Consider the following 576,716-nt stretch of genomic DNA (forward strand, 5'->3'; position numbering starts at 1 on the left):
AGTGAGGGTTGGCTCCTTCCCCACAGAGCTGACCACAGGAGAGGATCAGGGTACCTGCCCTTGGGGGCGAACAGCAGGGTGGTATGATAAGACAGGCTGTGCGCTAAAAGATCATGACACAGACAGTAGGCACAGCTACCATAAGAGCCTGGTGATAATCCTGGGGGAGCCAGTTGCCAAAAGAACTTGTAGGGGTGATCACCATCGCCACCAGCCTCACCATCACCTTCATCATCACCATCTTCATCATCATTGTCATCCACTGCCAGCACCTATACCAGAGGGGGCACCCTTCAAATACCTGGATTAACCCTCACAACCACCCAGTGCCTGGGGACCACGGTCATCCCATTTTATAGATGAGGGTGCTCAGGAGTGGAGTGGTCACCCAGACACTGCAGCCTGGCTCTACCGCCTGAGTATTCACCACACACTAAATCCCCTCCTTCCGGGGTTCAGAGCCTCTGCTTGCTGCAGGCTTCTTGAAGAGTTGACTTGGGGAGATTGATCTTTTGATCAATGACTGTAGGTCATGGGCAGGTTACAGATGTAACAAGAAAAATGTGTTTGCTACATCCATTTAGTCTTTGTATGGTTCGCTCGCTCACTCATGCATTCACCATGAATTAGGGAGAAGATGGCATGAGTGGGGGGAGGCAGTCCCTCCAGGAGCCCAGCCATGGCTCTTCAGGGGTGGAGCATGCAGGACCAACCAGGCATGGCTTCCATCCTCTGAGAACTTCATGAGTCCAGGGGGCAGGAAGTCCTGCTACTTTCACCTGGTGGTCCTCCTCCTCCTCCTATCATCCATCTGAATGTGCTGCATGCACTTAAAACAACACTATCCACACAAGACAAAACCCCAATCTGTTTTGCTAAAGTCACTTTCCGTTAGTTAACCCCCTGTGTAATTTAAAAGATATGTAATTCATGTGTTTGCATTTAAATCATCAAAGTGCTTTTTAAAAAGCTACTTGAAATCGTTGGTGCTTTTTGAACCTTTAAAGTTCTTTCTTTGAAACATGGGAATCACAACTGCCAAGGAAAAAGATAGTCAAATACCAAAGGGCTAGGAGTGGGATTGAGACTTCAAATCCTTGATATTTCGCTTTACAAAACTGAATTTCTTATTTTTAGCACCAACTTCCAATTAGACACCTTTGCCAGCCCTTCTGAGGCCAGCTAGGAAAGCACTGCCATATCTGATGCCTCGGATGGCATGGCTCAGCTCCGGGTTAGCTGCAGGGACAAACTCCAGGCTGCAGCGTGCTGGCGACAGCCACCAGGTGGGGCTGGGCGTGCAGTCCGCAGAGGGCACCTTTCCTCTTTGGCTCAGAAGCACCAAGATGAGCGCCCGAGTCTGCAAAGGAACGTGGCCAAATTTCGAGTCCCCAGCTGGTTTGAAACGCGGGTGACTGAGTCCGCGGCCCAGAGGGGCCGACTCCGTAGGCCAGGCGGGCCGAGTCTGCGCGTGACCACAAGTCCCCCTCTCCCACCCCACGCACACACCCACAGGTACGCAGGTGATGCCCGGGCGCTCGGCCTGGGCGAGCGCGACATGATCTGGCTCGGATCCTCCGCGGCATCCCTGCCCGGATTCCCACGGCCGGCGGCTCGGAAGGAAAGTGAGAGGCAGAGGGCGCGCAGGGGTCGCGGGTCATCTGCTGGGCAGAGGGCGCGGGCGGTCCCCGCAGGGCGGCGGCGGGGGGCCGGAGGCCTGACATCTGCGGTGGGAGCCCGGCTGCCCGCCACGGGGTCCGCGCTACGCGGGTGGCGCCCTGGACAGCCGGTCCCACCAGCCGCCAGGTGGGCGATCTGTCTCCCGAGGAGCCCAAATCAGAGCTGTGAGATCCTCGCCCCAGCCTGCAGGACGACCTAGGATCCAGGCGACAGCTCGCACCTGCCGTGCAGACCCTCGGACTGCCGCGTGCGGGCAGCTGCGTCCCAGCAGCCCCAGCAGCTCAGACCCCGTCCGGACCCCACCTGCTCCCCGCTTGGCGCTTCCTTTCCCGCCAGACCTTGGCTTTACTTCTACCCACGAGCTCTGAGAATCTGGCAGTATTTTCTGTCTCCATCACTTGTCGGGGAGGTAAGAGCTTCTGAAGTCCACTGCCTGGTGTGGGCAGGACTTCTGTCCAGGCCTCCTGAGCAGCCTCCAGTTCCCCTGCTGTGATTGTTTCTCCATGTGGCAAACAAACTGATGTCCCTGTAGCTTTAAGTCTTTCTCTGGGGCTTCCTTCCTCACCCCCAGGGTGGGGGGGGAGGGGAAGAGTAAGACATTCAGATTGGGAAGTCTACATGAAGCTGGCAAGTGGTATGCCCTCTGAGCCTCAGTTTCCTTCAGGGAGATAAAAATGGCAGCCTTGGTGACTGGCCTACATTGCCGTCTAATTTGTGACATATAAAGCACTGTATAAATATCAATTACTATTATGGTCCCTGATGTTTCACCAGTCCCCAGGGGCTGGAGGGAAAGTCAGTAACTTACAGAATGATGAGAATGACTTACTGCTCTGAAGGATATTTCTTGTGAGGTGTTTAATTTCATCCTCACATGGGTCCCCAGACTACAGACACTACTGGTATCTCCACTTACAGAGAAGGACTGGAGTTGAAGGTGGCGCATCAGCCACAAACACCCCATCATGGCTGGGAGAGTCCACTTTTTCACAGTTGTGATCCCTAAGGAGCATATACCAGGCCCTTCCATGGAGCTCAGCGTCAACACCCCTCACCTCTCTTGTTCCTTAGGTCCATTTCCTACCCAGGGTAGAGGCTGATCTGTGTCCCTTAAGGCCACTATGAGAGGTCCTGCTCCAGTCCCCAGAAACAGCCCCGTTCCAATCGTTGCGGAGATCTCTCTGGTTAGGTGGCCTGGCCTCTGGCGTTAACCAAAATCATCCCCAGGGGGTTACCCCACCCCAAACTTCTGGATTTTGAGTTCCTGGAGTCCTGGCTCAAGCCAGGGGGCTGTCCCCTGGCGCACCCTTCAGTGTAGGGTCTCTGCGGGACTCAGGAGCTGGGTCATGGCAAATGCTGACCTCCTTGTTTGCTGCGAAGTCACTGTTCTTCCTGCTGGCTTCTGTCTGTCTCCTGGTCCGCACCATGTGTCTTGCAGCCACTCACAGAGACCTGTTTCTGGGTGCTATTTCGGGTGTTCCAGGGGCGTCTCCATTCAACAGGCCTAGCCTTTCCTCACAGGAAAGGCCTGCGTGCTTCAGAAGTTGGGCTGAGAAAGAGCACTGTAGTTACAGAAAGAACAGCCCAGCCCTGACGCCATCGCCCTGGGGATTCCCTTCGGCCCCAGGGGCAGTGCTGGTAGAGCGGCCTTGGGCACCCCAGCCTGCTTCGGGGGTGCGGTATTTTTCAAGCAAAGCCTGCCTGCCACTCACACAGGCTCTAAATCATGGTACTGGGGCCATGTCAGGGGAGGCGTGTGGCTGTGTTAATAATAACAATTCTTTCGTAATGCACTTTTCAATTTGAATTAATTTTTGTAGCTAATTCTAGCTACTGAATGTCTTCATTTAGAGTACACATATACATGCATTTTGTTCAGTGCTTTAATTAGGCCCACAGGAATGTACTTTCAAATTTGGGTACACTTCATTTGTTATATTAGCAAAAAGGCGCTTTAAATCAAGTTTCTGTTGATGTTTCATTCCGCACGCGGCCCTCACACGTCTCTTGAAGAGATTTAAGGCACAGGTAGTAACCACAAATACTGGCGGTGGACACACCGCTAATTTAAAAGGGAAAGTTTTCTTTTGAGGTATAGCAAAAAAGCAAGTCACAGCTACTTTCCCTAGAACCCAGCTTCCTGTGGTGGAACAGGCAATCTAGCAGCCAAGACTCTGTGACAACTTTGGAACCCCATGGTGGAAGGTAGAGCAGCTGTGGTGACACCAGGGCCTCAGTGATTTGGGGCCTGGGGCCTTGGTGCTCTGGAACTGCTGTCCTGTGGCTTAGATGTGGGGGCTTGATGGTGGCTCGTGCCACCTACACACACACACACATGGTCACTCACACCCAGCTGCGATTTCGTGGATGGCCCCCTGTCCCAGTGACGTGCATGACTTCCGTGTTGGTGCTGGCCTTGCCCTGGGCCACCATGGAGGAAGCTGAGGCTCCCAGGCTGCAGTCCTGGTGGTTGCTGCACTGTTGTCACAAGCCTGCCCTCAGTCGCTAAGGAAGTGAAAGCCAGCTAAGCACCCTGAGTGTGCGTTGAGAGGAGCATGACGACTCCAAAAGTAGCAAAAACGACACCAGCTTCCTCCCTTGGCCGGTTCTCCACCAGGGACGCCATCAGCGCTGACAGATATGGGTTCCCTGGGCCCTTGCCACAATCCTGCAGCTCGAGGTGCCATTTGACTCCAGTTCTCAGAGAAGTCCAGTGACATGCCCCAAATCCCACGGTAGATGGGGGGCCCAGAGGGCAGGGATCGAGAGGAAATCCAGGAGTCTGTGGCCTAGAGGGATGAGTGTCCTCTTGCTGCTCAGCACTGTGTTTTGTGACCTTCCTGGTGACGTGCATGGGTTCGGGGCTCTCCTTCGCTTTAACGTCTAATGGAAAATAGAGATTTCACACACTATGACACACTTTAATTTGTAAAGAGAACTTTTAAATGTACAGGCAAACTATGTTTGGCTGGATGAAATCCAACACAATAGAAAGTTAACAAAACGTGGTGGTTTAGTGCATTGAAGAGGCATTCCACAAAATGCCTGGGATTTTAAATTTTAAATTTCAATCATTAATAATGCATGTAGCGACAATTTGTTGAGCACCTCCTTGTTGTAGCCAGGTCAAGAATGTCATCGATTCATATGGACACACACCTGCCTGCCAGCCACTCCAGTCACATGGCCTGGTTGGCTGAGGACCATGTCACATTCTTTGCTGCCTTGGGCTTTGCGCACATGCCTGGAATGCTTACCCCTGGGCTTTGTGCAAGTGGGCTCCTGGAGGCCATCCCTAACCATCTAGTTGGTCCTTTGGGATGCTCTCACAGAGCACTGGGTTTTTTTCCTTACCACTTACAGAATCCTGGAATTACGTTATTTTTGTACTTGCTTGTTTCTTTTCTTTCCCTCTCACTTAGAGTTACCAAATGAATATAGGATGCCCAGTTAAGTTTGAATTTCAGATAAACAATGAATATACTATTGATACTTACATTAAGAAATTAGTTGTCTAAAATTCAAACCTGACTGGGCATCTCCTATATTTACTTACTACACAAGAGGGTCCTGTTCCCATGAGTCCAAGGGCTCATGAAGGAGACCAGGGTCCTGCAATGTATTTCCAGGAAGCATCACAATGGGAGCTTAGTAATTATTTCCTGAACACAACTGATGAGTGACTGCGTAGTGAATGCAAGCTGGCCGGGCAGGCACCATGGCCTGTGTCCCTTCCAGATGTCACACAAAGCAGAGTGATCACAGGCCAGGCCACTGGGACTCACATCCCTGAACAGCACAGCATCTTATTCTCTGTTGTCAAAAGTTTCAAGTAATCCACCTTTGAAAGACACCTGAGCAGAAAGCCGGAGAACTGGGGACTATCTGAGGAGCAGATGGAGCAAGACCCTCACTGTGCATTGGTGATTTGGGGAAGAGGAGGCTGTGAGTTGGGGGCACGGCAGGCCAGGAGGGGATACGTCTTAGCGAAGATGCAGCGGGCCTGTCCTCCTAGGAAGGCACATCCATTACAGATGCTCATGGTGGAGACCGAAGGGCCAGGCAGTGGATACTCAGGGAGCATAGAAGGTCGTGGTTGAGTGGAAACAGTTTGGACGTGGAAAGGAGGCATGCACAAGGAAGGGAGGAGTCAGGGGTGGTGACTCCAGGAGATAGGAGGCGTTCAGAAAGTTCCAGAGAGGTGCCAGGTGGGTCTGAGGTAAATAAATCCACAGGAGACAGTATCCCCGACACCTGGAACTGCCCCTCAGCACCCATTCTCCATACAGGACTACAGAGAGCCAGGTGGCCTCTGCTGATTGGAAACGACTAGGCCACTCCACCCTGATGGCAGCTGTGCCAGGCCCCAGAAGACCTCAGAGCCAAGCCATGCTTAGGCTCCTCTGGCCCAGCACTCCGAGAGGCAGGACAGCCCTGGGAGGGCAGTGTGTGGCTGGCGGGGGGTGGGGCTGGGGTGCTGCTCTTCCTGCTGAAGAGCAAGAGGAGCGCTGGGAGACACCATATATGCTTCCCAGCATCCTCCCGTCCCGAGGGTGCCTATTTTAAGAGGCTCTGACCCTGGGCCCAGAAACCCACAGTGGGCCAGTGGGAGAAAGTTCCTCCTGCTAAGCTCTTTGGAAGCTGGCCACCTGACCTGTGTGTGCAGTTTTCTGGGCCCACCAGGCTGGGCAGGATGTGGGGAGTAAAGTGAGGTCACATCCAGAACCACCGAAGTCAACCCACAAGGCTGGCAATGGGACATGACCACAGAGGGCCACGCTTTCCATCTGACCCCATGGCAGTGGAAGAGGAGACAAGGAGGGGGACCGGTGCTGTCTATTCAACCATAATTCACACTTGCTACGGAAAAGGGCAAACGAAGATTCCAAATAAAACTTGGGGGCCCACCCTGTAGTGTGCAAACAGGTCACCCTCTCCAGGTGGGTGTGTGCGCACGTCGTGTGAGTGACGGGTTTCATTGTTCTGAAATCTACTTCTTTAAAGTTGAAGCCAGACCGGGCAAATACTTCGCAAGACCCTATCTTGAAAATACCTAACACCAAAAGGGCTGGTGGAATGGCTCAAGGTGTACTCCCTGAGTTCAAGCCCAGTATGGATTAAAAAGAAAGAAGGCTTACATTCTGGTAGAAAAATTAACAAAGGACATAAGCAGAAAGTTTCCAAAAAATAAAATATAAAGGGATTAAGAACATGCGAAACAGTTCAAGCTTGCTGAAAATAAATATCTTTTTTGTCTATTTTGGGGGAAGATGTCCAGTGCTTCCTGAGTTTAAGGGGTGTGAGTCTAATTTTGTTTTTCCAGTTTTTTTGAGACAAGGTCTTGGTATGTAGCCCAGGTTCGCCTTCAACTTTCGATTCTCCTGCCTCAGCCTCCTGAGTGCTGGGATTGAAGGTGTGGACCACCATGCCTGGCTGGAGATTCTTTCTTATCTTGTGTTGAGATTTTCAGTGAAATGAAGTTCTCATATATCAAAATATCTATTTTTTAAAACTCATTCCATTTGATATTGTTTCTACTTGTAGAAGTTTATCTTAATGAAATAAGTAGAGATAGTCACAAAGATTTATCTTCTAGGACGTTCACTGCAGCATTTTTTATGATAGTAAGAATGTGGAAAAGGCATACACACCTATTGGTTGGGGCTTGCTAGGCTCAGAGTTTAGAAAAATTAATGACATGCAGAGGTTCACGATATAATAAATTTTCGAGTTTGATTATAAAATTAAAGAAGACATGCTTGGATCCAGAACTACAAGTAGTTTTTATTTTCAGTTTTTATCTTTACGTTCCTACGCTTTTCAAGATTTCTACATATTTTTCCCTTTCGTTCTTCTTTTTGGTGCTGGGGATTGAACCCAGGGCCTCAAACATGCCCTACCACTGACTGAGCTACACACTAGCCCTAGGACATGTGTCCTGTTGGTGATCCCTCAGGAAGACAGCGGGTCCCAGGTCAAGGGAAGCCTGGGGGCTGCAGGGTGTGTGTGGCTCAAGTCCGGTAGACTCGGTGGATTTGGTGTGCCCCACGGGCTGTGGCACGTACTTCCTCTGCCATGTCTCAGGACTTCCTTGTTCCTGGGACTGTGGCGTTTGACTTTTCCATTGGGACTCTCTGTTTCCTCGCGCAGGCGTCAGGCTGTCTGTCCTGCTGGCTTTACACAGCCGGAAGCTACCTTCTTCTGCTTCAGGTAGGCCCCTTCCCGGCAGAGCTGCTCAGCGTTCTGTCCTGCTCAGCGTTCTGTCCTCAGAGATGAAGAAAGAGCAGGACAGTAGAAGGAGCAAGGACCGAGGGTGGGGGGATCACACCGGATTCAGAGCAAGGCACGAATGTGGGAGTGGGTGGCAAAAGGAGACAGCAAAGAAAAAAAGCACCAGGGAGCCCTGGGCAGTGTTAAACGCTAGACAGGCTCTGACCCACAGACACCAAAGTCAGGTGACATGCAGGTGTCACAGTCTGGAGCTGGAATGTCCCCAAAGGCCCATATGATAAAGGCTGGGTGTCCTGCTCAGGTTGCCTGTGGGAGGTGGTGGAGCCCTTAGGAGTGGGGCCTAGCAAGAGGAGGTTAGGCAATTGAGGGGGGGGGGGTTGTCCTTGAAGGTAATCATGGGTCCTCACCCATTCCTCCTCTTTCAAAACTGACTATGAAGTGAGCAGCTTCCTCCACCATACTCTTCCACCATGGTGTGCTGCCTTGCCATAGGCCAACTGACTGACCATGGACTGAAACTCCCAGAACTGTGAGCCAAAATAAACCTTTCCTCTTTTTCAGTTGTTATCTCAGGTATTTTGTCATGGTAACAGAAAGCTGACTAATACACCTGGCAGCCATGGAAACCAGCCACCCCTTTCATAGGTAGGACATGATGGCTGGGAAGGGCCCCTGGGGGCCATGTTGCACTGACCAGTGGAAACAGATGTTCCTTTATCTGCGGCTGCAGCAAGGAAAGGACACAGTCAAGGTTAGCCACAAGGTACTCCCTGCCCCTTAGCCAATGCTGGCATTTTCACTTGACTCTCTTGGATTCCAATCCCAGGAGGTGCATAAAGACAACACTGAAGAGAATCGAGAAGGAAAATCCAGGGATGAGTTTGGCTGTTGACTTCAACTACCCAATTCTTCCTAAGCCCAAATCATGTTAAAGACAAGTGGAAATAAACACACCTGGCCTGTGTAAAGTATGCACTGCAAAGGAAAGCCCATGGGAATCATTCAGCTGGAGCAAATCCAGACATTTGGCCACATCGTGAATACCTGGCCTGCTTCCAGGCTCTGAAGAGGCCGCAGTAAATAAGCAGAACCAAGTCTTGCCCTCAGAGAGCCCCAAAGGTCAATGACATCAATGCCGGGATGGATAATGAGGTGCAGACACATGGATGGGCCTTGTTGGGGGCTGTGGGAGAAGCCTTCAGGGAGAAGCTGGAGGCCACTCCTGGGCTCAGGAATGAGGCTGGGTGGAGGCCTGAGAGCCTCAAGCTTCAGGCAGAGGAAGCAGCCCTGGCAATCCTGCAAGGGAGCCACCGATTAATTGGCTTCTGCCCATTCTAGTGGTGTCCCTTTGAAGCCAGCTAGTGGCTCTGTTCCTAAGCAAGTTCCAGCAGAGGGCCCTTGACTGCCCTCTGGAAGGCTAATTAGTCCCCAAATCGTGTGTCTGCCAGGCCTGCGGGGACAGGGAGCCATCAGCCAGCACACATGGCGGAGACGGCATGGGGCTGCCTTCTGATGGCTTTTTGAAGGTTGCTCTGCGTTTGATTGACAAATGCCATATGTCCCTCGTGCTCAGGGCGTTACCTCTGTCTGAGCTTGCCCGTCCTCACCTCTGAAACAGTACTCTTTGCTTTGATTTCAAACACTCAGGTTTCTTACTCCCTGTTCCTCGAAGGGAGGAAACGCCGAGTTCTGATTCCTTGTCCCACAAAAGGCTCAGCTGTCTCTGGTCACTACCTCCTGGCTTTAATGGCTGCAGCCAAGTCCCTGGTCTGCGCCACTGCAGGGGGCCACCAAGCAGACCTGCTGGGCCCCTCAGTCACTCACCCCCTCATTGTGGCTGCCCTTGTGCTAGGGACACTCAAAGCCCCGACAGGGACAAAAGGCTCTGTGAGTGCTAAAAGGCCCCAGAAGACCACTTAGCACATGGGACTTTGGTGCTGGAGGGGACACTCACCTCAGCCTCAAATGGCCATGTGGTGCTAGAGACCATGCTGGGCTCCATAGCGCCCTGGCTATCTGTGCCTGGCTGGTATCCCCAGAGCTGCAGGGTCCCTGCCTTGCCAAGCAGTGGGCCAACCTCCCAGCATGGCAGTGAAGGACCTGCCTTGCTGCCCGAACTCCTCGTCCCCTGGCCGAGTGGAACCGTGCCCAGCTGTGGCCTGATCCCCACTCAGCCACATGCAGCTTGTGATTCATGCCCTCCTCCTTCACTTCCGCTGGCCAGCCTCCTCTCCAGGCAATTCTGGAAACTTTGACTTGCTGCATCCATCTTCTCTGAGGCTCTGTCTCCCTTCCTCACCTGGCTCTGCTGGCCAGAGGGTGCATCTAGGGGGATAGAGCAGGAGGAATTAGAAGCTGAGAAAGCTGTCACTGAGCACAAGTGACAAGCCCATTACCATGTTCTAATGACTGCTTGAATGTTCTCGTTTATTTTGTCAAAAAGAATATCCTGGGTCCCACACAGCACTCAGCCTGTCTGTTCCAGCTCCTTCAGGACCTGTGTGCACTGAGACCACCCAGGTGACTTTTCGTTCTTTAGTGTCTATGTCCTGCTTCCCTCCCAGTGAAGGGCCCCCATTTTCTGTCATTCACTCACTCCACACCTGAGTGAAGAGCACCACAGCCTCTATTCCCCCTGGGACGGGAAGCTGAGCGCTGCTCCACCCTTCCAGGGAGGTGACAGTGCTTGAGGGGCCCTTGGCCCAAGGAGCTGCTGGCAAGGTCAACAGACTAAGAACTCAACAGACCCTTCCCCAGCATATTCTTGTCACAATGTGATCCCTTGTCACCCTGGCTGAACACCCACAAGAGCAGCCAGTGAAGACCTCAAGATGTTGGAGGGGAGAGAGGGAGCACCATGGAAAGGTAGGTGGCATTTACTGTCCACGCCACCATGGGTGGTGGTGGTGGAGGGAGGAGGGGGCTTGAGCTGGCCCTGGCATAGGGTGGCCACTAGGCCTCTGAGGACCTGAGGAGAGGCCTGGGGAGAGGGTGCTCCTGCCTGTGGGTGTTGAACAGAGTCGTGTGCTCTCTCCTGCAGTGGGGTTCCTGGTGTCATGCTGTGCTGTGGTTATCTAAGATGGAAACATTGGAACAACTGGTGAAGGACACTCAGTACCTCCCTGTACTCTTTGTAACTGCCTGAGAATCCATCATTCTTTTAAAATAAAATGTTTTTTAAAAAGGATATTGGATAAGGCTGGAGGCATGGCTCAAGTGGTAGAGCATCTGCCTGGCAAGCGTGAAACCTCATTACTGCCAAAAAATATGTGTATATTGGATCAGTGTTTTGATAATAAAACTTAGCTGTGTCCTAAGCCGCAAAGGAAAGCAGTTCCCACCCCAGCCTGTGGAGGCACAGCTGTCCCATGCTGGCCTGGGTGGCATGGGGCCCCTCTGAAGGGACCTAGCAGGTGCACAGTGTCGGCTGGTGGAGGCCCCGTGCCGGCAGCTGTCTTCAGGTGGCATGTGAAGGTGATTAGTGCAAGGGGCAGTCCATGGCCCTGTGGGGTAGTTTTGCCAGTTATGGACAAGTTTTAAGGGTTGTGGTCTACAATTCCCAGTGTTCCCACTCCATACCCACACACCTACCCCACACCTTCCAAAGCCCCCCCACTCTATCCCAGTTTCCACCTCTTCCTCTCCCCATTCCCACACATCTACCCCACAACTCCCCTGTAACTCCCCCCTTTCCCACTTCTCCCTGCCCCATTTCCTGTCCTTCTAACTCCCCTCCATCCCCGCCCTGCCACTGCTCAGCGACCTCCACGAAGCTCCTTTTGCCTTGGCCCAGCAGTGCTTGGTCCACTGTGACCCAGAGGACCTCCAGGGAAGTAAAATTAAAATATGACAAGCACAGGTTTCTCTTTACTTCTTTGTGTGACACTGAAATATTTTAACACAATTTCCAACAAATCCATCTCAAATCCAATAGTTTAGGGAGAAAAATAATTGGATGTGTAAAAAGATTCAGAAACTTAAAGGGCTTATGTGAGGAATTATATTAAATATTTTCCTATGCCATTCTCTTCAAGAAATAGAAAAATATCTTTATATTCTCAAAGAAACAGGAGGAAATTTCACATATGAAAGATTTTAAAAGCATTGTCTATAGAAGTCAAAGCACGTTGGATGTTATGGAAAGCTAAAGTAATTACTCAGAAGGAAACACAGAAGATGAAGATCGTGAATAACAAGGAAGATAAGAAAATGGTGAGGACATAGTATCTGGTGGGAGATTTGGACAGCAAGAGTTCTAGAAGGAATATGGAGCAGAGAAGTAGCGATGGAGGAAATGAAAGAAACATTGAAGCATAGAGATTACATAAACCAAAGTCTATGACAACAGTGCAATAAAACTAAAAACCAACAGAGAAGGGAAGAACAGTGGAAAAAAAGCAAAGCCGCTTCCAAACCAAGAGTCTCCAAAGGAATCCGTGGGTCAAGAGGCAAAGCTGCATCCGGGTCTTTGTAAGCAGCAGTCATAGCACAGATGGGAGCATTGAAAGAAGGAAATTGAAAACTTGCCTGTGTTGCACAAATTTAAATAGAAATGAAGATAAATATTCTGAAGAAGAACAAAAGAAACAGGAGGGAGGTGGAAGAAAGGGTAGTTCCAAGTCCAGGCCTCAGTGGCCTGTAGCATGGGCGATCTGGAGCAGGTTCTGATGAGGCTGATGGAAGGGGAAGGCAAGCCGGGCACACAGCCTTGATGGTGACAAGGAGGAGCTGCAGGGGGCCAGGTGCAAAGGAGACTGAGGGTGGCTCAGAAGGGTTGTGCGGGCCAAGAGCAGACCTGGGAGCCGCCACAAACAGGGTGGGCTTGGGTTTCATGGGAACACACAGCCTCCCCATCTTTTGGTATGGGGTGCAGCTACAGAAAAGCAAAAGTTTGTTTTGCAGTCTTCCTGTGATTCTTGGTGAGAAAAGCTGTAGATTGTTAGGTCACCATGGGGGTGACCTGTGGTGTTCTCCCTGGGATGGTGCAGAAGGCTCTCAGGGGACAGGGCTAAGGGCATCAGGTCAGTTACCTCTCCACCCCCGCCTTGGCCTGCTTGTGTGTTGTGTGTGCAGGCCATTCGTGAGTCTGCTCTCCCCAGTGTGCCTGCGTATGGAGTGTGGGGGTCACCTATAAACCTAGGTGCTTACTGTAAAGTGTTCTGTAGCTCAGAAGAGCTGGAGGCACTGGTGGTGTGGCAAAGAGACTTCAGGAGAAATGTAGGGCTAGCAGAAAAGGAGGCCATAGTCAAAAGGGCACATAAAATGTCACATTGTTCCTGGCTCACATGGGATTCCAGCCTTAGGAGTCCCTGAGACAGAGGCCATCTGCCACGTGTCCTGCAATGCAAGCTGTGTCTTCAGAATTCCGGGGCACAAGGTGCTGGGTCAACCAGGATAAAGGTCATTGTAGATCTGCCCAAAGGGCCCCAATTCTAGGTTTATCCCACTGAGTAAGACAAGTGTGACAAAGCCTGTTTCCATCTCTGAGTTGTTCCTCTGTAGTCACCAGGGCCTTGGAGGCCTCCTGTGAGTCCTCAGCTTCACACTGCAGTCAGTAACCTAGGCTTCAGGATTGTTGGCAGCTGATGTCATAGTCCCAACACAGAGACACACTGCCAGAGAACAATTTGCAAGGTTAGAAGAAAACACCATGAGAGTGGTGAAGGTCATCTTGATCCAACGTCGGAAGAGCAAAGTAGAATGACTTTTCATGCATGAGAAGAGGGAGATGGCTGGCTGCGCACGACTCCCAGGCTGCTAATGAGCTGTGTGCACTGGGATCCCAAAGCACATGCCAGCCTCACACTTTTCCAAGGAGCAGAACAAGGGAGGGGCTGCAGAGCAGGGTGAAGGTGGCAAAGGACAGTCCCTTTCTGACTACTGGCACAGCCTTCTCCCTGGGCTCCTGGATGTTGAACTGAGGGGACACTAGTCACCTGCCAGCAGTCCCATGCCCTTGGCTCCCAAGGGCCTCCTGGGTGCCTTTTCCCTTCTGTTCCCTGCTCTCCTCCACCTCCTGTCCCTTCTGGTCTCTTCATTTAATGCCCTTGCTTGGAGTGGGATCCCAGCCCTCCAATCTTTGCGCACAGCGTCCTGTCCCTCAGGTGACCTCCAGGTCTTTCTTGGACTGACTGAGGTGCTGAATCTGACCTGTGTCAGGCACCTGGGGACTGAGCCCTTAGGGGCTCCACAGGCATCACACGGACTGTCACTGCAGAAAGCCACACTTCCTGTGGCTGCAGTGTGGGCTCTCATAGATATGGTGTCCCCCACAGGGCTGCTCCTCTGAAGGCCCTCAGGGAGCAGTGCTGCACATCCCTCCCTCCAGGCCAGCAGTGCCTGATTGTCCCTTCTGAAAAGAAGGTGTCCTTTGGGCTTGATTGTCCCTCCTGAAAAGAAGGTGTCTGCTTTCTAGGACGCTGGCTCCTCTCAGGCCCACCTGGGCAGGTGACGACTCTTTTGATCCGTAGGCCCATGCTTGCTCACCTAGCGTGAGTTCCCCCAGCAACTGGCAGTGCTATTCTGAGCCTGTGTTCAGATCTCTGTTTCCCTGTTGTCACCTATGGCCATGTTGCTAAGTCCACCTCCTTAATAGCCTGTTGCAGTCCTCTGTGGCCCTTGGCACCTGTTTGATCCAAGTGGTCAAGCCCCACTTGGGTCAAATGCAAGTCTGGGGACTTGCATCGCTGCTCAGTAGCTCCCCAGTGCCAGCTCCTCAGGAGAGACCAACTCACCTCTCCTTCCTCCACCACTTCAACCTGCAGTAGAAATCTTCAGCTTCTTTTAAATTCCAGGAGGTGAGGGACCTTCCCTAGTTCCCTCCTGTGATGAGTGCTCTGCCTTCCCTCATTCTTGACTCCACTCTCCTCCCAGGGTGTCTCCTACAAGCAGCCTGTTGGGCTCTCGCCCTGCATCCTCTCCTAGCAGCCTGTGCATGTCTCTGCAACACTGTCAAATGGAGGCTCTTACCTGCTGACACGGGGGCCCTCATTAGGCTGCACGTGATGTGCTCAATGCCCTTCAGGATGAAAAGGTGACATGACTTATGTATGCAGTGTCTATTAAGTGCTAGACTGTACGTGCAGGGGGAATGCACTGAGTGTGAGCACCTTGCAATCAGGGGCCCTTGTCTGGCTCATGGGAGAACAAACAGAACCTCCAGCCGGGTCGTCACCCAGGTGGTGGGTGGCTCTCCATCTTGGGGGCCAGGAAGGCCAGGTGAGTGGACATGGGAAGCTGGTATGCTGTCCAGAGTGGGAATGCAGGCCTTTCCCAGAGGAGGACAGGGGCTCTGTAAAATCCCCCAAAGCCTGGCTTCAGATATGCTGTAGAGAAAACACACAATGCATCTTTCACTTCTAGCTGCAGAAAGGAAGTCAGGCACGAGGCCTCCAGAGTGTTCTCCAAAAATGTAAGTTCAACTCCATGCATGAGCACCAGGCTGCAGAAATAGTTCACAGGCACTTACACATCTCACCATTAAACAAGGGCCATTAAAGACAGATCCTGGGTGGGTGGGAAAAGATGCCAGTTTGTATCAAGATTTGATTGCTTGGTACTCTGATTCCTCAAACTACTATAGTGAATTTAACTTTTGAAAACAGGGCCCACAAAGATAAACGCCCACTAATTAACAAAACCTGTTTTTTCCCCTTAATCTTCTGTTGCCACCATTGCCGCCATTAGAAGTTCAAAGTGGAGAGCAGAAATGTGCACATCGAAAGTTCTTCACTGTACGCTCCCCTTTGGGAACTGAAACGAACCTCCATAAATCACAATGGCTTTTTGCCATCAGGAGCCTTCTCCCTTCATCTGGTATGGCCAAGAGAAGTCCCAGCCATATGCTCACACCATTTGGTGAAGAACACTAGGAACCAACACAAGAATTGCACTTATGGGTAATCTTTATTTTAGCCTAAATATATTCATGCTAAAGGGTAAAATACACCATGTCACCCCCTCTGTGGGAGCAAAGAACTTCAACAAGCTGGCATAAGCAACTGGTGTCTCCATCTCATGTCCTCTGTACTTGTCATTCCTCAGGTGTCTTCTTCCAAGTAACAACGGGCAAATGAGGTTAGACCGAAGGGAAAGCTACCTTGAAATCAGAACTCTGTGTGTTGGCCAGCAGAGGCCCGTGGTCAATCACGAGGCAGAATGAGCCAGTAGCCCCAGGTTAGCAGAGCCTCCAGCACCTAAGTGACACAGTGGTGACAGCCATGCCGTTCCTAAGGGAGAGGCACCCCTTAAAAGGCAGCTGGGGTTTGGCTCATGCTGAATTCTAGTTTCTTAGAGTATGGTCTGTGGGAGTGTATTGGTCCAAAGTACTTCTTAGAGAAATGTCAATTCCACTGAATCATTTGTGGTGTATTTGAAGATTCAGGTGGGAAAATAATTTGTCTGACGTGTCTGGGAATGTCAGAGTACCTGAATCCAGGTGGGAGGCAGCCTCTGAGAATGAGGGGTGAGGAGACAAGCAGGCCTGGGACCTGTGTCACAACCTGCTCACCCAGGGGAGGGGCCGTTAGCATTTCTTTCTCAATGAAATGCATAGATGAGCTCACCCTGGGAAGGACAGAGTGCTGTGTGGTTCTCCGATTCTGGTTTAAATTGAAATGACGCCAGTTCATAGAGGCGCAGACATAAAGGGAGCACAGAGGGCTGGGTGACAGCTCAGTGGCAGAGTGCTGGCCTGGCATGTCTAACCACAGCACCGTAAAATCTTGTCTCTGTAAGAAGAGGCTTCTCTTTCCCTCTCATTCGTGGCCACTGTACATCATGGCTTTTGTTCTAAAAGCGCCTGGTGTCCTCTGGATTTTGTGTAAAGCTGAAAACATTTCTTGGGCACACACATTCTAGGGTTCAATTGGGTCCAGCTCAGGGGGTTACGTGCCGTGATGCCTGTGTCTTTGTGGAGCGTGCACGGTAACACTCCATACTGAGGCTTCTGTGCAAACAACTAAGAGCTATGGAATCCCTTCAAGTGCAAAACCCAGCCAGATGTTAAGAAATCACCGCTTACCGGAGAGCAGTTAGAAATGCTGTGGTCCTCGCCGGAAGGAACCCGTGATCACTTGAAGGACGTTCTCAAGAACGGTGCCCACAGTTTGGTTCCTTAATTCTTTGGGAAGATCATTTGTAGACTCCATGAGATCTTGGGCCAGCTAAATGCCGAACGTATGCAGAGGGCAAAGGTCATATTTCATTTGTTCACCCTACCTTCCCTTGGCACGGAAGCCAAGAGCATCCTGAACTCCACCTCTAGTGCCCAGAGCGCTCCGGCCCTGCTCAGCCCAGTGGGAAGGAAGGGGCCCCTTGTCTTTGGGGACATTCTCAGTGTCAGGAGGAACTTCAACTCAAATACTGCAGTCAGTCACCTGCCTGATCTGCCCTTTGAAAGATGTTACGGGGCCCTTTTCAGAAGAGCAGGCAGGGTGGGTGGTGGACACTCACTTTCCATAGATTAACCTCCCCCAGGTTGCAAAGTGGAGTCTTCCCTCCCCCTGGTTGTGTGACACTCAAACTGACACTCAACAGAAAAATCATGTAGAATCACCCTTGGCACTAACCAAAGGCAAGCAACAGAACAAGCCTTTATGGCTTTTACTAGAAAACCAAAAATGACAAGTCACACACACTGATAGGCTGTGAAAATGGCAAGACATTCTCTTAGGGCTTATTTTAAAACTATACAGAGTACTCCTTAGGGCCCCAGCCAAAGGAGGGTGGATATGCATGCAGGTACGTTTAGGATCAATCACCTCTTATCAGTTGTCACAAGACTTTTATATACCTCATCAAATTTAATCCTTACCAACTGGGTGTTATGTCTGTATCATGGCTAAGAAAACTGAGGTTCAAAAAAGTTATGTACCTAGTTCAAGGTCACAGAGACAATGAAAGAAGATTCCATACTATCTCCTTCAACGAGGGCCTCTCAGTCAAGGTGGCTCATGCCAGCACAACCCCATCTGGATCAGCTGGGCATAGTGTCAGGTGCCTGTGGCCTGACCTTAGAGGCCTTCATGGGTTGGAAGACTGAGGCCTAAGACCAGACCCTGGCAAAAACCAAAACAAAACAAATTCTCTATCTGAAAAATAACTAAAACAAAAAAAGGCTGCAGCTATGGTTCAAGTGACAGGGCACCTGCCTAAAAGTTCAGTGCCCTGAGTTCAATCCCCAGCACTGCCAACAACCACCAAAAAAACAAAAAAGACAGACAGAAAGGTGTGGTGGAGCACACCTGTAATCCCAGTACTTGTAAAGCCAAGGTTGGAGGATCTCAAGTTTGAGGCCAGCCTGGGCTGTGCAGTTAGACTATTTCAAAAACAAAACAACTTAGGAGAAAAGTCGGGCATGACCTTTGTCTAGCTGGCATTTTCCAAAGCTAGGCAGCATGTTCACAGACTCCTAAAAAAGAAAAAGGTTGGAAGGAAACTAAGTCAGGAAATGCACTGGACTGTGTCGGCTTCTTGGGCTTTAATATGGTAAAACAGACCACAGATCACCCCAAGAATATGTAAGTGGTTTTTTTTTTTTTTGGTGTGGGTATGTGAACTCGTTTTTGGGAAAAGCTGGGTAAAACCTTAAGTCCCTCAAGTCAGACTGACATACTTGAGGAGCTCCCCCACTCCGATTTTGCCTGATTTGATTTTAAGTTCTGGAGAGAGTTAATTGGGGACTTTGGGCTCCAGGACTGTGTGGCTTGTGTCAGATAGGTGATCTCCAAATGGAGGCACAAAGCAGGGAATGGAGCTGGCAGGGGGTACCTGACAGCAGGGGCCTTTGTGTGGTCACATGGTGTGGGGGCCATTGGGAACTGGGGAACCATTGTTTTCCCTTCCACCTCAGAAGCCAAAAGCAGCCTCACGTGGGCTTTTTAGGCAGGTGCTTTGTAGGAACGTTTTGGAGCCACCTGCAGGGCATGACAGCGAGTCTACAGGCCATGCTGGGGGTGCAACAGCTAGAGTGTTCTTGAACAGAATGAGCTTCTGGTGCATAAATACCAAGAGTGTTGAGTGTTTTCAATGCAGAAATGCTGTACTGGGAAGACTACTTGATTTTCTACGATTATAACTGAAGCAGGACCACTGGTCACTGATGACTCCTCAGAGCCTCTAGTGTAGCGTGTAATGTGTGCTGAATACATCTCTGCTGAATTAATGAATAACCTGTCACCGTAGCAGACTACCTGTTACCAAAAATTTTTTAGTTTTAAAAAGCTTGCCTAACTATGAGTTCAAGTTTACTTCCAGGTTCCACTGGATGCATTCAGGGTGGTGCTCCAGGCATGGGGCTGGGTTCTCAGATAAAGAAGTGATCACAGTCCAGGCCGGGGGGCAGGCGGGGGGACTGTGCAGACGGTAGGCAGGAGAGCAGAGATTTCCAAGTTTGGAAATGGATGCATGTCAGGGAAAGGCTGTCTGCTTTCTGTAAGGGGCCGCTTAAGAGCTGACAATGCATAAGGCTGCCATGTCTGCTTCTAGAAAGTTACCATTACAACCTGAGTAACAGTTTAACTGACTGTGAAGAGCCACATTCACCAGTAGAAACGGATCTATACCCTTCTCAACTCAAACACTCACACGGCTATTTTTTGAACAGATGCCACCCAGTAGCTCTTACGTGACATGCAAAAAATTCACTCAAATACCAACAGATTCAACTTTATAGCACCATTCCAAAATACTAAACTTTCTTTGCACCTTTATTATTTTTTTTTAATCTTTTTTGGTACACATTTTAAAATATGGGTATCCTGTAAATTTGTGAAAAGCCTCATGGGAAAAAAAAACCAACTTAATTTTTAGGACAAAGCAGTAACTCAGTTTGTAGGCAAGATGATCTGAAGCAGGCCGTAAATTCTTCGTGGGCTTCGGTAAGTCTTGATTGTGGGGTGAGAGCGGAGAAAGGAGCTAGGTCTTCTGGAGGACCTAGGGCCTCTGCTGCGTGACAGGGAGAGCGCTCTGTGGCCGCACTCTGGGGGTCGGCTACAGCTCAAAGCGCAACAAGTCTTTTTCATAGTGGTTTTACCCTTGTGATTGACAAAAGAATTCAGAGTTCACAAACACCTTTTATTCATACTCTGTAAGAGAGAAATTAGAATATTGAATTCCCTCTTACAAATCTCTGTATTTTAAGCTTGGAACATTAAATCTGTTCTTCACAAGAAGACGTATTTAAAGTAGAATTATAAATGGGTCTTTGATTCAACATCTATTTGGCTGTGTTGTTATGTAAGACTGACTAGGTGGTGTGGGAGCTGATGGAGGATGAGACTGCTGGCAGGGTGATTATTTTTCTTGTGACACTGGAGTCACGTCTCACTCTGAACATAGCTGCATGTTCCTGTCTAACTGGGAGTAAGGTGAGCCAAGGTAACAAGTGTGGCGCGGGCCTGGGAGTTGCTGCGTATGCTGTGATTGACAGAGGTGTGAGAGAGGTAGAATCAGAGTAAGAAGGGTCCACTAACAGCATAGTGATTCAGCAGCGTCTTAGCAATTGATTGTTACACAATAACAGTCAATGACCCAGAAAGAAAAAGTTTAACTCAGAACTGACGAGTACTAAAAAGCTACTGTGCACCAGGTAGGAAGGATATGATTTCATATGGCCTGAAACAGAAATAATCACTTTGCACTATGTCCGCCACATACAATATAACATATCTTTTTAACATTGTACAATATAAATATTACACATGGTGGAGTAAACTAAATGCAGAGTAACTTCGAGGCACATAGAAGAAACACGGGATAGATTGGATTTTGATTAAAATTAAGGTGGAGTTAGTAAAAGGCAGATCATTACATTTTCAGGCCGGTAAGCTTTGGAGATCTCACCTCATGTGGGCTGGCAGCCACCTCCCATCTATAAGGAAAATCAGCACACCTCAATGTCCGTAGAGTTAATTGCTTCAAAGAAAGACTAATTATCTAAATGATTTGAGAAAATCAAACTGCTGCTCCCCACTCTAAAGTAGGTGAACCGGAAAGGTCCTTTCTGACCTTTGGGTTTTTAACGAGGAGGACACTGCTGTATTTCTCCTACTTCCTGTGAATAACTTGGTTACCATGAAACCACTTTAAGGAAACTAGAACAGTACTCAAGAACACCCATCACAGTGCTTAACAAGATTTAGTACATTTATTCTTAACATGTGGAACATATAAAGATTTTATACTGAATAAATGATACTCATTAAGCCAGAGGAAAAGGAGGAATTTACACAAGTTTTTTTCTTTTTTTTTTAAACTACATTATCTTGAAATACAAATGTGGATTCTTGTCACTGAAAAATCTTTGAAGTCGTGTTTCTTCCTTTTAGTTGTAGTTTTGCTTTGTGTCTGTACTGGTGACCACTCTCTAAGTCAGTCCATATGCAACCATTTCCACGCCTTGATTCAGGAAGCAACTTGTGATCAGCTGCCCTCTGGAAACAGAGCATGACTTTATACATACAGAAACTTGTACATTACCCTCTTTTTTTTGTTTTTTTTTTTTTTGTTTGTTTTTGTTTTTTGTATTTTTTGTTTCTTTTTTTGGAGATATGGCCCTAATGAAAAAATATATAAAATAAAAATAAAAAATTATTTAAGTCTACCATCACTTTGTAGTTACCACATCATGAAAAAGAAACTAAAAACTTTGTACTAATTAAAAAAAAAGAAAAACAAAAGAAAAACATGAGGGTATTTTAATGTACAACTTCTATATACATCACAGCCCATAGGCAGTAAAAAAAATATTTAAAAAATGATTAAAGGAATTGTGAAGAACTGTCACATGGGGCCAAATGACAGACAGCAGACATGGCGATAGTGGTGAGGAAGCAATTTCCGTTGCTCGCTGTCAGGTACGTATCTCCACCCCTAACTTAGAAGACAATGTTTTTGCTCCTAGCCTAGTGTAACCATTTTCCTGTGGAGAAGCCATTTTCCTTCACAGTTCTGATACCGACTGGCACACCTCTTTGGGCCTATCCCTGTATCTCTAAGACGTTTCTATTGCACAGAGCTTTGGGTGTTGGGATGCGGAATTTTTTTTTTTATTCTCCAAAGAATAAAACGCTTAAGAAATTGATAAACTTTTCACCTTTATGCATCAGTGTGGTGCAATGCTCCCATCTCAGAATATTTTGCCAAACCTTTCTCTTTAAAGTCAATTTGCTTCCCCAAAATGTAATACAACATGGAAAAGAACATTAAAAAGAAAATCTGTGAAAAACAAAAGATGACGTTTAAATGCACTAGACAGCAACTTTGGTTAAAAAACAAAAGAAATAAAAAAACCCCAAAAAGGATGTACTTGTACACACAGACAGCAAATATTCATTTTATAACTGTTCAAATTAATGATTTCTTTAATTCCCAATTGGTAAATCGTGAATGGGGCAGAGGAACAAAGATTTTCTTTTCCTTCTTCCTACGCTGGAGAAACAAGAACAGAAAACAGCCAGTTACACGTGACCCTCTAGTCTTCACTCACACATGCTTGCCTTCTCACTTATGTCATAACTGCCCAATCTGAAACAGTACGTCACAGATGACAGACGCAACCAGGGAGTTCAGGACAGCTGATATGGAGATATCCAGCAACCGGCCCTCGTGCAAGAGGAACTCCGAGCGGTTCTCGTCCACTCTGGCCATGGCCAGCAGAGCCTTGGCCGCCCTGCACATCATGTCCACGCTTGGCGGCTCCAGAGGCGGGGCTTGCGCGTGCATGAGGTTGTGCTGGCTCTGCTGGTACTGCGCCATCGTGACCCCGTCCTCTAGGAAGCTTATCAAGTTCCCGATGCTTCCCTTCTGCACAGCTATTGCCCTTGCTGCCAGCGCGTCCCCCTGGGCAAGGTTCGATAAAAGCGCCATGGACATTTCTCGACAGACTGGGTTTTTACGATCCCCAACGTACCTAACTAACGTGGCATAGAATTTCTCCTGACGACTAAACGGAGGTGTGGCTAAGATCAGGTCCACGTTGTTGTCCTGGATACTGAGTTTACAGAGGGTCTCCAGCACGAGTCTCTGTGGCGACAGGACCGAGTTGGGTCCCACCGTGGGAAAGGGGTCTTGTGCCTCCGCAGATGGGCACACCATCCAGTGCAGCAAGCCATCCAGAATGGGCAAGCAGATGCTTTCCGTGTACGCAGACAAGTCTAGCTGCCCAGAGATGTTGGCCAACGTGACCAGTGTGTTATCCCGCAAGACTTCGAGGCAGTCCCACCACCACTCATCTTTGCTGCAGGCCACCCCCTTGTCCTCGTCCTCCTCCTTCTCATAGGTCTGTGGCGCTCGTTTCCGCTCTGGATGCTCGTGGTGAAGAAGAATCAGCTTCCCCAAGATCAGCACCAAGCCTGGATGTTTGGACATCTCGGCGTCGTTGCCAGGCACGAAAGACAAGCTCCGCACGATGTTGGAGACACAGATGCAGCGCCGGGCCAGCGAGTCCTGCCAGTGCGCGGTGGTGCACAGGGGAGTCTCGTCGCGGCTCCTGGGCTCGTCCTCCAGCAGCTTGATGTTCCTGTGACTTTTGGCTTGCTGTATACCGAAGGGGAGCTTGCCGCTTTCGGCCTGAGGCCCGGGGTTTGCATCTTCCGGCAGGGCCCCTGGCCGAGCAGACAGGACGTCATCGATGGTGGCCACTATGCTTTTCTCTGGCTGCTCTTCAGAACCACCTCTGCCTTCTGGCTCTTTCTTTCTACCCGTGGAGCTTAAAGGGGGAGGCGGGCGTCTGCGAGGCGGGATTTCCATCTTGCTCTCGAAGTGAGTCTGGATGTGCTCTGTGGTGTCGCCGCCCCCGAGCTGCCAGTGCAGAAGCCCGCTGCTGAACTCCTGCACACGGCCCAGCTTGTCAGACCTGTCCACCACGAACAGGTTGTTCTTTTTGACGATCTTTATGGGCAGCTTGTCAAACTTACTGGCCTGCTTGGGCTTCTCCTTGGGGTCTGCAGTAGCATCCGCAGTGGGGACAGCAGTGCAGCTCTTCGCCTCCAGTTCTGTCTTGTCGCCATCTTCATCCTCGTCGTCCTCATCCTCGTCCTCATCAAGACATTCAGCATCATCTTCCTCGTTCCCAGAATCGTCGGTGGAAGACTGGCTGTCATCTCTCCTCCCTGCACGGCGGTCAAGTGCTTTTTGGCTGGGGTCACCCACTTCATATTCCGTAAGAATTCCAAAAATGTCAATCAGGCATTTTCGAAAGTACTCTACTAAAAGTTCGAGAAATCCAGACAACTAGAGAGGAGGAAAAGAACAAGAAAGAACAGGTATAATGCCATGACGTCACCTGGGACTGGGCCTGGGCCTGGGAGGGGCAAACAGGCTGAGAGCTATGGCACTGTACGTATTTATTTTTGGGATTACTGGGATTTAAATTCAGGGCATTGTGTTTGCAAGGCAGGCACTTGAGCCATGATCCAGTCTGTTTTGGCTTTAGCTATTTTTTGAATAGTCTCATGTTTTTGCACAGGCTAACCTTGGACTTCAATCCTGCTACCTGTGTCTCCCATGTACTGAGATTATAGGCCCAACATGTGTGTTAAGATGGGGTCTCACTAACTTATTTTCTGGGCTGGCCTCAATCCGATCTCCTCTCCTGAGTAGCTGGGATTATAGCTGTGAGCCACTGTACTCAGTGCTATGGTACATTCTTAAAATGACATTCGCACAGGTTTGAATTCCTCTCTGGCTGGACCACAAAAGGCACGCTGCAATATCTACAAGAACTACCTTCTTTCCTGAGCCTTGCATGCTGAACTAAACCAACATGGAGCGTGTTTCCTGCTTACTGCTGACTCACACTGCCAAAGAAGCTGAAAACTGACTCTTCGTTTTTATATCACTTCTGTTATTGGAGGTGAGTGCTTTGCCACTCTTTACCTTTCTGTTCTGATGTAGGGGAAAGAACTTGGTATAGGAGAAGTAGGTATGTGGATTTTATGGGCTCTTTCATCCAGAGTGACTCTGTTCTCTTCTCTTACTTACCTGATCCTTGCCTGCTGGGAATTTTTATGGTTATAATTCTTAGGCTTATGGTTATTTTTATCTCAGGTGCCATAGGTTACTCTAATTTACGTTCCCTATAAATCTTTTGGAGAAGATAATTTAGCAGTGTAGAAGCTTATAAACAATGAGAATTAGGAACAGATCAATTTAGTCCCTGATAAACGAATTAGAATGTTTCATAAAGTGCAGTTTTACATTTCAGTTATTCACAACTGTAACTGAAAGACAAAAGCCACTACGAGAGAACCACTGGCTGTGAGAACAAGCTGTGTTTCCTTTGAGTAAATGTTTGTATCTAGAGGAAACCTGTATATTCCAAGACCAAACCACCTAGCTCCTCCCTAACACACAGCCTGCCATTTGTTAGGGACTGTAAAGTAGTAAGTAATGTGTAATAATGACTCCTCAAGGACAGATCTAATGGAAACCAATACACTTTCCTATCTACTGTCTTTTTTTTTTTTTTTGTACTCCGGTTTGAACCCAAGGTCTTGAACTTGCTAAACAGGCACTCAACTACTTGAGCCATGCTGTCAGCCCCTTTTGCTTTAGGTATTTTTTTGAATAGGGTCTCACTTTTTTGCCTGGGCTGGCCTGGCCTGGGATCCTCCTATTTATGCTTCCTGAGAAGCTGGTATGAGAGGTGTGTACCACCACACCTACCTTTTTATTGGCTGTGTTGGGATCTTTTAACTGTTTGCCAAGGTTGGCCTCAAATATCTATCCTCCAGATCACTACCTCCTGAGTAGTTAGGGTTTATGGGTTGAGCTACAACCCCTGGCTTGCTGTTGGTTTCTTAAAAGGGGGTTTGGAGCAAGTGTCCAGATGTCAGGGAACCTTAGCACCAACTTGTACAAAGATTGACTCTGAGGGTCCTGAAGGAACAATTTTCCAAGTGGAATTCTGGATGATTTTTCCCCTTACTTTTTAAATTTACTTTTTCCCTGGGGAAAAGGGAGACTTAATAAAGCAGTTCTGGGTTTGAAAATGTGTGAACTAGTCACAGTCACCTGTTACAAGGAAAGTTAATTAATCTAAAGAAGGTTGGATAAATTTTTTAAATACTTATTTTCTGTTAAAACAGACCTCCTGCAATGCTTATGACCACATTAACATACTTCTATCTGCTGAAAATTGCCTCTCTAGGTTATGCTGATGATATAAGTGAGAGAAGAAAGAGGAAGTGGAAGATTCTGTTCCTATTTCAATAGAGAAAACTGGACAGGTTGTTTTTGTCACAGAAAACAGAGTTGTTTATATATCATAGGGAGAATAACCTTTTCTCATTTTTTTACTTCTAAATATTCCTTTAAAATCTATAGCCCAGTTGACTCCTGGGTATTTTTCTTAGTTCTCCTCTCTCTTTCAGCCATTATTCTGGATGGTACATTAAACCCAACTCTGAACAAAGGAGGATTTCAAGCTCGTTAAAAGTAGCAGCTTTAAGATGACTGCTTCAAAACAACCCAGAGGTCAGACCTAGAACCAAGTGTGGCCAAGAGTTTCTACCCGTTTTAGCTGGACAGTAGGGACAGAGAATTTCACAAATCTCCTTTCTAGTCTAGTCTTAAGCATTTTATGCATTTCCTATAATATACAATTTCTTATTGGTTAAAAGAAAGATGCCAAGTCCTCCTGGAATGCAGGATTCTATCCCACTGAAACCAACCGTGTTCCTCATACTGACTCTAGTTATGACTGTGTTACATTTTGATTAATTCCCATTGGCCTGCTAGTATTCATTCTAAACAATAATATAACTTTGCTATAATTACACACAGGTCACCATTTTCCTATGAGAAACATAGCTATATGCGTATACATATACTAAATCTGAAATGAGTATCTCAGAATGAATTCTCAGACAACTATATATTGATTCGTATTGGTTTATAATAACTACAATGATTAAAAATGTTAGCTAGTCACTGTCAGTTAACTCAGGTATCTGCTTAAGCATTCTGCAATTTTTTAACATGCTAACTGGTTGTTGGTTGGACTGGTGCTGGCTCACCTGGGAGAGATTGAAAGTAGCAACAGTGCTGTCGTCATACAGAAGAATGTTGATAGTGTCCAAAGCCCAAGTACTTTCAGCCAGCAGACCTGACTTAAGGGACATCATCACACGCCATGCCTCAGGAGTAACTAAAAACAGGAAGGAACAGACAGTAACAAAAGAGTAAGAGAAAATAAGTAGAGTGCTGAGCTAAATACTGATTTTAAACCAATCTTGTAAAAACAGACATGATCATCTTCTGATTTTAAATGGAAGTACGGGCAACTTTTGTTGTTCATGATCTTTTTGCTTTGCTATTAAAGATGAGCCAAAAGTGCCTCCGGAAGTGGATGGGCATGATTGAGCAGTCAGTCCTTGTCATTGTGGGTGTATTTCTTTTACCACTCAACAGAGTCTATAATAATGCTCCAGTGTTTAATAATCAAGCCAAACCCAAAGCAACCTGAGTCTTCTTTTGCTTCCTCCACGCACAAGTGTCTCAAGGTGGCACCTTCAGAAAGCAGAAGTACGCAGAATGAAAAGCAAAATTTAATTCTGGAACAGCACATCCTCAGAGAGACAGTGTTGATGCTGCCATGCTGTTTTCTCCACGTGTACACTCCTGTCCCCAGAACACGCTGTGGACAAACCTTAACACTTTGACATTTGATTTTTCAAGAGTGAGGTCTGAGCCAACAAGTAGTAAACATTTTGTTTTTTCTGCTCCTGTTACTGAGGCAGAGTGGTCAGATAAACGCTGTGAGATCAGCCCATGATGGGCGTCCGAGTTTTCAGCAGGTGCTGCCCAGGAGGCCTGGGCAGCGTGCGCTGGAACTGGCGGGTGTGTGTGTGTGTGTGGTCTGCCTGCACCACTGTTTGCCGCAGCCATGTGGACAGGAGGGGCTCTGGACACCCACAGTAAGGTGGTGTGGGGAGTGTCCAAGGCTGTCCCTCTTTTAATTCTATTTTCAAACTTTCTAAGCCAGGTACATATTATTTTTATAATAAAAAGGTCAAATTTACTTTTTAAAAAAGAGGGAACATAAATTTCCCTAGATTGAAGACAAGCACTGATATTAATATTAAAATTCTGCACAAATTTGAGTATATTTGTTTAGACACAAAAACATACATAACTGTATTTTGTTTTTTTGGGGTGGGATTTTTTTCTTTTTTTTTGGTGGTAGTTAGATAATATTTTTCAGAGTTAATAAAGGAGCGAGCCTGAAGTTTGGGTGAAGAGTTGGTAACTCACTGAATTTTCCATAGAAAGGACAGGAAAAGGGAGAGTCTGCTTTTTACGATGGTAAGCGGGGGAGTTTGAATTCAGGGCTTCCCCTCTACCACCTAAGCCATGCCTCCAGCCCTTTTTGCTTTAGTGATTTTTCAAATAAGGCCTTGCATTTTTGCCTGGGGCTTGCCTGGACCACAATCCTATTTATGCTTCCCACATAGCTGGGATGACAGGTGTGCACCACCATATGCAGTCTATTGATGGGGTCTTGCTTTTTGACTAGGTTGGCCTCAAACTGGAATCCTCTCAATCTCTGTCTCCTGAGTAAATGGTGCTCATGTCTGACCTCAGTCTCTCTCCCTATAACCCCCTATATATAATAAAGATGCCTTACTTTCTCTCTTATGCTACATATCAATTATCAAAAACATCTTTGATGTCATTATTTTAATGCCTTTACTTCTCTAATCATTAAAAATTATTTTAAGTCAAGTGATCCCGAGAGTCTTGAAAGGTTTTCTTATACGACCAAGAACTATTATTTCCCTTGCTGTGTGAAGAGGATTTCAAATGAAATGCAGGAAGACTGTGTGTACTCCCAGACATGCAGATCTCTAATCAGTATTCTTCCATACCACATAGGACGAATAGCAAAATCAGCACGTAGGTGAAGGAGCTCCTTGGTCTGCACCTGCCAGTGTTGTGTGATGACATCAATTCTACATCCTATCATAGCATATACCATGCACCATATCAACCCATCTATCTCCATGCCATCACAGCCAGGGCTCTACTTTTTCCCATAGAAATTCGCTGAACGTTGTTACCAAGTCAGGATGGCATGCTTTCACGTTTTCTCAGTCACCCTCACAGGAGGTCTGCTAAGCACATATTGCAGTGACAAGTGGGTTGGTTAAGGTCAAATCTTTAAGTTTAAACACAATGTATAATTACTGAGGATTTCCAGATGTTTCACATAAATAATATTTTTAATCTAAAAATATCTTAATTGAAACTCTTCTCGGGCACTGTTCCTTGGTTTGGATCAGTGGCTTCCAATTATTGCTCCTATATAAAAACACTGTGATAATTTGTAGTCCTAAAACCTTCATCCCACTGAGATTAACAGGGACCATGTCTAAACTAAGCTGAAATTAAAATTCTAGATTACAACTGGAACTCCTTTCTGGAACAAACCTTTGGCGTTCTTACCAATGTCTTTTGAGGTCATCTTTCGCCTTTGCTTCAGGACCGGTTGTGATGCTTCCACGGAACCAGGGGGAAAGGTAACCTCCCTTCTGATTGGAGGTGGCTGGGGTGGTGGCCCAGTGACCTGGGATGTGGGGACCGTGGGCATGACCTTCTGCATCTTCATTGCAGGCAGAAAGGGAGACTTGCTTGGAGACATGCGGTTCTCCAGGGAGCGCTGGAAGGAAGCTGGACTGGGTGCCCTGGAGATGTGGTTTGGCAGTGATGGTGGAGTCTGATAGGATGACTGAGGTGGGCGTGTGATGGGCTGCATGGAGGCTGAAGACGACATGTAAGGCTGGCGCTGGCTGACATGGGAAGGCCACTGGCTCTCATGATTGATCCTTTGATCAGGTACCATCATATCGTCCGTGCGGTTCATGCCTGGATAAGGGGGTGCCTGTGCAGGGCCGCCTGGGCCCTGCCTGTTCTGGTAGGGATAAGGCATATCATTGCGTGCGGCCCACATATTCTGCTGCGGCCCTTCGCTGGAGGATGACTGCATTGGGCCAGCCATCATCTGGGGTGGGATTCCATGTGGTGGCATCTGGCCGGCACCCTGCATCCTCTCTCTGTTGTAGGGGTACGGATACTGCCCCTGGATGGGCCTCCGGTCTGGGCCGGCGTAAGAGCTCCCGTACTGGTTATACATGTCTTGCTGCTGGCTGCCATACTGCATGTTGAACATGTCCCCCTCGTGGCGTTTAGCTGGAGGTCCGTACACGCCATCCATATGGCGCTTGTAATTCTGAAATTCATAAGACAACCCATACTCATGTCTCTTATAGGTATAATCATACACCAGATTATGCAAAAACAGTTACAAACAGTTATTACCTGGTGGGATGTTCATTTCAAAATGAAGATGGGAAGCTCCTATGAAACAATAAGCACTAACAATCTAGGGACCATATTTCACTACATACAATGTCATGTTACATACTCTGAAGAGGGCTTCCAAGTTTGTGTTCATGTGTTTCAGACTTTTTGTGGGAAAAACAAAGCTCCCTCTCCCTTTGGCTGTAAAATAGGGGCAACATAGTGTTGGTGACAGACAAGACTCTGGGCAGGAGATGGAGCTACACGAAGACAATCCACGGAGCCAGAAGACTTTGCCTCATGGGAATGTACTAGGTCCCTAGGCTCAGCCTGAAGAAGTTTTTAGGCTAAAGAGCTATCTTAGGCCTCACTTTAGAGAAAAGCCTCCAAGCCAGATTCTGCCCCTCATACTTCACCTACCATCCTTTCTATGGCTCCTGCCACAAAGCACCTTTCTCTAAGCGCTCCTCCTGGGGACTCTCTGGGGACTAGTGCCAACCAGGTGGATGGAAGCTGCAGATTTTAATTAGTGATCTTTCACTTTACTTGGGCATTCTTTAAGATCAGTTGGTTTAGTAATATAATTCACTGTACATATACATTCTAGAAAAATTAAACAAATTTGTAAAAACTACTTTGTGATTAAAAAGTTCTAAAAAAAAAAAAAAAGCCAGGTGTTGGTGGCTCAGTTCTATAATCCTAGTTACCCAGAAGGCTAGGATAGTGGTTCGAAGCCAGCACAGACAAATAGTTCTCGACACCTGATCTCAGAGAAAAAAAAAAAAAAAACCCATCCCAGAAAAAGGCTGGTAGAGTGGCTCAAGGTACAGGCCCCGAGTTCAAACCCCAGTACCGCAAAACAAAACAAAACAAAAAAAACCCCAAAAAAACAAAAAGCAAAACTAAAAAAAAAATTCCTCTGTTTTACAAAAGGCCTCAGACCTGAAAGGCTGTTTAGAAACAGCAAAGGGTCCTATGGCTGAGAGCCACAGCAGGGAGCTCTGTCCTAGGCACCAGTCCTGAAGGCATAGGGAAGGGCATGACGGCACTGTGATGGTTGCCACTAGCCAGTCCAGCTGCCTCCACTCACTCAAAACGTATGGTCTCAGCATCAGCTTTAAAAACCACTTTCACTCTTAGAATATAACAATGAGTTACTTTTTTAATGTATTCTTTAAAATAGTGACAGATTTCTGTTTTATGATGGCTTTTGATGTAAGAGCATAAACTGGTCCCTTGGTATCCAAGGGGACTGGTTCAAGGACCCTTGGGATAACCAAATCTAAGGACACTAAAGTCCCTTATATAAAATGGCTCAGTGTTTGCATATAATCTGTGTACATGCTGTCACATAATTTAAATCATTTCTGGATTACTCAGAATACCTAATACAATGTAAACGAATGTTAGGTAAGTGGGTCTATCTGTATTGTTAAGGGATTAATGACAAGGAAAAAGTATATGCACATTCTGCTCATGGTTTTAGAAATTTCACAATATTTTTGATGTATGGTTGGTTGAATTCAGTAAACACATGAGTACAATGTCCTTAGCTTTGTGTAACATGTTGTATTTGGTCCAGAATACCACATATCAAGAGCTGCTTTTAATTTGCAGATTTCAAAATCCGAGGATTACTTTCTAGGTAAATATATCCTAAATGCTCAGGAAAGCAAATGATTTTTGTTATACTTACTAAAAATCTTCAGATGTAAGACAAGTTTGGGTTTACGCCACCAGGGGAGAACCAGAAGGCAGAGACCCACACCCACTCTCCAACTCACCGGCTGCTGCGGGTACAGGCCAGGCTGGTGGCCTCCATACGGCGGCTGTCCTGTGGGAGGACCTTGGCCTGGATACTGCTGCCCATAAGGCTCATGCCTAGAAAGAGGCATTCAAAGAAAACTTAATTTACAAAGGACTTTAGATGAACACAGCCAGGAACAATCCATTTCTGGAAACTCCTCTCCCAATGGCTTTGTTTTCCCCACAAGCGCAGTGCTTGGCACCCTACAAGCTCCCCAGCAGCAGCTCCACTTTGGCTTTTAGCAAGATGGATGGGAACACCCATCTTGGGAATGATGCCAGACTCCTGGCTCTGGCTGTTGTTAATAGATGTTGGAGCAATACCGGTTGAACAGGCAGGCACCTTGTAAGCACTTGTCCAAGCCTTTGGCATCCTCCTTTGAGGTAGAAGCCACACCTACCCTGCCACACAATGCTGTCACGGGAGGAATTAATGAAAGCAAGAATTTAAGACTAAAAAGCAGTATTTCTGTGTGTTCTAAAACATGGAAAATATTTCTGCTTTTCACTTTCTCATGGTAAATATAAAATGTTCAAGTTTTTAAAGGTATACTTTGAAATTAATTTCAATGATGTTGAGTGAGTTGAATTGTACAGATACAACTACTAAAAATTTCAAAGTTCTATGACCTAAAAAGCCACAGAAAAGGGTAACAATGACTGAAATGTACTTCTATCAAATATGAACACGGAAATGAATAACACATTTATTTTTCAGTTGCTATTATATTGAGAAATTATAAATGTCATCAAAACAGCATATTTACAAGGGGAACAGATTTGGAATTTTGAAAAATAAACTGGCTTGGTTAGTAACATTGAGTCTTACAAGAAAGAGTAATTGGACTCAATACATCCCTAACCTGATGGGGGACTGAGAATATGAAAACTGCATGTCAATAGGCACGGGGAAAGTATGGTAACTCCCATGATTCTCTGGAGAGAAGCTCACTGTTAGGAGGAAAGAAATATAATTGACATGTCGAAAATTTAAGATGAACAAATAACATTTTTCATAAGAGGCAACTCAACAATCTCTCTCTACTGTGGTGGAACCAAAAATCACTCCTAAATTGAGGTCATGCAGTATTTGAGGAAGCATTCTAGAAGAGACAGAAAAGTCTATTTACTTGAGATCCTTTAAGAACATCTGTCCCAGTACAACTGTCCTTCTAATTTCATCAGAAAAAAAATCTGTAGCTTTTATTGGACCCTCAAAAATAACCCAAACCTAATTAAAGGCCTGACCCAACACATTAAAGGCTACATTACGGCTAACTGATGAAGACAGATATCACAAATGGGTATTTGTCACATTATGGCGAGGGTAAGAATTACAATAATGAGAAAGCACCTTGTCACTATGAGCACAGGATGGCCAGGCTCAAGCTAGGCATGGTAGCTAACACCTGTAATCCCCGTTACTTGGAGGGTAGATCTCAGGAGGATAGCAATTTGCTGCCAGCCTGGCAAAAAGTTAGTGAGACCCCAATCTCAGCAAACATGCTGAGTGTAGTGGTACACACCTGCAATCCTAGTTATGAGGGAGGCATAGGTAGGAAGATCATGGTCTGAGACTAGCCCATACAAAAAGCACAAGACAGTTATCTGAAAACTAAAGTAAAAAAGGGTTGGGTGTGTGGCCCAAGGGACAGAATGCCTACTTACCCAAGCACAAGGCCCAGAATTTAAATTCCAGTACTGCCCCCTGCCAAAGGAGTCAGGCTCATAGAAAATGCCAGGAGGAAACCTAACCTGGTGAGTGATCTTTCAAATGTCCTAATTCTGTATTAAACTAAGGAATGCTTTCCACGCATCTCTCCTTCCCAGCAGGTGTGCTAGTGAGAGGGGCTGGCTACCACCAGATTGCCCTGGGTGGACACCACATCTAGATCCTGGAGAAAGGGACTAGAGGTCAGCCCTGTACTGTGTGTGACAGTGTGACCACAGTGAGTATAAGGGCCTTCAAAGGCCTTTTTTTGTGCCTCCATGTTTTTCTTTAAAAATCACAAATACTGCACTGAGCTTTGTTTATGAATTTCACTTACACGGGCGGTAGAGAACACTCCAGCACTGTGAAGGGTGTTTGTGACAGTAAGGGCACAGGTGAGGGAATCTCTTCACAAAGGAAGCCTGCCCCACACCACTGTAGGTGCAGCTTCTGATAACCTCTCTGTGACGCCGCACTGACTGTTCTATCCAGTTAAAACCAGTCTGGGTCAGTCTTATGGCCTGACATGCCCCTTGGATTTTGGATGGCTTCCTCAGAGAGGCTCCCATATGCCCAAGTATTGGATTTCTCAGATGCTTTGTTAAGAGCACAGTATATTCTTGTGCAAATATTTGAAGATGCAGTACCAGGAATGTCCAAACCTGGAAGACCTTTCCAGAATGCTAAAAGCTGAGTATAGTTACTACCCACAGACACTCTAGGGAATGCAGGCAGGAGAGCTGGTACTGGAAAGTCCGAGTCTAGCAGGGCCCAGAGGACCCCTGGGCTGTAGCTGGGCCACTCCATTGGGCTGTAGCTGAGTCACTCCAGTGGAGCCACTGGAGGGAACCGAGCCATGGGATGGGCCTGGCTCTTCAGTTCTTAGGCAGAAGACTCCTGCCATAGCCTGACATCTGAACATCTAGTTTATGCATCTGAGCATTTGCTTATAATAACATACAGCCACTTGGTTGCCTTGAAACAAGGTCCTTCTTTGCGGTCCTGCTATGGCTGTCCACTGAAGGCAACTACCCGAGACCACTGAGTGATCTGTAGCAGCTCTGGCAGGGAACGCCACTTGCCATGCTGCCATTGGTGGCTCTGCTAGCAGGGCTCAGAAACGTGTGTTAGACGAACGTGGTTTCTAATGATTGCCATTCCTGACAAACACTTACCTTCGCTCATAACTGGCCCCATAGGGAAACTGCTGCCGCTGTCCCATGCCCAGATTGGACAATGCCCCTGAGGGAGTCTGGTTATACATGTCCTGCATGCTGCTGTTGGGCATCTGTCCTTGAGTCATAAAAGGCTCAGTACTTCCAGGCACTGCAATATTTGAAACGACAAGCACAAAATTAAGCATTTTCAAAGGCCAAAGAGCCCACACATCCATCCTAGTAAATTCTGTGGTCCGTTTCTTTATTTTATATGGCACACCACAGTACTAATGAAAAAGCATTAAGTCTGGAGTCAGATGGCCCACATGGGAACAGAGTCCTAAGATGGCCCCAAAGACTCCCCACGTCTAGTATGTACTTTGTATGCGTACCTCGTGTTGAGTGTGGGTAGATCCTATGAACATAGAGCTTGGGCTCCTGTGATGACAGTATGTAACATGGAAAAGGGATTTCACAGATGCAAGTAAAGTTACTCACCAGGTGACTGTGCATTAACCAATAAGGGAGAGTATCTAGGTATTCCTTTAAATCTGGGGCTAAATGTTAGAGATGGAGCCAGTCAAGAAGGAAATAGTTACCTTGGTCCTACAACCACAAGAAACTGGGAACTGAATTCTACCAACAACCTGAATGAATTTGAAGAAGACCTGGGGCCTGAAAGAAGCACTCAGTTTTGGCCAACACCTTCATTTTAGTCTGTGAGACTGTGAGCAGAGAATCCAGCCATGCTGTGTTAGACTCCTGACTAGACATGGGAGGGCCTACACCTCTGCCATCTTTAGCTGTTAAATCTGTGGTTGTAGTTACGCAGCAATATGGAATTCACAGAGGCCTACACCTACTTCCACTTGGGTAAGTTACTAACGTCTAAGTTAATTCTTGTCTACAAAATGAGGTTCGTGATACCATCTCATGAAGTGGTGATGGAGAAGACATGACTTGTTCACAGTTATTTCTTTTCCCTTAAAGAAAAAAAAACAAAACAAACCACCCACCACAGAAACCTCAGCATAGACATTCATGCACAGACCTACTTCAAAATCAGGATAAAGAAAATTAGAGAGTTCAGATCAGTTTATGATGGATGGGAGGAGACAAGACCATTTCCAACACAGGGTGGACCACCACTGAGGCTGCATATATGCATTAGTGCCAGCTCAGAACCTGAAGGAAACTGGGTCAATTAGCCTGCTATTAATCAAACATTTAAATCTAAGTTTTAATAGATATATGACACTACTATATTTCTTCATTCTATCATGGCTACGTTTACATCATGAGAGGCAGGAGCCGACTGAAATTTTGTGACTGATGAGTTTGGTCAGCCTGTAGTGAGGTACACATCCTAAGGCCTAACACTGGAACAACATTTCCCTGTGAGTGTGCTTCCACCTCTTTTGTCTGCCTGATCTCACGTCAACCTGTGGTAGAGCCAGTTCTGAAATTACTTTCTATTTTGTAGATGTGAAAACAGAGATAGAAATCAAGAGGCATAATTAAATAGCTTAATTCCCTTATATACAGGAGTTCTTGAAAATCAAAAGAGAAAAAACAACAAATTAAAAATGGGCAAAAACCAATCATAGGGAAAGAAAAGCAAATGGCCAATCATTATATGAAAAGTTGTGAGCTAATAATAAAAGCAATCTGAGTTAAAACAACGATGCAATACTTTTGTTCCCAGTGTTGAAGTGGCTGATGGTGATCATTCTTAGCATGGTGCTGAATACCCGTACACCCTTCCATCCTTTACTTTTGCTTAGCTTAAAATTGGTCAGCCTTGGCAGTACTTGCGATGCGAGGTTATCTTTTGGCAACATAAGAAGCACACCTCCAGGTATTCACAGCCTCTGAAGTCCCCTTCCACAATGACTTTGGGCTGGGTCATGTGACTATCATTGACCAATGGGTCTCTGGCAAATAACTGCAAGCAAATACTTGTATGAGCTTGCAACTGGGGCTTGTCATCTTGGAAGCTGCTTCTTTTACATAGGATACATCAATTGTACAAAAGGGTTTCATTGTGATGATATTTCCATACATGCATATAATAAACTTTGATCGAATTCACCCCCCCTCTTTCTTCTTAAACTACATCTGCCATGTCATGGACACCTGGGAGCTACTCATGTAGGAGGTTCCAGCCAAAAGCTCCAGTCCCATTTCCAATAGATGCTCTGATGACACTGGCCATTCTAGAGACACTCCAGTTCCAGCAGGACTGCCAATCCAGTTGTTAGGTGCTAGTAGCCACCTCAACATCCCAGATGACATGCAGAGTGAAGAACTACCCAGTTTATGACACAGTCGTGAGACATAGCTAAGTGTTGCTGTGTAAGGTCACTAAATTTTGGGGTAACTTGTAACACCATAAAAATGACTGAGATACCTGGTAAAGGAGCAATCTGACTTCTAGGAATCCATTTCACAAAAACACTGCCACAAGTATGAAAGAACAGTTTACTACAATAATTACTAGTTAGGAAAGAGACAAAGGTGTCCATTCTTATTCAATATAGTGCTTGAATTCTTAACCAGAGCACTAGGCAAGAGAAAGAAATACAAGGGATACAAATAGGAAAGGAGTATTTCAAATCATCCCTGTTTGCAGCTAGTATCACCTTATATTTAAAAGTGTAAGACTCCCAAAAAACTCTTAGATCTAACAAACACTTTCAACAAAGTAGTAAGATACAAAATTAACACACAAACCCAGATTTTCTATACACCAAAAACAAATGGGCTGAGAAAGAAATCAGAAAACCATCCCATTCTCAATAGCCTCCAAAAAAAAAAAAAAAAATTAAACACCCAGGAATAAACCTGACAAAGGAGGTGAACGACTGCTACAATGAAAACTATAAAATCTTGAGGAAAGAAACTGAAGAAGATACTAGAAGTTGGGAAGACCTCCCATGATTATGGATAGGGCACAACTAGTACTGTGAAAATGGTGGTACTACTGAATGCAATCTACAGGTTCAATGCAATCGCCACAAAAATTCCAATGTCACTCTATGGAAACAGAAAAATCAATCTTAAAATTTAAAAAAGATTCCAAAGCAATCCTGAGCAAAAAGAGCAATGCTGGAGGTATCATAATACCCAACTTTAAATTATACTACAGAATCATAGTAACAAAAACAGAATGGTATTGGCACAAAACCAGACACCTAGACCAACAGAACAGAAGATGCAGTAGTAACAGCACACAGGTATAGTCATCTGATTTTCAACAAAAATGTCAGAAACATATATTGGAGAAAAGACAGCTTCAACAAATGGTGCTGGGAAAACTGGATATTCACATATCAGTGTTTAGTAGAAGACTGATGCTATTCCCCCTATCTCTCACCCTTTATAAAAATTAATTCAAAATGGATCAAAGATCTAAATGTAAGGCCTGAAACTCTGAAACTACTAGAGGAAAACATAGGGAAGAACTCTGAACTGACATATAGGATTGTATCAAATTAAAAAGCTTTTGCACAGCAAAGGAAAGAATTACAGAATCAGGAGACAACATAAAGTACGGGAGAAAATGTTTGTCAGCAATTCACTGGATAAAGAATTAATCCAGAATATATAAAAAGCTTCAAAAATTAAACACTAAAGAACAGACAATTCAATTAATGTTTGGGCAAATAAATGAACAGACAGTTCTCAAAAGAATAAGTACAAATGTGCGATGAATACACGAAGAAATGTTCAACATCCCTAGTACTAATCACTGCGCCTGTTTATAACAGCAGAGTATGAGGGAGCAACTCGTTCAGCACTACACCATTGTGTGTACTTACTTAATTAAAGAGTACAGCTACATGTACAGATTTTAATAGATACTCAAAATATATTGTTTAGCAAAGAAGACTTAGATATCATGTCTCCTTATATGCAATCCACCAGTGCCTCAGTGAGCGAAGGAAATGAGCAGGTGGGAGGCAGGCAGGCGAACAGGCAGGGCCGGCTCTGCAGGATGTGGAATGGAAGCCCAGCTCTCTGACTCACTGCAGTGCTGTGCTCTAGGTTAGCAACAGTGACACTGGCAGCTGCCACTGCTGCAACAGAGGACCCGCTTTCCACTGACACCGGTCTAAAAGACACTTCCCAACTGAAGTTCCGAGGACTTCCTGTTTCTCTCTTTTAAGTTGGTACTGAGTATGTTGATATTGTAAAGCGGAGGTGAGATGAAATATACTAGGGATTGTACTAGTCACCAGGTAAGTTACATAGGTGTGAAGACACATCACATTCTACCCAGTACCTAGCAATGTAACCCCACAATCACTACTAAAATCGTATTCATTTTGTAAGAGAAATTACAGGTGTGAGGAAACAAGAGAAATACAATTGTAGCCATCTAATATAGCACACAGGGAGGATATTGAGATGATTCACAATACACTGAGGCCAGATTGCAAATACTACTATAGTCAGTCCGCCTTACTCACGGATATATTACATGCTGTTCTTCTTCAAGGGCAGTCCCCTTGGAACCACAAACCTGCAGATATCAAGGGTCTACTGTAATTACTTTTCTCACATTGCTATGTTTTCAGAGTCTAAGAATGGGATATAGACACCAAAGGTACTAACAAAATGTTCTATTTAGCATTTTATACCCCTAAGAAAAGTAGCTGCTTCTAACATTCACAAAGATTTGAGTTTCTGAGCTTACAGATTAATTGCATGTTCCACAAAATGTTCCTTGGAATAAGCAACCAGAAACTCTTGAAATGAAAAATCAGATTATCTTGCTTTATGTAAGTTATCCAAAATATTATGAATCCTGTTTACTTAACAATATATGTCCACGATTAAAAACTTTGACATTCTTCATTTTTATTTTTTATTAGTGCACAATGCTTGTGAAAACCAAGACTTTGACTTTATGCTTCTCTCCACTTGGACAATATATCAAGAAATTCATGTGCCCCAACATCTAAATACAACACAGGTACCATTATTTAAGGGATCCCACAATAACTATTTCCATAAAAATATTTACAAGTTTTTTCCATATTTTAAAAAATAACATTCACATTATGCCTCAATTTCACAGGCCCCAGCTACATTTGGAAGAATACCAAAAAAAACCAAAAACAAATTATGAGGTTTCCATGTGGAACTGGTATTGATATGCACACTCTCAAGGTGAATTCAATCTTGGGGTTCAGCAAAAAGGAAGAACCACCCTGGGTTTCCTACCATCCACAGATGCTCTCCTACGAATACTTCTTCTGTCACCAAGCTTATCCATTCTCCAGCTGCAGATGTGGTCACACCTAATTCCAACCCTGGCCCAGCTCCAGATAGGTAGTCCATTGTGCACCACCTCAACATAGCACAAGCAGCTTTGGATTCCCCTTCCTGTCCTTTTCCCTTTCCCAATTGGCCATGTTGTAGCTAGTCACATCTTTCCTCTCAGTCACTATCATGTAGCTCTGTAGCCTCAATGTTCAATTCATCAGCACCTCTAAAACATGTAGCGGTGATTCTCTCTCCCACTGTTGCTCTCCAACTCCAACCTGTTTTCTCTCTCTGGATTATCATGACAGTCTCTCCAGGTCTACTCTCACTTCTTTCAACACATGCCCCACAGATGGCTGGTATTTATGTTTATTTTTACAAAAAATTCAAGTCATGTCATTTCCCTGAATAACATCTCTCAGCTAGCAAAAACCCCAATCTCAATCTGCTACACAGCAGAAGGTCCTGGCCCCTGGCAGCAGATGCTTTCAGTCTGTGTGTCCCATGTTCACTGTTTCCAGGCACCTGCTGCCTCCTTCAACAGATCCAGCTCCCTCCTGCTGTGGCTCTCTTCCTCCTTTCCTCCCTTCCCTTCTGACTATCTGACTTCCCTTCCTCCCACTGCCCCTAACTAATATCACTACTATTTCTATCCTTTCCTTTTCATTTGGTTTCTTCTACAAACCATGATCTTTATTACTACATTTGTGGCTTAAATTATTATTTTTTCATCCCAGGATCTGTTAACTCCTTGAGGGCAGAGACTATGTTTGATTTGCTAATATCTAGCACCTAATGGTGTGCTGGCTCATGCTAACATCACAATACTATCAATAATGCATGTGCTTACTTATCCTAGGTGTCAATGAGTCTTCTATAGGCTTTACGTGCAGGGACTCAATCCTCACAATGCCCTGTGAAGCAGGTCCCACTATTTTGCCCATTTCTACATGAGAAAAGTAAGACATGGCCATGTGAGATACTTTTTCCAAGACCACAAATCTGGTAGGCTAAGAAGGTGCATACTACTAGGCAGCAGGCACTCGAAACTATTCTGAATCAACAGGTGTACTGGTTGTGGAACAGCAGGGAGAAGAAATCCTTCTGGATCATGCCTGAGCAGAGGCCTCTCTGCATGTACCTTTTCTCATTCCACCAAAGGGGTCCTTGTTGGGTTCATAGGGCATCCTGCCCATCATGTCTGGCATGCCCATGCCCTGCTGGTATGGGGTGTTTGGAGTCATGGAGTTCCGTTTTGGGAAAGATGAATCACTCACGTCTGAGAATGGGTCATGCACACTGATTGTACTGCTTCTAAAGAGATGAAAAAAAATGAAAGTTTAATGATAACAGCAGAAGCCACCTGTAAACACTATTAAAAAATAAGCAAATTCTGAAATTTATAAATGCAAAACTGTCCAAAAGTACACAAATAAAACTAGTAGTGATAAAGGTTAAAAAATGCATTAGTGTATACCATTTCTTCTTTCTAAGTCAGTTCCATAAAAATCAAAAGATAAAGCAAATCTGATTCTGTACGTCTCACAGAGTCCTGGGAACATACCTTCCACCTTGCATTGGAGTCATCTGTCCATGAGGAGTGGAGGCTGGGGTAGGTGGCTTCAGGTCACCTGGAACTTCTGCCATGGAATTGCTGCCAGTTGACTGGGGGGTCTGTGGACCTTGCAAGGATCCTGAGTTAGCTGGCAGTGGTCAAGAGGAAATGGGGGAAGAAACTAGAGGTTATCAAGTGAGGTCACTCTTGATAGCAATGTATATAAAATAATTTAAAATCAGACACACCTATTAGAAATACTAATAATATCCACTGTTGATAACGATGGAGTAAAATTAGTTGCTCTTACACTGTCTATGGTAAAAATTATTAAGTGTGTGTGTGTGTATATGTGTGTGTGTGTATTGGGACAGAACTCAGAACCCTGTGCATGCTAGGCAAGTGCTCTACCATTGAGCTACACATTTAATCCTTAGTAAAGTTTTCTGAATTTGGAAATGTACTTCATTTGTGAACCATAAAATTTATTTAATCTGGTAACTGCTTTCTAAAGTATTTGTCCCAAAGAATAATCTAACAAGATTTTACACAGAAAATGTTTGTTTCAGTATTATTTATACTGGAAATATTTTAAATGTACACAAAAATGAAAATTTGGTATACCCATTTGATAGACTTATTATGCTAATTTAGAAAAAATTTAGAGAACTTAGTTCTAGGTCATAGGCAATGAGAAATATTTAACTTGAAAAGCAATAATACAAATTAATAATGAAACTTAGTTATTTTAATACCTTCTCAACACCTGGATGTCTATGTTCTATCAATTATGCCTTCATTTCCTGAGCTATGAGATCAGATATAATTAAAACCAGGGAGGAGTCAGAAATGGAAATGAGTGTTATCACTTCTATTTGTAAAGCCTCAGCCAGACGCAGACATTTCCGCCAGATCAGGGCTGCCCAGCCTCTGGCCTAACTGACTTAGTTTGTGCGTCTGTGTGATGTCCACCCTGTGGTGCACCTGGACTCAGGGAAGTCCTCAGACATGCAGGGTATGTTAGAAGGAAAACATTAATGCCTGCTTACAAATCCAAATTTGGTGAAACCCTGGAAATGTGTATTAAAAAGGCATACTGTGACAAAAGAATAAGGTAGCCTTTTATAAATATATAAGGACAGTCTTGCAGATGTGACCACCCAGTGCTGCAGAAGAGAAATGACTTGCTCCCTACATCAGGCACAGACTCCACACCACCCAGGACAGCTTCCCTGGAAGCATAGCTTTCAACGCTATGATTTCTGAATGACCCTTATTTACAAAGTATTCACATTTACAGCTAATAAAAAAATGGAAAAATTCTTCTCCCTTGCCAATGTTTTTCCTCTCCTTTCAGGAACAAAAAAATGAATGCAACCTCTTGCAGCTCCATTAATAGAGGAGGCTGGCATGCTCTCTAGGATATCCCTACCTTTTGCCAGAAGCTACAAATGTATACTCTAAAGTAAACAATGGAAAGGTTACTGGAGGTTAAGTACATTCACACATTTCAGATGGAACAGTCAGGCTCCTGGCTGGGAAGATAATTTACAGTGTGAACCTGGTGCCCTAGTTCTGGCGGGAGGGGGTGTGGGGAATAGGGTGGGGAGAGCTGATGTGTCCCAGGTCTAGTGACTAGAGGTCAACCAGAGGGCACTTTTGTTTACATCCAAGCCCCTTTCTCATTTGTCTTCCACTGAGGATTCCCTAGTTGGATTGGTGACAGGTTTTGTGACATCACCTGTCAGCTAATAATAGAAATTCAGTCAGCCACCTGCCAGCAAAGATGGATGAGTTTCCAGTTACAGACATACTAATTGAATATGTAGCTTCCTTACCCCATCTTACTGATCCCTCAGCTCCTCCTTCCCCCAGCCAGCCAGAACCACCTACTAGGTTGGCGACTCCTCCTGCTGTTGATTGGAACTCAACCACCAACTTGTATACGATCAGTGTGACAGGCGATCTCACTAGCACCCTAAAGATGCAGGCCACCCCCAGGTTCTGCCCAAGTTCATGGGCGTACCTGGATGCTCAGTGCGCTTGTGGGACACAGTCCTGTAGGAAAATGGGGCCGTATCTCTGGCTCCTATCTGCATCCAAGTCTAGATCCATAGGATACAAATCAAAACTGGACTAGAGATCCATGACTTATAACATCTTAGAATACAGCGAAGTGATTCAGTGATCATTGGGGAGAATATCTAGAATGTTTTTTAGAAATCTTTTCATTTGCATGGATATGCTGGTAAGAAATAAACTATAATTATGTTCTTAGGGGGAAAATGACTTCAAAGAACACAATTTTTGCTGAAAATTGGTCTTAAAAATTATGTCATAAATGAGACCTTGACCTGGAAAATAGGAATAATCTTATTTTCCTTCTTGACAATAAAAATGTTTCAGAGACAGGATGCAGTGACTCAAGCCTATAATCCTAGCTATTTGGGAGGCAGACTGGGAAGACAGTGGTTCAAGGCCAGCTGGGCAAAAAGTTCTTGGGCTTCAACCAATGGACCTCACCTAACTTGTGCAGGAAAGCACAAATGTCAGGCATATTTTGAGATTCCATCTCAAAAATAAACAACACAGGGCTGGTGGGGTGGCTCAAGTGGTTGAGTGCCTTACTAGCAAGTGTGAGGTCCTGAGTTCAAATCCAATATTGAAACAACACAAAACAAAACAAAAACACCACCAAAAGGACTGGTGGTAGTGCTCCTGCCTAGTAGGCACAAGGCCCTGAGTTCAACTCCCAGTCCTACAAAAAAAGTTTTAGAGATACTTTCCTTAATGATGGTCCTGGAACTAGAGAGGCCACCTGATGCATGCATGGCAGTGACAGATGTAGCTCTGAACTACAGGGACACTGCTGCTCACTACTCTCTGGCCAGGCTCTTTGGCATCCACAATAATCTGCAGGATGATCTCTGGGTCAAGACCCAGAGAAGCTTTGACTTCCTGGTCAAGACCAGGAAGTTTTGACTCCACTACCTCCTGTGTCACTGAAGGACCTTGGCTCCGTGCATCCCAATCTCCTTTTGTGCAGTTAAAATGATAATGCACCACAAATGTAGCAGTTTACAAAAGGGGAAAGGAGGGCACTAGCTGTTTGAAGAACAGGCCTCCACTTTCTGGAGGATGTGCACCTCTGTGGGGTTTCCTGCACTGAGGCTGAGGCATGCTGGGAGAGCTACTCTCCAGCACAAGTGCAGACCATGCAGGAACACAAATTCTTTCCTGGCAAATAAAATACACCCTTAGATCTTTGTAGACATCACCACTTTGGTCCCTACACCCCACTGGGTTTTTATTTTGGAAAAATAGTTTCAGAGCCACTCATAGGCAGCTTCTTTGACTCTGTGAACTGAATATAATGCTGTGTGATTTTTAAAATTAGATTCCTAGTTTTCAGAAGCATGCTGAAGAGTGAAGCTTTGAGATCTCTAAGGGTGTGGTTAGAGAGGAGGTTTATCTTTGTACTTGGAAACGACAGATCTAAATCTAGGGATAGTCACTCTGAGTATACTGTGGGCCTAAAGCATTCATGTGAGATTCCTTGACTGGCAACCCCAGACAGCAACTTTGCCATCTGGACAGGAGCCAGAGGAAATTATTAAAAGGGAAAGGAATTCCCTTGACTTGGTGCAAAGGCATTTTCATATAAGCTGAGGCTCTGGTGAGTTCAGCAAATGACCTAGAGCCAAAAGTCCCCAACTGGGCCTACTGCACCCCCATTGCATGGCTTTAGCATGGTCCTTAGATTCTACCTGCCTTTGTTTTCTCAGGGACATTTAAATACCATCAATATCCACAGCTGATGTGGAAATAAAATGATAAGCACGTTGTGTGCCCTCAGGACACATGGGCTGCTAGCTAGCCCAGGGATAGGCCAAGTGACCCAAGTGAAGCATACGATTCCCACCTTACACAGGGACTGGGAGCAGTTCAGCCGAGTGCTCAAGGTCATGAGCTTGAAGCAGCCTTTGTCATGACCACTGGCCAGAAACAGACAGGAGATGGTAGGATTTACATCTGAGTAAAGCCACCATGCAGAACTAAGGATAATGCTCATTTCTTCCCACCTCTAACACCGTGTTTATCAAAATATATGATTTAGTAATTTGAAATGTAAAACCCTCAAGGGAGAAGCAAAGACCAGAAGGAGAGCTGTGAAGAACAGCAGGTCCCCAATAGCAGGTGGAGGGCGGGAGAGATGAAGGCATCATGCACCTGGCTTGCCTGTGAGTGTGGAGGAACTGCCTGTGTACCTAGTCCTCACTTCCAGCCTCTGCCAAAGCTGATGGGCACATACCCCTCCAGAAACAGGGTTCTATGGGCCTTCACCATAGTAGCTGGTGGGATTCACTGAAGTTGAGAACTTGCTGGGCAGGTGACACCAAAAACAAAGCTAACATTTCATGTCATGGTATAAACCATGACAGAAGAGCTTGACAAACTGGCTGTTGTACCCAAGAGTGGTACTGTGCAAGGTGCAAAATACTGGAACAGGTTAACGTGAGTATTAATTTTGTACACAACAAGACAGAATAGTTTTAAATAATAAAGAAACAAAGGTATGTAGCTCAGACTTCCTAAGTCTATTTTGACTACATAAGATAAAGCCAAAGAATGTCTTCAAAGTGCTAACTGCAAACAGCAACATCCCAAGTTTTATTCTCTCTTCCCTACACCCCTGCCAACAGGGTCCAATTACACTGTTAATTAATTAGTTAATTAATTAATTATAACAAAGTGAGACTGCTTCCTTTCCAAGATCCCAGTTCTCCCTTAGCTTTACTTCTGGACTTCCCTGCTCAGCTGTGCATCCTCCAGTTCTGCCATGTGCTGGCCTGGGCTTTTAAGACCCAGCTGTAGAGCTGTCACTTACCAGGAGATGGCGGCTGGAGCTTGGGTTGCTTCTTCGTGTCCCCAGTGCTGAAGACTTCCGGCGGGGGCTCCTCCCCTCGTTCGATCTTGCACTCAAAGGCAAACAGGTACTGAATATACTGCTTTTTCAGGGAGCTTGCTGCGCTGCTTGAAGTGCCAACATTTAGGTTGGTTGCCAGCTCACGCCACTTCTTGTTTTTATTGACCTAGCAAAAAACAAACCAAACCAACCCACCAAACAAAACAAAACAAAAAACCCCAGCAGATTATTGGTTTGCAGCAAAATGGTTTGTTTAAAGCCAGGAGACAAAAAGCACTTAATGTCTTGGTTTATTTATTTATTTTTTCATTTGCCTCTTTTAACTAATGCTCATTACACCCACTTGGTAGTGAACAAACAACATTTACAGTTATAAAACCATTAAGGAACCTGCTGATCACTACATAAAGCCTGCTTGCTAGGGTCTTCTGCTGGCTGCACCACTTAGTGCCTCGCACAGAATCTTACAGGGTGTGGTTCCTTCAGCACTAGAATGGACATTCCTGCTTGTAGCCCCTCAACCTCTAGTTTGGAAGAAAGGGCGTCAAAAATGAATTTAATGGCAACATTGCTTTGCAGCTTAAGTGTCTGAGCACTGATATGAAAAACAATATCCCCTCCAAAAGCTCCCAGCTCCCAGAGTGAGCCCATAACTCTGACTGCATTGTCCTTCCATTATCCTCTCACTGGAGGCTTCTTGTTACAAAGGCAGAGGTGGCACCTGGTGTAAACACAGGCAAGACCCCTTTATCAGCTGTCCCCAAATTTAAGAGTCTAGCCAATGCCACCCCTCCTTTGCTGGGCTGTTTTGCTACTAGCTAGCTCAGCAGCTAGGGCACAGTTTTGTGTGTGCTGTGTAGGACTTTGTACCTCCATTAAGCTGGAGACACTACCATTGCAGGATGGGAGAGGAGAGGAGAGGAGGGGAGAGGAGAGGAGAGGAGAGGAGGGGAGAGGAGGGGAGCGGGGAGGAGAATCTGAGTCCTACAGGGATTGGCCAGTGGGCAGTGAGCAGCAGCACCCCTACAGTCCAAAGCAGACACCATGCATCAAGTAGCCTCCCTGGTTCAATGGCCACCAGAAAAGTCTCTAAAACATTTTTATTGTCAAAGGAGGAGAAAAGGAGAGGGATCCTGCAATGGGGCATTATTTCAGCCTTCTCATTCCTACTTGGGAACAGGTTTTGAAAGATTAAACTCATGAATGAAAGGCTTACAAATAACTCAGAGAAGCTCGTGCCTTTTGATGTCTGCTGTGTTGGGTAGCATAGTAAGGATTAACAACAGTAATTTTTCAGGAAAATATTGAATTTATGGATTCAGAAACTTTCTCAGAAGGCTCTCCATTTACTTAGTACTAAATAGTGTGCAATACACAAATATCTCTTTGGACACTTAATATGAGGCCACACATAATAGGCCTGCAGGCTGCTTCAGAAATGGTCAATAGGGTTATTGAACTCGAGACACCAGGCTTTGAGCTGATCTGGGTGTTGGTACAGCACCTGCCCCCATGCACATCTCATGCCCACTGGTTTGGGCGGATGGCTGGGTATGACACTGCTGCTCATGCATCCCCAGCTACATTGGCTAAGTCAGCAGACTCTTCTCTGCAGATCTAACTTGGTCACACACACTACTGAGACAGGCCAATACAAGCAAGTAGCCAGATAAGAGCTCCACTACTCTGGTTTTTGAGATTGGGATTCTGAAGTCTGTCAGAAGAGTCTAGGTACAGGGAGTCCAGGGACTGAGTGAAGCCCAAGTGCAGAGGAGAAAGGTGAGGGGAGTCAAGGAGGGAAGTCGGGGCGGTGGGGGGGTCCAGTGCAGGAAAGAGAGATGTGTCTGGATCATTCTGTGCCAACCATCTCTCACATGTGGTCTGCAGCACAAAATTTCACATTTGGTTACACAGAGCCTTGAAATTGTAATGATTTCAGCCACAGGCCTCAGTTCCCCCGTGGGAAGGTCAGACATTCAGAGGAAGACCAAGAACAAAGGCTCCTCCTATATCTCCCGAAGTGGCAGCACTGGACTCTTAGATAGGGACCAATGGGGTGCAGGGTGCCTCATTTTGACTGCTTTTCAGACCACTGGAGACCCAGACGGACAGCTTTTAAAAGCTCTCCAAGGGATGAGCACAACTGGGAGATGGAAGAAGAACATTTGGAATCAGACAGAACTTGTCCACTACCTACTTTGAGAGTGTAGCCTGGGCCTACTCCTTACCAATTCTTTGGGGACAGTGACCTGGCCCTTGTGGGTATACAGAAAGATAAAGATGACAGTGAAATATTAACTCACATGTTAGTACCCTTACCTGTTTCTATGACATGTCCACTCCAACTAGACTCCTTACTAAAAATATGATGGTGACTGGGGTGAGCATGGCTAGGGCACAAAATTTAGCAGACACTCCCTCTGGAAGTCAGCAAGTATCGGCAGACACTTGCACAACCCGGAAAATGAGCACTGCCTTGAATTCTGGGTCCTAGGCACCTTTCCTGCCTATTCTGGACTCAGCACTGCCGACAACCACTGACCTGGCCCTTCTACCTGAGGGCGGGCTTTACCAGCATGACTTTATTCCTTTGATAAATTGCTCTGCATAAAAGGAAACAGTGAATTTGATTTGTTATCTGGCCCAGATAATTTAGTCATTAGTAAATACTCTTTGAATCTGTGGCAGACTCCAGATTCTACAGCTGCCAGGGAATCTAAAGAAAGATCCAGTATAAATATCTGGTCTCACAGATGAGGAAACTGAAGTCTGAGTAAATGACCTACTGGAGTTGATGGTACCCAAGAAGGCAACTTTCCTACAGGCTTAGTTCTTCCTTTGTGAGAAAAAAGCCGGATCCGGATATTCAAAGACAGCTGCTCCAAGGCCCTGTCCATAATGCCTCCTTATTCACTCCACTCATTCTTACCTGGGCCAAACCTCCAATCTCCTTGACGCAGACATACAGTCGGAACAGGTCCAGCGGCTTCTTGCCCACTGCAGGCAGACTAGAGACAGGGGATCCCCTCTCTTCCATAAAAGTCAAGTATCGATCAACCCACAGCTTCCTCTCTGGCTCGTTCCCCAGCTCATACACCTTTGTGATCTTCTCCCCAGTAGTGGTGGACGAGCTGGACTTCTAGTGCCAGAAGGAGCGTGTAATAACAGGCATTGGGGGAGGGAGAGGGCAGTGGTAGAGGGAAAGGGAAGAAGGTGAGAGAAAAAGTAATAAGGCAATAAATATAAGACGAGATTAAAAATCTACTCTATCACACAACAATTAGGAATGAAGGCTACTAGTTCAGGCACAAACTATACATTTTCTTATTAAGAATTTACTTTGACTTCAAATAAAAGCCCTCCTCCCCACCCTGCACTTTTAAACACTTAAAAAAAAAAACAAGCCAAGATAAACAAAAGCTGTTTTTAACTTTAATATAAGCGTTGAATCCCAGAAGGCAAGATTTCAATGAAGTCTCATGTCATTTTTAAAAATAAAAGGGTGGGAGCTTAGAGAATGACCACAGTGAATTAAACATTTCACGTGTGGAATCACAGAGCCCCCAAAACTAAACACACTCCTACTTTCCCTTACCAAAACAAGAATGACTAATGTGTGTCGTGAAAACTCTAAATCACATGCAGGCTGATACAGCGCTCCTAAATCACATGTATGGTGTTCGCTGAAAACCACCGCAACTGCAGTGAGGCTCTGAGCTTAAGAGCTATATGCTATAAGAAGAGCGACTTCCCTAGTTATGATTTCCTGCGTCACTTGAGGGCTATGAGATCATTGTTTCCTTAATTTCTAAATCCACTACTTTAGAATCCATGCTTGGCCATAGATGTAGCACATGTATGGAAAAACATAGAGATTTCTTTTTATGTATACATGTTTGCTGTGCCCAGGCAGCTCATCTTGATGCTCTAATCCTCAGTCTTTTATGTATCTGATTGTACCTGACACTAAAATGTCATCCAGAGCCACCCTCTGGGTTATGTGATCTGGATAGGTGACACTTTCAGCTCTGCATAGCCCACCTATATTTCTTTCCCGACTTTTATATTTCTATCTTTGAAACAATATTTGTATATTTGTAATATTTGCAATGCCAGGTTTATTGATAAATCACTGCTAAATTCTCAACAAATACTTCCTTGGAACAAGAATTTATTTCACTTATTCATGCATATTTACTGGGTGACACTGGCAACCTAGGGCCATTATTTTAGATGGTGCTCTTGCTAAGCTGTCCTCTTTTCTATTTCTTTATTGTAATAATCTAAAACATACTGCAAAAATCTAGGGGCTCAATAGCATAACTGCCTTTGAGGTCAGATATTACCCAGCTTCTCAAAGTCACTGCCAGTAAAAGTCATACCTTGAGAAAGGAAGCCTGAGGATGCAACTCTCAGAGCTTATAAAATGGCAGCTTTCCTGCTAACATGTCATTCCCCAAAGAAATTTTGGCTCAAATTTTAAGCTTTAGAATTACTGAGGCATAAAATTTTTATATAAAGTACATAAAAATGGGTGCTACCATTGATATAGATTAAAAAAAATGAAGAATGGTAGAATAAAAAAGTATGTTCATTTAGAGCTGACTTCAGTGTTGAGGTTAAACTTCAAGTCACTTAGAAATTACTTTAGTTAAAAACTTATGTATATGTATTCATACATATCTGTCCATACGCCCATATAATACCCTGATTGTGGGACCATTATACACAAATGATAAATTTTAAAAATTAATTTTCCACATTCAAAGATTATTTGACTAGGAAAAGAAACTGCCCTCAGTCTACACTGAATTTTCATGCTGGAAATACTGCAGAGAAGCCTGGCCATCACTAACAGGATATAGGCAGGTGGTTTCTAAATAGTGGCACCCATTTTTTTCTTTTGGAGAGGCACACTTAAAAATGAATCCAGGGTTTTTCAAATATGAAAATTTGAAATGTAAGAACATGAAGAAAAAAAACAGTATCTCCTATAATCAGTTAAATTATTTTCTTTCTTTCATTTCACTTGTGAAAAACTGAGAAGTAAAGTTTAAGATTCAATTTAAGGATAACAGAAATAAAAACAATCATTTAAACTCAAAATTAGTCTGAATAGTTCCACCTGCCATTTCTGGTTTGGTCTACTCTAAACTGAACTGGGGAATGGATTGGGACAAGAGGAGCACCAGTTCACAGAAATGTTTGCTCCTGCTTTTGAAAGGTGAGGGTTCTCACAACTTGAAACAGACCTAAAAAATGTTTTACCTAGTTTGCCAACATATATTTTAACTTTTGTCACCTTACCTTAACTTGCACTAATTCAATTTGTTCTCCTAAAATTAGAAATATTCAACGAACTCTTTAATAGTTTCATTTTTAATAGAACTTCCCCAAGGCTTTTTTTTGGGTGGGGAGGGGGGAGGGAAGGAGGGGGCAGAACTGGGGTTTGAACTCAAGAGCTCCAAGCTTGCTAGGCAGGCGCTCTACCACTGAGCCATGCCTCCAGCACCCCCCCACCCAAAAAAAAGCCTTCTATGGCATCTTCTAGCCGCAAAATGCTTTTTCATGTAACTGAAGTAGTTACGCCTTACTCTGTGGTAATCCTTCAGGAAGCCTGTTTGATAATCTAAATCAGGTCTCTGTTTTAATCCACCATCACATACTGTGTCTTGCACATGATCACTTGCCTGACATCCACTCTTCCAACTAGAATTTAAGCTTGTCTTGATTCTAAATCAACAACACATCACAGTGTACATTGATGGTCTTTGACAGGTATTTGTTCTGCAAATGCTCACATGGACCAAAGAGGTGTGAGAAGTCTACCAACGTTCAAATAAGAATTAACATGTGATTCAAATATCCTCTTTGTGTGACTTCAATGAGCAAGGTGCTTAGTGAAATGGATCAATCAATAAGATTGGGCTGAGAAAGGAACGTGCTTGCCACAGGAATGTCTCCATTCCTGGGCTCAAGGTTTGCTCACCAGTCAAATTATATTAGAGTCAGGATGTGGGTGTCTGAACAAAGGAAAAGACACAAAAGAAACTTAAGGCCCACACATCTCTTCCTCATTTCTAGACATCAACCAGGAGAGACCCTCTGGACACAGGTCTTTATGACACATTCCACCTACTGATAGTGGGAAAGAGAACCAGCCCTTCAGGAAGACCAGGTAACTTTCACAGGTCACTAAAGACCACCTAGTATTGCTTCAGTGTTGTAAAAATTGTATTCTATTCTTCTAAAACTGTTGGGGAGGCAAGAAAAGGAAGAGAAGTTGCTGAAAATTTACAGCAAGACATTCTTATGGTGCCACAAATGTTTTCCTTGTATACAGTTTAATTAAGCCTACAAGTGCATTTTCTTTGAGCCTTTTATGGAGTTACATTTTAGCAGTCTTCACCATATGCTTGGTAATAAGTATACGTTCATGTGTATGGACAAATGTTTATTTTTGTTTTAGAATGTTTTGTAACAAAACATTTGGTCCATACTATACTGTCAAAGCAACAGCAGCTTTATTATTTTTCCATTGAGGCCTACTGGTAGACAGGCATTATTAGGGACACTATTAAGAGCAATTTCAAGCACAAAGTGAAGTGGTATCTCAGAAGAAGCAGTGAAATATTTCTGAATTGCATGTTTGCAGCGATCTAATAGCAGAGACAGTATGAGGTCCTTCATCACACTCTTCTTTGGCCCTTCCTAAACCACTATTTCATTAAAAAAAAAAAAGTAGCTATCTGCCATGGAAAACACAGCTTCTCTTGTCCTTACCTTACCTAGCACTGGAACCAAAAGTTTGCTTGTAAAATCTTAAACATAAAATAATTTATGATACAGGAAAAGATTATGTATGTGGAAATATTTAGAAAAAAAATTAATGTGCAAATTTCAATTATAACTGTATTATAGAAAATAGGGTTAACATTTTTCTCTTACATTAAGCAGAAAATACAATTTTTTTTCTTTCTTTCTGTCTCCTTTTTTTTTTTTTTTGACAGGGTACTGTATGTGTTTCAGGCTGCCTCATCTTCCTAAGAGCTGTGATTACAGGTGTACCACTATGGCTGGCTAAAAAGTGGTGTGTTTCCTACAGGACTTGCTGACTAGCAAGTTAGAATACAGTAACCATTTTAGTCATTCTTTGTAATTCCTCGATCAGCATGAGCATTTAAACATGTAACATGATCTATTAGTAATCTTTATTTCTAACAAATTCTTAATTTACTATCTTGAGTATTAAAGATTACTATTTTTCACCTCTGAAATCCCTTCCACCCCCGAGCCAATTTACATAGGTTTTTGGAAAGTTATTTGAATTCTACCTGTTTACTTAAGAATATAACTGACTCAAAATAATTTTTCCTATTATAAATAGAAAAGGGAAAAACAAAACAAAACAAAAAACCAAGGTGGGTTATGGGGAAACCCCTTCTGTGACGTTGGCTGCCTTCTGAGACTCAAAGCAAATAGCACAGATATCAGAATGAAGGAGTCACTCTCCCTTCCCCTGGTTTTGCTGTGCCCATCTAGAAGCATTTCACTTCTCATCTTGGATGTTGCAAAATTGGAACACATGTACAGGGGAGGAGAGAGTGCAGAGAACCCTTCCTTACTCTGAAAAGGAAAATGCTGGTTATACCAGAGCTCCGTGTAAATTTGACAAACAATCTGCTACAACAACCAAATCTTCAACCCAGCAGGCTCTATCTATTTAACCAGGTGAGTGACGACAGCAGCCTCCTTTCAGAGTTTGACTAGATTGCCAGATCCCACACAGCCAGGGTCTTCTTTCCATTACTTTTCCTAAGCTGTGTTCTACACCTCATCAGCTTACAGAAATTAGCATGTTAATTAAACCTTCTTGGCAACTAATTGCATGTTAAGACTTTTTTTTTTTTAAACAACTCTTAATTTCCTATATGAACATAAAGGTTTCTGTGGCACATTACTCTCTTCTATGGAGCAAAATTGATTACCTTACAAGCAAAATAAAGGCCCGACTCTTTGGTCAGAAGGACATTAAGGCTCACAGAATCCTTTGATGTGCACATTACCATCATGGTTATTTACGTGCCATATAGAAACCAACACTTATTTCAAGATTACCAGCACTCTTGTGCTGGATGCCATTTTTCCATCTCAACTGACTCCAATGCAGGTGTATGCTATTAATCTGAAAATTCACACACACTAGCATTTCTCTAACCTTGTTGTTAATTTCAGACATATGATTTGAAAATGAAATAGGGCTGATGTTGCCAAACCATACTGCCTTTATTTCAGGCAAGCAGTTTTCAAGTAAGCTGTTTTAGATGAATAGCCCATGACAAACTTAAGTTAGGGGCCAATGTGCCATTCGGTCCATGGCTACTACTAACTCCCCTGTGGATGGAGAAGCAGCTCATCTGAGACTCCTCCGTGTGTGTCCAACATAGTTCCCTGGGAGGAGTCTGTGTCCAGTAGCACCTGGGCATCTGTGTGCAGAGGCACTTAATTGTCACAGAATAGCTGGCATTATCAGAAACCACCTCTAGGATGCATGCAAACTTTACTTATTTCATTACTAATGCAATTATTTGTAAAGAAAACCTTTCCATGGATCAATAATGAAGAGTCTTATAAAACAAACATCAAGCAAGCATTAAAGTATAATCAATTATCCAAAAACCCCCAAAAACCAAAACAAACAACCAGAGCCACTTACAGGGCTTGATGGAGTCTTTGGCCAGCCTGGGCTGCTAATGCTATCACTCTCATCTCCATGAAAGGAGGAGATGCTAGCAGAGCTGGGGGACATTGGGGAAGGGACTGGCAGGTTGCCTGGGGTTGGGGGCTGAGATATACCCTGAGAGCTGTAGCTATCCTGTGGTAGAGGAATAAAAAAAAAAAAATGACAAAGGTAGGGCAAACTTTATTTGAAATAACAAAAAGTACATCCAGTTTGACAGACTAATTATATATAGATATATAATATATATCATATATATACAAAGACATGTTCACACACACACAAAACCACACATGTATAAAGGTATTAAAACAACATTCTTAATTAGTATGACTGGTAAGTTTGTTGGATGCCGGATAAGGCCATGAAGCCCCCATGCTTACTTCAAGCTTACATGGAATGCTAAGCATGGATTACCCCTTATGAAAGAAAGGAAAAAAAAAAAGCTGTTCACCTTATTTATCAAATAAGGCAGGAAAGCAAAATATTAAGTATGCTGTTGTTGCTGAGGCGGCCAAAACAGGAAGCTATAAACTGAAGGCAGAGAAAACGGCTGCAAGTATCAAAACCAAGCAAGATCCCTTACTTCTCCCCACCCCAAAGCACTTCTCTCAGGTGGGTCTTGTCCCTCCACCCCCCACCCTCAACCATGAGTTAATGCCGTAAGAACTAGTAACTTTCAGACCCACACCATGAAGGGGGTGGGGAAAGAAAAGACGACTGTAGACATGTTGCACACAATGAAGGCATGCACAAGAAGAGACAGAGAAAACAGTGTAGCCAACACCAGTGAAGAGGTAACAGCAGCTTTGGCCAGGCAGCACCCATTACGTGCAGGGGGAAATACCTTTGACTTGCTCTCGAGCTGTGGAGTGCCTTCTTCTTTGCCGTCTGCTTTGAGAGGCATGGGTAGTTTGGATTCACCAGGAGACATCATATCTGCAAGACCCATAGATGCTAATCGAAAACAGGAGAAAGTCAGAATTATACATATGATTTGTTAGTCTGTGCGCCTGCCCATGCCACGTGAACTACTATGTGAAGCATGGGGCGCTTGAGTGTCCCCTGAAGAAAGAAAAGTGAAATGGTAACTTGAACTATATTGAACTATAGTGACTTGTGAAATATGAACAGAATTACTGTTCAGAACATTTTTTGTTAAAAAAAAAAAAAAAGACTGTCACCCTGTATGTTCAAGACCCAAACCATGAAAGGTCAATTTATTTATTACAAAATTATTATAGCTTTAAAACAGTGGCAACAAGTGGCAACAACTCTAACATTTGAATTGCCCATCAGGTGTTGGAAGCAAATGCTGGGTGTCTGGATTCTTCTACCTAGCTTGTACAGGGGTTAGTACGTTAATTTCCTCAGTTCAAATAATCTATAGTTTGCAAAACTGTCTGGTATTTCATTCAAATATCTTACTCATTACACATGGCCTAGTCTACAGTAAGGGAATACAATCATACAGATGACTTAAAATAAATCTGGGGGGAGGGACTGGATTTGTAGCTCAAGTGGTAGAACACCTGCCTAGCAAGTGTCCAGCAAAGAGTTCAAATCCTAGTATAAGAAGAAGGGGAGAATTCCTAACTATTTTGCAATGGTGTTGGTGTTCCTTTAGCCTGGTCAACAACCCTCCATAGCAGTTCAAGAGCCAATTCAAACACCCATAGTGGCTTCAGAGCCAATCCACGCATTCCATCTCTGGGCTCAGAAATGCAATCAGCTCCATCTAGGCACTAGATAAAGGTTCATTGAGAGCAATTTATTTACACACATTTATTGCAGGTACTAATAGACACAGGTAAACAATATGGATTTCAATTTCTTTTTAAAGGAAGAACAAGGTAATAGCAGGGGTCAATGTAGTTATCCAGGGAATAATAGCTGAATTTCTGCAGAACTCCAAGCTGGAGGGCTGTGAGGGAGACACCAAACACGTGCATGAAAAGTGGAGGGAGGCAGAGGCTGGGGAGGGAGAAGAAAAGGCTCGTAAAGGAGTGGAAGCCAGAGAATTCTCCTGTCAAGACAACATAAACCCAGTTTCATGAGCAGGACCCATTTTACACTGAGCAAAGGCAAGTGCTGCACCTACTAGGCGAGGGTCATGGAGTACAATGTGCCAGAAAAAAAGAAAAAGGAAAAAAATGCATTAAAAAAGGCTCCACAGATTGCCCACTACAAAATGATTACTGCACATATTCATGTATTACTATGTTTTAGAAAATAATTAGTTTTAATTACAGCAGTGAGAGAATGAGCAGGCTCTGGTGAATTAGCTGGCAAGCTCTGTGGTGCTAATTTGTTAATATCGTTAGCATCACTGCAGGTTGAGACCATAGGTCCTGCCAAAAAAGCCCACCCTGCCACGTGCCCATGAGTTTGCAGTAGCACACTTGATAATGTGCTCTGAAATCCTGCGTTTCCAAGGGGGCATTGGCTGGCCTTTCAGAGCCCATTTGCAGCCCAGTCAGCCCTTAAAGTCATCACAACACACACAAATCATAATTGGGATGATTTCCTTTTTTCAAATTACTTTCAATACGTAGACTTTAAGAACTGGAACAAAAAGCTTTTTCAAGTGATGCAGCTGCAGAGAAAAATCTATTGGGATCAGCTAAAAATGCTGTTATTTTTGTGAATGTGTGAAACCTCAAAAAAGCAGCTGAGAGATATTACACCAAGACAGCTTGTTCAAAGTAGTGGATTGCTTTTGTGCAGCTTTCTCTCTGGGGCCTAATAAGATAGGAATTAGTAAACCTGTATACTTAAAAACACCCCTTTTAGAATAGAAGGATAAAAAAGCAGCTCAAGTGTGAAGAGAGGGGCTTGTGTATGAAAGTCCACACATCCTTTTCGGAGTGGGTTCACAGCAGTGACAGTCAGTGCAACTCAGAGAAAGTGTGAAGATCATGACATGTGGCTTCTGTAAGTCCTGCTTCCCCAACAGTGAAAGTTTACAGTTTTGTCAGTACTTATATGTTATGTCTGAATATGGTTCCAATAATAGGAACTACAATGCCACATTTATGCAATAACTGTGTTAATGTACATAAAAGCAATTTTTAAGCATAAAGAATTTGGCTAATATGTATGATAATTAGTGATAATTTATGCTGATTTAAAAATCAGACTTATTGTGGATTAAGAATATACATTTGGTTCCCCAAATTTTTTCCTTCTCTATTATATATTTTAAACTAGACATTTTGGGTAAATATAAAAACTGTTAAAAATTGCATTGCTCTTTTACTTTGAGCGGTAAATAAGGGTAGAATATAGAGTCATAGTTTTACTAAGTACCTCTTTCTGACAATGCAAATTCTATTTTACTAAGTGGATCACAAGGTCTTTCCTTACTGTGGCTTTTACTATTCTTTTTTGTTGAAATGCTTATTTTTGCTTCTTACCAGAATTTTCAATGAATTACTGCAGAGAACCATATACCTCCCTGGCAATGGTACTCTAAGGGCAGTACTTTTTCCTTTTTTCTCAGAAAGGAACACCACCTCTATTCTAAGGATGTGTGAAATTGTGCTACTATTCTTTCTTCTACCGACACCAGGAATCCAGCATGGAAAGTTCACTCAAACAAGGGGTGGCCAGGAATCTGTAACATAAGTGAGGTCTGAGTGCTGTAAACACACTTCAAGCACAAGGCTTTGGCCCCACCACTGAAATTTAAGAGTTCAAGTGATTTTTTAAAAGCAAGTGTGGGTCAAGGTCCTAAGGCAGCCACTCTTCCCTAGTGTGGTCCCCCTACAGGGCAGCAGAGTCATTCCCAGATGATAAAACAGGATCAGAAACATGCTGTCCTTGTCATGGTAATATCCCATATTCTGCAAAAATATTTAATTGCTTGTTTTTAAATGCACAAAGGGTTTATCTAATTGTGTACACTGATAGATGTTCATGATGGTTTTTCTCACATGGTAAAATACAAAGTACGTGGATAACGCAAAACACACAGCAGATATGAAATGAACCGAGGGACACAGTTCCTTCTCTCTGGACAGCAAGGCCCTCAGACAGACCCTGAAACTTCCCTACTCAAGAACTCCTTGGGGAAGGGGAGGTGCCCCTGCCACGCACAGCCACTCCAGGAGACCAGCAAGGCTTTCCAACGCATAGAGAAAGCCAGGCCACCTGCAGTCTGGCGCACTGAATGTCTTTCAGCAGCATCTTAGAATGCATGTCCCCCAGCTTAAGAGTCTAGGTGTCATAATTTATCAAGTTCTTTGTTTTTTTTTTTTTTGGGGGGAGCAGCAATTCACCTAAAATCATGAACTGAAAGCAAACACTCTTTTGTATCACACTACTAGACAACTGTCAGCAAGGGTGCTAAGGACCCCAAGCTTCCAGTGTGGAAGATCCTAAAGTCCCAAGAGAACAGCTAATCTACACATTCTAGGCAGTTTTGTAAATCTTCTAAATTTTAAAACAGCAAATTATCTGGGCAACAGCTGGTACTAATACCACACCAAGCTGGCAGCAGTTCTGCCAGGTGACTGAGAAATTCCTCCCATCTCCAACTCTCCAGCTTTGGCAGGCACTGTGGAAATGACCTGAAGACTAGTGAAGAATGCAGACTCCTGGCCCTCAGAGACTGTGATGGTGGCCTGGGAGTCTGTAGCTTTAACAAGCATTCCAGAAGTAGGGTCTTACATTTGGGTAGCATGTAAGACTGTGGGTAGTAAGTTGGCTTTTTTCTTTGTAAAGTGGTATGAGAGCTCATATGCCTGAATAGGTAGGCAATTAATAGAGCACTTTGAATTCAGGATTGAGCAATGCTCAGTCAGCAGAAAGACTCAGTACTAGAATTTGAGCAGGGGTCCGTGTGAGAGGCAGGCTCCACCCAGCAGGCTGCTCTTTTGCTATCTACAGGATACAGTGGTGGAAGTGCTCTGTTTTGTAAAGTGGCTTCTAGTGAGGCAAACTTAACTACAGATGGCAGATATGTATTTTTTTGGAATTCAGATGTCCACTTGAAGGTGATGGTTTGTATACAGACAAGTATGTGGCTAATGAATGTTAGAATAAAAATAAGTATAGTCCAACTACCCACACAGGTTTTGATGTAAGGGTGTATTTACCAAGTTTATACATGACTTGTAACTTTGACCAGAATAACACATAGTTCTAACCTTTTAACCCAAATAGTTAAAACAACAGAGCCAAATATGATCTTTCAAAGGGAAAAAAATCCCGACTGGTTATCATCCAACTTCCCTGGCATTTTATGTGGAGAAACAGTGTCACATTCATACTCACACTGACTCCATTTAAATAATTACTTGCTTGCTGTAGCCTGTAGCAATCTGTCACCATACAGGAGGATTTTTGGCCCTGCACACTGCCTACGCTATGACCGAGTAGACTCAGTGAAGTGAATGCTAGAATGCCAGTGGCACTGGCTGCTGATGTCAGACAATTCCATGCCAGCGCTGCCCATCACTGCATTATTCTCACTTCCTCCAAAAGTGTACTTTCCTCGAGACATGCTTTGTTGTTATCTATAGGAATTTATTCCCATGGGCCCAAACCAAGGAGGCAGATAGGACAATGAGCCACTCGTGACCCACCTCAAAATCCTTCCCAGAGCTGCTCTGTGACATCCTACGTCATTCCTGTTCCCCTTAGGGACTAACACAGCTACTGGACCTGCTGATAAATACCCAGCAAATGAATGCTAGGTGGCCAATACTCCTCAGATGTGCAAATGATTACTTTATACCAAGTTGAAATAAAAACCACGTAAATATATAGAGCAAAATTTGATAAATGATTACATTATTAAAATTCAGTATTTCATAATGCACAATGCAGTAAAAATATACTCCTGTCTCATACAAAAGACTGTGAGGATAAATTGTCTTTCATTGAACAGATTTCCTCTATTCAAAATAATAAATAGCTGAGTTATCTGAGTAATATTAATAAAAAGACACCATCTCTGTGAATCCCAATCAAACTGGAGATTCCTCAGGAATACATACATCTTCTAAGGCAGGGCAGTGAGCCTCTGTCGTTGTTCATTTTTGTGGCTCTGAGGTTCAAAGGAAAAAGGGAATGTAAGTATTGCTAATAGTAGGTGGAAACTTATTGTATACTTTCAATGCTCTGAAGTAATCTTATTTCAGGAATCCAGAGAAAACACAGATCACAACCCAGATCTCCAGTAGTACCGGTGGGGAAAAGGAGGCTCTTAGCTGACATACTGTTGTAATTGTGCATTTTTATCTCCCTGGAGGAGCAAGTACCTGCTGAACACCAGGAAGGGCTATTTTAGTTATTTAAGCCTCTATATTTATAGTTTCTATGTTTTTCTCTTCCACAAACCTTTAAAGAGGAGTACTCAGGAAATGCCACTATTAAGTTGAGACCCTTAAAATCTGCAACTCAGCTGTGCAGACAGGAGGCGAGCTTGGCCTCTTTTGTCTGTTCTGTCTGACAGAGCAGAAGCTGCTACACTGCAGGGGAAGCCTTTCAGGATGTAAAGTGGGTGGCTGAAGGCAATACACATGGAAAATGGTGACCCAAGCAAGCCAGGGTCCTAACCGTATAATGTATTCCTGACATGTCACAGGCCTTGGAGGACACAGAACCTTAAGCCACGATCTAAGTTTGAAACGTAAGAGTCCCACTAAAAAGCTCTTTTCCATTCAACAGAAACACATGGCAGCTGCTCATGTAGGAGAGCATGTGCTATATCTGGGCAGTTTGGGATCTTGAGGAGGTGGCTCAAGGTTCTGAAAGTCCTTGAGAGTATAAATGGAAATCTGTATAGTTTGAGAAATTCCCGATGTTTCCCACAAACTGGCAAAAGATTCAATCTGACCAATCAGATATAATTTTGTGAGAATGCAATGGCTGAGATTATAAAGTGGATTGAGAGAACCAACCATGATAAAACATTTAGAACAGCTTCTCAATGCTATTTAGGAACTGGCTACTTCCATGCATATTAAAAGTGTCTCCCTAATGAAAAACAGGACTTTCAAACCCCTTGTTCTGCCTTTCAATCACTTTTTCTGAAATGAGTCTTCTAAATTTAGTCTTCTAAATTTTCTGAAATGAGTCTTCTGAATTTTAGTCTGGACAGTGCTTATTTTGAGATCTTCCAATATGCCTAATAATTCTCAAAGATAAAGAGAACTTAGTGTGTACATTTAATAAACAATCTCTAATGATGCTTGAAATACACCCACATATTGTACAAGCAGAGAGTAAATAAGATACTTTACATTAAGTATAATGGAATTCCCAAGTCTCAAGTAGATCAAGCAGGTTACCCAGAAGTGGAAAAATATCCCTATTTTCACCAGCATATCTGCCTTCTCAAGCTGTTTGGGCACACTCGCTGTAGAAATCTAAGAGGAGGAGAGAGAAAGACAAGGTGGGCTCTGGAGTACAGAGCCACCAGTTACCTGTAGAGCTGTTCACCATGGTGGGTGCCATGCTGTAGGGTGGCACCTGTGTGCTCATCAGGTTGGAGCTGTTGTTCATGGGCTGGCTGTAGGGAGAACTGGAAGCCATGAGTCCACTCTGGTTCATGCCAGGAAAACTGCCTTGCCTACAGGAAGAGAGCACAGGCAAACACACACTGACCACGCACGTCAGCAGCACTCTGCCCTGTAGTCACCTCTGGTAATGTACTTCTATAAGGTGTGGTGCTGGTATTTTTCATAATTGCTAAAAACACATCATTTCCTAGAGAGAAAGGCTGAACTCCACCACTAGGTAACTGTTCAACACGCTATTTTAAAATTTCAAATATAAATTAAGTTACACAAATAAGTTATACCTTCATAATCATGTCAAGTGTTCTGAGTTATTAATATAAAGTAATATAAGCAAAAATAAGGAATAACAGGAATTACAAAAGCAAGCAAATTAATGCCTAATGTTTAACACAATCTGACTATTAATATTATTTAGGATCCTCACATCAAAACCAGAAGAAATGAAAAACAAATGGACAGTATGAAAATGTTGTTTAAAACATTTTTTTGCCCTAAATATTCTGATATAATGAATATGAGAGAAAGTGTTGCCAAAACTCTCAACCCTACTATAACTTGTTAAAATTAAGTTCTATTGAAAAAAGATGAATTTCCCAATACTAAAATTCCGTAGTAGACACTGGACATACACTTCTGGAAGTGGAATCCAACTGTCCACCCTCTCCTGTGAGGGAGAGGTCCTCTCTGTCCTGAAGACTAGCTGAAGTGAGTGTCCTTAATTCACTCCCCATGCAGACTCCTGTCATTATTCTCTTGGTGACTTAAGTTTGGCTAGTTATGTCCCAGACTGGGTAAGTGACAGTAACATTTTCACTCTTGCAAAGTGAAGAAAGGTATTCTTTGATTCAGAGGAGACAACGAGCACACAATGTCACCTCCCTGACTGCTGGTAATGAGCTAGGGAGAGGGAGAGTTTTGAACTGGCACAATGGTCTAGTTTTCCCAGGGAAAATTTCAGCACAAGATACATGCAGTGTGACAAAAACTTAAAAATGACTATACCACTGTACTCAAGCTTTTCTTATGTAAATAGCGTACCTTTAAAAACCTTTAAAAACACTTATCAAAGGTTTGCCCAGTGGGGTTACTCCTAGGGGTAAAGCTAAGAAGAGGGCTGAAAGTCCACAAACACCTTGTTTATCTCTTCCAAATTAATTATGATTATGCAATTCCCTCCACCACAATTAAACTATCACTTAGTGGCTATTAATGTATAATGGTCATCATTTTTATAAGAATTTATAAGATTAACAACTTATTTAAAAAATACTATTCTTTTTGTGAATCTATTTCCAGTGGACTTAACTTTCTCAAACAGAGACTATGTGAAAAAAAAATCAAACTACTGAAGGCTTAAGGGCTTTTTCTTCTTTTAAATATTACAAAAAACCATTCTGGGAAGTTCTGTACCAACATTTGGTGATGGCTTGGAAAGAACATTGTCAGAAGGCTGGAAGATGAATGGTGTGTGTGGCTTTGGAATGGGTGTTAATTGGGCCTTTGAGGCTTAGTCCACTGAGGATCTGCCATGAATGGCAGCGTGTTTCGCCTCCTCTAGGTGTATTAACCTACTAAATGAAGGAGCTGGGCCTCATTAACCAATCCTTGCACATTTGTTTAATGAACAAATGGATAGAGTACATACTTAGTATTGTAAAAAGGAATTATTAAGTAGGGTCACCTTTTCATGCTTGCACCAAATTCAGTTTCAGAGGTAGTCTAATATGTGCAAGCTAATGGTTCCTTGAGATTTTTGTTTATATGAAGGTGGAAAAGAGAATCAGAATATAAAATCTGCAAGGCAGATGGTAAATGAAGTAATAACCCAACCCTGGTGATTTCTTCCCCATGTTAGCACTGTTCACCTTCACTCGCCACAAGACAACAAAGGTCACATTACAGTTTTATAAAAAGTACTTATTAAATGACAAAAAATAAAAGATTTCAAGGTCCATATGTTGGATGTCAGTTGCTTGTTACAATGTACCTTAGTTAAACCTCACCTGTAGTTTTGAAAGTCTAGCTAAAAAATCAGGGGGCTTAACTCTGACACTAGTCCTAAGGGTCTGGGAGCAAATGGCTTCAGTTCTTTGGGTCTCAGTTTTAACATCTGACTGTGGAGAGGTTGGGTAACAACAGCAACAATAATGTGTTAAATACTTACAAACATGCCTGTACATTTAGTTTTTAAAAATTCCTACAGGAAGGTAGGTAGAATTACGCTTACATGCAAATTAAGACAATAAGGACCAGAGTAACTCACCTAATGTCAAACAACCAGTTAGTCTGCATTTAGTCCAGTACTTCTTTCTCTATAGTTCCCAACACTGTCAATACTTGTTTAGCCAAAGTATAATGGCATGTATCAGCATACTGATATCTTCCTATTTGTCCTGGGTGTGATCTTTAATTGTGGAATGCTGACAGTCAGGACTGTACTTTTCTCAAAATCCTCTCCGGGCTTCCAGAGTACAGACTTTAGGGAGGTGAATGTAGTGAGAGGGATGGTGATGGATGTGACTGAAACAGCTCTCTGGCTCCCTGCTTCTAGGAAGGAGCAGTCCTTGTGTGCTGCAGGCGTCTTGGGGGTCCAAGGAGGAAAGCAGCACAAGGAGAACAAGTCTTCCCAGGAATGCAGGGTGCACATATGTGGCCACCTGTCTAAATGGGAGGGTGGTCCCTCATCACTCTAGCAGAAATCCTCTTCCTTACTGCTCTGGAGGTGCCGCCAAGAGTACTGGTAGCTGAACAAGCAGGATGGGCTCATGCTAACAGAGTTCTTGCCATGCATGCTGTGTTATTTTGGAAATGGAGACCATATGTTTTATGGAAGGAAGGAAGTATAGGGTGGCCAGTCCTGACTTGTGGCTTATCATGATCCTGCTAGTATCAGAGAATATTTGTGGCTCATAGTGAAAAGCTTCTAATTTGGATGGGCTGAAGACAACTACTAGGACCACAGCAGCCTCAATCATAAGCTAAGGGACTGACACTAAGAACACCTGACCATAACCACAACCACCTGTGGAACGCTCCATTTGCCAAGAAGCAAATCACCATTTTCTGTTTTCAAAAGGAAGTAAGACCAGCAAAACAAAGCCAAGCAAAAATGCAAATTGAAATGAGGGGAGCAGTTTTCAATGTAAAACCCTACCAAAATGTGAGAAGCACCTCAGAAAGCAAACTATCACCCCTGGACCTCTGGTTTTGTGAATTATAGATTATAGTTCTAGTGAGTCTACAGGCTTGGGGAGTTTTATGAGCTGTCCTAATTCTACAAATTCCTAGTCTGGGGCCATGGCAATACATGAGCAGCAACATCTCAGGGGGAGGGGAGGGTCTGTAATTTAGTACACATTTTAAATTAATTTTGTGTTGCTGTTATGCTGACATGCTGAAAGGCATCTGCAAGAATGTGCACTGTGAAGATGACCATGGCACCTGTGCCAGGCCTGTCCCATGGCACTATGCCCTCTGGATTTTCAATGGCAAAGTATGATGGATGTGGGGTTTGTTAAATAAACATGCTAACTTGCAGAAGAACTTTATTTAAATTGGTTTTGGGTTCAGACTAGGTGTGAGATCTATCATGGAACAGCAAAGCCCAGGTTCCTACGAGGAGAATGATTCAGAAGGAGGGCCTTATAAGTGTTTGCTTCTGCTTCTTATCCTATACGTGTTCACGAATTCTTTTATTTTTTTTTTTTTAACAAAGTAATATATTCACCTTTTGTTAAGGCAAGTTTGTGAAAATTATCTAATACAACCATGTATCTTTATAAACTTTTGCACTCGCAACATTTTTTATGTAAGAAACATATAAAAACCTATTTTATAAAAAGTCATCTCAACACCAGAGGATATTGAACTCAGTTTATTTTTTAAAGGACGCTCCTTTCTTGTCTTGAATTCCAAGTGCTACTTGTTATCTTTAGAGCCAGTTTTGCTTAAATGCTTTGTGATATCAACCTAGTTCAAGGAAGACCCCTCTGTGATCCGTCTTACGTGTCAGCTTACGTTTCTAGGCTTTTGAAAGTTGTTCTTTGTCTTTTTTCTTACTTGATGGGACTATATTATGGGTTCCAACTGAAATGATATTGTTTATGGATGCTGTAGAATTAATGGGATGTTGATTTTTCATAAGCTGTTCTTTACTGTCCTGAGCACATTCAAACAATGTGTAGATCACAGTGGTTCCAAGGTTAACTTCCACTGCTTCCTGGACCTTTGCTAGTACACCCTGCTTTACAGCTGATGACATGGTGTTGTTTAAAAAAAAGCAGTCAGGGCTGGTGGAGTGGCTCAAGTGGTAGAGTGACTGCCTAGCAAGAGCAAGGCCTTGAGTTCAATGAACCCTTAGTACAAAAAAAAAAAAAAAAAAAATCCACAGTTACAATTGAAAGTGTTTTGGGGATACGTTTTTGTCCAGGAAATCTCTATTAAGAAGGCTTTGAGATGGTCATTCTAAGTCTATGCTGAAATGCAACTGGATTTAATTTCCACAAACTCCCATCTTCTTCATAAATACAATGTAATGTTGTGATCCATCTCCTGGTCATTGTTGGCATTCATCCTGCCAGGTGAATAAGCACTGGCGGGAACAAAGAGAAAGTGAGGCTGTGGTCCTGAGAAAGGAGTGTCCCCGCTATACCATGGCTGTGTGGTAGGGAATATACTCTGTGTAGCCAAAGATACAAGTTCATGGGCTCCTCTGCTCTTGGCAGCACAACCTGCCAGCAGTGGGCTGTGGCCCAGGAGCCCAAGGCAACAGCAGGTGAGGTGCCCCCAGAAATACTTTTATAGATTTTTCTTTTATCACTTTATTCAATTTGGATTTTATTCACAAGATTACATGTTTACCTGCTAACAAGGGATGGCTTTGGGGGAAAATATGGAAGCAAACACCAATTCTAAAGTGACTACTCCAATGGTTCAGAGAAAAGGCAGAAAGTGGAATACAGTGTCCCACTATGGTTTGATTTAAGTAATTAAAAATATTAGCATGAGATCTTGTAGATCTTGTTTTGAAGTCAACTGCAATATAATTTAAAATTAAGTGAAGTCTATATATGATTTTGGTGCTTTAGGGAGTATAAGGCCTTATTGTTTTTGAAATCAAGTTTTTTCTCAACAGTGATAGACAAAAGTGTGAGTATATCTTATAAATGACTGGACATCTTACACAGATCTTTCAAAGAAGGGCAAGAACAGATAGAAGAAATGCTGTGGGTTCAGGGGCCACGTCAGTGCAGCCCCCTCAGTTGGCACAAGCATACATCTAATGCAGACACCATTCCTGAGTGCAGTGCATGCGTTACTGGAATGAGCACCACTGCCAAATACATGCAACCTTCTCACATGAACTTCCCATGTAGGTGCAGAGCAAGTTGTGAAGCCAGCAAACATTGCTTACTTTCTAAAGAAACCAGGCCAACACTGAAATTTGGGGGCACTTAATCTCTTAGACCCAACATTTAGAACTGGAACTTGAAATCCCCAAAGCCCTAATTCCAGTAGTTTATTTCTATGTATGTTATTTTGTTTCTTTTGAGGACTGAAACTGTATCCTTAACATTACACATGAGGCCCTATTTAAAAAGTTTTATCACAGCCTATTTTCACACAGGTACCTAGTGAAACAGATTTCCAACAGAATTACATGGTGACTCTCCTAAAGTACTACTAAGAAAGAGAAATCCAGTTGAGATTATTTTAAATTCAGTATATGAAGAGAGAAAACCACTATGTATGCCCCCAAAATAATGCAATCAAAGCCGTCAGTTTTTGGTGTGGCTAATCCATCAGCAACCATAGCAGTTGCTTTAGTAATGCTGAAGGGAAAACTGTGCTGTGATTTCCACAAGCCTGTGACTCTGGCTAGAATAAAATCCTATGAGAGCAAAGTGGCATTTGTGTTATTAAACAAAGATCTAAAACAACCTGAAGTCCCCTGAGTCAAGAACTACAGATTCTTATAAAATATTCTACCCCCTTTGTTCAAAGACATACACTAAAACTAACTAGAAATTCCTTCTACTTAATTGGTAGTCACAATCATTTGTCCAGGACGCATGTGGTGTACAAGTATAGGGCAAATGAGTTAGGAGGAACACACAGTGGCCAACACAACCAACTGACAAACAAGCAGAGTAGCCAACATGAAGCTGCAATCATGCTGTGGCATGGAGGTGAGGTTCACACATGATGTGAGCTTATAGTAAGGGGGGGGCAGAAGGTCCCTTGAGAAAGGGATGGTACCCCACTCCCTCAGATCTGAGTGCCAAATGAGAAGGAGAGCAGAACAGCAGACACAGGTCCTTGTGGCATACAGCATGAGTGAGATAGGCACAATCATCAATGTGTGATGATCCACCACAGGAGGCTCACACTTCTGTCTTTAAGAGAAACAGAAGAGAGTAAGGGTTTTTAAGTAGAGGAATGGCATTAGAAGATGTGTGTTTTAAAGACATCTCTCTCTCTCTCTCTGGAAGGCAGGAAGAATGAAAGTACGGCCCTTATATGAGACCACTGCAAGAGTACAGGTAAGAAGTGATGGTGCTTTGGAACAAGATGGCAAAGTAAGAATAGTTGAGCAGTATCCTGGAGGTAAAACTGGCAGGCTTTGGTGAAAAATTAGATATTGTGGGGGAAGAAAGGGGCTAAGATGGCTCCTAGGTATCTGGCAGGAGGAGATAGGAGCCACTGGTGGGCCAGAGGCTTGGCTTTGGGGGCATGAGGTCCAAAAGCTTTGAGTGGCTCCTGCCTGAGGTGGTGCTGCACAGGTAGGTGGACCTAATCCTGGAGAGCAAAGGGCTCGTATGCTGCGAGTTCATCTCTCCTCCTAATGCAAGAAAGACTTCTTGAAGCTTTTTCCAAAATCTTCCCTCACTGGCCAAGAGGATCTCTACAAGGCATCCCGATCACTCAAAGAAGCTTCAGCATGTGTCAGGTTAGCAAAGCAGCTAGAGCGATAATCAGCAGTCATGTTCCAGTCACATGTTACTAACTCACTCCTCCAACCTTTTGGGAACAGATACAGTTAAGTTTCACTTTTTCTTTGAAAAACAGGGAAGAACATTATTTTTCAACAATGGCGCAGTAATGACTTTGCTAGCATGTTCTCTAGAGTGATCTTTTTGGTGCAACTCTTCAGGTACAGTTTCGCCTGGCCCAACCTTGTGAGCGTCTCTGCAACTTGTCATCATTCACAGGTCTTTTTCTGGGCTGTCTCCACATTTGTTCAAAAAGCTGTGTTTTCCCCAGGCATCTTGGTGAAATTCTTTATGCCAAACACAGAGGAGCACTGTACCTTCTCCTCTGTGTTTCTTGGAAGCCCACACCATCATAAACATCTTTCCCTTTCTACTACTTCAAAGGCTTCTTATGGGTCTCACCTCTTCTCAGGTTGGCTCAGGGTACTAACAGCATCTGCTGTGTGACTTGTAGGTTCAGTCTTCCTTTTACTCCTATGCCATGAAGGGACCAGTTTTCCTTGTTCCTAAAGGACCCAACTATCCTCACCTGCTCTCATACAGCAACCAAGACAAATGAAGCTTGAGGGTTTTGGGAAGAGAGATTTCCTTGTCAGTGTGAAGCAAATGCAAAAAACCAGAGTCTGGCTGCTTGGATTTTAGAAATTGATACCTAAGGATGTTCTCTTCATCTTCAAAGTTGACTCTGGTTTGTGTAGCCTACTGTACTGTTTTATGAACTGTTTACTGGCAGCCATACAGAAATGAGGAAAAAATCTTTTGTGTACATTTAATTGAGATTTCTGTTCCAGCCCTTTTCTGCTATTGCCAGCACATTGGCTGCTCCTTGTGCATGGCAAGGATGAAAAGTCACAGTGACAGCAGTGGGTCCTAGCACCTGGCAGGAGGTAACCCCTGGACCTTTGTGGGTTCTGGTACCATGCAACTTCCCATGAACCTCTGACAAGGCATAATGAGACAGTCCCTTGGTCTAGGGAAAATGAGATCCACAATGCATGAGAGAAAACTCAGTTGCTACTGATGTGTCCCCATAGAAAGGGCTCCTTCTGACTGCATTAAATTTAAAGATGTTTACATGGAATTTTATCTGCAGATAATATTACCATTGAGAAAAGAGTCTCATTTCATTTGCAAGGAGGGCTGCCCCTTTTCAGTGCAAGGAATAGTCACATTTTTTTTTTCCAGGACATCTCCTTCCAGATGACAGGTGTGAGGGAGACTGAGTGTCTAGAAATGTCTTAGCCGTTGAGCTGCAGAGCAGGCTGAGGAGCAAGGGTCTTAGAGGTTTGAGAGCACCAGCCTCAGAAGTACATGGAAAAGCTAATTAACAAGAATGAGTGATGCTTTAACAGTGAGAGAATTAAGAATACATGTATCTTGTATGTATTCATATATGCGTTTCTTGTCGCTTAATGGACCCATTAAAAAATTAATTTGGATCCTGAGTTCTCCATCCCATATACTGTGTAAGCACAGTATTTTGCAAGACCTGCTAAGAAATAATGTACCTTAACAGGGAACATAAATGCAGTCATTTCTGAGCTTTAAAATCCTCCAAAAATTATCACATGTATCTTGAGCCTAAGGCAGCCTGGGCCACAAAGTTACTGAAGTTGGTAAAGCAACACACTGTTTGGAATCAGAGTAGCGACTGTTGCAGGGAAGACTGGAAGGCTGAGCAAAACTACAGTTTTCTTGTCCTTTCTAGCTGGCCTCTCTTGAGAAGCAGGGGGAGACAGACTCAGGGAGTTCTTCCTGCTGGTCCCGTAACTAGTCAAGGAAACCAGTACAGGGGTTCTCGGAGCAAGGGACAGAAGCTTATGCATTTATGGCCATGAGAATTTGTTGTGTTTGTTTTATAAAATGTTTGTTATGGCAGAAGGAGTTCAAAATAAGAATGAAGATCAAGATTAAGAGGAACCACAAGGAGTCCCCAGTTTTAATGCTACAAAACTAAGGTGCCCATGGGCAGACAAAAGAATCCAGCCCCTTGTCTGTGGTCTTACTAAGGCTGCCACCGGCACTTTCCACCCTGGACTATACTAAGACCCATTGTAGCATGTCTTCCTCAGTACCACACACTTTTCCTGTTGCCTTTAGTCCAAACACTGTTAAGGCTATCAAATTTTAGGACTGAGAAAACTTCACCAACCCAATTATCACCCAAAAGCCTGTAGGCTGGCAAAGGAAGTGGGCAAAGCAGACCTCCACTGCTACCTAACATATGCACATGATTTCAGTGCCCACAGCCCTTCCCTACAGTGGAATAACTGGTAGTAATTGTATTGTGCTGATGAGCATCCCCAGTGGTGAGTGGGACACAGTACTAGTTCTAGATTAGATGATTCCAGCTTATCATAGGGGAAGAGATAGTACTAGGGCCATGAGGTCCAGTGAAGACAGTGGCCTCTTTGTCCCCTGTGCTTGCCACTAGTGCTTTTCAGGAGCACAATTCCAATCCTCATGTGTGAGCTGGCTCACTAATCACCAAATAATGGGATTTGTTTAAAAATTCCCATGGCTGGGTCAGGGTATGTGTTTAAAATTTCTAGGTGACAATCATGTGCTTAGGGCACTTCATGAGCTCTAGTTCATTGAAGGTTTACTATTTCATACTTTGATTTCTTGGGTATCATTAAAATTTTTAAAAAAATGAAAATGAAAAAATGTATATTAAAAATAAAAACTACATTTAAAACTCACTTTTTCGAATTAGTGTTTTACTGTTTTTTGACTTGAAGATTTATAATGTACTTTATGGTTTCTGTAATAGTTTTGTAACTCAAAAAGATTTAACTGAAATTAAAATCTTGAAACACCAACATAATATTCATTTGTGCTCTAAATTTTGAAGGGAAAAAGGGACCAAAATGAAAGCACACAATTTAGATGGCAATGCAAAGGCTTACATTTAATTGCAGAAATAAAAATTCTACTCTGGTCTTCAAAGTCTTTTCTTTTTGTCTTTCAATAACATGACTTTTCAAATCATAGCTATTTTATTAAAACCTAATTGTTCAAAATCCAAAGGGCTGAGGTCTTAGTTAATAGAAATCATTCATTGCTCTTCAGCACAAGGATACACTAGAATCAGGGTTACAAGTTTTTGCCCCTTCTGTTTGACATTTTAATGCACTCTCCCCATTAATGTATTTCCATATTAGTAGCTCCTTGACCACCAGAATTGCCTCATACTGACTTCAGAGGAAAACAACACAGAAAAGTGCCTTGTTGGCAAACAGAACACAGGATCTGAATCACAAATGCATCTCAATAAAGAACAGCTGCTAGAAGGCACGTGGACGTCAGCTGCACAAAGGAATAGGTATAAGAAACTCTGCACATCCAAAGTTCTCCCGTTCCTTAATTTTTAAATGGATCTGGCTGCTCCTCAGCAGAGGAAGACTGCTGGTTGCATCCTTTTATGATGTGTTCAAGGGTTTGGGTTGGTACTGATTTAGTGGTCTTATGGCTAAGATGTCACAGTTTACTCATTTCTTATTCAAAGTTAAGAAGTGAATAAGATGAAAAATAATATTAATTAAAATATCCAATTTCCTGTTGGACCAAATTAAAAAATACTTAAAAATTAATTTTGGTGACCCTGTTTTTTGGTATGACATAAGCACTGACATGCTGATATGCATGTCATATTGTATATATCTATCTTATTGAACAGAACAACTCCCTTTTAGAAAAGCACAGTGAAACTTCTGATTTGACCTGTGTTTATTTATTTACTCTTACCACCTAAGAAATCTGAGAATTTGCTTTTGTCTGATGTTCAGTGAGCCCACTGAGGACTCCCTCCAGAGTGGCAGGAGGACAGTGCTTGTCCCAGCCTGACACATTCTCCACTCAGCGTTCTTACTTCAACAGCTGTACGCCAGTCTTAACAGTATTAGGTGTGGAAGTAGTACTGGTACGGGCAAAGGATGAAAAAGACCAAAATTCTAACACATCTGTGTGTCAGCAAGTAACTGCTACTTGTTGCACAAGGTGCAAACTTCTCATGCTGCCCAAGTCCTCTGGGTCCATGGGTGAGCACACAGCCCATGGACAGGACAGGAAGATGGCCTCAGTGATTAGCGTTTGGTTTTGGTTTCTAATAGCAGGACTTCATTAGAAATGAAGGAGGACACAAGTCAAGAGGTTGTTTTTTGTATGTTTTACAAGTAAAGTCTAGTTTAGGGACAGGACTACATAGGACAAGAGGGACAGAGACCCTGCCTCTTATCTGATCCTGTGTGGGTGATCTCAGAGGTCTCAGTCTCCTCCACTGAAAAAGTCAAGAGTAGAGACTGAACAGTGTCCTCAAATCCTCCAGCGCTAAGATTTTACCATTCTGTAACAGTAACTCTATTGTTCAACAGAATGATAGATTCTTCTTGAAACCTATTCTTACGAAAATAAAGCTCTTAAAAGATCCACACCAGACCTGTGGTACGTGCAATCTAAGACTTGGTAAGAATTTATACCTTTGAGGAGCTGGAGAGAGTGCCTTTCGGGGGTTAAAGTCTATTTGTACACCTGCCTTGGCTTGAAGACCTAGACCTGTAAATTCAATAAAATCATGATTCTTTCTTAGAGCTCATTTCTAAGGAAACAAATCTAGGTAACTGAAATATGCAGCTCCACGCATTTTATTTACTGGAGGCGTCAACTGTTGGACACTACCAGGTGCCACCTAGAGTTAATGAATAGATGCAAAGCACACTGAACAACTGAGGGACTATTGGTTTACATGTGCACACACACACACACTTTAGCCATTGAGGTTACAGACAATGGACTCAGTCACTGAACAAATCTAAATTCTGTGTTGCCGTTTGTGACTCATGGTAACATGTCTTTAGGATTCCAAGGTCTTTGCTGAGCTTCTGGCAGACTGTGGCTCTCCTATGATCAGACAATAGCTCAGAACCCTCCAACCTGATGCTACAGCCAGTCATCAAACTGGACTGTTAGTAAGATCAAGTAGTATTTTCATCTCTGTTCTTCATAGTATTACATTAACTATCGATGCTGTAAAACTAAACATGGCAATGTGTTTTCTCAGAAAAAAATGTATCAGCTCTTTACAGACACTACTTATAATCCATCATGGAGCTGACCTCTTATTATCAAACAATTCCTTTATCCAAAAGGTCAAAAAGAAAAAAAAAGTCTGTATCTATCTCTATAGTTTTTTTTTCGTTTGGGCAGTCCTGGGGTTTGAACTCAGGGACTTGAGCCTGTGCACTACTTGAGCCACACCTTTTGCTTTGGTTATTTTTGAGACAGGGTCCTGCTTTATGCCAGGTCTGGCCTGTGCTTCCTGTGTAGCTGGGATTATAGATGCACCCCACAGCACCCAGACATTGGTTGAGATTGGGTCTCGAGAACTTTTTGCCCAGGTTGAGGCACAATCCTAGATCTCTGCCTCCTGAGTAACTAGAATTAGAGACTTGACCCGCTGTGCCTGACAATCTGCGTTTCTTCAACTTATTCAACACAGCAGGTGGATTTTACATTCATAGTGTTACTCTCAAAAAATAATGTTTTCTAACCAGTTAAAACTGCTTTTTTCCCTGTATTATTTTATAGTCAATGAGCTGAAAAAGTATGCAGTATACCCACCATCATACTTCATTTTTATACTGAGCTGTCTACTTCTGTCTAATTGTAGACATATACCCACTCCCCACCTTCATCATTAATTTCTCCTGTCATGATTCTTTCACAGGCTCCAGGCTCTTTGGGACAAGGCCAATATGGTAAATGGTGACAACTGGGCTCCTGAAAGGCTAGGCCATCACTTCCTTTCCAAAATGGAAACACATTTCACAAACTGGCTTTCCAAACAACCAGTCTAAATTTCACTGACAGAGCTATCAATGAGGGAAGAAAACAAAAACAAAACCTACAATGCAAATTTGCTGCAAGGAGCTATTAAATAAGGAAAGGGAAGGCATGTTGAAAAATCAGATTTCTCAACCAGTAACACTGAAACATGTAACGCACACGTTTTCTTATATTCACGTTTTAAAATGGCATAACAGGCTACATGCACTGCAGGTGGAACAAAAGGAAGATTCAAAATAGAAATCAAACTTTCTTTCTTTTTTAGAAAGAATACTGTAAACACTAAAAGTAAAATTCACAGCCAACAGGCACAGAGCTGCAAGACAAACCTTGGCCAAGTGTGCTGGGTAAGACTTACACAGAACATCTCCGACATGTTCCTTTCACTTATTTTTAGTTAGGGAGGAAGTGTTGTATTCTAAAGAAGCTCTCTGGATGCTGCTGGCTGAAACACAGACTTGATCTTCTCGTGCTGGTTAGCTAACATTGATTTTCTGCCCCAGTGGAAGAGATTTTACTCTGACGCATGCCATTTAAATTCATTTTACACAGCTGCTTAATGTGGCTTGGCAAGGAACAGCCAAACTAGCTTTGTGGGTCTAAATAGCACTCCTGAGTTGGTAAAGGACAGAGCCTGTGGATAAGCAGCTGATGATAAATGCCTTTCTGTCTGTGTTATCTTCCTATTGACTCATGAACTGACCTTGAAGGTACCATGAGAAAGTTCAAAAGAGGAAAACACAGTTCTCAAGAATAACTGCCCACCTCATTCTGCAGTTGCTGTTTCACTTTGAGGGTTATGGTTACAAAATTCTATTATTTGTTGGTCCACATGTAGGACCATGTTTACAGAATTTAGAACTCTCAATTACAAAATGATCATTTGTGCTTGTTGTCTAAACACACCAAGTATAAACTATTAAAAAGCTGCACCATGCATCCACAATAAATTTGTGAAAGCACAGCTCTCTAGTTTACTGTTGAAACAAAGCCAGTTGATAGTTCCCTGTCTGACTTTAATCAAAGAGGTATGTCTTTACCTAAACTAAGACAATTAAGTCTATATGACAAATCTTATCATTAACACACACAAAATGATATCAGTAATGCTTTTGCTTAGTAAATCACTCAACAGCATACATAATATATGTAATTTTTAACTTAAAGTGCTGACGGAGCATATTAATAGTTCTGTACCAGGAAAGAGAAAAGAAACTTTTTGTTGCTGCATGTAATTCCTGTATTGAAATGGACAATAATATTGACACACTGTGTTTAGGTAGAAAATTCTATGTTGGATTATTTTGTTGGCTCCCCCTCCCCCCCATGACTTCAACATTCTAACCCTCTTTGGAAGAAGAGAACAATAGAACACTCTGCCCAGGTATAGGCTCAGTGGTGCCACAGAACCTCCCCTATGTCCTCTGAGTGGCCCAGGATGACCTACAGCTCTAGACTTGTGTAGCCTCACTATGTGGTGCTACTCTGGGTAGTGGGTAGTGGGTGTGACAGCAGCTCTCTGCAGTGGCAGGAATGGTATTTGCAGTCATGAGGATGGTGCTGTGCAACATAGGTTCCTAGACAAAACACCAACCGTGAAGGGAGAAAGGGTGCCAGGGTAGGTGATTTCATTGATTTTATGGACATAAATTTTCTATTTTCCTTCTCAGGCATAAAGGAAAGCAACCATGCTAAAAGCCATGCACAGACAGGACCTAGAAGGCAGCATGCAGGTTTCCACCAAACTGCCACAGGATGGTTTAGAAGAAAGAAAAACAAAAGAAACACAACACAAAAGGACAAAAAGACAACCCCTCAGATGAGTTTCCTGTGAGGTCTTTTCTGTCTGGGTTTGGGCATTCCGTTCGCCGCCAGAGGGCAGGTTTGCTGACAGTTTAAAAGGAAACGCCCAGATCCCTCAGCAAGCCCAGGGGATGTTGCTACCTACCCGTACTGGTCAGGCTGGTGCATCATGGGAGCCTGGGAGCTGCCATAGTTGGGGTGCTGGGAAGAAAACATGGGGCGTCCGCCAGCCCCAGACTGGCTGGGATAAGCAGGCGACCTAATGTATGGTGGCCTAAAGTGGAACAGAAGAACAGCTTCTTTGGTTTTGTTCGGAAGCACAATTTGAATCCCTGTCCACATGCTATTTATTCCATACGTAGGTGTGGGTTACAGATAGGGTAAATAAGCGGAATACCCTCGATCATGCAGCTGCCTGGGGGTGGGCCTGGATCAAAGAAGAGAGAAGTAAGATTCTCAGATCTAATCTCAGTTTACAGACTTAAAGTATAGCTTTGACTTTGGTAAAATAAAAACAAAATAAAATGAACAGCCCCATTTAAACTCCTGGACAGCTAAATGGGGCAGTATGTGAAGGTAAGGCTTTGGAATAGTCTATTGATTAGAAATCAACCAACCAACAAACAAAAAAGGCACAGTTATGTAGTTATACATTAATTTCTACAAGATGACAAGTAAACCAACTTATCAGGCAGAATTTGCCTTAATCTCTATGGTTATCTTCCTCTAGATTACCAGCAGAGGCCTATATCAATGCAATCACGTACTTTCTACTTAACAGAAGGGAAATAACTCATGTGTTACGCGTTACAACAATGGACAATTCATTTAAACTTAAATTAGAACTTCAATTGGACCAGCCGAACCAGTCTTCACAGACAGGTTTATTCAAACATTCCCTACAGCCTGGCAGGTCTGGCTGCGAGGTGGATGCTTGTGTTCAGGAGATTTTAGGAAATTGCCATGTGGGTGAGACAAAGACAGAGGTAATGATTAATTTTCATTTTAATTCCTCAGGGAAATTTATTATTATTTGGAGCAAATAATGAGACTGAGGGGTCCCTACATTCCCAAAATAGCAGCTTTTCAGGGGAAAAGAAAAAAGGGACACATTTATACACACACACACACACACACACACACACACACACACACTCATGCACACTTTATTTCCCTCTGACAAAAGTCAGAATCTTTTCTTCTTACCACTGAGATATACATCTCCATTTTGTTTTAAGAGGTATTTACATCTGCTTCTGTTAAAAATTCATCTCTGCTTCATAAATTTTTAATTATGTTATTTTTACGCAGGTTAAGTATTTAAGAAGAATCAGGATTAAAAACAAGTAACTAACGGAAGCTAAAGCTTTGCTCCACCAATTTAAACTTTCTAAACTATTATAATTTTTGGTTTAACAGCCACATTTTGGTTTGGACAAAGACATACCAAGAAAACAAAATTTAAGTGTGTGAAATCATACACATATACATTTAGAGCAACACACAATACACATATGTACACATACACAGTTTCTTTCTTATAAAATTTTTAAGGTGGGATTAAAAAAAGTGTGTGTGGGGCACATGTTTTAGATTTTAATCAGTTTTTGGCTTCATGTGTCTTGCCAAAGCTCATCCTTTTACATGGACGCACACAGCCACTTCCCAACCCAACAGGATCTGGTGCTTTTTGTGATGACTCTGCAGATACTTCACGTCACCTCTGACAACTGAATACCCACAGCTCAGACTGCTTCCTTAGTGGATCATAAAACCTGGTCTGTCACTTGCTTCCCTGACAGCATATATTTAACACACAAAGACAAGCCAAGCAAACGTAGCTTCGGCTGCCCTTGCACACTGTAGGGAACGGATGCAGCTTGTTTGGTTATGTGGTCACATGTCAACACAGAGAATACTGGCCCATAATGTTGGGGTGGCATACCTGCTTTGTGCTGAATTTGCGGCAGCCTGCATCACGGCTGCAGCAGCCTCCTGGGCCTTACGGTTCACAGTGGGCATTGGTGGCCCCATTCCTGGCCCCCCCTGCTGAGACATGCCAGGAGAACTGGGCGTCACGCTGCTCATACTTCCAGGAAACGGTCTGTTCTGCATCCCAGCTGATGGCATTCGTCCCAGGGGCATAGCACCACATGGCTGGCTTGGCCCTTGTCCATGCATCTGGTTGTTGGCATTGATACCCATACCGGGCCCTGGGCTGCTGTAGCTTGCACCAGGCACCCCACTATATGTTGGAGTTCTGGAGTAGTTACCTAAACAAAAAGCAAACACAAATTGAAGCCTTTTATTTAATCTTTAAATTTGCAAAAACATTCCCTGGAAATATTTTTTGTGCAACACTGTGCTCACCACAGAGCATTAGTCATGATCCCTATTGTCCCCTCCTGTTGGTGCAGATGAGGCTGCCAGTCCCAAAACATGCTCTCTCTGAACGCCCTTAGAGAGTGAGTTCAATGAGAAAGAGCCCACGGGACCCCTGCAATGTTGAGGAGAAGTGTAGGCTAATTGTCAAATGGGATACCAGAACCAATGTTGCTTTAATGTGTCCAACACCTTACATTCTTACTTTTTAACAAAAAATCATTATTTGAACTCCCAGTCTTCAGCCATGGAGACTGCCCTGCCACATCACTCCTACAGCTAACAGTTACTGTAACAGTAACAGTTGCTGTAGGTTAAAGGCATGGGGACCAAAGCTATCCTTTCCTAGCCCACAGGTGGTGTCGTGTGGGCCATGTGACATTATTCACAGTTTTTCTTCAACGTTGGGAGCAACCTTTTTAGCATTTTGCTTGAGTACCAGATGGAGTGGTTGCTACGGGCTTGGTTCTGTGTCTTATGAGTCCAATCACTAGCGTGGCAGCAGGCATAGTGAAATGGTGGCATGAGAAGCAGGCAGTTGGAGGAGCCACACCACACACACTCCCTTTCCAGCTGGCCCAGGGCACATGCTCAAGAGAGCAGGGCACCTGCAAGTCTCTGGCTGTTTTGGTAGCTCTAGATTCCCTTTTCTGCCACACCTTTTATTGTGACTGCATGTATATAAATTAAAATAAAGGCAAATGTGGTGCCACTTCAATAATAACAACAGATGCTAATTGTTGAGCACAGTGTGCGCTAGACACCAGGTTAAGTGTTTTGTCCCCAGGGAATTTGTGCTTTTCTCCCAATAACCAAATGAACAATGATACCACCATTTATAAGGAAGGAAAAATAAGAACCTGAAGGTTAGGAGTGAAGTTCAAGCAAATTGATTCTGGAAGCCATGTATTCAGCAAAAGATGAAATAAAATACATGTAAAAAGACAAATGTTTGTAGAATATGGATTAGCATTTCTCAGTCAGTCCCAACTACTGTTTGGAAGACTTTCTCATCTGTTTAATAACTACACACTCATCATATGTGGGAACTGTTCCAGGCACAGATGACGTAAAGTTAAGTACACTGTCATCCTGCACTTGGGACACTTACAATCTACTCATTTGTGTGCTGGAGTAGGAGGGGTGAAGAAAAGAAAAAGCACAAAGGCAAACCATGAGATCTACATGGGAGTAAGTCTGTCTGGAGTGTGGTTCAGGGGACCCTTTGTAGTGGAGTACAGTGGAGACATCTCTGAACAAATGGTTTGAGCAGAAACCCCAGAACCCATATGGGGTAGGCTTCCAGGCTGCAAGAGTTGTAGGCCCTTAGGAAACCTGGTCTTATCTCTTCCTTCACTGTAAGACAGAGTTGTCAGGACTAAATGATGCTCACAAGTCAGAGAGGGTGGGGCTTATCACTGGATGGTGGGTGAGTGGGGCAGAGGACAAGATGGGCACTCAGGGATGAGCAGGAGACACTGCCCAGCTGGCAAGAGAATGTTGCTGGGGCTGGGGGATAACCATGAGGAGGTGGCCAGATCCAGCAGGGCCTTGAGGACCAAGATTCTAAGTTTGGGTTTTATCCTGAAGATAAGGAACTTATCAAGGATTTACAAAGAAACAGATGGGTTAATAGCAGTGATAAAAAGAAAATACTTCATATGCACTATGTGCCAGGTTCAGGTCCAAGTTCCTTGTATTAACTCACTGACTCCTTACATGGAGCCCAAGAGCACAATATGGTACCCTTCATTTTGGAGATGAGGACCTGAGGCAAAGGGACATTAAGTGATCTGTGTCAAATTGAGCCAGAGCTTGAGCTGGGCAGACTGTGTGTGTGACATAGAGTCCAAATGCACCACACTCTGATCTGCTGCCTCTCTGATGCTTAAGAAGCATTATGCTTATTATGTGACAGTATTTCTTAAATTCACCCAAATAAAGCAGTATCATTCTAAATGTGAAAGAAATTCAACAGTTTTCAACTCATTGGGTGCCTGCTCTGCTAGGGGCATCATGTGAGTTTTCTTCTTCAACTGTCCCTGAAGTAGAAACCATTATTTACAAATGGTGCCAAGGCCACTGTTCATGCAGACCATGGGCTGGCACACTTTTTCTGCCAAGGATAAGAGAGTAAATATTTCAGGCTTTGTGAATCAGATAGGCTACTTCAACTTCTCAATTCTGTCACTGTCGCCCCAAAGCAACCACATATGCAGATACATAACAGGGTTCCAATGAAAGTTTCCTTACAAAAACAGGTGTTAGGCGGAAGTGGGTAATAATTTTGTTCATCACGCTGAAGACCAATCTCGGCACATGCTAATAAACACAGCAACAGGAAGAAAGCTTGGCTCGACTCAGCAGCATCTTTAATCAGAGCGCTGCCTGGAAGCCTGAAGGCAGGCTTAAGAGGATTGTCAGTGCGGCAGTGGCAGACCCAAGGAGCTACAGACATAGAGGAAGACATGGGGGATGTAAGACACAAGTAGAGCTGCCCTTGGTGCCCTGGGTCGCGTGAGTCAGGCTAACAACCAACTCATTCATGCTGCCATTGCACAGTTAGTCTGTGTAGAAATAATCAAACCTACACTGGTTTAAAAAAAGTGAAACTATTCATCAGTTGCAAAATTCCTTACAGAAAGTTCTGAAGTTGCTTCTGAGTTTCCCATCCCTGCAGACAAATGTAAGACTGCTAGCTATTTGCCAGGGTCTACCTTGGTGGGAAGGGTATCTTCTGCACGTTGGGTGGTAAGGGACAGGGGACTAGGGGGTGGGGAGGCTTCTTCCCACACTCTTCTCTCTGAGTAGGAATTCAGACTCTTCTTCCTGACTTCACAGCTCCTGGCTTCCAGATTATCTGATAAGATCAGTGAAATACAGTGTTCGTTTTTGACTCTTGCTTTTATTAAAAACAAACATACTCATTCATGGCTTGAATGCACAAGTAATTAATTCACACACTCAAGCAATTACTTGGGGCTCCTTTATGCCCTCCCTCGACACTTGATAAGTGACTCATTGGCTAAGAAGCCTTTTTTCTTCAGTGAAAACATGTGCTCTTTGCTTTCGAAGGAAATGAAATAGCACTTTAATTTTGCTTTAGAAAACAAGCATTTAGACATGGTTATTGCAGACTATACTCTTAATGCAGTTTTATTAGACAAAGGGTATCTGGTCTTGTTGAATTATGCTTACTGTTGGGATGGAGAAATGTTGTTATTTTTAAGTTCTGGCATCTTGGGTCTGAGTGGCAGTCATGGCTGGATGTTAATGAACACAGAGGAAAGAATGACAAAGGGTTTGGTCACCCTGTTCCCTACTTTAACGTCTCATTCCTTGGTGGACTAAAGAGCAAGAGCTTGTGCACCATGGCTGGGCTCACTCACAGTGGGGCTCTGTCTTCCACAGGAAGCACTCTGGCTAGAGTAACCACTGTGTCCCCAGTGTGCAGACCTGAGTGTGCGCTTTGCAGGGTGCATTTAACACTAGGCTCCTAGTTTATTTTTCTTCAGTTGTGTTGACTCAAAATCATATGCTCTAATTATAGAGAACTTTATTTAGGAGAAGAAATACAAAGTCCCTTTTCCTTGAAACTTTAGACTTTTCTTATCAAACCCATACTCCTTGGATAAAAATGCTTTCGAAAGGCTGCAAATGGCTTCAGACGCAGCAATGGATGATGCGCAAGATTTAGCACTGGGGGCTGGGCACTGGTTCTAATAATTCCTGGCAGTATGACCTTCACGAGTTATTTAACTTCTCTGCTCATGGAGAACAGGTAGGGTGACTAGCATGATGCTGAACAGTGACAGTGGCTGTTGTTAGCATTATGCAGAATAACATTGAAACTACTACTCCACCACACTTTAAAGACATGGATGGAAGGGGCAAAAAATGATTCACCCTCTGTATATTCCACCAAATAAAGAGAAACCAAATATGTAAGCCAAGCAAAATAGGAGAGGAAGAGCCAGGAATGAGAAGTGTAATCTTCTTTCCATGTTTCTCTAATAGATTAGTAATTTGTTGGCACTAGCTCTGACAGAAACCAGATGGATACAGCATTAGGCACAATGAAGGCAGCAGATGCTGGGCCAGCCCACCTCAGCTGGACTGGTCCCGCAGCCAAGTCCGAGAGCCCACCACTTTCAAGTGGGTTCATCTTGGCACACCAGCTTTGGAAAACTGGTCATGAATGAATTCAGACTTTAACCCATCAGGAGTTAAGCACCAGATAGAGGAAGAAGTGCTAGACTCTATTCAAGTCACCACCATTATTTTAGGAAGATTGCAAATAATTCTGAATCTGACTGCTGAACATTTAAACTTGGTAGTTATAATCAAAACTCCAAGCTTACTACTTTTAAACCTCCAAGTGTTTCCATTCACAAATGAGATTTTGCGTTTTCAGTTTCAAGACTGAGGAAAGAGAAAAGGTAGACATACCTCATTCCCTCAGGTAGAAAAACTCTGCATAATTAGTTATATAACATGATAAACATATTTGTGAGTTTAGGCTAAACATGCATTATCTTTTTCTTTTCGCAGTGCTGGGAACTGAACCCAGGGCCTTGCACATGCTAGGCAAGTGCTCTACCACTTGGGCTACACCCCCAGCCTTTGGAAATTTGTTTTTTGCAGGATGGGAGTTGGAACTCAGTTTCATGCTTGCTGTGCAGATGCTCTGCTGCTTGAGCCATACTCCTGGCCTTTTTGCTTTAGGTTTTTTGTTTTTTGGCCCAGGCCAACTAGGACTGCAATCCTTGTATTTATGCTTCCTGTGTAGCTGGAATGACGGGTACAATCGCCATGCCATCCTACTGGTTGGGGTGGGGTCTTATTAACTTTTTGCTCAGGCTGGCCTCTCTGCCTCTGGAGTAGCTAGGGTTATAGGCATGAGCCTAACCCTTGGATTTTTTGAGACAAATTTTTGTTATGTAGCTTAGGCTGCCTCAAACTGATGATCCTCCTGCCTCCACCTCATGAGTGCTGCAATTATAGGCATGTGCCACCACCTCTGGCTTCAGTTACCTAATTTTTTAGCCAATGATATTTAGCAGTCTCCCACACAATATGAACTCATACATACTGAGATACCTAATGTACAAGCCAGTAATCAGCAGATACAGAATATTTCTGTCATGACAAAAATTCCCTCACTCTATTTTAGTGAATGTTATGTTAACCACTGATCTGAGCTCTGTTTCTGTAGTTTTGCTTCTACAATAAACGGTCACACAGGACAGCCTTTGGTGCCTGGCTTCTTTCACTTAGCATCATGCTTGTGAATTCACCCATACTGTATGAAATAATCCACACGCATTAGTAGTATCACTCCTACTGACCAGTAACATTCCACTCCATGGATACTGTTTTCAGTCTTTGGCAATTATGAACAGAGCTGTCAAAAACATTTGTGACAGGCCTTTGTGTGTGGGTGTGTGCTTATTACTCTTTGACGAAACATAGAAGTGAGGTGGCACCCCTGTTAGAATAGCCATCATTAGCAACACCACCACCAAAAGGTGTTCGCGAGGATGCGGGGAAAAAGGAACCCTCTTACACTGTTGGTGGGAATGTAAACCAGTACAACCACTCTGGAAAAAAATTTGGAGGCTACTTAAAAAGCTAGACATTGATCTACCATTTGATCCAGCAATACCACTCTTGGGGATATACCCAAAAGACTGTGACACAGGTTACTCCAGAGGCACCTGCACACCCATGTTTATTGCAGCACTATTCACAATAGCCAAGTTATGGAAACAGCCAAGATGCCCCACCACTGACGAATGGATTAAGAAAATGTGGTAACTATACACAATGGAATTTTATGCAGCCATGAAGAAGAACGAAATGTTATCATTCGCTGGTAAATGGATGGAATTGGAGAACATCATTCTGAGTGAGGTTAGCCTGGCCCAAAAAACCAAAAATCTTATGTTCTCCCTCATATTTGGACATTAGATCAAGGGCAAACACAACAATGGGATTGGACTTTGAGCACATGATAAAAGCGAGAGCACACAAGGGAGGGGTGAGGATAGGTAAGACACCTAAAAAATTAGCTAGCGTTTGTTGCCCTCAACACACAGAAACTAAAGCAGATACCTTAAAAGCAACTGAAGCTGGTAGGAAAAGGGGACCAGGAACTAGAGAAAAGGTTAGATCAAAAAGAATTAATCTAGAAGGTAACACACACGCACAAGAAATTAATGTGAGTCAACTCCCTGTATAGCTATCCTTATCTCAACCAGCAAAAACCCTTGTTCCTTCCTATTATTGCTTATACTCTCTCTTCAACAAAATCAGAGATAAGGGCAAAATAGTTTCTGCTGGGTATTGAGGGGGTGGTTTGGAGATGGAGGGGGTGGGGTGGGTGGTAAGGGAGGGGGTGGGGGCAGGGGGGAGAAATGACTCAAGCATTGCATGCACATATGAATAATAAAATAAATAAATAAATAAATAAATAAATAAAAGAAAATCAATAAACATAATAAACCACATTAACAGACCAAAGACAAAAACCACTTGATCATCTCAATAGATGCAGAAAAAGCCTCTGATAAGATCCAACACCATTTCATGATAAAACCTCTAAGAAAACTTGGAATAGAAGGAAAGTACCTCGAGGAGGTGGGGGGAGAGGGAGGGGGCGGAGTGGGTGGTAAGGGAGGGGGTGGGGGCAGGGGGGAGAAATGACCCAAGCCTTGTATGCACATATGAATAATAAAATAAAAAAAAAAAAAGAAGTGAGGTGGCTGGGTTATACGGTAAGCACATGTTCAACTGGATAAGAAATTGCAAATGGTGGCTGTGTGATTTTGTGCACATTATCACCGAACACTGAGAGTTCTTAATATCAAAGCCAGTACTTGATGTTGTCAATTGTTAAAAAATATTAGCAATTCTACTAGGTATGTAATAGAAATCACTATGGTTCTAATTTTCATTTCTCTCATAACAGAGATTAAATATTTTTTATGTGCTTATTTGCTGGTTACTTAAGTAAGACTTCTATATTAAAAAATAGTTATACTAAAAAACTTTCTTCCAACTCTTTTTACTCAGATTGATCATATGATCTTCTTTAGATCAGACATCAAATTGTTACAAAGGCAACAAATATTAATTCAAAGTAAAAGCTGTTTCTTATTGCTCTTTGTGGAAACAAATGATGTGTTTTTTGAACTGATATACAAGATACCACATTATTCCTAGGTCAGTATGCATGTAAAAATCCATGACACTGTAAAAATAATAATCATATTACAATTTTTTTTATAAACTTGGACAGACCTATTATCTTACTTTATGGTATCACTTTAATGCTTCATTCACTTTTGGTAGTTTTTTTTTTCTCTTTATTTTACAATGATTAGCTCCTCTAAAACTCTAATTACAAAGTAATGCAAGCTCAGTACACAAAATATAAAAGCATAAAAACACTGACAAAATTAGCCTTAGTTTCACCTTTCAAAGATCAGACACCATGTGTAATAAATTACTCTTATACATCAAATCATCCCCCATCAAGCATCCAGGCAGGGGCAAAAAGGGTTGTCACTGTCTCTGGCTTCCTTCCTGTCTTAGCGTTACCCATTCAAGCCATCATTATTAAGATCATCTTATATACCAGGCTCTGTGCTAAATGCTGGACATTCAGCAATGAACAACAACAGAGTTTACATTCTGGTGGCAGAGATAAGCAAATAAAGAAATATAGAAATAAAGAAATGTCATGTGGTGATGAGAACTATGAGAAAAATGAAGCTGCGACAATCTATAGGGTGGTGGGGGCGACAGAGCAGTCACTCTGGTGCAAGGGAGCTGGGTGTGTGTTGCGTTTCTTTGGGAGAAGAGGGGATCTTCAGAGAAACGATCACCAAGGCTAACATCGGGTTCAGACCCCAAGGATATATAAGCACAACCAGATGCCAGTGTCTGACATTGGGGCAGATATTGCATGTGTGGCCTTCAAAAGTTACTTTTCATTAAAGCAGTTTCTTCATCTATGAGAGAATAAAAGATTTCTCCCATGTGGTTGTTGTAGGATGAACACTTTAATAACAGTAACACTGCTGGCCAAATAATGCACAGGAAGAATCTGCCAAGGAGTAGACAAAAACTATAGTAATGTTATTAAGTTTTTAACCAATGAAAAGAAATTATCTTTACATATTGTATTGCATTACATGACTAACTTTACTTTCAAGATACACACATATTCAAATTTACTCCCTAAACAAAAAGAGTATGTAATGACAATAAAATCTGTGTAGAAAGGATTATCCGAAGACCAAAGTCAACTTTGTGTAAAACAGGACAGCCTCTTTGGTAAGAAATGAAGTCTGAGAGTTGGAAATTCCCACTGTCATACACAGCAGAAACTCTTCTGTGCTCTCCTGGGCTCTTAGGGGCTATGCCAAGCACCAGGGGAAAGAGGCTGCAATAAGTGGGCGCCCCTTAAAGGAAGGCAGGGGACAAGCCTGATCTGCCACACCTGACGGCTATCTAAGGTGTGCTTCTGAAAGTCTACTTGGGACTGTTTCTGGAGATTTGTGAAATCTGACTCAATAGGCAATTTCTGATTAAACAAACATTTGACTACACAAGTCCAGGAAAAGGTACCTTGCGAAGCTGTCAAGCGAGTTGCACGTCCATATGCTGTCTCACTGCACTGCTGTCCAAGACTGGCCTGATCAAGGCCAGCAGCACCACAACCTCCATTCTTGCAGGGCAGCATGCTTGGCCATTCTAATGGGTGGAGAGCTGAGACCCCTGGGTACTACTAACTTTAACTACTGACGTACAATAATTAGCTTCGTACCAGTCAAAAGTAATGCCGCTTTCTGTTTTTTCTTTTTTCACCTTAAGTTGAATTTGCACTGTACATTTTTGACCCTTTCCCCTAATTTCGCAGTTTTTAATCAAATTATTGTGATAATCAGAAAAATTCAGGGTTATAATCTTATAACTTGAAGGATATATTTGAGGGTCTGTTTGGCTACAAAATGATCTAATTTATTGTATTTTCTAGTATTAGTGAGACTGAGATTCAGAATTTTTCTTTAACAAAAGAAATTGGTGTAGAATATGGAATTAATCCTTTTGCTTCAGACTATTGATTTAAACATAAAATAAGGTTAACATAACAAGAAGCTGCAAGACTATCAAATGTATTACAGTCTGTTCCAAGTGAAACAAAATGAGTGAGTGATGTGAAGGGGGAGTGACCTATACAGAAGCAGCCTTGGGAAAGTGGAAGAACAGACTCATGGGTCTAGCATGGGAGCAGGGAGCAGCACTCTGATCAGGAGATGAACCTGAGAATCAGGAACACTTCTCTGTGGACAGCAGGATTCATTTAGCTCAATTCAGTTGTAGGCCTGAGATCCAGACTTCCAAGAGTGGAGTGGGGAATTCTGGGTCATGGTGACATGAGGCACCCATAGGAGACTCTTAAGTAGCTAACAATTTCGACATTTATACCTTGTTCCTCTGGAACCCAAATAATTGCAAGATTATCACTACATAATTCACTATTTTGGAACTGCATTCATTTCAAATGAGTATCATTTGAAATTTGCCTTTGTTGAATTTATGAGAAATGAAGGGAAAGATTTCAGATGGCATCCAGTTTATTTTAGAGAAAGACTTTTATACCTTTCTGAAAACCACATTTAACAAAGTAACAAAGTAAGCTCATCAGACTTACCTACTTGAAAGTTGTCTGCTTCCTAAAACACACACTATAAAATCGAAGGCATATAAACTCAGGGCCGTGTCAGTGTATAAGCCAGGTAGCTGTATTTCGTAGTGCTGCACAGACTCCCAGATGCTATTATACAAGTAAATGATAATTGTCGAGAATCTAAACTCAGAATTATTGTCACTTCCCTAAGCTAATATTGCTTACTTGTAACAGAATGAAGGCCAGACCCTTATTTTTTGGAATTAATGACCCCCTCCCCCCTGAAAAAAAAGTATTTATGGACAGTTAGTGTGACAGAAGCTTTTCTAGAGAACTCAAACAAAAAGACAGAATCTTTTCCTAAAGAAATAAAATGGCTGTGAAGATAAAATTGATTTCAGTTCTCTCCAGATTCAATATTAACAACTAATGTTGATTACACGATTCCTTTCTATTTTTGAACGCGAACCCCCATTTAGGTTGGTTTCATCTTATTTGTATATTTAATAGTTCAGATGTTATTGTATTAATATACATTCCTCACATTTCTCTCCCTTCTTTCATTTCGTAGGAATATTTCTTTCTCTTTTGCTCTCTCTGGTGAGACTGGGGTTTGAATTCAGGGCTTCGTACTTGCAAAGCAGGTGCTCACAAAGCAGGGGCTCTACCACTTGAGTCATATCTCCAGAATGTCTCTCTTAATCTTGAGGACTTCTGACATATCTCCATGCCTGTATTCCTAAATATTCCTTGGAGGCAAGTAGGTAGTTAGTCTTTTGTCTTTGTCTCTCTAGTGGCTTAATGAATGAAGCATAGTGAGAAGGGTATCCACTGAGGCCTGGGAATGACCAGCCAGTGACACTGAAAGGCTTCTGTGGTCACTCTCCCTCAGTTGAACCCTGGCCCTGCTTACTACCTGGGGATCATGGTGAAAGACAACTTCTCAGGGAGTTGGTGTTCTCATCTGCAAGCTGGGGATTCCCTCAAAGGCTCCCCACTCATTAAGAGAATGGGTCAATTAGCCTGGACAGAGTTCAGTCACTGGACCCTGGAGGAAGTTTTTACCTGCTCTGTACCTTAGTTTCTTCCTTGATGAAGTACCTATCTTCTAGCATGTTGTGAGGCTGAACAGAGAGCATAGGCAAAAGATCCTCAAAATAGGCTCTGGACATAGTGATGTGTTTAATAAATGCTGGTTGTTTTTACCAACAACAATCCTAGAGATGCTGCACCTGACAATAAAATGGTTCGCAAAAAACGGTTGCGAAATAGCCTCCTCCGAGATCTCTCCAAACAAATGAACAACCTTGGTAGAAAGTCATCAAGTTAGGAACAGACTGGGAATGAGAGCAATGCTCTATTTTTGCATGAATGTGTATTTCCAGAGATGTAAATCTTGTAATATGAAGATGCAAATTGAGTATTTTACTAATAATTTGTGTACTTAGTTGAGTTGTGAGGAGATTTTGGGCCCCTATTTAAAAGGATTAAAAAGAAGTACAAAGGTAAGAGCTCCTGACTAGACCAGTCCACAAGGCCCGTACCATGTCCTGTTATTTGGTCCTTGATGCAATAAGACAGCTGGTTTATATTTGAACATCTGCAGAACCAGGACATTGGTTTTAGTCTCATGGCAACTAGTACCAGGTGTGTGTGTGAGTGTATGTGTGTGTGTGGTGGGGCACACTTGGGTGGATGGTGGTGCTTATGCCACATGGAAAAGGAGAAAAGGGCAAATGAAGGCACTAGGCAAAGGGACACACTAACACCAGAGAGCAGTGGGTGTGGAAAACATCACTTTGGTTCCACAGTGGATCCATGTAAGTATGTATACCTTCAAAAAAACTCATAAAAAGCCTTCTTGAAAGAACGAAATGTTATCATTCGCCGGTAAATGGATGGAATTGGAGAACATCATTCTGAGTGAGGTTAGCCTGGCCCAAAAGACCAAAAATCGGATGTTCTCCCTCATATGTGGACATTAGATCAAGGGCAAACACAACAAGGGGATTGGACTATGAGCACATGATAAAAGTGAGAGCACACAAGGAAGGGGTGAGGATAGGTAAGACACCTAAAAAACTAGCTAGCATTTGTTGCCCTTAACGCAGAGAAACTAAAGCAGATACCTTAAAGCAACTGAGGCCAATAGGAAAAGGGGAACAGGTACTAGAGAAAAGGTTAGATCAAAAAGAATTAACCTAGAAGGTAACACCCACGCACAGGAAATCAATGTGAGTCAATGCCCTGTATAGCTATCCTTATCTCAACCAGCAAAAACCCTTGTTCCTTCCTATTATTGCTTATACTCTCTCTACAACGAAATTAGAAATAAGGGCAAAATAGTTTCTGCTGGGTATTGGGGGGGGGAGAGGGAGGGGGCGGAGTGGGTGGTAAGGGAGGGGGTGGGGGCAGGGGGGAGAAATGAACCAAGCCTTGTATGCACATATGAATAATAAAAGAAAAATGAAAAAAAAAGCCTTCTTGATGATACAATCTCATTGTTATGTGGGCATCTAGTGACTCTAACTGTGTTAATATAAAAGTCCCCAGAACTGAAGCAAAACTTAGGCTCAGAGAACATTGATACTGGAAGCAACTTCCAAGTTAATATACTGGAATCATCTCATTTTCCAGAGAAAAAGTAATTCAAAGAATAAGCAATGTTCTAAGGACATGCAGCAATTTGGATGAAATTTCTCCCATGGTCAATGCTCTGAAGTGAAGAATCTTTAAATTGGATAATTCCAGAAAGCTGAGGGATTTATTCATTTAAAAAAAAAAAGGAAATCCCTTCCAGAGAAATCACCTTCCCTGCTCTCAACTCCTACATAAGTGTGAAGTTTATTCACAAAAGACTCATCAGACAGTCCAAGGCTAAGTGCTCTACTGAGAACAGAGGAAAGGGTCCAAGATGAAATTATTTAGGAGTATAGAGGTCAACTTTGAAGATTAACGAAGCCCTTATGGTTTTCTGGGTTAAGGCCCAGACCGTCAGCAGCTCCAATTCTGAGAATAGGGCTGCAGTCTTGCCTCCAATTACATTCAAGGAAAAGTCTGCTTTTTCTGTGTCTACCACAATTTATAAATTGCTCTTTTTAGAGCTTTCTGTGACCATTGCCATCTCTCCATGGCAGCTAAGGAACCTGGTTTTGAAGAACCCCTTCCTCTCAATGCCTGGTGAGGAAGGAAGTGGGCAGGTGGGCTCCATGGGTGCCTGACTCATGGCTCTGCCTTAATTCAGTGACAAACAGCTATCTCATGCTACCTGGATCTGGTCACAGACAGGCAGATGATTACTGTCAGCTGGGACTAAGCTCCTAAGGCCTGGTGGAGTTAACAACATAGAAAACTGTTTATGACATGGTTTGACAGGAACCACGTGGAAAAAAAAAATCTCTGTGCATTCTGGCAACATGCACATGGACAAAAGGCTATGTCTGGGTATTTTGCATTAGTTGGAAAATAACAGTGCTACACTGGTAGCATTTAAAATGCTTAAAATCCTTTAGAGAAAGATCTTCAAAACAAGACAATACACTGGCAACTCACTTTTCAAACTGTAAAGTACTGTAAACAGAAGGATCAGGATTCTGAGAGATGCCAGGGAAAAACCAACAGAACTACTTAGGCTTCCTAGATGCTTGCTAGTTACCACAGGTGCTTCTTCCAGGGCTGTTCAAGTTCTGGGAGCCTCACCATGGGCCCCTGGAGTGGCTTGCTAAGTAGCAAGCTTCCCTAGCAGTAGACACCAGGCTTCCATGGTCAGGCCTGGCTTGGCAGATGGAAAGCATTCCTGACACTGTCCTAATGAACACTCATCTTCTTTGCTTGGAATGTTCCTGGTGTTATCAGAAATGAGGAAACTCTGGGACTTATGCCAGATCATCTCAGTCTCTAAATTATCCATTAGTGTCTAACTTAAGTAAACAAGTAAAAAAGGTGCTAAACTCAAATGTTGTACTGCCAAAAGTGACACACACACACACACACACACACACACACACACACACACACACACACGTTTATCAGGTTTAAAATCTTGATAAAAGGATTCTATGTGTCTGATGAACCATACATCAGCTTCCAGGAGGGTGAAATTAAACAGTGCACCTGGGGCACAGTTCCAATCATTTTCCTACTTCTCCCTTATTTTCCTGTTTAGACATGCATGTACAATAGACTTTGTTCCAAGAGTTGGACAGTGACAACAGGAGAAGCACCTGATGTATACCCTGAAGGCAGGTTGGTGGGCTGTATAGGGTAGGGTACAGTCTGCTAAGTAGGTAACTACTGATCCTAAAGGGGACTACTGAAGGGGAGGGGCAAAATTGGAATCTCACATGATGAACCCCAAGTTTTAATCAGAAACTTTCTGAGGACAAGGCTGTATTCTTTTTTCCATAAGCATTTGGAACCACATTATAGGGACAGGGCCAACTCTTTTGTTAATAACACTCACACTAACACTCCCCAGTGCCTCATGTGTAAAGGTTAATGAACAGTAGTGACTATGATTATTCTCGCCCCACAATCATGGGCATCTAAAGGACTGTGGGTTTGCATTAACCTCATAATCTATCAGGTACCAAAACAATGCAATCTTAAAATATGCTTATAATATTAAAACCATGAAGGGCTAGTATATAACAAATCTCTACCATCTACACAATTCATTTGAGGAACCCCTTTCCCCTTATTTTTACCTTGGGGTCCATACTGGCTCATCTGTGGACCGTAAGTGCCACTTGAGTTACTCTGCTGAAAGCTACTCATTCCAGGATGCATCTGGCCCCCAGGAGAAGGATGGGGTGACATGGATGGTCCTGTCTGTTGAGTTCCATACTGAGACATCTGAGGATTTCTTTGTGTGCCTGCCATAAAACCTAAATGGGAAATAAATGGAAACATGTAAACTCAGGTGTTTCATAATCTCTGCATACACAAAAAACAGATACGGGATTGTGTGGAAGGGAGAAGGGGTGGGGGTGGTACTGTGAGATTCTCCTAAAAAATATTTGAAGACATCTCAAATGAAGGGTTGGGATCTGGGAGGGTGCCATGGGGACACCCTGGTCTTAATCCTAAACTCTCATTGAAATTCCTGGGAACACAGGAGATGATAGACTTGACCTGGGGAAATGGAAGTGGGGTGAAAGGCAAGTCACTGTAACTGCTCTTGTACTTGAGGACCCTAAAGAAAGAGCAGGAAGAGCTGGGAGCCCTGTTCTTGTGCCTCTTCAAAGACTTTACTGTGGAGTGCAAGTTTCCACTACTCAACTCCCCTGCCCCATGCCCAGCTACTGCCTCCTGGAAGCTTCCAGAGCAACAAGCTATTCAATTGGACTCCTGACCTGTGAGGCACTGATTCACACTACCTCTGGCAGGTGAACTGTGGCACATTGAAGGTTCCATTTGTATTCATATCTCCCAGTTCAGAGCCTCTGACTTTCTCCTTCAAAATTGCTCTGTCAGTCATCTTCCCCACAGGTGGCACCATCAGAAACTTTCTTCCTCCCAAATTCTGCCATGCAACAATTTGCCAGGAGTCCAGTTGTCCATTTCTGAAATATACTGTGAGCTGCTCCTCTCTTTATCCCCACATCTGCACGCGTAGTCCCAGCTATGGTCTTCTCCTGTCCACACAACAGTCTAACCAATCTCTCATCCTGCTCCCTTGCTCTTTTTGCTCCATTTTTTCAAAAAGCTACCATAATTATCTTCTGGAAATAAAAAGGAAATTGGAGCAAATTTCTCCCCTGCTTAGAGCTTTCAAGGCTCCCTACCGAACCTGGAACTAAAATACAAACATGAAACCTAACCTATGAGATCCTGCCTCTCATTTTAACCCTCTTTCCTACAGCTTTCTCTCACTCTGCTATCTTGAATATCCACTGGCCACTGGACATTCCTACAAGATAACATCAATCTTTGCCCCTCAACAAAGCTTTAGTTTCCCTGTCCTTCCCCTTAGAGTGTTCTTTATATTGCTAGGCCTTCTCTGTCTTCAGGTCAGCCTTCCTTGATCATCCAATCTGAAGTCATGACAGCCTTTGCTATTTCTCACTCAGTTGTCTTCATAGGTCTTTTCATAACCTATAAGCATTTTACTATTATTACTTTAGACTTTATCATCTCTCTTCCTCATTCAAAAAGGCTCCATGAGATTAAGAATCATGTCTGAGCTCAATGCTATATCTCAGTGTCTTGCATTCACATGGAAGTATCACAAATTGCTTTTGAATAACTGGATGCTAAATTTGCCACACACTCAAGAGAATGCTGAGTATAGCACAGTAGGTAGTTGGTGGATAGATATTTCAAATAGATTAAAAAATATATATTTAAATTCTGCACAACTTTGCCAGGCACATCCACGTATCAACAGCTCTAGTAAATAGAAGAACATTTTATCAAAATAGTATGCCAACAAAGAAGTCTGAGAAACAACTCAGAGGCAGGTTTGTTTCCTGCTGCAGAGTGGAACCCAGAGTGGGAGCTTCCCGAGAAAGTCTCTCTAGGCTGCAGAGTAAGAGTGCCAACGTCCACAGGCGCTTAAACTTGGCAGAGTAAACGGTTTACACTTCAGTAAGAATGAAAGAGAGGTCTTTTAACATCACTTCCCTCTAAAGAGACATAAAATCAAAGTTAAGTAGAGCTATTCCTTATGATACTATTAATTTATTTATAAAGATAAGCCTTATGAATTGTCAGCTCAATTGTCAGCTCCCAGAAATAAATCAGCATAGAAATGTTTGCTTTTCTAATCTGAAAACAAATAGAGATCACAGCACTGAAATTATTATAAATGATTGCATTTTGAGATATTATATGAAATATTTATCTAAGCTTTACCATGAAATCCAAGAGTTTCAGAGTCCTGTTTAACAAAACAGAACAAGTGTTTCAATACCACAGAGATTATGTGTGAATATCTCTGTCTTTCTCCAAGGAGAAGAATGAATGTTTTCCTCTTCATTAGTTAAGGACAGAAACTTAGGTCATGCCAGCATTTGATTTCATTTCGACCAGGAAGGCATCCATGTGAAAGGCTTCTGTACCTCTGATGCTGTGCCACGTCCCTCAGTGGTTCTCGCTCCTGGGATACTTCGCTTCCTACAGGCTTAAGGCTCTTCAAAGGTGTGCCAAGAATTTCTTCCCTGGGCATGTTATTTCTTCATTTCTGGCTATTTACTCAGTCTTTACAAATACACATGTTACTGACAATCCCATTTGAACTATGCCAATCATTGCTTGCATTCTACAGAAAATCAATGTGTGAAAAGACTTTAAAAGGAAGTAAGAGTCTGAAAGCTAATTCAAATGAAATATTCCATAGTACCAAATCTCTGTAACTTAGAGACAAAATTTTATGGGGTGTGGAATTTACCTCTGTATGCAGAAATTTAAATTGGAAAGCTGATTTTTTTCTATGTACACTTTTTATGGCTCCACTTACAAGAGCTTCTTTCTTGGGAGGTGGGAAGGAGGTGTGCTGGAAATCAAAGTCCAGATTCTTATGCTTGTTAGCCAAGTGTTATACCATTACGTTCTATCCCAGCCCCCAGCAGCATCTCACAATATTGCTTGCTATTTTCCAGAAGAATTACCCCTTTCTCTATGTCCCCCAAAACTATGAGGTGCAGGTCAACACGATTTCCTGGACTTCTGTCTCACCTATTACCAACTGACCATGCTGAACTGGTAACAGAAGGCCTAGATCACATCTCAGAATCTAGGAGGGGAGACAGATCAAATGAGACAGCAGGTGAAAGTATTTTGCTGTACAAAAGTCAGAGATGATGTTGGTAATTTTCTGCTTTGTAATTTGCCAAGATTACCTTTTATTTCCTGAATGCCCCATATATTGAGATGCAGCTTTTAGCTAGAATGGAGAAGCTGCTTTTTAAATTCTAATTTAAATATGTGGAATCCACATCACCCAGCTCATTACGTAACTATGTACATACTCCAACAGGCTTAAAAAGGGTGCATTATGGGAAACAACATGCCCATTCCTACCTCCTCTTCTAGAATCCTCCTCAGAAGGCAAATGGTGTTGTAGTATATCCTTTCAGAGGTATTTTATAATTTGTGATTGTGCTTTATTCCATAAACATGAACTTATGAGTAAATATGAACACTGACTAATGACTCTTTTGGTTCCTCTCCTAGAGCCTGTCTGCTTCTATCATTTGTCTGTTCCCACTGGTGCTGTCTCTTGATTCCTTCGGTAGACTCAGCTGCGATCACCCAACGGTGTGAAGGCTCAAAGCCCTGCTCTGCTGTCTGGACAGCGCCGGCCTTTCGGTTGGAACTGTACTGCCACTGGCCATCTACTGTCATAACAGCAAAGTGACATGACCTAACATGCATCTTTGAGGCTACTGATACTGCAATATGCAGCATGAAGAAAGGACTGGAGGGGAGTAAGGTTCAAAATTAGAAGGGCTGGGTTGTAGTTCAGTGGTAGAGCACGTGGCTAGCATGCCACATGCAAGAGGCTGGACTCACTTTCCCAGAACCAGAAGAAAACAGGAAACGAAACAAAGTTAGCTGGGCATAGTGATACATACCTATAATCTCAGTACTTGGGAGGTAGGGGCTAGAGAATCTTGAGTTCCAGACTAGCCTGGCCCACAGAGTGAGATCCTATCTCAGAAAACCAAAACCAAACCAAACCAAAACAAACAAAAAAACCCAAAAAAGCAAAAACCCCCAACAAATTAGAAGGCCAGTTAGGAGTTAAAGTAATGTGCACTATATAATCACAATTCAATGCCAGCAGTAACCAGCTAAAAACAGCATCACTGGGTACCCATTCATTTGCCAAGTTCTTCCCTTTCCTTTCTTTTTCTGCGTGGTACTAACGATTGAATCTAGGACCTGGCACTTACTAAGCAAGCACTTTACCTCTGGAGCCCACCTCTACTTTTTTGGTATTTTGTTTTTGAGCTAAGGAAGTGCTAACTTGGTCTGAGCTACCCTTGAATTTGCAATCCTCCTGCTTCTGTAACCTGAGTACTGGTTAGTTCTATTTAATAGTTAGCTTAGCATTTCCTTTCTCCAAACCTTTCCCAAGTCTAGCCCCTGAATGTCAACAAAGCAACCACTGGCACCAAAGCATGGACTCTTCCAAATCCTCACCTCTAACTCATAAGCACCCCAGTCATGCCCGCCCTTGCTGGCTTTCTTCCTCTCAGAATATTTGAGTTGAAGGCTGGTGCCTTCCCATCAGCTCTAAACCCCATCCTCTCTAATCTCTCCAGGAACTTGTTGACAGTGTTGGTTCAAAAACTTCAGACTCCTGACTGCTTCACAGAGTGAGACCAAACTTTCTAGCCAAGAACATAGGCCTTTCCAGCAGTGGGCCCAAACCCTTGATCCTGCTCCCATGGCACTCCTACTGTTTCTACCACTGGGGTGGTATGAGTTCCCTTGAGACACCAGGGTGCTTCAGATCTGCAAGTCTGAGGCATCCAGTCACTCAGCAGACATTTACTGATCAAGTCAGTATTCTAGGCAAGGTACTACTCTTTGGTTTAATGACATTTGACATTTAATGAGCATATATTAGGTACCAATAGCTTTGTTATTCGTTCATTTACATTTCAAAACAACTGAAGATACTATGCCTCACAGAGGTTAATTTGCTGGAGCTACTTATAAACATACTAAAAAACCACAGTTCATAAGAACATTTTAATATCATGATCTAATGTGCATATGTGAGCATATGGTTCCACACACTCTATGTGTTACATAACAAGTTTTGCCCCTATTATGTACAAAGAGATCTGATCTTTCAGTATCAGCAGAGATCTAAATTCACTAATGGGAGGCACAGTGAGAACCAAAATGTCCCTCAGTGCCCTCTGTTGAGGACATTGTGACCAGAAGGCCTGTATCTTCACTTCTCTGAAAGACTACCTGCCTCATGCTGGCACCCTGGACATTAACTGGCCTGGCACGAAGGCAGGCTCTTCACATGCTGCCCAGCAGCATGTGTGCCAGCTATGGTGGAGCAGTGATCATACTGCTATCAACTGTTTCTATGAATGGCTCTCTCCCCAGACCATGAGCACCTGTGGCTTCACAACACTGCTCTCATCTGTCCAAGCAAGGTATTGAGCATGGAGTTGGAACCAAATACAACCAAGCATACGTGCTTTTAGTGAAGAATGAGCAATCTTCACTCAGAGCCTGTTTACTTTTACTATACAGCTGTGGTCTAATAAATCTGGCTGCTGGCCCCTTGTTTTATATTCAGAGACTCTTTCCTGAGAGAAATCAGCCTGTCAAGGAAGGGCTGTGCTGAGTAAGAGCAACCGACAGCACCGAACAGGCAGAAAGTACTGCTATTTCCATTACCTATGGTCTGTCACAGGCACCTGCTCTATCCAGCCCCATTGTGCTGCCGTCGTGAGGGCAGTGGGCTCCCAGTCAGAACACCTGGGTCAAACTGTGGCTTTACCTCTTAGGAATCAGGGAATCACAGGCAAATTAGTCAAGTCAAGCCTTATCCTTTTCTGACACCCAAGCCTACCCCACACGATTAAATGAGGTAATAGGATAGCACCAACTCAATGCCTGCACATACCCGGGGCTCAATAAATGACAGTTACTATTATTTATACTAATTTAAAAATAACCCATTTATTTCCTGTCAGAATAACTCTGTGTTTCTACTCTCCCTTGCAAAGTCCCCATACAAACCATTTCATAAAGGAAGAGCAAGGCCAGAAGTAAGAAGTTTGCTGTCTTTCTGGCAATAAAATGGAAAGTGCCATAAGTCCTGAGACTGTGGTTACTTCCCTGAGGTGCGATGCCACCCCTAGGAGCCCCTTGCCTAGGGAACATGTGGCTCTGGCCTGTCTGTTGCATACCTCCTCCTATAACCTGCCACAGCAGAGGGGTTCTTTGCCCTAATTAGTTCACTGTCCAGAAAGCAGTGCCCCTTTCCATATGGCTGATGCCGGATATAATTGTTTGGCTACATTATTTGGCAAAGAAGAGTTAAGCTTGTTAGTCTGAGGTCATTTTACCAACAGCTCCAGTACTCAATATCTCTGAGTGACCCAAGACTCAGTGTACATCTTTTCTGGCAGATTCCTCAGTTTGCTGGTGAGAGTGAAAAAGCAAGAGAGAGAATGAGTAAAGATTCTTGTCAAGTGCCTGAACAGACTTTCCAGGTAAAAAGTGAAGATCATGTCTTCTGTTTACCATGAGAGCTCAAACAACCATGACAATGGGTAGCTTGATAAACATCAGTGTAAGGGGTTAACCAATCTATTGTTTTTTTTTTCTTGTGTATAAAGGAAGAGCAAGGCCTGAAGTAGGAAGTTTGCTGTCTTTCTGGCTATAAGACCTGGATAAGGGCACACACACCCTGCAGTTCTGCTGAGGCTTCCTTCTGAGCTGGGAGTTCACTGAGAAAAGCCTGATCTTGGGCGGCTTATTTCCACAGTCTGGTAAGAGGCTAACAACTTGTCCTGCATTTATTTACATATTTGACAACACCTTGACCACTTACTGAATTCCATATTCCTAATATTCAATGCTAAAAACAGTATTGATAAGAGGTTGCCAGAATTGACCTGGAGGTATTCAGTCTGTACCCTGTAAGCATGATTTCTTTAGGGTTATTTTCCTATGAATAGTAACAATATTAATGGAAAATCTCTAAATAAAAAATCTATTCTACTTCAATCTCCATTATAGAGGTCAATATGAAAGACTAAACCAAAAGACATTTTTCTTTTATTGATTAAAAATCCCTACATTGCTAACATGGTATCTGGCTTCACAGAGAATTAATGGTTCTGAAACATTTATTTACCTATTCATTAGATTAGTGAGTTTAAAAGAGCTTTCTAATGTTTTCTTCAGCACTGTCCTATCTGTGACTTGTCTAGTGGATATTTTCCCAGTTTTTTTTTTTTTTAAATGCTGTTGATTCTCTTATTTGTGAATGAATCCTTATAAAAAAGGCAAGGATACAGCTTCTCTTTAGAAACACTACAAAAAAATTAAAAAAATATGATAAAATTACATTTAAATTTAAAAGATAAATTTGAGCTATAAAACACATTGGGGTGGGAGTGACATGAAGGGAACAGATAGGAAGCTCCAGGAATCCAAATAGGCAATGGTAGGTTGCCAAAATGCCAAAGCCAACAGTCATGGGTTAAATTAGAGGATCACCCAATGAAAACATATCTTTAAATTGAAGGGTGTTAGAACTGATTTAGACACAAAGTCAAATAAATAAGGAAGGCAAAAACAGGGCATTTCTGAAAATTAAAACTGAAGGAATTTTAACATGGGCCTTGGCCTCCTTTTCCTCTTTGTGCAACACAACAAATTCTGCAACATTAAGTTTTAGAGATTTTTACATCCTTTTGGAGAAAAGTGAGTTAAGCACAGAGCCCAAATCATAGTTCCCTATCATTTCTTTCCGCAAGAAAGACAAAACTGAGGCAAGAGCACCCAGGTGCCTACAGGAAACCATAGACCAGTAACACCAAAATATAATTTCTTCATCAAAGGTGCCTCTTTAGGCAGCAGAGAACCTCAACATTGTTAAGAATTCTGAGACACTAAGATACCCAAAGTTCCATAAGCCAACAAAAAGCAAAGCAATATTTTCTTTTGGCACATAGACAATTTATTTTCATGTTGGCATCTGCTAAAAATTCACAGAATTACCACCTTATTTCAGTAAGTCAATTCAATAAAAGATGTCTCACCATATGTGTGAATTAATGGTCACCAGTGGCATCACCTCAGCCTACTGTCACCTACCAGAAAGACAGACAGAGCCATTTCTCTTCACAAGAGGTATCATGTTCCCATTTGGAGAGCAAGATTTAAAAAATATTTTTGTTACATTTTAATATCTTCAGTGTTTATTTGCCTGCCTGCTTCTCTTCACAACACAAATTGCTTTGAGGAAGACAGAAACTAATGACCCGTTCAAGGCTTTAACCCAGGCTCCCTGCGCTCTAACAGCTGTGCTATTAGGTTAACTGGCAGACTGGCTCCCTTGCCTTTCCCTGCTACTGCAGTGCTCTACATATGGGGGCACACAACAGCATCTCAGTTGCCACAGTCCACCCCCCTAGCCCCCTCCGCTACTGAGAAGTCCTGAAACTTACATTGTCTATCACTGGGTAAATCAGAACCAGGGGAGGGATCAGATTGATTACCCAGATGGTAGATGGGGTCAAAATTTTCAGCCTTTCCATATGCAAATCTTTATAATTTTAGCTTCAAAAGCTGCTTTCAGTGTTGAGGACCAAGAGTATATGTATGTCACTATGTGCTGGAAGAAGTAATCAAACTACTTTTTATGATTTTCAACCTCGGCCTCAATTGAGTTATTTGTGTCTGGGGTTTATGCTTACTATCTGTGCAGTAAGTCCATGGGACAAAATGATTGTCACTCTGCACACGAGGAAGCAGAGTTTAATTAAACGTGCAAGGTTACAAAACTAATTAATGGTAAAGTCTGCAACTAAACCCACATCTTCTGATTCCAAACTCCCTGCAAATTAAAATGAGAAACAGCATGTAAAAATAAGAGGCACTAAATTGTGATGCTGGTGGGGCCACAGTCCTGGTCATTACACAGTCCTAGCCCTAGGAATTTGAACTGTTACTACTCAGCTGTGAGTGACCTCCTTCTGAGGGCACCTGACTAATGGGCAGCACTTTGCAGGGCACCCTTCATGCATCTGCCCACTTAGCAAACACTGACTCTAGCCAGACCACGTGCCTAGCTAGCATGACCTGAAGGATTAGTAAGATAGTCAGGCAAGAAGACCCGGGGTGTGAGGTGGGGGTAGGTGGGGTTGAGATTGTGAAGGTGGGAAAAGTGCTCAAGTTGGAGAGAAGTTCTCAAAAAAGGGTTCAGGGTGGCAAGAGACTGTGTGTGAGATTAGTGGTGTGAGACCAGAATGGGAGGCCAGGCTGAGAAGGAAGTGTATCAGTGACCATTCTCCAAGGGCAAGGACACTGAGGCAAATGACATGATCTAACTGGCCTTCTAAAATGTCTGTTCTGTATGCAGCATGAAAAATAGACTGGAAGGCACAGACTGGTTGCAGAAGGAGGTGGCTGAATAGTGATAGTGGGTGCTCACAATGGGAATGCGTGTAGATCATTGCAGTGAAGAGCTGGAAGACCTCAGTGATCAACTAATTTGGGAAAGACAAGAGAAAAAGGCATCAAGGATGGCCTCTAGTATTCTTGTTTGGAAGAAAAGGCAAAATATGGTCATTCATGAAGGCAGAGAACACAAAAGAAGAGGAGGAAAACATGGTGGTATAAATCAGTACACAATGTTGAATTTACCTGTGATCCAGATGTTCTCATACACTTCCACTGAGGCATAATGACTGATTCTGAATGAGTGTTAACTATTAAAAGCATGCTACTGCATTAACAAAAATAACAAAACTATGCTTTTAAAAAATAGTCTAAAAATGAGACTGATGATTCCTCAATGAACGTTAAAATGAGTTAGTGTATGTAGTGCATGTTTTACCAACTTTTTGGTGGACATATTTCTGAGTAGTAGACTTAGAAGGAACATACTGGTAAACCTATAGCATCGCTTCCCCCACTACTGACGGGCTCTGGCTGGATCACACTGTTCAGTATGGAACCAGAGCTCTGAGGCTCAAGAAGTTAGAAACAGCTTTCCAGAGTGGAGTCTAGATAGCTTCACTGTAGAACACTTCCCATTTGCGTTTATTTTATCATTCACAATCATAAAAAAAAGAAATCCTTGTTTAAGAGCAGAGGCTAAGTTAATTGCCTCTGGGGTGAGTGCAGACTATCACACTGACCCAGTATGTATACACAGCAAACAGCAGGAAAATGATGTATTTTCTCTTCAGAATTAGAAAGCATTTTCTGGCCACCAGTATAACCTGCAAAACATCTCAGCGTGGGCAGATGTACCACAAGCTTATGCTGAGAATCCAACGGGACTAGGAAAAAGTTTCTGTGGATTGCAGAAACAGAATCAATATTCAATCTCTCTTCGAATTCCTTAACAGGTGTCTTGATGGCCTGTTCATTCCAGTACTGACTTGCTAATTTGCTCTTGACAATTAAGTAGTTAGGTCAATTAATATATTCAAAAGTAATTTTTTTTTTGAGAGTAAAGCAGGAGAGTTTATTGAGATAGAAAAATAGAGAAGATAAAGCTCCATGTGAGGTGGGTGGGGGTCCTAAGCAGGCAGCCTAATTTTTAAAATTTCAAATTAATTTTTGGTATAAATACTGCTTTCAAACCAGCTGACAGCATTAAAAACTTTAAAAACTTTTAAAAAGAGCATGGCTGGGTAGAACGGTGGTCTCTGGACTATTCATTTAGTACCAGGCTCCAGGTGTGAGTATGGAATCCCCAGCACAGAAGGACATTATAGTTGGAGAAACATCTCTGGAAAAAATGGAGTGCAGAAGAGGTAGGTGCAAGATCAAAACACTAGGCGATTCATGCAGGAGAAATACTATGCTACAGCAAATGGCCTATATTGGCAAGATGGTAAGTTTTCTTAAGAAATATTTCACTCTTTGTCCTTCTGTGCTTTGAAAGGACCCAAAGTCCCTCTATGGTGTAAGAGCTGACTGACACTCAACTACCCAGCTTCATGTCCACTGGACACTGGTCACAACTGGCTCTGCTGTAAATGCACAGATGTGGCAGAGCATAAGGAAGATTCAGTTTGCCCTCAAGAGGCACAATCAAGTCTGGAGAAGGACACAAATTCATTTTAAGAGACCTCTGTTTTCCCCTGCAGCATTAAAAAGTAGGAGAAAGATTTTCCCTAAGCAAACAAGATGTGACTAGAAATTTCATGAGAAATTCAATTCAGACTTTGAAAAAGATGCTAAAATACACCATTAATTAGTGCAAATAAAGTCATACCAAGGTAGTTAACTTTGGGTTAATAACAAAAAAAAATACAAGAATAATAAAGACACATTGTATTCAATCAGTCTAAATAAAATACATAAGCTTGAAACCTTACACTGTTGAAGTAAAGAAATTCTGATTCACCTTTGTTGATAGCACACAAAAAGAGTATCTGAATGTCTGATCACACGCCATCTGGTACCTACATTTGCTGGGAAACAACACTATTTCTATTTATAAAAATGTGGCTACTGATATCACTGTGAAGATCAGATTGCAAACATAGAGTTTTTGTGATTCTGTTGACTACTGTCAGGAACCCAATGTTGGATAGACAAAATAGCTGAAACTTGTAAAACTGCAAAATTTTGTCATCTCTTTTCTCCTGGTCCTGCAACTAGAGCTGGGAAGCATGATCAGTCCAGCTCATCCAATTTTGGTACCAATGATATGGCAAGAGCCATTTCTCAATCAGGTACAGTCAGTCTGCACGCTCTGTTGACAGTTCCTCTTTCTAATCAGTGGAGAGGAAAACAGGTCCTTGTATAGGTCAGAAAAGGGGCTGCTATTCAATAGTTCTCAAAGTCTTCACCCAGGATGCCTCTGTATAGATCAGACAGTCACAGAATGGCACCAAAGAACTGCCTCCAGCCACAGAATTTATTTTCTGGCACGTTACAGTCCTGCAGCAGTATCAGTTCTGTTTGCGGTCTGTGTCAAACGGGAAAGTTCTTGGGGTTCTGTCTTGGTATATCTCAAGGACTAATTAAATCCTATTACTAGCTTCTAATTATTCAAACACTATGGGATTTTGCTCAGGAAGTCCCTGTTGGCACACTAGATGAAAAGGGTTAAACAACCTGGGTTGATTTTGTGACTCTACATCTAGTTTAGACCTTCAGAAAGCCACTAGCATTGACAAGAACATTTAACTAGACACCGCTGTGAAAATTAAAAGGGAATTCAATTAAAAGATATGCAAAAACTATTTCTGACCTCTCTATATCTGTCCAAATAAATAAGCCTTCTTTCAACATTTTCACCTAATTGCTAATCTAATAAACTAGAAGGGCATTTGCTAGTTTCATTAAGCTTAACATGTTATAAGGGTCAAAAATGTGATCACTTTAATGTTAATAATTATACTTATTTATCTACTCAGACCACTATTCCATATTTCCTTTAAGCCATCTTGGAAAAATAGAGCAAAAAATTAACAAGCCATTTCATACTATTCTTTTTGAATTTTAAGATATGCATGATAAAGATTAAAAAATAAGGAAATGTCACTTTTTGGTGAGGTGAATCATAATTCTGTATGCTGTTATATGAGGTCTATGGAAAGAAGAATTGGCTTAAAATAAAAACTAATGTCATGGAAACTCAGGCGTGGCGCAGACCTATAAAACCAAGTATGTGTGAGGCAGAGTAGGAGGAAAAACAAGATACTCTATCTGAAAAAAAAAATAAGTAAGGCAAAATTGGCTCAAGAGGTGGAGTGCTTGCCTGTCAAATACAAGGCCCTGAGTTCAAACCCCAGTACTGCCAGAAGAGGAAAAAAAGTCACATGTGTTATGTTATGGTTTATGTATGAACTGTCAAGTTCCCAGCCAGTGGAATAGTTGACTCAAAAGGGCTCTGAGCTAATCAATGGATTAAGCCACTGATGGGTTCATAATTTCATAGCGTTATTGGGAAGTGACAGAAACTACGAGGGTGGGCCTGGTTGGAAGAAATGCATCACTGGGGCAGGCCTTTGAAGAGTATTCTTTGCCTTGGCCCCCTCTTCTATCCGTCTCTGCTTCCTGGCTGCCATGAGATAAGTGGCTCTGCTCTATCCACTATGATGTTCTGTCTTCCCTCAAAACCAAAGCAATGGAGCCAGCTGACCTTAGACTGAAACCTCTGAAAATGTAAGTCAAAAAAAATTTTCCACCTTTTAAAGTTGTTTATGCTAGGTTATTTGTCACAGTGTTACTATAAAATACCAAACTGACCTTTTGTTTCTTTTAAATTTGAATCAGTAGCAAAACAGTTAAGATTAAAGAACTTGAACTACTTTCCTTTATTCAGTTAGTAAGAAGTGGTCTTATATTGGAAAATAGGTGAAAATGTAGGAGAGTAAATACTAAATATATGAATAATGAGTCCAATAAACTCTCTGTTTTGTATCCTGATATCCTATCCAAATTTATTTGGATAATTACCTTCTATGGAAGGAAAATATAAAACTGTAGAAACTCCATTATTTTAATCTATGTGAAACATAAATTGGAAATGGATTAGTGACAGATGTCTTTGACAACCTAATACAAGAACCACTGGGCAAAAGGTATTGAAATAGCAATGGGATAGGTGGGGACTGCAGAGAGATACTGTTTAGGGTATGTGGACACCACATTTGTCTATGGATGCCAGGGTGGTTCACACCCACAGTAGCCTAAGGTTTGTGAAACTGTTAAATGGAGTATATTATTCATCAGTATATGTTCTTCCTAAGAAAGGACACAGAACCAAGCAGGAAGGAACCAGAGAGTAATGAGTTCAGCTTCTTTAGCCTGGAGGAACTTGGCTCTAGGGTAGTGGTGGCAGTGTTGCAGTACCCCATGGGACCTTTGGGCAGGGCTCAGAAAACTGCCCTCCACACAGAAGTAGGTGGATTATCTCTTGCTTTGTGCACCTGTGTTCAGGCAAGTGTGTTTCTAGACTGTGCCATGAAAAAAAAAAAAAGGATCTCCTGAGCATACCTTTAAGAAAATGGGGACAGTGTGGTACTTTACTATCTTATCTTTATCAAATTTATTAAAACAACGTTAAAGAGAACCGGTGGCTACTTCAGCACTTAGTAATAGAGATGCTATATTCTTACCTAGTCATATCCCATTACACAGTTTTGGAGAAACACATTTTTAAAAATAGGTGCTAGCTTATCAGAGTTTCTTTTTTAAATCTGCTTCTTTTATCACTTCCCTAAATAAGGAGGACAGGTATCAAATGTATGGGTATCAGTGAAGTTAAATTCCTTTTCAATACACAGAATCACAATGGGGAATTTTCTCTTCTTTTTTTGGTGGTACTGGGATTAGAACTCAGGACCTTGTGCTTGCTAAGCAAGTGCTTTATCACTTGAGCCCTAGCTCTGGGAAAATTCCCCTAGCTCTGGGAATTTTCTAGAAGAGTTTTCTTGGATTTACCTTATTCACTATGTACACTGTCAGTACACATCAAATGATGATAAAACAAACAGATATTCTTATTATTGTATCAGAAGTTATTATGAGCTAACATTTCTTCCTACATTTTAAAAAATAAGAGACATTTTCTTTTGATCCTTGTTACCCAATTTTAGAGGAAATTTAACATATGTGTGGCAATGCATCATTTAATACAACCATCATTAAAAATATCAAGTTCTACTTTATTGGGGGTTGTCTAACCAATAAAAAGCACAACAGAGTGCTTTTAAGAGGATGTTTAGGGAAGATGCTTTTAAATATCAATTCAGACTTAGCAACTTGTAAAACTAACATTTGCTCTTTGAAGGAAATGGCCAGTACAACCACTTAGATTGTTATGTATTCATTATCAGTTACCAAAACCATTCTTCACTGGAATAAAGGCAATCAGAGGAAAGAAACCCTAAGAAACATAGTAATTTACATGCAGCTACCTCAATGGAAATGTCTAGATTTTGCCTTGAAAGTGCATTGGTTTAAGAGTTTAGCTTAACTAGTTTTCCTCATTGCTGCCCTACATTTAATCTTCTATGTTTTCAAACCTTAACACTTACTTACCAGTTGCAAGGTCAGGAAGATACTGTTTGAGGGTCTTGGAGAGGGTTTTCTGTGTTCTTCTTAAGTACTAGTTAACATTACAGGGCTTCCAAACAAGGGTCAGAAACTAGTTTCTGGGAATAAGGAAATCACTACAACTTCAATGGTCGTCAGTTTATTTGTAAACTGAGGTGACTGAACTATGTGAATGTTCAGGTCTGCTCCAGTTCAGAGACCTTAAAAGTTTACTATTAAATATCATGGAACAAGTGATTGGTCAAAACAGCACACACATGTATTCATATACACACTTTGCTTCTTAAGAGTGATGCCCAAATTGAATCGTTCATAGTTATTTGTACACAGGTATTTGTACATAAATCAAATCAGAGTATAGTCACGTGTAGACTATACTTCATGGTTCTATGTGGATAAATATATTCTTTGGGTGTTTATTGGACTTTGGTAAAATGTCACTAAATCTGCAGGAAAGAATCCTCCCTGTGTTTGCTGTTATCTTTAGCTTAATGTTTATCTGATAAAGAAACACATTCTTCTTTTGGAAAATTAAAGAGGCAAGAGGGAAGCAAACTCAGTTAAGCCTTATATACTCAAAGCCCAGTGGGTATGTAGGATGTGAACTGAAGACTAACCTCTTTCCTGTGGCATTGGTGACTGGCTCAAGGCAGGGTGGGAACTGGATTCTGACTGGCTCCCAGGTGGTTGAGGTGGCATCTGACTGCCTGTAAAACACAGGAGGGGAAGGTAAAACACAACATTGATACTGCAATGGTGTACAACCAAGACATGGTTAAATTTAATTTTTATGGTCACAAAAGGCACAGACCCACATGGAAAAAGATAGAGAGCTCAAAAAAGAAGTATAGTAGTTCATCTTTTCTTCCCCCTGTAAAGTGAAAAGGAAACATGATAGCCATATGCACCAAAAGACTTGCTGAAAAGTTCAATTTCTTACCAAATGAGTTTCCAAACTCCTGGATAAATCAACCTGTAGCTGAAATTTCCTGACACACACTTTGAGCATTTAGCAAATCCAAGACTTCTGAGACAAACTCAATTTGTTGAGTCTAATCACACTTCCAGGAGGGCAGATGTGCAGAATGGCTGACACATACTCATTGGTAATATGCAATCGCTGTAGCAACTAATAACAGATTTCTAAACAGTCTGCATAAGTCAAAGATTCAACTTACCTAGAATACCTCCACTAAGAAATGTAAAACACATTACTATAAATGTGGCATATGCTATTACTACAGAAGAGAATATTCTGCTTCTCTTTTGAACTTTATTGCAAATATAGCAACAGCATCTATTTAATTTCCATGTGTTTAATGTTTGTTCATTTTCCAAGAGTAATGTAGGGTTCCTGAGACAGGAATCATGTCTCTCAATCCTTTACTCCCTCTCTCGGTGTGATAAATGTACACTAAATCATAATATCAGAATATGAACAAAAGGAACGGACAAATAAAAATCACAAGAGAGAGTTGATTTCAACTCACTTTCTGGCTAAGAAGTTTAGGAACATTTGCAAGACTAAAGACAATTAAAAAGTATTGAATTTAGCACAATTCTCAAGGCATTAGCTTACATGGGATGTGTTCCTTGCTACTTTATCTTCTATCTTCTCCCTTTGATACAATAAATGGAAAAGAGAAATATACACACACACTATCTGCACAGCTCTCTGGTATGGTAGGCATGTGGTCATGCTAGCTCAAGGTTAACTGTTTTGATCCCATATGACATACTCTTCCATAGTTCTGTGTATTACAGAAAAGAGTCACAGTTGAGTATAGGACAAAACTAATGTTCTGAAGTTTGCCACCAATTCACCCCCGTGGAGGTGATGCTGCATGGGATGCAAAGCCTTGAATTTTGTGAAGAACAACCATCTCGCATTTCTTCAACATGGCATCTCAGTCCCAGAGTCTCTTGGGACTGCCATTCATGACTAACCCTAATAAGGGTTGTTTCAGTGACAGCCAGAGGCAAACAGATGACTTATCAGTTTAGATAACAGATATAAATAACTGTGAAAACAGTACTATAAAACAATTCCCAAACTGTATTTTGGAGCTTAGGCATCTCACTTTTAGAGAAGAACATAAAACTTATGAATGTATTTTTGGGTTTTCCTGAGTGTTTAACTGCCATTCTCACTCTGAGATAAAGTGAAAACCAAAGATCTAAAATCCTAAATCCTGACAAATAGGTGCTGCAAACATGAGCACCATAGCTAGTAGGATAAAAGTTTCAACAGTGCAGAGTCTGCTCAACTACTTATTTCCTCTTAGACATTTGTAGTAAGCTAATATTAGTACCAAGTAATTAAATATTAAGTGAAAATGCTTAACATTCTGGAATGGAACAATTTCAAGGACAAATACTGGTCACTAACTTGGCTACAGATCTATAAAAGTTGCTATGTGTCCATTGCAAATGACATCCTTCCTGTGAAATGAAATATACCACAATCCCAATTTATGGTTCCATTAGAAAGTTAAAGCACTCTGTAGCCAAACATAGACTTTCAAAAGTGTCATTGAGGAATTAGTAACAGTAAGACAGTAAGTGCTACATTATAATGATCATTTTTGCAGATAGTAAAAAGAAACAGCAGGTTCATGCTAACGCAGGACACCATAGCTACCATGCATGCCTGATCTTCTATATAATGACAAGCAAAAATTAAAAAGGAGGTAAGAAACCCATCCATGGTCCATGAAACTGCCAGAATCAAGCACTACTACCTGTTGTCTGGTGCAATTCTAAGGGCAATGCCCCTTCAAAGCAACAATGAAATCCAAGTATCACATTCATCCTATGAACAAAAGGAACAAGAGCCACTTGTTGTTAAAGACAGGCATGCCCAAATCATTTTAAATTCCTCACTCTTTTTTTACTTACTATCATTTTATCCATAGTTATATAATTACTACGTAACCACAGTTAATAGGAAATAACTTCATCCCCTAGCCACACAAATATAAGCACGACTGTGGCAGATGATGACTCAGGAATTGCACTTGTGAAATGTAACATAGGGGACTCTATGTCTATGGTCCATCTTAAGAAGAAAACTCAGGGCCTTTGAACCAACTGAATTAGGTAAACACCTTCCCAACTATGGATTTTTACATGACATATGTTGGTTGTAAGTCAAACCTTTCAAATGAAGTTTAGTAGTTATTTTATTTTTTATTATATTATTATTGTACTGGGCGGTGATACATTGTGACATTTACAAAAATTCTTACACTGTATCAGAGTTGAATTCATTCCTTCTAATAATTCTCCTTATCTCTCCTCCCCCATTCCTATAATACTTTCAATAGGTCTCATTTTTCCATTTTCATACATGGACATAATATTAGCACCATGTTTTTCCTCCTACACCATTTCCTTATATCCTCCTCACTCCCAACCCCCTGGTACGAGCTCCCAGATAGGACCTGTTTTGTTTTACCTTCCTGTTCTCCAATTTTGAAAAAAAGACGTTGTTTGTTTAAGATAGCTATACAGGGAGTTTTAGGGTGACATTTCCATGTGTATCTGTATTATAACCTGAACTGATTCAATTCCCCTATTTTTTTCCTTTCTATCTTAGTACCCTTCTGATGATGACTTAAACAGGCTTAAAAATTCTATATTCATTCTTGTGTATAAAGGGTATCAACCACATTCACCTTAACTTCCTTCTTTTACTCTCCCTTTCTTGTTAATGACCTCCCCTTAGCATGACCTGTTTTGAATAATACTGTATTTGTATTGGGCCTATATTGCCTGCATAAAAGAAAACACATGGCCTTTGGTCTTCTGAATTTGGCTAACTTCACTTAAGACTATGTTCTGCAGTTCCATCCATTACCTGTGAATGATAAAATTTCATTCTTCTTTAAGACTGAATAAAATTCCATGGAATGTAAATACCACATTTTCTTAACCCATTAGTCAGTTGTGGGGCACCTTGGCTGTTTCTATACTTTAGCTATCATGAATAATGCTGCAATAAACACGGGTATGTAGATGTCTTTATTATAACTTGATTTACATTCCTTTGGGTATATCCATAGGAGAGGACTTGTTGGATCATATGGCAGTTCTATTTTTAGTTTTTTGAGGTGCCTCCATACTGGTTTTCATAGTGGTTGTACTAATTACATTCTCACTTACAATGTATGAGGGTTCCTTTCTCCCCTCACCCTTGCCAACATTTATTGTTGCTTGTGCTTTTTTTTTTTTTTTTTTTTGTGGACATGATTTTATTCTTTATGGAAAAAAAGTCAACCTGTATCACCCTCCCTTGTCTTCATCCACAGCAAAATAAATAGGCTCTCCCACAAGGGGGAAAGCAGTCCTGCATGGTCTTGTGGAGGCCTCAGTCTCCCCAAGTCAGTCGTCTTTGTCATCCTCTGACTCTTCAGTAGACTCAGGTGCGCTCTCAGGCAGGCCATCTTCCACATCTCCCATCTGCTGGAACCGTCCTGACTGTGCATCCCACATGTATTTGATGGTCACCTTGAATTCTGCCATTTCATATCCAAAAAGCTTCAGAACCCGGGCCTGCTCTGGAGTCAGCACATCGCCCTCCTTGCACACCTCATAGTCTGACAACAGGGTCACCACACCTCTTTTGAGGGCAATAGGCAGGCCCAGTTGTCTCAGCTGTGGCTCCATGGAGTGGGGGAACTGCTCCAGGGGCCCTGGATCCAGGCTCACAGTGAAAGTTGCTTTGTTCCCAGCTCGGGCGAAATCCATCTCTGTGTATTTGGTGAACCACTCATTCACTTCTTCCTTTGTGCGGTTGGTGAAAAGGAGACCAACTTCACCCCTCAATTTCTTGCTGACCTGGTGCAGGTTGTCTTTATACTCATCGGACGGGCTTCGTCCCAAGGCCACCATCATCACCTTGTTTTTGCCAAAGAACATCCAGCTGTGTTTCCAGGCATTCCGGATGTCCTTCAGCTTGCTGTTCCTCATGTTGGCCATAGAGAAAATGAAGAGGTGCTTGTACGTGTCCACACATTTCCGAAGCTCTTCTATCAGGTTCTGTTTCAGTTCCAAGCCTTTCTTGGCGGTTTTGGTTAAGGAAACTTTCTTGTCTCGTTTGGATTTAGGCATCGTGCCGAAACCACGTGTGGCGAAAGGCGGTGTGGCCCGTCAGGCCACACCTTGTGCTTGTGCTCTTGATGATAGCCATTCTAACAGAAGTGAGGTGGAATCTTAATATGTTTTTGATTTTTCCTTTATAGGGATAATGAGCATTTCTTTATGTGTTTTTTGGCCACTTGGATTTCTTCCTTTGAAAAAGCTCTGTTCAGTTTATTTGTTCATTTCTTCATAAGATTATTGATTTTGGGGGAGTTTAGTTTTTTGGACTCCCTGTACATTATGATTAATCCCTTGTCAGATGTGTAGCTGGTAGAGGTTTTCTCACAATCTGTAGGCTGCTTCTTTAATCAGGTGACCATTTCTTTTGTTCTGCAGGAGATTAGTTTCATGTAGTCCCATTTGTCAATCCTTTCTCTTAGTTGCTGAGCCATTTGAGTTCTACTGAGGAAGTCCTTGCCTATGCCTATTAATTCTTGTGTAATCTCTGTTCTTTCCTACACTAACTTCAAAGCTTCAGGTTTTGTACTAAGATTCTTACTATAAGAACATGGATCTAGTTTCAATATTTTGCATACAGATATCCAGTTCTTCCAGCAACATTTGTTGAAGAGGCTGTCTTTTCTCGTTGTATGTTTTGGGTGCCTTTGTCAAAAATCAGGTGGGTGTAGATGTGCGGTTTGATATCTGAGTCTTCTATTCTGCTCCTTCGATATTCATGTCATTTTTGTGTCAGTATCATGCTGGGTTTTTTTTTATTGCTATAGCTCTGTAGTACAGTTTGAAGTTGATTATTGTGATACCTCTACCATTGCTCTTTTTGCCTTGGCTATTCGTGGTCTTTTGTGCTTCCAAATGAACCTTAGGGTTGATTTTTCAATCTCTGTGATGAATGTCATTGGATTTTGTTGGGGATGGCAATTAACATGTAGATTGTTTGGTAATATAGCCATTTTTATGATATTCATTCTGTTAGTCCATGAACATGGAAGATCTTTCCATCTTTTGTCATCTTCTTCAATGATCTTTCTTCAATGGTTTATAGTTTTCATTGTAGAGGTCTTTCACTTTCTAGGTATTTTTTTTTGAGGGTATTATAAATGGTATTGTTTTCTTATATTCTATTCATTATTGTTATATTGAAAGGCTACTGATTTTTGTAAATTGATTTTGTATCCTGCTACTTTTGCTAAAGGTGTTTATGATGTCTAGGAGTTTTTTGGTAGAGTTTTCCAGGTATTTTAGGTATAAAATAATGACATCTGAAAATAGGGATAATTTGATTTCTTCCCTTCCTATTTGAATTCCTTTTATTTCTTCTTCCTGTCTTATTGCTCTAGCTAAGAATTCCAAGACTACATTGAATAAGAGTGGAGAGAGCTGACACTCTGGTCTCATTCCTGACCTTAGAGGAAATGGTTTCAGTTCTAATCCATTTAGTGTTATGTTGGCTATATGGCTTTTATTATGTTGAAGTACATTCCTTCTATGGAAAGATCTCAAATAAATGCTACATCTCAAACTCATAGCTAAAGAAGGATAAGCTAAACCCAAAACTAGCAGAAGGAGAGAAATAGTAAAAATAAGGGCAGGGATCAATGAAACAGAGACCAAAAAAACAAAAAACAAACAAACCAAAAACAAAGAATCAATGAAACAAAAAGCTGGTTGTTTGAAAAGATAAATAAAATTGATAAACTCCTAGCAAATCTGACTAAAATGAGGAGGGAAAAGACCAAAATAAATAAATTTGGAAATAAAAAAGGGGAGAGTGCAACAAACACCCAGGAAATTCAGGGAATTAGGGATTACTTTGGAATATGTATATTCAAATAAATTGGAAAATCTAGAAAAGACAAATTTCTATACACATATGACCAACCAAAACTGAACCAAGAGGATATAAATCACCTAAATAAATCTATAACAAGCAATGAAACTGAAGCAACAAGTCTCCCAACAAAGAAAAATCCAGGATCTTAGGGATTCAATGTTGAATTCTATTAGACCTTTAAAGAACTAATACCAACATTCCTCAAAATTTTCTACGAAATAGAGAAGGAACACTGTCAAAATCATTCTATGAAGCCTTTATTACACTCATCCCTAAACTGAAAAAGGACACAACAACAACAAAAGAGAATTATAGACCAATCTCTTTAATGAAATTAGATGCAAAAATTCTCAATAAAATACTAGCAAACCAAATTCAACAATGTTTCAAAAAGATCACACACCATGATGAAGTCGGTTTCATCCCAGTAATACAGGGATGGTTCAACATACACAAATCATTAAATGTAATACAGCATATTAATAGAAGCAAAGGCAAAACCCCTATGATCATCTCAATAGATGCAGAAAAAGCCTTTGACAAAATTGGACATCCTTTCATGATAATAGCTTAGTAATTATTTTAAAAGAGAACATGGTCATGCAAAGTGGACAAATCAACTTTATGGGAAGCTTTAACATTCAAATGAATTTGTTTTTAAGCCCCATGTCTTTCTCTTGTCTATGTCTAAAATAATGTATACACACTGGAAGAAAGTACAAATGGAAAATACTACTGTAAATTAGAATAAGTCTCACCATTTTATGCCTATTTATTTTCCAATGACTATGTACACATTATGTAAAAGTTTGGTGCATCAAACTAAAATAAGCATATCAATAAATTACTGTGATCGCTACTTTTGCTGAGTTAAAATGCTTACCCCAAGCCTACACTAGTGTTTTTTAAAAAAACTTTTCTGTTTAATAATTTTTTTAATTAGAGAAAAGTTTCAAGAACACTGCAGTGCTACCTTATATCCTATATCCCACCTTCTTTAATGGAAGCATGTTATATAGCCATTATATAATCGTTAGAAGAGAAATGTATCTACAGACCTTATTTAAATTTTGCTTATTTTTCCAATAAATGTCCTTTTGCTAAGATCATCCCACATGGTATTTAGATATTTCTCCTTCGTCTCTCTAGCCTATAAAAGTCCCTTAGTCTTGCTTTATGTTTTATGATCTTTTGAAGAGTACTGACAAGTTATGCTGTACAATGCTCCCCAGTCTGATTTGAGCTGACATATTTTCAGGACTGAAATTAAGATATGCACTCTGGGAAGGATACCATAAAAACACTGTACTCTTCTCAGTTCATTCTCTCAGGGAATTCAGACACTGACATGTCCCCTTTCTGGTGATGTCTGTCTTGATTGCTTTGGTGGGGTTGGTGTCCATTTCAAGTTACTCATTTCCCTTCTGTGGTTAATAAATATTTTAGGGGAGATACATGAGACTGTACAAATCTTGTGGTCTCTTCAAACTTTCACCCACTTACCTCAGCATTTCTTGGAAAAGCCATGTTTACTACAGTGGTTACACAAGTAGTAAGTATAATTCTATTCTGAGTATAATCTGAGTATTCTGGTATAATCTCCTTTTCACTGAGGGCCTTGGCATCTAACTAAAAAATACGACAAATGTGTTGTGATAAAGAAACCCAGGGAAAGATCTGAAGGCAAGCTCCTTCCCCAGGCTGGGCCCCTGTTTCACAGATGTGTTAGTGTGATAAGCTGTAACCTCCCAGCCAGAGGCTAACTGCCACATTTGCTTTTGTTCTTCCCTCTTGCTTGCTTCCGCATTCTGAGGGGTTGAGGGGTAAAAACCCCGTGCCTTGAGATGAGGGGCCGGTGCCATTTTTGGAGAGATCCAGGTGCCTGCCCGCTAGCGTAATAAATCTTTCTTTCTTCCATCCACCTGGGTTTGAGTCTTGTTCTCGCTGGTCCGACAGTCTTCCCGCAACAGCTGGACTTTCACTCCTGTAGTTGTGGCAAACCTGAAGGGACTATGCAGATGTAACTGAAGTTCCTAATCAATGCACTTTGAAAATGAATGAAATTGAGATAATCTTACATGGGCCTGACTTTGAGAGAAGGCTTAGGTCTTGTACACAGTATCTATGATGTTAACTGGGTTGCAAGGAGGGGCCAGGAGGTTCTCCAGAACCTGAGGGCCTTGCTCCTTGTTATATAGCCTGCATCTGAAATGTCCCTCAGGAGTTGAAGACTAGGTTCCTGTTCCATGACACTACTGTGAGGTGGTGGACCCATTAAGAGGTGGACCTTCGTGTATGTGTGGTCTTAGGTTACTGGGAGTGTGTCAAACAAAGAGGACTATGGAATGCAGGTCCCCTGCTCTTTCTTCTTTTGCCTTCAGGCTGCCATGAGGTGAGCAGCTTGTTTTACCACAAGCTTCCACCATGATACACTACACCTCACCTCAGAGCAACAAAGCCAAACAAAAATGGAATGATGTCAACTAACCATCGAACTATGTGTTGTTTTAAGTTCCTAACTTTATGTCAATCTGTTACATAGTAGCAGAAAACTAATAAACTCATGTATATTTATCTTATGGTATGGTTTAAAATCCAATGCCATCATATTTTGTTGCTTCAATTGTTCCAGCTTTGGTATTAGGAGCACCTTCCAGTTGTGTACTTTTGACAAGTCTCCCTTTCTTCATTGAGTACTTCCTTATTTTTCAAACCACCAGAGGCTTCAGACTCATCTTGTATTTCTACATCAGTCATGGGATCTATACTTCTTGACACAGAGTGCAAGTGCTTTTGGGCCCTCTCAGTGAACAGAGATAGGAAATAAGGTATGTACAATAACCTACACATATATATGCACCTATGTTTGGATTATCTGTGTACATAGGTATAACCAGGAGTTTGTATCAGTGTCCCTAATTCCATTCCAAAACTAGAGTACATATTAAGCTTCCTATTTATAACTTCTCCAACATTAAGAAATCCTAATTTGATTATCTAAATCAATTTATTTCCTGTTATATATTCAAAGTAACTTTAGAACTACTAACTTACACACTTGTCCTTGTGAAAAACTGTCATTTGCATTTCTATTCTGAGTTTGCTCCAAGTCTTATTTGCCATAATTATCTTGGTGTTTTGGTGCTATGTGAAACACTTCTATAATTTTAAGACTTGTTTTTCAAAATGCATTATAGTATCACTCTTTCCTCATCCCTCTTTCCTTATAAACACTTTTCTTCTTTAGAGCTTTCCCCAGTTTCCCTTTATAAACAACCAATCTGTTTAGATTCTGATTTATCTTTCCGGTATTTCTTTTGTATAAATGCTTATATATTTTCTTATCTTCTTTCATAAAGGGCATATTTTAAGCTTTGCTTTTTTCACTTACCAGCATGTCCTAGAAAAGTACTTCCTTCCTATCAGAACACAAATCTTCCTCATTAGTAAAAAATAGCTCCACGGTACTCCTGTGTGTGTGTGTGTTCCGTACTTCTATAGTATGGGCATTTAGACTGTTTCCAATCTTTGGTATATGAATGTTTGTAATATTTGAGGTCTACCTTTTTAAAGTAAATTCCTTGAGTCAATTTACAAAAGGTTACAAACTTAGAAACTTTCCTTTAGACACTTTGTGCCAATTTATACTGCCACAAAATATTTGAAGATCCTGTATCTCCACAGTGTCCCTAACACAAAGTGAATTTTGTTGCTAGTCTTACATGTGAGAAACAGTACCACAATTTTTAAATTTAAATATTTTTCTAATTTGGAATGATTTTAACTTTTCCATTGAGGTGAATTTGAGGGTGAATTGTTTGTTCAAAGACTTTCTCCCATTTTTTTATAGCATGTGTTTTAACATCTTCATTGTATATATTATTTGTACAGAGGGTTCTCATTGTGACATTTATGTATATGCTTAAAATGAACCTTGGTTAGGTTTACCTCCACTAGTATTTGCCCTCATCCCTCTGACTTAAAACAATTTTAACAGGTTTCACTGTTGTGTTTTCGAACAAGTTTATAATGTATATCAATGATAAATACCCTCCTTCACCCTCTCCATTCACCCTCCCTTTGCATGACAATCTTTTAAGAGTTCTGTATACATTAGGATGTTAGCCTTTGTCTATGGTGTCAGTTGTGAATATTTTCTTCTAGTTTGTCAGTTATCCTTAGAATCTGTTTATAATATCTTCTATAATGGAATCTAACAAATTTAGTCAGGTTTTAATAATCTTTGCTTTTATTGCCTCTGGATTGTGTATCATATTTAGAAAGTGCTTCTCTACAAAAAGGTTCAAGAGGAATTTATTCCAGTTTTCTTCAAGTGCATGCTTTATTTTCATTTTCATCTATTTGGTGATTATTTTTGAGTATGAGATGAGGTATGGATCTGATTTTGTACTTTTACAAATGGTTTCTCAATTATTTCAATAGTATTTATTTGAAAAATCCTCCCTTAACCCAGCAATTTGAAATGCCTCCTTGTCCTTTACTAAATTTTCATATATACATATTTGTTCTGATACTGAACTCCTAATTGTATTCCACTGGTCTGTGCGTATCTATTCATGTGTCAGTACCACACTATTTTTAATTACAACAGTATTCTATCATTTTTTTTAAAGTGTTTTTTAGCATGCTCCTTTTGCTATATGGACTTGGGTATCAACTTGTCTAATCACAGAAAATAGTTTACAGATATTCTTACTGAAATTGTATTGAAATTATAACTTGGAAAGAATTGATGACTTGCGTTCACTCTATCCAAAACTAAGAAATTTGTTCATTTTTCAAGTCTTCCTGAGTTTCTTTCAGTACACAGAGGTTTTGCACACTCTATGTTAAATTACTAAAATTTAATCTTCCTATTGTAAATGGGACTTTCCTTACTATTGTATCTTTTAACTGTCTGCTACTGCACTGAATTCTTTTACTATCTGAATTAATTTTTCATTAATTCTCTTCAGTTTTCCAGGCATATTATTCTATCTAAGAATAGAGACATTTTTTATTTTTTCTGTACCCCTTTTATGCCTTTAAATGAATTCTATGGCATAAGCACATTGGCTACTATCTCTAGTATAATGTTGAATATTAATGGAAATAGTTATCCATGTCTCATTTGTGTCCTTAATTGGAGATGTCTCAAGGTTCCCTCTTACATAACTAAAACCAAGCTGCATATACTTTATCATTTTGAGAAAGGATCCTTCAATTGCAATTTCCTTGAGGTCATGATTAGGTATTGTGTCTTGTTAAAAATGATTTTTCCAAATAAGCACTTTGGTCACCTGTGATGGCAAACCCAGTAATGGGACAGGCCTTCCTTACACCTACCCTGCAGGACCTGTTCAGGTTTGACCAAACAACCAAACCAGCCTCTTGCAAGGCTTCTTCTAAGGCCTTTCTCTTGGGGGGGAACCAGGGGCCTTGAGCCCATATGTGGTTGCAGGCAGTGGCCTCTAGTTCTTTCAGCAAAGCCAGGTGATGCTGCCTTGGCATCATGCCCATGGTTACTGTGGGGACAGAAGCCATGATGGGCACTGAGGGTCACAACATCTGTATTGTGAAAGTCTCCTAGTCACTCCAAGTTTTGCAACTCAGCATTCTGGTTTAGCTGTGACAGAAGGTCTACTCTAGCTCACTTATGTTGGTATTTTAACATGGACTTCCCACACCTTGTGCACCTGGGTTTGAAAAATAATTCACTTCTGTGCTCAAATGCAGATGTGCATCCCCCACCATCCATAGGGAGTGTCTGATGTGCTGAAGGTATGGGGAGCAGGCCCAGAGGTCCTGGTACTGTCCTGAGCTGTTTCAATGAATGTGAGGCACATAGTCCACTGAGGTAGTTTTGGGAGAGTCCGCTCCCTGTGACCCATGCCCCTGACTTTTTTTTTTAAAGAGTGCTTTAAGGCATCTTGTTTTGTATGTAAGAATTGTTTTTTAAAGAATAAATCAAACACTACCCACATGAAATGACCTCTCCCTTTAAAACTGGTAATGTTTAACTAACCTTGGATTTCTGGACTGAATGCCACTCGGGCATGACCCACTATTTTTTTAATAAAAGTTTGCTATCACTTTCTTTACAATTTTACATTACAATAGGCTTTTAAGGGTAATTATCTAATTAAAAATAGCTTTAAGATAGTTGTCAAACTATCTTTTTAGTAAGATGCTGGGCCTTTAGTATATAACAGATATGAGCAAAAACTAAGTAATATGCATGTTTTTGGCAAACTAGTACACACCCAGGAACTATAACTTACAGTGGGCGGATGAAGGAGTGAATGTATTATAGCTTAGTACACTGGCCAGAGAACAAGATGACAAGGCAGTCAGTACTAATAAGTGCAAAGTTGTATGTTTCTTACTGTTGGATACAGTATTAATACTGTCTCATCTCACTATAGTGTAAATTTCCTGAGGACAGAGAACTCTGGCTTGTTTCTTGCTATATCCTCTTCTCTTGAACTGGATACACAGTAAGCATTTGATAAATATTTGATGATGAATGAATACATAAATGCTGATTATTCCAGAAACAAGCTCAAACTAATAGCCAGATCTTGATGTTACCAGTATTTGTTTTATCTTAATAATTTTTATCTTATTATTCTAAATCAAGATTAAGCAAAGTTTTTCTGTAAACTGCCAGACAGTAAATATTTTAGGCTTATGCTTTGCAGGCCATATGTCCTCTGTCACAACTACTCAATTCAGCTGTTGCAGCTCAAAAGCAGTCACAGAGAATATATAAATGAAACAGTATAAATAAAACTTTTATTTATAAAAACAGGTGATGGGCTGGATTTGTTCCAAAGGCTGTAGTTTGCTGGCCTATTATAATGTTATAATGCTATTATAATATGTTAGGAAGAAAACAAAAAGGAACCCCTTCTCAAAAGGGAATAAACATTAAATTGGTATAATGAATGCAAGCAGACGTCTAGAGTGTAAGTGGCAAGCACACTCACAGGTAAGGTTTTAGATATATGATCATTTGTAGTTTTATTTTCCCAATTCTTTCTGATCAGACAGAACCAGGCAATAACTAATGATTAAAATTACATTGTATGTCATATCCACCACTGTAAACATTCAATGAACTGGTTCCCAGGGCTAATTCCTCTTTCTGTTACTATACCTGACAGCTATAGAAACTCAAACAGCAAGAACACTAACTTTGAACTACACACCTTCTGACAAATAAACCATCTGTTCCCTTTAAAGTAACACTATGTTACCTTTGTATAATTCTAACAGGCTTAGAGTCATCCCAACTCTTTCAAAAGTTGTAGTGACCAGAGGAAAAATATTTCTTCCTTTCACACAGTTACAGCTAAAAAAAATAAGCTAACCTAAAGATGAATTTTGTGAGCCAAGTTGTATTATTTACATAACTAGTTAATATGGCAAATTTGGAATCTGAATGACATTCTATTGCTTTTTGGTTTTTTTGGTGGTAATAGGGTTTGAACTCAAGTCTTCACGGTTGCTAGGCAGGCACTCTACCACTTCAGCCATGCCTCCAGCCATTTTGTTTTTGTTTTTGTTTTTAATGGTTGTTTTGAAGATAGAGACTTGTTTTTGCCCAGGCTGTACTGGACCAGAATCTCCTTCCCACTCCCCCCATTTTAGGCTTCCCACCATAGCTGGAATGATAGGCGCGTGATGCTACATTCAGCCTTCTCCCACAGCTTGGAATGACAGAAGTGTGCTTTTGGTTGAGATGAAATCTCGCAAATTATTTACATGGGCCGAACTCAAACAACGATCTTCCTGATTTCAGTAGCTAGGATTATAATCATGATCCACCGGCACCTGGATCACTTCAATGTTTCTGCTAGAAACCCATTCCTCTTCTTCTTTCCAATTTTCCTGTGCTATCTGCCTTTGGGCAAAAGTGAATAAAGAAAGAGCAAAATCCACGTAAAATTTTCTAAGTACTCAGCAAAATTAGAGATGGTTACCTTGAATGTCTAAAATGAAGTTATAAAAACCCCTATAGTACTCATGTACAGAATGACGAGCGGATTATATTCTTCTATTAGTAATTTAAGAGGACTGACTTTTTATAATTAACATGCTATGACATATTACACCACAGAAACCTGGATAATTCTGTTGGCAAATCTTCCTCAATAAGGTCCTTAGGATACACAGAGATCATGAAGTGTTTAGTGACAAAGATGTGGGTCTTATTAATAAACTTCCTAAAATTGACAGTGGTAAGACAGACCTAACCTTAGAAAAAGTAAGGTTTATAAGTTCATGTGTTCAATTACAGCTTATGGTGGGGTCAAATTTTACGAAGAAATGAGGCCTACTTGCAGATACTTTGCAAATAACTCTACAGTGGTCCAGTTCCTCCCGGAATGGTGCTACAAAAATCAGTATGTGTTTCAACAACGAGCAATGGAGTTATTCCTCTAGAACTCTTGGTGATGTCACTTTACCGAGGAAATATATAAGAATTACTGTGACCAAACTGACACATTACAACTGAGATCATCGTTCACCTTTCCTCTGACTTTATTTAATACTGCTGCTTCTGAACTAAGACACTGGATTGCTTTCTATTATACCTGCGTAGATGTCAGCTCTCTCTTAAACCTATGTGAATATGAGTCTCACCTGCTATGGACTAACTGGAGGATGTATTTCTTGTATTTTGCCAACTCTGCTGGTAAGAGCAGTATAAATTCTTACTGTGGGCTATCTGTAGTTACTCCTTTAATTCCTGAGACAAGAAATACTAGTTAGGAATGTTTCTTCTGCCATAATAAATGACAACTGATCTTCTTAAGTGATAGCATTGGTGGGCTGCATGGTAGACTCATTCTGTAGAATCACTGAACATCTTATCTTAGTAACACCCTGGAGTGTCAGCTCTGCCATACAAGCGTCAATGGCTTCTCTGGCTGCTTCTTTACATACCAGCATGATGTCTAGTGATGTGGATGGAAAATGAACTTTTGTAAATTCATCAATTCATCCAATGTCCTAGTCTTAAGCATTTACTTAAATGAACTGGAAAGCCAACAAATTATTTTGATATACCACCCTTTTGCTCAGAGTCTTTTATTTCATTTACTTTAAGAAAAAGAGAGAAAAAAAAAAATCTCTTGCTCCCAGAATCAAGAAGCAGGTCTAAGGACACTATTCCAATATGCTCCAAGCAGACATCTAAAATACAGAATCTGCTCAGGTTCCAGTGTAGTGGTTAGAGCTGCCAATTTATCTCAAGTGCTAGATTGTGGAATTGCATACTTAGTACTGTTCAGTGAGGGGTATGTGCATATACACTTCTGTTTTAAATATAATCCCATTCTTGACAGTACCATATTGGAGATCAGTGGGTGTAATCAGGTTGTCAATACAATTCTTTATTGTGAACTAACCCTGCCTCCAATTAGGACAGAACAGAAAACAACAGCTCTCCTACCTTCACCAACCAAATGAGAACATGGAACCACAGCCAGTTTATACCACCAGCTTTAAGGATATATATGCAATACAGCATCTTGGAAGACAAACCACTCATGGGGTTCAAAAATTCATTTCAGTTCTAAACATACAGGTAAGCCTGTAATCTAGATGTATATCTGACCTGTGTACACCTGAGCCATTAAGGGAATGAGAAAATCTCCAATTCCTTGAACTTGACAGTTCCTCACATACTTTAAAGAAGCAAGTAACAAACAAATAAGCAAACATACGCCTGATGGATCAAGATTTTCAGCTCTCCCTACTGTGGGCCAAGGACTGTGAGTATCTTTATAAACCTCACTGCTGCAGCCTATGATTGATTTGTTACAAAAACCTATCAGGTAACAAGTGAAAATCAAAAGTGAGTGTGATGTAATCTCTGTTAAGAATTAGTTCTCTGCAGGAGCACTACAAATGCTTTGGTTTGTGGTGGTTTTGTCCTTGGTGGGAATGAAAAACTTGTTATACTACATCATTATTCATCTAATATACTAGTCTCAAACCAGAACTTTTCCTATTACCTCTTCTTTTATTAATTTAAATATCCTAAAATTACATACTGTCTACTACATGAAGTCACTCAGACAGTCAAGTCCTTTAGAGTAGACCTCTTTCTGTAAGACCTTGCAGCACAGAAACTAAAAAGGCTCCTGCGAGGCATATGACACGTTAACTCAGAGAATATAAGGCAAAACACTGACCGAATTTTACTGTTGATGTCACTGCAAACTTTGATTAAAGATAAACCAGAGTCTGAAAAACAGTAACACTAGATTCTCAACATTAAACTACAGCACTTTTACTCTGGACTATTGCTAAGAGCCCTGGGATGTGGGAAGGAATGGCTTCTGGTTTACTGAGCCTTGGTTTTCACTGTAGCCCTCCTACTGCTGAAGGTGTGAGCTGTGTGGCTGAACCTGGCTAACAAATCCGTGTGCCAGCTCTGCCCAGTTTAAGTGTCCTTACCTCTCCGTAACGCGGCCAAATTCATTTCTGGAAAAAAATAGTCATTAAATAACAGAAAATCTTTGAGGAAAGTTTATTACCTTACCTCAGTTAACTTTAGGTGTAAAGATACAAATAGCAATACAAGTCAAGACATTATGTGGCTGAAAGCAGAATCACTTCTATTTTGGGGAATCTTAGGATTTGGGAAGTATCTCTTGTGAGTGTCAAAGATGCACTGAACTATATAAACTATCATACTGAATACCTGGCATATTCATCAAAATACATTCTTTTCAATACGTTCTGAACCTGACTCATGTAGAAACCCAGACCTAAATGCAGAACAGCCACTGCTAAATCTGCTCTAATCCTTGCTTTGATGTAAGGTTAGAGGCAGGGGAGGGGAAACCAAACAGAGTAGGCCGTTTATATTTCTCTCACCAGGACAAATTAATAAAAACAAAACCTAATTTTCCCCTTCTCATATCCATTCTTACTCCTCCTCAATATTTTTCCTCTTTCTAAGATTCCTTTTTTGTTTGAGAAGCTTAATATTTGGCTGCCTTCTGAAGAAATGAGTATAGTGACAGATGAAAGACTTGTATTCATCGTATAATTCGGAATAAGGGGAAAAAATTGACTGCTGTGCATTTAAGATTCTAACAACCTTGCAATTTTGTATAGTCGTTTCCCCCACCCGTTCTTTTGAAGAAATCTGCCTTTATTCTGTTAATAACTAACCACAGTTGCAGCAGCATGGATCCGATTAGCAGTTCTTATGATACAAAGGGGAGAAGAAAAACGCTGTGAACAAGGTTGCCAATTTGTCCACCTGGGCCCCCAGGAGAAAGATTAGCTGAGCGCCTGCCTGTTCCCTTTCTTCCACTTGATCGCTGTTCCCTACTACCAGTTGAAGACAGGTCTTTTGAAAACCCAGGCATTTTCTTCCTTTAATAAAAGTTTCGCTTGCCTCCATCCTTCCTTGTCACAAATTTCTCATTCTGGGTTCTAACACTTTGTAACAACTCTGCCTATACACAGGGGTAGCTATGAAGTGCCACACACTAATGCTGACTCTGTTGGAGTCATTGTGCATTTTAAAAAGAATGTATCAGAAGGGTGCATAGCACGCCCTGTAGGTACAAGGGACCAAATTTCCAGACCAAAAGGTGGTGCACATGGTTAGTCAACAGGAATCTTGACCCTGTTGCAGGAAGTGAGAGGAGGGAGGAAAAGATACATAGTTTGGAAATAGTGGAATTTGAGACAGTGGCACAGAATACATAAATTGGGACCAACAGATAAAAACACTGGTATTATAAGGTAACATGGTTTCTATATATTTTCTATTTAGATACAAAATTATCAATTTATATACACAAATATTACTTTATGAAAGCATGTAAAAATTTATTGCATTCATAATTATACTAAATAATGAAAGATTATTTTTGTGATAAAACTTAAAATTTCTAAACCTGTGGCATAAAACTACTTGAAACAGAAACTAAAGCATTATACTGTGTTGAAAAACTTGAAAAAATCCAAGGCTTCTGACAGAAATCTCTAGGATCTACAATCTGCACAGTATCACTAACACCTTTCTGTTTATATTTAAAGGTAATAAACACCTGCTTAACTTGTTCTGACACAACAAGTCAAGCATGACATATGCTTGAGTGTTTCAATCAATGCTTGCTCAAGAGGTAAGATATATGACAAAATCCAGATTAGCCAACAGCCAAACCCTTGGCAGGTTGTGGGAGCCCTGTAGCACGAGCTAGCTTTGGGGCAGCCTAATCAGGGAGCAGTGGCCATGCTTTCAGGGATGTGACAGAGATTGGGTCCAGCCAAAGGCAAAGCTAAACTCTCTCTGGGCTCTGCCCAGCTTATCCAGAGTCTCTGATATGGGGACCACTGGAAGCACATAACAGTGTGAAGACATGGAGAACAAATACATTCTTAACCACACTCTCATGTTCTCATCATTAAAAACTTTTATTTTCAACAAAATAGTTGACATCCAGACAAGCACTCTATCAGTTAAACTATACCTCCAAGCTGCTCCCCCCCCCCTACTTTCTTTGCTTAAGTTATTTTTCAGAAAGATTCTCCCTTTTTGCTGGGGGCTGGCCTTGGTCAGTGACCCTCCTACTTATGATTCCTGTATAGCTGGGATTAGTGTATATGCCACTATGCCCAGCTTGTTGGCTGAGATGCAGTCTCTTGGAATCAAACAGAAATTTTCTTCTTTTATTCATCATTTCCAAATATCTTGAAGCATATTACTTATGTGTTGATAAAGCCTAAATACTAGCCACTAGCTAGGATTTTGCCATTCCATGTTTACACTCCAATGTTGACAATGGCTATACAGCAAATGACAATATTACCCAGATAGCGATGAAATGTTCTCCCGTTGCCAGTCTGCTCCTTATTGGCTAATTTCCATGAACACAGGCTTAGTTAATAATATGCATTTATTCTGAAAGTTGGACAATTAAAAATTTGTACATTCAACAGTTCCAGAATTTTGATACAATATTTGTATAGCACAATTACTATTACATAACGGATCAGAATTAGGCAGGGTTCTCTATATATTAAGGTCTTATTTATATTGACAGGTCCTAGAAACACTATTTCAGGTTTTATTCTTAAGAGGTAAGAATAAAATCTGTCACAGCTGAGTCTCTTTCATGAGGGGAAGGAAAAAGATGATCAAAGGAAGTGTGAAAACACAAAGGCACAAAGATGGTTCTAAGCCACAGGAGCAAAGTTATATTAGTAATCAATTTTAGAACTTTCTTTTCTTGGATTCCTATTTTTTTCCAAGAGAACTATGCATTTTTCAATTCGGGCCAAATTTATTGAGTGCCCTCTGTTGATTAGGCATCAATAAAAGGAAGGGATGCAGCATTTGCATTCAGGATGAATGGAGCACAAGAGAGTGTGTAGGGGGGGTGGAAAATCTTTTGGGCTGAAAGGATATTTAGGGACTTGGTAAAGGAAAAGAATTTTCAGTTGAGTCTTGAAGGGTAAGTAGGAGTTTTCTGGGCTGATAACAGGTGGCATGGATATTCCAAGACAAAGAGTATTCTTTAAATTCAGCTCTGTGGGCAAAGATATCACCTAAAATCATGGTTAGCTGTATTGAAACAGGGACTTCTGAACCAGTTCCCAGATCTGCTTCTAATGGGGACGGGAGGAGGGGAAAGGAGGGACAGAGGGGCAAAGGAAGGAGAAAGAGTATTATTGAGGTTTGGTCCTCTAAAGATTATACATTTTGCCTTTTTTTCAGTAAGAATTTAAATGACATGATCCTTGGATTTTGTGTGAAATGGATTCAGAGTAGTAACTGTGAAAATGAGGAAAGAGAATGTTAGAGTGAATAATATCCATATGCATCTGTGTAAGAAGCTAGGAATTCTATTACTAATTGAATTTGGCCTCAGTACATAACAGTATTTCACAAGAATATTTTCATTTTTTTTAAATTTTATTTTTTAATTATTCATATGTTCATACAATGCTTGGCTCATTTCTTCCCCCTGCCCCCACCCCCTCCCTTATCACCCACTCCACCCCCTCCCTCTCCCCACCACCCTCTCGATACCCAGCAGAAACTATTTTGCCCTTATCTCTAATTTTGTTGAAGAGAGAGTATAAGCAATAATAGGAAGGAACAAGGGTTTTTGTTAGTTGAGATAAGGACAGCTATACAAGGAGTTGACTCACATTAATTTCCTTTGCGTGTGTGTTACCTTCTAGGTTAATTCTTTTTGATCTAACCTTTTCTCTAGTTCCTGGTCCCCTTCTCCTATTGGCCTCAGTTGCTTTTAAGGTATCTGCTTTAGTTTCTGTGCATTGAGGGCAACAAATGCTAGCTAATTTTTTAGGTGTCTTACCTATCCTCATATCTCCCTTGTGTGCACTCGCTTTTATCTTGTGATCAAAGTCCAATCCCTTGTTGTGTTTGCCCTTGATCCAATGTCCGAATATGAGGGAGAACATAAGATTTTTGGTCTTTTGGGCCAGGCTAACCTCACTCAGAACGATGTTCTCCAATTCCATCCATTTACCAGCAAATGATAACATTTCGTTCTTCTTCATGGCTGCATAAAATTCCATTGTGTATAGATACCACATTTTCTTGATCCATTCGTCAGTAGTGGGGCATCTTGGCTGTTTCCATAACTTGGCTATTGTGAATAGTGCCACAATAAACATGGGTGTGCAGGTGCCTCTGGAGTAACCTGTGTCACAGTCTTTTGGGTATATCCCCAAGAGTGGTATTGCTGGATCAAATGGTAGATCAATGTTTAGCTTTTTAAGTAGCCTCCAAATTTTTTTCCAGAGTGGTTGTACAAGTTTACATTCCCACCAACAGTGTAAGAGGGTTCCCTTTTCACCACACCCTTGCCAACACCTGTTGTTGGTGGTGTTGCTAATGATGGCTATTCTAACAGGGGTGAGGTGGAATCTTAGTGTGGTTTTAATTTGCATTTCCTTTATTGCTAGAAATGGTGAGAATTTTTTCATGTGTTTTTTGGCCATCTAAATTTCTTCTTTTGAGAAAGTTCTGCTAAGTTCACATGCCCATTTCTTTATTGGTTCATTAGTTTTGGGAGAATTTAGTATTTTAAGTTCCCTATATATTCTGGTTATCAGTCCTTTGTCTGATGTGTAGTTGGCAAATATTTTCTCCCACTCTGTGGGTGTTCTCTTCAGTTTAGAGACCATTTCTTTTGATGAGCAGAAGTTTTTTAGTTTTATGAAGTCCCATTTATCTATGCTTTTATTTGCTGTGCTGCTGGGGTTCCATTGAGAAAGTTTTCACCATACCTACTAACTCCAGAGTATTTCCTACTCTTTCTTGTATCAACTTTAGAGTTTGTGGTCTGATATTAAGATCCTTGATCCATTTTGAGTTAATACTGATATAGGGTGATATACATGGATCTAGTTTCAGTTTTTTGCAGACTGCTAACCAGTTTTCCCAGCAGTTTTTGTTGAAGAGGCTGCTTTTTCTCCATCGTATATTTTTAGCGCCTTTGTCAAAGATAAGTTGGTTATAGTTGTGTGGCTTCATATCTGGGTCCTCTATTCTGTTCCACTGGTCTTTATGTCTGTTTTTGTGCCAGTACCATGCTGTTTTTGTTATTGCTTTGTAATATAGTTTGAAGTTGGGTATCATGATACCTCTAGCATTGTTCTTTTGACTGAGTATTGCCTTGGCTATTCGTGGCTTCTTGTGTTTCCATATAAATTTAACGGTAGATTTTTCAATCTCTTTAATGAATGTCATTGGAATTTTGATAGGAATTGCATTAAACATGTAGATTACTTTTGGGAGTATAGACATTTTTACTATGTTGATTCTACCAATCCATGAGCATGGGAGATCTCTCCACTTTCTATAGTCTTCCTCAATCTCTTTCTTCAGAAGTGGATAGTTTTCCTTGTAGAGGTCATTCACATCTTTTGTTAGGTTTACACCTAGGTATTTGATTTTTTTTGAGGCTATTGTAAATGGAATTGTTTTCATATATTCTTTTTCAGTTTGTTCATTATTAGTGTATAGAAATCCTAATGATTTTTCTATGTTGATTTTATATCCTGCTACCTTGTGTAGCTATTGATGATGTCTAGGAGCTTCTGAGTAGAGTTTTTTGGGTCTTTAAGGTATAGGATCATGTCGTCTGCAAATAGGGATATTTTGACAGTTTCTTTACTTATTTGTATTCCTTTTATTCCTTCTTCTTGCCTAATTGCTCTGGCTAGGAATTCCAGTACTATGTTGAATAGGAGTGGAGATAGTGGGCATCCTTGTCTGGTTCCTGATTTTAGAGGGAATGGTTTCAGTTTTTCTCCGTTAAGTATAATGCTGGCTGTAGGTTCGTCATATATAGCTTTTAAAATGTTGAGGTACTTTCCTTCTATTCCTAGTTTTCTTAGAGATTTTGTCATGAAATGGTGTTGGATCTTATCAAAGGCTTTTTCTGCATCTATTGAGATGATCAAGTGGTTTTTGTCTTTGCTTCTGTTAATGTGATTTATACGTTTATTGATTTTCATGTGTTGAACCACCCTTGGATTCCTGGGATGAAGCCTACTTGGTTGTGGTGAATAATCTTTTTGATGTGTTGCTGAATTCGGTTTGCAATTATTTTATTGAGGATTTTTCCACCGATGTTTATTAAGGAGATTGGCCTATAGTTCTCCTTTTTGGAGGTGTCTTTGCCTGGTTTTGGGATAAGTGCAATACTGGCTTCATAAAATGTGTTTGGCAGTTTTCCTTCCCTTTCTATTTCGTGGAACAGTTTAAGGAGGGATGGTATCAGTTCTTCTTTAAAGGTCTGACAGAATGCAGCAGAGAATCCATCAGGTCCTGGACTTTTCTTTTTGGGGAGACTCTTGACTGCTGCTTCAATTTCATTTTGTGTTATAGGTCTATTCAGGTGATTAATTTCCTCTTGGTTCAGTTTTGGATGATCATATGTATCTAGAAATCTGTGCATTTCTTTTAGATTTTCAAATTTATTTGAATATGGATTCTCGAAGTAGTCTCTGATGATTTCCTGGACTTCCTGGACTTCCATGGTGTTTGTTGTCATCTCCCCTTTTGCATTCCTAATTCTACTAATTTGGGTTTTTTCTCTCCTCATTTTAGTCAGGTTTGTCAGGGGTCTGTTGATATTGTTTATTTTTTCAAAGAACCAACTTTTTGTTTCATTAATTCTTTGTATTTTTTTTTTGGTTTCTATTTTGTTGATTTCGGCTCTTATTTTTATTATTTCTCTCCTTCTATTTGTTTTGGGATTTGCTTGTTCTTGTTTTTCTAGGAGTTTGAGATGTATCATTAGCTCATTGATTTGGGATCTTTCAGTCTTTTTAATATATGCACTCATGGCTATAAACTTTCCTCTCAAGACTGCCTTTGCTGTGTCCCATAGGTTCTGGTAGGTTGTGTTTTCATTTTCATTGACTTCCAGGAACTTTTTAATTTCCTCTTTTATTTCATCAATTACCCACTGTTCATTAAGTAATGAGTTATTCAGTTTCCAGCTGTTTGCATGCTTTTTGTCTTTACTTTTGTTGTTGAGTTCTACTTTTACTGCATTGTGGTCAGATAGTATGCACGGTATAATTTCTATTTTCATATATTTGCTGAGGCTTGTTTTGTGCCCTAGGATATGATCTATTTTGGAGAACGTTCCATGGGCTGCTGAGAACAATGTGTATTGTGTAGAAGTGAATTTTTTCAGTTTTAATGCCCCTGTACATGGCACTGTTTTCCTGATTTCTTTCTCAGACTGTTCACTGTTGGTGTATAGGAATACTACTGATTTTTTTATATGGACTTTTTAGCCTTCGACTTGCTGAATGTGTTTATGAAAACTAAGATTTGTGGTGGAGCTTTCAGGGTCTTTAAGGTATAAGATCATATTATCTGCAAATAGGGACAGTTTACTTCTTCTCTATTTGAATCTCTTTTCTTTCTCTTATGCTCTGGCTAGGAATTACACTATTATGTTAAATAAAGTGGAAAGGGTGGACACCCATGTCTCATTCCCAATGTTCTCAAAAGAAGAAGCATAAATGGTCAGTAAATACATGAAGACATAATCAGCATCCTTGGTATAAAGGAAATGCAAATTAAAATAACATTGTGATTCCACCTCACCGAAGTCAGAATGGCCATTATCAATAACACAACAACAAATGCTGGGGAGGATGCAGGGAAAAAGAAACCTAACACTGTTGGTGGGAGTGTAAATTTGTGCAACCACTATGGAAAGTAATATGGAGGTTCTTCAAGAAAACTAAAAATAGAACTGCCATATGATCCAGCAGTACAACTTCTGGGCATGTATCTGAATTGTAAGTCAGTATACAACAGAGCCACTTGCACACCCATGTTTACTGCAGCACTATTCACAACAGCCAAGCTTTGGAAACAGCCCAGATGTCCTAAAACTGATGAATGGATTAAGAAAATGTGGTATATGTACACAATGGAGCATTATTTAGCCATAAAGAAGAATGAAATCACGTTGTAAGAAGGTAAATGGATGGAACTGGAGACGATCATGTTAAGCAAAGAAAGCTAGGCAAAGGACAAGGCGGCATGTTTTCCCTCACATGTGGAAGCTAGAACTAAATGATAAATGTATAAATATATATATATATAAAGAGAGAGAGAGAGAGAGAGAGAGAGAGAGAACATGACCGTAATAGTGTGTTGGGACTTGGGACTAGGGGGAGGAAAGAGAATGTTAGAGAGTGAATAATAACTATATGCATCTGTGCAAGAAGCTAGCAGAATGAAATGCACTGAAAGCTGTTGAATAATAGGGGAGCAGGGTTATAGGGAAAGAGTAATAGAGGAGGTTAATTTGATTAAAGTACAATATATACATGTGTTAAATACCATGGCAAAATCCCACCTAATAATCAATATACACATAAAAAGAAGGACAGGAAGCTAAAACAAGTCCTGCCCATGGATGGGCACTCGAAAGGAAGTGGAAGGGTAAATGGAGAAGGTGAAGAAAGGAAAATACGGTTGATGTACTTTGTATAGGTGTATGAAAATACACCAACTAAACCTGCTGAAATTGTTCTAAGAAGGTGGAGAGAGGACATGCAGGAGAATGATGGAGGGGTGAATCAAATTAAGATATATTGTAAGTACATATGTAAATGTCACAATGAAATCCCAACTAATATATGCTAGTAAATATGAAAAAAGAACATTTTCCTGTGACATTACTTCCAACTGAGCCATAATCTAACTCTAGAAAGGTCAGAAAAAATTGTCCATATGCTGCCCTTCGGTACACTGTGCATCCCTAAGTTTTCGTGTGACCAATAACTACATGATCTTAACTGAGATACTAGCTTCCTTTTGAAGCACACTCAGGAGCATGTGTGGAGACTCAGCTGTGCTGTGCACAGGCGGTTTCTTTCCATACTCTTGAAGCATTTCTCCTTCCAACTCAGTCACTACTAGTGTTGCAAATCGCTGACCTTCTGAACTAAAATATGGGGTTGGAGCCATGCAATTTGTGCTTCTATAAGCCCTCCAGGGGATTCTGATACAGGCTAGATACTTATGGGATATCACTTAAAACCCTACTGGCTCACAGCTTGCACCTCTCACTGCCTCCACATCCAGGCTATTATATCCACCTGCTTATTCAAAATCTCCCTTTGGATGGTTTAGCAGAATCTCAAATTTAACATGGTCAAAACCAAATGCCTGACACTCCCTTGGAACACTTGCTCCATCATGTGCCACCATCCACCAATATTTACAGCCAAAAATCTTCTGCCCATACTCCTGCTGTGCTGTGTGTACACCCAGTCATGATCAACCTTCCCTAGGGTCCTGTAATGGCTCAAGGCTCACACATCTGTCTTTGTCCCTTATGGTAGATCTTCCTTTAAAACTTATATTGAATTCTGCCATTCTTGTCTGCTCCATGTTCCAGTGGTTTTTCATAATACTTAAAATAAACTCCTAAATCCTAACAAACCTACCAAATGATACAAGGTAGTCCTCCCTTATCCACAGGGATATGGCTCCCCGGCCCCTAGAGGAGACTGAAAATATAGATAATAGTGACTTCTGCATATACTCTTTTTATCCTATACTTAAATACCTATGATAAAATTAGGCACAATAAGATGTTAGCAACAAAGTAAAACAATTGTAACAATACACTTTCATAAAAGTTATGGGAACAGGGCCTCTATCTCAGAATATTTTTTTAGTTTTTGTGTGTGCATAGATTCTTCTCGCTGCATATCATACCTCATGCCACATGTTACATAGAATCAGGGTTAATCTTTTTGTAAAATATGTGCTGGTACTTCCTTTGTGCTTTATGAATGAGTATCTAAAGAAAAGCAATTGATGATTTGTTTTGGATGGTATCTTTGCTCTTTAGTTATCTTCTTCAAGTGTACTGGACATGTAGCAGCAGCTTCTTTACTGGTGGGTGGAGCTTCTCTAGTAATTTTTACAGTTTTCAGTCCAAACCTATTCCTGAATCTGAGTGATCATCCTGTCCTTACAGTGAAATTGTTTTAGGCAATACCTTACTGCAGTCTTTATATAGGCTCAGAGCTTTCTGCTGCTCAGTGCAGATAGAAGATTTGTTCTTCCTATATATCTTAGCAACTTCAGCATGTTTTTTTCTACATTAAATTGACAACTTTCACCTTTTCACTTTACACCTTCTCCTTGGCATATTGAAATTGCCAGCATCACAATATTTCAGGGCTCTTATTAACTAAAGCAAGGGTTAATTGCGCACAAATGTCAAGACACTGATAATAGATCTAATAACCAAAGACAGGTAATAGTATATACAGTGTGGTCACATAAACAGATGATTCACATTCCTTGTGGGATGCAGCAGGATGGTGAGGGGGATTCATCATGCTACTTAGAACACTGCACAATTGGGATTGTGGATTTTGTGTTTCTGGAATATTCTATTTAATATTTTAGCAAGCAAAATGATGGGTGAGGGAGAAGTACTGTATATACTGACCCTTAGCTACTCCCTAGTAATGACTGGCCACTTGCTCTGTTTCCCATCTGCCTGTTCAACCATGCTCCAGCCATGGCTTCTTTTTGTCTCCTTCTCCACCCCCACACCAAGTCCAAGGCTGAATCTGGCCTTTAGACTTGTTCTTTTCCTGTTGCTCCTGCCCTTCCTTCACTTCTCTTGTTTAAACATCAGTTTCCAAGAGATACTGTCCCTAACTACTGCTATCTAAAGAAGTTAATTTTTCCACTAATAATACCTGACAATTAAGAACATACTTCGTTATTTCCTGTCTTTCTCATTAGAATTTATGCAGCATGAGGACAGGGCCCTTTGCATCCATGTTCAGTGCATTCTCCCAGTTTCTAGAAACATGCCTGTTGCCTATTTTGATGAATAAAGGAATGAAACAGGAAAATGATAAATTGAGAAAGGAAGGAAGAACTGGGATAGCTGCAGGATATCAGATGATGTATCCAATAGCAAAAGTGAATCCTACTTTCTTCCTAAAACAATTAAGTGGAGTAATACATTTGGGATCCTCAGCAAGGCCATACTTGGCATTCTGCTGTATGTGCTTCATGTAGTTTACAAGTACAAACTCCTATGTCACTTTCTGTTTGGAAAGGATACTATCAACATTAACAATCCCTGGTTATAGCATTTATAAACATGCAGATGTGGATTATTAAAGATTAATGCATTTTAGGATTGGTGCTGGCATTCCGTTTGTCTCATGCCTAAATCAATTCTGTTCTTCATTAGTCAATGACAACCCACATCACTCTGTTATGGAACAGAAATCAAAGGTACAAGTGTGAACTGAGAATAAGTGATGAAACTGATTAGTAAGAGACTTAATCGCTATAATCAATCAACACATCCTTATAATCCTGGCTCCAGGGTTATCAGAAGATAGGGAAATCACAACAGAGACTTTACCTTTTAGCAAACACAGTAATACACCAGAAGTTTATGAACATCTTATCTCCATGCTCTACTCACTTTACCTCCATTTTCCAAAATGCAGTGAATTGGTTTTTGAAATTTTTTTCTTCTGGGCTAAAAATAGTTCATAAAACCATTGTAACTCTCAATTTTGAGTCCTCAATACAGGTCAGTGTCAACAGCTTTTCAACAGAGGAAGAACACAGCTAATTCAAGAAGCAAGAAGACTTGGCTGAGTACAGGTGTGCAGCGATTACAGTCTACTCAGCTCCAGAAACAAAAGCCAATGGGGAACAAGGGGTCTGAAGTGCTTCTTCAGTGAACAACACAGAAAGACCCTGGAGACGTGGGCATTGCTACTAAGTCAACCGTGTAAGCATGGGAGTTGCTGCTATGTTGGAAGAAGAGGAGGAGGGTGCCTGGTCCTGCTTTGGTGAGAGGGGCTTCTTGTAACTTCATACACAGCCAGAGAAAGCGGATGCAAAGTGACAGGAGCTTAAGTGGAAGGACACACCTTATTCCAAAGGTGGGAGAAAGAGGAGGAGGGAAGGCTTAACTTACATTGTGTTGGAAGAGAATTCCAAAGACCTGTGCTTTGGGAAAACAGAAACCATCCTTATCTCCCAACCATTAGAATGCCTGACTGGGCTGGGGTGCTGTCTGAGGGAAAGGGGCTCAGAACACTGGTGTCTGCTTCCAGGACAGGCTGGGGTGGACAACAGCCAGAGTGAGCCTGTCCTCTCCCAAAGGTACTGAGAACTGCTATACTAAGTGTGCAGTCTCTAGAACCAGGACCTTGGTGTGTCTAGGACAGTATGCTGAAGGGGAGTTTGCACCACACCTCCAGTGATGGCACCCTGCAGGGTGGCATACCATCTCTTCAAGCCAAAACATGTTGTGGCTTTCTTCACTGCCGCTGAGCATCATTTGGAAAGGATGGGAAATTACTGTTTTGTGTAACATACAAATATTTTACATTGTAAGGGGAATAATACTGGCTAAGTTCTCTTTGGTTTGTAGAACTGCTGAATTGATGTTTTCTGTGCTGCCACAGATTAAAAACATGGATATATCAATGGCACTTTGTGTTTAAAAGTTTTTTCCTGCTTAGTTTGCCAATAAGCAGCATGTATCTTCCTTGGGACAAGCTGTTGTAGGATTTTTACCTCCAGAGAAGCCAAAAAAGGAACATTTGATAGCTGTTCTGAAAAAAGATTATCAGGTAGGGTAATGGTGCAGACATTCAAATAAAAAATTTCTGTTGTCACAGCAATGCCATTTTAGAGTCTACTAATGCTATACTGAAAGGAAACTGTCTTAGAACCATTTATGTACAGAAATAAACTTGCAGTTTTACCTGAGCTTTATTAAGATAAATTAAAAAGGGGAAAACTTTAGCTAGATTAGGCTTTGGTCCTAAAAGATTTAAAAATCTAGGGAGAATGGATTAAATGAAAGAAAGACAGTGGTTTGCATCCTTCATAGTTCATTTTATAGGTACTAATCTTGACAAATGACACTAGGAACTATCATTTCCTCTCACTAAAACCCTTCCTGCTCACTCTGGTCCATGACTAACTCCTCACTGCAATTCATCTTTCTTTTCCCATTACAGTGTCCTTGCAGAATCTGCTTGTCTGAATGTCAAATTAAGCAAGAAAATTAGTTTTTTGACCAGAATATCTTCTTGTTTGTATCTGAAGCTATATCAACTCATACAGAAATCTACTTAGCATTCTTTTGCCAAGGAGGGTGGGATGGTGGGGGGAAGCACACTAAATACAGAAGGAGTTATTCCCAGATTAAATGAAGTACACACCACCTTTTTCAGAACTGTGCTTTTATTATCTGAGGGGTACAGATTCCTTACGGCGAGCTGGTACGCTGGATGCATGCCTCACCATGTAAGAATGGACAGAACAGAGCTTCCATAGCTAGGGCTTAACTGCAAAGAAGTAGTGTTCTTAACAGTACAAGGGCCAAGCATTCTTCACAAGCTCTACCCATGTAAGCCTTTTCAAAGCCCAGAACCTGCAGGTATTTGCAAGGCAGAAGTATGAGCTAGTGAGGGCACAAGGTGTCTCCTGGGAACAGGACACATGTGCAGGGGTGCTAGCTGGTTGGAGAGGGAGAGAAAGGAGAGCTTGTAGAGGACAAAGGTATACAAAGAAAGAAGGGAGCAAGAGGGCAGTTCCTGAGAGATCACTGAAAGATTGTTTTTAACCTAGCCCTCCTTCGAAGGTCTCTGAATTCTTAATCATCCTCACCCACCCTTCACTCTCTTTCAGACAGAATTCAGTCTGGGGGGAGGTGGGTGAGCCACCACAAACAGCAAAGCACAGAGCAAAGCTCATAAACTTAAAAAAAAAATAGAGGGACTTTTACTTTGAGATTTGATGCAACTCTGTTTTGTCTCTAATGGCTAGGAAGATATTCCTTTGAGCAGTAATAAATACTAGCACCATAACAGGAAGAATGGCCAGAAAAATAATGTCCATTTGGTGAATGTGAATACCTAACTATATTTTTGGTCCTAATTTATTACCATAAGTGGCCTGTGACCAGATGGAAGTGACTTAAAACTGTACTTGGTATACATGTCAAATGCCAAAAGTAGAAATGAGGAAACATCTATTCAAGAATTTTCAGTTATTCATTATATAAGTTAACAATTACCATTAATTCATATATTCATTATAAATTAAAAGTCATAGTTTGGATATTCATTAAAAAAAAAAACAACTCAAACTATCACCAAGAGTCTAAACAAAGCTTTACAAACACAACATTTATGAGGCTATGAACAGTTAATACCACCCTTCTTAATATTTAACCACGGCTGTTGTTATAGCACATGCAGGAAAAACTGACAAAAAGCCTTGGCTCAACAAAATAAACATTTTGAAACTTTTGTTTTACATTTTTGCTTTGTTAGTAGCTGGAATGGTTGGCTCAGGTGACAAGTGAAATTAACATCCACTGAATCTCTGCCAAGAGCAGTACGTTCAGATAGAGTGCTGAGTCAGCTTGCACCCCTGGGGGAATAAGGCCTCGAGTAAGAACCATCCAGTTGTAGGCTTTTCTCCTTAAGCCTAAGCACACAATTCTGGGAAGAAACAGTCTAAGTGCAATGCACTGAGATAATTTATTAGAAGAGAAAATGTTGCCTGTCCTACAGTTCAGAATTAACTGCTCCTGATACTAGAGATGCTTAATCTAAATGCATACACATGCCCCTTACCAATGAGGAAGATGGAGGTATTTCATTTTGGTCTCTAAATACAAATATATCACTGTGAAGGGGAAGAGAAATAAAGTGAAAAACAAGAGTATTTATAATGGGGGAGAACAGTTTCTGTTCTCAATGCTTGTTTAGATTAAACAACCAGGGCTGAATTCTTTACCATCTAACTATAGATATTTGCAACGCTGGAGCCTAGGTAAGCGCAAAGGGAGAACATCCATGTGGCTCCATACCCCAGGAAACATCCATCCTGCTTTTTAAGAGTACAGGAAGGAAAAGCCCCACTGGGTGAGGGTGTGGCAGGGCCAGTGCCTTCCCCTATCTCAAAGTAGTTGTTTCTAGACACTCACCATGTTCGTTAGGCAGTGTGATAGGAGAGCAACTGCAGTGAATGGAGGAATGGTTTCACTGGGAAGAGTCACAATCAGCCATTTGGGATGCTTTACTGGGCTTTGTTTATCTGTGATGCTTCTCATTTGCTGTTAATTTCATTTATCAGGGCAGAGGAGAAAAGGGGTTACTCTTTTCTAACAAATCCTGGGAAAACACCAACAGGAAGAGCCTTTTCTCCCCCTTCCCACCCATCCCTCCAAAAAAACCATTTGGTTTTACCTCATGACAGTCATTAGTTGCACAAAACAGAATGTTTCACAATAATTTGTTGGGGAGACAATGACTGAAAGAATCAATCTGTGACACAGGGAGAGGAAGTGGCAAGATACAACAGGACATGATGGGAGAGAAGTGAAGTCAGAAGAAAAAAAAAAGAGATGGTACTGGGGATCAGAGGAAGCAGGGGAGAGAAAGCAAGCAAAAGGCCTATGCATAGTAAATAAATAAAAATTCCAACAAAACGTTCTAAAAGCAGTAGTTTAAGAATCATGCCTTGAGAAACTATCCCATTCCCACATGACATTTCCATGTAACTGATACAGACTTAGAGCCAAGTGAAAGGAGACTATACATTATCTTAGCAGCTAATGGCCAGTCAACAATATCTAAACATAAGGACTAGCAATGGGAAAGGAAGGAGGTAAATGGGCCTAATTATTCCCTAACAGAAGGTATATTTGTATTTACTTAAAAGTAAATAAAAAATGAAAACAAATACTAAGTTTCTGATTGACTCCAAAGTGTGATTTATTACCTATGACCAAATTTACACAAACACATGACATAATATATGTTGAAAAACTCTATTTATTTAATTATTCCCAGAGAACAAGGATATATTAATTTTAAAAAGAAGGGGGTGAATGTAGGTTAGGTGCAAGGAAAGGAAATAGAGACCAGTACATTTATTTCAATAAAAATCTGTCATGATATATATTTTGAGACAGGGTTTTGCTAAATACCCAGCCTGGTCTTGAACCTGCAATCCTCCTGCCTCAGCCTCCCAAGATAACAAGTGTATACCACCATGAGAAATAATCTGTCAAGATTTTTACAGAGATTTCATTAAAATAGCACCATATAAAATTTAATGAACATCTAGCAAAAAATTAGGTTTGAGGCTGAGGAATATAGTCCAGTGGTAGAGTGCTTGCTTAGCAAGCTTGAGGTCCTGGATTTGATCTCCAGCATAGGGCAGGGGGATAGGGTAGCAGGGGATGAGGAAATCACAGTTGAACACCCCTGGCTTAGCTGGGGGAAAAGAGAAAGAGAAGAACCAAGTCAAACCTGGGATACAAGTCCTGGTCTACTTCCTAAATTGTCTAAGTCAAGGCTGCTGAGAGCTTCCTGGGTCCTTTGTATGAATAAGAAAAGGGTGCCCTTTCCCAAAGAAAAGAGGATGAATGTTAACCAGCTTTCCCTGGGACCCATGTCTTATGCAAGCAGCAATCTGAATGTGTGGCCACCCTGGCTAGGGCCACTAGGAAGGGAGCACTGTTCACATTTAGCTGATTTTGTCTTTATAGGCAAAAACAAAACAAAAAAACCAAACCCCAAAAACAAACAAAACAAAAAAACAACAAAATTCCCCAAAATAAAAAACAAGAAATAACCCAGGATTCTGGAATGCTAGTGTGCCTGCCCACCACAGAGAAATCAACTTGGGTATGATCTGAGTCAGCACAGGTGAACTATAGCTTAGATTTCTATGTGCAGAGAAAATAGCAAAATTTCAATGATTTTCTGGGATACAGTTGCTTTCTGGTCTTTTTCTCACTTTCTCAGTTCCAACTGCCAAGAAGAGCAACTGTGGACCTGTTTTCTAGTTAGAAGAAAAATGGTTTCTACTTTGTGAAAAGACATTATGCTTCTTTATGGCTAGCTTTGTTTTTGTTTGTTACAGTATTCTCAATTACATGAACAGTGCCTCTAGTCCTGTGGCCAGCTCTAGAAGTCCTCTAGAAAAACGTCAGTAAACACAGCAAACCATCACTGGACACCTCACAGACATGTTTGCCAAATGATACATGAATACCACTGGATGAGGAATCACAAGACTTGTTGCCAAAACTCACAGAATGACTCTGGACAATAATTACAGAGAAGTTTCTAGGTCTCAGTCTGGAGAGATAACAATAACTGTACTGGCAACAATAATCCACACTCACTTGAATGCTCACTATATACCTATCTTACATGTTGCAACATAGCTGATCTTTATAGAGCTTTATGAAATGGGCTTACTATCTTTACAGATGCACAACGAGGTTTAGAAGCTTCCTCAAAGTTATACAGTTAGGTTAGTGGCTCTAAAATGAAGAGAAGGGATCAGATGCTCACTATAATTCCATTTGGGAAAAAAGTTAACAAATGCTGAAACTGCTTATCAGTTTTTTTAAAAGGTTACTCTTCTCAGAATAACACTAATAAGAAATTCTCTATTTGTCATGTTATATAATTTATACTGCATATCGTCATGCTCAGAAAAGACAGTTTACTTCAAGAATATACCACTAAAAAAGGTAGGGCTTTTTACTGCCTACTTTTTTCCCTTTCCTGTCACTGAAGAGCCTGATAAAGAACCACACAGAAGCTAGCAGTGAAGCCAACTTGGAACAGCACATCTTATCCTTTCCACATTTCCCGGACAGCTAGAAGGGTTGTTTTTGTTTTGGTTTTGTGGTCTTGTACAGGCTATGCTAGTGTTTCACCACTGAGCTGCATCACCCAGTGTTGGGTTTTTGAGACAACATCTCATTATGTGACTCAGACGGGTCTTGAGCACTCTATGAAGACCAGTCTGGCCTCAATCTCATAATTCTCCTGCCTCAGTTTTTGAGTGCTGGGATTACAGGTGCATGCCACCACAATGAGCTGAAAGCTTTCTATTAAAGAAAGAAGCTGGCAGAGAGAAATTCTATATAAGCCTTTGTCTTCCCTTCTGTGCCTACACCTGTTGTTTCTGGGAAGGACTGATGGCATTTGTTCCAGGGAGTAATCCACTAACCAACTTTTACTCTCCAAAAAATACAACTGGTAGCACTGGTTTTTGCTACCAATTAAATCTGAATTATCTCCTCTGCACTGCTTGATATAACTTAATGCCCAATCATTCAGGGTCATGTGTCCTAAGTGAGCTTTTTTGGTAGGCTATATATTCTGCAGCCCATCACAACCCAATCAATGAAAACAAATCTCTATTTGGAATGATAAACATATTTTCAACTATCCACTCCAGGGGTTTAAAGTTAAAAACTACAATGTCTTTATACTTTAGAAAAGTTGTGTTGAGGTTATTAAAGTCCTTATGATCCAATTCAGAAGGAATATCAGCTCTTCTTCATAGAATGGAATATTTTATGTAAAACTTTCCAGCACATAGGTAGGTATGCCATCTGAACACTAAGAATTGCCTTCTGAGTAGGAGTAGTCACAGCATTTAACACTGCTAAGAACAAGTAAAACTAGGTTTTATTATAATCACTATGAGAACAAACAAATATATTTAAAAGAAAGGTACCATCAAATGTACTAAAACTACAGCTATTATTTAAAGAAAAAAAGAAAAACAAGCAAACAAACCCACAAGAAAACTATAGCTATATCCAAATTACAAAAGAATCTTAGAAAAGTTACGTAAAAGAAGCAAGAGGTAGCACATTGTACACAGTGTGACTGAATATTTTCTCATTTACCTAGGACCTTCTTAGTTTATTCATGTTGTCCTACTGTAATTCTTAACAGCATTCCTTTACATGCTCCAGTGTACCTCGGTTTGGGCATAATACTCTATAGTCATCCTAAATGGGATACAGGTCTAAATAAACTAATGAAATACACTCTACATTTATAAAACAATTCTAAAAAGACAAAAATAAGAAAAAAGTGATAAAAAAACATACAGAGAACAGATTAGAAAGGAACATACAAGTAGATATAACAGCATCAGTAATACTTCAAGTCTTAAACCAGATGGGGGATTCATGAGTATTCATTTGATAGTTGTACTTCATATTTTGCATGCTACCTAAGTAAGCTCATATAATATTCCACAATATAAACATTTATATTTTTGTAAATATAACTAAAATATTTATACAAATATTTCAATAAATATTTCATAATAAACATTTTATAAAAATATAAAGGTAAAATGTTAAAAGAGAAAGAATAAATTATGAGGAAACTTATTAGCAAATCAATGTCCATTCTGACAGGTTAGTAGAAGTGCTTTCTGGCACTGTATTATGTTAGCAAAAGTTGCAATGAAAAAAAATTACATATAGTTTAGTGATACAGGAAAGCTAATTACTTGGTGGGGGTTCTAAATGGATGACATTTAGTAGGAAAAAGCTGGATGAGAACGAAGCAACTGAAAAATAACCTTAAGAACATCAAAAAAGGAAGAGGATAGAGCAGATGTAGGACAAATGAAAAACTGAACACACGAGTTAACTGGAACATGAGTTTGTGCCAGCAGAGGCATTTGTGTGATCAGAGGCACTGATCAGTGAAGAATGTGATCAGATAGGGTCAAGAATGCTTAGAAAAAAACTACGCTGGTAGATCGGGACTAGACCACAAAATAAGCCAATACCAGTCAACAAACTGTACTTATCAACAAAGGATCTTCTTTAACAGAGTCATTACAAAACATAACTAAGAGAAGAAACAGTGTTTTGTTTCCGGAAAACTGAAAAATGTCAAAGCAGGTGGTCATTTTATTAAATGGCTGGTTAAAGTAGGATGCTCTTCAGTGAGAATGCATTTATGCTCCTAACAAGTGGCCCTATCAGCAGGTTTTTAAACAGTAAAACAAAGTAATGGAATGCAAGCAGTATAGACAAAGGCCAGATCTGTCTTCAGCATAGACACAGGAGAATAATGACTAAGAAGGCGAATACCTGGAATACTTGCAGGAGAGATTGGGCCAGATCGTGACTGGTTGCTTCCTACAGGAGAGCCAACAGGAGAAGGTGATGGGCCTCCTGGGATGCTGGAGAGATGGGGCGATGCATGTGGAGAGAAAGGTGACTGAGCTGGGTTGCTCTGATCCCCCTGGCTGCTTGTGGACCCAGAGGCACTAACTGCTGAGCTCAAAGTTGCTTCTGTTCCTGTGGGGAGGTCATCAATGGAGCCAGACAGGTCCTAAGAAAAGAAAGAAAAATCACAAATTCACTAAGTAATACATATTTGGACCAACATCCACTCAAAACAGTATTTGAAACTTTCAGAGAAAGTTTTCGTGAATAATGCCCAAGATTCATACGATGAACTTGTAAGATCTGGCATGTCCTAAAAAATGAGGAAAGTTGCAGTTCTCGTTCATAAAGTCATCCTTGTAGTTTTCCTTTCTGCTGCCAGCACTGAGCCAGTTAGACCTGTTTACAGTGCTGTTCCAAGCAGCACTCGGCAGGATTATTACCACAGGAATAGAAGGCTGGTCCTACATGAAGACATCAATAAACTGAGCAACTACATGCTTCAGTCCCTTTATTTGGAATTCAACACTGGCAGACTGAATTTCAGACTAGGACATTATAATCTAATAATGGTCAGAATTTTACCTAATGTTGTGGTGAGAAATTCTTGCATTTTAAATAATTGCAAAGTGCCATTACAATGAAATAATGATATTTTATTTTTATAATACTGTGGAAATAAATCACTTTGAAGTCATGTTGGCAGAAATAAGTCCTTTGTATAATAATTTTGCACAGTTATTAACACCTCCACTTGAAGGATTCACAAAACTGAAATTCAAAGTTACTGCTGAAGGTCACACTGGTGGGGGCAGAATGCAAGTATTAAAAAAATAAAATAAAGGGAAGATGAGAAAGAGAAAGGAGAAAATGGTTTTTGGCACCCTCACCAGAATGTGTGGTGGACAAAGACAATGTTGACCCCTTCACTGCTGTGCCTCATGGACTAGAATGGGCACTGTCACCAGCAGATGCTCAGTAATGACTTGGGATCTCCAGTTATGCAAAATCCCAACATGATTCTCATGCTGACTGAGTTCTAAAGATTAAGTTGCAATATAAAAAAATACTTACCCTGGTAATTTAGGACTAAGTAGTGCAGAACGAAATGAGAAATATCTGGCTATACTACTGCCTACAAGGCAGATTCAATCCTATAGACATCCTCTGTGGACTCCACTTTATTAATGTTTAACTTCACTTGTTATGGAGTTTTTTGAAACTAGAGCTTTTCAAAACTGAGACAGAAGGGAAGTCCTTCAGGTTCTAAGATTAAAGCTAGCCTAGAGAGAATGAAAGGGGTTAGGTAAAACAGAGCTGGTCACGGACCTTCAGGGTGCCCCAAAATGTCAAAAAACAAACTCAGGCTTTATTCTCCTCATCCCCTGGAAAGTAAATAGTCTACTGACCATCTATTATAATTAAATGGAAAATTATTAATGATAAAAATATACATTCTAAAATACAGCTGATGTGAACCTCACGAAAAGAAGAATGTTATAGAAAAAAATGTCTTGTGTTATAAGAATACATCTTTCTAACTAAAATAAAGGAGTTATCTTCAATGTCAAATAACTGCGCCTATGAAAAACAATACAATGGCAGTAGGGTAGACTGAAAGGAAAAAGTATTATTATCAAATTTGTAAAATATAATGAGGTAAATTGAAATGGGATTTTTTAGAATTCAGGGATAAAACACAAATATTTCTGCTCCGGTACCTGAAGATGCATGATTTTACACATATTTGGCTGGTAAAACTTCCTATACAACTTGATTATTGGTGTCAATGGTATTTCAGAATTAAATACAATGTATTCAGAATTAAATAACCTCCCTGTATTTCTTGCTTTGTGAAGCCAGATAGAAACACAGGAAGGTTACTAAGCTAGTAACATGCTACATGCCATGCAAAAAGAAGTCATACTTTAATGGTCAAGACAATCATCAGAATTCCTCAAAACAGAACTTAGTTAATAGATGTGTAACATGCACACATACTGATGTGCTCAAAGAGAAAGCAAGGCCCAATTTTGTCCTTTTCTCCATCCCTAGGTGCATGCTGACTTCTCACTATACACAGCCTTTGACTTGGGTAGGGTTGTGGGTGGGGAAGAGGGCTGGGCATCTGGAGTAATTCTTTCAGTGTCTGCCTCCCAGGAGAAGGGACAAGCCTGCAGTGGCCCTTCAAAGACAAGGCACTGTGTGTGGGCTGAACATGATCCTTGCTATGCTTTGCCCACAAGCTATACATTTTTAAATGTTTGAAAAAATTCTTGAATTTTAAATAATTGCGAAGTGCCATTATAATGAAATAATGATATTTTTACTTCCATGATATTGTGGAATATCTGAAATTGAAATGAAGACATCTACCATATTCCATTGGAATAAGCCATGTCCGTTCCTTAGGATGCCTGGGCTGCCCTGGGCAATGGCAGAACACAGTGGCTCAGACAGGACCACGTGGCCTACAATACTGGAAAGGAATGTTTACTGTCTGGCCTTGATAGCAAAAGTTTGCTGGCCCCAGACTCAAAGAACCATCCATACTAATGTCACCTCTATTGCCTTTGCCTTTTCATTGGGGGAGTCTTAATTAAGACAAGCCTCAACTGAACTGCACAAAGACCTCAGTGTATATGATGATTTGCACAAACTTTACTAAGAACAGAAACTAACCCCATTACTACACTGAGCTAATGTCAGCTGTAGGTTTTAACTTTTTAAAAGTGTTCTTATCACCTAGGTAGCTTTCCGTGAGAATGGGCGGTGGCCTCCATTAGTTAGGTGCTTCAATAACACCTAACTAGTGGGGAATCTGAGGAAATAAGGGCCAATCAGACAAGACTCCCAAGAGGAAAAATATTTCCCACGTCTCTTTAGAGAAAACATGGTAGATGGCTAGATACATAACCATTTTTCTATTACATTCCATATGGAGTTAAACACAGAAAAAGACACTGCAGATTCAGTTTTTAAGAAACCATCAATTGTAGCTAAATAATTTAAAGCAAATCTTTCTTCATAAAAAGCAAAATGTTACTTTGAAATTTTTGTAATTCTCTGCATGACCTACAAATTCCTTCCCCGTCCTCCCTTAAAATTCCATGTTATGGTTGAGAAAATGACACAGATGGGTGTTAAGAGAGCCTCATTCAAGCTGCAAAGGCATCAAAAACATTTCTGTTATTCAACAAGCTGATCAAGGAAATATCAAGAGAAAAATATAAAAACAGTGGCTTTCTTCGTGTTCACATGTCATGAGAATTTCAGTGCGGACTAGACCTTGGTATAACGCAAGAGTAATAAAAGATATAATTTTTATATTACTGTTGTACACACATAATTTTTATATGTAAATTATATGGAAATATTCCCACCTGCAGGTACTTGGGGTATGTATATGTAGGGCTATCTTAAAACAGGCTAATGAAAGTGCAACAGTGGTTTAAGCATTCAGCCTCGTGAACAAAGAAGCTCTGTAACTAACACTCCCCTAGAGGACAACTTACTCAGCAGGGCACCAACTCTCTTCTTTTATCAGATCTATGATGCCTGTAAAGAACAGAGAGGCTCACTGCATCTCATTCCAGCAGAGACACCTTCAAGCTACAGTGCTTCCATTTATCTTGCTGGGAAGCTGGCAGATAGGGGACTGCAGGGAGGTCTCTTGGGGGCTGCAGCCCTTGGCCCCACAGCATTCCTTAAATCCTACCCTTTTTTAATGGAGTGAAGGGTGAGGCAATGATTTCATAGGCTCATGCATACCATAGTTAAAGTCAATCTTTCGCTATTATAATTTGCTTTGGTGAAATTCTACTATAGAATTGAATTTTCAATATCTGACATCACTCAGAATACCGAACACTTCCCAACACAACAAAAATAATGTAGCTCTGGTCAATTTATCATTTAAAAAACGCAACTCTAAAACATCTACAAAGCTTGTTTTACTTTAAAACATATTTTAAATGAAAGTTCTCTGCAAAGACTTTATCTCTGTAGTTATCACCCCTCTCTGTCCATTTAAAATTTTCATTCTAGCCCAGGTGGCAAGTAAAGAGGTTAAACTTGGCACAGAATGAAATACCGCCAGAGAGCAGTAGTAATCTTATCAGACACCAACAAGAGAAACATAAATTAGCATACAGCACAATGATATTTCTGATTCAACGTGGTGGGGTGGGGCTGGGAAGGACAGTGACAGAGAGAAGATATAGACACACTCCACAAAGAAGGCATGGGAAGAATATTTAAAGATCTACACATAAATAAAACAGACATACAACATTAGGTATATATCTCATGACAACATATCGCACATGAACCTCCCTGAAAATATTTTACATTAATACAATTATGACTCACTACATCAAAAGACATTATTGGCTTTGGTGGAACTCAATTTAGCATAACTTAGCCTACTAAAGGACAAATTCAGTCAATCCCATTTTTACTGTCTTCAAGTGGGAATAAGTCAGAAAATTGTGCTCTCTTGCTTAAGTTGTTTTTAAAAAATCAAATATACTTCCAAACACTCTAAGTCATGGTGTACAATTTGTTGATGATGTAGATCAATGCTGATGGCGAGTTGCCTTGGGCTGCACCCATTTGGGCATCTCTTGCTTGGAGTAGAGCAGGGGGGATAAACACCAAGTAAGAACTAGAGAAGAGATTTCAATCCATGCAATAAGCACAAGTTTCTTGTTTCAGATTTTAATAGTGATTTCTCATGGTGACTTCCTAGGGGTTTAAATCATAGGTTAAAAAGTCCAGTTTGGAGTTCTTCAAAAAGTCTCTTAGTGATCTTCAAAAGCAGAAAAGAGTTTATGCTCCTTTTTAGAATGGTTAAGCATGAAAGGTAAGTGTGTATTTCTTCAAGTAGACCCAGAACTTTCTTAAGGAGAGTGACTGTCAGGTATATGGCAGAGAAAAGAAATTTGACTGTTCACAGGCAAATTTTAGAACTTATAATTTTAAGTTCTACAGTGAAATACAGCTGTAAACACTACACGAATTAATTCAGCACATGCAAATATTTTTATTTTAAATTATTTAGTGCAAAAGCTCTACTAAAAACTACTGATCCAGCTATTAAAATTTATCAATAAAAGTCCTGTTTCAATCAACATCCTGGGAGGTCATGTATCCAGCCTCATTAGCTTCTTAGTTCTTTCAAAATGTACAGTAAAATGACTTTGTATCTTCCACCTTATTTTGGAACTATTGTTTTAGAAACTTGATACCTTGAACTTGGTATTAGAATTGCATTAATAATATCACTGACACACAAGAGGAGAATCCTTACAGTGACTGTTTAATTTTCAAATTTCTAAGCTTCTTCTCAAATGCATGCTGTAATTCTTTATTTCATGATATTTACAGAAGTCCCTGCTGTTCTCATTTGTCCAGACAGCAAATGAGTCAAAAACTTAGACTTCCTGTCTAAATGAGAAAAATACAAAGACACCAGAAAGACAAAAGTTCACAAAGAAAATCCTTCCAACCACTAATTTTTAGCCCTTAAAACCAGACTTCCAAGTTATACACATCTTTTTAAACATGCCCAAATATTTATCCCTTCATTATATGTGACAATATATATAATGCATAGCTGTAAGATGTGTGAGGTCAACTAGGAAAAAAAGTTTAATTTAAAACCTAAAAGTTTAAACTTTAAAAGTTTAATTTTAAAACAGTCACAAGTTCCACAAATGACTGAAAACAAAGCACAATACAAGAAAAATTTATGTGGCAAAATTCATGTTAAGAGACATGAGAGGTAGTTAAGAACCACTTTTTGCAAAATGACTTTTTCCTGATTCATCTGCATTCCTTCTCAAGCAAAGATTCCACATGGGTAATTCTCATTTTAAGGGAACAGTTACAGAACAATCAACTAAACTGACATGATGAAAAAACAGGATCCACAGTTAAGCACACTATTATACATAAATATTATCATGATGGCTATATATCCTTTTTTGTTTTTTTTTTGAATTAACACCTAAGTAAAAGCTATCCTCAAAGGTCTTTGGGTGAAACTCTTGGTATGAAGTGTGCTGCAGTCTAAATTCAGAGTTGGTATCAAGGTAAGTATGAAATATGCATCATGATGAGATTTTTTTTTTCCATTGCATGGGCCTTGGGGGGGTTCCTAAAATATTCTCTGTTTTTGATCTCTGCCAGGGAGATGCTCTGCTCTTTCACTACTAACAACAATTTCCAGAAGCTGTGTAGACTAGAAAGAATAACAAAGAGACCTTTTAACACAGCATGGGGAGTACTGACCATAAAAATAACTAGATAAGAAAGTGTATATATTGCTTTGGTTATATGGAATTTGGAATGAACCTTCATCTGGAAATAACACTGCCCTTCTTGGTTAAGACTTCCAGGACTAGTCTTACAAATAAAAGCAACGAGAACACGATAATGTTGATTTTAGCAAGGACTCACTACTATGATTTAGCACTTCTGAGATATTATGTGTATTTCCTTACATGGGTAAATTATAGCATCTTGTTAGGTGCAGCTCACTGTTCCTACAAGTCAAAATATTCACTTGATTCCATAGTCCAACATAGACAAAGGTTAAGACCTTTCCTCCTAACAAAGTCTAAGCCAGTGCAGAAAAACTGAAAGATTCATGTGTTAATAAGTGCTGCTCATTAATTACTCCAAGAACAATGGCATTTTAAATACAAATTATAGCATCTTGATGAAATTAAAGCTGTGTAACAAAGTGAGACTGTGGAATAACTCAGGGAAAGTCACCTTTAGGCACGCATGCCCCATCTAAGGTATGTACCTGGGGCTGTGGGGTGAGGGAAAGGACAAAGGCAGTTTACACATGTGGATGACATTTCATACTTCAGTTGGTTGGTGCTATGTGGGCTTGTACACGTAAAATGTCCTTCTGTCATGGAGTCTCAATGAAGAGACATGGTAAAAATGCAGAAAATTCTATGGTAAAGGGCTGAGTCAGTAAGTATTACAGCATACAGAATGGTGTGTCTTCCACAAGGGCACTTCTGGGGGCTGTTGTGGGAGACAGGCAAGGCTGTGAGGGAAGGGCGCTCTCTTGCAGCCCTGGGAAGGATGGCACCTGAGACTGGGAGGTAGATCACCATGTTTACTGAGGGTGCAGCTAGCCAAAAAACAGTCTGAAGAGGATGAGGCTCAAGTGCAAAGCCAGGCATCAGGGACTGACCTCACCTATGCTGTGCCAAGCAATATAGGAATACATCCAGAAGATGGACCTCTTTAATGTTCTCATAGAAGATGGAAAAGAGTGTAGTAGGGTGCCAAATAAGAAATGTCAAACCACTTTAAGAAAAACAAAAACAAAAACATATCCTCAAGTATTTATTCACTTTGAATAATCAAAACTGCAGATATCATTCAAGAATATGAAAAAAAAGTTTAAAAAAATCTGTACTTTTAGCATTACATGAAGTTAAATAAGGAAACAACAATGTGCATAATTGGGATTAAGTGAAAGGAATCTAGCTAAACAGCAGTGTGCTTTCTAGATTTCAATAATTTCTTGAGTCTATACAGCTATCTTTTCATTCCAGTTCTATGTAAGAATCAATGGACAAAATGAGTTGAAAATTTCAAAACAGCACAAAAATATCTAAACACTAACTATGAGTAATACGTAAGCCTTTAACAGATTATATTCTTTAATTATCTATTCTACTCTAAAATCAATGAGGCCTCCTGAGGAATTTGGTGCAAAGGGGAATCACCTAGCGACACTAAGGAGGAGGGATATGGGCTTATGGGTTGACGCTTTACAAACAGGTTGCCAGGTATGAACTCATAAATATTAATGACCCATGTGCTCTGAAAGGAAAGTGACAAACTAACAAGATCGGCAAATATAAAAGACTTAGACTGATTCCAGATTTTATCTTTGAAAGCATATCATAAATCTTCAGAAAAGAAAAGCCACCAAAACCGTCTCTTGCATTTCTTATAGTAAAAAATTTTACTATCTTAGAAGTTCAATGCTAAGCACATAGAAACTCTGAAAACAAAAAGGCATGAGCCTTCAGGAGACATTTATTTCTTCAGCAGTACAGTAGGCAAATTATTTAAAACAGTAAGACATATAGGAATTGCAAACAAATTAGCAACTTAGGAAAATAACATGAAAACACACAACATACAAATCATACTGAGTCCATATGGGAAAAAGGGAAGTTTTGTTTCTAGAAAAACACTAACATTTGGTTATTGCTATTTTCCCCATTCACTTGAACCATACGAACATACTATTTTTCTACATATTTCCCTGGAATTTAAAAAAACTTTTTACTTTGAGATGACTTCAGACACACCAAAAATGGTAGACACAGTACAACACCTTCACCTAGCTTCCTTCACATTAACACTTTACATAGCCACAGTACATATAGCCAAACCATGAAACTAACACTAGTATAACATTATTCACTAAACTATGGACTTAGTTCACATTCTACTAGTTTTTCCATCAATGTCCTCCTTCTGTTCTAGGGTCCAATCCAGGAAACTATGTTACAATGACTTGCCATGTCATCTTAGTCTCCTCCAATTCACAGCAGTTTCTCACTTATTCCCTGGTTTTCACCATCTTGACATATTTGAAGTGTACTCATACATTATTTTGTTAGAATGTCCTTCAATTTGCCATTGTTCAGTGTCTTCTCAAAACTAAACTGGGAATAGAGCTTTTTGGGAGGAATATGACAGATGTGAAGTACCCCTCACATCTCATCACCTCAGGAACTATGATATCAACATGACGTATCACTGGTGATGTGAAACTGACCATTTGGCTAAGGTGGTATGGGCCAGGTCCTTGCTGTATTTTATTCATGCAGGAGTCTCCACATCTAGCCCCCACATAAGGGAAGGGAGTGAAGCTCTGCCTCCTGAGAAAGAATACCTCACAACTTATGGCACTACATTGACCCTACACAGGTACAAATAACTGGGGGAATATATCTGAAGTTATGAAAGTATCCTTTTTCTTTTTAAAAGTTTTGCTGGTTGGTTTTTCATTGATCGGTGGATTTTGCCTATAGCAATTATTATTACTCTGGTATTTTAATGCTGATTTTCTATTTCCATCATTCCTTCTAAATAAGGAATTTGTGTGTAAAGGTGAGACTTCCCTTTCTTTTTTTTTTATGTCAAGATAATTATTTCTCATAGACAAGGGTTCTTTTTTGTGCTTGAGTTCCTTTATAATATAGTTAGATAAAATTCTTGGCAACACTAGATAATAGTGATACTTCAAACTGAGATGTCATGATTACAAAACACTGGAGAGAGAAAAAACCATGCTTTATACTACTGCATACACAGGGCCAAACATATAAATTAGCATAACCACATAAGACAACAATTTGTCAGCACCTCACTAAGCTAAAGATGAATTTACTCCTAGGTTTATACTCTGGTATGTGTACATAAGGAGATTTCTATAAGCACAGAAGATCATTCCCGTATTGTAACAGCCAAAAACTGGAGACACTTTAATTTTCCAGCAAGATAAACTACATAAATTGAGACATATTCAGAAAGTGGAATGTTACATATCATGGAGGTTGAAGAAGTTAGAGCTAAAAATATTAACGCAAGTCTCACAATACAGCCATCTGTCACTAACAGCAGAGGAGGTGGAAGAGAGGAGTGGGCATGACAGTGGACACTAAAAGCTAAGAGCAGGTAGTAAGCACAGAGCAGAATAAACAGTGGGGTGGGGAGGAGCACAGAGGTGGAGTAATTTCATGGTCCTCACCACCCAAAGGGCAGCCCAGAATGTTAGCAGGGCAGCTAAGGCTCTCAATCACCTAGCTACTGGATGAAGCTCCACTTCCTCAAGAGCCCTCCACAATTAATAGAAAAGCCTTTCTTGACCTCTACAACACTTGAGTGAGGTGAACAGCACTGTCCCCCATGACCCTGGCCATCTCCTATAGAACTCCTCTTATGGAGCATCAAAGAACTGTCTGCAGGTGTCATAGTGCACACTCTGGGTTAAGACTACCTACATTCAGATCCCAGCTTTGCTCCTTACTAATTCCTTGATGGTAGGCCAAGTAACTTTTCTATACTTCACTTTCCTCATCTATAAAATGGGAGAGAGATCAGAGGCAAGTAAAGGATGAGTGCTGTAAGACCTCAGTCCACATTTGCTCCACCACTGACTTTAAGGACAGAGTGCAGGTTCTGTGCAATGAGCTGCACAGATAACTAGATTATCTCTCCCCATTTTTTTCTCTTCTCTTTACTGCCTCTCCCTCTTCCCTTCTTCTCCTTCACTTCCTCTGCTCTCTCTCCCTTTCCTCCCAATTCCCCGACCTCCTCCCACACGGAACAGTCTATTATACCAACTTTATGCTTTACTCCATCCTTCCTATCCCTCAGAAATCCCTGACAATAGCACTTTAACACACATTAGGGACTTAATACCCTATAATCTCCACACCTCACATCCCTTACTCCTCACACCATCCCCCTTTCTGTTCCCTCCTCTAGGATCATCTTTTTACACACCTAAGTATCTATTTCTAGCCAAACAACCATTACCCTACTCCCCCCCAAAAAATTCCTACTGCTTACAGATAATATCACCAAGGGGCTCTCAATACATTATGTAAATAACTTGTCTGGCATTGAATCAGTGAATTTAATATTGCTAATTTATATGTCCAGGTCAGGGAACAGAAATAGCAACATCCACCTAATGACTAAGCCAGTCACAGCACAGTAATTAAGTCAAGAGAAAGATAACAGGTGATTAAAACCCCAAGTAGTCAAATCAATAACACAGGAGAACGACACATTACAGAAACATTGGGAAAAGAAGGCCAGGGAATAAAACCCCTCAAAAGACTAACAATTTAATAGAGGATTCAGTAGAAAATGAATACTCAGTTGTTGATCCCGGTAGATAAGTATGTCTAATGAACCCCATGAGGTCTGTAAAGACATGCTCAAAGTTGAGCTCAAAAGTGAGTTCATAGAAATACTCATGGAGGGGATTCAAGAGAGCTTTAAAAGAACATACAAAAACAACTGAAAAAATATTAAGACAACACAAATAAAAAACTTGAGAACACACGGAACAATTAAACGAACTCAAGGGAGGACTTCAACAAACTCCAAAATGAAACTAAGGAGATTATTAAAAAAGAGATAAATGAAATAAGAAGACAAAACAAGATATGGAAGAGGAGTTTAACAAAGATATGGAAAACTTAAAAAAAAAAAAAAGAAGAACCCAAAAGAAATCCTGGAACTAAAAAAAAAACTCCTTAAATCAAACAAAAAAAATACAGTTAAAAGTCACTCCAGCAGACTATAGCAAATGGAAGACAGAACTTCAGGGCTCAAAGACAAAATAGATATCAAAGAAAAAAAACCAGAAGAATCTTTAGATAAAAGACTCAAGAGCTACTAAAGGAATATGCAAAAACTCAGCAATTCCATTAAAGACCAAACCTGTGAATCATGGGCACTGAAGAAGGGGAAGAGGTGCAAGTCAAAGGCATACATAATATATTCAATAAAATAATAACAGAAAATTTCCCAAATCTTGAGAAAGAGATGCCCATTCAGGTACAGGAAGACTCCATAACACCAAACAGACATGACCAAAGTAGAACTTCTCTACGGCATATTACTGTTAAAACAACTAGCACAGAGAACAAGTAAAGAATAATGAAGGCTGTAAGAGAGAATACTCAAATAACATATAAAGGTAACATCAAAATAACAGATTTTTCAACAGAAACCTTAAAAGCAAGAAGGGCATGGAATGACATATTTTGAGCACTGAAAGAAAACAATTTTAGTCCTAGGATACTGTACCCAGCAAAGTTATCATTCAAAATTGATGGAGGAATAAGTTTTCTGTGAGAAACAGAAACTCAAACAATATATGGCCACCAAACCACCACTACAGAAGATTCTGAAAGGAATCCTACACAAAGAAGACAATAAGAACCATGACCATGACAGGACAGGAAATATTAAACCTCAAGAAAAGAACAGAGAAGTAATCAGAGGGTAGCACAGAACTGGCTGCAAACACACAAATCCTTAAACAACAAAAACAACTAAGTGGCAGGAATCACCACACATTTCTCAATATTAACACTGAATGTTAATGGACTCAACTACTCCCTGGAAAAGACACCGTTTGGGAAACTGGATTAAAAAGGAAGAGCCAACAATCTCTTGTTTATAAGAGACCCACCTTACTGACAAACCAACAATGTCTTAGGAAGAAAGAGTGGAATAAGGTTTACCAAGCTAATGGTCCCTGAAAACAGCCAGAAGTAGCAACACTTATATCAGATAAAGTGGGCTTCAAACTTAAATTACTCAGAAGAGACAAAGAAGGACACTTCATACTAATAAAAGGAACAATAAATACATCAAGCAGAAATAACAATTGTCAACTTATATAAGCCCAATGCAGTGCATCCAAGTTCATTACATATACACTAATGGACTTGAAAAATCACAGAAAGACCCTAACACAGTGGTAGTGGGAGACTTTAATACTCCTTTATCCCCAATAGATAGGTCATCTAGACAATAAAGAAATTCTAGAATTGAAAGACACCATAGATCTAATGAACCTGACAGATGTCTATAGAGTATTCCATCCAGCAACAGCACAGTATACATACTTCTCAGCAGCCCACGGGACCTTCTCCAAAATAGACCATATCCTAGGGCACAAAGCAAGTCTCAACAAATACAGTAAAACTGAAATAACACCCTGCATACTGTCTGACTTCAACACAATAAAACTAGAACTCAACAACAAGAGAAGCAGCAGAAAATACTCAAATAATTGGATGCTGAACAACATATTGCTCAACAATCAGTGGGTCAACGAAAGAAATCAAAAAGTTTCTGGAATTTAGTGAAAATGAAAACACAACCTATTAGGACTTATGGGGCACAGCAAAGACAGTCCTGAGGGGAATGTTTATAGCCATGAATGCATATATTAAAAGGACAAGAAGATCTCAAATAAATGGCCTAAAGCTATGTCTCAAACTCCTAGGAAAAAAAGAACAAGCTAAACCCAAAACAAGTAGGAGAGAAATAATAAAAATAAGGGCAAGATCAACAAAATAGAGATCAAAAACAAAACTATTCAAAGAATCAAGGAAACAAAAACCTGGTACTTCGAAAAAATAAACAGGAATGACAAATCCCTGGCAAATCTGACTAAAATGAGGAGGGAAGAGACTCAAATGAATAAAATCAGAAAGAGAAAGGAGGAGATAACAACAAACACCAAAGAAATCCAGAGAATCATTAGGGACTAGTTTGAAAGCCTCTGTTGAAATAAATTGGAAAATCTAGAAGAAATGGACAAATTTATAGATACATGTGACTGTCCAAAATTGAACAGAGGGTATTAATCATCTAAACAGATCTATAAAATGCAATGAAATTGAAGCCAGTATTGCACTCACCCCAAAACTAGACAAGGACACAACAAAAAAAGAGAATTACAGGCTAATCTCTTTAGTGAACATAAGTGCAAAAATCCTCAATAAAATAATGGAAAATCGAATTCAACATTATGTCATAAAGATCATATACCATGACCCTAAAATCCTAGAGATGCAGGGATGGTTCAACATATGCAAACCATTAAATGCAATACAGCATATTAACAGAAGCAAAGACAAAAACCACTTGGTCATCTCAATAGATGCAGAAAAAGCCTTCAATAAAATTAAACATTTTTTCATGACAAAAGCTCTGATGAAACTAAGAATAAAAGGAATGTACTTCAACATAATAAAGGCTACATATGACAAACCCATAGCCAACATCATACTTAATGGGGAAAAACTGAAACCATTTCCCCTAAGGTCAGGAATGAGATAAGGGTGCCCGCTCTCCCCACTCCTATTCAACATAGTCTTAGATTTCTTAGTCAGAGCGAGAAGATAGGAAGTAGAAATAAAAGGAATACAAATAGGTAAGGAATAAGTCAAAACTACCCCTATTTGCAGACAAATTGATTTTATACCTATAAGACCCAAAAAAGTCCACCAAAAAAAAAATAAAGCTCCTAGACATTATAAACAGCTTCAGCAAAGTAGCAGTATACGAAATCAATTTACAAAAATCAGTAGCCTTTCTATCCAATGATGAACAGATTGAGAAGGAATATAGGGAAACAATTCCATTTATAATAGCCTCAAAAACAAAATCAAATACATAGGAAAAAAAACTAAACAAAGGATGTGAATGACCTCTATAAGGACAGCAATAAACCACTGAAGAAAGAAATCGAATAAGACAATAGAAGATAGAGAGATCTCCCATGCTCATGGATTGGTAGAATCAACATAGTAAAAATGGCTATACTACCAAAAGCAATCTACATGTTCAACACAATTCCCATCAAAATCCCAATGACGTTCATCACAGAGATTAAAAAATCAACCCTAAAGTTCATTTGGAAGCACAAAAGACCACAAATAGCCAAGGCAAAACTGAGCAAAAAGAGCAGTGCTGGAGCTATCACAATACCAGACTTCAAACTACACTACAGAGCCGTAGCAATAGAAACTGATTGGTACTGGCACAAAAACAGACATGAAGACCAGTGGAACGAATAGAAAACCCAGATATGAATCCATACAGCTACACCCATCTAATTTTTGACAAAAGTGCCAAAAACACACAATGGATTAAAGACAGCTTCTTCAACAAATGTTGCTGGAAAAACTGGGTATCTGCCTGCAGAAAACTGAAACTAGATCCATGTTTGTCACCCTGTACAAATATTGACTCAAAGTGAATCATGGGCCTTAATATAAAACCTGGAAACCTTGAAGCTAGTACAGGAAAGAGCAGGGAATACACTGGAAGCAACAGGCATAGGCAATGATTTCCTCAGTAAAACTCAGTTGGCTCAGCAACCAAGAGAAAGGATCGAAAAATAGGACTACATGGAATTAAAAAGTTTCTGCACAATGAAAGAAATGATTTCAAAATTGAAAAGACCAACCAAAGAATGGGGGAAAATCTTTACCAGCTATATATCAAAGGACTAATAAGCAGAACATACGGGAACTCAAAAAACTAAACTCCCTCAAAATCAATGACCCAGTGAAGAAATGGGCAAATGAACTGAACAGAGCCCTTTGAAAAAACAAAGTTCATATTGGCTAAAAAACACATGAAAAACTGCTCACCACTCCGATCATTAAGGAAATGCAAATCAAAACCACATTAAGATTCTACTTCACTCCTGTTAGAAGAGCTACCATCAAGAACACAAACAAGAACAAAGGTTGTTGAGGATGCGGGAGAAAAAAGGAACCCTTATACACTGTTTGTGAGGATGCAAGCAAGTAAACCTCTATGGAAAACTATATAGAGGCTCCTAAAAATAGACCTGCCATATGATCCAACAATACCACTGCTAGAGATATGCCTGAAGGAATGTGAGTCAGCTTACAACAAAAGCACCTGTATACCTATGTTTATTGCAGTGCTATTCACAATAGCTAAGCTACGGAAAGAGCCAAGATGCCTCACAACTGAAGAACGGATTAAGAAAATGTGGCATCCACTCTTGGGAATATACCCAAAAGACTGTGACATAGGTTACTCCAGTGGCACCTGCACACCCATGTTTATTGCGGCACTATTCACAATAGCCAAGTTATGGAAACAGCCAAGGTGCCCCATCACTGACGAATGGATTAAGAAAATGTGGTATCTATACACAATGGAATTTTATGCAGCCATGAAGAAGAACGAAATGTTATCATTCGCTGGTAAATGGATGGAATTGGAGAACATCATTCTGAGTGAGGTTTGCCTGGCCCAAAAGACCAAAAATCAGATGTTCTCCCTCATATGTGGACATTAGATCAAGGGCAAACACAACAATGGGATTGGACTTTGAACACATGATAAAAGCAAGAGCACACAAGGGAGGGGTGAGGATAGGTAAGACACCTAAAAAATTAGCTAGCATTTGTTGCCCTTAATGCAGAGAAACTAAAGCAGATACCTTAAAAGCAACTGAGGCCAACAGGAAAAGGGGACCAGGAACTAGAGAAAAGGTTAGATCAAAAAGAATTAACCTAGAAGGTAACACACACGCACAGGAAATTAATGTGAGTCAACTCCCTGTATAGCTATCCTTATCTCAACCAGCAAAAACACTTGTTCCTTCCTATTATTGCTTATACTCTCTCTTCAACAAAATTAGAAATAAGGGCAAAATAGTTTCTGCTGGGTATTGAGGGGGTTGGGGGGAGAGGGAGGGAGCAGAGTGGGTGGTAAGGGAGGGGGTGGGGGCAGGGGGAGAAATGACCCAAGCCTTGTATGCACATATGAAAAATAAAATAATAATAATAAAAAAAGAAAATGTGGTATCTATACATAATGGAATTTTACTTAGGCGCAAAGAAGAATGAAACTTTGTTATTTGCAGGTAAATAGATAGAACTGGAGAACATCATCTTAAGTGAAGTTAGCCAGATTCAGATGGCCAAAAGCTACATGTTCTCTCTTATATGTGGAATATGGACCTAAAGCAAATGCACCAGTATTATGAGATACTGGCTACACTAAGGGGAGGTCACATACGGGAGGCACAGGGCAAAGGAAGGAAACTAAGAACTTGGATGTGTTTGATGTGCTCTCTGTACAGGAATGAATACAGAAATCTTAAACTGTCTGAGGCCACCACGGGAAGAGGACTAGGGAGGAGTGAAGATGACTTGAGGAGATGAACTAATCGGGGTTGTAATATACATATATGCATGGAAGCATCACAAAGAAACTCCCTGTGTAGTTATCTTTATCTCGAACAAACAAAAATGTCATGTTTTTCTTTTTATCTTTTCTCCTTTTTCATTTACAAAATCAGAGAACAGGAGGGTGGACTAGATCCTGCCAGGGGAGTGAGGGTGGGGGTGGGGGTTGGGGTTAGGAGGGTAAATACGGTTCAGCAAATGTGTACACATGTATGTAAATGCAAAAATTATACCTACTGAAACCATTCCAGGAATGGGAAGAGGAACATAAAGGAGAGTGGGGGAGGAGTGAAGTCATATATTTGATACACTGTAGGGATCTTTGTAAATTCCACAATTTACCCCCACCCACCACAACAATAAAGAAAAAAAGGAATGGGCAAGCTGATCTCATCTTTTATTGAATTGTAATGGAGAGTACATTGCTTATCATTCTGTCAGTGGGTCAATAAGGTGAATCAAATAAATGATCTGACACTTGTGAAGCATACTGGTTTTAAATATTTTCTGATGCTAAATTATATTAAGACATGGGGCTCAAAATCACTCCTTTTTCAAAGACTGTAGAAACAGAAACACAACAAATCACTAAGATCATATCAATCTGAAACCAAATCTTCTTCCTTAAATGCGTAGCTTCCTGTATAATAATGTCCGTAAAAAAATCAATAAATGAGTCACTTGATTTTTTAAATAATGGTTTGAAGATTGTTTAAAATGATCTTTCTAAAGCTGGAAAGCAATACTCTAATAGCTTTAAATATTAAAATAGTAGAAATCATTTTCAAGGCTTCTGAGTTCTTTAGAGAGGAACAGATAATTCAGAAATCTTTTACACAATCAGCTGAATTAGATTTCAGATGGAGATGTTTTATAAAGATTGTTTCTATATTTTAAAATTAAATTCAACACATACAGTATTCCCCCAAAAGCCTAACTTAAAAACATGCATTTTTCTTATTTTCTGTTGTAGTTCACAGACTCACTTAAATAAGGTTTCCAAAATGAACTGCTTTCCATTTTGTACAGAGCTAGCCAGTTACTTAACAACTCAAGTGCTAGCACTCGAGTGCACTTTTACATAATATTTTTTCCTAAGAGTATATAACCACTGTATAACATGCTGCCTCAACTGCTAAAAAGAAAGTGGTCAGCGGATTCCAAGAAGGCGGCTAGAGGGAGGAAGCAGAAAGCGATCCTCCTATAGTGAAATCTTGGAGACGCTGGAGACACACTTTGCAGGCATAATCACCGAGAAAAGGCATAACGTTGACCCCTCCACACCTCCAGCCGGTGCAGAGAATCTCCACTTCACGTTAAACGGAGAACCGAGGAGGCCCCCGGGCCGCCAGTGGCCAGCGCCCAGACGGCTTGGGAAGACGCGGACCAGGTGAGCTTCGCGGTACCGCGGTAGCCCCACAGACAAGCCTGGGCCAGAGCAGCATAGCCCCCTGGACAGACTGACTTCGACGCGGGGAAAAAAAGAGAAACTGAGTAATAAGCAATAAGAACAGTTAAGACACGCTGGAAAGAGGGTGGGGCGCCCTGAGCGCTGAAGATTGGGGGAAGGGAAGCCTTCCCGGGACTGTAAATAAACAAGCCAGGCGGGCCGGAGAGGCTCTGGCGGGAGCGGGGCGCTCCCAGCAACCAGGAGCGGGGATGCTTGTGAGAGGAGGGAAGACCCACTTCCCACGTGAACTGTAAATAAACACGCAGGCCTGACAACGCGGGGCAGTGTCGCCTTTCCCAGTGCTTGGAAAGGGGAAAGCCTGTAGCAGAGGCTCCCGCACAGGAGAACTCTGAGCAAACAAAGCCTGTGGGACCAGGTGAGTGCTAAGCTCACCCCAGAGATCTGCATAAATAACACCGCCAGCTACAGGCTGAGAGCAGCAGGCAGGCAAGCCACAGTTGCAGATACCACTCCCAGAACTGTCTCCAGACGCTTTTTTTTCTTTTTCTCCCTACCTTTGATGAGAGAACAACTGAATTACACCTGCAAGCCGAAAAACTTACTGAAACTGTATTGCATTTGAACTGGGGACACTTGGTGGGGCTGTGTGTGTGTGTGTGTGTGTGTGTGTGTGTGTGCAGTTTTGTTCTACTTTATGCATCCCCTTTGATGAGACAACTACAGAACCAAGACAATGGCCCCCGAAAACAAGCAGGAGTAGCAATACTTATCTCTGACAAAGTAGACTTCAAACCTACATTGATCAAACGAGATAAAGAAGGACATTCCATACTAATAAAAGGGGAAATAGACCAAAAGGAAATAATAATCATCAATCTGTACGCACCCAATGTAAACGCACCCAATTTCATCAAACATACCCTGAAAGAGCTAAAAGCATATATAAACGCCAACACAGTGGTTGTGGGAGACTTTAACACTCCATTATCATTAATAGATAGGTCATCCAAACAAAAACTCAATAAAGAAATCCAAGATCTAGAATATGCAATAGATCAAGTGGACCTAGGAGATGTCTACAGAACATTTCATCCAACCTCTACACAATATACATTCTTCTCAGCAGCCCATGGAACCTTCTCCAAAATAGATCATATCCTAGGGCACAAAGCAAGCCTCAGCAAATATAAGAAAATAGAAATAATACCGTGCATACTATCTGACCACAATGCAGTAAAAGTAGAACTCAACAACAAAAGTAAAGACAAAAAACATGCAAACAGCTGGAAACTAAATAACTCATTACTTAATGAAGAATGGATCATCGATGCAATAAAAGAGAAAATTAAAAAGTTCCTGGAAGTCAATGAAAATGAAAACACAACCTACCGGAACCTATGGGACACAGCTAAGGCAGTCTTGAGAGGAAAGTTTATAGCCATGAGTGCATATATTAAAAAGATTGAAAGATCCCAAATCAATGACCTAATGATACATCTCAAACTCCTAGAAAAACAAGAACAAGCAAATCCCAAAACAAATAGAAGGAGAGAAATAATAAAAATAAGAGCTGAAATCAATGAAATAGAAACCAAAAAAACCATACAAAGAATTAATGAAACAAAAAGATGGTTCTTTGAAAAAATAAACAAGATCGACAGACCCCTGGCAAACCTGACTAAAATGAGGAGAGAAAAAACCCAAATTAGTAGAATTAGGAATGCAAAAGGGGAGATAACAACAAACACCATGGAAGTCCAGGAAATCATCAGAGACTACTTTGAGAACCTATATTCAAATAAATTTGAAAATCTAAAAGAAATGGACAGATTTCTAGATACATATGATCATCCAAAACTGAACCAAGAGGAAATTAATCACCTGAATAGACCTATAACACAAAATGAAATTGAAGCAGCAGTCAAGAGTCTCCCCAAAAAGAAAAGTCCAGGACCTGATGGATTCTCTGCTGAATTCTATCAGACCTTTAAAGAAGAACTGATACCAACCCTCCTTAAACTGTTCCACGAAATAGAAAGGGAAGGAAAACTGCCAAACACATTTTATGAAGCCAGTATTGCACTTATCCCAAAACCAGGCAAAGACACCTCCAAAAAGGAGAACTATAGGCCAATCTCCTTAATGAACATTGATGCAAAAATCCTCAACAAAATAATGGCAAATCGAATTCAGCAACACATCAAAAAGATTATTCACCACGACCAGGTAGGCTTCATCCCAGGGATGCAGGGGTGGTTCAACATAAGAAAATCAATAAACGTAATAAACCACATTAACAGAAGCAAAGACAAAAACCACTTGATCATCTCAATAGATGCAGAAAAAGCCTTTGATAAGATCCAACATCATTTCATGATAAAAGCTCTAAGAAAACTAGGAATAGAAGGAAAGTTCCTCAACATTATAAAAGCTATATATGACAAACCTACAGCCAGCATTATACTTAACGGAGAAAAATTAAAACCATTCCCTCTAAAATCAGGAACCAGACAAGGATGCCCACTATCTCCACTCCTATTCAGCATAGTACTGGAATTCCTAGCTAGAGCAATTAGGCAAGAAGAAGGAATAAAAGGAATACAAATAGGTAAAGAAACTGTCAAAAATCCCTATTTGTAGACGACATGATCCTATACCTTAAAGACCCAAAAAACTCTACTCAGAAGCTTCTAGACATCATCAATAGCTATAGCAAGGTAGCAGGATATAAAATCAACATAGAAAAATCATTAGCATTTCTATACGCTAACAATGAGCAAACGGAAAAAGAATGTATGAAAACAATTCCATTTACAATAGCCTCAAACAAAATCAAATACCTAGGTGTAAACCTAACAAAAGATGTGAAAGACCTCTACAAGGAAAACTATCCACTTCTGAAGAAAGAGATTGAGGAAGACTATAGAAAGTGGAGAGATCTCCCATGCTCATGGATTGGTAGAATCAACATAGTAAAAATGTCGATACTCCCAAAAGTAATCTACATGTTTAATGCAATTCTCATCAAAATCCCAATGACATTCATTAAAGAGATTGAAAAATCTACTGTTAAATTTATATGGAAACACAAGAGGCCACGAATAGCCAAGGCAATACTCAGTCAAAAGAACAATGCAGGAGGTATCACAATCCCTGACTTCAAACTATATTACAAAGCAATAACAATAAAAACAGCATGGTACTGGCACAAAAACAGACATGAAGACCAGTGGAACAGAATAGAGGATCCAGATATGAAGCCACACAACTATGAGCAACTTATCTTTGACAAACTAAAAACTAAATTCTCCCAAAACTAATGAACCAATAAAGAAATGGGCAAGTGAACTAAACAGAACTTTCTCAAAAGAAGAAATTCAAATGGCCAAAAAACACATGAAAAAATGCTCACCATCTCTAGCAATAAAGGAAATGCAAATTAAAACCACACTAAGATTCCACCTCACCCCTGTTAGAATAGCCATCATCAGCAACACCACCAACAACAGGTGTTGGCGAGGATGCAGGGAAAAAGGAACCCTCTTACACTGCTGGTGGGAATGTAGACTAGTACAACCACTCTGGAAAAAAATTTGGAGGCTACTTAAAAAGCTGGACATTGATCTACCATTTGATCCAGCAATACCACTCTTGGGGATATACTCAAAAGACTGCTGCTCCAGAGGCACCTGCACATCCATGTTTATTGCGGCACTATTCACAATAGCCAAGTTATGGAAACAGCCAAGATGCCCCACCACTGACGAATGGATTAAGAAAATGTGGTATCTATACACAATGGAATTTTATGCAGCCATGAAGAAGAACGAAATGTTATCATTTGCTGGTAAATGGATGGAATTGGAGAACATCATTCTGAGTGAGGTTAGCCTGGCCCAAAAAACCAAAAATCGTATGTTCTCCCTCATATGTGGACATTAGATCAAGGGCAAACACAACAAGGGAATTGGACTATGAGCACATGATAAAAGCGAGAGCACACAAGGAAAGGGTGAGGATAGGTAAGACACCTAAAAAACTAGGTAGTGTTTGTTGCCCTTAACGCAGAGAAATTAAAGCAGATACCTTAAAGCAACTGAGGCCAACAGGAAAAGGGGAACAGGTACTAGAGAAAAGGTGAGATCAAAAAGAATTAACCTAGAAGGTAACACACACGCGCAGGAAATCAATGTGAGTCAATGCCCTGTATAGCTATCCTTATCTCAACCAGCAAAAACCCTTGTTCCTTCCTATTATTGCTTATACTCTCTCTACAACAAAATTAGAAATAAGGGCAAAATAGTTTCTGCTGGGTATTGAGGCGGGGGGGAGAGGGAGGGGGTGGAGTGGGTGGTAAGGCAGGGGGTGGGGGAAGGGGGGAGAAATGAACCAAGCCTTGTATGCACATATGAATAATAAAAGAAAAATGAAAAAAAAAAAGAAAGTGGTCAGAAACCTATTCATGGTTTCAGACAAAAACTTTCAATATTAATATTAGTAACTGTGATCGTTATGAAAATAATACTACTGACAATGGCCTGAATTAGGCTTCCACCTCCAGCACACTTCACACTGAGCCTCCCGTTGCAGCAGAGCCATTTCTAGGCTACCCTGTGATGTTAAGACCCTTCACGCTGCAGTGTGGTATGTTCCCAGGCCTTAGAGCAGAACAGAGAGTTTCTCTGAGGATCTTTCCACTGTGCTGCGGAGCCTAAAGACAGCGAAAGAACCAGAGTGAAATTCACGTATCACTTGTGTTCTAATACCAATGAGCAAGGGAGAGATTGGAGTAACTTGACTCAAAAGCCCATCACAGTGTCTGATTCCTCTATAATCCACTAAATCTAATTTTGAAGTAAAACTGGTGTTGATCTCTGGTCACCAACTGATATGCATGGAAGGTGCCCCCAAGCCTCTTTCCCAATCACTAAGCTTACTCACTTCCCTCTAGCAAAGGCTACTTCCTAGACGTTAGTTTTCTTTTGAACATCAGTGTTCATCTATACTGGGGGTTGGAGGTGATCAGGAAGGAATCTAGGCTCTGGAAGGAGATGGTTGCCTTCAGCACTTGGTTACTTTCCACATACAGAAGACTTGGGTTGAATGCCCCTAGGTCTTCATGCCTCATCTATGTGCAGCAAGGGGACAGTAAAAGTAATAGCCTCACAGCATTTTTGGAACAGTTAAGTAGTGGCATAGATTAAGAAGCACTCAGTCTGATACCTGGCACCAGAAGAAGGACTCACTTAATTCCTCTTGTAGTACAGGGTTTACATGAAAACAGATCAAGTGATATCTCCAGTAAGAGTTCTGGAGTAAGAGCAATCCGAAATCACATCCTGGGTCCATCATTTCTTCACCTAATCCTGGCCAAGTTACTTGAACTCACTGAGTCTCATTTTGCCATCCAAACCATAGGGAAAAATAATACTCATGCCATGGTGAAGATTAACTATAACTATGAATATAAAATATTAACTACACAAAAGCTCAGCCAATAGTTGTTATGTATAAAAATGTACATATAAAATCTGCACACATAAAATTTGCATTCGTAGTTTGGTTTTAAAACTTCTCATGATGCAAAAGGTATTGTGAGTACAGGATTAAAGAAGCTGTAAACGAGTTCTATAAAAATATCTCACTTGTAAGATGAATGAGTGAAAAGTTGTGCCACAGATACATTCTTCATTCTTTAACAAACTTTACTAGACAACTATGTGGTAGGTGAAGAGTATGTTAATGATCAGTATTATACGATGCAAATGGCCTTCTCACTTCTTTTAAATACATAAACACTAAAAGTATTAAAAGGTCATATGTCATTAAGACTGTTATCAGAAGCTAGGCATGGTGGCACATCTTTGTAATTCTAGCACGTCAACAGCTAAGGCAGGAGGATCACCAGTTCAAGGCTAGACTGGGCCACATAGTGATATCCTGTCTCAAAAGCCAGAATAAACTGCACGACAGAGGGTATCTTGCAGCCAAGGGCAGAAAGTCTTGGTTCCAATCTTTGCTGCTTCAGGTCCAAGGAGGTTAATATCCATAAGACTCAGACCCTTACCTATAAAATGGATGCCTTTCTCAAAGAGGCCAAGAGAATGAGGTAATAAAGTGTCCATTTAACAAATACTAGCAGCACAGTTTTGATTGTTATGCATTCACAGAATGTAAATTTAAAATAGAAAATGGCAAGGAAACTGATAGTACAATGGCAAAACATATAAACCACTTAAAATCTTGACTTAGTACTACATTTCTTAAAATTATGGCTATTAAAATATACCTTAGATTAAAAGCAATGTAATTTTATTGAAAAGACTGAGTAAATATCAAGTAACAGCAGAAAATAAACATCAAGATCTAACTTACATAAAACTCCATAAAATAAACAAATGCATACAATGTATATAAGACTCATGCATATGCATATATCTTCTCTTTAATGCCTAAGAGCTACATACTGATTCTGAGTAAAATATTAACAGTGCTCATTTTGGGTGATCAGATCTGGGAGGATTTTAAGTTTTTTTACTGCACTTGAGAAGTTATCTACTTAATAAATGTTGAAGTTTTTTGTACAATAAAAAGGAATCCTGGAGTTGTAGCACACGGTCATGGCACAACTTAATTTATGCAGACAACAAATAAACTTTCAACAAAGAGTATTTAAAAGGTGGGAAAAAGCTGAATAGTAGTAGAATGAATTTCAGGACTGATGTTAAACAGTACAAGCCTGTAATCCCAGCACTGGGGAGGCTGAGGCAGAAGGATCGAGAGTTCAAGGACAGCCTGGGCTGCACAGTGAGACCTCATCTCAAAAAAAAAAAAAAAAAAAGGTATACAATAGTAAAATGACAAAACAAAGCTGAACAAAGAATTGAACCTTCTCATAAAGATGAACAAATAAAGACACAAGCACTCCTAGTTAAATGAATTAGGAAGTGCTTGTTCCCTGCAAATGCTAGCATCTTAGACCTAAAGATATTCAGAAAAAATAGAAGTCGCTTGCCTATCAATACTTTATACAGAATTTAATAGATTGTTATTCTGCCACTGTTGGGAACTTGATGCAATAGGACTGACCAATTATCAGGAAACAGTGATTACCATAGCTTCAGTTCTACGTAGCTTCTGTGGTCTGAACAATTCCTTAAGAAACAGTCTTGTCAACTGTCTCATTCTAAGAGTTCCATGTTTAATGTTAATTTTCTTTTACTTCCAAAGAAAATTACAATTTTTAAGGTAATTCTCTTTGCGACTAGATGATTTTTAAAATCCCTGTTTCAGGTAAAAGAAAGAAACAAGCTAAATAGTCTTAAAGTACAGAAGAGAGTTAAAATAAAAGATAATAATGTGAGGTCAGCTTGTTCTATCCTGAGATGTATAACCACGTGAGATTAATTAGAAGCTCCACACAAGCCCATCAGTTTGTAGCACGTGGTATACTTTTCATGATCTGTCCACAACAGACTTGCCTCTTCCTGCTTTTCTATATCCTAACTGCTTCTGACTTTTCCTCCATACTGTTAATTAGATAAAACATTTTTGGAAGGATAAAATGGATTTTGGCTGTGAGAATAAAAGCAGTGTCTTCTTTAAAAACATATATAAAGATCGGCGAGAACTACTTAAGAATTAAATAAAAGCAGAGAGAAGGAAAAATGTAAAACTACAACAAGCCCAGCAATCTGTTATGAGCTGAATGAGTGCCAGTTTATGGGCCTCGGGGCTCTGTAGGATTTCTCTGTACAGTGCCAAACTCCGACAATATTGTTATGGTTAGAACGGAATTTCTCACAAGAGTTAACAAAGGCAGAAGGTCATAAATAAACCCAGCAGGACTGCCTTGTCAGTTCTCATTATTAGCGCTGCAGGCACTTGCTTTTCTATGGGGTTCTTGCAGGTTCATTTAAGTGTAAGGGTTCCTCTTCGAAAATCCACATACTCATAAATAAAATGATTCTTAACCTAGCCAAGAAAAATACTTGAAAAGTAAGTAAGAAAATAAACAAGGAAGCCAATAAACATAAGGGTCAGAAGCCCTGCAAGTGGACAGCACAACGCAGCAGTGCACATTCTGCATAGCGTACCCTGACTCCTGGCCTACTGATCACCTTTAGCAATGGCCAGCAAGATGCTTGGCTTCCTCACCACAATAACATAATAATAACAGTCTGCAGGATTATATCTGGGCAGGAAATGAAGCTGAGCTCCTGAACTGATGCTGATATGTTATAAACAGAGCAAAGCACAGCTGTGTGATCATTACTGCAATTATGAAGTGACATTTAGTGTTAACTTTATTTTCCTAAAGATTTCAACTAGTAACAAAGACATATAAGGATATTAGCAATAGGAAGGGGAGTGTAGTTTCAGTCATTACCAAGTAATGTGCTACTGGGACTTTAAAGACAGACATTATATTTTGCATGAGGCAATTCTACATCCTTGAGCTCTCATCCATGCTTTTTAAAAGGACAGCAGATTCAGTTTTTAGAATTAAAAAAATGAGGCATAAATCTCAATTCCTTCCCAAGTTTATGATCTTGTATTCTAAGAATAGCAGAGAACATAAAAACTTATAATAATTCCAATATAGACTTTTTTTTAAGCCAATGGAGAAAGGACCTGCTGGGCTTGATTTCATTTACTACTAATAGAAAACAAGAATAGACTTTTTTGGCAATGAGGAAAATACATTTCATGATTCTATACTATGCTCAGAAAGAGAAAAATTTTAATTAATATAGCTTATGCTTAAATACAAGAAATACATAAGAAAACAAAAATAATCATCAGTAGCACCCATTCAGAGCTAAACAATTTCTACTCTTTGGTCATACTCCTTTCTAGTCTTTTTCTTAAGTACAGCAAAATATATCTTTGAACACAGTATGTACACCAAAAAGAAAAAAGATACCAGGTGACTTACTTGCCATTCTCTATTAAGAAAGTGAACATTTAATTTTATAAGCAAAATGACCATTTCAACTGACTTACAGTTTTATAATTTGTGCATCTTTTAAAAAAAATGGATAGTTATAAATTATATCATCCCTCTTAAGAAAACAATTAAAAGTTTCCAAAGGGAAAATGTTAGTCTCATAAGCTAGGATGCAGGAATATGCCTAGTGTAGTTACCCAGTGCACCACAGAGGCTGGCTGTTAAAAGCTGATTGTTACAGAGAAATGTATGTTTGTGGAATTATTTCTCTCTGGCTTGCAGCCTTTCATTACCTGCCACTCAGGATCATTAGTGTCAAGCTGATGTTGAATTCTTCACAGAGAAAATTCTCCATCTTTGCTTTAAACCCTGGCAACTGGTGTACACTCTCAGCATTGAAATGGCATTACCCTGGAATAACGTAGTATTACCGGTACAAGAAACATGAGTAAATGAGGAAATGGGGAATTAAAGTGCTAATGAGTGGTAAGAAACCCCGCCAGGCCTACCTTTATAGTGGGGGAAAGTGGGTTTTGCTAGAGAACAGTTCCAAAGCAGCTCAGTAATTGTGCTGACAGTAGCCTACCTGCAAGGAATGAGTGGTACTAAAGTTGCAATAGGCGGCAAACATTTTGTGAAATTGATTTGGTTAGTAGCTTTATAACTGGGTAGCCCATGGTTGATAATGGTAGGCCATAAACAGTCTTCAGAAACTTGCTACTGAATATTTTGTCTAGAAATAAATTGCAAAAACAAGGCTTCAGTATCTGACTCAGGACGTGAACAGTATACAAAAATGAACTAAGCTCTCCTTAGACTTCACAGTCAACCTCTGCTGATATTAACAAAACTAGACTTCATCAATTCTTTAGCTGAAGTACTTCACACTTTAGTATAGGCGTGAGGGTGGGATGGCCTACAATATTTCAGATAAAATGTAGTAAAAGATTAATATTAAAATGTGCAGAAGTGAAATTTCACTCCCTCAGAAGTGAACAATATTGGCTGTTAAGAACTATACAGAATTTTCAGAACTGAAACAAACCATAGTAAATGTTTATTTCTATCCTCAGTTTTTAAAACACTAAACTGAGGTCCAGACAGGCTAGGTTATTTACATCAAAACTAGCATGGGTTCTACGGACACAGGTATAGAGCGCAATTTTGTAGGTATATTCATTACCAACACCACCAGCATGGATACTGATAACTTCATGACAGAAGGCAAAGTGTGTGTGTGCACATGTATATAAAAATGTGTACCTCCAGCTGAGGGAATTTTCTAATGGTTACTATTTTGCACTATGTATCTACCATAGGACTATCGTAAAATCTTGTTTCATTTAGTAAATAAGGATATGACAAGCAAAATGGCAAAACTATGCAGCAGGTATGTCACAGTATGCACAACAGCAGAATACAGTTAAATACATCCTTTGGCGATTGTAAACAGATTTTGTTTTCCTAATTTCTATCTTCAGTGTGTTCCACACAATGTTTTCTTTAGTTCTCCAGTTTCTTGGACTTGCAAATATATTTATTCCATCTCCTTGTGAATGAGTCTCAACAGCTGTCATGCGCAGGCCCATAAACCAAAGAACCGTAAATTGATACACCTGAGGACAACTAACTCACACTGTCACAGACAGAAAATACATGTCTTCTTAGCATGACTACTTGATCTGGGCAGGACGCCCACCTAATACAACAAAGGAATTCATAATTACATTCAGAGGGAATCCAAACACCAATAAGTTAAATACATTTTATAAGGAATGCTAATAATTTTGCATTCGATTGTTTTCATTCTGTTTGTTGACTCCCCACAGGATTCCTAAGAATGAAATATAAAAGAACAAAATATTGGAGAGAGAATGTTTTGTGAAATCATAATCCATGAAGTGTACCATCAGTGATCTAGCACAGTTCTTGACCTGCAATGGATCCCTGGTGCAATCTGATAGGATAAACAGTTACAGAGTTCTGAGATCTGAGGTATGTAGTGATTGTTACAAGTCTTAAACATATGGGGAACAGCATAAACAGAATTTAAATTCCCGAGTACAGTGAACAGGGGAATGAAGTGCACCTGTGGAAAAGCTGCTCGCGTGTGCTCACAGTTACAGAGTAGGACACACAAACAAGAAGAATAGGGGGGAATAAAGGAGACAGAAAGAAGATGGGAGGAGGGAACAGAAGACAGGAAGGCATGGGCACTATGCAGTAGGCACAGTGTTTAAATACTTTCTGGATGGATGGATGAATGGATGGATAGATTTAACAACACATGAAAACAAAGCCAGAAAAGCAGTCTAGGTATATATCTAGGAAATACTAAGTATTATTTAATCTATCACTGCTAAGCAAAACGGTGTGGAAAACTCCTATACATTTGAGCAGGAGGCGTCATGGTTAGAAGAAGGTGGCCCTTTGGGCAGATGAGGCTTGTGGAGCCACGGGGCCTCAATGGAAGAAAGCTGCACCCCCTTCTTGGGAATGGGAGGAGGAGACTCCCACTTGGAAGAGTGCACCAGGTCAGTTTTGAGCCTCATTTGTCCTCAAGACACTGACACTAGAGATACTATCACAGTGACTCTGCTTGGCAGCTGGAGATGGCCTGGACTTACCTAGTTAGGAGTTGATGAGATCTTAGCACTTAGGGACATGGCTTTGTGGTCTGAATTTGATTCACTTCTTACCTGTACTACTTATAAGCCACTCAGCCTTAACTCTCAGAGACCTCCCTTTCCTCATTATTAAGTTGGTAAGAGTTGCTAGATTTTTGTTGATAGTGATATGAGAAAGAAAGCACTTGGAATATGGCTTGGTAATTAGAATATGATAAATGGTAGTTACTGTTACCGTATTTTTTAATGCAAACCATTTTTAGTATTAGCTTACTGGTCATCTTGTGAAGTAGGGACAACCTACAGCATTTTATACACAAGGACCCAGTTCAGATGTTTGTTAGGGCCAGGCCATGATTTTAGCCCAGATCTCACTTCAAAAGTTTGTATTTGCAGTTCACGGTCCACTATGCATGTTTTTCTTCTTGCTACCATTTGTACTCCCTACCAAAGGAAAGCCAAGAAAGAACTACATTCTATTGGAGTTTTCCATGAAGGTCACTGTTTTCGTAGAATGAAAATCATTTAGTAATTCAAATGCATCTTAATCTCCCAGCGAAACAGTCTCAGTTCTGCTGGGCACTGATGGCTCACGCCTGTAACCCTAGCTACTTAGGAGGCAGAGATCAGGAGGACTGTGGTTCAAAGCCAGCCTGGGCAAATAGTTTGCGAGACCCTATTTTGAAAAACCCTTCACAAAAACAGGGCTGATGGAGTGGCTCAAGGCTAAGGTCCTGAGTTCAAGCCCCAGTACCACGAAAAAGTCTCAGTTCTGCTCCAATAGAGGAAAATCTTCCCTACTGCAATTAGCTCTCAGATCTTCTACTGGAACAGAAAATGGTGAAACACTACTACCATGTCCTAATAAAGGGACTAAATATGTTTTATTCTCTGGAATAAAATATCATCCTGAACTCAGGTATAAGCAGCCTGTTAAAAGGCCGTAATACTATCATATAGGCAGGATGGTGTTTTGGCTTAGGCTGTCATTAAAATTAAGATATCTTCATTGAGTTCTTTAGGTATTTCATAGAAGATACTTTAAAACTAAGTTACATTTATTTTATGTTTAATAACCAGGGGATAATGTGTAATTCAAAGGTTATATATAATCCCCAGAAAATAGCAATTATAGAAAGAATGGGAAAAAATGAAAGGAAATGAACTATAATTTCCCTTCCTTTCTGTAATTTTTAACTCCTGAGTAATTGATTTTCACTTGGAATATTTTCTTTCAAGCCATCTTCCCTTAATAGCTATATGAAAGAACAGAAACTGATGTTGATAGAAACTCCTTAAGTTTTGCATATTCTTTTCACAAAACTTTTAATATGTTAAAGCAGAGAAATCAGACTGTTTTTTGTAATGACACATGTCATTCATGACTACTCACAATTTAAAGTATCAGTAACTTTTATGTTACCCTTGATGGGTAGAGGTTGAGGGATGGATGGAGAATGATTCAAGGGAGACACAAGAGGGCTTCTGGTAGTATTTTTAAACTAAGTACTAAATATATAAAGGTGTTTATTTTGAGAAAATGTACCAAGCTATATATCTATAACTCATCCTTCATTTATTTGTATTAGTCCTTTATTTATGGTACACTTCCGTAATATGTATATTTAAAACCTGACCTGTAGACAAGGGCAGCACGGACATTTGCCATGCCATGGGAGGGAACCAATCAACCTTCTCATTTCACTAGGTTAGCACTAACATGTGCTGTTCTTCAGCATTCTCCTGAAAATATGACCTGCTTCCAGAAAAGTAAGGAGTTCAATTTAAACAGATGTTCTTATAGGTAGGTAATGGTTTGACTCCTGATCTTACTACCACAGTTGTTCCAATCCCCTAATGATTTCCCTCCAGGGTTCACGTACCTGTCCTGGGTCAAAGACCAACGTATCCATTAAGTCAAGTGACACAAGCAGTGCTTGATATATTTGAAAATAATGGTACCATAAAAGCACCTTTCACTGATTAATGATTTTTGAATTTAAAATAAAAGTATAAACATCACGTCATCATTTACATCAAAAATAACAAAGAGATACACATATGGAATGATATATCTCAAGAGAAAACAAATATCATCCACAGCTAAAGTAGTTCTAGCTTTTTTAAAAATTATTTTTACTTTATTATCTTTAGTAGTATTATATTTGAGAGTATCTTCCATTTTCTTTTAGATCTTCCTTTAAGTTTTCGTTAACTTGAATTTTTAAATTTATGTTCCTCATGACTTTGACCAGTACAGTTACAATGGTTAAGACAGGGATTTGGAAAGAAATATTTCCCCAAATATGAAGAAATGCTGCTTAACAATCTTTTCACTTAAGCAATGCCTATTCTGTTTCACATACATTAAGAGAATTATTTACAAATAATATTTTTTGGTTAAACAAACTACTCCAGCAGCGTGTATGCTGAAGTTGGTGTGAAAGCTCTCTTTGGACTTGAAGAAGGAACAGTGTTTTAGAATTGTGCTCAGTTCCTAATGAAAGAGCAGAAGACATAACTTTCTTTACTGTTTTTATACAGACAAAAAAGAAGGAGAGAGGCGAGGGAGTGAGAGCTGAAGATGAAGCAGAAGAGAGAGAAGCATAGAAGGAGGGAGAAGAGGAGGCTGTGAGAGCCTTTTCAGTGGTTGGAAGACTAATTTAGGTTTCCTCAGATCATCTCTGAAGTGCATTCATTTAGTCTGATTGGGCGAGGACATGACAGGCTTCAGGCTAATAGTGCTAAGGAAACATTTGGAAGTCTTTTCCATGCATCAAACCTGCATTGTGTTTTCTACTCTGCTGGCTTTGGATGGGGTTACAAGCATTCAGGAATGAGAAAAGACTCACTATTCACTGTGAACAACAATATATTAAAAACACAGAAGAAATGCTAAAGGGAGTATTTCTATACCAATATAACAACAGTATGGCCTCTTAATGTTTCATTTGCCTCTTTAATATGACATATGGGTATAGCTGAATATGCCTTATGGAGAAATGTGTTTACAAACACATGAAAAACAATTTCACATAGCAAACCTATGTGAAGGTACTTTAAAGAGCAAGGCCAGATGAGCAACACATTCCTATAATCAGACTAGATGTACTGACCTATCTAAAGAAACCCTGTATCCATCAAATGAGGAACCCCATCAGCTCAGGAAGAATCCCTGATATTCTACAAAACAAAGGTGGCAAATGGGAGGCACCTAGGCCTCTGGAAATCCATTTTGACTGCATGACTAACATGGACCCCCTCCGTGGAGAAGAGGTGTTTGGCTGTCCTTGTCTCCTAGTCAGTGGTCACTGGGAACATTCAGTTCTTTAACAGCCCACATTCTGATGCCGAGGCAACCCTGCCTTACCAGCAACTACTCTGTGAGGCTTCTCCACCTATCAATATTCTGATAAAATCAATTTCTAAGCCCTGTAGAACAAATATTCAAATCCTGTCTTAAGGATACTTGCTAAAGTAATGTCGTCTATGATGTCATGAAGAACTAAAATTCCTTTAGGTAACACTCTAACCATGTGCAAGTCCTACAAGGAACAGATTGTTAGGCCTACCCAATAGCAGTAATTCTATACATAAACAACCATTATAAATAAAATTAGGAGGCTTGGCTCACTAAAGAAGTATATGTGTTGGAGTTTTACATCTTATTTTCCTAACTTACACATGCGTGCTTGGTAAGTCAATACATTGTTATTCCATAGGCAGGAGCCTTTGAATTAAACTAGCTTTGTGTAGAGGCAAAGGAACTAATAGCACAACCATTTAAGCAAACTCTAACAGTACAAAATGCCTTTCTGTAACATCTCAGTGTACAGAAAGCAATGGTATTTTACTGCTGTCCATGTGCCTTATACTGTCAGGTACCTCATCTGAGCCTAGGGGTTGGTTAGAGTAGCATTCTACTATTACTCCTCTTTCTTTAAAAAAGGGACACTTGTAAAGTACCTGGCACAGTGGTATTTACTTGTTGCTCAGGAAATGTTAGCTCCCTCCCTCTTTTCACCTCACCCATATTTCACATTGGCTTGAAAAAAAAAAGGCTGGTGGTTCATCCACCTCTATCAGCAGCTATCTTGTCTCTTGACACTTGAATGTAATCTGGCAAGATTCAAAGATGTTAAAAAAAAGGGGGGGGGGAGGGGAGGGACAGACAAGCACCATATGAAGAGCAAGGTAAGAAAAGAATCCTGGTCAGACTATCATCTCTTATGATGCCCTGCCTCATACTTTCTTTGAACACTTGAGTTTTCAAACCAAAGTCAGAGCTGGACATATTGACAGGTGTCTGTAATTCTAGCACTTTGGAGACAGAAGCAGCAGGACGGTAAACTGCAGGCCACCCTGGAGCTACACATCAAGTCCAAGGCCATCTTGGGGCACACAGTGAGACGGTCTCAAAACAACAACCACACAAGCAAGTGCAACAGAAACACAACTCACGGCCACAGCAATTAACAGAGAACAAGAAAAAGCACCAAAGCAATAGATAGCAAAAGAACTGAATGTTGTAACTTCAGGAAATGTAGATTCGGTGCACTATGACTACTGTCAGACACTGAGTTATCTCCAAAAGCAGCAGTGCACATAGGCTATCTTCAGTGCTTTTCATATTTATTTTTCACTTTTTTCACTCAGACTGTTTATTAGCTGCTGAAAAAAATTTCCACAGGGTCTCTCCCATAACAATACTTTCCACCTACAACATGCTGCTGGTTTGGAAGACTATAGCACAGCCACTTTAATTTAGTTGTTCTTAACTGATCACATAAACCACAAAAGCAAGTAAGTATTTTTATTTTGTGATAAAAGCCCAGAAATGGTTGAATTAGCTAAAATTTGTTGTTTCTGTCTATCATTAAAGGACTGGCATGGAATGGGCATTCTGAATACATGAGTTAGGGTTATTATATAAAATACTGTAACATGATTAAATTTATATTTTGGAGAAACAACAAATATGTCATTAGCATATGTATATACCATAAAATATTTTGGCTAAAGTTTTATTCATTGTCTGAAATTCAATCTGTATTTTTCCCCATAAATCTGGCAATTCTAAAGGATGGAAAAAGCCATAAGAACCCCCAAAGTCTAACCATACCACCTCTATGTCACTGAGAAGTGACTTCACACTTGGTGCTTTTGCTCTCTTACCTATGAGATGGAAATAGTGCTGGCTGCAGCCACTTGCAGGCCAATGTGAGAGCCAAGCAAGAATAATCCAACAGTAGCAGCAACACCACAACAGGGAGCTTCCATGTGCTAGGTACCCTTAGGTTTTGCCCACTAGCAACGAGTTCCATCTTTACAACTTCTGATGTAGTTACTATCAGTACTTCCAAGTATACTTCTGTTCTCCATTGCCATTAGTCAACAGCTTGCAAAAGTACATTCACATACAACTAGGCTTCTAGAAGCCATGCTCTTAATTTACAGCTATCAAACTAAAAATATGGTTAAATATATGCAAGAAGAAGATACACAACTAGAAGTTGTTCTCACTACTATGCAAGGATTAGAAGGAATTAAACTATGGGAAAGTTAAACAATACTGTCTCAGTTGAGGGCACAACTTAAGTGGAGTCCACAGGAGGCAAGTCAAACTGAGTAAGCTGCAGCAGAGCCTCTGCCCATCTACAGACCTCTGTGACACACAGTATTGGGCATGAGGGGATACAGAACCCCACTCTGTAACATTTTTTAAGATGGTTGAAAATGAAAGGCCCGGCAGCTCCATGGGAAAGAAGCTGTAAAAATCATTTGTGAGTTAACTAACCATAGTTGAACAAAATTAACCTTGGTGTGGACAAGGAATTTGTTGAGATGGAAAGGAAGAACAGAGCTCAGAGAGGGTGAAGAGGGAAAAATAGCAGGGAGTTAAGGACTGAATCAAAAATGGTACAGTAAACCAGAAGGTATTTGTTGCCATCTTGGGACTGTGAATTTATACTAAGACAGCATGCTGGGGCCTTGATCATGAGGAGAAAAGGAAAGAAATGGAAAAATGTGTATTTCAGATTTTGCCTTTAAAGACATTAAAATGCTTTATAATAAATTAAAATCTGTATTTATAACTAGATTAAAACTTTTTTTGTTGGGAAATTAGTCTTTCATGAAAAGTATTGTTTAAGAAAACCATTGATCCTGGTGCCAGTGATTCACACCTATAATCCTAGCTACTTGGGAGGCTGAAATAGGGAAGCCTGTGGTTTGAGGCCAGCCTGAGCAAATAGTTTTTAAGATCCCCATTTCCAAAATAACCAGAGCAAAATGTACTGGAGGTATGACACAAGTGGTAAGAGGGCTGCTTTACAAATAAAAAAGAAAAAAAGAAAGAAAAGAAAAGAAAAACTATTGAAGCAACTGAGTATTAGAAAATCACTTTTTTTCTTCCAATGCCTATATAGATCCTAATATTTTGCATTTATTAATCAAATTATGTAGTGCTTATGTGTCCAGATAACAGAAAGTATTTGGAAGTAGTATTTTTCTTCCAGATTCATTCCTAAAGGATATGCACATGCCTTATATACAAAACTGAATGTTCTCTGCTTTAGCATCACAGTTGTTTCTGAATGCAAAGCTGAGATGCATTACTTTAATATACTTTAAGAACTGTTTATACCAGTGGATGGATTGTCTATATAAATGTGGACTTCTCAGTGCACTGTTTAGTGTTGGTCTCTAGACAGGGGAGCTGGCAGCAAAGTTCCTGTTTCACTAATTACATTCTTTTCCAAAAGTTCACCCTGCCTAGGTGTCCAGGTAATTGCAATTAAGCCAGAAATCTGGTAATTAGAAATTCAAGTGCCCTGCCAGGAACAATACATACACTTCCTCCTGACGGGTTGCCCACAAGAACTAATTCACTTGGAAAAGACAGAAGATGATGTGAAGTGGCAGTAGAAATGTTGATTAAGCAACACACATTGAAATGAGCTTCTCCCCTCCTTGTCCTCTCTGAAGCCAAATGCATCTCATTTAAACTCCTAGAAAGCATTCTGAGAACTCTATGAACTGCACAGACAACAAATAGCAGAATCACTAACATTCAAAAAGGTTGAGCTTCCCCCACCCCTTTCCCAGGCCAGGCAAGGGGCTCAGAGCCCCCTCCTAAACTAAGTGGTAAAACTGGGGTTAGGGAAGGTAAGGAATTTAAGGGCCACTTGGATTTTGCTAAGTATTGTAAGCCTAGATCTTTCCACAGGGGGCACAGCTCTTTGAAAGCAAAGAGTCTTCTTGTTAAACACCCTAATTTCGGAAAACTTCGGTAAAAATGAAAGAACATTTCTTTCACTTATTAATGTACTAATATCCATTAAATTAATTAGACTCTTCTTTAACAAACTTCATATTCTACTATATACTACTGCATATTTACAGACAAATTCCCTATATAATAAAGGTTACGGTAGGGAAGTAAAACACAAATGCATGACTTCTAAACTACCTCCTTCAAAAACCAGTGACAGTTGGCTAACTCTTCATCTAAACCAAAATATTAGTTATCAAGTTAATAGAGTAATTTCCTCAGCTTCTTCTATTCCTGACATCACACAGATCTATTACCTAACAAGCTATCATAAACGATAAGGGAAAGCTTTCATTTATATAACTGATAATTTTCTAAGCACTGCCAGTTTTCTTATTGCATTCTAAAAAGCTGAAAGATGCATAAGTAACTAATCAATAAAGTTGTCTCCAAAGTCTTTTCTTGTGCCAAGTTACCATACACTATCAACTATAATAAGTACATGGTTTTATTCAAACAATCCCAAGCTTAAGCACCTTTGGTTATAACTCTTCTTGTTCAAACATACAGCTGTGGTGGCACACATGGTACAAAAGCCAAGTCTTCTGCCTCCTACCTATCTACCTACCTGCCAGGCTATGCTTATCTTCAACCAAGTCAAATCCATCTTCAATGCTTCAATGTCCCAGATTACACTATACTTTGCCCCTGGTATTTTTTTAAAACACAGTAACCACTTCATACTTGTCATGTGCACATGTTCCCATCTTTCCAACTACAATGTAATTGAGGAGAGAGGAACCAAGTCTTACCCTGGCATTCCTAGTACCTTGCACGAGGTGAATGTAACAAGAATCTGTGAGCAACAAGGTCTCTGTACTCTGGTTACTAGGCTTGCTTCTACCAAACACCATGCTATCAGAAAAGCGACTTTCACAGTCACAAGAAACAAGTAACTTAACACAGAGATCAGGACAAAGTAGTTCAAGAAATGGTTGCTGATGATACTTTACAGAAAAGCCCAACATCATTCAAGCGGGCATCTGAGGACATCCTAGCTTCTGAGCTAATCTAGAGGCAGTACCAGGGGCTGGTGGGGAAAGAGAGACAGGATCAGACAGAACTGAGACCACTGCCTGCACATAAGGCAGGAGTTTGTCTTGCCACACCATGGAACTGCTTTGCTTAAATATTACAGATAGAGATTTCATGTATAGTCTCACCAATTCTCAAAGAGGAGCAGATACATAAAATGTTCCATCAAAACTCAAAAAGTTCTCCAAAAGAAACAACTCATGCCAACATCAGTAATTCATCTTAAGTATTACAACCACTCCATTCTAGTTATAGAATAAGCTGTTGGTATTATCAACCCAATTTAAAATTAATCTTTCTAAGCTTTTATTAGAATAAATGCAGTAAATATTTATCACTTTTTAAGTTGTTGACACAGTTTCAAAATCTGAATAACAAAAAAAAAATGTCTGCTTACTTAGACTTTTGGCTGTACAGGACTCCTTCACCAAAAGATCTAAAATCAAGTTATAGAAAGCCTACCAAAAATACGTCATTTTCCTCTAGAGTAATTCTGAAAGGAATCAGATATTAACAAAGATAAATTTAAAATATCTGGGCACATAATTTTAAAAGAGTAAGTAACACTGAGTTTTAAAGACAGCTCAAATCTACTGTATTATACCTGTAACTGATTCTCAAAATTTGAGGAATATAATTATTTAGAATTTTTTTGAAAACTGAATTTTACGAAGTTTGTTTTTATCCTCCAAAACTGATTAGTCAAAACTGAATATCAAAAACCCCCCCCCAAAACCAAAAAAAACTGAGTGTCAAAATGCTGATGAAAGAGAATGACAGAGAGGTGAACTTAACTAACATATAGTGTGAACACTTTGGTAAATGTCACTGTGTACCCCCAGTACAATAATGATATAATAAAATATTTTTAAACGATGATGAGTTAATTTTTATATATATTTTTGAAATGGGGTTTTACTATAAACTATAGGCATGAACTGCCACGCCTGGCTTCAAAATGATGATTTTTAGAACCTTCTGATCTGTAGTCACACTTTACCCACTGGCCCATAGATAATTTTTAAACACATTGTTAAGACCACTTTTTTCCTTTAGTATTTCAAGTCTCTAAAACCAACCAGACTTCATTTCCTATTTGTGACATGCCTACAGAGATCCATAAGATAACCAACAAAGCTAGTGGAAAAAGAGACTGACATGACCAGACGCTTCCACAAAAGCACTGAGACAGAAATGCTCTACCCACCTCATGAAGGTGACAGCCCAGGACGTCTGCTCCGGAGCAGAGCCTCGGAACCTAAGCATGCCAAGGTTATTTTCCACGATACAATTCAAATATGTTCTATTAGATCTCATTTTCATTTTTCTCAAAACTTCATTTTTTTTAAAAACTCAAGTACACAGGGAAAAAGAGAAAAAAAAATCAACTCTGTACCACTAAAATCTAACAGCAAATAAAAACAGTGGCTGTGGGTAGCAAAACTCTAAGGTGGCCCATGAGAATCTAAGCCCCTTATGTAGGCATCCTACAAGATCTCTTTCCTCAAGTGTGATCCAGAGTGGGAATACGACAGATAACACTCTGTGATTATGTTGCTCTGTAGAGCAGAAGGGATTATGCTGATCAATTAAGATCCTAGTCAGTTGGCTTTTAATTAACAAAAGCAGACCATCCAAGGTGGGCCTGGCCTAATAAGGTGACCCTTTGAAAAAAAGAGAGATTTGAAAATATATCTTGTCCTGCTGGGCTGTGAAGTAGCAGAGAAGGCCATGAGACAGGTCACCTCCAAGAACTGAGAACAATAGGTGGTTGATGTCCACCAAGAAAGTGAGAACTGCAGAAACACACACACAAAGAAGTGAATTCTGCCAACCAGTGACAAGACCACAACCCTTTATACCTTTACCGAAACTCTGTGGATCTTGAAATCTGTGAGGTAATAAATAGGTTTGTCATAACTTGTTACTCAGCAGCAAAACCAAATATGTTTTCAGCTTCTCTTTCCTTTAAGCAGAGGTTACTGGTAAGAATTTTTGTGACATCCTTTTTAAAATAATATACCAGAATTTTTTTTTAAGACTATAACTTACAACCATTACAAAAAAAAAAAAAAAAAAAACCCAACTACAAGCCCCTTCAATTATGCAGTCAGGATATTCAACGATGCTAGGAAATTTAAGGAAGTTAACATTGTGCTACCTCCTATTACAAATCCTTGAAGATTCTTAAATTAGAATCTTCAAGGGGAAGAGCTTATTCTAAGGCAAAGAATGATGACATCACACAGTTAGCTCCAGGCCATCTAATTGTATAAAAAAAATTTATGCTACCATAAATCAAACTTACAGTGAAACATATTACATTAATCTTTACAAAAAGCCACAGACATGATTTTTCCTATTACCATATAAAACAACAACAAAAAACCCCTTTTGAAACTAATGTCTTAAAGACAGAATCTACATTCAAGTGATAACTACAGTCAAGTTTAAAACATGAAGTTGTGGGACTGAATAACTACTTGGTAGGAAGGGAAAAAAACAAAGAGCTAGTTTTTTTTTTTTTTAAGTAGAAAAGTAAATGGTTTGTGTACAGTTTTTTGGTTTTGTTTTGGTTTTTAGTACTACTGACAAGAAAACCCCGTCAAACAGCATATCCCAAGTACTACTGCTATCTTGTACTATGGCTAGTTTCCTTCTAAACTGCGCTGCTTGTAGGAGTCGTGACTGGGTGTTGGGTGGGATGTACACTATATGTTTGTCTTAGCTTTGTCCATTTAATCCTATATCCTTTGAAGTCAGCTGCTTCTTGCTTTCCTTTATAACTTCTATTTGTTTTACAAGATGCTCTGTTAAATAGCTACAAGTAGTCTATAATTTTGGATTTCCAAGAACACCGACAGAAAATATTCATAAGGATACTTCATTTGTTTCAGAAGAAATGTGTAAAACCAGGTGCCAATTATGTCGGAGGAAAGCGATCAGTTCCCACAAAACTTCTTTGAGTAGCGGAGGACTGCATCTGTATACAGGTGACATACAGTCCAACAGGCATGATAGGTTCTAGACAAAACCAGGATCATTCAAACTTGGCTGCAAGCTCTTCCCTAATCAATGCTGGAATGCTAGATACATCATGGGCTCTCAGAAGCTTGGCTGCCTGGAGATAATTCTAGGGTATTTGACGGTCACTGAATTCATCTCACAAAAAAATGCAAACCTCTGATGCTACTCAACCTGTATTGTTTCTTCCTTAAGACAAAACAGCACAGTTGGGGGACATTTTCCCACATCATTATTTGGAACATATGACATTTCTGGAAGCCGACAGTGTGCACAGGTTCAAATTCTAGTCTTTAGCCATCCATTTCTACAAACTGCTGTTCCAACTTCATCTTCAAAATAATTTTCTATTAACTGCATACAGCTAAAAGAAAACAAACACCAGCATTGTATAAATGACCATGCAGATTGCAATAGAATATTTTAAAGACTTTTGTGAAATATGGATAGAAGATCATAGATGGGTGTGACAAAGGTAAACAATATGAAGAAGGAAATACACTCCTTAGTTTTTCCCATAAAATACCAATACCTAATTGCACTTGAGGATGTATGACTGAATACACCAGGCTCTTGTCACTCAAGAATTATCTGTACGCTCTAATTATATTATTACATTATCCCAGTATTATAAATGTTCATTTTTTTCTTGTCTTCCTCTGCCTGCATTTATTGAAAGATACACAGACACAAAAAATTTAGATGCCTCTAAGCTGACTTTCAAAAGATACAAATTCAGAAATGCTGAATACTTAACATGTCAGTATAAGCTAAAAGTGTGAATATAAGCGGTTACAAATCACAAATATTGTCATCTAAAACAAAAATGATTTCTTTTGCAAAACAGTGCTTACTACAAGAATCTACTGTATATTCTCATTCTGATTTTTATTTATGGAACTCTAACTGCATTTTTCTCTTGTATTTAAACTGATAATGCACGGTGCCTGGAAGATCTAGTTTCCTTGTGCTCATTTCTATGTGCTGCTTTAGTTTAAGGCACATTTTCCTTTATTTCACTTTTCCACAAGCCATAAAAAAACTCATTTCTAATTCATCCGTTCGTTCAGCTTAACCTCTCTTCTCAGCAATTAAAGCACTCTGCGCATCCCTCATCTATCACACAGCCAGCTAAATAATGCATTGCGTCCCCGCTCATCTTTTATCATTCCAAATGACAGGTATTAGCATATCTCCCCAGTCAATTACAGTGCAGCAGAATAATCACAGCATAATTGGGCGAAAGCCACTCTAATCACCAGCCCTGCAAATGCACAGAATAAAAACTGAGTGGCAGTTCAGACAGGCCTTGCTCTTGTCCACGACTCTAGCCAACAGGCTGGCAGATCTCCATTTCCTTCCTTTTAGACTTTATCCTTTAGGCTAAGAGGTTAACTTCTCTGTATGTGCTACGCAAAAGAACAGAGTCATTCATGTGTAACTGGGGACTATCCACGAGAGGACAGGCACATCGAGTGTCTATTATCACCTGGTTTGTGAAGGTTACAGAGTGGAAAATAGCATACCACAGTTCCCACTATCAAGTAGATAACAAAAAGGTCATTTTATTAGTGTGATGTCACAGATGTTCATGGCTTAGATTAAAATACAACAAAGAAATTAAAATTTTTATAAAAGTTACTTATTTACTATCAAAACTGAAATCCTTCAAGTGTCCATTTGGTAAAAAATACCTTCTGCATTTTAAAAATCAGGATTTCTCCATTTCTTCCCAGATTACTTATTCCAAAAAATGTTTTTGTAAAGTGAGTAATTTATCATTCTTATACTACAGCAACAGTGAATAAACTTTTAAAATTCACAATGATGTTAAGCATAATTTTTATAATAACAGGACCAAAGAAAAGCAGCTTACACTTTTACAAGAGGACTAAAAATTAAGTGAGACGAAAATAGGAATATACTTTGAGAAACTTGAATGAAGACAGTTAAAAACTTAAGACACAATAAATTTAAACAAAATTCTGAGATGTTCAGGAAATTTGTTTGAAATTATTTTTAGGATATTTCTTAAAATATTATTGACTTTACCATGTTTAATGTATAAATAACAAATTTAAGCCTGTGTCCAATTCTCAATTTAAATAATATGCACTTGATTACTATTCAATTTTTCATCTGCCCCCTCGATAAGAAGCAAAAGTCATCCTGAAATGAAATTTTAATCTGTGAAGGGTGGAGGGTGGTAAAAGGCGTTTAGTAGAAAAATGTACATGGCTTCTTAGGAGGCAACCAAATGAGTGCTTCCAACTGCCGTGTGCAGCTGGGGGAAAAGACATTCCCTGTAAGATTTCGCGTGCTCTACTGCATCGAGGACTACCTCACGGTCTCACTCCTTTTCACACTCACACTGCAAGCAGCAAACTGACCAGCTACAAAAGGAAGACCACACCTGAGAGGTAGCTCTGCCCAGAAGCAGAGAAGGCTTGGTGTCCTCTTAGTCAGAATCCAGCGGCCACACAGGCACAGTGGCGTCACTGGGCAAAGTGGGCAGCAAAGGGAAGTCTTGGTGTCCACATGGAATACAGTCACTTGGCTGTCTATGCAATCAATAAATTATACATGACAAAACCCTAGGCTTTGCAATTCAGTAGCAATGGAGATACCATAAAATTCAATAAAGTAAGAGAATAGGCTATTATAGCAACAAAGAAAACAAGGTATGGCATTTTATTACTTTTGTTGAGAATTTGCCACAATTGTCAACTAAACAATTCAGTCCTTCAGTATACATGAACACACTAAAGCAATAATACAAGATCAAAAAGCCAAGAGTTAAAAGACCAGAGTAAAAGGAGAATTAGACAACACAAAGAATCCCCCAGACGCTTTCTTGATTCCAAACTTGTTATTTTTAACTTATATTAGGAAACGTTTTATTTGCATTTGCACTTCAAGAACCCTGGATGTATTTTTACTGGCATATTATTTTGGTTGTAAAATGGTAATTTTATTGATTATTTGGGAATATCTTTCACAAGTACTTATGAGAGGTACATCTGGCATCTGAATATTAATTCAACAGGTTTTTTTCCCTAAAACCTGATTTTTAAAAACCATTCTGTAATATATTCTTTAATTCATATAAATGTTCTACTTGGCTTTAAGCATCCTCCAACATACTAGCTCTTTCAACACCAGTCATTTTCACATTCTCAACTGACTTGAAAAAAATTTGACATGGCTTGGGGAGAAGCCAAATGTAAGTCAGGGAAAAGGGGGAGGAGGACCTCTGTCTAAAGAAATAGAGCTGGCTTTAAAACCCGGCACTGGAGAGAACTTTAAATGTGTGCAATCAAAATCAGCTTCCACTTTCTCCAAGATCTTTTCTTTGCTTTTTCCCAACAAAATCTTAAGCAGCTGATTACTATTAAGGTGGTAAAAGTAAATCTATGCTAAGGAATTTTATAGGCCAGCCTAGAAACATGCTTTTCATTATATATGCACAGCCCCACAAGTGTTTTAGAGGTAGGGATAGGAGACGATATCCTGTTTTATCATTACTAGACAACTAAGTTCCTAAAAAAGAATGCCAAAATAATGTCCCCAAAGAAAAAATGGAGTCCAACTCCAAATTATATGAGTAAATCAGCTTGCTTCCAACATAACTCCTTGCTCTCTTATGAAGATCTCTTTTTTAGATCCCCAGTACCCGAGAGGTCATGTTTAATTCCCAACATCTTTTTACAAAAATGAGCAGAATCTGACAAAAGCAGGTACTAACTACTACTATGGACCCTTCACTAACTTTGCGTACCAACACCACTAGCCTGCAGCAGACACTTCTGTGCTGTGTATTTTCGAGACCTCAAGACAGACATCAAGACATTGGTGCACATACCTGGTGTCTGCTATCTACCATCACCTGTCAAAGTATTTGGTCTAGCAGAAATGGAACTCCTGTTACACCAAGAATCACTTGGTCATTGTACATTTCTGGTTTTTCATATAATGCCACAGGGTATTTTGGGAGCATGGTACATGACCCACTGGGCTCTTTCATATCAATTAAACCACACACTAAACCATGAAGAGCACGTATACTCACTCCAATGGGAGGCACATATTATTTTCACTATTCAATATAGATTTAAAACGATTCAAGGGAATCTTAATACACTGGGTTGAACCACATGAACTTGCCATACATTAGACCATGTGTAAACTGTGAAAATGACTAGATTCAATCTAGTACGTAGGTCCCAAGCTTGCAAGAACTAATAGCAAGCAACGTCATAATTCTGGGTGAAAAGCACATCCCCATCACCTGGGAAGCAGAAATACGGGTTCTTGTTCTACTTTGCCACTACACAGATCTAGGCCTAAAGTAAATGACTTTATCTCTCAGCCTTTTTCACTGTGGGGGAAAAAATGAGGTTCATATTCTGGATTACTTTTCCTCTTTGAGAAAATGATGAAAAATAACTGACCAAGTCTCTCAGATCAGTCAAGGCAGCACTAAAGGAAATTTTAAAAGGACATAAAAGGTGGAAGAAAACAAAAATCCTATATTTTGTCTCTATTAAAAATTTTTTCCTGGCTTTATTTCCTGAAGAGATGTTTGTACACAAAAAAATGGTTTTGCTTTACTGCAAGATAATGAGAATTACCTTAAACTAATAAATAACTAGCAGAAAGCATAATAAATGAGGTTAGAGGTGAAGGTTTACCCTATTAGAATTAAATACCTATAGAATCTTAGAGCTGGTAAGAAAGTTAGTGATGTCTAGAAATCAACTTGCCAACCTTACACTGGGACAGGTCTCTTCAACTCCTATTCAAGTAGTCATAATTACAAGTTAACGGGACAAAATTCCTATTCCATTGGAATCCAAGCACAAAAATTAGGTTAAGACCCCAACAAGCTCTCAGATAACTAACTCCATGTCATGCCACTCAAGACCTTCCACCAATAAGTCTGCCTCTTAATCTTTGACTGCATATACTTTGGCCTTCAGAGTCTTCTATATCCATATATTCGTCTAAAGACAGTTTTAAAAGAAGCTACAATATCCTCTGAGAAGATAACTAAATGTAGCAAGTAAAACTGCATTGAAACATTACAGGTGAACACAAAGTAAAGCATTTTCCCAAAAATCTTTCCCAAATAAGAATAAAGCAAACTTGTTTTAAAAGATCAAACACAGAAATCTTTCAACCACCAGCAGATGGCAGAAGCACAGGCTAGCAAATTCTTGAACAAAAGAAGGGAACAACTCAACATGGATTCCCAGGTCATGACTGAGAGCTGCTGTGAACTTTTCTTCCCTACTTGAGTTTTCCTCTACGGGAAAGTACAAATTCTTTTACTTTACCAATGTATGTTCTATCATTGTAATTTAGACTCAGTGACCAAAATGATAAAACATAAACTTGTTTTCTATTCCTCTAAGGATTTTGAAGATTTTAATTAAATACAAAATAAAAAATGCAAAAATTAATTCTCTATGTTTTGAAAAGTCATATATAAGATTATGAAACAAAAAGAAAACATTTGCTAGATTCATTCCAATGAAATTGTTACCATAAAAACACTTTCACCTAAGTCACATCCATTTAGGGATTAGCCATGTAAATTCACTAGAAAATACACATAAGAGTTGAAGAATCAGTGTTAGTTTAGCTTTAAAGCAAGAAATATGTACAGTACGTGTTTTTAAACAGAAGATTAATACAAGCTTTGCTGTGATTACATTTATAAAAGGTAGAGATATTTTAACAGTCAGTATCTTATACTCAACTAAACAATGTAAATCTGAAATACTATATTGATGTTCCCCCTGCTAACCCCAGACAAATTAATGAGTAGATGATCCACTGCAAGTGTCCCACTGGAAGGATGTCTAATTTTATTACCCTATTTCAACCTTACTCCTCTTCAAATCTAATGGGACATGGTTTGTGTTTCTTTACTGAACAAACATCCTCTCTATAGCACTTTATTAAAACAACAATTTCCTTCAGTCTTCCATGTATCTAATCTAGTTTCCATTTAGACAATTCAAAAAATGGCTGCTCTAATTGTGAAACAGGTTATGCTAAAATGTCTTCTGTCATATAAATACTTGGAATCTTTATTTTCTAGATCAACTCTGCCAGCAGAGCTTGTTGTAGAGATGGAAATGCTCTCCATATACACTGTGTCAGTGTGGCAGTCACTAGCACTCACTAGCTATTGTAATGTGGCTAGTGAAAATAAAGAAATGATTTTAAAATAGAACTTAGCTTCCATTAATCTCAGTTTACACAGCTACACATGACTCATAACCACCATGCTGGATAGCACAATTCTAAATGACCAAAACGTACACTGAGAACTGACTAATGTAGAAAAGCTCCAGGATGACACTGAAGACTCAGAACCGATGGTCTCTGCGCAAAGCTTGAGCTGGGTTCTCTAGGGCAAACTGGTCAAAAAAGGCCAGGGAAGCTCCCACTTTCCTTAAGGTTCCTGATTATCAGGCCAAAGGAGACCACACAGACTGTGCTGTCAAGTTCTGCTCATTTTGTCCTTGACTATGATCATGACATTTTAGTTTCATATGGGGGGTGAAACACAGGTGATTTTCATAATGGTCAGATGTCAAAAAGCAAGAATGAGACCAAATGTGACTTAGGTCACTGTCAAATGTGATTCCCAACTATATAATTTTATACAACAAAAAATACTGAATTTGTAAAACAAAATACATTTCATTTTTATCTTATGGGAAATTTACAGATGACTAATCCCGTTATTTATAATTTTTAAGTGAAATTCGAATCCTATTCTATTCTGTAGAATACAATAAACAGATTCAGTGAAGGCAATAATACCACAGAACATAAAATTGTATCCAAAATTTCTATCTTTTCTTGTACTGTTTCCTGGCATAAGCTCATTCTAAAAGTTATATCAAGAATGTAAGGTTGGGGGCTATCAGACTGGCTTGTGGATATAATGCCTGCCTAACAAGCATGAGGCCCTGAGTTCAAGCCCCAGTACTGCTAAAAGAGGGATAGAGGGAAGGAAAGAGGGAGGGGAAAAGAATGTAAGGTTGGGCCAGGTGTGGTAGCTTCCATCTGTAATCCCAGCTACTTGGGAGGTTGAAATAATAAGGTAAGTACTTGAGGTCAGTGCAGGCCAAAAGAAAAAAAAAAAAAAGTTAGTGGGACCCTATCACAAAGAACAAACTAGGCATGGTGGTACATGTCTATAATACTAGCTATTTGGGAGGCAGAAGTAGGAGGATCAGCGTCTGAGGCCAGTTAGGACAAAAAGCATGAGTTCTGATCTGAAAAATAAGTAAGGGCTAAAAGGCATGGCTCAAGAGGTAGTGGGCTTGCCTAACAAGCATGAGGCCCTGAATTTACACCCCAGTAATGCAAAAACAACATAAAACCAAAATATTGTAATGTTGATGAAAGCAAGAATTTATTGGTCCTGCCACCACATTTCCAGTATCAAACATATACCATGTATAACCTGTAGATAGTTATTTGAGAGGAAACTATGGAATGAAATAGAATGCAGTCAATGAATATAACTGAAGAACTTGATTAGCAAACAAATTTAAGTTAAGCAAGATTAATTGCAACTAATAGTTTTCAGTGTCAACTATACCAACTCGATAGGTTCTACAAGCACTAACAATAATCATGACTTTCTTCAGGTGAGCTCTAAAATGCTTTAATATAAAATGCCAAGCTATGCTGGTGCTGTAGCTCACTGTTAGAGCACTTGCCTAGTGCACACAAGATCAAGGGTTTGATTCCCCAGAACTCCAAAACTGCTCCCCTCTCCTCCTACTCAAAACAAGTCAAGCTATATATTGACCAGATAATGGTCAAATCAGTGAGTAAGATCTCAGACTAGAAAGGATTACAGTAGTAATATATTAATATCAGAAGGCTCTTAGCAACCACAATTGTTACACCATCAATAGAACTCTTGAATAATCATTGACAATTATTTACTGTTAACCTTGCATAAGTCAGTATGAATATAAAAGATGAACAACGGAGTCTGTGAGGCACATTCTTGCTGAGAATAAAGTGTTACATAATAGAATTGGCCAGGACATATTATGCTGTCTCCCAAATACAAAACAAAACAAAAACAACCTGGTAAAGGAAAAATTCCAAAGGAGGTGTACAGGGGTGGTGAGAGCTGTTGGGCCCAGAGGGTGAGCACTCAGCAGTCTGGCACACTAGAGAGGAAGGACAAGGTGTGAGTTAGGCTCACAGCTGTATCCAGAAGACGATGATAGGTGGAGATGAGATTAGCTTGAATTTTGAGGTTGTTCTTCCCTATTATGCCTAATTAATCAAGATATGGATAAAAAGAAACACATGAAGATAAACAAATTTAGGACTTACTTTAAAATCTCTTTTTAGACACTTTGGCTTACTTAGCCTTTTCTATTTTATAACTGCAACGCTAAGTGACTCAAACAAGTATAAAAATTATTGCCAAGAGGATAAAGAAGTAGAAAGAAAAGTAATGTAAATGAAGACATAGAAATTATATACAGGACATATATTAAGAAGAGAAAAAAGGGCTGGGAGTGGAGCCTTATGACCTTGGGAACAAATGACCCTTGCACTGTCAGCTTCCTCATTGAGAACATCACAAGATCTTAAAGATCTCTTGCAGAATTAACATTTTAGGACTCTACAGAAAAATATTTCAAGAAAAGATGAAAAGAGGGCAATGCAGAAAATGTTGGAAGGAAGACACAATTACAAGAGGGCTAAGGAATACAGTATTGAAGAAACCAAATTGGTTACAGCTTAATGTGCATCAGAGTTTGGTTAAAAAGGTGGGGTCAGAAGGAATAGTTTGAGGCTTTCTCTCCCCAATCAGAGCAGTGAAGTCTATGAAGAGCAGCAGCCAGCAAGGTCCCCAAGAGCAGACTGCTCTTGGCATGTTGTCAGACACTATGATGTCCTAATCATGTCATTTTTCTTTTGTAAGAGTAGCACAATATGCTTATCGTTATTATCCTCAGGATTCATTTTAAATTGACTCTTGACTTATTTTTCTATAGAATCATACACTTTTTAATATGTTCAAGTCTTGATCAGAGCCAAAGTTAAGAAAAGTGGTCTATAATTTACAGAACTTTCCTAATGAATTTACATATATTTACCTACTTTATTTGAAAGCACCTCTTCTATTCATAATTTTTGTTTTTCACTATATATAATTAAAAATTAGGCATCTTAATTGTATGGAAAAAAACTGAAGAAAATTGAAATTAACTAAATTGAAAGGGAAAACTGGAACCACTACGAATAGCTGGAGTGCCTAACACAAAAAGTTATGAGCATTTCAAATTCCGAGTTACCTTTATTTGAGATAAGCCAGGTAAAACAAATCAGTACTTCTGTGAAAGTAACATTTAAGTGGAAGAGCAAACACAGGTATATTTCCTATTAGATTAGTTTTTAAAAATTTAGTAACGTCAGTCCTAATAGTTATGATAGTTTTACATGATTTCCAAATTGTTTTCCTGGCTGCATTTCCCCCACATTCATATACAACATTTGGTGGTTTGCATGTCTGGGTCTCAACATGTTTTAAGTTCTTTTTCAGTGAGAAAACAGAAGTTTGACTTCAATCTTAATATTAAGCTTATAGATGTTAGTTTGGCAAGCATACAAGTGGCAAAGAATTGAAGGGGGAAAAATAAGTAAAGAAAGATCAAAGGTGCAATGGTGATTGTCACTAAAATAATCAGAGACATACTTGGAGTTGACACACATTCCAGTGGACTTGAAAGTGTGTATTCAGATAATATTATTACCTACCAGTGAGTTGGAGATTTGAATTAGTTTTCCTTAGAAATTACAAGAATAGGGAAAAAATATCAATTGTGACCAATGCTGAATACCCAGATTTTTAAAGAAATAAAACAAATTTTGGCATTCAAACATATATTTGCTGACTTCCAGGAGCAGCGAAAAATCTTTCAAGCTTCTTATTTTTAATTGTATGTGTAAAACTCTGCTATAGATCTGGAAAAGTAAAAAGCACGGAATGTTTTAAAGATCACCAAATTGTTGGGGGAAGTTTCAAGCCACTGTTCCTACAAATAGAATTTAGGGCTATAAAAGCAATCTGCTAGGTTCACATGGAACAAACATGAAATCCTTACACACTGGGGAGACTACCAGAGACGCTGGTTGCACTGCCCACAGCTTTGCTGCATACTCAGTGAATATGAAGATGATTCACGAGAACGGATCTACATGTTTATTAATTATGTAATGAATATTCTGCATGCATACTGGGCATTAAATAAAAAATGAACTCAGAAAATGTTAAATATTGCTAATAATACTGAAATAGCCTTTTTAGAAAAATTAGAATTATTTATTTTGGTAATATCTGATAAACAGAAACATCAAAACATTAAGGTAAATTTATTATAACAAATATTTATAAAGTATTAATTCATATTTTCTTTTAATTGACATGCATTTATGGCTTAAAATTTTGCTACATTTATGTCAGAATTGTTTTAATTTCAATTGTTTCATTCTGTCAGTCATCTCACTGTACAACCTTTCAATTGTGTTTTTAAAATGTCACCTATGTGGAATGGAAGTTGGGAAAAAGATAAATAACCAAGCTTTAACTTTATGCCACAATACAGTGCATAATGGAGTCATGTAATAATCCTACAATTTTGTGGTCTAAAATTCCCATCAATCTCCCACCTCTTAAGCTCCTAATGGAAGACCCCAAACACACTCATTTTATACTCAATAATTCTACAAAAATGAAATCAGACACCCTAATCTGTGCCTCCTTCTAATTTATGTACATCATATAAAAATAGCAAGTATGTACAAAAGGTGAGGGAACTTATAAAGAACACAGGTTTGGAAAATTTCCATTCTGAGAACTCTAATTCCCCCTCAACTCCCTCTTCCACTACCTGGCCCACACCAACAGTCAGCAGGCCCTGCAGACTGACTTCTTAAGGATGTCTGCCCTCTTCCTCCTGACACATGTCTACTATACTAGCTTAGATTACATTAGCATCCATCTGATCTATTCCACTGACCTTGACAGGACCCTGGCACATCCATCGTCCAAACTATGGCCAAAGTCATCAACCTAAATCGCAAATTAAATCATTTAGTACCCCTCCATTTTCTATAGGATAAAATCATCTTTTACCTCTCCAACCTTAGATCACATCACAGAGGCAGAACTTAACATTAGTTCCCTCTGATATTTTTCATGATTGTTTCCCACTCAAAAATTACTCATTTCGCCTCCCTCCTTTCTCACATAGATACAATCAAAGCCCTCAGAAATCATCAAAGTTCCAGCCTCCTGGAACTACTCTACTCCCTCTCTCAGCCTCTGGCATGTTTCTACCAGGGTTTCAAGCCCACTGCAGGACAATTCATCTGTTTACAGGCCTTTGTCAACCAACTGTGGGCTCCTTCTGGGAAGGAGCTGGTTTTAATTTGGTTGTGACTGGACCACAGGGGATCAGAATGAAACAGCAATGAAAAATAAGTAAGTCAATAAAACCAGAGATACAAGTACAATACAGCACTCTGATAACATTCAGCTGTTACATTTCAGTACCTCCAAACTGGGGGGAAATCACTTGCTTCAAGGCTAATTCAAATTTAAAAGTCAATTACTACTAAATGAAACTCTGGTTTTCCTATACTTTTCTCATATCCTCTATAACAAATAAAGGAGGTAAAGAAAATAGTAGCAAGATTCAGTCAAATCTTAATCACAGTAAAAGAGAAATCTTACTTAAACTTGTGAAGATTTTCACACCTCAGAAATCATGAAACCAACAATGCCTGACTATGGAGCCTTTGCACCAACCTAGAGAAAGGAAGAAACCTGCACAATAAGCTACACCAGGTCACACACCTTTAGTCCAAAGGCTGCGTCTTCAGAGGCCAAGACTTCAACCTGAAATCATAAGGAGAAAACCATTTAGACACTGTCAGGAACCTCTGTGAGTGCAGCCCCCGAGGTCAGAGCCCAGGTGTGGCCTGGACTGAATGGAGAGGATGCTGGCATTCAGCTGAGGTCATCTGACAGGGAGAAAGTCTGAGTGTCCTCCCAGCTGGTGGGAACCTACCACTGCCCATCTCCTGGGTGTTCAAACTGGGGAGGCTCCAATCAGAGGAAACACCTGCCCTGCAGTCCGTTGGTCCTCAACAGAACCAACCTTCTCATTTACATCACAACATGCTGCACACACTTTCTGATCTCTCACTGACAGTGAGGGAAAGTTCCGCTCCACCAGGCAGTTTCACTATGCTAGGCCGCTGCTAGTAATTTCTTGTCCTGCTCAAATCAGAGTGGGCAGAGTTGAATCTCTGGAATGCTGCAGAGCAAGAGTTCCTGAAAGCAGTTCTCTGGAAAAGACAGGCAGAGTCTAGGCAACAAGTTGTGAAATGATGGCAAAACTTCAAAATTGGCTTGTTAGTCTTATGCATTAGGAGACAGCACTCATTAACATGAATTTAAAAAGCTGCATGGAAAAAGAAGTACATTGATAATTGCTGCTTTTTAAACATAGTTATTCAGTCTAGTGTGTAAAGCTTTTAACTTTGACTACTACATAGAGCCAATATATGACAGAAAAGAGCAAAGAAAGAAGGCAAGAAAACTAATTTGAATGTTTAAAGAGTCTGAGGAAGACCATGGGAGTGGGGCAATGCTATCTGACAAACTGACTTCACTATGGGTTTTAAGTTTTTAAAAATTAGGAATGTGGTGTGTGTTTAAGCAGAAGGCATACAACAGGCCTATCCAACAAATCTTGCTATAAAAGAAAACTAGATTTGTCCCTTGGGGATGGAACTACAGAACGGAAGATAATTCCAGTAAGAATGACGTCCAAAATGAAAGTCCACGGGTTAAAAAGAAACCACCGCTGAACATCAATCAATCTCTCACTCTCTCTCTCTCTCTCTCTCTCTCTCACACACACACACACAAGCACGTGCACATGCACCAGACAGAGGCTGGTGCACACAGTGAAAGGCTGGCTGGATTAGGGACTGAGAAGATGCATAGCCACATTTTGAGGAAAACCATATGTTGCTGATACCAAATATGATTTTAGGCTAAAGACTGAAATGTTGGATAAACGATAGTATCAAATCATTATAAGATTCACTGACAGCGTTTCTGTTTACACTTCATTTTCCAAAGCTGTTAGATTTAGAAGCAAGCCTTATTATAGACTTTTTGCTTAAAAAAAACAAAACAAAAAAAACCCCACTGCTTGCATCTTACATATGTTTAAATTTCCAAAGTCCTGTCTTCTTTTACTAACTTCAAATATTTTTAAATTGCAATTCCTAACTGAAACAGTAAAAACTTTAGTTAAAAGGAAAAGCAAATTTGCTGAAGTTAAGTACTGTGAATGATATGACATTTCCTTATGAATTACAAGCGTACATAGTATCTCCTTAAATCATTCAATCAGTACATTTAACCTTTTATGGGTATTTTAATACATAAAAAATTATTTTTAAATACATTATTAGGTTCAAACTGGTGAAAATCAACTATAGGATGAATTCTGGGTATCTGAACAGATTTAAAAAAATCAAAGTAGCAAGAAAAATCAGCAGCACATAGAAATTTATTTAAAGATAGGGCTATAGACCATTTGACAATTGGAGGTGAAAGCAAAGGGAAGCTTCCACCAGGAATTAGAACTCCCCATGTGGCTATCAACAGACAGAGATAATGGGGTGGGAAGAAGGTGACCTATCAATAGGTCAACCTCTTATTTCACCTCAGATTCTATCTACAGCAAGGCTCAGATAGGGGTTCTGAAATTCCTTATTATACTTTGAAGCAAGTTTAATTAAAGCAACTTTATAAAAATATTGGTTTTGTTTAAAACATAAGCACCCTAGTTCAGTGTGTTTTACATTCTCTAATCCTGTAAGATTGTTTTAGTATCTACAGAAAAAATGCTGGTTTTAAAAACATGAGACTACCCTCATTTTAATATTGAGGGAACATCAGTGTCACACAAAGATTTTCATGCTGGGTCTAAGAGCACTTTTATCTAAGTTGGAAGGAATCCCCCTCTAGTGGGATAAGGGAGTATTTCAACCTTCACATAGTTTTCAGTAGTAGTCATTAACTTACCAACAGAAAAATCAGTGAAGCTTTTTTGTTCCTTTTGTCATAAATTTGAAATTCTTTTAAAAAAGAGAAGTTGATAGCTATTTTGTATTTCATAAGTCAATGAGATTTTAGTTATTACTCAGCCAGCATCATCAAATTTAATTTGGTTACAAAGCAATCACAATTTTAAGTAAAAATAAGAATGGATACCTGGGGGGAAAAATATGTGCTCAGTGGAAAGATGATCATATACTGGGAAGATACAGTACTGACAGCAAAAATGTTAATTCTTTGCCTCCATTACAATTATTTATCTAATCTAAGTCCCTCAAAAGAGGGCTGATAAATTAGCTCAAGTGGTAGAACATCTGCCTTATATGTGTTAAGGTGGTGAGTTCAAACCCCAGTACCATCAAAACAAAAAAAGAAAAAGAAATCTCAAAAGAAACTCCCTCACTTATTCACTAATAAATACTTTCTGGATACTCAATATATGTGAGATTTTGTGTTTAATGCTATAAAATAGTCAAAGTGATGAGTTTCATATAAATACCAGAGTCAAATATATTTAAGCATTGAGCAAACACTGTAAAAGATCCAGACCCAGCAATGACACGATGAGGTTACTCATGGTGTTCTTTTTCTTTCTAAATGTTAGTTCTTGGGAGACTAAAAAATAGCCATATATAAAGTCATCAAGAAAAAAATCACTGCTTTTAACACAGATGAAATTAGGACACAATGGCCAATGTTCTTCTTTTCCATACAGAGAAACAGACTTGACCTTCAATGGGAAATAGAACTTCTCAAGAGTTCCTCCAATATAGAGGTGGGAAGGGATGAGTTTCCAATATATCACACTTATTTCAAAAGATTCTATAATCAACATTGTATAACACAGATGGCTAAAAGGACTCCATCTGTAGAGAACGCTGAAGAGTATCATCAAAGTGTAATCCTGGCAAAGTTCAGAAACAGGAAAGCACTTGACCGTGGCCCTCTCAACAGTCACAAGCCCCACCTCAACGCAACTTCCCTCCTTTTTTTTTTCTCAAAATGTTTTACAGAATTGAGAAAACGTGAACTTATGACTTTCAAAGTCCTTTTCACTTTCACCTGTAATTTACACAAAGTAAAAAGATTAATTCCAAAAGTCAAACAGTGAGACCACATGTAAAACAAACAAACAAAACAAGGCAAGCTAAATCTATATGTGTAGATTCAGAAGTTTCTATGATATTCTAAGTAAAAAAATTCAAGAACAGCCCTGGAATGGCTCATGCCTATAATCCCATCTGCTTGAAGGTAGAGATCAGGAGGATCAAGGTTTGGGGCCAACCATGAAAAAAAAAAAAAAAAAGTAAGCAAGACCCCATTTCAACCAGAGAGGCTGGGCATGATGGTCCATGCATGTCATCCCAGTTACTCTGAAAAAGTAAGTAGGAGGGCCTTAGTCAGGCTCCCCTAGGGGGAAAAAACAAAAACAAAAACAAAAAAAAACAAGAGATGTTATCTTAAAAATAACCAACATAAAAAAGTGGGGAAAGTGGGACTGGAGCCATGGCTCAATGGCAGAGTGCCTATTTAGCAAGAATGAGACCCTGAATTCAAACTCTAGTACTGCTGAGAGAGAGAGAGAGAAATCAAGAACAAAGTGCACAGTAAACAAGCATCCTTTAAAAATGCGGGGGGGTGTCAAACGTGCTTGGCTTCTGGCAGAAAAACTTACTTTTCATTTTATATTGTATTATGATATATGCCTTTTTTTCAAGAGCTACATGAACTCTTGCTTAATTAAAAGTAATTAGCTAAAATGCTAAAATTTAAAAGAAGGATTAAAATCAGAAATTTAAGATTTTAAATATTCAAACTTGCCCATTTCTTTCTTCCATGCCTTCTAGACTCTGTGCCATTCTAGAAAAAGCCTTCGTCACTTCAGGATTTTAAAAATATTCATGCTTTCTTTTAATAGGCTTGACTTTACTTTTTTACATTTAAATATTTGATGCACCTGCAATTTATTTCAAAATAACAAGGGTAAGGGGTGACTCAGCTCTAATTTTCCATTTGAATAACTGTAATGAAGAACAATCCATTATTTTCTCCACTAATTACAGATACTATGTCTTTACCATAATTAAACATTAAAATAAATTTTGCCTCCACTTCCACACAGGGACAGGAAAGGCAAAATTACACAAGTGAGCTGCTATTCAACGAAAAGGGGTTTGGGAGTGAGGGGAGGAGACTGGTAACAATCAACGCGAACCAAGTAAGTTTTCAGTCATGACTATTTCACCAGAGTATTATGAAGGAATTGGATACTATTAGGAAAAATAATTCTTGGGTATATTGGTATCCAAGGGACAAAAAATATTATTCTACCTTTGCTGTGACTGTCTTGATTGGGCCCAAAAGACCAATAAACCAACTAAAATCTACTCCATGAATCATTCTTTTACCTAAATTAAGAAAAAGGCGATCCTGGTAAATAAACTGCTTTCCAAAACCCTGTCTTAGGATTTAAAACAATTTAAACTGTGGGACTAGTCTGTCTGCCTGTGTCTTCCTCCCTCCCTCCCTCTCTCTCTCTCTCCCTCCCTCCCTCCCTCTCTCTCTCTTTCTCTCTCTCTCTCACACACACACACACACACACACACACACACACACACACACACACACACACAGAGCTCAGGTTGGGATGCAAAGCTTTAATTTCAGCAAGCAGGGAATTTTTTTTGTCTTTTCTTTATTATTGTTGCTTATTATTATTTTATTAGTTTGGGGGTTTGTAATTCATTTAAAGAGTGGACCCCTTTTAAAAACGGTATGAAACTTTGCCAGTATTCTTATTTTGCTTATTAACTCTCTTATCCTTATTAGCATATATAGCCCACAGGAGAGCTTAAGGATATACTTGCTACAACTGCTCAATGTCTGTCTAGATGGTAACAGAAAAAAACACACAATAATTTCTCATCCTGTGAAATGCTACTGACTAGAACAATAAATCTCTGAATGTGTTTTAAATTAACTAAAAAATTTAATAGGGACTCAATAATTGGCAATAATAAAATACATGTATGTCATCAAAAGCATCTGTTATATTTAATCCTGTGTAACATACTTCACAACAGTGTGTATTATTACAATTTCACTTTCCACCACAAAGGATATGTGCACATTACCTCCTATGCCAGACTGTTAGCTGTACCTTCATATACCAGGCTGCTGCATTTTAAACAAAGGCAGTCAGAACTGTTGTCATGTTCCATCTCTCTATCTGTCCAATTTGACCTAAACTTGTGATCTGCCCGAATCAACAGACAGCAGTAGTGCCAGTTCCAAGTCTATGAAACAAGAGGTGATGTACATTACTAATCATCGTCTCCAAACTCAACCAGTCATCACGAGACTAAGTCCAGACTAGCCTGTAGGAGGTTCTGTTTCCATACTGCTTCAGTCAAGAGCCAGTCAAGCTGAGGAGCAGAGCTTTGGCTCATTAGTAGCTGATTGTAGGAGGGAGACCGAGCCCAGCAGAAACCAGAAGAACCACCCAGCTGAACTTAGGCCAACCGTTCAGACTGTAGAATCAGGAGCTAAATAAATGGTTGCTGCTGTTTTGTACACTAAGTTAGGAGTTGGTTTGTCACACAATTACAAAAAGCTAATTGGTGCAGCATACATTTCTAAATAAAGGAACACTCAGTATATCATGTGTTTACTGGCAGAGTTCCAGATGAGAACACCTTGACACTGAAGGAGTTATGAAAGCACTGGTAGCACCCACACAGTGGAACAGCTAGAAGCTATTCCTCCATCTCCACTCCAAACAAACTTTCCAAAGGCTTCCAAGACCATAAAGTTAAATTTCATTTCTTTAATATAATCAACAAGAAGCTAAATAATGCAGTTCCTGCACCCCTCAATGACTTAGAAGGCTTTGTCTTTAATAACTTTCTTCCTGTCCCTCCTAGGGCACTGTGTACTCTACAGCCTCTTGCATGTGAGGCTCCCTCCTCCTGAAAAACACTGCTACCAGGTCATCCTACTGCTTGTATAGCAGAAAGCGCTCTCCCTTTTATTATCACTTACATTTTACCCATTTATTCATGTACTGTCTTTCTCCTTTAAAAAGAGCCAGGGCCTTGACTGACTTGCTCACACTTACCTAGAAGTGCCAAACACAGAGCAGAAGATCAAAGAATATTTGCTGAACAAAACAATGTGTATGAGTGAATGCATTGAAGACTACAATACAAACAATAAATACATGTGTAAAAAGCCAAATTTGACATGGCTGCTTATGACATAGCTGTATAGATATTATGAGGTTTAACCATGTCCAATCTAACTAGATTGCCTAAATATTATGTATTTGGCTGGTGATAATGCTTGCATTATATGCTAGTGTTATTACAAGCCAAACCAAACCAAACACCAGTTTTGCTGTATTTAATGATGATTCATGCACATTTGATACATTAGTGTTTGTAGCCAAGAGTAGGTTTTAAATTCCTTTCAAAGGATTAGGTCTTGTAAACTGGTTTCAATTAAGGAAGTAACTGCTCAAGACAGATCTTTTCTATGTACCCTGAATTAGTATGTAAGCATTCTTTTAGACTTGTATCAAAAAATGACTAACATGACATTATGGTAAATATTTTATTATAAATACATACAGTCTATAGCCTTTCTAAACTTATAGTAAATTGGGTTTTGCAGTTAAGTTGTTTGCCTACAACACGGAGGGTGGTAAGAGTATGACGCCCATGCTAGAGGTCACGACTGATCAGTGGTCACAGTACCACGCATATTCTGTAAATGATGTTTTTGAAACAGTGGAATAGGAGCCTGCCACATATAATCCTGTGGATTGTAACAACAACATTTATCAGGAAAATACAGCTACTAAATCATGAAAAATAAAGATCAAAATACAACTATCTACTAATTTCATTTGGCTTTTCCAACACAACACATGTGAATATACTTTCATATTTACCTATAGCTCTTTCTATGAACCAAGGTAAAAAGTACATACACAGAAAACATATTTACCATTAAATTATTTTTATGTGATTACTTTTTCGTGTACTTCAAGTTAATATCCATTTCTTAAGATTTTTTATATTTATTTATTAGCTCTAGAAAAGTTTAATGAAGCAAAAGATAAGCTTTAGGTGTAGCTCAACAGTAATTTATGTAAACTTATGTGTCAAAAGTGCCATAATACTCTTAACCAAACTGTACACACACACCCCACACCACGCTACGATCCATCAAATTTACTATATTATAGCTGGATAAATTCAAATACTCTAAAACACAGTCCAATAAAGCTCTTCCTACTAATAATTACATTTCATAAAAAGGATAATTTTGAATCTTAAAAATATCTGAATAAATTAAAGTACTAAAAGTTGAAAATGTGGCTAACATACTGTTTAACCATACTTAAATTGTTCTCCCAGTCACATCCACCACTGATGGTAGCTCAGAGAGGTGGAAAGTTGATATAAAGTCATTATGTGGAAGAGATGACACTACAGCCACACAGGTTGTGGTGACCCCAGACAAAAACATGTGAAAGTGCTGGGAACCAGGTAATAAGGTGTAACACAGATGGCTTTAATTGATGACGAGACACTGAGAAGGTGCTTAAAAAATGAATACATTTTTAAGTCAACAAACTTTTATTACTGCTAGAAAATTACTGCTTGCACATATTACTTCACATATTATTTTGATCTTATGTTATTTAATTTCTTTGCTTTCTCCCTGCCCCCTATCCAAATGTTCCTGGTCCCAACTCACTTACCTAGGTCTGGATGTATGAAAATTGACAAGTGAGAAAAAAACGTTTCTTGTCCTGAAATATTTCTACCTCTCAAAACAGATGTTTTAAATACACTGGAACAGTGGTCACAACCACAGATCACAGAATATCATTCAAGCCTTTTGAAGCTGATTGCCATGCTGGAGTGGGAAGACAACCCAACAGAAGAGGGATATAGGTCTAGGAACACTTGATCTTAACTACAAGTCTCAGTCTTTATATTACAATGCATTCTTGTTTTAGACAGAAATTATTTTGAAGAATTTGCCTACATAATTAGACAAACTTTCTTCAAAGCTAAGAAAGAATTCTCTGGGGAAGACATTTTTTAAATTCTTTTCAGATTTCTCTAAGTCCAATTCGTCCAAAGAACTTTAACTAAACTGGCTCCACCCTAGCCATGTTACTTACCTTTTTTCTTCTTTTACGTAAACTATTTAATACAGCTTTGCCTGATAAGGACAATAACAACAAAAATCAAAATGAACATGTGTGGCACATAAAGGAAACGGAGCCTAGTAATAGGACATTCTGGTATCCAAAATAAGTATATTGTCTACAAAAAATTTTTACCAAAAAAAGGGGAAGTCTTCAAAAACAGGTATTAGTTATGTGAAAATGCTTTGCTACCTAGGCTTTTTTAAATGTTCTTTAGAGTTCAACATTGTTCTACATTAATCCTAGGGCTTTAAATACGTTGTTTGTAACTAATTCTACAAATACTGATAAATCAAGTGATAAGGGATTTCAGCACAGGAAAAAAAATCAGGGAGACAATTGCAAACATACACTTGCTCCCCAAAGAAATGGATGACTGAGGTTTGTGAGGTTCACATTAGACTGCAAGCAATGAATACAACCCTGCAAGTGGCACAACTGTGGAGAAGGGCCCAAAGGAGAAGGCAGCTACCCTTGTTAGCACGCTCACCTAGAACAGCATGTGTCTGAACTATAACTGCACTCCAAAGCACACGTCTTGACATTAACAGGGTCACTTTCTACAGCTCTGGTCACAAAGGATTACAACGAGCCTTTGAGAAATACATGATCTGTACACGGAGAGAAGAGGAATCCTCTGTTCCTACCATAGACAGCAGTATCACAGTAGTCTGCTCCCTCGCCCACCCTCCATCAGCAATTTCACTTTCGGTGGATTTAGTTACCTGGGTGAACTGGGGTGCAAAAATGTAAAATGGAAGATTCCAGAAATAAACAATTCTTAAGTTTTAATCATAAAATTCTGACTAGTGTGAGATATCAGTCTGTCCCACCTACATGGTGACTATCCCTTTGTCCTGCATATCCATGCTATATACCCTGCCCCCTATTAGTCATTAAGCAGCAGCCATCTCCATTATGCATGATTTCAGTGGGGGTTCTTGGAACAGGTCCCCAGAGCATGGGATCAACAGCATTTTGGAAAAAGAATCGGGGAAAAAAGGATGAATTTGTCATTTCCAAGGTAAATACATGAGATTTAAGAAATGAATTTTTGAAATAATAACAATAATAATCTGTTTCACAAAATGAGCATGGTCGTGGCCATGGCCACTCTGGCAGGGCCTCATAAAGGTAGACAGTCTTAACACATGATCCAGTCACCCTGCTTCTGGGTATTTATTGAAGAGGAATGAAAAAAATACATACTTAGGTTTTAATTATGTCATATACATACAAGTATGTATATACACACGGATATACATGTGAAATTGTCTCCCTGAATTTTCTTCTGTGCTGAAATCTCTTATCACTTGAAATATACACGTTACTCATAACTGACAAAAACTGGAACAACCCATGTATCCTTCAGTTCATGAATGGAAAAACAATACTATGAAATACTTTCATATCATGGAAAACTGCTCATCAAGAGAAAGAAATTAACTTCAAATATAAGCAAAAACATGGATGAATCTCAAATGCATTATACTAATAGAAACTGGATTAAAGAGACTAAGTACTATGTGATTCCATTCATATGACATTCTAGAAAAGGCAAATGTACAGAAAAAGAAAATATCTGTGGTTGTCAGGAACTGCATGTACAGAAAGGGACATACTATAAAAGGGACAGAGGAAACTTTGAGAAGTAACAGAAATATTCTAATGTTCTACTATAATATTATTCTTTACAAGTTGCTGTGCATTGCATTTTATAACACAGTAATCCAAAATGCTCAAAAACTGCTAACCTTTCCCAATACAAAATGTAAATTAAAACATTACACTTTCTTTTCATCAAATGCCTTTAATTTTCATTGTATAGTAATTTTTTGTTTTGATAGTATTCAAGTTAAATTTTTCAGCTAATAATTTTTGGAAATGTCTCCGTAATTTGGGAGTTACTGTATTTTTCTTTTAGAGGAAGTTGAGGTTTTTGAAATATTTTGCTCAAGTGGAAACATACAGGATGTCTTTTGAAGTAAGAAAGGGCTCATTATCTAATGAGACACTTTGGCAATTATTTTTTTTCCAGTGCTGGGTATCAAATCTGGGTATCTCTCATGATAGGCAAGCATTCTACCACTGAGCTCAGACATCTTTATCATTTTAATAGAATTGAATAGAAATTTCAAAGTAACATGAAAACCTGTAAATCAACTTAAAATTAAACAAAGCTACAGTCAACATGAAAGCTAAAGTGCTATGTTCAAGTTCAGACATGAAAATATTACACATGAAAAAAACAATGTGCCACCAAGCATAAGAAGAAACTTCAGATCTGAAACATGACACTTAAATCTTTAACATAGTTCCTCTTAGTTATGGCTAAGAAGCTTTCAAGCTCAGTTTTTAAAATTCCAATCTGAAGAAGAAGCTCTTGAAGAACAATATATCCACACTGATATGGCAGTCAGCACCAATGGCTCACGGAGACGCAGTGAGAACTCAAGAGTACCAACCTTACATTATGAAGATCCTTTCTGTTTAGAAAGGAGCAAAAGGCTTGACGTGTAGTCTCAAGGACCAGTGATTAGATTTTTTAATGCTTAAAACAGCTGTTTTCTAGTAAGCAATTTAACACCTTTATATATCATGTTCACATAAGTTCTTTTTATCTTTTTAAACAAAAGGTTTCTGAAATAAATGACATACAACCAAACATGAAAGAGAACTTGTCACTTGGCATTAACACTAATTTATGTCATATCGTACCAACTACTTTGGTCAGTGTTTAGGATGAAGGCTACAACAGTTCCTAAAATAGTGAAACTATAAATCATTGTTTTTTGGAAAGGGAGGATAAAAAAAAATCTAGGTTCTACAAAGCAGTACTTGAGTAGCTGAAGTTAAATAATGCTGAACAAATCTTCCTTTCAAAAAGACTTGATTAAATTCAGCAACATGTCTGTACAGGCAGAGGAATCTACTCATATGAAATGTGAATTCAATGCCCTATAAGAATAGTTTTTACTTATTATCATACAAAGTCACTATTTAAAATGGAGAAATAGTTCAAAGTTGAAAGCATAAATAACCTGAGATACCTATAATACAATCTGAATGGAAATATGGTCAAGTGAGACATTTGCTTGAGAATGTCCTTGAATGTATTATTTAAGATTTCTGGTTTATTTCAAGAAAACTCACGGGTTGGGAAAAGCGTAAGAAACGCAAACTTGGCAGGTACTGGTGGCTCATGTCTGTAAATGCTAGCTACTTGGGAGGCTGAGATCATCAGGAAAATGGAGATTCAAGGCCAGTCTGGATAAACGGTTCACAAGACCCCATTTCTAAAATAACTAGAGCAAAATGAACTGGAGATGCAGTAGAATGCCTGCTTTGCAAGTATGACGTCCTGAGTTCAAACCCCAACACCACTGAAAAAAATAAAGAAACCCAAACTCATAAGATATTAGATAGGCAAAATTTAACTTTAAAATTTTCTATAAACCACGCAAATGCTTACAGCAAATAGAAATTGCTCTTGGAGGTAAAAGACTTTAAACACTTACAGACAGATATATCTCATGTGATAGCCCTGGGTTAGGATTTAAAATCTAACGTGTTCCAGGTAATATTAAAATGGTGACTCTTAAGTATAGTTTGGCATACCAATGATTCAGGGCCCCTTTTCACCAAGGGGATCAGTGTAACAGTAAATGCTCAGAGAATGTGAGAAGCGTTTTTTTGTTTTGTTTTGTTTTTTGTAATTCAATTGATGCGACACTATTTCAAACTGCATTACTTTATGTAAAAGAATTTGCTCTGCTTTCTTTTCCAATTATACATACCCCTTATGAGATATGCAGAAAACTAAGTCTTTCCACTAGTTCAATATTCACAAAACGAGAGAATAACCTAGAATTCACTGGCCTTTATCAGCCTAATGACTAATATACCAGATCAAAACCTACAAGGAGCCCCACTGACAATGACCAATGAGTGTTTGCCCTAAAATAGCATTTACTCTTTCTGTTCAGGAAGGGTAAGAGGGTCCAGGGGTGCAGAGTACAATAGTATAGCCTAGGATACAAAAAAACTCATGTTAGAAAACACCTAAATAATTTGGATTTAATTTAGCTTAGAGATGTCCACAGTAATAATTATTTTTTTTATAAAAATGTTGTTTGTATACATAGCAGAAACACAGAAAGAGCTGTGGAAATACTGTGCTCATATGCACAGTAAGAAGTACAAGACCTAAGAGCAAACAGAAGAATAGTATTCAGAATTATTCATTTCTTAGATTTCATCGACACAACTGACTTAAAACCACAGTCCTATCACAAGCTATCAATTAAATTTTCAAAATTAAGGTCATCTGAGTGTGAAAGGAAATAGAACTCAGGTGTTAATAGTAAGTTACAAATACAAGCAGGATCAACAACAGAGAACACAGACTTTAGAAATTATATAGCTCACAGAGGTAAAAGAAATTTAAAAACCAAAGAGGTCAGCTGGTTACTCCTAGTGACATTAAATACATGTCATTTAATCTACTATAGTGTCAAGTTACTTGAAAAGTTGTCAGTCTCTATATTACAACATCCTACTTAAAACTCCTATAAGATGACCAAAGAGAGCACTCTATAACCTCTAAATTCTTCATGACAGAAAAAGGCTGAAAAACTTAAAATATTCCCAAAAGGCTCCTTTGCATTAAATCAAGAATAAGAAAATACAGGCCAGAGGAGATGATAGTTTGCAAGCTTAGGCTTTTCTCAACTTTTACAAAATGATATTAATTGGTTTGCCCACCAAGAAGGATTGATGAACATAGCACTTGGCTCCAAAAAGAAGCTATTACACAAACAGAACCCTAGAGTCTGTCTAAGAGGCCCACTCTCCCAGCCTCTAGCTCCCTGGGTTAGAAGTCTCCCAGCCGGCCCCGCCCAAGCTCATCCCCTGAACACTGAGTCCCTCTCTCAAGATTTTCTATTTTTCCACAGTCAACCACTGTTTGTAATTGTGCAAAGCGAGTTGCAACTTATCCATCAAAGGAAGTTTGGGTAATGGTTCTATATCCTAGATGTAGCTCTGACCAAGGGTCTCATCAGGGAGGCTCCAGGTTCCCAGCCTAGTGTCTGTAGGTTTAAAGTTTCGCTTTCTGAAAATGCTGATTTAATTACCAAAATTTGCAAATAAGCAATATTCTGTCTCATGATAGGCAGTTATATATGATTTACATTTATAGTTACAAATTCCTGATTATTTTGGTTTTTTTTTTAATTATATAGTCTTATGTTCATAGGCTTTTTTTATTATTCATATTTTTTATTATTCATATGATTATTTTTATTATTCATATGATTATTCATATGATTATTTCTTTGTGACAGAAAATTAAGGAAGCTAGATCAACAAAAGGAAATACAGCATAAATCCATGCACCACTAGTTTAAAAATAATTCCCTTCATTTATAACCAAAAGCTCTAAGGGGAGAGGTAAAAAGCTTTGAGGAAAAAGGGAAAAAATAGGAAGACAAAAACATGTTTTGGAAATTACAATTTTAAATTACCACTGATAGTTTTGAGTCTAGGCTTCACTGTTGTTTTTGTGATATCATTTCTCATTCAGTTCTATTTACTATTTATAGTAGCAACAGTGCTGATAATAGAAAAACAGAGCTAAGAATTCACATCTTCAACCCCTTCTAAAATGTTAGCATTTGGGTTAATAAAAAAAAAAAAGGTGATACTTACTAAATTTAAATTACATCTTTAAAGTCCCAATTTACAGTTACATGGCTACACATTTTTCCAGTAAGAAGATCTGCCCATGTACCGTTTTGGGTTTTTTGGTTTGTTTTACATTTAAATTAAATTACTTATAAGTGCTCAACTAGTACCAGGGTGTAAAAGAATAATATATAAACTGATGTTATTTACCAAGGTTAAAAACCAAGAATTCAGATTATCTAAATCCATTTTAAGGCCAACTCTTCACACAGAATAATATTTTCTGAATATAGTGATATTTTCATAGAAATGTTTTACTAAATGGTTTTTAATCTTATTTCAAAGCTTTTAAAAACCATAAGCAGTTAACACTTCATTAATATCAATTTTCTTTTGGGGGAAAGCAAGGGAGGGCTGGTTTTGGGAGTTTACACCCAGGGTTTCACACTTGCTAGGCAAGCAGTCTACCACTTCAGCCATACCCCCAAGCCAGGACCAAATTTCTTATTCTAAGAACACTATTCTCTTTCCTGACATTAAATACTCTCCCTCTGACGGCTTTCAGACTTTTGCTTCTTTTTAGTCCTCTAAATGGTGCTAATTTGTTTTTACTTATTTATCTTTGTTCAAGGGGGGAGGGACAATTTAAGAGGCCTAATGAGATTTTCAGATGGTTCTAACTTTATAAGACAATGACAACATATGAGAAGACAGGAGTAGTGAAGATGACACTCAGATTGTTAACTTAGTGGGCTGAATAACAGCAATCATATCTTTAACAATTTGACAAACTGTGGTACATCCAAGGAGATGGCTAACTGTAAGGGTACATAGGTCAGGATACAGGCAGTGGCAGACTAAACAACAAGGAGTTGAGCTCCTGAGAGTGGATAACCAAGCTGATCACAAGAAAGCATGCAGAATGAGGTGAGAATAGAACCTGACAAAGAGCCTTCATGAGCACCGACATGTAAAGGACAAGTTTTCCTTCTTTCCTTGACAGAGGTAAAACCCACTGGGGTGTGAACTTTAGGACTTCAGAACTGCTTTTCCTCTACATTGAGGGAGAAACAGGAAGGAAGAACACGGGCTCTGAGGCAAGACTACGTAGGACTGAATTGAACTCCAAGCCCTGGCTTTTGTCCCTCAATAAGTTTCTAACCATCTGTGTATAAGTCTCAGCTTTCTCATGTGTATAACATTGACAGCTGCTTCTGATGGTTGTTCTAAGAATCAAATGAGCTTGATAGGATTATCTGTGAATGTGACCAGATCACTCCCCAATCCTATTTTTGAAATCCATACCAAACTCTAGACCTATTCCCATGCCTTGCTGATACCCTTTTCTCACCTTTAAGTCTGCATTACTGTGAAATTGGTTTCCTTGACACCAAGGCTCTTTCAGATCCATCTTTCACAGTGCACCTGATGTTGTCTTCAGCAAGCAAGGATTTGAATATGTCATTCTGCTTAAAATCCCAGAGAATACTGAAAGAACTGGGTCTAGACTCCTTACCTTGGGAGAAAGGGCCAGGGGGGAGTAGGTTCCTAATCTGCCATGTGGTTTCATCCCCCTCAACTCATTAATGGATGTTAATCACCCTCTCTGGTGACTTGTGTGCAGGAGCTACCATGTATTTTTTTTCCAGTTCTTTATACAATCAGAGCCCTTCACTGTCCCTATAATTCTGCCTTTTGATATCCTCATGTTTGCTTCCGAGACGACTTCCCTGGTCCCCATGGATAGAATGTGGTGTACTTTGTACATGAATGGGATGGACTGATGTAATTTTATTATTTTATATGTAATTGCAAACATAATACATTTTCCTACTAGATTCATGAAAGTAATGTCCATTCACTGTATTTATGTATATTTTTCTACCTGCAAACCCCCTAGAAAGTGTGCTACAGATTAATTTTAGCTAGTGAATTACGTGGAAATGAGAGAGAGGGGCTGGGAATCAGAAATTCTCACATTCTAGGAATGCGAGCCCTCACGTTGGTACACAGAGTGGAGTGAGTAAATAGCTGTATTTTGATAATTTCTAGAGAAATTTTGATATTTCTAGAGAAAGTGAGGGTTTTGTCATAAAAAGGAGGCAATTGTTTGAAAAATTTACAACTTGTCTTTTTAACATTTTCTCCCTACTAATAAAGTCATTTTCTATTTTAGAGATGTTTCTCTCTATACATTGACCAAAGCAGAAGGAGCTGGAGTTGTTTACTTCTAACTTCAAAATATATCCTGAAAAGTGCATTTTAAACATGAGATCCTCTTTGTGTAGGGACTGACCTTCAAAAAGACTGATGGAACTTTGTTTTCAGATGAATAAACTATGGTCTCAGGAGACACCCCAAAAATGTTAAGAAGCAATTATCTAAATAACTATGAACTGATATTTTAACTGAAATTTCAACATGTACTGCTCATTTCCTACCATAGCAGATACTACCTTAACTACTGATGATGCTAAGCAGTCAACTACCTTAATCCCTTTTTGGAATAAGGTAAAAAGTATAATCCCTAATAAAAACCTAGCTTTAAAAAAAGTGTATCAAATCTAGTAAGTCATTTTTCTAGAAATTGTGATATCTTCTTCAATAGATTGAACCTCCATAAGTGTCAATTATTTCCCCATTCTTCCCTTTCTGAAACTCTCCAAATGACAAAGGTGGCTTTAAAACGTACCAGAAATCATTGCTGGATTAGCATAGTTTATACCCTTGGCAAAGTCATTAGAACGGAGAGAAATCAAATGGTGACAAGCTATAAGCATGGACAACTAAACTGCAGTGTAGGTAAGGTAGACGAAGTTGTATTTGGGGTAATTTGTCCGAGCAATGTTTTCTGACAGAAATGCAATGCAACTATATCTGTAACTTATTATAAGTAGTAACCTCAATAATAAAAGTAAAACTAAATAGGAGGAATTTTGATAATATATTTTGTTTGCCCCAATATGCTCAAATATACTCATTTCAACATTTGCTCATATAATACTTGTGACACATCTCAGCTGGACATCTCAAATGCTCAGCAGCCAAACTGGACAACTCTAATATCTGGGGAAGGGAAGCACCCAAATGTTTGAGATTGGACATTGAAGTTTAAATTCACATAGAGGTGACTTTTTAGATAAAGTATACATCATGGCATATTAAATGTATCAGTGATTACCTTATTGACATGGAAATAGAGCTCAAAGCATCAAAAAGGAATCTATGAAGATTAACACTGAAATACTTCTAGTAATGCAAAAATGGCAGCCAACTGTAATTTTTTCTTTCTATTTTGTTTTTCTTTAGCCAATTTAGTGGGCATTGTCTATAAGCCAGGCTGGCTCAAGTACTTAACTTGGTCAAATGTCTTCTGAATGACCTAATTGAAAGACGAACTTCTACCAGCTCTTCCACGGACCAATCTAAGAAAAATGTTTCCAGTTGTGAGAAGATGCTTTCAGCTACATCAGGAAACTCTGAATAATGAGAGATAATTTTTGCTGTCTGAAAGGCAATGGAGATGCAGGATTCACCTCAGAGTTGGCTTTTTGAGGGGTAGGATAGATATAGAGGTGAGGCAGGAATAGTGCTTGATTGGCAGAACATGGGGAACAGCAAAAGCAGACAGAATGACAGCCAACATGGTGTTCCTGTATCCCACAGCCAGCACCTATGAAACTCTTCTTGCAGGAGACCAAATGTTCCCAATTAAAACAGGCTGTTGAAAGGTCCACTCTAAGGAGGGTGCATCTCCCTTAGAATAATGTAATCAATAAATCTAGAAATGTCAACTTAAAGTGTATATTTCAGGTTAAATCTAAGGCTTATGAATCACACAATGAGAGGTTTCACTGTGATTATTTCCATACACATATATAGTACACTTTGATCATATTCCCCTCCTTCATGAGCAATCTCTTCATACCAATGGCTTCAAAAGTAGCTAAGGCTTTAGCAGACCCTCAAACTTTACCTTCATTTCATTCACTTGAGCGCTAGGACTCACCTGACTTTTCCAACTGCATCCTGAAGAATCTCAGGGGATGTTCTGTAAAGCCTTTAACAAGTCACTAATTTTCTCTCATCATCCCACTCATCTCCAGCCAACTGCTATATCCTTTTTGTCAGCCGTTGACAAACTATTTACCAATCTGCCTGAGCTCAATTATCTCTCCATGGCTCCTTTACTGCTACAGTCAAAAACCATAGCACTTTCTCTCTCCTTCATTTTTACTTTTAATTTAGGTTCTCATCAGCTCTTTATTCTTCAAGGCACAAACTTATTCCCCAATGTCTAAGTGCTTGCCACAAGTCAGGCATCATGCAAAATGCGCCAGCTATAAAAGCAGAACATGGTATCAAATGTCATCTCTTTTCTCCAGTCTCTCCCTGAAATAATGGAGTTGTAACTATTTCATTATTTGTTTTGTATTTTAGCCTGCATGCTCCTACAAGATGGCATGTTTTCTATTCATCTTTTTATTCTTGGCATAATACACAGGGTTTCGTGCACAGATGTAGCTGATAAATTCTATTGAATAAATGTAGTAAAATGTACATTTGGCTTGCATTTTTTGGTTTAAGAAGGAGACTTAAAGATTCTAGTGTTGATACCAATCTAAAGATGCATACTTAACCAAAAATCAGTATGTCCTCAAACTTAGGATTCAGATAATCATCTTTTTGTCAAAAAGTTACTTAATGGTGCAGGTAGTATCATCTTCCACTGTACTGAACATAGCAACTCTGACAGAAACCTAGAATCTTGCATATCAAGTTTTAAACACAGAGAGCTAATAAAAGCTGTACTGGGTAATAGGAAAGGTGCTTACATTCCACAGCAAGGTAATTACAAGTAAGTTTTAACCCATTTAAATATAAAGCACTTTCTTTTCACTTACCTGGCATGGCTCAAGTTAACATCACACAATTGCTAACTTATTAGCTGTCAATCACTGTTCTGAGAAGGAAAGACTGAGTTGATTCAACTTACCAAGGACGGGACCGTGGCAAAAGAATACTGGGTTAGTGCACAGTGGAGAAGCAGGATTGCAAAATACATAAAGAACAAAGACAAGCCAACAGAAATAATTTGCCAGAATGTCACCAGCATTCCTAATAAAGGACACAGAATGCTGACAATATTGGTAGATTCTTGACATCTGTATAGTTTGATAGGCAATAGCTCATGGCTGGCCAACATGCTCTTTAACAGCTTCTAAAATGGGTGTTCTTGAAACTAAGTAGTAGAAAATACAATATTATCTTTAGCAAAGTCTTATACCTTTCTTTTGTCCCCCCAAAAAAGCAGACTTATATGCTGAGCCACATACACACACACAAAAAAAAAATCGCCAGTAAATATTCAAGTATTCAATAATGTCATCAAAAAAATTACAATGCCCAAAGGTTTAGTGTGTGTACATTAGCAATGCACAAAGTCAAGGCATCGATTGCCATCAGGGTGCTTACTGTTGAGACTGCACAGTGCTAGCTTCTGTTACTGAACAGAGCCAATGTGACTGACCTCTTTAATTGATTTCTGCTTGTCACTTCTGTTCTGTTCAGATCTGCCACATAATTCCCTTTGTGCTGACACCTAATTTGACCACGGTGCAATCAGTTTCTAGTAGGTTCAGAAAAAAATAAGTTCATGAGACTGTGTGCAAAACCATTCAGCCTTCAGAACACACTCAGATCAAATCTTTGTGTGGTGCTTAGACACACTGAAATTCTTGTCTTTGGAGTAAACAACTAAAGAAGGTGCAAAGCAACAATAACGTGCTTCACCTTTGTTACCGTTAATGCTCAAAAGAGCCCTCAACTTTAGGAAGGAACAGTTTTGATACTGAACTCTTTTCCTACAATTGCTCTAAGTCAAATGAATAACACTAAAGTCAACAGACATTAGGAAGTTTTAGGAAGGGAGTGGCTGGCTTCTGGAATCACTTTGGAGGACAAGTAACTTAAGCTGGCATTCTATTTCAGAGGCAAGGACTACCTCTTCCTTGTAACAGAATATGTAGGAAGACAACACTTGAAACATTTCATATTTACATAAAACACACCTTTTAAGTGTCATATCATGCACATTACTTAAGCACATTTACTGCTTTCATTGCTATTTTGCAGTGCTATTCACAGAACTGAAAGAATACTGGATACCAAGAACATAAATTCTGATTTCATAGATGAGGAAAATGGTAGCCATATAGATGACAACTTGTCTCAGGCCACAAATAATTATTTTTAAAAAATCAGACTAAAACCCAGGTCTCTTGACCCCATGTTATTATTCTTTGTGCTATACTGTATCACTCTAGCAATGTCTTCTATTTATGGTTGGCTGGAGACAACCACTGGCAACTAAAGCTGGGTCTGTATCAGCAGCCTATCCTTACAGGAAGCCCTTAAGTTAGCCTCTATTACATGTGAATATCCCTCATCCCTGGCATGTGTTCTTTAATCTAGGTAACTTTCGTCACTTCTCTGTTGAGAAAAGAGCCCAACAATTTGTTCTGTCAGTATTCCCACACTGCCTTTGGGAATTCTTCAACATGGACCAACTCCCAGTTGGAACCAAGGTACCCACCAGCTGAAGACAAAAAAAAAAACAAAAACCTTGCATACACAACAGTGGTGGTGCCAGCTTCCTCCACCCACACAAACCCTCCTGCATCCTTAAAACTCAACTTTTATTTCTGGGCACGTTTCTTTGGAGCCAACACCAACTAACAGTGTCTTCCCAGTCCACTCAGCTAGAACCCTTGCAAAATAATTTGAAACCCTGGTTGACCCTAAACTATTTCTTATAATGAAATACTTCATCCTCTCAAAGTATTAGTAGAGGAATTCTTACTTTATAGTGTACCAACAAGAAGTGATTGAGTTTAAATGGTAACATAAGGAAAATAGATTAAACATGAACAATCAGTGTTGTTTGATTAATGAAATTAACTACGGGAACTAGAAATAGGGAGGGGAGAGACATGGGTTTATAGGAGCCTTAAAAAATCATATGGTCAACTTTCCTGAAGGTTGGTACCATTTCCAGAGATTCCAGGGTAATTGATCCATAGTGTGGCCTAGGTATCAGACATTTTTAAAGCTTACAGGTAACTTGAATTTTCAACTAAGGTCAAGAATTACTGCCACAGGTAAAGAAATACTGTTGGCAAATTTTCTACACCTGAGTTATATAAGAGAACTATAAGCCCAAATGTGATCCACATGAATGTTACATATTCTAAAGTTGTATTGGGAAGAATAAAAATATGGCATTAATTTTAAATAATAAATATTATTTGACTCAATATGTACAAAATACTTTTAAACATGCAGTATTTAATGTATTAATGGCATTTTATATCCTTTGTCTTATACCTATAAATTTAAATCTTTGACTTGAGTGAAAGCAGTAACAAAAAATATTTGAGCCAGAAAGCAATTTATTTGAGTAGGAGTGTAGCTCAAGGGCAGGGGCTTGGGGCAGTGGGGAACTGTGAAGTTGTGGAGATTTTTCGCAGCACCGTGTCCCTAGAATCAGCAGACATGGATAACGAGAATGTACATATTGAAGATGCCACTCCCTCCCTGCCTGAGAATCCTAACTATTTTATAAACAGTATCTTCTTTTGAATGAAGCAACAGACTGGCTATAGGTGGTCAGTGTACTGACCTTTAGATGAGAACCAGTTGGGCATCCACATAGGTATTTATAAGGCATAAGGTTCCATATCTTTTTTTGGGGGGGTGGGCAGCACTGCAGTTTGAACTCAGGGCCTCATACTTTCCAGGCAAGTGCTCTTACCATGTGAGCTACTCCACCAGCCCCTCCCCTTCCACAGGTATTTATATAGCATGAGGTTCCACTGTCTCATGTTCATTCTGTCTCCCCCCCGGCCCCCAGTGGGTTGTTGGCCTGCTTGTTAAGCAGGTGTTCTACTGCTTAAGCCATGCCTCTTAGCCTTTCTTTCAGACAGAGGGCCTTAGCCTTTGTTCAGGCCAGCCTGTATCATGGATCCTTATATTTTAAGCTCCCCACTGATGCTGGGATGACAGGTGCATACCAGCACACTCAACCCTTATCTGTTGACATAGGGTCCCACAAACTTTTTGCCCAGGCTGGCCTGGTACTGCGATCTTTCCAATCTCAGCCTCCCATGTAGTTTAGGATTACAGACACACATCACTGGGCCCAGCTATTGGTTGAAATGGGATCTTGAGAGCTGCATACCTGGGGTGGCATTGAGCTATGATCTTCCATCTCAGTTTTCTGTGTAATTAGAATTACAGGGATAGGCCACCAGCGCCTGGCTCCATTTTCTTTATATATATAGCATGTAACTACAGCTCATAAATGCTTCAAGGTTTGAACTCTAGGAACAGTATCTGAAAGATACCTTGGATCATATTTCTCTATGCCAGGGGAGTGAACTGCTACCAGTCCCCATAGCCAGGATCTTTCCAAAACTCTAAGCAAGGCTCTCAGACTACTTGCCTCTTCTGCCAAAAATTAAGAAATCTTGCAACTGCCTTCATTATAAGTACACCTCAGAGTATTCCAAATCTTTCCATATAGTCTCACTACTGCTCTTTTCAACAAAGGCACTGCCTCTCACAGAAGAGAAGACTCACAGATTTACAAAAATTATTCCTACATTCACTTTAAAAAGAGCACTTGAAGATTTGAGGGGGCTTGGGAAAAAAAAAAAAACCCTTGTTGTAGAAAGAATATAGAGTTTAAAGTCAAGCAAACAGGAGCTTATATTCTTTACCTGTTGTGAACCATTGGATTGAACAACCTCTGACAATATTTGGTTTTAATGTGTGAAATGGGCAAAATAACACCCATGTTTGCAGAACTGTAAGGAATATAAATGAGTAAAGCAATTAGCAAGAGGTGTAGACCAAAGGAGTGCTCAATAAATGAGACAGTATTAAAATATTAAAGTAGGAAACTGAAAGATTAACAACCAAACCAAAAACATAGGCAGCATCCAGAGAGACTGTTCTTACCAAACACTGTTCAAAGGATACACATATGCTTCCTCGTTTCTATTTTCATCTGAGATATCCATTTCATAAGATAAGCACCTAACATTCCTGTGATTGTCAATGACACCTTCAGGACTCCTGAAGTTCACACAGAACTCTTAAGGCCTCAGTGATTTGGAGTGAGTTTGGATAAAAACAGAAAGGTTCTTAAGCTGCAGAAAATTCAGACAGTTTAGGTATTAAAGTTTTATAGTTTGATGCATTATAAATGTTTATAGATTTTCACAATTAGTAATAGGTCTAATTTTTTTGTTGTTGTTGTTTTTTGTTTTTGTGGGAGTGAGGTTTGAAGTCAGGGTTTCATGTTTGTAAAGTAGGTGCTCTACTGCTTGAGTCACACCTCCAGTTCATTTTGCTGTGGTTATTTTGGAGATGGGTCTTTTAAACTATGTATCTAATTTAGTCTCCCAAGCAGCTAGGATTACATGCGTGAGCCACTGGTGCTCAGTCTGATGTTGTATTTTTATTTTTTTTAAAGGCTCTGAGATACTCTAGTTGAGAACAGTTTTGTTTGGGTTTTGGAAGATAACTTACCATCAGATTAGTGGGATCCCATCCTATTGTCTTCCCCTTGAAATTTTACCATACAGGTAAAATTCCATGCTTTACTGGAAAGTAGAAAAAAATGAGTTGCAATCTCTTTCCTTTCAGTTTATAGCCTAGAATCATTTGTTTTTAATTCCATAAATTAAACACTTCTTTTAGAGGACAGGAAAGGAGATGAGGTTGCACAGGCCGGCCTTGGCCTCCTGCTCGGTCCTCTTGAATGGCTAGGACTTACAACTGGGTGCCCAGCTCACAGTTACTATTTTATATCATGTTCATTTGACTTTACCCATGTGTGTGCTATTCCATGCATGCACTAGTCCACCTTACACTTCAGGTGTTCCTTCTGTCATAATTTTCCTTTCGTTGGAATTATATCTCACAGTTACCTGTTTAGCAGAAGTTTAGAGGTCTTTAGTAAGAAAACTAATCTTTAAATGTTTTCATTTTATCATAGGTCTTGAATAGTATGTGAAATAATTTTTCTGAATTCTGAGTTTGAAGAAAGGATTCTTCTGGCTTCCCAAAAACTATAGAACCCCACTGCTATTTTCCCTTTCTTTACAATAGGTGATGGCTCTTTTCCCTGCCTGCTCTCAAGACTTTGTTTTTAATGGTCTACTATGTAATTAAACCTGGAATAAACTATGCTTTCTGGATATATAGATTCTTTATTTTCATAAATTCTGACAAATAACTATAACTTCTGAAAACTGCAATCCAGGTATCAACCCAAAAGGTAGTAGAGAAAGACAACAGTAATTAATTTTATGGTATTTAACACACATAGATTCATTTGTTATAGAAGATAAATCTTCTGGTACTATCACACATTATTACACAAAACAAATAAAAATACAACCACAATTAAATATGGACCACAGTTGATAAAACAATGATTTTCTGAAGTCAGAGAATTCTTTCCTCAAAAACTACAAAATGTTTTATATTACTTTTTCATTTTATGCTTCATCACAAAAGTCACCCTAACACATAATATAATGCTTCATACCTATTAAGTTTTCTTTTTAATTTTTCACACTTAGCTCACCTTAAAATCAGAGTATAACCACTGCATAATTTGTTTTTGGCTCTACTGACTAAAGGTGTAGAATTCATATGGAAGAAAATCTGTCATAAACCTCTAATTCTTTTTGGACAATTATTGCTTGAAGAAGCTGCAAAATGTTCAAATATCAATCTAATTATCCTACAATTATGTTCATTGTTCCAAGTTCTAAATATCAATAATATAGATGTGCTTCAGTGACAAGAATACAAAAATACTTGACCATAAGCCACAAAGAGTTTATTGTACCTGCACTAAAAACAAGGGCAAAGGGAGAGAAAAAACAAACAAAAAAAAAAAAAGTGGGAAATGGCTTCATTTTCACTTTTGTTTGCTCCACACCAACCTTAAAGTAAAAAACAACAGCAAAAACCAACATGACTGGAAGAGAGCAGGTATGAATGGACTGAAAGATATCTTGGCCATAGAACCTTCTCCAGGCTACTGCAAAAACAGGTGTAATTAACCACATTGGCTCTTCCCTCTTTTATTTAAACCAACAAGTTTCTTGTGATGATTTTATTATGATCACAATCTACAGGTTTCCTACAGAACTAAAAATAATGAAGTAGCAATTTCCTAGCTGAAAATGAGGTCGTACTTCCATCCTCTTGGACGAGGAAAACCTCTTCATAGTTGCACACATACACTATGGCTGTTCAGATAAAGTGGCACAAGCTGCTTTGCCTAAACTGATAGGAAGCTGTGTTGCACCAGAATGTTTTCTTTTTTTAAAGGCAATGAAGCTGAAACACATCACTGTTTACAAAATTAGAAAGTCTAGCATCTATACTGATCAGTAGTGAAGACTATCTCTGCCCTATTCAAAGTTAACTAAGGATGAAGAGAGAAAAAACAAAACAAAACAAAAAAAAACCTGGTGAATTATCAGCGTTTCTGTGCTTACTCTTGAATCCTATATTGCTTTAAAAATCCAAACAGTTCACTATTTCATTTTAAAAATTCCCTCTTTGACATGCAAAGGAAGAAGAATTGCTAAAACACTGCTTCATAGATCATATTACCAAAGAGCAGAAACCCAGAACTCTCTGTAGAACCCTGGAATGAAGGCCGCCTATATTGTATCAAGAGTGGATCTGAGAATAGGCTGTGTGAGCTAGTGGCCTGTGTTCAAATCCTACTCCACAGTGGTTGAGCTAGAAATTGCCTAGCCTTTCTGTGTCTTGTTTTTCCACCTCTGCAGATAGAAAGAACTAGTGAGATCACATGGATGTCCTAAGAGACTAAACAAATTAACATGTGTAAACTAATATAACACATGTAAAATACATATAAAGCACATGTAAAAACGCTAGTGAACTAACACTAGCATTAGCAACTACACATTAGCAGACGGAAGTGATGAGTGCTTTCCTTGTATCAAGTTTAGGAGGTTATATGGTACTGATTGGGATGAAGCCCCATAGGCACTATTGTAACACACAATGAAGCCTTGCTGAGTGAAACCACTTACATGGACCCCTCGAGAAACTACAGCGGTCTACTTCGGTCCTTAATCTAATTGCCACATTCTGTGCTATCATCTGGTTAAGGGCCAAGTTTTCAACTAAGTGGTCTCCCTGCCTCTAGTCGCACCCTCCTGGTCATTAGATGGCCTGTGGCTCCTCTGCTCAGGAACCCTGCTGGGCACTCCATTACGTACTCACCCATTCCTTCACCTGTGCCTTCCTCCCTTAACATATCCTCTATTTTAGTAAAAACAGACTGCTCCCCAATCAAATCCTGCGGTTTCTCTGCATCTGATATGAGTGGCAATTCAATGACAGGCAGGTCTGTCCTTTGTTAAGCTCTTAACAAACGGTATCTTCAAGGCCAGAGCAAGAGGAGTAACTGTTTTAGAAAGTATGCATGGAGGGTCAGCCTAAAAGCTAAAAAAACCCTAATTTGTTAGTATGCTCTTCAATGAATTGTTGATCTTCTTCAAGACAGAATGTAATTGGGCCATATTCTTTAAAACATGATTGAGAAGCCCAAACATCTTAACCCTGGCAGCAGTATGACATTGGTGCCTATGTCCAACCAAAATCTGTCAACATGTAATTCCATCCCACTTACAAACTTGTGAGACTTCAGATAGACAGAATGACCACTGAAGAACTCTACCAGTTATCAGTAAGACATAGTGATCTCTTATACAGCAGTAGCATCAACACTACTAACACAGTCACACATCTGCCCCAAACCCTTTCACCAAAAGGAACGGCAGTCATGAAAATTCACAATCACAGAAATGAGATGCCAGTTAGAAAACTGTTCCTGAGTTCAACTGGACAGACCAGAGTGCAAATCCAGATTTTTAAACCTCCCAAATAGACCATGAACCAGAACACTCTCCTAGATTTAGAGACAGTGACTATACTCCTAACCTCTCAATGGTACCATATCAGGGCCAGCAAAGGGATTTATCACAAATGTCAGGGAAGGCAGTGACTAACTGCAATTGATCACCGCTACCCAAAACCAATAAAAAACAAAAACAAGCAAACAATCACCACCACAAAAACTTAGTAAGTATGATTCAAAAAAAAAAAAAAGACACTGGAAATTCTAAGTGATAGGTGGCGTGTTAGCTTCTCATTGTAGCTTTCTTCATCTCACACACAGGTGAGTTCCTCAAGAACTATATACTACTTTTTCTCTGTCTTTTAAAACACAGCTTATTTCTGACTACAGTTACCTGTGTAGGGCTTGACTTGTTTGTAGTAACTGGACTGTAAATCTAAACAGGTTCCTGCTTCCAGCTTTCAGGGTATAGGATAAACTAACTGTAGGCTGAGTGAATAAGCCGGGGTAAGCAATCCACAGTGGCGTCTAGTTTAAAAAGAAAAGTAGAATTATGGAGATACCACAGTAGAAGCACACAGACAGAATGACATAGAATGGGATTTGCCAGGGGCTGAGAGTGTCGGAGAGTTAGGATTTAATGGGTACAGAGTACCAATTTGGGAGGATGAAAAGGGAGGAAAGGTATGGTGGTGACGGCTGCAGAAAAATTGGAAGATTTTTCTTATGTATATTTTACCACAATAAAAAAAAAGGGAAAGGAAGGAGAGAAAGTGAAGGAGGAAAGCAAAAGAGAAAAGAGGGAGGTAGGAAGAGAGGGAAAGAAGGTGAGAAATGAGAAACTGATGTTATTAATAAAAACTTATTTCCCAAATTTAAATGTTTTGATGAATTCTCCTGCAACTTCAAAACCACTAATGTTCCAGATAAACTTTGTTTGTCACTCACTATGAGCTTGTACAAATCCACATGTAGAATGCAAAGCATTTTTCTTCAGATAACTGAAAAGTTTCTTTTTTCCATTAAAGAAAAAGTAATTTACAATTATTTCCTGATGAAAAAAGACAAAAAATTTCTGAGGAATTTCTTACAAATCATCCACTTTTTTCCACTATGAAATAAAGATATTCAACCTAGAAATTGCAGCTGTGTGCTGAAAGAAGGTAAGGATCCTCCTTAATCAATTACAAATACTGTATGCTGCTATGTGTACTGAGCAAAGTAAAACAGTTTTCCTTCTGACTACACATTTTTGTTGGCAGGGTTCCAATATTTAAAACCTTATGTTTCCTAACAATTAATAGCTGAAATAAATAGTTGTATATTTATTGGCAACTACATTAGTTACTAAAATTATTCTTCTAGGTGTATCCAAAGGGTAACTACTTAATTAGAACCTAAATTGTACTCCTTTCCAATGACATCTCTGTACTGCAAAAATATTTTGATTAAATAATATAATTTGGCCTGTGCCAAATACAATCTTAATACAATTTCTCTCTTTAGAATGGCAAATTTGAGTTGGAGACAGAGCTTAGTGGTAGGGCATGTGCTTACATGCTCCAAGGCCTGGGCTCAATTTTCTGTACCACAAAAGAAAACAGGGAAGAAAGGAAAAATAATCCAGAATGGCCTTTTTAGTGACCAAAGCGGGACACAATGTGGTTGAGGAGAGGCTATCAGACAATATTCCACATCATGTAACTATAATAACACAGGAGGCCTCTGAACTTGCCACTGAAGATCAAAGACAAAGTACTGTTTGTCTGGATTTTTAGTGAGGGCAAAGAGTAGTGGCAAGAATTAAAAGGCATTTGAAATGGAAGGAAGATGGAATGGAGACAAAGAATAGAGGGGAAACTTTTGTAAATAAAATCTCTTGACACATAATTCCAAACAATAAGAAACACAGTTAAAGCTATAAGGTAAAACAAGTCCAAGGTGCTTTAAATTCTGGGAACTGGTGGATAGTGGGAGAGAAAAAAATAGGAAAACAAGGCTGAATGGCAGGCCAAATTTTCAAAAAGCATTTCTAAAAGCTCTAAAGTTACTTTGTTAGTTTATGAACTTAAAATGAATTGTGTTAAATTAGTTAAAAAAAATGTAATGTCAGATGTGGTGAATGGGAAAAAAGTTAGGGGAAGAACTTCCACTAATTTCAAAGTTCATGAACAAATTACTACCATGGGTCCTGTGGAGAAATAATTTGTACCAAATCTGTTTGTTTTTTCTTGCATCCTGGGATTTTCATCTTCAACCATAAGCTTAAGTTAGCTATTCTTGGCAAATGAATAAGTATTGCCATTTTAGATGAGAACAGTTCTTTAGTGACTCCAGAAATGGCACTAATTTTTTTAAACACATATAACCGGGTAACAGATTTTACTGTAGTGTTCTGAGTTATTTTTCTGTCATTCTGAGACCAATCAGATTCTTCCTAATAGCCACTGCAGAAAATGGGTATAATTAACAAACACTATAGTACAATAACCCAAAGACTACTCCACATACTGCCACACAGCCACATAGAAGTCCTCTGACATCCAGAGAAGGTGCTTAGTGCACAGGCCAAATACAACTATTCTGAACACATTTCTTTTTGGGGGCGGAGAGAGGAGTGGGACACTGGGGTTTGAACTCAGGGCTTTAAGCCTGCAAAGCCAGTACTCTAATGCTTGAGCCACACTTCCAGTCCATTTTGTTCTGGTTATTTTGGAGATTGGGGGCGGGGGGTGTCTCATGAACTATCTGTCTACATGGCCTCAAACTGTGATCCTCCTGATCTTCTGGTTGAGACAATAACAAGAGGGATGAGGATAGACTTTACTGAGCACTTGAATGCTAGGCTTGCCTACTGGCTCCTGGAACCTTTATTACTACTATTAAAAGGGACTGCTATTAAAGAGATGCGCTACCTTCACTTTACACTCGAGGGAACAGCTCAGAGAAGGTAGCTTCCTCTCCAGCATCTCTGACTAGTGGCTTTTCTGGCTCTAAAATGCATGTCCTTAGCTAGCGAACATCAAGGATGAATGCTTCCTATGAAGCTTTCAATGAAATCCAGTGTGCTGATCCTGGCAAGGGCTTTCTGTGAGTATATGTGAGGCAGAGGGCACTGTGCACTCAGTTTCTAGAACCGTGTGCATTTTGCAGTACTGCCATGGGCTCTGAAGCAAGAAGCCAGTGGCCTAGGAACTTTGTGGAATATCACGAGGCTAAGATCATCACTGCAGAGAAAAACATATTTAAAAAAATCTTTCTCCTTTCATTCCAAATTCTTTCCAGTAGCTCTGCTGAGTAACTTGGAACACCATTGCAGCCTGCTGAGACTGTCCAACGGTCTCTTCTCAAGAACCATCTTCCTACTACCACAATCAGAGGAAAAGAATGCTATTTTCATCTTTTTCAGGCAGAAAAAATTCAATGTGGAGTTACTATTTGATCCCAGAATAGAATACAGGAGGAAATGGTATGGTTGATTTTCACTCTACTAGTGTTAAACAGACCAGTTTAACAATCAATAAAGAAATGTAGTTTTGCTTCTACCATGCTTTTTAATTCTATAGGCAGGATAGAGAAAGTAGCCCTCTGTAGAGGACAAGGTCCTCTGGGCAAGGCTGGTTCTCTCTGTGCCTACAGGACAGATTTATAACCCAGGTACTCTCAGCTATCCTTCCCTACTTCCTCCCACCCTGGAACTTTTCTCAAGTGCTTTCAAAAGAGAAAGAGATTGGAAGAGGGAAGAAAATGGAAAAGCTACATCAAGGCAAACTGCATTTTTGTATCACAAACATACTGAGCTGCTTTCTGTCCGTGCCAAGAAGAAATATATCGTAAGAATTACTACACTTGTTGGGACCCCCCTAATCCATTCTCCAGTACTGTGACCAACAGGATACAAAAGAACAACCTCAAGGATGGCATGGTCGCTCTTAAACATTAAACTGAAAGTTGTGCTTCCAAATAGGTTCCCATACGAACTATTCACACCCACGACACTAAAATCTGTCAAGACTTTTTTTAGTACTCACAATTTCAGATAAACAATTTCTTGGGATAATGATGCTTTCATGTTTACAGTTTATTCTGAACAATTATAGCCTTGTACTAAAACTTTTGGAAATAATATATTTAGAGGCAAATACCTCATACCAACTTTCCAGGAAAATCTTTAGATGTTCAAATGTTTTCTTTTATGTTATTGTAAACTTAAAAGTAAAATTCTGGAAATGATGGTTTCCTGGAGGAAACAGTATGATAAAGTAACAGTTAAAAAAAAAAGTTTAAAATACATGTTTAAATCTCAGCTCCACTACTTGCCATTTGAAATCTACAGATAAGAACTTTCTATATGTTACTTTTTCTATAGAAAGGATAAAAATGCCTACAATTTTTACCCTCAATAATTCTAAATATGTAACAAAATAATATGTAGAACATCCTAAAAGCTATAAAGTGCTATTCAAAGGTAGGACTCAGTGGTGACAATGATAAAGAATCGTATTTTGATTCTAAAGTAAAAACTATGCAAAAGCGTAACTGCAATTCCTAGATACTTAGAGAACAGGAGACAGGCTGAAGAGCTGTGCCAGGTTGTGGGGATTCTTGGATAAAGCATGAAAGGAATCTGTAATATAAACATCAGCTCCATGTTTGTTTAGGTGTACCATGCATCTAACCCTAAATTTTATCAAAGAGGGAAAACACTATGTTTATAAAACTAATATGCTTTGCTTCGTAAACCAAAATTTTTAAGAATGTCAATTTTACACCTATTGTGATGTTTTCCAGGGATGACATTAATCAATGTGTTTGTGAACACAAAAGACTTAAAATAATTTCCCAGAGATAAATACTGAGAATTTAACTGTCTTAAATGATGCTTAAAAAAAAAAGTCTACTTGGACAACTTAACCATTTTGTGTACTCTGTGAAAATGGCACCTGTTTCTTTTCTCCCCCCCAACATCAGGTATATTTTCACTGTGATTTTTAAATTATTCTAATAACCTTACCAGGGTTATCTATTAACACAACCACTTCAGGCAGACAGCTGGGTGTGGTGGCAAATGTCAGTAACCCCAGCCCACCAACTCACAAGATGAAGCAGGAGGCTCTCAAGTAGCAGGAGGCTACTCTCCTTGAACATGGGCTCAAGGCCAGCCTGCCTCACCAAAACTAACTAAATAAATTGATGACTGATAGATAGATAAATAGATAAAAATCAGTCCAGGATGCTGATCTGATTTAAAGATTAATATAATTATAAAACTGCAATTCCAAATACAAAAGTTGTTAGCTATTCCACAGTGGAAACCTAATTCAACATGAGGCATATACGGCTTAAAATTTACATTTGGAAGAAAAACATTTGATAAAATGTCCATAACCATAATGTAACACGACAGCAATACCAGCAGCCTTAATACCCTCTATCTCAAAAGGATGCCACAATTTACAAAATACCATTGATTATTTTGACTTGGATTTTATTTATTTTGATTCCCCAAGCAACCACTTGAGGGTATATATTATCCTCATCTAAACAAGGAACACACTGAGGCCTGGGGAAGTGAAAAACTAAGTGCAGCTCTCCCAGAATGCACTGTGCCTGGCTCCAGAAGTTCAGCCCTCTTTCTTCCCATTTCATTACCATCTCCAGCCAGCACACCAGGAAGGTGGTGGGCTGCTGGGGACCAATTACAAGATTCACACAATGGCATTCTGTGAGCCTAGTACATCCAATAAGCACTGATTTTATAATAAGTATCACTCAATGATTCTATTACCTATTCAATAAATTGACACAGAAAGTATTTTACAAAGAGATAACACCTGAAATATGCATTTGATTTTGCAAATTTTCAAATTTCCTTTCCATAACTACCAAAGGAAATTCAAAATAAGTGATCACAAATCAATGGGCTATTTTAAAAAGAAACAAGACTATGTTAGCTTTTACGAAGGAGCAATGGTTCTAACCTGTGCTTCTCAATGAAATAAATAATTCTACTGTAGTCAGAAAACTTTGAAAGTGAGGATAGTCATATTAAGGTAGTCTTGGTACTGTCCTAATGACCTCACAGAGATCTCTCTGAAGATTCAATGTTTAGAGGAAATTTTTTAAAAAATATAGTATTATGGCCTATAAGGTCTAATATATTTTATATACAAGTATGACATCTATCTGTGATAAGGTTACACAAACACCTCATGTGGTAGAAAATAACTACTTGGGAGCATAATCACCACACTGCAATGAACAGAATGCTTGTACTAAAAACCTGGAAGGAAAAAAAAGAAACTTCCCATTCTTTATTTTAATAAGAATACATACAAGTGAGTAGATTTCCCTTCCCCTATATGTTATAGATATAATATATAGTAATAAAATATATAAGAAAAGTATATAAATAATTATTATATAATACACGTAGATGTAATTACAGCCTGAAATGATTAAACATAGGGGTAAGACTCCATTCCTTACAGAATGCATTTGATTTTTAGACCTATTAGTAAGTTCAGTTCCCTGGGTGATCTTTATAAAATCACAGGTGATTTCTGTCACATCTAAAACTACCCTAACAATGACTTGTTCTGGCTGCCCCCTTCCCCATCCCTTTCTACAGCTGGTGGCTTGCTCCAGCCATACCTGGTCTGCCTTTGTGCCAACATCATAGTAGCCTCCCAGGCTACCGGGCCTGCTTCCCAGCCAGGTCAGTTCTCAAAGGTCCAGCAGTCGCTGGGCAGAAACAAGCCATGTCTCTCTGCAGAACTGAGACAGCTGCTGCAAATTTTATCTGTGCCCAGGCCTGACAGATGGGAGGCCATTCAGAATACCTCCTGCTCCAGAAGGTGGGGCCCTTGTGCTAGCGTTCTGTTCCCTGAGTGCCTTTTCTGATAAGAGAAACGAACAGGGAGAACTTGTACACATGGTAGAACAATACTACAGAATCATCAGACACAAATTAACCATCTTCTCAAGTCAAAGGTTGTGAAAATAACAAAGTAACTTGTTTTTCATATTCTATTATGATTATGAACTTGGAAGGGGCTTTTAAATCATGATGAGATGTTAATATACAAAACTGTCATTTTATTTATGCTTGTTTATTTATTTTGCAACCCTGAGGAACTTAGAACAACAGGGACTATTATTTTGCCAAATGGCTTTCCCCATGAACTACAGACAAGCAAGTGGAGGTTTGTACCTGGAACTAGGTAATGTTTTACGACAGAAAATACTTGAAACCCGAAAGCTAAAATGTAAGCTTGCTGAAGTTAATGCTTAAATATTATCATGCATTATTACAAACTATATACATATCTGTGTGTGTATATATATATATATGTATATTACATTATATACTGTGCATAATATATTTCTACTGGAAAGAAAATTAAACTGTAAAATAAATGCCTATGTTCAAGGCCATTGTTCAAATTGTTCATAACTTTGTGGATATTTTAAATACTGTCTTTTTATTATTAAATTAGGACCACAACTTTCTATATGTCTTTTTTATTAAGAATTTTAATATGTATTCTTAAACAAACATGTTTGAGAAATTAAGATACAAAATAAAGAACAGTTTACAAACGCTGCATCTAATTTCAATAGAAATTGTGAAGTACCAAAATGTTTAAGAAAATAAAAAGTGCATTGAGAATTACTATTTCTGCTTATTAAAGTGTTAACTTCCAGTTACTCCTAATTAAAATAAAAAATAAGTACCTGATAATATATTCATCAACATGTCCTTTCAAACTGATGACATTCAAGAATGTTACACAAGTATAAACTCCCCCTGCAAACATGCTTCTAATTCTAAATTGGTGTAACATGGAGGACAATTCTAGATGAATGTACAGATGCATTCCCATTTGCTAACCAATATCATGAAGGTTAAGCTAACACAGTAAGTCTTACAGGGATAGCCTGCTAGGGTGCAAATTCTGCATCTGCTGTTTACTAGCTGTGCAACCATGGGCAAGGCACTCTCAGAGTCTCAGGATAATACTGGTCCCCATAGGAATGTCATGGAAATTAAATGGTTTAATACATGAAAATGCTTGCAAAAGTGGCTGGCTCAGAAGTAAAGCCTCAATCAAAGTTATCTGTTGTCACTATTCTTGTTATAAATATCTATCATCCTGGCTATGAAATATGACTAGCAGTGAAAAGCCATTTGATACATATACTTGGTAAGTACAACAGAAAACTTAAAACAAAAAATTAAAAAGTTAAGGAAATCTGCTCTCTAGCCAATTCACTGACAATACAACTTGCTTAGACTTTTTATAAGGGTTAGTTTTATGAGGGTGAACACCACCTCCTATTCATTTTTCTGTTCCCCAAAGAGTTAAAAGTCAAGTCCCTTAGCAGGTCAGCACATGCTCCATTAAGTGCGTTGTCAATTAGCCCTAAATACTTCGTGAATAAGAAACTTCACATCATTCATTATAAAGGTTACAAATCCCATTGATTGGCAAGATTGATAGTAAAGGGAGAGCAACATGCAGAGATGTCCCTGACTAAATAGTAGATGGTATTTCCAACCATCCCCGCTCCACGGCAGCAGTAGAGAAGATTCCCTTCACAGGGGAGGGTGCACAAGAACAGCTACAGCTATTGCCACAGGCATCCTTGCTGGAGCATCTTTTCTGTGTGCTCTCCAGGAAGGGATCAGCAGCCCTTCCCTGGCACAGCCCCATGACATGAGTTACTAGCACCACACTACAGATGAGGTAGTTTAAAGGTGTTCAGTAAGTCAGCTGTAGCAACACAGCTATTCTGTGGCCCAACTGGGATTCAAACTCAAATGTGTGTGACCTTAGTCCTTAATGACAACTTACTTATGATAAAACTAGAGAATGTCAATTTACGCACTAGCTCTGTATAGTACAGGCAGGATATCTTCCTACAACTCTCAGCTTTTGAAGATTAACATGCATTATTTTGTGGCTGATAGAATACATTATTACAGTCTTCTCTTGCTTGGAGTCTTCATATCCATAAAAAGATGTGATCCTTACTTCACCCTGACCACCAGGATACAGGAGGATCTTGTGTAGTAGAAACACTAACACCATAATTGTACAGTTTTTTCCCAAGTAGTGTTTGGTAAAAGACAAGGAGGAGAATAGAAATAGCATGACAGATATGACTTGGAGGGGTCTGTTGAGTGAATGGGATAGACAGATAAGGGGCTAAAAGAATCAAGGATAATGCAAATAAAATATGATAAACCAGGGCTGGAAAGTTAAATCCAAAAGATAGCTGAAAGAATGGGGGAATGGGGGTGTATGAGAGATTGTTTTCCATGTCCTAACAGCAAGGAGAGGAGGAAGCAGCAGGGCTGAAGAAGAGGGGGAGGAGAGAGCATAACAAGTGATAAAAAGCCAATAGAGCTATGTCTGACCCCCGTGGTTCATGTGTGGCCACAGGTCCAATCTCCTGCAGCAGGACACGGCAGCAAAAAATAAGAAATCCGTCCAGTTTCTATAGCACGTTTCCTGATTGTAAGCATGACATGTCTGATTGTTGCTAACCACAGGGATTTAAGTTATGGTGCTGATTGGTTAAGGGTAATACCATCTCCAAATGCACAGGGATTAAGAATTAAAATACCACCCCTCTTTCTAGTAGATGGCTCAACATGCTGAAGTGTGTTAAAAATTACAAAAGCACACTTTGCCACTCCACTCCACTGGAACAAAGACAACCCTGTTGTGCTAGATGAGGCAAATGAATGCATTCAGGAAATGAAATGACCAGGGTTGCAAGCAGCTGCTCACTACTTGCTAGTACAACTACTTACAAGATGTGGGCACTTAGACTAGGGAAGCATGGCTCAAGGAGTTCTGAGAGGACTACATGGTTGCATCTATCCTTCCTCCAGTGCAGAGAGCAGAGCACCTAACACACAATGCATACACCACAAGCCCTGCATATGGGTCAATGAAGAAGGCTCAAAGTGTGAGTTACCTCACTTAAGGACAGAAGTGCTCCTTTGAAGTACTGCATAAATGGAACTCCTATAAACTAAATCCAACAATGATTAAATGATTAAGTCAGTTCAGAGTAACTACTTCTGGCTGGTTACCATATTATCAGTCTGTGTTTTATTCTGTCCCCTTAAGCTCCCTTCTCACTCTTCAAGCCCCAGTTTAAAACTAGCAAGCCTACTTACAGCTAAATGCTTAACCAACAAGCCCAAAAGGTGTGGATAAATCTGCATTTCCCATATATCAGATTTTCTTAGACCAGGGTGCCCATGTATATACACAGTAAGTATCCAAAAGGAAACAAAGCCGAGTGAACTTTGACCATTTCCACAATATTCTATCATCCTCCATCACCACCATCTCTCACATATTTATTATCTGCTATAGATTAATTACATTGATATGGAGTATACATCTCAAAATGTAATACACCTACTATTCAACTCAAAGGATTAAGATCTCAAAAAGAAACAATCCTGGATTCAAGAAAAATACTCTGAAGAATTAACAATGCGAACAAAGGCTAATGTGCCCTTTTTAATGACAGAAGCTTATGCATTAATCAATCTATCAAGTATCTATCAAGCTTGCGTTGACTGCAAAAGAACCAAGAACCCTCAGGCTGAGGAAATACGAGTGGTGTCAAATGAAGAAAGCAGGTGACAAAAACTAGCACACACATCTAGAAATTGACTAGACGAGATAAGTATTAGCTGCCACTGTCTCTCTGGAACACAAGGAAGCCAGAGGCCTGCCTTTGTATTTTTCAGCACTTTACAAATTGCTTATGATGAAGAGCCAGTTTGGGTTTCAGTCATGTTGAACCACTTTTACTACTATTATACACACAGTGAAACTTCCTTCAAAAATGATAGCACTGGCCTTTAAAAAAAAAAAAAAAATTCGGTCCAGAAAAGTATACTTTGGTGGATGTAAAAAGCTGTCTTTACTGATCATAGCAACAGCAAACATTCACTAAGTGTTCACTGACAGGGGCAATCTTCCAGCACATCATGTGAATCTTCACCTAGCACAAAGAAATTAAACAAATCATTCAAGGGAGCCACACTCAAATCCCAGTGCCTAACTCCTGTCCTTGTCTTCAATTTTCATGATTTTACTATGCAGGAGGTTTGTGCCTTGAATATGATTAGAAATGGTCAACAGAAGTCTGAATGCTTAAAAAATTTCTTTGTTAAACAGAAATTAGAACTGAAATAAAATTTTGTGTTTAAAACTCCAACAGGAAAAAGCTAGACAGACAGCCTTTTAGATCTGTTTCTTTGCCCCTGAGAATATTGACAGATCAAAGACAAAAGCCTTCTAGGTGAAGAAAATTTGCCAGAAATGAACAAAAACTGACAGAAAAGTAGCAGGAGGTAAGAATGCCAACACTGAAAACTATGCAGTGTGATGGGACATGGTATCTCAAAAATAAAGCAGGAAAAGTGCTGCTTCAGCTTTGCTTTCTTAACTGGCACACAGCAAACCCAGAAGCAAGCCTGTGGGTTCCTGAGCTGATTCAAGGAAACCAGGCTGGGCCAATCAAACCTCTAAGGACAATTTGAATGCACAAGAAAACTTAGGTAGAAGCTCACTTAAGGAACTGTGTTCTGCAACAATGTGCAGATATTCAAGTTTTATTATCAATATAATTGGTGTTTGTAGGTTTAAAAAGTGTATGTAATTAAACTCATGTATGTGAAAGTTTTAACAATAATTAGAGACTCAAGACATAATAATCACTTATAGGTAGAAATCTTTACTGTACAGGAAGCTGAAGACTAAGGGAAATTAATAACAACAAAAACACAGCCAATAGTATAGAAGCATGTCACATTAACAATGTGACTACTAATGTCAGTTAAATGGCAAATGATCCATTACAACCAATGTTTTAATGCATGTCAATTTAATGTGACTAGCCAGCCTTGCAATTAAGAGTTTAAATACTTACTTCTTACAGATCCATATATTTTCTTTTGAACATAAACTCTTTCTCTGGATTAAAAACTCCCCTTAACACTTAGCATACAAATACTAGATACAAAGGTTTTTGCCAACTATGTTTATCAAAGCAGGTGATATTATTACAGTGATTTTTAGAAAGGGATGATCCAAAAAGTGCTATCAATTTCAAATCATTTAAATGACTTTTACAGAACCACAAACATATTATCACTTTTCTTTGCTTGTTTTTTCTTCAAAGGCAGCTGTCAATAAAATTTAACTGCTGGAGAGCCACCAACTGAAAAAAATCTCAAAATATTCTAAAATACCCAGATGCTTTCTTCCCATCTTTAGTTTTTGTTTTACACTAAAGCATTATTTAATAATAACTTACTTTTATTTGGAAATGAAGTCTTCACTCACAGTCTCTTCCTAAAGTAAATTTTTAGCCTGAGCTAAATTTTCTTTTTCTTTCCAGTTCCACATTAAAGCTTCATCCATAGCTGTACCCCATTCACTACTTCACCTCAGCAGTTTCCTTCCAAAGCATTTAGAGACCCCCTACTCTGCCTCATTTTACTTTTGTTTCCTAGTAAGACTGAATTAAGTCATTGCTGCATACCTTTGATCTTTCAATATCAATTTCCTAATAAGTCAGTAAACACCAAACAAGTTTCCAGTAGACCCAAATCCTAATTTAGCAAACAATTGCTCTGGGGCATTCTCACTTATCCAGAAAGCCCTTTCTTCCATAGGGATGTTTAGGTGTCTTACATCCTATTACATCTTATTATTCGAATAATAATAAGTACCAAAAACTGTATTTTGATGAGGCATTTAAGAAGAACACTGAAGGGGAAGTTGAAAAGAGAATTATTTCTGATGATTAGTAAGCTAATGGGCCCATCTCCTGTAGCTTACTCCCACTTCTAGAGCTTCTCTGTTTCTTGACTCCAAGCTTTTGCATGATACATCATGGAAAGGATAAATCTTCAGATGTTCCCCTTCCCTTCAGATGAAAGCCAGTGTCTGGTTGTACCACTTCAGAGATGCCTGGTCCAAACTTTGCCCTTCCCAAATTTCTGACCCAAAGAAACAGTGAGATAATAAAATGATTTCTTCAGGTGACTTGTTGAAGATGGGAAAGCTTGAAACAAAGAGATGAAAAATCACTTAAGAGAGATGAAAGGCCAATCCTGAATGTCTGAGAAGCATAGGAAATAGGATTATCAGTAAGGAACAATCGATATAGCTGACATACAATGGAAAGGTCAAGAATTGGAGATTGTCAGACTGGAACCAGGTAAATTTCTTGAGAATCTAAAACCAGAGCATGGAACCACCACTAACCACCTTCCATTCGGTAAGGGAGATTCTCCATAGACTCAGGACCAGAGATGCATAGGGCTCACAAGACTGATGTGGTTTGTAAAACAAGTTCTCAATATGGAGTCTTTCAAGACCTTCCCCAGTCTAGCTCCCGAATGTCAGCAGCCACATGTAAATGTACCATGTCTCCAAACAGAAGGCTTCAGGAGTCTCCTCTGAAGAAAAAAAGAAAAACTGCTCCAGAGTAATTATTTTCACACACCAGCATGAGCTAGTCCCTAATAAAAAGCTGGCTGATCACAGGACAGCCACAAAAGCAACCACTCAGTCTATAGGCCCAGCTTACACAGAGGCTTCCAGCCACTATTTTAATGTACAAACTCTAAAGGATGAACCAGACCCCAATTTTGAGTAGGACTCTGGCATACATAAGATTGTTAAAAAGTACGAAGAGTGAAACACAGGTATTGCAAGGAATAGAAGAATCATTTAAACACACACACAATGTTTCAGAGAGGAAAAAAAATATTGCATCTATGAAACAAATACTGAAAAAGGATCAAGAGTAAAGAAAAGCGTTTTGAAATAAAAAATATAAAGGAAAAACCATTTAATAGACTAAGGGATAAAGTCAAGGTTATCTCTGAGGCAGAAAACTATAAAAGACATGAAAATTAGTGAAGGAAAGAAAATGTCCATCAGTATGGTACATCCAACATCCCAGAGTTCTAGAATGAGAAGCAGACAAGCAGAAAGAAAGAAATTGTCAAATAAGTACTAAAAGGTATTTGTCCAAACAAGAACAACAGAAGGAGCTTAGTGCCAGGACAATGACAAACAAAAGATCCACAGTCAGATACAGCAGCATTTATAACATCATAAGTGAAAACCCCAATGTCTTCCCAGGTCCAGTCATGAAAATGGCACCTACTTTTTCAACAGCCACATAAAACAATTAAAGGCAGTAGTCTTCCAAGACTTTTTTTTTTTATAATTCTTAGAGAATATAACTTCCAACTGTATTACTGTATCTAGCTCAACAAAAAATTTAAATGTATGGGTAGAGTAACGGTGTTTTTTTAAAAACAAAAACAAAAACAAAAAGGCAGTTTGTAGCTTGGCAGCAAGAAAGGTTGGTCCCAACCACTGTTTGTTATGATGGAACAGAAAGTATAAATGAGCTGAATTTATGTACAGCCCAAGCCAATTTATCCTCAGAAGCAGGACTAGAAGTTGGTTGGCTAACAAGTAGGTTAAAGCAACAACAAACAAAAAGTGGTAAAAAGATTTACCTTCACTCATACTTTCTCAGGAAGCTACTGAAAGCTGTGTACAATCAAAATGACAAGTAAGTTAGGAAACAGGCGTTCCAAGTATAAGAGGCAAAGAGAATGGCCAGAAAAACAGTGAACGGATATTCCAAAGGGTAGCTAGATACATCTAAAGGTTAACCTCCACTTCAAACTGGGGTGGAAGACTGTGGAAATCCACAAGTAATGTTTCTTAAGGAAAACAGAATTGAAAAGATGTATCTGACAGGTATGATGTTATGAGAAATTATATCTTAGAGCTGTTGGAGGATAAAGAAAGAACCAGTCAGATATTTGAGGAAAATAAAGCACGGCAAATTCTGCCAGGCAAAACTAAAATTATCCAAAAAAGGAAATGTAATTATAGTAATGAATGATGCTTTAAAAATGCAGTAATGAAAACACTAACACAGTCTCAAACAAAAAGTTAAGATAGGATTATTTAGGGAAGACACTGAAGAGTGGGAAAGAGGGAAAAAGAAAGCTCTAAACCTGGTACACAGGAAGCCATTAATAAACAATGGCAAACTGAGGAATTTGAAAGCCAATCTACACAGGAATGATTGTTTGAATGTGATACACGTTTTAAAGCAATATGGATAAAAGACTTCCACTTTATTTTTATCACCTATAACTTATATCTTTCTAAACTTTGTCTATTTTTGAAAACTTAGACTGCCAGGGTTACAGCAGCACTGGGACTATGATTCAAAACATTTCAAGAAGTTCTGGTGAATGTTTGGTGGAAAACACTACATTTTCACACATACTTTTCTTTAAAGTCTTTTTGACTAGGTGGTAAAAGGAGAGATGCCATCAATGATTAAAAGGAACCAACTGACTGGCTGAAATGATACATGCTACATCTGGTGCAAATAATACATGCTCCTGAGCCAATGCCAATGTGAACTTCAGGAATAGCCAGTCATGATTTCCAACACCCCTGGTAGCAAGAAAGAAAACCAGCAGCCCCTTCTTGCCCTCTTGCCTCCCACACCTATCCTAGTACCTCCCACACCCATCGCTCCCCATGGCAGGATACAGAGTTTAAAACTGAGTCAGCTTGCACACAGTGTGTCATTTTTAAAGGAAACAGGATTCACTGCAACCTGACCTAGAATGAACAAATTTCCAAGGAGGCATCTCAGCAGTGACTTCAGATCTACATTTTATTATATGATACATTACATATAATCGTTGCTAAATTGGGATTCTTAAAATTCAACTGAGAATTTTCAAATGATTCTGTTACCTAGTAAGTATGGAACCAGTAAGGACAAAATTATAAAATAGAAAGATTCTAAAGTCACAACAAGAAACATTAACACCAATACTAGTGCTTTCAGGATTGTCTTATAAGCAGAGCTGTGAGCACTGAAGACACATTTAAATCTTCTCACATTCATTCATTAAGCAATTCAATAACATTAAAGTGGGTTTGTTAGTTTTAATTTTTAAAGTGTAAAGAATTATATACACTTCAGTCGATTGCCATCTGGATAGAAACCAAGGAAAATTGGGAACAAAAAGACTAACAGTTTGATTCTGCTATCATAAGGAAGCATAAAAAAAAAAAATGTAGCCAGAAAAAGTAATAGACCACATGTAAAGCTAGTCTATTGCAAGGTAAAAACTATTATTCTGAAGGAAATGTTTTTTTTTACACTAACAAAACCCCCAAATTATTTTTCTTTTGAACTATATCAAAGAAGACACTCCTACTATAGAACTAAGTAGGCTGTTAAACAGAGACCCACCTAAGTAACAGCACATTAAAGATGATAACTTTTTAACAGCCGGGCTCAATGACGCATGTTCATCCTACTTGGGAGGATGAAGCAAAGAGGACTGCTTGAGTACAGGAGTCCAAGACCAGCTTGGCAACACAGTAAGGCCCCCATCTTGAAAAAATAAAAAGTAACTTTTTACATAAGGACACAAAACAGTAGTCTGTAATAATTTGTAAATATAAGAACAAAAGCTTTTTGTGGTGGTGGTGTTGTATTGTGCTGGGGCTCAAACCCAGGGCCTCCTGCATGCTGGGCAAGTGTTGTTGATTTAAATAAAAATATATCCAACACCCATCAGGTAAAAGTCATAATGTCTGGTGCCCAATGAAAAGTGACCAGAAATATGTAAGTGAAAAGAAATAGCAATTAGGAATTGAAGCAATTAAAATGAACACAGACACAATATACGTGAATAGTATACAAGAATATTAAGGGTTATTATAACTATATTCCATATATTCAAAAACAGAAAATGTTCATCTGAGGGAGAGATGGAAACTATGTAACATAATCCAAACTGAACTTAAAGAGTTGAAAATATCAGTGTCTCATTTGAAAACTACAATAAATGGAGTTATTTTCATGAGTTTTTAATTTAATTTTAGAATTTTTCAGAAAGAAAAAAAAGTTTTTTGAGACAGGGGTCTATGCTATCTAGGCAGGTTTCAAGTGATCCTCCTGCCTCAGCCTCCCAAGTAGCTGGGCTATTGGCATGACGTCACATGTCCAGCCACTGCAGCAGATAAAATGGTGCAGAAGAAAAGACCAGCAAACACAGAAAAGTTATAACACAAAAAGAAAAAATAAGGCGGGGGGGGCGGTGCTGGGAGAAAGGCTTCATGTGACTAATATAAACGTAATTGGAATGCTACAAAAGATGGAGAGGAGAAATAAGAGAAAACATCTGGAGAAAAAAATGGCTGAAAATGTTCCTGAATTTGATGAAAATCATCAAACTATAGATCCAAAAAGTCAACAAAGCTCCAAAGTGAAAGACACATGGGCACACACAAAGAAAGAAGGGAGAGGAGAGGAGGGGAGGGGAGGGGAGGGGAGGGGGACAGGGGAGGAGGGGGGGGAAGGAACAAACTAGGCCAATCATAATAAAACGAATAATTTTTTTTAAAATCTTTAAAGGAACCCCCCCAAGAAAACCCCACATAAGAAAGACTTCTTAGAAACAGTAAGTGCCATAAACTATAGTTCTAGGATCTCTGAATAACACAAAAATACTGTTAAACTAAAATTCTGTGTCCAGTGAAAGTATCTTTTAAAAATAGGCAATCATACATTTCATGTTAAAAGCACTAGTGACTCTTATTTAAATACCAAATTAAGATTTCTGCAAAAATAAGATTTTTTTTTTCTTCTCTGCAAAGGACCTACCTTTAAGACACCGAAAAGATAGCTGGATGCAGTGGTGCACACTTACAACCCCAGCTATTCAGGAACTAGAGTTAGGAGGACTACAGTACAAGGATGGCCCCTGGCAAAAGTGTAAGTCCCTATCTGAAGGAGGGAAAAAAAAACTAAACTGAAAGGACAGGAGTGGGGTCAAGTTATAGACCACCTGCCTAGCAAAAGCATGAGGTCTTGAGTTCGATCCCTAGTACTAGAAAAGAGGAGGAGGAAGGAGAAGGAAGAAGAGGGAGAAGGAGGAGGAATAGGAGGGAGAAGGACAAAAGAAAAAACCAAAAACATAACCCACAGACTGACAAAACACATGCAAATCATATACATGATAAAAGATTTTTACCCACAGACTGACAAAACACATGCAAATCATATACATGATAAAAGATTTTTACCCATGACATTTAAAAACTCTTAAAATTCACAAAGACAAATTAATCCAATTTAAAAGTGGGCAAAAGATTGGGATAGATACTTCATCAAAGAAGGTCCCAGAAATGTACATACTAAAAAGATGTGCAAGGTCATTAATTACTAGGAAAAGTAAACTAGAACAGTTCCATCATAAGAAGGGCTACAACACAAAAGACAGAAGACAGGTGACAATGAGGTGTAGAGAGAGAACACCAGATAGGAACAGAAAATGGTTGGTCACTTTGTAAAACAGCATGGCAGCTTCTTAGGCAGAAATGTACATGTCCCAGCAAATATCACTTGCAGGTGTGTACTCAAGAGAAATGAAAATATTATCTTTAGAAAGGCTTATACATGACTATACCCAGCTGAACTATTCGTAACAGCCAAAAAGTGGGAATAACCCAAACAAATCAGCCAATGCCAAAAGGTAAGTTAGGAGATAGGAGACTTTATTATGTGCTTCTCCTTGGCTTTTTAATCACCTAAATTTCACTGCCATAATAGCATATCTGTGTGAAGAAGATGGCAGAGAACAATGTTTGGGGCTGTTTTGTTCTGTACTATCTTTTCAAGGAGCAATATAACCTTTCTACTTTCCAATTTTAGACAAAAAAAATCACATCACCTTCACACAATTAGCCTTTCAGATACTACTGCCAAACAAGACTATGATAAACATTTTGATACAGCATGCTCTCACCTGTGTGGAATCTTTAAAAGTAGTTACTAGGGGCTGAGGAGGAGGGGGTGATGAAGAGATTAGCCAATGGGTACTCAGTTACAATTAGATAGGAAGGATAAGTTCTAATGTTCTATTTTACTTGTTGACTACAGTTAATAATAACATAATACATATTTCAAAATAGCTAGACGAGATTTTGGGAGGTCTCATCACAAAGAAATGATGCATGTTGGAGGTGATAGGTATTCTAATTTTCCTGATTTGAGAGTACCAAAGTACATTACACCTCAATTATGATGTGGCCCCCCCCAAAAAAATTAGCCAGGGGTGGTGGTGCAGGCCTGTAATCCCAGCTACTCAGGAGGTACAGAGAGGAGGATCAAATTTTTAGGCTAGTCCAGGCAAAGTTAGGGAGACCATATCTCAAAAACAAAAATCAAACATGACTAATAGTGTAGCTCAAGAGATAGAACACTCATTGGACATACACAAGGCCCTGGGTTCAATCCTCATTACCATAAAACACCGAACCAAAACAAAACCCACAGTTAAATACAAGAAAGAGCACTAGGGTAAATGTAAAGAAATCCCACTTCAGGCATACCTCAGAGATATTGTGGGTTCAGTTCAAAGCAAGCATCGCAATAAAATGAGTCACACAGTGTTTACTGTCTCCCAGTGCATATGAAAGTTTTAGGTACACTGTACTATCATCTACTAAGTGCACAACAGCATTGTCTTAAAAAAATCTACATATTCTAATTTTAAAATGTTTTATTGATAAAATGCTAGCGATAAAAAAAAAAAGAAAAACTATTTAAAAACCCTAATTCAGTATCTGCAAAGAGGAGTCAATGGTGCTTCCTTCGTGAGAAACAAAAGAAGTCTGAATGAGTCTAACACTCATATGGTTCAGTTATTACAAGGTTTATAGAACTGAACCTCCATACATACTTTAGAATTCTTCACTGTATTCAGTCTGAATTTGTTTAGACAGCACATCTTTATTCAGATTACTAAAAATATAAAATGTACATGGACATGATTGAAATGTATCTCCAGTGAAAACGCAACATTCAAAACTACATTAGTTTTCACATGTCAGTTTCCTGATACTCTTCCTCTCTCTCCTAAAATCCTGGGCATTGTCAGACTCTGAATGAATAAAATGATGTTTTCAAGTTAGGTGCCCTATGGGAAATCACTCCTAAGTTAGCCCAGCAAAATGATGTAGAAATTTGTTCTACAAGGAAAAACTTTTCAGAGAAAGAACCTCTTGTATATCCACAAGTTCTGGGCAGGAGAAAAAAAAACATATAAAGACCACACATATGTTTCTATCATACTGCAAATATGTATCTCAAGAATTCCTCCCTTTTTCTACTCATAATCAGAGTAAAACATGTCACCAAGTGGCTCTGGAGAAAATCTAAAGTAACTGTGATGCGCTAACTAGTGGGATAAACTGGCAAATCTAATTGAACCAAAAAGTGTGGGGTGGGGATGTCATCATTCCAGTCAAGTAAATCAAGTCTCATTTTTCCTGACAGCAGGAATAGTTTGAGAGTTTAAAGTTTTAAATCGAAATAGAATTTTCTTTATTAATTTTATGTGCCTCCAATGTCCATTTAAAAAATAAGGTCTGCTTAAACCAACAATCAAAAAATTAATTTTATTGCATAAAAGTAAAAAGATATATGCTGCAAGATGAGCAGCTTAGAAACTCACAAATGAAATAGCACTGTACATGGTACCTGAATGCATTTAGAAGTAATTTGCAGCCAGCCATAAAGCAAAGAATTTGACAATCAGACAAGTTCAAAGTAGTGCACATATTTGTGTACATGCTTACTAAAAATGGCAATTTTCCATTGGTAACTGCAGAAAATCCTTCATCAAACAGACACGAGCTCATTAAAATAAATATTCTTAATAGGTTTGCTAAATTTTACACTCAAGTGCAAAGGGTGTAGACACAGGTGAAGAGGTCAACTCATGGACACCGTCTCTAGTCAACCACTGAACTCCTTTGGTTCTCTGCCCCCTACAAAATGAAGTTACTAACCTAGAACATTTACTTTCTGGTTTCTGCATGTCAGTCCATGACACATTGTAAGAGCTCAATAAAATGTTTAAGAACTGCTACTGCTAACAATACATATTAGCTAAAATTTCTTCTAGAATTTAGATCTTTCGGTTTTCATTTAGGAATCCCACATTAAGCGAGGAAAAAAAAAAAAGAATGGTTTTAACTTTTTATGTAGTTTAAAAAATTTTTTTAAATACAGAACTACCAGAACTAAGGAGTGCAGTTCTGAATTCATTTGCACTCTGTGGTAGGCAGATTCTAAAATTGCCCGAAGCGCCCCAGGTGCTTGACCTATACCCTGCATACTCCCAACTCACCTCTGAAGTGTAGACAGGATCAATGATTGTGTTAGGATGCTGCACCTACAATTAAGTACTACTCTATAGCAAAGATTAAGGAACTTTGCAGCTGTAATTAAGGTCTCTAATCAGTTGATTCTGTGATGCATAGATGACACGTGCAGGAATCCTTCATCTGAGTTAATCAAAAAGGGAAATTATGTGAGTATGCTATCCTAATTAGGAGAGTGCTTTGAAGAGGGTCTTCTGACTGTGGTTGGCTGTGAGGAAGCAGGATGCTGCTGTGAACTCTATAGCTGCAAGAAAATGAAGAGAACCCCAAACCTCATGTGACATCACAGCCTCCCCCCCACACCCTGATGCCAACTCTAGGAGATCTTGAGCACAGGACTCAGCTTTGCTGTGCTCAGACTCCAGAGTCATGGAAACTACAAAATGAATATATAAATCTCCAAATTAGTGGTGATATGCTACACAGCAATAGAAAACAATTCCTCATCTCATCCACTGTCAGCATGTGATATATCTGGTCCAGATGTCTTCTATGAACATGTACAGAGTTCTTTCAACAACTCCATTATGTTATGCTATGTGTCAGTGTGCCCACTGTAAAGACAAGGAACTAAGGGAAAAATAACATGAGAATAAACTGATCTAGTCCTACTGTGGTATGGCAATGAAATCTGCTGTCATTAATGATAGTATGTTAAAAAAAAAAAAAAAGATGGGAGTCTCATTTACTGCAATTTAGAAAAACAATTTTCCCCAAGAACACAAAGGAAATCAAAGCAGAAATAGGAATGTATGGATTCAAATCTATTAGAATCCAAAGTCTACAAATACTCAACAATCTTTTGGTTAATAATAATTAATCTTTTTTAAATTTAGAATTCATTAACAGTATAAGGGAGTTTCATGTGAAAATCTGTATTATGCACAAAGTGTATTTTGAGAAAATTCATCCCTCAATAATTACTCTGAATCATAAGGAGACTTAGTAGAATTTCACTAACAGGGAATTTCAAGACGGATGCAGGTGAAAGAGGACGCAGCAGTAGATTCTGTCATTTATATGTGACTAGCACTGGAGCTCTAATGGTGAAGGAGCAAGGGAGGGATAAAAAAAGAAAAGTCACTTACACAGAAAGTATCACTGCGGCAAAATTATGTCCTCCAGTAGGGACCTAGGGTAGTTAAAGGCAGGCTGGGAGAGAAACAGGTCCTCTCTCCAAGCACAAGCACAACTGTTGTGATTTACAAACTGTCCATTTGAGTGCAGTAGTTCATGTCTGTTTTCTCAGCACTCAGGAGTGGAGGCAGGAGGATCACAAGTTAGAGGCCAGCCTGAACGACACAGTGAGACCCTGTCTCAAAAAATCAAGACCTGAGGGTGTAGCTCAGTGGTAGAGTGCTCCATAGCATGCACAAGATCCTGGATTCAACCCATGGACAACAAAAAATGTGTGTGCATGTGGGGGGATGGAGGTGGGGGCACCAGGAGGAAGAGAGAGGGACAAGACAGGAGTGCTAGCCACTACAGAATCATGGTAGATTCAATGAGCAATCTTGGTTAAATGGTTAAAGCCCATTTCAAGTGTAACAGAAGATAGGGAAATACCAAACTTTTCTAAAGAAAAACAAATCAAAAGTAATTTTTGACATTAATACATTTTAACCTAAAATTCAAAGGCTTTTTTCTTTTGTTTCTTTGTTTATGAGATAAGTTCCTGCTATGTAGACCAGTTATTTTAGAGCTCACCATGTAGACTAGACTGGCTCCAAACTCACAATCCAAAGATTTTATGCTTAATAATTAACTACAAATTTCTATATTCTACAGTTCACTTAATTGACTGAAAGAGAGAACATTAATTTTCTTTATGCATAAACTTAGAACTGGTAAGAAGGCATTACAGAATAAAGTGTACACAAAACAGAAAGAAAAAAGTTGATATTATTGAACCTTCATTATTCTGTTTTTTCTTTAGAAAATCAGAAAACTGAAGTAAGCTTTTAAACTTCTATGTTAACAAATCTTGCAGAATCTAAGTTGCTCTGTGCATTAAGTCACATATCTATATTATAGATTAATAGCTATAAACTAGTACCACTGGAATAAAGTTGAGTGTAGCTAATCAATTTGGCTTTAAGGAACTTATTATCTATAAAACAATCACTGCATTATTATGGGGCCTTACCATGTTTTCCTGACCTCTTTTTTTCAAGAAATAGAGAACATTCTGCTTCACCATGCCTACAATAGTTTAAACAAAGTTTGCTCTGCAGTGTTCTCTGAACCCAGGTTACATTCTTTTTTCCAGGTGACTGTCCTGAAACATACACCAGCACCCCTATGAGAACCAACGTGGCTGGATAGGGTACAATCCCCTTCCACTCACAGGCTGGAAATGGAATAGAATTTTAACATAGACTAACAGACTCAAGATGGGTAGAGATTTGAGTTCAAATGAAATATATTCTGAATAATTTTGTTAACTCACACAAACATAAATCTGAGATGTGAATAACAGTAAATGTTTTATTCAGGGTCCATTCCTAAACTAATTCACAAATAAATTATACTGCTCAAGTTCATCTCTAAGTCACATTGTTTGAAGTCTGGAATGCATTTTCCAGAAACATAATAAACTGGAAGTGAAATTCTCAAGCTATGAGAAATTTCACAAAGAGAATCAAACTGACGGGAAGCCGACCACCTTTGCCAATAGTGTTTTCCTCAGTCACAGTCCGTGCCGCAGCCCCAGGTGCCTACGCCTCTCAAAAGAAGCAAGAGACCTCCTCCCAGAGATGGGTCTCTTTCACTGCAGGTGGCCAGCATGGAACCTCAAGCCACAGAAACTCCTAACATCAAAGGTGAGCCACATTTTGCTGGGGACTATAGTGCAAGATCTCATGTAACCCTGATAATAACTTTGTAGAAAGGAACCTGTACTCCATTTTTTGTAAAACAAACAGGTGAAAAGAGAAGTCACTGGGCTAGAGTAGTGGTGCCAAGATTCAAGCCCAGATTGAACAAAAGTCAGCAATTTTATAATCAGCGAACGTGATATAAATGTTGAAATTCTAGAAAGTCCTATATTCATTGAGGGTGTTTCTCCCCTCCCCTAAAGAAAAAGCATACAATAACAAAAAACTAAAGCTAATGAACATAATGGGAGGTAGGTGGGCTTCTGCCACCTTAAAGAATGATGATAAAGATGAGAATGAAAACAAATGCTTCATTTACATTTTGTCTTCTAAAACATAATGTACAATGAGAATTTACTTTCTTGCTATGGGACAATGAATAGTCAATTAAGGCAAAACAATTTCTATGTTCACTTTCCCTAAATGCTTCACATTGTTGTTTTATATATTTGAAATAAAGATTTTTCATCATTCATATTTACTCTCAATCTCTCATTTCCCCTCATTTTTATAAAAAGGAGGTAAACTGAACAAATGTTTGCATCAACTTACAATAATCAATACTAAAAATACTGGCTACTAAGCAACAATACAGCATAATAATTTAAAACAATCATTTAGGTCTGAGAGAGTAGCACAAGTTGTAGAATGTTTGCTCAACAAGCACGTGACCCTGGGTTCAATCCCCAACACCAGTTCCCCCCCACCCCTGCCACACACACACACAAAACATCCCCAGGTAATATGCAGCAGTCCAGATGAGGCCAAAGCCCAGGAAGGTACCAACAGGGTAGAAGGATGCAACCTGTCAGACAATGAAGGTGTGGTCAATACTCTCACTCCCCCACCCTCCTTATGACAGGCAGAGAGTAGGGACTGGGGAAGGTCACTGGTACCCGAAGGGGAAACAACAATCCATTTCTAGGAACGGGAAATAAACTTAGTGCCCCAAATCTACACAAGTCTGAACTTTGCATATATCTTCTACAAAGATTTAATGAGCTGAAAGAAAAATAAATTCCAAAAGGGAGTTCACTGGAGGAATCAAAGTTCCTTGTGAATCTTATTTCTACTTTCAAAATTACCAAAAACCCCCAAAAGCAGGTGTATATAGTATCTATGTTTCAATTACAATTATGGCTGGGAACATGGCTTAAGTGGTAGAGCACCTGTCTAGCAAGCAGGAAACTGTGAGTTCAAACCCCAGTACTACCAGAAAAAATTAACAATTACAAGTGTACTTTGTAAGGAATATTTCAACTAAATGACCAATTTAAGCCATTTTAAACACAGATATATAATCCAAACCAGAAGATTAGAATTTTTCATTTCAAATGGAATACAGAGGGTAAATTAAAATTATTGTATTTCCAAAACACTGGAACAAAACCTATTGTAATGAATGTTCAAATATACACACTTTCTCTTCCTTTCTTGCTCATCATTCACAAAGCAGTGAAAAGATGGAAGTATCAAGAGAAAAAAATCTGCAAATTAATCATTAAGCTGATAGGTGACAGCTAATTCATTTTCAGGACTTTTTCATACATATTTAATGACATTTCCTATGATGATTTGTGTCTTGATACCAGTGAATATTCTAATCTAAAGAGAATATGGATACAAACATATGTATGATACATATGTGTATATATGTATATAATGTTTTCAAAATATGATCTTCCAAGGTTCAAATATGAGGTGGATCTTGAAAGTTAATACTATGACCATTTCAAACTCCTCCAAGACACTAGGCTTATATATCTCAAATGAAGATTGACTTAAAATTTCTAATCAAGGTGACTTGAAGAAAATCTACATTAACAAAGAACAAAAATAATTTTTAGTCCATGGAGTAAGTTATTCAGAGTTACAAAAAGAAGACAATAAATGTCTGTGTTTGTACTGTAGTAACTTTTTCTTAAAATTGAAACCATTGCTCCTAAATATGTACACTACCAAAAAAAAGGAAGTAAACAAGATTTTGTGAGGTATACCTTCTTAAATAAGCCGTGGAAGCAATAACCGCTCAAATATTATCTGCCCATTATAAAATCTTAATGTAAACTTCAAGTTAAGCAAGAAAAGGTAAACTTCAGTCTGTTTGGCTGTGGATCTGCCTTGTTGAAGGATAAATTATCAGTGCGAGAAGATAAAGACTAGCTTCAACCACCATAAAGAAAATGGGCAGCCAATCCCAGAGATGCTATCAGAAGTAACGGACCAACTTCATCCAGTTGTGCTGGTGTTTTATCAACAGTAAATAAAGTAAAAAGCAAAGAATGTAAAAATTCAGGCTACATCCTGATAATTAAAACAAGCATAGGGCTGGTGGAGTGGCTCAAGTGGTAGTGTGCCTGTCTATAAGCATGAGGTCCTGAGTTCAAATCCCAGTACCACAAAAAAAGGTATATACTGTCTATATCTTAAAAGACAAAATTTTAAAATCTCATCTGAAAATTCTCAGAACTTTCCAATAAGAATTAATGATTTTATGGCCTATACTAAACTCTAAATGTACATTTAAATGTATGTTTTAGATAATCAAGCTAAAAATAAAAATTTACAAACTGCCACTCAAAATAATTAGCAAGCTACCATTCTACATTAGATTTCAAAATCTTAAAACCATGCTAGATAAAGAGGCTACTAAAGGTTATCTGTTTGAATTATAATAATTCAAAGAGAATTATTTAGTGTAAGTTTGATCTATACTTTCTACAACTAATACATGTACATGAACTAAAGTGCAGATTTAGTTTATCCTACTAACCCATGCTAAACCAAAAAGAGCAGCTATATAATAACCAACAGCCATTTTTCCATACTGTTGAGATAAGGGGTGGAGGGCAGGATAGATAGCTGCTGTAAAACATGCTGACAGGGTTAAAGAAGCAGGTGCCTCTGTTTGGGGAGAACCCAGCAGGCCCAGATAAAACTTAGACAGTAAAATAACTGCATGGCCCATTCCAGTACAACTGACAAAGTAATGGCAGAAAAAGCATTGCCAAAATATATTATTACATTGAACCTTTAAAAAATATAGTTTAAAAGTAAAAGTAAAAAAAAACTCTTGGTCCCAGCTGCTCTGTGTCTACCACATGGGGAACAGACTATGGATGTAGCTGAATATCTAAGAAAAGAATAACTGGTATGAAATATTCATTTGAAAAGTAATTAAGCCCTGCAATTGAAAAGCTAACCTTTCACAACACACAAATCATCATACATCTTTGAGATCAACAGATCCCCTCAGTGCTTTTTACAATTTAGCACCTTTTCTACATTGATACTTGGTTTATGTATTTTTTCATTCCGTATAAGCTAAAATAAGAAAAAAAAATCACAGAATGATTCTCCCCCAAATACTCAAAGCAAAACCATTGCAACCACATATACTTCAAAATAACTTCAGTAGATCATCCCGAAGTATTTATGAAAAACAAACCTTCTCAGGCAAGAGAAGTCATATATCCACTGAGGCTAAACTGTCAAAAAACAAAACAAAAAAAAGAAATAAGATAGTTCAAAAATTTGTCTTCTTCTTTGTAAGTAGTAATAGTTCCATACTTGCAATTTTTATAGACACATGTAACATTGTCTTGACTGAGTATACACATAAAATTATGTTATCATAAAAGAATTTAAAACCACAAATCTCCCAAATAATAATATTCTGATTTTCCTTACACAGAATATAAAATTAGTCTGTCTGAAGTCTCAGCACATAAGCATGGAGAGGTTTTAAAAAAAAGAAAAAAATCATGGGAAGAAATTAGGATTTTAGGAGTCAAATGCCAAAACCTGACTGCTAGCTTATTTTGGTTATTACTCCAGGAAATGAGATGGTCTCTAAGGTGTCACCAACAGATACCAGTAATTCTCAAAATGAGACACATCACCTACTTTTCCAATTTGGAAGGGAATGAGAAAAGCTGACTTGGTGTTTGTGGTATATCCATTCAAGTCACACACCACTATGTCATCAGGAGTGGGAGCTCTGGCAGCTCACAGCCTAGAGAAGCCAAAGGTCAAGAGATGAATTAGTAAGTCAGGCAGCTGAGTTCCTGACATTGCCAGGCTAGGAGGAGAGTGGGAACAGCACCCAACACCTGCAGGCCAGGGAGCAGAGCAGTTTTTGTGACTGCTTCCAGGAGTGACTGAGGTCTGAGCTGGAAACAGAAGAGTGGAGTGGGAAAATCGTTTTCAAGAACCCAAACTCAAGCCACACATAGTTCATGCTGAAGGTGAAGATGCTCTCCTTAGACTGCTAAGAACATAAAAATTTCTTTCTGCAAAATAAATATCTGTCTCTGTTAATAAGGAGAATTTCACATAAATATGCTGAGAAGAAATGTTTGTTTTGAGGTGTCTTATTTGTAAATCAATTAAGGAACTCTTCATTTGACAATTCTTAGTAAATACTACTCCAAATTTTTAAATGCCTAAGGATCATCAGGAACATTAAAACAGTGGCTCACGCCTGTCATCCCAGCTACTCAGGAGGCAGAGATCAGGAGGATCGCAGTTCAAAGCCAGCCTGGACTAGTGGAGTGGCTCAAGGGAAAGGCCCTGAGTTCAAACCCCAGTTATCGCCAAAAAAAAAGGAAAAAAAATCAATTTAATAAGGTAATTTTAAAATGTGACAAACAGTATTTTTAGGTTCACTATTTTCTTAAAGGCTCAAATACATGTTATGGAATCATTTAAAATGATGGTGGTCACTATGTGTGACAGGAGAGGGTGTTACTTTCTAAGTTATAAAACAGTAATAGGATATGACCCTGTTTTTCTAAAAGAAATGAATTACCTATGAATACATGCAGAGAGAAAAAATTAAAAATGATACAGAAAAAAGCTACCTCAACTTTACAGTAAATGCATATTAACTATGTGGTTAGAATAACTAATGAAGCGCTTTTTAAAGAGAGAACTTTTACGTGTGCAGATTTTGATCTCTTAATCTAACTGAATACAAGAATACAACACAACTAAGTAAAATATATCTAAAACAAGCGTGAGCTTTAAGAGCAGGCTCATGTGAGCATCTGCCTAGTAAGTACATGGCCCTTAGTTCAAACTCCAGTAGTGGGAAAAAAAAAAAGTGACTTTTAAATCCACTAAAACAGACAGAACCTATCAAAATAAATTATGACTACATAATACTTCTCAAGAAATAAACACAGGAATAGCTTTCTGAAAAACTCTTCTAAAAAATACACTTTTTTTAAGTTTCAGAAATACTGAAGGCATCATTAAAAGGGGAAATGAATTTTGAATGTACTGCTGGATATCATTTACCTTTTTATAGTATTTTTAAGTCTAAATGTATACATATATTGAAACATCAAAAGGAGCCCCATAAATGTGCATATTTGTGTCAAATTTTAGGTGTCAATATACATACGTAAAATTGTTCTATAAAACAAATCAGTCCATTCTAACAAAAAGAGGGTTAGTGATCTGGTGGAGTTGGCTTATTTTTCATCAAAAAATAACTGGCAGATGTTCCCCACCCCAAATGATGTTTCTTACTCTAGTTTGAAATGCACAGAATATGATGTTTCTTCTTTAAAAGATATATTCCTTAGTAAATGAAACATCAGGCATAAATAAGATCAGAGTTGTTCCTTAGCCCTGTATGCCAGTCTATTTCTACCTTGAAAAACAGCCAGCAAATTTCACCTATGTGTCCATCTCACACACAACAGGAGGCAGAAAGCACACACACAGTGATCTTGCTATTTTGGCCTAATCTTCAAATATTTCTAATAATCATATTACCACCAGGCTTCTACCCAGCAACACTCACATGGAGGTGAGAGGTCAGATGTACCTGCTGCCACTGGGGGGAGAGCGCTGTAAGAACATCCCCTCAACCATCAGCATTTTGCCAACTCCCAATAGCCCAACTGGGGACATGGTTCATTTACTCTCCAAACTGCACATCTCAAGTTGTGGGGAACAGTATCACATTCTCAAAATGCAACGGTGTGTACAAAGGCCTGGTGCCTGATGGAGAACACTGATTAAGTAAATGTGAAAAGTACTTGAATACGTGGTTTCTGTTAAATTGCCCCCACTGTACCAGGCACTAGGCCAGAGTATGAACAATAGGAAATAAGTACACTGAGATGGAACTTTCTTACTATGGTAATCAATGCAGACCTCCATAAAAGTTGAAGGGTTTGGGATTCTTCCTTTCTCGTTTTCTTGAAGAGTGATTTCTTTCCTTTTTTGTGAGAACACATAAATCTTCAAATTTAGAACTAATACTCAATTTTACAACTTTTTTTTTCTTTTAGCACAGTAAAAAGGTGACTGACTCCACAAGCGTTTTATTATTATTATTATTATTATTATTATTATTATGTTTGATGGCACCCTTAACAGACAGGCATACAGTGAATTCCACAAGAGAGCACCAGCACTTCCTGGTGCTCTCTTGTGGAGTTATTTCATAAACTGTTCAGGGAATTCTGCTTCTTAACAAAATCTTCTCTCTAAACTCATGTCCTAAAAAGAACAGTAAGGTGTTGTATATCTAAATTCTAAAACTCTGTAGCTTTGCTAAATCTAAATCCTATTCTGCTTCCTACTTTTTTTGTTTTTTTTGCAAATGATAATTTGGGGTTCTCTCCCATTTGACAAATCCCCTTTAAATACGTAACAATGCAATGCAAAAACTAACAGTGAAATTATTTGCGAAATTGCTTTAATTGCTGAGTCTTCAGAAAACAGAGCTAGCTGCACTATGGAAACTGACTCCATGAAGCACACAACCCAACTTCTACCTAGTGAGCACGTTTGCTCATGAATAAATAGCACTTGTAAGAGCAGTGCTTTGTCAATAAAGCAAAGTTCACGCACACTATTCCTTGGCTGAAGTAATGTAATTACTAAACATACATATATTTGTAGTTTACAATAAATTAGCATAAATTATTTTCAGAACTAAATTCCTTATCAGTGGCAGGGGACACATAATGAGTCAATAAAGGACATTTGTCACACAGGCAGATGCCACATCACACAGGTACAAATCTTGATTCCCTGCCAAAACTCAGAAAATTCTAGGTTTTCAAGCAAAGAAAATTAGAAATTGTAAAGGAAGTGAAATACTACTTTAAAATTATTCACATCAGTAGTTTAGAATGCATAGAGTGTTCTGAGTTAAATCAAGAAGTAGACAATCTTCAAAGACAATTCTGGATGAAAACTTAACCAAGAAACAAACATGACAGCTACACCGCACACCAGAGAAAGTGGTAGACTTCTCAGCTGCCATAATGAATGAAAAAAGGTGTGGTGGCATACACTGTAGTTACTTACGGCAGGGGGGGGGGATTGGGGGAGGGGTGGATCTCTATGTTTTTAATTGATGATATATTTAAAAGGAAGAACTCTGACTCAGGATATAGTCAGTCTGACAACTATTACCCTTTCTAAAGGCTTCCCATAAAATTTTAAGTAAACTGCAAAAGATTTATTGAAAATATTTTAATAATAAAACACTATATCAATCCTTTTCAGAGACCATTAAGACCAAACCTACACATAGTACCAACAAACAAGGTCTTTCCAACATGATGAAGTAAATTTTTTTTTAAGTTTTACCCTTCACATGTACACCCTATAAAGTACAACCACTCGTTAAATAAGGACCCAAACCAAGTAGTCTTACTACGATAGACTGCATTTTACTGTACGAGTCCCACAGTATCGTCTAATACTTTCCCATAATATTATTAACAGAGTATCTTAATTAAACTGCCATAGGGGTTTGTGTTTAAGTTGAGGAACATATAAATAATTAATGATTTTACTTAACTGAAAATCCAGATAACCTAGTTAGAAGGGAAGGTACTTCCTTATTTTTCCTTACCTCTAAAAGTACTCTGGTTCATTAGCAAACAACTTTCTGCCATTCCTGGCTTCATCATCTTTTGTGCTTTGCTTCATTAACTGAACTACAATCACTCCTTGGTTTTGATAGAGCTTTCTAAAACTTGAAATTACCTAGATTACTGACTTAAAAAAAAAAAGGAAAAGGAGGAGAAGTGACTTTTGCAAAAGAAGAAAGAGAAATCTAGATTGTAATTAAAAATAATAGTTATACTGGAGACATTTGGAGAACATACCCATCCTTCAATAAGATGGGTAAATGTATACTGCTAAAAAATATATTTGCTAACAAGTGCTTCACCATCTTGGAGACTACGTATTTCTTCAAATCAAGAACATATCCATCATAATAGCACACCACAAAGGCTCAAGAATTGCTTAGCAAAATGAATTTATAAACTTCCCTTCTCCCATCATAAATAAAATGAAGTAGGCTTATAGACTGAATAAGAACAACTAGCAGTAATAAGCCATCCATCTACTCTGATGCCACAGTGCACAGTACACCATGGAATCAGATACTAAAGAACTATTATTTCCCATTTCTAGTGTTTCTCCTTCTCTCTGAAGTGGGGAGGAAGAGAGGTATACAGTTTCACAATGAGAAGATGTTCCCAGGTACAAGTCAGTCTTTACCTTCTTGCTGTCAGGGAACAGACACGTGGACTACCCTGGGAATGGTAAGATGCAGAGGTTAGTGAAATGAAGGCTCACTTCACTACAAGCTCGAGTTGAATTTTGGAGGTGGGTGGTAATCGAATTAGAAGTCCTAGAACATATTATTCAAATTACATTATTTTGAATGTAAAATATTGTTCTTATGAAATTTCTGCTTAATGTGAATGAAGTCACTGTAGGGCCCCATACAAGTTCCCTCAGAGACACAGAGCTCAGGTGGTGGCAAGGTGGGAAGCAGCAAGGCAGGAAATACACCAGCCTCACTGAAATCCCCTGCTCCATCCAAAGACTCCCTCATCCCCAGCAAATGGCAAACAAGGATCTGAGCACCAGAAGTCAGAGACATGACAATTCCTATGCGGATCTGAAACTGCCACTGATGCCCTTGCTCTCCATAGGAAATTACTAAGACTCATGGAAGCAAGGTCTCTCAGTGCCCGTTATAACTAAAAGCAAAATACTTTATAAATTCAGGGACACTGTTTTAAAACAACAGACTCCAAATTGATCCTATAACACAGACAACATAATGGTGCCAACTGATAGTCTTAAAACGATTTAACTCCATTGCCAAGGCCTATCAACCATGACCCCAGAACTGCCCCTGACACTCTGCTTCCTGTGGGTCACACCATTCCTGGGCTGGATCTGTGCCCTCCTGGTAGCTGAAGTTGACTTTGACATCAGTGTGTACATGGAAGGTACACACTGAGTGTATCCAAGAGAGATCCCTAAGGTACCCACCTCTGTAATTATTTCCAATAAATACAGATAACTGGAAACTCGGAATAAAAAAAAACAGTCAAGGAGAAAAACAGTAAAGAATGAGCTTTCTAACTTACAGACCAGTATTCAAGTCACAGCATTCATTCACTGAAAGTGCAGTTATTCTTACTATTGGAATGCTGGTCTTCTGCCCACATGCCAAAACCCTGCAACAGATAAGGCACTACATCTAAAGTACCTTTACCTTTCTATCTCCTGTACATTTGTATAGTTTAAGTACTGTTTCAGAACACACTGAAAATAAATAATTTACATGCCAAGACCTTGGAAGTCTGAACACAAACACTGTTATTTTTCACCAAATCCCAGTTAGTAGTAAGATCGTGAATACACAGCACTCATAATCCACAATTACACACTCCAATATGGTAACCACTAGCCACATGTGACTCTTAAAATTTAATTACAATTGAAAATGTAATTACCCCCTACTAGCCACACTTCGAACACTATATAGCAACATGAGGAAAATGGCTAACATATTGGACAGCACAGATATGGAATATCTCATCACTACAGAAAGTTCTAATGAACAGCACCAATCTAGAATATCCCAAAGGCCCTGTGACAGATAGTCAGCCTTCAGCATCCACGAGTTCTGCACCTATGAATTGAGTCAACCATGCATCAAAACTATTTGAAAGAAATAATTGTGTGTACCAAACATGTCTGGACTTTTTGTCCTGTCATTACTCCCTAAATAACACAGTGTAACAATTACTTGCACAGTACTTACACTGTACTTTAAATCACTTCTAATGAAGTGATTAGAGGAAGTGCATAGATTACATATATCTATGGATTTTTATTATCTGTGGGAGTCCTGGAACCAGTTCCCCACAAATACCAAGGGACAATTGTACTTTTTCCCATACAACTATAACCAGCAATATTCAGAAATCTAATTTCACTCATCTCATTTTCCTTTGGGGGAAGGGTTAAAATATATGAATGGAAATCTCATTAAGATTAGAGTGGAGGCCAGGCACTGTGGCTCATGCCTGTAATCTTAGCTACTCAGGAGGCAGAGATCAGAAGGGTCACAGTTTGAAGCCAGCCTGGGCAAACAGTTCAAAAGACCCTATGTTGAAAATACCCAACACCAAACAGGGCTGGTGGAGTGGCTCAAGTGGTAGAGCACCTGCCTAGCAAGTGTGAGGACTTTTGTTCAAACCCCAGTAGCCAAAAGAAAAAGAAAGAAAGAAAATGGAATAAGAACCTGTCCAGCCCTCACTCCAAACTCAAGCAAAACTGTTGGCCAATTAAGAGAAGCTTCAATGGTCGCCAGAAGTTACAGGGCCTCCTAGTGACCAAGGCAAGGATCACTAGGGTCACTAGAAAGCATGTCTAGAGAATTATTTCCCCACTGACATAAGCCAGCAGTGGTCTGAACCACTCCTCCCCCACCACACCCCCTCAATCTGTAAAGCTTCTTGACAAAGTTTAATTTTTAAGTTTCTATCTCCCAGGTACCTATCTCTAGAATTCACTGCATCCTGGTTCTTGAGAAAAGGGAGGAGCAGAGGAGCCAGTTTATTATGAGTCCAGCCAAAAATTACGTGCTTGCCCTCCACGAATACATGAAAGGTCCTGGGAACCATTTCAAAAAGAACGCCTTTCCTGGTGTAGCCCACTTAGCTCCTCTTCCTGAGGCAGTGGCTGGCAAGAAGGACAGCCTCTGTCCTACAGAAGCAGGGCCCTGCACCATTCCTTAACACCAGGCCCCTCATGAATGTCTTCCCTAAGGTTTAGATCCCTAGAAAGAACAGACCAGTTCTTCTGTATTTCCTATCAATTACCCCTCAGCCCTGAATAGCTACCAGAGCCGTCGACAATAAGGGCAAAACATGGGAGCATTTGTCAGATACACACACGAGCCAAGAGAAATGAGGAAGATGTAGAGAAGGCCCTTGCCTCCACTATGTAGTCCTCCAATGACAGGTCGTGAGTCTCGGTGACCAACAGCCCTTGAAATCCATGTAGTTCAAATGAGACAGATTTATTTTAAAGACCCCAAGATGAGGGGACAGTATTCTGTGCCCTAACCCATGAGAGCAGACTCTGTTTCTACAGCTGGCCTAGGTAGGGACACCAGTTATCCTACCTTTTCTCCATGTTTATCTTGGCTGCTCTTAGATATAGTAAAGGAGTTGAGACCTATTACACAATGTGGATATTACCAACTACCTTGAAAGGCAGATTTTCTTCTTTCATATAGAGAACATAGTCTGCTAAAATTATCAGTAGCAAATTAGAGCTTTTATACTGCCTTCATTGAAAAATTATGTGCTATCCACAATGGATAAATTTTTAAAATAGCACTATAACATATACAGAACAGACCATGGCCAATTCTCAGACTTTGACAAAATATTTTAGGAAAGCATCGTGGCTGATAGGTAATATATGGCCTGGAACATACAGGTCTAGAATTACTATACTTGGATGAATGGTAATAACCAGAATATCAAAAAGTTCCATATTGAGTCTATTAAAGTTTTTATATTAACAGCTATTATGAGATATATAAATTTACAAATGTCCCAAGTCTAGGAATTGTACTGATTACAATAGATACTGGATTTAGGATTCTAGTATTTGTTAGCAAGGTTGAATCATCTGACCCAAACAAGTCAGACAGCATTTAATAAAAGTAAATGTGAGAACTCTGGTTCAGTTCTGGTACATGATGGATGACACATGTCTTAAAAAGCAGTTCTCCTCACATTGATACAAGTGTGGCACTGCTGCTATAAACCTGGCTGTCTCTGCCTACTTTCCTAACTGGTATCGTGATGTCCAGAATGCTGGAGGCAGCTGACTCTAACAAGCATTATCTTTAGAGAATTCATATGTGGGAGCACTTACACAAAATGAAGTGCAGCAAAGAATTAAGAATGGGGTGGAAGTTGGGCATGGTTGTACATACCTGGAGTCCCAGCTACACTGGAGGCTGAGACAGGAGGTCACCTGAGCTGAGAACTCAAGGACAGCCTGAGCATAAGGAGAACATTTCCTTCTTTTTTAAAAAAATTAAAAAAGGGGAGGAGCAGGGGGTAGGGATTTGAAACCACATAAGGAGCTAATTGACCTAGCAAAAACCCAAGAAAAATAAAGGGCTAGGGGAATAGCTTAAATGGTAGAGCACCTGCCTAGCAAGCGCAAGGTTCTGAATTCAAGCAGGAGCACTGAAGGAAAAAGAAAAAGAACACAATCTTCAATATCTAAATAGCCATCATACAGAGAAGGGATTTAGATTTATTTTGTGTGGTTGATGAAGGCAGAAGTAGAACTCAGATCCAAGAAAGCAGGAAATTAATATAAAGATAATGAGTTCCATATCATGAAGCATTCAAAATGATGTTACAATGCAATTTATACATCTAGGAGGCAAGGACTTGAATATACTACATGAACCCCAAAGATAAACTATTTTTATAATGACAAAATAATCACAAATCTAAAAAGTCATATGTATGCATAAGTACATGGTGTAAGACCACACAGATCTAATAAGTGAGAAAATGGTACTTTCCATACATCAACAGAAACCTTTTCAAAGTGTCCCATGGTTCCCCACAACTACGAACTTTCTTCTTTAAACATGCATGTGAGGTTGTGGTACAGGAAAGGTGCTGGGACTTGAAACAAAAGAAACATTTTAAAATCAAGCTTCTGCCGCAATGTGTGGATAAAGGCTAATCAGTCAACATTAGTATAGACACAGGTTTTTAATTTTAAACTTCATTTTCAAGCCTTAGTCCCTTAGAACTTTGTCTCCTCTGAGATCATGTAGGATGAAGCAGAGAATGAGTTAAGTCTAAAAAATAAAGGAGCAACAGAGCAAATCTGACTGCATGTTTGAAAAAGCCTATAAAATGTTACAAGCAAAACAGGAAAGCCTGTGTTAATAATGCATAAACCGAAAGAGAAAAGAGCTCCCATTTAATGGAATAATGCTTTTATCCTTGCAGTTAAGATGAAATAAACCATGACTATTAATCTAGTAAGACCATGTAAAAATGTAATTTTTAAACATTTACTAAAAGGGGATAGTTCAGTAACCACTCTAAAATCAAGGCCTGTGTACAGCAGCGTCTAAATGCTAAATACCAATCTCCTGTCTGTGGAGGCCATTACCCACCCTGTCACCATAGCAACGCTAACAGTATGCCTGACTTCAAAGACAAAGATGTAATTTCAGACTTCCAGCAGCCAGAGGGAGTGGTAAGAATATTCTACCCAGGCAATGTCAGCTGATGATAAATTATAAAAATATCCAGGAAGGTTATGAGGCGGACTGTACCACTTAGTCCATATTCCTAGGGGAGACTTACATTAGACAAACACACCAGAAGACAGCAAGAGTAAAACAAAAAGTAAGTAAGAAAGAATCTCAATGGAGTCCAATTTATTTTTAAATTACATAGTTCAGAATTCCATCTTCCTTTTCTCTTGCTCCCAGAAGAGCATAAAAATAGTTTCTACCATCTCCTTTTTCTCCATCAAATCAAGAGTGACTGAGGATCTGCCTGAATGTGCTGAGGGATATGCAAAACCACCTCTGTAACTACAACTTTGGTATTTGTGAAACTCCAGCATTTGTCAAGAAGCACTTAAGTGGCGGGAGCCAGCTAAAGGGGCACAGCGGGTCTGTGCAGAGGGTGTGCAGGACAGTGGCTGTCTTAACCCCTTGGGGTGCTTTCCACCCACTGACCTAATCCCAGCACACGCAAGATCTTTTCAAAATCCTCCGCAAGTAAAATACTGAAAAACGGCTTACCAATTTGTAAGTTTGGGGTTTTTAAACACTATAAATGAATAAGGCTAACCCAAATAGTGCTGTCTGACAATTGTATGGTAGGACAGTTTTTAAAAGTGAGAAACCTATGGCCAAGAGTACCCCAAAATCCTGAATAAATTATTTTCCTTGTCATTATAAAATATAAAGGAATGAAGATGGAGTTGGAGTCTTTTTTGAAAGTCTCTGCAAAGAAGAATACCAAACTACTAGGGTTTTCTTTTACGTGAAGTTGGTTAGAAATGAACCTGGTAGTTTTACTATAATGCTGTTGTTTCATAAGACTAAATATAGTCTGTAATAATCTTTTTCTGTTGAAGTCTGTTATATGGTTCTGGGATCAAAAAGGCAGTTTCCTTACAAAAGCAGGAGCAGGATACAGCTGACCCTTCAGAGATCTGAAGGGCAGGCCTGGCTCTCCTCCACCCCAGGAGAAGATAGTTGTGGATTCCAATCAGGGCTAGTGTCACTTGACCCTGCTGGGTCACTGACCAGTTGCCTGTACACACTCTACCAAGTTTAAGGCACAGCAACCAAAATGCGTGTGGGGCTAAATTTCCTCCCATGAGGGTAGAGGGAAAAATCAAGTGAGTTTTACTGTTCCTCAGAAGTAGCTGGTCTGATAACGAATTTACATTTTTCTCCTTAGGAATGGAGCTCCTACTTAGAATGTACCCAATAAGGTGTTTATGAAAACTAAAGGACATAAATCTTGCCACAGATATAAATTGGAATGGTTATGTCTATTAAGTCATTGGTAGAATGCTTGCATTGTAAAAAGCAAGTCACCATCAGCTTCACCAATTAATTTTGAGCCCTAATCTTATAACCCAAGAACTAGTCATCTTCTCCTGTGAAAACATACAAACAAAACAAAATGCTACCACACACCCAGCCCTCAAAACAAAGAAAAATATGGTTATGAAAAATACTCTCTTCACAATTCAGTATTTCTTCACTAAATAGGTTTTCATCTTGCTACACATTCTATGCTTATAAAGTAACCATTTTTAAAAATTACTGTGAAATGAAAATGGGCTTTATAAACCACTCCTTTGGACACAATTACTAGATTTATAATTTTGACAGTTAACGCAGTTAAGCAAGTTAAAGAAAAAACAGTCAATCATTTACGTGACAGGGCCTAATTTAGGCCCTGGATAATCATCCTAAATAACATGAAATAACTTTTTAACAATATATTAACAAGCCCATATTTTGGCATCATTATTCATTATTTCACAGGAGTATTTTATATGTTTCTTTATAGAACATTTCCTTTTAAAAAGTAATAGAAGAAAATGGATATTCCTTAAGAAACTATGTATTTTCCTTTTGATTTATAATTATAAAATCTCAGTTCTTCCCCTCTACCATGGTAGCCAGAAATACAGACTTAAATTTAATAGTCATCATGGTAACTGCATTTACCATGGTTTGTCTGCTTCTCTTTTTCAATTTTTTTTTTGTTTTTTACAATTTGTAATCTACTTGGAGTAGCCTTTGTTCATACAAATGTCTGACTGTAGGTCAGCTAAAATCCTTTTAGAAACAAGGGATATGAATCCTATATAAAAACATTATAGGATAAAAAGCATTCTGTCGCAACAGGACTCTCCATTAGAAGTAGCCACAGGTACATTTAAAAATAAATTTATTTACAATTCTCAGAAAACATTCTGAAAGAATTCTTCATCTAAGTTGCTTTATAACACTTTTATAAAGAAATTAATTCTTAGGTTATGATTAAGTAACAAAGTGTCTGAATCACACTTTATATAAAAGGGACAGGGTGGTAGCTACTCAGAGGCAGAGATCAGGAGGATCAAGGTTTGAAGCCAGCCCTAGCAAATAGTTCCCAAGACCCTATCTCTAAAATACCCAACACACAAAAAAAAATGGGCTGGTAGAGTGGCTCAAGTGATGGAATGCCTGCCTAACAGGCATGAAGCCCTGAGTTCAAACTCCAGTACTGCCAAAAACAAAAGATCATCAAGGAGGCTATAAAAGTGTGTGTGTCTATGTGTAGAAAAAATTTTGATGGTACTGGGATTTGACCTCAGGGTCTTGCACTTGCTAGCCATGTCTCTATCCCTTTTTGCTTTAGTTATTTTTCAGTCATTTCTCATTTGCCCAGGGTGAGTCTCAGACCACAATCCTCCTATCTATGCCTCCCACATAGCTAGGATCCCAGATGTGCACTACCACACCCAGCTTGTTTGTTAAGATGGTGTCTCACTAACTTAACTTTTTGCGCAGGCTGTCCTTAAACCAAGTTCCTCTTGATCTCCTCCTCCAAGAGGCTGGGATTACAGAACTGTACCACCATGCCTGGCCCTATGTATTTTATGAAAAAGTAGGTTTATAGGTAAATTCAAAAGTAAGGCTGGTGTTGACAAGTATGACATACTAAGGATGAAAACGTTGTGAAAGAGTGGGCATGGTGGGGGCATCCCTGTAATCCCAACACTAGGGAGGCAACGGCAGATTGTGAGTTCTAGGCCAGCCTGGCCTACACATAGTGAAATTCTGGGAGGAAGAGGCGGGGAAGGAGCGAGGGAACAAGCGAGGGAGGGAGGGAGGGAGGGAGGGAGGGAGCATCGGTTTAAAAAGAGGTGGGAAAAAGTAAAATGTATCATCTGTATCACCTGTGAAGTCACACTCATTTCCTCTATAATTTGCCCAGCAACTTCTCACTAACTATCATTGGGTCTTATGTACAGTTTAAAGACCAATATAAAAATCAGTCTACACAAACACATGTCCATCCATATACCTATGCATACACACAAGCAAATGCCAACCACAGAATGTGTTAAATAAAGGGTTAAATGTGTCTTCACCACCACAGTCTCCCCACAAAGATTTGTTATGGGTCGCAGCTGGTTGCGCCTAGACAACCACAGTGGTCATATGGTCATCATCTCAGAAACCTGAAAACTGAGACACCTAAGTAGATCGAAAGCAGACTTCACTGCAAGCCAAGTAGACTTTTCCTGTGCATTTACTTGACCTTCTTTGAGGTGATTTTACGGCTCGCTGGTAAGACCATAGGTGAGGAGAGCAAGGAAGGGTGAACTCAAGTCACTATAGTCACTGTGCCACCTGTCTGACTCTGACAATAAGTCGAGAGTGCAGGAAAGTATAACCCAGTGACTGAGAGTACATTTTGGGATTTTTTTCACTATATTTCAAATGTCTAAACTGTATGGCCGTAATTTTTTAATAAGCACTTAGTCAAGATATGAATCTAAAATTTTGCCTCTTCACCTTCAGTGGCAAAACCCTGTCTCCGTAAGTGTGGCTTTGGTAGTTCAAGAAGCCAAAAACAGCATGAAAATACTGAGAAAGTTTGTGCTAAAACAAGATTTTTGTGACAAAGTCAATTTCTATTAATGTTTTCTCATCTTTGTTTCCATCTCTGTGGTGGTAAACAACAACAAAATGGTGCAGAAGAATCCAGCGGCATTTAATCCAGCACACTGTGCACCCGAAGAGCTCTGTGGTGTTGGGGTTGTACAATGGCATGGAAGGCCAGGAGTTAGTCAATGGGATGAAGCTCTAGCCAAGCGTCACCTGTTTACTTCCATGGCCTCAGCGGCCTCATTCCTAGGAAAGGAATGCTAAAACTCAGTGAGGTCTGGTGGACTAGCAACCCTAACAGACCTTAGAAAATAGTATTACTTCAAAAAGGAGGAGGGCAGCAGAAGGGTAAGAAGTCCACATGGGCACGCACACCGGAGGCAAGTACTACGTGAGAGGTGCTACATGTATCATGTCTCCTGTAAGCGCAAAGGGTTAAAGCTGATGCATCTGGGATGAATCTAAATTGACAGTGCATGTGAGTGTACTCTCATAACCATGTATTGGCTGGTCTTGAACTTCTGGGCTCAAATGATTCTCCAAAACACCTGGGACTATAGATGGGCACTACCACGCCCAGGTTAGATCCATATTTTAAAACCTAGTATTCCTCAAATGGGCCAAAATACAAAGACAGCTAGACCTTTAATGTATTTTTATCCTTATTTAAAAAAAAAAAACCAAAAAACAGGAAATGCTAAGGAAGTGAGAAAAAACATAGCAAAATTAATGAAATCCTCATGAAGTCAGTCCAAAAGATGTGTACTCCTTACCCTACCACCACAGGTATCACAAAGAGCAAGAACAACGTCTTTGGACAACACAGACCTAATTCCACCTAAGGCATTAGCATAACTCTGATACAGCCATCAGTATTCTTAGACCTTCAAATAGTCAAGACTTCCACAAAATGCAAAACACTTCTGTGAAAACACATGCGCTGAAAGTATGCATTCTAGTATATATAAAATGGTTCTCTGAGAAAATCTGTTAAAGAATCTTAAATAACGGGCATCCTGAAAATAGGTATTTCTGATTGATTCTTATCGCTGGATGTGTTATAGTAAAAAAACAAAAGCAATATTAAGCTGGGTGTGGTGGTTCCTGCCTGTAATTCCATAGCTGGGAGGTTGAGGCAGGAGGATCTTGAATTCAAGTCAGCCTAGGTTATATAGTGAGACCCTGTCTCAAAACAAAAAGGAAAAACATTATAGGCTACTGAAATAATTTAAATTTATTTTTATTTTATTATTCCTATATCTAATACACAAATTTAGGCATAACAGGTAAGCAGTAAATGATTGTTAAATGTCACTGAACTTTCTGTGTAGTGTGAGGTCTGTTTCCTTAATTGAAGTCAACATTTAGGAATGCTGGCTAAGAAAAGCACAGATGTCTTAACACTAGGAAAAGCAAAGAAGTTTGGGGGCAATTTGGACACATTTTATCTATTTATGAACACTCATGATTTTGACCAAAATGGGCAACAGCATGACTTCATAGGAGGTGGCCTTAACTTAGACTCTGACCTTGGCCACGTGCTCAGGAGCAGCTATAGAAAAGGGACTAAGCTAGATTGATGGCAGCTCCAAAGCTTTTCTGAACTTCTAGGAAAGTTTCCTGCCATGTGTGAGGAGTCTATTTTTACATCTGGGAATTTGAGCTCAAAAAAAAAAAAAAAAGCAAGAGTCAAATTAAATATATAAAAATACACACATTTAATAACCCATTAATATTAATTTTGTCTTGCTCCATTAATTGTCCTTGGTTACTACATTAAGTTCCAGCATTAGCTTATAAAACAAGGATTAAAAAATTTTTTTACAAACTAAGCCAAAAGTTTTTTTTCTTCATCTCTAAAGCCAAACCTCTGCTCTTTATGTAGGGAGTAAAGTAACAATACATTTTTGCAAATTGAACCAAAAATGGGGGTAGACATGTGAGGTTTTTTTTGGGGGGAGGGGTTTTCAGGGACTGGAATTTAGGATCTTGTGCATTCTAGACAAGCGTTCTACCACTGAGCTATATCCCCAGCCCAAAGAGGGCTGTATTTAAGAAAAAGGGAAAGAAAACCTCTGGAGAGTGTGAGTAATCTCTCTAAAGCTCCATTTCCTTTGCTGGAATCCAAACACATCAAGGACACTCATGGTACTCAAAGGGGAAGCTTTTTCTACAAAGAGAGAACATCTTCTGATGTTAAAATAAAAAAAAAAAAACAAAAAACCAGTCTCCCTGCACCACTACCCCATACTCAGACAAAGGAAACTCTCAATACAGAAACAGGAAAAAACAAGTAAAGGCATCAAATTTGTATATGAGGCTCACAAATACATTAGTACCCAAAAAAAGTTTTAGGGGAGGAGAAACTCTAATGAGATAAATTAAACTAACAAATGTTCCTTCAGTAATAACTGGTATAAGAACACAGCCTAAATCATCTGGAAGTGTATCTAACAGTGCAATATAAGGCAACCTGCCTCTATGCAATGAAAAGACTACATTAAAATACACAATGCATCATCCTAAAAACAAAGAAAATGAGCTAAGTCATGAATCCCAGCTGAACTATCTGTACCTTCACTTATTTCTTGAGATGGAGCTCTTGTCTTTTGCCAATGTATAGTTAGGAACAATACCTGGGATAATCTGTTGGGTTGCTTATACAAAATCTGTCACAAAACTCTCTAAATCACCTCCATGAATTTAAATGAAGTGTAAAGTTACAGCAAATGCTGTTATTTTATCAACATCAATTCTTATTTATGACAATGTTTTACTTAGATATAAAACTATATTAAAAAGTAAGGCTTTTTAAAAGGAAGATGAATTGCTTCCTTTTAAGTTTTAAAATTCAAGCAAAGTTATTAAGGACTTGCTTTAATCTCATACAATCTCTGGGTATTTTCACATTTCCCTATGTTTGTCACCAACTCCCTCAACATATCCTGATCACTCAGATTAGCAACCTGAAAAGAATCTATCATTCCATCTCCCTTTATTTTCACAATATCTTCCTTTACATTCTTTTTTTTTTCATTTTTCTTTTATTATTCATATGTGCATACAAGGCTTGGTTCATTTCTCCCCCCTGCCCCCACCCCCTCCCTTACCACCCACTCCACCCCCTCCCGCTCCCCCCCCTCAATACCCAGCAGAAACTATTTTGCCCTTATCTCTAATTTTGTTGTAGAGAGAGTATAAGCAATAATAGGAAGGAACAAGGGGTTTTGCTGGTTGAGATAAGGATAGCTATACAGGGCATTGACTCACATTGATTTCCTGTGCGTGAGTGTTACCTTCTAGGTTAATTCTTTTTGATCTAACCTTTTCTCTAGTTCCTGGTCCCCTTTTCCTATTGGCCTCAGTTGCTTTAAGGTATCTGCTTTAGTTTCTCTGCATTAAGGGCAACAAATGCTAGCTAGTTTTTTAGGTGTCTTACCTATCCTCACCCCTCCCTTGTGTGCTCTCGCTTTTATCATGTGCTCATAGTCCAATTCCCTTGTTGTGTTTGCCCTTGATCTAATGTCCACATATGAGGGAGAACATACGATTTTTGGTCTTTTGGGCCAGGCTAACCTCACTCAGAATGATGTTCTCCAATTCCATCCATTTACCAGCGAATGATAACATTTCGTTCTTCTTCATGGCTGCATACAATTCCATTGTGTGTAGATACCACATTTTCTTAATCCATTCGTCAGTGCTGTGGCATCTTGACTGTTTCCATAACTTGGCTATTGTGAATAGTGCCGCAATAAACATGGATGTGCAGGTGCCTCTGGAGTAACAGTCTTTTGGGTATATCCCCAAGAGTGGTATTGCTGGATCAAATGGTAGATCGATGTCCAGCTTTTTAAGTAGCCTCCAAATTTTTTTCCAGAGTGGTTGTACTAGTCTACATTCCCACCAACAGTGTAAGAGGGTTCCTTTTTCCCCGCATCCTCGCCAACACCTGTTGTTGGTGGTGTTGCTGATGATGGCTATTCTAACAGGGGTGAGGTGGAATCTTAGTGTGGTTTTAATTTGCATTTCCTTTATTGCTAGAGATGGTGAGCATTTTTTCATGTGTTTTCTGGCCATTTGAATTGCTGCAAGCTCATTGGTGAGCTAATTCTCTAAAACTGACTCCCTGCCTCTAGTGGTAATAAGTGCATTTTGGAAATGAAGGCTTTGCCTAAATAAAAGGCATATGGTTTCTTCTTTTACTAGTAGTTTCTGCTGTTCATTGACTGAATTTTTCAATTATGCGCAAGACTTGTGAAAACAGTGTTCAATAAGTAAATTATTATTCTGAAGCCAAACCTTTTCCAAATACTGGAATGACCAACTACACATAATTCTGGTCATTAAAAGGAGTTAACTAACATTGTGCTTGCTCCTCAACTACCAGTACCCACAGGAAAGACAAAGACTAGGCTTCTTTACAGAGGACATTTACTATGCCCTACCCAAGGCATATCCTTTTGTGCTCTGACAAAAAGAGTTAAGATAGCAAGTAAAAAGACTGGTAACACACTGCTCTCACAGAATCAAAACCAATGAGCTTTAAGACGCAAAAGGTGGGAAGTTGTGTACAACAAAAGCCATAAAGGCAACCCAAAAGCATATATACAGGGCATTATCCAAAAAGGGTTCCCTTAAAGGCAAAGACCCAGAGGGCTGAAAGAGAATGGAACCCTCAGAGTCTTCTTCCCTTCAACAAGAAATTCCCCCCAGGCAGCAACTGCTGCATGATCACCTTGGTTCAGAAAACTCTCAATACTGGGTTCCATTCAAAGCCTTTGCATTACAGAATAAGACATTAGAGTCCTGAAGTGTGCTCCTATATTTGTTCTTCTACAGTAGACAATACCAGGCAGTTCCCAAGACATTTGGAGATATGCTTATTTCTCAGCTTTCCCTCAACTTCCCTGTACTCAAGCACATCAAGACTCCCAAACTGAAAGGAAAGAGAAACACTCCACAAGAAGAAACCTGGCTTCAGTGCCAGATGCCCTAAATAAATTTGAGTTTCCCATCACAAAGGAAAATGGCACCCAAGGATGGAAGGAAACCACCAAAAGGGTATGTGAGTCACTTCTGAAGATTTTCAAGGCTTCATTCGAGTTTCTCAAAAGCAGAAAAAAAGAATTCATTTTTATAAACAGTGCTTTTTCTTATATACTAAAAAATATAGCTTTTAGTGTAAAATTTATGAGGTGTTTTTAGTTCCTAAGTCTCACTCATTTTTGAGAGAGGGAAACAGAAGCAACATGAATGGCTCAAGACCTGAGCTGAGCTGAGTGAGACTCAGCTCTGTTTGCCATTAGCATCATCAATACAACAGGTCTACCACTGAAAATATTTTATCAAAACAGTAAAGCCACTGTTCCTTCTATACAAGTCACTATAAGCTGGTCATTTCTGTGGGAAGGAAAAAAGGCAAGGGATATAAACTACTTTCAAATAATCATTTTTATAATGATCTGTTAAAAAATAATATGGTGATTAAATATTTTATCAGTCCAGTCTAATAATAATCAGGTACTACTTAAATCAAGAGAACTCTACAAAATTAGCTATCAATAAGTCAATACTAAAAAACACCTATTTGAACTTGGAATTAATAGTCTCACATGCATTGAACACAAGTACATGCATACAAGCTCCACTGTAAATGAGTGCTTTTAAGCACTTAAAAAAGTCAAGTGCTAGTCTCATCATGAAAAAAAGTATAAAGATGTGCACATAACAGTCTAAGACTGGGTAAAATTTAGGCCTGTGGAAGGTGCGGCATATACCCAGAGGCTTTTTCTTTTTTAATAGAATGAGTTAGTTATGAAGAAAAGTAGTTGAGAAAGCTTAGTCACTTTTTTGTGGCTCAAAGCTTTTCTCTCTCTTTTATTCCAGGCTTAAACAAAGTTCAGTGGGGCATCAAACTGCCTGTTTTGAATTACAGTGTGCATTTTAAAATAGAATGCGTACACGGCGTGCTCCCGGAGCGGGGGGTGGGAGTGTTATTCACAGAAAATTGAAGGCTTGTTGAGTCAATAATCTTCTTTCACACAGTAACAATTTGCAGCTAAAATTTCTTGACCCAAACAAAGGAAAACAAGACCATTCAGTTAGTTCACAACAATTCAGAGAAGGCAAAAGAAAAAATGAGAGAGAGGAGAGGAGAGAAGAGAGGAGAGGAGAGGAAAGGAGAGGAGAGGAGAGGAGAGGAGACACCTCTAAAATCCTATATTGTGATAGAACAACAGAAAATGTTGACTCAGGGGAACCTTCTCTACATGTATTTATATTCTCTCCTAAACTGACAGCTAATATTAAAAATAGTTAATATTAAAATATAGTTAATATTAAAAATAGTTATTTCCAGGCCCAGAGAAACAAACAGCAAATACCCAGTCCACAAACACAGCTATGAGCTCCTTCTGCTCATCTATCCCGTTACATGAAACATATGTGAGCCTTCCCTTTACCTGCAAAGTGAAAATCTGTCAATTAAAAGCTATTTCCCACAAAAGTAGGATAATGTAAAACAAAATGCAAGCACCACCTCCCACTGGCCAATGTCCACCTGGCCTGGAGGCAGTGGCAGTGGAGAGACTCCCATTAAGATGAGCAGGGCACTCCAGGTGTCCTGCAAACACAGCGGACAGAAACCCAAACAGCAGGTTAGGTACAGGGGTACCTAAGAACATCAGGGCCACTGATATTTTTCCCCACATAAGCAATGAAAGTGAGTACTCCTTCCTGCCCAAGCCTGTCGGCATAGGCATAGCCATTGACCACGGCTGCCTCATATGCCCTCTTCAGGGCTTCTGATGCCCAGTACTGCTACTCTCCCCCTCCCCAGCCTGCTGGCCAGAGAAGGATAGCAGATGCACATGACTAGGGCTGTCTAGGGTGGACCTGGGAGGTTCCAGCAATCTAGGCAGCCACACCACAAAGAAGCACGCTCTGTGCTCTCACCCATGCCACAAGTTGGGTGAAAGCCTGACAGGCCTCCAGTTGTTAGGGAAAGATTTTTGTGCTGATTTTTCTATTAGCCAGGAATATCTGCATTTATCATCCCTTACTTAATGAGCCTCATTTATCAGCTATAGATCATTGCTATCCTTCTATTATCCAAACCAATATCCTGCAAATCAGTTATGTTTCAGCCCTTCTTACTCTCCAATTTTGTCTATTTTTTTTGCAGTATGCCTTCATTAATTTTAAAGAATTAACTGACAGTCCTACAAAATGGGCTGAAATTCATTTCCCCCTATACTTCAAACGAAACTCTTCAGAATGTTACATGAAAAAGTTTTCAGGGGATATGTTTAGCTCAGGTCTGTATTTAAAATTTAAATAAAAGTTTAAAGTTAACACACCATCCCTAGGCAAATGTCTGAGCTACCACGAATTTATACTATGGGCTGGGAGTATAGCAGAATGGTAAAGCACTTGTTTAGCGTACACATGGACCTGGGCTCAATCCCTAGGACTATTAATTAATTAGTTAATTAATTTAAATTTTTCAAAAAGAACTATCCACTTATTTTACCAGAACTAAAGATGTTAATTTGGAAACACTTTGCATACAATATTTGAGTTAGTTAAAAGCAAACGACAGTTCATTTTAAGTATTTATTTATTCAAGCTTTCCAGTATATTTAGCCTGTTTCTTTCCTGGATGAAGTCCAAACTGTTGAGGTTTTATTGAATTTTTATTTGCATAGCAAATATTTAGGTGGAATACTACTTTGAAAGGAGACACATACCCTTCCACTTCCTACCTTGTTCAAGTTTATTCTCTAGTTTCAAAATGACCAATATCATGAAAACATCCTAAGAAATAAAATTACAGATTACATTATTAAATAATACTCCAACTGGAAAATAAACATTTATCAGTGTCACTCTTTCTAAGTAGGAGCCTTATATACTCTTCTCAACCTTAATCCAAAAACAACTGATGTCACCATTTAGAATAGACCACGGATTAAGATTACATTCCAGAACACAATAAATCCTAAGTAAGAAACTGAAGTATTGAGTGTTCCCTTTAAAACTCCCCCAAGACATCAAAAATGCGTTTACACCTTCAATTTCAGACTTGACAAGTGATTAAGTACATGTGCAGATGCTACAGTGGACATGGTACCATCCTGCCGAGAATACTCATGCTCTTACCTGCCCAAGGAGACTCTCATCGTACAAGGTGCTTCTTCTAGAACTCCCAAAGTCAAAATCTAAGAACACTTGAGAACAGACAGGAACAGTTTAGGTCTTCAGCTGCATACAGGCATTAACCATGCCTGAACTCGGAAAGCAGCATGAAGACAGACGAGATTTCTTTCATTAACTTCTAATTTTTTTTAAACAGTCAGAATTATTTGAGAAGGATCAATCAATAGAAGACAGCTACACTCTTAACCTTTCAATGACAACCATTTAAATCAAGTTCAAGCTACAAATAAAGTTTCAAAAGAGTTCATTCAGCAGCCACATGTCTGGTAGATTTCAATTTTTGCGAAACCTGAACTAACATCTATACTTCTGTAGGCTGGGTTGAGAACTTGAAGAAAAGCAGAACTCAGTTAAATAGTTGTTTCACCTAATTTTCTCAACAGTTCCTGATCATTCAAAGGAACTGTATTATCAAATCCACATACTTTAAATGCTCCTATTAACACATCATCAGTATTCAGGTTTCCAAAATACATGACCTTTTACCCCTAATATGTCATTAAAGATAAAAACAAACACCAAACCAGAGTAGTCCTTCTTCATTAAAGACATGCTGTACTGCTAATATCTAACCAACCCCTGGAAGGATATTCTTGGTAATAACATTTTTCCCAAGTATATTCTTTCAAGCTTCCAATATCCTGTTAACATTCTCTATTTCAAAGAGCTACCAGCATTTACTACTTCTCTCCTTTCATAAAGGGAGGGGGGAATATATGTTTTATCTAAAGCCCATTATTTTCTTCTAATTTCAAATTCAACGAGAGTGCCATAAGCACTAGTACATACATTTAGGACTTTTTAGTTAAGTCAGAAAGATCAAATCTATTTGGAGATTTCCTATTTAAGGAAGCAAAGGCCAGAAAGCGGTTTTTAATGACCTGATGGGTTTTCTAGCACAGCCAGTATTTACAGACATACTCCAGAAAAGTCCTACTACAACAGTCCATTCTCAAATGATGTTAGAACAAGACACATGGACCTTAACTTGTCCCAGTTAAGGGGGCCTCCCACCTAAAATGCAAAACTAGAAGCATCTCTGCATAGAATAAAACAAATTGGTTATTTATAAACTAAGGAATATTAACAACTCTTCCTATCCATGAAGAGAAAAGCATTGCTGGAGGAGAAAGAAAATAAAACCTTTAATTTTTTCATTTGCTACCTTTTACTGATATTCATAAATATTTTATTAACATCATATCTATCTGAAGTATAATGACTGAATTTATGATTATTGCTTCTGTCAATTTTTTACAAGTAAAAAATATACATTATTAAGAAAAGAATGTTTTCATGCTCATTTTAGCTTAATTATCCAAAGTGCCCATTTCTTTTCTTGAAACTTTAGGTTACCAAGGTAAAAGTTAAATGGTGTTACATAAAAACAAAGTGGCCTGAAGAATGGCACCATCCAGCCAATGCAGCTATCACACCCATGTAATCGTTTGGTATCATTAGCAAACAGAGGACACAGTTTTTCTTGATGCAATTCAATACCATGAAAAAAGATTCCTAAGCAACTAAAAGAAAAATCTGAAACTGAGGGAGAATTTAAAATGAGTTTTTATGTAAGTAGGAAAATCTTATTAAATAAAACATAATAAAGGATCCTAATCTAAACCAGGGAAGCTAAGATAGTCATAAAAGTAAGTGTAATGAAAGGATGAATACAGCAAATGCCACTAGAGATGAAAGTTCAAATAAACACACACAGAAAGTATACTAAATCATATTTGGGGGTTATGATACATGGGAGGTTGAGATATACTCAATGCTTCCAAAATAAGGAGCAAATAAGCTACAGCATCTTTTAGACCTCTGCTGCCTTTTGCTTAAAGGTTTACTTCATTTCCTACTAATATTAGAGAGACAGAAAACTATGAAATACACTCAAATATTAAGTACTAGTGTACTTATGGAAAACTCTTCAAGCAAAATTTTTTATCACATGGTATATGCTAAGAATTATCAATAATGAAAACAATAAGGATGTATCTCAACTGGGGAAAGGCTTATATGGTTAAGAGGTATAGAAATAAGTGGGCTATATTAAGAGAGATTTGTTCTGAGCTTAGGGTTGAGTTGGTTAAGTAAAAAATAAACATTACTGGTCATGGCCGAACACGAAAACCAGTACTAATTACCAGTCCTTTGCTTTCTGCAGATGATATGAGGGTCTGGCTAAGTCCACTGGAAAACAACTCTTATCAGTTACTGAAGAGCATCAAGAACATAAAGACTTCTACAAATACAAACAGATTTAAGCATGGTGCAATGACAACTCACAAAGAGATCAAATTATGTATCTAGCTTAAGAATACTGGAAGTGCCTTGATTTCTTATGGAAAATTGGTAACTGTGTAACAAACATACTAAAGAAAACCTGTCACACAGAAAAATATTATAAAATCCATTTCAATATAACCAAAAAATGATGAGGGAATAATTACTTAAGCAGCATATCTGCTGTGGTCACATATATAATGGCTTAACTTAATAATTATATATCATTATACTACATTTTTAAAGGAGAAAATTTTCAATTCACTTCCAAGTTACAAAACTCGAGATGTAAATATCATGGGTTGTCACTAACTTGAAGTACAAACACAAATTTCGTGTCAGTGACACATGAAAAGGAAAAGCGTAACTTGAAGAGAAAATCTACAAAGGATCCAATGTCAAATTTAGGCATGAGAAGAACAGCTTCACAGTCCCTATAGTATCAAGTCAGAGGACTAAAATATTTAGTAAATAACACAGGAATACATGATATTAGAGCCATAAAAGAATATAAACAAATTGTTCTCTGAAGTCATAATTACCTTAATTATGTACACCTTATAAATGAAGCACCCATATAAAAATGTATTTATAAACCCCATACCTCTGTACACTTGCCGTAAAACTTGAAAATTTTGCTGTCTAGAAAATCTATCAGCTGGAATTGGAGAACATCATTCTGAGTGAGGTTAGCCTGGCCCAAAAGACCAAAACTCATATGTTCTCCCTCATATGTGGACATTAGATCAAGGACAAACACAACAAGGGGATTGGACTCTTTGATCATAAGATAAAATCGAGAGCACACAAGGGAGTCCTGAGGATAGGTAAGACGCCTAAAAAATTAGCTAGCATTTGTTGTCATCAACGCAGAGAAACTAAAGCAGAAACCTTAAAAGCAACTGAGGCCAATAGGAGAAGGGGACCAGGAACTAGAGAAAAGGTTAGATCAAGAAGAATTAACCTAGAAGGTAACACACACGCACAGGAAATCAATGTGAGTCAACTCCCTGTATAGCTATCCTTATCTCAACCAGCAAAAACCCTTGGTCCTTCCTATTATTGCTTATACTCTCTCGTCAACAAAATTAGAGATAAGGGCAAAATAGTTTCTGCTGGGTATCGAGGGGGTTGGGGGGGAGAGGGAGGGGGCAGAGTGGGTGGTAAGGGAGGGGGTGGGGGCAGGGGGGAGAAATGACCCAAGCCTTGTATGCACATATGAATAATAAAACAATACAAAAAAAAAAGAAAATCTATCAGCATCCTATTTATCTGTGAGTTGAAAGAAAGGGAGGGGAAGAAAGCAGAAAGGAGAAGAGAGAAAGGGGACCCACACAGAAAGAAAATACCAGTTTAGGGTATTTCTTTTCATAACAGCTTCAAAGGAAAATTTCTATCATGAGTAAACTTAAATATTCTTGAAGTAGGCAAGGTAATCATTAAGACACAAGTCATTATATGTTATACATAAACAAAAATAGAATAATTCATAAAAAAATTCAACTATCCCAATTATGCTGTAGAGTTACCTGAATGACAACCACCCTGTGAATACACAGCCATGACAAAAAACATTTGCTCATGAGTGACATCAAAGTTCTCAAGTGGATATTAAGAAAGCAATAGTGACTGCAAATGATTCTTAAGACTGCACAGGAAATTGGTAACAATAGATGACAAACTTTGTAACCTGTGTCAGAGTACAAATCAATGTACAAATTAATGACAGACCTACAAAGATGGACTCCAAAAATACTAAAAAAAAAATAAATAAAAAATGGTGAGAGATGTAAAGAAAAATGATCTTTTCTATCAAAGTATTTGTTTCCCTGTTAGATTACTTGAAAATTCCTCAGGTCGCCATCTTAGGTGACTTGCATGTTTACAGGGTCCTTGCTTCTTCTTCCAGATTCCTGTACAACTCCACTGCCAGCCAAACTGCATGCCCTAACCTATCCCCCAAGCCTGTTAGCCAATCGAGGGAGACTGTGAACCTCTGACCTGGACAAATCCCAGGTGACAGGCAGGTACGACTTCGTCAGGGATGTAAGGAGAAGTCACTGTTAGCCATTTTGTGCATGTGTGTTGCTTAGCGGGAATGAGCACAGGTTTGCACCCTCTTGATCAAGAGAAATTGCCTTGTCAAGATTTTCTGTCTCTTGTGTGTCTGTTTTCGGCACCGGAGGGTTATCAATTCCAACAGGGGGGAAGTGGAATTCACTATCTTCCTACTTCCCATGAGTCAATTCAATTTCATAAAACCACATGCCAATTTCCAAATACTCAGCAAATGTTGCATTTATTACCAGTGTGCATGTGTGTCATATACACTACATGCTCACCAAACTATAATTACCTGCTTTTAAAAAGCCTCTAGCATGAAACACAGACTCCACTACCCTTTTCATACTTTCAAAAACCAAATAACTAGACAATAAACGGTTTGACATAACTTAAAAAAAAAAAAAGACCATAATAAGGTTTTAGTCCCATAGAAAAAAATTAGGGTGTCAAAAACATGTAGGGCAGATTCAAAGGCAGTGTGCATCCTGTAGCCACTCACCTTCTTCTCTAAGGCTACACCACATGTGTAACTTAGAAGGGGTAAGCATGCACACCACGAGGCATACACAGTGTTCATGACAAATAATTGTTCTCAAATATTTAGAAGAACATAATGAATTTTACTTAGTGCAAACATGGTTGAAATTTAAATTAAATTCATGGTTATCTTGCACTCCCTTCTTAAATAAATTTTAATAGAAATTAAGCAATAACAATAATTTCTCAACTCCAAACATTTTGACAAGAAAATAAATATAAAAGTATTTTCTTGTACAGCTTTATTGTTTTAGTTAACATAGAAAACCTCAGGTTCTCTATACAAAAGCAAATTAAGTACAGATCAACTATTTATGGGCATTACCATGACACCTTTTACTAACTACTCTTATCAATATATACCCAATCACCACACACTAGGTACTGACAGAAATACCTTACAAGCAGCTTTGTCATATTTTAAACTGATGTGCTGTCTTTGGGGTGATTTCTCATGACACAAATGTAAAGAACCCAGGAATAATTAAAGTACTAACAGGTGTGGCATCTCATCATTTATATCCTTTGTATAGTGTGAATTTCATTTTAGTTTCGATTCCTGTATAGATCACGTTGTTCTGTATCTCTACCAAAAGGCTACAAGCTAAGAAAATCTACTTTCAACTGCACAACACCTGCCTGCAAACAAAGCTAATCAGCCAAATAAAACCTTCCAACTGATGCCTGATCTATTCTACAACAGAGATAACTACAAATTAAACAGACCGATCCGAACTACAGAGCTCCTAAGAATGAAACCCAAACAATTAATGAGCCATTAAATAAATTTGAAATCTAGAACTTTCGCTTCCATGTTGTAATAAAACAAATAAAAACAATAGCTCTTTTTAAAAAAATTTAAATCATTACATTTCCAAATCAGCACATTAATGTCTTACTGGTAAACTTGATGGTCTTTCTTGTTGTATTAAGTTCAAGTCTTCATGGTTGGGTTTTCCAGGGGCCAGAGGAGGTTGAGATCTAGTTCCATAGCCTTCCTGAGACATATCCTAAACAAACACAAATACAAAGTCCTTCACAAATATCCCAATGAGTTTAAGCTTACTCAGTAACCAAAATGAAACAAAAGCTTTTATTACAAAGTATCAATCAATGCTACACATTTTAGCTAACACATAAATATGTGCCAAGTCTTGTTTCTTTAACACTTTGTCAAGATCCAACACAAAAATGAGCAATGAATTAATAGCAGAAATGCATAGAAAAAATTGAGAGCTGCACTTAGTTCACACAAACTGGGTTGTATTTGAGTTTTACAGTAGGAGGTCAGCTGTAGCCAAACTGTCTTTTAAATCAGAGCAAACCAAAAGCTCACTGTATTGCTTAATTCTGACTTTGGTTGTATTGTTTAATTTTGATTTTCATCAAATTGTCTTTATCAGCTGAATCTTAATACAACCTCTCAGTTATCCACAAAACAGCATAAATTGATATTAGACTCACAGTATCCTAGAGTTTCCTCAAAACCAATAAACACACCCATGTGCAGAAGTCCCCATGCTCATGTGGCATGGTTTTCAGAAAACCACAAAAAAAAGAATAAAAGAACAGCAGGACGCCAGTGGTTCATGCCTATAATCCTAGCTACTTGGGAGGCTGAGATCAGGAGGATGGTGGTTCCAGGCCAGCCCAGGCAAATAGTTTGTGAGACTCCATCTCTAAAATAACCAGAGTAAAATGGACTAGAGGTGTGGTTCAAACAATAGAGCACCTGCCTTGCAAGTGCAAAGCCCTAATTCAAATCCAGAGAGAGGAGGGGAGGGAAGGAAGAGGGAAGAACAGAGGGAGAGAGAGGAGGGGAGGGGAGGGACTTAGATGAAATGGACATTTACATGCTCTTTCCAGCATCCTGCAGATCATTCTTCCAGGATGCACTGCTTTAGTATTATGCCAAAATAATGTTATATATTCCAAATGCCACACCACTTTTACTGTACAGCAGTACAGTAATGTTAGATGCTCAGATACTAAGCATTCTATTATACCTGAAATAACAAAGCAGGCCAAATTTTTAAGGACTTACTATTGTATATCCCAATTGGCACTGAAAGTTGAAGGACTAGTTTCAAATTGGAGAGGAAAACATTGCCTTAAAATAAAATTTTCTCCCCTTCCCTGTCAGTTCAAATAGGGATTAAAGGAACATCATATACAAGTTCTATTTCTCCCATTGAATCCCTGAATATTACTTGGAAAATTAATGTTTGTTAGTAAGACCCTATAAAAAGTTTCTGCTACCTCACCCCTTTCTCACACAGTATACACTTACAATTACATGGCTTCTTAAGCCAAGAGCTGGTACTACAAAGTCTACAAGCTGCACAAACTAGATTTAACTAGCCAAACCTAGCCAAGTGTTGGTGCTGCCTTTAACAAGTTCCAAAATAAAGGAGCATGCCAATAATCCAGCATTTTCACATGCAGCCCTTACTCCTTTTAAAGAAATCAACACACACACGTCCGATATTTAACCTCTAATAGTAATGTAAAATACCCAGCCAGTCCTGTACTTTCATAGAATTCAATAGTGGTTGTCTGGGTTTTTATTTGGTAACCACAGTGAGGTGGGAGTAAACACATGCAACCCAATGACACTTGAAGGGGCAGCTCTTCATCTGGTTGTCAGTGGAGGGTAACAACTAGGCTTGTGGGGGACAAAGGCAAGGGCTGAAGGATTATTACCACTTTGTTCACCCTCCTCACAAACCATGTTTCTTACAGAGCCTAGGTTTGTACTTATAGCAGAGACTTCCTGCTGGGTGCCCTCAGTTCCTTGAGATTAACAGCCAGGATTTCAAATCAAATGGGGCACAAGGCCTCCATTCAGAGCCCATCGCCCTGTTATAGAGACAGCACAAAGGTGCAGGCCTCACAATGGGCAAGGAAGTGAGCAGACCCTCTGCACGTGGACATGGGCACAGTTTCTCAGGCAGAGCCTGGTCCTTTCTTTAGCAAACTTCAGTTAGGAAACAGGAATGGCTCTCATGCCCTATTAGCCTTTTACATTGCTATCTATTTTCTCTTCCTAGCTAAATGAACTGCTTTTTAAAGGAGCTGAAAAAGACACTGCAACTATAGCAAATATACGTGTCTAAAACAAGCAACACCAAACTAACATACTGAAAGCTACCAGAAAAATTTATTATGACTTCACATTTTATTTTTAAGGCTTTAAAAGTTCAAAATCATTAGATCCCACCAAAATCTCAAATGTGTTTCCTAACCACAAGAAGCTTTCAATTACTAAGTATAGTTGGAAATAACCAAACAAAATTTAGTGAGACTTGCTGAAAAGGGAACTTGTTCTGCCTTGGTTTATATTTGAGCGTAAAGACAGATTTCACCCAGAGAACAGACACGGGGAAAAGACATTGGGCTCTAATCTACAACAGCCATCACCTATATATAACATACAGAGGAATGATAATGTCTATGTTTGCCTGTTTTAATAAAGATATTAAAGTTATATCCCATAACAAACCTAAGCTTTTTCATCTTCAAAGCCATATTTTGACATATGCTCATTTTCAACTGAAGAGGACAAAATAAAACATAACAGAAAATAAACGCTTAACACTGCCTCTCTCTCTCTCTCCACACACACACACACACACACACACACACACACACACACACACACACTCTCAGAAGTTGGGGGACACGGACAGCTTGGGGGTTGTATCCTCTTAAAACTTACTCTGAATAGTCATCTCTGAAGATTTTGCTGACGTGGCAGTTCTGTCCCTCGGCACAGGAGTGGCTTCCCCCAGAAAGCCAAGAGATTATTTTTAAAAAGGGGGCTCTTTCGCAGGTGCTCTAATATTTAGGTCTTCTAGGCTTCTGGCAAAAGGCAAATTCATGTCTTTGGCTAAGGCCTTCTGTTTAAACAAAGACAACATAACTTTAAAAGGTACCTAACTTCTGCTTAGTGACATTGTGAGTCTTCTTTCTGTAAAATAACTGACTCATTGATGTTTATTCTCTAATTGGTCTAACACCTGCTCCCTGATGTAGTCAGCTCTTAACTGCCCACTACGGTGACAGTCCAAAATAGAGGGCCATCTAAGAGTTAAAAATAGCTACAGATATAGCCTTCCTGCCACACCTGGCTGATGCTTCTATCATTGTTCATGTTCAGATGATGCCTTCTAAACCAGATTTATCCCTTCCAGAATGAAAGCCTTTAGAACCCATACCATAAGGCAACAAAGCTACAGATCTCTAAATACGAACACGATCTCCATGAGCAACCTTAATTGTAATGAACAATAATTCAGACACCTTGTTTCCACATGAATCCCCAGGGAAAGAAATAGGTGAGACAATTTCCCCCTGTAGATCAGGTCTGCTGCCCTCAAGGTGACGGACATACCTTTGCTTCTCCAATAACTATGCTTAAGAGACAACTGGCAGCTTTAAGCACTACTACATAGAAAGTGATGTAATAGAATTTTAACTTTTTAGGTATTATGTGGTCTTGTACATATTCTCTTAAACTCACTTTTTAAAAATAATAAGCTTAAGGACTTTATATATGGGACACGAAAACACTCAACTTCAATATCTATGAATAAATAATATTAAAATAAAATTTCCCTTTCCTAAATTTGAATGCAAGACCATTCTCCAGGCCACTCATTATCATCAAATGGTTGTTAAAGGCCCTCAGACTGATGCTGATGAAGAGTCCCATCCCCGATCAGATTGAGTTCTTAAAGGCTCTGCTGGCTCCTTTGTTTCTGCCAGCCCCTAAAAGCTAGTTTCCTCACATCCATTCCCCAAAGACTCCACACTGACCTCCTGCCTGACGATTCCATACTTCTAATTTTAGCCCCCTACCCCCTAACTGCACAATTAACATCTGGACCTTTAAGGAGAGCCCCTTTCGCCCTTCATATCTAAATACTACTTTCCTAACCTCTACCCCTGCAAACCTACTTCTTCCCCATCAGGTCTCACCTCCCAAATGGGAATCCTCACAGCCACCCACACATACCCATTACCTTTCTGCAACCATACATATGTGATGCATCCCCAAGCTCCAAGACCCACCTAGTCTGACCTTCTTTCTGCTAGACGTATAGCACCTATCTGCTGTTCTACAATCCTGCCCACTGTGCTGCCCCCAGTGTAGTCTTCCTCAATGCAAATGTTCTAAAAATGCTTCCTGGGTGCCTACAGAAACCAGTCCATCATCTGTGATTTGGAACAAAGCGCTCTTCACATCCTTCAACGGCACTCTGGCCTCTTCAGCTTTCAGAGGACCACTGCAAGTGCCTGGTGTCACGCGTCCAGGCTCCTAGTCCCACAGGGCCTCAGAGCTGCTATTTCTCCCTATACCTCAGCTGCCAACAAGTAGATGCCTTCTCCTGTGTTTGCAGAGCACCTCGTTGTCCTCCAGATTCTGCTAAAAGGGCTGGTAGAAGCTGAAGTGGTAGAGCACCTGCCTAGCAAGTGTAAGGTCCTGAGTTTAAACCTTAGTACCACACACACACACACACACACACAAAGATTCTGCTAAAAATGAATTCCTGGACCCACTAGGACAAACACCTTACAGCAACTTAGACGGGCCCTCTTGCAGAACTGGTTGTGCTGGGGAAATCCAGCTCCCTCATTTCTCCAGAAGAGGGCCACGCTCTCTAGGCTCCTCAGTGTCAGGTACTAACTATGGTTCAATAAAAGCCATGTGAAGCACTGGAAGAATGGCTTCTAAGAGTTCACACCCCAACACCAAAATAAATGCACAAGCACAAACACATACAACTGAACACAACTCGGGCTCATGTCCACGAATACTTATCATGTTAACAGCTACAATGCGTGGTGGCGATGTGTCACAAAACACATTTTGCTGTTTGTTACTAACAGTCTTAAGGAAAAAGGATGACTACAAAAGAATGCATTAAAAACGAACTAGAAATTAAGAGGAAGGAGAAAAAGACTGTGGAATGCAGAAATAATGCCATTGAAAAAAGGGGGTAAATCAAGAGTTCTGTGCCTCCCAACAAACAGACCAGCAATAAAAGTCTTCCAAAAAAAAAATAAAAGAGCCTGAGAAGACCTATTAATCAAACTATCAATCTGTAAGAAACAACGACAACAAAAAGGTAAATCACAGTGAATTGATCAGTATATCTCATACTGTAGGAATCGCCACTAGAAAATAATTTGGTTTCTTTAATAAGATGCAACTGAATAAAAGAAAAGAAGAGAGGAAAGAGGGAGAGAAGAAAATGGAGCAAAATCCTAGAAATGAAGAAATTAAAAGCCAGTAATCAACAACTGAACTTTATTTGTATCACAATTCAAACTACTCCACAATCTAAATTAAATAAAACCACTTCTGCCATTTATAAGACTACTGGAAATCTGAATTACTGGGTAATTGATAGGAATAAATTAAAACTTTAAATGTAATAACTGCATTATGTTTAAGAGTCACTGATCTTTTAAAGGTAAGCACTAAAATATTTACTTAATAAATAATACATTATCTGGGATTCACTTAAAAATAGTGCCTGAGGTCTAGGGTGTAATGGACGTTTATGTTTGAAATTTTCTATTTAAATAAGAATGGAGTTGGTATGAAAGACTACTTTAGGAATCCAGAAGTGGAGCTAAGGCAGACTTGGGCTTTCATCTTAAAAAATACAACTTCCTAACCAATCTTCAACCTCCTCCTCCCCTAGTGAAAATACATTAATCATAGATATTTTACACTTTCAGCTTAACACCCCCCATTTTTATTTTTAATGTTTGTTGCACTATCTAATCCTGATGCTTCACTATTTTACAGTCAATCAATCAATAGGAAGAGGAGGAGGAAAATCCCTGAGTCTTAACCAAACTAGCCTTGTTATCAATTTCACTTTTCCTTAGGTCACTGAAGTGAAAGCTGCTCTTCTTGGTGGGCTAACAATCTTTGCTCAACCTCACCTCCTAGACTAAATCTGACATGCTGGCCCTTACATTAGCCTCATTTCTTAAAGGTCTGGTCTCCTGTTATTTAGTTTCTTTTAATTCAAAGGAGTAATTAATTATATTCCAGGTTTTTAAAAATCCACTGAAGAAAAAGGATAGGCCTGTACAGCTCTGTTTTGACACCTCTCACTGGTGAGTTTCAATAACATTCACAGCAGCTTCTTTAGGACAAAATGCCTGCCATTAACTTGAACATGTCCTGGCATGTGGCTCCACAGTCTGAAGCAACAGCCTTTCCCTAAGACTGCAGTAAACATGAATGTGAAGCAGAAAAGGAGGAACAGAGCCGTTACTCCTGAGGTAACCAAGTCAGAATCCTGGAGGCAGTGACAATGGAACTTAAGACTCAGGAAAAAACTCTTATTATGCTTCCCCTCCATTTTCACAAGAATTTCTTCCTAAACCACCAATGGGTCCAGAGGGCCAAAAATCACATTTGCTAAAATAGCAAAGGGAAACATGAAGATACTCAGGGCTACAGTAAATAAGATGTAGGGCTACAGTAAATAAGATTTTTAATGTCAATTTTTTACAATTTAAAATTTACAAAGCCAAATGAGCAATGGTAAACATTCAGCTCTTCGGATGGGAAAAAGTATTGTATATAAAAATGGTAACTCGTAAAAATCTATATAACATACAAGAATCTCAGTTCCATAACTTACTAACAAAAAATCTCTTTCTTCATCCATAAAACCAAAATAGAGGGGCTGCCTCCTAAGATAGAAGAAACTAACCTTGTATGAACGGTTCAATACACTGAGTTTAAGCAGTAGCACTATGCCTGGCAGAAATGTTCAGTTAATATATATGTTATCAAAATGTTAATTCAACAACTAGGACTTTATCTAGTGGCCATAATGCTGGATGGTAGTAGAGAGTAGCATCTAATAAGTACATAGCATTTACTATTTGCCAGGTATTCTTCTAAGTGTTCTATTCATTCAACACACTCTTTTGCTTTTCATATTGAACCCAGGAAATAAGTACAGTTGTCAGTATCTGTAGAGTATTTACTGGTTCCAGGACCCACCCGGTATGACAACCAAAATCCATAAATGCTCAAATTCTTTGTGTAAAATGGCATAGCACCTGTGCAGACTCTACATATATCCTCTTACATAATTTAAATCATCTCTAAATTACTTTAATACCAACTACAATACAAATGCTAGTAAATAACAGTAATACTGTACAGTTTAAGGAATCATGATAGGGACAAATGCCTACATGTGTTCAATATAGACACAATTTTATTTTCTAAGTATTTTTGATCTGAGGGTAATGGAATTCATAGCTACAGAGGGCCAACTGTCCTCTTTTGCTGATGAAGAAACTGAAATTGAACAGCTTGCCCAGGCTCACTTAGTTGACAAGTGGAAGGGCTGGGATGGTAACCAACATAATTCTCTGTCCAGTGTCTGTGCATTTGATGACTTCCCACTCTATACTCAAGACAAGAACTAATTTCTGGACTTTACTCAATAGCTGGCCTCAACCTAAGGATGGGGTCTAAGAACCTGAATTTGTAACATACTCCCCAGGTTTTCATGTAAAATTTGAGACTTGTTGGTTAAACACAGCATTTTTATTAAATTATGACAAGAGAGTCCTAAAACTTATGGTTTGAGATATTAAGACATTATCCAGCACTTATCATGTAGTATTTTGCTTTATCACTAATAAGGGTTACTTCACCCAGCTCTTTGCTGGCTGTAAAACAGGCAGACCTGAGTATGCCCACACTTCCCATTTAGGCCAGGGATGGCTACCTAGGTCTTATTGCAACTGCAGTGGCAGATTTGAAAGCTTATCATTAGCTCTGAAATGAAGACAGCCTACACTGGCTTCTCATACTCTCTGAGCACTGATTTTTACTCCAACAATCTAGTCCACTTCTTCCTACCAAGAAGCACACCAATCCAGGCACAGAGCACAGACCTGGAGCCCAGAAGGGCCTTTATAAAGTAGGAAAGCAAGGGCAACTCTTCCTCTCAGCTGGCACTGCAACCTTCATTGAGAGGCTGTATTCTTGCAGTGGGAGTGAATAGCACTGAAAACTTTCCTAAAATCTTGGTGTGATGTGTATATTTTCCTGGGGAAAGGATTCATAGCTTTTATCAGATTCCCAAAGACAAAAAAAGGTTGAAAGGGTAGGAAATACTAAGATAGTAACAAAAAATGGGATTCACTAGAACTGAAATCATAATTTCACTGAGATTTGCACAAAAACCAGACTAGTTACAAATAACATATCATATAATCTTTTTCTAAATAATTGAAATGAAAATAAAGTTACTAAAGAATTCTCAAACATATTCACTAAAGGATTTTCAAATAGCTTCCAAATTAAATATGCAATAAAAGCTCGGGTTGCCTGAGTAGCTCTAGTTTGAAGAGTTATCAACACAGGCCACCTTGCGTTATTATGCATACACTTTAATTAGAGGAACAAGGCGGGAAAGAGTGGCATGACAGTAACTGGCTAGAACAGAATTTACAAATCCCGTATGTATGTTGTATAAACAGGTGCAGAGTTTGTATTTGCCAAAGAGAAAGAAGAGCCAGGAAGATCCAGCCTCAAGCTTTGCCTGCCAACTTGTCCCTCAACCTGCACAGCAAGCCACTTTTAAAAGTTGTCTCATTCCTTTGCAAAACACCTATGGAATGAAAGCTAAAAGAACGGAGTGAGGGCCCCGCCCCCCAACATGACAACAATAGACAATAAAAGAGCTACTGCTGTTTTGCACTGTACCAATAACGCTTTCAAAATGCAAGAAGCCAAAAGGATTGTCAATTTTTCTTACCATGAGCAAAATATATAATAATTTATCACTTAAAAAAATTTTTGAGTTATTTTATAACTTTCTTAACGATGTTAAAATGGATTATCTGAAATCAATTCTTTTCTCACTATAGTTTTCATTTTAAGAGTACATGAGGACAAAGAAATACACTAAAGATATCTCAGAATCCAATTACAATCATCTTTACTAATCATCTATGGAAGTTAGGTCATAATCATCTCTTCTATAAGAGATAACAGAAAATCTGATTTTTCAGACATTCTTTTACAGTGCTTAAAAACTTACATCCCATTAAGTGTTGCTATGATTATAGGAAAAATCTAACCTTCAAAGAGTGAGTTAAACTTCTATTTGGGGGAAAAAAAGACAACTACAAAATTTGAGTTTTACCATAAGTTACATCAAAATTAAATAAAGTAAAACTTGTTCTTTAGCCATTTTTCACTAGAATAAACACCTCAAACTTTTCATGGACCATGAGCTACATATTAATTCTAAAATAATCACTTATTGCTCTTCTCAAAGGAAAGCAAATGTGAGGACCACTGCTCTGAAGCAAGGACAACACTCCAAACATTTGGCAACTGTTAAAATGGTAAGGTTTGGGGTCCTGGAGTCCCCAGCCACATAGGAAATTAACAAGGTCTCTGGAGAGAAGATAGTGGCCTCTACATGCCTCCTGAGGACAAAGCAGTTCCAAGAAACTCCAAAGTGCAAAGAGCAGCAACATCAGCATTTCCTGGGAGCTTAACAAATGGGATAATTATCAGCCTGCACTCCAAAGTAAAGAATGAGAAACTCTAGGGGGTCCGGATCAACAAGTGGTGTTTCAACAAGCTTCCCAGGTGAATCTAACACACAGGCAAGTTTGAAAACACTGGGTTAGCAAATGCAAAGGCCCTTACCAATGGCCTTCAGGCTTGATCATCTGCTCATCTCTTGAGAAATGTGTCTCTACTGTAAGCAGCAATAAAGGATTCAAATGAGCCCTTCAGATTAAAATACAGTAAAAATCAAACCCAAACCTGGTGATATTTAGGCATTTCTTTCTATGTGACCTACCAGAATTACTAGTAATGAGATGATGTATAGGATCCCTGCTAAGGAATAAGACTGGAAAGCACTGGTTAGTACCTGTGCAAGCCAATGGTTCTCAAACTTTAATATGCATCCAAATTGCCTACAGAATTAAATATAGGTCAAGGGTCCCACAAAGACAATGCTGAGGGCAAGAAAACTTACTTGAGTAAACATCCCAGGTAATTTAGATGCAATCTCCCCTTCTTTTTGTTCTTTTATGAAACACAGTTACACACTTGGTCTCGCCTTTCCCTAGTTCCTCACTCAATCAATCTTCCACCACCTAAAGAGACATGAACCCACCCCTCACCCCAAAAGCCTAGCACTTTGGGGAAAATCAGTTTGTGAACTGGAGCTAGCTCTGTTCTCTTTATTCCAGAAAAAAGGGTAGGGGTGGGGGTAGGGGGAGTGAGGGAGTGGGGTGGGGGTGGGGAGCCATTGCCTATACCAGCAAATTCCAAAAGTTTAACACTATTTCAAACATCTGCAGACAATCTCCCTCTGCAATATAGTACACACGGGGCATATTATTCTAATTAAGATTTTTTTTTAAATAAAGGAATTGATAAAGGAAGAACTTTAATGTATATCAGGTGATAGAACAATAACGTCGCCATTTTGTGAATCAGCCAAAATGGCAGCCCCACCCTTAAACAAATTCCCGTGCTCTAAGACAGCCCCACCCCTGCCAGAGACTACAGCACCTGTACTAACTTCCTTACCCTCCCCTTCTATAAAAGCCACTGCTCGCCCAGGCTCTGGGCTGCACCATCTTTTCCCTGGCCAGCCTGGCAGTTTGGGCCTGCCATTAAACCTTGCTCTATGGACATGAGTTTTCTCGTGAGCTTTCTTTGAGAGCGGCGTTTTTCCTAACATCAGGTTTTGTGTCATTTTTCATATTTTAACAAATGAGCATTTTTAAAGACAAATGAAAGCAGCTCTCCAGGAAAAAATATTTCTCCAATCTCCTTGCATCAAAATATAAATATATGGCTGGTGGAGTGGCTCAAGTGGTAGGGCACCTGCCTAACAAGAGTGAGGCCCTGAGTTCAAACCCTAGTACCACCAAAACAAAACAAAAGAATGTAAATATTAAGGGAGAACTCCATGAATAAATATAATGATGCTTTCATATCCCATTCTCTTCTCAACCCTATTCCTAGGCATCAATGCTGACAGAGTATTAGGGAAAAGACCAGACATGCTGTCAGGCCTGAGGGAGTTGGAGAGTGTAAACAGGAGCCATACTCAGGTGAGAGCACTAGTTTTGCACAACATTCTGGTATGGAGGGGAAAAGGCATCCTGCTCTAGCCACTGGGTCTGGGGAACCAGTACTAAGAGCCAGAGAACATGGCCAAGTCTATCCATGTGCCGGAATATCTGGTTGCATTTCCTAAACCTTTCTTTTAGTGGAAACTGGTGGAGAAAGAGGGAGGAGGAAGGGAAGATGCTTAAAGGTTCACCTACGTTAGAGTTTTGCTCTGAACACAAGGAAGGATGTGGAGTTTAACTGATACTGCCTAAACCCTGTTCTCAGGGTTTTCTTTAGCCTTTAATAGAATACATCTTAGATGATATAGCATTTCCTTTACTATCTTTATGGCAGACAGTCATGACTGCTGATATGCTCTCCCTCAAAAGGTCCGGAGGCTCCGTAAAGCAGGGGCCCATGCTCCCACATGCCATGCCTACCTGGGTTTCCAGGTGGCTCTCTTAAGAAGGAGCCTTCCTTCTACCACCTCCTTTCCTAAATAAATTAAGTACTGAAAATATTGTTATCACTGTAAAATTTCTCACTTCCTGGTTGGGTTTCCCTTTGAATCTAGTAGTAGAAAGAAAAAAAAAAATTTTTAAATGTTAACATCAGCCAGGCATGGGTGGCTCACACCTGTAATCCTAGCTACTGAGGAGGCAGAGATCAGGAGGATTGTGGTTTGAAGCCAGCCCCAGGCAAAATAGTTCATGAGACCCTATCTCAAAAAAAATTCACTACCAAGAAAAAAAGGGCTGGTAGAGTGGCTCAAGCTATAAGAGCACCTGCCTTGCAAGTGTGAGGCCCTGAGTTCAAACCCCCATGCCACCAAAAAAAAAAAAAAAAAAAAAGTGTTAACATGAAAATGAGTATCATTACCAAATTATAATCTAATGTAATTAGATTCCCAGTTATACCCACAACATAGAAAGAATAGCCACTGAAATTTTTCCATTAAAAAATCACAAATGTCTTAATATTGGGAGAGAGTTGTAATAAAGAGCTAAGGGTTTTCTCTTGCTCTTCTCACTGCTACAGAGAAAGAAGCAAAGACTCAAGGACATACACTTGCAACTAACAATAGAACCACTGTAAGTCTTCAGCAATTAAAGAGAAAAAGTCCATGTCAAGTGACATTGTAACATCCTTCAAATGCTATTTTTCTGCCTTCTTCAGGAGGTTGTTTTTTTTTTTCCTCCCTTTCCAGAAATAACAACCATCAAAAACACGCACAGGCAACCGACCATCCCCTACCAACTATAATGCTAAGGCAAGCACAGTGAGCACTAACTTTTACCTTACTTGTTCATCCCACAAGGAAGAAAAGAGGACAGAGGAAGCACCCTGCTTCCTCCTCACTCAATGTTCCCACAACTGGCTAGCTCACCAGCCTTATAAGCCTGGAGGCAGGTACCTGGTTATTCAGTTGACAATTAGAAATTGGTCAGTCTAGGAGTCCTTGCTTCCCCTCAAAGTAACTTTAAAGTTTTCTCCTCAGGGTCTCACAAACTCTTTAAACTTAAAAGGAAATTTCCCTAGCAACAGTACAAAGCCCAGGATAACTGCAAAAAGGGTAAGAAAGAAGAGATTCAAAATTCAAACATGACCGAAGACTGCACAGAGTGACAACATTTATCAACCTGGAGTCTAATAGATTCTACTATTAAGTTAATTAAGAGTCATGTGTTAATATCTAAAAGCTAAGCAATTAATGACAATGAACTATAAACGTCCTTGCCATCGCTCTTACGATGCACATGAAAGAAGCATGTTGGTGACTTAGCACAGGTCTTCTAAGATCAGTTTTCCTCAAAAGCTGCAGAAGTGCTCTGTAAGTTAACTTCTGTTATATACAGAAGAAACATAGACTGAAGAAAGTAAATAACAATAAAGCGTGCTTACACCACCCAATGGGTTGAGAATATACTTAATGTGACTTCTGAGCTCCTCCAGTGATTTGAGTGACATGTTACTACAAGTTTTAATTCAGAAATATATTTTACTGTACTTTTAGTGTTCAAGAAAATGTTTTTCTAAGTTAACCTTTGAAAGATTCTACTTACTATATTATGAGACATTTCATATTAAATAATTGTAAAATATTTCACCCTCATGTTCCAATGGTAGGAATTCTTTTCAAAATGAATGTTTCTTTGCCAAATACTCTGACCTCACTACATCTCCATTTGAAAACTTCATAATCATGAAGATGTCTAAATAAAGTTACTTTTTAAAGAAAATGTAGTTCTAATGCCTGTGTCTTCCCACTTTTATTTAAGCTTCCACTTTGAAATTGAAGTTCCATCAAATGATCCACTGTTTGAAATGAACTAACCTAGCGCCTTTTGTTTAACTGTTAATAATAAGAATCTTATGTTTCCTTTTTAATCACTGAGGAAAAAGCAAAAAAAAAAAAAAAAAAACTCCTGGTTTCCAGCATATGTCCTTCTACATCACCTTGACTGTTAATGATCTTACAGTCTCAGTATTATTCAGGGAGGGGAATTCTATTTTCACTAACAAGGAGTTAGTTCTTGGCCAAGATCAAGTCTTCTCTCACTAGCAAACTCACTCAATCCTCAGACACTTGCACCAACATCATCTCCCTGTGATCATGGCACTGGAGGCCTGACTGGAAAACATACCACACCCCTCCTGATTATTGGGAGCTCCTCAGGTCAGACTCTCAGTATAAGACACTCCCAAAGATGACATGTTTTTAAGTTATACTTCTGTAGTTTTTCTAATATACCTGAGGTTTAAAAAAATAAATAATACAAAAAAAGACAAACATATCTTCAGAAGTATGCATTTATATTACCTAATATTTCCTTCAAAAATCTCAGACAGCTTAAGAAAATAAAACTATACCTAAAAATGCAGTTTGAAATTCCCTCATTGCTCTACACTAGGGGTTTTTTTTGTTTTGATTTTTAAAGCTCCAACCTGATATAGTCTCTCTAAATAAACTGTGACTCATGTAAGTGGAGTTACTCGGTGTAATTCTTGTCTGAAAGCAGCAGTATGGTCTGAAGATAGAATAACAGAAACCACTAACTTTCCAGGTCCTAAGGGCAGAGCATCATCAGAAGCCGCCCTTGTCACACCATAGGGAACAAAAGAGGAGCTATGCCCTGGGCACTTGTAAGTGGCATCTGTCGGGGGGTGCAGGGTGGAAGGTTCCTGGAGAAATACTTGCTACAGGGAAACAAGGTCTTTTCCAGCATCTCAGGAGAGAGTCAGAACAGGAAGTAGAGGTAGAAGAAAAAGCCTTTTCCACAGTCCACCTCATTCTACAGATACAAAGAGGAGACGGACACAATGACAGTTTGCTAAGAAAGAACCAGGAAGCAGGACACAAACCTGCATATAGTGCATCATGACCTCAAAATGATGAAAAGAAAGGCAATTAAAAACTTTAAAAAAAGAAAAAGAAAATTAAGCATAGCAATAAAAAGATTTTCCATAGTACAAGGTACTAATCTCAGGTAATGTAGTTTGGGAAAGTATGCAAGGATGCAAAAACACTTTAAAATGGAACCAACTTCTTCAAATTCTTTTTGTTAAGGTCTTAAAAATCGGTACTTTTTAAAAGTTAGAATTGCCAGGCTGTTGAATAAAAAGATGCTTGGTGAGTGGGCAGTGACAGTGCCCTTCACTATTGTTCCAGTTATCCTCTTAGTCTACAACATAAAGAATACATTGGACTGGTTCTTTCACTGGAGTTCCATTTCTGTCCCTAAAATGATAGCAGAGAAGAGAAACAAATGGTAATAGTACTAACAGTTAAGAATATTTACGAAACCTCAGTGTCAGCAGCAAATCAGAAAATTGCAAATGTCTAGTGTACTTCTTCCCCATGCAATTGAGTTTCTATGATTGAGTCATTCCAGAACGACAAAACCCATCAGGCAGACCCAGATCAAATTCAGATTTCTTTATGATTTCTAACATTGTCGGGACTCAGAAAACAATGATACAGAATGCTTGTTTAAAATAAAATATAACAAAATAAGAACCAGTGGAAAATATATACATGAAAACATATACAAGTGAGCTGGTGGAAGGTGTAATTTGTTAAAATCTTCTGGAGAGGAATGTGGAAAAATACATCAAGTCTTTAAAATGTGCATATTCTCTCACCCAGCCATTCAATTTGGGCACTGCTGGAGAAGAAAGGCTGCTGGGCCATATACATGCATATGCAATGTACCAAAGAGACCTGTATAACCATGTTCAACACAAAGCAGTGTTAGCAATAGCAAAAGAACTTATAAAATCTTAATACCCAGCAGCAAATGTTTATCTTCTTCAACACTGTAAAGTCGGCTTACTATGTGGCAGGAAAAAAAAAAAAAAAAACAAAGACATTTTCAATGGTTAAACCAGCAGCAACATTCCAAAATGAAGTCCTTCTTGCAAAGTTGTTTTCCTAATCTTCTGGGGGGAGGGGAAGGGTAACAGAACACAAACAAAATCAAAACCTAATAAACAAATATGTACATGCTAGGGAGAAAAACTGAAGCAGAGCCAAGAGGAAAGGCATGTGGGAGAAAGGGGCTATGATGCTGCATGGAAGGAGGTCAAACAAGGCCTGTGGATGACACACCTCGGTAAGAAACCAGGATGCCTTGGCCCAAGGGAGGAGGGGAGGATGAGAACTAGTGGGCATGTATCCAGATTTGGAATAGGTTTTAGAGATGGAGTGGGTTTGAAACAAAGAAATCAGTCAAGGAAGATCTCAAAGTTTCTGACCAAACTCTTTAGGAAGGACATATTACATTTGGGGGGTTGAGGGAGAGATCACTTTGGATCTACCAGTCTCAGAAGCCTGTTAGGTATTTAACTTTGCAATGTTGAGGAGTTGGACATACAGAAGGCAGGAAAGACACATTACATGCCTCTAGTATTTAAAGCCATGAGATCATGTGATCAAACAGAGAAGAAAGGTGTGGATGCAAAAGAGAAGAGGTTTCATCACTAAGCACTGACCACAGGCCAATACTTGGAGACTAGGGAGATAAAGAAAAAACAGATAATGACCGAAACATTGTATGCACATATAAATAAAAGAAAAAAGAAAAAACAGGAAGGGGAGCAAGCTAGTGAACAATAAGGTCAGAACAGAGCCAGAAGAGGCACCAGGAAAGAGCAAGGAAGGAGCTTCAAAGAAGAGGATGGTACACTGTCTAAAAGGATTCTGGCAGGTCAAACACAGAAGGAAAGGCAGCCCTACTGGACAAAATGGGAAGCACTGTGGCTTTGAAGAGAGCACTTCACGCCACTGATCTCACTCCTGTGTGGAGTCTAAAAGGGGATCCCCAGAAATGAAGAGTAAAACACTGATTGCAGAACATGGTCAAAGGATGCAGAATCCTATTTAGGAGCTCTATTGTAACACATGGTAGCTGTACGTAGTAACCAATTCTTCTGACAATTGCTAAGACTGGATGTAAAGTATTCTCACCACAGAAATAACCATGTGAGGTAATACTAGATTCAGTCATTACACAGGTAGATATACTTCAAAACAGAATGGTGTACATGATAAATACAATTTTATCTTCCAATTTAAAAAGAAAAGGAACAACACAGTACAGAAAGAAATGTGTCAGCAAGTAGTTGAAATAAAAGCCTATAATGGAGTAAATTCAAAGGGTAACAGTAAATGGGAAGCACAAGAAAAAAGAAAACTAAGCTGTGGTTTTGGTCAAGGAAGGTGTGTTTTGTTTCATTTTGTTGGCTAAGAAAAATGACAGCGTGTATAATGCCAATAGCAATGACATACAGGGAAACTGAAGGTACAGGAAAAGAAGGGATATAGGAAAAACCAGGCACCTAAGTGTTCCAAGGGGAGGGAAGGGCCAGCAGAGTAAAATGGAGTGTGTATACCCACAGAAGGCAAAGAAATCCAGGCTGGTGATGTGTATTAGTTCTCCTGCTTCTTCCTTCAGTGAAACAGGAAGCCACACCACCAGCTGGGAGTGAGGAGTAGAGAGTAAGCCTTTGGGAACTGAACACAGAGGGGAATGTGAAAAAGCTTTAGAGAAAGGCAGAGTCATAGGGAAATGATTATTTGAAGTTAGCAGTCACAAAATTAGGAATAGCAGGTCTTCGTTCCTTACTCCCCCACCAGGCTCTGAATAGGTGGGAAACTGGGATTCCTCCTGGTGCATGTGTAAGTTTACAAGGTTCAGGAAGGGGGTGTATTTGTAAAAGAATGATTATAATGATGCACTCAAGAGTTTCACCCGATTAAGGAGGAAAGGGATGGTTGACAGGTGTGAGGAACAATAAGTATCAGAGGACCAATTAACTATTTCAGTGAATTTGAAGAACCAAATCATCAATTTAGATACAATGACAAATAGAGACAGAGTATTTAATCTCTATGCTGTAAGGAACGCCAAAGCATTACATTCGATAACATGATATCCTTTACACAGTATTTTAAAATATTATAGACATTGTGTTTATTGTAGATAATTTAGAAAATATAAGGCAAAAGAAAAACTTTCACTATGTGCTATTATTTTCTTTATAAATGTACTCCATTCCACACTTTAGGGTAACTTACCCTTTTTAGAAAATAATTTTGTGAACATGTTATTTAGAATGTTCTAGTTTTCACTTCACAAAATTACTGTTTCGTGGTAATGATCGCATGAAATCAAGGACTGCTCAAGGAATGTGAGCTGCTGCTGCCACTCTCTCAATTGTCCTGTGTAGTCAGTGGTCATCACACACCAAGGTACACACATGTTTCACTTTGCTGTAAATGACTTTCTGTCCTTTCCTCTACATTAAGGGCATTATACTGGTTTTTAAAATTTTGTCAGTAGTAACTAATGAGTTACATGTATGAATTTTATTTCAGAAAAAATAAGGAGGAGATTCCAAGAAGGCGGCTAGAGGGAGGAAGCAGAAAGCGATCCTCCTATAGTGAAATCTTGGAGAGACGCTGGAGACACACTTTGCAGGCATAATCACCGAGAAAAGGCATAACTTTGACCCCTCCACACCTCCAGCTGGCGCAGAGAATCTCCACTTCACGTTAAATGGAGAAACAAGGAGGGCCCCCGGGCTGCCACTCGCCCGCACCCAGACTGCTTGGGAAGACGCGGACCAGGTGAACTTCGTGATACCGCGGTTCCCCCACAGACAAGCCTGGGCCAGAGCAGCATAGCCCCCTGGACAGACTGACCTCCACCCGGGGAAAAAAGAGAAACTGAGTAATAAGCAATAAGAACAAATAAGACACACGGGAAAGAGGGTGGGGCGCCCTGAGCGCTGAAGATTGGGGGAAGGGAATCCTTCCCGGGGCTGTAAATAAACAAGCTGGGCAGGCGGGAGAGGCTCTGGCCGGAGCAGGGCGCGCGCCCAGCAACCAGGAACAGGGAAGCTTGTGAGAGTGGCGGAGGGAGGAAAACTCCTCAGGAGAAGGGGGAAGACCCACTTCCCACGTGAACTGTAAATAAACACGCAGGCCTGACAACGCGGGGCAGTGTCACCTTTCCCAGTGCTTGGAAAGGGGAAAGCTTGTAGCAGAGGCTCCCGCACAGGAGAACTCTGAGTAAACAAAGCCTGCAGGGCCAGGTGAGTGCTAAGCTCACCCCAGAGATCTGCATAAATAACGCCGCCAGCAACAGCAGGCTGACAGCAGCGGGAAGGCAAGCCACAGCCACAGATACCATTCTCAGAACTGTCTCCAGACTCTTTTTTTTTCTTTTTCTCCCTACCTTTGATTAGAGAACAACCGAATTACACCTGCAGGCTGAAAAACTTACTGAAACTGTATTGCATTTGAACATGGGACATATAGTGGGGTTTTTGTGTGTGTGTTTGTGGGTGTGTAGTTTTGTTTTACTTTATGTGTCCCCTTTGATGAGACAACTACAGAACAACATCTGAGGCACCATCTCCAGGATTGGAGACTAAGATGGACACCCAAATTATTAAGACTGAAACTTCATTGCATTTGAACTTAGAGGTTTTTTGGTTTTTTTTTTTTTTAATTTTCTACTTTTCATTTTATTTTAATTCATTTTTAAATACAGATATTTCTTTCATCTACTAATTTTTCATTTTTATTCTTATCTTTTTTTTTATTTTTCATTTTCAATCCTCTCTCTGTTTCTCTAATGTCTGTTCAGCTTACTGTCGGTTAGTACACTAACAATCCCTATCTGATTCCTTGTACTGTTTTCTCCTTCTTGTGTGTGTATTTGTTTTTCCCTTTTCTTTAACTTCTTGCTTTCCATCTCAGCTCACCCTTCCATTCTAAATATCACCATTGTTATTATTACAAGCTAGAAAATACTTAATTGCACACAGTACAGGGACAGTAACAACACCAAAGACAATGACAGGAAGACAGAAAAGACAGGGAAACCAGTTTCCTCACAGCAAAAAATTAGTACAGGAACCAGAGGGGAATGAAGAAAACAGATACTCAGATCCAGTCTCCAACAAACTAAAGATAAACTATGCCAAAGAACCCAATGAAACCCACAAGAATAATTTAAAAGAAGACATACTACAGGTACTCAATGAGAATTTTATAGAGATGATACTGGATAGGGTCAACCAAAATATACAGGAGACACTCAAGAAATTCCAAGACAACAAAAATAGAGATTTTGAAACAGCAAAAGAAGAAATAAAGGAAACCACAGAAGCACTGTATAAACACCAAAGTGAAACAGAGAACACGATGAATAAACGGATAAATGAACTCAGGACAAAAATAGACAACATTAAAGAGGAAACCACCCAGGATATGGAAAACCTCAGAAAAAAGAACAAAACAGAACTGCAAAACAAAATGGAAGGCCAATCCAGCAGAATAGAACAAACAGAAGACAGAATCTCAGAACTTGAAGATGAAATGATAATTAAAGGAAAAACCAAAGAACTATTAATTAAACAACTCAAGACCTGTGAAAAAAAAATGAAAGAACTCACCAACTCCATCAAAAGACCAAACTTGAGAATCATGGGCATCAAAGAAGGAGAAGAGGTAGAGGTGCAAGTGAAGGGAATACGTAATATATTCAACAAAATAATAACGGAAAATTTCCCAAATCTAGAGAAAGATATTCCCATACAGATGCAAGAGGCCTCCAGGACACCAAACAGACCAGATCAAAACAGAACTACCCCATGACATATCATCATTAAAACAACAAGTTCAGAAACTAGGGAAAGAATATTGAAGGCTGTAAGAAAGACAAAACAAGTAACATACAAAGGTAAACCCATCAAAATCACAGCAGACTTCTCAACAGAAACATTAAAGGCAAGAAGAGCGTGGGGTGAGATCTTCCGGGCACTGAATGAAAATAACTTCAACCCCAGGATACTCTACCTAGCAAAACTATCATTCAAAATAGACAGAGCAATAAAAGTCTTCCATGATAAGCAGGAACTAAAACAATATGTGACCACAAAGCCACCACTACAAAAGATTCTTCAAGGGATTCTGCACACAGAAAGTGAAACCCAACTTAACCATGAAAAGACAGGCAGCACCAAACCACAGGAAGAGAAAAAGCAAGACAGTAGAGAGTAACCTCAACTTAGGTGCACACAATCAAACCTTCAAACAACTAAGACAACTAAATGACAGGAATCACCACATACATATCAGTACTAAGTTAACGGACTTAATTCACCCATCAAAAGGCACCGCTTGACAAAATGGATTAAAAAGGAAGATCCAACAATTTGTTGCTCACAGGAGACCCATCTCACCAACAGAAATAAGCACAGGCTAAGGATGAAAGGCTGGAAGAAGATTTACCAAGCCAATGGCCCCCGAAAACAAGCAGGAGTAGCAATACTTATCTCTGACAAAGTAGACTTCAACCTACATTGATCAAACGAGATAAAGAAGGACATTCCATACTAATAAAAGGGGAAATGGGCCAAAAGGAAATAATAATCATCAACCTGTATGCACCCAATGTCAACTCACCCAATTTCATCAAACATACCCTGAAAGACCTAAAAGCATATATAAATGCCAACACAGTGGTTGTGGGAGACTTTAACACCCCATTATCATCAATAGATAGGTCATCCAAACAAAAAATCAATAAAGAAATCCAAGATCTACAATATACAATAGATCAAATGGACCTACTCGATGTCTACAGAACATTTCAACCAACTTCTACACAATATACATTCTTCTCAGCAGCCCATGGAACCTTCTCCAAAATAGATCATATCCTAGGGCACAAAGCAAGTCTCAGCAAATATAAGAAAATAGAAATTATACCATGCATACTATCTGATCACAATGCAGTAAAAGTAGAACTCAACAACAAAAGTAAAGACAAAAAACATGCAAACAGCTGAAAACTAAATGGATCATCGATGAAATAAAAGAGGAAATTAAAAAGTTCCTGGAAGTCAATGAAAATGAAAACACAACCTACCGGAACCTATGGGACACAGCTAAGGCAGTCTTGAGAGGAAAGTTTATAGCCATGAGTGCATATATTAAAAAGACTGAAAGATCTCAAATCAATGACCTAATGATACATCTCAAACTCCTAGAAAAACAAGAACAAGCAAATCCCAAAACAAATAGGAGAGAAATAATAAAAATAAGAGCTGAAATCAACGAAATAGAAACCAAAAAAACCATACAAAGAATTAATGAAACAAAAAGTTGGTTCTTTGAAAAAATAAACAAGATGGATAGACCCTGGCAAACCTGACTAAAATGAGGAGAGAAAAAACCCAAATTAGTAGAATCAGGAATGTAAAAAGGGAGATAACAACAAACACCATGAAAGTCCAGGAAATCATCAGAGACTACTTTGAGAATCTATATTCAAATAAATTTGAAAATCTTAAAGAAATGCACAGATTTCTAGATACATATCATCATCCAAAACTGAACCAAGAGGACATTAATCACCTGAATAGATCTATGACACAAAATGAAATTGAAGCAGCAATCAAGAGTCTTCCCAAAAAGAAAAGTCCAGGACCTGATGGATTCTCTGCTGAATTCTGTCAGACCTTTAAAGAAGAACTGATACCAACCCTCCTTAAACTGTTCCATGAAATAGAAAGGGAAGGAAAACTGCCTAACATCTTTTATGAAGCCAGTATTATACTTATCCCAAAACCAGGCAAAGACACCTCCAAAAAGGAGAACTATAGGCCAATCTCCTTAATGAACATTGACGCAGAAATCCTCAACAAAATAATGGCAAACCGAATTCAACAACACATCAAAAAGATTATTCACCATGACCAAGTAGGCTTCATCCCAGGGATGCAGGGTTCAACATATGAAAATCAATAAATGTAATAAATCACATTAACAGAAGCAAAGACAAAAACCACTTGATCATCTCAATAGATGCAGAAAAAGCCTTTGATAAGATCCAACACCATTTCATGATAAAAGCTCTAAGAAAACTAGGAATAGAAGAAAAGCACCTCAACATTATAAAAGCTATATATGACAAACCTACAGCCAGCATGATACTTAACGGAGAAAAACTGAAACCATTCCCTCTAAAATCAGGAACCAGACAAGGATGCCCACTATCTCCACTCCTATTCAACATAGTACTGGAATTCCTAGCCAGAGCAATTAGGCAAGAAGGAATAAAAGGAATACAAATAGGTAAAGAAACTGTCAAAATATCCCTATTTGCAGATGACATGATCCTATACCTTAAAGACCCAAAAATCTCTACTCAGAAGCTCCTAGACACCATCGACAGCTACAGCAAGGTCGCAGGATATAAAGTCAACATAGAAAAATCATTAGCATTTCTATACACTAATGAACAAACTGAAAAAGAATGTATAAAAACAATTCCATTTACAGTAGCCTCAAAAAAAAAAATCAAATACCTAGGTGTAAACCTAACAAAAGATGTGAATGACCTCTACAAGGAAAACTATAAACTTCTGAAGAAAGAGATTGAGGAAGACTATAGAAAGTGGAGAGATCTCCCATGCTCATGGATTGGTAGAATCAACATAGTAAAAATGTCGATACTCCCCAAAGTAATCTACATGTTTAATGCAATTCCCATCAAAATTCCAATGACATTTATTAAAGATTGAAAAATCTACTGTGAAATTTATATGGAAACACAAGAGGCCACGAATAGCCAAGGCAATACTCAGTCAAAAGAACAATGCAGGAGGTATCACAATACCTGACTTCAAACTATATTACAAAGCAGTAACAATAAAAACAGCATGGTACTGGCACAAAAACAGACATGAAGACCAGTGGAATAGAATAGAGGACCCAGATATGAAGCCACACAACTATAACCAACTTGTCTTTGACAAAGGCGCTAAAAATATACGATGGTGAAAAAGCAGCCTCTTCAACAAAATCTGCTGGGAAAACTGGTTAGCAGTCTGCAAAAAACTGAAACTAGATCCATGTATATCACCCTATACCAAGATTAACTCAAAATGGATCAACGATCTTAATATCAGACCCCAAACTCTAAAGTTGATACAGGAAAGTGTAGGAAATACTCTAGAGTTAGTAGGTATAGGCAAGAACTTTCTCAATGGAACCCCAGCAGCACAGCAACTAAAAGATAGCATAGATAAATGGGACTTCATAAAACTAAAAAGCTTCTACTGGGTATTGAGGGCATGGGGGGGAGGGGGAGGGTGCAGAGTGGGTGATAAGGGAGGGGGGTGGGGGCAGAGGGGAGAAATGACCCAAGCCTTGTACGCACATATGAATAATAAAATAAAAATTTAAAAAAATAAATAAATAAGGAAACACGTAATAAATGCATTCACAAGATTTCAAAGGAAACAGGTGCCACAGGTATAAAGAAACGCAATGAGATTTACTAGGTGTAGGGTAGAAGTGCTGGATTATCTCACAATATGTACGAAACACTGATCTAACAGATCATAGTCCTACATCCCACATGATTTTCCAAAATCCCAACATCCATGTGTATTTAAAAGCAAAGCAACACAAAAAGCTAGTTATCTGAATCTAGAAACCAACTCCATTTTGCATAAGAGCAAAGTGCTCTTAAAATCATTTTAGTGTACAATGAATTTTCCAGGAATAAAACTACCACATATATAAACATGCATTGCTTTGTTGCTCAACATTTTAAAAGATGACAGTGCTGCTTGAGATGAGTTGGTAACACATTGTTCCTATATTGTCTCATTTTGTGCTGTCAAGGCCACCAGAGATTCCACATAAACATCAAGCTATCTGACTCACAAGTCTTCCCATGTGGCCATGACTGAGCATTTGCTTAATATGTATTTCTTATATACTGCTTTCCTTTTCTTTTTTCATATACTTTGTGTATATGCTGCATATTTATCTATGAACCTCTTTCAAAAGAAGAAAGATGTATTAGAAAAGTTTCAATATAAAGTGAAAATTGTTTATAGTTTTAAATTATATAAATGATATTAAATAAACAACTAGAAAATTTAAGAGCCCTTGTTCCAGTGGTATGGAGATTGGACGCACTGTATATCTTTTAATTGATATATAAATCACTGGGCAAAACACCTGTCTTGTCCAGGTGGATCAGGACTTAGCATGAATGTGTGTGGCACTAAGAACTTAGGAATAAACATGGGGTGAACACACGAAGCAAACCATGAGAGCAACAGAATCTGACTTGTGCAAACTTCCATATGATGACAACACAAGGAACAGGGGAGTGTAGGCCTGCCGGAAGGGAGTAAAATATGAGACTACAACTCTCAAATAAGTAAGGGACAAAGAAACGCTCTCCCCATTGTTTAAGGGCAGGCAAATCCACCAAAGAGAGAAATTTCTGCCTTGAATTTAGTACAAAGGTAGGAGGAATAAAAAGCACAGTTGCTTTAAGAATCAGCAACCACACAGGCTAACCATCACCAGGTGTCTGGTAGAATTAACATAGGGAAGGTGGGAACTAGAGCCACCTGAGGCCCTTCACATAACCAGAGGTTCAGAGACCCACCCTTTCTAAGAACAAGAGCAGTCCCTAAAATGTTGGGGACATGATTTACAACAACCACAACTGTTTATCTTTAAGTCCACGGACTTAACTTGCAGTGTACAGGAAATAGGGTGAATGAGTTCAGCCATGTTAGGAGAAAACAACTAAACAAGGCCATTCCATGGGACAAACAACCCAATTTTCCCATATGTCAAGGCACAAACTAAGCAGAGGAAGGAGGGCTATTCTAGATAAAATGGTTTAAAAATCAAATAAATTCTGTTTGAAACAAATATTCTGAGGCCAATGAGGAATATCCAAATATGGCTAGGTTAGTAGATGTAAAGAATTATATTCACTTTTGTAAGGTGTGATCACAGAAATGTGGTTATACAGGAAACTCTTTGGACTGTGTACAGACAAATATAAAAGTATTTGAAGGTGAAATGTTATGTCTGTGGTTAAACTTAAAATACTTTGAAAAAAGCAGGGAGAGATGAGGCAAGAAAGCAATTATGGCAAAATATCAGTGATATTACAACTGGAAGATGCATATGAACTGACTATATCATTCTCTTTATCTGCGTCTTACAAATTTTTTTTTGGAATTAACTACACAAGATAAAAAGCAAAACATGATTCCAGATGACTAGAATCCACAGGCAGTAACTGGCAAAGCAAAGACCAATTCTTCTGAGGAAACAGAATCAAAAGAAAGGAGCCAGTAAAGCCACTTACAGAAAAAAAGGAATGAAGAAAATAAAATTCCTAAAACTGAAAGAGAACAGAAAATAATACACATTAAAATTTGAGAGATTCAACCAGAGCAGTACTTACTAGGAAATTTTTTAGTCTTATATTCAGCTTCATGTAACAGAAAAGGTTCAAGTATGCTAAGTATTCATTTAAATGGAAAAAAGTAAAAAAGCAAAATAAACATAAGAGAAGTAGAAAGCAAGAGCAGAACATAATTAAAAAAAAAAAAAAAGTGTGGGCAGTATGAGGTTTGAACTCAGGGCTCCAAGCTTGTTAGGCAGCTTGGAGCTTGCTATTGAGCCGCGACTCTAGCCCTTTTTGCTCTGGTTGTTTTGGAGACAGGGTCTCACCTTTTGCCTAGCCCTTCTAACTGTACACTTCCACCATAACTGGGAGGACAGACACCACGCCCAGCCTTTTTCTGTTGAGATGGAGTCTTGCAAACTTTTGCCTGAACTGGTCTGGAACCACAATCCTCCCTATCTCATCCTCCCCAAGTAGCTAGATTATAGGCATGAGCTGCTGGCAACCAGCTGAATAAATTTAAAGAAAGAATATATAATGGCGAAGATAAAGAACGAAGTTGCTTTGGAAAAGCTCTTACCAAAAATAAAAGAAGCCGGGCACCAATGTAAAATTATGAGCAAAAAAACAAAAACAACAAAGTGGTCCTCTCAATAGGACATAAAGTTCACCACCATCCTGGAAAAAATCTACTAAGCTACAAAAGAAGGGGCCTTCTTAGCCCAAGAGTAGGCAGCTACAAAAGGGGGGGGAGAAAAAGAAAAGAGAAAGTAAACATTGTATTTAACAATGAAAAGCTTTACACTTTCATTTTTATCAGGGCTAATATAGCAATGGCCAGCTAGCTATTCCTCTCAAACAATACATTTGTTGAAGCTAGCCTGCAGAAATACAAAAAAAGTGGGATGGTGGTACTTTATTTTTTTAAGTGGTTTAAAAAAGAATGGAAAAACCCAAGTGAATCAACATATTGCTAGAACTAGTAGTACCATCAAGAACTTAAGTCAAAAAGTTAATACACAAAGTTGTCACATCTGTGTATATGAGTAGCAATGAGAAAATTAATTTTTTAAAGGACAAAATTTATAACAGCAACAAAAAAAGAAAATGCAAAGGAATAAATCAATAAAAATTGTAATACCTCTTTTTAAATAATATTTTTAAAATATAGAACTACCTAAACAAATGGAGGGGAACAGACACTGCTCTCCAGAGGGAAGGAGAGTAGAGCAAGAATGTGGGAAGTCAGGGGGAGGAAAAGCAGGTTTGAGAAGCAGCCTGCTGCAGAGCTCCTACAGAACACACAGTGCTGAAACAAGGGGAGGACAGGGTGCTTTGGGGCAACAAGAATAACTAAGTAGCCCCTCTTCTAATAGTCTTCTTTATGCATAACCACCTTGCCCCACTTTCTTCCTCTTGCCTCCTGATAAAAATGAAAATACCTAACCCCCAAATGCCCCTAAGCTTCTGAAAGCAGCCAGCTGAGGACTAACCCTTCTCTCTAATTCCTCTTTAAGAATCATTCCACACAACCCAACACTATCGAATGCCCAGCCAAGCCCATCCCTGATGATGCTCCTGAAGCACCTCCCTGGCCTGCAGCCACAGAAGCTAAAGAAATCCACTATATACTGCATGGCCTCGGGTAAATGGACTTCAACCAAACAAAAGCTGTTCTGAGAACTATCTCTTTTAAAGAAAAAAAAAAGTATAATGAAAGACCCAATAAAAATAACAAAAAGATCCAATTTTTAGGAAAAAGCATAAGAAATGAAAAGTTTAAATGAAAAAAAATTAGCAGGCACAAACAAGTAGCTAAGAAAAATCTGAAACAGAATAATGAGGATATGCTAACCTTACTGGATACTAAACAACAGCAAAGACAATACTGAAAGACCAATGGAAAATACAGAAATTCCACAGGAACCCCAAATCCCACACCTAAGGGAATTTAGCAAATGAAAAAAAGTGACATCTTCAATCAATGGAGGAAAGACAGGCAAAAGTTAATTTTATATGTCAACTAAGAGGGAGCTTTTGGATAAATTTAAACTGGTGACTTCAATCAAGCAGACTGCCCTACATAATGTGGGTGGGGATCATCCAGTTACTTTGAAGGCCAGATTAAAATAAAAAGACTTCTTTCTTAACAAGAGAAACTCCAGAAGACTGTGTTTAAATGCAACCTGAACCTGCAGCCTCCTGGGTCTGTAGCCCACAATACAGATATTAGACTTGCCAGTTTCCATTCATGTGTGATAAAATTCCTTATAATAAATACACACACACACACACACACACACACACACACACACACACACACACACACACAGCTTCTGTTTCTCTAGAGAACCTGACTAATTCAATAGCCTACAAAAGAAAAGGGGCCAATTAACCAAATAAGTTAGCCATACCTATTTCTCAATAACTTACAAAAAGTGAAGTGAAAAAAACAATGTATGAAAATACTACTAAACATCACAGAGCTTCTTTGTAACCTTGGAACATGGAAGGTATTTTGAACCCCTAATAAAAATAAAATCCAGATAGCATACATGAAAAGATTGATACTTTGACTGCACAGAAACTAAGAAAGAACCCTTCCTTTAGCATTACAGAAAACCTAGCATAACTACTATCAAAGTCAAATGACAAGCTAGGGTGGACAAATATCCACTCTCCCTGATGCATAGAGTTTTCATAAATCAATTTTTAAAGGTCAACAACTAAATTGAAGAAAAAAAATAAATAAATAAAAAGATGAATTTGCAGTCCACAAAAAAGAAAACAAAAATGCTTTTAAATGTATAAGAAAACACTAAACATTATTATAAAAGATAATAGTAAGCTAAAGCTGTACCACCATGTTGTCAAAAATCCAGCTTTCATAAATCCATGGAATTGCCCATGTGCAGGGGAACAGTCCTCTGACACACGGAGGCTAGGGTGTAACTGGTGTGCCCTCTGTGGGGAGCAATGTGTGTAATTTACTAGAAGGGAAAATGTACATACATTTGATCCAGCAGTGCTGCTTCTAGGAATCCATCCTACCGATGACTATTGTCCATTTATGAAGTGACATGTACATGTGTTACAAAGACATTAAACAAGTCAAAATAATCTAAAGAGACTTGTTTAAAACACTATGGTATGTGTATAAAATTCAGTAGTGCTATTAAAAAAAAAAAAAGAAAGAAAGAAAGAAAAGAAAAAGGGATTGCTCCATATTCTCCTTTGAAAACATCTGCAGAAAATCTGTTTAAATGAGATGGGAAAGGCAACAATAACAGCAAAAAAAAGTGCACATACTGTCTTTCAGATGTCATAATTAATATAAAAATAATAGTAAAAATTAAAATACAGTATTGTATAATCTCTAGAAAAACATATATTTAACTAAATGGTTTTATGGCAGAGGATGGGGTGGGTGGGGAAGTGGGTAGGGGACTAAGATGGCAAAGAGCAGTTGTCTGTAGACTTTCCTTGTATTTTTGTAGTTTTTTGAGACAGGATTTTGCTATGTGGCCCAGGCAAGCCTCAAATTCACAATCCTCTTGAGTGCTGGGATTGTAGGCAAGAACCAAACCTGGCTTCCTTGTACTTTTTAATTTTTGAAACATATGATATATTGATTAGTTAAAACATTAAGCATATTAAAAATGCTAAAGACACAAAGTAAGATATCTTAATAGAACCCTAAAATCCTAAAATTAACTTTTGCATCAATAACAATAACAAAAGACAAAAAAAAATTTTTGCTGACTGCCTTCTATATAATCAATAAGTCATACACACCATGCTTGGAGACAAAAAGAAAGTCTATGGGAAAGAATGTTCTCATTTTTATAAAATGCTAGCAGATTAAACACAGTTGAGCTTTTACATTTTTAAATGTACATGAGTACAATATTAGAAATTCTTATTAAAATTTGGCCTGCTTTTAGGGCCAGGCAAGATGGTACACGTACAGCTGTAATCCCAGCTACTTGGCAGCTGGAGATCAGGAGAATAGTGGTTTGAGGCCAGCCAGGGCAAAAAGTTAGCAAGACTTCATCTCAACAAATAAGCCAGGCATGGTAGCACATACCAGTGAACCCAGCTACACAAGAGGCATGAGTGGAAAATTACAGTCCCAAGCTGACCTAGGGCAAAAACGCAAGACCCTATCTGAGAAATAACTAATGAAAAGAAAAGGCTTGAACATAGTTCAAGTGTTAGAGCACTTGTCTAGCAAACACAAGGCCCTAAGTTCAAAGCCCAATACCCCCACACCCCAAAAAAAAAACCAGCCTGATTTTAATAACATTCTATTAGTAACCTTTACTTTCCTTTTGGACTACTGTTTTGGTTTCAAACGTGCTAACTATACAATAGCAGATCTCATTTGTTAGAAAAACCTTCCAGATCTACCTGGCCTTCGAACTCCCAAAATACCAGGACAGTTCCTATCAAATACAAGCATTTGACTGAGCATCTTAAATATCTCCAACTTCAACCTGTACTCCCACAATGAATTTAATGAAACTTTTAAAATACTCAGATATTCCACAGCTCATGAGTTTGAGCACAGGAAAAAACTTCCAATGCACCTTGAGGAATGTTTGGTTTTACTCAGAATATGTAAAGCATGATTGTATTTATGTAATTGACTGCATTCAAGTCAGTAAAATAATAGCAGTATCAAAGCATAAGCTAGCCCTAAACCAACTACATTAAAATAAGATTTGACTTATCGTATGCTTTCAATATTTAAAAGCAGAATATATTAAATAACTAATTGCCATCCACTTGAAGTCATCAGTGACTGTTTTTCATAAAGGAAGTATATTTTGAGCTTGGTTTTGAAGGAAATGACAAATCAAACTGGTTTTACAATCAGAGATTCATTTTAGCACAGTTGACTCAAATGAGTACTGCAATCCTTCAATGAGTTTTTGGGTTTTTTGTTTGTTTTTTGGGCGGCACTGGGGCTTGAACTCAGGGCCTCATGTTGCTAGGCAGGCACTCTTACCACTTGAGCCACTCCGCCAGCCCTTTTTGGGGGTGGATTTTTTGACATAGGGTCTCACAAACTGTTTTCCCTGGGCTGGCTTTGAAATGTGATCCTCCTGATCTCTACCTCCTGAGTAGCAAGGATTACAGGTGTGAGCCACCAATGCCTGATTCTCAATGAGTTCTTAAATTCTGATAACAAGGCAAAACATTCTATAGCCACAGAAGTTCAACAGACTCTGAAAGCCCCTTGAAAAAGCCTACAACATTATCTATCAAAACCTGAGTAAGTACCAGTCTCTCTCACTAAAAAGAACTGACTGAATTACATTAAGATGTTCATACCTTTATTAAAAGCTAGACAAGATAACTCTGAAATAATGTACATACCTACTTCTAGATACAGTAACAAAATTTTGAAAACATACATGCAACACTGTACACAATCCTGAATTTCTACTGTAGTTTTAACGTTTAATGTCAAATTCTCTTTAGAACTCTGTAACCAAAGTCACATGGGAACAGACTCCAACAAACCCAAGAAAATACTTAGGAAATTCACTAAATTGATTAAAATTAATCTCAATATATTTGTTTGGCTTTTTGTTTTGCTTGTTTGTAGTAGTGGGGTTTGAACTCGCATGGTAGGCAAACATACTACCACTTCAGTAATATCTTTAGCCCTCAACTATTTATATATTTGGCTTTGGGTCAATAATCTGTTTAAACCATGTAAGAAGCCCTCAAAAAACGATAAAGTCCACATTACCTGTATTCCTCTTCTCTTCACTACTCCCATCCCAACAAAAGAGAAAGAATGGAGGAAAAGATCAACATGGAAAGTTGCCTCTTGATGCTCGTGATTGGAAGTGCTTATCCCTCACTCACTACTCTTCACTCAATGACAGTGGCTAAAACAAAATGAAACCAACTCATTTTGTCAAATATATACATATATACTATGTACTACTTTTCTTACTCATATAAGCTGAAAAATACAGCCCAATAACATAAAAGAGTATTTAATGAGGCCAATTTAAACTAGAAACTAGCTGGGCGTGATAGTATATGTCTGTAATCCCAGGACTCTGGAGGATGAGGCAGGAAGATTAAGAGTTCAAGACCAGTCTAGGATACATAGCAAGACCCTGTCTCAGATGAAAAAAGAAGAAAAAAACAAAAACAGAGAAGTTGCTCAATATACCTACACCAGACAATTCCCATTTTTATTTTAGTATATTATAATTGAAGCAATTGTCTGTTTATAATTTAAAGAAAGTAACACTGTCAAAAGGCAGCAATGTTTTCATGCAATGTCACTCACCATTAAAACAAAACAAAAGGTCAAGATAAAAAATATCATGTATGTGCCAACTAGAAGGATTAAATGATGGGTAAAAGCATTCTTCTGAATAAGCCTTAACAAAGTGGCAGAGGGTTTTCATGAAAGATTAAGATACAAATGACAAAGATGACGAAATGAGTGACACTTTCTGCTATCACTAGCCAGTAATGCAGGCAGCTATTAAACTAGTCATTCTTCCTACCCTTTCGATCTAAAGCACGCAAAAAACAATGGAGGGAGGGAGCAAGGAAGGGAAAGAGGGAGGAAGGGTTAGATTAGGGTATAGTTTTGTATCTATTTGTTTTCCACTGAGAACATGATCATTCAAAGGGGACAGAAAGATGTAGGGAGCATCATCTGCCTCTGAACACAGACCTGGAGGAGAAAACAAGGTCTGCAGAGTAGTGGGCTATTCTTACCTGCTGTGGCTGGTACCTCTGCTGGGACTGGGATGGCAGGTACTGTGCCTGGGGTGGAAGGTGTGGGGGCTGCGGCTGCTGGTTGTAATATGGCTGTTGGCCTTGGTGGCAGTAACCACTCACACCCTGCTGTCCGTACTGAGGTGGCATCTGTCAAAAAGTCAAGCAAAGTAAATGAGATCAAAATGTGCACTTAAATGAAAGCGAATATGGTTTCAAGCCAGCAACATGAAATGGATTTCTTGCTAAGCAACTCTGTATTTTTAATCCTAGCTTCATTAGGTAAATCAACAATGCCTACTATCAATGAAGGCAAAAGATTAACTTTGCTGTATAAGATATCAAGTATTGATAAGCCATAAAAATCTAGTGAAAAAAAAGCTAATAATGCTGACATTTAAAAACGTCTTGCTAAGAAAATCAAAGAAGCATTATGTTAAACTCATTCCCTTGCAATAGTAAAAATTAAAATGAACTCCAACAGTCCAAGTTGACTCATTAATACTTTGTAGGATGCCCATGGCTGTGGTACATCTATTTTTAAGTTAAGACTAAGGTTAGAATATCCCAACTAACATTTCTGACATACATGGACCAGTTACATTAGCAGTTCCATTTACTATTTTTGCTTTTAAAAACAATTCTTTTCCCATCAAATGAAATCCTCTGAAAACAATACTTGTAGAGCTTGGATTTTAAACACCACTCAAAGGCACCTGTACGAGAGGTGGGGCCTAGTGGCAAGCCTTGAGGTCACCAGGGGCATGTCCCTGAAGGGAACTGCAGGACCCAGTCCCCTTCTCACTCTCTTTTTTGTTCCCTGTCCAGGAGGTGAGCAGTTTTGCACCCACCATGACATGCTGTCTCACCACAGGCCCCAGTTCATGGCTAACAAATCATGGACTGAGACATTCAAACCATGAGCCAAAATAAACTTTGTCAGCTGATTGTTTCAAGTATTTGTTACAGTGATGGAAAGCTACTAAAACAGATACATAGAAAACAACACTATGCTTATCAATGTAAGTTTTTTGTTTGTTTCTAATACTGGAGTTTGAACCCAGGGCCTACGCTTTACCACTTGAGCTATTTCCATAGCCTTTTTTACTTGAGTTTTTATTTTTCGGGTAGGGTCTTACTTTTGCCTGGGGCAGCCTCTGACTGTGCTCCCCCTACTATGCCTCTGAGATTACAGAGTTATGTGCCACCGCAATCAGCTTGTTTGTTGAGATGGGGTCCTGCCAACTTTTTGTCAGGGCTGGTCTCAAACCATGATCCTCCTGATCTTCCCCTCCCAAGTAGCTAGGATTATAGGTATGAGCCACTGCACCCAGCAATGAATTCTTGAAGGAAAGATCTCATATCTAATAAAGGATAGTATTTTCTTAGTTGGTAAAACAGGTAACATAAAGCAAGTGTACGGCACTGTAACTATCAGAGATACAGACCAAAATGGCCTAAGTCAACCTTCTTCATCTCTAACTTACATGAGCCTAAAAATCCTTGAACTCATTAATCAGAAATCTCCTTCCTCTTGCAATAAATAAACCATTGATAGTATTTTCTGATTTCCTTTAAATGAGTTTGTTCCTGTTGTTGTTAATGAGTAGTCTATTGACTTTTTCATCCTAAATGAAGAAGAAGCAAGAAAGAAAAAACATCAGGACAGCAAAGAGCACTCCAGAACTGAGAATGATGAGGTCATTCTGTTAACACACAATAGGGTCCATGTGTGAACTCCAAGAACTTGAGTCCCATAATCCCACACACTTCAGAAATCAAGGAGACCCGAAATACATTAAAAGGCAAATTCTCTGTAGAAACACAAAAGGAGGAAAAAGAATAATAAAGGAGGAAAATAAAAATGTTACTTCTCAAATTAGTACAGTAATTCATAGCAAATACAACAGGGAAAAAAAGGAAAAGAATGCATAGCTAAAGTTCCTATTTCTTTTTCAACCCAGTCTATACTATCTTCAAAACCTACCAGCAATGGGCACCAATGTATGACCATAACACTCACAGTGCTTCTCAGCACACAGCGCCTGGGCTGTTAGAGCAGACGGGTTTGCACTGAAAGTCGTTTAACAGCACAGCTGAAATCTTTGCTTTTATTTATTTTACAGTTTGGGATCTCATAATGAATGTACGTTCCTGCCACAAGCCAAGCCAAAGAATTTCCATAAAATACAACTCCACATGCTAGACTGCCACACACTGCCACAACACACAGCCTCCCGTTCAACACCCGTATGTTTGATTTGATATCTAATACTATATTTCACACAAGCATCTTTGCAGTGCGATTTGAAGCAGTGGGATAACACTTCTCCAGTGTTAAAATGACTGTAAAGCTCAGTCAACACAGCCAGCAACTCCCCCAGGAGTCGTGCTTTAATATGTTGACTTTCTAGAGTACAGAGACTCTAACATGGGGATTGGGGAGCAGGGTTCTGTCTTCTAAGCAAGCAAAGAAGACATACTATAGGAACTACTGAAACCACAGCAGCCAGAAACTCACCAGACTCCTTTCTATCTAGCAACTGGGCAAAACTTTGGGGAGGTCAGGGAGTCAGGAGGTTAAGGTGGAAGCATAAGCTAATCCTCGACGGAGTCACTGTACAAACTGGCAGAATGGGGCAAACTACATATAAGAGGACCTCTGCTTGGGGGCCCTTGTAACTCCTACAATTAAAAAATAGATCTGCTATCCTCTTAGATACATGGCCTAATTCGAATGGGACCAACCTTACTGGCACCTGACCCACTGCAAGCACAGGATGAGGAAACTTAAAACGTGTTACAACTGAGCGCTCCAGTAGAACTGGGCCAGGTGCCAATCACTCAGATTACTAAACTCTACTTTAGCTAAAGGGTCTCTGGGTTAGAAATGCATAAATTCTAAATCAATTCATATTGTACTTTAGTTGTGCAAATACAGTCAATTACCTACCTTATTTGTCATACATTTCCAACTGTAAAATTAGGTAATTTATTAATTCATATGAATACTGTAGTCAGAAATTTAATAATATAGAATCTACATCAAAGTTTACAGAAATGTTACTATTACTTATTAAACCACAGTGCTATCTCTAAAATATTACTATTTCCTGTTATTTTTAAATACTTATATAATAAATACTCCCTGCTTCAGATCTTTTTTGGGTTTTTTGGGGGGAGGTAGTATTAGGGATTGAACCTAGGCCCTCATGCATGCTAGGCAAATGTTCTACTACTTTAGCCATGCCCCAGCCCTTTTAGGTTCTTTTATATTTTGATTTTGAAATAAGATCTCATTAACTTTGTCTGGATTAGCAATGAACTCTCAATCCTCCTGCTTATACCTTCTCAGTAGCTGAGATTATAGGTGTGCCTCTTACCATGTCTCACCTAAGGTCTAATTCTTTATGGATCGTTACTGGTTTTGCTTTAACTAATTTCGATGCAAGGCTTTTCAAAGATCTACTATGTGCTGTTCATACTTCTTGAACCAAACAATCACTACTATAAAACATGGATGCTCCAAGGCCCATCGTCTGCTTACCTGAGCTCTGCCATCTTCTCACGGGACACCAAAGCTCTTAGCTCCTGCTCCTCACTGACCTCAGCCCTTGACTGGCCTTGGTATACTTCTACACTTCCGTGATGCCAAGGCCTAAGAAGCCCAGCACACTGTCAGTCACAGAGCCAGAGGGTGAGTCCACAAGGAACCGCGGGAGTGCTTTGTTTCCCGCACCGTGAAACCTCACTTGGCTACTGAGAAATTAAGGTTATCGCTTTGTTCAAAACCACATTTGGGACAACAATGATTACCAAACTGCTGCATGCAAGTGAAATTTACCAAGAGTTAGGAGTATCAGGAGCCAGGTGCTGAGTGCTGGAGACACAAGGCACTTACAACTCAGATGTCACCTCTTCTTAGACCAGGCAAACGCTACTGTCCTTCTCATGCCCTTCTCGATTTGATTTTACCACAGGGACATGATTTGATTTAGCTACTGTGTTCATGCATTTCCTGTCCGCATCACGGGAATAAAAGCACCTACCTTCAAGCCAGGCCTCCTGGAAGAGGACCTGACAGTCAAGAAATAGAGGCTGAATGAGTGCATGCTGTTCAATGAATTACTAAAGCAGCTATCATTATATAAAATTTAAGCTGATCAATGTTCACAAAACACAAATCACCTATACCACCCAAATCTGATATACATTGGTCCACATCATCCAAGAGCAGGAAATACTGCACTTTAAACAACAGCATGGTGCCCTGGACATTGCCTACTAACCCTAGTAAGTTATTATTGCCCAGCAAATACTCTGTGCTTTTAAGTCATTTAAATTAAGAGAATAATATCACTAAGCTAACCTAACTGACAATCTCCAGCGAATGCCTGGGATCAAAATTTTTGTTATTTATAAACAAAAATTTATCTCCTTCATTTATAAAGGGACCTTTAAGCAGTACATGAATGAGCACACAAAATAACAGAAAAATTATAGCAATATTTTTTTAAGTGTGAATGCTTCCAAATATTATCGGGAAGGAAAAGTATAGCTAAAAACTGTCTACTTGCTTCAAGTATTTACTTTAGGAAGGTATTCCCAAAAAGGACACAGATATTAACTTTCACATCTCTATATTATGCTAAGTGTGCAGAATTCTGGACCCCATTTTTCATTCTGCCATACCCTTAAATTTTTGCTCTTACTCCAAAATTAATGAAAACATCCAAGTATCTCTTCTCCCCCTTTTTCTTTCAAAAGAAGTTTTACCAAGCAATTCCCCACTAGTTAAAAGACGCACTGGCCTCACGACCTATCTTATGTACCCATGAGATGCTCACATGTGTCCTAGGAAGGATATTCAATGCAATCTTGTTTGCAATTACCAGAAAGAAGACACACTAACTCTAGCACTGAAGGTAAATAGGAAAAAATAATTTAAAATAACCATACAATTGAAGTTTTGTACACATTTTAAATACACAAAATAGCAGTGTATTTCACATAAATGAAGGTACAAAAACATGCAACAAAGAAGAAATAGAAAACTCTGGGAAAAGGGAGGAGGCAGATACAGCAGGACTCTAGTCTTGCATTTTGTTCCTTTACCAAAAAAAGAGATGTGGGGATGGGGATACAAGTTGGTGGCAGAGCATTTGCCTAAGCATATATGATGCCTTGCTTTCAATTCCCAGTACTGAGAAGGAAGGGCGGGAAGGACAGATGTGACAAAAGTTAGTATCTATAATCTTGGTATAATTACACAAAGTACTATAATTGTTTCAAACTCTCCCTTATGCTTAAGTTATTTCACAATTTTACATTCTGAAATAAAGCTCTTGCCTCCAACCAACACCTTACCTTGGCAAAAGGGAGAATCACAGGGGAGCTCAAGCAGAGGCAGGGGACATCCTCCCAGAGCAGCCCTGTGTCACTAACTGGACTCCAGAAACTGCATCCCTCCTCAAAGGGATTTGCCTAGGGCAGGACTGGGAGGAAAACTCCATTTGTGGTCTTCACCACAAACATGGGTCCTGCAGTCTGCGAAACATTATTCTAGCATTTCCCTGTGACCCTAACAAGAGACCATAATCCCACAAGTTACCCCACAAAATGATTTCTATAGTCAAAACAGTCTGACAAGTAAGCACACTATTATAAAAAATAAAACACACTATATTAGTGTATTAAAGGATGTACAAAATACTTGGAAAGTTAGGTGAGCTATCAGCCTAGCAGGCATATGACACAGGCACTCCTCACTCCCACAGACTGTAAAGCCCAGGTGCAGGCCTTCCTGGCTGAAGCCATCACTGTGTATAGAATGTCTGGCTTCTAGAAAGAGCTCATCACCAAACCTCTCAAAATACATATTAAATCACACAGCCCTGACAATGTAAATGTGAGACTTCTGCCTTGAGCTAAACAACCATCCAGTGCAATTTCCATCTCCACGACAGCTGGTAAAAACATCTGGAAAGGTATTACAAACCTCCTCAATATGAGCCTTGAAGAAGTGATACTAAGATACAGTCCAGTTTCCATCATAGACTCGTTACCTCCACGTCCTTCAAACTACTTACATTATCAATTTGTCCCTCCTTTCACAGGAAAACTATCTATGAACAACAGAAATACTTGGCATTCCCTAAATGTATCACAGACATATTAAACACAACGAAATTTTCCCAGTTTTGAATTCTAACAAGCTAATTTGTGATATGTAGTGGAATGAACACTTTTCAACATTAAAGATCTATTCCTCTTTTATTGTGCTAAATTACACAGAAAACTCACCTTCTTAAGGATCTTTTTAGTGCACAGTTCAGTGACATTAAGTGCATTCATACACCCACAACAGACTTCATTATCCCAAACTGAAACTGTGTCCACTGAACAGTAACTCTACATTCTCCCCCAACCCTGCCAGCCCCTAGCAGCCATTATTCTGCATTCTATCTCTAGGAGTGTGGTTACTCTTGCTATCTATATATAACGGAACCACACAATGTTTGTCTTTGGGTGTCTGGCTTTTCATTTAACATAGTGACCTCATGATCTGTCCATGCTGTATTATGTGTAAGAAGTTTATTCCTTTTTAAGGCCACTGCATGCATATACAATACATTTTATTTAGCCATTTACCCACTGACAGACACTTGGGTTGTTTCTAACTTTTGAATTTTATGAAAATGCTGCTCTGAACATGGGCTTAAAAGTCCAAGACTTTGCTTTCACTTCTCTGGGCATGCATTCAGAAGTGAAATTCTTACATCATATGATAATTCTATATTTAAATTTTTGAGGAAATGTCATAGTGCTTCACATAGTGAGTATACTATCTTACATTCCCACCAACAGTGCAAAAGAGTTTCAATTTTCTACATCCCTAACAACACGTTATTTTCAGTTGTCCCCTCTCTCTAATGGGTGTGAAGCAACATCTCAATGTGGCTTTGGTGTGAATTTCCCGAATGATCCATGAGGCTCAGCACCTTTTCTTGTGTGCTTAGTGAACAGTTGAATATCTCCTATGGAAAAACATCTATTCAAGTCCTTTGCCCATTCTTTAAAAACTGGGTGATTTTATTGTTTGAGTTGTAAGAGCATCTTATGTAGTATCATCTCTCACCAGGTAAATGATTTGCAAATATTTCCTCTTATTCTGTGTTTACCCTTTTGCTCTTAATCGTGTCCTTTAGTGCACTGACATTGTAACTTGTCTGCCTTTCCTTCAGCTGCCTACACTTTTGATGTCCTATACAAGAAATCACTACCAAATCCAATGCCATGAAAGTTTTCCATCATGTTTTCACCTAATAAGTTTTATAAGTTTACAGTTCATTTTAGTGAATGCATTTGGGTCTGTGGTCCATCATGAGTTAATTTTTCAGTATGGTATAAGGTAAGGGGTCTAATTTTACTCTTTTGAAAAGCTTACTGCTCTTATTCTACATAAGTTTATCTTTTTTGTTGTAATTGTTTTGAGTTTTGTTTTAGGAGGTAGGGTCTCACTATATAAGTCCAGGCTGGACTTGAACTCACAATCCTCCTACCTCAGCCTCCATAATGCTGGGATTACAGGTGTGTACCACCACACCTAACTCTAGATAACTTTCACATCAGTTTCGGATTCTTTTGTTCTAAGAAGTAAGGTTTGGAATTTACTCTTCAGAAACTATATTTAAAAACAACAATAACATTAAATGTATATTCATTCAACACACTGTATGATCTGTTTCTATGAGGTTTAAAATCAGGCAAAATTAATGTATTATCATAAGAAGTGCATAAAAGAGGAAAGAGGGAACTTTTTGGGAGCGAGGAAATATTCTATATCTTAATATGGTGGTGATTTCATGGATGGACATATTTGTCAAAACTCTTCAAACTGAAGGTACACAAGAGCTGGGCATAACACCTTTAAAATTGTGGCAGAATATGCAGACACTTCAATACAAAAATTCTATGCCACTAACTTCAAATATGTATAGTTCCTCAGTAAATTTTAACATACTTAAGATTGCATAATTCCTGCCTTACTGATGCTGATGTAAAGTGAGTCTCTATTTTACATAAGTCAAACCATTATGGAGAAGTTGGACATACTGCAATGATCATGGTGGGTATACAAATTTCAAATATATAGGTTAATCAGTGTGTACAGAAACAACATCTTTTTGACTCAGAATTCTACCTCTGGGAATTTATCTTAAGAAAAAAGTAAGTAAGCAACCATTTATATAGCAAGGAGTTCAGTTCTGTCCTGCTGAAAATATAGAAACAATCTAAAAGTCTAAATTTCTATCAATAGGAAATTGATTGAAGGGGATGAGGAAGGTCAATAAAATATTATACAGTCATTAAAAATAATGATTCTCATCACAGATACAACAAAAAGTTCTGCCCAAAGATTATGGAAGTGGCTCTTAAGGATACCAAGTTACAAAACAATATAAATACGCAAATGCTATTTTTGAATACAAAAATCTGAGTGTTATATGTGTGAAAAGAATTAATAGCCTATAATAATACATAGCAATTGTGATCATTCCTTAAAGCAAGTCAAGTATTTTTCATGATCTAGAACAAAATGTAATTTGTTTCAGAGTATTTGTGCTGCTGTCCTCTCAAGGTTATCAAAAGATGTACTATAATAATTTAACAACAGAAACTCTGCAATTTTTGTTTTTCATACATAAGGCCCTTCCAAGTCAATTTTACAAAATGGGAAGGCAAAAAGCATAAGAAAAATATTACTCCACTCAAATGTGGCAAAGTCTGCTGGCTTCTGATTTCCAGAAAGATCAAACACTAATTTTTCAGGCACAAGAGACAGGCTGAAAATTCCCCACAGCAAGGAATTCAGATGCAAGCTAATGGACGGCTGAACCAACTGCACAGGACTATTTTATGATGTCAACATGGCCAGTAAAAGGGTAATAAAGTTTACATGATCAAGCTCTCACAAGTGCATTCTATAGTTGCTGAAGCTAAGTTCCCAGTCAAGACTTCTCATCAACTTAGATGCTTTTCCTTCCTACTTTCTTAAACAGAAAAATAAATCTTGTCCTTGGGGAAAAAAATATTCAATTTCTTGTTTGAAAAGGAATGTTTTTGATGCTTGAAAAATAAAATCAACAAATGCACATTAAGCTTACTATATAATATATTGGCTGCTGAAAACTTCCATTGGATGAGAGAGAGAGAACACCCAGGGTAAAGAAGGAGTTGTCCAATAAGCCCCGTAAGTTTAGAAATCTTAAATTCTTCCTATCATAAAACAAACTTACTAATTTACTTTTTTCATTTATGAAATAATGTTGAAAAACTCTCATTTCTTATCAACAATAAGCCTTTTTTAAATGACAGTTTTGCTGGGGATTTAGCTCAGTGGAAGAGCGCTTGCCTGGCAAGTGTAAGGCCCTGAGTTCGGTCCCCAGCACCGGAAAAAAAAAAAAAAAAAGGAAAAAATAGAAAAAAAAAAAAAAGACAAAAAAAAAAACTTCCTTAATAGGGTACACATAATACAAGATTTTATAGACATAACTATGATTAAAGAAATATACATATGATCTTGCTTGGGTTTCTTTGTAACTACCAATTGCTAACAAAATTTCACTACTTATTCTAAGTTCAACTACTCTATATTTAGCAAATCACGGTTGAAGCGAATAGCAGGTCAGACCACTGTTCTCCAGAGTAAATAGTCTTTAAGCTGCAGAACTAAATGACAGTGCCTCTTGAGACCTCAATTTCCAGAAGTCAAGGATATGTCCTGAGCCACTTTTATTTACTCTTAATAACCATTATGAATCTATTATCCATGAATTTATTTATACCACCTTACATTAACTTATATTTCCAATCCATGCTACCTTTTTAGAGCACCAATTCTGAAACATTTTGTAAAGTGCCACAATCATAAAATTCACCCCTTCAAACTGCAAGGAATGTGCTGTAAGTCTCATGTATAGAGTTTGATTAAAAAATGTATAGTCAACCAAGGACAGTCAATCATATCATTCCAGAGCCTTCATTTCATCAAAGATTTCTGGTGAACTGCTATCTATGTTATACTCTCTTTATTGTCAGTGGCTTATATAAACTGCTTGCACTGAGTTAATCTTCATTGCAAAACAGCAGCTGAAATAGCATGAAAGATTCCAAAGACACAGTAATCATGGCTGTACACAGAGTACGATTTCTCTTCTAGTTTCCTTTACAAACAAATCTCTGGTAGCATTCAGTATTCTCCTCTATCACCTAACTGGAGATGTTTCACCTTCCATTCCAGGTCAGCCAATTAGAGTAAGATTTTACTTCAGTATTCATAAAATGGAGACATTTATTAGCAATAAAATGCTTCTTCTCATTTACAACAGTGTTGAACTGAAGTCTTACTGTACACAAAATTAACACAGAAGTATATAATTGTAGTCTCATGCTCAAGTGCCCTTGAAGCACTTTCTTACCAAGGATCCACTGAGACCATTGGATAGCATGGATCTAGAAAATCTATAATGTGTTTTCTGGTAAAAACAAGGGAAAAGTTTTCCGCTTCTGAGAGAAAAGTATGTAATATACAGAGTGAAAAGTTTTATTCTAAAATTTTTAGCTAAAAAAGCATCCAATGTATTTAAATTTTGTATGCCAGGGAGTAAAGGGTACCAAAGAGCAAAATTCAATTCATAATGCCTACTCTTGAAGAAAACAGAATCAACATTCAAACAAGTGATCTAAAATCTTTCATAAACCATCTCAGGGTAAAAAATTCACCTATAAGCTTGCGTGCCTTACTAACAGCAAGGAAAAGATTTTAACAATAAAAGGAACCAACTGCCCTCAAAGTGGAAGCTTTGACATCTGTTACCAATATTAATATTTTTAAACAAAATAAAAAGAAAGAAAAAAATAATTAAAAAGTAAAAATTTCCCATACCAAACATATACAGTCATTTTTAAGTGACAGAATCACAATTGTGGAAATACAACAATATGACTTCATAAAACTCTACTCCTGTGGTGGTCATGGTCTGTATTGAAAGAAATGAAGGGCTCTAAAAGCAATGTACAATAAATGGGTCAATTTTCTTCACAGAAGCAACATTTTCCTTGAAAATAAAGAGGCTTAAATTGCCTCCTCACAGGAATTTGGTTGTCTCCATCCAAGAAAGTGCTGGCTCAAGAAAGCACACACCTGAGGTCGTTTACTCAGTAATGATTTCCAGCTCACTGGAAATCAATCTGGATTTTCCATCTTATTATATTATTGCCCAAACTGCAACACGCAATTTTGAATCAGTAAATATAATCAGTTTTAAATGCAAAAATTCAAGTCAAAAAGCAGTATAACATGACTTCACATACATGTTGAAACAGCAGGGGATTCATAAACACTTTCAAGTCAGTGCAGACTTGTCCATGCTTTATAAGTCACCACTTGGTCCATAGGCACATGGAAAGGACACCATTCTTGAGAGTAAAACAGAAACTTCTCAGGATGCAGAACTGATAGGATTACAGAGTTGATTCTTGCCCATCTGCCCTTCTGACCAAAAATTTCTATTCTTATATTGCACACAAAGAAGAACCCAGAGCTTTACCACTTTCCTATACAAACCCAGCTGCCAACATGGATGTGCCAAAGATGAATTTGAGGAAATGTTAAACAGACAGCTTTTGCTGAGGCTGCAATGTCACCTTTGTAACCATATGACTGGAGTATGTGTGGGGAATGCTCCATTGAAAAGACTCTTCTCTTTGAGATAACTACTGAGTGGGATTATGGGGGTGGGAGTGGGGGTAATGGAGAAATCACAATTCTCTTCTGCAGTACGAGAAGATAACTAAAATTTTAAAAGAGACAGGAGACTAGCAACTAGTATTTTCTTGTTCAGAAGGGAGGTAGACAGAGAGAAAGGAAGAGAACATTCACTGCAGGTTATTTTCTACCTTGAGAATTTCATACCACACTACAAACAGCTCCTGTGTATATGTGTGCATGTGGATTTTAAATATTGTCTTTGATGTTGGTTTTTTAACTGATACATAAAAATTATACATATTTATAGGGTCCCAGGTGATATTTGGCTACATGAACACAGTGTATAATGTTCAAATCAATGGTGCTTTTTTTCTTTTAAATTAAAGATTCAAAGGGGGGAAAGCTGTATGTATTGTTACCAACAGTTCAAAGCTCACCCTCTGAGGATGAAGAGGTTTTTTCTCCATCCTGCAAAAGGAAAGAAAAAGGTAGGAAGGAAAGGAAAAGAAAAAGAAAGAGAAAATAAAAAAGGGCACAGTATAAGGATCTGGGAAAGAATGCCATAATTTTCTGACCAGAGATTATACTTTCAAAAAAAATCACTGGCAATCACTTAAACCTATACAACTATTCCTTGCTGCCAGAAAAAAGTACAGCAACCTTAGTATCCGATCATCTGATGGTTCCTGAAACTCAGAACCTCTTTCCAATGTACTGCATACTTCATACTGGTGATGGCCCAATAAATACAGAAACGTCCCCAGCATCCTCTTGGCAGACTATGACCACTATGGTACTGTTAAGGTTTGTGTGCAGTGTCCTCACATTTCCTGATCTTCCTGGTGGAACTCTTACCTAAGGCAGCACTTCCAGGTGGTTTATCTGTAGGCCCTTCTGTAGCCTTCCTGGAAAGTTAGGCTGCTCAGGTGGCAAAGTCCCACATGGTACATGGTAAACTACCTTGTAACTGATAAATCACTGCACTTTCAACTTTCCATCAGGTTGTCCTGGAAACAGAACATGCTTTAATTCTACTGACCTAACTGTATAATCATTAGACGGGAAAGGGAGGCAGAATCAGAGGAGCTTATAAATACCAAAGGGCAACTAAAGCAATGGCTTTAAATGTTTTGACTCCAACTCAGAAGAAGAAACATATTATATCACAACTCTGAACACACATGGCACTCTTACTGCATATGACATATTTACATTTTCTGGTTTTATACCAAATTCCTTCCATTTAAAAAACATTAGTGGTTGCAGCCTAATATGTTATTTTCACACTCCCAACAATGGATCAAAATCTGCAGTTTAAAAAGTGTTGCACTGGAGTATTTTCCCTCCCAGAGACTCTCAAGGAAAACTGTTCCAGTTATATTGCAGCAGAATATGTCAGGATCTGTGGACCCTGGTTCCTAAAGTGCCACACCCTTGACCTACACCTGCCACTGGCAGAAAATACCATTGCCAAGGAGACAGAATTCAGTATTGGTCAGAGCGGCTAGACAACTGGAGCAGCACAATCAGAGGGAAGGCCTCCGAGCAGAACAGGGTACCAACCTTCCTCCAGTGCCCACTACCCAGAAAAGATAGCAATACCTGAAGAAATCAAAAGTCAAAGCAAGAAAAGATGAAGCAGGAAGCTAGAGGCTGAGAATAGGAAGAACAAGCTCAGGCATGGTGAGCCAGAGATCTTATAGCAGGTGAAAACAAAGCACTTGACAAATGAAGTTCTAGAGGAAGTGCAAGGAAGAAGATATGGAAACAAAACTTGAACACTTAGAAAAATAGCCAGGTGTGGAGGAACATGCCTGTGATCCCAGCACTGAGGCAGGAAGGTTATGAGTTTGAGGCCAGCCTGGGATACACAGTGATATCCTATGATAAATTAAAGAGAATGAAGAGGAAAGGCTATGATTTTTTTTTTGCTTTTCCACACAGATCACCAAAGATGAGTCAAGTGTCACAGGAATCCAGCATTCTATCTGGGGAAGCATGGCGGGCTCTGGCTGTAAGAACTCTGATCACCAAGCCCCTGCAGGACTCTGAGGCTTTCTAGCCCTTAGTTCTTTTCCAGAACAAATTACAATTATAATTTTATAATTACAAAAAAAATTATAACTACTACTCAAGATCTGCAACAATGCTAATATTCTAAGAAGAATAAAGACAGTTAACATTGAAAAAGACTGGTGTAGGAAGAAAGTCAGTGAGTAGGTACTGTAAGCCTGGGGAGAACAAAGTTGCCTCCAAATGGTCCCTGACCAAACAACTCATGGAGGGACAGCAGAACCTGAGCTATTAATTGTGATCTCCCTCCCTTGGGGTTCCACTGGTTAAGATGTTATCACAGTCTTCCTTTGTTCTCCATCCTGAGGCCTCAGTATAAAAGCCCCTGTACCACAACACAGCATAAAGCTGATCAGCTCTGGTACTGCCTTAAGATATACTCAGTAACCTACCATGCAGACCTTATTAGCACGTTTTCCATGATGTCCACTCCCCCCATCAAAACACAGCACTAATGACAACAGTGGTGCTTTACAATTCACATCAGACTTTTATACTTGTTAAACTGCCTTCACACAATTCTTTCACTGAACCCTGCAACAAACTTATGAAGGGTGTAGAATCATGTGCATTCAAAGAATCCATACTACTAGGGAAATGTAGCCAAGTGGACACAGATTAGAGCTAGATCTCTGGTCTTCTGATTCAGTCTGACCTCAGTACTGAAAGGAAAGGGCAAGGCAAGAGTTCCTTCAAGTTGGTATCTGTGTCTACAGTTTGATTTCCCAAATGGATTTCAATTGTTTCTTCTATTTTCCATTACAGTGCATGAATCAATTCAACTTTTTTTTTGTATGAATGTAAGTGACAACAAAATCATCCCAGGTCCTGTATGTAGTACAAATATGAGTACTGCACATGAACAGTCTATAAGCCAAAGACTGAGGTAATAATGCATGCTTATAACCAAAGTAAACAGGGAAAGTTTGGGCACTAGCAAAAACACATAGCTGAGAAGCGAGCCAGCAAATTGTTTGAGGAGTTGGGGAAAAGAATCTGAGAACAGAGGACTCAACTTTCCAGCAGTAAAGAAGAGGGGGAAAAAAAAAAAAACAGAACAGAGGACTGCTGAGTTGCAGCAACCTAGTTGGGAAGAAAAGGACACACAAATGGAGCGAGAAACAGTTAATGCCAGAGACAATGACAAAGAAGGATTCTGATTAATTCCCATGGGCACACTGGGCATACAGCAGATGCTTGAAAATGGCTGAATGGACGGCTGGCTCTGTAGTGAACTGGTACAGCTTATACTAAAACATAAGCACATGGGTTACCACCTAAGTTAGTAAGTTCTAGTTCATTTTCAAAAACTTCAATGGATATTTAAGCCCATTGGGAATTCCCCATTATCAAGAGATACTGTTAGGCAGTATCTCTGTTATATTAACCTAAATAATAAGTTATAACCTAAATATTATAATCTAAATAATAGGGCAAGGAGGTAAACTGCTGTCCCCCAAAATCAAATACTACATTCTAAAATTGTGAGATGTTTTTAAAGGAGTACCTACCATAAACAAATGTTGGACATATACCCATATGTACCACTTAGGCTAAACTTCCAATAGTGGATTTTGAAAGAAGTCAAATATTGAGGTAGTTCTCAGACTCTTAAAGAGTGGATGGTGCAAAACTAAAGACCACATGTGCAGACACTAAGAAAAAGAACCTAATTATATGTGATGTTATATATACATACACATGTGTGTGCATAATATATTTTTTAAAAGAAAAAAAACATGGGGCTGCAGATGTAGTCAGTGGTAGAACCCTTGTCTAGCACTGCAAAGTCCTGGGTTCAGTCCCAGTATTGGTTTTAAAAAAAGATAACAAATAAACAAAAAACACAGAGCAAGCAGAGACCACTGTCCAAAGTTTTGGATTAGTAAGAATAATGCAATTGTTTCTGATACATGCCAGAATTTAAAATCTAACATATCCAAAATTCCAAATACCCAATTTGAATCCAGATAAGCAAGTCTAAGATTCCCCTACTAGCAATATGCAACTCCCCAGGCCAGTCGTGACAAAAAAAAAAATCAACCTCCTAAGGTTCTGACAAAGTGCTGACAAGAAGCTGTTCTCAGACCATATAACCCAGGTAGGTAGGTAGGTAGGTAGGTAGGGGTGTGTGCGTGTGTGCGTGTATCCATGTATTGTGTAGACTCAACTTATTAAGCCAAGTAACCTGGCCAAAAAAAAGCTCTAGGAGCTTCTGCACAAATACTCTTCAAATTTACTATCAAGCCAACAAAACCAGCACTTCTAAACCCTCTCTTTGGCCTCCTTTTTCTTTACATTATAAATGACTTACACTTTTTGTTTACTATTTAAAAAATTAATAAATATTTACTAAAATAAGTTTAAAGCTACAATCACCAAAAGCCATCAATATGTTTTTTTCTTATGCAAAATTTATACAATAAATTTTAAGTAATTACAAACATTTCTCAAGCTATACAGAGCATTGTATTTAACACTTTAAATATGACACCATTGGGCTGGGGATGTAGCTCAATGGCAAACTACTTGCCTAGCATGTATGAGACTCGGGGTTTAAGCCCCACCATCATAAAAATAAGTAAATAAATTCTATATCACTTCTCTACTACCCTACAAATACCTTATGGGACTCTTCCTATTTTTCTTTCTCCTTCCATTACCACTATTCCATTTTCTCCAGTCTCCTTCCCTCTCCTAACATCTCCCTCCCTCTCTTTAATTCTGTCTTCACCCTACTTTATCTCTTTTTATTCCCAGCCTCACCTCATCCTCTGGGTGTCATTAGCCTTCCCTGTCTTACCCCCTGGCCCCAACTAATAGCTCAAATACACTCTCGGGGGCAGCCAGCGTCCCAGAGGTCCACAGTCCCCACCAGAACAGCCATCCTTAATCAGTTTGCCATCTGCCTCTACAGAGTGGGGTTGAGAGTCTGGCATTTGCAGAGTTTGCTTTGTTTTTCTCTCACCATCATGAAAGAACTGACTTCATTTTTCTGTGAAAGACTGCCCATCTAGAATACAAGAACACTTTCTTTCCTTTCCTTTCTTTTCTTCCTCTTCTCTCTCCCTCTCTTCATCATGCCCCCCCTCCCTGCATGTATACACATTCTTGTACCATAGGTTTTTAGCTCAATTCCCAGTGAAAGCTGATGTTAATACTTTACAAAAGCACTAAGGTTAACCCTCTGTTACTGTAACAGAAAAACTACCCAATGCTCTTAACAATAAAATTCTTAAGAGTCTGCAGAACTGTTTAATGTGATATGAAAAAAAAAAAAATTCACTACACCACCTCTGAAAATACTTGTTTTGAGGCAGTTCATTCCCAAAACACATTTTCCATTGCGCTAATCTTTTAAAGTGCTCATCTATCTGGCTTTTACCACAATCTGCAAGTGTGAAACGTGTACAATTCACAGTAGGGGAAAGTGCACAGGCTTTACCTACTGTACTCTCATTTGCTGAGGGCAGAGTTGTGGGGCACAGCCACAAAAATGCTTATAAATTCCACTGGTCTAATGAACAGATACAGTTTTCGTAACTTTTATTGCTATGTGCCACAGCTAAGTAATTGTCAGGCCAATGCCAAAGTATAGGTTTCATTTGAATGACATATGGCTGCAGTCAACCAGAGAGATGTTACAACATTAAACAACACAAGTAGACAGAAAAAGAATACAAAATGCCAAATTAGCCTTCATTGAACCAGATAGTTGGTGCACATCGCAGTCCTTTAAAAGCAATTTGGTGCACATGGGTATGGTGTGAACAAAACTTCCAGGTCCCTTGCCACACTGTGTGTGGCATAGAGTGGATATGCCAGTATATAGAGAAAGCCTACTGGGGCTCAGGAATCAGAGACTAACATACTGCCGTAACCAATACCTACCTGCTGTAGGTAGCATCACCCCTCTGCTCCTAATAAACTGGTACTACCATATTCCGTCCACCTCACTATGGATAAGATGTGGATGTGAAAACACATCCCAAATGGACAACCAGGTGATTATGCAAATAATCACAAGATAAATAGGTTATCTCACCAAAAGAAACTTGCTGAAGTGTATCAATGCTAAATACAAAAGCAGCGGTGTGATGACTACCTACCCACCCATTTGGCTACTAAGGGTATGAACCTCTTGCCATTTGCTTAACTCTTTACTCTGCTTTTCTGATAGAAAAAGGGACTCAAAAGGCAGCATTCCCTGAGACTCATCCAATCAAATGCACATGGTCTTTGACTCATTAGCTAGTGACACAAAGAAACAAGAATAGGAAGAGATTTTCCCTGGCAGTACACACAGCAATACCTGACTTCAGGTGAGTGGGCACAAATGTATAAAGTGTAAAGATACAAGAAAGGACAGAAAAAGAGGTGTGAGTTACAGCATTCACATGCTAAGTGATGGGGCAGGATGTGTTTTCGTACCTGTGACCTAGTTTTGGCATCATCCTCACAGAGTGGGCTCCCTTGTTCCTGCCCTTCTTACTGGTCCAGTTCTTCAACCTTCAGGGCAATTCTGTGAGCTTCCCAGTGGCCTGCCAATAACTCCTATCCTACTTACATTGGCCACACTCAGTTTTTACTGTTTGCAATTAAGAATTAAGGCTGGAAAAGGCAGTTTCTGAAATGGTAGGAAGATAAGTAGAGAAATGTATAGAACAGCAGAGATGGCACATGATAGGCATATCAGAGACATGGTGAAAGGCAAGTGCTTGATTAAGTATATAGAACAGAGTTGAGAAAAGAACCAAGCCCTCAAAAGATCTTAGGTAACTGATCAAAACTCAAGGATAACAATGGTTATGTGCAAAGCCAAGAGGGCACATGTCAACCCAGCTCTCAGAGGTAAATAGTTCCAGTGCATTCTTTTCTTTAACCCTTGTAGAGGACTTATGTGCCAGACTGAAAATATTAACAGCAGAAAAGGTCAGCATGGGGACACACTCAGTAGCAACAAGTAATTTTGATCTAGGGAGTTAACTGTCAGCTGGAATAGAAGTTTAGTGCACGGCAGACTGGAGCTGGGAGACAAGGAAGATTGCTCAGAGAAAAGGACACCTGAAGTAAACAAGAATGGGGACAGTAATTTCAGTGAGACAGAAGGGTGAAACAATGCATGGTGTCACCTTGAGCTGCAGGTGTTTCAGTAAGCTGGTGCTTTGCTCCCTTTTTAAGATGGAAAGGCTGGAAAGAGACTGAGTAAAAAAGGAAGGCAAGAGTCAGTCCAGAGAAGCCATTCCATCAGGTCATCAATTGTGGACTTCATTTTATAACACGTATTCACTCAATGAAGAACCCTGATTCTAAGTCATTTGGGATTCAAGGAGCATTTGAAAATATAATGGTCAGAACAATGCATTTACACATGTACATGGAAATCTTAATATTTAATTCCAAAGGACTCATAGCCTCCTGAAGCCCTTAAGTGACCACTCAGGGGTCCATGGAATCAACTGAGAATGATCTCAAAGTAGGAGAGAGACCCCTGACTGCAGCAGCTGCCACACTAGCCATGGCAATGGCCTCAACCACAATAATGACTGTGAAGGGTGAGAGAACACAAACTGTTTGGCATTATCTTCAGGATAGGGGTACTGAGGGAGAACACCAAGGAAGACTTCCAGAATGGTGACTCAAATGACTGAGCAGAGCCATGATTTGATAGGAGTACATGAGAGACTGGGAAGGGAAACACCAACTGGATGATCAGAACTAAGTTGTGAGCAACATATCCAAGTGGAAATGCCCAGTGGCAATCAGAAAACAGAGTCTCAGGCTGAGGAAGCCTGGCCTAGGGTAGAATCCCTGGAACCAAACTGAAGGAACAACAGCTGCGTAAGACATCTGGATACAAGCAGGGTCAAGAGGACACAGACCAAGTTCACACGGGAAAGCCAGAACTCAACCTACAGTCCACAGAGCCAGAATGGTCAGAAGCTATGATAACATGGTCAGGGGTATGCAGCATCATTTTAAAAATACAAATATAAAGCTAGTATTCTATGCACATGAATTTTCTTCATGGTCACATTAGTATTATCTACTCGAAAATAAAAACCTGGACAAATTTACAAAAAATTTCATTCAGTGCCCAGTAGGTACAGTAAGAAAATCAATAATAATATCCTAAAATACATCCTAATACCCTAAAATTTAGGATATCCTAATATCCTAAAATACAATTCTCAATCTTTTCAGAAGTCAAACTTCAAAAAGATAGTGTTTGCAGATAAATTTTAAACATGCTTTAAAAATACCCATGTAATTTGGAATAGCCAACAATTCACTATAACACTGAAATCTGGAAATGGAATTTGCAATTTCAGGGAAGCAATTCTTAAACAGAAGTATTTAGCATGTTATATAAACATGTTATTCACAGAAATGTACAACATAGGACATTTTCATCACATTTGCTGCATTTGTTAGCCAAAATGTAGCACTCTTGTAATCACCAACGGAGCTGCAGTAAAATCTCTATAATATTAAACAACAACAAAGCATGGCAGAGAGCCATCCTTCTATTAAGAGAAAGAAAACATACTCAATAAGTGTAACTTCCTTTGTGATTTTTTTCCCCTCAAGGAACACATTTCCTAATGAGGTCAATGGCAAAGGTGTACTTCTTAAATCTGAGCAGAGTCTAGCATCTTTAGTCTGTGAGGAGAAACTGGCAGGGAGAAAGGCTGCAATAATGTTAAGGTACTACCATTCTCACACTGCAAAATAGAGTATGAAACAAAAATAACAAAACCAGTAACCTAAAATCCAGCTCCAATGATCACATAAATCACTGCAACTTACCTCTTAGGTTTTTATCACCATGTATTCCTAGAGCAATTCATTTTGAGTAACTGGCAAATTGTTCTAGTCTTTTTGAGGAAATAAAATATAGATATCACTAACTAGACTGAAAGATGGACACCAGTGTTAAAAAAAAGTTTACAGTACTCCAACTAATACTTTGTAAACCTCTGAAACCTAATCATAACCATTTCCCATGAAACCAAAAACTTTGTTTCCATATACTAGTTTTCTGCCTCAATTGCATATGATGTTAATACCATATATGCAATGGTATAGTGCCAGTTTAATGAAGGAATGAGGGAATAATGGATGAATGGTTATCAGCCTCAAGTATTTATCTAGATACTACTCTGAACCCATGGACAGGTTGGTCATCCTTAATCCAAAAAGCAGAAATCTAAAATGATCCAACATCTAAAAGTTTCTGATCATCCATATGATGCCTTGAGTCACATGACTTCAGGTGGTTTCCAGTCAAAACACAGGCATGGTTTAAAAAAAAAAATCATATTGATTACCTTTAGGCTAAGGTGTCCATGGAACACAAATGAATTCCATGTTTAGAACTGGATCCCATCTAACATTCCAAAATCTGAAGTACTTCCCAAGCATTTCGGATAAGGGATACTCAACCTGTGCTCAAGTAAGCAATTTAAAGATGTCTTTCAAAGAATACCGGATATTTTAGCAAGTAAAAGTATCGATTAAATCCAAATACTTGCTTGATAAGCTAATACAGGCAAGCTATTTTACTTTATGCCAAAGAAATAAAGCCAAGTGTGGCTCCTACTCTCAAGGGCCCTTTAAGACTCAGCATGTAGTGGTCACAGAAGATACACAGAAAGCTGTACACACATTCTGAAAAGGGAGACAAAGCTCCAGGAAGAAAATGGAGCTAAACTCTGAAGGGTAGCCAGTTTTACCAGAGATAGGAAAAGAGATGAGGGATTCCAATTTACAAATAAGGGCACCATAAAAAATACTGGACATATTTAGGAAGGCAGGGTTTGTGTAACAGATGTCAGGAACAGGGACAGAAAAGTATAAGGTTAAGCCAGAGAATGTGGGCACAAAGTGACCACACTGAAACAGGCATCAATGGCCTGCTGATTTTTAATTTGCTGGAATGTGTGCTTCCTGAGTACCATGTTATTTTTCAATTGTCTAACAACTGATGGAAGAGGTGATGGAATGGACTGACTCTTGCCAACTTCTCTACAGGTTAGTGATCCCCACAGCACACATCAGTTAGAAAGAAGTCAGGAACACAAAAGGTCAGAGGTACAGGAGTAGTCAGGAGCACAAGAGGCATTAGACTGAAGTCAGCCTGAAAAGTCCATCAGTATAAGAAGAGAGGGCAAAAGCAAATAGGATTGCACTGTGCAAAGGACTGAAGGTACTCAGGTTTTGTTAAGAACCCAGCATCATGGGCCAGGCATACAGAAGAACACCTGTTTCTGCAGAGGCTCTGATACTGAGGAGGTTTTAGCAGGCAGTTGGCAAGGCAAGCCTGGGGCAGGAAGACAGCTGGGGTTGAAGATCCAGAACTCCCACACCCCACCCCCATCAAATTTACTGAAGGCCGACAACTACCAAAAGGGACAAGATGGTAGAAAGTAGGTTTATCCTTCAGGAGATAAAAAGACAAACATATCTAAATGCAGCAAAGTCCTTAAAGTCTTGAAACATTACACTAAAGCACTGTACAAGATTCCACGTTTTGCTAAATGACTCACACCTCGTATCCCAGCTCTTATGTGTTAACAACTGTAATGACAAACTACACCAAAGCAGATCAGATGTAGAGTCCAAACTGTAAGCATGGCTCCAGATCTTCACAGATATAGAGTCATATTCTCACTTATCCTGGGAATTGCTGTTTCTCCCCTTCAGAAATTAGTCACTAGTTTTTACATAATGTTTACAAAAATACTCATTCTAAATATTTTTAAGGTTTAAGGTAATAAAAGAGTAGTATTAATCACTCTCAAAGTATGATAATTTTTCTCAAGTGTTTTCTGAAAAAAGAAATTATTTACTTTGAACTTATGAAATGTCAGTATCTTGAGTTGAACATAATTCAGGTGAGAGAAAATTCTATCTAGTGGACTATCCCAGAATTTTCCAGTCATTAAGCTACAGATTAGCTTTACACAGACACCAAAATTCGTGCCCAGGCCCCATTTGCTGAATCCACATTCCTAAGAGCCTTCCATTTGTCAGGTACAGTGCAAGATACCAGGCAGGAACAGACACATGGAAAGTCAGGCTCCAGCTTTAGGAGAGGGCTTACAAGGTAATGGGAAAAGAAACACAGGAAATGGTCTGTCCACATGGCTACTGCATGTAGAAACTCAGCCTACATGTAGTTATGGGAAGATGAGTGACAGAAGGAAGAAGAGCTGAAGAGATCAACACACGCACAGCAGTCTTGGAGTAGGAAACGCCTGTCCAGAGCACATGTGGATGGGTGGATAGCAGGAGTTCCAGGCAAGAAAAGTATATGCCCACTCCAGCAGATGACCACCACCAGATTCATGGAACATTAATATCTCCCAGGTGGAAGAAAGGCTGAAGAAGTCTTGTCATTTCTCAGTATCTATTTCCTTCTAATCTGGACTCCTAAAAGGCTCTGTCTTACTGAATAGAAATAATGAAATTTTATCTAGCAATTAGACAAAATACTGAAAGCTGATGGGTCAATCTGACCAGCTACGATTCTAATAGAAGATAGAAGGGAAGGAGGAGCATTATTAAGCACCAAGTGCTAAAAACAGGTCTCAGGCTACCTGTTTTTAACATATGAAATGTCACTTAATACTCACAACTCTTGTTAAGCAACAGAAACTGTAGCTCAGGATCACTCACCTTGAGAAGAAGGGGTTGCTTGAATCTGGGTCACTTTATTCCACAAAGACTCAACTCCAATCCTTCCTCTTACATCCAAGATCTCGTGTGTGTGTGCATGCGTGTGTGTGTAGTCATTTTTTAGTTTACTATTTTTTAAATCTAAGAACATGGAGAGAATCAGAAAGAGAAAACTTCAATTAAGAGAAGTCTTCAAACACCAAGAAGTCATTAGCAAAAAAGTACAACATGGCTTCCTTAGGAAGGAAAAACAGAAGTGAAGGCTCATAAATTTACTACCGAGCCCATTCGTGAGAGGCTCTGAAAGGTACAGGCATCATCATACCTAAGACATATGTCTACACAGCAACCGTCCTGACTCATAGCAAAGAAGTCACTGTTTGCAGGAGTGAGACAATACAGACACACAGGCTATCCCTACAGTCACATGCTGTCCCAAAGACTTTAAGTACATAAGAAGATACTCTCAATCCAGAGTAGTTCTTTCCATGTGGCACCTATAAACTAATAAAAGTAGGATGAAATATTAATTAGGAGCAACACTGTTAAAGACAGGTCAGCAAAAATCGTATGTTCTCCCTCATATGTGGACATTAGATCAAGGGCAAACACAACAAGTGGATTGGACTATGAGCACATGATAAACGCGAGAGCACACAAGGGAGGGGTGAGGATAGGTAAGACACCTAAAAAACTAGCTAGCATTTGTTGCCCTTAATGCAGAGAAACTAAAGCAGATACCTTAAAAGCAACTGAGGCCAATAGGAAAAGGGGAACAGGTACTAGACAAAAGGTTAGATCAAAAAGAATTAACCTAGAAGGTAACACCCACGCACAGGAAATCAATGTGAGTCAATGCCCTGTATAGCTATCCTTATCTCAACCAGCAAAACCCCTTGTTCCTTCCTATTAATGCTTATACTGTCTCTACAACAAAATTAGAGATAAGGGGAAAATAGTTTCTGCTGGGTATTGGGGGGGGGGGGAGCGGGAGGGGGTGGAGTGGGTGGTAAGGGAGGGGGTGGGGGCAGGGGGGAGAAATGAACCAAGCCTTGTATGCACATATGAATAATAAAAGAAAAAAAAAAAAAAAAGACAGGTCAGACCAGAATTCTGTTTTGACTCTCTCACTTACTGACGATGTGATCCTGAACAACTCCAAGAAAGCCTGAGGTCCCCATCTGTATCAGGTTTTCTCCACTACACCATATACATTGTTCAAAAGGACTGTGCAAGAGGTCTATCTCCATTCTGCTAGCACCCACTTTTTATATTGTCCACTGCAAAAGTAAACAAGACCATTTTGTGGGGTTTGTTTATCATTCTATTACTGTCTTCATTGAACAAGTATTTACTAATCACTTACTTCCCATCAGGCACTGTGCTAGCCAGGTACTTCATAACCTTCAAAAATGTCTTTTCTTTACCATAGTCTGACCTCTTTCTCACAGGGTAAATACAAGGAACACAACTGGTTGCACTTAAACACTATGAACAAGAAACAAGAAACTGAAAACGGGTAGATTCAAACCTGTTGGTATCTCTCCGTTAACAAAAAGGGAGAGAAAAATCGCTTATATTTAATAATATAATTAATATAATTTAATAATGTAAGTTACAATCTTATTATAAATGTCTTTTCTGGAATAATGCTAGAGAATCAAGAGTTTCTAGAGATTAAAAACAAGAAAACCCCAAATACAAAACATATACAGAGTTTACTCTGTTGGCTGTTACATATTTTCAGGGCATTTTGGGAAAAGAGGATAATTACTAAGATTGTTGCAATATAGTAAGTTTAGCAAAATTTTCTAATCCTAACTGTGCCTACAGTCCAATGTGAGACACTGAATTGTAAAAGTGCGAACATATGAACACAGTCAAATACAATAGCAGCTCTCACCCCATTCATGTGCTACCAGTTCAAATATGGCATTAAAAGTGATTCTATTTTTCTGGTAAATCTAGAATGCATATTTTTCCAACAGTTCTAGTCACTACATAGAGTCAGTCTTTGACAAGACTTAAATCAAGGCAAGCTCTTAAAAATATAGCCAGCAAAGCATATAGCAAAAACCGTATATGCTATAAAAAACACAATGAATAAAACCTAACCTAAATGATGTTAAGTGGCAAATATACGTTCCATATTAGTCTGCCCTGAAATTAGGACATTTTCAAGTATCTTTGGCCTCTGGCACCAGGTTGAATGCTTTGTGCTTGGGGTCAGGTAAGGTCTGGCGATAAACAGCCATCAGAATGTCCCTGGAACTCCGTGCCAAAAATGCTACCTTTCCACATCAGCCAGGAGTTGGCTTAGAATGGGACCTGCTAGTATATTATAAATGTGCCTTCCAGAGGGAAGCAGAAAGGCTGACTGGCATTATCTGTGACGCAGGAAGCTCTCCTCAGCTCCCCCTGTTGTCACTCAACAGAATGCAAGCCCGCCACCTCCATGAGCAAGGCCAGGCCAGCGGTAGTACTGTGGCCACCTGCTTTTCTACTTCAAAGACAACATAACAGTGTTAAGGAGCTACAGCTGTCTGGATGCAAGAGAACAAGTACGAGTGATAGGAGAGGGAGAATTCTCTGCAAATCAGACCACCAGGATGTTGACTCTCATCAGTGCTATCAACATCTTGACCTTTGCCCAAACCCTGCCCCAGCCCCACTGTTCACAGAAATGGTAATGCCCGTGATAATCAATTGCTCTATCTTGCTACTATGATTATTAAAATATTGGAAATTATATTCTTAAATATTTGCCAACACATATTTTCAACAGGTGTCCAAAGTTATTCAGTGTGTGGTTCAAACAGTGGAGCACCTGATCACAAGTATGGAGCCATAAGTTCAAATCCCAGTACTGTTAAAGAGAAAGAACAAAGAAAGAAATTCAATTTAAGCTGGGCACTGGTGGCTCACACCTATAATCCTAGCTATCTGAGAGGCTGAGATCCAAAGGATCATAGTTTAAAGTCCACTCAGGCAAAAAAGTTTGTGAGACCCCATCTCAACCAATAGCTGGGAGCCGGAACACACACCTGTCATTCCAAACTTTGTGGAAGGCTGAGATTGGGAGGATCTCAATGGAAAAAGGCTGGGTGTGGCATATGCCTGTCATCCCAGCTCCAGCAGGGCTGCCACAGTCCAGCCTGGCCTGGGCAAAAAACAAGCTCGTCTCCCAAATAACCAGAACAAAATTTAAGAAAAGAACAGGGGAGGGGAGGGGCAGGGAGGAAAGGGCTAGAGTTGTGGCTCAAGTAGTAGAGTACCTGCCTTGCAACCATGAAGCCCTGGCCTGGCTTCTAGTACTTCTGGTCCTAGTTCAAATCTTAGTACCTCTAAACATGGGGGGGTGGGGCGAAGTTCATTTCATAGATCACTCTAGAAAAATTTATTTCTTCACACATTGTCTGACATCTGTATTAAATCTTGGTGGCTTCCAAGTCTATTAACTCAATATGAGAGGATAAAATTAGGTTTTTGCATGTCCTGGTCCCTTAGATAGAATTGCTAATATGGGTCACTGAGGCTTCCCTAAATCCCTGTTTTCAGCAAATTAAATTTGTGCAAACTATAAACTTATGAATTCATTAAGCTTGAGTATGGAATTTTGTCAATATTTATAAAACTGATATAGCTCTCAATGTTTATCTTTACATTGTATGGAGGTTTTTCACATCCAAAAATGTAAGTACTCAAAATAAAATACTACTATTCACTTTTTACAGCCAAATGCTAAGGCCACAGACAATGAAATGAACTACAGATGACCTCTTGAGAGGCAAAAAGTATGTTAGTCTCTTGTTTTTACAAGAAGTATCACTAGGAAAAACTTATTAAATCTGAGAATATGGCCACTTTAACACAAATAAATTCATTTTGAAACATACATATATATAGTTTATATGCAGTATGCCAATTAAAATGGAATCAATAGTTTCAACCGATAACAGAGAATTTAATGCATTAGAGATGAAAAGATAAAATTCATGTTTTTGATCAAAATAGTTTTACACACCAACAAATGTCTCCTCCTTCAACTACTTGCAATTAGATACCCCATTAATCACTATTCTTAGTCTGTCATCCCTTTTTTAATCAGTTTTGCTGAATTCTTCAAAATCTTTTTTCACATTGACACAATAGAAAATACCATACAGGTTATTAAAAATTATCTCTGAATCCTATTTCTTTACAGTTCTGAGTGGTTTTGTATATAAACAGCTAATTTACTGTTTACTTCGTTTTGACTAAGCTGGTTTAGTCTGAATGTTTTCCTACCGTGTTGCCATGGCATCCTGTGGCATTAGGAGTTGGACCTCGGTAAGGTGACTGGGTATGAGGGCAGTCTTTATAAAATGAATTAGAGGCTCAGCTGGCTTCCGCTCTCCCCATGTGAGGATACGGCCAGAAGGCACAACCTATGAAACAGGGAGTAGACCCTCACCAGTGATTCTGCCAGCAACTTGATCTTAGACTCCCAGCAACTGTGAAGATGAATTTCTATGGTTTGTAAGTGAGTCACTGGGTCTGTAATATTTTTGTAATAGCAATCACAACAAGGCAAAACCTTTCACTGTTTGTTTACTAAAGCCATTTCTTCATCATACTAGGTTTAGATCCTTGGTATTTATCCTAATGTTGTAGTAATACAATTGAACCACCCATATATATCAGAGATAAAAATTTTTTTAAATCATTTCCTCAATTCTCTTTCCAAAGAAGAAGAAGAAGAATTGAGCATATCTTTTAAGTTAAAATTTACCCAAACAGACCAATAAAGACCATGAGGAAAACTGACTCGAAACAGTAAGCCAGATACCCGTGCACGGTTCAGTGTGGAGGAAGGCACTCGACTGGCAGCTTGCTACAGGACTATCTCAGAGACACAGCACTACAGTGACCCATCAGCCTCAGTGGCTATTGGAATATTCCATGGCACTTAGGATCCACAGCAGCAATGTTTAACAATAAGGTCAATAATTGACCCACTACTAACATAACAACTCATCTTGCAAGTTCAATCGATTTCTGAAATAGACATTTATTTTTCAATCTGTCTTTTTATAAAAGTTTATTTGATCTGTAGAGAAGTTGCATCTTGGACTCAGTGAACAGAGTGAGACTGAAAGGGGAAGATGTGAAGTGGAGTTTGAACTCTGCTGGACTACTTCTGAGATGAAATGCGATTTTTAAAAAGTCACACCAAAAGTAGATTCTCATTCACATATTTATCTGAAAAGACAAATATTTAGAAGGCCTAAAGAAAAACAAAAGCATTTCTAAAGCATTATATTGAAATTTTCAAAATAATACATTCAGGGACTCTTCACATCTAACTAAAATGGGGAAAATAAAATTCAAATGGTATCTCCAATAATGACATTACCCAGGAACTTTGTGGTACATTCAGTTTAAAAAAAAAGTCAAACATTCCAGTGATATGGCTACACCGTCTTTCCAGCTAAAGCAATATGGCAGGCAGTATGAAACCTCCATTCTGTCCAGCCCAGTCCTTACCCATGGCAAGGGGTTCCCAGCAAACACTGCCACACTCTTCCTGCCCTCTAGTAGAAAAGTGTCTTCCAGCCAACATCTGTGGGGCTGCTGGCCCACCCTCTCAGGATGTACCAGACTTCCACCTGGCCCTAGAGGCCACAATTTTTCCATAAAGGCAACTCAGGCCACCTTAAAATTATATTTTACTCTAAAGCAAGATAATTTCCTTTACTCTTCAGTAAGGCCCAAAATGTCATTTATATACCATTTGTGGGTCATCAAGGATCAACAAGGTTCATCAGTGTGGGCAATAAATGGCAGAAGGAGGGCTGAGGATGTGGCTAAAGTGGTAAGAGTGCCTACCTAGCAAGAACAAGGCCCTGAGTTCAAACCCCAGTACTACCAAAAGTAGTAATAAAAATAATAATAATTAAAATGACAGATGGAGAGGCCTTAGAGGACTCGAGCACATGCAGCATAAGTGTCACCACACACTGGCTGGGAGCATTTGCAGAAGTGCCCATACCTATTGCACAAGAGCATGCAAGACAGCCTCACACACTTCTTGTCATGGGTCAAATGTATGATATACCCTCAGAGCAAGAAAAGACAAGAAAGTATCTTTTCTTACTTGTACACAGTATGTACATCCGTGTGTACAGACATGTTTTTAAAGAAAATTATTTCAAAACAAACAACATTATAATAATTTTCTGTCATGCCAGGCCATGTTCATTAATAGGAACAGACTGTGGTCACAAGTAATTTTCAGATGTCTGTATAAAAAATAAAATACACTAAATCACATTTAAATGAAGCAACTTCATTGGTACTTGCAAAATCAACTGAGTTTTCAACTTTTGCAAAAGCATAAACAACTCAGAAGAGATCGAAGAGTATACAAGTCTTTGTAGCTGTAAATTACATTTTAATATCTGTGAAAATTCTGTCTATGTATTAGATAGACTGCAACTCACACAATTACATATTCATATAAATTACTAAAGTCTTTATAAAGTAGCACACACCACCAGTCAGAGCTCCAAATGTAAGGGTAGTCAAATTGTTTTAATTTTATGACTTACATATTTATAACCTAAAGACAGACATCTGGATAAAAATAGCAAATTCAATGCTTACATTAGTGTAATTCCCTCCTAAAACCGAAAATGACAATACAGCTTGCTTTTTGTTGCTTGCTATTCATTTTTATAATAACAAACCCACAAGAACAGGAACAACAACAACAAAATTTTGGAAGGTACAACAGATGGATAAATAGTAACTAACTTAGCTATTTTAAAAAGACTTAAGTCCTGCCTCAAACAGTAGAGAGGCTATCTAGCAAGCATGAAGTCCTGAATTCAATCCCTGGTACACCCTCCAAAAAAATTTTTTTTTCAATTTTTAAATAAGACTGTCAGTTGGGTAACTGACAAAGCAGAATCAAGCAGCTTAGAACTTGGTTGCACCAGCCATAGCAAAGGACACAGCAAGGCTGGCAGGTGTCTGCAGAGGGCTGTAGAAAGGGAAGAGAGAGCCAAACCACAAGGAATGCTTGAAAGCTGGCCATGCTGACAAGGAAAAAGCCTCTCTCCCACTAAACATAGCTCTTCTTCTTCCTTCATCCTGGCAGAAGAGGGACAAGCAGAAGTTCTCAGAACTACCGCTGTACAACATCAATAGCAGTGTCTACTGAATGTCGAGGTCCCCTTGAGCAAGAATCTGCCAACAGTTGTCTTCCTGAGGTCAGTCATCTGTGGGAGCATCTCTGATTCCCCCAAAACAACCCACCAGCTATCCCACAGAAGATCTATGGCCAGGGATTCAATCAGGAATTTCTGGTAGCTCAGGAAAGCCTTTTGTATAAAAATGGAGACAAAAAACAAAAATGGAAAATTAGAAAAAATCAAACCATACAAAACAGGGTATAATCATTAATATCTCAAAGAGACAGAATAACCTACTCTAAAATAAGAACAGAAGTAGGAACGGAGGGAGGAAGGGAGGGAAAAGAAGGAGGAAGGGAAAAGGAAAAAGATGGAGGAAGAAGAGGAGGAAGGGGGGAGATGTTTGAGAGAAGCAGAAAGAGCTCTTGGAAATTAAATATAGAATACTAGAACTTATGAACTCATCTGGAAAAAGAAATTTTAAAAAGCATGGCATACAGTAGAAAAGACAAATCAGGAGTGTAGAACCAGGCTCAATGGTTTGTTACTTAGAAGGCTGAAACAGGAGAATTTCTTAAGCTCAGGAGTTCAAGGTTAGCCTGGACAATGTAATAAGTTCCCCTCTCAAAAACAAAAAGTACACAATATCAGATGATTAAGAGTCCTAAAAAGACAGAGAATAAAAACGGAGGTGGGAGATGAAATAGTTCAAGAGAGTTCTGTGACAGTCAGAGTACATAGGGAAATGAACAAACCGAGACTGAGTGGAAACTTAAGGACACTAGAGGAAAGGAAGGTCCAACAAGAGGGAGGGGCAAGACGGGGCATGTAGAAAGGTCACATGCAAAGGGTCAGGAAGCAAAAATAAGAATGGCTTCAGACATCATAACAACAGGAACACTGGTAGCTAGGTGAGAATTACTTCAAAATTCTTAAGGAAAATCATTTCCCAAATTCTATTTCTAGTCAATCTACTAAGTCACATATGAGGGTAAAACAAAGACATTTTCAGCCATGCAAGATCTTAAAGTGTTACTTCCTTGTACCATTTTTGAGAAAGTTACTGAAGGATGGGCTCCAACCAAAACACAAAAGACACAGAATGTAGAAAATCAAAGATCCAGCTGAGGAACAAGGTGGGGGATGGGGAGGAAGAGGTAAAAGGGAATCTTCAAGATGACATTAAATCAAGATTCCAAGATAAACACTGTGCCTTAGATAGACGGGTGCACAGAGAGACTAGGGAAGTAAGAAAGTTCTAGTATAGAGACCTCCAGAACATGAAAATCCTAACACCCCCAATGGATCTAAATACCTCCTAAAAAGAAATGGACATCTACAGCATATAAAGATTCTAGAGTGGAATGAGTGGTAAGTACATATAGAAAACTGAGGGAAAAAAAACAAGGCAATTATTTATTCAAAATAAAGAGAGGTGTAGGAAAGGAAAATAATGGTTTCCCAAATGGCTCATTTCTGAATAGTTTCCCTAGTTTTGACAATATAAATCTGACAGTGATCAAATCAAAATTATAACAAACGTACACTGGGAGAGAAAGAAGAGTCAAAGCTTATGTTGAGGACAGGGAGAGAAAGGAGTACTAAATCATCTTTATCCCAAGGGAAAAACAGAGAGAATGCCTAAGAATGAAAGTAGCAATACAGGATGTGATTCAAAACATAAAGGTTTACTGGAAAAACCAGCCACAAGAGTTGAAGGTGGTTGCCTGTGGGAAAGGAATTGAGGGAACGAGAGCAATGAATACTATCTTTTATAGCAAACCATGCAGAGACATGGACTTTGTTAGCCACTTACACATAACCTTGATACAAATTAAAAATTTTTTGAATTAAGTTAAAAGATTAAAGATCACTAGTGGAAAGGAAGTGTAGTATCATAGGCCAAAAGAGTTTTAGCGCCATAACTTATGTTACCCTTACTTAGAGTCAAACTAAAAGTCCAAGGGAGATGCTGATGGTCTATTCAGTGATCAAAGCACACTTCTGAAAGACAAGATAACAACTTGTCAGAGTGTCCTCTCCTTATCTCTGCAGAGGCCTGCATGATTATTAATCTTCAGAACTCAAAGATGTGGAAAACTGAAATCCCCAGTACACCCTACAGCCCATTCAATTACTTCAAGCACATAAGGCTCTGCTATGAGGAAGATTCACTTCAAGAAAACACAAAACTAGTTTTCATAAGACATTTCCATCCTGCTGTCTTCTTCAGTCATATTTTTTCCACTCCCTAGTTAAAGAAAAACAGAAAGAAGAAAAAATAAATCACCTTTTAGGGTCTGAAAACTGTTTTTAAGTTGCTTCAAAGATCAATTTCAAGATGATGGTACTGCAAGTCTAAAAAAACAGAACGGTCAAGCTACAAGGGAGTCAAAGGGCCTGGCATTTCTCTTCCCTCTTGAAGCCCCTCACATTCAATTGCACAGATGAATCTTAAGACTCTGAGGTCCCATGTCCAAGAAACTGCTCAGGAACCCTGTGCAAGATCATGAAGAGAAGAACAGGCACTTGCCACCCAATAGTGGAAAGCACAATTACTTTCGGCAATTACTCTATTATAAATACAATACACAACTGGAGTATTCATGAACCTAGGTTCCACTTCCCTTTTTATACTTTTGGTAGGAAACTTAATATTTTGATTGTGTGGGTTTCCTGATCTTCAAACTAGACACACAACTATACTGTATTTCACACGAACATTTATGAGAATGGAATGAATAGGTTGCTCTAAGATTCTTAAAAGAAAAAAGAAATATAAAATGCTCTCTCTGCTGTCCTCAAGCGTATACACTTGTTGACTTACAACAGGGTTACATCCTGATAAGATAAGCCCATTGAAAATATCCTAATCAAACGTGCTCAGAACAGTTGTATTAGCCTGCAGTTAGTTGGGCACAGTTATGTAACACAAAGTCTATTCTATAATAAAGTGTTAAGCAACTGTGTAATCTATTAAACATTGTACAGAAAGTGAAAAAACAAAATGGTTGTGTAGGAAGGTGTTCACGCTACCATAAAATAGAAAAATTGCAAGTAGAACCACCATAAGTTGGGTCTAACTGAATACACAACTAACACATCATCTTCAAACTCGGTTCATCCAAAAATCAAACCCATCATCCTCCAACTTGCCTCCACTTTTACTTTCAGGTTCTTGTTTAATAGTCCCACAAATCTTCTCTTCCATCCAAGACAGGGAATGTGGAGTCACTCAACACCTCTCCTCTCTCTTTCTCAGCCTTCCTACTTAAACACAGTTAGCCTCTATGCCCTACTATTTCCCTCTGAATACATTTAAAGCCACCCCTCTTCCTTTCTATCCATACTACCTATCACTATACTGATTCACTGGGGTCTTATTTTACTCTGCTCTTTTTGTGCCTAGCCTCAAGAACAGGGGGTTTCCTGTCTCCGGGTATTTCCTTTTAAGTCCTTCTTCCCCACCCATAAGCAGCAGTAAAAAAATGACCAGTCTAAAATGCTTATTTCAAGCATTCTTAGAATTGAGGTAGCTTCTTACTTCTTACACAACCAAGTCAAGCTTCCCACACTGCCCTTCACAGCTCTCCATGACTTGGCACCTCCTCTAGTTCTCCCACGCAAGTTAAAAGTGTCAGTGTCTGTGCCACTCAAGGCTGACTGATGCCACACACCATTCCCCACCTTCATGCTGTCCTTTCTGCCCACCTGGTTTTCATTCATCTTCTGAAACTCAGACTATAGTCTGAATTTTGTCTTCACCCATTCAGCTGTCTCCTCACAAGGCTGCTCCTGTAGAGTAGGCAGAGTGATTTCGTCATAACTCACTGCCAGGGCTGGGCACCAGGTAGGCACAGAACAGATACTCAGTAGTGCAGGAGTACTCCCAGATCTCACATGGTCTCAAAGAACAGCCTATACTTACTGACTCCTTTTCCTTTCCTCATTTGCCCCTTAAACCACTGTGACCTGCCTGGCTTTTCCTATCACATCACAGAAAAATGTCTCTCTGGCCACTTCATAATCCTTATTCTTTCATGTCCCTCTTGTAGCATCTGATATTTCTGGCCTCTCCAATCTCCTCTGAAAAAATGGTGATACCATTTTTTTCTGGTTTTCCTCACTGTCCCCAATTCATACTTTTCACTGTCTCCTCTTTTGCCATTCACATTATAAATGCTTGGGTGGCAAGGTTCATCCCAGCCTCCTTCTGAGGCAATGTACACACATCCTTTCCTACAGCTTCTATGAGGGGCTTGTAAATGTGATTAACTGGTTACCCAAACTCCAGGACCCAATGAAGTCAATTAAAATGAAAGCTATGGATGGAGTTCACTGTGGGTAGTTGGTAATGCTCCCCAATTAATTCTACTGAGAAGTCAGGACTAAGAAACAGAGCCACACAATAATTTTACAACGGAGCTTCACATTTCTATCTTCAAATGCCACGTCTCTCCAGACCCCATCTTTCCAACTGCCTCCTGATCTCTGCAGGCTTCCACCTTAAGACGTCCTCTTCCCACTCCCAGATTCCTTTAATGCTCTGCTGATGTCCATGGTGCCCAGGCTACACACTAGAGAATCATCTGACAAGTCCTCTCTTGCCTTACTTTAATCCTCAGTTGGTCACTGAGATTGAGTATTCAACCTACACAATATCCTTTTATAGTGGGACTCCAGCCACTTAACCTCTGTCTTTCCTTCCCAGCTGCTATGAGGTAAGCACCTTCCTCAATCATGGGTTTCCACATGATGTACTGCCTTGTCAGGCCCAAAGCAACAGGCAACTGATTGTAGACTGAAACTTCCAAAACTATGATACAAAGTAAACCTTTCCTCTTTCTAAGTTTATTTATCTCACAGTTACTATACAGCAATGGAAAACTGGCTGGTATACCTTCCTTTCCCATGAAGCCTACCCTACCTATTCTACCCTGTGTGAGTAAGTATCTCTTTGTCAGTGATCCAACAGTCCTTTATACATCTTGCCACTGTACTAATTACTACACTATGTAAGGCTGTCAACATCCCAGCTGTGTGGCTCTGCTGTTCCCTGAGGGCCTAGAATGTGTGACTTTTTCCAAACCAAGTCTTTGTTACATTACAGAAATTCTAAGAATGTTGGCTGTTCAAAATCCAAGTAACAAGTCAAATGGGGTGCTTAAACAGACCAAAGGCCTTTTCCAAAGAGATACAGATTTTCTCAGGCTAGAAAAGAAGTATCAGTAGGACAAAGATTTGTGTTTTAAGTTCTATTTTCTAATGATGAAAAGTACAAAAAGTTGTCCCCAAAAATCACTTATTTACATTTTAACTAAAGAATGATTTGCAGCTGTTACTGAAGCTTCCACTCAATACAAGTTAATACTACCATGTTGCTAACTGAAGTCTAAAATCCCTTTCTTCTCTTGCAACCATCCCCATATAAATGAAAGGGTAAGTGACTGTCTTCTGCTTGGTATGAGTATTAGAGAATTAACTTGTAAGAAAACCAAAATTGACAGCTCTAGTCTACATAATACTATCCTTTTATCTTGTACCTTTTTATTGGCATAAATCTTACTTTATAATGATCTTCTTGTTCCTGACTATTAGAAATTATTGGCAGTTTACACTAACAGCCCTCTGCCATGTATCATATCCAAATCCTACTGTGGGTGTTCATTCTAATCAAAATCAAAATATGTCAATTTTTAAGTTAAAAAAAAACACTAAAAAGGTAAATTCTTCAAGCAATTCAAAATCCTTCCAATAATATCTATAATAAATTCTGAGTATCAAATATAATTATAAAGAACTAATAAATCATTCATGTATGCTGTATCAACTTCAGGTAATAAAATCTGAGAGTACAGTATTAAAATTTCTAAGAAACAAATTCTGCATTAGAAAATGTATGAGTAAGTGTAGGTTTTTAATTCATCTCACTTACAACCCTCCCTTCCTCCTCTCTGCCCGCCCCCCTAAATAAGGACAAGACCAAATGAAACAACTCCTGCTAGATGCAATTATGTAACTAGACAAGAAGGGTGTGAAAGTTTGAGTGAAAATATTAGAAGTGACAGCTTTTCACCTTGGTCTTTCTGTGCCCTCTCCAAACTGCAGGGAGCAGATTGTAATTTTCAAGCACATTTAGATCAGACTCTTAAATCCAACTCAGTGATAAAGAAATAACTGCACATACAAAGAAACCACGTTTTACAACCTACAGTTTTTAATCGAGAAGAGCTTTACTTCCAGTTAATACAGAGGGAGAAGCTGATCCATACAAAATGCTGGCGCATGATGCATGAATTATAAAATAATTACATTTTTAAGTTTCCTTTCCACATTTACACTACAGCATCAGCATGCCAGTAAACTGAAACATTAAACAGAAAGTGCGTATGTGTATGTGAAAAAGAAAGAGACAGAGAACACTAAAAAATCTAAGCATTACATGCAGTTACTAAACCAGGAATGCCCAAGTCTTAAAGGGAGCAGCTCTCTGGCTGCTCTCAGTTCCTGCCCAGCCAGAAGCACCATGGTAGACAGTCAAGGTGAGGGCTCTCAGCCGTGTCTCACATCAGATTAGAGCTAAAAATTTAAAGAATAGCAAAAAAAAAAAGAAAAGAAAAAGGCGGTGGGGAGGGAGTAAGACACTTCTGATTCTTTACATTCCAAATGCAAAACTGACTGCTATACTAAGTTAAGAAACAGAAGCTGTTTGCCTCTTTGTCTTGTCAAACCAGCCATAGAAAATGAAAGCAGCTCAAAGCAGGTGACCAGTACCTTTGTCAGGGCTCTTCAGGCTCTCTCCCAACTCCAGCTTCACGTAGAATTTTCAATGCAAACAGAAACCAAAAAAGTCCCCTTCCTGCAATTAACCTAGGAATGTCAGCAAATAACAATGTTCCCAAGCAAGATGGCTACTGGGAACCCCATCCCAAAAGTCTGGATCAAAGCCATACTAGGGCCTCTGTGCCTATCCACTCAACTCCCTGTGTTTCCTGTCCAGAAGCAAACATGTGCCACTTCAGCTTTACAGGGGTCATGTGCTATCTCTCCATGGATGGAGACAGGACTCTAACACTTCCCTACAAAGTGCAGATGACAGAAACAGAGACCACAGTTTTGTCTTCAGAAAGCTGAGGTTTAGCTGACACCTCAAGGCTGTAAAACCTGGGGAATGTGCCTTAGCCTAAGCCTCCATTTCTACATCTGGAAGCAGTGACACTGTCAGCACCATGACAGGGTTGTATGGCATTCAACTGAGATGGCTGATTTGAAAGCACCTAGCAAACCATCCAAATCTTACTACACTGATGGTCTACTTGCTGTGAAATTTACGTCAAGCAAGCCTAGGGCAAGAAATATGTTTCCCTCAGTCACAACTGCTACCGCAGGACTCCCAAGAGTTCACCCACAGGCCTTTCTGGACCCTACAACTGTGCGTAAACAAGAGAAGTCAAAACCCAATCCAACCTTAGACTGTCAGGTCTTCACCCTCCTAGCTGGTCAGGTTAGGACTGTTCAAGTTAAGACTGTATCAATCCCTTCCCTCACGTTTTCCCAAGTATTTTCTCCTCACATTTTATGCCACAGTTTCAACTAAATAAGACTGATAAATTCTACAATAAAGCAAAAGCAATGTGCTTACTAGAGCTAACCATTGAAGTATTTTTAAAAGCTGACATTTATTTTTATATGTGTACCTTGAGGATACACATACCCACAAATGCAATAAATAGGCTATGACATACATACAAACATACATGGATTCAAAGGAGTGAGACAAACACAAGTATTCTAATGAGAATAAGCTGAAATGTCAGTTTTGGGGGAGGCAGCACAGCAAGTGGCTAAAGTAGTAAAGCCTAGAGCCAGGAAGACTAAATTCAAGTCATTTCTCCCCTAGAAGTACTTGGGAAAGTTATTCAATTTCTTCCCTGCCTCAGGTTCATCATCTGTAAAACAAGGTATCAGCACACACCTCACAGAACACGCCTCACAGAACCGCTATGAAGCAGAATAACTTAACGTAAATAAATGACAAAAGCAGCATGCGGCACATGGGAGGCAGCGTTTAAATTCTATCATTCAATTGTGTCCTGAAAAGTGCAGGCTATATGATCATCAAACACATCTGCCTATGCAGTGCTAGACATTCTCAGAATTGCAAGTTCTTGTTTAAGCATGTGCGCATACACACACGCACACGTCTCATCTGAGGCAGCATGCCCTGGGTGTGTTATAATGTAGGACCCATATACTGAGTGTACACGCCATGCCAGGTGCTGTTCTAAGAGTTCAACACACATGAACACATTCAGTCTTCACCATAACCCTGTAAGAAATCCAGGGTCCAGAGTGACTCCAGAGTCCACAGTCTGATCCAGCCTCTGCAACCAACATTGGAACACAGCTATCATTACAATACATGAAAGTAGCAGGCTTTTACATAACAAAATTTGTCTTTAAAAGTGTGATCACAGAGAACAAAACACCATAATCTTTAGTCACTATTGGTATTTCAGTGGTTGTCTTTTTTATAAAAGTGTTGTTACATCTCTGAGGAGCTCGTGAAAAAGAGAGTAGCCGGCTGGTTCCTATATTCCAGAGTTAAGTTCTCTGATGTAAATCAATGAATTCTGTAGTCCCATCTCTAATAAACAGATATACACACACACACCAGATTTAGAGCTCGTTTCAAAACCATGGCTGACCCTCCCTCCTTCCTTCCTTCTTTTTTTTGCAATGCTAAGGATGGAACACAGGGGCTTTGCACATGCTAAGCAAGTGCTCTACCACTGAGCTCTGTCACTGGCCCCAGTGGGCTGTTTTGATGAGCTTAAGGTTTCATTTTTTTAACTCGTTTTCACATAACATATTTCTTGGCTTGATTATTAACATTTCATCTTAATTACAAAGTGATTATTTTATGACTTTTTTTAGAAAAGCTTCATAAAATACGTGATATTTTGTCAAAACAGAGAAACTAAAAGTAAAGGTAAGCATGCAATCTAACATTGCGGATGGGCCTGGCGGGCTATGTGACTCAATCCCACACGCCTACTTTAGGACACACACTCCACAAAGACACACATACATCTGCAGAAGGTGAATCTGAGCCCACTTGAACAGAATCATATTTTTGTAGCTGAAGTCCACTGTCGGTATAAATTCTGGCTAATTTCCAAGCCTTTAAAAATAATTTTTAAAAACATGCTCATTAACTGGCTTTAAAAGTATCATCAATACTTCTTGAGAAATTGTTGCTAATGCTTAAGAATAATTTGGATATTACAAATTTGTTCTTCCAAATTTGGACACTATTCCCAGTCTCTCTGACATATGTTCATTCATTTCTTTGTGTTAACTTAAACTGACTCTTATGACATTTTTACAGCTTAGATTCCACCTTTAATGGAACATTCCAACCCCCAACTACCCTGAGTTTAATCACAAAAGCCTTATTAAATGGCTTATTAAACTGGACTAAACCTCCCAGTAATTAGCTAAAAGTTAACAGGATAAGGCAATCAAACAGAAGCCCATGTTACAACCTAACACATTTGTTCATTTATTCCAATGATGTTTTTGTTTTCATTAATTATGGTAATTAGAGCAGTTAATGTGCTTTAACATTTCAGCAAAAGAAATGACCTTGAAATATAATAAAACTGCTCCAAATCTTTCACTGTTTCTTCAGCACCCTAATACTTCTGACACAATAAATGAATAGAGCCATGGTGGTTGATATCCAGAGACTGATGCAATTCCACATTAACTGGATCGCTTGGGCGGAGATGAGTGCACCTCAACCATTTACAGCAATAGGATCTAAAGCACCATGGAAAAATCTGGATTTCCTCAGTTCTGAGACAATTCTGTCAATTCTACAAACTGACCCAACACACTCCTTGGATCCAGAGAGACAATTTAAAAGGACCTAGAGAAATAAGCAGGCACTCATGTCCTTGCCTCTTAGCCTCCAAAGCTTCCTAAACTGCCTCAGGATGTGGGTCATAAAGAAACTTAATTTTCTGAATTCCATAGAAAATCAAACACAAGTCAATAATCACTCAAAAGCAAAGAAAACAATAGTTTCAAGCTCGTATTAGCTCACTACAACAATTGTGCTCAATCTTTTGCTGAAAAACAAAGAGGAGAAGGATGGAAAAATGGTTACCAGTTAGGTATTTGGTTTATAATAGAAACTTGTTAATATCACAATTCATAACTCACTGAAGAATACTATGTTTTGTGAAAACATCTGTAACTTCCCACATACGAAAAATATGGTTTTCAGTGAGTTACACCATTTCACTTTCTACAAGTATCATCTTCACTTAACTCTCATAAAAACCTAGGAAGGCACCTACCTGAGACACAGAACATCTCTCCAAGGTTAAGGTTACACAGAAAGCTCAAAAGGAAATCCCAAGGAGCAATGTGTCATAATGTAACAATATGAGACAAGAGAAGTTATGCTGACCAATCAGAGGAAGCAAACAGGTAGACACAGTGCACTGCCTTCCATCACAAAATGCCTAAATGGAAGAAGATAGATGTGAGCTTCCCGTGGCCCCCGGTTATGCCCTACACCAACCTAAAAGATGATCCTGGGGTAAAACAAGGCTGCCTTGGAAAGGAAGTGTGGGCCACAAACTGACCAATTCAGAGGCCTGAACCTACCATTAAGCACAGCCTTTGAACAATCCTGTGATCCAGAATTAAAATGGCAAGATTGTTTTAAAAATAATACCAACGTATTTTTTAAAATCACGTTTATTCAGACTTTCATCTAGTCTCAAAGCACATTTCAACAGTAGCATACTTAAGTGTCATAATCCCAGTGTGTTAATTAGGAATTAAAGCACAGAATTAAGCCTAGAAATCTGAAGTTGTAATTCCTAATTCAGTTGTTAAACTCTGTAAGATTACAAAATACCACCCTAGGCCACTAAACTGACTGCCTTTTGTGCAAATGCACATAGTACATTCTTTAAGGAAACACACAGATTCTGTGTATTATCCCTCCTCTCAGCATTGTTAACAGGATTCTACTCCAGTTCACAGAAAGCTTACCAAGGCAAAAAGAAGGTTTGGGTTTTCAAACCTTCTTGTTTGGTAAAGGTCTCTTCCTTTGTTCTCCAAATTAAATGAGTGAAGAAGAAACTACACTAAAAATGAAAAGGATTTGAGTTCCAGTCTTGCATCCATGATGGTGAATGATTTTATCTGAAAGCATTTTATCTACAATAGCATTGGTCAAAGGCACAGGAAAATATAAATCATTATCTGTTAATACAGCCAGAGAGTCAACTATTGTAATTAAATCGTAGTTTAATCTTCTATATAACACTCCGAGTTAGTCTTGACATGTCTCCTTATGGTCAGTTTCGGGAAAACATCCACTCTGGTAAAATTTAGGGTTTCAAGGGGGTAAACTGCATCCTTCTAAAAGCAACATCTTAAAAGAGTAATTTTTATGAAAACACTGAATTAATAAAGGCCTAAATCACTGGGTTTTTTTGTTTGAGGTGGGTAGGTTTTTATTTGGTGGTGGTGGTACTGGAGTTTAAACTCAGGGCCTGGCACTTTCTAAGTAGGTGCTCTGCTGCTTGAGTCATACCCCCAACACAAATCAGTAGATCTTAACCTTTTAAACTAAAAGAGACTTAAACACAGAAATCAACAAAATTTATGAAGGATTCTACAACTTGAACAAAATATTCTGATTTAAATATGCTTATACCAGAGGTAACTTTCCCCAATTAGGAAGGGAATATATAAATACCAGTATTTGCACAACTGAAGGTATCTGTTTTCTACACTAGTGTAACACTAGGAGATAACTGTAACTCCACAATACTTTTAAAGAATAAGAGGCCCATTCAAGCCACAATCCACTAGGACCCATTTGCTGCAAATCAATTTTGCTAAAGCCCATTTAGCTAACTATATTCAAGTCTAGAATCTTAAAAAGCCAAATCAGGTTTGAGTGTGCTGGGCTTTTGCTCTATCTTTGTTTTTGATGTGAAGCACTCAACCAATAAATATTTAAAGAAATTAATTGTACCAGAAGTTTACTGTAACTTAGTCATGTGAATGTAGAAGTAGTAATTTTAACAATCTGACAAAATTCTATATTACACTACATAGGCCCAGTTTAAACTCATTCTTGATATGCTTCAGCTCAAAATTATCTCTAGAGTTTGAATGTCAAAGACAAGCCAGATCTGAAACAGAACAGTTGGGACAGTTACAGCTTAATCTAGATCCAGAGCCTTCAGGGAATCTAATTTGCCATCAAAGAAGGGAAAATCCTTGGCCAAAAAACCTTAATGGGTGAGGTGGTTCATGCCTGTAGCCCCAGTTACTTAGGAAGGAGAGACTGGGAGGATTGTGGTTTGAGGTCAGCCTAGGCAAAAAGTTAGTGAGATCCCATCTCAACCTTAGCTGGGAGTGATGACACGCACCTGTCACCCCAGCTATATGGGAGCACAAATAGGAGGATCTCGGTCCAGACCAAAAATGTGAGTCCCTATGCCAAAAAATAACTAAAACCAAAAGGACTGGGAGTGTGGTTCAAGTGGTAGAGCTCCTCCCTAGCAAGCATGAAGCCTTGCATGCAAGCCCCAGTATCACCAAAAATAAAATTCCTTAATAATTTATTTTTTATTGTTATTTCCTAAATATACAATTAAATATAGGCATGTCAAAAGCAAACCAGCAAATAGAGGCTGCAAAATAAATAACAAGGAACAACTTGAACCTACATGACTGGATGGTGTTTGGAGAACAGGATATCTTTTTTTCTCAAAGTCAGAAGTTCTGAATCCTGGAACAGTCAATCCCCAGTGCCAGGCAGGCTCCAGCACACACAAACGGCCCCAGGTAACTGATGTCTTCCCTGTTCAACTCTTTGTCCTGTGGATGTTTTGTCATACACAGCAAGAGTTCTCAGAACTCCAGGGCTTGTCCGTTTCAACCACACAGTACGTGCAGAAGGCAGGGCTTTGTAGATTTATTGAACAAATCTACAAAGTTCTAGAGCATCAGACACCTTGTTAACTAGTTACCAGCTACTACTATCTCTGGGTAAAGGATTGTAAGGGAATTTTTGTGCCTCAATGCTCTTTCATATTATCTGGACATTTTACAGAAAACACCTACCATTTTTCCTGTCAGAAGAAAAATATTTCAGACATTTTCTTTTGTAAATTTTAAACTCAAAGTAGTTTCAAAGAAGGACAACAAGAAAGTCTAGCATCTTCAACCAGGTCAGTGGCTTTCAAGAGGTAACGCTGGTAAAATTTCAGTATACATTTTTTTCTACCCAGGAGTTATGAAATGGCATCAGGTCAGGTGTGCGTTAAGTATTTATCTAGGGAGCTAACCCGATCACACTGAGGAGCCACTTCAGATTATTAAACTTACTGTGTTTGTTTACTATGCTTTATTTTTGCAGTGCTGGAGATGGAACCCAGGGCCACATGCATGCTAGCCAAGCGCTCTATCACTGGGCTATACTCCCAGTCCCCAAAAGTTACCGTACTCTTAAGTTTGGTATAAAGAATAATCACAGTGTTTTGCTTGCCCTATTCTACTTTGTATTACTTTTCATATTTCCAGGTACTTACAACTTAAAAACTCTAAGGCAGAGACCTTCTCATACTTTGTTGAGCACTTTTCACATAACAGTGTTCAGTAAGTATGAACTAGTGGACATTATCTGCTTTCTGGGTTAACTATAGTTTTGACTAAAAAATTCAGAAAAAAAAAAAAAAAGACCTAAAAGGCAAAGAATAAGCTCAAAGAACTTTCCTAACACTTATAGTACATAGCACAGATTATAAAACAGGAAGACAATGTTCATACCAAATGTACTGTGTTTATCACTCTATTAATCATCACTTAGGAAATGCAAGCAAAATTTAAATACTCTTTTTGAATAAAGGCAGTCTTTTCAATGGCAGATGAAAGGCTGAATGAAAGCATTAAATGACAGAAAATTCTCATTTTTAAACAAAAAATATCTTAAGAAATTTCTCCCTCAAAATTGTAGTTTACTACAGTCTATTTTGCCATGTTACAGGAAAAGAATAGTTTTAAAGGCAGAAGACCAGAAGTTGAATCCTTCACCTATCCTATTACAGGCCAGGTGAACCTGCTCCTTTGATCTTTTGAGTTCACTTCTAGAAATTTATCTTAATTTATCTTAAAGTACCTTAAATACTTTCACACCAGGGGGCTCCAGCTTGCATACCAGCTGCTCAGGAAGTGTAAATAGGAAAATCCTATTGCAGGGTGGCCCCAGCATAAAGTGAGACCCTAACTCAAAAATAAGCAAAGCATAAAGGATTGGGATGTGACTCGTGGCAGAGCACCTGCCCAGCAAGCATGAAGTCTTGAGTTCAAACCCCAGTACCTCCAAGGGAGGAAAAGCCCTTTCATAATACTTACAACTGACAGTATTCTCTACAACATCATTTGCAACAGTTATATATTAGAATCAAAACATCCCACAACCAGAAATTTGCTGAATTAAATAATGACAGATCCATCCAGGCACTGGTGTGGTTCATGCCTGTAATCCCAGCTACTTGAGAGGCTAAGATCAGGAAGAAGGAGGTTTGAGGCCAGCCCTGCAAACAGTTCTTCAGACTCTAACTCCAAAATACCCAGAGCAAAACTGGACTGGAGGCTTGATTCAAGCAGTAGAGTACTTCTGCAAAGCAGAAAGCCCTAAATCAAAATCCACTTCCACCAAAACCAAAAAGATGATAGATCCATACAAACTACCTAAAAATGTATAATGGAAAAACACAGAAAATGTCTAAGATGTATTAAATAAAGAAAGAAAGCTGAGGAAGAAATATGCATGATATTATACCATACCATCTAAGAGTTTATTTGGAAGCACATACAACAGACTTTTTAATCTCTCAAGAGCGGGATATCAGAGGATTTAGCCTTTTACTTTCTGAATTAAACTTTTCAATATTTTTTAACTCTTTTACAAGTACTGCTTTAAAAATCAGAAAAAGAAAAAAAAAAAGTTATTCTCCCATCCCTCAAAATCTGTGGAGTTCATCACTTACCTGAAAATAAAGCCAAGTCTACTTGCAGCTACATGTACTTCACTTAATAAAAAGTGTCACTGTGAAACATGATTTTTGAAATGACTTATTCAGCATGTTAACAAACTCCTTGAAATTACAATATTAAGGGCCTACAAAAAAAAAGCCTTTTTTGCAGATTTTCCCACCCTTCAAAATTAGGAATTTACATTTTAGGAGCAGACCTCTAAAAAGAAAACTACTTTTCATAATTTCCTGTGAAACTTCATTTCTAAATAAGAATGGTAGAGCTCATGGGGTCAAGTATGGTGGCAGACGCCTGTAATCCCAGCTATTTGGGAAGCAAACAGAATGACTGAGGTTCAAGGCCAGCCCAGGCAACAATTCGGCAAGACCCTGCCTCAAAAAATAAGCCAGGCATGGTGCTTGTACTTGTAATCCTAGCTACTGAGGAGGAAAGACAGACGAATCATGGTTAGAGGCCATGACTGGTATAAGTAAGACCTTATCTGAAAAACACTAAAAGCATAAAGGAATAGAAGTATGGTTCAAGTCGAGAGCACTTACCTAGCAAGCAAGTGCAGGGCCCTGAGCTTTGACCCAGTACTGGGGAGAAAAAAAAAAGCTAGAGCCCAATATGCTACCATAAAAGTTTATCAATTCATATTGGCCTTTCCTAAAGTGTCAACACCATAGCCTGCCCCACCATTCTCAACATTTCCTACTACTCTAACAGTCTCTAGAAAATGAAGTGATGACTCAAAATGGAAGTACAGCACAGGTACATTCTCCACAAGTCAACTGCACTGCATGTGAGCAAGACATGCCCTGCCCCTAGTGGGCGGCCCTGTGTTAAGTAACTGCTAAACCCATCCAGATATACCTGTTCAAAGAGAGCCACACAAGAATACTTCAAGCTCCAGCAGAACCCACTTTGTGGACAAATACCCACAGGAACACAACAAGAAAGATGACTGTGAGATTTCATCAAGTACAGCGACAAGAAAAAGGTGCTGGCCTGCATTTTTAATCCAGAAGAAAACGTGAACAAGTGTCCCTCAATAATTAGTGTCAGGGCCAATGACATGCTTTCCCTTCCTTGGAGTCTACCCAATTGTGAAAATTGGCTTATTAATTATGCTCCTAAGAGCTTTAAAAAACTAACTCCCCTCTCCCTAAAAACCCACACAAATATTTGTCTTTTTCTTTTTCCCCTTCCCTCAAGTGGTAAGAGAGGAGGGAGAAATTTAACGAGATTGTCTGCTCTTTGGGACAGAAAAGCAAGCAAAGACAAAAACAGTTTACAAAGAAGGTGTTTAAACTTGACTATTCTAAACCACATAAATGCACACAATTCTCTATGAATTAACTGACATTGTGTTTAATATTGTCTTAGTAGTGGTCATACTTCTTGACTGACTGCAGGGTATGGCCTGAATATTATTTGTAACAGAAATTCTTTGACATTATTCCTCACTTTAGCAAATTCTTACCAATGTTCAGTAACAAAACAAAGCAATGTATCTATGGCATTTATTACTTTAACCCTAAGGATTTAGTATATACAACACTATTCAGGGAAGGTGACAAGGAGGCAAAAAAATGTTTGTAGGTACTATTAAGGGGAGAAGAACAAACTATGGCAACAAATGAATACCTTCAGAAGAATTTAAGCAACAATTTAGAATTTAAAATATCATGCATTAATTCCAATGAAATTCTGGTCATAATTTTAAGGAAAATACCACTGGACACAGAAGACCAAAAATGAAGACTAAATGTCCCCAAACTGCTGACATTTAATAAATATGTCCAGGAACCTGGTGCTCAATTAAAGAATAAGTAGTTAGGCAGAGAAGTTTCTCCCTAGCAGATGGTACAACAGGCTTCAAAAATAAAGGAAACTTTTACTTCAAGTTGTCTCTCCTTGGTTATTCTAACAAATATCTTACCAAAAACTATTAGTGACTCAGAGCTCAGATAGCACAGCAGCAGGGCCTTCTTACATTGGGGCCTACCCAGGCAGACAAGGCCCCTGCACCCCACTGCATTGAGCTCCATTCCCAGGCCAGACAAAGCTATAAAAAGCCTGGCCTCATGCCAGCTGGCAAGACCACACACCCGATATTTACAACTAAGGGGGGTCGGGGGGGCAGCAGTAAGGATCAGAACACCACTTCCCTGTGCACCAAAAATGCACAGGGAAGCTGCACAACCTCCAGTCAGGATGGTGTTCTATCAGATTTGTTTCCAAGCCATCCTATTCAGCAACCGCTCAGTGCTTTAACAGTGATGAAGCCATAAAAGCTAACAGTGTGAATGCTGAGAGAAGTGGGAAGATGGTAGATGTTGAAAGAGCATGCTCAGTTCAGAGACCATATGCATGGCTATGTAAACAGCAATGTGAACACCAAACAGTAGCCAAATAAACTGGACTCTGACTACTTACTCCTGACACACAAGGCTACACACTTGACTTCTGTTATAATTACTCTTAACAGCTTGCTGTTGTTTTTAGTTTCACACTGGTCTTGGCACTGGGCCACACACAGATACCATGAACCTGCTCCCACAGATAAAGCTTAAACACAACAACATCCAACGGAACACTGAAGAGCTCAAGAACCACACTACTATGGGTAACTTAATTTTCTGGGCTAGTAAGTATTAATCAGAAAGTTATTTTCATTTCATGCCTTATTGTGAAAAATTACATTTAAAAACAGACATTAGTAAAATAATTTTGCCTTAAATGAACAGCATTTCATCTTTCCTGAGGACTAAAGAAGCTTGGCAAAGTCTCTGTCATGACTTTTAATGTCAATTGTCCCCCACAGGACAAGCTGGAGACCAGGAAGGTGGGGTTTTAATAACAACAGCCCAGCCATCCTTTACTATTTCATTTGCTGAATTCTTCAGAAGGTTTCCAGAGTAGAGGCGGAGAGGATTCTGATGCTCTCACATTTGGAGAACTATCAACAGCCAGTAATACAGATCTGCACAGCCCTAGATAGACAGCCAGAAATTTCTTTTTTGACTAAATATAAGCTTAAAATATCCCACCTAACTTGCTTCTTTTTCTCCTAAAAGTGAAGGGTAATGATAAAATGTATATCTGCATGCAGATGTGCACTAATAATATTACAGAATGGACCCACAATCGGTGTATCCTTAAAGATTTAAGACACTAGGACTATCCTTGGCTTCACTCAAGTATTGCTCTCCCCATAATTCACGCAGGAAACTCTCCCTTACCATCACCCTTCTCAGCTCCACTCTCCTCTTATCTCAGCTTCCCTTCAGGGATCCTTCTGCAGCCCTCAGCAGCTTCCTCTGGATGCTCCTACCCACAGCTAGGAGCTCATTCTCCCCTGACAACACTTCCTGAGTTCCAAGAGGCTTTTTCTGGCTAATCTAAACAAAGGCCACCCACCTCAAAGGACTCCTCAGGCCAGGCCCATGCCAACCAGAGGCAATCCAGTGGTGCTGTTTAATTCCTTTATTTGTAGTTTCTTCTTAAGTCTACAAATTCCTGGAGCCACTGAAAATCTTAGAGTATTACAGATGCACATTGTAAAAAAAAATCTAAACAGGTAGACAATAGGTTGGTTAAAAAAAAAAAGCTATCAAAAATGTCTTTGTAGAGGTATGTAGTAAGCAGGGTAATTACTCATGTTTAGCTCCACTCTCATGGAACCTCATTAAAATGACAGTAAAAATGTAATTTCTTAAAAGGTATACATCCATAAAGACAAAGAAAATATGAGGTGAGATAACACCAGATAAGAGGTCAAAAATTTCCAGAAGGAGAAAAGCAGACAGACAAGTGATAATTAAAGTTTTAATTTGTTCTAGGTGAGAGGATAAGAAGCAAGCTAATTAAAAAACCCCAAAGACTCAGGAATCAAGAGTGTGGCAGAGGGCTCTGGTAATTCAGAGCCCTCATCCAAATCCTTACCCTACTCCTGTAAGAGTCAGAAGAGGACTACCATCTGGAGAGACCAGCAGGAGAGGGAGGCCATGGAAAACGGGGGTGGGGGTGGGGGTGGGGTGGGTAAATCAAAAATCAAAGCATCTACATGTTATAAGCCATCTCCATCCAGCCCCGATTTCCTCTTTGAGAGCAAATGGTAAGTAACTGGGGGAAGGGGGAAAGCAACAATCAGTGAGCATCCTCACTCAAGATGGCCCAGTTCTTGCTCCATCATCATCTAGCCACCAGGGCCCATGCCAGTCCAAGCACACAGCACTTTCCATCAGCTCCTAGAACAACTGTGCAGTTACACTTGGAGAGAAAACCAAGGACCAGCAGGCAAGACACTGCATGAAAGCCTCCAGCAAGAGAGACAGTTACAGTAACAACTCAGACTAGGAGCACTGCACAGGAAATTGTTTATCGCATCTTAAAACTATCTCCATTCAGCAAGATAAACTACCATATCCATGAAAACAAGATGGTATAAAAAAAGGAAAGTCTGATGAAAACAAGCTTGTGGAAATGAAACTCCAGAATACTTTAAAACAAACAAACAATATCTACCAGAAAAACAGAAGAAGAAAAAAAAGATAAATGAAACGGAATAGAACAGAAGGTGTAGCATGTTAACTCTACCTCATGGAGACAGAGATAAAAGAACTGCCATCCTAGAACAGCCCAGGGGAAAAGAAGTTGGTGAGACCCACCTCAAAGAACAAACCAAACATGGTAATCCATGTCTGTAATCCCAGCTACTTGGGAGGCATAGGTAGAAGGATCCTGATCCAAGGCCAATCCCAGACAAAGAAAAATAACTGCAAAGTAAGCCAGGAGGCGTGGCTCAAGTGTAAAGCACTTGTCTAGCAAGTTCAAGGCCCTGAGTTAAGATCCCAGTAACAATGAATGAATGAATCAATGAATGGTTAAACCAGGATTTATAACATTCAACCAATCAATTTCCAGAGAGTAAGAACAAGGAAAATAAAGATGAGAATTATGTGCCCCTCCACTGAAAATGCAAAAATTGAGTTTAACATTAGATGGGCCTAGTAAAATGAACAGAGAAATACCAACTCCAAGTTTCATTGACATTTTAGAAATTGGGAAAGTAAAAAGCATCTAAAGTCTCCAGTGAGGGAAAGAAACAGGTGACATGCAAAGGCTGAAGCAGCACTAACTGGGAGAAAGAGGAAAATGGGGAAAGAGCATTTCAGAGAAAATTAAACCCAACTCCAACTCTATACTCAGACAAACCACCACTCAAGTGTGAGGGTAGAAAGGCATCTCTCTACCACATGGGGAAACTCACCTCTCCTACAACCTTCTGAAGAAGTCACTGGAGAATGTTCCCTCCAAAATGGAGGAAACACAGGAGAAGACGTGATATTCAGAGACTAAAGCAATTCCAGAAATTAAGGGATGTTCCCCCACGCATATGCAATAAAGGACAGAACTGAGAATAGGTAGTAGGGAGTAGGAGGGGGTAAGAGGGCTTCAGCTCTGATCAGGAAATCACTGCTGCTGAAAGCCACAAGAAACTGGAGATACGCAGCATGCAGTCTGCATGCTTCCAAATCAAAGTCTGCTATGGGCAGACCTTTTAAATGTGGCATTTCTGTAAACACAGAAGAGCTATTCAAAGATGAGTACCATTCATGATCCTGAAATATGTCTCCTTATGCTTTACTCCACTGATTGGCCACCATGTCGAGAGTTCCATCTGAGCTTGGGGATAAATTAGTAGTGTATAGCTTTCTTCAAAAAGCAAAGCAATGAGGCAATTATCAACCCCAGAATAACAAAAACTTGTACATTAATACATGACTCAATACAGAGAATAATTTTATATAGTCCTATTAATGTGAACACTGATAGCAGAATTAATTGAAATTTATGATATAAAAAAGACAACAGAGGGCAATGGAAATATATGGCAGAAAAGTTGAGTTTTTACTCAAAATTCAATTCTTTATATATTTCCATATCATTTACCTAATTAAAAATGAAACTAAAAATTCAGAATACTGATAATATTTTCTGAATATTACTTCAGATTTTTGGTAGGTTCCTATTTCTAAAAGCAAAACTCATTGGCACTGCAAAATATGGGTTCTTTACATACACATAACTGCAGAGGTGGCAGTTATGCCCAGTTCAGCATAATCTCCCAGGCAGAAAAAAACAACTTTAATAGAAATCATGCACCATTTTGAAAAAGATCTACTTATTAAAGCAATGTTTACAGACACATTGCATTTCAGCCCCTTCTGATACATGTATAGATTAGGAATTTCTCCATTCTGGAAGCCTAAGTGCTAGCTCTTAAATATGAAAGGTCAATTTCTCTTCTTATTGTTTTGTTAAATGAAATTAGGGCTAGGCTACCGAAGCTTTACTAGTCACACTGAAATCATAAGAAACTTTGTTTTTTGGGGTCCTGGGGCCTTTCAAACAGTCTACTACTGAGCTATACTCTCAGTCTCTCTCTAAAAAACATAAATTATTAACAAAGGTCTGATGACAGCTAAGTTAACAAACCATCAAAGACCTCAATTGAGCCAAAAACAACAGCAAATCAAATGGGTATATGAGATAGTGGTGTTCATCTGAAACCAAAAGACCAACTTTCACATGTACAGGCTAACACCTTCCCCTAGGTCCCTTCCTATACCACCCATGTAAGTGCCCTCTGTGTTGCCATAGGCCAAGGGCAAGCATCTGTACCTATGCTCACTATTCTTTGTACAGTGTCCCCTCCAAGGTCCTTGAGAAGAAACACATGGTTGTGGACATCTTGATATTCTCAGTGGCTACAAAACACATTTAATACAAGTGTGCAACCTTAAACTAAAAGTGAGTACACTCAACCTACAGTGTGAACAGTTTTTCTCTAGAAGGAATCACTTTCATTCAAATAGTTCTAGTTTACTAGCCTAAATATAAAAGCATGCTATTTGCCATAAATAGAAAATAATCACAAAAAAAAAGAATACCAGGAAGACAATACAATATGATTACATTCTAAATGGACTCTGATGGCTGCCCTAGGGGCCCACTGAGGAGCTGGTAGGCAGGATGATATGCTGAGTAGAGAGCACACCAAAGCCAGTGAGGCTAATCTGAGACATGAGAAGACAGTTTTCATTCTATACCATACAATGCTCCGTCCTGCTGTGTCCATACCACCCAAAACGGCCTTGTCTAACACCATGGAATATGCCATGAACACTGAGAAACTCTGAGCCAGATGATTCCAAGGATGCACCCTATACTAGAGAAGCAGAATTCTATACTTTCCACTTATATGACTGTGAGCCACCCCCCTAGCCTCCATTTCCCCACTGGCAAAGTAAATGGCATTACTCATCTAAGAGACCTGGTGATAATGGTATGAAATGACATATGGAAAGGGTTCAACCAGATGCCCTGGCACTTAATACAGGAAATAAAAGACCAGTGGTAAAACCCTGTTTCTAAAGTAAAATGGTACAGTTGCTACAGAAAACCATCTGGCAATCTCCTTATTTCTGTGGTGGTACATGCCTGTAATCCCAACACTTGGGAGGCTAAGGCAGGAGGATCACAAGTTCAAGGCCAGCCAGGGCTACATAATAAGTTCAAGGACAACTGCATAGCAAGACTGTCAGCAAAAAAACAAAACTATAATGAAATAGTTAAAACATAAAACCACCACATGATCTGTCATATACCAAACATATACCAATATATACCCAAAAGAATTCAAAGTATTCAAACACACAGATGTACACAAAAGCTTGTTAACAGCTCTATTCACAATAGCTAAAAGGTGGACACAACCCAAATGTCTATTAGTAGATGAAGGGAAAAACAAAGTGTGATAAATTCATACAATGGACCATTATTGGGCCATAAAAAGGAACGAAGTATTGATACATGCTGTAACAGAGATGAATTTTGAAAACATTAGGCTAAGTGAAAAAAGTCAGACACACAAGGCCACATATTCTATGATTCTATGCAAATGAAATACCCAGACTAAGTAAATTCACAAGTAGAAAGCAAATAAACAGTTGCCAGGGGCTGGAGGAAGAGAGACACCAGAGAGTGACTGCTTAATGGGCACAGGGATCTTACTAGGGGATGATGAAATGTCTGAGAACTAGAGGTGACGGCTGCACACACCATTAATATATAAAAGTCACATACTTCTAAATGGTTAATTTTATATTGCATGAATTTCACCTCAAAAAAATTTCTCTAGCTAGGAACGGGGATACACATCTATAATCCCAGCACTTAGGAGGTGAGGCAGAAGGAACAGCAGTTCAAAGCCAGCCTAGGCTAGACAGTAAACCTTGCTTAAAAAAAAAAAAATCTTCCAAATATGATGGACACAGTAGGTAACACTGGATTTTATCAGTGTGTCACAGGTCACAGAGGACTTTTAATTATGATCAGTCTTACTATTTAATGAATGCTCCTTGAATGCTGAGAAGCATTCCACTTCTACCACAATCATAAATCAGTGCTAGCATGAACTCAGAGTTAAAGTGCTACGGATCTGAAATCCTTTCTCTATTTCTTAGCAAGTGTATGAATTTTAGAAGCCTGATTAGCCTCACTTCTCTCAGTTTCCTCATTGATGAGTTAGAGATGACATCAACTCTGAAGACCACCATGAGGACTAAGTGGGTTACTAGAAGTCAAACAGGGCTCCACACAGGATAAACCTTGATAAAGGTCCACAGCTATTATTATTCAGAAAACAGAGATAGCGAGACATGCAAGAACTAGATGACAGCACCTGTGTGAGAGTATTTAGTAGAAGACCTGGCAAAGAGACTTATTTCTGTCATCTAGTGACAGTCTCTTATTTACAAATAAGAAATCGGGCCCAGAGAGGAAATGGTAACTATGTTGACCATGATGATTTTAGGGACAATGACAACCAGCATCTACACTAAATCCCTATGCTTCCTTAAAAGGGAAAATCATTTCTCTAGCATAGATCCTGTACTAGAACAAGGATCACACAGAGAATCTTAAGAAAGCACACTCCTTAACTTCTTAGTGCATCTTCATTCCAGGGGGAGTCATGATATTCACTTTTGGGAACAGACTATTTAGTAGTATAGGCCCAATGGCAACCCAAATCTAGGTTTGCAGTATAGCCCCACCCCCGCATCCTCCCCGTTCTTTGGGCAGTGGCACTGGGGTTTGAACTCAGGGCTTCAATCTTGCAAAGCAGGTGCTCTACTCCTTGAGACATATCTCCAGTACTATTTCCAGTCTCAGGAACTATTTGCCTAGGCTGGCCTCAAACCGTAATCCTTCTGATCTCACCCTCTCAAATAGCTAGGATTACAGGCATGAGCCATGGTGCCCAAATGAAGTTCACCCTTTCTAAAATCTAAACTTTACAGAAGTGCCCCAAACATGTGAAAATAACATCTTAAGACTGGCAGACTCAACCTATCAGTGATGGAGAACTAAAATGTCCACATGTGACGTTTTCCTCCACAAAGAAACCTTTCTCTAATTCCAGCTTAAGCATGAATTTGAACTATCCTCCCCAAGAAAGACTTGACGGCCGTGTCCCAGTCTCATTCTCTCACCACACACGGAACTCTGCCTCCAGCAAATTCCTACCAAAAAAAAAAAAAAAAAAAAAGATGTCAACATTATCTAAAAGGCACCTGAACTATTGGGGGGACTTTCCTCAATATGTACTGTCAATGACCAGTGCTAGGTAACCCTCTGAAAGGACTTTTCAGGTTGTAACACTGAAAACAGACTCCAATATGGTGTGGCAAGAATGAGTAGGAAGCCTAAAAGAGGAATCAGTCCCTGATGACAATCAAAGGGGAGATGGTGGGGCTTGGGCAGGGGAGGGGGACTGAGGTGGTGAGAAGTTCCCATTTCTGAACCTCTCCTGCCAAGGAGTTCAAGGGACTGTCTAACAGATGGAAAGGCTAAGGAGAAAAGGATGGCTAACACCTGGCTCTAAAAAAGTGAGCCATTCGTCATGAGGCCTGAAGTAGCCTGGACTACACAAGACTCCCTGGCTCTAGACAAGGTATCCCCCATGCCTCTCTAAGAAAAGCAAGGCCGCCACTTTCTTCCTTTAGAGCTCCCTTCATACCTCAGGCTCCAACCCATCTTCATTATTCTCTCTCTTCTACAGAATTTTCTTAATTTCATATACATCTACAGAATTAACTTTAAGAGTTATTTTTCAAAACTACAAAAGCAAATGCTCTTAATAAGTTTGTTGCATATAAAAATAATCAAACCGCCATATAGAATTTTTGCCATAAAGAATTTAACCATAAGCTAGTTATTCATATTTTTTAAAAGTTCTTTTATACCTTCAGGAAAGAACCTGTTTCAAAATACAAAAGTAGGAGGGAGGGGGGACGAAAGAGAATGATGGAGGGGGGATTCAACTATAATATATTGTAAGAATGTTGGCAAATGTCACAATATACCCCCAAGTATAATAAAAATCAAATAAAATACAAAAGCAAAGCAATACAGCTTCCTCATGAGGGTTAAAGAGGAATGAAAATAATGGCATAGAACATAAAAAACTTTTTCTTCAAACTTCATTTCACACAATTTATCCCAATGCTGCACAAAGTATTCACAATACTTTCCCAAATTCAGAAGTGATAATGTGTTAAGTGAGTAAGCAACTGCTCCAACTTTTCTTGCTTCTTGTTTGGTTGGTTTTGATTTTTTTTTTTTTTTTGCAGTACTGGGACTTGAACTCAGGGCCTATACCTTGAGTCACTCCACCAGCCCTTTTTTGTGATGGGTTTTTCAAGATAAGGTCTCTTGAACTATTTGCCTGGGCTGGCTTCAAACCACTACATCCTTCTGATCTCCACTTTCTGAGTAGCTAGGATTACAGGCGTGACCATGGGCACCCATCCTCCTTGCTTCTTTTTGTGATTCCAGGTAAACTGTTTCAAACTTATGATTTTCCACATATCCAAAATGACACCCAACACATCTAATACATGACAGGAATCTTGAAGAAAATGTTACCTGAAACTAACTTTACAAGTAATAAAAGTAGAAATTAGAGATAATCCATTGCACTGATCTAACAATATGCTAAAGCTCTTTTGTCTTCAGAAAAAAAGTTTAAAGCATTATGAGGTAGGAGTTACAGCAATAGGATTTAGCAAGCCTCAAACCATCAAGGCTTTTTTTTTTTTCTCTGTTGGTGGTACTGGAGTTTGAACGAGGGCCTCACACTTGATAGGCAGGCACTCTACCACTTAAGCCACTCTGCCAGCCCCCATAAATGTTTAAGACCGTAAAATAACACAACTCTAAGGTCTCATACTAAAGACATTAGTTTATAGTACAAGGTAAAATCCAAGCCAGACCCTATCATCAGGCAGATGAATACAGTGAGGTCAAGTTTTTCCATAATCACACATAAATTAAGCATTAATCAGCAAGGATTATACTACCCCAATTTCTGGTCCTGGGACAATTTCATTCTTTAGGACAGGGGTGAGTTTCTGATTCTTGTGAGTCTCTAACAAGCCTTGGAGGTGGGGGACACAATCAAATTCTCCATTGCTCATGTGGCCCAACAAGGCAGTCAGGGTAGGATGACAGAGGCCTCTCGGTCAGTCACTAGAAGGCACTGACATGGGCATCCATGGGGAAGTCAAAGTGCCCTAACAGATGCCAACATTCAGCAAAGTGAGAATTATTCCTCAAAGATGAGATACTCCATCATGAAATTTTCAATTTATCACGAGAGACTTTAGTTGTTTGGTAGTGTTTGTATTTTAGGGAACACTAAAAGAATGTAGTTGATTCTCTGTCAACTATTGTCTTTATTTGAATTGTTAAAATTTTAGCATGCATGTTATACTTAATGTTTCTTTAACTAAAGCAAATAAGTGAAGTTTGTTTAAAATGTACTCAAGTAATCATAATCCTACCTAAAATACATGCTTAAGATTAACATCTTACCCAGTGTCAGTGCTCACTCCTGCAATCCTAGCTACTTGGGAGATCAAGGTTCAAGATCAGCCCAGGCAAATACTTTTCAAGACCCTATATCCAAAATAACCAGAGAGAAATGGACTAGAGGCATGGATCAAGAGGTAGAGTATCTGCTTTTCAAGCACAAAGGCCTGAGTTAAAACCAGTCCCACCAAATAAAAAAGATTTACATCTTTTTAGGCTGAAAAAGAACTAAAGCAAGCAGGGCACTGGTGGCTTATACCTATAATCCTAGCTACTTGGGAGGCTGAGATCCACAGTTTGAGGCCAGCCTGAGCAAATACTTCTCAAGACTCCCATCTCCACAATAGCCGGAGCAAAATGGGCTGCAGGTGTGGATCAAGCAGTAGCGCAAGTGCGAGGCCTTGAGTTCAAACCCCAGCCCTACAAAGAAATAAATAATAACTCAAGTGGTAGAGTGTGAGGCCCTGAGTTCAAATCTCAGTTTCACAAAAAAATTCATTTGACAGGTATTTTAGGTTGAACAAATAGAGAGCAGAAATCGTATGCATAACAGAATAGCATAAACCACCAGCAAGGAACAGGCATAGCACACTGTACGCAATCTTCGGGATATCAAGAATAACACAAACGTTCCAATAAAAAGCAAATGTATCACTATAAACTTCCAAATGTAAAAGTAGCTTTCCAAACTAAAAGTGAGATCATCTCACATTTTCTCATTAGACTTTCAAGTATAATTTAATCTTATCTTACTTTTAGGAAGAGGGCTAAAGATTTAAAAATTATATTTAACTCAAAATTTGATCTCTTCTAATGAAGTCTACTAAGAATATCACAGTGAATGTTTCAAGTATGTTTAAATCCAACTACAATATAAAAAGTAAATAAAACCAGTTCAGTATTCTAGAAATTTAAATTTTAAGGAGCAAATAAAAATTACCTTATCTACAAATTTTTTCAAAAAATTTTTCTTGGTACAAAACTCCACTGACAGGGAACTTTGGCATCAAAGCTAGTAGCATCTGCTATCGACTTGGAAACAGAAATGTGAGGTGGAAATGTATTTTGTTGGTAAACCTGAAATACCTGCATGTTCACTGCTGAAGAACTGAGGAAACCAAGACAAAATGTGGCCAAGAAAAGGCTATTATTTATACAAATCTGCAATCAACTGAAAGGACTCCAAATATTTCAGGAGCACAGGCAAAGCTTCCTGGCTCCGAGTCTCTTGGTGCAGAACATGAATGCCTGAAATTGCTGCACATAACATAACCAGTGAAATCTCACAGCCTTTCATTGTTTTACTGGCCAAAATGTTCACCTATGCTGTATTCAGTTGTATGTTTACATGTAAGTAACTGCACACAGAGCATATTTAACATACACAACATCTCATTACAAATGATACCACCACACAACTGTTTTATATACACGTGTGTGAGCACATGTGCACACAGACATGGGTAAGCTATCCAAATATAGAATGTGAATGTTGAACAGATACTAGGCAACCATTCCTCTTACTATACCATGTCAGGTCTTCCTTTCTCATCCTATCATACCCCATCAGACACTTCAAAAATGGGAGGTCTAAGCTCTTTTGTAGATAAAACCAAAATTATGCCTTTACTATTACACTCACATTTAAGATTCAGAGACAGAGTCAAAAATAAACATTTCATGTCAAAAAACTCTGAAATTTTTAACTCTTTAATTAGTTCCTCTCCCTCCATTCACCCTTACTTTTCAGAAATATTGTTCACACTACATAAACACACGCTTTTAGTTACATGGAAAAGAAAATTTTTTTCCAGAACAAACCAAAAATATAAAACATAGGTAAGAATCCTAGAAATTGCTCAGCTGCCTTAATAACCCCAAAGAAAACATTTATTTTAACCAAACAATTGTAATGTTTCTCTCCTTTTTAGAAACATCTGCTGCCAGAATAAACATTTGTATTGGAAGAAGTATCTTGGCTGTGAAGATGGTACCGAATAAAATGCTTATGTTCTGAGACAAATATTTTACTCAAAAAATACACACAGTGAAAAAGATACAGCCAAAAGGGAGAGAAGGTAAACACACAAATTAGAATACCAACTGCATTTTAAGTCGTCTTCAAAAGAATCTATTGTCAGATCACTTTCTACTTCAATTTAAAGTGGTATGTTCATCATTAGCAACACCACCAACAACAGGTGTTGGCGAGGATGCGGGGAAAAAGGAACCCTCTTACACTGTTGGTGGGAATGTAAACTAGTACAACCACTCTGGAAAAAAATTTGGAGGCTACTTAAAAATCTAAACATTGATCTACCCCATGATCCAGCAATACCACTCTTGGGGATATACCCAAAAGACTGTGACACAGGTTACTCCAGAGGCACCTGCACACCCATGTTTATTGTGGCACTATTCACAATAGCCAAGTTATGGAAGCAGCCAAGATGCCCCAGCACTGATGAATGGATTAAGAAAATGTGGTATCTATACACAATGGAATTTTATGCAGCCATGAAAAAGAACAAAATGTTATCATTCGCTGGTAAATGGATGGAATTGGAGAACATCATTCTGAGTGAGGTTAGCCTGGCCCAAAAGACCAAAAATCGTATGTTCTCCCTCATATGTGGACATTAGATCAAGGGCAAACACAACAAGGGGATTGGACTTTGAGCACATGATAAAGCAAGAGCACACAAGGGAGGAGTGAGGATAGGTAAGACACCTAAAAAACTAGATAGCATTTGTTGCCCTCAACGCAGAGAAACTAAAGCAGATACCTTAAAAGCAACTGAGGCCAATAGGAAAAGGGGACCAGGAACTAGAGAAAAGGTGAGATCAAGAAGAATTAACCTAGAAGGTAACACACATGCACAGGAAATTAATGTGAGTCAACTCCCTGTACAGCTATCCTTATCTCAAGCAGCAAAAACCCTTGTTCCTTCCTATTACTGTGTATACTCTCTCTTCAACAAAATTAGAGATAAGGGCAGAACAGTTTCTGCCAGGTAGCGAGGGGGGGGAGAGGGAGGGGGCAGATTGGGTGGTAAGGGAGGGGGTGGGGGCAAGGGGGAGAAATGACCCAAGCATTGTATGTACATATGAATAATAAAATAAAATGGTTTTCTGGGGGAAAAAAAATAAAATAAAATAAAGTGTTATGTTCAGATGAATCACCTTAACAAAAATAAATAATTTCCACTTGATTTTGCTACTTTCAAAACAACTTTCATATTCCATGCTTTGTTGTAAAAGTCTTCACAAATGCAGATTTTTTTGTGTTTGTTTCTTTGGTTTTGGGGGGAGGGGTGGCATGTGAATTGATGGTATTTGGGTTTGACCTCAGAGCAGGCTTTCTACCTCTTTAGCCACATTTTGCCAGCCCTTTGTGCTCTGGTTATTTTGGAGATGGGGTCTGGCGTTTTGCCCAGGCTGACCTGGACCATGACCCTCCTATTTTATACTTCCCACCAGAGCTGAAGTCAGGTCTTCCTGATCCAGCTTTTTTCTACTGAAAAGGAGTCTTACAAGCTTTTTTTTTTTTTTGCCCAGACTAGCAGGGAACTGCAATCTTCCCAATCTCAGCCTCCCAAGTAGCTGAGATTTCAGGCATGAGCCACTGATGCCAGCTCAGATATTTTTACAAACTAAAAAAAAATTCAGTTTTCCCATTATAAAAGTACTCACGAACTTACATCTCTCATTTTGCTTTCTTTTCATTTCCCCAGTTTTATAATTCTAACAGGTGTCACATAATCAAACATCTGGCAGCAAAGTAAAGATACTTCATATATCAATCCAACCTAGGAAAAATCTCAAGCTGCATGTCTGAAATCTTCTTAACAGAAATACAGAATACCTTCCATAGCCTATTTTTCCTGATTGCTATTTATTATCTACAAAAATTTTTCTTAAAGCAAGTTGGCAAAGGTCTACATATACATTAATGATCCCAGAGGACAAGAAAAATGAAACAAATAAACCTTGCTCTCTGGGCTGGGCGTGGTGGCTCACATCTGTAATCAGAGCTCCTCCAGGGGCAGAAATAGGGAAGACTGCAATTCAAGACCAGCCCAGCTAAGAAAAAAGTTCATGAGACTCTACTCTTAACCGATAAAAGCTGGAGGTTGTGATACAGGAGAATTGCTTCCACTAGCCCAGGCATAACTAAGACCCCATCTCAAAAATAACTAAAAAGCAGAAAGGCCTAGAAGTGTGGCTCAAGTGCTCTACACAAGCATGAAGTCCTGAGTTACCACCCACCCCCCAGAAAAAAAAAAAATCAGAAAAATTCAAGTCACCTAGTAAAATCAAGGCTTATACACCCTATAGTTTTGTATTAGATGAAATCAAACCAGCATACTTGTTAACCATCCCCAGGTTTGAATTTCAGAGACCTGGAGGCAGAACATTCTCCACAGAAGCATAGACAATTCATTTCCCCTCTCAACTCAATAAAAACCGAAATAGACTAGTTTTTAGGGAACCATGAAAACTAATCTGTTTAGGCATGTATTTGACTGACAACGTGGGGGAATCAGTAAGTGAAAGACCACAAATGAAGCTCCAGTTAATAAAAACTAAAATGATGTACTATCATCATACATCATGCCATGGTTCAATAACCCAGTCACGAGTAGATTTCAAAAGTAAAATTATCACCATACAAATCAAGACCCACCAAGCTAAATACTGAAATCAAACACACAGTGACCGTTTTTTTCCTGACTCTGAGACAAAAATTAAAAAAGGAGCAGAAATACTTTCTATGTTAAATTTCACAGAAGCACTACAGTCCTTTCTAATAGACAACTCATTTAAAATTCTTATCACTGGAGTGGAATGCCAGCCAGGAATCAAACGGTGACCCCTGAGCCAAAGACAACTTACCACTCAGCTGGTAAGTGGGCAACTCAATTTACAAACTTGAATTCCTGCATTTTAATCCTTTGCAGAACTATATGAGCAATATTAAATGAGCTGGATTCAGCTCATTAGAGGTTCATAAACCGAACACAAAGCTTTGGAAGGCATCCAAAGCAAAGTCATGCCTAGGTGGTGATGTCCACTCAATAAATACTCAATGTCATAATTATCTTCCAACTTTTTCCTTGAAGAACATAAGTAGCCATAACTACAACAATGCTGAACCAAATACATTAATCTTGGAAGAAGACAGATATAGGACTAGCAGCCAATCACAGTGTCAGGATCTTGTTTGTAGACACATCTATAATTTCCAAAACTGCAAACAAAGCAACTCACTGAAAATTACTCACCAGAGAACAGACTAAAGCTAAGTAAATAAACGTATGTGCTCTAATAACTTTTGCTCAAAACCTTCACTATTTCTGTTCCATTTCAAAACTATTAAGTACTATCACATAGACTTGGTATATATTTCCTTTAAAATGTATACACATTCAAAAAACATATTCTCAACTATTTTAGCTTTTTAAACTTCAAAACAAAAGACTATTATTTCAAAGCTGTATTATAACTAAATGAAAGGATAAAAAAGCAGATTGTTTAGACCTTGATTATGATTTACTAAATATGGAAACTTGACATTTCTGCAGTCAGGATATTCAGTTTCTGGCCATACTATTTTTCTTCCATTATGAGAAAGATCTGTGCATTTAGAACTGGGCATTTCTTTTTGGTTAGCAGTAAAATACCTGATCTGAAGTCTTTATTGACAATTTGCTAAAATAATTAATGGACAATCTTCACCAATTTGTCCCTTCAACACATCTATGAGTTATCAAATTTTAAAAGTATGTAAGAGTCACCAGGATTAAATAAAACCAAGAAGCTAAGAAAATTGAGATTATAGATTTGTGTATACCCTCTACTTTTATCCTCACACATTTGGAAAAGAAAATAGTGAATTTTCCCAGATAACCACTCTTCACACACTCTCCATTTGTTTGCCTCCCAGTTTGGTTTTGCAAACTCTGGCCAATCTCTCAAACTTCTAGCAAGAAGTTAAAAGCACTTCTCACTTAGAGAGCAGATAAAGGAGTGTCCAGTTCTAGTGATAAAGAGCACCCTTTGAAAATGGCTTTGCAATCTCACCTAAGAGAAACACGGTAGAAAAGAAGGCAGGGAAACAGAGGTAGTGAGAACTCGCTTCTCTCCACTAGCCCTGCTAGTTCTTACTACCTTTCTACCTCTTTTCTGTAGCCAGAGTAGCAGGCAGAACTGTTTGCCCCAAATCAAATCAACTCGCAGAGTGCAAGGAGGACTTTACCTTCTGGCTTCCTGGGACTTCTTCCCCTCCTTAAGGGCAAAGTAGCTCTAAAATAAAAAAAGTCGTTGGCAGGGAGAGACAGAGAGAGGTGCAAAGTGAGACAGAAACTTTGCTGTCATCATTTACAAATTATCTCCCTCTCTCAACCAGCAGCCCCAGCAAAGATTTTTACTCTAGAAAGCAAAGTATCACTGAAGAAAGGAGAAATGTGAGGGAAGTTAAAGAGTCAAATGAAGTATGCAACTGACTGTGAGCTTTTGGAGCAGCCAATCTTAACAAACGCAGGGTGAGACCTCTAACCTGTTTTAAGGAAACAACTGCTAAGATTTAAAGGCTGAGCTCCTTCTATCTTTCCCCAGAACTCCCTTAACATAAAGGGGAAAGACAATACTCAAACTATAAAAGACTCAGAGGCAAGTTAATAAAGAACTCTTGGCACGCAGCTGTGTATCACATAAACTATGATAAATCCATAAATTGTTTTCCATATCTCTTTCAAGAGAAAAGTCAGTCCCACTTTTTTTTCCCACGAAAGAGTTTTGGTCAAATTCAGAGAAAAATTTCCTGAGGAAGTCTGTTAACCCCTGGAATGGGTTACTGGGCAGCATTATAGACTGCCCTCGTCTGGAGGCAATAAAAGGCACACCAGCATCAGCCCAACACACTCCCTGGGGGCATCAGGCACAGGTGCAGCAATGCATAAGTAAGCCTTTTTGGTGTTCTTATTAACTAAATACCCTGACAAGTCTGAATCTAATTTAGTCTTTTTCCAAAGTTAATGCTTCCTCAAGCCAACCTAACAAGGGCAAACTCTGGAGTATCGAAGACTATAGGCTTATACTACTACAAGAACGTTCCTGTACAGTAACTTCACTTAATTCTGAAAAGGAGAAAAACATCAGGTCTTTTGTTTAAGAGCAGGACAAGTCTCTGTTATTTAATAAAAACACAAACTCACTAAGATCTAAGATGACAGATCATATTCTCATGTGAAATACAGAAACCTTTTCCAAAGGTACAAAAGAAATAGCTTGTTAATAAATAAAAGCAAAGTAACTCTTTGAGAGACTTAAAATGAATTTAAGTTGATGCTACCTTCACAGAAAAGACCACTGAATGACTCAAAAATTCACCTAAAGATAGTCTATTCCCAATTCAGAATCTGACTTCAAACATGTGAGAATGCTACATTCACTTCAGAGCTTACATCTATATAATTTCCTGCAAAATCATGACATGGTCCGTCTTGCAAATACAGCCAGCACTACTGTACTGGTCTTCTACCAAACAGGTGTTTTCTACTTTGTTATAAAAAGTTCAACTTGCCAACTTTAAAACAAAGAATAAAAATTTAAGCAGAAAATCACAGAAATGGCCCCTAATTCTTTTAACACCAATCCTAGATAGACAGTAAAAGATAAAGAGCAAAAAAGGAAGGCAAGGAGAAAAACTAGCCCCCACCTGCTGCTGCGGGTACTGCATGCCTCCCAGGGCTCCCGGGGCCCGGCCCTGCATGCCGAGGGGGTACCGCTGTGTTCCTGGGGGGCCATAGGAGCCTCCTGGATACGGACTGCTCTGCTGCTGCTGGGAGTGGGGGTTACTACCCATCCCATACAACTGCGGTCTCTTCATCACCATTGGATCCATTGGACTACCCTGTGAAGAAATAAACAGAGACATCAATTTATTATTCATGATAGATGCAGAAATTCTTCCTATAGCAACACATGCACTGAAAACAACTATCCTAATTTTGAGTCTATTAAAAACAATCCAACAAATAAAAATCCAGAAGAATGCTAAAAAAAAAAAAAACTAAACAGATAAAAGACTTTTTTTTTTAACCTTCAGGAAGATTTTTAATAATTCAGAGGGATTCAGAGTAAATAATATAAAGATTGTACAGCCAGGTGCCAGTGGGTCACGCCTACAATCCTAGCTACTCAGGAGGCAAAGATCAGGAGGATTGCAGTTCGAAGCCAGCTCGGGCAAATAGCATAAGAGACCCGATCTCAAAAAAACACCATCACAAAAAAGGGCTGGTGGAGTGGCTCTAGGTGTAGGCCCTGAGTTCAAACCCCAGTACTGCAAAAATATTTAAATAAAAAATAAAATTATACCATTCAAAGAGAAAATAAAGATGAAGGTACATATCACCCAGCTCCTTTGAACTTAATAGTAATAAGGACACTGGGTGATTAGCAACACTTTCTGACTTTAAAGTACCTTTATTTATTTATTTATTTTTTTATTTTTTTTTTCATTTTTCTTTTATTATTCATATGTGCATACAAGGCTTGGTTTATTTAAAGTACCTTTAGAACAATGATTTTTAAACCTGAGTCTACAAGTTCTGATCAAGTATTAGTGTATCTGAGTGTTCACTGAAATGGACAGGTTAGTTTTTAGATAATACAAACTATCTAAGATAAAATTTTCCAAAGATCACTAAGTATGTAATAAGCCCCTGACTGTGAGTCACAAGCCTCCTTCCCTGCATAAGTAAGCATGTTACCAAGCATAACCAGGTCAAGACTAGACTCTGAATTTTATTTTTGGTCTGGTGAGTCAGTTTCTGGACCTCAGGGCCAACGCCATCCGGGTAAGCCAGGAGCAGAGCCTCAGTGGAGCCCTTACATCCTGGGCACAGCAAAAGAGCAGGGCAGTGTGGGAAAACGCCTCACCCAGGGTCACAAAGGCCTGTGGTATTCACTCAACAGATACTTCTTCCCTTCCAAAACCACATGTCTACCCTCTCTGTGCACCAGGCACATGGCGATAAGCACAGGGAGCTCTCCACAAGGCTTGAGGACTAAGGATAAATGGGAAGAAGAGGGTCAAGGTGAGGAGAGGCAGCGACAAAGCACAGGCTCAAGGTCGATCGTCTGCCTGGTGTGAAGAAATGCAATGAAGCAGAAAGCTGAAAAGAATCTGAAGGAGGCAGAAACCACAACTGTGTCTGCAGCCTGGGGAGTAAAGTCTGACCTAGAGAGTGAGGAGGGAAGTCAGCATAGCCAGGAGGCAGACATATGGAGGGTAGGGTTCTTTGCTTATTCACTATTAGCTCTCCAGGGTGTAAGTCAGTGTACTTGGTACATAATAAATACTCAATAAACACTAGCTGATTTAACAAATAGGAAATAAGCAAAACCATTAACTACTTCAGAATATATGAAATGAGAGACAAGTATGGTGGTACATTCCTATAATCCCAGCACTCAGGAGACTGAGGGAGGAGGATCAAGTTCAAAGCCAGCCTGGGCCACACAGTCACACCCTATCTCAAAAATAAATAAATAAAACAAGATGAATATGTGAAAAGAAAATCATAGTAGGTAAATAAATCTTAGAGAACATCACAACTTAAACAAACGAAGAAAAAACAATAAATTCACAAAGAGGTCAAAAGAATGGTCAGAAAAGGTAAGTCAGATTCTAGATTTCAGACAGCATGGTGTCATGGGAGAGAAGGGAGTCCCAGTCAGCAACAAAACAGATCTGCGACACACAGCCCAGGGGCACTACAGCAAAGGTTAAAACATGCACACACACTTGAATAGGAGGTACTTGCTTAGCTCAGCAAGGACAGACTCATTTCAGTGCAAGGACAGAAACTAGGAAAGCCAGAAATGGAGGTATGACACTGAGGTCAAAAGGGAAGCTGTGAGAACTGCCAGTCCCCCTGCCCTCCTATCCCGAAGCTACAGGGGGTCATTTTCCCTTTTTGGTTGACCAGCATTCATTTTAACAAGTTGATGATGTTTGTGTGCATGGATTATGATAATGTTATTAGTGACTATGCATTGTGTAAGGCACTGGAAGCACAGAAACAGGCAGCCTCTGTACCTGTCCTGGAGATTCACTAACAGACAGAAACAGACATTGGAATGACTGTTGTTCGAGGCCAGCCAAGGAAAAAAAAATTATGAGACCCCCCCCCATCTTAACTAATAAAAAGCTGGCTGTGGTGGTGCACACCTGTCATCCCAGCTTTGCAGGAAGAATAAACATGAGGATCACACTCCAAGCTAACCCAGACATAAATGCGAGACCCTACTCAAAAAATAACAAAAGCAAAATGGGTTGAGGGGTATGTTTCAAGTGGTAGAGCACATGCCTAGCATGCATAAGGTGCTGAGTTCAAACATACTCTGTAGACGACATGTAAAGCTCAGCCTGAAGGCATCCAGAGGAACTGGCCAGGAGTTGATCCTACATGTACCAAATATGTGGATGGAAAGCACAAGAGGAAATGGGTGTCCTGCCTTAGTCCCACCTCCTACAAAGAACATTTCTGCTTAAAATTCACAATTATATGGAATTTTAACTATATCACTTTCCTCACCAACCAAAAAATTTTAGACTTAGTATTTTCGACAAAAGGAAGCTGGGCTTGGCAGCTCACACCTTGTAATCCTAGCTACTTAGGAGGCGCAGATGAGGAAGATTGTGGTTCAAAGCCAACTTAGGAAAAAGTTCACAAGATCCGGTTTCAAGCAATGGCCTGGCACGCCTGTCAGCCCAGGTACGTGAGGAAGCACAAATAGGAGAATAACAGTTCAGGCCAACCAAGGCATAAAGTAAGACCCTATCTCAAAAATAACCAATGCCAAATGGGCTGGAGATGTGACTCAAGTGTACGCACCTTCCTATCAAATACAAGGCCCTTAGTTCAACCCCTCAATACCCACCACTCAAACAATATGACAATTGCTGTTATAAGACCTGTGCTGGGCTCACAATCACACTTGCAAACATGCATGCTGATATGCTTGTGCAAACACCGAAATCTAGGACTAAGAGTTTTCTCAGAGTGATTTAAATTAGAATTTATGCCTGAGAAAAGCAAAATATAATTCTTTCCCAGATTTTCTATCAAAAGATAAAAAAGCCTGAAAATCAAAGTGGAGCTGGTTATTTCAAAACCAGCCAAAAGAATGAGTGGCCCACGGACAGGCTGAATAAATAACATTTCAGGCTAAATGTCTAATACAAGACCCTGCAGCAGCCCTGACTTCATTTTAGATCTGGATTGCCCAAAACATAGGAAAGGCCTACACTTTAAGTAGTGCTCAACCAAAACTGGCTTAATTAAAGTAGCAATTTTAAAAGTAAAAATGATTGGATTATCTCTATTTTAGTGCTATAAATAGTTGCAGCAAATTTATCAGTAACTAGAAGTATTTTGTAATACATTGCTCATCTTTGCTATTAGTTGAGTCCTACTTAGAATTCAGTTAATTTGCACTCATGTCAAAAATATTAGCTTAACCCTGAGGTTCCTGAAAATCAAAAGCATGAAATACAGATTATCCATACTTCTCAAAATGCAACAAATGTCTATCAGTGAGCCTTTAGACATAAAAACACTTATAGTACAGATTATTTAATTTTAACCTAATGTCCTATTAAACATTCATCTACAATCCAAATTTATCCCACTGTGTACACTATTTTTAACATTAAAATATGTGCAACTGTAGAATCTCAACACCCCATTTTTCGTTACTCACTCTTTAAAGAAACCAAAATCCAATAAGTGTGGCTCAAGTGGTAGAGGCCTGCATAGCAACCACAAGGCTCTAAATTCAAAACTCAGTATCACAAAATTTTTTTTAAAAGCCAAATCAAATCTAATGCTATTCCAGAAAAACATAAAGGCCAAGGTGCTTCTCACTTGAAATTTCATATTTTCATCATCTATCCTTCTCCTGACATACTTCCAGAGTATGATCATTTTCATTTCTCATATAAAATTTATGTTATATCACAGACAACATCCACATTAAGAATTGTCCTCTTCAGATGTGGTGATGCACACGTGCAACCTCAGCTACAAGGGAGGGGGGAGACAGAAGGCCAAGGGGGTAGGGAGTGGGGTGTCAGGGAGACCCTGTCTCAAAAATAGGCCAAATGGACGGAGACACACACACACACGCACTGTATCTCCTTCAGGGCGCCTACATCTTCTAACAGCCTCTCGTTTCCCATCCCTGAGATTATTAATGAAGGAAGGAGTACAATGTAATTTTCTTAAATACATTCATGTACAGATTCTACCCATACTGGGTAGACGGCATAGGTCAGCCAAATTATATATTAAACAAGCTTTCAGGAGCTGACCTGGAATCCCCTTTGGAAGATTATCCCACTTAAAGGACAATGTACAGCCAGGTGTCAGTGGCTCTCATCTGCAATCCTAGCTACTAGGTAGACTGAGATTGGGAGGATCAAGGTTTGAGGCTAGCACAGGCAAATAATTTGCGGTAGTCCGTCTCTAAAATATCCACAGCAAAATGGTAGAGCTCCTGCTTTACAAGTACAAAGCCCTGAATACAAACCCCAGTCCCATCAAAAAAAAAAAAAAAAAAAAGCTAGGCGTGCATCTGTCATCCCAGTGACAGCAGGAAGCCTAAAATAGGCAGAATTAGATCCATAATGAGAGCAAAAAGGGCTGGAGGTGTGGCTCAAGTGGTAGAGGACCTGCTTAGCAAGTGCAAGACCCAGAGTTCAAACTCCGTTACTATTCCCTCCCCCCCGCCAAAAAAACCAATTTGCATATATACTTCCAGTATACTTTAGATATTTCTTCATTATCATTCTTTCAGAATATCTATTCATGTATTTATAGTAAGCATATTTGTGTAACTGTATTTGCACCTAAATATCAAATTAAGAATGTAATTTATTAAACATTTCTTAAGCATCTTCTCAGCCCAATTCTCCAAACCACAAATTGGACAGAGGCATTGCAAAAACCCACTGAAAGAAATAGCACATCTCAACAAAGAACTCACAGAGAGAACAAAGCCCTTCCTCTTTCGAACCACTAACTAGGAAAAGTCTCTCTTACTGGTAACTAAAGAAAACTTTGGGGCCAGGGCTCAAGTGACAGAGTTCATATTCCAATACTGCCCACACACACACAAAAAAAAGCAAAAGTGAAAATTCTTGTTGTAATGACATTTTACTGTCTAGAAAACTGGCAAATATAATCAAACCTAATGTGAGTAAATGAGTATTTGAGCCAATAGATATAAAACAGGGTAAAAGGCCTTTTGAAGACAATCTGACATAATCACTTCAACAGTGCTAAGATCTTCTTCCAACAGGGACACTCTTGCTCCAGTGGTGGGAGCTCCTCATTCAGGCATGTCTGCAGGATTCACCACACTGTCAGCTAGGGTCTGCATTTACAATGTGACCACCTGTACCACCACTTACTACCATACCATGACCCTGAATAAGTTGCCTGTTTTTTTAAATTTTCCCATTCACTAAATGGGAGTAACAATGTCTTCCTCACAATTAAAGTGAACATCAAATTAGTTAGAACTTAAGACACAGGACCTTAGAGTTAGAGCTACGCAGTGCTTGGAACCCTGCAGCCACCTAGTAATTGTTCAAAGAAGAAAAACTGAAATAACCCAACTATTCAACAAGCACAGAAGCCATGAATGAGCACACCATATATAAAGACACAGAGAAGCACATATAATGATAAGTTTTCAATTATAATACACACAAATTACAGCTATGTGGAACCTATGTTGATAAGGATCGAAGTAGCAATGGTGACCTCTAGATAGTTGTTGTCATACTGTGAAGCAATCTGTGGTGACTTTTCTGTGATAATATCTAAATATGGCTCTGAAAAGCCTGTTTTTCCCTAAGCATACTACAGACACTACTCTGGCTTTCCGCAGAAAAAGAGCTGCAACTGGCAGCCCAGCACTTGGCTTCCTTCCCTAGAACCCCTTGCTCAGACAGAAACAGGAAAGGACTTCTGAGGGCCTCAGCTGTCCCCTCCGTGGCACCCCATTAACATTTCCTGTCCTGGCACCTAAGGGCATCTCCCAGATACTGGCCTGTGACAGACTTTCATGTTGCCTCACATTGTTATTTTGCTTCTGTATTAGTTTTCCATTTTCTGTGCACAATTTCTTACCTCCCAGGAGGACCCAAATGACAATGTCTAAGCTTTACATCTCACATACAAATAATTTGGATGATTGTGCTTACTCAACATGGAATGCTGACTGATCACATAAAGGAAAATTTTCTCAAAAGTAAAATGTCAACATCACTAATCAGTGATTAGTTAATGATTCTATAGGTAAAGGCAGCAGACACATATAAAGTCAGTGATAATATATAACACTCTTGGTTAAGTTCTCCTAGTAGCCTTTAAAATCAGCTTATCAAAAATACAAGAGGGGCACCAAAGACTCTCTCCCTTCATTTCATGAACAACACCTAATTCTCTTCAAGTCAGAAAGTCCTTGGTTACCACAGAACTAATGACCAAAGTGACTCTCTCATCCTAGATGACAAAAGGTGGACTTGGAGCAGCAAGGCATCATGAGTTCACATACAATAATCAGACTAGAATAGGAGAACATATAACCCTACATCCAAAACCACTTGGTTTTACTTTTACTGAAAAAAATAGTCCATCTATAAAGACTTGACCTAAACCCTAGAACTTCAAATCTGGTATCAACACACCAAGATGTTCTTTTGTCAATAAAGGAATATTGACCACATTCTCCAATGGTATAAAAAGAATTAGAAGTAGAATTCTAAGATAATAGTAAGGCAAGAAAGGATGTCTTACTGTTGGCTCTTCTAAGAACCATCAAAGTACTGGTGCCCTCTAACCATAATGCCATTAGCAATGTGGGGGGACAGCTGGAGAGAGACTCCAAAATAATACTCATAATACTACTTAGGAAGGTGACCACTGTCAATTTTTTTGGTCTTGGTTTTGGTTTCCTTAAGATAAGGTGCAGAGAACATGTGTATTTGTGAAACCCTGGAAAGACATTTAAAGAAAAAGGTCATGAGGAAAGATTTTTGTAGATGATATGATAGGCAATTTTTACCTGTGCCACTTTTATCTGAAATAAGCATAAATTTAAATAAAGAAGTTCTATTGTTTTTTACATATGTTATCTTTAAACAAGCTAGCTGTTCATGGTAGTAGATCATGTGATTCCAGCACTCAGGAGACTGAGGCAAGAGGATTGCAAGTTAGAGGACAAGCCTGAGCTACGTAGCAAAACCCTGTCTTAAAAAGAACAAAAACTAAATAAATAAGCCAGAAATAAAAGACACAAAATATTCTTTCCTAGGTACATTTTAAATTTTATTGAGTGTAAAATACCATTATATTCTTATTTTTTAGAATTATTAATATTATTCATAAAATATTAATGTTATAACCTACATATAAAGTAACTTCCATAAACTACGAATTAAAAATAACAGGCCAGAGGCATGGTTCAAGGGGTATAGTGCTCACCTAGCAAGCATGAATCCCTGAGTTCAAACCCCAGCACCACCAAAGAAAAAAAAAATAGTCTATGATTCTATCAACTTTGATTCTTAACTCTTAGGAATCCTCTAAAACAAACAACAACAACACATACACACACACACACACACACACACACACACGAGAAAAAAATACTGAATCCATGATGTACTGAAGTCTCAAATTTAGCATGTAGTATCAGGGGTTCATAGACCTGCCCTCTAGCAACTCATCCAAATAATCAAATAATAACAACAAACGTCAAGCATTTCCAAAGCATTTTAACACATTCTGGCATGATCACAAGTCTTAAGTCACCCTGGTTAAAGATTCAGCAATGAGCACAGAACCACACTGGAATATACCTAATGTGTGTAGGAACACTCTCAAAGGGTGTTAGGTAAATTATTCGAGAGCCCTGAGCCTCGGTTTCCCCATATTTCAAAAGATAGTAATATCTACCTCAGAGACGACCAGTGCAAATGTTAGTGATTTGTAGCACCTCACCTACTGACAGAGAAATTACTGATTTTCCCTGCAGTCCTCATGGTTGCCACATTCCTCGTATTTTTTCTTAGTTTTGTGTGTGGTGGGGAGGCTGCTTGGAAAGGAACCTAGCATCTCGTGCATACTAGACAAGCATAATAATTACAGAAAATGCTAAGGAAAGTTATCAAGAAAACTGCCAACTGACTTACCTGTTTCTAGACAAAGACTATATACCATGCTGACATACAAGCTATTAGCTTCTGTTTTAAAGTACTTTTCAGAGATGTGGCTCTATTAGCTATTTACTTTATCAGAGCCATAATTAAGTGAAAGCATATACTGACTCCTATTTAATGTAGATGGTCAGGAAAAACATTTCTAAGAAAATGTTAAAGGACTAACACACAGCCAAATTTTATATTCTAAAAACCAATAGATGAATGTAAAGTATAACCCCAGATGGAATCCAATAGTGAAAGAAAGAATATTGCTATATGGATGCTTATAAGAAACTGACAAAATTAAAACATGGACTATAAGTTCTAGTATTCTATCAAAGTTAAATTTTCTGACAGTGATAATTGAACTGAGGTATATAAAAACATACTTATTCCTGTGAAATTATACTATAAAGTATTAAGGTATTAAGGGATAAAGTGACAAGGTGTATGCAGCCTACTCTCAAAATGATTCTGAAAAATATATTGTAGATAGACGGATGGATGAATGGACAGAATAAAATTAATGTGCCAAAGTGTTAAAACTTGATGTATCAGAATAAAAGGTATATGAGATTTCTCTGTACTAGTCTTATACTTTTCCTGTAAATTTTAAATTATTTCAAAGTAAGTTTTAAAAAATAGAAAAACTGACAACCAAAATGACTACTCTATGTATTGCACCTCACTTTACAAAGGTGTTCCACAGCTCCTCAAAACTGAGAGCCCCAATACTGGGCAATGTCCCTAGGGCTCTGACAGGTTCAAACCTATAGGGTCTGACGGGGAGGAGAAAAGGGAGAAAAAAACCATAAACAGTGAGGGGAGTCAAACAAAATGAAACAAATCAACAAACAAAACTTCAGAAGAGAGCACTCAGAAAAAGAGGTACTTGTTAAGGTAGGGCACTTGTTGTCCAAAGTACTAAAGTTGGTAAATCATATAGTCAATATATGTCACACTAAACACATTTTTTAAGTTCTTTTTTAAAAAATGTCAGGCACCGGTGGCTCATGCCTGTAATCCTAGCTACTCAGGAGGCAGAGATCAGTAGGATTGCGGTCTGAAGCCAGCCTGGGCAAACAGTTTGTGAGACCCTATCGCAAAAAAAACCCTTCAAAAAAAATAGGGCTGGTGGAGTAGCTCAAAGCCCCAGTACCACAAAAAAAAGCAATCATTTTTTTTCCAAGTGAGAACTGTTCAGATAGGTATCTATTCCCACAAATCACCTTTTTATGTTATTAGAGTCAAGATATGATTCTCGGTTTATGGGTTTTTACTTTGCCTTTTACAAGATCTCATACTTGCCCTTAAAGGTATGAAATGTGCCCTCTTTTAAACCCAGAACTTTTCCTTCTTTGTTTTTCTAAGTTTCAAAAATGCTTTTATGATGGCCACTTTTCAGCCTAGCCTCCTCCTCTTTTGAAGAAAGGGCAAAACATGACCGAGGCCTTCTAGGCCCTCCTATGTCAATCTGACAAGTTCTTTGTTTGAAAGCAAGGAAAGCAACTAGCCACATGGAAATACTTAAAGGATTTTTTTTTTAATTCAGTACAAAAAGTGGATTATCCCAAAGCTATAGTTGAGAAACCTCAGTTGGAGGAAGCCAAGAGTTGATATTAACTAGAGACAGTCAACTAATTGGCAGTTTAGGTGTTTGCCATGGTAAGTGAAGGTCTGAGCCAAGGAGAAGGGGGCCTAGTTTAGGGTCTAACTCTCCAAATGTAGCTTGAAGACCTTACAAAGCTTTGGGCAATGGGGTGAGTTGACATAACCTGAAACAAGACTGCTTGCCTGTATCCTGGTTCACCACTACCTCATAGTGCTGTTGTAAGTAGTACATAGCACAACAGATCCAAAACCCAATGTCTGGCATATGGCAAGTGCTCAACAAGGGTCAGGGATTGCTGCTACTGGGCAGTCTCATACCTCTGGGCTCCCCACTCCTCAGGGGCAAGATGAGGGGACTGGAGAGATGAGATGAGCTGAATGCAGAGCCCTTTGCTGTTTTAACATTCTGTGATTCTAGAATTATCCCACCTCCCTGCCAGATCTTTCAAATGCTATGTATCAAAAGGAAAATGGACAGAGATACCTTTCTCCTTTCTGCCTCCTTCACTGACGAGAAATCTTATCAATAAACTGCTTTGAAGAATTCAAAGCCCAAAAGTACAAATTCAAACAAGGCTCACCTAAATGTGACATGCACTACCGCCTTTAAAGTCTTAGCCCGGCCCTCTTGCACACCTCTTAGTCTAGAAACGCCCCCAATCCCCAGTCTAGAATACCCCTAACCCAGGGTATTTCTGGCAACCCTGTAAACCAAGGTAGTTCTTCCAAACCCCACAAAAGTAACAGCACATAAAATATTCTGCCTTCTCATGGCTCCCACAGTTCACCAAAACTCTCTTATTTACTAGATGTTAAACGTTTATCAAAAGAAACTGTGCCTCTGTGTTGATCTGTCTCTCTCTTCAGATGATGAGTTCCTTCAAGCCAGAAGTGTTTGTTCTTCATTCTAATTCTCCTCATACCTCAAACATCTGACACAATTAGTGCTATTACTTCTTCAAATGAGTAAGTAAATGAAATCCACAGGCACCTTAACCATTACCTCCATCCAAGCCATCGTCTTCTAAGTAACATTGTACTGCCTTCCTAAAGGAACCGATTATAAATAATAACAACTATGAAACCTTATACAAGCCTGGTTTGTGACAGGCACCTAATATATGTTGGCCTATGAATGCTACAAAGACATCCCACTACGTTTCGTATTCCAAGTGAATCTCCTGGACTCAAATTATAATGCTCCAAACAGGCATTTTTTATTTCCATGCTATAATGTCACTCTTATATCATTCTTAAAACATTTCCCAAGCTATGCTGACTGCTGTTACTGTAATTAAGAATGGAAAATGTCCACAAAGCACCTGCCACACTTTAAGATTCATAACATGTTACCTAAATAAGAAAAGGCTAAAACATCCTACATAGATAAAAGACATGTTTAACTTGGTTGAACTCAAACCTGTCTGGGCAACTGTTTTTTCAGAAGAACATGTGAAAACGTGAACTGTAAAAGATACAAAAGATAAACTTTCTAATTAAAAGACTAGAAATTTTAGGAATTTACAACTGATCTCAAAATATAACCACTTTAAGCATGCTCAAATTGTGCATCCCACTTCATTGCTGACTGTGTCTACAACCAAAGCTCTGTATAGACATACAGCTCACCTGCAGACTTATATACGTAGCTAGATAGTAACAGCAACAAGGTATGCTGGTCATATAGTCTTAGCATTTATAGCAAATTATTAATCAAGTCCCACCTGAAACAATTTGTTAAATTGATTTTAATCACTGGGCCTCTCATGTGAAGCTTTGTATAATCAGCATTTCATTTACAAAATTAATTGCCTGATTGATTCTCAGGAGGCAGTAGCTGTCATTACCCTGCTGTCATAACTTCTGAGTAGGGTGTCACAACATGAAATTCCGACAGTATGAAAAGCACTGCTATTTTAAAAATGGAAGAGGGGAGAAAGGGATAAAGGAAGAAAACCAAAGATGTCACATTATCCCCTCGGCCTGAAACAAAGCTGCAAGTGTTTCATGATCATGACACTCAGAGGGACACTCTTCTGTGAAATAAGTTATTATCAATCTCAGGATTTTTACTATCTTCAAATAATGCCTACATGTAAAAGCACAGATTCACCACTAAAGTTACAAAACATACATATTGCTCTAGCTATGTCAAGATAAAACACAGCACTATCTCAAACTGGCAGACTATTTGTCTTTTACTAACCATTTCAATGTCCTACACGCTTCCTTTTATACTTTCTAATTAAAAAACTGACCAGACACTTACGAAATTTATGACCAAGATATAAATTCAAAACACATATAAACTCACATTTATTCAACTTTCAAAAATATATGAATTGTTACTGTGAGATAAACACTTTATTATTTAATTTCTTCCTCACTATCTAGTAGTCTATGGATAGTTGGTAAGTCTTCACTTAAAAACTTGTCCTCACAATCAACTAACAGAGATTAGAAAAGATTTTTCATGAAAAAGAAAACGATCCAGGGAGTATAAGGGAAGAAAGGGATTTAAGTTGTTATTCTCCCAAAAGTGAGACCAGATCACCTATGTGATGCATTTCAAATGCACTCATGCAGGCATAAAACCAACGGAAGATTGTAATTTTTCTTTACCAATTATGTGCCTTTTCAAAAAGGATGTCCATGTCTTTGAAAATCTCTTGTCCCTCTGGCTCATGGTAGCATTTTCCACATCCTTGGCATTTCAGAAAAGCAGGGCTGACCATGCCAAGTCAAGCTGCCTCAAAGGCATAAAATAACTTCCAGAAAGTATAGAGAGGGGCTGACTTAAACAACCCATTCAATGCCATCCAATTCCAAACAGGGAAGTAGGGCCTCTTTAAAATGGGTCACTTTGAATTGAAAAGAGTCTCTTCTTCACTGGAGACCAGATGTACTCACCTTCCTTCGACACCAGAATTTCGATTCCTATGTACATCCCCATAATTCCTTTATAAAGAAAGATCACCTTATAAATTGACTCTACTGCCTTGGAACCAAAGGTGTTCTATTTGCTGGTATGGTAAAGAGAAGTAACTGGCTCACCCCACTACACGCTAACATGAAAAGTGCAAGATCAGTGCACTCACACACAATCTAACCAGCATACACACCCTTGGGGTAGAGCTGGAAGGCTGCTCTTCTTAACCTTTCTGCCAAGTTACTCTGCTGTGAAGAAAGCACTGGTTCCCAGTGTTTAGTGGGTTCACCCAGATGCCCTAAGTATTGATAAGGTAAAAGGGGCTGGAGAAAGAGGCATGTCTATGGCCATATTTTGACTGATCATTAAGGATAATGGGGTTTACAACATCAAATGCCTATCAATTTAATGCCTCCTGACACAAAGGACTGTCTAAAAGGAAAACAGAATTCTCCTGCACACATGGCAACACGTATGGAGACACAACACTACACTAAAACATTTACTGCTATCATCTCCACCACCCACAACAGGAGTCTATGGTGTGTCAGCAATCAGTGAGCAGTAATTCCAAGAGGTAAAGATGAACAGATGCTTCATAAACAGGAATGGGGTCTAGCGTGGAGGTGCAGCTGGCAAATGCACATTCAGGATTCGAATCTTGCATTTGGAAAACAGGAAGCCTACTGTTCTAACAAGTTGTATGGAAGGAGAGCTTGATGAACTCTCAAATGCTCAGATTTTGCAGGAGAAGCCCTGCTTCTGCCTTTCAAGGCAGGCTGGGAAGGATATACCTGAATACATGAACTATCAAGGCACAAAGATCACCACCACCATGTAACAAGTGTGATTCACACCACACAACCAATGCTAACAGAAGTCCTGCAAGGCAGCAAATGTTGCCAGCTACTACTATTTTGTTTGAAGTAAACCACATCCTAGAGCAGGTAACTTGCCCAAGGTCATACTATAATTTTCCAAGTTGACTAAATTTGTTGTGCAGCAAAAGAAAACTAGTCCACAGCTTAGTAACAGTAACAAGCATTCCACATAACTGCTCCTCATCCCATCTCCTAGAAGATTCTGTTCCTAACTGCCACTCAAAATACTGGTCTCAGTGTCACTGACTACAAGCCTTAAAACAAACAGCCCAAGAAGGAAGCCGTTAAGGACTCTTTTTTTTCCCCCATCTCCAAGTAAACTTCCCTTGACCCTTCACCTTGAGTCAAGGATGCCCTGTGCTATCCAGGGTGTCTGGAGACCAGCAGAAGAAGTAACATCTCTTTTCTGTAGACTCAGAGACCTGCAAGTCATTCTCCACCAGAACCTTTGGGAGCTTTGCTTACAATTCTGTTCACCTGTCTCAAGATGGTTTACAAAGACAGAGGAAAACAGTCCTCATTTTGTGACAGAGACCAGCATTAGCTCCAACTGCACCAGGAGCTGAGGAGAGGTACATTCTACAATTCTCTAGACCTGGATTTCCTCACCTAGAACAGAATAGGCTTCAGTTGGGGGCGGGGGTTTCTTCAGTTAGTGACAGCTACTTTCATATACTTTTCATAACCAGAACCTAGCATGATATATGTCACTTTCATATGCTAATTAAAATACACTTGAGAGGTCAACCTAAATTCCATGTCAAATCACAAAACGCTAGCAGTGATATCAATATAGGAAAGCACACAGGAAATGGAGAATTGAAAATAAGCAATCAAAACTAATTGCAATGATCTAACAGTGCATGCATGGCTGACAATGATGTAAAAAAAAAAATTTTCACCACCTATACTTCACACATTAACCTCCCAAAAGTCTACAAGTCAGAGCCTGTTGCCACTACCAGCCTTCACTACACTCTACAGTCCTAATGCTTGGTTATTTGCCCCACAGCCTTCCTGGATTTTAAATTCTCAATCTGAGGGCTGTGTGTCTGTGCTCTTTTTATGCTGCCTGACCATCTCCAAACAGCTGGCCTTGCCCAACATGCTAACCCTCATTTGGGAGGCCACGTCGCAGCTACAGTCAGCTCCATCTTCTATTTGGCCTCTGCCCAAATGATTTCAAAAAGGCTATTTTTGAAGCATATTTGAGTGAACCAACAAACTGGAGAGGAAAGGGAGTGCTCTCATCCCCGCCCCCTTCTTTAAGTGAAAAAGGCAAATCTTTAAATGGACTTGACAGTGGTGGTATAGATTTGCACATACTTACCTATCAGCTACATCTAACCAAGTAATTCATATAATGTAACTGATTCACTAGTATCATTTTACAAGTCTGATTAGGTTTCTCTAAAATCCTGTTTATGAAATTGCTTCCTTTAAGCATGCAGTTACTAATTTGTTTCCAACTAAATCAGGTATCATATGAAAAGATTATACTGCAACAATGAAAGAGCACTCCAGGGATTATGTTTCATCTAGATCTCAAAATTAAAATGGGGCTAAAATTCTAAAACTATAAAATTTCTTTTTAAAGGGAAAGACAGCCTAATTTATGCACAGGATTCTAGATCAGTAAAACGTCAATATCCTGTTATAACATCCTGTGCACAGAATGACTGCATCTTTCACAAAGCACATGAAGCAAAGGCCCAAAGACTGCATGTGGACATCATGGTATGCCACAGCCCCTAGAGCTCAAAAGATCCCATCTTCAGGTACCTGCTCCAGAGTAAGATGAAGCAATGTAAAGGAGGCCAAACCGAAGATATCTGATGCTTCACCAAGCTAGGTTATTGGTGCTTTACTTTTAAAAGGGTCAAAGCAAATCAACTGAAAAATACAATGAATACAAATTTCTAAAAAGTGATAATTTTGGATTTGCTGAGCCATGTGACTTTAGCTTTAGAGTAAAAGGTAAAGCAAACAAATGTACAAATTTTAAGGTGTTCATTTATTTCCCAAAGCCCAATGAAATAAATGTCCTTAACACTGCTTTTAATCAAGGAATTTAGTGCTTCTGAAAATACTTAGTATTTTTTAAAAATAAGTTCCATTCATCAAAGAACAGAATTATTCCTTTATATTTTAAAACCAAAGAATTTACACAAATGCATTAGTCCTCATTAAAAAAAATTCAGATTTTTTTTAATTTGCATATACAGTTACAGAAATTACAAAAGTAAGAGTTCTTTTTTTGGTGGGACTAGGTTTTGAACTCAGGGCCTACACCTTGAACTACTCCACCAGTCCTTTTTTGTGATGGGTTTTTTCAAGATAGGGTCTTGCAAACTATTTGCCCCAGCTGGCTTCAAACCAAGAACCTCCTGATCTCTGCCTCCTGACTAGCTAGGATTACAATCGTGAGCCACCAGCACCCAGCTTTAAAAAAAAAAAGCAAAAAAGTTCTTTAACAATAGATAACTACTTTTAAATTTTCAGATGAAAATGAAAGAATGCAAGTATAGAAGAGAAGAGAACGGAAAAAGCTAGGATTCCAAGGAAATCTGTGGCATACGGACTATAACGAAATTGAGTTTTGCTGTTTCAGTTCATGGTCAATTTAGGCTAGGCCCACACTTGAAAGACCACCACCAGACAGACTGCCAAGCAGGCAAAGTCGTCTCCCTTTCTTCAAGAGATAGTATTTACAAAGTTATACCCTATGTTTAACTAGGATATCTATTTAGTACCATACCTAAAAAGGAATGGGACCTGAAGAATTTCAAGATCTACATTATAGACAGAAGTGGTGGTTCATACCTGTAATCCAAGCACTTGGAAGGTTGAGTCAGGAGAATCAGAAATTCAGAGCTAGCCTGGGCTACACAGCAATACCCTGTCTTGGGGAACAAAAAAAAAAAAAACTACCTTATGCCACCGTACACACTCCTTTCTGTTCTCCCCATCCTTATTTCGAAAGCTAACCTGATTAAGATGAAAATAACTACAGGAGAAAAAAAAAAAAAACAACAGCTGATGCCTTCCAAATAGGAAATGCTCTCATCTCTCAATTACTTCTGAAATTTCAATTACTGAAATCAATTACTTTGAGATGTCTGCCTCTTGCCTCTGCTTTGGGACACAAAAGGGTTAAAGCATCACAGGTTACACTACTTACCCAAGAGAGCCTGCATTTTTGTAGCACACTCTGGTCAGAAACCCTTATGGACAGCACCCAGCAACACAGGAGCCCAGGACCAAATTGAGGCTGTCAGAAAAAGACTCACAAAGGCCTCAGGCTAAAGACCCTGTGCTGATCCTTCCAGGTAAGCCCTCTTGTCAATTGCCTCAAAAGAGGGTGACATTCCAAAATGACTCAGTGGTCCACAGGCGAAACGACACTATGATTATCATTGTTCAGTGATTGCTTAGACAACCAAGGTCCTCTCCTCCAACCCACACAAAATCACCCAAAGGAAATGAAAGAACTGTGAAAGGCCTGAAAGAGACTTCAGTAGAAACAAAGGCCAGTGGATGATCACGTACAATATGGTCTTATGGATGGGTGTTCATGCTTATATAACTGTGTATGTTCGCATGTAGTATTTTTAAAAAATAATCAAATAATGTGCATTTAACATTCTATAAATCAGAAGCAATAAGAGATTTCAAATAGGCAACATACAAGTTTTTGCCAGTATTTGAATCTTTTAAAGAAAATGTATTCACACAGTTTACTTTTGTAACTGGAATTAAAAAAAGAAAAAAAAAAAACCCTAACAATAAAACTCAAAACTTTGGGGGGAAAAAAATTAAGGCAGTGAAAGAGCACCTAGAACATGAAAAATTTCAATTAAATGGTAGGCAGTAAAAATGAAAGACACCTACTGCGTGAAGAATCAAGCCTAATCTGACATGTGGACACTTCTTGCTTGATCATGAACTTCCAACTGGGTGATTTGCTTCCTCTCTCTGGACCCTGGATTCTTCATCCAACTCATCTAAAATCTTCCCAGAGGAATGCTAGCTAAATGCTGCTAGTTGAGCCAAGATCCCAAGAATATAGAGCTGTGTGGAGGCAGGGTACAAGATGTGACCCGAAATGAAACAAATGCACCCTGTCCAATGGTTGGCAAACTATGGTCCTCAGGCCAAATCTGGTCCACTGCTTGTTTCTGTAAGACCAAGAAATTAGAGATTTTTTTTACATTTTAAATGGCTGGTGGGAAAATCAAAGGAAGACTACTACATGAAATTCAAATTTCAGCATTTAGTTTTACTGGCACACAGCCTCTCCCATTCGTGGTGCTTTAGCACTGTACCAGCAATGGTGAGTAGTTGAAAAAAAGATCATCTGGCTCCTGAAGCCTAAAATATTTACTACCTTACCTTATACAGGATAAGTTTTCTGACCCTTGATCCACACACACAAGGAGTCTCTAAACTGAAGAGTCATCACAACACCTGAGACAGACAGTGTATGGTGCACAGGCTCATATTCTGTTTGCAAGAGCAGATCTGAATCCAACTTGTGTCCTTAGTCCTGACACTGTGGCTCAGCTTAGCCATATATAAGACAGGAATGTAAACCAAACCTCCCAAGATTGGTGTGAGGACTAAATAAGAAAAACATTTTGGAAATTATTTTTATTAGGTAAAAGCAAACCATCCACATTTCAACTTTGCTTGAAAATGTGTTACAATAAAGCCCATGAAATGTACTCCTGAGGGAAATGTTTTTAGCACCATCTGCAAGCAGATCACCTGGCACATGATGAGGGGAGCACAGGGAGAAAGAACCTGCTCTGCCACAGTGTGTATATGTAGAAGCCCGTGTCCAGTCTGAGACACTGAAAGCACTTTCCAAGGACCATGAACCCTTGCTTGTTTAGATGCTTTAAAGTTCCTTTAATGTGCTGTATGTGAATTTATCATTTAACGAGGACCTAAGCAGAGCACCTGCGTGGCAGTTTACTTAATCCACATTTTATAGATAAGGAAACAGAAGCTCAACAATGTTTATGGCTTGGGGACCCAGTACTAAACCTAATTTAGTGAATGGGCTAGAAGCAGAGTGGCTATTATGTAAATTAGGAAGGAGCTCTTTAATTAGAAAAAAGTATCATCACAAGGTTTCAAAGTTGTAAAATGTAGGCAACTCTTCCCAACCCTCCTTTTTGCCCCAGCTATGGAAAGGAAAGGAAAAAAAAAACAGAAGTGACATTAGGATACAAAAGGTTTTCCTGCTAGGGCCTCTAAGAACAGAGAGAGAATATTCCTCCCTCAGAAAGCTTCCTTGGTAATGACCAATACTTGGAAAACACTTTCTATACGCACATACTTTGCACATACTGCCTCACCCAAACCTCAACACTCCCCAGAACCTAGGTCCTATCATTATTCCATGTTACAAAACAGACCTGACAGAGCTGGACATTCAAACTGAATGCCTTCTGTCTAACTCACTCCCCCTCACTAAGAACTGGGCCCAGAAGGGCAAGTGAAAGCCGTTCTCTGCCCACGATCACACTACAGAAAAGACAAAACTGAGCCTCGTAAGCTCAGGGTAGGCCAAGGAACGTGTGCTAAGACCTGAACGGTATACACAAACAAATACAGTCATATCAAGCAACTACTGCTGAAGCAGTCAAGAGTCCATGACTAGGGTACCTAACTCTTACTCCACTTACATGTCACTTCATAAACACTGGCAATTAGTAATACTGCCCAGCCTTCAAATTTCATAGTTTAAGGGGGCAAAGGAGATAGAAACATTGAGACATAAAAAGGTCGTTTGTGTGTTTTGCTTTGTTGTTTGTTTGCTGGTTGATTGGGGTTTTTGTTTTTGCTTTTTCAGTCAAAACACATCTCTCCTGGTAAAAAATTCTTCAATGGCTTATACTACCTAAAAACAAAATGTAATCCCCTTTTCATGATCCACAAAGCCCTTTATGGTCTTCCCTGACTGTCAATTCAGTCCAAAATCAAGGGATATTCCTTAGGAACATTTCCCCTCATACCAGGGAATTCCACATTACAACTTTTACCACTGTTGCTACTATCATTTAATGGATGCTATTTTATGCTGTGCTATATATACAGTTAACATACATTATCTAATTTAGTCTTAAAACAATCATGTAGGCTGGGTGTAATGGCTAACAGCTCTAACCCCATCTACTCAGGAGGCAGAGATCAAGAGGATGGCAGTTCAAGGCCAGCCTGGGCAAAAAGTTAGTGAGACTCCACCTTAACAAACAGGCTGAGCACAGTTGTATGCATCTGTGATCTCAGCTACAGAAAGGCAGATGAGGATTGTAGCCTGAGGCCCGCCCTGGGCAAAACACAAAACTCTACCTGAAAAATAATTAAGGAAGAAAAGGCTGGAGGCACAGGTGGTAGAGTACCTGCCTAGCAAGCATGAGGCCTTGAGTTCAAACTCTAGTGTGGCCAAAAAAAAGAAAAAATACGTAAATTAAGTACCGTTCAGTAAACGTGATGAAAAGGGGTCAAACTGTTCATCGGGATTAGCAAAGGGTAAGAACAGACACATATGAAAAATGTTACATGAAAACCCACCCAAGACAGAATATAATCCATTCCACATGAGCAGCTGGGACAGGATAAACTGAACCAAGAAAAGGAAAACGATTACATGAAAGCAAGAAAGAGCATACCATGAAAAAAAAGGAGGGAAAGCATTCACTTGATAGGGGGAATCATAAATAAAAACAAAAACAAAGCATAGATAGCTGAGTAGAAGAAGATAGGTGAGCACAGAGGGACGAAGGCAGAGATGGGAAGAGACAGAGCGCAAAGAGAAGAGCACAGCAACAGGAGGGAAAGGAAAAGGTTTTGGGATCCTCTTGAAAAGGCAAGTAGCATCCACTATGATCTTTGGTTATTGTCTGCACATGAAAACTCACGGAAAATACACATGCATTTTTATTACCTAACTTCGCAAATATGGACTGGCTATGTTAAAAGGCTAGCTCTTAAATTTTCCCTGAAAAGACTTAATAAATGTCCAAGATCACACAAAAAAACTCAATCATCTCCACACACTAGCATCAGACTAATAAGAAAGAAACACACCTGGTTTGGAAGGCATATAATCAACCTACTGCCTCACAAATACCTATAGTGGTAAGTTTTTAAAAAGGAAAGGAATAGAAAAATAGTCACACTCCCACTTACTAGGAATAAAGACTACATGAAAGACCCAAAAGGACCATCCCCTGCAGCAGTGCGGCAGGCTTATGCCTTTTCTATTTTCCATACTTGCACTTATATTAAATAGAACTACTGATATTGAGTACATACACAAATACCCATAAACACATATGTATTCCTTCATGAGAGAGTAAAATCTATGAGACAGATATGCCTATGAGATAGTAAAAATCTTAGAAATACAAAAAAAAATAACCCTTACCTTACATTTAGCTACACACACAAAAAAAAAAAAAAAAAAAACCCACAAGGCCAATATGCAACCTTTCCCTTTATTTAAAACTTCTCTTACATTCCTTGTGGAGCAGCTATTTCAGCCTTTCTATGGCCTGCATTTAAAATTAAAGGCTAGGAAAGTTGTAACCTTCTATTTGCTGTACGTTAAGAAATTCTAACCTAAATAGAAACTTCAAAATGAAAAGTGAAGGAAGAGTACCAAAAACATAAAGCATTCTCTACTGTATCACCAGCCATTCTTAAGTCAAAATTTGATATTTTCTAAGTTAAAAAGTCCCACACATGTAATTCCAGCACTTAGGAGGGTGGCTGAGTCAAGAGCATTGAGAATTCACAGTCAGCCGTGGCTACACAGAGGTAGATCCTACCCACTCCCCAAAATAAGGACACGACTTAAACACTTCATTATCTTTTAAGTTCAAACATTATTATTCCAATTAGTAGATCCTAAAAAGCAAGGTCTTATTCTAAGTAGAACATACACACTGAATGAACAGAAAAGAATGTGGGAACAGAGAAGAATTACTAACGTATTTCACATAATCAAGCTTTCAGAGACACGAAAAATGTATTTTTGCTTCATCTACTGATGATGAGAAGTAAAATGTTTGCAAACAGGAAGTTTATTCCTTCCAATCTGAAGCCCACATTCCTAATTACTCCTCCTGGCAACACTGTAATCTAACACTTTCAGAAGGGCTGTGATTTTTCTGATACAGATTGAGGTCCTGCAGCACAGACAAGCTGTGAAAAGTCGGGCAGGAGAGGAGAGCAGTGCCGCTGACACATTATGTTCTAGGCGGCTCACACCATCCCTGTGCGCCAGCCCAGCACCACTGCTCTCCCTGCAATAACTCGATCTCCAGCCTTCTGACAATTTGTTTACGCCTCATTTGCTATGAAGAGTTAAAACATTTTAGTCGATCTTGAGAAAACAATTCGATTTCTTTCCACAGCAAAATGCATAATCTATTCCAACTATCAGGCCACAGGTTAAAGTTCAAACTGTGACACAGATAGAAATCAAGTACTGTCCTTCAAACGCAGCAGAAAACACTGAAGAGTCTTACGTGCATTTTCAGTGCATAAAACAAAATGGAGTAAAAAAGCCTTCCACATGCTCAGTTCCAAATGGCAGCAAACATTTTCTCTCCTACTTAGAGCCCAGGTTGGTGCCAGGCACCTATAGTCCCAGCTACAGGGGAAGCTGAGACATGAGGATCTCTTAAGCCCAGGCATTCAAGCCAGCCTGGGCAACATAGGGAGACCCTGTCTCAAAAAAAAAAAAAAAAAAAAAGAAAGAAAGAGAAAAAAAAAGGCCAGAAAGAGAGAAAAGGGGAAAGAGAAAGAAAAGCAGAGAGTAGGCATCACCCATCTCCCACGTTCCTACCATCTTTAGACAACAGGGCAAAACCCTGACAGGATGCTTCCTAATAGAAAGAAATCTCTTCTTAGACAACTGTTATGTTTTCAATTCTTTTCGAGATCACTGAGATACATGTACTGCTGATTACATCTTAAATAGCTTAGAAAATAATATTCAAGGGGCTGGAGTTATGGCTCAAGTGGTAGAGTACCTGCCTAGCAAGTGCAAAGCTGACTTCAAGCCCCAGTACAGCCAAAAAAAAAACAAAGAAAGAAAGAAAGAAAAAGAGAATATTCAAGATCCCACTGATGGAACTCACCTTCTGCACTTGCTAACAGAGGGGCACAGTGCTCAAATGTCTAATCCACTTTACACATTACAAGATACAGCCAAAGACTCTAGAGCACTGCCTCAGAACTTTTAGAGGTGATGAGAAATTTGCGCTGTGTTTGTGCTACTGCAACTACAGAGACGAAAGTTTAATTTTATTTAACTTTAAATACCCACACGTGGCTAGTGACTATTTACTGGACAGAAGCTCTCAGGTGTACTTTTAATGCTAAAAAAAGTCTTTCCTAGAAAGAGATTCTTTTAGTCACATTACCCATGTCCTGATCCTGAGTTTTCTCTCTGGAAAGCAATGGTAATGAAAACAAAGCCAAGGACAAAGATCCCTTTCATAGTCTCATCAAAAAAGGAAAACACTATAGTTCAAATCTGCTGGGCACACAAGATGTACACAATAATGTCTGCATGGGGAAAGGATCCCAGTAGGTACCTTAGAGCCACATCTCCTAGAACCCCAAAAGAAGAAATAACTCTCTTGTTTCATCTGCTGGCTGGGAATGTTACTACTGTGCAGCTTCTTTGATGATTCTGTTTGTATGTCCCTTTTGTGGGAAGGTGAAGTCTTTCTCCAACTTTTCCAGTATCTTCAAATTATATCAAACAATGTGATTACAAGCAAGCACACAATTTCTAATATACTGACAACTTCCACAATATACATCCAGACGATGGGACACTGAGAATACAGTGTCCTATCTGAAAAGGCAGTCAGGAGTTCCTGGCCTGCACTTCCGGGGTTAAATGTGTGCCATTGGTTCACCAGGCTAGGCCTCTGCTTACTCCTCTGCAAAGCAACTACAATACCAGGACCTACCGCATACAAAATACACGAGGAATTCTTAGCATTGGCCTTGATACCTACTCACTGTTAAATAAATTACTTTATTTCATTAATTACTTAATACTTTATATCTCAGTACAATGGTAAAACAACTGATTTCTCTTTGAGGTTCCAGGAAGTATGAGGGAATTTGACCTATAAGTTGTAATATATGGAAGGGGCCATACATGTGAGGTGTAATTTAAAGTAGTTTCATTATAAATACAAAATAGAAAATACATTCCTGTGTCAGCAATGATTTTAACATCCGTGAATAACCCAAACAGAGAGCAGCATGTTACTTTTAGTGTTCAATCCTGAATGACCACTCTCAAACACAAGATCTCAGAGAAGGTAATGAGAAACATACAGTGATGACTTCTACTCCCACTAGCCACTACCTTAAGCCAAAATCACTGCCCGGAGTTGAGTCCCTAAATGTAACAACACTCTGCTTTAAGAAGTGTCTCCAGGCCTTCAGACCAGCTGCCACACTACTTCAAGGTGACAATCCAATTGGCCAAAGAGATAAAGAGCACTTATGAGCCTGGTAGCTCAGTATAGCACAAAACTTTTTCCTGAAGATGTTTGCAAAGAATCTTTGTACAAATGTGGCTTATCCTCTACAAATCTAGGGACATATCTACCACCTTTAACAAGGCGAAAGAGCAGTCCACCCTTTGGGGTTAACTGAGGGACTCAGGTTTGACTCCTGGTGCCATCACCTGATGGTACGGTCAAAGTTCATACTGTGCCTCTCCTCCCCCGCCCGCATAGGCTGAAAATCGATAAATGCGGACAGCAAAACCTGTCACCTCAGAGGGCTGCAAGGGTTAAGTAAGAGAATGCAGATCACAAGCACACAGGCCCACATGGAGTCTTGCCGCATGCCAGACACACCCCAGGCACTAGGGACACCCAGTGAAGACAGGCCTCCCATCCCTGCCAGGGCACCTCCCAGTCCACTGCAGAAAAGAAAAGGGTGAAGGGACATTTTGGGAATCAAGGTACGAAGCAGCCTGCCATGGTACCTGGGCACAGAGAGAGCTTGACAGTAAGCACGAGTTCCCTATCTCTCTCCTCCAATTAAGTAAAAAAATGCCAAACTTCTTCCATCTGGAAGCCTTGTCCTCATTTTCTATTCACTCCTCAGCCTACTGCAACTGGCCTCCTTCCTGACCATTCTTCCAGAGGTCTGGATGCCAATGGCCACAAAGCACCTCCACTCTTAAAGCACTCCTTGGTGCCCAGTTCGCTGTGCCCGTCTTCCTTTCAGAAGCCTCTACCTCCCGTGCTGCTGTGGAGCTCTCCTGGGTCCATCTCTTTTCACCACTTGGGTGTCAGTGTTCCCCAACACTCCTCAGCACCCTCCTTTCTCCATGAACGCACTCCTGTGGACAGTATCAGGAGCCCCACTCTCAAAGAACACAAAGGCAGACACCAAACCGTGATCGTACACTGTATTTTCTTTCTGCCAACTGGAGCATCTCCATGGATGTGTCCAGAACACATCTCAACTCCAACATGCCAAAAGATACAGCCTGGAACTGTAATCCCAAAGCAAGAACACCTTCAAAACCACAATGCCGTATGATTTCTGCCCTTGGGGTCATATCAAGAACTCTGTGTCTGCACTCCTCTAACTCCCAACTCCCAGTCTACAGGAGATAAGGGGGCATCAGGTGCTACTTGCCACTTTAGCCACTATCAGTAGAAATGCTACATTTGATAACTGTCCGGTGACATAAGAGGTGCACGGTGAGCATTTGCAAGACTACAGAAACAATTCTGATAGTTCCTTTGCAGACTGATTTTTGTTACATATTCATATATAGTCTCATTACTAAATAACCAATGTTTGAAAATGTCCAATTTTTTTCTCATGTCCTGTGCTTTTTAATTATTAGTAGTACTCGGTTCTGGAACCAACCTTAATAGCTGTCAATAGACCCTGCCACTTTAAAATGTCTCATATATCACAACATTCCTTCTTGTAGATATCAAAACTCATACTGAACAGAGAGTTCTGGATTGCAACCTGTCTTTAAGTCTTTATTCACAAATTAAACAATGTTCAATTCTTTTGAATTTCCCTGGACAGCTGCTCTATAAGAAAAGGTCCAACCTCCACATAGATGGTTGGTTCTGCTATCTCCAGGATTAAATTAGTAGTAATGTATTATAAACAATAAAGCAAAATGAAATTTTACTATCAAATAGAAAGCAAGAGACAGAAAGTCTTAATTCTGGGGTGTGTCATTTGGAAATATTCTCAGCCTCCAATTAAGGAGCAAGCAGGAAGCAAAGAAAACACAAGTTGAAAACAGCACAAAGAGAGCCAGCATTCTGACCTCTCATACTGTTCAAGGACTTCTGCAGTATCAAAGAAGCAGAATTTAACTTACATTATAACCTTACAAAATTATAAGCCAAATTGTTTTCTTAAGCTGTGAAATTTTGTTTTATTGATACATTTTAAGAGAGGGGACATAAAGGAAAATTTTTTTCCAATACTGTACCTCACAAACAAGCCATAAGAGAATACATGCCAACACCTTAGCCCAGACATCCTAGTATCATCTCAGCTAAGAAAGGAGGCATTCAACTGAGCGCTTTAGCATCTCCCCACAACCACTGAGTTTGGTTCCAAAGGGGCAGTGTGGCAATAGAGATAATCATGACTGCATGTCAAGAAGTAACCCCACCAAGGGCCAAGTGTGGTGACACACACTACATTCCCAACTACTCAGTACGCAGAGATTGGGAGGATCATTAATTGAGGCCAGGCTGGGTGAAAAGTTAGCAAGAACCCATCTCAACACACAGCTGAGTGTGGTGGTGTGCACTGTAAACCTAGCTACACAGGAGGTATAAGTATGAGAATCTCAGTCCAAGGCTGGCCTCAGGCAAAAATGTAAGATCTTATCCTAAAAATAACTAAAGCAAAAAAAAAAAAAAAAACAGCTGGAGGTGTGGCTCACATGGCACAGCACTTGAGGCCCTGAATTCAAACCCCAGTGCCAGCAAAAGGCACGTGCTGTGAATTAATGTCTTGAACCTTTAAAGATACTTTTGCTTTGTCTGACAGCTTTCACCGTCATAGCAGTTCACTCTGGCTACATAATGAACACTGCACTGGCTCCTTCCTCTAAAATTCTCTCAGTCTCTGGCTGCCTAAATCCCCCTTCCCTACAATCCTCTGATTTCTGACTATAAGCTGACCTCCCTTGATTCTCTCTTCTTACTTCCTTGGATTCACAGACTCTGGCCTCGTAACCCAGGTGACTTCAGACACTGCCTATCCACAGCAACTGACTGAGCACCTTCTATGTGCTGATCACATTTCTAAATGACATCTCTGGCCCCGGAAACTTCAGGTACAGACAAGGTGAAATAAGCACAGACAGAATCTAATGTTTCTCTTTAAACATCAACAGACTACTTCACAGCCTCCCTTGATAACTCAAAGCAATGACCCAGATCATGGTATGGAGTTCCCCTGGCAGGCAAATGTAAATTAATGTTTAGTGACACTGCCAGAAAAAGCCAATAGCCACCTTCATGCCCTTGTAGCACATATTCTTTCCTCTTTGTCTGGTAGTAACTATGGAACTACACAAGTAAAAGTTCCTTAATTATAATGACTTTACATGTATTAGCAATATCCAAAAAGAACGTTCACTGAAACTGCACTTCTAGCTGTGTGCTGCACCTCTAGCGTCTGTGAGAAGCATGGGCTACTTGGTCACCCCACAGCTTGCCACAGCCTTCCAATGCCTTCCTCCCTGAGTGCTGCTGATGTGCAACTGGGCTTGAGAACGATTAGCAGGCTTCCGCATCAGGCAATTCTGAGCACTGAACACATTCCCAGGCTCTACCAGTTTGCTTGTCTACAAACAGAGAAAATGATGATACCTTGCAAGGTCATTATAAAGACCACAGTTAACATTCGCAGTGTACTGGTACACGTAGCAGGTGTCCAATACCTGTGGCTATCATTGCCTTTTATTGCAGTTCTGTTATTTACGGCGCTCCTAAGTCTTTCTCTAAACCTTCATTTCTTGAGAAGCCAAGAATGAAAAATAGCATATTTATTAAGTAGCTTACCAATCACTCCTACCTACAATGAGAAGCCAAGTTCATTTCTCCACATAACTGTCATAGGTAGGCACCATTCTAAAAGATAGTGCAAGACTTGGCTGCTGACTCACTACCCCGGAAGACATTTTTCTTGCTTCATCTATGCCCAGCTGGCTGCTCTCCTTCACTCCATACACCCTGTTCTCCTGGGAGAACCACACTGCACTTAGCCAACCTGACCTTAATTATTTGCCTGCCTTGCAACTTCTCCAATCACAGAAGTGCTATCTCCTCCTACTCAGCCTCCACCTCTACCCTCCACTAATCTAATTTTGTCGATGTGCTTCTGCCCCATCTTCCTGGTTATTTCATGTGATGCTGGCAACACATGAGTCCTGTCCTCTAAGGACTATCACCCTATATCAGAGTATAACTGGAAATTCCTTGAAACCCTACATTCTATGTGATCATGACGGCATGCTTTCCTCAATTTTTTTTTTTTATTACTCCTCACAGAAGAAACAAACAAGTCTGGCTCAGGTCAAAAGAATAACTTTGCTTCCCCCTTAGTCCACCATGTCCATGAGGCACAGATGTCCTAAGAAGTACCTCTTTTGCATCCCATGAGAACACCTAGGTACCCACACTGCCTCCTCCAGTACCTGTGATAGATGCTCTGACCTATAATACTTAATAAACTCTAATGTCCACCAGAAAGGCTCTGTCTGAAAGCACACAAAAGCACTCATAAATTTCACAGTGCCCTAGTCACCTCTTTTTTCAAGGAACTAGCTAGGGTACCACTTGAAACTTACTGTTCTCCTAACTGAGAACACTCCTGCTGAATACTGTACTACCAACATCATCAAGTCTAGGGACTACCATTCATGCTGAGTTGTACTTTAATTGCAAGTATGCCTATTAAGAAGGCAAAGATAAACATTCTTTAGAACTAGTTTTATCTAATAAAAATCCAAAAATTTACTGCTCATTAGTTACTTAAATTACAAAACTCTCACATGAGAAAAGCTGTATCAATTCATTTCAGAATTTTACAGAACATAGACAAGTCCTGAAACAAGACATATGTTCATCTTTCCAATTTGCTAATAATGTCCATCTTTCAAAGGCTCATCTAAATGAAATGCCTACCACGTTGAAAGTATGGAATTCTTAAGCACTATCAGGAAATAAACAAAAATTCAGAGAACTTAAGCTTAAGTCAGAAAGGCAAAGAAAGAATAGTCAAAACTAATTAGGAATGCCCACAGCAGTAATGTCCTTTTCTAAAGGGAGAATGTATGCATATTTGTCTGTCAATATGCAGACCCTGCACCTCCTGAGCTCCCAGGAACCAGGTGGAGAATGGCCTGCCTGCATGCACTGACTCCTTGGGTTATCTGTCTGCATTCCATGTGAATCCAATTTCCTTACATTACCCTCTGCCCAGGTCAGGGATGAATGGCTGTCAAATTCTCAGTGGAATAAAAAGAAAAATCCTTTCTTCCTGTGGCAGCAAGTTTCAATTCACAGAGCACATGGCTAATCTACATATGTGAAGGTCACAGCACTCCAGTCAGAGAGGTTAAGAATGGAACAGCTCACGTAAGGGGTTGTCTTAAACATCTTGGCATGATGCCCAACAAGTAAGATTGTTGAGAAGCAATAGATAGCTTCTGGCAGCAGCAAGGGGGAAAATATTTTGATCACGTGATGCTGTACACACTACGCAGTTTATTTCACATGTGAAATTTTGAGAGTCCCTAAAAAATACCACAATGCAAAACAAATCCAGATTTCAGCTTTACCAGTTTAGCCCTGCTAGTACACCTTCCTCTTCATAAAGTACACATATACAGAATTTCTAGATACATTCAGAATAAAACCTCAACAAACTCACACCAGTTGGTTCAAACATCCTAACTGCTGGTTCCAACTTCTTTGCATTTAGTTTTTCAATGATGTATGAAAATATGTAAGACCAGAAAAGGGCATTAGGCATTAGACTAACATATTCTTATAAGGTATCCAAGCACAACTCTTGAAAATTCCTCTTCTCCATTTCCCTCCATCTAGCTCTCCCTTCTCACTAATAGTGCAGTCATATGGTAAGCCACAGAAACATATTATGTGATGAAAGGACAAAACACAAAACTGTTTTTGCCTCCCATCTTCACTAGCCAATTGCAGGATAAAAGTAAACACTGGAGTGTGAAAGTGCTCCAAGTTCTGACAAATCTCATAATAGAGGAAGGACAAAGTCTTGCCACACAGGATGGACAGGAGAAAACCAAGCACTATGAGCAAGTCTGCTCCTGCCCCAGCACAGTACCTTCCTTAGTGCTCTCCCTATTAGCCAAATGAAAGGAGAGGGAGCTGGCACTAAGGGGGAAAGGGAGACTTTCAAAGCCAGCAAACACCTACCTAGCAAATGTGAGTATCAATGTAACTACTTAATACATGGATAGAATTAATTAGAAGCAAAAACATCCAATTTGGAAGTTGTCTGCCTACCAATGTCTTCCCTCAACTCAAAATTTAGATTGTTCTAAGGCCAGAGAATTCCAATCCATATTTCTAATTAAGTGGGATAGTAAATCATATAAGCATATATATAATTTGCATATATGATTTGTGGCATATACCACAAACTATCATATTTAATAAATTTAATCATTGATGTTTACTTACTCAGTAATCTAAGGATATCCCTTTATGCTAAATAGGGAACAAAATGCTTAACAATTTACGAATATTCTCTGGCTATCTTTTTATCTGGTACAATGCCCTACTCCAAGATTGCTAAGTATTTGTTGATGGCAGTGAAATTAAATTCTTCAAACATCCATCTTCTGGATTTATTTTCCTTACCAGTTAAAAAATATAACTATAAAAAAAAAAACACACAGAAAAACTACAGCAAACATATTAGAACTGGTCAGTAATTTACTTTACCTGAACACTTGGCCAAGAGAAGACACACTAGAGAGAAAAAATACACGATTTAGGTTGTAAATAAGCTTCTATTCTTAGCAAAAGAGCTGTCAGATTGTTAAATTAACTAATAAGGAAATACATCATGTCATTTTAACTCCTTATCCATGAGAAAACAAAGTTCTGGTCACACTATTAAAATGTTCCTTTCACTGGTTACGGTGGTACATACCTGAAATATTAGCTACTTTCAAGGATTCAAGGTTTGAAGCTAGCCTGGCAAAGTTAGCAAGAGACCCTATCTGAAAATTATAAAAACTAAAAAGGAAAAGGGTTGGGGGGGTGTGGCTCAAGAGCACTTGCTAGGTCCTGAGTTCAAGTCCCAGAACAATCAATTAATCAATACATAAATAAATGTCCTTTTTATTTCCAGGCAGTTTACCAGTACCTTACAAAGTCTACTCCTCACAAAAATTCTACCAGTTAAGTATTCCTTCCCATTCCTGTAAGAATGAGGGAGCTATAAAGCACAGAGAGGTGAAGTAACGTAGCTGAAGTCAACACAGCTGGTACATGTCCAGTCTTCCAGTGCTATCATGCTCACTTTTGGCTCCAGCCCTTGCCCCTGCCTCCATCTCTGGCCTCTTCCCTTAGGGTTAGCTTCTCCTCATCAACTAAGCTTAACTTATCAGTAAGTGCCTTCTGCTGCTACCTAGTCTATGTAAAGTACCCCTCTCAACAACAAACTTCTCCCACTTGATTCCTTTAGGCTGCATTGTGTAGCATGTTTACTGGTCTCCAATCAGGCCCTAGTTACCAAGGACTCTCATCACCCAACACTGTGCCAAACACATAGTAGGCTCTTCACAACATATGCCTGATGATGACATAGCCAGAGTCCCAAAGCCAGGGTTTAAACAAGACTATTCAACAAGGTGAGTTACATGACCTGAATGCTAAATCCTTCCCACTAAGGATATAAAGCTGTGTCTTTAGCAGAAAATCACCATATGAAAATCACATACAAAACAAAATCCAAATTAGGGTCCCTTTCTCATCAATGTCACAGCACCCACAAACAATCTCCCAGTCCTGTATCCTGGCCCTCCAGAAACAGCAAAGTGATCAGATTCCTTGCAACTGATACTGGAAACAAGTAACACATTCATCAGTTAATTTTCATTGGACACATCATCAACCACTCATCAAACACTTTTTACATGGTGCACTTCTGAGGGACACAGTTGTTTTGCATAACAACTGAGGAGTACCATAACCATTCACTTTAATTTCTACTTTGTCTAACACCAGGCGTTTATGATGATTCACCAAGGAAAATTATGGATCACATGCTATATTTACTCTTTGTACCTTAAGCACCAAGTGCTCAGTATATTTGTTCATAATAGAATTAAATTTTGTCCCTGATAGTTTTATAAATCTCAGCATTAAAAAAAAAAAAATTCTTCACTACCTATGAGGCAGGCCTTTTACAGTCTCAGACCTGACATTCCCTGTTATGACTACTTAAGAGCAGCCCTAACCTCTATGTGTAGTAAATTATCATTTTGCTAGGGACCAAATCTGAATAATATATTCAGTGAAGATGAAGTAGATGCAGAAGCAAGTAACTTAACTAAAAAGAAACAAAACCCAACACCCAGAGACTCTAAGACTCCCACTTTGAAATTTTGGAATTTTGTTCTTTGGCAAGAAGCGTTCCTTAAAAAGAACGCTTTTGCAGGTCATGAATGTGGAAAGTCTAAGAAGTAGAAGAAAGGGATGATTCTAAGCCATAGGACAGAATTTGCTAATTACTATTAAAAGAATAGACTATTGAATGGGGTAGCAGCTTGGGTCCAATAACATTAGCTCACAACAGCTCCATCAATAGCCAAAACCAACCAGCACAAAACTACAATCAGTACCAAACTACACTTTATGAGGAAAATGACACTGGAATGCACAAACTGTGAGTATTATTAGCACAGGTCTCAGTTTATATTCATTGAACATGTCTGGGATTTGATGCAGCTTAATAAGCTGTGCAGCAGTGCGTATCTGATTAGGGACTATCTATTTGAAAATTCAATGCAACACAGAATACTGGAGCTGGGGGAGTGAGTAGTCAGTCGCTCCTTGGCCATCACCCATTGATGAAGGCAAAGGCTTAGCCTCAACCACACCCTGAAGTGTGTGCAGCCAGAGAACAAGAAACTTAGCCCAACTGTGGGAAGGCAGGTGGGCAAAGAAGAGCACCCACATACAGATGCAAACTAGAGTCCTCAGTGAAGGTTTGCAACATGTCTCCCCACCTTGCTCTCCCTGCAGCAACATTCCAGACAGGGAAACTGAGCTCCTATTGACAGTAATCGGAATGTGAGTGTCTGAAGCCCAAAATGAGCCAAGGTCTGGCTGACTCCAAACCATGCACTTTCTATTACATCAGAATGCCCTGTAGATAGTCTTCTCTCATAAACCCTCATAACCGCAGAAATAAACTAATAAACAACAAACATGCCAGTTCCCTCACAAATGTCTGCTTCCCCAGAAAGATACTTGTTCAACAATAGCAATGTTTTACATTTCCAATTCCAAGGTCATCCATAACTCACTGGGTAAAATGAGTTCATTTAAAAAAAAAAAGTGAACTGGAAACAAAATTCAAAAGATATTACAATGGGTTTACAGTTTTATACATGGTCACTTATTTTATTATGGTCCTTTAAACTTCAAATTTTAGATGCCAAATTCTGTATGAATTTTGGAATTGCCCATCATTTCAAAATCAGGTTATGAAGCATGGTGATAAGTGGTTGAACTTCTAAGACCCTCATCATGAAAAGAAGCAGGGGACGATGCTAAGAATTCCGGAACTGCCTCCACTAATCATCAGTGCCTTGCTTTCTGAAAGGCTCATTTCAGGACCCAGAGCAGTAGCTGCATTTACTCCTCAGCCAGCATACATTATCTAAACAGTTACCAAAAATATCCCAGTAAGTCAAGTTGCTTCCTAAATCTGAGCAGACTGTTTAACTTTTTTCCAAGAGTCTATGCAATGTAGAAAACTGAGAAAAAGAAAAAGGACCATTCTATATAAATTTCAAAGTGATTATAATTTCTTTTTTTGTTGTTGTTATTATCCTTTGCAATGGAGCTACACTTTGGTCTGGCACAAAGCCAGTTACTGATTGGTAGAAATGGAAGAGTCACTAGATAACGTCAGCTGTATCCCATCAACTTACAATTACTTGGGTTGCCAAAATCCACTCTCCCACCCAAAAATGACGACCACTACACTGCTGACCCCATATGGCTCCTACTCCCAACTCCTGGTTAAATGAGCCAGTCCTAAATCAATGATGCTAAAATTCCATTCTTCAGGTACGGTGGGGGCAAGCTTCTATGGTATCTGCACTATATCTGCACACAGAAGCAGCAACCCAGACCCCAGTTACTGCCTGTGTCTAGCACAGGGCTAATTAAGAAAATGGGTGGTCAATTAATATTTGCCAATTAACTGTCTGGAGTAGGTATTTATCTAACATACACCTCTCAGCACACATAATGCTAAGTGTTCTAAGTAACTGCTGCTTCCTAATACATACTCTGAAATGAGTGCCTTTCCTCTGCATTCTCATTTCTGCAAGAGCTGATGTTCGAAGTTCGCAGCGGATCACACGAGGAGGGGACTGCATCATCGGCATCAACACAGCATTTCATGCACAAACCCTGCTCATAAGAAAAGACACACCAAGTATTCTTTCTGTAGCAGCCTTCTCAGACTGTCATCTTAACTTAGTAATGTTCCCATGCACAAAGAATCTCCTCAGTTCTAAAAGGACTAAAAACTAACAAAGGGAAGGGGGGAGAGCACAAATTTGGGGGCAAAAAGACACTATAAAAAGGGCATGTCATCACCTGGCCTGGCTGCTTGCTCTGGGCTAGGGGAGTGGGATATCCAAACACTTAAAACACAGGAAAAACCGGAGAAAAAAATAATAACTGCAAAGGATTTACACTAATAGTAGAAGGTTAAAACTAGTAATGTTTAAGTCAGCATAGTGGTGCACACCTATAATCTCATCAACTAGGAAAGTGGAGGCAGGAAGTTCATGAGTTCCAGGCCAGCCTGGCAAGACCCCATTACTAAAATATAAAAACTAAAGGGCTGGGGATGTGGCCCAGATAGTAGAGTGAGGCCCTAGGCTCAATCTCCAGTACTGGGGAGAGGACTATGAAAAAGAAGCAGCAATCATGGGGAGAGTTCATTTCCATATCCTATCATCCAGCAAGACTCAGGTTTCTCTCAAAAATATACCCCAAATCTTTAAATGCTCTGAAAAACTGCTTTTAAACTTTTAATGACGTATCTAGCAATGAAACAACTAATTTATACATCCCCAAAAAGACCAAATCTATAAAGATTATCCCAAAGTTAGGACGGGAAGGAACTAAAAAAAAAAGCCAAACAAAAACACATCAGCAGCATTCCAATGGAACCTCTGAGAAGAACTTAGCTAGAAACTATGAAGTGGCAAGATAAACGTCACAAACACGGTCACATACACACAGCAAAAGCTAACAGTTTCAAAGCTTAACATTCAAGGAAGAGAAACTTTTTATTTCTGTTTTGGAAGTTGAAAGAGTTGTAGAGATGGATGATGGTAATGGCTGCACATGAACATGACTATACTTAACGCTACTGGACTGTATGCCTGTAAATGGTTAAAATGGTAAATTTTGTGTTATACAGACTTTATCATTATAAGAAAATACACATCTGTATGTATGTAATTTTTTACATCCCACTACAAAAAAAAGTGTGGTACTGCCATCCAGGATTTTCTTCTAGATTTCATCAAATAGGCTTCCTTTCCCCAATCATCTAGTAAGGAATGCCTTCTTGTCTGGTTTTCAAGATTCACCTTTCATCAAGGCCCAAACCAGACACTAAGAATGTGCCCTACAAAAGATGATCAGCAGACGCTCAATCTCAGTCAATCCAAAAGGACTGTTTTGCTATGGCAGACCTACTCCAGACTCTGCAGTTCTCTACCTGATTTTAATAATGGAAACAGGACTGTCTTCTGTCTATGCTTACGATCATAAAGCTGTAGTCTCTTTTCTGGCAATAAATATCATTCAAGAAATAAATTAATCTCATCATTAATTCATCTGTCAAACTTAGTAGTCTTCTAATATTCTTGGCAATGACCCACACAGAAGTGAGTTTGAAAACTGCCTTCTGGATCCTATTCAAATAAGTAAATCTTAGGAAATAAATTTCTTAGAATTATCCCAAGTTAAAGATTTTGAAAGTAAGACATGTTTAATGAAACTTACTATGGGTACACATTTGTACTTTGATAAATTCACTCATTCGACGTGAATTGTTAAATTAAAGGTATAACATCAATAGTATAGTTTATTCAGATGTTAGTATATGGCAAATGAGTGTACACTTAAAAGACATTCAGGGGGTGGCAGAGTGGTTTAAGTGGTAGAGCACCTGCCTAGCAAGCGTGAGGTCCAGTTCAAACCCCAGTGCTACCCAAAAAAAAAAAAGACATTCAGATAATAAGTAAATGATAGCTAAATCATTTTCTTTTCGTCAAATTTCCAAGAGAAAAATTCACGAAAGTATACCAAGTTTTTAAATCAGAATTAACTCATCCAATCACCCAATTAAACCAAAAGGGCCACTTAGTCTTATGGAAATAGCCTCCAGACTGGAAAGAGCAATACTGTGTAACACTCTCCATGTATGATATATAAACATATCCTTGGCAATGTGCAGTTCGGCCTGGTGCTCCTCCCCCACAACACAGGGAACTAGGACTTGGGATTCCTCAGCCTCAAGCATGCACACACAGCAAATGTGCAGCCGGCCTTTCCATTTCTACAGAGAAACAAAAACCTCCCGTTCCAAGGAAGACAGCTCTGAAAAGATGCAAAACTGAAAACTACCCAATTCCAAAAGGGCCTAAGAGGTAGAGATGGCCCCCCAAGTAAACACAGCATTGCAAAAATGCCGTAAGGATTTTATAACATCCATTTTGAAAAATCTAAATATTTCAAAAAAATTAATGACACTTTTATTGATATTCATTTTCAACCTCCGTAATTCTGTTTTAATAACAGTTTTATTAGACATAGTATCAGCCTGAAATTTACAAGTTTACATACAGCCCAAAATGCAAATGACATGAGTCAATATTAGTCCCTTTTCCACAACACGCAGCTCACAGCCTGAGACAGCACACGGTCTCAGGGTCTGGGCAGTGTCAGCTAGTGCAACACAGTGAGGACCACTCTAGATCCAGGACCGGCAACGAGCTGAGACAGCTTGCTCTGCCAATACATCCAAATGTGCATCTCTACTTGTCTGCAAATCAGGAGGAAAATCACATGGACTCCTACCAAATTTTAAATCAACCCCCCCCACCACCTCCTAGGAGAGGGCAGGGTTAAATAAATGAAAATAAATGAAACGACTGTCTTTGCCAGTGAGGTTGGTGTATATCCTAGAGAAGAAAGTGTTCCTATTGCATCAGAAGTCATCATTTTTGATGCACCCGGGCCCAAATTATAAAGGAATAAAATCCATTAGTAAGAAACAGAACTAAAAATTCAACCTCTTATTACACCTGTTTTCCTTAAAAGATGTCTGTTTCTAATAAAACTATCAAATGAGTTTTTATTAATTCTTCCTGCACAGTGTCTTATATTTTTAAAACTGGTTCTCAAACCAGAATTAATGCTATTTTTATACCAGCATGAAGAAGTTATTCTAGTCAATTCTAGTAAAAGAACAGGATATTCAGAGGTTAAATACGTTAGTAAAAGTATCCAAGTATGACCTGGATTACTTCCATATCCCTAAGACACTTCTGATACAAAATAACATTGAAAAAGTGGAGCAAGTGTTAAAAGCCTGGCCAAAAATTCATTCTTCAACATAGATAAACAAAACCAAAGGGAAAAAAGAAGGGTTAAGGTTTTTCACTATAGACCAAAGGTAAGAACATGTTCCCTAGAATATACTTATTAACTTAGTATTAATATAAAACCATGAATTTAAGTGATAGCTTGCTGAAAAGCAATTACCACTATAAAGACAAAAAGTACACATATCAAAATTAAGTAGCACAAAAATCAGGATAACCAATAAAAAAAGAACTCAAGCCATAAATAATTTCATCTCACAAACAGAAAACTGCAGACATTTTTGCTGAATTTTCTTTTTCTGTTTCTTAAATGACAGGCTTTTTCTGTGGACCAGTATTACCAAACTCACCTAACTATGCCCTAGCAAATACATACATTCATATCACAAAGATGTCTTTACATGATTTGAAGTAACAAATAACCTAAGGTTTCATGGGAGACGAAGGGAGTGACCTTATGATATATCATATACATTTTAAGGTAATCAAGAAGGACTCTGTAGCTTCCTGCTTTGTAAGCCAGTTAGTTACTATTAATGGTTAATAACTTTTTTATTATATTATATAGTACTGAAGATAAAATAGTGTGAATGGAATTCAGTACAAACGTGGACATCACAAACTCTAATGTATTATGAACAGACCTCAGTATTCTTTTTGGGACTGCTCTATCTGAATACCTATTTCAAAACATCCAGTAACAAAATGAATCATAAAATGACTTATTTCAATCTCTAAAAAGGCCCTACCCCTACAACATGTGTATGCTTTGTTCCTACTTACAAAACATCTGTCACCCAATACAAACCATTTCCTAAAATCAAAAATGAAACTAAATGTACTAAAAGTCAAAAAAATTTTTTTCATCATTTAACATGACTTAGTATTTTATGACATATAGCTAGGTAGTAATTTAATATTTTGGACAAATGACTTCTTAGTAGAGTTATCATAACGAATATTAATACTGGCCTTCCAAAATAAAAGGGAAAATAAGTATGAAAAAGACACGTGTTATCAGTAAGGTACGTAAGAGAAATCTGTGAACCAAGGTCATATGTCTATCCTTTTTTTCCCCCCTCAAAGATAAAAAAAGCTATTCCCAAGGGCCCACACTGAGGCCATAATGGATTCCCTCTCATCCCCAGAAAACAAAATACTTAAAATGACTGATACCATTAAGAAATAATACTCTAAAAAGTAACATGGACCTATATCTGCTTCTAACTTGGTTCCTTTATAGTTCACAAATTCCAAATTGCCCCCTTTAAAAGCAAGCTGACAAAGCAATTTTTTAAAATTACATGGGTTTATTTACACCAGGTTTCTCTTCGATATTTTTTCTTATGTCAGTCAAAACAAAAATATAAGGTTTCTACTAAGAACAGGAGAACATTACCATTAGACGATTAGAAGTAAAACTCTATTAACTGAAGATGTGAACGTACCAATGTCCAGCCTAGGATTCCTGTGATTATTTATTAAATTCAGGCTTTCTTCCACTCTGACAAGTCTCTCCCAGAATAGTCAATTATTATTTAGACACCTAATATATATGAGCTAAATAAAAACATACAAACAACCCTTCTAACTGACTAGAATGTTTAAAACTTTCATAGCATCAAGATGCGTTTGAAAGAAAAATGCTTTGGACGAAGCACACCCAGTACAGCTTGCCTGTAATAGGCCTCCCTAATTCCCTGTGTAAGCAGTTCAAATAAGACTCACATTACCTAATCTAAAAAAATCATTTCTGTATTCTCCAAATCAGAAGCAAATATATAACTTTCGGTATTTCACAGGGATATGTATTGCTCCCTCTTAGCTAATTGTTTTCTACAAAGATTATATACTTTTCTCATTTGTCGTTTTTAAATATGCCAGTTCCAGCTAAAATTTCTTCATCCACAAACATCTTAAAATGGCCACAGTTGTTAAACCACAAATCAGTAGAAATATATAGCTTTATTCTGGCTCTAACGCTAATCGAATATCAAAAGATACTGTTGTATATCAGAATCATGAAATTTTTAAATGGTATATTAAGTTATGTGTGCTAATACATTTCAATGTTTTTCACAGTTGAATCTGTAAAAGACAGGTTTTTATAAAAGCTTTACAAATCCAAACATTGGCACAATCGGGGGTTTAATTATCTTCAATGTTCACATCTTCAGGAGAGCCTACAATTAAAGTGCATGATAGGTGTAATGTCCACATCGACAGATCGCCTTCCAAGACCTAGTTTTGTGAATGCCCAATACTGGACTCCAGCATGTTCTTCTGCATTTAATCCTCTTATTAATAACTACGGTTCCTAACAACTTAAGCTCTAAATCGTATTCAGCCTTCCATCTGTTTGTAATAGAGTTCAGTTATTATTTGTGGCAGGAATTTTTGTGACTGTACTGCTGAGCACTTCTATTTACATCAGCAGAGCTAAATGCCCAATGGTGAGAGGGGAGCCAATCAGATGGCAGATTAGATGTCAACTCGGAGGCAGCTGTCTGGAGACTATTACAGCCAGTTTACCTCCACAATTCAAATTCCAAACCTTGCAAAGGAGATCAAGTCAGTCTTTAGGCTCAGCCTACCAGCAAGACACAGCCGGAGTGCGGGACACTTCCTAACCGCGCACGAGGACTCGGGTGACAGCAAAACACAGAGAATCCAAATAAAGGCGATCCAAAAGGATCCATTGTCACTGGCCTACTGCCCCACCAGATTTGCTGAATAAAATGTATGCCTCATCCATGACCAAAATAAGTGCAAGCGATCGAGATGTGTTCCTTCGCTATGGCCTCTAGGCTGAAGGTGACTCCTTTCCAGCGGCCGTGAGCCCAATAATGGGTTCCCCGGCTACTCTCGGGCAGAACCTCGGTCTTAAAACGTGTTCCTCACGTCGGTGCAAACTGGGGTCCGACTCCTGCGGGCGAGCCTCAAACTCGGAGCCCGCGCGGACACCGGCTGCCTCGCGGGGTGTCACACAGCGGCCCTGTCCCCGGTCTTCCCTCGGAGGAGCGAGCGTAGGCCGGGGCCGGAGAAAGTTCTCCCTCGGCGCCCCGGAGCGCGGCGCGGCCACGGCGGACCGGGCCGCCCGGGAGCCCGCCTCCCCCGACAGCCTCGAGTCCGAGTCCGTCAGGCCGCCCGCCGCCCTCGGGGCTCCCTCGCGGGTGGGGCCTGACTGCCCGACCCCGTCCCGGGCCTGGGGCTCGCGGCGGCGAGGGCGTGGGTTCGCGGGGCCCAGGCGCCCGGCCTGGCCCGGTCCGCACGGGAAGCGCCCCAGCAGGCTGGAGCGAGCGGCCGCCGAGGAAATGGCCCCGGGCGCCGCACCCCCGCCGTCGCCCCCGCCCCGCGGGCGGACGGGAAAAGTACCGGGCGAAGAAAGAAACTCGGGCTCGCGGCGCGCAAGGCCCGGGCGGAAGCAGGCCCGGCCGGCGCGGGGCTTACCTGGGATCTGCCCATGGTCGGTCCGGGGGTGCCAGGGCTCATGGCCGGGTGACTCCTTTGTTGCGCGGCCGCCCATGACGGGCTGGCAGCGGCGTACTGGGCACCCAGGTCCTTGCCCAAGCCCATGCCCGCGGCCGCCTGCTGGCCGCCCGCCGCCGCCCCCGCTGCCGCCGCCTGGGACTGGGGCTGCGACGGCGGCGGCGGCGGCGGCGCGCTGGGGCTGCTGTAGTCGGGGTAGCTGCCGCCGTAGCTCCGCATCATGGGGCTGGGCGAGGTGAGCAGCTGGTTGAGGGTCGGGGTGGCCCCCGACGGGTGCTGGTTCTGCCCGGCGAAGCGCTGGAAGCCTCCCGCCGCCGCCGCCGCCGCCGCCGCCGCACCGGCGGCCGCCTTGCTGAGGCTCGCGGCCCCGCCGCCCCCGGGGCCCATCATCATGCCGCCGCCCTGCTGCCGGGGGGAGCTCAGCACCCCGTACCCCGAGGACGAGCCCCCATAGCCGCCGCCGCCTCCTGCTGCTGCTGCCGCCGCCGCCGCGGCCGCCGCCGCCACAGCTCCCGCTCCTGCTCCTCCTCCTCCTCCTCCTCCTCCGCTGCCTCCTCCTCCTCCGCCGCCGCCGCCGCCGCCGCCGCCGCCCGCGCCGGGCCGGCTGTAGCCCGGATAATGGTGGTACTGGCTGTTGGGGTACCCTTCGTGGGAGTTCTGCAGGGGGTCCATGCTGCTGGCTGCCCCGGCGGCGGCTGAGGCGGAGTGCATCATCCCCATCCCGGGGCTTTGTTGTCCGCCATGTTGATCAAAGCAAGGCCCAGCGCGGCCGCCGGGGCCGCCGCTAGCTGGGGCAGCGCTGCCATAGTAATTATTAAACTCCGAGACGGCCGCCGGGCCGCCGCCGCCGCCGCCGCCGCCGCCGCCCCCGGGCACGGTGACCTGCGGCTGCTGCTGCTGCTGCTGCTGCTGCTGCGCGCCCAGGCCCGGGTGCTCGTAGCGGCCGCCTGCCGGCTCCCCCATCTTGGGCGGCGCGTCGTCCTCGTCGCCCGGCTTGCTCAGCAGAGACTGGCCCGGGGGGTCGGCCTGGCTGCCGGCGGCACTGTCCTTGGCGCCTCCATGTTGCGGCTGCTCCATGTCGGGGCCGGGCTGGGGCGCGCCGCCGCCCGCGCCACCCAGGCTGTTGGTGGAAATGGGATGTTGTTGTTGTTGTTGTTGCTGCTGCTGCTGCTGCTGCTGCTGGAACTGGTTTAGCTGCTGCTGTAGTGCGTGGTGGTGATGGTGGAGGTGGTGGGCATGGTGGTGGTGGTGGTGGTGGTGGGCATGGTGGTGGTGATGGTGCTGCTGGTGGGGCGGTGCGGCGGGGGCCTCGCCAACGGCTTTCAGTTTGTGGTTGGGGAGCAGCCCCGTCTCCATGGCCGAGCCCGGGCCCGCCGAGGAGGAAGAGGCCGCCGCGGAGGAGGAGGAGGAGGAGGAGGAGGACAGCGCCGCGGCGCTTGCACCCTCCTTGAGAGCCGCCTCGGAGCCGCCGCTCTTGGCGCTGTTGGAGCTGGCGGCGGCCGCGGCGCTCGCGCTATGGGCCATGTTCAGTTCGTGACGGGGGAGCAGGGGGTGGTGGTGGTGGTGGTGGTGGTGGTGGTGGTGGTGCACATTATTCAGACCGCCGCCGTCGCCGCCCCCCAGCATGGGTCCCGGTGCCGCCGCCGCGCCGCGCGCCCCCGCCTCCAGGTCCCGGGCCCCGGGCGCCGGCCGCGGCCCGGGGGGCGCCCGCCGCTCGCCACTGCCCGCTCGCGCCCGCGCCGCCGCCGCCGCCGCTGCTGCCCGCGCGGCCATGATCGCCGCGGCGTGGCGCGGCCGGGCGGGGGGCGGGGGGAGACAATGCCCCCACTTTTTCAGTCCGCGGCCCCTCCTGCGCGCATCCACGCGGCCCGCCGGGACGCGCCGACCCCCTCCCCCGCGCAGGCCCGCGGGAGCCGCGCCGGGGCCCGCCTTACGGTCTGGGCCTGCTCGCGCGGGGTGCTTTCACGGTGAAAGTTTTTAGTCGGGTTTAAATGAAACTTTTTCTCTTTTCCTCCCTCACCCGGATATGGGTAAATACACGGCCGGCCGAGCCTATCGGGCCCAGCATGGCATGAGGGAGCCGAGCGAGCCCGAGCAACTATTATCTACTTCTCTCTGATTGCTCCCGCGCACTCGCAAAACGCGGACTGGACTCGGCCCTGGGCGCCGCCGGCCGCCCGCCCGCCCGCTCGCTCCGCGCAGCCTCGCGGGCCCGAGCCCGTCTGGGGCTCGCGGCTCGGGGGCTCGGGCAGCCGGGTGGCTCTGTCCCCTCGCGCCCGGGCTCCCGGCCAGCCGGCCCTCGCCCGTGGGTGTGCGCGGGTAAAAGCAGCGATACAGAGGCGGAGAGGGGCTGCTGACGAGCAGACAAAAGACGGAGCAAAGTTGTCTGTTGGTTGCGAGGAGCCGGCGGAGACAGACCGCATTTCGGCAGGCTCTGCAAGAGCTCGGTCTCGCCCAGGAGTTACGTAATAAAACCCTGGCCTCTCGGCCTGGGTTTCGGGCTGTCAGTGGCGTTCCCACAACTTCTTCCAGCTGCAGGACTAGGGAGCACTTTCAGGGAAGGCTAGCCTCATTCCAAGATCGCTGAGCCTGGTACACAGCAGGTACTCGATAAATGTTTAGGATTGAATACTCCAGCCCCAAAGGTAATGCTTATATAACTTGAAGACTCCTTAAATACATATGAAAACTCGAAGCACTCCCAGTGGAGCATTTTTCTTACATTTGGATGCATGTGTACAGTGGTGTGTCATGCTCCAAACAACTTTCACATGCACGTTCAACTGTTGGTGCCATAGTAGTGAGAGCTTAGGTTTATTTCCGGTCTTCATAAATCTATACGACACCCTTCATCATTTTTCAGAGGTTAATGTGTGCAATTAACCCTCTTGATATGAGTTCATTTCTAATGGGAAACAAAACCGAATAGACGTTGTATTTAATAAACATAAAATCAACAGTAATATAAAACATTCTGGACCTAAAGCAGAAGTACTCCATACAAATTCTCTTTTAAAAAATCCTATCTACTGTTTCATCAATGTAATGTTTTAAACGTTTTTCTGAATTTATCATGTAGTAACGTTCTGAATAGCAAGACTTCTTCACCTTAGCAGTGGCTCAGCTGTACCAGCGTTGTCGTTGAAAGAAAGCATTTGAAACCAGAGCTTCCCAGAGGTCACACTAGCAGAAATAAGAAGTAAGATTTGCATACAGTGTACTTTAACAAAACAATTTCATTCTTTAGCATTTCATAAAAACTATTTTAGTTTACTTCAACTACAGTGGCTATTTGTTTGCTAGACAAGCATAACTATGTTACATGACTAAATAGAAAACTGTAGATGGAAAAAAGTAGTGACTAATGGGGGGGACACGGGGAATCAGGTGCACACACAAGGGTCATTATGGAGGGTAGAAACTACAAATTGCAATTCTATGCAAACAAGTGGAAAACGGACTATACCATGTTGTAAGGGAGAATAACAGAGCCCTAAGATGAATTCATGCCAAATCATCAGTTTTTGCCAAGAGAATATTACATCTTTGTTAGTGTGCCTTTTTGACATTTTTTTTCTGGATTGTCTCTCTTTATATATTCAAATATATAATAATTGTATGCATTACACCACATAAGTTGAATTTTTAGTTTTTCATATGCAAATATAAATATGTCTGGTTTGTGTGTGTTTATACATATGTTCTAAAAATCAATTACACATTTATGCCTTTGGAATTTATAGTCAAACTGAACTATACATATAATTGTAAAAGTGCATTTTTATCAAATTGATAAAATATGTCAAAGTCAGTTCAGACAAGTGTATCCATATGTTGTGACTTATTTTCACAACTAAGCCTAAAGGGGAAAACGAGTCACTAAGTTCAGCTCTGGCCTTTTCCTTAGAAATATTTTTTTCATGTCAGAAAATTGTGAAACTAAAGGGAAAAAAAAAGGAATCAAGTATGTTGGTGAAATCTCTTTTAATTCCATTTGCTTCAGCAAGTGAACTAGAAGACTAGAAGCAAGAGGCAATAAAACAGAGGCCCCAGCACAATGAAATCAGTCTGCTATAAAGGAGCAACACATGCCAGTTTCTCCTCCCCAGTGGCAGATGCCACACCCTAAAGCAGACAGAAGGCACTGCAGCCTGGAAGGGAAGCACAACACAAAGCCGGCAGGACTTGGTTTGTCTTTTAAACCACAGGGAATGCTAAAACACCCTTTTAAATGCATCTCTGCTGAAGATAGTGGACTTAACATTTATTCAACTTTTCCAACACACTTCAGGAAAACAAAAACCTTTATAGTTTAAAAGTCCAGGGCTTAATACACAAAATAGCAGTTGTCAGGGGCCTGTTATAAAATGATGAAATAGGCTCATATTTCACAAAAGCACAATTACAATTAACACTTTATCGTTTCTATGGTGTCCCCTTCCTCAATTATCCTACCTGGCAGATCAACCTTATTGTTTGTTTTTGATGAACTAGAAATCACTTCATTCATTTTTGCTTAATGAGTTCCTTAATTTTATACCTCTTGCCTAAATTTCAAGCCACAATGACAACTTTAATAAGTTACTGTAACCACAAGGAAGTCATGAGGTGAAGGCTGAAAGCTGCCCGTGGCCTTGGCCACTCGGCACCCGCAGCTGACCTCCCACCCACAGGTCGTTCCCCACGCCTTCATGTGTAGCCAGAGGATTAACCATTATTTTGTTAAACATTCCTTTCTGGTTACAAAGCTTTTCGGTCTTTCTTTTTTACTATATGGAAATATTAATATTCAAATCTGCTCCTTTTGAATAAGTTTTAGGAGGCTGAATAAGAGGCCCTTCAGCTTGCCCACTGAAAGAGGATTGAGCCAGATGGCAGCTTAAGCATTCCACCGTTGTGTTCCTTTTGCCTCTCGTACGGGCCCATCGTACTGTTTGCTTTCAAATTAGTCCCCTTTTACTGCTCTCCTTATTTACTCCATGACTGAAGCCATCACGACTCACCGCCCCTCATATTTCTCAGTATTCTTTCCGTAATTTGGAGGCAATTTAGAATAAAGCCCTGTCAAGGTTTTACAAATAAGAACTATTAAAGAATAAGGCTTTGGATACATGCTTTCCTTTTAGATTTATGAGAGATGCGATGAATGGAGCTAATGGGATTTCCCTACTGATCTTGGTCAGGGACTTAAAAAAAGCACTAAACAATTGTCCTTTGCACTCTCGATTTAGACGTTAGCAGTGAATAACTTGGAGTCCATGTAAGATACAAACACAGCGCTTGATTTGAAACAACTATGCAAACTATCACTGGCCTGTAAGTTCAGAATGCTAAACAATTAAGATTTGGAAAAAAAATAGGCAAAAATAGTTTAGATAAATTTGGGAACCAAGGCAAGCAGTAGCACTTTTATCCTTACTAAGGAAATTATAGCAGACACAATGAACCAGATGGGGATAAACTGTACTTAATCACTCAACAAATTTACTTAGAATCTACCTTGTGCCCTGTCCTGTACTTAAGAGAGATCAACCATGAACAAGTGCATGAAAACATACTGAGGGGTCTGCCCTTCTATATCATGTAGGACTTAACTAGTGAGGGAGTGAGCTCTGACTGCCCTATCCTGCAGCTGTGCCTTGTTGGCTTCCATTAGCGGGCACCTGACACCAGCCATCAGCCTACACAGCTTTGACTTGACACCAGGGACCCACCACTGTTGAGGCTGGACCTCAGAAGCTAAAGTCAAAACTGTCATTTAAGCCACTACGTCCTCTCTCCAAAGCCCCTAGAAACAATAATAGCAGTGAAATAAGTGAAACACCTTATTGCATTTTAAAATACTGTATTTTTATCATTTTATCATGAACAGTTCACATTTTGAATGATGTATAGTAAATATTTTTAATACAGCCTAGTTTGGAACTTTTCTGTACTTTTGGCTAAACATATGTTCAGTGACATTTCTTTAATTTTCATTATTACCCTCAGTCAATTTGCCATCACTAAAAAAATCACTTACTGAGCACCTACTAGTACCTTTCAACATTCTCTCCGAGAGGCACACATGTAATCCCAGCTACTCCGGAGGCTGAGGCAAAAGGATGGCAAGTTCGGGGCCAGGCCAGGAAACTTAGTGAGGTCCTGTTTCAAAAAAAGATTTTAAAAGGACCGGAGGAGTACTCAGTGATAGAGTGCATGTGTAGCACACCGGAAGCTCTGGGTTCAATCCCCAGTATAGTACTACAAAAAAAAAAAAAAAAAAAAAAACTATTATGTTGCATAATCATCCAAATGGCTCACATCACATCACTGATGACCTACTTGGGTAAAGTCACTCTATAGATAACCACTGTAGTTCCTCAAAACTAAATATATTTGAGATACTGTGTAATAATCACATATACAAAGGGAGGTCACTTAGAGGTCTGATCACCTCAACTTTTCTGGAAAGGCTTCTGTGACTTATCTAAGGCCTTCTGGGTTTTACAGGTATGACTAACTGCCTTCTAGTGCATGGAGACGTTGAAAATAAATAAATCCCAAACAACAACTCCTATGCGGTCATGAAGTGCACTCCTGATTTTATTTCAGCCCATTTATATTCAATTGCTTTGTCCCTAATTCATTATGAGAGCCACTGGGCACCTGTAAGGGTAACTTATTGACAGTCAGCTGATTGTTCTGGTAAGGCCCAAAGGCCATGGTTATATGCTTTTCTTACAGAAAATGACATCATTTCATGAGGAATTTGCTTAACTAATACATTCCCTAAAAATGTCCAAGTTGTTAATTATAAAGAATTTTTTACTCCACCAAACTTAAAGGAATATTTCCTGTTGCAACTTGTTACTCTAAGACTTAAAATTCAGTGGGCTCTCCCCAGCATCTTTTCTGACCCTCCGGTGATTCCACTCAAGCTTTTCTCTGTGGCACAGGTGACCCTCTTTCTCAAGGAACATGCAGCCTAAACTGTTTGCCTCCCTACATAGAAGCCATCAGAAGCAGCCAGATCAACCCCATTCATTCATTCAGCAAATAATTGCCAAGCGCCTATTCTGCACAGGCCCTGTGCTAGGCCCTCCTATAAGCACAGTGAGCCACAAAGAGAAGGAATTTACTACATTGAATATTTCTGCTGAACATTAATCAGAGGATCACACCAATAAATGAATAATTGCACAGAGGTAACAGGCTCAGGAGGGAAGATACAGGGTTCTATGAGGGAAATAACTAAGGACCCTGAGGAACGCTGGGGGTTGAGGGAAGGTTTCCCCCAGAAATGTGGCTTGAGCTAAACACCGAAAGGGAGAAATCAAGCAGGGTCCAAGACAGCAGGAGCCGAGGAGGGCTGGAGAGCTGAGTGGGCAGGTGGGCTGGAGTACTTTCCAGGTGGGGTCTGTCATCCTGAATTCACCTGACCTGATTAAACTGGACCTTGTGTCCCAATAGCAGTGGGAAGTAACTGGAGTCTTTTAGCAGTGACTAACACTGACAGGAGACCTGGATTAGGGCAAAAGCCCATAGACTGCTGGGAAATCAGCACATTGGGCATGGAGCCAGATTCAGAGAAGTTAGATTGGGGGTCAGTTCCCAGGAGTCATTGCCCTTCTGGGCCAGTAAAGCCTGGCCATGCTCATTTGGATCATCCAAAACTCCCAGTATCCTATCACAGTGAGAAAAAAAAAAGTATCATAAAACTTATTTTAGGGAGGGGGTGGGGGCAGGGGGAAGAAATGAACCAAGCCTTGTATGCACATATGAATAATAAAAGAAAAATGAAAAAATAAAAAATAAAACTTATTTCAATTAAATTAGTTTTGGGTCTGCCTCAAAAATACAATGCAAATTCAACTGTGCTTTTCACAGAACAACACTTAAGATTTATTTATTATTAAATTAATTCATATGGCCCTACAGGCATTGGGGTCTGTTGCTAGATCACAAGGTTAAAGACAAAAACTATGATGAAGATTTTTTAATCTAGTCATCACATCTTTAGGATTAAATCTATATCCTTACCTAGCAACAATGCCAAGGTCTAAATGCAGGACTCTTTGTAAATGGCTCCCCGAATTATCTGGTATTATCAAGCATAGTCCAAGGAAAAGATGAGAGATGGCACAGAGTTGAATGGGGCCAGAGGGACCTTGGGGTTGGAGATAAGTAAACTTACCCTAAAGAGTTGGGCACTTAATGTGTTCACTGCTCAAGGTGAAGGCAATGGAGGAAGGAGGGGAAAGAAGTGGATGCATGGTTCAGCCCAAGCCCTGGTTGCCACCTGCTTAGTCCTGGCACCCGACTTTTTCTATTTTGCACAGAGTATCCTGTATGTTTACAGTGGCCCTCTCAGAGAGATTGGAGGTGACACTGAAGAACTTGGGAACTGATTTAGATGAGGAGCTGAGGGATGGAAGGATCAAGGCCTCACCTCTCCTCTTTCCTCTTTCCCCCTTCCTGGCCCAAGCAAACATGCAGCAGCTGGGAAGTCTAGCTTTCATCCCCACCATGCCCAGTTCACTTCTCCCATCTCTCCCACCCAGCTTTCTCTACCCAGCCCCTACTGCTCTGAGGAGCCCACTCAGCCTCTACAAATGATGCCTCTGCAGTGTGATCTTGTGTCTTCCCTGCTCCTCCCCATCTATCAGAGGCCAGAACTATCATTTGCAGTCCCTGGGAAGGGGTCCCACAGCTGCAAAACTTTAGGACAACCACCTCACATCTCTGGAGGAGGAAAAAGAGGGGCAACCCTGGGAGTTGATGTCCACAGCCTGCAGTTCTTGGAGCACCTAGTGCCTTTCTCACTCAGTTCCCTCCGTAGGGATAGCACACAAGTCTGGCAGCAATAGTTGTATTTAATCAATGTGCCAAACACTTCTAGGCTACTTTAGGCTTTGTAACTATTATTACTTGACATTTATTATATTTGTTCTCTTTCCAGCCCTTTGCATACATAGGACAGAGATCAGGCTTCCTAACTCAGTATCTCTTCATTAATAAGGGAAGCCCCAACTTTTAGCTGAGCACTTGACCAGCTATTTAAAAAAAGGCATACATTTCCATGATTCCTTTGGCAGTAGGGGTATCCATATGCATGGGAGCTCAGTTACTATCTACTTCCACAATTCATGTATGAGAGACAAAAATAAACTATCTTGTTTAAGCTACCAACCGTTCTGCATTGTTTTGATTGGGGGTTTCTTTTTCTTCTTCCTCTCCTTTTTTTTTTTTTTTTAAGAAGGAAACCAAATCTAAACCTAACTGGTACAGTGCATTGTGGCTTCTCTTACAATACTCACTGCAACACTCAGAGTGCGATTACCTTCTGAACTGTGCCTGCTTCACCAGGCTGCTGGGGATTGGGTGAAATAATTCCTACTGTACTCCAAGCACAGCCTGTGGCACACCAGATGTATACCTATTCTTCAGTTTATTGAGGACCTCACATCTCTTTGACCACATTATCAATTCCTCAAGGACAATTTCCTTTTTATCTTCCAATGCATTCATTACCTCATTTGATCCTGGACCCACAGTGGGCTCTTAACACCTCATTGTTGAGAGAACTTTGTGGCTGCACATAGACATGCAAATAAAACAAGTTCATTGTTTCTGAACTGATGTAGCTTAAGCAATATGCCTTTCTGTGCAATAGAAAGGCTCATTTAAAATAAAGGTACAGCTGGGCACCTGTGACTCACACCTGTAATTCTAGCTACTTGGGAGGCTGAGATTGGGAGGATCACAGTTTGAGTCCAGCACAGGCAACTGGTTCAAGAGACCCCACCCTATCTCCAAACTAATAAGAGAAAAATGGACTGGAGATATGGCTTAAGCAGTAGAATGCCTGCTTTGTAAGTGGGAAACCCTGAGTTCAAACTCCAGTCTGACCAAAAATAAATAAAGTAATAAAAAAATAAAGACAGTGACTGGGTATGGTGACACACATCTATAGTCCCACCTATTCTAGAGGCAAAGATTGGGAAGATTGGATTGAGGCCAGTCCAGGCAAAAAGACCCCTTATCAACAAATAAGCCAGACTTGATGGTAAATAACTGCTTTCCCAGCTTCTCAGGTGTAGTTAGGAAGACCTCGGTCTGATGCCATCCCAGGCTAAAAACAAGAAACTACCTAAAGAATAAAGTAAGAAAGGGCTGGAGGGGTGGCTCAAGTGATAAAGCACCTGCCTCACATTGCTAGGCCATGAGTTCAAACTGCAGTACCCCAAAAGATAAATAATAAATAAAATAAAATAGAATTCTTCACTTGTATTTTTATTTACTTTAGATGTAATGAAATTTTTTCATAAAAGGTCAGGTCTACTATTATGGTAATTAAACTCTAAATTGTGTTCGCAGGGCTGCTGCTCCCAGACCCTAGCCTGCCTGGTTTCCCTTCTTCCCCACCCTTTGTTATTCCCGTCAGCAAGGAGCATCCTCTGGCCCTGAGCATGGTAGCGCTCAGGCACGAAGAAGCAGGAAGTCTGGGTCTGAACTAGTCTAGTACAGCACTTGTTTATAAACAATATAATTATCAGTGTTAATTCTACAAGGTTGGTTTCCCATTGACCCCAAGAGGAGCAATGCAAAATATTCACCCTTTTCTGAAGCATAGTAAAACTCCTGTGGTTTTTTGAAACCAAACCAACAACACATGTAGAAAAGCCCATGGATTATTTTAAGTGAACTTATTTTTTTTTTTAATCTCATTAACTTTTCACCATATGCTGTTTATTTTTTATATCCTTCATGGACTGAAAAGTGAAAATAGACCAGGCCACTGTGTTTCATTTTAGGCACATCATTACAAGGATGACATACACAAACTCCAGGGAGTTCAGACAAAAACAAAGATGATTTTTAAAGAGAGACTTTTAAATGACTTTTGAAAAATATTTTAAAGCTCTATATGTTCCCTAAGTAAGCTAGCCAGGAGGCAGACAGGAAAACTGCTTCCCACCACACGAAGAGTGTCACCACCAGGCGCTTCATGATCTGCAGACAGAAGTTGGATTTGCATCCCAGCTCTGTTTATAGTCTGTGCAAGTTTGGGCAATTTACTAGACCTTGTTGAATCCCAGGATGTATATGAAACACTAAATACTATCTGCTTCATATGACGGGGGAGTAAGAATCAAATGTGAACATATAAAGCATTTAACATATTGCTTGGAAGTAGAGTGTGTGTGTGTGTGTGTGTGTGTGTGTGTGTGTGTGTGTGTCTGTCTGTCTGTCTTGTGTGATTTTAGGAAATTAGGTATACTCTACTCAACAATAAACATTTCTCCTGCTACATGATTAAAATTTTTCTATTAAAGATAGATGAATTTGTACCTTTTTCCAAAAGCTTTAAACCCTGTCAAACCAAAAATTTGCTTTGGACAAGTAACACCATGAACTTTTCGCAGTTATTTACAACCTATTATGGCTACATTTCAAATCCATTCCTGAAAGCCTGCTTGGATGCTGACAAGAAGAGAGAAGTTACAGGCACCAGAGAAAAGAGGAGACAAAGCAGGGTGACCACAGTGAATGGGAGGCTTCAATGCTGGAGACAAATTCTTCTAACTGCGCTACATCCGATGGGATGGCCAAACAAAAGGTTTTCGTCCAAACAGTTCAGTCTTATGGATCCTCAACCATTCCTAAAGGCTGGGGTCGCAAGGCTGCTCAGCGTGTTGCCATTGACCCTTGGCACTGAAAGAATATGGGGCTCTTTTCTAGTCAGGCCCAAGTTCATTCTATGATTCTGTGGCTATGTAAGACTCTGGGTGATGGGAAGCCTGTTTACCTTGGAGGTGAAGCACTGTGAATTCTCCCCAGGAGAGCGCTAACAATATGACAGGAGTGGAGAGCCCATGGGATCTGCTGGCCCTCATCCTCTGGAACCTGTGACCTGCTGTGTGTGGGTCCACCATGGGACCCCTTTGGCCCCATGACAAGGATTGATAGATGCACAGAAATGGGAGTGTAGCTTGCCCAAGGGGTGGGGGTTGGGGTTCTACAGAAAAGAGAAGGAAAGAGGGAGGGAGGAAAGGGAAAGGAAGAGAGGGAAAGGAGGCTAAAATAACACAGAGAGACAGCAGACACTGTTGCTAGAAGCATTAAGTCTAGAAAGAACAATGTTGCAAATTGCAATGAATCCTTTGATACATTTATCATTAAGTAGGCTTGACTCTTACTGATATGAGATAATTCATGGAAGTCTCTGAAATTTTAGGCTCAAGGTTAAAACTGTAAAAGAGGAATAAGAGATTCAGCCTTTTTTGCTGACCATCTATGGGTAAATTCCTTGGATAACTGGTCCACTTTCCTCTATTTTAATTCACAAACCCTGCTGCACTCTGATTTCTAACCTCATCTGGCCACGAGGATATTTCAAACTATGATTTCTAGTGACTCGTTCTCCAAGAAAAACTCTTGTCTTTTCTTGGCTCCTCTGCTTCAATCTTTTGGAAATAAAGTATGCTTATTAAAGCTGCAGTGGGAGGTCTATTTAGATTAACTGAGCCCTTCCAAGTGTCAAATATGTATGAAGAGACTCCGGGGAGTGGGCGGGATGGAGTCTCAGGGACCCATGACAACCTTTGACCTGAAAGAAGCACCAACTGGCAGAGCCTTCAATTTCCCTTCTATCAGAGGAGGTGTGGACCTCCTTCCCTCCCTCCAACATCCCTGAGACCTGAAGCTCCTACACTCCCTCTTTTTCTTTCACCAAGGTCTTTTCCTCCTGCTCCTTTTCTTTCAGGGTCACTTCCCTGGGGCCACCCAGCTCACCATGCAGCTCTGCAAACAAGCCTCCCCTCTCTCCTGACCCTCTTTAGTTGGTTCCTGTCTCTGTGTCTCCGTCCATGTCCGCCCCCTGAATATCCAGATGCTTCCTCCCAAGTCTGGCTTGCAACCATCCCCTTTGAGAAGTGGTTTCTGAAGACCCTTCTCTCTGCCCGCCCCCATCCGCCCATACTGGGGTTTGAACTCTGAGCCTCGTACTTGCTAGGTAAGCACTCTACCACTTGAGCCACACACCTCAGCCCTTTTTTCTTTGGTTATTTTTGAGACTGGGTCTTACTTTAAGCCCTAGCTGGCCTAGACCATGGTCCTCCTATTTATGCTTCTCACGTAGATGGAATGACAGGCACAAGCCACTGTGCTCAACTATTGGTTGAGATGGGGGTCTCACTAACTTTTCTGGGATGACCTCAAGCCTTCATCCTTCCAATCTCTGCCTCGTCAGTAGCTAGGATTATGGGCTGAAGAATCCACTACTAATGCTTTGCCCCAGCATGCGCTCACCTACCTCTGCCTTTCCATTGCAACTTCATAGGCCCTTTTCATTGGTTAGTAAACAGCCACCATCTTTCAAAGCTCAGCCCAAATACCACTCCTTTGTGAAGCCCTCTGATCGTAGTTCTCATACCTCCAGTGGAATAGGAAACCATCTGTGGGCATCACTACATTAGCTTTTATTATGTTGTGTTGTAAATATTTTGAGTGTTTCCCCACCCCTAGAATGAGTGCTCCAAGCGGGGCCTATATTTTTATGTTTCTGGGACCTGCAATGAATGAATTACCCCTGAATCCAGTCAGAATGATAAGAGGACAACAACCCACCCCCAAGCACGGTACCAATGTGATGGGTGTATTTGAGCTTCTCTGACACTACTCGAACAGCAGCACAGTCCCTCTGCATGAGAACCTGTCCTTCCTAATCCATTATCCTAAAGAGCAGAATCCTCCCATTTCATGATGTGAGCAGCAATTTCAGAAAATCAATTTCTAGAGAGGATCTCTTCAGGGTCCCTACTTTTGCCTTGGGACATTCTGAAAGGAAAGTTCTCAGCTCCCTGCAACAATGATTGAAGATCTAGAAACAGCTATCGCAATTGCTTTAATGATTTGTAGCCATCAGTAATGTTTGGCCCGGTGCCTGGTGGCTCATGCTTGTAATCTTAGCTATTTGAGAGGCTGAGATCAGGAGGAGGATTATAGTTGGAGGCCGGCCCAGGCAAATAGTTCAAGAGATGCCATCTCCAAAATAACCAGAGCAAATGGACTGAAGGCATGGCTCAAGCCATAAGCACCTGCTTTGCAAACATGAAGCCCTGAGTTCAAACCCCAGTCCCACAAACAAACAACTATATATATATATATATATATATATATATATATATATACACATATACAACAACTATATATATATATGGAGAGAGGAAGAGAGAGAAGCACACATGTAGCTCCTAGCTGAAATGCAGAAAGGCTTCATGGCCATCCCACAGACAGGATTTTGCTTAAAGGTGCAATAATGAACACATACCTTTTCAAAAGCTTTCTCACTATATTTTCAAAACACTGAAAAATATTAAAATTATTACATGTAGATAGTAGATATTTCTTTGCATTACTGAGAAATAAATTTATTAGCATGACTGATTTAAAAATAGGCTAATCACAGCTGAGTTGATATGTATTTTCCAGATGTTCGGCTTAGCATTTACCTTTTTTTTTTGGTGGTACTGGGGTTTGAATTGAGGGCCTCACACTTGCTAGGCAGATGCTCTAGTACTTGAGCCACAACCCAGCACGCCTAGCCCAGCATCTAATTTCATTCAAATGCAAAATGCTGTCATGTGACATAAGTCATGGCATTATTGTACTGTGTCAGTATTTGATCTCATTTTTTCCTTTTCTGTTCTTTTTTTAAGTTTTAAATTATTTAAGGCTCAATAATTTAGAAGCAAAGGTGGTTGGAATAGATAAAAGGCTAAAGTAAATGTATGAACTGAAAGAGTAAAAGATAATTAAGTCACTAAATACAGATGCTCTCATACCCCCCGTTGCCTCCCTCAATTACATACACACCCTCACACCAATATCATCCAAACAGTGCTCAGTCCACTATTTCAAGGGTACCTGAACTAATAGTAACTCGTAAATATAAGGACACAGAGAGTAGATGGGGGATGGGATTTTTTTTCTATTTTGCAGCATAAAACAACTAATATATTCTATTTATTTATTACAGGAAGTTTCCTATTTCCTAATTGATACCAGTTGTCAGTCCATTTATTGGATTTGCCGAAAGAAATTAAAAGGCATTAAAATATTTAGGCTTTAGATTAACGTAGATTCATTTCCTCATTTAGTCTGAGTTGGCAATGCTTCACTGCAATGAATTCCGAAGTCAAATCTAAAGTAAGTTTAGAACTTTGGGTGACCTCTCTTGCTGCTTTAGCATAGATGACAGGAAGCAAAATCACTTCTGAGCTATGTGACAAAAATGATATCCTAATCCTAGTCATGAAAGTTTCCTTTTAAAATTGAAATTATAATTTTAATTATAATTGAAGTAATAAAAGCATTCCATATTCTTTACACAAAGTCCAAACACAAAAAATTAAGTCTAATAAGAAAAAAAAAAAAAAACACCTGTAACACACCCAAAGGCGGATATTTGTTTAACTATGAGTGTAATCAAGACTTTCCCCACAACCTTTAGTAAACTAATGCAGACACCTCCTGCAATAAACATATAGATGTTTTGGGTAAAATATAACATGATGAAGTAGATTGGGGCTGGGGATACTGTACTCATTGACAGAATTCTTGCCTGGCATGTGCAAGGTCCTAGATTGGAGTCCCATCACTGAAAAATAATAGTAAATAATGTTTTTTAAAAAGTATATAATTGAGCCAAGATGGAGATAGGGAAATCCCCCGGTGCCTAGAACAGTAAGGTTGGGCTGATAGCTCACCACGTACAGAATGGGACCTGCCCATGAACCTTGCATGGACACCAGACAGAGCCTTGACCTCCTCAGGATGAACATCCGGAATGAAGGCTGAGTTAAGGAAAGGCTCTTGCCAATTTGCTTAGTCCATTAACTGGCACTAAAAACTCCAGCAAAGATAAAGAGCAAGGAAAGTTGCAACACTCAGGGGTTTGAACATGGAGGGAAATAAACCATCTACTCTGAGAAATTAAAACCCAAAGCCTGCGTGTGGGATGTAATTTTATACTAGCCTACTAGCTTGAGAATCCTCAGCTGATAAAGCTAACACAAAAGTTGAGCAAGAAAAAAAACAAAGGGGGCCAAAAGCAATGACAACTCTGGGAACCTTGAGAACTGAGGTGAATTCACACTACACAGGCAAATCTCTATTCTGGGGCACACAGGACTTCCAGAGAAAAAGACCCTCACTGTTTAAGATGAGCTCACAATAAAAATTACAGACCATGTGAAGAAGATTCAAAGGACCCAATAAGAAATACTGTCACCAATGACCCAAGCCTGTATGCACATATGAATAATAAAAGAAAAAAAAAGTAAATTCAAAAAAAAAAAAAAGAAATACTGTCACCAAAAGAACTGCAGAAAATTGAACATTCTTAAAGAATACATACACATTACTATGTTTGAAATGATGGAAGGAATAAGAAAGCGGGGGAGAGATTTGAAACGATAACAGGACAGAAGGACAATATGGACAGAGAACAACTAGGCAGACTTGAAACAGGACCAAACTAGGACTCCTGGAAACTAGTTTTGTTGTTGTTTGGTTTGAGATAAACTTTTACAGCCCAGACTGGCTTTGAACTTGTGGTCCTTCTGCTTCATCCTCCCAAGTGCTTGGTTTACAGATGTGCTCCACCAGACCAAGTTTCCAATATACTTTTAATAGACATTCTAGAAAGAAAGTTGTAGAGACATTCCAAGAGTTAATTGGAGAACATACTGTTATAATGCACATATTGTAAGATTGTTTTATATAGCAAACCTAAAATCATCCACAGAAAAATTATTAGAATTGACAAGAGTTAAGAAAGATATGCAAAATTAGTATATATTAATACATAATTAAAATGAATATATAGTTTCCTGGAAATGTATATGTTTCTATTTTATTGAAAAGTTGAAATTTTTCAATTTTTTAAAATAATTTTCAATTATTGGTATAAAATTGACTAAAAGCATTCTCTTATCTTTTTAATCTCTGCTGCAGGTGAACTTATGACATAGAAATGTTTATTTGCATCTTTTCTCTTTTTTTAAAGCAGCCTCACCAGAGCTTATTTACTTTGTTGGTCTTCTGAAAGAACAATAGTTTGGATTCCTAAGATTCTCTATTATTTATATGTTTCAATTTAATCGATCTATTATTTATATGATGATCATTTACTTGATTTCTGCTTGTTATAGTGTTCTTTATCCTATTTTCTGTGGGTTTCTTTTTTTTTTCTATTGTTCTTTCTTTAACCTTCAAATTAGGAAGCATGGCTAAGTAATTTTAAGCCTTTGAACATTAGGGCTATCAATGTCTCAAGTACCATTTTTCTGCTTACCCACAATATCTTTCCTATAGTAAGTGAGAGGGAGATAAGAGCACACGTATAAAAACAAACGCTAATAAGAAACATAAAGGTACATGACCTCATAAAGGTACACACATGACCTCATGCACAAGGGTCAGCTCCAGGTGAATTAATAAGCTTAATGCGAAATACAACACCACTAAAATTTTAGAAGTTAGTTTGGGAAAATGCTGTATGACCTTAGAGATGCAAAGATTTTCTTTGACAGGAAATAAAAATTGGAATCCACAAAGAAAAAATTTACAAACAAGGCTGGGTGCCTGAGGCTCCATCTTTCAGACCTGCAATCCTAGCTACTTGGGAGGCTGAGATCAGGAGGCTCAAAGTTCGAGACCATCCCTGGCAAATAGTTCATGAGACCCCATCTCCAAAATAGCCAGAGCAAAAATGGACTGGAGGGATGGCTCAGAGGTAGAGGCTAGAGTACCTGCTTTTCAATCTGGAAGCACTGAGTTCAAACCCAAGTCTCACCAAAAAACAAAAACAACATCCATTAATCAAAAGATACCTTAGTTAGAATGGAATGGTTAGCCACAGAGGGGGAGATGTTTGCTCAACGTGAAATTGTCAAGGCATTTGTAACCTGAACATGTAAGGAATTCTTACATATTAACAAGAAAAAGACAAATTCTTTTTAAAATGGACCAAAAAACTTGCATAAGTATTTTACAGAAAACAAATGGCCAGTACAAAGTATCACTCAATCTCATTAGCAATCAAGAAAGCTAATTTTACTACATACTCACAAAACTGGCAAAAATTGAAGTCTAATACTGTCAACTCAATGGCAGGAATATAGAGCAAAGCATGCTCTCATTTCCTGCTGATGGGTATAAATTTTTACAATCCTTTTGGAGGACAATTTGCTGTATGAAGGTACCTGTACTGTGCAACTTAGCAATTCTGTTCCTAGGTATCAACTCTAGAGAAACGATGCTGTTCCAGGAGCGTTTATGAAAATGCTTAGAGCAGCTCTATTCCTATCAGAAAAGAACCAGAAGCAAATCAATGTCCACTGACAGTACAATAAATAAAATATAGGGGGTGGAATACTATATTGTAACGAGCATGAATAAATTATAGTTGTACCCAGGAACACAGGGTAGCCTCAAGAACATAATTATGAGTGACGAAAACAATTTGCAGTGATGGTGTCCTTTCATCCACTTGACGTTGAGGACACAGGAGCTGTACTATTATGGTTTTTTGGAATTTTCCCATTATTCTTTATAACATCAATATTTTTAAAATATCTTGTTCTGGATTTGCTCAGTATTTATTTTAAACTATTTACAAAACAGAAGGCTAAAGGGTGGCACTTTTCCAAGATTGAAAAAGGAAGATTTACTCTGACTGGAGAGGTGCACTCTGTCCCTTGAAAGTTAAATAAAAACAAATTCAAACCTAAGTAGAGGAGAATAAAATTGCAGAGCATAAAAGACAGGGAGAAAGACAGTTGCTTTCAAAGAAACAAGTCCATTTCCCTGTGACAATGACACACCCAGACGTGAAACTGACTTCTAAGCAATGGAGGCATTGCTGGGTGGAATTCCTTACCCAGTGGTTTCATTCTAAAGTGAGGACTAAGAGCTGGTGCATTCATGTCCCTGTAATTTCAGCTCTGGGGAATCTGAGGCAGGAGGATCACGAATTCAGGGCCAGCCTGGGCCACATAGGGAGACCCTGTCTTAAAAACAAATAAACAAAAAAGAGCGAGGACTAAAAATGACTCTGTCATAGTGTACCACTAACAGACCTTGACTGGGAGAACCACAAAAAGCTAGAGGTGGTTAAGAAGGAAAACGGACCCAGAAGGAAGATGGGAGAAACAAAAGACAAAGGAAACCAAAGACATTCAGCAAACATATTTGTGAAAAAACAAAACAAAAAACAGGTAGTTTCAAGTTTTGTAGGATCTGAAGTTTTAATAATTTGGAGACGCTCTTTAACAAAAGAATATCAAATTGCTAATAGAAAACTAGGTACAAAAACGTTTAGGCTTACTTAGCATGAGAAATTACAACAAATGAAAACTTAAATTATAGCTAAATGTTAAAAGCCTCACAAAATCCAGAAATATAATATAATCTTTATTTTTATCCTAGCTGATGTACCTCCCTAATAATATATTTTATTCCCTGCATTTTTTGGACACATATCTTTGATCACTTCTTACTTACTATGACAATGATGTTTGAACATTGTCTTATACAAATAAAGTAGAAAGACAAATCAATCTGCTAAAGATCAATTAGTCTTCTAACAGTTAAAATTTGTTTGTTTGCTTTTTCATCAGTCATAGTTGAGAAAAGTTTATTTTAGCTTCTCAATTGGTTACTGGTGTGGGGGGGGAGTCCTCAGATAACTTCAGCCTTTTTATCTCACCGTCCCAACAAGGCTGGTCAAGGTCGACTGGGTTTCACCACACCTAGTGTCCCTCCCACTGCCTACCTTGCCAGGGCTGTTCTCAGCAGTAGAGTGTGCCAAAGGTACATGAAGCCAAGTCACATGGCCCTTGGGCTGGGAGTAGAGCCATGTATCAGCCGCATTCTTCTTCTTGGGGAGATTGTGATGTCCCCCGGAGCCCACCAAAGGCAAGTGGTCACTAGGAATTGATACTCAAAGTCCTCAATCCCTTGCAGTTCCAAGACCAACACCAGGGTGACACGGAGGACCCCGAGGCTGGCAGAACTCAGAAGGATAAGCTGTGTCGCAGAGCACAATTAAAAACATCCTCTAGGAGCTATAGTCAGGAATTTTGCCTTGAATAATTGAAGGAAACATAATCATAGAGTGGCCACAATCTGCTCACGACAAATACATCTATAAATGTTAAAGTGTCAGTTTCATGCAGGGTGTAGTTCAGATCACAATGCAGCATAGCCAGGAAATTTTTTATAAACAGAAAGAATATTTAGAAATTCTATAATTTTAGAAACCAAAAAATCACTTCAAGATATAGTTAATGGATATATATTATGAAAGAAGACTAGACACATGAGAAATGATCTGATCAAACCATGAAAGCGATTTCATGAAGTGCTTTTGTCATTTGATAATATACAATTGAGGCCAAAAATATGATCACAGGTTTTTTTGTTGTTGTTGTTTTTGTGGTATTGGGGCTTGAACTCAGGTTCTACACCTTGAGCCATTCCACCAGACCTTTTTTGTGAAGTGTTTTTTCGAGATAAGGTCTCATGAACTATTTGTCTGGACTAGCTTCGAACTGTAGTCCTCCTGATCTCTGCCTCCTGAGTACCTGGGATTTATAGGTATGACCACCAGCACCCGGCATGATCACAGTGTTTTGTTTGCAAGTATAGCCAAACATTTTTAAATGTGTTCATTTCCCATTTGTGCTTCTTTTTATTTGTTGCTTTTTCAAGTTCTTTGCTTGTTTTTTTAATTAATGCATTTGTTTTTTCTTATTGATTTTGATGAGCATTTATATGGTATGTGACCTTTGTTTTACATATTTAAATATTTTCTTCAATCAATTCATTGTTGTGAAATGTTATGATATTTTTGCATAGAATCTTACTTTTTTTTAGGATTTTTCTTCTGTTTTATTTTCTGTGTTTGGAACTTCAACTTCACAAAGTCTTTTTGTAATTGAATTTTTTTTTTTTTTTTTGGCAGTACTGGGGTTCAAACTCAGGGCCTCACACTTGCTAGGCAGGCGCTCTACCACTAGAGCCACTCTGCCAGCTGTACAAAGTTCCTTTTAAATGTTATAAGAAATACTTACATACGATATCCACCAGTACTTTTATTTGTTGTTTTTTTTTATTTGACTTATTTTGATAGTGTTCATCAATCTGGTATTTGTCTTTTTATACAATTAGGAAACTAAATTTTTCTTTTTTCAAGTGTTTGGACAAATGTTTCACCCCTTCTTGAATGTCATCCTTTTTCTCCTGATTCAAAGTGGTACATCTAGGAAACTCTGAATTCTCCCTATATCCACAGATCATTTTGAAGTCTCACCTATGCTCTGATAATCTATGTTATTTATTCCTCTACCAATTACATGACGCTAAGTATTCTAGCCTTTTATTTGTGTAAAATCACTGATATAGTTTATCCTACCTGATAAAAATTAAAAAATCTTTCCTATAAATGTCACTTCATCACCCAAAATGGGTTGATGTTTTGATCTTTTTGCAGTGCAGAGAATGAAACCCAGGGCCTTGTACATGCTAAGCAAACACTACGTCTGAGGTTTGTCACAGCATCCAAGATGGGTTTCAGAATACTTTTTAAAATGCTTTAATAACTACCACACTTAGTATTTTGATTTGAGTTACATTATAGTTTTAGATTAATTTGCAAATATTCAGCGCTTTCATTATTAACTCTTCCCATGAGTGTATTTCTTTTTATTTTCAAATAAAGTCACTTTCATCTTTTTGTGAGATGATACTGAACTCTTGAAATGAACTAGATCTTAAGACCTTTGATCATTGTAGTGAGACCGAGAAAGCCACAAGAGCACCTTTGCCTTCATTGTGTCCCTATCCCAACAAAGACCATTAAAGCTGACAAAGTTGATAGAAAATCTTGGGAAACAGGCTGCAGTCCCCATAACTGTATTACTGTAGACACACTGCTCTATGCTTGCACTGTGCAAAGTGGGCTGTAAGGAGTAGTGACAACAAAAGCAGAATGGGTTGAATTGGGAAGGTGAAGGAGGAGGGAGTAACAGGCATTGCCTGTCAGAGGGGCTAAGCTGGAGAAGCAAATTATGAGGTACACTCACATGAGGCCTAGGCTGGTAAGGATAACGAGGAAGTGAAATCATTTTGGAAAAGAGAGATTAGGGAGATGGAAACCAATTGTTGGAAAACCCTCCACAGTACAGATTTATTTGTGCTAAAATCTAAACCCAATATAGACACTGAAAATGTCTGAAATCAAATAGTGTTTAAAAAATAATTCTTGCTGCAATAAACAGACAAGTTTGAAATAAGCAGATACTGTTATCATTTATTTAATACTTTCTGTAAAATACTACACACAGTGTGCCTAGCATTGTGCTGCATTGAAATCACTTTGTTTGCATCTGAAAATCTGTTTTTACCAGGCCTTCATGACAGATGTCTAATGACACCACTTACAAAGAGGAAGACACTCCCCAGGTACTTCTGTACTTTGTTCAACAGAAATTTAACTGCCCAAGTGGATGCTTGATTGATGTTATGCAATGATTAATGCAGTAAACTCCCTCCTTTACCCTCTGCGGCAGAAATCTCCATTTAAGCCCTTGGGATGTGTAAGTGCCTCATTTCTTCAGAAACTACAGTGAGATTAAGGAGGAAGGACAGCTTCACAAAGCAATTAGAAAGAGGGCAGTTTAATCCTTCATCCTGCTTACTGAAAAGCAGCTTCAACCAAGGCATTGCTTGCTAGAATAAACTTTAATCTGCAAAGGAGTTTGCAAGAAAATTTGACCAAATAGGAAAATAAGAAGAATAAATAAAACAGCTATTAGAACAACCTGGGTTTCTCTTTTTTCCTGAATTTCAGTGCACTGAGTCCCGTACCAGGAAATGTCGCTGACGTAAACATTTCCATCACAGACCCTCTTCAGTCTGCAAAAGTTTTCTCTAGTGTGACTATTTTATCTTTTCCCAACTTCTAATTGACAGCTACATGAGAGACGCAGAATGCTTTCATTCACGCTTTGCTGCTGTTCAGAATTGGGAGAGTCACTCGGAACTGGATCTACCCCATCAGAGACAGCTTCAGAGTATTTGCCTCATTTTGTTCCTTCCATTCTTCTCTGCCTTCCCCTCCTTGTAATTAATGACCGCACAGTGAGACAACATGAGACAAGATGAAAAAGTGTGCACGTAATTACAGTTTTTAAAAATGAAAGCACATTTAACATTTGTTTTAATTTAAAGCCCACTTTGGCCCTCACACCTACTGGTGCCAATTTCCTTCTGCATCTTCTCCATGTGGAAGCAACTCACTCTCCTGCTTCCCAGGAAAATATTTTAGACAAACAAGACATACACACACACATAAGAGAAAAAGAGATGCCTTGTTTGTCTATATATAACTATATACATAGAAATATATACCTTTATACATATATAGAGAGAAATAATATCCAATGTGCTGTTTTCTTTTTCACAAAACAATTTATCTTGGATGTCTTTCCTTACCAGCAGGTCTGCCTTAAGTTCCTTTCAGCATTTGCATGCAAACACAGATATGTCATACCACAGAAGAGATGCAGATCCTTACTGATGAACTTGCACTTGTGTTTTTTGCTTATTAACACCAATAATAGCAGTGATAATTCTTGATCCTGTATGTAAAAAAGACCTATATGATAAGTTTCTAAATAGCATTGGAAGATCAAAGGATGTGTTATTTAAATGTGAAAGTAAAATGTATGTGTTAAAAAGTGTAATACATTCTTCCAAATTTGCTCTTTGAAAGGTTGTATCAATTTACACTCCTACTGTTAGCACCTGAGAGGGCACACTTCCAGCTTATAACAAATGTTTTCAATATGGAAGAGAAAACTTCATTTTTCAATTTCAGAAATTTTTCATTATAAAGAAGCCTGAATACTATATATGCTTATTGGTCAGATTTCCCCCCTACAAACAAAACTCTGCATTATTTTCACATTGATCTATTTCCCTTTTCATTAACATCTAAGAACATTTGGATATTAAGGAAATAATACCTTGTCTTAGGTCTGAAAATGTTTGTGCTACCTAAAAGAATGTGCCTATTTTACCAGTAAACCCCTTATGCAGCCAGGTTGAAGCTAATTTAAGATTGTTTCTATTTAAATCTCTTATTTGAAGAACTGGATTTCATAAATTTTTCCAAAGTGCATTCTTCTGTTTGTTTTAATCTTAAGATAGTTGATGTAACTTTCATATGTGTTCATTACCTCAAAGATAGATTTGTATTTCAGAAGGGAGAAAGACTAAGAAAGAACAATGAAAAGCCAAAGAATAATGATGACCAATGAAGCCAAATAATGAAGATGAAGGTTTCATGTCTTATGAAACCTGAAGAATAATGTAAATTAAGAATATGAGCCTCAGAACATTCACGGGGATTTCAAGTCTGGCTGAGAACTTTTCCCTTAATTACTTTGTCAGTTTTTTTCTTTATTGTTTCTATTACATTATTCTCTATGGAGAACACATTTCAGATTCCATTTCCTTATCCATATCCTATTTCTGAGATTCTCTCACATATTTTCTGAAATTTGACATTTTCAAGGGCACTAAGGCTTAGCCACTGGTAGGTTTCACACACGACTTAATCAAAGGCCACTGCCGAAGCTCTGCTCACTCAGCTGCTAGCTGGTAGCGCTCTGGTAGCAGAGTTTTATCATTTTATCATTTTTGCAGAGCTGAGGATGAAACCTAGTTAAGCACTCTGTTTTTGAGCTATGTCCCCAGCCTAGGATATGTGTTTTAACCTTACTTGACAACTTGCTCAAGTATCATCTCCAAAATAGCTGGAGTAGGAAAACTCATAGTGGTAAATGCTGGCTTGTGTAAAATGAAATTCTTCAATTTTTCTAAATCTCTGAGAATCATAGCATTCTACCTGCTAAAATTTCACAAATGCATGATGCTAGTATTACAGATGGAAATAACCCTAAATATGTTTACAAACTATTTTTTTTTCAGGTTCAAATTCTTTTAGCTTTCAGTGGAGATTTAATTCTGAAGTTTTTGTGTACCCTAAAACAAATTCAAATTCAAATCATGGCCTGTTTTTAACAGATTGGAGATACTGCCAATCTGTTGTTAGATGATTGTCTTTATTTTAAAATTACTCTATTTTACATCTTAATTTATTCACAAAACAAAGATGGTTTTGGGGGAACATGTCAGCACATATAGTTTAATAAAGAATTTATTTCTATAGGTAACAGAATTCTTGTTGGTTGTGGACCACATGGCTCTCTGAGGAAAACTCTCATAGCTGAAGGGCCCTTCCTTTACTGTAGCTGGGGTAAGAGAAAGCTGGTCACTGAATTGCTGTGCCTAGCAAGGCAGAACAAGGGCAGTGGGCAAACAAGGTCACCTTGGGGAAAATCCTGGAGCAAGGAGAATGGAAGTCTCCAGGTAAGGCTGTGCAGAGGGTGTAGTGTCTCCATGGCCAAATCCCAGGGGAGTGACGGGTGGAGATGCTCAGCTAGGCTTAGGGGGGACTGTGCCCCGGTGCAGAATCTCACCCCTTCGATGTCATCGAGAATCTTCCCTAAATCTTTCAGGACTTTGAACTGATTAGATTTCTTGTGGAAACTGGTGAATAGCAAGGATTTATGTTAAGGAGGGTCCAGGCAGAAGCTCTAGGCTACATAGCTGAAGAGGCCACAGACATGTCCATAGCATAGACCAAAAAACAAAAACAAGCAAGCAGAAGAATTATTTGTTGGATGCTTTGCTATTTGTTTGTGTCTGACCTTGGCTCTTGGGCCTTTGCAACATGTCTCAAGACCTAGCTGCCTGCCTACCTAACGTCACTTTACATTGGAGGTGTAGCTCAAGTGGAGTAGCACCTGCTTTGCAAGCATGAAGCCCCGAGTTCAAACCCCAGTCCTGCAAATGGTTTAAATTCACTCTGAGCATGTTAGAGAAAGAGTCCTCCCACTGCTCACCTCTATGGGTTCATTAAACCCCACCGACATAACTCTTGTCAGAAGTTTAAGTTTTAAGGTTAAAATTATCACATAGTTTTAAAATCAATTGAGAATTTCTTTTCAAAACAGTGTTTTAAACTTTTAACTGTCGTTTAATTTTCTTTTTCTTTTCCTTTTTTTTAAGAGAGGATTTCAACGTGTAGCCCAAGATGGCCTTGAACTCTTCATCCTCCTGCCTCTGCCTTCCTAGTGTTAGGATTGCAGAAGAACACCACCACACTAGACCTGTTCAATTTTTATAGTCCTATTTTTAAGGGAAAGAAAAAGCATTTCTACTGCTACACTCCATTACTAAATATTTTAAGGCTATTCAGACTGACTTTTCTCTTAAGCCAATGAAATAATAAATCCATTTTTAAACATACCTAATACTTAATACTAAGAGAAGAACACTGTCTTCCAGCTCCAAAGTTCTTTTAAGTAGTAACTTTCCACTGCAAGGCTGTGCTCGGTGTGCATACTTGAAATATCTATAAGCTGTAACAGGAAGTAAACAACACTTGGCAAGAAATTTCTGACTCGAGCAGTATTTGTTCATTTGCATATTGTTAAGTGATTTGCATGCTAGTTAAGTTAAGGATGTCACAAATCCTCTCATTTATATTACCGAGAGGGGGAAATTAGATGACAGGAGTATATGAAAGCACTTTATAAGGTACCAAGAAAATATAGTCCCCTTATATCAAGATCAGCCAGAAGTTAATGACATGTTCTTGGGAGCAGGCATGAGACAAAGGAAAATAAAAACCAGAATTATAGACAATTAGGTAAAGCTATACACGAAATGCCTTACAATTTTGTTTTCTTGTACCTGTCGAGGTAAAGAAAGTTAACAAGACCCCATTTTCTGCTGTAATATAGGTGGTCCTTGACTTAACTATGGGCTTATGTCTAAATGAAGTTATCCTACAGTAGAAGAATTACAATCAGGGTCATTAAGTGGAGTGCCATCTGTGTTTCCAGATTCCTTTTATTTATACTACAGTTACTTTCATTCTCCTACTAGCTATTGTTTTGTTATTAATTTCTAACTTTACTATATTACAATCAGAGAATGTGCTCTGTAAGAAACCTTTCTTTTTGTTGCTGTTTGATTATTTATGGAGCTCTTCTTTGTAAGAAACATTGGAATTGTTTGATTTTTTTAAAGATACATACTTGTCTTTCTCCTGCTTTAGAATTGGCTACTTATTCAAGTTTTAGATTCTTACATTATATTATAGAAAATTATCATTGATTTTCTTTTTAAATATTGCCTTTCTCTCATTTTCTACCTCTTCCTGCCTCCCTGAACACATTAGACACATATGTGACATTCTTATTCTCTCTTCCTTGTCCTCTTCCATCTCTCCTCTTTTTCTCTCCACTTATCATAAGTGACTTTCTCATATTACTTTCCAAATTGCTAATTTTCTCTGTCGATGTGTCTAAGACACTACCTAATCTATCCATTGAAATTTTAAGGACTATATTTTCATTTCTAGACATTCAATCATTTTTTTCAAATTTGTCTATTCTTTATTTTCATAATGTCTTATTGCTTCATTATGTTTATACTTCTTTTATTTATTGATTTATTTTGAGAGAAGCAGTATTAGGGGTTGAACTCAGGGCCTTGTGCTTGCTACCATTTGATCCTCTCCATATCCCTTTTCTCTCCCTCTCTCTCTCTCTCTCTCTCGCTCTCTCTTTCTTGCAGTATTGGGGTTTGAATTCAGGGCTTCATGCTTTCTAGGCAGGTGCTCTACCACTTGAACCATTCTGTCAGCCCTGTTTTGTGTTGGGTATTTTCGAGATAGGGTCTCACAAACTATTTGCCTGGGCTGGCTTGAAACCACAATCCTCCTGATCTCTGCCTCCTGATTATCTAGGATTACAGGTATGAGCCACTAGTGCTGGACAACTCCTTGGTTATTTTTGAGACAAGGTTTCACTTTATGCTGGGGCCAGCTGGACTACAATCCTCCAGTTTGTGCTTCCCCACATAGCTAGGATAACAGCACATGTCATCACACTCAGCCATTGGTTGAGATGGGGTCTCATAAACTTTTTTGTCCAGGCTAGCCTCTAACCATGGTCCTTGCCTCCTGAGTACTGCGTATCCTCTTAAAAAGTCTTTATACTCATTTTAAGCATATTTATTTTAGAATGCCTTTGCTTTTGCTATGTCATCTGTGTTTGACTGAGTACTAATTTTCTTGATCACTCCTTTTTATGAGTTTCATTCCCTGTGAACATGAGAACATTTTGTTTCTGTTGTAACATGCTCATCTCAGTAGGGTCAGTTGTTTGTCACAGAGAGAATTCTGTTATGAACTGAATTGTGCACCCCCCCCCATTCATATATTGAAGCCGGTGATGGTTAATTCTATGTGTTAACTTGGCTAGACTATGGGATGCCCAGACAATGAGTTACACATTACTTTGGGGTATGTCTGTGAATGTTTCCAGAAGAGATTAACATTTGAACTGGTGAACAGAGTAAAGCAGATGATCTCCTGATGTAAGCAGTCACCATCCAACTCATTCAGAGTCTGAGCAGAGCAAAGAGGTGAAAGAAGTTTGATTCTCTCTGCCTGGTACTTGATCTGGCATATCAATTCCTGCCCTTGGCATTTCTGGTTCTCAAGCCTTTGAACTTGAACTGTAATCTGTACCACAGGCTCTTCAACTCTCAGTCCTTCAAGATACACCACTGGCTTCCTGGTTCCCATAGAATGTGGGATTTCATCAGCCTTCATAATTGTGGGAACCAATGCTTTATGATAAATATGTCTCACAGATATATATGATCTATTTCTGTAGCGAACCTTGCCCACTTTAATACAAAGCCCTAAACACCAATGTGTCTGTGTTTGGCAATAGGACCTTTAAAAGAGGTAATTAAGGTTAACTGAGGTGATAGAGGTGAGCCCTAATCCAACATGACTGGTGTCCTTATAAAAAGAGAGAGATGTTTATGTACAGAGAAAAGATCATGTAAGTACAATAAGTCATCTGTAAGTCAAAGAAGGAGTCTTCAGGAGAAACCAAACCTGTTAACACCTTGATCTTGACTGTCATACCTTCCAGAACTATGAGAAAATAAATTTCTATTGTGTAAGCCAACCAGTCTATGATATTTTTGTGAGAGCAGCACTAACTAGAAAGCCAAGAGGGCATCTGATCCCAAGAATATGAAAGTAAATCTCACAGAATACCTTTGCATTCACTTCTGTCAAATCCTTCAGGTCCTCAAAGCTGTGTGTCTATTAACCTATTTTTAAGTTAATTTATTTACATGGAGTCCAATTCCAAGAAAATGGAATTTGGATCAGCTTTCCAAGCAAACAGTGTGAATTCAGACCCATTAATATGTGACCCAGTCTGGTGTCAGTTGCTCTCAGCTGATGTCCCTTCCACCAGCTGTGCCCACTGTAGGGCTCCATAAACAGCAAACTTCCCAGAGCTTCCACTAGCCAGGGGCAGGGCTTCTGGAGCTCTCTTTCTTGAGGCTCTGGGCTTTGTGCTGGGAACTGATTTCAGTGAGTCTAAGGCCTCATCACCTGTCGCTGTGTCTGTCCAAAGGAGCTTGTATCCCTGTCGCACAGGCATTTAGCTTCAGCTTTGCTTTCTTACCTTGCTGCTGACAGCTGGGGGAAGGGGTGTTTCTTCCCATCCACCCCTGCATCCCTGCCGTGCATTTGTAGTAGGAAGGGATCTTCTTTTGTCGCAGTCTCTGCCACATGTGCTTCAGATTGTGTGTACTGGAAGGGGGAGATAGTCTTTTTAATTGCTACCTGTAAATTTGTCTTTGTATAATAGGCTAAAGAAATTAATAAAGCCATCACAACTATTTTTAAAAAGCTATCTTTAGGTAGGCGAGTAAATTAATTTTAGACTAGGTGACTTTCAATGATGTCATGAAATGATCAACAGAGTTTTTATTTCCGGGTAAAACAGATTTAACACATCTGATACATGTATATATGTGTATATTATATTCACAGATATAAACTTTCATATCCAATAAGCCTAATTTATTTGCAGATTTAAGATACATGGTTTTGGCCAAACACAGTTAAAAATAACAATAAAATTTTAAAAACCAAAAGAAATTTCAAAACAAATTTTTAGTTCCTGCATGTGCAGTACACATGGGGAAGGCCTCAGTCTTTTGTTACCATCTGTTGTGTTTAAATCATTGTGTGATCTGCTGAGTGTTGCCCTGCCCTTAATTTTGTGGAAAAAAAAGTGTTTTCCAAAAAACAAATAGTTCCCAAAATGCAAGGTAAAAGTTGTGGTGATCTTCCCAAGCAAAAAAGGCAGAAATGTGCTTCAGTGATAGAGTGAAAGTGTGAGATGTGTGGAAAGGCAGCCTGTCTTTAAGGAAGTTGAGCAGCATTGCGGGAAATGGATTAGGTAGCCGCAGGACTCCAATACAGAGCACGGGATAAGGTCTAGCTTTTGGAGAGCAGTGCTGATGTGCACAGCAGGAATTTTTGTGACATAATGTAGTGGTTTCTAGTTATGGATGCTCAGACCTACTGTATGTATGGTGTAGGGAAATTTGAGTGATTTTAGAGTACTGAACTCTATGCTTCCTGAACACTCACAGGTTTTCCTCAATGGCTGTCTCCTTGGAATCACAGATCTGTGGACACCAGGGTCTACTGTAACATATAGATAAATAAATTTGTATTATCAACCTTCATCATACTTTCATGAACCTTTAAAGTACATACTACCTATATAGCTATAATTTGCTTTCTTATCATCTGTTCAAGTAAGTCTATGTGTTTCAGGTTATGTTATTCCTACATACTTATCAGACAAGTAAGATAAATGATAGTCTGTGATCACCCAAAATTCAGAGTATTTAGCATGCAGTTAAGTCTCTGAAATCCATTTAAAACTCACCCAACTCAAATACACTCTTAATTATTAAAAGCAATTCAGTGTTCTCCCTCCTATTCAGCTATCTGAGGTTTGATTAAGATTAATGCATTCAAGAAGCCAGAACACCAGACTTCATGCTGAGGGGTGTCAGACAATCTTACCAGAATGTAACTATCAATAAATAGTATGTCCCAGGACCAGACTGAATAGAAGAGGTGTGCACACTATGTGATCCTTACTGTGTTCTCCGCACAGCGTAGCCCGTGTGAGGGTGAAGGAGGAAATGCACAATGCTCTCTTTTACTAAAGCATCGTGAATTCAAGCAGTAAAGCTGGCTTTGGTAGACAGTTGCATGTTTCCTGTAGCCATCAAATAACTACGACCATAAGGAAGGGAGGGATTTAAGGCTTCCGATGAAGCTCCAGTGGGACCCAGGAGACCGCCTGCCTTTTCACACTGCTCACTCTGCCTTCAGCCTCACCAGTTATTCCACTTGTTCTTAAAGTCCTTGAAGTTTTAGCTGGGTATGGGTAGTGCACACCTGTGATCCTAGTACTCAGGAAGCTGAAGCAGGAGGCTCACAAGTTTGAGGGTATCCTGGGCTGCATAGTGAGACCCTTTCTTGGAGAGCGAGAGGAGAGAGAGAGAGAGAGAGAGAGAGAGAGAGAGAGAGAGAGAGGTAGAGTGTCATGCTCTGGAGTTACCTCTTTGACTCATTAATGACACCTAAGGAATTAGAGCAAGGTTTTCCCATCTGTCCACTTAGCATGGCATGTGGTTCTTTACTAACAATGAAGGATACAATAGGATCTCTTTTTCCACATACAGGAAAGCCTAAGTTTTAAATCTACGAATGAATCAGAAAACTGTTTTCCTTTTGACTTAGTATGAGCACAGTCTCTCACCCAGCCGTTAAATTAGAAGCAAGATGCTGTCTCCTTTTAGGTTAATGGTTTCCCCTCCCCAAGCTGTCCTTCTTTTAGGTAACCGAGACTAGCCTCCACTTACTTACTTTTTTATAAATGGTCATCTTTGATAGGATTATTCATCCGTCCAGTATTAACAGCAATTAGACTCACCTCATTGTGTATCACACTGAGTCAATCTGCGACTGTCAGAGCAGGATGATCTTAGTCTTGTCTCAGTAACAAACTTTGACAACCAAAACAAAGTGGCAGGCAAAATACATGATGAGAATTAACAATCAAGGATCACAGATGACAAAAACTTCTCGAACATCATGCCTCTTCTACCCACATGGAAATAATGACATTTATTCTGCTAGGGCTATTGAGGCTGTGACATAGTCTTAAGTCATATTTCTCAGAAAAGTTTGAAAGGTAGACTCCTTAAAAGCCTTCAAAACATCAGCATTCTGTTTCCAAATCTAATCTATTTAATTTTATTGGAAAACATTTACCTAGCTCATCAGCAGACTTTCTAGTATTGAGTAATATTTAGCAGGCTGTAATCACAGGAAAGAGAGATTTAGATTAAATGCTGCTTTTTATTACTATTCAATCATCATAATTTGCTCACTTTTTATCTTTTTAGTCAACAGATTTCAAAGGTGGGAAAATATCTTCATTTGTAAGCATACCTGTATTTATCTCCTATTATATTTTCCATTAGTGTCTACATGAGATTTATTCCTGTGATTTCCAACAAAGTGACTGTGAGTCTCCTCACACCAGATGCTAACAATAAAGACAAATGCATCCTATCTCTTAGAGATGTTAGGAGAATAAATTAGATAATATTTACAGAGGATTTGGACCAAACTAGAGATAGTATATGCATAAAATATTTCTTAAAAAGCACTTAAGTAACAGAAAAATGTCACTCAATTTTAGCCATATTGACTTGGCAGTACTGAATTATGTTCTGAGTAAAGGAAACAGTCCTTCTAATAGTGGTTCCTCTGGGTGGGGATAAATGCCAAATGCTGACAATGAAATCCAGGTCTGGGCTGAAACCTCAGGCCTCAGTGAGCTCTTGTCTCTCTCTGTATGTTTACATGGAGTAAACGTGGTATACCAGTAAAGCCTTGGCTATATTGGGGTTGATCATCAAAGTTACTTTAAACTTTCTACATTTGATAATATATGTGGATTATAAGTGGGGAGACTTACACAGATTTATAGGACACAGATAAAACATGTATAAGATACATGTATAAGATAAACTGTCATTACTTTATATTATCTAGAACCAAAATGGAGCTTTTAGAAGGACACTGGGCAGAAGGTAAGCATAGTTTTTACATACTGAAGGCCAAGTTGTTCTAACAGATGTGGGGAAACTGACAAGTGTATTCTTAGTATTATTTGTAGTACATCTCCCATTCTCAAATGTTTTCACATATGCTTCCACACTGCCCGAGTTTACTACTTTAAGTTCTGAGTTAAGGAAGAGTTGCATACCCAAGAAAAAAGGAACAGTAAATACAATTATGAGAAGGAATGAAGCCATAAACCAACACTTACTGCAAACCTACTGGAGTCACACACAATTCTAAGTGCTTTACCTGAACCATGTCATTTAATCCCACCTCAACTCTACGAAATAGGCATTCTTATTATTCCAATGTTACACAGATGTAGCACCAAGCAGAGAAAGGTTAAAAAGCCTGCCCAGAGTCACACAGCAACTAAATGGCAGAGCCAGGCTGTCTGAATCCATACTCCATGTTTGATGATTGTGTTTTCCTGCCTCCTTCTATACAAGAATAGAAGCACCCATAAATCTTACTGTGGGGGAAAAACCTGAAACAAACAGGATTGCACTTTTCAATATTTAATAGAAAGGACAACATCAACGCTGAACATTTTTAGATTGTGTCTGAACAATCGTTTTTCTAGAAAAGTCAAAATTATAATATTAAGGTGACCTCCCCCTTTCCATTTCAAACAGCACTTGTCTCTTGAGTGTAAGTGTTCACAGTACAGTCACACAAGGTTGAAATCATTCACCCTGAAGGAACATGCCAAAGGGATGGCTCTCTTGTGGTACCAACATCAGATCTTTGGTGGAAATGAGAAATGTGTTGCAAAGATGAATTTTGAGGTGGGACTATCAGAGGAGCCTGTCATAGCTGTGAGAGACACCCAGAACACACCATTCACTTTTGCAGGAAGAGACAATGATGAGTCTTAGGATACAGAATAGCCTCTCGACACATGCAATATGAAAAAGGACTTTCTAATATATGAGTTATTGCTATAAATGTTTTTTTCCATAATAGATTCCCATCCCTGACAGAACACTGTAATATGGTAAAGTGTAGATCTTTCCATAGCAACAGACATTGTATCTCAGACATGAACTCTACGTGTCTCCCCTGAAGAAAGCTTTAAAGTTATAATAGACAAATTCAAAATAAAGTCCATGATCCCATCATCCCGAAGCTGGCTTCCCCAGTGACCTCAAGAAAGGACACATTGACAAATGACCCACTATGGCTTCCACCTGCTCATTTCTTTGCCTTTTTTCTTTAACTGCTACTTCAGCCTTGATAGTTACAAAGATTTCAAGAGAGAGGACCAGTGCCACCTGAAACAGAATGGCCCCAAATCTAATACAAGTCATGGTTTGCAGAAGCTTCCTATCATGCTCATGGAGGAAGAACATTGAGAGGTGGTGGATTTCATACTTTGAGACTAAGGCCTTCATCATCCCCACCCGTCACTGTTTTATTTTGTGCATTTCCACTCTATGAACATCACGCTAACACTGGCTACAAGTTAGCTGTAATTTTAAAATAGGTAATTCACAGAGGGAATAAGGCAGTTGCAGTGTTTTCATAAATACCTATCAAAACCAGGATGCTAGACCATTGGAAGTGGCTAAAACTGCAAAACCAGACACATGCATATGTTTGCTGATGCAAGTCCTGATTAGATTCCCCACGAGTGCCTATGTGGAGTGGGTGCCTCCCTTTGCTTCCTCCAAGGAGGCGCTGCCCTGGGAATCTACTCACTGTTGTCTCGGAGTAGGGAGGAGAAGGGAGCTCTGTTCCTGCAGCTGACATCGGAGCGCTGTGTTTTTAACATGCAGAGCTAGGCTTGCAGACGCTATTGATTATGCTTAGGAGAGGGAGTTAATGATACGTTATGAGGTTGTGAGGATATGCACTAGATTTCATCCCTATTCAGGTTTTAAACAGCATCCCCTCCAGATTTTCTCCTCTAAAGGTTGCATGTTGAAAAGTGAAACAGATGGTCCAGTTTTATATTTCGTTTCCATTAGAATTTCTTCTGCAGCTCAGGGACCTTGGTCTTGTGGGATCTCAAATTATATTTCAGCCCATTATATCTATATCAGTTTTGATATTAAGATGGTGTGGAAGAATTATTCAAAAGCCGCATGGCTGCATCTTAGCTAGCGCTTAGTGTGCCATGTGCTGTTCATTTTAATTGAAAATATTCTAAAAGCAAGATTGATGTGTTTTCTATCCCTCTGAAATAGAAACAGGTTCTGGGCTCATAATTGAGCCCTCATAAGCCCCTTTCCTTATTAACATGCCCTCTCTAATTTGTGCCTCTGTTTGCACAATATAAATGGCCTGTAACAGCCCTTCATTCATACAATGGTCTCAGTAACCCAAAGAAAATTAGTAGCAGGCAAAAGCCTATTTTAACTGACACAGAGACAAAAATGCTAATTACCTTAAATATTCTCAAGTGTATATCTTTGGCATCCTTCCAGGTAAGGCTCAAAAGTTGCTCTCTCCCGCCTCCCTGTTATTTACCAGTAATAGGGGAAGTTGTTTTTTGGTTACATTCAGGATTATATGTATGTTTATATTTATAATTTAAAATCTTTTGGCACCAAAGTACTAATGACAGCCAACATACACAGTTTTCTTTCTTCTTGCTCATGAGTATGCTTGAAAGAATTGCCCATTTGTGATCAATTACGTGATTGCTATTTTTGGTAAGCACTCAGGGACATTTGCAGAAAAAAAAAAAAGAGGGCCTAAAAGTTCGAATTTATTTTATTTAAAAATATCAGTTCTAAAAGTTTTAATGTTTCCTTAGAATTCCTTTTAACTTTTCTCTGATAATTGTTCGTCTAAGTTCATAGTTTGAAGCATTCCTTCCTCTTGAAAAAGTTTTAAAACTACAGCCATGGTGTACACAGTAAGCAACAGAGAAACAAAATCAAAGCAACTTACTAATTATGATGCCAAGAACTCTGAAAATATGGACATACCGTGTTTTTTAATCATGTATGTAACAAATACTTATTGAAGATGTATTACTTTTAGAATATTTTGCTAGTCTTGGTTTATAAAAAAATAAGGTAAAAGTGCTTTTCTGTTGGAGGGAGTTTAAAACCCAAATTTGGGAGAAGAAAATATGATGTACTGAAAGTGAAATAATGATACAGAAGTTTAAAAGCAAAATGGGAGACAAAGGATGGGGCCACAAGTCAATATTAAGTGACGTGGCAATTAATGGTAAAATACAAGCGGTGTCCAACTTAATCATAAGACAAATCTATGCAGTTTAAATAACAGGTAAAAGACTTGAAGAGACATTTCAGGCAAGAACAGGTGCTGACGGTGAGTCACCCACGAGAAGATGCTTGCATTTGTATTCAACAGGGAAGTGTCAACAAAACCACAATGAGCTGGCCCACTACACACCCCGTACGATGGCTGTAAGCAGAAAGACTGGTAATACCCAGTGTGGGTGAGAATGTGGAGACACTGGCACCTGCAAACATCACTGGTAAGAATGCAAAATGATAGAGCCACTTTGGATAGCAGGTTGGCAGTTGCTGAAAAAGTTAACCCCAAACTTACCATAATAAGAACCCAACAATTCACTCCTAGGAATCTATCCAAGAGAAATGAAAACATATGCTCCAAATTGTATGTCTGAGATTGTTCTAGCAGCATTATTCACAATAGTCCCAAACCCAGATGTCTACCTGCTGGTGACTGGACAAACAAAACTCGATATACCCATACAGTGGAATACCATTCAGCAATAAAAGGAACCAAGACTGATACCTGAATCTGAAAGACAGATGCTAAATGAAAGAAGCCAGATACAAAAGACTGCTTTTTATATGACTGCACTTCATGCAATGGCCAGAAAAGGGAAAGCTAGAGAGACACAAAGCACTTCTGTGACTAGTTGGGGTTGGGGACAGGATTTGAGAGTGGGGAATAACTGCAAGTGGGTATGAGGGAAAATTTTTAGTGATGTAGGAATGTTCTAAAACTGGATTCTAGTGATGGCTACCAAAAATCATGGTGTGGTACATTTACAACGAGTGGGTTTTGTGTTACAAAAACTATACTTCAATAAAGCTGTTAGAGCAAAAAATAATCCCAATGTCATGTTTCCATGGGAATGGGTTGAAGTAGTCATGTGAACTTTCCATGTTTGCTTCAACGCTAAAAAGTAATTCAAAGAGGTACCTGTATCCATAGATGTGAATAGTTCACCATTTGCAACACACTTTACAACTTTCAAATTTATTTTATCCTCACACCAATCCTGTGAGGTAATTTAAGCAAGTATTAGATAGCATATAATAAGCACTTTTCTTTTCTCTTTTGAACTGTGTTCTCAGGAAACTTCAATACCATAGAGATCATATAATAATAAAACATTTTGCATTGTTAAGGATTGAACTCAGACCTTTGCACATGCTAGGCACGTGCTGTACTTCTGTGCAACATTGCAGCCCTAGGTCATATAATTTTACAATCAAGGCCATTCTGGATAATGTAATCCAAGTAAACTGAATAGAAAATATTATCATGGCCCCAAGTTCCCAGATGCTTTTACAAAGTCAAGTATCTTCTATTTGTTGAAATATACTCAATGATACCTAAGCCTCCAACTGGAGGCTCATTACAGGACCTGTGGACAGGCCTGGCCAGGTAGCCCCACCCATGGACACATCCACTTCTCCACCTCCCTCATTTGAGCCTGTGCTGGTTTCTCGCTCCAAAGCATTTGCATTTACAAATATTGAAATGCGTGTAATATAATTGTATATTCAATTAAGTGTACAATGACAAACATTAGAGGAACTAATATTCTCCAGCAGAAACAAAGCTGGCAAAAAACGGAATGGAAATTAGTGTATTAATTTGGTTCACAGCAAATTCTTCTCTAGTGTTTCTCTTTAAAGCTCCAAAGGAACTTAAACGAACAATTCTGACTTAGTTAAATCAGAGCATTCCAATGTTTAAAAACATGTGAATTGTAAAGTGTCCAATTATGTAATTGGAAAATGTACAGGCATATAAATAAATACTCATAATAAATAAAAATCACACAAACCTCCCTTATTTTGACCCTACTTACGCAGGACAGGCCAAAAGCACAGTCCTTTGTATTTAGTCCAATAGTCAACACTCTGAATCCACAAAAAAGCCAACTTCTGGGATTATCTCTTTTCCAATTTTTGCTCAGGCATTTTGGTGGGAAAGATATTCTTCAAAAGTGGAAAATGCCAGACTCATATTGCAGCCTTACTTACCTCAGCCATGGATTTGCTAACTTGTCTACTTTACTTACATATTTGTGCAAACCCTGCTTTACAAGAAGTCGTGAATGCGCTGTGTGACTTAGAACTGTGATCCCCCTTCTGTGACCTTCTATACATTTAAAGCTGAAATCCTTTGGCAGGATGCTTACCTCATCTTTAATCTGACACAACCTGGATTGACACATGTACCAGACTGGATTAGTCTGAACAAATCTAGAAATATCCAGTTGATTTTAGTCAACAACCAGTATTTTCAAGTTGTAAAGATTTCACATTAATTTATACAATATAATGTATAAAATAGTGGGACAAGCACATGCTTCTTGAGCAAGAGAATTGTGTTCTGGTCTGGAACCCATCAACATGACCTTGTGATGACCTTCAGCTTCCAGGACCTTGGTGTTCTCAGCTGAAAAAAAAAATCAGTATTGTGTGAAATGGACTCTAGAACCCCAACCATAGTTCAACAATCATTTGCTAACATGCTGCTGTTACTCTACAAAATAGGGACATTCATCTAAATAATTTCACCCCCAGGTCACATGTATTTTGGACTAACATGCCCTTTGACCTTTTCTGTACTGCTAAGATAAAAAAAGACTTTAAAATCTGAAACATACAGACACAGAATCCACTGTGTATTGTCCTACCATAAAATGTCACAAGAATTATGGTTTGAAATTATGAATGATAAATATAAGAACCAGATATTAATTGAATGTCCTCTCACAAACTCATATATACACATACAGGTGCAAGGACAAGGTATGTCATCTCAAATACTGCCTTTTACTCATCTTGTTTTTCAAAAGCCCTACAGTATGACTGGCTTTCAAACTCCGAAAGTGCTGGCATTTCCTCAAGACGCTGTGTGACCCTTGACAGCACTGAAACCACTAAAGCCACTGCTCCTTCAGCATCTCTGTTTTCATCTGTTTGACTTCTATTTGCTATTCTTTTGGACAGGAGTCCTTGGATAAACACACTCTGAAAACTGCTTCCCTATGTATTGTAAAAGGTTTTGCTTAAATGCTGTGCTTCAAAAAACTTTTGCTTATTAAACCTACCACTTAAAATACGTCATCTTATAAGCCATTTCAGCAAAAACCAAAGACTAAACAAATAATTTTTATTGATACTCTTTTACAACATTATAAATGACATCTATATTTAATTTTACAGTCAAATCTTCAAATACGTCAATAACTATACAGGTATTAATACTTGATACGCAGGATCTCCTGAGTTGTGGCAATTTGTAACTGAATTGATAGGTTGCTAAGTGGGAAAATCCTGCTGAGACAGTTGTAGGGAAGGGAAGTGTTTAGTGAAACAAGCCTGATGGCCTGGTCATCATAAAACTGACAGCTATTTGGCATAATTTAATATTTGCCAAGAAGAATTTTTGAGAAAGGAATTATCAGAAATTTGGATTAATTTCCCATACTTCTTCAGTTCATCTATCTTTTATTCTACCAAAGGTCCTGTAGTCTGATTACAACAAATTATTTTTTTGGGGGGGTGACTTTATCTAAGATATATTGTAAGCACTTTTGTAACTGTCACAATGTACCCCCTATACCACAATAATAAAAAATTTTTAAAAACACAACCAATTAAAGAGCTTTCCAAAAATTATTGTTTTTGCATCATTATTTAAGTAACTAAGTTGTGTTTTAATTTTTTTAAAGGACATATGTTAATGCTGACTTGTGAAGCAGCAAGTAAAAGCTACTCCACTTTGAATAACACTGATTTTCTAACTGATTCAGATAACAGAAATATAATCTTTGGGTCATTTTTCCATGACTTTGAGTCTATTTACCACTGGCATGGGTTCACTATGTTGCTGAGAGACTTAATGAACTGAAGGGAAAGTTATTCCAGCCAAAGGATTTTCCCATCTCAGTTCCCTAATGTCTCTTCTGGTCCCATCATAACAGATAGAGCTGATTCTTCAGCAAAGTGCTTTGGAGACTCTGAGATAAAGTACAGTAAGAAAATCCACTGTGGGGTAAAGAGGAAAGGGCTCCTCCCTGGATGCAGAATCGCAACTAGGAAATGGAGGTGTGTATATGGGGTGGGTCACCACTGAGATCACTGGGGAGTCTGGAAGGCCATGAGGGTGGAGTGGTTTCTCTAACTCAATGGAACGGAGAGCCCCCTGGGTTTGTGACTCTTGGGTCCCTTTCCCTGCAGCTTCAGAGCACTTAACCAAAGTGAAGTGAGAAAGATTTCCTTTAATTCTGGAAAATGATTTGTTTTCTTTTTGTTTTTATCCTGGAAGGAAGTCTCTGTTTTTTCTCCAAGTTCTACTCTACTCGGAAGGAAGTCATGGCCAGTCAGCAAGCTCATTCCATCAGGGGCCAGCTGGTCTTTCCATGGCTCACACTCCCTCCTGATCTTGTGCTATTTTGTGGGTTGGCCGTTTGTCTTTTGACCTTGGGGAGCCTGATTCTAATGGGGCATATCCTCCAGAATGGAATTTTGGTGTGGTTTTGGGACATCCAAGGGGTTGGAACAAAAATCACCTTAAGAAACATCGCTTCTGTCATTCTAAATCTCCACCTGGGTGCCACATACAATGTCCCTGGGGTCTCTGAGCTCTCCCTAGAGAGACAGAGCCACTTGGGAACTATACCTAAGTCATCTCTGAGGCTAGGATTAAGAAGAATGTGAGTTGCCACCAGGACAGTGGATATACAGAAGCCAGGGTTCAGGAAAAGTACAAATCTCTGACCCCTGAGACTATAATGTTTAAATGAGTCTTAGAACGAAATAACTCTTTCACTGGAAATGTGAAAACCTTAGAGAGCCAACAAAATATGATTCCACAGAAAGATAAGGGAAAGAGAACAGTAAGAATTAATTGCTTTCTTTAGGATCAACTTAGATTTGTTCAGAATGTTTGTTTTGACTACATTATATCGCTTTAATCCTAAAGCTACTCAACTCGGTGCAAAGCCTTAGAGCAGCGCTTCTCTGTGCATATTAGCTTCCTGTGCTTCTGCAGATGATGGGGGTGCTGGAGACGAGGTAGGGAGACAGGCATTCCAGGCCTGCCGCCCAGAATTCGCTCTGGCCCACTTCCTCATTCATGTGCTAGCCAGGAATACGCGGCTGGATGCCCTGTGTTCCCGGACTTGCATAACAAAGGCAGGTCACCACTACCGGCTCTGGTGGCCAGCTTGCTCCAGAGACACTGGCATAGGCCACAGAAGAGGAGAAAGTTCCACAAACAACCTCACAGCCCTCCACCCAGGTCTCCTTCCACCTGGTTTCTCAACAGCAGATTGCTTAGCTAACCTTACTAATCCCAGAGGAACTCCGGACAGGAGGCTGGATTTCCAACTACCTTTGCCCTAATTTATTGAGGGCTTTCAAAGTCGAAAATAAAACTTTGAACTCCATTCATCTGAAGCTTTACGATTCAGGTGTGCTACTTGCCTTCAGGGGCACCAAAGATCACTAAAGTGACAAAAAAAAAAAAATTCTCTGAGCTGCAGAACAGAAAAGCGTGTCCAGACCTGACGCGGCTGGTTCTCCCAGCACATTAACTGGGGCGGCCAGGAAGTCCCCGGCTCTGCCCTTGCCTCCCTCTAATGAAGAGGACTTTCCCAGCTCAAGGGCCTTTAATCCTCCTCCTCCTCTCTGAGTCTAGAAACCCGGGTGGAGCAGGAATAGGAGGACTAAGGACCGCAAGGTAGGAAAAGCCATGGTCCAGGAGAATTGGTGGGAGCGAGGAAGAACGGGTTAAAGGTGAGCTCAGTTCTAATCCCAGGCTCTGGAAACTGGAGTTTGAAGGCTGGCCCTGCAACGTCCTGGTCTGGTGACATTGTAGGAAGAGCAAGGCCTTCCCAACGGTTTTCCTCATCTCCTCAGGGAGCTGTCCCTGCAATCACTCAGCCACGAGGACCCAGGGAGGTGGCACGTAGTTGTGAAACAGATCCCACCATTAGTGACAGCGAAGGCAAGTTCGTGATCTTCCATGTCAGATCGTCACAGCCCTTTCAGTATCAGGGAAAGCCAGACCCGAAAGGAAAGAGCGAGTTTGGGCCTAGCCTGCTCCAATATGGAAGCTTCCTGGTTTCCAGAGGCAGGGCTTTCTGTCTGTCCTCTTCTCCCCAGGGAGGGCCGAGGGCAGGCTGCCTTGCAGGACTTCTCACCGCTTCTCTCTCTCTCTCTCTCTCTCTCTCTCTCTCTCTCTCTGCGTGTGTGTGTGCGTGTGTGTGTGTGTGTGTGTGTGTGTGTGTGTGTGTGTATTTTGGGACGGGGACAGGGCTTGGGTTTGGAGACTTTGGAGATCACCTCTGGTCCCCAGAGGCCCTGGTTCTGCACGATCAGAGCACATGCACCAGACCCCGGCTGGCACTGCTCCCTGCCCGGCTGTCCCTCTCTGGGGAGCTGACACATGAACTACTTTCGCTCGCTCGACCCCAGCACCTCCTCCAGCCGAGCGTGCCGGGGCGGAGAGAGGTGAGGTTGAGCAACCGGCCTCCCTGCCTCCCTTCCGGGCCAGGGCCCTCCCGAGGAAGCGTCCAGAACGTGGCCACTGATGCACGTGTCCCCCAGGCTGTGTGGCTGCAAAGTCGTTGTCATTAAGAGGCGTGTCAGAGGCACTCGGGGGCTCGCGAACTGCGGGAAGCCCCACCGAGGAGCCAGCGAACCCTGGCGGCCCGGAGCGCGCGCGCCTGCACTCGGCTCGCCGCTGCGTCCAGGCTCGGTGACCTTGGCCGCCTCTGGCTTCCTTCAGTCCTTCTGCCCGGTCTTTTCCGCCCAGTAATCCCACGTTCCCACGCGCTGGAACTGCGGAGCTCTGGTCAGGAGGCACAGTTTCTCAGTTTTAAAAACGAGAGTTTTTAACCCAAAGATTATGCGTGGGTGGGTAACAGAAAGGGGAACAACGTCCCCAAACTCTCCAGTCTTAGGGACGGAGTGGGGCCTTGCAACACCTGCCTGATGGCCCTGGGTGGGCTGAGGTCCTCACCGGACTGGTCCTCACTGTGGGGTGCAGCCCCTACGGTTGTTAGGGTGCCTCAGGACCCGTCCCCCCTTCTTTATCCTGGAGGAGACACACATATTTCACTGGGGATGACGTGATTTATGTGCACGATGTAAATCGGGTTTCGGTGCTCGGAGGAATGCAAAATGCAGCACGACGAAGGTACAGAATGCTTAAGGGAAAACGTGGAATGTACTCAATGTTTCCTTTCCCTTCCTTTCAGCTAGTTTCAATTCACTTCACTGATGAAACTGTGACCCGGTGCCACGTGTAAGCCTGTTCCCGCGCCAAGGCCACGCCAAGGCTGGAGTGCAATGTCACCACAGGCTACTCTGAGCCTTGGCTTTCCCCATAAATATAGGATATGTTGGAGGAACGAAATGACCACCACTTTCACAGATTCAGATTCTTTCTCGATCTCCCCCTCTTTAAAATAGTGCATTTTTTAGGAAGGGCAGAAAATGCCTTAGTTTTCTCCTCAGTAGAGATCATTGGGATTTTAAACAAAATTGGGAATCACTACAATCAAATGTTCGTGTTAAAATAGTTTCTGTTTTGCAGAAATTAAAATATCTTGTTTGAGCGGGCTGTGGGTGGCTCATGCCTGCAATCCTAATAACTTAGGAGGCTGAGTAGGATTGCTTTTCCAGGCTAGCTGGAGCAAAAAGTTTGGGAGATCCCCAATCTCAGCCAATAGCTGGGCATGGTGGTACACACCTGTCATTCTAGCTGCTGCAGTAAGCCTAAAATAGGAAGATGAGGTCCAGGCCCCTAGCAAAACAAAAAGTGAGACCCTGTCTCAAAAGAAGCCAGAGCAGAAAGGGCTGGGGGCATAGCTCAAACCATAGAGTGTGAGGCCCTGAGTTCAAACCCCAGTATAGCACCCCCCCTCCCAATTTTTTTTCTAGTTTGGAAATCCTGTTTTTTGCCAAAAATAAGAATGTAAAAATATTTTTCAGTGGTTCCAAAAGTCCATGATTCAATTAATTACATATCTAGTGGTGCACTTAATTTTAAAATTGTATTTCATTATATGAATATACTTTTTTGCTATGAAACATTTCAGGCCTAACAAAACAAAGCAAAACAAAATACTATAATTAACCTCTGTGCTCTACCCGGCTCCAAAGGTACAGCATTAACAATGTCACTGGAGCCCACCCCACGTATCCCTTTCCTAACCCTAGCTTCCTTTCTCACCCTGGTAGATGACCATTAGCTTGCTTTGGTGTACCATCTCCACGCACTCACGTTTTTACTACTTATGTTTGCACACACAAATGACATGTCGTGTAGCATTGCTTTGCATGCTTCCAGTCTGTGTGAATGGTGTCATATTGTGGTTACATTTCTGTAACTGGCAGCTATATCCCTCCACATTGTGGTAGATGCACACTGATTACAGTAGCTACATTCCTTTTTAAACTGCTGCCTACTTAACTCTGGTCTGGGCATCCATGTTTCTGTTGAGGGGTGGAAGTTGTTCCTGCTTTTTCTCTAGTGTAAACAATGTTGTGGAACCTTCTTGAATATGTCTCATTATGCACATGTAAGCTTTCTACTCAGAGTGGAAATGTTTCAGAATCTAAGTATAAATCTGCAACTTTCTTTTTTGGTGGGATTGGAGTTTGAACTCAGGGCTTCCTGCTTTGCAAGGAACTTTACTGCTTGAGCCACTCCTCCAATCCATTTTTCTGTGCTTATTTGCCCGGGCTGACCTCAAACTGCAACCATCCTGATTTCTGTCTCCCAAGTAGCTAGAATTACGGGCGTGAGCCACATATCCTGCTAAACTCTGCAACTTTTTTGGATGCTGACAAATTGCTTTCCAGAGTCACCAGTTTTATGTGCTCAATATGGAAATATAAGAAAATCCAGATTACAGATGGCGGGAAGAAAAAGGAAAACATTCCTCACTTCCCCAAGGGAAACCCACTTTTAACTTTATAAAAAGTTGGTATATAACCTTTCAGGTTTATTCTATGACATATACAAAAGTACAGATACCATATATGTGTGTGCATTCCCATATGTGTATATACATGTACATTATGTCATATATGTGCATACATTGTATTTATTATATATTCAGATATGGGTGCACGAATACATACCCACATGTGTGTGTACATATATTTACAATTAAAGCATAAGGATCTATTTTAATTAATTAATTTTGGAGGGATGACACTGGGTTTGAACTCAGAGCTTCCAGCTTGAGCCATGCCTCCAGCCCTTTTTGCTTTAGTTACGGCTTCGATGAGATCCTCCTACCTATGCCTCTGGCATTGCTTCGATGGCAGATATATGCTACCATACCCAGTGTTTTCGTGGAGGTGGGTTAGCAATAACTTTTTGCCTGGGCTGAGCTTGAACTGAGATCCTCCAGATCTCCACCTCCTGAGTGGCTGGGATCACAGGAGTGAGTCACAGCATTGGTGAATTAATTTGCTTTCTCAGTGTTGGAGATGGAACTCAGGGCCTTGCATATGCTAGGCCAGTCACTATTACTGAGCTACATCCTAGTTCCCGGATCCTCTATTTTTATTTTTAAGTTGATTTAAAATTTATTGTCAGTACTGTGGCTTGAATTCAGGCCTTTGCACTTCCCTAAGAGAATGTTTTACCACTTGAGCCTCTCCCTCAGCCCTTTTCATTTGGTTTGTTTTTAGGTAGGGCCTCAAACTTTCGCCCACTCTAATGGCAATTCTTCAATCTTTGCCTCTCAAATAGATGGGATTAAGGTGTATATTTCCATGCCCAGCTTTTTCTTGAGATAGGGTCTTAGTAACTTTTTACACAGGCTGGCCTTGAACTGTAAGATCCTCGTATCTCACACTCAGTCTTTTTGGTTTGGCAGTACTGGGGTTCGAACTCAAGGCTTCATGCTTGCTAGGCAGGTATTCTGCAACTTCAGCTACTCCACCAGCTCTACCTAGCCCTGTTTATAGTTTTTTTTTTTGAGACAGGGTCTCACTATGTAGCCCAGGCTGTCCTTGAACTTTCTATCTTCCTACCTCAGTTCATGAGTACTGCATTACAGGTATATGCCACTGCACCTGGCTTAGATACTGTATTTTTAAATTTAACATTATATAGTGAGCATTTCACCACATCCCTAAATATTCATTTAAAAATATCATTTTGATGGCTGAAAATTAGTTGATTGTAGGAATATTTCTTTGGTTTATAGCTGCTATTTCTTCAGTTTATTCACCTGTTAAACATCTAGACAGTAATTTCTCACTCTCACCAGAAGTCCTGGGAAACACAATGTGGTTTTTTAAGCCAGGCTGTCTTTGATTCATCTTCTTCATAGTAGTTTTAGTAGCTTAATCAGTCCTTTTGTTGCTGGAGCACCTAAAATCTTTCAGGATAAAATAAAAGCCTTTAATTTAGTTTTTAATACTCATCACCCTGTTAGTGCATCGTCTATCTGTGTAGCACTCCGCTGTAGAATGTCACAATTCAGCTGTCCATTCTGCAGGAGATAGCGCTTACTTTCCATCTTTGGCATGCATAGTCCTGTGTTCGGCTGTAGCTTCCATTAGCCTGTTTTGAAACCCAACAGGCACATCACTTTTCTGGGTGTCAATTTACATCATCTGCAGAATGGAGCCAACAGGTAAGAGGAGCATTTTTTAAGGCAACCGCCACAAAGCAGCAACAGCTTTGAGGTAGCCTAAAGTTAGGGAAAGTTCTGGACCCATAAGAAAATATATGTATATGACTTAATATTGTCTCTGTGTGTAGGTTGCCCACACCTCACCAAGGGACAGCTTGGACTGCCCTCACCTGGCCCAGGAATGCCTGTGTCCCTCCACACTCACTGATCATTGGCTAGGAATCCCCTGGTTCCTTCTTCCCATAGGTCAGCATAGGTTTTAAAAGCACCTGGAGAAGGGAAGCACGCTCTCTCTGCCTGCAGATTCCACCTGCAGCCATCATGCTCCCTTTTTATTTCTCTTCCCTAACTTTTAATGAATTCCATCTGCACCTACATGTCCTGCCATGGATTCTTCCCAGTGGGACACAAAGAACTTGGAAGTCTTCTGATCACAGACTGCACCGTGCTGCTAACAGCTCTAACTATTTTACTTGAATTACTTTACTTAGTGCTCACATCTCAAATGCCTACTTCGTTACTCCCATTTTACAGAGGATTAACTGGAGGTACAGTGAGCTTCAGTCCCTAGGTTACAGTCTATAATTGCCAGGGCTGTGATTCAAACTTACCGACTCTGCCTTAGAACCTGCGCCCCACTGGCCCCTTTTACAGACATTTTATCACGTTTGTGTTCTCTCTCTCTCTCTCTCTCTCTCTCTGTCTCCTGCCTCTATGGAGTTTTTGCTAGCCCATTTCAAAGCTGTACTGATCTTGGTATATTATTCCTAAATACTTCAGAATTGCCACACTTAAAGAAATTAATGCTAGAAGAATGATGAGGGGCGTGAATTCAACTGTGATAGATGGTAAGGTTTGTAAATGTCACAATAAGTCACCAGTACAATAATATAATAAAAGAAAAATGCTAATTTCATATCACCTAAATGTAGTTCATTTTGTGTGTGTGTGTGTGTGTGTGTCTGACTACACATCTCCAAAAACCAAAATACCTGGGATCTAGGGTGTGCATACCAAACTTTAATAGGTAACACAAGTTGGTTTTCACCATGATTAACCCATGCAGACCCCTCCCCCTCCTACCAATTTGAATGAGTTTTATATCCTCATCAACCGTGGGATAGCCAGAAGCCAAGTTTTTGCTAATCTGATGAGGTGTGAAATGGTGTCTCATTGTGCTTTTAATTTGCATTTTCCTGATTATTTATGAGGTTGAATTTAGGAGACTATTCTTTCCTTGCTCTTATGGGAAAGGCCTGTTCAATTTTGCTACCCATTAAAAAAAAAATTGTTTGTCTTGAAGGCTCTTCTCTTTCAGATGGAAACCGTCTGAGGATTCTTACTGTCACCTCTGGTTACTCGATGGCCCTGCATCACAAACAAATCATCCATGGAGAATGAAGCTGAAAATAGAGGAATGCTTCCCTAAAAAGTGATTACGTGGAAATTTAGATTTCAAAGGTGGAAATGAAGCTTACGGCTTTATGCTGAATAGCAAAATATATCAATACTTCTAAGACCTCACAAGATAAGTCACAGAAATAGCAGCAACACTATATTTAAGTAAGAGAGTCAAATTCCTTGTCTTATTTTCCACCTGTCCTATTTCCAGGCATTGAAATTCAAGCTATGAGAATAGTTGTAGAGCGAGCTCCAAGTATTTCCTCTGCCTTTGTACCTGTCCTGAAGACAGTGAGTGGACTTCGGTCATTAGTGTTGCAAGTCACTCCATTTTCACCGGTCCTGAGCACAGAAGATCAATAGTAGGATCGTTTAATAATGCTCCAAAGACTTGAAAGGAGCCTGTTAAGATAGGTTTAAAGCAAAATAAAGGAACTTCAGAGTGAGGTGTTCCTGTATTTGTTGTTATTTTCCTTTGACTTAAAGAGAGCTATTTGTAGCTATGTACCCCTGTTGCTAGAATGGAATTCAGCTGAGGCTGTTAATCCAGATTTTCCAGATAGGACACAAGATAAACTGTACCAGCTTATTCATGTGGCCGAGAAAGAAATCTTGTAAAGAAAATAAAGTATGATTAATCACTTTTTTCAGCATACAGATGTTAAGAATGGTACTTGAAAGTACAAATCACTTTCTGGTGATTTATAGCACTTACTGTTTCTTGTCAAAGAGACTATGGAAATTAGAACCATTCTTAGAAGAGGAGTAAACTGTTCTATTTACTAGACTGTATCTCATTAGCTTCAAGTCTCCGACCGTATTTCTAAGATTTCAGATACCAGGTTTGGAAATAGAAGTTATTATAATTTATTACTGTAATAAGTTTTCTTTAAAATGGCTGTGTACTGTGTCTTGATTGAAATGAGTGTTTAGTTTCATTAAAATTAATAGAATTGCATCAAGTATGTGCGTTATACATATAAATATACCTCCATAAAAAAGAACATCAGGGGAGTGACATTTCAGAATCACCTTCTGGCTAACGTGGCAGAGGTTGGAGTCCTGGGTACTCAAGGATGCTCCTGGAGTCACTGCTGGGTTCTAGTGCACTGGCTCAAGATGTCACACCCAGTGGTCTTGGTGTCTGGGTGAAAATCTTTGTCATTGCTTTGAGAAAAGACAGAAGAGCAGGGGCTACATTTTTAGTTTCCACAAACCTAACAATAATAGTCAGGGGCAAAATTTCCCTCTGCTCCTGTGTCTAGATCCAGCTTGAATCAGAAGAGACATAGACCTGCTCCACTTTGTCTTCACTCTGGCCAAGGAAAAGGACGCCAGTGATCTGGAAACTTGTAGGGAGGGGACATGCAGCAAGCCACCACATCTGAAATTGATTCCACCACACTTTGCATCCAACCCTTAGTCTCACTGAGAAACAGGGGACTAGAAGTTAGAAGCAGGTGAGTGGCTTGTGCATAGTGTTATGTTTGCTCTCTTCCCTCCCTCCCTCCCCCATGTCCTCCTCCCTTCCTCCCTTCCTTCCTCCTTCTCTTCCTTCTGCCTCTTCTTCAGAACCATGACAAATGACACTGGGTGGAAGGAGCGCCTCAGATGGAGAGTTCTAGAATTGGAAGTATTGGAGAGGATTCTACTTGTTTTTCATCATTGGCATTTTTTTACCCAGTTGTTTATACAGCAACAACTTTGAGAACCAGTGATCCAGTGGACCATTTTGTCTTCACAAAAAGGTTTTCATTAAATTGGTTGAATTATTCTTATTTGTAAATATTTTAGGGAAACATGACCCTTCTAAAAATTTATATATATATATATATGTATATATATATATATTTATATAGATGTATATATATATATATATATATAAAACTCAGGATGTTAATAAATCCTTAGAATCATCAATCTTTTTGTTTGCAAATTAAATCCATTTTCTCTCCCAGAAACCCCTACAGTTGGCATACTAGTGCCAATGCCAGTAAGTGAAGAGAAAACTGCTTTCAAATTATCTATCATAGATCTTCTTTTGTACTTTATTCAAGCTTTATGTTTCTCTGTACTTTTTAATTTGTTAAGGAATGTTTTCTTGAGTTGCCTGTTTGTGTAGAATTACTGTTGTTGGATGGACTGACTGATCATTTATCTGCCTTCCTTTTTTTGATTTCATATTACAGAAAAACAGTGAAGATAACTTGAAGCCCCTTTGTACCTGCTTTTCTGAAATTTGTGACTATCTTTCTCATACACGTTTTTATGTCTTTCTTTCTGTATCTGTTCTCTAATAATAATTTATTCATGATTTAAAGTATACACATTTTCATATAACATTATGTTTTCAGGCTAACTAGCTTTTACATTTCTGGCTTTTTTTCTATCCCCCCATTTCTGCCTTTTATTGGATTGTCAATATTTCAAGTTGTTTATTTGTTTGCAGTGCTGGGGGCTGAACCAAGAGCTCCTGCAAGCTAGGCAAGTGCTCTACCACTGAGCTAAACCCCAAGCCCAAGTGTTTTATTTATTTTTTTTTCAGTTTTCCTCTTTTGATTTGGAAATTATATATTATAATTTTATTCCTTTAATATTTACCCTTAATAATTCTTTAATTTTTTTTTAATTTAAAAGTATTAACTGGGCACCAGTGGCTCACACCTGTAATCCTAGCTACTGGAAAGATTGAGATTATGAAGACTGAAGTTTGAGGCCAGTCCAGATGGAGATGAGACCCCCATCTCCAAATGGATTGGAGATGTGCCTCAAAAAGTAGAGAGACTGCTTTGCAAGTGGGAAGCCCTGAGTTCAAATCCCATCCCACCAAAACAAACAAACAAAATAATACAATTTAACAGTATTTATCCATTCATTTATTCATTTTTGGTGCTGGGAATTATACCTGGGGCTAAGCAAGTACTTAGAGCTGCACATTCCGACCCTAAACATTCTTCAAGAATGTAAAGTTAAATTTCTATTCTTCTAATGTAGGATATAGGAATATCTGACTCAGCTGCTGCCTGCCATCTTAGCATCACTTCATTTTTAAAGTGTTCTCAAGTTACTTATCAGTATTTATTATTTACAGTAAATTATTCTTTAATTTTGAAAATATGCTTACCAATTTCTTTATTTCCCCTTGGGTTTTCCCTATATGTCTTTCTTCTGGATTCAACATTTTTCTTACTGACGTAAATCTTTTGGTAGTTCTTTTGGAAAGGGTTATTGTGTGGTAAATTAAAAACCCAGTGAACAGAATAATGACTAGATAAAAGAAAAGTGAGGAAGGACTCCATAAGGCAGAAGATATATTTGAGGAAACTTCTCAAGATTGTTGGTTTGAAATGTCTTTGTTCATGTTCAGTTTTGAGTGAACATTTAGCTGGGTAAAGAAAGAGACTGAGCTAGTCTGAGAATTAGCTTTCTTTGGCACTGTGAGAAGATGTCCCTCATTTGTAACAGACATCTATTGTGACTGGGGACAAGCCTGATGATGATCTAATTTTGGGTACTTTTTGCTTTTTGTTTTCAGGAGATGTGCTTTTGCCCTTTGGTTGCTTTTTACATTTTTCTTTTTATCATCTACATTTTGAATTTTCACTATATTGTATGAAATTGTTATTTGATTATTATTTTGGTGGTACTGGTCTTTGAACTTAGGACCTTGAGCTTGGCAGGCAGGCACTGTACCACTTGAGCCACACCTCCAGCCCTTTTTTTGCTGTAGTCATTTTTTGATAGGGTCTCATGTTTTTGTCCAGGGCTGAGCCTTCTACCTACACATCGCTTGTAGCTGGGATTACAGGCATGCACTACTAGGCTCACCCAAATTATTTTTATTTTTATACCACTAGAGCCTTTGTGTACTTGTACATCTGAAGACTTGTTTATGTTTTCCTTTAGTTCTAAGAATTCTCAGCTGTTATTTTCTTAAGTATTCCTCCCCTTTTTCTGTTCTTTATCTCTGTAATAACCACTTGATGTACGCTAAACCTTCTCAATCTGTTTCCCAAGGATCTTAACTACATTTTTATAGTTTTCCTCTGTGTCCTATATTCTGTGACACCTCAAATCTGTCTTCTGGTTTCTTTTCTTTTGTCTTGTGTTTTCATTCTCCTATTCATTGAGTTCTTATTTCAATAATGATGTCTTTCATTTATAGAGACTCAATTTTGTTCTTTTCCAAAGTTGTTTGTCCTGTCTCTGTATTGTCTCCAGTTTTCATTATGACTTTGTTATGCCTTTGTCTATATCTCTAGTCATGTTACAGTGATTCCATAGTTTCTTTCAGAGCATTTTTTATATGTAGCTTTCTGAGTCTGATTTTTCCCTTTGCTGTATCTGTGGATGCAACCTCATGGCAACTTATTTCTTCATAGATCTTGTAATTGCTGATTGTAAACTTACCTTGATTTTTTTTCTTCTAAATGGATATAAAAGTGTTCCTATGGAATAAGTGTCAATTTTTCTGCCAGGGCTCTAGAGGTTTTGAATGTCCTGGCTTGATTTTTAAAGCAATGTCATTTCCCGTCTTTGGATTCCTAAATCAAGCAGGGAGGGAACATTCAGACCCCGCCCCGCCCACACATGTATCTCAAGCTTCACTTTCAATCTCTCAAATGTTTTTCTCCCTCCCAAATTCCCAGACATGCAACATTATTTAGGGATGGAACCAAACCTTACTATAGTGACCTAATTCAGTAGGGCTTTAGTTTTCTAACATATCAAGAATGTTGGAAAATCCCAGCTACTTGAGAGATGAAGACTGAGAGGATGGTGGCTTGAAGCCAGTCTAGTGAAAAAGTTACCAGGACTCCCATCTCAATCAACAAGCCTGATGTGGTGGTGTGCAGCTGCAATCCCAGCTAGTCCAGAGGCACAGGTAGCATAGGTAGGAGGATCACTGTCCCAGCCTGCCCTTGGGCAAAACTTCAAGGCCCTCCCTGAAAAATAAATAAAGAGAAAAAGGGATGGGGATGTGGCTCAAGTGGTAGAGCACCTGCCCAGCAAGTGGGAGGCCCTGAGTTCAAACCCCAGTACCGCCAAAATAAACAAGTAAATGAGCAAAGAAATAAACAGACAAATAAGCAAATAAATAAATAAATAAGCAGATGACTAATGTTGGAAGTAGGACAAAGAGCAGGATAGAAAAACTGTCATGTTCTTTGCTTCATATTCCTTATTCTTCCTGTCCCTCCAACCTTAAAGTGTGGCTTTTCCCCTTCTGGTTGCTTCATGGTGGTGTGTCACCTGTTCAACCTGTAGCTTCACAGACACAGTCTAGGTAGGAAAAGGAGAAAGAAAGTAACAAGTGTGACTCCTCTATCAGGAAAAACAACAAACAAACAAAAACTTTCCCAGAAACCCAAATTTCCTTTAAGTCTTACCTGCCACAACTGAGTTTCAAGGTCACCTCTGTGGACTGCAGGGCTAGTGTTTCATATCCTGCCTTTGATGTCCCTTTTTGTTTTTGCCACTCGGAGGTTTCTTTCCCCATCCTCTCCAAATTAGTTGCTAAAACCAAGAGGGTTTTTTTGTTTGTTTTATATATCCAGAATGACTAGCATTTGCTTAGTATGTCATTTTGCCCAAGGAGTCATTCATTTGTCCCCAAGCGCTAAGTTGCGTTCATGCGTTCACTGAGTAGACACTGAGCATTTATTTCATGCCACACTCCGTGTGAGAGGCTGGCGATATGGTCGTGCACAGAGAAGACTGATTTGGGTGCTGCCAAATCAGTAACCATCCCCACTCCCCAATCTATTTGGAAGTTCAAAGTTAGCAGACTCAGTTCTGTTTCTCCAGCCTCAAAGATCCTTTCCAGAGGAAGATCACTGTTGGTTTAGAAAGCAATTTGGAGACCCTTAGTTGGGGACACGAGGCTTAAAATATGCAGCAAATATGTAAAGGGGACAGACTGGCTCAGCCATTCCTCAGCCTTTCCTTAGTTACCTTGATTACTTTTTCCACCATCCAGGTAAGCTCCCCTCGCCAGCTGTTCTTAGCAGCTCTCACCATGCTCACTTCAGCTGTGGTTTCCCGCGGCTTAGCCATCAACAGATTCCACCTGCATTCTTGTCTTTCATAAGTTTTTCAAAGTTTCTAATAGGCTGCTGGCATCCTTTCTTGTTTATGCACTATCGTGGAAGTGTCAGAGTTTGTGTGTCATCATTTCAGTGGAATTTAGGGAAGTAGGCTAAGTAAATGCTTGTGCCATTTGCAGCCTTGACTCAGGAACTCCAGATCTTGTCATGCATTGTATTTTCTGGGCACTATTTTCGGAACCAAGAAAGACACAGAGAATAAACCACAGGATACAAACCCTGGTTACCAGAGATGCACAGCAACTCACAAGAGCTGGTTGATAAAATTTCAGGAATTTTGAGATCCTGAAATTGTTCCTGGTATTGTATTTACACCACTGCAAGTGCTGAGAATCAGGGGTTTCCCCTCCTCGAGTGCTGGGTGTTAAACACTTATCAGCACCCCACTTGTCTGTACTCTTGAGTGACTTGTAGTGTAGCTGGAGAGATAAGACATTTACTGAAGAAAAAGTAAAAGAAGTAAGACGCCATCAAGTGCAAAACAGACTAGAACAGACACTCCAGCTGCAGAGAAATTCCAATGGCAGAAATCCACATTACCTGTAATAGTTAAGGGAATGTGGCAGAACAGCTATAGTGCAAATGAGCTTTCCTGCCCGTGGCAGGTGTTCTGAGGCTGGAGTTTGAATCTAGATCTTTCATGTCCTGCTGTGTGACCTTGGAGGATGACTCAATCTCTACTAAGCATAATGACAGTCAACATTGATTGACCCCTTAATATGGGCAGGCACTATTCTAGTTGCTTTTTATATAAATTACCTTCATTTCTCATCTGAGCATGAAAGGACACAATTAATACACAGGACATATAGAGCAAAATCTCCAAAAAATGATTTTTTTTTTTTTGGAGACGTTGTCACTCTAGCCTAGACGGCCTTCAAACTTGAGGTCTCCTGCTTCAGCCTCCTGAGTACTGGGATTACAGACATGTGCTACTTGCTCAGCCAAAAAAATTAATTTGTTATTGGCAAACTTCTTACAGAAAGTTAGCATCTATATTCATATTTTTCCTGCTGGGTCTTGAAAGATAGGTGATTTGATGATTAATTTTGATTGTCAACTTGATTGGGTTGATAAATGACTAGGAGATCAGTAAAATACCCCTCTGCGTGCATCCATGAGGGCATTTCTAGAGATGAGGAGATAGATCCTCGGGGCTCTGACCGAATGAAAGTACTACTCCCTTGATGGATTCCGGACATTGTGACAGAATTTGGAGGCAGTGAAAGTTGGGGCCTGACCGGAGGAAGTAGTGGGTGTGCCCGTGGGGGCTGTATCTTACCCTGGCCCCTTACTATGTTCCCTGTCTCTGCATCCTGTCTACTGCCGTGTGACTGCTCTGCTGTGCTTTCCCCACCACGATGGACGGAAACCTCTGAAACTGTGAGCCAAAATAAATCTTCCCTTCGTTAAATTTATGTTAGGAAATGGTCACAGTAAGGCAGAAGTTAACTAACACAGGTGGGATTTGGTTAACTGGATTAGCAGAGCACACTTCAAACAAAGGGAGCTAGGCACCTAAGAGGGAAGAACAAATGGCAGTGGGGTGGGGTGGTGGTGGTTCTGATGCTGCCCAAGGGATACAGAGGACTTTGGACATAAAAACAAAGGAACAAGTCCAATGTGTGCAGACTGTGGAAAGTCCTGTGTTCTAAGTTGAGAACTTTCTTTCCTTGTTTTTTTTTGTTTTGTTGTCAGAGCTAGGGTGGAGTTCTTTCTTTTTTTATTTTCACTAATTTTTTTTATCAGGATAGGCTTATATTGTACATTGCTGTCTCTCCCCCTCAACCTCCTCCTCGGCCTCCTTAAAACTATTGCAAGAGATTTCCTTGTTTTATTTTGTATAAGTGTATGAAGTCCATCAACCATTTTCTCTCACCCTAACCTCTTTCATTCACCCTCCCCTTCCTTCCAGTAGCAACCCTCACTTATTTTACAGTCCTGTCTTTGTTATTAATATTTAAGTCAATTTTGGGGAGTTTCTCAATGTGTACCACTGTGAGTCTACTTTACTTTGGCCCATTCAACCCCTTCCATTACTCTCCCTCACCCCTTCCCTCCCACCCCCCCATTTTTCAACACCTTTCAATATCTTTATATCCTCTACCTCATACATATCCTTATATCCTCGACCTTCACTGATGATAACGTAAGTTTTCATCAGTTTTGATTCTCTGTCAATCTCTTCCTTTCCCTCCTTCCCAAGTTCTATGGAGTAGTTCCACTGTTACAAACATGTTCTGTATATAAATGTGTATATGATCATGCTTGTTTTTGTGTATATGTTTATCTTTTGGATCTATCTTCCATGTATGAGAGAAAACATTCGGCCTTTGTCTTTCTGAGCCTGGGTTACTTCACTTAACATGATGTCCAGGTAACTGCATACATTTACCTTCAAACGACACGGTGTCATTATTCCTTATGGTTGAGTAAAACTCCATTGTGTACATATACCATATTTACTTTTTCCATTTGTCAGTTGTAGGGCATCTGGGTTGTTTCCAGAGCTTGGCTGTTGTGAACAGTGCTGTGATGGACATCAGTGTAGAGATGTCTCTATTGTACCCTGAGTTCTGTTCTTTTGGATAGATATCCAGGAGCGGTAGCACTGGATCATGTGGCAGTTCTCTCTTTAGCTTTTTGCGAAATCTCCATATTGCTTTCCATAGTGGTTGTATTAATTTGCATTCCCACCAACAGTGTATAAGGGTTCCTGTTTTACCACATCCTCACCAGCATTTACTGTTGTTATTGCCTTTGAATATGGCCATTCTAACTGGAGTGAGATGAAATCTTAGTATAGTTTTGATTTGCATCTCTTTTACAGCCAGGGAAGTTAAACACTTCTTCATGTATTTGTTGGCCATTTGTACCTCTTCCTTTGAGAATTCCCTGCTTAATTCATGTGCCCAGTTTTTTCATTGGGATGTTGGTTCTTTGGGCGTTGAGTGTTTTAAGTTCCCTGTAGATTCTGAAAATTAGGCTTTTATCAGATGAGTAGCTGGCAAAGATTTTTCTCCCATTCTGTGGGCAGCCACTTTCTAGTGCTAAGTTGAGAACTTTCTATTTTCTGTGATAGCAAATAGAGAGCTATTGTAAGTTCTTGAAAGGCAGTCATGATTGAAGCAGGATTTCAGGAGGAGGCTCTGCCAGACTGGTCCTTATGCAATATGAATTGGAGAGGGTTTAAGACTGAGCACAAGTAAACGACAGCGTGCTTGAGGTGGTCGGTATGTGTGAGAATGAAAAGGTCAGGTCTTCAAGATAGTGATTCATCATACAAAGCATTTTGTAAAAAGACAATAAGAATCTGATTCTTTTGTAAATAAATACATTGCAAATAAGTAGCCACAATATTTGTATGTGCAATCCAAACTAGAAATGAAGAAAAATAAGTAGGGCAGATCTTTTCCCCATCCCAAAATAAAACTATTCTAAATCGAAAGTAAGCTTATGTGTTGTTTTAAACCAGTAGAACATTGTTTTTCTTTTAAATAGTATGTAGGTTTTACTTTATTTTCATTAAATTGCATCAAATTAATGTGAATAAGCTTGTTGGGTTTGTTTAGGTTTATAACTGAATCTCATGGTATTTGTATTTAGTCTTGCTTCCCTAACTACCCACAAAATGATGACAAATAATGGTGTTATGATGGCATGGGGTTACAGTGTTTTCCTAAATTCTGGAGATGGTGCAGGACTCAGGCAGGCATGCTCCTGTGTGTTTGCAAGCTCATGTCAGTGAGCCCTGTCAGAAGCGTGTGCATGAACCCAGACATAGTGGGTCACAGCTATAATCCCAGCTATGTGGGAAGTGGAAATAGAGAGAAACACAGTTCAAGGCCAGCCTAGGCAAAAAGCTAACAAGACCTCATCTGAAACCTGGCATGATGGTAAGGGCCTGTCATTCCAGCTATGTAGGAGGTATAAGTAGGAAGATTGCGGTCCAGACTGGTCCAGGTAAGAAATATGTGAGACCTTACCTACCTGAAAAGTAGACTGATGGAGACACTGTGCACTGAGCACCCAGGTCTTTTCCTCTTTCTTGTTTTGTGCCATAGGTAGTAGGGACACTGAAGGGCTGTGTGACACCACACCAAGTGAGCTTTTGCCTCTTCATTCTGGCAACGACCAGCTTGGGTGAAGGCTACCTTCATATTGCTAAATCCAGTGGAGGTTTTGGCCTCTCATCTTTCTTGAGTTTTGAGTAGCTTTGACATTGCTGGTTACTACTTCCACTGTTTGAAAACCACTGTTGTCTTCTGGGGCTTTGGAGATATCACATTCTCCTGATTTGCCTCTCTCCTCTCTGGCTGGCCCTTCTTAATATGAATGAGTTTATCATCCAGATGTTAGATTTTCAATCTTTTCAACATTAATTATGAAACCTCTCTCTTTCTCTCTCTCTCTCTTTCTGTGTTTCTTTGCTGTCTCTGTATCTGTACCTCAGCAGACTTGTCTGCCACCTACAGTTCCCACTTTGTGTCAGTGATTGCTAAATTTTCTTATCTGATCTTTCCCAGAGTCCTCCACAGTCACCAGCTGCCTACTCAATATCTCTGACTGACTCAAAAGCACTTTGATTCCACATGCTCCAAACTAACTTTATGATACGTTTCCTTCAGATATTGTCATCCTTACATTTTATTTATTTCATCAGAAGTCATCGGTGTCATCTGAAATATAGGCTTCATCTGTGTATCTCATTTCTCCATCCTTGTCCTTGTACCAAAGGATCCAAATCTAGCACCAGGACCTGAAACCTGTGCCTCCTATATTGCATTTGGGTATATTCGCATCTTTCTAGCTCGCACACCATTGTCTAATTATTATCACTTACTTGCATTAAAGTAATAACTACCGAGCTTGTTTTCCAGAATCTACTTTGCTTTTCTTTCAGTCTATTTTCTGAGATATACTTAGCTTTTTAAAACAGAAATGACATCATTATCATGGTTCGGATAAGTGTCATCCAAAGGCCCATGTGCTGAAGGCTTGGTCACCAGGCAGTGGCACTATTGGGAGTTGGTGGAGCCTTTAGGAAGTGGGGCCTGGTAGAAGGAACTTAGGGCCAGAAGGGGGAGTGGGTGAGGGGGATATTGGGACCCTAGGAGGGATATTGGGACCGTGCCCCATCTGTTCTCTTTCTCTCTCTCTCTCTCTTTTATTTTTTGGTGGGACTGTCAGGGCTTCGTGCTTACAAAGCAGGCACTCTGCCACTTGAGCCACACCTCTAGTCAACTTTGCTCTGGTTATTTTGGAGATGGGGTCTCACGAACTATTTGTCCAGGCTGGCCTTGAACCACATCCTCCTGATCTCAGCCTCCCAAGTAGCTAGGATTACAGGTGTGAGCCACCCGTGCCTGACCCTGCTACCCCCATTTCATTGGCCAAAGCAAGTCACAAAGTCCCTCTGAGCTTGGCAGGGAGGGGTGCTGTCCTGCTCCCAGGGGGAGGAAGGGAAGACAGGATATTTGGTGGGCGACACTATTAACTTCCCACCCACCCACCCTTGGTGTCTTTCTGTTGTTCCAAAGATAAAATCAAATCCTTTCAAAGGCGTGTAAGACTGCAGCTGTCTGCCCAGCTCTCTCCTTTTGCTCCCTCGGTCTCTGCTCCCTAAGCACGCTGTTCTTTGAACACACCTTCAGCCTCTCTCAGAGCGTCCTTGACAGGCTGCTCCCCACTTAATTCTGTCGTTTCATCAGCCCCCCCCCCCACCACTTCCTCAGAGAAATCTTCCCAAACTTGCACTCTAGGTCAGGTCCTTTGTCATAGGATTGAAGCCACACAGAGCGAAGTACTTAGTCAAGCTTTCAGTGATCAGGGCTGTTGGGTGATGGTGGGGTAAGTGCTGTCTTCCCTGTCCTGATGTTGTTCATCACTGTGGACGTGGACAGGGTGCACATGGTGCTTTAACCCTGGTGGAGCTTCAGGAAAAGTCGACTGAATGAATGAAAGAGACAGAAGTTGAAATGCCCAAAGAAGCACCAGAAGAATGAGGTCCTTGTCTAGAAGAGAGTGTGATTGCCCCACCTGAGTATCATTTCCGAGTGGCTTCCATGGAAAATGGAGCCCATATTGTTCGTACAGCACATTAGGGGCAAAGTTTAGAAGCTGGAGGTAATGAATTAAGTTTTGGTCCATTATAAGAATCAATTTCCTGCTGGCTGTGGTTAGCTCAGTGGTAGCACACTTGTCCAGCCTGCAGGAGGCCAGTTCTTTGCGATGAAGAAGAACAAACTCTGACAATGTGAGCACTGATAGTCAATATTAGAAATGTCATTTTTTCCTGTATTTGTTAAGCAAAGTCCACATGCCAGAGGTTGAAAATGTCAATGGACATTCCAGATGGCACGAGAGTGGAAGGGAGGTCCTGAGCCTCCCAACTTCAAAGTGGCACGACTCCATTGCACAACACAGAGACAGTGCGCAAAGAGACAAGGAAATACCAGGTGGCGTATTGTGTCTGTAGCACTAGGTGCCACACCAGTGTTCTTGCATTATCATTTTAAAACTAGTCACAAAAAGGATGTATAGGTGGGTCATCTCCTGATCTATGCCTTCATCTATAACTGCTGAAATAAACCAGTTGGAATTATCTCTTTCATCATTTAATTCTATCTTTGTGTATTATTTGTGTTATTTATGGCACTGGGGATGGCACCCAGTGCCTCACACATGCTAGGCAAGTACTCTCCCATTGAGCTACATCCTCAGCCCTTTTTAAATTTTTGTTTCAAGACAGGTTTTCTCTAAGTTGTCCAGGCTCTTGAACTTGCAATCTTTCTGCCTCGACTTCTTGAGTAGCTGGGATCATATGATTTTTTAAAATAGAGTATTGGTAATCTTCTTTGGAGATTCCTAAGTGTAGGCAAAATAGTTTATAAACAACAATCTTAGACAACTAACAATGCAAACACTGCAACACGCCATGTGAATTTGTGCTTAACGTGGCAGAACACTGCCCAGCATGCATGAGGCCCTGGATTCAATCCCCAGCACCAAACAAACAAATTAAATGGAAACAGTGCCCAAGTATTGTAAACACTTTTACACAGTAGGAACACATACATGTTAAATCCATTTCCTAACAGTGTAGCATACCTGTGTATTTCTGAAAAAACTTCCCTCTTTTATTTTTTTGTCAGTGTCCCAAGCATGATTTATTTTACCTGATAAAATAAAAAAAAATAACGGATGGGGGCTGAAGATGTAGCTCAGTGGTTGAGCGTTTGCATAGCATGCATGAGGCCCAGTACCACAAAAAAGTAAAAGTGAAGCTATGATACAATATATTCAGTGGAGGAAAGTCAACATTGTAATATAAGACTAGTTTTGAAGTTGTTAGTTCTGGGGAGTCGTGCTATATTGGAAGAGTTCAAGTTTTCTTGAAAGAGGGATACTTGGATGAGGCCCTAACAATGGGGTGGATTTTTACAGATGGGTAAACAGGAAGAAATGCCCTGCTTATGGCCATCTATGTTCTAGACCTTCTGGGATTGTTTTGATTTTCAGTGTACTCATGGTTGTGCAAGAACAGCCATAATTGCTAGAGTGGTAGAGTGGTCAGTGTGGATGTCAGCAAGTACATGGTGTGAAACGGAGGTGGCCAGGCAAGGGTCAGGGGGCAGCAAGTATGTGTCACCACCCATCCCCACTCTCCAACTATGGCTCCCCTTTCTAACATCCTTTCCTGATCCAAAGTGCCAGAACCAGAACCATGCAACCAGTGTGTGAATCAGCCACAGAGCTCGGGAAACAACCAATTGTTTGATTCTCTTGGGTCTGTTTGTTCTCCGCAGGAGGAAAACTGCAAATCTTTATAAGATGGAAACTCAGGCCTCAGAGAGGCTGAGTACTGTTCCACTCTGTGTTAGCCAGTGTCTGGCCTAGGGCACAGCAGAAGTTTGGGAGGGCGGAGCAGTTCGCTGAGATTTTGCACAAACACAGTGGGCATCTTGTTTCTTTTCTGTGATGGTGATGAGGTGGTAGAAATGCAACAGAAAAAGAACAAATGTAAATCTCAGAGCAGGAGTTTTGAAGTTTTTGTTTCTACAATGAATGAAATGCTTCTGAACCAAGAAGCATAACATAAACAAAATCTAAATAACAGCAATCTATTCAGAGACAGGACCTCCTTAGAACGAGAAAAGTATTTCATTATTTTTAACTTTTCTTGGGTCTTGGGTCCATTTTCATCAATACAGCTGAAAAAAAATGCCTATTTTTTTTAAAGTAAAACCTGTTCAGACCTGGTAGCTTAAGCCTGTAATCCCAGCTACTCAAGAGTCAGAGATGTGGAGGAACACAGCTCGAGGACAGCCTGGACAAAAGTTAGCAAGACCCCATCTCAACCAAAATTTGGGTGTGATGACACATCCCTGTGATCCCAGCTATAAGGGGAGGCATAGGAGGTCTGAGGCCAGCTTCAGCCAAAATGCTAAATCTTGCTGAAAAATATCTAAAACAAAAAAGGGTTGGGGGAGTGGCTCAAGGGGTAGAGCTCCTGCCTAGCAAGCATGAGGCTCTGAGTTCAAATTCTGGTACCACATTAAAAACGCAGGCTACATTGTGTTAATGTTGCTTTTCTCTTGTTGATTCTTACTTAAATCTCTTTGCTTTATTATTTTGACTTAACCAAAGTCTCACTTTGATGAAGAAAAGCCAGTGTCTGGCATTAACATGGTGAAACCACCAGGTCAAGAGATTGACAGAGGCTGTGATTCCTGTTGTCTCCTATACAGTACAAAGTGCTGTGCAGTTAAATTTATGCGTAAGTGAGAATTTCCTTTGTGGTAGCCTGCTTGGTCTCCTTTAGGCTGCCCAATAGAACTGCCTAGTTTACTGAAGTCTTCCAAAGTCCTCACTGTTAGCAGTCCTCCATATTAAAATAAAGATCTGCAAAAGACAGCAGCAGTTTCTTTTCTCTTCTGCCCCTGTTCCTTCCAGCTGCTTCAGCTGTCAACGTGGGCTCAGAGCAGCTCTGAATATGGTCACATCATTCATTAGCATTTCGGAAGGGACTCATCCTGGCCATTAATACATTCAGGCAAACATGTTGCTGAGAACACTTTCCAGCCCAAGCTGTAGGGAACTAATAAGGACCACCAATATCTTCAGAGATGTTAAATGACACTCATTAAATGACTGTATTCAGTTTTGGTTTTGACTTACCTTTAGGTTGGTGAGAAAGCCAGCTTCACTCAGTTGGGGTTGGGGTTGGGGAGGAATGAGAAGTGTCAGTGGCAGCAGAATCGGACAATGCTTTTATATCCTGAGTTTGGAGGAGTTGTAGAAGTACAGTGATTCTCCCAGAGACATCTCTAGCCGACCACAGAGTTAAATGAGATGAAGGAAGACATCGGCGATTGTACTAGTTACAACAATGGCAAAGTAAATGCCACTAGGGAAGACAGTTTTTTAGTGTAAATTCATGTAGCAAATTTTGACCTAAACTTTGAATATTTGTTTTTTCTATTTAGACATACCAGAGACACCAATCTAGACAATAGGCTTTTCATTACTAAGCTTTAAATATTTTCTTCTTTATTTTGAGATGGGGGTTTTGCTTTGCTACCTAGGCTGTCTTCAAACTCTTGCCTCAGCCTCCTGAGCAGTTGGGATTACAGGTGCATATCATTGTATCTAAACAACTTTTTAAAATGCTTGATTAATTGAATTATTGGTTCAAAAGCATTTAGTGATTTGCCTGTATTGTACAGGCAATATTTACCATGTTACTCAATCTCATTTTCTTCTACTTTTTTCTTTCCGTTCTCCCTCCCTCCCTCCCTCCCTCCCTCCCTCCCTCCCTTCCTTCCTTCCTTCCTTCCCTCCTTCCTTCCTTCCTTCCCATTCCTTTTGTGGTACTGGGGATCAAACATAGGGCCTCAAGCATACTAGTCACATGTTATACCACTGAGTCACATCCCTAGTCCTTTCTTATTTTATTCTATTTTGAGACGGGGTCTCTCTGTGTAGCCCAGGCTGGCCTCAAACTTGTGCTCCTCATGCCTCAGCTTCTCAAGTGTTGGGATTACAGGTGTAGGCCACTATGTCCTGCTCAGTCTCATTTTATAACTCATCTTTTTCTTCTTCTTCTCCTACTCCTCCTTTCCCTCCTGCTTCTCTCCCTTTATCTTTTCTTCTTCTAACACCTCTTAAAATTCCTTAGATTTGTCTTGAATTTTTTTCTTTCATCATTTGATACAGGATTTTCCCATAAAATTCAAAAGTTCCCCTTGCTTCACTTTTTGGGAGGGAACTTCAACTGAAAAAGGGGGAAATTATCTATCAAATCTAAACATAAAAGTAACTATGGGAGCATATTTGGTTATTATGGTGTCATTGACTTGGTGGCTGATTTGTTTATTTGCTATGTGTTTTCACTTTTCAGGGAGTTCTATCCACTTTGAGAACATCTTTCTTGTATTCCTTACTCAATTTAGATGGGGGAGATTCTCAGTGTGCTGGGGGACTGACTGGGGGCAGGGATTCCCCAGCAGCTGAGGGCCTCTCTCTTCCTCTAGGGTTCTTGCTTAGGTGGGTGGTCTAGGGTATCTTACTCCCTGGAGGCCATGTGGACCATAAGGTCCATCACCCTGTGGCTGTAACCAAATTCATTGTCATACCAGGAAATGAACATGACAAAGTGATCATTGAGGGCAATGCCAGCCCCAGCATCAAAGGTGTTTCTGTTGAAGTTGCAGGAGACAACCTGGTCCTCAGTGTAGCCCAGGATGTCCCTTAGGGGGCCTTCTAACGCCTGCTTCACCACCTTTTTGATGTTATCATATTTCTTCAAGCAGCAGGTCATATGTTGGGGGTGGACACTCAGAAAGTCATGCCAGTGAGCTTCTCTTTCAGCTCCAGGATGACCTTGCCCACAGTCTTGGCAGCACCAATGGAGAAAGAGATGATGTTCTGGGCAGCCCTACAGCCATCACTCCACAGTTTACCAGAGGGGCCATCCACAGTCTTCTGGGTGGCAGTGATGGCACGGACTATGGTCATGAGTCCCTCCACGATGCCGAAGTTTTCATGCGTCCATGGCCAGGAGGGCTTAGCATTTGGTGGTGCAGGAGGCATTGCTGATGATCTTTGGGGAGTTGTTATACTTCTCATGGTTCACACCCATCACACGCCTGGAGGCATCAGCAGAAGGAGCAGAGATTATGACTCTTTTGGCTCCACCCTTCAAGTGAGACCCAGTCTTCTCCATGGTAGTGAAGACACCAGTTGAGTCCACAACGTACTCGGCACCAGCATTGCCCCATTTGATGTTGGTGGGATCTCGCACTTGGAAGGTGGAGATGGCTTTCCCATTGATGACAAGCTTCCTGTTCTCCATCTTCACTGTGCCATTGAACTTGCCATGGGTGGAGTCATACTGGAACATGTAGGCCATGTAGTTGAGGTCAATGAATGGGTCACTGATGGCAACAATATATCCACTTTGTCAAAGCTGAAGCAGCACTGGGGACCAGGCACCCAATTTGACCAAATCCATTCACTCTGACCTTCAGCATCCTGTCCCAGGGACGGGGCTGGCACTGCACAAGAAGATGCCGCTGCTTGTTGAACAGGGAGGAGCAGAGAGCCTAGAGCTATGCTTTTTAAAATAATTCAAGTTCAAGGACATCCCATTTATAACCAATCATGTTCCCAGTCTATAAAATATCTATGATAACAACCCAAACTAGCATATAAGTTAAGGCTCACCGTGGGCAGCTTAAATTTACACGATTGGCCTGGGACTTGCGCATCGTGTAACATCAGGAAATGCAAGCACAATACACACCTCATAATTCTGGGGATCAATGTACATGGATACACTGTTATATTATTATTAAATCCCATTGCTTTGCAATTAACCCAATATGACACCTATACAAATGACTCAAATAAAGAACATCATGTTTCACACGGGACAATCAATACAGGGAAGTCACAGCTACTGACAATGCCAGGACTCAGCTTGTTACTACAGCACTATGTTTTCTCAGCTTGGCGCTGGTTGGCCCTCTTCTGAAATAAAGTCACCACAACTTTGAATGACTCGCAGTGGCCACACTCCACAACAGCACTACCTTCACACATACTTGGCCATTCCTAACCCGCTTTAGCTGGGTCATTAAAGTCACACCCAGTCTGTACCATGCTAAATCTTAAGTTTGCTGTCTTCCTTTTTTGCTTCCAAAATGGAACTAGTATGTCTCTCCCCAGGTAAAGTTCCTTAACTGTGAAAACCAAGAGTTGGATGTGTTGACAGGTAAAATAACTTTGTAGGAAAAAATAATTCTTGCCCTTCTCTTTGCACTTGTAATTAGATATCTGAAAGCAAACCCAATTGACAATAGTATCTTTCTCAGTTATCACCATTGTTTCTGTTCTGTGGTTTTATTATCTCTATTTTAATTAAGTCAGAGCACCTTAGGATGCTATTTTACATCCTTCTCTTTTGACAAATGCAGAGAACCAACTTCATGAATTCAGGGGCTGTGCACTTTTTCAGAGATCTCTATAGAGTGATCAGCAGACTCCCAATAGATGTTTATTGACAGACTAATGGTGTGCTACTTTGTTATGACCTCTTAACTTCTTATTTTAAAGTAGACCAAACTTGATCTTATGGAGCATTTAGGGACTAGCCAAAAATGTATCTTTTTAGCCTCTCTCTGGTGTCCCAGGGACGGGGCTGGCACTGCATGAGAAGATGAGGCTGCTTGTGGCACAGGGAGGAGCAGAGAGCCTAGAGCTATGCTTTTTAAAATAATTCAAGTTCAAGGGCATCCCATTTATAACCAATCATGTTCCCAGTCTATAAAATATCTGTAATAACAACTCAAAGTGGCATATAAGTTAAGGCTCACCCTGGGCAGCTTAAATTTACACTCTTGTTTTCAGAGGCCAGTCAAGTCAGGATATGTTTCCATGGGGCCATTTTGTCTCTCTCCTTAATCGGGGCAAATAAAACATTAAGTATATAAATGCCTCTCTTTTGAACCATGTGATATGCATGATTGAAAACAATGACTTATTCAATCCGCCAAGCGGAGTCGGTCCTCCTGACTAGCTGTCTACATAACAGAGATGGAAATGTGCAGTTTGAACTTTCTCCCCAGCTGGGGAGGAAACCATGGGGTGAGTCATAGTTTGAGTGATGACTGTCCTGAAGGAAGCTAAATTGGGAAGCCACAGGTTAAAAAAGGAGTGAGAAGTGAGTCCTTAGCAGGAATGCAAGGGGCAGAAGCTCCCAGGAGGCAGCAGGCACCGTCTTCGCAGCTCACACATAGGCAGAGGCTCTGCAGGAATTGGTCACTGCTATCAGGAGAGAAATTTCAAAACCAAGCAAGCATTTAGTTGTCCATGGGCCAGGGAAAGAAACAGGACTTCCACTAGGCACCTCTTGCCTGTAATCCTAGCAACTCGGGAGGTAGAGATCAGGAGGATCATAGTTCAAAGCTAGCCTGGGCAAATTGTTCACATGACCCTATCTCCAAAAGACTCATCACAAAAAAGGGATGGTAAAATGGCTCAAGGTGTAGGCCCTGAGTTCAAACTGCAGTACTGAACAAAAAAAAAAAAAAAAAAAAAAGGAAAGAAAGAAAGAAAAAGAAACAGGACTTCCCACTGGGAAAGAGAGAACTGGCTGCCTTCAAGGACAGCACAACTGAGCACACTCACTCAAGTGAGATTCGTTTAAGAGTGCCTGGGTTACAGATGGGGCTTTCTGTGGATGACTTTACAAAGTGGGGCAGCAGGTGACCGGGAAGGTGCTCAGCAGTCATTCATGACCTACAGTAATTGTGTGACTGACTTAGGATAGACGGTGAAGTGGAAAATGAACCCCTGAGTTGTAATTAAACTGTAATTTAATTGTGTAAAATACGTGTCCTACAGACAAAGATTAGGAATGTTATTATAAACGTAGCTATTGTGTTAATGTTAATGTAGGCTGAGATTTGTTTTTTATTATTAAATTGTGTGGTGAGAACATGAGGGTGTGGGGGTGGGGAGGAGCTAGATACAGACTGTAGTAACAAGACCCCTGCACTAGGAGTCAGGAAGCCCATGTGTAAGGTTCACATGGCTGGCCAGCTGTGAACTTAACCTCTCTGTGTCTCTGAGTCCATTCTGAGTCCATATGGACAAAGTGAGAATTATAACACCTGCCCTGCTCTCATGGGGTGGCAAATTTGTAAATTTGAAAGCAGCATAGGAGATCCTGCCAGGAATTAAGGTCAGAGTGCAATACATTAGAGATTTAAGAGGTTCAGAACTGAAAAAGTTACCCTGAATCTCTGGTCCTAACAGTCGTCGTGGAAGCTGGAGAACGTGCTGTTTAATTTCACATTAAATTACATGATTGGGTATCTACTAATTGTTTTACTAACCAGGATGTTTGGTTTTGTCCCCTGCCATACCAGGGACTGAATGCAAGGCCATTTGAGCTACATCCCCAGCCCTTTCATTTTGGTTTTGTTTTTTAGGTAGGGTCTTACTAACTTTTTCTCAGGCCGGCCTTGAATTGAGATTATCTTCTCTCTGACTCAGAGTAGCTGGTATTACAGGTGTGTGCCACTAAACAGGTTTTACAATATAGAATAGTCCATTTTTCCTCTACTGATTTGGAAAACTCCCTTTATTATACACCCGAGTTTCTCTTTCTTCCTTCTTCCTTCCTTCTTTCCTTCGTTCATTCCTTCCTTTCTCTCTTTTCTTTCTTTCCTTTCATTCTTCCTTTTATTATTATTATTATTATTTCGGTTGTATTGGAGATTGAACTCAGGACCTTACTACTTGAGCCACACAGTTCCAGCCCTTTTCTTTTCTTTTAGTTTATTTTTCAGATAGGGTGTCTCACTTACTTTGCTGCGGCTGGCCTCCAACTTCAATCCTCCTACCTCCACCTCTACCTCCAGAGTAGCTGGGATTGCAGGTGTGCACCACCACATCTGGCTCTACCTGAGTTTATTTCTGAGCTCTACTACTTCACTGCTCACTATTCTGTTTTAATTATTGTAGAGTGATACTATTTTTAATCTGGTCAAGCAACTTTTTATGATTGTCTTTTGAAAAATAGAATCCAGAGTACATAGGGAGTTATTAAGGAGATACCAATCTTGGGCCCAAGCGAGCAGATCAGCAGCCCAAGGGCTGCTGCAGCGCAGCACATATTACAGGAGCCTGGCGTCAGAGGGAGCTTAGTTCAAGTCTTAGCCTGTCATTCACCATCTGAGTGACCCGAAGTACATGGTTTAATCTATTTAACCTCTTTCCTTGTCTGTGAATTGAGGATAAGTCCAGCTAACAAGTGTCTTAGTATGGATTCAATTCTAAGATGAATATGAGTTTCCCTACCATCAGGCTTTTTGCCCCCTGCTTTTTTTTCCCCTCTCTTTTTCTCTTTCTTTCTTTCTCTCTTTCTCTCTCTTTCTTTCTTTGTTTTTCTCTTTCTTCTTCTTCTCCTCCTCCTCCTCCTTCCTCTCTCTCTCTCTCTCTCTCTCTCTCTCTCTCTCTCTCTCTCTCTCTCTCCCTCTTTTAATTTTGGCAGGGCTGGGGATAGAACCCAGGGCCTCATGCATGCTAGGCAAGCATTATATCCCTGAGCTGCACTCCTAACTCTCCTCCTCTTGTTTTGAAGGCATTCCTAGTAGAAAGGACATGGCTTGCTTCTCCTAAGTTTTGCTGCATTTACGAAGGAGGACTGCTGGGCACAGTCGCCTCGCATCTGTAATCCTAGCTAGTTGGGAAGCTCATAAGAATATCACAGTTTGAGGCCAGCCTGAGCTGATAGTTCATGAGATCCCATCTCCAAAATAACCAGAGCAAAATGCGCTGGAGGCGTGGCTCAAGTGGTAGAGTGCCTGCTTTGAAAGCACGAAGCCCTGAGTTCAAAGCCCAGTCCCACAAAAACAACCAAACTAACAAACAAACCACTAAATTTTCACCGAGTTCTATACAGCACTTTGAAGGTCTGTTTCACTGAAAGATACACAACAGCTATACGGTGAGGCAACGGGACGTTTAAATTGTACACTCCCTCTTTACTGAACAGGGCAAAGCAGGAGATACTGTATGCCGTAGAATTCATAAATGCACTGCCATTTATAGCCACAAGAAGGGACGTCAGAGTGGTAGGAACGCCAGGCAGCACACAGTGCACACCTGTCAGACCTCGAGGGGAATGGAGTGCAGAGAAAGGGGAATTGCCATGGGCCATGGGGACAGGTGCAGAGTAAGGGGGCCTCTCCTCTGTCTTCTGCTCTGACAAGTTTGGACTTTAAGTGATTTGGGGGCAGAGATCACATCTATTATCTCCCTTTTTGTAGTTTAAAAAGGATTATTGAGTAATATTTAAAGATGTTTGATGACTGGAGTGACACTGGGCCTCACACAGCAACCCTCTGCCTCCATGAGCAGCCAGGATGACTTTGGAGGGAGGACTCCCTCCATCTTCTCCTTGGGAATGATGGATGGACTCTGATCATAACTGATTTTAATAGAGACCTGATATGTTGAGGTAGAATCGTCGCCATTCAAATGAAATAGAACCAAGCAGCCAATATGAGCAAAAATCATCTCTGTTCTCCGTCATCGTTGGCTCCAGTCAAGACTACTTAGGAAGTCCTTACTGAGTGATTTTTGGGCCTGTAGAAAGGCACACAAAAGGGCAGTCTGGCAAAAAACAATAAAGTAAGAATATGTACCATCAGTTAAGTCATGTGCTCGGTGTACACCATCTCTGATTCATTTGTCCTTAAATGTTTCTTGAGTGTCTATGATGTACCAGGCATTCTAGTTGCTGGGAATACCCCAGGACACAAGGCAGAGAATGGGGCTGCCTTTGAGCCACTCTAGTTCACACAGCAAATGAGCACACACTACACTATGAACAGCAGAGCAGGGCAAAGGGACGGAGATTGATGGGGGACAGATAAGGGGACTTTCAGGTAGGCCTCTAAGGACATGACCTAGAGGAACGAAGAGAGCTAGTCAAAGCCTGGGAAGATGAGTGCCCCAGGCAGAGACGCTGAGGTGGAGTGAGCTTTGAATCCTCAAGGCCAAGGTGGTTGGAATGGGGTAAGAGGGAGGAGCAGGGCAGAAGAAGGGGCAGGAGAGAGGGGCAAGTGGCCAAGCCTTGCAGGGCCTTGTGGGAAAAGGTAAGCACTTGCAGTTCATTCTAAGGATCCCTGGAAGTTCTCTGGAAGTTCCCTGCAGGGGAGATGACCTGGAGGCAGACTTTGGGATGGAGGTCTGCCCTCAGGAGACTCACTGTCTCACCATACTACCATTGTGCACATGTGACCTCAACAGAGACCTCAGCACACCCTGCTGGAAGATTCGAGTTTGGGATGCCCCTTCAGATTCACACTGGAGCAACTGGGGCACTCATGTGCCAGTCTTGCAGGGGGACCTGGTGGCACACCACAGCATCCAATCCAGACCACTTGCTGTCTTCATTCTCATAACAACCCTCCAGGCTAGGCCTTTTTAGATCCTTGCGACGGGAGGAAGTTTAGCCCACTTGTTCAAGGTCACACACTGAGGAAATGTTGGATTTGAACCTAGGTCTTTCTGAAACCAAAGGCTGTATACTTTAAAAAGTGGTGGTAAAGTACACAGAAATAATTTTTTTTACCATTTTAGCTGTACATTGGAGTATATTCATGTCGCTGTGCAGTCATCCTCACCATCCATCTCCAGACGTTTTTCACCGTGCAAAACTGAAACTCTGGACTGATTAAACATTAACTCCCCAATCTCATTCTCCCAAACCCTGGTAACCACTGCCTACCACCTGTCTTCATGAGTTCGACTCTTCTAGGCACCTCATCTAAGTGCAGTCACACAGCATTGTCCTGTAACGGGCTCATTTCACTTCCAATGAGGTTTTCAAGGTTTATCCGCGTCACAGCGTGTGTCAGAATCCTCCTCCTTTGAGAAGATACATGGCACTCCAAGACGTGGATACGCCACAGTTTGCTTATCCAGAGTTCTGCTGATGGACACGTAGGTTGTTGCCACCTCGGGACCACTGAAAATAACGCTGCTGTGAACTTGGGGTACAACAGCTGCCCACAACTTCACTTGCAACTCCTATGGGTAAATAGCTGGAAGTGGGACTGATCCACGGTATGCTAATGCTGTTTACAAAACTGCTTTTTGAGGAATTGTCATATTGCTTTTCTCACAGACCACACCATTTTCCATCACCACCAGCACTGCACAGCCATTCCAGTTGTTCCAGTTTCTCCTCATCATTGCCAACACTTATTTTTTTTATCTTCCCCTCCTTTCCTTCCTGTTTTCCCAGGGAATTACCAAAGACTACATTTTAAATATTCTCTAAGACACCCACACAACTAAAGAACAAAACCTAATTTTATATCACATGCTGAGTCAGTGTTTATAGTTTTTGCTCAAGGACCCTAAAATTCTTTAAAGAATTAAACTCAGGCAGGCACAGTGGCACATCCCTGTAATCACAGCACTCAAGAGGTAGAGGCAGGAGGATGGTGAGTTCAGGCCAGACTGGGCTACATAGAGAGACTCTGTCTCAGAGACACCAACAAAACAACCCCCCAAACAAATTAAAAAAACCCCAGAAAACCCCCCAAACAAACCTAAACTATTCTTTTGCATATTTTAGAATTGGAATCTATGTGATCATAAATTTAAATACAGATGTAAAGAATGTAATTTCTAGCCTATTGTAAATACTGACATTTTAAAATAAAGCTGTGACATCACTCTTTTAAATGAATCTGAATGAATTGAAATCCCATCAGTTATTTCCATCATCCATTTAAGGAATACATAAACAAGTTCATCTTTAGCAAGCAAAAATTGCATTCCGTTTTCTCTTTGAAACTGTATTTCCATTCTCCTTTCTCTTCAGAATTTTATGTTAATGTAATCTGATTATGATGTAAAGTCTGGTACTGAATATCATGGTGTACTTTTACCAAACATGTAGAAGAATGAAAATTTATACACTCTAAAATTCCTGTGACTTACGGCTCTAAGTGTTTTCTGGATCGAGTTATCTTTACGATTACTAGTATCATGCAATTGATCAAAACCATCTAAATGAATAACAAATTTTGACAAATGCTAGCATAAAAAGTAAAATTTTGCTGGAAGTTTGCATTCTGAATAGGAGAAATGATGCTGGCCCTTTCCAAATGTTCTATGATTGTGGATAAATTTCACTTACTGCTGAATTGCTGGATGACAAAGTTTGTGGCATCTCTCATTTTTTTAAGTTGAGAAATTATACCCAAGTAGATGGGAATGGACAGTTTTGTTATTGATATTTCCTTTGATTTTTAGAGCTACTTCTGACTTAGTTGCCTCAAATGACATGGTAATCTGTAGTCAGAGCTTATTATGGTGGTACTAAGGTTGAACTCAGGACTTTTCACTTGCTAGGCAGGCTCTGTACCACTTGAGCCCCTCTGCACGTCCTTTTTTGTATTGCATATTTTATTTATTTATTTTTGCTGTACTGGGGTTGAATTCAGGGCCTAAACCTTGAACCACTCCACCAACCTTTTTGTGATGGATTTTTTTGAGGCATGGCCTCACGAACTATTTGCCTGGGCTGGCATTAGAACCATGATCCTCTTGATCTCTTGTCTCTTGAGTAGCTAGGATTACAATCATGAGCCATCGGCACCCGGCTCAAAGATTATTTTTAAAGTTGTCAAATGACAACTTTATTAGATCCTCTTTTGTTGAAATTAAAAGTATTGTAAACTACCTGGTTTGCAAAAGACTTGCTACACAATCTGTATGGGTTGAATTGTGCCCCTCCCAAAGTTTATTTATGGAACTCCTAACCCCCAGTACCTCAGAATGTGACTGTATTTGGACAGAGGGTGTTTGTAGTTGTAGTTGGTTAATATGAGGCTATGGGGTGGGCCCTAATCCACCATGACTGATGTCCTTATACAGGGGGGAGATTGGACACAGACAGACACAGAATGGGGGTAAAGAGACAACAAGCCAAGGAGAGATGACTAGAATGTTCTCTCTTATGGCCTTGGAGGGAAGTAGTCCTGCTGACACCTTGATTTGGGACTTCTGACCTCCAGAACTGGGAGACTATAGATTTCTATTGTTTTAGCACACTGGACAGCGGTGCCCTGACACAGCAGCCCTTGTAGGGAGGACCATTCCCCTCCCCCACACCAATAGCTCCCATTTTTTCTTTTTTGTGTCTAGATTTTTTTTTTTTTTTGGAGGCCTTGGAGTTTGAACTCAGGGCTTCACATTTGCTAGGCAGGCACTCTTTCTGCTTGAGCCACTCTGCCAGCCCTATTTTGTGATGGGTTTTTTCACCATAGGGTCTCACAAACTTTTTGTCTGGTTCTGGCTTTGAGCCACAGTCCTCCTGATCTCTGTCTCCTGAGTAGCTAGGATTACAGGTGTGAGCCACTGGTGCCCAGTTTTTTCTGAGCAATGTACCATAGTAGATTGGGAATGAGTGAGAAGGACATCTTTCTTTCGTAAAGGGCCATTTTATAAAGAGTAAAAAAGGGGCAGGATATTTAATACAAAGCAGATCATGAATTTGAAGGTAGTTTTCTTCAAAATGCCCTTGTCAGTGGGCACTTTGGAAAGTCTGGTTGCAGAGGAATGGGTTTAAGTGGTTTGAAGATGGCTGTGCTGATTTGTATAGTGCCTCCTGTAATTCAGGGATGTGGGAAAACCTTTGTCATCTGGAGGTGCTGAAAATGACATTTTCATGGAGGACAGGATATCTGTTGGCTTGTATATGGAATTTTGATTCGTGGCAAGGAGAAGGAAGGCATTCCAGCCAGGGAGGAAGCGGCTTGGGAACTGACTTCCACTACATTAGTTGCTGCCAGGGAGAGACTGGCCCACTGAGCCCCTGTCCTTAGAGGCCTACGAGCTTGTACTTTGGTACTGGGAATTTTTTTGTGAGCAAGTGATATAATGAGAGTAGTGGTTATGATGACCACCTGAGCTTCCATGTGGAGGATGGGAAGGCTCAGGCTCTTCCTGGGGACAGGAAGAAATGTGCAGGTGTGGTCATTGATGCCTGGGCCAGTGTCATGATGCTGGAGACTGAGAGGCAGCTGTGTACTGGTTGTGATAGAAAGAGAGATGCCCACAGAATGGCTCCCCGTGTGCCCCCTGCTTAATGATCTTTGTTTGGGATGGGCTGCTAGGCCCAGAACTAACTCCCTGCCTTTTCTCTGCTCTACCACCCCTTTGGCATTGAGGGAGTCCTCAGGCCTAGGAAGACCAAGCAGAGCTATCACAAGGGCAGCTGTCTTGGTCCTTTCTTGGATGAAGTGAGTAACTATATAAAAACACTCGGTTGACTCTAAAGTATCTGCAAATGTAAGAGTTTGACCATTCATCACTCATTTCTCAGATTGTGGATGCAGCTTTCTTAGGGGCAGTGAAGAGTTTGAGTGTCCTGTTTACCATTACCCTGGAGGAACTGGGGTCCAGACAATGGAGGCCCCATTGTGCCTGACAATTCCATGGGGCTTACATCTCTTTCCGAACTGGGACGGTGCTACAATTCACCTGCTGAGCCCAGCGGTAGAAGAACCACTCTATACTCCTTCCGGATTCTCAGAGGTGTCTGGCTTTGTGCCCAAACTCCCTCAGAAGACTGCTCATTTGCTGTCAGATCTGAGCATTCCTGATTATGTAGCACAGAGACAAAGTTTTCATATGATCTGAAAAACAGAGTTTTTTTTTTTAATGGCTATCTCCTCTCCTCATTCCCCAATCTAAGTTAGGGAAACACACAGCATTAGAAGAGCCCAGACATATGGCTCTCATTCTCTCTGCATTAGAATCCACTTGTGTTTTTAAACTCTGAAGGGACAAGGACATTGGTTTTATTCTATTTATTTGGTTATTTAATTTTTTGAGACAGTATCTCATTATATATCCCAGGCTGCCCTTGAACTTGATATGTAGCCTAAGCTGGCCTTGAACTCATGATTCTTCTGCCTTACTTCCTGAGTGCTGGAATTATAGATGTGTACCACTACACCTGGCAGAACACTAAAAGAAACTGGTGATCATTATCCTTATAGCCATCTGCCTAAATTATAGCCACACTCTGTGTGACCCTGAGGGTCACTGAGATCTTCAGGTATTCTTAGCTACCCAGAGGGCTCTCTTGACCATCATGGTGGAGACAAACTACTGGCCACGTGGCCGCTGACTTGTGGAGGATTTGAACATTGGCATTTCTTGGAAGGATGAAAGAAGGCTGTTGGTAATGTCTGGGTGAGTGCTCTCACCTACATTGGTGCCATCTCTTACTTATGTGTCAGCGTCCCTATTAACATGGCGGCAGTGTGAGCAATGGTAGCAAGACAAGGGATGGGAACAGCTGATCCCTCAGCCTTGATACCCCCTCTCATTCAACAGATGGGAGAGACACCAGTATGGGGCAATGACAACAGACTGCCACTTTGCATGTACTTATCAGGTGCCAGGCATAGTTGCCAAGCACAACAGAAATTCATTTATTTTCTCCTCCACCCCTGGGAATGGGAACACTACATCCACATTCCAGGGGAAGTGATAGCACCTGGAGCAAGTAGATACCTTTCTCCAAGTCTCAAAACCAAGAAGTGGCTGCATCCGTCAGGATGAGTTAAGCTGGGCTTCGATAACAAAGAGCCCCAAATTTTTGAGGTTTATAATAACAAAGATTTATTCTTCTCTCATGGTACATACACATCTCTCAAGGGTCACTGGAAGTTCTGATTCCTCCCCAATCTGGGATGCTGGCAGACACCACCTGGGCACAGCTGACTGTCATGGCATAGGGAAAAGAGAAAGTAGCCAAGGGCTCACTGGTCACACTGGTTACTTTTGTTCATGTTGGTGGTCAGAGTCTGTCACATGGCCACCTGTAACTTCAAAGCACAAAAAAGAACAGTCTTACCATCTGAGGAGGAGGGAGAAATATTTGTAGGCAGCCCAAAGGACAACCACAATGGCAGAGGAAGAATCTGCTAAAAGAGGGATTTTCTATCTTCTCTTTTTGGTTGTACTAGAGTTTGAGCTCAGGGTTTAGAGCTTGTTAGGTAGGCACTCTATGACTTGAACCATGCCTCCAACCCAAAAAGGGATTTTCTAAAGCCCCTTTTTAAAGCCTAGGGTTTTTGTCTTCCTTGGAAGCTTCTCCTTGCTCAAGCCGCAGCACCTTGGGGCTGCCAGACGTGAAGTGTTTTATGGATATTATTTCTGGTTCTTACAACATCCTGTTAGGTAGATACTATTATTACCTTCATTTCACAGATGAAGTTATTGAGGCCCAGAAAGGTCTTGCAGTAGCTTGAGCCAAATGGCACAGGGAATGAAAAATGACGCCTGTGCAGCCCTCAGGTCACTCTGACTCTGGAGAATGTGTTCTTTCCGTTCACAGGAGGACTTCCGATGCCATGGACAGCACTTCAGTGTTGCAACAAATGAACTACATACAGTTTCAAAAGATTAAAACTTGGCTTCATTTTTCATTTATTTTCTGATTGTAAAAATAATTGCTCATTATAAAAATCTGACAACACTACAGTTTGTATAAAGGAGAAGGAAAAAAAATCACTTACAATGACAGCATCTAAAGTTACTGCTAACATGTTAGAATATGCCCTTCCAGACATGCTGATTTGTAACTTTTCTTCTTCACGTAACGATGTAGTGTGTACATCTTTCCAATAAATGAACTGCACTTTAAACGACTGCCTAATATTCTGTTAAGTAACCATGTCACAATTTATTTCGAGTTCCTTAAAGGTGGACATTAATCTTGTTTTCAGTGAGTCATATCTCTGTCTTCATAGACATGTCCTCTATCTTTCTCTGTTTCTAAATCAACTCTTGCCTTCACCAATGAGAAATACTGTAATGGTCAAAAATCTTTAGTCTCCCTGGAGACTTCCCTCCAGTGCTATTGAAATGTCTGTTCCTGGAGTCTCAAGCTAGGGGTTTTCCTTGGCATTTCTTTGTTTTTTGTTGTTTCATATAATTTTTCTGTAATTCCCCTATACACTGTCCTCTTTGTTTTTCTGCCTCTTTACTTTTGTTTTCTTTCTTGGTGTCCTTATTTTAGCATATGCTTGCAAACCCGTATTCCAGAATGACTGAACATGGTTCATGCTTCTTTTCACTTACACTGTGGCAAATTCCAACTCCAGCCTCTCAGCCTCCTCTTCTAAGGCCCTAACGACTCCTTCCTGGGACCCACTGCAGTCCCATTGCACATTCCCTCTTTGCTGCTGTCTCCTCAACTGGAATGGCCTTTACTGTCACCCATGGTTGGTTTCCAGGGTCCAGCTCAAAAGCCTGGCCTTTCTCCAAGCCTTGTCTGCCCCCTGTCCTTAGTCTGTAAGTTAACTGTTTGTTCCTCACAGCACTTCACAATTCTAACATACACTCATTTAGGAAAAGCATTTCTTCAGTGTCTATGGAGCTTGGAAAGGCCTGGACAAGTACAAAGAATACTAAGCCTCGGCACCCAATTTTGGACCCCTCAGCCCGACCGGAACATGCATACATGCAATCCAGGGCGGGAGATACTGAAATGGAGTAAGCAGGAGATACCAAGGGAGTACCGTGACCTGGCCAGCACGAGTTGGCTTATTCGATGCGTGTTTTTCCTTTGAAAAGTCGAGAGATAAGTGAACCTATTCACCCCCACCCCCCAGCATACACCCTTTGGGTGCTAGGCAAGCATGCCTCAACCACTGAACTCCAAATCCAGCCCGGAGCCATTTTTAATGCACCTTTTCCCCCTTGAAATTGGTGGAATTTTGTTTCAGGTGACCCCTAACCCGCCTTATGGTAATGAGTACAGGTCCCAGGTGTGCAGGAAGGACCTAGAGGGTGGACACCAGGAACAGGTCAACCCTACTGCCCACATTTCCCGGTATCAGTCTACTTTTCACATCTTTCTTTTCCTCTGAAATAGATGCACACTCGCCTCCAGACTTAGCAAAGGAGTGATGGTTATTTCACAAAAGTCTGGAAAATATGACTTTTCCAGAAATGGTTTAAGTCGGTCATAGAGCTTCAGGCTCCTGAAGGACGTGCCTGGTCCCTAACTGGGTTCATTTCCGTCCAGGCTCGGTTGGGAATTTTGCACTGGTCTCGAGGGCCACTCTCCTCGGTCCCCGAGGCCAGCGGCAGCCGGTGGAGAGGGGCCTTGCCGCAGGGTGCGCGCTCTCCGCCCGCGCAGGCTTTTCCAGCTTTCCGCACCGCCACCCGATTCGCGCACGTCTCGGCTCCGGTCCGGGTTTTGCAGCCCGCCCGCCCACCAAGCTCGCTGAGTCGCAGGCTGGCGCCGCCGAGGCCGCCGCGGCCGGGGCGTGGGGGCTGCAGCGCGCACGCGCGTCCGCGGGGTCGACGGCTCCCTGCGCCCGGGCTCAGCGCGGCCGGAACCCTCGCGCCGTGGCCCCACCCGGAGCCGCCCGGAGCCGCCCGCGCCCCGGACTCGCGTCGGGCGGGGACTATTTTCGCTGCCCTTGTCCTCGCCCCGCGGCAGGGAGGGAACATTCCTGGCGCTCCCCGCCCGGCTGCGCCTGTTCCCGCTCCTCCCCCGCCGCGTGTTTTCCGCCCCAGTAAAGATCGTGCCACACAAATCCGCCTCGAATGCCCTTTGCCGAGCGGGCGGGAGGGCGGCGAGCGCGGGCCATTTTCAGGGCGCGTCTCCGGAGCCGCTGAAAGTCTGGTTTTTCTCCCCAAAGTGGAAGATGTGGGGGCGGGGGCGGCGTGGGGCCGTTTCCAACTGCTACACACGCTCGAATAGTTGTCAGTAAAATCAAACTGACGTCAGCCCCGGGGAAAAAGATAGGTCTCTTTTGTTCTCCTGGTCTCCCCCCTCCCCTCCCTTGCGATCAAAGGCAAAAAACATTTTTTGGAGGTGGTGGTGGTGGTGGGGGAGACAAAAAGGGGAAAAAAAATTGCAGTGCAAAGAGATAGGTTCCATTAGAGCTCCCGGCCGGGCGATGGGAATGTTTAATGAATGCATCAAGTCTTTTGATCACCCTCGCTCGGCTGGGTTCAGTAGTGCCGGAAGGTTACTCGCATATCCTGTGGCTGATCTGAAATTCGATCAGCAGAGGGGGCAAAGAAAAGAAAAGCATTTTAATGGGAATCAATAGAGGATCATAGGTCCTGGAAGGAAATACGTGTTGATTAAAAATGCCACAAGACGAGAAAAATGTTCACGACTTCTTTTTTTTTAAATTTTATTTTAAGAGGGAGAAAAAGGAAAAAGCGAGCCAGGGAGAGAGGGAAGAGGAGAGGAGTGGGGGAGGAGGAGGAGGAGGAGGAGGAGGAGGAGGGGAAAAAACCCTTAGCAATCTATTTTCTGTGTGTGTTGCTGCCAGAGAGGCAGTCAGCAGACCAACAGTTTGTGTAATGCTTCAAGCTACAGCGGGCAAATTTAAAGCTGTACGCTCAGAACAACATAATAAATACTTACTGAAAATGCATTTCTATTTCTAAGCGGGGTTCACTCATGCATTATACAAAACACCTAGGGCTGCAGTAGCAAGACGCAAGGGGACAAATAAGGTATACTGAGACTTAAGTTCTTAAAACTGAACTCTGGCGTTTAACAGTTCCAAGAACATATGCACTTTTTTAAAGTCGAAAACTAAACTAATATCTTTGAAAGATACCAAAGACTTAAATTATCTGAAACTGAAGTTGCAATTTAAAAAAATCGTAACTGAGGCTAGGAAGGGTTGGGAGGGGAGTTAGCAGCGGGAGATAGCATATTGATTGGGTTACAGAGTGGGAAATTATTGCCCTGTAGGTAGGGAAAGTGATCAACAATGTGATAAAACGGTCGAGGGCTTAATGGGTGTGCACCTTCTACAGTGGGAAAGGGAAAAGGGTTTTATTTTAAACCCACTCTGACACATAAACACTCTGCATGGCCCTTTTGGAAAAGAATCAATAGCATTTACATTTTTACACATTAAGCAAAATTCCCTCGTTATTGTGAGGGCATATGGAAGGCAATGGTGGAGAGTTTTTTTTTTAGGGGTTCCTCAGTGGGCTCCTGAATTCTAGTCCTTACCTTTTACCCATATCTTCCTTATTCATGTCTTTGCTCTTTCTTTGAAGACCCTGGAAAGGATCAAGGAACATTTTCAGGGCGATTTCCTTTGGGTGTTCCCAATACAGACGTTCAAGTCCCTTATATAATGGATATATATTTGCATATAACCTATGCAATCCTCTGTGTACTTTAATGTCCAACTGACAATACCTCATACAACCTAAATGTCATGTAAATAGTTGTACACTGTAATATTTCTGGAATAATGACCCAAAAAACAGCCTATACAGTGAGGTATATGCCTGTCACCCAATCACTCAGGGACTGAGGTAAGAGGATAATAAGTTTGAGGTCAGCCTGGGCTACATGTGGAGGGTCTGTCTCAAGAAGAACAAAAACAAAACAAAATACAACCAAAATGAAACAAACCAAAACTGTACATATTCAGTACAGACAAAATTTTAAAAGTATTTTAGATCCTCTGTTGGTTGACTCCATGGATGCAGAAACCAAGGATATTGGTTGACTGTATTTACTTTGAACAGTTTGGGTAGGAGAGGATCTGTTGAGGTTTTCTCATTCTGCCACAGATTTTCTCAGGACCCAGCTCTAATCTTTTAGACTGCAGAACGGTGTATAGGTGAGATCACATGTAGGTAGGAAGGTCAATAAGACTGCTTCTGGTAATGTTCCCAGCCAACAGATAACGTCAACTACCAGCCATGTGAATTAGCCGTCTTGGCTGTCCAGTCCAGTTGAATCCTCTGATGACTCCAGCCCCAGCTGCTATCTGATTGTAATTGCATGGAAGAACCCAAGCAAGAACTGCCAATCCACAGAACCATGAGAAGTAATAAATAATACATAAAATGAGCGAATACTGGTGCCTTAGTCTGAATGTGTTCTCCAAATTTCATGTATTGGAAACTTAATCCCCAAAGTCATATGTTGATGGTATTTAAGAGGTGGGTCCGTGGGGAGGTGCTTCATGGATTAATGGTTATTGAGGGGAATGGCTTTGTTGTAAAAGTGAGCTCTCTCTCTGACACACTCTGTCTTGCCCCCGGATGCCCTCCACCATGTTACGATGCAGTGAGGAGGCCATCATTGGAAACTGAACAGATGTAGCTGCCTGGTCTTAGACTTCCAGCCTGCGGAACAATGAGTGAAATAAACTTCTTTTTATTTATAAATTACCAGATCTTAGATACTCAGTTATAGCAGTAGAAAACGACCGAGACAGCCAGCTTTTATGCTACCTGTCTTTATACTAGATACTAAACCTGCTTGTTTAATAAATGCAGGTGATGTAAACTAGCTGCTTGACAATCCCTTCCTTGCCCCTGTTATTTTCCAGCACCACAACTATTGCCTGCCAGGCCTTATTCCTGAGGCTATTAAGCTAGGCACACAAAATCAGACTCTTGTATGTGCTTTTTCCAGGGGCTTAGAGTCCAATTGAGGAGAGAAGACACTCCTCCTGAGAAAGGGAGGCTATTTATACATGGCTAGGTCCTGCTGTAGAGTGATAAGTATTGACCCATTTGTCATAAATTAAAATATTCCTTATTTTCCAGAACATGCTAATAGGAAGAAGAAGAGGCCATCTAGGGTCTGAGCTGGCTTTTGCTTATAGGGATTTTTCTTTCAGTGTAGTTTTCTGTTCCTAGAATTTTCAAAATTTTAGAGTTAAGGTTTACAACTTTTTATTAGTTTAGTAGCCACCAAAATGAGCAGAGCTAGTATCATATTTTATTTATTTTAGTATGTATGGACACTGGGAGTATACAGAAGCTCCTCAATTTGTGTAGGGATTGGTTCCAGGAACCCTGGTGGATACCAAAATCTGCAGGTGCTTGAGGCCTTTATAGAAAATGGTGTGGTGTTTGCAAGTAACCTGTGCACCTCCTCCACAATGGGAAAAGGTCTACATGTATTTAACATAGATGAAAACTGTTTTCCACCTGTGTCTTGTTGAATCCACAGATATGAAGCCCATGGATTTGAAAGGCTGACTGGATGCTCTCATTTATAGTGCATCTAGTCAGTGCTCCTTGGTCCTTGGTGCAGACTAAACCAAGGTTTTCACTGAGCTAGATCTTGGGCTATACCTGCCACATACTTCATTTGTTAGAATTGTAGTGATCACGAGAGGTTTTTCTTTCACCAAAGGTAATTCTACCTAAGAATGGTGAGAGGGAAAGGGAGGTATGGGTAGAAAATCAGTTGGGGTACACAAAAAAGTAAAGTACAACTTAATTTAATTTTGAAAGACAAATTTTAAACTTCCCAGCTTATTTGAAAAATTAAATAACGTAAATGTACATGTACATAACATAAATGAAAGGAAAATGCATAAATCTCAATGATGATGATTTAAAGGCAGAGATGGACACAGGGAAGAGAAAGGCGCTCACATGCAGTGTGGAGGGAAGGGAGCTAGGAGGCTTAGTGGATTCCCAGATAAGGCTGGGTCTCTATGATATCTAGTTGCATTAGAGGTGAAGAGCTTCTGGGAATATCGTTAGTTGCATTTTTTTGGTAATTTTTTCTTACATTTACACCAAAATGCTTTAATAGATAAAACACAAAGCCTTTTAAAAGTTTGGCTGCTATATCTGAGTATCCATGTAGATAATAAGCCTAATGAAAAGCATTTCTCATGAGCAAATGGGTCAGCTACTCCTTGTAGTGCTTCATAGGCCCTGCAAAAATCCTGTTCTGAGTGTAATAGTTGTAACATCTTCTAGAGTGAAAATTGCTTTTTGGAACGCACCAGTTGGGAAGCGTTGTCTCCTCATATGGTACTGACTGAGGGTGCTTTCACACTCTTGCTGTTGTCTGTGACTTGGTTTGAATCATCTCTTTGGTGACTTGTAATACTTTTATTCCAATAGGATGATTGTTTCCCCAAATCAGTCTTTGTGGTTGAGTCTGACTCTTAAAATTGGTCCCTCTCTATCAAGCTTGATTCATGTGTTTCATTCATTTAATTAATCAATTCAACAAACATATATTATCTGTGTATTGTGAGCAGGGTTAGGGATACATCGATGAGCGAGGCTTAATTGCCTCCTTCTGACATTTTCCACAAGTAATCCAGTGAACAGTGGTAGGGACCTTGGGGCCATTCTGAACACTAAGGAAGCTATCAGAGAAGGGAAAAGTGGAAGGTGATCTCCCAGGGTCTAAGCTGAGACCTAGAAAAATGGCTGGGAATCAGCTAGGTGACAGCTAGGGCGTGGGAAAATGTAGTAAAAGTGAAGACTGGAATTGCAAGTATTTGAGATGTGTGGCTGCTACTACTTTTGCCCCGGGTTCTGTAAAGGCACCTAGACATAGAGATGCTTAAGCTAGTCCTGTCCTTTTAAAATATTTGAACTGAGTGATTATGTCAGGCAATGTCTCCTTCAAAGGGATGGATGGTTTTGCAGACTGCCTGAGCCCCACATGGACTTTCCCCCCAGCAATGGCTGTGAGTCTTCTGCGCTCTCTTAAGCAGAGTTCCATCTGTACTTGTGGTGGTAGATTTCAGAAAAGTGATTTTTTTCTTCTGTTGATATGATTGTGTTTTAGTGTCATTGTAAATGTTAATTACGTTCTATCAATTAGTTCCTTTCTTTTGTATTGACAAACATTCCGAGATGTCTGCATTCATTTTGTCTTTGCAGTATTTTAATTACATTTTACTATTGATTGTGGTAAAATAAATACACCATAAAATTGATCATTTTCGCCATTTTAAGAGTACAGTTTAGTGGCACTAAGTACATTTATTGTTGTGAATCATCAACAACCATCCATCACCAATAGTTCTCCATTTTCCTCTCCTTTATCCCCTGGAAACCACCTTTCTCCTTTTTGACTCTGTGAATTTGACTATCATAGGGATCTCATATGATCATTTTACATTTTTTTTCTTGGTGGTACTGGGGTTGGACTCAGGGCCTTGAGCTTGCTAGGCCCCATGCCTGGCTTGTTGGTTACGGTGGGGTCTTGCTAACGTTTTGCCCCAGTTGACCTCGAACCTCAGTTCTCCCATTTCTGCCTCCCGAACAGTGGGATTACATTTATCATCATGCCTGGAGCATCATTTTATATTTAAAACTTTTTGGCAGAATGACTATCAGAATTGAGTATTGGAGAAAGAGTTTACAAATGAATCACTGAACATTTTAATGCGCTTAAGTGATCTTCACACAAATTTTCAATTTTCTATGAATGTGTACTTTGTTCTAAAGCTGGTTATAAAGATGTTTAAAGTCATCCTTAGTGGTGTTAAAACTTTGGGCCTGCTAAAGACTATTGAACCATTAGAAGTACAGTAGTGCTATGGTAGAGACTGTAAAACCTCATTTCATCTCCCCTTCCTTCTCTGTAGAACTGAGTGGTCCCCAGTGGGAAAATTCTTATTCGATGTTTCTCAGCACAACTTTGCTAGTGGCTCTCTTAATTCATGAAAGAAGATGGTAAGTGTTATGATATATTTTTATAATCATTCATCGTATTCATTTCTGGCAATCATAAAAACAACATTTTGTTTCAGTCACAAATATCTGAACAACACTTTGTAGTCTAAGGATAAAAATGTCTTAATTTCAACAGCAAAAGTGACTCTGAGAAATAAAGATAGGAAACTATAGCTTATATTGTCCTAAACCTTGGCAAAAAAAAAAATTTCACAGTAAGATTACAGACATACACTTAGATTATAAATAATTTTATTGCCAAGTTATCCATGTGAAAATTTAATTAATATAAATTATATGTTGCAATAAAAATGATCTCTATAATGGCAAAATGCAAGCTTTTACAGCTCTTTGCTCTCAATATGATGTCATCTTGGCCAGAATGATTTGAAAAAAGCCTTCACTCTTAGCACTAATTTATTTATAGGAATTCCAGTTCTTAGGTTGCAGTAAAGATGAAGAACCTCATTAATTCTCACTTTGCTAATCCATAAACCCTATAATTTCCACAAAAATTCCCCAGCAATATCATTTTACTTCACAGGAAACATTTTATAGCCACGAGCTCGAGGCAAATCTCAAATCACTAAGAATTCATTACTTTTGCCAAATAATACTACAGGCCATTCACTAGCTGACTGTGCTAAAGTATTATGACTTGACCACGTTTATCTAAGTAAACTAGTAAAGCAAATGTCACGATTCCAAATTCAGATGTAAAAAAGTCATATTGTGCACATAGTCACATATTTTCATGCATATAAACATGAAAAATGTGATAGATTGTTGTAAGGATGCCCTTCCTTCCTTCATGCCTCTTTGACATTCCTTAGGTTAATAGGAAAAGTACATTTTTCCATCCTTTGAATATGGGCTGACCTTGTGACTTGATTTCGCCTTTAGAATATGGCTGAAGTAACATTGGGTGCCTTCTGAGATGAGACTTATAGAGGATTTAGATCCTCTGCTTTTATCTTCAGAAGGATGAATGCCTTCTGGAGATAAAACCCAGGTGAGCCCAGCCCTCACTAACCCACCAGTTGATAGTACCCAGGCAAGACCTGCAAAGGAATTCCCCAGCCAACTCATAGAGAAATGATAAATCAAGGTTGTTTTTAAAATTTATTTTATTAGCATATAATAGTTGTACAGGAAGTTACATCTGATATTTATATATGTGCTTACAATATATCTTAGTTAGATTTACCTCCTCTATCGTTCTCCCTCTCCCCCACCCTTCTTAGAACAATTACGACAGGTTTCATCTATTTTCATATATGGATAATAAAATACATCTGTCATACTCACTTTCATTCCCCTTTTCAGGTGCCCACCCATCTCCCACTGGTACCCACTTCTGGAAAAGACCTATTTTTCCCTCCTGTCCTTCATTTTTTAAAAATTTTATATTGATAGTCCAAGGGGGTTTTGCCTGGGTACTTCAGGCTCAAGGTTGTTTTAAATCACTAGGTTTCAGGGGTGTCTTAAGGTGTGGTAATAAGTAACCAATACAGAAATTGATATCTGGTGGTGGATACAAGTGTAGTATAATCTTAAAACATGTGACATCTATTTGGGGACTGTGGAGTAGATGGAGTCTGCAAGGTTGGCAAGGAGTTTGTTAGCAGAGACTGGAAGAGCAGTGAGAAAACTGCCACTGTAGGCTGAAAGAGGGCAATTCATATTGTGTAATGGCCGTGGTGCCTTGGAAGAGAGAAAATGTACCTAAGGAACTTGTAGACCTGGTCAGAGATTTTCAGGCAGAACGGTGAAAACCCATTGGCTTAAAACATTTTTTTAAACCTGGAAAGACAGAAATGTTTGGTTATAAATTAGGATTTACAAGCATTATAGGTGATGTAGGACATTTTGACTTAGAAAATAAAACTATTTAAAATTTCTAGTCTCTCCAGTCAGCTGAAGATTTTCAAGATAAGAAATAACCTCCAGGTAAACATTGAATCTAGGCTTTGACCATTAAGACTTCAGAAAAATTTAAGGAGGTGCCTAACAGACCCTCTCAGGCAGACAGAATGTTTCCAAGACTCTTAAGGACATTGTTCCATACCAACTTGTCTGTTCGAGGCACAGGTGTGTATTGAAAGGAATTATAGATGGTGCTTCTTTGGGCTTGGAGAGAAACTGTAAAGTTCATAGGCAACTCTCAAAGTTGTTTTGAAAGTATTACATTTATGAGAGAACTGTCAGCACGGACCAAAAGGCAGAGAGAGAGAAAGAGGGAGAGATCAATCAAAATTAAAAGGAGGCCTCTGGGCTCCCAATTTCCGTGGGCAGAAAGAAGACTAAGAAAGAAACTCATTTCAAACATGAGTCATTTCTTGTGATAAATGAAAGGTATATCAGGAGGTAAAGCCATGAACCTGTACCAGAGCCAAACGCTGGGAGAAGTAATAACTTTAGGAACCCAAAGTAGAGAGCAGAACTGGTTTGAAGTAAAGGAAATGCTCTATTTCCAGAAGAGGAGACCTGAACTTGTGCCCAGCTGGATTTCAGAATGGTGTGGACCAGTGATGGTTCTATGCCTCTTGCTTCTCCTGTTTTTGAATAGAAGTTTCTATTTCAGCTAGTTTATCCCTGTCTTTATGTAGAATGCTGAATGTCTGTGGGGCAGATAACTGTTTTCTTAGTTCCCAGATTTCTAGATGAAGAGTTGCTGTATAAAAGTATGTACGTAAGTAACCCCATCTGGACTTGACAATCTGTGTGAGATCATGGGCTCTGAGCCTGATGCTGGGATTGGACGAGGCTTTGGGGATTTGCATGTGAAGGAGATGTGAATCATTGCGTCCAAAGAGAAGAATGTAGAACTATATAGTATCTACAATAGTGGTCTCCAAATGACTCATGCCTTCTTAGTGATGCTCTTCGCAATGTGACTCCTGTTCTTTCCATCAAGAGGTATGGTTTAGTTCCTCACTTCTTCAGTATGGGCTGGTCAAAAGGACTTGCTCTGACAATGAATATAGCAGAAGTGGCATCGTATAGCATCTGAGGCTAGAGCCTGTGAGGCCTAGAGACTCTTCTTTTGTTATCTTGGACTCCATCATGCTGTGAACAGATCTTGTGGAGAAGGGGCCTGGCTATTTCCGCCATCTTGGCTGAGCACAGAACCCAGCTGGTCCACCAGCTGAATGTGGTTCTATGAGTCAGCTCCAGTGGGAGCAGCAGCAGAACTTCCTGGCCAACCCTCAGAACCATGAGTAGTAGTAAGTTGTTGTTTTAAGCTGCTGGATTTGGGGTGGTTTATTGCACAGCAATAGATATCTGGCACCAACTGGGTTAGTAGTGACTGGGGCAAGTAAAGGGTCTCATTCATGATTTTTGCCTGATGATGGTAACAGAGCTCTCCACATGTGGCCTGATTGATGGCATGATCCCCTTGGCTTTTGGAAGTTGAAACTGGGAGACCTTAAGAAGGAAAGGTTGAAGAAACACAATGTGCTACAAGGTCCAATTCAATAGTTTGAGACTCCTTTTCTAAGCCCAGAAGCTTGTTGGCATTTCCAAATTAAGCAAAGGTCTTTGAGTTGAATCTACTTGACACCAACTTCTAGCTCTGTTGCTTACTGATTTTTTTTTTAAATTAATGAACTTTAATTTTTAGACCAGTTTAGGTTCACAGAAAAATTGAAGTGAAAGTACAAATACGTCTTGTTCCCATAGAGGCCTACTCCTCTCACAATTAATGTCTGACACCTCAGTGGTATATTTGTCACCCAACCTACAAGGTGGGTAACAAACCCAAATTGATTTGTCCATGTCACCCAAAGGCCATGGTTTGCATTGGGCTTCACTCTTGGTGTTGACAGTTCAATGGGTTTTGACAAATGTATGATGACATGATTCTGCCATGCTACCATGGCAGTATCACACAGACAAGTTTTAGTGCCCTAAAAATCCTCTGGGCTGTGCCTATTCATTTCTTCCTCTTCCCTAACCCTGGTAACCACTATTATTTTTTTTTATTGTGTCCATTGTTTTGTCTTTTCTAGTATGTCATATGGTTGGAATCATAAAATATGTACCTTTTTTAGATTTGCTTCTTTCACTTTGCAATGTGTATTCAAGGTCCCTTCATATCCTTTTGTGGCTTGATAGCTAATTTCTTTTTAGCGTTGAGTAGTATTTCATTGTCTAGCTGCACATACCACAATTTATTTATCTATTTACCTACTAAAAGACATCATGGTTACTTCCAATTTGGGGCAATTATGAATAAGACAGTTATAAACATTCATGTGTAGGTTTTTGTGTAGACCTAAGCTGTCACTTTATTTGGCTAAATACCAAGAATTGCTAGACATCATGATAAGAATATGTTTAGTTTTGTAAGAAACTGCCAACCATCTTCCAAAGTGGTTGTATAATTTTGCATTTCTATAAGCAATGAAGGGTAGTCCCTGTTGCTCCATGTCCTTGTCAGCATTTGCCATCATCAGTGTTTTGGATTTTGGTCACTCTTATAGTTTGTAGTGGTATCTCAGTTTTGATTCTTGTGATATCTAGTGATTTATGATGCCGAACATCCTTTCATGTGGGTACTGCCATCTATACCCCTGGTGAGGTGTCTGTTCAGGTCTTTTGCCCATTTGTAAATCAGGTTGTTTATTTTCTTACTCTTTAGTTTTGTATTGTATAAATGTATATTTTGATAACAGCCCTTTTCCAGATGTGTCTCTTGACATATTTTCACTCATATGTTCTTGTCTTCTTATTCTCCTGACATTGTCTTTCCAAGAGCAGGAGTTTTCAATTTTAATAACATCCAGTTTATCAATTCTTTTTTTCATAGTTGTGACTTTGGTTGTAATTAAAAAGTCACTGCCATTCCAAGGTCACCTGGACTTTTTCTTATGTTACCTTCTAGGAGTTTTATAGTTTTACATTTTTTTCTTTGGTTCATTTTGACTTCATTTTCGTGAAGAGTGTTTGTTCTAAATTAGTTTATTTTTGTAGAGAATTTCCAATTGTTCCAGTACCATCTGTGGAAAAGGATATTTTTGCTCCATTTTTTTTTAAATCAAAGACCAGTTGCTTATATTTATGTGGGTCACTTTCTGAGCTCTTTATTCTGTTCTGTTGATGTATTTTCCATTCTTCCATAGAGTCACATTTTCTTGAGCACTATAGCTTCTCAGAAAGTCTTGAAGTTTGTTAGTGACTTTTCTCTTTTCTTCAACATTAAGTTGGCTATTCTGGATCTTTTGCCTCTTCATCTACATTTTAGAATAAATCATTGACATTCGCAAAATAACTTGCTGAGATTTTGATTAGGATTGTGATAATCTAGATAAAGTTAGGAAAAAATTGACATCTTGACAATGTTGAGTCTTTCTATACATGAACATGAAATATCTCTTAATTTAGTTCTTAAATGTCTTTCATCAGTTTGGAATTTTCTTCATAATTTTTATACACACTTTGTTAGATTTATACCTAAGAATTTAAGTTTTAGGGTACTAATGTAAATGATAATATGTTTTGAGTGTCAAATTCTACATGCTCATTGCTGGTATATAAGAAGGTTATTGACTCGTTTATTGATTCTGTATTCTGCAACCTTGCTATAACCACTTCATAATCCCAGTTTTCTTTTTGTTGGTTCTTTTGGATTTTCTACTTAGATAATCATGTACTCTGTGAACAAAAACAGTTTTATTCCATCTTTTCTTATCTGTATACCTTTTATTCCCTTTTCTTATTGTATTAGGACTTCAGTATAATGTTGTAAGAAGTGCAAGCAGAGTCATCCATGCCTTGTTCTTGATCTTTGTGGAAAAATTTTTTTGTGATATTAGGGTTTTGGACTCAAGGCCTATGTCTTGAGCCACTCTCCCAGGCCTTTTATTGTGATGGGTTTTTTCAAGATAGGGAATTGTGAGCTATTTGCCTGGGCTGGCTTGGAACCATGATCCTCCTGATCTCTGCCTCCTGAGTAGCTGGGATTACAGGTGGCTGAGAGTTTTTATCATGAATAGGCATATGGATTTTGTTAAATGCTTGTCTACCTCTATTGACATGATTTTTTTTTATATTGATGTGTGTGTTGATTTGACTGTATATTGTTGTGGTGAATGACGGCTTATTTTGGAATGTTGAACCAGCTTTGCTTACCTGTAACAAATTCCTCTTAGTTGTTCTTTTTATAAATTGTTAGCTTTGCCTTGCTAAAACTTTGCTGAAGCTTTATCATTCATGGTTATGATATGGTCTGCGATTCCTTTTCTTGAAATATCTTTGTCTGGTTTTGGTAGTGAGGTAATATTAGCTCATAGGATGAGTTAGAAAATATTCTTCTGTTTCTGGAAGAGAGTGTAGAGATTGGTATAAATTCTTCTCTGTTTCTCTCTTGTTTTCTTTGCTGTGCCCCTTCCCTGTCTCTTTCTCTTCTTTCCATCGAATCCAGGGCCTCACACATGCTAAGCACATGCTCTACCACTGAGTTATGACCTCAGCCCAATTGATAAGACCTCTTCTAATTTAATCATTTGGTAGAATTCACATATCTGGCTTTGGTTCTTTCAGTTTTGGAAGGGTTAGTTATCAGTTCCATCCTTTAATAGAGGTCTATTTAGATTATCTATTTCTTCTTGTATGAAATACATGAAGGCAGATTGTGCCTTTCAAGAGATTGGTCCAGACCTGGGCATTGTAGTCCATGCTTATAATCCCAGTACTCATGAGGCTGAGGCAGAAGGATGGAAAGTTCAAGGCCAGCCTGGGTAACATAATGAAACCCTGTCACAAAACAAAACAATTTTTTTCATTTCATGTAGGTTATCAAATTTGTGGAAAGAATTGTTCATAAAATTCCTTTATTATCCTTTAATGTCATGGGATCTGTAGTGATGTCCCCTCCCTCATTTCCGATATTAATAATATGTGCTTTCTCTCTTTTTTTCTTGTTCAAAATATTTAAAAAATTTCTTTTGAGGGAATTGGAGGGTGTTGTGTAGTGATAGAGCATTTGCCTAGCATGTGTGAGGAGCACCCCTTCCATAAAAGATTTCTTCTTTGACTCATGTATTTATAGATGCATGTTTAAGCTTCATGTATTTTGGAATTTCCAGCTATCTTTCTGTTCCTGATTTCTAGTTATTCTGTTTTAGTCTAAGAGCATACTTTGTAAGATTTATATTCTTTAAATTTGTTAAGGTGTATTTTATGGCCTAAAATACTGTCTGTCTTGGTGAATATTCCATGTGATTGTGAAAAGAATGTGTAAATTGCTGTCATTGAATGAAGTGGTCCATAGATGTCAATTATATCCAGTTGACCTGGTGCTGTTGAGTTCAGTCATGTTCTGTCCATGTATATGTAAATGCCCATACTGACAGAGGGATCCTAGAGTCTCCAAATATAATAGTGCTTTCATCCATTCCCCCTTGAAGTTTGATCAGTTTCAATGTGTTTTGATGCTTTGTTGTTAGGCACATATATGATAAGGATTATTTTGTCTTCTTGGAGTATTGACCCCTTCAGCATTATGTAATGCTTTCTGATAACTTTCCTTGCTCTGAAGTCTCTTCTGTATGAAATAAAAATCTCACTTCTTTTGATCTATATTGACATGCTGTCTCTTTTTTCATTTCCTTCTTTTTAAGCTGTTTGTGTCTTTATATTTAAAGTGGGTTTCTGACATGAAGACCAGTGGAACAGAATAGAGGACCCAGATATGAAGTCACACAACTATAACCAACTTATCTTTAACAAAGGTGCTAAAAATATATGATGGAGAAAAGACAGCTTCTTCAACAAAAACTGCTGGGAAAACTGGTTAGCAATCTGCAAAAAACTGAAACTAGATCCATGTTTATCACCCTATACCAATATTAACTCAAAATGGATCAAAGATCTTAATATCAGACCCCAAACTCTAAAGTTGGTACAGGAAAGAGTAGGAAATACTCTTAATAGGTATAGGCAAGAACTTTCTCAGTGGAACCCCAGCAGCTCAGCAACTAAGAGATAGCATAGATAAATGGGACTTCATAAAACTAAAAAGCTTCTGTTCATCAAAAGAAATGGTCTCTAAACTGAAGAGACCATCCACAGAGTGGGAGAAAATATTTGCCAGCTACACATCAGATAAAGGACTGATAACCAGAATATATAGAGAACTTAAAAAACTAAATTCTCCCAAAACTAATGAACCAATAAAGAAATGGGCAAGTTAACTAAACAGAAATTTCTCAAAAGAAGAAATTCAAATGGCCAAAAAACACATGAAAAAATGCTCACCATCTCTAGCAATAAAGGAAATGCAAATTAAAGCCATACTAAGATTCCACCTCACCCCTGTTAGAATAGCCATCATTAGCAACACCACCACCAACAGGTGTTGGTAAGGATGCGGGGAAAAAGGAACCCTCTTACACTGTTGGTGGGAATGTAAACTAGTACAACCACTCTGGAAAAAAATTTGGAGGTTACTTAAAAAGCTAAACATTGATCTACCATTTGATCCAGCAATACCACTCTTGGGGATATACCCAAAAGACTGTGACACAGGCTACTCCAGAGGCACCTGCACACCCATGTTTATTGCGGCACTATTCACAATAGCCAAGTTATGGAAACAGCCAAGATGCTCCACTACTGACAAATGGATCAAGAAAATGTGGTATCTATACACAATGGAATTGTATGCAGCCATGAAGAAGAACAAAATGTTATCATTCACTGGTAAATGGATGGAATTGGAGAACATCATTCTGAGGGAGGTTAGCCTGGCCCAAAAGACCAAAAATCATATGTTCTCCCTCATATGCAGACATTAGATCAAGGACAAACACAACCAGGGGATTGAGCTTTGATCACAAGATAAAAGCGAGTGCACACAAGGGAGATATGAGGATAGGTAAGACACCTAAAAAATTAGTTAGCATTTGTTGCCCTCAACGCAGAGAAACTAAAGCAGATACCTTAAAAGCAACTGAGGCCAATAGGAGAAGGGGACCAGGAACTAGAGAAAAGGTGAGATCAAAAAGAATTAACCTAGAAGGTAACACCCACGCACAGGAAATCAATGTGAGTCAATGCCCTGTATAGCTATCCTTATCTCAACCAGCAAAAACCCTTGTTCCTTCCTATTATTGCTTATACTCTCTCTTCAACAAAATTAGAGATAAGGGCAAAATAGTTTCTGCTGGGTATTGGGGGGGAGAGGGAGGGGGCAGAGTGGGTGGTAAGGGAGGGGGTGGGGGCAGGGGAGAGAAATGACCCAAGCATTGTATGCACATATGAATAATAAAAAAATAAAAATTAAAAAAAAAACTCAAAAAACTAAATTATCCCAAAATTAATGAACCTATATAGAAATGGGCAAGTGAACTAAACAGAAATTTCTCAAAAGAAGAAATTCTAATGGCCAAAATACACATGAAAAAATGCTCACCATCTCTAGCAATAAAGGAAATGCAAATTAAAACCATACTAAGATTCCACCTCACCCCTGTTAGAATAGTTACCATCAGCAACACCACCAACAGGGGTTGGCGAGGATGCGGGGAAAAAGGAACCCTCTTACATTGTTGGTGGGAATGTAAACTAGTACAACCACTCTGGAAAAAAATTTGGAGGCTACTTAAGAATCTAAACATTGATCTACTATATGATCCAGCAATACCACTCTTGGGGATATTCCCAAAAGACTGTGACACAGGTTACTCCAGAGGCACCTGCACACCCATGTTTATTGCGGCACTATTCACAATAGCCAAGTTATGGAAACAACCAAGATGCCCCACCACTAACGAATGGATCAAGAAAATGTGGTATCTATACACAATGGAATTGTATGCAGCCATGAAGAAGAACGAAATGTTATCATTCGCAGGTAAATGGATAGAACTGGAGAACATCATTCTGAGTGAGGTTAGCCTGGCCCAAAAGACCAAAAATCATTTGTTCTCCCTCATATGTGGACATTAGATCAAGGGCAAACACAACAAGGGGATTGGACTTTGAGCACATGATAAAAGCGAGAGCACACAAGGGAGGAATGAGGATAGGTAAGACACCCCAAAAACTAGATAGCATTTGTTGCCCTCAACTCAGAGAAACTAAAGCAGATACTTTAAAGTAACTGAGGCCAATAGGAAAAGGGGACCAGGAACTAGAGAAAAGGTGAGATCAAAAAGAATTAACCTAGAAGTTAACACACATGCACAGAAATTAATGTGAGACAATGCCCTGTATAACTATCCTTATCTCAACCAGCAAAAACCCTGGTTCCTTCCTATTGTTGCTTATACTCTCTCTTCAACAAAATCAGAGATAAGGGCAAAATAGTTTCTGTCAGTTAGTGAGGGGTGAGGGGGAGAGGGAAGGGGCGGGGGGTGGGGGGCGGTAAGGGAGGGTGCAGGGGGAAGGGGGAGAAATGACTCAAACATTGTATGCACATATGGATAAAATAAAAAATAAAGTGGGTTTCTTATAGACAACAAAGAATTAAACTGGGTTTATCTCACAGAAGTGTGCAGTTTCCCCAGTGACTGTCCCCCCACCCCAATCTTTAACTCTCAGACATATCCATACCAAGTTTCCAGCAATTTGCCAGTCGGTTTCAGTTTGGGTTTTTCTATCCAGTGCTGGTTTCCATCTAGGTCTCTGCTCTGGGAGGTTCTGATTCTCTGTCTACCTGCCTGGTTGTCTAGTTTTGGGGGCAGCAGTTTGCTCTGTGACGGTACCTCTCTGAGGAATCTAAGAGTTGATTTTTCAGGTTCTTTTTCCTTCAATTTTTTACTTGTTGCAGAAAATTGCAGTCTTTTTTAACTTCTTGACCTTTACCAAGTTAACAATGAACTTAGTTATTCTGAACTTCAGTTTCCTCATGTATAAATGACAATTATAATTCTTATGTGGCATTGCTGTTGTGAGGATTGAATCCGTACAGGTGCTCATCTCCTGGGCTGGGTGCTTGCTAAGTGACAGCAGTGGTAGGGCTCCTCTCATGTGGGCTGGAGTCTTGTCCATGTTCTCTGCTCACCCGTGTCCTAGTACTCTTTCTATTTTCTAGGTTGTAGCGGTGAGGAAGGCATGACCCTCCTACAGCAAGAATGGGTCTCCAAGCTACTCTTTGTGGCATCAACTTTTGTCAAACCACAGCCATGAGCTGACTACCCCACGAAGGGCAGGAAGGGATAAGCTCCCAACCCTGGGACCAAAGGCTTCAGGTTAACCATGAATCTGAACAGCAGATCAGCAAGTAGTGACATGGCAACAGCATATCATGAGACAATTTAGGAATCCTGGAAAAGACTCTGAGCCTCCCATCGGTATTTAAGCCACATTCTGCAGCTCAGAGAGCAATCACTGCCAGGCATATTACCTTTGAATACAAGGAACAACAAAGTATAATACTGTGTACAGTTCAATCCAGCATTCTCCTTGGTAACATTTTCAGTTTTTTATTTTTCTCACTACTTGACAATATTATAATTTCGTTCTATAGAGGATGAAACTACAGGCCCCTACCTATTTCCTTGCATGGGTTTTATTTGAGGATCTCTTCTAAGCCTTTGGCAGACTGCAGACATAGAAACCTTGCTTTTTTTTTTTTTTTTTTAGGGCTGCACACATTACTTAGTTTCCATTCATTTTTTTGTCCACTACTGTCAGGAGGGTGCTGAGCCTGACCCTCAGAGCTCAGTAGTCTTGGAAATTAGGTTGAGGTTTCAGAACTCATGATCATAAGGTCAGAGCATGCACACTTGGCCAAGCCGTCCCTGCCGGGTGCCCCATTATCTGAATTAAAAACCATGGTGCCTGGATCCAAGCTGCAGGCTTATTCCCAAAACTCCTATGCTTTCTGGCATCACTTAACTCTTGGGTCATCAGTGATGAAAATGAAGCTTTTTTTGCTTTTTCTCTTTTTGACATTTAAAAAATAAGACTTATGTAGTTTTGGAAAAGCGCTGTCAGTATTATGGTATTTTATATTTTGAAAAAAAAAATCTAAACAAGCTAAGAGCATGAAAGCAAGCCGGCTTAGTGCTTATATTAATATTACCCAATTTTTGAGTTAAAGTATCTTTCAAGATAAAAGTGCATTTTAAATAGCACCGTTTTGTATTAGGCCATGGTTTTGTGGTTCACTCTGCAACATTAATGGCCACTTGAGAAGGCATGCTTTCGCACTTACCACAGAGGGCATGGGTTCACAGAAGTTGCAAAAGCTGCTGTAGACTCATTCCCTGTAGCTTGAATTCACCACTCACTTACAACAGTTTTTACCACCTATGTCTTCTCTAAGAAAGAAGCCAATGTGTAGACAGATTGATTACAGAAAAACACAGTGCACTGAGAAAACTCTTTGTTCTAGAAATTGGTTTGGTCAAATTTTTGGATTTGTAGGGAACTGGCAGGGGTACTGGGACAGCCCAGTGGACTTGGGGACAGGTTGTGCTGGTGACACAGGCTTCCCTACCCACAGGGCCCTGCAGCTCGGTGCTTGTTGGAAGTAGTCACTGAGTGGGTGAGGGGTGGCCTGGCTAGTGCTACAGTGCACTGTTTCTAAGTGGCAGTGACAGCTCATTCAGCTGCAGTGTGACCTTTGTGGGAATGTCTGCCACTTGCCCACTTGGGAGAATCCCAGACTTTCAGACCACAGACTCCTTGCCTATAAAATGAGGGATTTGGATTAGATGATTTGCAAGGTCTCTTTCTATTCTAAAATGCTATGATTCTATGAAATTAAACTTATTTGATCTAAAATTGGAACCAAAAACCTTCTGGGTGTATGCAGGATGTAGGAATGGATTGTATTGCAGATAAGATGAAATGCTCCTTTCAGCCTCATTTCTGCCTTTTTCTTTGTTTTTTATTAACTCAATGCCTACTCTGTGCTGAGTAGGTTCAGAAAAATATAAGCTGCATTCCTTCCCTTAAGATATTTAACACGGAAGAAATGACTCACATAAAACATTAACAGTGTGGAACCACACATGCCTCTGCATGGAGCAGAGCTGTAGAGCAGAAGTGAGAGTTCCAGTGTTTGCCTGGATTTCACCCTGTCATGGGGGCTGAGCCCGACCCCCTTTTTGTTACCACAGCCTCCACCCTGATGCTTCTGCTGCTCCTCTCAGCCTTACCCAGTTCTCTTTCCCGCAGTCCCGGCTCTTGTTTACTCATCTCCCCCAGGTGCCTAGACCAGTGCCTTGTTCATTAGAGGCACTTCATCAATATCATTGCATGAATAACTGGATGGGCAAGGGAGGTGGGGGAGTCAGTGGGTATGGAGAGGTGGGATCAGGTGGGCCTTGAAGGTGGGCACCTTAGCCTTTGCAGGGACAGTGTGAGGCCACCCGTAAAGCAGGGCCCTTTGCACTGTTAGGTCAGTGAGTCTGTCTTCTGCACAGTGCTTGATAAGATGAGGATTTGGTGCCCCACTACTGACGAATGGATCAAGAAAATGTGGTATTTATACACAATGGAATTTTATGCAGCCATGAAGAAGAACAAAATGTTATCATTCGCTGGTAAATGGATGGAATTGGAGAACATCATTCTGAGGGAGGTTAGCCTGGCCCAAAAGACCAAAAATTATATATTCTCCCTCATATGCGGACATTAGATCAAGGGCAAACACAACAAGGGGATTGGACTTTGAGCACATGATAAAGCGAGAGCACACAAGGGAGATATGAGGATAGGTAAGACACCTAAAACACTAGATAGCATTTGTTGGCCTCAATGCAGAGAAACTAAAGCAGATACCTTAAAAGCAACTGAGGCCAACAGGAGATGGGGACCAGGAACTAGAGAAAAGGTTAGATCAAAAAGAATTAACCTAGAAGGTAACACACATGCACAGGGAATCAATGTGAGTCAATGCCCTGTATAGCTATCCTTATCTCAACCAGCAAAAACCCTTGTTCCTTCCTATTATTGCTTATACTCTCTCTTCAACAAAATTAGAGATGAGGGCAAAATAGTTTCTGCTGGATAGGGAGGGGGTGGAGGGAGAGGGAAGGGCCGGGGGGGTGGAGTCGGGGGGGGGGAAATGACCCAAACATTGTATGCACATATGAATAAAAAAAAGAAATAAATTAAAAAAAAAAGATGAGGATTTGGTGAAAGCCTGCAGACACCATGTTCTGCACGTTCTCCATGGACATAGTAAGCCTTGCAGAGGCCATTCTGAATGGTGCCTAAACTTTTTTCCTTTGGACAATAAAGCATCACTGGGTGAGTCAACCACTGGCTTCCTTCTCTCCAAGGCAAGCCACTGTCAGTGATGCCTCTCAATACCCAGTCCCTCAGATGGCATCAGCTGCTCTGGGAGCATGGAAGAACCTGGAGGAGTGGAGTGACGGTGGCGCTGTGGGAGTCTGAAGATCATCCAGCCTGGTGGTTCCTCATGTCAGCTGCAATTAAGATCCCCTAGGGACCTTTTAAAAACTACTAGGGCTTTGGCCTCCAACCCTCTTCTAACTTAATTGGTCTGGGAAAGATGGGCCCAGGCACCATAGTTGGTTTATAAGTTCCCCAGGTGATTCTAATATGCAGCCAGGGTAGAGTCACCAACTAATCTGCCAAGTCCAGAGGAATTAAATGGTTTTTCTAAAAGTGACAGCTGTTGTTACCTGTAGAAATAAACCAAAGGAGTTGCAAAGAATTTCTTGGATGGATGATTTTCAGTTGGCCTGATTCTGTAGTGAATTAAATTAATCTGGGCCAGAGAAATAAGTTGTATATACAGACAAGCTTTTAGAGTAGTGGAGGGGAAGTCTCTGGGAAGTCTGATGGGGAGACTGGTGATGAAGGATACTACAGTGTGCACATTGGGGACCCACCATGTCACAGAGACCAACAACACACAGCACACAGCCTTTGGTGAGCCACAAGACAGGGTTGAAATGAGTGAGGTCACCCAAGAGACTTGCCCTGGCCAGGCTTTTCCTGAAGTCTTTGTTGCAGAGACCATTGTCCTGATGCACCGTTCTGGGTGTCCCAATACTATCAGGAAGTGAGAGCATCTCCCCTTCACAGTGGTCACTGCTGCTGTGGTGGACATACTGGACCTGTTATTTCTGCCGGGTTCAGCATCATGCTGGGAGAAAAGGGTGAACAAAGCAACCCTTGCTACCAATCTGCTCTTCTCAGACTGACACATCATGGAAGAATGTGCTGTCATTGTCATTTAGGAAGTGAAGCTTACACGGACCCCACCTGTCTAGTCAGTGGTTAAAAAGTACTGACTCCTAGCAATACAGAAAGTTAGAGAATACAGCCTCTGAGAAGCCAGGGAGGGGAGGCCCACTTCCAAGATGCTTTCCTTCTGGAGCTGATGGGACATGGAGAGGTGACTCTGTCTTATACCCAGGCAGACGTGGACTGAACAACCTTGTTCTCTGCTTCTACCACTCCTGGGCCCTGGCTGTTCTGTGGGAAGGCACTGGGGTAGCCCCCTAGCAGGCAATGCTCAAAAAAGAGCCATGGTTGGTGGTTAGCACCACCAACACTTCAGGCTATCCAGAGGTTATTAAGCCATGGAAAAGAGTGTATGAGGATGTGTCTTGGGTTGGGCGATTCACTTGTGAGACATTGATCACGTTCTTACATTAGACCCTGCTAAGCTTGGGGAGAGGGCAGAGGTTGTTTTACATGTAACCAGAGGAAAAAAATCAAAAGCAATGAGGTAGCAGGTGAGGATAATAAATACATTTTCTGTTCCCTTTCTGCTTGTGGAAATAATTGTTGGGGAAAGGGAACCCTGTTAAGAATTTGATCTCACTCAAAAAACATGTAAACTCCTGTTTCATAATTATGTATTCTTTGTGAAGAGAAATGATTAGGGAATGGTGATTGCTGGTTGTACAGGACAATTCTAAGATACAGCATTTGTGTTCTCACAGAGGGTCAAGTGGGGAAGATGTATAATACACAAACAGCAACTGTACACACATATACACACACCTGCATACACACATACTTCTGTACATGTATTGACAAACATATAATAATGCAATATATATTAACATATATTATATTATATTAGTAATATAATAAGCAGGGTATACATTGAAGAATATTTTAGGTAGAGTTGCTGGGGATGGCCTCTCTGAAAATGTGACATTTGAGCAGATACTGAAGGAGGTAAGGGATTTGGCTACCCAGAGTCTGGGGGGAGGGCAGGCCAGGCAGAAGACTGAAGGATGAAGGACTAGTAGATGACATTGACAAATACCATGAGCAGGGGAAAGAATGTGAAACTCAGAAGGTCACCTATGACTGGAAGTTTGTATGGAGGAGCTATGGAGGTGGTGGCATCTGGACCAAACTTGAAGGATTTGTAGGATTTCAACAGGCCAGCTTTCCAGCATCCCAAGGGAAGAATAATAATACCCTGATATTCCCAAGGCCTTGCACAAGGGAACTGTTCAATCACATTTGTGGGACAAGTGAACCGTTGGAGAGGAGGAAGGCATAGCAGATAAAAGAAATGTTGGGAAGAAAGATGAAGAAGAAGGAATATGTGGGTTGTATTTAGGATGGTAGAGCTTGGTTAGAATGTCAGTGATATAAATGATGCATAAATATTGTGGTGTGAAAAATGTAGGTCGAGGGGCTGATAATAAAGGGCAAAAATACCAAATTTTGCACCTTGGGCTTGCTTTTGGAGTTGAGTTGGGATCATGGTGGATTTTTGAATAGTGAATCTGCACACGCCAACAACATACACTAAGAAGGGTAGGTTGTTTGGCCGTTGGGGAACAGACGTGGAGGTGGAAGCCATTATAGATACTGAGAGAGACCACGGATTTGAGCTGGGGTTATGTTTCTAGCAATCGAAAGGTAGGACATTGTGCAAACAAAATGGCTGATAGTTTGCAACTTATTAGGTGTGGGAAGAGAAGACAGAGGTGGAGTCAAGTGTGTCTGATGTTACACATGCAATCGACAGGAAGGTGATGGCATTACTGATGGTGAGACAGAAGGAAAATAGTGAGGAATGATTTTGAGATGACAATAATACTTCTTGGTGTCTGATGTTTACCTGATGGAAAAGCAGGTGGTGATACTGAAATACTTGGTGTTGGAGAGGGAGGTTTAGATATTTACCTATAGGAGTTGTAGGTATTTGGAGCTAATGAGGAGAGTCATAGGAAATGAGAAGACAAAAGGGACCAAGAGAGACACATAAAGTTTCATATTTAGGGCAGAGAAAGAAGAGGCACCCATGGAAAGAAGGCTAGAGGAGTAGCAGGAAATGGAAGGGCCCAGGCTGGGATTGGAAGTTTCAAGGGGAGGTGGCCAGTGGTGTCAGTCAGGGCTGTTGCCCAGTCACGGGAATTACGATGGACTTTTGGTAGCATATCCATTAACTACAAGCTGTGTGACTGGGATCTTCCTCGAGGGTTGCCAGTTACCCTCATTCAAGAGGCAATGGGTCTGTTAAAGTGGCCTAAATCCAGGATTTGGTTGAGGGGCCACAGCTCTCAGTTGGGATGAGTCAGGTCAGACTTTGACTTGTCAGGCTTAGGAGGTCATATATCATTTCAGTTCTAGAGACACCAGAGGCCTCTGTGGGTCAGATCATTTTGATTACTGCCTTGCTTTGCAGCCATGACAGTAATTGTGTCAGTGTTGTCTCTGTGATTAAGGTTCCTCCTCCTGGCACTCACATCCTAATGAACTTGATTGTCCAGCTCAATAATGGCAGTTCCCTCTGCCTTCCTGGCTGGCAGAAAAGAGGCACGGTACAGTGATCTAGGATGCCAGGCTCCTGTCGTCCATTCATTTTGTACAGCTCAGGGAAGGAAGGGCCCTCGGAGCCCTCCTGGCAGGCACAGTCAGGTAAGGGGTCAGCGGGTCTTATGTGGACTCCACTCTACAGTTCTGATTCCCCTCAGTCTCTGGCTGTCATCTTTTAAAGTTCACCAAGGAAGTTCCAGTATTTCAACTTCAGACAGAATAAGCCATTTTGTTTCTATGTTTCAGGAAACCAATTGCACAACTCTCAGAGCCACACCCAAATGCTTCAGTTAGTATTCAAACCAGAGTCTCTGCTCAGTACACCCACAACAACGGATTGTCCCAGTCCAAGACTCATTCCACCCTGCCCAATGCCCTTAGGACTCACTCCCAATATGTGTTTCCCAGGAGGCTCTCGATAGAAGTGCACAGAATGTGTCACATCCTCAGAGCTCACACTTTGGGCCTTAGCAACTGAGTCTGAGGATAGATTGGGAAGCAATGAGCTGATCTGGGGCAGCTTCCCAACAGAGACCATTCAGATTGCTCAGGTGCAGGAAGTACTCAGAAAAAGGGAACAGACCAGGAGCAAGGGCTGTTTGCACTGTAAAAAGATGAGGCAGAAACTAGCTTAGGATTTCAGGGTCCCAATTAGTGTCCTAACTTTTTTTTTTTTTGGCAGTATTGGGAATTGAACTCAGGGCTTTGAGTTTGGTAGTATGTGAGTCACCACTTGAGCCACACTCTAGACTTTTGGCTTTTAGTTTGTTTTCAGATAGGGTCTTGTGCTTTTGCCTGGGGCTGGAGTCAGACAGTGATCCTCCTATCTCTGCCTCCTGAGTAGTTGGGATTACAGGTGTACACTATCACACACTATTGTGATTCGGCAATCGTTAGGATTAGACTTAGGGTTTGTTTTCAGAAATCTTGGCTATAGGAGATAAGAGATCCTTTGGGAGCAGTTCTAGAAGCTTTGTGGTCTTCTCAGATCTTGAACAGCAAATTAGAAGCCCCAAGTGCATCATTTCTATTGTTAAGTTCTCTAGTACTCTTACAATACGGTCTGTTTTCACCAACCTTGTTTTAGCAGCCACTACAGTCACTCAAAGCCTTGTCTTTCAGATACTTCATTACACATGACTATCCAGTGACTATTTTGACGATTTTGCCATTGTATGCCACAGGCTACCAACGTCCCCTTTGCTACTGGTGTCAGGACCATTAATGCTTTTAAATCTAACCAGATCTAATTCTAGATAAATCAGTTCCAAGTCAAAAAACCCATCTTTAAAGTTCTTTTCCTCTGAAACTCCTGCCAGGGTTTGGACAGTGAGGCCAAACCTCCTCCTCTTCCTCCTTGTTTTTCTTCTCCTTCCTTTTCTCCTCCTCCTCCTCCTCCTCCTTCTTTTGCAGTGCTGGGCCTTGCACATGCTAGGCTGGTCTACTACTGAGCTACATCCCTTTCATGTGGATTTCTTGTGACAATTCAAATTTATGCAATTGTAGAAATTGAGCCGAGTATATGGAAGACAAGGGACTGGAGGTCTTCCTAAGTCAGCAGGGCCAGCAGTTGGAAAGAAAAGCTAGACCTGAAGCTTGGGGAAATTGAGGCCAAATTGGAACCTGTGAAGATGAACTATACTCATAAGGAAGAACTGTCACTCCTATCTCTCTTGCTGCCTAGCCTTGGTGACAAGAGTGAACTATAGAAGTAGCTGGTGTCCTTTGCTGTGGAGCTGCACGGTGCTTGGCCCAGGACCAGAGAAGCTGGAGGAGGAAATCCAGGAGGAGGAAGAGCCTGGGCCCAATGTGGCTCCAGGCCAGCACCTGGAGCCTGCAGATCAGCCACAGCTCGCATTTGCTGCATGAGGTGGGCCCTCTTGGGCCTTGGAGTGCCAGCCTGCTGCTTCACTGCTATCTTACAAATCTGTCAATTCTCTTGTAGCTAGCCCTAAAGTCAGAATCACACAGGTTAGGAAAACCTCAGATTGTGATCACCTTAGCTCTGTAGTTTCCTTACAAAATAGCTCCAGAACAGATGCTTCTGAGGGTGGGAGGCTGCAGTGGGATACCCTGAAGGGTGAGGAAGCTGTGCTCAGAGTGCGGAGGCAGGGGACTGCCCATGGAACTGATTCCTGTGTGTCTCAGACCTAGAATTAACATCTAGGGGAAAGTGCCTGGGAATCTGTGTGATTACCAAGGACCTCAGGGGACTCCCATGACTCAGCAAATTCTGCTAGCTCTGCTACAGGAAGGTGCACTGGTGAAAGGAAGATTTTAGATTTTTTTGATTCATTTATTTATTGTGTTCATTAAGACGAGAGAGTAGCACAGGTTTCTAAGTAGAGGGGGTATGGCGGAGAGAGTAGGACAAATGCAGATGGAAGGCAGGAGGGCCAGTTTTGGGGAGACGGAATGACAGAAGGAAAAACCACAAGGGGAGGTCAAGTGAACCATTGATGTGAAGAGGAAAGAAGTGGAGGAAACTCATGTAAGAGCCTCAAGCTTGTCAGTGAAATGGGGAGGAAGCAAGATGGAGGAAGGATGGGGAGCTGGAATCCAGCCACAGAAAAAAGTTGGAGTTGAAAGAGAAATGAGAGGATGCAGTAGTGGGGGTCAGAGAGTGCCCTTGTGAGAGCACTCTCACATGGGAGAGCACCCATGGGAGTTCTTATTCTCAGCCATGGGCTGGCATTGGTTCCAAAAATCTTTTAAATATCAAAAACGTATTAAATATCCAGGATGTTGGATCTTAGTACCACTAAAGGAGACTAATTTTAAAGCCTGAACACCATGTTTTCTACTAGGGATTGCACTATTACCAACTCCATTTCTGTATTCTTTATCTTTTGGCATCCACTGAATAAGACAGAAGAGATGGTGGGGATATCTTCATTCTACCATCTTGGCAGGGCTCATGGAATTGAACCTAGTTGGATTTCATAGTTAGGTTTAGAAACGTATGAAGTTTTTCTGGCTGTTTCTGACAACATGGTGTGAGCCTTGTAGTGAGAAGTGAGGATGTTGGAATCAGATTGCCAGGATCCCAGCTCTGATTCTTGCTGGCTGGATGTCAGGCAAGTTCTTAGCCTGGGACCCTAGATGTGGGGTAGTAATGGCACATATGCCAGAGGGGCGCTACCAGAAGTGAGCAGGCCAATCCATGTAAAGCATGTAGGCTGGTGACTGGGCCTAATGATTATTACCCATTGTTGTGAGCTTGTTTGGGGATGGTTGAGAGAGACTTGTTAATGAGTTTCTTGGTAGATTTGGTTTTTTTAATCTGACCTTCCAATACCCAGAATTCTTCCTGGGTAGAATCCTGTGGTGATATAGCCTCTCTCTCCCTCTCCCACTTCCTTATTAGCCCTGGTTTCTGTCCTACTGTTTCTCAGCGCAGGGGCAGAAGCTGTCCCTAGGAGAGTCCCTCTGGGAGCCTCTGGGCCTTGGGAGCCTCTGGGAGCCAGGCCCTGCCTCCTCTCTCTGCTTTCTTTCCTACTTCCATCTGCTCAGGCCTGTTCTATGTTCAGACTTTCCAAAACATGGCAACCCTGTGTGTGGAGCCCATGAGGGAGAACAAGAACCCGACAGGCTACCTCCCCGAGGTCTCTGAGCCTGGAAGAGTGGAGTAGCAGCAGCACTTCCTGTCTCTGGGCAGCAGTGTGGGGGTGCTCTCTGCAGAATCAGCCTGCTTGACAGGCACATGACAGGGCCAATGGAGGATAAGGGTAGAGGGGTATGGAGAGAAGAGAGGATTCTTGGCTGCTCATAGTTCCTAGGAACTAGTTCCTAGTTCCTAGGAACTTCCTAGGAATCCCATCCAACTCACCTGGACGATGGGGAGAGGGGCATCGGATATTAACTGGAAATTAATTAAACATATTTAATGTTTTGTCTTAATGATGAGTCTCTCTTTTTTGTTTTTCTTGTGGAGGACAGGGAGGCTGTGAGGAATATTTTATGCACAGCAAAGCTGTCTACCTTCTGTGTTGAATTGAAGAAGAAAAACGAAGAAGACTAGTCTTGTACGAGTCCCCTTCTCCCAGCGGCTGAGAACATCCACACGTGTAGTGCTTTTGATTAGATCGGCTGTTTCGCCCATGGCAGTCATCCATAAAAACACTCAGTCCCTAGACGCGTCCTTCAAGCCTCTACACATGAGGCACTTGCTCTTTTTTTTCATCAAAGCCAAACAGAGTGGTGGTTTTCCTCAGTAAAACCCCTCTTCTTTTTGGCTCCATGCCTGACTCTTCCCAAGGTGCTTGGGAAGAAGGGAAAAATTCAGAATTGCTTTTGTTCTTGACTGATTCATGGGTGAGGGAAGAAGGGGTGGCTTTCAGTCTGAAGCAAAGCATGACATTCAGCAGTTTTTACAAATGGCGTCTACTAACTCCTGTCATGTGGCTTTCCCCACTATCACGTCCTTCTCCCTGCTCCCCTGTCCTTTCTAGCAGCCTTTGAAAGCCGGGCACCTAGTACAGTGCTGGGCATGCAGGAGATGTCTGCAATACAGATGCTGGGTGGGCTCCATAGGGCCACACATCCGGGCTTTCATGTGAGGCTAAGAGCTTATCAATATATATGTATATTAAATACAACATGTGACTACATGTGCCTCCTTCCAAAGCTTTATTTGTGGTGTGCTGTGGCATAAATCAGTCTCAGCTTTGCTCAACCCCAAACAAGAGTTATGTCGGAGCAGGAAAATCAAACCAGGGCTTTCTTAATTATAGCACTGGTTTGAAAGCAGTTATTGACCTGTGGGATCTCATTATTTGTCTTTCAGTCTGTCCATATATCCAAGTGTCTCAGGTAGTCAAGGGGTCAGCTAGGAACACAGCCAGAAATATAAAGCCTGTAACGTGACTGATCAGAATCGGAATTGGTGAATATGTGGCCCCGTTCCTTTCTAGGACCAGATGGGACCAAGCCAGCAGTCGTGGGAGGAAGATCCTTCTGAAGGATGGTTTTGCTAACATCAGTCCGTGAAAAAAGATTTGCTTTTACAAGTATATTTTGCAAAACCAAGAAAATGAAAAAGGAAAAGGTTGGAAAAGAGAATCTTACATGTTTCTTAAAAGGAAAATTCATTCTGCTCTCCCCACCAGCATGACTTGCTGCCTTAAAGGAGAAGCTGTTAAAAGAACATATTTGTGTGAGGAACAAGGTCACGCACTTATTGGTTTTCTGCAGCACGGCATAAATACACCAGACAGGGAGAATCAGTTTCCTTTTACTACAGCCTGTACTCTGCACAAAGGCTGGGGCACATATATGTTTTCTGATGCTGGCTGTGCCAAAGTACAGAGGAGTCCAGAGTCAGGGTTTCAAAATTATAGAGGAAGAGCCAAAGGTTTATTTCAAGAAACAAATGTATCACCTGGCCATACACTCTGGTTTTTCCATCGTTAGGCTCTGAGCAACTGGTGATGCCATTCACAAGGGTGGGACCAGGTGTGTGGTCACATCTCTCTGAAGCTATTTCATATGCAGGTGACTTCCCAGATGGTTCTTGAATTCTCTCTTCTGCACTAATCTGCCCAACCACTGCAGCTGCACTAGTTGAATCTGCTCGCTGCCTTTCCCCCCACTGTCCCCACTACTAACACGTCACTTACCTGGCACCGTTGGAGGTGAGCCTTTCCACATAACTGTGTAACTGCGTTTTCAGCTGGCTGAGTTTTGCTTCCTTGGGCACCAAAATTTAGTTGTTTTCATCATTTTGAATAGCAAGCTTCCTAAACTTGTTTTAAATTCTGTATTCTTGAAGATCTTTTCTGAGCACGATGTAACCTGTCTCAGGGATTTGGGGTCTGTTGTGTTTGCCAGTTATGCTTGGCCACGCTGAGTGGCTTGCTTGAGTCATGTGACTTAGTTTACTTACCTCAGACTCAAGTTCTTCATCTGTAAAAGTGAGATAGTAGCTAATGCCTACTTTGTTGGGTTGAAATGAGAGGTGAATGAAGAAGTGACAGCTTTGTGCAGTGCCTGTCAATATATGTTGTCATTCTCTTTTTTTGAAACAGAGATGGCTCTGTTGCCCAGGCTGGCCTTGAATTTCTGGGCTCAAGGGGTCCTCCTGTCTCAGCCTTCCAAGAAGCTGGGACTACAGTTGTGCACCACCATGCTCTGCTCCATGTTAGTCATTCTTACTTTAAGTGAAGAGTGACATTAGCTATCACCATGTTGGTTTACATGCATAGAGCTCTTTAAAGACTTTTACAGCTGGGTGTGGTGGCTTATTCCTGTAATCCCAGCTACTCTAGAGGCAAAGATTGAGAAAATCACAGTTCAGGGCCTGCTCAGGCAAAAAAAAGTCCACAAGATGACCCCACCTCAACAAACAAGCTGGGTGTGGTGGCTCAGGCCTGTCATTCCATCTACACAGAAGGCCATAGGTAGGAGGAGGTAGTGGATTGCAAGTGGTCCAGGCATAAACATGAGACACTATTAAAAATAAAGTACACAGGGCTGGGTGAGTGGCTCAAGCGATAGAACGCCCCTTAAGTGCAGTGTAAAGTCACAAGCACAAGCTCCCCAGAAGAGATCTGGTATCAACTGTGACACGATTCACCCTTCCTGAGCGTCTATGATTGTGGACGTCTTCTTCAAGAGCAGGTAAGTAGTCCCACCCCCGATGTTTAAGGAAAATGCACGGGAGACAAATTAATGTGGTTACAAGTATGATCACTGACCGGAGTGTTTTTCTATGGGAATTCTGCCATTATTGTTATCTATTTAGTTTTAAATGGCCAAACATTTTTGTTCAATTTATAGGCAGTGTTGCATGGCACTTTGTTCTGGAAGTTTCTGCTGTAAGAGGACTCACTGCAAAGAACTTTTGTTTTGTATGAACTGAAGAATACTTTTGTAATGTAAATCACAGCCTCTGGGTTTTCAGTTTTGTAAGTTTGACCGTGTGTATGTGCATGTGTAGTTTTAGCATGTATGTATGTATGTACATGTGTGTACCTGTGTGCATCTAATGCATGCAGGCATGTGTGTATGGACACACGTGTACACTTGTGTGTACACATGTGTGTACGTGCATGTGCCTGTATGTAGCTAATGCATGCAGGCACGTGTGGGTGCATGTGTGATCTAATGCATGCAGGTATGTGTGTGTAAATGTGAGTACCTGTGTGTATCTAATGCACGTAGATACATGTGTATGTGTGAATACATGTGTACACATGTGTATGCATGTGTGTGCATATGTGTGCATTCTTCTCCTCAATTCGAACAGAGAGGATAGGACTTTACAAAGTAACCCCTAACCCTAAGATACGGTTCAATTTATTTAGTTAAGTAGAATGCCAGTTTTATAGATGTCTTAGAGTACAAAATACATCCCAGAAAACTACTAACTACATAAGAAAAGTACCTATGGAAGATTTTAGGAGGGAAAAATTTGTCCTTTCCTGATAAAACTATGTCTTGTTTTAGGCCAGGCACGATGGCTCATACTTATAATTCTAGCTACCCAGGAGGCAGAAATCAGAGGGTCACAGTTTGCGGCCAGCCTGGGCAAAAATTCTACAAGACCACATCTCAGCCACTAAAGGCTGGGCACGATAGTGCGTGCCTGTCATTCCAGCTACATGAGAAGCTTAAATAGGAGGATCCCAGTCCAGGCCTACCTGGGCATAAGTGTGAGATTGTATTAAAAAATAATGAAAGCCCAAGGGGGTGGGGGGCATGACTTCAGTGATAGAGCACTTGCCTAGCAAGCATGAAACCCCAAGTTCAAACCCCAGTACCACACACATGCAAAACAAAACAAAACAAACAAAAAGTCCTCCAAACCAAAAACCCTCTCTTATTTTTCAAAGTGTGTGGGTGTGGTGGGGTGGGGTAGGGGTGCAGGGGTTTGGTGGGAAGGAGGAAAGGAGAGGGAGGGAAGAGAGGTATCAAGGGGGTAATAAATAGGTGGGGTAGTGAGATAGCCCTCACATCCTGCTGGTGGTATTTGGAGGTGGAGACTATAGGAGTTAATTAGGGTTGAAGAGGTATTTGTTGCTTTAGTCTTGTAAAAAGGGACCATTTATTGCCTTGCCTTGTGGGGGGTGGGGACTGGGGTTTTATTCAGGGCCTTACCCTTGCTATCAGTGCTCTAGCACTTAAGCCACACCCCATCCTTTTTCTGTTTTAGTTCTTTTTCCAGATAGAGGCTCACTTTTCTTTCTTTTTTTTCAGGGGCTGGCCTGGACCAAGGTCCTCCTGCCTGTGCCTCCTGTATGGACGGGATGACAGGCATGTGCCACCATGCCCATCTTAGTTGTTGAGACAAGATCTTGCTAACATTTTGCTGTGGCTGACCTTGACCTGCAGTCCTTCCTGTAGCTAGAGGTGCACCACTATACCCAGCCCATTGGCTTTTTAAAAAGGGAAATTCATCCTTGATTGTAAATATTCTGTTCATCTTGAAGAACAGCTTGCCATAGCTACCACCTCTTCTTCCCTGATGTGAGTCTTATAGTTACTTCCCCTCAAAAGCCACATCATTTTGCCACTTCCCATAAGGCAGTCACGCTGGTAACTGTATTTTGGTCCACTTACCAAGTGATGAATGCGTACTGAAAATGAAAACAGAGTGCGACAGTGCAAGATTTTACCTTTCCGGCTCTTCACAGCAATTGTCCTCAAATTCCTTTTGATTCTGTGCCTCCGTTTATTAAAAAGAATAGTTGAAGCACACAGTGTAGTATTTTTTACATGTAAGCATCCTTGTGCCTGGTTTTATTATGTATATCATGAAAATATAAACTATATGAAAGGAGAAATGTGAAATAAATAATGTCTTGAACATTATTTTATTTCAGTGGCTGTGATGATTTATTTTATGGTCAACTTGACTGGGACACGGGGCTCCCAGTTATCTGGTAAAAGAGTGTCTGTGAGGTATTTCTGGATAAAAATTAGTAAACTGACTAAAGCAGTTTTTCTTCCCCACTGTGGGTGGGCCTCATTCAATTTATTCAAAGCTCAAATAGAGCAAAAAGTGGGATGGGGGTATTTGTAGTCTCTGCCTGACTGCTAGAGCTGGGAACTTGATTTTCTACCCTTAGACTGGGATTTACACCATTGGTGATTCTAGTTCTCAGGCCTTTAGACATGGACCAAATCACACCATCGAATCTCTGGAGTTTCCAAATTGCAGATGGCAGGTCATGGAACCTATCAGCCAATTCCTTAAAAAAAAAAAAAAAAAAAAAAAAAAATATATATATATATATATATATATATGTATATATATATATGAGAGCGAGAAGAGAGAGACACTCTGGGTAATACAATGGTATAAATCATTTTTCACTCATTAAAATATTTCAAAATTCCAGATAGTTTTGAATAAAGTTAATTGGCTTTTGAAGAGCCTCAGTGCAGCTGGACCCAATATAAATAAGATTCTAGATTTTGAGCTGAGGGTGTGATGAGAAGAGACTTTGGGACACTTGAAGGGGAGGGAGTGAATCATTAGGAGTCAGAGGGTAGACAACCTACTGTATTCAGCCCCAAGGTGGCCCCCAGTGGTTGTTGCCTCCTGGTGGTCAAGCCTTGTATAGTCCCCTCCCACGTTCCTTTAGGGCTGGTTTGTGTGACCAGTAGAAGATGGTGGAAGTGATGGTGTGTGACTTCTGAGGCTAGGACTTTGGTACTCTTGCCTTGCTTTCTTCGACAACTCCATTTGGAAGAAGTCAGCTGCCATGTTGTGAGGAGACTCTAGCAGCCTAATGGAAGGTCTGTGTGGTGAGGAATTGAGATGGCTTTGCACAACATCAGCGTGCCATCCTGGAAGTGACGCTTTCATCCCACAGATGACTGTTAACCAACCAGCATCTTACTCCTGAGACCCTGAGTCAGAATTAGCCAGGGAAGATGCAGCCAAGTTCCTGTGTGAGATACTAAAGATTTGTTACTGTCACTAAGTTTGGGGGTGACTCATTACATAGCACAGGATAACAAATATAGATTTGAATGTTTTGGGGAGCTGCTTTTCAGATATAATTAGCTTTGTCTTTTCCTTTTTTTTTTTTCTTTTATGTGATTAAACAAGTGCTCAAGGTAGGGCCTGAAGAAGTGTTGCTTCTGTCCTTGTTTTGTTATTTATCTTGCTTGTGTTGCTGGTATTATCTTCAATTCAAGGTATCGTCAGGGAAATCTTGTAAGTTATTCGCCTGTATTTCGAGTGTTACACACAACTGTATTGTACTATGATGCACCGAAAGCCCAGGAAAGGCCGAGGGCCCACTGTCAACACCATTTTTCTGAGATGATAGGTGCAAGTGAACACACCACTTCTTCCTTCACAGTTCTTCCTATACCATGTGATCTCAATCTCTGACCTCAGATTGAATGGCATAGTGTCAATTGCATACTAAATATCAATAGATTAGTTTCTTTCTGGATTTTTTTTGGGGGAAGTGACAAAAGACAAACAAAAGTCCTGGCATTCTTTACACTACTTCCCTAGGGCTCATCTTGGGTGCATTCAGCCTTGGAGACTGCTGTCTTAGAACAGGGCTTGGCAAACTGCTGCCTGTTTGTCTAATCAAAGTGTGCGTAGGATCCAATAGCACGTACTCCATATGGCTGCTTTTGTGTTACAGAGGCAGGTTTGAGCGCTTGCAAGAGGACCTTCAAAGCCTAAATTATAGTTGTCTCTATTATCTGTGGTTTTCTTCTTCCATGGTCTCAGTTACCTGAAGTCAACTGTGGTTCAAAAATATTAAATGAAAAATTCCAGAACTAAACAATTCCTAAGTTTTCAGTTGTATGCCATTCAGAGTAGCATGATGAAGTCTTGTGCCACTCAGCTCCATCCAATCTAGGACGTAAAGCATCTCTTTATCCAGCCTGTCCATGCTGAACCTGCCATCTGCTATGAGTCACTTAGCAGCTGTCTAGGTGGTCACATCCACTGTCACAGCTCTCAGTATTTGTGTTCGAAAAACCTTTATTTTACTTAATAAAGGCTCACAGTGCTAGCAATTCTGCTACGTCAAAGAGATGCCTTAAATGCATCTTTTAGTGGGAAGGTGATCCATGGTAAGACAGAATCTTTTATCTGTGAAATTGTCAAGAAGGAAAAAGAAATCCATACTGCTTTTGCTGTTGCACCTCAAGCTGCAACAGTTATAGCCATGGTGGGTAAGTGCTTAGTTAAATTGCAAAAGGCATTAAATTTATGGGTGGAAGATATGAGCAGAAATGTGGAATGACTAATGGCTGTGTGTTGGGCATTGATCCTCTATGAAGAGTTCAGCAAGGGAGCCCTCAAGTGAAGACATCAAACCATTAGCTGTAAGTAAGGGGTGATCACACAGACTCAAGAATATGTTTGGACTGAAAAATATGAAATATACTAGAATCCTTGCACCTGTTGATGAGAAGCTGCTGCCACATATACAGCAGGCTCAAAGAAGTCAACTAAGAAGAATGATACCATCCAAATAAATCTTCAGTTGTGATGAAACCAGACTCTTCTGGAAGAAGTTTCCCAACAACCCCTCCATTCATAAAAGTGCAATGGAGGCACCAAGGCACGAAACTTGAAAGGACAGAGGTTGACTTTGTGACCTACATGACAGTGTGAAGGCCATATGATAAAACCAGGCACAGTGTACAGAGAGAACCCATGTGCTTTCAAATCCAAAACCCAAAAATGATCTGCCTGTGTTCTGGCAATATAATCAGAAAGTGTGGGTGGCAGCCATCTTGCTGATGGAATAGTTCCACGAATGCTTCATTCCAGAAGTAAAATAATTCTTGGAAGCAGAAGGGTTGGAATTTAAGTCCTATTAATAATAGACAATGCATCTGGCCATTCTGAATCCGTTTGTTATGAAAGTGTGGAGGTCGTATTTTTATGTGCAAATACAACCTCACTGCGTTAGTGCCTTGATCAGGGTGTGATTCAGTTTGTCAAGGCCACGTACACCCAACTGGTATTTGATCACATTTGATCACTGGATGCAGTCCTTAATCTGGATATGATGCAGTGCTGGAAACCATTCACCATTTCTGACCCAATAACATTCATCAAAGCTGCAGGGGATGAATTAAACCCAGGAACTGTAAATGCCTGTTGGAAGAACTAATGGAATGAAGTCTCAAATTATTTGAAAGGATTCCTGGGGATTGATGGAGAAGTCAGGAAAATCATTCATGCAGCAAGACAAGTTGGTAAGAAGTATTTGGTGACACAGCGATGAAGATGTGGAAGGACACATTGAAGGTCATTAAGAAGTGTTAATAAATAAGAGAATCAGTTGAATCATCAGCAGAAGAAGAGGAAGACAAACTGAAGCAGAACCAGCAGTGTGGACACCACCAAAGTTTGTCAAAGTGTTATGAATTGCACAGGCATCAAAGAACAAATGTATGCAGTAGGATTCTCAGATGGAATGCAGCATTAACGCCACTGAAGACCTGCAGCCTCTGTAGCTGAACCCTGACAAGTTCCAAAAGGACTGCAACTTCCAGCTGCAACATTCTTCCAAAAGGTTTCTTCAAATAAACCTCCAACGATTGAGGATCACCAGCAATTGATACCATCTGCTCCTCACATCCAACCATCAATATTACCGTGGCTGGCTGGTCCAGGACACCCAAAACAGGTGACCCTCCTTCTGAAATATTGTCACGTCAGTAGTAATCTCACATGACATGGCAATGGCTGTGTCATTCAAATCACTTTATCTCATCATGGGTATCATCTCCACAAGAAGAAGAAGAAGGGTGAGTAGAGCACAATAAGAGAGAGTGTGAGAAGGAAAGAAAGGGAATTTTCACATAACTTTTATTACAATATATTGTCATAATTGTTCTTTTTTATTACTGTTAATCTCTTACTGTGACTACATCACAAATTAAACTTCATCACATGTATGTGTAGGATAAAACATGGTATACATAGGGTTGGTTATTGTTCAAGGAATTAGGCATCCTCTGGGGTCTTGGAATTTGTCCCCCACTGATAAGGAAGGACTACTGTATTTACTGTTAGCCCTTTGCTCTATAAAAGGGCTGGAGATTGAGGGGTTCCGAATGCTTTGCATCGATTCATTTTTTTCATGCACTTAGCGGCAGGCATTTTGAGGTGTAAAAGTGGGTTGGGGATGTAGCTGTGTGGTAGAATGCTTGCCTGGCATGTGCAAAGCCTTGGTTCAATCCCAAGCACTGCAAGAAAATTAAAAAAAGAGACAAGCAAACAAATTTCTTCTCTGAAGTTTCTGAAAGTCACCCATGACCTTCTGAGAAAATGTGTTTCTGTGTCTGCCCTGACAGTGTAATTCTGGCAGAGGCTCAGGGCGTAGGGATTTGATTTTCTTTCACAGACTGTATCATAGGCCCTACTTACAACTTGAACTTTAAGGGAACCAACAGTGAGTAGAAAGAACAAAATGTGTTTCTCCTACTATTCCATAATACAACAGAATATTTCTGACAGCAGATAAATGCAGGTTTTTCCCCTCACACTAAAGTGATCAATTCTCCAGTGGACACCAACTTAGTGTCCTCTAATTTAGTTTGTTTATTTAGACAGGGTCTGGCTTTGTAGCCCAGGGTGGCCATGAACTCACGATCCTTCTGCATCTGCCTCCCAGCTTTTGGGATTACAAACTTGTACCTCTATGCCCCATGATTCTCTTTTGGTTCAATTCTAACACCATCTATCTTGAGAGAGCATCAGATCTCACAGGTTAGGGACGTACTCTCACAGCCTACCCCATTTATGTCAGTCCCAAGGAATAACCTATACTTCTGACCAATCCACTGTAAACTGAGGCTTCCATGACCCCTTTCTTGGATTTAATGAATTTGCTAGGCTGTTTTGCTGAACTCAAGGAGACTCCTAGACTAGTTTATTATAAAGTGTATTAGGAGGGGTACATATGAACAACCAGACTGAAGAGATCAGAGGTGAGGCATGGGAAGGATGTGGTGCTGCTGTGCCTCTGCCGACCACTTTCTAGCTGCCTTCATGCATTCAACTATCTGGAAGTTCTCTGAACCCTGTCTTTTTGGCTTTTTGTAGGAGCTTCATTATGTAGGCATGTTGGCTAAATCATTGGCCATTGGTTATCATATAACCTTCAGCCTCTCTCGCCTCTCTGGAGGTTGCAGGTGGGGGTGAAGGAGCTCAACTTTATAATCCTGCTTTGGTCCTTTCCTGTGACCAGTTTCCACCTGAAGCTACCTAGGGAACACTAGCCACCAGTTGAAAAGCATTACTTTGGAGAGTCTGAGGATTTTAGGGGTTTTATGCCAGGGAACAGGGAAGAAGACAATATATATATATGTGTATAAATATGTATATTTATATATTTTACGATATCACAGACTGTTGTACAGCGATGTGATATTGGATAGATCTCTACCACCACATCTAATGATCCATGGTTGAAAGGGAACATCACTAGCTTTCTACTTATAGCTATCTTTTCTTTTGTCTTTTTTTTTCTTGTGTGTCTGGTACTGGGGGTTGAACTCAGGGCCTCACACTTGCTAGGCAGGTACCAAACCACTTGAGACATTCTGCCAGTCCTTTTTGTGTTGGTTATCTTTCAGACAGAGTTTACTTTATTTCCTGGGCTGGCCTGGACTGTGATACGCCTATCTGTGCTTCTCCGAGTAGCTGGGATGAAAGGTGCCTCGCCATTAGTTGAGATGGAGTCTTGCAAACTTTTCATGCAGGCTGGCCTCCAACCATGATCCTCCTGATCAGCTAGAATTACAAGCTTGAGTACCATGCTCAGTCCTATGTCTGTCTTAAATGATAGTTCAAAGACTTTTCTTTTCTCAGAGCTGTTGTCTTTGATTCTCTTTCCCTTTGGGTTGCTATTCTAAAAGATCTTTGCTTGAGTGTCACTTTCTCATGCCAGCTCAGCTTAAATGCCACCTCTTTAGAGAGACTTTTCTGAACACCTGGACTAAGGTGACCCCATTACTCTCATTGTTCTATAAGATTTTCTTCATTACACTTGCATTACTTTTTTTTTTACAGTACTGAGGTTTGAACTCAGGGCCTCACACTTGCTAGGCAGGTGCTCTACCATTTAAGCCCCTCTGTAGCCCTAATGAAATTCTACTTCTGCCTATTGTCTTCTACTTGTAGAAGAATCTACTTCTAGCAGATTCTGCAACAATCTGCTAGAATGCAAGAAACAGAACAGGAAGGACCTTGTCTATCTTATTCATAAGTATGTCTTCAGGGTTTAAAAAGAATACTTGTTCCAAAGTTTGGGTGTTTGAGAGTGAACAGGAAGGATGCCTGACGTTATTTCGTGTCTTGCTGTAGAATAGGTATGACATCATGATTCACACGTCATGCAATTGGTTGAGAAAAGATTTGGGCCTGAGTTGCTTTTTCCCTTGTTCCAGGTTCTATTAAACCAGTGCTTTTAAAAGACAGTGACACAATAGTCTATCTTATTTCTAGAATTCTTATTTAGTTTTTCTTTCATTTTTAAGTGCCACCTCTTCCTTCCCCTTACTTTTCTGTGCTTCCATGATGGTTTAGAGACAATCCCTTATATTGTGTCTAGGAATATTGCATTGCATGCTTTTGGATTATTCCATTGTCTGTCTGTTGGGAACACATTTTCCCTTTGCCTCTTCTGATGCTTTTCCCATGGTGACTCATTCCCCCATAGAGTCTGTCGTCTTTGGGTGTGAGCTCGGGGACGGTTTTCTGGGACGACACAGGGTTTTGATTGGGTTCTTGTCTATATAGTCTTGTTTTTCAGTTAACCTTCTGGGGCCCCCATGGGTTTAAATGATTCTGTACCATTTTAAAAAATACTTAAATTGTGTTTAAATATATGTAACGTAAATTTACCAACTCAACAACTTTAAGTATATAGTTCAGTGGTGTTTAGTAGTCATGTTGCTGTGCAAGCAGTTTTTGGAACATTTTTAGTTTGCAAACGTGAAACTTTATATCTCTTAAACAATGATTCCCACTTCCTCTTCTCTGCAGCCCCTAGCAGCCACCATTCTACCTCCTATTTCTGTGAGTGTGACTGCTTTAGGTACCTCAGATAAGTGGAGTCAGGCAGTATTTGTCCTTTTCTGACTGGCTTATTTCACTTAGTATAATGTTCTCAAGGTTCACCCACATCATAGCATGTGACAGGATCTCCTTGTCTTTTAAGGCTGAATAATAATCCTTGTATGAAAATAGCACATTTTACTTATCTATTCATCCAGGGGATGGCCTAGGTTGCTTTTACCTTTTGCTTGCTGTGAATAGTGCTGCTATGGATATGGGTGTACAGCATCTTTTGAGGCTCTGCCTTTTTTGAATGCACACCCAGAAGTGGCATTGCTGTGCATGTTTTTATTACGTTCTCAGGTGGGGCTCTCTGATGGTGCAGGGAACACAGATGATCCCATGTCCTTAAGGATAGCAGGCACAGGGCTCCAGCTGCCTATGGGTGTGTTTTTCTAGCCACGGCCCTAAGCTGCCGACAACCTTCCTTCCTTACACTAAACCATTGCACTGTGCTTCTAAATTCACTGTCACAGTCCTGGCAAACCTTTATGGCTTTCAGTTTTATAGGAGAGCTTAGTTTCAGCTCCATGCCTCACGTGGGCTCAAGTCCTCATCGCCTGTTCCTGTGCAGGCCTTAAACTTGACTCCCAAGCCTATTAGTCTGTATCTATCTACAGCACCCTGTCACCTGTTTGGCTTCAGCTCCCACTCACCTCTTTCCTTTATTTCTGACATCTGGGGATTTCCTTTTACTGCTTTTGAATGTGCATTAAATATGGTTCCTCCAGCATTTTCAGGCGTGCATGTCCTTTCAGGTCTGCTCAGCCTGTGGTGCTAATGGATTTCTTTCTTTCTTCTTTCTGTTTTTCAGCAGTATTGGGGTTTGAACTCAGGGCCTTATGCTTCCCTGGCAGGTGCTTTACTACCTGAGCCACACTCCCAGCCCCTTTTGCTTTAGTTCTGTTCAGGTAGGATCTTGTGCTTTTTGCCTAGGCTGACTTTGGACTGCTATCCTCCTACTTATGCCTCCCGTGTAGCTGGGATGACAGGCATGAGCCAGCATACACAGCTTGTTTGTTGAAATAAGATCTTGATAACTTTTTCTCCTGGGTTGACCTCAAACCCTGATCTTCCCAATCCCTGCTCCTGGGTTGCTGGTATTACAGGTGTAAGCCATAATGCCTGCCCCTAGATATTTCTTTAAATTCATTCAATATTTTGAGCATGTATGGATTACACAGTGATAAACTGAAAACATCTAGGTAGTAAATCTTCTGAACTCCTGCAACTAGGGAAGATGGTTAGTCATAACACTCCAAATGCAAGATACAGAAGTTGCTGTGCATTGGGGACAGTGGAATCCATTTTTAGCGTGGATCCTAAACAGAAAGGGTCTGTTCTTGTCAAAGCCACAGAATCAGGACCCTTCTGCAGGCTGTGCCATTGTAAAGCCTTTGCAGGGCACAGAGCCTGGTGACCAGACATCTGAGCGCGGGGATTGCGGAGCACACCTGGAGATCTGGAAAAGCACAACTGGGAGGGAGGGAATCCATGCTGCAGGGATGAGTACAGTCTCCCTGTTGTCCTTGGGGAAGGCGTCTAGGACCCCCTGAAGGTACCAAAGTCCAGGGATGCTGAAAGCCCTTATATAAAAAGGCATACAATCTGCATATAACCTAAACGCATTCTCCCAAACACTTTAGATCACCTATAGATTTTTTATTAAATACCTGATGCAATGTAAGTGCTACTTACATAGTTGTCATACTGTATTGTCTAGAGAATAATGACAAGAAAAAAGAAGTCTGTACATGTTCAGTACAGATCCAAGTTTTTTCAAATATTTTCGATCATGGTTGGTGGAATCCACAGGTGTGGAATCCATGAATACAGAGGGCTGATTCTACTGCAGGCAGGCAGTTTTGTGGTATGCATCTGCAGAATAAGCTAGGCTGCATAGAGGTGGGATTGTTAATCGATATGTAAATACACACATAGCAAACACATCATGAAGACCAACTCGGAAGGACAATGAGATGGGGAAGTGTCTATTCTGCACAACTTGACGTGGGAAAGGAACTGAATTGGACATACTGAATGGGACTGGCAGAATTGGAAAATGCAGGAAAAAAAAGGGAACATGGACCAGACTAAAAGGTATCTCCTATGGTTGTTGCTATTAGTGTTTGGCCAAAAGTTTCAACATTCCTTAGAGTGATTAGCAGCATATGCAAGTATGATATTACACACCAGAATTACATAGCATGTCTTGTTTGTTGTATATAAAGTTGCCTAGATGCATTGTACAGTAAAATGTATATGCTACTCACTTAATTTTTATTTCATTCATCCACAACTTGTATTTTGTGCTCTTTATAACCTTCTGAATTAAAGAGCCCTTCCAGGCAATGTTGTAGGTAGACACTTGAACTGAGAAAGTCTTATTTGACTTTGCAGGCAAATACTAATGCTTGCCGCCAGGCAAGAGGCCATTCCATTGAACGTTGCTCAGCAAGCCTATTGCTGTCTGGTGGCCAATCACTAGTTATGTAAGGGTAATTCACATGACAGCTTTGTGAGTTAGGTGTTGACACAGCCCCTTTTATCTCAGGTGAGGAAACTGAGGCTCAGAGATCAAGTAATTCGCCCAACATCATGCAGCCAGTAAACAGAAGAAGGAAGTAGCCAAAGAAAACTGTACTGAGTAGAATGCTTTTTTCCTGAGTTTTTAAGTCATGAGTGGCTGTAGAATTTTTCCAAATGCTTTTCCTGCACTTATTGATATGATCCTATGACTTTTCTCTTTAGCCTGTCTGTTAATATAGTGGATTTGTAATGATTTATTTTTGAATATTGAGCTAGATTTGCATCCCTAAGATAAACTCCACTTGGCCAGATTTATAAATTTTTAATATGTTGCTGAGTTCTATTTGCTAGTACATCGTTAAGGATATTTGCATGTGTTCTCATGAGGGATATTGATCTGTCGATTTGTATGGTCTTTCTGGTTTTGGGATTTTTGGGATTAAGGTAACACTGGCTTCACAAAGTAAATTGGGAAATGTTCCCTCTTCTTTCATTTTCTGGAAGAGATTATGTCAAATTGGTGTTAAATCTGCTTTCAATGTTTGATAAAATTCTCCAAGAAGCCATCTGGGCCTGGAGAATTGTTTTTTGTTGTTAAGGAATTCAATTTTTCTGAATAGTTATAGGGTTCTTCAAATGATCATTTAATACTGGGCAAATTGAACTGGTTTGTGTTTTTTGAGGAAGTGGTCCAAGTTGCCTAAGTTGTCAAATTTATGTGTGTAGAGTTGTTGTCCTGTGTTATCTTTGTGGAGATTTTTTGCTTTCTTATTTTTTTCAAGCATGTATAAAATTGGCTAAGAGATGAGTGTCCTGGCTCCCTGCTCAGTCTTCTCTGTGTGACCTTAGCCTCACACAGTGGAAGTGTGGGCTCCTTACTCCACTACTAGGCATGGATGAGGCCAGGAGGGTTGCTGTGGAGTCTGACTGGAGTAAGTTGTAATTGTATAAAAATTTTCTGTCTAGCACACCTGCCCATTTCCTGGTCTCTTGGTTACAGAGAGCATGCTTCTGGTGGGGCTAATTTTGTCTGTACCCATTAGCCCTGTAGAGTTGCCATCTTCCTCAGTTCCAGGACTGGAACATATGTGATAAAAATAAAATCCAGAGAACTTGTCCTTCCTCAAGCCTCAAGCTCCTATTCACTCTGCCTCCTTCTCTACCATTCATCTCTATGTATATAAATATATATACATATTAATTTATATGTATACATATTCATTTTTATGTATATAAATATATATGCAATGTCCAGTGTTTCTATTTTTAATTAATGGGAGGAACAGCAAAAACATATCTACTCTATCTTTCCGGTGGATGATTTCTTAAAGGATTAAATATATTTTACTCTGATTATTAAAATGTTGTATACTTATTAAGACCCTGATAATACAAAAAAGTTGAAGCCAGCAATGGGCTGGCTAGAATTCTATAGTACAGAGAAGGAAGAAAAGAGTGTGAAAGGGATGGGGATAAGCAAAGTTTTGCATTTCACAACTTTAGACATTTTCTCTTCACTTTTTCTCTGTAGCTCAATTTTTTAGATTTCAAAAAGAAAGATGAATAGAGATGGATTTTCCTTTAAGAAAACACGATACATGAAGATTTGGATTTACAAAGTAAAGAGATCAGGATGTGATTCCGAGTTTTATTCGAAGCTACACAAGACTTCCTAAGAACTTATATAAAGTCAGCTTGGAATAATTTCACTCAATAATACTTTGAGATTGTTGGCATAAATGTAATCCACAAAAATAAGTACAATAAACCTTTACTGAAAGAGTGCTTTGCTATCAGAGATAGTATTACACTTGATTGTTGGTCAAATCAGTTCTCACACTTAGTCTGTGATATATGACTTGAATAAAACAACCTATGAGTCAAATATCAGTCTTGCATTCCAACACCAGCATAATAGGGTTCTATTGAATTATTAGTACAACATTTTCAAGGAGATTTCCTGCCCTGGATGTAAATTGCAGTCAGGTATTGATGTTTTCCACATTAGCCTACCGTGCTGAGTGTACCGTAATGAATTCTCATGTCACACAACATTGGGGTCTAAATGAGTTTTTCCTAAAAGGCCTGCTTCACGTGGTAGCCCAAGCCATTTCACACCATTTCTTTCATGCTTCTGTTTCAGCAGACGTTTTCCTATCTTGCTCATCTTCTGCAAGAAATAACTACAACCCACAATGTGAATTACCATTTTAACTATATTATAATTTGGTTATTTAAAAACTAGAGTTTATTATGCTTTTGAGAGCCAAGTTTAAGTTGGGGGAAGGGTAGACAGCCCAGTCCTCAAAGGACAAAAATCTATACTAATCTCAAGAAGCAAAACACAGCATAGAATTTCTTGACAATTTTTCTACAAAAGAAAGCCATTGTATTTCCATTCCTGGCCATGTCAGCAGTGATGGGCCCCTGCACCCCCATCGTTTTTTTTAAGCATTGATTGTTGACTTCCCTTGACACCCCATCACAACCCATTAGTACTGAATACTGACAAGCCCAGCTGCAACAGCAAAATGGCAAGTCTGAAAGAAAATATTGAAAGCACAGGCAAAGCTGGGCTCTTAGGACCCACACAAGACTCCATGCAGCAACTCCGCTCCCCGCCCCTGGACGCCAGATGAAGGTCAGCACAGTCAGCAGATTTTCTTGAACCCGGACTCCAAGGTCTTGAGGAAATTCTAAGAGTAGTGCTTTCTTTTTACTTTCATTTTCAAAGGAATTGGGTTGAGGACTGTGAAAACAGTTGGCTAAAGTGCTTTTGCTGAGAGTGCTAATACATATTACGTGTCTTTTCAGACCCAAGCATTTCAGACAGGTAGCTCGGCAGTACTGGGTGGCAGAGGCCACACTGGAAACCCAGGTAGCTTCTTAGTTAGGAGTGTTTTTCTTTTCTTTTTTTTCCTTCAGCAGAGTTATATGGCGTCTGTGTTCCAAGAGTCACAGTCACAGCGATAGCGAGCACTCTTTGTGATTGTACAGTTGATTGCCCAGGGGAGAAATGTGCCAAGTCCGGATTTCCAATAGGCCTTGTATTTGCAGAGATAGAAGATCAAGCAAGGGGCGCCAACTTGTCAAAATTGAGTCAAGACACAAGTTGGAGCTAAATTCAGTTAAAAGGCTGGATACAAGTTTTGTACAGTCAAAATCCTGAGATGGGGTAACTGAAAAAAATAGAGGCTATCGTCTATTTAGGTGGGAAATATAACTGCAGATAGTCATTGAATCGAGAGTGGATATGAAGAAAGGCCACATAAGAAGCCAGCATTGAGCAGGAGTTCCTGGATCCTCACCCCTGTGGTGCGGAGGCTACAGTGAACACTACCAATTACCACCTGCCTCAGGACGCCCGCTACTTAGTGTCACTCTCTCTAGGTGATGGCAAGTCAGTTTTAGGCGGGAAAAACAAGCTGGGTTCCTTAAGAGTGTTTTATGTCCAACTCGATTATCAAGCTGGAGGTTGCTTGGCGGTTCCCCTCTTCTTTCTTCCCTCTTCCCCAGCAACTATGCTTTGGTTCTTAGCAAGCTGCTGATGTATTTCTTGCTGGGCCAGATCCCCAGAAGAGGTTTGGGAAGTCTGGGATGTCAGCTAGTTCCAAAGTCCTAGGGATCGTGTAGGCCTGCTCACACACAGCTGGTGAGCCTATCAACTCTCCTTGGTTTACACTTATATTCTCCCTCTTTGGCAATGATTCCTGCTTTGGCTGAGCAAGGACCCACAGGGAAATCCCAGTGCTCCTTGCCTTGGGGTCTTTTCCTGAACCTAGTACTCATGTGCCAGGGTGCAGGCTGGCCTGGGCAGATACGGCTCCTCAGTGAGGACCCTATAACCTGCAGAGGTCAGGCCTGGCTGAGGTGTGGAACCGCATTATAAAAGGCCTGCCTAGTGCTTGTTTTAGCATCTGACCCACTAAATCTGGAAGTTGTGGTTTTGGCTCTGCCTTCTGCGCTGGTCTGATCCTTTATCTCATCTGCATGGGCCTCTGAGGAGGCTTGCTTTGTCTTTCTTGCTCAAATCATTGGAGCGTGATTACAAAGACTCAATCTCTGTCCCAGTGTTCTTCTTTTTTGCTGGTATTGGAGTTTGAACTCAGGGCCTCACACTTGCTAGACAGGTGCTCTACCACTTGAGCCACTCTGCCAGCTCTGGGTCCAGGGTATGACCTGTCTCCAGCACCTGCAGGAATCAGCTTCCTTGACCTAATTTTGGGCCATCTCCTTTGACACCTCCTGTGTGTCTTCTTGAACTCCTTGGGCTGCTTGTTCTTCCTCGACTAAGCAGACCTTTGAATTTGGGCTGAGTGTGGATCTTTGGCTGAAGCTAGTTTCCTGGTTGTGGTTCATCTTTGGACTCATGGTCCTGTGTGCCACCACTTCATTTCACCAACGGAAGGCTTGTTTCATGCTCAGGTTCCAGCCCTGTGCTCATCTCACAGATGACTGTTCAGACCTTACCTATTCTAGATCATCCAAGAAGTTCTTGCAGTCAGTCTTCATAGAACTTGTTCTAAAGCATTCTGTGCTAAGCCACACCTAACAATGTCCTGAAGTGTCTGAGTTCTGGCCCCCATCCTGCACAGGGTGAGTAGGAGAGCTGGGCTGCAGCGTGAGGGAACATAGGGCAAGTGCCAGAATCATGAGCAAGGGAGAAGGTGGAGTTAAGCTAGCGAGGTGGGTCCAACACGAATGCAAGTAGACCCTGGAACAAAGCATTGCTCAGAGTACTTAGAACTGTGGGAGGAGAAGATGGCCTGGGAGGTGACCAGGAAAGAAGTGGTGGTCTGGATGACATTGGAGAGGGCTTGCTGCAGCTGCAGGCTGTTATCCCATATGCTCTGGCCTGTCTTCGTGAGTGAGGCTGGTCTGTTTAAAGCTTCTTCCATGTGACGGATATTGGCCCATCACCAATAGAGGTTCATTAAGTAGTGCTGGCTGCAGGCCTGAGTTCTTACAAGGTGAGAGGGCTGAGGATCAGGGAAGGCTCCTGGGGTTGAAACTGTAGGTGAGGTAATAGGTACACAGATAGATCACAACTTTTCAAGGCCGTCTAATGAAAAACCCTGTGTTCTTCTTTCAAAAAGGAGATCCAAGTGGTAAAAAAACAGGGAGACAGCAATAATCGTGTGTTTACCACATGTTAGGCAATGAGGTTCTCTCTCACTCTCTCTGCCTCTCTGTCTCTGTCTCTTTCTCTCTCTTAGCCTACATATGACTCATGTGTTACTAGTATCAATGCCATATTATAGATGTGGCAATTAATGTTACAAGATTGAGCTTTCACATCCTTGGTCTTTCATTACCCCATTATGACTAAAAAACTAATAAAACTAAGTTCTAGTCACAAAAATTCAAACTGTTGGTGACTAAAATTAGCTTGAGTGAGACAGACAGACACCTTGCTCTTCCACTTAATCAGGCTCAAGTCGTACAAGACTATCCAGATTCCTTGGGTTGATTCTTTTTTTTTTTTTTTTAAATGGTACTGGGGTTTGAACTCAGGGCTTAATGCTTGCTAGGCATGCCTCCAGCCCAAGTTGATTCTTTAGTAATGACTGAAAACTCTATTTAAAGTAGCACTGAAATATCAGATCAAATTTTCATCTTTGCTGTTTGGTGTAATTTTTCTACACCTCCAATGGGGGGAAAAAGGATGTTATGAACTTGGTCCAACCCTATGAATGCTTACATAGTTTGGTGTGTGCGAAAGTAGAAAAGAACAGATTAGAGAGGAAAGACAAGAATTAACAATTAAATAGTTTCAAATAATAAGCCAACAAAAACTAACTCTGAGTTAACACAAGACTTTCCCAAACTTTTCAAATGAGAGGCAAACTTTTGCTTTCCAGACTTTGTGGGGGTTCCTAAACCAGGGGTTCTCTGCTTACTTGGGGAGCTCCATGGATGTGTAAAAACCATTATAACTGTAGGCCTGGTGACAAGTGTTTCTGTAGGTGGCATACTGGGCAGCCCATGTGTGAGCACTCAGAAGCTGACTTAAGCACAATTTTTGAGAAGATAGTGTTTGAAGTTGGGAAATGCTAGGACGTGTCAGGAAGCCTTGGAGAAGGATTGGTCCCAGCAGGAAGAATTCCCTCCTCTTTGAAGCCAGGGTCCCTGTTGGATGCAGGTGGTGGTGCCTAATTTTTTGTGCTAAGTGTGTGGAAGCATATCCAGAGCACAGCTCTGGTCCAAGCACACAGCATTATTATTTCTTCCTGATTCCTTGAAGCTACCTCAAATCCGCCAATAAGGCACCACAAGAAGACACATCCAGCCAGGTACACCTGCCTGGCTCCCCACCTGGGGTTGGGGTCCACAACATGTTTATTCCACGAGGTCACAGCCTCTTACCCTGTGTCAGGTAAAACACTTCATGCTGGTTTTCATCCAGTGGCAGGAGAGTCTTATGCTGTGTTTTCTTTGTGTCACGCCCCACCAATCCTGCAGGGCTTGGATGGCATAAGTGCTGCTCAGTCACTCAATACCGTTCCACCAAGTTTCCCAGGAATGTTGCTGTGTCCAGCCTCTTGGTTGTCATGGTTGCTTTTATTAATAATAAAATAAGAGCCACAACACCTCCCTCCATACTGGACAGTGTGTCGAGTTGCTTTATGCATAGTATTAAATCCTGAGAGCAAAACTAATGGACAGCTACAGTTATGAACTGAATTATCTGCACAGAAGTCCCAGAACCGTGTGCAAGGACATACCCAGTGCATGGCTGAACCAGAATTCAAACCCAGGCTCTCATGGCCCTTACACATTTCTGAGTCTTTCCCCAAGCAAGGCCTTTCTTACTCCTCTCTGCCAAGAAGTGTCCCATCTCCTCACAACTCCACTTAAAATTTACCTACAGACAGACCCATTTCCCCCAATAATCTCTTGGAATAATTCAGTGTTTCAGTTTTCATAAGCACGATTTAATGCCTTTTGTTTTCTTTGATAGTATGATGTGGTTGGTGATTATTAAATCAACCACAGCAGTTATCTTTATCCTTCCAAGCTACATCTTCAAGATTATGGGACAACTAAGATAGGGTCTCATGAACTATTTGCCCAGGCTGGCCTTGAACCATGATCCTTCTGGTCTCTGCCTTCTGAGTAGCTAGGATTACAGGTGTGACCACTGGTGTCCAACTCAGCAGCAGTTTTCAAAAGAAGTTTGTACATGACCAGAGGTTATAGAGATATATAATCATATTGTAGTTTACAGATCAAAAATCATTTACACCTGTGGCTAATTACAAGTAATATATGAATTACTTATGTGTATATACATATGTACACAAACATACATACATATGTGTATATATACACACACACGTGTAATTTGGTCACCTGTGTTTTTGTCCCCTTTTTCTCTGTACTCCTGCATTTGTGGTTGTACATTATCCTCTAAAATGAAGATGACTTCACCCCACAAAAGAGAGCTCTCCTTTCCTAAACATACTTGCAGGGACTCTTCTGAGGAGCTTTTATACACTTTCTGTGTAAGAAAAAGGTATTATGATTTGATTTGTGAAAAAGCTGTCTCTGCTAAGTTGTAAGGAAATACAATCTTATTTAAAATGCACTGGGAGGAAAGACAAATGGCTAATTACCATATGAAAAATGTTCAACCTTATGGGTATCAAAGAAATGTAAATTGAGAGAACATTGAGACTTTTTTTGTCTATCAAATTAGCAAGTTAAAACATTATTATACTCAGAGTTTGTGAGGGCGAACATTTGCAGGGCGAATGCTTTGGCAATATGTATAGTATATATATGTGTTTTAAATGTTTATATCCTTTGTCTAAGTAATCCTGCTTCTAGGACTTTTTCCTCAGGAAATCTTGAAATATTTATCATGCAATATTGTACAAAGTAACTACAAATTTAAAACTCCATAATAGGGCAGAAGCAAAATTATGGTAGATCTATGTGACATATCTGTACCACCTATAAATCTATACAAGAGCATCAGTGATACACCGAATATAAAGGTAAGCTATAACCCTATTTTATTAGTACCACAATTTAGTGAAACAGTATATTTGTAGATTTGCATAGAAAAAAGACTAGAAAGAAATGTATCAAAAATTAATAATAGTGGTGAATTAATACTTTTAAAAGTATTTCCTATGTTTCTAAATTTTCCCCAAAATAAGCCTATTTGTAAAAAGACCAAATACAATAATAAAACAATTGTAAATGTTGGGATGGGTAAGAGGTCAGAGTATCTGCCGAAGTACAGTTCCCTTTGTTCCACACATAAGAATTAGGGACAACTTAGAAACAAGTTTGCACTGCCTTCTGAGCAGCTAGGATTATAGGCATGAGCCACTAGAGCACAACCTCCTGCAGTTGTGATGCAGTAAAGGGGAAAGTCTAGGCCCAAAGTGGAGAGTCCCACAGAAGAGTACTGGCTGAGGCTGGAGGTTTGGGATGTGGAGGGAGCAGATTATGTGAAGCCTATGAGAACCTGACATAAACACCATTGTGCTCAATGATCTACAGGCTGAGTTTGACACAGCTCCAGCTGCAGAAGAGAGCAAGAGGCAAAATGCAGCACAGCTGCTTTTCCTAAGTTGTTTATGTTCAGAGAAGTAGGACTGCAGGTTTCTCTTGTTACAATGTCATGACCCTCTCTGAGAACTGTTGCTCCACCTCCTTGTTTACCACAGTATATAAAAGACTCACTGAAGGAGGACGGGGGATTGATTGATGGGATTTTGATTGGCTGGCTGTAAGGCCACTGTGAGAATGCTGCTGCTGCTGAGTTATGCTAGAGATTAAAGAGAGAACATGGGAGAGCACAAGTCTGAGGTCCGAGACTTAAAAAGAGAACATGGGACAGTGCAAGTCTGAGGGCCAAGACTCTAAGAGACATTATGATAAAGAAAAGCTAAAGAAAACATGGCACAGTACAGAGTGAGTCTAAGGAAAGAGACTTTAAAGAATAGAAAAGAAGCAAGGTTTTAAAGAAAGACTTTAGAAGTAAGGTTTTAAAGAGTAAGAGAAAAGAAGCAAAGTAAAAGAAGAGTTATTAGAGAAAAGAAGCAATGAGGCTGCTGTGTGTCTCCATCCAAGCACCCAGCACACCTGGCCCCAGCTTTATGCATGTTCATCTATCCTTTGTCCTTTCTGCATCTCCAGTCACACGCAGTTAGGTCAGGAAGAACAGGAGTGAGAGAAAGCTCGCTACAGGGATGTGGTGGTCAAGTGGGGTGAATGAAGCAATTTGGGCTCTAGAATTTCAAGCTGGGAGTACAACAGAGAAGGAGAGTGGTGAGTATTGCTTCAGACTCCTCTCCTGAAGCCAGTGCTATGCACATACTTCTATGCATGTGGCTAGAGGCTGAGAAGCCTCCAGTGAACCCATTGGGGTTTCAGCAGGTTAACTACCAACTTACCCATGGTAGATGGGAGAAACAGAGGGGCCTGAAGGACTGGGAGGTAGACCAAGTTTTGTTCTGGCTTAGAGTTGGAAACAAGAAACGAAGAAAGGTGAAGCCATACTTCTGAGTTGCAGATCTCCCAGGAGCCTGGATCCCAGGCTGAGGAGGGAACAAACCTCCTGTGCCAACCAGGAGTAATTTTAGCAACAAGAAATTGTGGCCTCAACCACACAGACATTAACTGTCTTTCTTAATAATAACACTGGAAGTTAGTCTAGCAGCCCAACAATGCCACAAGGATCCAGGCTCTCTCTAACATTCTCTTTTCTGCTGAATTTGCCATTTATGCCTTAGACTTGTAAGGTGGCTGCTGCTGCTCCAGGTATCACAACTCCTACCTTCCCAGAAGTTACCAAGAAAAACCTCCATTATATCTTGTTAGGCTGACTTGCCCACATGCTCCTCCATAAACTCCCCCTAGTTGGCTCCAAGGGAGGCAGAGAAATTGAAGGTCTGGCAAAGGGAAACAAATGGTCACAGCCTTAGAACAGTCATGCTTTGTTGTCAGGAGACATTGCCACTCAAGATGCAACTGGACTTTATTCATAAAGAAGTGGGGAGTAGCTGTTAGGTAGGCAAAGCTTAGGAATTATCATTCTCAAAATCAGAAGAATTCATGCCTGGGAACTATAAATAACAGAGGAATCTTCACTAAGTACAGTGACAACTACAAAACATGAATTAAATAGATAATTACACCAAAATAGATGGATACAAGTAAAAATCAGTCAGAAATCTTGGAAATGGAGACTATAGCCATCAAAATAAAAAAAGCAAACCTTAATAAATGAAACACTGAGTTGGACATAGTTGAAGAGATTGAGGGGGGAAACAGAGCTTTGCCCATCACCTGGAAAGCCACAAAGAGACAGAAAGAAAGGGGAAATATGGAAGGAAACTTGGCAGCAGCATGGAGGGTAAGTTGAGAAATTATGAATTGTTACAATAGTTATTTCTAAAAGACAATAGCAAGAGAGAAGCACTATTTAAAAAAATTACTGAGACTTTTCTATAATTACAGATAGCGTGGATTCTGCCATGACAGGAGCAGAATAACAACAACAAAAACCTCACAATTACACATATCTCAGTGGAAGTGCAGACTGGCAAAAGTAAAAAATAAGAGGTGTCAGAGAGAAATTCAGATTACTTATGAAGGACCAGCCATCACGTGGACTGCAGCTTTTCCACCTGCAACATCAGATGCCAGATGACGATGGAACCACAGCTTGCCGGTGCGGAGGGGAACAACTATGAAGCCACATTTCTAATTTGGCTCAATCATTGCTTCAGAGCACGTGTGAAATACAAAAAGAAAACAACAGCAAAGCAAAGCAAAAATCCCCATGGATCATACACCTAAACAGCAAAGCTAAAACTACAAAAGTAGAAGAAAATGTAGGGAAAAAAAATCCCTGGTGACCTTAGAAAAAACAAAGATAAGACACAAATAAATGATTAATCATAAGAGAAAAAAATTGTTAAATTGAAATTTACCAAATTAAAAAACTTTTGTCCTCTAAAAGATACCATGAAAAACACTAAAAGCTACAGAATAGGAAAAAATGTTTTCTACATCCATGTTGGAAAAAGGGTTTGTATCCAGAATATATACCCCTCCCCAAATCCCCAAAACAAAACAACAACAACAAAAAAACTCTTGTAATCCAACAATACAAGACAAATGACCCAAGGCTGAAGGTATGGCTTAAGTGGTAGAGTACCTGCATAATAAGTGCAAGACCCTGAGTTCAAGACCCAGTACTGCCTCCCCCAAACAAAGACAAACAGCCTAATAAAAATAGGCAAAATATTTGAGCAAACATTTTCAAAAAAGATAAATTGGCCATAAATGCATTTAATATGATTAAATATGATTTATATGATTAGTTGTTAGGGAAATGTAAAAATAAAAAACCACAATGAGGAACCACTATTCACCCACTAGAATTAGAAAAAACTAAAATTTAAAAAGACTGGAAATACTAAGTCTTGGCAAGGTTGTAAGACAAGCGGAGCAACTTTGAAAACCTGTACACTGTTCTTAAAAAATTGAATATATGCTGACCTTGTCATCCAGGCATTCCACATTTGGGTATTTACTTCCAAAGAATGAAAACACATGTTCATGCTAATATTTGTATAAAAATGTTCATAGTAGTTTAATCACAGTAGCCAACATCTAGAAATATCCCAAAATATCCATTAACTGGTAAGTAGATAATGTATGAAATATTACTGAGCAATGAAAGGAATGAACTAACAAAACACAAAGCAGCATGGATAAATCTTTAAATCATTCTGAATACAGAAATGGACACCATATTATTTCATATATATAACTTGTAAAATGATGTACAGTGTCATGCAAAATATCTGTGGTTGCCTGTTCAAGGAAGGGATGGGCTATAAAGAATCTTTTGAGAGTGATGGAAATGTTCTGTATCTTGGTTGTGGTGGAAATTTTATGAATATTTACTGCTAATTAAACTTATTTAAATGGGTACAATTTATTGTTTGTAACTCACTCCTAAATAAATGAGTTGGTATAAAAAAGATACTTTCAGATATACAAGAATAAAAAGTTTCAATTTTATTATGGATTGATGAAAAAGCTTGAAAAATACTTTGGAGAAAAGAAAGCAAATGAACTCGAAAGGGAGATTCATGTCGTAAGAAATTTAATGGTTCAATGAAAGAAAGTGCTTTGAGATGTCTTAGCTCATTTTGTGAAGCTGTATCAGAATCCCAGAGTTGGGTAATTTTAAAGAAAAAGAAATTTATTTCTCTGAGGGCTGGGCAGTCCAAGATTGAGGGGCTGAATCTAGTGGCACCTTCTTGCTTTGTCATATGCTGGGAGGCGTCAAATGAGAAGAGAGCATGCACAGGAGAGAGAGGGAAGGGACCAAGTTCATTCTTTTATTGTGAACCCACTCCTGCAGTGACTAACCCATTCCTACCATGATGGCATTAATCTGTTCCTGAGACCCCTCATGACCTCATCACCTTGTAGCAGTCTTAAGTGCCATTTCACTGGAAATTAAATTTCCAACATACTAACTTTGGGGACACACTCAAGCCATAGCAGAGGGTCTCACAAGCATGGGGTGAATCTCTGTGTAATAAAAGTGACTAGCAACTACTAACAAAATATTTTTATCATAAAGGTGTCAAATACATAAAACAAATTTATTAAAGAACTCCCATATATCTAGAAAAATCCATACTTTCATAAACCAAACTTGCTTGAATTAAGAAATCCTGTTTTTTTTCTTTTTTCTTTCTTTTTTTTTTTGTGGTCCTAGAGGGCTGGAGCTCTACCTCTTGAGGCACACCCCAGTCCTTTTCTTTGTATTTTGCTTCTGAGATAGGGTCTCGCTAACTTTGCCCAGGCTGGTCTGGAACTTGTGATCCTTTTGTCTCTGCTACCAGAATATCTGGGATTATAGACATGCACCACCATGGCCTGCTAGGAAATACTGTATTTGTTAATCATTAGATAGTACTTTTAGTTTTAAAAGGCTACTCCTTTATGTTCTCTCAGAATGTCTCAGATAAAATATCATTTTGTGTATTCAGTATTTAAGAAGCGTGAATGATAATTAGAATATTAAAAATGCAAATAGTATTATGTTTAAGAACTCAAATCATATTATAATATCTTGTAATTATGAAAGACCTATTTCATGTACCCTTCAAATAAAGATTTCTTGAGCATTGATTTTATTTTTCAAATATGTATTACACAGCCTAACCATTAATATAGATTGATTCAAATCCTCTGTCTATTGAGCAACTACTGTTTGTGGGGCACAGAACTCAACAGGCTTAAAGCATGAGAAATTTGGCTAAGACTTAGCCTCAGCCCTGCAGGTGCTTGTGTCTCTCCAGGAACTCTGTTCTATGGCTCCAGATTTCTTGCTACTGTGACAGAGAGGTGGGATGAATGCTGTCCCCTGTGGCTTTGCTTTGGTGTACAGCTAAGTCATACTTTGGTGGCTTGGATGACTCCCCCTTTTCTCAAGCTGGCCTCCCAAGCCTCAATTTCCTAAAACATCTTTTTGTTTTAAAAGAATTGGAGGAGGGAAAGGTAAACAGCGTTCTGTCGCTCCTGGTGCACGCATTGTCTAATGCTTGAAAATGTATGAGTGAATACACCCCACCTCGTGGGTGAGTCACAGTCGTCCTTACAGCAATCTGTGACGAAATAATGTCACAACTCACGAGGTACTGGCCAGCTCCCAGAATGAAGCACCCTTGGCTTCAGACTCCACGACTCCCGTGTTAAGATGTGTCTTGTTTATTTCAATCACAGAATGTTCAAACTGTAAGGAAATGGAGACAAAAAAGTTTTATCACCTCTGGTCTGCCATATTCTCTGTAAATTGGTAGTAAACAGAAGAAGATTCTTCATTACAAATGTGATCGATTGTAACAGCAACTCAGAAGGCCCATTATATAAATCATTTGAAGAGTGGTTCAGACAAGTCGAAAATTTCCCATTAATTACCGCAAAGTCAGGAATAGTGACACCGGTGAGGTTCAGTTTACCCGTGGTTGAGAATATAGGTGCTTTAAAAAAATGCAAGTATGACTCAAAGGAGCATCGTTTCATTTTTTTGCGGTACTGGGGTTTGAACTCAGGGCCTATACCTTGGGCCACTCCACCAGCCCTTTTTGTGTGTTGGGTATTTTTGAGATAGGGTCTCATGAACTATTTGCCTGAGCTGGCTTTGAACCTCGATCCTCCTGATCTCTGCCTCCTGGGTAGCCGGGATTACAGGTGTGAGCCACTGGTGCCTGGTTAATGTTTTCATTTTTCAATTGGGATGGGACAAGAATGGTTGAGCTGATAGATGATAATAGATCTTATCAAGTAAAAAGGCTGCGGCCCTTCAGTGACTCACTGCCTGAGTCACACTGAGGGTTTTGACAGTCTGCCAGATTTTTCAGACACACCCAGAGTTCATCACATGGAGAGCACCTTTGGCGTACTGAGCACGGTAGAGGAGCAGGGTACCTAGTCCTTACCTGGACCGTGAGGGGAGACCCAGATAGTCCAGTGTAGGGAGTACCTTAGATCACAGGACTGATGTAGCTCAGCCCGCCACTGGTAAGCGATCTCTGTCCAGCGAAGCCAGTTGTTTTTCTGCTCCTGAGAACGAGCGTATTGCTAACATCTCTGCTAAGGGCCCCGTGCCGTTTCTCATAACAGACTGTGCAACTGACCACTTTCTTTCTGGGCTCCACCTACCTTGCAGTTCTGGTATATTCTCTTCATTCACTGAAAGGGATGCCTCCTCTTCACTAGCATCTGAGTATCTTCAGAGAAAGCATCACATGTGATTTGCAGGAATCCACACATCGTGTTTGTTTCAGCAACCCACACCAAGTGGCATTGACTTTGCAGTCATCAAACACACACAATAAATAAATCTCCACTAATTGCATAGGATCTGCTGTCTTGCCTGCCTTCCTGCTGGGGGGCAGAGAGCAGCCCAGGACACTGGCTTTCACCCAGGTATGGACATTGGACTCCCTTTCTGCACTAACTCCAACCCACTGCTTAGCTCTGTCTCCCACATCCTCCTGCCTCCACTGCAGCCCTTCTGGACTTGTCACGGTCCCAGACTTGCCTCTGCTTTTGCCTATAAGGCCTCTGCTCATATAGCTCCCCAGCCTGGGCTTGTTGAGACTCTACTCATTGTACAAGGTTCGGTTTAAGTCGTTCAAAATATTTCTTGACATGAGCTCTCCTCCTAATGTTTGTGATGTCTCCTTCTTTGACTTTCAAGGACTCTGAGGCAGTTCTGACACGAATCACTCATTTGTCCACCTGTGCTTTCAGCAGATAGCTCTGTCCTGACTAGGTCAGGCACCCCACAGTTCTCCTCCTCTGCAATGTTATTCTTCACCCCATCCTGGGGATTCCATGGACATTCAGACCCTGGGTCTCTCTCAGTTCCTTGGTTCCCTGGCCTCAAGGGATCTATCATTTCATAATGCCCTTGGATTGGACCATTTACAGACCATGTGCTAGATATTTGCTGGATTCTTGCAATATGGAAATTTGTGTCCTTCAATTTAAGAAAAATTTCTTGAATGATTTAATTGGAAATCAATTCCCATGCCATTTTGTTCCTACTCTCTTTTTCTGGACTTCCTATTATTTGGATAGTGTGTGTCAAGTTGAGTGGCATTTTAATTAGTTTATAGAGTAAGTAAGCTGAACCTATACTAAGTGGGTGGGCATCATCAGTCCACTGATGGCTGGTTGTTGAGTTATAGTAGTTCTAAAAAAATATATAGTTTGAAACAATAGAAGACTTCGAAGAGAAGACTTTCTCTTCCATTAAAAGATTCATTGCCACATACATAATTTGCAAATATTTTCTCCTATTCTGTGGGTTGTCATTCTCTCTGTTGAGATAGAGTCTTTTGATGCATAAGTGTTTTTAATTTGGATGAAGTCCAATTTGTTTGTTTTCTTTGTTTTTTCTTTTTGCTTGTGTGGTGTCATAGTCAATAACTCACCATCACATCCAATGTCATGAAGTCCTGTGTTTTCTGCTAAGAGATTTTATAAAGTTTTTAAGTTTAGGTCTTTAATTTGTTTGAACAAATTTTATATATTGTGGTAAGTTTAGGTCCAAGTTCATTCTGCTGCATGTGGATTTTTAGTTTTCCCTGAACTATGTATTGAAAAAACATTTTTTCCATTGGTTGGTTTTGGTGCCTTTGTTGAAGATCAAGAGGTCTTAGATGAGAGGGTTTATTTCTGTCCTCGCTCTTCTAAGTCAGTGTCATGTGCTGTGTTCTTATGCAGTACCACACTGTTTTGTTACTTTAGCTTTCTAGTAGGTTCCCAGGAAGTGTGAGCTCCCGATTTTTTATTTTTTCAACATTGCTTTGACTTTTTTTTTGCATTCCCTGAGATTTCATATGAGATTTAGAATAGTTTTTTTCAATTTCTGTACAGAATGCACAGTTGGGACTCTGACATAGAATGCATTGAATCTGCACAGTGCTTCCTGCAGTAGCATCATCTTAACAATGTTTGTCCTCCAATCCATGGGTATGGGATGTCTTTCCATTTATTTACGTCTTCTAAAATTCCTTTCAAGCCACATTTCATGCATTTCAGTGTGCAAATCTCTTGTTGTCTAAGCATTTTATAATAAATAAAATTCCTGTATATTTTATAGTTTATGCTTTTTGCAGCTATTGCCAGAAACATTTTTCTTGTCCGAATGCCATCTCCCTCCCTTTAAAAAACAAGTGGAAACCTATTCTTGCACCTCTGATGCAATGCCTGTTTTTACTTCTCTGAGCATTTGCCTCATAGTTACATCTTTAAAAGTTTCTTCTCTCTGTATTTTCCTTCCTGCTGCCTCCTGCTTATTTTGGTCTCCGTCTTCTACATTAGCAAGTTTCCTTGTCACCTCGTTTGTCTGTTCACGATTAGAATTGAGGCCCAGCAGCTGCTTGGCTGAGCTCGCCAGTCTGTAGCTTCAATCTGGGATGACCTAGTTGTGCTGTTTGTCAGAGACTCAGGCCTTAGATTCTCCATCTTTCCTCTTAGGCTGGTCAGGCTCCTCTGAGAGAAAACCAAGCTGTCTGTGGAGCAGCAGTCTGTCTGCTGACCTTTGGAGCCTTTTAAGGTGCTTGCATGTTAGGAATTTAATTTTTTTATTCTGGATATACCTTCTTTTTTGCTTATGTAGCTTAACATATTTAATTTTTTAAAATTTAAGATTACAAACAAATTTGATTCTTTCTTATTTATACTTTTTTTTGTGGCTAAAAAAGTGTTCTTGGAGAAAGATAGCTCCAAAATTGCTGCAAAAACACCTGCGCTGAAAACATTTTTGGAGAAATAATTCAAATGTGGAAAGAAATAAGACCAAGACAAGCTGCAACAAAGTATCAGAGCAAAGAATCAAATTTTATGAGCAATCAATATTTTCACAAGCAGTCTTTTAGAACAAGAACATAGAAATTGATTAGCCTTAGAAACCAATAGGGATAAATAAACAGGAGTATGATCTTATGATAAAGGAAAGCGTCAGAACAAAAACAGGATGTAAAATCATTAAGGTATCAGATGAAATTTCAATCCACCCAGTGGAAAACAGGAAGAGAAAATAAGGCAATTCATTAAGTTCTACTCCATTGTCTTCCTGAATCAGTGTTGCTCTTGAGAAGTCTAATGTCAGTCTCATTTTAGTTCCCTTATATTTATTCTTCTCTTCATTTTATGCCTTTAAAATAGAATAGAATTGATTTGTAGCAATTAATTTATCTTTCATTTTGGCCTCTAACTTTTCCGTGCTATTCTCCTTGGAGCAAGACACACTCTTTCTACTTGACCCCTTAGTATTGCTTTCTTTCTCTCAGCATAGGGATCTGCTCTGAGTGAAAGATCTGATAGGCCTATTTGCATACCAAACTTAGAGGAATAGATCAGACTCAGTGAATTTAGGCAATAAATAAATCCTGAAGAGAGTGGTAAAACTCTAATGGTAGAACCCCAGCAGCAGGTGGGAGAAGTCTGAAGGTGATTATTTAGACAATGGTCTTCCTGCTCCCTTGCTAGACCCACTTATAGCAGCCTGGCCGAATGTGGAGCTCATTACGTGCTCAGGCCTGTTCTGCGTACTTTACATCCAACAGGCCATTTAATCTTCACAGCTTCATGGCCAGATACCCCCTCTATTCATAGATGAAAAAACTGAAGGCCAGTGTGGTTAAGCGCTTTGTCCAAATTACACACTCTTGTGGCAAAGCCAGCATTCAAATCTGGTCCAGTTCCAGCATCTATTCCTTTGCTCACTGCACCCCACTGATTCTTCCTGACACACGCATAGCAGACCTATGCCAGACTCAGTCTAGATTCACCGGAAATTTGCTGAGCGTAGGGTGCTAAGCACCTTATATATATATTTTTCACTTTTCAGTATTTCAAATTTCTTTTTTTGAAAAATTTCAGACATATAAAAAGGTTTCTTATTCTTTTGTTCTTGCTCTCTCTGGAAGTATGTATTCATGCTGGGGTGTGTGTGTGTGTGTGTGTGTGTGTGTATAAGTGTACCTTTTTGTGAAACATTTGAAAATACAGATCTTGCTTAGTATTTTCCAATTGCTCCACAAATGTCCCCCCCTCTACTTTTTTTTTTGAGATAGGATCTTCCTAACTTTTGCCTATGCTGGCCTTGAACTGGGTTCCTTCCATCTCCTTGTCCACAGAGCTGGGATGACAGGCCTGGCTATGTTCTATTTTTTGCCAGAGGATTCAATGCAGGACCACCCCTTCCATGTAGTTGTCATGTTTTTAATCTGTAACAGTTTCTCATTTTTTTCTTTTTGTTTTTTCATTGTCATATTATTGTTCAGTTTCTCATATTTCCTTTGTCCTGCCTGGCCGTGTTAGTTTTCCATTGTAGCTGTAGAAATTTACCATGAAACCAGTGGCTTTAACAACTCAAGTTTATTATCTTACACTTGTCAGGAATCTTGCACAGTCTCTCTGGGCTGTAACTCACGTGAGAGCAGGGCTAAGTTCCTCCTTGTTCTCATCAGCTTTTAGGTGCTACCTCCATTCCTTGAGATGTGGTCCTTCCTCTGTCTTCAAAGCCAGGAATGGCCAGTTGAGTTCTTATGCCAGCACATCGCTCTGATCCTTCTTTCGTCGTCTCATCTCTGACCACAGGTCAGTTCCCCTTAAAGGCATCATGCCATTAGGTTAGTTCCACCTGGAAAATCCACGAGAATCTCTACACTCTAAGGACTCCTGCTAAGCATAGTAATGTGGAAACAAGTTCCAGGTATGGGGACATTAATTATTCTCCTACTGTGACTTTGACATTTTTGAGGAATATGGGTCACTTATTTTGTAGAATCTCTCTTGATATGCGTTTGTCTTGTATTTCTACATGATGAGATTTAGGCTATGCAACTTTGACAGGGGTATATCCTGCCACTGCGTTCTTCTCATTACTGTTTATCAGGAGGAGCATGAAACGGGCCTTCCCATCACTGTTGCTGTTACAGCAGACCCCCAGTGGATGCTCAAAGCCACAGATAGCTCTGAATCCTATGCTTTTCCTATATATACCGACCTGTCATAAAGTTATTTATGAACTAGCACAGTAAGGGATTAATGATAGATAATAATACATTAGAGCAATTTTAACCATATACTGTAATAAAATTTATTTAAACCTTATGATTTGTATTTTCCTAAGATTTTCCACTTAATGCTTTTAGACATGGTTGACTGTGAGTGACAAACGGTGAGAATGGAAACCATGGATGGGGGAGACTTTTGGATTAACTTTGAGCCTGTAACCAGGGTGGTCTTGCCATTTGCTTCTTCGTAAAGTTACTGCTTTTCACTTTGTAATTATTAGATATCCCCTGGGGAATTCTCTGAGGCTGTGTAAAGATCCTCCTTCTCATCCCTATTTCACCTACCAGTTTTGGCACCTGTCGATGGCTCCTTGCTTGAAATAATTATTATGGTGGTGAGGGCCAAGTGGTTACCCATTGAACGTTCCCAAGTAGAAGATGGGTAGTGTAAGGGCCCTTACAGTACAGATGGACAAACAAGCTGGTGTAGGTTAACTCACTCTCTCAAGGCTCCACAGCTAACAAGTACACAGAGTGTCGTGGCACCAACAATGTGGACAAGGCTCAGGACACTTTTATTGAACCATTTGGGTAGAAAGGTGGTTAGTCAGACATGAGTGAACTACTCCTAGAAGAAAATGAATTGGAAAGGTCAATGGACTTCATTTGATGCAATGCTACATCAAGTTTGATCTGTTTCACTGATGTCACACTGAGGAACAGAACACAGGAAACAATTCAGCATTAAAGTAGCCAAGTCCAAGGAAGGCCTTTATCATGGAAAAACAAGAATCTCAGCTGAGCTCCTGCTCAGTATTTGCTTGAAGGCTGACCTTAGGGTCCCCATGAAGAGCCAGCTGATTCAGGAGCTCTGCTAGAAAGCAGTCCTTCTGCTGGTTTTGGTGAGGAGCTCTCTGGAGTGCCCAGAGGCAGGTTAGGTGAGGTCAGGTTCCGCATTATGGTGGGCTGACTCCCAAAGGCCCCGGTGGATTTGCACACAGCCTCCAGCTCTTTCCCACTGAGCTCCCCAACCCCTCTCACCCCTAAAGACAGCACATGAACGAGCCAAGGGGAACATTTTTCTGACCAATAACCCAAGGTCCCAGAGAGCTGGCTTCTGGCCAGTGCTGCACACAGGTGCCTCCAAAGCATGATCACTTACCAGTGGAGAGGGACGAGAGGAACTAAGACAGTCATTGCTGGGGTCCCCCACAGGACAGGCCCTGAGCACCCCCTGAACAGTGTTTATTTCTGCTGCTTCTGACCTCAGTAGGTAACTCATTACCACCAACAGGGTTAATTAGAAGCACATGGTTCTGGGATTATGCCTGGAAATCCCAGTTATTGGGCTGAGAGTTTTCTGTTTCTCACCTGAGACTGGGAATGAGTTGCTCAGGATTCTCTCCTTGATAGTTTTGTGCAGTGAATTAAGTCCTCTTACTGGGTGTTAGTTTTTCCACTAGGAAGTAATATTTATTATTTTCTTGTAAAAATGTAGCAGTGAATTAGGAGTAATCTATTTGCAACGTTCTCTGAATAGCTTGGAGCAAGGGGTACTGTACAAACTCAGCAGCATTGTGTCTGCAGAACAGATGGCCACGGTAGTAAAAGTGTGACATGTGGCAGACACCCTGATTCTGCCTGCTTCTGACTGTGTGTGCTGGTAAACCATAGGTCTCCATACAATACACTTGAAGAGAAAATTGGCTGGTTTGTGAACCTGGTAAAAATAAACACAGCTCAACACAAAGGTGCTTGATTTATTTCTAGCTGCTTTTCTGAAAGTGGTTTCCAAAGATGAAGTGGTTGTCCCCAGAAAGTAACAAGGAACCTAAGGCTAGCTCATAGGGGGATGGTGCAAGTAAGGGAGGGGTATGACTTCAAGGGAAGGGTATAATTTCAAAGGGGCGTTCAAGAAGAGTTTGAATGCCTTGTTTTCTAGTGTATTCAAAGCTCTCCAGAAGCATGGATCTTTGCATGGAGGGAAAAGGCACAGCTTTTCTTTGTCATGTGCTTCATTGCACTGTCAGGTCTTGGCAGGCAGCACTTCCTGCTTTTGTATTGCCCTTCCTGCTTACTTCCTGGTATATGGTAAGTGTTCAATAAATGCTTGTTGAATGAATATCCAGGTGATCACAATTCCCCTATTAAGTTTTTATTTATCACCCTTAATGTCTGTCTTCTTCCAAGTTACACCCTTATTTTCTTCGTGGAAATGGAGTAGAGTGATTTGTGTTACTTAGTGTGTAGGGTAGACTTACTATGGCTTTGGCCCTCACAGCTCTTCCTGCCCTAAATGAGGATACACCATTGGAATTTTTCACTTCTGGTCCTGGATGATGGGGCAGGGGTGGGCTCCTGGCTCCACGGTGTCTGGGCACTTGGCTTTTGCATGGTTTGGCTCTTTTCCAGTAATTTGAAATTACAAAAATGAGAACGTGCTGCCACAGTGAAGGCCACGTGGATGGGAGTCTGGAGCGACTGTCTCAGGCCCTAGCAGGCTTCAGCGTGCACAGGGAAGCTGGCCTGTGCCAGTGAGGAGGAGAATGGCTCACACGTGCAGATGCAAATGATGAAAAGCTGGGGGTGGGGTGGGGTGGGGGGTTGGGGGGGTGGCTCTGAGAGGTGGAGAGAGAGGCTTGCTTCCCAAGGACACCATGGATCCCAACTCCATGGCTTCTTGGATTCTGTACCCTCTAAATTCCTCTCCCTTTCTCTTGTACCTACTTCAGTAAAGAGAGCTCTTAAGGGGACCCTTCCCATCTCCCATGGGCTTGTTCTAAAGTGTAAACAAGTTCTCAACTGAGCTCCTTAAAAAGAAACCTACATGAGCTCATGGCCACTGGCTTGACTTGAAGGAGTCCTTTTCTAAGACTTTGAAGCACCCTTTCTTCCTTTCCTGAGCCTCTTCAGTATTTTCATTCCTTCCCTGATTAAGCATTTTTAAACAGGACGAGATGCTTCTGATGACAGTCTGATGAATGCTGTTGTGAGTAAGAAGAGTCCCTCCAGGTCACACTGTATTTATATCTTGGTTATGTTGCCCACGACCATGAGTATTCAAAAAAATGGTTTCCATGTATTTGAAAATAATGTATATTTCCTCATTTGAGCATTCGGGATGTATAAATATACATTTCCCCCTTGGTAATGGTGTGGGTCTGCATTCTTCTACATGAATCTTTGATGTCTTTTCTATTTTTTATACTGCTTAATTTTGCATTCACGCAAAGCTGTGTGCTAGCATCTCTCACAATGCTTTCAAATTAGTCTATTTGTCCTTGTAATTTTCACAATTTTATATATTTTGAGACTACTTTATTAAATAAATAGAAGTTTGAAATGATAATATCTTCCAGATGAGCCTCTCCTTTGTAGCTATGCAGTATACATGTTTTTCTCTGCTTAAGTTTTTTGCCTTAAATTTTGTTTTGTCTCATATTGGGTAGCAATGCCAGACTTTATTTGGTTTGTCTTTTTCTGGTATGCGTCTTCTCTATTTCTTTATTTATAGGCTTTCTTTAACAGGATGTTTTAAGCATATTTATTACAAAAGCATATAGCTAGATTTTGTTTTTTAAAATCGAATCTGAGAGTCTTTCTTTTACCTGGTAAATCCACATCTGTTCTGATTACAGATTTCCTTTTCCTTTACTGTGCCTTTCCTTCCTGTCCTCCACTTGGTTGTTATTTTAGTTTTCTTTCTTTCTTTCCTCCCTGAAACTCAGTGTCATTGGAAGCTATATACCCTGCTCCTTTTTTTTTTTTTTTACTAGTCACCCTACAGATGTCTGTAGTATTTCATATTAGTGTTACACATTGTATTTATGTACTTTTTTTGAGACAGGGCCTACTGTGTAGCCCAGCCTGGCTTTGAACTTGTGATCCTCCTGCCTCTGCGTTCTGAGTGCTGGTATTACAGGAGTGTAGCACTGTGCCTGCCTATTTACACGTTCTTGTCTCATGAGTTAGTATCTGACTAATGCTTTAGACTGTTTTAAACCTCAGCTGCTCCTCCCTATCTTTCATGACATTTGTATCTAATATTTTAGTTTTACCTCTTTTCATCCCACCACGACATTATCAACCAACCTTTCCTTCTTCTCACTTAAATTTCATGTTTTTGGAAGTTTCATGGTATAAAATGCCTGTTGTTTAAAGGGACAGACATCTCAATGTTGTATAGACACTGTTGATCTTTCTTCCTGTGATCAATTCTTTTTCTTGCTGGAGTAATACTTTAATTGTATTTTCTTCAAGTGAAGATTTGTCAGTTAAAAACTGCCCATCTCTGTCTGAAAATGTCCCTATTAGTCCTCATTCTGCACAGCTGGGTTTTAGAATTTTGAGATGATTTTTCTCCTCTTTACACTTTGAACTATTTTCCATTGTTTTCTGGGTTCTGTTACTACATTTGGACAGTCTGTGGTTAATCTGACCGTTGCTCCTTTGGGGTTGATCTGTGCTTTCTCTGTCCTTTAAAGATGGTTTCTGTGTCCTTATTATTTTTGTGATTTTTCTGTGAAAGATTTGACATGTGGATTTGTTTTTACTTATTATGCTATCTGAAGTGATTCCTGAATTAGAGGATTCTTATCTTTCTTTAATTTTGGGAATATATTTTTTCCCTTTTCTATTTTCTTTTTTGAAGTTTGTTGTAGTCTCTAAATTTAACACTGTTTTCCTCAAGTTAAAAGGTTTTCCATATTTTTATCTTTCTGTGATTCATTTTGGGTAATTTCACAGAAATACCCTCAACTCATTCATTCCTGTCTTCTGCTGTGTCTGTCATGCCATCTAACCCACTCATTGGGTTTTAAATCTCAGTGACTACATTATTAATTTCTTGAAGCTCTGTTTGGATAGGTTTCAAGTCTCTTTGACATTCCATAGTTTCTTGTTCTTATGTCTTCTTTCTCTCTTTTATGACTAGTGATTTTAAATGCACTCATTCATAGTCTCCATTCAACTGTTCTATCATCTTAAGTTCTTGGGGCAAATTTTTTTTTTTTTTAATGGCTTAGAACCTTCTGTCAATTTCTTTTTTTTTTTTATTCATATGTGCATACAATGTTTGGGTCATTTCTCCCCCCTCCCCCCCCTTACCACCCACTCCACCCCCTCCCTCTCCTCCCCACCCCCTCTATACCGGCAGAAACTATTCTGCCCTTATCTCTAATTTTGTTGAAGAGAGAGTATAAGCTATAATAGGAAGGAACCAGGGTTTTTGCTGGTTGAGATAAGGATAGCTATACAGGGAGTTGACTCACATTAATTTCCTGTGCGTGTGTGTTACCTTCTAGGTTAATTCTTTTTGATCTAACCTTTTCTCTAGTTCCTGGTCCCCTTCTCCTATTGGCCTCAGTTGCTTTTAAGGTATCTGCTTTAGTTTCTCTGAGTTGAGGGCAACAAATGCTATCTAGTTTTTTAGGTGTCTTACCTATCCTCATATCTCCCTGTGTGCTCTCGTTTTATCATGTGATCAAAGTCCAATCCCCTTGTTGTGTTTGCCCTTGATCTAATGTCGCATATGAGGGAGAACATATGATTTTGGGTCATTTGGGCCAGGCTAACCTCACTCAGAATGATGTTCTCCAATTCCATCCATTTACCAGCAAATGATAACATTTCATTCTTCTTCATGGCTGCATAAAATTCCATTGTGTATAGATACCACATTTTCTTAATCCATTCATCAGTAGTGGGGCATCTTGGCTATTTCCATAACTTGGCTATTGTGAATAGTGCTGCAATAAACATGGGTGTGCAGGTGCCTCTGGAGTAACGTGTGTCACAGTCTTTTGGGTATATCCCCAAGAGTGGCATTGCTGGATCAAATGGTGGATCAATGTTTAGCTTTTTAAGTAGCCTCCAAATTTTTTTCCAGAGTGGTTGTACTGGTTTACATTCCCACCAACAGTGTAAGAGGGTTCCTTTTTCTCTGCATCCTCGCAACACTGTTGTTGGTGGTGTTGCTAATGATGGCTATTCTAACAGGGGTGAGGTGGAATCTTAGTGTGGTTTTAATTTGCATTTCCTTTATGGCTAGAGATGGCAAGCATTTTTTCATGGGTATTTTGACCATTTGAATTTCTTCTTTTGAGAAAGTTCTGTTTAGTTCACTTGCCCATTTCTTTATTGGTTCATTAGTTTTGGGAGAATTTAGTTTTTTAAGTTCCCTATATATTCTGGTTATCAGTCCTTTGTCTGATGTGTAGCTGGCAAATATTTTCTCCCACTCTGTGGGTGTTCTCTTCAGTTTAGAGACCATTTCTTTTGTTGAGCAGAAGCTTTTTAGTTTTATGAAGTCTCTTGGGGCAACTTTATGCCATTTTTGGTGCTTGTTGATCCTTCTCCATAGTGGATTATTTCCTCCTGTATCTTTAAATTCTTAGTTATGAATATGTCCTGGGGGGGTGAGTGGATTATCATTATGAATTTGTAATGCAAAACCCTCCTCCCCTTTAGAGAAGTTTTGAGTTTGCTTCTGTAAGAGTCCTTAAATATATTAGCATTTGAAAACATTTTTATCTTAATTTGTTGGCATGGAAGTTTCTGAGCCATATAATCCTATAAATTTAGGCCAATAATTAGAGTGAGAGCAGTGGTTGCAAATTTTAGGGGTTGTCAATACTTAAAAAGCTTCCTTGATGATTCTCTGAGCCAGTGGATGGATTAAAAAATCATCCCTTCATCGAGAAGGAGGCTGTTTGAGAGCCTTGACTTCCTCAGAGATCTCAAGTTCTAACAGACAGTCCTACTGGTGGCTAAGAGCTCATTATCTATGTCTGTGAGAAATTAGAAACCAAGCCTCTTTGTGTGGGTGGAGCAATTTCTGCTTCAACATACATGGTCTTAATTTTCCAATTCCCTGCTCACTGTGGAATTTCCTTATTATAATAAATTCAACTATACATTTTATAAGGTATTTGCCATATTTTATCTTTATTTAAAAATAATGTTATTTTTGGTTCACAAATCATGATTGTTTATCTTCATGACGTTTTGGTGTATGTATACAATGTGGAAAGGTTAAAAGAAGCCTGTTAAATGTCTATCACTTCACTTATTCTTTTTCATGGTGAGACGTTTGAAATTTGCTTTCTCAGTTATTTTAAATATACATTATTATTAACTAGAGGTACCTTGATTTGTAATAGATCTCAACCTTTTTACCCCTACATATCTCAAACATTTTACCTATGAATCAATAATTCCTCATTCCTGCCTCCCCACCTTCTCATGTCTGCTAACTATGACTGTCTCTTCTTCTATGACTTCAGCTTCTTTAGATTCTACATATAAGTGAGTAATGCTGTATTTATCTCTCTGTGTTTGGCTTGTTTTACTTAGTGTAATGTCCTCCAGATTCACCCATTTCTATTATAGCTGTACTAATTTATATTCCCACCAACAAGTTTATTTTGTCTTATGGAAGTATAGAGATATCAGCTCTCTTTCAGCTTCCTTCTTCTGTGTGGAATTTTTTTTCTTTCTCTTCACTTTCAGTCTTTCACTTGTAAAGTGAGTCTCTAAAGGTTCATTTGGCTGGATTTTGTTTTTTTTGGAATCCATTCAACCACTCCATGTCTTTGTTTTTAGATAGTTCTATCCATTTACGTTCAAGTTAATTGTTGGTAGGTAAGGACATGCTACTGCCATTTTGCAACTTGTTTTGTGGGTCCTTTGTTTCTTTACTTCTTCAGTGGGGACTCACTCACCTGCAGTTGCCTGTTTGCTGGGAAGACTAAACATAAGTACGGGCCACACGGGAAAGCTGTCTAGGGACTTGAGCCTGATAAACCTGTGGCCCATACTTTCTGCCAATGTTGATGGCTAGTTTCTGGTGTGGTGACTCCATTGGCTAGAATGCACAGCAGTGGCTATGGCCTTTATACTGGTCACTTTGAGTCCTACCCCCATTGTTTGCTCCTGACTGATTTCAGGTGGTCCAGCCTAGCTAATATTCGTACTGTTTTCCACAGGAAAAGGCAGGAGTGAGCCTCCTGCAAAGAGTTGTAGAATGGTGAGGAGGTTGAATGTCTGCCTCCAACTCACTTTCCCACCATGGAAACCCTGGGTCCAGGGAAATCCTCTGTGTGTGGTGCGATGTTAGTTTTGAAGAGTGTGTGCTCAAGAGAACTTGATGTCTGAGCCTTAATCTTGAGTGATGTGATATTCACAAAGGTATGCTTATCTGTGGCTAGTTAGCTGTTAGTTTGTTTTCTGTTGGGAGGACATCAGCCATATTGCTAATGTCACTCCTTTATCTATGTCTTAAGGCATATTTTTAGTGGGAGGGTTTTCAGGTTTATTCCACCTGATAGTGAAGAACAGAATTACCACAAGTGCTTGTTACATGTCAGCACTGAGCTTCCTCATTATAATGTCATGTTTGCTTAACAGAAATAATCTGTTAAATTAAGTGCAAAATCATCTCATTGACATTCAAACTTCTACAGATTATTATATTAGAAGTAAAAAACCTCCAAATTAGTTATTTATGTTTGGTTTTAGAATGTGCTTTGACTAGTATTATAATATGGACTTATCGTGATAAAGTCATAATTTAAATAAACCCACTCAAGACATGGAGCCAGGATATAACTTAAAACTTATACAAATGTTTTATGTGTATAACTTATATGTTATACAAAAATATGACTTGTATAATATATAACATATATTTCAACTGTGTATTCATACATATATTTAATATATATCATGTAATACATATTTTATATGTAATAGATATATTTAAAAGTTGTCCATTATTGATTTAAAAGTTGTCTTGAGATACTATATAACTTTCCTGTGTACTTTTCCAAAGCGTATTCCTTGGTGTACTTGTCCCATAAAATAGTTTATGGAAAAGCATTCCATTGTTGAATGACTTTGGAAAATTCAGATTCTTATACTTCTTCATGAATTATAAGCATGCTGGCCTACAAAAATCATTGAGGATTCCTGAGGTAAAAAAATCAATTTGGATTTTACTTAACCCAGTATGTCTCAAATCTATTTGACAAAATAAATGCTCTTTATTGTTTTAAGCAGTGCTTATTAGTGTTTTGTGAAGCACAACGTGGGAAATGCTGTCTATTGAGCATCTGCTTTTGTCAAGATAATCTTTAAGTTCTTACTTAATCTCTAAAACAAGGAGTGCTCCACATACTCCCACCACAAGAGTTTTATTTATTGAAAATAAATTTAGATGGCTTGTGTAAAATTAAGTAACAAAATCCTCCCTAAAGAAAATGCAGTCTTTAAAGTTTGCTATGTCTAAATGCACTGAAGTTTCTTAAACATGATTTTCTTTTTCTTTTTGTAATTTTTATTTTATTCGTATGTACATGCAATGTTTGGGTCATTTCTCCCCCCTTCCCCATGCCTCCTTCCTTACCCCCACCCCGCTCCCTCCCTTACCCCCCTTACCACCCTTACCCCTCGCTACCTGGCAGAAACTATTCTGCCCTTACCTCTAATTTTGTTAAACATGATTTTTCGAAGTAAGGTAAGTATCTATACAAGTTAACCTAAGGTAAGTAAACATTGCATATATTCCTAAATGTCTATTTTTAAAATTAAAAATAACACTTAAACTTTAACCAAATTATAATTATGAAAAATATTTTTTGGTGGTGCTGGGGTTTGAACTCAGGGCTTCACACTTGCTAGGCAGGCATGCTATCACTTGGGCCACTCCACCAGCCCTTTTCTGTGTTAAGTATTTTGGAGATAGGGTCTTGCAAACTATTTGCCCAGGCTGGCTTTGAACTTCGATCCTCCTGATCTCTGCTTCCTGAGTAGCTAGGATTACAGGCTTGAGCCACCCACACCCAATCAATTGTGAAAATTTTATGCTGGGTTGTATTTTACTCAGAATAGTAAGAAGATTAACATAAAGTGGGCTTATCTTGTGTTTTGCTAATAAGATCAGAGTAGTAGGAATTATTATAGCATGTCAATCCTTAGCCTCATGGTTTGAGCTTTCAGAACACTGTGACGGGGAAATTTCAGTGTGTATATTTTAGAAGTCTGTCAATTTATCTATCCCTCATCCATCTCTCTAATCTATCATCTATCTACTATCACAAATGGCAACATGTTATACAATTCTTCCAATCTCTGAGTTTCTGTAGAAGCACCAAAGGCTCACAGCAAGCATTAGTTGTCAAGTGCAATGACATTCTGAAGTGCGGAGCTGGTTCATGTAGGTAAGACTTGCCAAGGGGACTGTGAAAGTATAGGTTCTGCTGGCACCAGTATGCTATCCTTGCATCAAGCTCTGTAAGAGGAGTAGGAAATTCATGAGGAGGTGTTGTGGCCAGGTTTTGTTTGGAGAAGTGCTATAGAGAGGCCTTTTACAGGGCTAGCCTCGATGTCACTGTGGACTCGATGTCCTTGTACATCTGCTGTTGGCCTGTTTGCTGAGGATCAGCTCAGCTGGGATGGATGCTGGGTGTGCACAGTGCAGAGAGAAAAATGAACCCATGAGATGGGCTGGGTCCAGTGAGGATGACTGGAACTTTCAGGGACAAACCAGAAGCTGTCCTGACTCTCGCCAGCTCCAGCTCACTGCTGTGGGTGACTTGTGGGAACATTGGTGCCGTTGCCATGGAGCTGCTCAGTCATGGGCGAACGATGAAGGTGTTCTCAATCCAGGACCAGAGAAGCTGAGGAGATCTGACAAGAGCTGGAGAGACTAAGCATGTGGGTGTTGTCCCTTGTCCTCTCAGAACATCAAAACTATGGTTGCTTTCTGTATTTTGTGCAATGCCTCTGGGCAACCTGAGCCCAGAACCATACAGAGAAGGGAATTCCAGAAAATATAGTACAAAGCCACCACAGAGGCCAAAGACTTCTATGAGGATGTCTTTGAGGAGAATGTCAGAGTGCTGTCCCCTCTGATCTATCTCTACCTGGCATGTGGGACTTCCTCATGTATGTTGCAGGTGCTTCTGGGAATCACTCAGAGGGCTTGACATGCATCCCTGGGAGTTTGGAGATACAGGATCTGAACACCTGCCAAGAGAAGACTAAGGAGTGAAATGTAGCTGTACCTGGCTGATGTCACATTACTGTACAGGGCTGCTTGGGAAGGCCAGTGTGGCCAGCGTCTGTCAGGGTCAGGATGGGAGGATTCCCTGAGGGCCACCTGGCCCTGCAGAAGAGCACAGGCACAGACTTGTCATTCAATAAATGCTTGTTAAATGAATGTACATGTTTCATTTAAGCTCTTCCCAATATTCGATTTTCTCATCTTCTTTAATAATAACATCCATTGGGGCGATAATGTACTCAGGAAAAGGCCAGGTTGTTTGGCTTCCCTTGTAGAAAGGTCTGACTATGTGGCTAGGTTTTGACTTGCCATGTGTAAGCCAGAAGTGTTGTGGAACTTCCAGGCAGGCTGCTTATAGAGAGTGACTCAGATGGGAGGGGCCTCTTTTAGACTTTTGAAGAGGATGTGACATTTGGACATTTAGGACCAATGATGATGGTCCTAAATCATCATTGGATGACAGTGGTGATGAAGGCAACAAAGTAAGTGGAAAAGCATAAGGCCAGCGTTCTCTGGTTGCTCTGTAGCACTGAGCTAAGCATCCCAGGTCTCTCACCCCTCCCCTCATGCATAAGCAACATCACACTTTAGGAGGCAACAACTGGCATGGGGCGACCGCACTGAAGGATGAGAATATTGGATTCCTCAGGAAAGCAAGTATGTTTTGAAGGTAGTGATCCAGATAAAGAACCATGTCAGTGGCCTTAGGTAGGTGAGGAACAGGTTAAAGGATGAAGGAAACAAGTCATGGACTCATCTCTTCTGAGCTTCTCCAGAAAGTTAAAGAATAATTGTAAGACAACACTGGAAAATGTAGGCTATAAACTGCTGCATCTAGTCTAGGCCTTGGCCTGTTGCTTCTCCCAGACCGTTAACAACCTGTGTGGACAGGGACAGGGTGTTCTTAGCCTCATGTTAGCAAGAACATGTAGTAAGTACTAAGAGATGACATCATTAATTGTGCTTAGATTCACAAAAATGCAACTGTTCCGAGTCTTTAAAGGGCAAAAGATAGTTCAAGTTGAAACTTTTCTGTGTATCTTTGTCTGTCTCTCAGTACA

The 576,716-nt window shown here is 39.9% G+C and overlaps 2 protein-coding genes, 2 long non-coding RNA genes and 2 pseudogenes across 14 annotated transcripts in view; 2 read left to right on the top strand and 4 right to left on the bottom strand.

Annotated features, from left to right (window-relative positions):
* LOC141420660 (uncharacterized) overlaps positions 1-3,855 on the top strand; it is a 4,917-nt gene extending 1,062 nt beyond the window's left edge. The window contains exon 4 of the long non-coding RNA XR_012445175.1: positions 1,138-3,855. This is a non-coding gene — a long non-coding RNA (uncharacterized lncRNA). The remainder of the gene's footprint in view (positions 1-1,137) is intronic.
* A 16,117-nt stretch (positions 3,856-19,972) lies between these two features.
* Arid1b (AT-rich interaction domain 1B) lies at positions 19,973-424,132 on the bottom strand. 11 transcript variants are annotated; one of them, XM_074071670.1, is made up of 22 exons: positions 422,519-424,130; positions 381,115-381,309; positions 315,669-315,818; positions 282,920-283,030; positions 199,994-200,035; positions 146,802-147,045; positions 109,982-110,071; positions 94,334-94,513; positions 79,494-79,821; positions 77,694-77,822; positions 62,814-62,959; positions 56,228-56,337; positions 55,357-55,515; positions 49,570-49,779; positions 46,602-46,806; positions 41,723-41,861; positions 41,300-41,472; positions 34,906-35,056; positions 31,998-32,094; positions 29,359-30,142; positions 26,931-27,061; positions 19,973-24,144 (listed from the first exon to the last, which is right to left on the bottom strand). In XM_074071670.1, exons 1-22 carry the CDS (start codon positions 424,079-424,081, stop codon positions 22,423-22,425), a joined length of 7,059 nt encoding a protein of 2,352 aa, XP_073927771.1. In that variant the 5' UTR covers positions 424,082-424,130; the 3' UTR covers positions 19,973-22,422. The 11 variants fall into 11 exon arrangements, with proteins under 11 accessions (XP_073927771.1, XP_073927781.1, XP_073927816.1 ...); XM_074071680.1 differs by lacking the exon at positions 282,920-283,030 and having other exon boundaries at positions 422,519-424,132; XM_074071715.1 differs by lacking the exon at positions 94,334-94,513 and having other exon boundaries at positions 422,519-424,131.
* Positions 62,968-77,687, bottom strand: LOC109681917 (RWD domain-containing protein 4-like; annotated as a pseudogene).
* On the bottom strand, positions 110,082-128,140 carry LOC109681916 (mRNA turnover protein 4 homolog). The gene has a single exon (XM_074071746.1). It carries the CDS (start codon positions 114,474-114,476, stop codon positions 113,748-113,750), a length of 729 nt encoding a protein of 242 aa, XP_073927847.1. The 5' UTR covers positions 114,477-128,140; the 3' UTR covers positions 110,082-113,747.
* A 40,340-nt stretch (positions 424,133-464,472) lies between the features above and the next one.
* LOC141422640 (uncharacterized) lies at positions 464,473-472,759 on the top strand. Its single transcript, XR_012447383.1, has 4 exons — positions 464,473-464,717; positions 470,945-471,204; positions 472,308-472,502; positions 472,615-472,759. It is a non-coding gene; the product is annotated as an uncharacterized lncRNA (long non-coding RNA).
* A 14,957-nt stretch (positions 472,760-487,716) lies between these two features.
* On the bottom strand, positions 487,717-488,814 carry LOC109681919 (glyceraldehyde-3-phosphate dehydrogenase-like; annotated as a pseudogene).
* Between the last annotated feature and the right edge of the window lie 87,902 nt (positions 488,815-576,716).

This window comes from Castor canadensis, chromosome 1 (assembly GCF_047511655.1).
Source record: "Castor canadensis chromosome 1, mCasCan1.hap1v2, whole genome shotgun sequence".
Classification (NCBI taxonomy): domain Eukaryota; kingdom Metazoa; phylum Chordata; class Mammalia; order Rodentia; family Castoridae; genus Castor; species Castor canadensis.

What these genes read in the sequence shown, in the direction of transcription:
- LOC109681916 (XM_074071746.1), bottom strand. Translation starts at nt 114,476, where the DNA reads ATGCCTAAATCCAAACGAGACAAGAAAGTTTCCTTAACCAAAACCGCC.
- Arid1b (XM_074071670.1), bottom strand. Translation starts at nt 424,081, where the DNA reads ATGGCCCATAGCGCGAGCGCCGCGGCCGCCGCCAGCTCCAACAGCGCC. An exon ending in AGAGGTACCAGCCACAGCAG is followed by an intron (nt 283,031 to 315,668) that starts GTAAGAATAGCC and finishes GTGTTTGTTTAG; the next exon opens with GATATGTCTCAGGAAGGCTA. An exon ending in AGCTCGAGAGCAAGTCAAAG is followed by an intron (nt 55,516 to 56,227) that starts GTATTTCCCCCT and finishes CCTCTACCACAG; the next exon opens with GATAGCTACAGCTCTCAGGG.